The sequence below is a fragment of the Dromiciops gliroides genome, chromosome 3, assembly GCF_019393635.1.
Source record: "Dromiciops gliroides isolate mDroGli1 chromosome 3, mDroGli1.pri, whole genome shotgun sequence".
Taxonomy (NCBI): Eukaryota; Metazoa; Chordata; class Mammalia; order Microbiotheria; family Microbiotheriidae; genus Dromiciops; species Dromiciops gliroides.
This window is the reverse complement of record NC_057863.1, coordinates 335023987-335543334: the sequence shown is the minus strand read 5'-3', so window position 1 is coordinate 335543334 and position 519348 is coordinate 335023987. Positions and strand designations below refer to the sequence as shown.

At 41.4% G+C, this 519348-nt stretch overlaps 2 protein-coding genes and 1 pseudogene across 5 annotated transcripts; 1 reads left to right on the top strand and 2 right to left on the bottom strand.

The window, feature by feature from the left end:
* The first annotated feature begins 76839 nt into the window (after positions 1–76839).
* Positions 76840–358814, top strand: ADCY5 (adenylate cyclase 5). Its single transcript, XM_043992942.1, is given in 24 exon segments — positions 76840–78594; positions 271615–271764; positions 278445–278566; positions 291430–291541; positions 293134–293261; positions 295651–295809; positions 297870–298015; positions 304999–305048; positions 305050–305139; positions 311770–311792; positions 317036–317180; positions 319648–319745; positions 322115–322202; positions 332484–332600; positions 333986–334150; positions 336828–337003; positions 338717–338761; positions 339874–340006; positions 348173–348438; positions 350798–350856; positions 350859–350945; positions 350948–350998; positions 353879–354003; positions 356038–358814. Coding segments are annotated over 24 exon segments (3819 nt in total). The 5' UTR covers positions 76840–77439; the 3' UTR covers positions 356167–358814.
* Positions 262625–263251, bottom strand: LOC122746878 (annotated as a pseudogene).
* Positions 358815–373103: 14289 nt separating the features above from the next.
* On the bottom strand, positions 373104–445195 carry SEC22A (SEC22 homolog A, vesicle trafficking protein). Of its 4 annotated transcripts, none has more exons than XM_043992882.1 (9): positions 445000–445195; positions 437961–438026; positions 436938–437028; positions 435787–435987; positions 419863–420026; positions 418227–418421; positions 401651–401766; positions 394778–394843; positions 373104–380024 (listed from the first exon to the last, which is right to left on the bottom strand). In XM_043992882.1, the coding sequence occupies exons 4-9, from the start codon at positions 435966–435968 to the stop codon at positions 379824–379826; spliced, it is 924 nt and encodes a 307-aa protein (XP_043848817.1). In that variant the 5' UTR covers positions 435969–435987; positions 436938–437028; positions 437961–438026; positions 445000–445195; the 3' UTR covers positions 373104–379823. The 4 variants fall into 4 exon arrangements, with proteins under 4 accessions (XP_043848817.1, XP_043848818.1, XP_043848816.1 ...); XM_043992883.1 differs by having other exon boundaries at positions 435787–435943; XM_043992881.1 differs by lacking the exon at positions 437961–438026 and having other exon boundaries at positions 445000–445194.
* Positions 445196–519348: the final 74153 nt, after the last annotated feature.

The window sequence follows — 519348 nt, the reverse complement described above, 5'->3', positions numbered from 1 at the left end:
GAAAATAATAAAATACTTTTATTTTTTAAAAAAGAGAAATGAATGTTTAACCATCCATGTAAAATCAAGACCCTAATTATTCCAGAACAATGATGTCTCATCCAAGGCAGAACATTCCATCATTTGGTTTTACCCACTAGTGGAACTGGACTTCCTTTTTTTTTTTTAATTGGATTTCATCATTCTCATAATTTATTACTGTCAGTCAATATACTCTAATACCTCAATGAACATATTGGCTCTAAATGATGACATATTAGATACTATATTGAGCATATAAGGCACCCACTAATTAATGTGGCTATACCTTTGAATGATACAGATTACAGTCATTCTAGCCCATCTTGGGACAGTCAAAAATACAGTACTGCTTGCATACCATTGTTTAGGGTTGGTAAGTAGTGCTGGAGAAACATGGCTCAAGGAGTTGGTTCAGGTTTCAGTCATAATATAAAATTAGGCTCAACAGTTGGCAAGTCTCCCTGGGCCTCAGTTTCCTCAACTGTAAAATGAGGGAGTTGGGCTAGGCGGCTCCTCAGATCCCTTCCAGCTCTCGATTTGCAGCAACAAATCTTTGGAGAACTGTGGCTGTCGGTCTGTCTTGAGGCAAGACAGTTGTATTCCGGGGTAACTTGCTTCTCTTGGACAGACATTTCAGCCAATGTCCTGCTTAGCTCTCTCTAGCAATGAGCTCGGGAAGCCTTTGCTGCAAATCTTGATCCGACTGAATCTAGCAGGGGAGCTGACACCAGAAGTCAGTGGTGTTCATTTCATTTGGGCAGCTGGCGATTAAGGTCTAACCAGATGGTCATCTCATGGTCTGGGGGACAAGGGGGAGATACCAAGGAGTGAGAGCAGGTTAGTGCCAGAGGAAAACCTTTCCCTCGGGCTGGCTGTGTTTCTACTTCATCGCCACATTTAGATTTTCCTGTCACTTTGAAGACAGCAGCCATGTTTTTACTGTTTTTACCCTCCAAAAGGATATACTGACCTATTGATTTTTTTTTAACCTGCCAGATTTGTTGGAACAAATTTGTTGCCACAAAAGACATAGAGGTGAGAACAGGCAGGGCACATGTGGAGAACAGCAAGTTGCCTAGTTTTGCTGGGGTATGACCCCACATAATACCGGTTATTTAAGAGGATAATGGAAGATCTGATTGAATTAGGTAGATTGGGCCCATACTGTTGAGAGTCTTGAAAGCCAAAGTGAGAAATTTGGATTTAATTTGGCCATAGTGATAACACCTGGCATGGATGCACCTAGAATTCACCAAGTACTTCATGGGCATCATCTAATTTGATCTTCACAACGACCCTGCCAGGTAAGCACCATGGCTTTTATTATGTCTATTTTATAGAAAAGGATACTGAGGCGAGGGGTTGTTGTCGGTTTTAGTTGTGTCTAACTCTTCATGACCGCATTTGGGGTTTTCTTGGTAAAGATACTAGAGTGATTTTCCATTTCCTTCTCCAGCTCATTTGACAGACGAGGAAACTGAGGCAAACAGGGTTAAGTGACTTGCCCAGGGTCACTCAACTAGTAAATGTCTAAGGCCAGATTTGAAATCAGGTCTTCCTGACTCCAGGCACAGAGCTTGATACGCTGTGACACCTAGCTGCCCAAGGTATGATTATTCCCATTGTAGATAGAGATGATGCAACTGAGGAGGTAGAGGTCAGCTAGTGTCTGAGATCTTATTCACTCCAAGTCTAGCCCTCTATTATAGGGATGCTGCTTCTCAGTAACGCAGCATGTGATAGTCAAATGTGGCCATAATATAGATAGATGATGGGCATTCAGGGTCTGGACTAGGGGGGAAAGAGTAGAAGAAATAACAATAATAGCATTTACATAGCACTTTAAGGTTTTTAAAAAGCTTTACAAATATGATTTTATCCTCACTACAATGCTTGGAGGTAGGTGACATTATTGCCCCCACAATCCAGACATTATTATCCCCATTTTACAGACAAGGAAACTGAGATAAGCAGAGAGGGCAAGGGACTTGCCCAGGGTCAAACAGCTAGTAAGTGTCAGAGACTGGATTTTAACTCAGCTTTTTTGATTCTGGGTCCAGCATGCTACCTAGAGAATCACCTATAATACCCATATCACCAGGTGAATTGTGAAGTACAAAACCTTAAATCCTATATAAAAAAAATGTCTGTGGCTTTGTCCTTGTCACCATCTGTGATTTCATTGATGTAAGTTTCTTCTGGTAAGGAAACTCTACCAATGGTCTTAGAGAACTGCTTGAAAGAGTGAGAAGTGAAGTGACTTACCCAGGGTCATACATTTTAAGAGGTGGAACTAGAACTCTGGTTTGCCTGACTTCATGACCAGATGCCAGTCATTATTCTTATTATTAAAATTATTTTATTTTTTTCTCCCTTCTCATTCCCCTCATCCACTGGGAAGAAAAAGATAGAAATAAAGAAATATCAGATCCCTGAATCACATAAGCACAGTCAAGCAAAACCAGTTCCCTCATCGGTCATTGTCTAAAAATGTGTCTCTCATTCCACTTATTAGTTTCATTTTTCTGTCATGAGGTGGTCAGGGTTCTTCCCTCTCCACCCTCTGGAATCATGGTTAAAGGAAGAGGAAGGAGCCAAAGGCTTTCATTATGGCTGATTGGAGCAGAAGCATGGTGGTACCATTACAGACACAGAAAGATGTGGCATTCAGATGCCCTTCTCTGAGTCCTAACTAGCTCCATGTGCTGATGCACTGCTTGAGAGCAGGGATAGTTTTTGCCCTTCTTTATATGCCCACAGCTAAGCACAGTGCCTGGTCAAGAGCAGACAGCTAAGAAATTCTTGTTGCAAGGCTCTTACTATCTAGTTATAGTGGATTGCTTATTCTTGGTGTTCAAAATCATTTTCAGTCGTGTTCAACTCTCTGTGACCCCATTTGGGGTTTTCTTGGCAGAGATACTGGAGTGATTTGCCAGTTTTTTCTGCGGCTTATTTTACATATGTGGAAACTGAGGCAAATGGGGAAGTGACTTGCCCAGGGTCATACAGCTAGTGTCTGAGGCCAGATTTGAATTCAAGAAGATGGATCTTCCTGACTCCAGGCCTGGCACTCTATCTACTGCACCAACTAGATGCCCTGGATTATCAGAAGCTGTGCAGACTCCCGGTTGCCTCTCTCCACTTCCTGGTTCAGTTGGGTCACATGCCACCAACCCCAAGGCCACATCAGGCTGGGAGGGTTCTGGGCTGGGCCCGTAAGGGGCCGGCTGAGCTGAGCGTAAGGAAGGTTGGCTGTGTTTATGTCCCTAGTGTGTATCTCTGGCTGCATTCCAAAGCCAAGAATAAATTGCTTTGAATCATTATCGCCTCTTCTCTCCATCATTAGGAAGATAATCAGACTCAGGCTATCCTTGAAAGCCCATCTTTTGCCCCCTAGAAGGAGTAGATCATAGCAATTCAGCTCACTGACAGTCATCTTGTTCATTGGTGAACCAAATATTAGCAGGAGAGTGACAGCACCTGCTTGGTGGAAAACGATCCTATTTAGACACCTCCCAAGGTCACCAATTTATTTCAAGGCAAGGAATATCACAGCTCTCACATTCCCTGGTTCTAGGACTGTTTCAAGGGAAAAAACAGGCAAGATTGCTCGTGAGGTTAGAGAGAATGTTCATTCATTCAACTGTAGTCTCATTCTACCTTTTGTTGTTCAGTCGATCAGTTGTGTCCGACTCTTTGTGACCCCATTTGGGGTTTTCTTGGCAAAGACATTGGAGTGGTTTGCCATTTCCTTCTCCAGCTTATTTGACAGATGAGGAAACTGAGGCAAATAGGGTTAAGTGACTTGCCCTATGTCACACAGTAAGTGTTTGAACTCAGGAAGATGAGTCCTCCTGACTCCTGACTCAGTTGTGCCACCTAGCTGTCCTGGTTATAGTTTACACATGTAGCAGGCATTAAAAATTGGGGGAGGTGGGGTTTATACCTTACACATACACACACACAATTATTACATGCCTACTATGTGTCAGACACTAGCCACAAAGCTCAAAACAAACAGTCCCTCTCCACAAGGAGTTTACATTTTACTGGAGAGAGCAACATGTATATGGATAAGTCATCATAAAATATGCATAAAATAAATACACTTTTCCAGGGGGAAGAGGCAGCTAGGTGGAGCAGTGGATAGAGTATTGGGCCTGTAGTGAGAAAGACCTGATCTAGCCTCAGATACTAACTAGCTATGTGACACCAGGCAAGTCATTTCACTTCTCTCTGCCTTTGTTTTCTGATCTGTAAAATAGAAATGATAATAATACACTCAGGATTATTTTGAGGATCAAATGAGATTATATTTGTAAAGGGCTTAACACAATGCCTGGCATACTATAGGCACTTAATAAATGTTTTTTTCTTCCCTTTCTTCCCTCCCTCCTCCTTTCCTTCCCTCCTTCCTTCCTTCCTTTCTTCCTTTCTTCCTTTCTTCCTCCCTCTCTTCCTCTTTTCCTCCCTCCCTCCCTCCCTCCTTCCTTCCTTCCTTCCTTCCTTCCTTCCTTCCTTCCTTCCTTCCTTCCTTCCTTCCTTCCTTCCTTCCTTCCTTCCTTCCTTCCTTCCTTCCTTCCTTCCTTCCTTCCTTCCTTCCTTCCTTCCTAACTTTCTTCCTTCTTATTCCCCGACCTGAGAAACATTTCTCTGGACCCTGGCATAGGGACTAATGGACTCTCCAAGTCCCATTCCAGGAATCTCTGAAACTACAGCCAACCCTGCATTTGGTTCATCTGGTATATTTAGAAACTTCAGACTTTGGTCGCTCTCTGTTCTTACCAAGTGTGAACTGCACCCATCACACTTGAAAATGTGATTCATTTTTCAGCAATGAGGCTGAGCTGTTCCCTCCTCCTCCCTCCCTCCCCCAGTCACCTTGCCTTGGCCCCAGACAGCCCTCTCCCATCCGCATCTATACCATGTTCAGAAAGCTGCAGGGAAGGCTCTGGAAACACAATCTGAGTTAGCAGCTGTGATCAAAAGAAACCCAGTGGTCAAGAAACAAAATATTTCTTGCACAGTCTTCTGTTTGTATTAACCAGTCACCGTTGTTCCTTAACCATCCTGTCTTTTCTCGTTGCCTAGAACTCTCTCTCTCTCTCTCTCTCTCTCTCTCTCTCTCTCTCTCTCTCTCTCTCTCTCTCTCTCTCTCTCTCTCTCTCTTTCTCTCTCTCCCCTCTTCTCCCTCTCCCCATTTTCCCCCTTTCTGTTTCCCCCTCTCTCTTCCTCCCTCTTTTTTCTCTTTCTTTTTCTCTCTCCCTCTCTCCCCCTTCCCCCTCTTTTCTCTCTCTCCCTCTCTCCCCCTTTCGCTCTCTTTTCTCTCTCCTCCCTCTCTCCCCATCTTCTCTCTCCCTCTCCCCTTCTCCCTCTCCCCATTCTTTCCCCCTTTCTATCTCCCCCTCTCTCTTCCCCCTCTTTTCTCTTTCTCTCTCTCCCTCTTTCTCTCTCCCTCTCCCCCTTTCTCCCTCTTTTCTCTCTCTCCTTCTCTCTCTCACCCTCTTCTCTCTCTCCTCTCCCTCCCTCTAATCTCTCTCCCTTTCTTTCTCTCTGCCCCTTTTTTCCTTCCTCCTTCCCCCCTTTCTCTGTATCCTTTAAAAACCATCCCCTTGGCCTTTTTATTAGTCTCCTGATTTCCTAATGTCTCTCCATTCTTCCTCTCCTCCCTTTATCCCTTTGACCTTCGTCTATAGTCACCAATGCCCCACATTGGCCCATGTTGTTCTGTGTGTTCTTATTCCTCAGGGTGGTGGCAAGAGCAGAATACATCTGGTCTCCACACTCCTCCACAGGCTGGCAGAACAAACAGAGCAGTATTGTCCCCCTTCCATCATATCATAGGTACCAACTGCCAGTGGTCCCTCCCAAGAGACAGGTGATCTGCTTTGGGGGAAGTAGGGAAACCTCCCAGGTCCCACAGCTGCCAAGCCCTCCTACTAGCAAGAGAAGCTGTAGTGCTACAAACAGCTTGTCCCCCCGAGGTGAGACAGGCCATTGCTCGGCCTGCTTTACTTTCTGAGAACATAATACTCAAGTAAGTGTTGATGCTCTGCTCAGATTCTAAGTACTGAAAGAGGACTGGACCGCCCTAAAATGACAATCCATAAACTAGAACATCTAGGTGCTAGGTTCAAAGCACCTAGATGGCGCAGTGGATAGAGCACTGGGTCTGGAGTCAGTCAGACCTGAGTTCAAATCCAGTTTTAGACATTTTACCACTGTTTGCCTCAGTTTTTCAACTATAAAATGGGAATGTTAATAATAGCATCTACTTCACTGGGTTGTTATGAGAATCAAATAGCATATAAATAGATATTGTAAAATAGTGCCTGGCATGTAGTAGGTCTAATCCAATAAACATTGATTAAGCACTAACTGTGTGCCAGGCACTGTGCTAATTTCTAGGGATACAATTAATAAAAAGAAAGACAGTCCCTGCCGTCAAGGGGCTTACAGTTCCAAGGGGACGTTTAGAAGTGATGAGTTGATCTGGGGAGACTTGTTTCTTGGAGTAAAAACTCTGAAACCAGGCAGGGCAGCAGGTGCAAGGTAGGAGGTGCTTAATAAATGCGTCTTCCTCTTCCCATCCTTAGATGCTCAGATGTCTCACTACTTCCCTGTTATCCACTTCAGAAAAGTCCAGACTGTTGAGGTGCCTGCTTCCTGGCCATGCATCATCCAACTAGAGGGAACGAGGCCTGGATTGGACTGAGACATGCTCTGATGTTGTATTTTGAGATAAATCTAACTGTAGGGTACGCAAGAGAACAGAAGAAATGGAGCTGCTGACTGGAGGGGGTGAGGGAAGGAAGCATGGCAGAGGAGAACTGGTCAACCTTTCCATGTATATGTGTGTATGCGAGCGTGTGTGTATGTTCTGATATCATGGGGGGGGGGCAGCATGTTGTAATGGCAGCCTAAAGTCAGGGCCCCTGGGTTTGTCACTCAGCTCCGTGCTCCTAATCTGTGTCTGTGGACAAACCACCGACTCTCTCTGAACTTCATACCCTCATGAAAAAGGGGATAATAATGGTTGCACTACCTACTTTGTGAGGTTGTTACAAAAATGGCATTTTGAAAATCTTAAGAGGAATATATAAATATTTTGTTCAGTCGTTTCTCAATCACGTCCAACTCTTCATGACTTCATTTGGGGTTTTCTTGGCAAAAATACTGGAGTGGTTTGCCATTTTCTGTTCCAGCTCATTGTACAGATGAAGAAACTGAGGCAAACAGGATTAAGTGACTTGCCCAGGGTCTTCCTGACTCTAGGTCTGGCACTCTGTCCACTGTGCCATCTAGCTGCCCCTCTTTATCCCCTTCCCCTCCTATTTTCCTGCAGGGTTAGAGAGATTACTCCACCCAATTGAGTGTGTACATTATTTCCTCCTTGAGCCAATTCTAATGAGATTGAGGTCTTTGAGCCAATTCTGATGAGTGTTAGGCTCATTTACTACCCAGATTAAACAGATTACTACACCCAGTTGGGTGATAGCTGCCCCTCTATAAATGTAGATATTATTATACTATTTTCTCAGACACTAGCTGTGTGACCCTGGGAAAGTCACTTAACCCTATTTGATAGAGTTTCCTTATCTATAAAATGAGCTGGAAAAGGTAATGGCAAATCACTTCAGTATCTTTTCCAAGAAAACCCCAAAAGGAGTCACAAAGAGTTGAACATGACTGAAAAACAACTGAACAATAATTATTATATTCTACCGGTATGGCAGTTATTTCTGAATAAGTGGTCTATAGCCATAGACTTCTTAAAACATCAACACCAGCAAAGGTTAGAATAAGAAGGTACAACTTGCAATGACAACACCTCCAAATTGCACACCTCAAAATAGCTGTTAATGCCAAAATATGGGAAATGGATAAAGGAAAAGGCATCAACAATGACTACCGTCATTTCCTCCAGAGATGTGGCTGACATAAAGCAATTACAATGAGGCAGCCAAAAGATTACAAAATCAGTTTTATCAAGCAAACACAATCTCCTTGCCAAGCACAGAGACATGGCAGCCAAGGATAATGCCGGTTTATAATATAAACTAATTTGAAAAACCTTATGTGAAGAATGGCGGAAAATTGTGAGCCGTATTGCCTCATAAAACGGCAAAGAGCAATGGAAGTAAAAATAACTCCAGAGAAAGCTTAGCAGAAGGCCCAATAAAGCTGGATCACCCCAAAGAACATGAAACATTGAATTGGAAAGAAAAGGATAATATACAGATAAAAATGAACAGGTCTATCAGAAATTCTCTAACAAATCAGTCATGAGAATGGGAACACCACATTTTGAAATGGTGACATCTAATTTCCAAGTTGTTCTGAATAGAGAAATAGAAATGGCACTCAGGAAGATGACGGTGGCTGTAGGCTTGCTCAAGGTGAAGACAATTCTTATAGAGTATGTACAGCACAGATTACAAATAGAAGAAGGATTTCTTAAAGATAGTGAAGTATTCTAAATATTTTTGGATGTACAAATTCCATCAAGCCCCAGAATAATAGAGGACTCTTAAGGAGATCTATTGGGGCAGCTAGATAGTACAGTGAATAGAATGCCAACACTGGAGTCAGGAAGCCTCATCTTCATGAGCTCAAATCTGACCTCAGACACTTACTAGCTGGGTGACCCTGGGCAAGTCACTTAACCCTGTTTGCCTCTGTTTCCTAATCTGTAAAATGAGGTGGAGAAAGAAATGGCAAACCACTCTAGTATCTTTGCCAAGAAAACCCCAAATGGGGTCACAAAGAGTCGGACATAACTGAAAATAATTAAGTAACAACAACAACAATGATATCTACAACCATCCTAAATACTTTAGGACACAAGAAAAGTCAAGTTAGATGGAGAATGCCTCTTCTCCATGACAAGCAGTGGATGGATGGAGGATGGAATTATACCATCAGTACATTCTAACTTGGATGGACCCTATAGGGAGACAATGAGTTAGGCCTTGAATTGAACAGGAGGAAGAAAGCATCTTGGGAGGCCTTTGGGAAATGGCAGTGTTTTCAGTGACGCTGAAATGCTCCCTGAAACAAATGCCTCTCTTTTTAAGGCCAATCATTCTTCTAGTGATGGGATGTATCTGAAAACCATGGAATACCACAATCCCTGAAGAATAAACATGGAAAATGAGCCAAAGGGCAATAAAGAGGCATATGGCGGGTTCAAATGGGCTCTGGCATATTATTAACAATGGCTGATGTCACCCTCTGCTCAAAGTCTTTTTGTACAAAACTCTCCTCATTGGTGGAGATGGATTACTTAGTGAAGGGTAGAGTTGGTGACAGCCTGGGAGAGAAGAAGAGATCCTTGGTCCTCTGACTTCCAGCTTCACTTCCAGATTTTCTTCAGGGAGAGGTTCCAGAAGAGAGACCAAGGATTTCTCCTCTTCCCCTACTCTTGCAGCAGCAACAGTGGTCTGAGAATTGGATGATCAGTCTCCACTAATGAGGGTAGTCTCATGCCAATGGACTCTGACCATGTTCGCTTATGTTCAGGAAGTTCCATCCAGGAGGTATATGATTAGAGAGAAGGCAGGCCAGTCATTTGGCAAGCCTAAGGAATAACAGATAACACAGACTAAATGCTGAACGAATATCCATAGAAAGTTAAGAGACCTAGTTAGAGGAGACACTCCAGTATGTAGTACTGCTATGGAGGATTTGTGGGAGGACAGGGATAATGGCCAAACAAGATGTGAAAGCATGTATGGTTTGAGACTTGCACCACTGGAGGGACTACCCACATTGAGGAGATCATTGAATTATATAAATATCAAGATACTATCATACTCTTATCACTATAGATAAAGCAAGTTTACTACGCTTGGCACTGTGTTAAGTACTTTACAAATATTATATCACTTGATCTTTTCAGTAAAAGAAGATAGAAAATAGAGTAAATATCATGGGGAGTGAATAGGATGGAGGGAAACACAGCAATAGTCACTGGGAAAAAATTGAAGCAGAGGCAAGAGCAATGTAAGATGAAGATGAGGATGAGGATGATGGTACTTTGCTGGGCTATTGTGAAGAAAATTCTTTGTCAGGTATAAGGTACTAGATAAATGTTAGCTATTACTGTTGCAATAATCAACTTCATGGGTGTTTTGTAAGGAAATCTCCCTTTAAAATACTATGTAAATGTAGTTTACTATTAAAAAGAAAAACAAAACAAAAAAATGAGTAGGATGCTATCAGAAAAACCTGGAAAGACTTACATAAGCTGATGCAAAGTAAAATGTACTATATACAAAATCACAGAAATATTGTAAGATGATCTGCTGCGAATGACAGTTATTTTCAGCAATGCAATGATCCAAGACAACTCTGAAGGACTTATAAAAAATGCAATCCATCTACAGAGAAAGAACTGATGGTATCTGAATACAGATGGAAGTATATTTTGTTGTTGTTTTTAGTTCCTTTTTCTAAAGAATTTTTGTCTGCTATGTTTTGCATGACTGCACATGTGTAACTTATATTGAATTGCTTAAGTTCTTAAGGGGGTATAGGGAGGAAGGAAGAGAATTTGGAACACAAAGTTTTAAAAATTAATGTTACAATTTGTTTTTACATGTAAGGTGGGGGAAATCCTAACTAAAAAATTAATTAATTAATTAATTAATAGGTGAGTGAGTAAATAAATAACTAACTAAATAAATGAATGAACAAATAACTAAATAAATGTTTTGGATAAGCGAATAAATAAAAAGGATACACAATTAAATAAATAAATGAATGAATACATAGAGAGATAAATGAATTAATAAATAAATAAACAGATAAATAAGCAAATAAATAATTAAATGAATAAATAAATAGAAGGGACCTCACTTGATCCTTGCAACAATACTGTGAGATAGGTGCTATTAATGTCCTCATTTTGCAGTTGAGGAAACTAAGGAAGATAGAGGTTAAGTGACTTGCTTAGGGTCACACAGCTAGTAAATATCTCAGGTCAGATTTGAACTCATGTCCTACTGATTTTCTAACCTCCTGGTGCTCTAACTACTGTACTATCCAGCTGCCTCTAAGGAACTTGCTGATTTTTGAGCATGCTAATTTTGGAATGACCCAGAATTTGACTGACAAGAGACAGGACAGTGATGGGGGCAACATGGATTGGTAACAGAAAGTTTAAAGACATGGGAGATCTGAGGTAAAAGGTATTAGAACCATATAATATTTGAGCTGAAATGGACTCCTTTTCATTTGACAAATAAAGGAACTGAGGCTAAAAGAGCTTTGGTGACTTGTCCAGGTTCACAGTGCTATTTGGTAATAAAACTACTCCTAGAACCTAATATCCTAATTCCTAGTCCTATATCCTTTCTACTTGGCAGTATTCTTTTTCCATTTAATTGAACTAAGAACAGGATTGGAAAAGTTATAAGCTGTGATAGCAGACTTAAGTGAGAAGCCAAACAAGAGATTAGTTAAAAAGACTTGGGGCATGGGAACCTGGGAAGAGGTTGTTGAGGATCTCAGGGTGTCTGTCTATTTCTTCCTGTAACTCACTTAACTTCTCTAAGAATTTGGATGCTATACCACTTGGTGCATATATGTCTAGTATTGATGTTACTTCGTTGTCTATGGTACCTTTTAGCAAGATGTATTTTCCTTCTCTATCTCTTTTTTAAAATTTTTTAAATTTTTTTTGTGGGGCAATGAGGGCCAAGTGACTTGCCCAGGGTCACACAGCTAGTGTCAAGTGTCTGAGTCCAGATTTGAACTCAGGTCCTTCTGAATCCAGGGCCAGTGCTTTATCCACTGCGCCACCTAGCTGCCCCTCTACCTCTTTTTTTTTTTTTCAGGGCAATGAGGGTTAAGTGACTTGCCCAAGGTCACACAGCTAGTAAGTGTCTAGTGTCTGAGGCTGGATTTGAACTCAGGTACTCCTGAATCCAGGGCCAGTGCTCTATCCACTGCGCCACCTAGCTGCCCCCCCTATCTCTTTTAATTAAATTTTTGTTTTTGCTTTGTCTGAAATGAGAATTGCTACCCCTGCCTTTTTTTGTTAACTTCAGCTGAAATATAATATATTCTGCTCCAGCCTTTTACCTTTACTCTGTGTGTATCTCTCTGCTTCAAATGTGTTTCTTGTAAACAACATATTTTAAGATTATGGGTTTTAATCCACTCTGTTATCTGTTTCCATTTTATGGGAGAGTTCATTCCATTCACATTCATAGTTACAATTACTGAGTATTTCCTTCCATCCTATTTTTCCCCTTATTTATACTTTTCTCTCTCCTTTCACCCTGTCCTTTCTCACCACTGTTTTGCTTCTGGCTGCCACCTCCCTCAATCTGTCCTCCCTTCTGTCAGCTCCCCACCCTTTTCTTTCCCCTTTCCCCTTCTACTTCTGGCCTCTCTTCTGTCAGCACCCCACCCTTTTCTTTCCCCTTTTCCCTTTTACTTCCCTAAGAGTAAGATACATTTCTATACCCAACTGAGTGTGTATGTTATTCCCTTTTTGAGCCAAACCTGTTGAGAATAAGGTTGAAGCAATCCTCACCCCCCTCCCCGCTTCTCTCCCTCTATTGTAATAGGTCTTTTGTTCTTCTTCATGTGATATGATTGACCCCATTCTGCTTCCCCTTTCCTCTTTTCCAAGTATAATTCTTTTTGTTACCCCTTAAGGTTTTTTATATCATCACATCAAAATCAATTTATACCCAAACCCTCTGTCAGATGCCAGGGCCAGATGGGATTTGAACCCAGGTCTTCCCAACTCCAAGTCCAATGTTCTTTCCACTACAGCTCTCATGACCTAACCTAGAGGAGGGGTACTGGAGAGGACAAATGAGGTAGACTGTAGAGCCAAGGTTATAATCTAAAGAGGAGAATCCGTGATAAGTTCTTGGGTGGGTGATGGCAATGGCCAAGAACATTAATGAAGTTGGACAAGAGCCCTCTGCTTAATGGTGCCCCTAACATTTCTGAACTATCCACTCAACTCTAGAGCCTTAAGAACACTGGTCTCAACCCAGCCCAGAAGCTGTACTCTGGTCCTCCCTAGAGGTGGATTCAGTATGGAGGGCTTCACAGGCTAGGCACTGGCCAGAGAAAGTGATATAGACATGAGCCCTGCCTGTCTAATCTTCACAGACACAGTCATAGGGTGCTGTCACAGAAGCCAACAAGGTAAAAAAGTTCAAGAAGAATGAGATGTTGAAGAGGATTATGAATGAGGAAAAGTCATGGGATTTAACCATTAGGAAGCCATCCCAGCACAATATGGCAGAAAGAGTAGAAGACTTGGAGGCAGTAAGGCCACTTACAAGCTGTGTAGCATTGAGTAAATTACTTAACTTCTCTAAACTCCAGTTTCCTCATCTGTAAAATGTTATGTATACTACCTGCCTCCTAGGGCTGCTGTGAGGAAAACACCTTGTAGACAGGAAAGGACCTTATCAATGTGAATGTGAATTATTCAATGCTGGGCTCAGGGGAGCCAGGATTCCTTCTGTCCCAGGAAATGCCTTGGTGAACCCAGATTTCCTAGCAAGCCTCCTGTTTCTACATACTCTGCCTTCTTCCTTGCTCAAGCACTGCTCAGGTCTTTTGCCTCCTCCCCAAACCTTGTCTCTTTCCAAACATCACTCTGCCCCAGAGTTCTCAGGTCACATCCTCGATGGGCCCAGTACTTGATGATGTGTTAAGAAGGTGTCTACCTGACACTCAACTCTCACCTATGGCTCTAAGAAGCTGGAACATGCAAAGTGACCACACCTCAATAAGCCATGTCAGCAGACAGGCTAACCTAGGCTGAAGGAAACCAACAAGCCTCAAACCCGTTGGCGAGTTAGGGGGGGTCTACCCCAAACATGTGAAGACTTTTCCGGGTGGAATGGGTGGACGAAAGAAATTTGTTCCAACGGCCATGAAGGTGGCTGAAGCAGGCGCTGTGGAACTTGGTCAGACATCAAAGGTGCCAAGGTCATTGACTGCATCCTGGGCCATCGCCATCATCCTGACTTTTGTCTTGCTACTGGACTTTGATGACTAGAAGAGATAGTGAAGCTGATGACTTTGTGCATGCAGCTCTGCCTCCCTTAAACCCAGTTCACACACAAGTCAAGATATCACCCATGATGTCACTGGTTCTCTTCAAAAACAAGACAAACAACAATAACCTGTGTCCTCTCTTCACCATTGAATTGTGATAATGCTATTCCCCACCTCCTCACATATAGGAAGCCCCCTTCCCAGAGTAAACCAAAGGGTAGTGTTTGTTCAGCCAGGACTCAGTTCTCTCAAGACTTCAGGTATCTAGGACAGGCAAGACCAGGGCAGGAAAATACTGTACAATGATTCCTCATTTCCTGGGAATATGGAGGGGTGGGGCAGGGTTGTGGAAGAAGTAGAACTCCTAGGGAACCTCAGCCATGGCTACAAGACCAGGTGAGGCATAAAGAATCCCAGGCATTAGAATATAAGGTTTAGATCCTTTGGTTTTGGGGTGTGTGTGTGTGTGTGTGTGTGTGTGTGTAAAACTGTAATCAGGGGGGCAGCTAGGTGGCTCAGTGGATAAAGCACCAGCCCTGGATTCAGGAGGACCTGAGTTCAAATCTGGCCTCAGACACTTGACACTAGCTGTGTGACCCTGGGCAAGTCACTTAACCCCCCTTGCCCGGCAAAAAAAGATAAAAGGAAAAAAAAAACTGTAATCAGGAGTGACCATCAACAATAACAGTGCTGAAGAATTGACAAAATGAGAAGAGAAAAACAGTAAAAACATGGAAAAGTAATACTAATTGGAGTCATTTGTAGGATTTCCTTTCTATTTATGTCTAATTTTCACGCATAATAATGAATATGTGTATCAGTTTAGTATCTGAAGCTAACCACAGCACTAAATGCTGCTATGTTTTGCACATAGTAGGTGATTTCTAAATGTTTGTCAAATTGGATTTAATAACTGTTTGTTGAATTGATTCCAGATGCTCTCAGTCGCCATAGTTTGCTGCTTATGCAGTAGTCATCTGCTCATTGCTTTAAAAAAATGAGAGGGAAAATTTATTACCACCACAGTTGGAAGAGGCTTCTGGGAAGAATCCACACTTTGGCATAAAACAGAGGGGGGAGCTTAATCAGTCACAAATATTAAGCAACTGAAATTTCTTTCCATGTACCAGAAAAACTGCTTCTGATGTCTTCATCCTGAGGAGGAAAGTGGGATGCCTGTTTCTTTCTGTTGTGTGTGCTCGAGCCAAGGGAAAAATCATCCTTCCTAGAAGCTGGGTGATGGATGAGCTAACCTCAGCTTGGCCTTGCCAGCTTGTCTGAATTTTATTCCCATGGAATCAGACCAGTTCCCTCCACCTGCCTTGCCACAGATCAGGGCATTAGCCTACTCCTGCTTCACCCCCCCACACACACACACTTTTCTCTAGGTTCTTCTCTCTTCCTTTCCCTCCTCTCTCCTGTTTCTGGTTACTACAGTGACAGGTACCATGGAAATGCCTAGATAGCGGCCTCCTCATATTCCAATCAGAGAAGGAGAGGTGTGTAGGGAGAAAGAAAGGCAGGGGAGGGAGGGAAAGAGAGAAAAGTCAGAACATCTGTTTGGCAGGGACAAATGGTGCTGCTGGAGGGGGGAGGGGGCTCTCATGGTGAACCTGAAATTTCTGCCGAATAGGGCTTACCTTTCCACCCAGGCTTACTGCCGTCACCTGTGGATCTTCCCCCGCTCTTCTTGGCCCCTGTTGCCAATGAGCTCTTTCTTCTGTTTAACCTCGATCTGTCTGACTGTTGCTTTCTTACACTCGCTCTGTGGCCACCCTCTTCTGTATAAGTCATTTTCCCTGCCCCTCAGGGAAATGTGGGGGGTCACTAGATGGCCTCTGAGATCTTTCCAGATCTAAATCTCTGATCCTCTATAGCGACAGAGTCCTCACTACCTGCACTAAAGCTGTCCACTCCACAACTCTGATTTGTGAGCAAGTCCCTTCTCAGAGGGTGGTAGGATTGGAAGGGATCTCAAGAGCATTGGATTCAAGGTCAGAAGATCTGAGTTCGAATCTCAACTCTGCTATTTAACATCTGTGTGGAACCATGGGCAAATCTCTTCTTTTAGAGCATTGGTTCTTTTTTTATTATTATTATTTTGTTATTTTCGTGGGGCATTGTGGGTTAAGTCACTTGCCCAGGGTCACACAGCTAGTAAGTGTCCAGTGTCTGGGGTCAGATTTGAACTTAAGTCCTCCTGAATCTAGGGCCAGTGTTTTATCCACTGTGCCACCTAGCTGCCCCCAGAACATTGGTTCTTTTTTGTTTTGTTTTGTTTTGTTTTGTTTTGGTGAGGCAATTGGGGTTAAGTGACTTGCCCAGGGTCACACAGCTAGTAAGTGTTAAGTGTCTGAGGCCTGATTTGAACTCAGGTACTCCTGACTCCAGGGCTGGTGCTCTATCCACTGTGCCACCTCGCTGCCCCCAGAGCATTGATTCTTGTTTGTTTGTTTGTTTGTTTTTTGTCAGGGCTATGGGGCTTAAGTGACTTGCCCAGGGTCACACAGCTAGTAAGTATCAAGTGTCTGAGTCCAGATTTGAACTCAGGTCCTCCTGAATCCAGGGCCGGTGTTTTCTCCACTATGCCAACTAGCTGCCCCCAAGAGCATTGGTTCTTTTTTTTTTTTTTTTTTTTAGTGAGGCAATTGGGGTTAAGTGACTTGCCCAGGGTCACACAGCTAGTAAGTGTTAAGTGTCTGAGGCCAGATTTGAACTCAGGTACTCCTGACTCCAGGGCTGGTGCTCTATCCACTGCGCCACCTAGCCACCCCAAGAGCATTGGTTCTTAATGGGGTCTTTGAACTTGTTAAAAAAAATTTTTTTGATAACCTATTTCAATAAAATTAGCTTTTTTGGTAATCTTATGCATTTTATTTTGTGCTTTTAAAAACATTATTCTGAAAATAAAGGGGGTGCAGCTAGGTGGTGCAGTGGATAAAGCACTGGTCCCAGATTCAGGAGGACTTAAGTTCAAATCTGACCTCAGATGCTTGACACTTACTAGCTGTGTGACCCTGGGCAAGTCACTTAACCCTCATTGCCCTGCCAAATATATATATATTAAAAATTCTGAGAAAGAGTTCATATGTGTCACCAAATTGCCAAAGGGATCTGTGACACAAAGGAAATTAAGAACCCTTCGCTTTAGAGGTTCAGATCCTTAATCATTTCCCTCCTGACTCACTCAGTCGTTTTTTTTTTTTCAGGGCAATGAGGGTTAAGTGACTTGCCCAGGGTCACACAGCTAGTAAGTGGCAAGTACCTGAGGCTGGATTTGGACTTGGGTCCTCCTGAATCCAGGGCCAGTGCTTTATCTACTGCTTCATCTAGCTGCCCCCTCACTCAGCCTTTAAGAGCTTTCCAAGTACCAGACTTTGTGCCATGCCTGGAGACACAGGAAAAAAACAACATACCCAGCCAGAAACAAGGAAATCAGGCCCTGCTCTCAAGGAGCTTATGTTCTAATGGGGGAGATAACTTATTTAAGTTAGTACACACAAGATGAATATAAAGCAGGTGGAAGATAGCCCCTTCTCTAGCCTGGATATCCCCTCCCCCAGTTCCTTCAGTCTCTCCACATCAGTATCCCTAAGGCCTGACATTCAGCTTTTGTAAGAACACCCATTCTTTGTGGGGGATTGGAAGGGATAATGCAAGAACTTTTCCATGTTCTCCTCTTCCCCTCCATCCCTCCTTCATCTATAAAATGGGCCTCCATATGCTGGCCGACAGCACCCCTCCCCCGATCCAGCGTGGCACCTCGACGTCGTGAAACATGATTGCATCTGGGTGAGTGTGAAAGTGAGACAGGAATATGGAATGTCAAAAAATAACTATGGCAACTTGGTCTCCCCTGCCTGAAGCTCTTGCAGAGCAGCCTGGAGTCAGCTCTGTCCATGTTGGCACAGGAATAAGGAAGGCTGCACCCTTCCCCCAATAAGGAATTTACAGCCCAGGTGCATCCTAGAGAACCCCCTTTGCTGGATGAGTCATTCACTTAGTGGAGCCTTCTTCTCGGGACATAGCCAAGCCTGAGCATGGGAGAGAAGAGAGAAAAGGGAAGAGGATCCATGATACATATTGTCATGTAGTTGTGCCAGGTTGAAGCGCTCTCCAGAGAAGGCCAAATACAGACCCAGAATGCTGGGATGACAGGCATAGGACCCAGGAAGTGTAAACCACCCCTTTTATTTTTTCTCCACAAATATTCAGGTGTTCTGGGTCTCCTCTGCCTTCCCATAAGCCTCTTGGGATATATCCTAGTTGGCCTCTGAGGAATTTGACTCTAATTGAGCAACACCTTTCCTGGATTCAAGTGAGTAACTTAATCTTTCTGGGCCTCAGTTTCTTCATCTGTTTGTTTGTTTTCATTTTGTGTGTGTGTGTGTGTGTTTGTGTGTGTGATATGGACACATTCCTTTATTCTCCCATGAAAAGTCCAGCTCTTTGAATATAGGAATGATGTATTCTATGGCTTTATACCTCCTTACAGAGACTTGCAGATAACCTGGAACATAAGAAATACTTAAATATTTTTTAATGAATTTTCGTCTGTTAAATGAAAGATTTGGACAATATCTTGATCCTGAAGCAGCTGGTAGTCTAGTGGATAGAATACTAGACCTGGAGTCAGGAAGATCTGAGTTCAGATACTAATTAGCTGTGTGACCCTGGGGAAGTCACTTAATTTCTATCTGCCTCAGTTCCCTCAACTATAAAATGGAGATAATATTATAATAATACCTCCCAGGATCCAATGAGATAATATTTGTAGGGGCAGCTAGGTGGCCCAGTGGATAAAGCACTAGCCCTGGATTCAGGAGGACCTGAGTTCAAATCTGACCTCAGATACTTGACACTTACTAGCTGTGTAACCCTGGGAAAGTCACTTAACCCCCATTGCCCAGCAAAAAAAAAAAGAGAGATAATATTTGTAAATAACACTTAGCACAATGCTTGGCACATAGTAGATACTATATAAAATTTTTCTCCTTTCCTCCCTGCCCCAGTCCTCCCAGACCCTCTCGATCTCACAAGTAAAGAAGAAGAAATTGGAAAACTTGCTCCAAGTCATAGAACTATTGAATGGTAGTGTAATGATCACAATCCAGACATCCTGACTCCTCTGGCATTTCTTCTGATATACCACACTGAATTCCTTATGGTGAGCTCTAGCCTGTTTCCCTGATGCTTCTCCTTATTACTATTCAATTCAATTCATTAAACATTTATTAGCTGCCTACTATGTGCTAGGCACTCTACTAAACACTACGGTAAAATGACTAGTTTTGTTCTCTTTAGCAATAAAGGACAAGTTCAATCATTCTTACATAGTATAAGCCTTCATATATTTATTTGTTGTTTTGTTTTTTGTGTTTTTTTTTAGTGAGGCAATTGGGGTTAAGTGACTTGCCCAGGGTCACACAGCTAGTAAGTGTGTGTTAAGTGTCTGAGGCCAGATTTGAACTCAGGTACTCTTGACTCCAGGGCCGGTGCTCTATCCACTGAGCCACCTAGCTGCCCCGAGCCTTCATATATTTAAACCCAGGAGTCAAGTCCCTTCTCAAAGCCATCTCTCCTCCAAATTAAAGATTTCCAGGTCCTTTGACCATCTCTCATCTAGCTTTGAGACTCCCTAACCATGGGCATACTGGAGCCTGCTCAACCCATCTGGGAAGAGCCTATATTATGTTTTCACTGTGAGCATTTATACCTCAGAAGTCAGCAAATGCTACAATTCAGGACTTGATTTATTGTTTTGTTGACTGGATAGGCTTCAGAAAGTGATGGGGAAAATATCAATAATGCAGATTAAACTTAAACACATATTCTAAATATATGTATTTTTCTGTACACAGTAGATGTGTGTATGCATATATAGAATGTGTAACAACCAGCTCTCCAAATGCGCATGTGCACACACACACACACACACACACACACACAGATACTGGAGTGATTTGCTATTTCCTTCTCCAGCTCATTTTGCACATAAGGAAACTGAGAAAAACAGGGTTAAATGACTTGCAAAGAGTCACACAGCAAGTGTCTTGAGACCCAATTTGAACTTGTCTTCCTGACTCTAGGCCCAGTGCTCTATCCATTGTGCCACCTAGCTCATATGTATATACACACATATATTATATATAAATTTTCTCTTTTAACATTCCAATACCCCTATGTTAAAGTATGGAATCTTAGAGCGAGAAGGGATTTTAGAGGTTAATTAGTCCCATCTCCCTCCAAATTCAGGAGTCCCCTCTGAAATATCTTTTATAGATAGGTGGTCTTAAAGTCCCTTCTAGTTAATTATAAAACTCTCTAAGAATAAAGGTTTGATCACAATTAAAATTGTCTAACAACAGAATGGGCAGCCTTGTTGTAGGAAGTGATTTATCAGTCACTACAGATTCATAAGATCAGAGATTTATAGATAGATAGATAGATGATAGACATAGATTAGGTAGATGATAGAAGATAGATAGATAGATAGATAGATAGATAGATAGATAGATAGATAGATAGATAGATAGATAGATAGATAGATAGATAGATAGATAGATATGGGGGAGACAGCTAGGTGGAACAATGGATTGAGTGCCAGGCCTGGAGTCAGGAAGACCTGAGTTCAAATCTGGCCTCAGACACTTACTAGCTCTCTGACCCAGGGCAAGTCCCTTCACCCCATTTGCCTCAGTTTCCTCATTTGTAAAATGAGCTGGAGAACAAAATGGCCAACCATTCCAGTATCTCTGCCAAGAAAACTCCAAGTACGGTCATGAAGAACTGGACATGACTGAAATGACTAAAGAATAAAGAATGTGTGTATGTATGTAGGAGACCTAGTTATTACACATTTACCAGCCCCTGTCCCTAACTCTGCCTCTGTGAGCTCCTTGAGAACAGAGACTTTCTTTGGCATTTCTTTCTATCCCTAGGGTTTAGCATAGGCTCTGGCACGTGGCTGCCACTAAATCAATGTTTGGCTCCTAATCAGCCTCCATGACTTCACCCTAGTTTGTCAATGTCTCTTTTCATGTGTGACTTCTCGTCCAGACGCCATCTGACTAGGGCAGAAGAAAATGGAACTTGTTATCTGGACTCCACATCCCTATATTCCTTTAGATTGTTAATTTCTTTGTTTGGCAGCCACATCGCATTATTATTTCATACTGTGCTCAACTAAACCTCCAGATCTTGTCACATGAAGGGAAAAGAACGACCCTTCCATTACAAGGATCCCAATTAGAAGGTGGGCATTATTATGATCCCCATTTTACATTTGAGGAATTGGAAGCAGATTGAGATTAAGTGACTTGCCCAGGATCATACAACTAGTGGGTGTATGAGGCCAGATCTGAACTCAAATTTTCTTAACTCCAGACCCAGTGTTCTTTCTACTGGCCCTAATCACTGCCAAACTATATACCCTCTACCCTCTATTTGGCAATCAAGTTGTTGGATTTTTTTTAACCTGAATGAATTACTTTTCTTGTATCTTTATAAAACTCTGAAGTTTCTTCCTAACCCAAAGATCCTGAGAAAATTTGGGGGACCTCTCATTGCTCTGATCCAAATGGAAAGTAGAAACTGAAATAGATGGCATTTCTCTGATGTCATTCACCAACTCCTCTTACAAGCACAGACCATCACAAAGCCTCAACAGAAAATAGTTTTATTTGCTATCACTCTTTTGGTTTTTTGCTCAAGGCAATGGGGGTTAAGTGACTTGCCCAGGGTCACACAGCTAGTAAGTGTCAAGTGTCTGAGGCCGGATTTGAACTCAGGTCCTCCTGAATCCAGGGCCAGTGCTTTATCCACTGCGCCACGTAGCCGCCCAAATTATTTATTGTTAGCACTCTTTTTTTTTTGAAAATAGTTTTATTTGCAATGAAAAATTCTCTTTAAACTAAAGTTGAAATACTTTCCACCACCCCCCACCTCTGTGCCTACTAGTAACTTTATAATACCCACGCAAAAGGGAAAACTGGAGTTCACATTTTTCCTCCATCCACATTGGTTCTCTAAATCTCATTGATTTTTCACTGACAAACTCTTCTCCTGTCAGTGCTTTCCTGCTTTGATCCTGCTATCCCTCTGTTCTTAGCAGGCATTTGGGGGTCCTTCTTATAACTGTCATTATACTTAACTCTACTTAGCTGCTCCCCTGTGTTCATCTCTCCTATGACATTTGGAGCTCTCTCTCAAGCAACTGGCCATGTAGGGTTTACCCAAACACCTCTGGCATGATAATATACCTCAGATAAGATAGCTATGTCCTTTCTTTGGAGTATTATTCTGCTATTTTATATCTGGGTCTCCTCTGCAATGAAAGGTCGCTTCAGGAGCCTGTAGAAATACATCTTCCTTGGACCTTTTCTTTCTTTTTTCCTTTCTTTTTTTTTTGTGAGGCAATTGGGGTTAAGTGACTTGCCCAGGGTCACATAGCTAGTAAGTGTCAAGTGTCTGAGGCTGGATTTGATCTCAGGTCCTCCTGAATCCAGGGCTGGTGCTCTATCCACTGTGTCACCTAGCTGCCCCCCCCCAAACCGGGCCTTTTCAAATTAGTCTTCCACATAGGGTCTACTCATGACAAATTCATAGCTATTTTTTTCCTTCCTTCTTCAATGTCTGGACTGTGTGCCTCCCATTTATCTCAATTCCTTCTACTAAGCTTTTTTTTGGGGGGGGGGGGAAGGGGCGGCAAGGTCAGATGGTTCATATAGGAAATCTCACTGTTGTTTAATTTTTCTTTCTGTCTCCTGTCTCTTAGGACAGTTGAGATGGGTTATGAAAATTAATCCAGGTTTTTTCTTTGAAAATCATCAAAAGGATGAAGGAAGAAGTGAAGCCAGAGATTTCCAAAAAGACTAAAAGAGGAGAGGGGGATAACCCACTGCTACCTTTTGACTCTGTCCTGGTTAGTTTGGCCCAGTGTTCTAGTTCATTTAAAAATGTAATACTACTATTACCGCATTGGTTAATTCTCCCAGCTTTGCGTCATTTGTGAATTCGATAAACACCTTCTCAATATATTAGTGAAAGTCATTCATAAGTGTTGAATGATGTGGAACCAAGGAAAGAGCCCTTCCCACAGGAGTCCTTCTCCAGGATGACACTGAGCCATCAGTCAATATGATGAAATATAATCAGTCAACCGGCCTCAATTCCACTTAGAAGTAGCATCCTTCTTCCCCTCCTGCATGTCAACATCTCATTCAAAAGAGCATCAGGAAACTTTGTCAAATGCTTTGCTGAAATCAAGATATATGGGGTGTCCCCAAATTCTTAGGGCAGTTCTACTGTTAATAACTTAGAATTGCTCTAAGACTTTGGGATGCCCTGTACCAGAATTCCAACACTCCCTAATCTGCCAACTCTAGTACCCTATCCAAAAAAAAATGAGGCTACTTTGGTACAACTTATTTTTAGGAAGGGAGCTTGTGTTGTCTCCTAGTGGTAACCACCACATTCTTTTTCCAGAAGCATATGAATCTATTTACAAATCCAATCTAAAGGTCTTCCCAGAGATCAGCACCAAACTGACTAGCCTATGGATTCTGTAATTCCTCCCCTGTTTCCCTTTTTGAAGATCAGGGTAACATTCATCCATCTCAAGGTACCTCCCCCTTCCTCCTTCCTCCATTATTTCTCAAAGATTATTGACATCATCTCTGACCCTGACTGACACGAATCACTCTGGCTCATGCCCATTGCTTTTTCCCAGCCCATGGGGTGTTGTAGATGCCTCCTGTCATCCTTTTTCATTGGAATTTGACTTTCTAGCATCTCCTAACCCCACACAGTGAAAATTTCTACACTGGAATCCAAATTCCTAACTCCCTCTGACTCAGCCTGCTAATAATCCACTATCCTTAAAAAATAATAATAAAACAAAAAAAACCCTACCAAATATGATGGGACAAAATTAGGCTGGACCTCCAAGGAACAGGACTGTGAGCAAGTAGGAATTGCCTGAAAACAAAAATCTGACTCACTCTCTCCCCTACTGCCAGCAGCAGCTTGGCTGTTTAGATCCTGGCTGTAGACAGCTGTCAAGGGGGCATCCCTGCTAAGGAACTGAGAGGGCTGCAAGTATTGGAGGAGTAATTCTGTCTGGTTAATGGATTACCTCCATTGGTCTGAACAATCCTCTTGCTCAGGGAATTGACAGAGGTACCTTGATGTGATGGTAAGAGCACTGGATTTTCAATCATGAGTTATGGATTCAGGGATATGCTGGTAAGTGTTTAACAACTGGCTTTCTGAGAAAAAAAAAAGTACAAATGACACACTTCAAATTCCATCTGCATTATTCACATTTTCTCTATCACTTTCTTAATTCTAGATAATCAACAAAACAACTCAAACCCTTATTTATAGCATTTGCTTATTTTCAAGGTAGAAATGTTTTCACTGAAAATTTAACAATCAGCTCTCTTGAGCATATAGAAGTCAACTCTAGGACATCAGTTTGTGTGTTCGATTATCAGTTTTTTTACTAACTAAATATGACCTTGAACAAATCTGTTGACCTTTCTCTACTTTAAAATGAGGGGGTTCAGGGCGTTTAGGTGGCTCAGTGGATAGAACACTGGCCTTGGAGTCGGGAGGCCCTGAATTCAAATTCGACCTCAGACACTTACTATCCATGTGGCCCTGGGCAAGTCACTTAACCCCAATTGCCTCCAATAAAATAAAATGAGGGCGTTCACTTGGATATCCTCTAAGGTCCCCTCTGGCTCAGACATTCTATGAACTTTGAAATGATCATCACTCGTGGACATGGAACAAACACATGTTATTTTTATTATTTTGCTGAAGTTACATTTTTCCTAATCTTTCCAGTTGTTAATGTCTTTCTCTGGCATGGAGTAGGCATTTAATAAATGCTCTTTGACAGCTCCTGAAATGAGCTTGTATTTACATATCTTTGTCCATGTTGTATTCTCTCCCTACTGCCCACCCCTACGAGAAGGTATGTTCCTTGAACAAAGGGACTATATCACTTCGGTCCTTGTTTCCCAGGGCTTAGCACAGTGCCTAGCACCTAGTAGGCACTTAAATATTTATTGAACTCAATAAATATCCTAAAACTTCTTTCCTCTCTGTGCCTTTTTTTTTGGGGGGGTGAGGCAATTGGGGTTAAGTGATTTACCCAGGGTCACACAACTAGTAAATGTCAAGTGTCTAAGGCTATATTTGAACTCAGGTCCTTCTGACTCCAGGGCTGGTGCTCTATCCACTGCACCATCTAGCTGCCCCTCGCTCTCTGCCTTTTTAATCAGAATGTAAACAGCTCAAATTTTGTGGCCTTATTTTAGAGTTTATGCCACATTCTGTTTCTATTTATTCAATTAATCAACTATTTATTAAGTACCCACTATGTGCAAAGCTACTGTGCTAGTTTCTGAGCAAACAGAGATAGATAAGGCAAAGGCAGCTTTTATGGAGCTTACAAACTATTTGGGGGAGAAAGGAAGAAGTATGAAGGAAAGGTCTATTCATCTTCACAAAACTTATTCAGGCTTTTCCTCTGTTGATTATTTCCTGTCTATCCTGTATATAGCTTGCTTTGTATGTATTTTTATGTTGTCTCCATCATTAGACTGTAAACTCCTTGAGGACAGGGATGTCTTTTACCTCTTTTTTTTTGTATTCCTAACACTTAGCCCAGTGCCTGGCACATAGTAAGCATTTAGTAAATGTTTATTGAATTGAATTGAATTCATAGTGTAATACTATGAGAAATTCAAGGAGGGAGAAATCCTTTTCCTATGGGGAGGTCAGAAAGGGTTTCATGAAGAAGAAGCATTTGAAGGTAAGACCACCATTTAGGAGACTATGGTAGTATCTCTACTTTAGGTGGATAGGATATAGGTGGGAAGAGATGAAGCTTGAACAAGAGAGGTTGTAGTGGACTCTAGAGACCCTCAAAGGATCCCTGGATATATCTCAAGGGGTTCATGGATTTGGAAAGAGGAAGAAAAATACAATTTCACTAACCTCTAACTGAAAGTCAGCATTTCCTTCAATTATTAATTAAAAATCCAAACCATCAGTCTGAGGAGGGGTCCATAGGCTTCATCAGACTGCTGAAGTGAGTCATGACACAAAGGTTAAGAGCTCCTAAAAAAAAAAAAAGTGATCCTGGATTAGCAAAAGAGAAATGAGAGAGCTGTTGTGAAGTTTCAATGGACAAGACTTGGCAAATGATTTTTTGCTGAGTGAGGGAATTCAAGAAATTCCAGTGGCTTCCTATCACCTACAGTATCAAATAAAAAATCTACTGTTTGGTGTTCAAAACCTTTCATCTGAGTGAGATGAGCAGAACCAGAAGAACATTGTACACAGTATCATCAACATTGAGTGTTGACCTACTGTGATGGACTATATTCTTCTCACCAATGCAATGGTACAGAAGAGTTCCAGGGAACTCATGATAGAAGAGGATCTCCAAATCCAAGAAAAAAAAAGAAAGAAAGAACTGTGGAGTATAGATGCTGATTGAACCATATTATTTCTTTTGTTTTGGGTGCTGTTGTTTTTTTTTTCTATTTTGAGGTTTTGCATCACTGCTCTGATTCTTTCTCTTGTAACAGGATTAATGCAGAAATAGGATTAATGTTATTATGTGTATATATATGTGTGTGTATATATATATCTATATGTATATGTATAGATATATATAGATATAACCTATATCAGATTACCTGCTGTCTAGGGGAGGGGGGAGGGAGGGGAGGGAGGGAGGGAGAAAAATCTGAAATTGTAAAGCATGTATAAACAAAAGTTGAGAACTATCTTTACATGTAACGGAAAAAATAAAATATCTCAAAAAAAAAAAAAAACAAAAAAAAAACCTTTCATCACCTAGCCTCTTCCCTACCTTTCCATTCTTCTTATTCCTTATACCCTCTCCTCTCTTCCCCAAATACTCTTTGATCTAGGGCAGTTAGGTAGCACAGTGATAGAGCACTTGCCCTGGAGTCAGGCAGACCTGAGTTCAAATCCCACCCTCAGACACATGTGACCCTGGGCAAGTCACTTAACCCCAATTACCTCAAAACATCTGGAGTCATTTCCAGTCACCTTGATGTATATCTTGCCACTGGACTCAGATGGCTCTGGAGGAGAGAGTGAGGCTGGTGACTTTGCACAGCAGCCTCGCTTAAATCTAATTCCCTGGGAAGTCATGACATCACCTCCTGGTGTCATTGTCCTTTTCAAAAATGAAGGACTTACAGGGGGCAGCTAGGTGGCGCAGTGGATAAAGCACCAGCCCTGGACTCAGGAGGACCTGAGTTCAAATCTGGCCTCAGACACTTGACACTTACTAGCTGTGTGACCTTGGGCAAGTCACTTAACCCTCACTGTCCCACCCCAGTGCCTGGTATAGGTGGGTACTTCATAAATGCTTAATTACTGACTGACTGACTGACTGACTGACTGACTGACTGACTGACTGACTGAGAGGGAAGAATCAAAGATTACTTTGAAGTTATAAGCCTGGGTAACGGATCATATGTAGAAACCATCAGCTGGAACAGAGAAGTTCGAGGAATGGGCAGATTTAGAGAGCTGTTAAGTTTATAACAACCTTTATAACCCTTGTGTAAGGAATCTGAGTTGTTGATGTGAGGAGGGCTCCCAGCCAGCCTGCTGAAAAGTGAAGTAACCAGCTGCCTCTTTCAGTTACACTGCCCATCATTCCACCATCACGGCTTCCTTTCTCTGGATCTTGAAGGCATTCATAACTTCAGGTGTCTCCTGCTAAATGCCCAAGTGGGGATTTAGTTGACAGCTAACTGGGAAAAATGGTCCTTATTAGGAATCCATGTATTAAGTTCTTTATTAGGGATGTATGTAGGAAATAATCATAAAACCTAGCATTTATATAGTGGTATAAGGTTTGCTGAGTTCTTTATAAATATTATCTTATTTGATCCTCACAACAACTGTGGGAGATAGGTGCTATTAGGATCCCCATTTGCCAGATGGGGAAACTGAGCCACACAGAGGTGAAGTGATTTGCCTGGTCATTTCAGGCATGCGATTTCATTTGGGCTTTCCTTGGTAAGAGTGGTTTGACATTTCCTTCTCCAGCTCATTTTACAGGTGAGGAAACTGAGGTAAACAGGGTTAAGTAATTTGCCTAGGGACACATGGCTAGTATGTATCAGAGGCTAGATTTGAATTCATGTCTTGCTGCCTCCAGATCCCTTGCTCTCTCCACTTAATTACCTAGCTGCCTTTAACCAGGAGCAATCAGGAAGAGGATACTGATTGGGAAATACAGTCAGTCAATAAGCATTTATTAAATATTTTAGGCAGGCACTGTGCTGAGGTACATGACAAAAATTATCTTTAATTATTGCACAGTTTGGGGAGCTAGCCCAAGTTTGAGAAGTGGGGGAGGTGGAGGTGGGAAGTAATAATTTAAGAGTAGATAAAATGAATTAGCTGATAACACATAAGACAAATCATTTGGAAAATACAGGGAGATCATTACTCACCCCCACCTTTATGAATTTCCTGGCTCTTTCCTTTTCCGGGTGACCCTCAGAAAATTCTGTGTGACTAAGTCTATATCCAAAAATTAAAAAAAAATTAGAAAAAGGAAAAGGACCTATTTGTACAAAAATATTCATAGCAGTTCTTTTTGTGGTGGCCAAGAATTGGAAATTGAAGGGATATCCTTCAACTGGGAAAGGCTAAACAAGTTGTGGTATATGATTATAATGGAATATTATTGTGCTCTAAGAAATGATGAGCAGGATGATTTCAGAAAAACCTGGAAAGATTTACATGAACTGATGCAGAGTAGAGTGAGCAGAACCAGAAAAACATTGTAAACAGTTATAGCAACATTGTATAATGATCAATAACTATGAGTGACTTAGCTATTCTCATCAATACAAGACAATCTAAGATAATTCCAAAGAACTCAAAATGAAAAATGCTATACACATCTAGAGAAAGAACTGATGGCATCTGAATACAGACTGAAGCATACTATTTTTCTCTTCCTTTCCATCTTTCTTTCTTTTGGGGAGGGGAGTTCAAGTTTTCTTTCATGAAATGACTAATAGTAAAATATTTTTACATGATTGCACATATCATATCAGATTGCTTACCACATCAGGAAGGGGGGGAGAGGAGGGAATGAAGGTCAGAATTTATTTATTTATTTATTTATTTTTTTTGCGGGGCAATGGGGGTTAAGTGACTTGCCCAGGATTACATAGCTGGTAAGTGTCAAGTGTCTGAGGCTGGATTTGAACTCGGGTACTCCCGAATCCAGGGCCCGTGCTTTATCTACTGCGCCACCTAGCTGCCCCCTAAAGGTCAGAATTTAGAACTCAAAACTTTAATAAAAATTGAATGTTAAAAATTGTTTTTACATGTAATTGGGGGAAAATATTTTAAAAAGAGAAAATTCTGAGTGTGGCTAGAATTCTTTGACAGATCATCATCTATGTTCTAACTGTGGGTGTCCCCAAAGGCTCTGTCCTGGGCTTTCTTCCCTTTTTCCTCTACACTCTCTCTCTTAATGATTCATCAGTTCCAATGGATTTAATAATCTCTCTGCAGATGCCTCCAAGTCTATATATCCAGCTCTGGCTCCCTTCTTGGACTCCAGTCCCACAATCACCAACTGCCTTTTGGACCTTTCAATCTGGATATCCTGATGTATCTCAAAGCCAACATTCCCCAAACAGAACTCATTATCTACACCCCTCTCCCAAATGCCTCCCTCTTCCAAGATTCCTTGGTTCTTTTTTAAAAAATTTTTTTTAAATTTAAAAAAAAATTTTTTTAGTAAGGCAATTGGGGTTAAGTGACTTGCCCAGGGTCACACAGCTAGTAAGTGTTAAGTGTCTGAGGCCAGATTTGAACTCAGGTACTCCTGACTCCAGGGCCAGTGCTCTATCCACTGCACCACCTAGCTGCCCCTGCTTCCTTGGTTCTTTTGAGGGTATCACCATCTTTCCAGTACTCCAGGTTTGCAACCTTAGATTCACATTCCCAATTCTCATTCTCCTTCACTCCATACACTCAATTTCCAAGTTTTGAAGGATCTACATCTATAACACTTCTCAAAACCATCCCCTTCTCTCTACTCACACAGCCACAAAATTAGTCTTAACCCAAACTGTTCTAATTGCCCCTTAATTGTTCTCCCTACCTCAAGCCTCTCCTCTTTCCAATCTATCCTTCGCCCGGCCACCCAAATAATTTCCCTAATGCACAGGTCTCCTCAGGTCATTTCCCCATTCAATAACTCTGGTGGTTCCCTCTCTCCTCTAGAATCAAGTACAAGCTCCTTTCTTTGCCATTTAAAGCCCTTTACAAGCTGGCTCCAATGTGCTGTTCTAACCTTGTTATACATTACTCCCCTTCACATGCTTTTTGGTCCAATAGAGAATGCACTTTCTTTTTACCTCTACCCCCCACCCCAGTTGCTAGTACTTTTACCCCTCCCTCCAAAATTGCCTTTTGTTTATTTTGAATGTACTTATATATACACATGTCTCACCCGCAATAGAATGTAAGCACAATGAGGGCAGGTCCTATTTCGTTTTATCTTTGCATCCTCAGCATCTGCCTCAGTGCCTGGAATACAGTAGTGGCTTAAAAATGATTGGTGATGGGGAGGCTAGGTGGTGTAGTGGATAAAGCACCGACCCTGGATTCAGGAGTACCTGGGTTCAAATCTGGCCTCAGACACTTGACATTTACTAGCTGTGTGACCCTGGGCAAGTCACTTAACCCCCATTGCCCCACAAAAAAATTTTTTTAAATGATTGGTGATTGATTGAAAGAGCACTGGCCTTCTGATCATGAGCACCCACGTCTGAATTCTCGCTCTGCCACTAATGGATTGCATGATATTGGGGAAATAAGTTCAACCTCTATCTATAAAATGGGTTTAATAATCCCTGCCCTCTCTACCTCATAGGGGATATTATGAGGATCCAATGAGATGAAGAAAATAAAGCTTGCTGTCTCCATAAAGTCCTACAGAAATGTAAAGCATTTTGTTGTTGAGCTGAGGAACCTCCTTAGAAGCAGGATAAACTATGAGAAATCAAAGGGAGAGAACAGAGCTAGTCTCTTAATTTGCATTATCTTTTTAGACCTTGGATCGCTCAGCCCTGCTTGGAATTTCCCAGGATTTTTTTTGGGGGGGGGGCAGGGCAATTGGGGTTAAGCAACTTGCCAAGGTCACACAGCTAGTAAGTGTCAAGTGTCTGAGGTCGGATTTGAACTCATGTCCTCCTGAATCCAGGGCCAGTGCTCTATCCACTGCACCACCTAGCTGCCCCCAGGATTATCTTAATAACAATAATATGCTTATGGAAATGGTTGGATTTAGGAGGGCAATGCAGGATGATGTGGCCATTAGAAATTCTAGAATGATTCCCCTTAAGGAGTCCCAGGCCTATTGATTAATGCAAAATATGCAAAGAAATGGTAAGGGGTATGCACCCCAACAGGCACACCCCACCCCAGGCTGCAGACTACAAAGTTTTAGTGCCAATAGAATACCTAGCAAGACATAGCTTGGTAGCTAGAATTATGTATCAGGAGTCAACTGTCTTTCATGGACTGAAAGATGACAGATCCCCACACTACAAATGCAGACCTCAAGATATCCTGGAGAACTCAATCAAACTGGAACTGAACCATTAATGACAGATCACACTGTTGCCCATAATCATTCAGACATAACATCGGTCCACAAAAAAACTTAAGAACAGTCTTTCTAATAGATCTCCATGCCAAATATTGATAATCTCTAAACTGTGGGGTGGAAAGCTTTCAAAATACAGAGACATTGCTGAAGAAATCAAAATCATGTGGGACCAGGATAAGGTATTTATCATTCCTATGATCCTGTCTGTCACTGGACTTGTTCTGAGGATGCTTATAGTGAGTCTACAGAAGATGAATTTATATCCCAGAGCTTTTATTCAACTACAAAAGGCAGTTGTTTTATCATTCTGTGAAAAATTCTGCAGAACATAAAATGTAAAAGTATAAAAGTGAGATAGCACTTTTCCCCAGAACTATTTCTACCTGAACCCACAGAACAAGATAAGATTATTTTTTTCTAAAGTAATAGTAATTATTATTTTAATATAGCACCCTCTCTAGGTTCCAAGGGTCTCCCTTTTGTGGGATTCCCTTTCTAAAAAGTATAGTTTATGAGCCCCCATTAGTGGGTTTCCCTGAGAAAATCAGCTAATAGAAACAATTAGTTCAAAGCAAAGGCATTTACTGGGCAGCTACATAGCACAATGGATAGAATGCCAGGCCTGGAGAAGAAAAACTCATCTCTCTGAGTTCAAATCTGGCCTCAGACACTTACTAGCTACATGACCTTGGGCATATCACCTAACCCTTTTTGCCCCAGTTTTCTCATCTGTAAAATGAGCTGGAGAAGGAAATGGCAAACCATTTTAGTATCTTTGCCAAGAAAACACCAAATGGAGCCATGAAGAGGCAGACATGACTGAAATGACTCAACAACAACAACAACAACAACAAGCATTTACCAAAATGCCATAGTTAGAGGAGTAGTTACTGCCCTCTCTCTGTAACATGACTGGTACAGAGTACAATGGTGGTAGGGCTCACGTATTGGGAATGTATATTTCCAAGGAAACTAAGGTTTCAGTGCTACAGGGTCTCAAAGTGCCTTATTCTCATAAAGTCCTCATACATTGTCCTCTTGACTACAGTGTCTCTGCTGGGGTGAGTTACCTTGCTGGACTCCCAGAATCTGCTCCTCTCACATTTCAACTATTGATGGCTAAGGCTAGTTCTCACTCTTCCCTGCCTCCAGGGATAATGCTCCTTGAAATCACTTTCTCCCTCAGGTGACTGCCTGAGACTGGTGTCCCAGTCTGATTAGAGTTTGTGTCTCTGCTCCCTGTTGCATATGTTTCTTTCTTTCTTTCTTTTTTTTTTTTTGGTGAGGCATTTGGGGTTAAGTGACTTGCCCAAGGTCACACAGCTAGTAAGTGTTAAGTGTCTGAGGCCAGATTTGAACTCAAGTACTCCTGACTCCAGGATTGGTGCTCTATCCACTTCACTATCTAGCTGCCTCTGTTGCATATGTTTCAACTGTGCCTCAAGGCTCTCTTGAACTGACTTACTTCTGAACAGCTGGATGGGGTGTCTTCTACTTAGACAGTTTACTTAGTACTACTTAGTACTTAGTTTTACTTAGTAGCTCTACTACTAGATGCCATTGCCAATGGTGGGGATAAAAGAGACAAATCCCACCCTCCTTCCCTTTCTGCCCTCTGGTAGGAGTGCAAAGCTATTGACCAACTCCTGAACTGTCATTTAAGGGCCACCTAGGGTATAGTCAAGCATCTAGTCAACAAGCATTTATTAAGCATCCGGTAAGAGCTAAGAGCTGGGAATTAAATACAAGCAGAAATTCCTGCCCTTAAGGAAATTATATTCTAATTGGGGAAGACAACACATAAAAAGGAATTGAAAGCCAGGGGTAAGGTGAAAGCCAGAGGCATAGCAGAGAAAGTCCTGTGAGTCAGGATTGCAGTATGGAGAGGAAGAAAGACTTGGATGGCCTGTGCCTCGTTAAGATGGAGGTTCTAGAAGGAGCCAACCAATCAGATGGAGAAACCTCCAGGGAAGCAGGTACTTCCAGTGTGAAAAGTAGCGCAAAGGTAGAGTGAACTTCCAGGGGGAATAGGTTTCTGCACCATTGTAGAGAAGGGCCAGATAGTCAGGAGCAGCTTGGAGATCAATCAAGGAGAAACTTGTTGACATTTTGCATAGGGATTGTGGGCTGACACAGATAGTGCCTCATTATCTGCTTGTGTGTGTGTGTGTGTGTGTGTGTGTGATTCATGAGGCCTTTTCACTCAAAGACCAATTCCTCAATTAAAAAAAAACCTATAATAACAACAATGATAACAACTGACATTTCTAAAGCACATTAAAGCTTTCAAAACAATTTAGACCGTCTCATTTGATTCTCAGAACAACCCTGAGACATTAAAGTGCTAAGGTATCATTATCTCCATTTTGCAGATTATAACAACATAAAATCATAGATTTAGGACTGGAAGGGAACTCAGAGGTCCTACAGTCCAACTCTCTCATTTTACAGATGAGGAAACTGAGGCTCAGAGAGGTTAAAGAACATGTTCGTAATCACACAGCCAGCAAGTGTCAGGCAAGATCAAATCCTTCCAGAAATCATCTCATCTGTCTCCATGCCTCAAGGACACACATCCATTCTCTCTATCACCTTCTACACTCCTTACCAGTATGGCATATTGAATTGCTTGATCTCATAGGGAGAGTTGAGGAGGGAGGGAGGAAGGAAAATTTAGAACACAGAATTAGCTCAGGGACCCTGATCTCATTGGAGTGGGCTCATGGAAGGGATAGCTTTCATACCCAATTGGGAGGAGCAATCTATTTAACCCTGCAGGAAAGTAGGAGGGGAAGAGGATAAGGAAGGAAGGGTGAAAAAAGGGAGTGCAAAGCAAGGGAGAGGATAGTCAGAAGTAAGGCACCTCTGAGGAGGAATAGGTAAAAAGAAGATAGAGTAAATGTCATGGGAAGGAAGTGAGACGGAAGGAAATAGTTATGATGATTGATTATAATGGCAAAACGTATGGTACCTACTTTGCTGGGCTTTTATGAAGAAAATTCTCTGTCAAGCTTAAGGTACTACATAAAGGTTATGATGAACAGGATACTACCAGAAAAACCTGGAAAGACCTACATGAACTGAAGCAGAGTGAAATGTGCTGTATACAAAATAACAGCAATAGTGGGGGATGATCTGCTGGGAAGCATGTGGTTATTTTCAGCAAGGCAATGATTGCAGCCCATCTGCAGAGAAAGAACTGATAGTATCTGAAAACAGATGGAAACACGTTTAAATTTTTTTTTTCATTTCCTCTTTGACAATTCCTTAATCTGAAGTTTTGGGCTTTTTGACTGTTTTCTCTCACAATTAGCTAATATGGGAATTTTTCCATGACTACTCATGTATAACTTATTTTGAATTGCTTGAGTTCTTGTGGGTAGGGGGTGGGAATGGAGGGGGGAAGAGAAGTTGGAACACAAAGTTTTTTTAAAAATTGATGTTAAAATTTTGTTTTTACATATATTTTGGAAAATAAAATTCTTTTCAAATATATATATATATATATATATACCTGGAGGGAAAATCAGTTACCTTAATCTTTCTTGAACACAAATTCTAGGATCTCATACTCCTAGATTCTTTTTGTTCTTCCTTATTTCTAACCTGAATCTTTCCCGTTGTAGTTTAAACCCTTTCTTTGTTTTTTCTGATTTCAGGGCAAGTATAGTTAGGCAAATCTGTTCAATTCAGTCAGTCAACAACCATTTATTTAAAAACTTATTTGGTTTTACATATGTCTATGTTTAGATATCTATATCTACATCGCTGTGTCAAATGGTGCCCTTCTCTAATGCAGGGTAGAAAGGGAAGGAGGGAGGCAGTTTGGAACTTGAGATGTAACCCCCCAAAAAAGAAATTTAAAAATTACTATGTGCTAGATGCTGTGCTAAGCCCTGGAGATATGAAGAAAGACAAAATCACTGTCCCTGCCCCTAAAGAACTCACCTTCTGATAGGGGAGATAACATGTAAACAACTAGTTAGATGGATGAAAATAATCTTAGCAGGGAAGACACTATTAGCATGAAAGGAGACCAGGTGAGTTTTGAAGGAAGCCAGAGAATCTAAGAGGCAGAGGTGAGGGGATAGAGCAGTCCAGGTATGGAAAATAGCCAGTCTAAGGCACTAAGTTGGGAAAGGGAGGGTCCTGTTTGAGGAACAACCAGTAAACCAATAAAGTTGAATCAGAGTCCATGGAGGGAATGAAAGGTGGGTCAGGTTGTCAAGATCTTTAAATGCCAAACAAAGGACTTTAATATTTGATCCTAGAGGCAACAGGGAGACACTGGAGTTTAATAACTAGTAGGGGGTGACATGGTCAGGTCTGCAATTTCTTTCAATGCCACGTGGAGATCTTCATCTTTGGTAAGATTCTCTAATTTGACGTACTGAGCAAAGCTAAAAAAACAAAAAGCAAAAACCAGTTGGGCCAAGGATATTGTATACTCCACAAATTCCCAGACCCTCCGTGCAGCCAACATATTTCACATGTTGCCAGACAGTAGGGGTTTGGGTGGGGTTGGGTCAAGAACAATCTTTAAAAATAATAATAATTTTTGGGGAGAGTGTTTTGAGTTCTTGATTGTCTGGGCATAAGAAGAGGCCTAGAGTAATGAATGGGCAGTCCCCATTACTGTGGAAAGAATTAAGCTTCTTGGCCCCAGGGGTCCTGTAATTTCCATGGAACTAATTTCCTCACTGGGATTGTTCACATAATCTCTTAATTGGAGTGTTGAGTATTCCATTAATCCCCAGTCTAGTGGGGCCTGGTTTGGCCCTTCCTGTGAAAAAATTCCCTTAGACTCTGGGAGACTGTTCTCTTCTCTAATTGGCCACAATCCTTGTCCTCGACCCTCCAAATACACACCTCTGATTTCAGTTCACCAATGCTGCTGGCAAAGGAATAGAGAGGAAACAAATGTAGACAGGCATTGAAGCAAAAATACCCCGTAATGAAGGACATAAGGTAACCTAGACATGGAATCTTAGAGTTGCAAAGAACATTAAAGATCCAACTACCTCCTTTGACAGATGAGGAAACTGAGTCTCAGAGATGTTGGGTGATTTGCCCACCGTCCCTTATACTTTCTAGGATCAGAGACTCATTGATCTAGACTTAGGAAGAGACCTCAGGGGGGCAGCTAGGTGGCGCAGTGGATAGAGCACCAGCCCTGGAGTCAGGAGTACCTGAGTTCAAATCCAGCCTCAGACACTTAACACTTACTAGCTGTGTGACCCTGGGCAAGTCATTTAACCCCAATTGCCTCACTAAAAAAAAAAAAAGTCATTGGAAGAGACCTCAGAAGCCCAGTCCAACCTCCTCATTTTACAGATGAAGAAACTGAGGCCCAGAAAACCAAAGTGACTTGCCTAAAGTCTTGTGGGTACTGAGTAAGCATCAGGGGTGGTCTTGGATCTAGGTCCCTCTCTTCCCTGTTAAGTGGTGGAGACAGAATAACAACCAGGTCTTCTAATTCTGAAGTGGGTGTTCTATTCACCCACTACATGCTTGACTTTGGCTCAGGAATCCTGAATTTAAAAATCCCAGCTCCTACAAATACTGTGCAGCCTTTGAACCTCAACTTCTCACCTGTAAAGTGGGGATGGTAATACATGTATTTCCTATATCATAAGATTGTTATGAGAAAAGTGCTTTGTAAACCTTAAAGCTCTAGGTAACTAGAGTTATAGGGCATCTGGGTGGCACAGTGGATAGAGTGCTGGGCCTGGAGTCAGGAAGACTCATTTCCCTGAGTTCAAATCTGGCTTCAGACACTTTCTAGCTATGTGACCCTGGGCAAGTCACTTAACCCTGTTTGCCTCAGTTTCCTCATCTGTCAAATGAGCTGGAGAAGGAAATGGCAAACCACTCCAGTATCTTTGCCTAGAAAACCCCAAATGGGGTCACAAAGAGTTGGACACGACTGAAATGACTCAATAACATAGAGTTACTCCTCTGTATCCATTCACTATTCATTCCTTCATGGCCTTCAGAGGAACATAGATTTAGAACTAGAAGAAAACAAGAGGCCAGCACCCTCATTTTACAGATGAGGCAACTGAGGCTTTGAAATGTCAAGTGACATTATCAGAAAGCTGGCATCAGAAACAGGATTTGAACCTGGGTTTTTCTAATCCCAAGAACAGCATTCTGTCCACTACACTAGGCTGCCCTGCTAGGCTGATTCCCTCATTTTATAAATAAGAACACTGAGGCCCACAGGAGTTAAGTGACCTGCCTAAGGTCATACAGGCAGTAAATGTCTGAGCTGGGAACACAAACCCAGGTCTCCTGACTCAGGGCCATTACTCTTTCGACCCCACCCTGTTATCTAACCTTCTCTTCGTACAGAAGAGGAAACTGAGGGTCATGACTGGCTATGGTCACAGAGGTGATAAATAGCAGATGTGACATTTGGACTGGGCTTCTCTGATCCCAAACCCTGTGTTCTTTCCAATGGACCACACTGCTTTATGTAATCAAATGAGACATTTTTTTCTTTTTTTTGACATTCATTTTTTAATCTTGAGTTCCAAATTCTACCCCTCCCCCATGTATTGAGAAGGCAAGCAATATGATACCCATTATGCATGTGAAGTCATGCAAAACACATTTCCATTTTAGTTATGTTACCAAAAAGAAAGCAAAAAGCAAAAAAAAAAAAAAGTGAAAAAATGCTTCAAAATGCATTCAGAGTTCATCAGTTCTTTTTCTAGAGGTGGAGAGAATTTTTCATCATGAATCTTTTGGAATTGTCATGGACCATTATATTTTTATTTTCTCTTTTTCTAGTTTTGTTTTTTAGTTACATTCCCACTCTCCTTTTGATTTTCAGGATTTTGTTTTGGCATTTATTTGGGGATTCTTAATTGGATTATTATATTGACTAGAGTAGCTAGTAAAGTTCCCAGTTGATAATTATACTATAGTTGGTATTATATATATATTGTTCTCCTAGTTTTGCTCATTTTACTTTGCATCAGTTCATATAGGTCTTTCCAGGTTTTTCTAAATCCACCCTCTTAATTGTGTCTCTTTTTTTTTGGTGGGGCAATGGGCGTTAAGTGACTTGCCCAGGGTCACACAGCTAGTAAGTTTCAAGTGTCTGAGCTAGATTTGAACTCAGGTCCTCCTGAATCCAGGGCCGGTTCTTTTATCCACTGCACCACTTAGCTGTTCCCCCTTCATCATTTCTTATAGCACAATAGTATTATATCACAATCATATACCACAACTTGTTCAGTCAGTCCCCAATGGGTAGGCATCCCCTCAATTTCCAATTCTTTGCCACCACAAAAAGAGCTGCTATAAATATTTTTGTACATATGGATCCTTTTTCTTTCTCTTTGATTTCTTCAGGATACAGACCTGATAGGGTAATGTTGGGTCAAAATATATGCACTGTTTTATAGCCCTTTGGACATAGTTCCAAATTATTCTCTAGAATGGTTGGACCAGTTCACAATTCTACTAACAATGCATTAGTGTACCTATTTTTCCACATCCCCTCTAGCATTAATCGAATAAGAATATTTATAAAAACTCTTAGCACAGTACCTGCTTATGCCCTTCCCCTTTCCTCCCTCTTCCTCCTAATCAACTGATATTATTACCACCAGCATTTCAAAGCACAATGAACCTCAAGGTGAGATGTTTTCCCCAGATCAAACTGGAGATACACACACACACACACACACACATATATTGGCTCTGCAAATCAGTATGGCTACAGAAACATATTACTTAGGTTCAGACTCCTCTAGAGGGGTTATAGTTAGAGGGTAGAGACCTGGGAGTTGTACTGATCTATTTGCCCTTAGCAAATAGGTAGGGGAAACAAAGACAGAGACAAAGACAGAGACAGACAGACAGGGAAAGAGAGAGAGGGAGAGAGAAAGAGAGAGAAGGAGAGGGAGGGAGAGAGAAAGAGGGAGGGTGCTATATTGGCCCTGGAGTCAGGGGATCTGGGTTTATATCGAAGCTATTTGTCAAGGGCCAGTAGAATAGGCTACCTGCCAGGTCCCCACTCCCCAGATACATGCGCTCTGGAGGAGTCTGAACCTAAATAAGATGTTCTGTAGCCATACTGATTTGCAGAGCTCAGGCATCAGCTGGTGCTCTGCATGGGGGGAAGGTAGGGACTAGAGTGGGGAGGAGACACACAGCATGTTGAAGGTTGCAACAGAGATTCCCTATTGCTTGTCATCAAGGAACGACATGGCATCTCTTTGGGATGCCATCTCATCACTGCTTTCCTCTCCACATCTCAGTTCTGGTGGCTGCTGCTCTTCATTAAGGGATATGAACCCACAGACATCCCAAGGAAGGGAGGCTGACTTGTTGGAAAAAGAAGACAGACCCACAGAGGGAGGTGCCAGGCATGTCTACCTAGGGAGAGCAAGGCATTCAAAAAGACTAGGGCTTTGAGTTTCCATCATGGGCTGTCCCCTTTGTAGTTTCTGCCCTCAGAGTATCATGACTGGCCACTCTTAGGAGATTTACAGGAATAGATTATTTAAACAAGAACATTAGAAAGAACCCTAACCCAACATCCTCAGGACAGTCAATCACTGAACACACATTTATTAATCACCCTTATGTGTCAGGTGCTATGCTAGGTGCTGGCAATACAAATACAAGGAATTAATTAATACCAGGGAGTATTCTAGTAGGGGAAACAATAGGTATGTATTAGAGATATTTTGTATATATACATATACCATAAATATAAAATTAATTGACATATTTATGTAAATATATAAGTATAATATTTATACAAATATATATCTATACAAAGTAGTTGAATACATGGTTCTTTGCCAATTGGACACTATCAATCAAATAAACATGTATTAAGCATCTGGTATATGCCAGGCACTGCGCTAAATTCTGGGAATACAAAAAGTCCCTGCCTTCAAGGAGCTTATAATCTAATGGAGGAGACAACATGCAAACAAACAAATATAAAGCAAGTTATATACAGAATAAATAAGAAATAATTAAAAGAGGTAAAGCACTGGAATTGAGGGGTTAAGGAAGGTTTTGTTTTGTTTTGTTTTTTTAGAAAGGGAGATTTTAATTGGGAAGTAAAGGAAGTCAAGGTGGTCAGTAATCAGAATAGAGGAGAGAAAGTGTTGTAGGCATGGAAGACAGCCAGAGAAAATGCCCAGAGCCAAGGGATAGAGTGTCTTGTTTGTGGAACCATCAAGAGACCAGTGTCTCTGGATCAAAGAATGTATGTTAGGGAGTAATGCATGTTGGGGAGTAAGGTGTAATAAGCCTGGAAAAGTAAGAGAGAGCTAGATTGTGAAGGTCATTGATACAAAGATAATTCCCATATACCAGTTGGAGAATGTCAGAAAATGCTTCTTACAGAAGATGGCATCTAAACTGCATCTTTTTTGTTTGTTTGTTTTTCCAAGGAGCAATGGGGGATAAGTGACTTGCCCAGGGTCACACAGCTAGGAAGTGTCAAGTGTCTGAGGATGGATTTGAACTCAGGTACTCCTGAATCCAGGGCTCATGCTTTATCCACTGCACCATCTAGCTGCCCCTTGAACTGCATCTTAAAGTAAGAAAGGAATCCTATGAGCCAGAGAGATAAGGAGGAAGGACACCCCAGGAATGGGGAAAGGTCAGGACAAAAGGCACAGAGATGGGAGTATTATTAGTAAGGAACAGAAAGAAGGCCAGTTTGGGTGGATCACAGATTTCAGGAGGGGAAGTAATATTTAATGAGGCTAGAATGGTAAGTTGGGGCTAGGTTGTTTAGAACTTTAAAAGCCAAACATGAGGCAGCTAGGCAGCGCAGTGGATAAAGCACCAGCCCTGGATTCAGGAGGACCTGAGTTCAAATCTGACCTCAGACACTTGACACTAGCTGTGTGACCCTGGGCAAGTCACTTAATCCTCATTGCCCTCCAAAAAAAAAAAAAAAAAGAAAGAAAGAAAAAAGCCAAACACGAGCCCATATTTTTATTCTTTAAGGTAAGAGGAGACCACTGGAACTAGTTAAGGAGGGGACTCACATGATCAAATCTGCACTTAAGGAATCTTGCTTTGGTTGGACTTCAGTGGGGAAGAACCTTGAATTTCGGACCCAAATCAAGGTGGTAGCTATGTGAATGGAGAGAAGAGGTTGGATTTGAAAGATGTTATGGAGAGATAAATGGTAATAGATTAGATATGTGGTGGGGATGGAGGAGTGGGAATGGTGTGTGGAAGAGAAGAATGAGGTTATGAACCTGAGGCACTGGAAAAATAATGATGTAACTTTAGAAATAAGGAAGTTTGGAAGAGGGGAGTCAGGTAATTCTAGAGGTGAAAGTGATAAGTGAAGAGATAATCTTAATCACCACCCCCACTCTCCCACTGAAGCCCAGAGTTGAAACATCCCTTGAAGGTAAAATGATTTACCCAGAAGTAGGATTAGAACCCAAGTCTCCTGACACCCAAGCTCTTCTCACTATAAAATGTGGCCTAGCCATGGTGTTATATTTGATGCCCCAAGAGCTTCAGAGATGGAAAGGACCAAAGAGGTCATAGAGAGTGAACCCTGCCTGGGCAAGGATACTCTTTACAGCAATCCCAGCAAAGAAAACTATCACAGACAAGGAACTGCTCCCAAGGATTTCCAAGTATGAGACAGATACCATGACAAAAACATACAGGGAGAGTTAATGTAAAAAATACGTAGAGAGATGTATAAACATGAAATATTGAATTAACATATAAATAACAAATTTGCATTTGTTCTATGTCCCAAAAGTTCCTCTCAAAGTCAGCTGTTTGGAATTTGCAATTTGGAAATAATGTAAATGGAGGCTCCCAGGCTAGCCCACAAAGCCTATGATGTCATTAAACTCTAATGCTAAGACTACATAGAGTCTAACCACTATTATAAATATTATTTCTATGGAAAAACAAATTCTAAGAGCTTGAGATGTCAAGAGCACATCCTCATCAGTCCTGATGACAGGATCTAGGAATCCATCTCTCCTAGGGCTGCCCCTGGCCCACAGGGGAGACAGGGTCCTGACAGGGGTGTAGAATCAGCAGAAGCCAGTATGCTGCATTGGTAGGCTTGGATGTAGGAGGGAGCAGTTTTCCTTTTCCATCAGTGGAAGTTCTTAATACTGTATGTTTAAGGTAATTGGGGGATTGTAAAACTATAATGACAGGACTCCAGAAGACCACTCCCCTTGAAAGGTGGAGGTACACCTCAACAACCAGTCACCAGTAAAACTAAATTGAGATGATAGGAGCATAGATGTAAGGGTGACAAGGCTTTCTTAAAGTCCAACCCCCTCGTTTTTCAGATAACAAAACTGAGGCAAAGTAACTAGATCAAGGTCATTTAAGCAGCAAGTGACAGAACCAGGATTTGGACCCCTTTCCTCTAACTTCCACAAAAGAACTATATAAGAAAGATCTTAACAATCTGGATGACCATGATGGTGTGGTGACTGATCTAGTCATATGTCCTGGAGAATGAAATCAAGTGGGCCTCAGGAAGCATTGCTAACAATAAGGCTAGTGGAGATGATGGAAATCCAGATAAGCTATTTAAAATCCTAAGAGATGATGCTTTTAAAGTGCTGCACTCAATATGCCAGCAAATTTGGAAAACACAACAGTGTTCATTGTACTGGAAAAGATCAGTTTATGTCCCAATGCTGAAGAAGGGCAATGCCAAGGAATGTTCTAATTACCAAACAATTATGCTCATTTCAAATGGCAGCAAGGTTATGCTTAAGATTCTGCAAGCTAGGCTTCAGCAATGTGAATGGAGAATTACCAGAAGAACAGGCTAGTTTTTGAAGAGGCAGAGGAACTAGAGACCAAATTGCCAACATTCCTTGGATTATGGAGAAAGCAAAGGAATTACAGAAAAAACATCATTTCTGCTTCACCCACCACACTAAAGCCTTTGACTATGTGGATAACAATAAAATGTGGCAAGACCTCAAAGAGATGGGAAGACCATATATTCCTACCTGTCTCCTAAGGAACCTTCTGAGGAACCTGAGGGCCAAGAAGCAACAGTTAGAAATAAATATGCAACAACCGATTGGCTTAAGATTGGAAAACAAGTATAACAAGGCTGTACGCTGTCACTTTATTTAACTTATAGGCATCATTTGAAATGCCAGGCTGAATGAATTAAGAGCCGGGAGAAATACCAGGAATCCCAGATATGCAGACAATACCACTCTGGTAGCAAAAAGTGAAGAGGACTTAAGAAACCTCTTGATGAGGATAAAAAGGGAGAGTTTAAAAGCCAGCTTGAAGCTTAACATAAAAAACCCTAAAATCCTGGCAATTGGTCCCATCACTTCCTGGCAAATAGAAGAAGAAGAAATGGAAGCAGAGTCAGATTTCATATTCTTGGGCTCAAAGATCACTGCAGATGGTGACTGCAGCCATGAAATTAAAGGACACTTACTCCTTGGAAGGAAAGCTATGGCAAATCTGGACAACATACTAAAAAAACCAGCCATATTACCTAGCCAACAAAGACCTATATAGTCAAGGCTATGGCTTTTCCAGTAGCAATGTATGGCTATTAGAGTTGGACTATGAGGAAAGCTGAAAACCACAGAATTGATGCTTTCAAATTGTGGTGCTAGAGAAGACATTTGACAGTGGTGAGGTCAAATCATTCAAAACTTAAAGAAATCAATACTGAAGCTGAAACTTAAATACTGTGGCCACATAATGAGAAGATAGGACTCACTGGAAAAGACCCGATGTTGGGAAAGAAAATGTGTTCATATTTGACATATTGAGTTTAAGATGTCTATGGGACATCTAGTTAGAGATGTCCAGTAGGCAGTTAGATACTGGAGGTCTGCAGAGATATTAGGACTGGATAAGTAGATTTGGGAATCATTAGCATAGAGATAGTAATTAGATCCATGGTAGCTGATGAGATCATAGATGATAGAGATGATAGAGAAAGAAAAGGGTCCAGAACAGGACCCTGTGGTATACCCACAATTAGTAGGCCTGAGCTAGATGAAGATCCAGCAAAGGAGGCTGAGAAGAAGCAATTAGATAAGTAGGAGGAGAATCAGGAGAGAGCGGTACCACAGAAACTTAGATATAAGAAAGTATCAAAGAAGGTAACTGACAGTGCCAAAGGCTGCAGAAAAGTCAAGAGGGATGAGTACTGAGAAAAGGCCATTAGGTCTGGCAACTGAGAGATCACTGGTAACTTTGGAGAGAACAGTTTCAGCTGAATAATGAAATCAGAAGTCAGACGACACAGACTTAAGAGTATGAGAAGAAAGGAAGTAGAAGCTTCAACTTCAAGCAGCATTTTCAATGATTTTAGTCACAAGAGGCAGGGCAAAATAGGGGGTAATAGCTGTTAGGGGGTGGACTGATCAAGTGAGGGTTTCTTAACTACAGGGGAGAAATAGGCATGGCTGTAGGCAGTTGGAAAGTAGCCAGTAGGCAGAGAGAGACTGATGATATGTAAGAGGGTGGGCAATCTACTGGAGAGAACAGGATGGAATGTGATCCCTTGTGCATGTAAAGGTGTTTGCCTTGACAAAGAGAAGGCTACCTCTTCACGTGAGACAAGAATCAAAGAGGAGATAGTAGCAGGAGGCATCTCCCTGTGCAATGAGGAGGAGGGGCAAAGAGGGTTCTTTTTTCAGTGAAATACAAGGCAAGGTTCTCATCTGAAGGGGTAGGGGGAGAGTGGACCATAGGAGACTTGAGGAGAAAAGCCACTGTGGTGAGTGGGCTAGAGGCTTAATTAGGAGGATATAATAGCACTGCTTTGTGGAAGTGAGGGACCACTACGATCAGGTCACATAAATTGGTTGTGGACCCAGTTGGCATGGTTTCATGATTTCTCTATCTGCTTTTTTTAATGCTTCTCTTTTAAAAATACATTTATTTTTATCATAAAAGTATTTTATTATTTTCCAGTTAATGTAAAGATAGTCTTCAACATTTGTTTTTATAAGATTTTTAATTCCAAATTTTTCTCCCTCCCTTCTCCTCTCCCCGCTCCCCAAGAAAGAAAGCAATCCGATATAGGTTATACATGTACAATCACATTAAACACATTTCTGCATTAGTCATGTGGTGGATTTCTCCATCTTCATTCGGCAATAAGCAGTAGACTGTGGAAGAAATCCAAGGCAGGGCAAGATCAAGATTTGCTATCCAGGGGCAGCTAGGTGGCTCAGTGGATAAAGCACTGGCCCTGGATTCAGGAGGATCTGAGTTCAAATCCAGCCCCAGACACTTGACACTAGCTGTGTGACCCTGGGCAAGTCACTTAACCCTCATTGCCTTGCAAAAAAAAAAAAAGTAAGATTTGCTATCCACAGAAAAGAGCCCATGGAGGAAGTTACCATCCACGGGGAATCCCTCTTCAACCCAAACTCGGCTTAAGTGGGAGAATCAGAATATATTGGTAGTTACTGATGTTCTCTTGATAGTCTTTTTTTGGGTATTAATAAAACCTGAGATTTCTTTTCCATGCCTTTTGTATATTTCCTTCCTTCAGATACCTTATATATAATTTCCTCAATATCTTCACAATTATATCTCCCTTAGCATGATTCTCCTCCACATCTACTGGAACAAATATGGCCACTGCTTTCCCCATCCTTGGTCTCTTTAGGCCCATTTCTCTCTTTCCTATAGACACATTCCCGACTGATGTTACTGTCTAAGTATGGTGGTTCTACTGTCCTTAGTGGAGAAAACATTTTTTTTTTTAAAGTGAGGCAATTGGGGTTAAGTGACTTGCCCAAGGTCACACAGCTAGTAAGTGTTAAGTGTCTGAGGCCGGATTTGAACTCAGGTACTCCTGACTCCAGGGCCGGTGCTCTATCCACTGCGCCACCTAGCTGCCCCAAAAACATTTTTTAAAAGTGATTTTTGAAAACTTTTCCATTTTTCCTTCTGTTTGTTATACTCCTTCCATTTTCATCTTGGAATAACCTTGAGATAACTTGCTTAGTTGTCTATGTTGCCAAGTTTCTTTAAACTGATTTTGTCCTCAACTGCTTTTCTCTGCCTTAGGAAATGATCCTGCTCAGACCCATACATAATCCTTCATAAGATTTTACAAATGAGTTCATATTCTAATCTGATGTTGCCTTTTGCAGCTGTCTCTCTCCTTGTGGCAAGTAAGTCAGCTGTTTGCTGACTAAGGTGCTTTGGGGGCTCTTTTGCTATCCTCATGGTGACAATTCATTTGCTTTGGTTAATATTCTGGATAAAATTATTATAGTCCATGGAAATGTCATTTCTATTATATATTTTTAATTTTTTGTGTCAAATACTTCAATTACTTGTTCAAATAGGGTTGTTATACATAATCCATAGTTATTTATCTAATATATGTAAGTTATGTCATATATCTAACATAAGTTATATATATAATTTTATATAAATATGAGATATATCTAACAAGTTATATATCATTTAATATAATATATAACAATTGTATATAATATAATATATAACATATGTAAGTTACACATATATACATACACACACACACACACACACATATATACTTGTGATATAGGAGTACAAAGCCTTCTGTGTAATGTGGAAGTCTTTGACCTACCTCATTCCTTCTTCTCATATATTTTCCTCCATTTTGACCTTTTTTAGAGTACATATTGATAATGATTTGGGGGGGGGAGGGGCATCAGTTCTTCATACAATTTAGCTACCACTTCATACTCACCAATTGATGTCGGTACATAAGGTATAATTATTTTCATACTGGTACTTTTGCAAAATATTTATCCCTATTACTACATAATGACCAAATATTCCATGAAAAAATATTTGTTGTTGCCTCTGGGAGTACAATAAATTCCACTCCACCAATTCCTTTCTTTGCCTTTCCAAGGAGGACCCCTGAGCCATGTTTCCATCTGGCTTCAATTACCTCCTTTCTTCTCATTTAATTTATAGCAAGAATATGATTCAACTACTCCAGCAACAGATTCATCCAGTGGCCATTGGGAAAGGATCTGGCATTTAGAACACCAACAATCATCTTAAAGTTTGTTGACTGTCTGAAAACTGTGATATTAGGACCCTCTGCTCTGTTTGCTACTTCTTTGAGACTATCACCCTGCCACTGTCATTGCTGAAGCAGAAAGAGGCTACACAGAACCCTTTTTTATTTTCCTTTGTTTCCTTTTGTTACCAAGTGGTCAGATTCTCTAATGGTAGCTAGGTTAGTCCTGGAAAAACCGATTCAGTCTGTTACCAAGTCATACTTGAAGGCTTTTCATTATGATACAACCTTCATTGTTCAGAATTCAAAGTCTCTTCCACACCAAAAGGAGGCCTCAGAATAGGACTTTGTGGAAATTACCCCCTATAAAGTTGCCAAATTGATATTCCTAAAGCATAGGTCTGACCATGTCACTCCTCTGCTCAAGAAGTTTCGTTGGCTCCCAATTGCCTCTTTGTTAAATAAAAACTCTTTCTTTTATCATCTGAAGCCCTTCACAGCTTGGCTTCAGATGAACCATCCAGGCCAATTACAAATTACTCTTTCTTATAAGCTCCTCGGTCCAGCCAAACTGACCTAGTTTCTATTCTCATATAGGACATTCTGTGCTTTTGTACAGAAAGCCCTCCAAGCCTATAATGATCTCCTTCACCTCTACCTTTCAAAACCTTAGCGCTTTTTAATACTTGGCTCAAGAGCTGTAAGACCTTTCAGTGCATGCCTTCTCCCTACCCAAACCACTTTATTTTATTTTTAAAAATTTTTATTTATTTTTTGTTACATTTTAAGCTCCAAACTATCTCCCTCCCTCCCCTGCACTAGAGAAAGCCATCATTTGACAGAAATACATAGATACATATATACACATATAAATCTATGTAAAACCATACTATGCATATTGTTTCAGTTCTTTCTCTGAAGGTGGATAGCATCTTTCTCCATAGGTCCTTTGTAGTTGATTTGAGTATGTATAACATTAAGAATAACTTGGGGGGCAGCTAGGTGGCGCAGTGGATAGAGCACCGGCCCTGGAGTCAGGAGTACCTGGGTTCAAATCCGACCTCAGACACTTAACAATTACTAGCTGTGTGACCCTGGGCAAGTCACTTAACCCCAATTGCCTCACTAAAAAAACAAAAAAGAATAACTTAGGGGGGCATCTAGGTGGTGCAGTGGATAAAGCACTGGCCCTGGATTCAGGAGGACCTGAGTTCAAATCTGGCCTCAGACACTTGATACTTACTAGCTGTGTGACCCTGGGCAAGTCACTTAATGCTCATTGCCCTGCAAAAGAAGAAGAAGAAGAAGAAGAAGAAGAAGAAGAAGAAGAAGAAGAAGAAGAAGAAGAAGAAGAAGAAGAAGAAGAACTTAGTCATATACAGTTATTCTTCAAACAATATTGTTGTTACTTTATACAACGTTCTCTTGGTTTTGCTCATTTCACTCTTCATTATTTCATGCAAGTTTTTTCATGTTTTTCTCAAATCAATCAGCTCATCATTTCATTTAAAATTTTTTTACATTTAATATTTTATTTTCCCCAGTTACATGTAAAAACAATTTAACATTATTTTTTCCCGAAAATTTTGAATTCCAGGGGGGCAACTAGGTGGCACAGTGGATAAAGCACTGGCCTTGGATTCAGAAGGACCTGAGTTCAAATCCAGCCCCAGACACTTGACACTTACTAGTTGTGTAACCCTGGGCAAGTCACTTAACCCTCATTACCCCGCAAAAAAAAAAAAATTGAATTCTAAATTCTCTCCCTCCCTTTCTTCCTTCCCCCCTCATTAAGAAGGCAAACAATTTGACATAGGTTATACATGTGCAATCATGCAAAACATATTTCCATGTAAGTCATGCTGTGAAAAAAAAACAGACCAAAAAATCCAAGAAAAATAAAGAAAAAGTATACTTCAATCTGCATTCAGACTCCATCAGTTCTTTCTCTGGAGGTGGATAACATTTTTCATTTTAAGTCCTTCAGAAATGTCTTGGATCATTGTATTGCTTAGAATAGCTAAGTTATTCATAGCTGATCATCATATAACATTGCTGTTACTGTGTACAATGTTCTCAGTTCATGTAAGTCTAGATTTTAGAAATACCAATTGCTAGAAAGGAATACCATCTTGTCTAACCCCTTTATTTTACACATGGAGTAACTGAGGCCCACAGAGGGAAAGTGACTTGCCCAAAGATGTATGGGAATTCATGGCAGAGCTAAGACTGGAAACTGGCTCTCTTAATCCCTCCCCAACCCCAATTCAATATCTTTCCCGCTATAACTACAACTGAATTCATCTATATTTGAGTCAGTCCAGAACTACATCTTCCAAACACATATTGCTCACACTTGGGGGCAGATAGATCATTGAAATACAAGCTATCAATAATCATTGGGCTGGGGGGGGGGAGCTATAAATCACTAATAATTAGAGAAATGCATATTAAAGTGACTTTGAGGTCCCACTTTACATCTCTCAGACTAGTAATGATGACAAAAAAGGAAAATGACAAATGTTGGAGGGGCTGTGAGAAAACAGTGCACTGTTTGTGGAGCTGTGAATTGGTTTATCCATTCTGGAACTATGCCCAGAAAGCTACCAAACTGTGCATGCCATTTGACCGAGCTATACCACTAGTAGGCCTTGAAAAGAAACCTTAGAAAATGGGAAAGGATCTATATGTACAAAAATATTTTTAGCAGCTCTTTCCATGGTAGCCCCAAATTGTTAAGTAAGGATGTGGCCTTCTTTTGGGGAATGGCTAAACAAATTGTGGTATATGAAGATAATGGAATATTAATGAAATTATGAAATGGATAATTTCAGGGGAAACTGAGAAAACTGAACTGAACTGAATGAACTGAAGAAGACTGAAGGGAGCAGAACTAGAACAGCAGTTTATCCACTGATAACAATATTATAGAGAAAAACAACTTAAAAAGACTAGAATTTTAATCAAGGCAACGAGAAACTATTGGTCCAAAAGGATGGTGATAATGCTTGTCACTTACTTCCTGCCTCAGAAATAAATAACTTAAAATATAGAAAAAGATATGCATTTTTGGACATGGCTAATGTGGGAATTATTTTCTCCAGACTAGGTAGATATGGGCTGAGGGATTTGTTTTTCAGTTTAAAAACAAAACAAAAACAAAAATTGCTCAGTGATGGAGAGGGGCAATAGGCAGGCAGATTCATTTTTTTAAAATACTTTTTAAAAAACCAGTTTGCGGGGCAGCTAGGTGGCGCAGTGGAGAAAGCATCGGCCTTGGATTCAGGAGTACCTGAGTTCAAATCCAGCCTCAGACACTTGACACTTACTAGCTGTGTGACCCTGGGCAAGTCACTTAACCCCCATTGCCCCGCAAAAAGAAAAAAAAAAAACAAAACCAGTTTGCCTTGGATTAATCTAGCCAAACTGCTGAAGTAAAAAGAAAGTCTGTTTCAATCCTTTCTCTGTGTTTTTATTAGACTCACTGAGGCCAAGCCCTGTCAAGGACATAGTAGATGTAACAGAAACGTGGACTCCGTGGAGAGTTAAAAGCAAATCTCATTGCAAGGTGCTTTACATATCTTATCTCATTTGATCCTCACAATAACCCAGTAAAGTAGGTGGTGTTATTGTGCCCCTCCCCCCCCCTACTTTTATTGGTAGGGAAACTGATGGTCAGCGGGGTTAAATGATTCACACAGCAAGTATATGAAGGTAGATTTGAAATGTTCATCCTGACTTCAAATTTACCACTCTACCACTCTCAAATGCTACAGGGCAGGTCATGCTCCTAAGTAAGTACATAATAAAAGCTCCATGGGGGATGCTAATAAAAAACTAAGAAAAAAGTTTGATTGTATAATAAAAAAGCAACGAATTTTACTTAAAAACCATTTTATTCAGTTTGTATCCACAAAGCTGAGCCCAAGCGTCTTAACTATAGTAGGTAATTAATAAATGCTTATTGATTGACATTGTGTTAAAGATAATTCACTGAGTTTTTTAAAAACACTATCATATGTATTGTTTTAACTCAGTCTTTCAGCTCAATAAAAAGTGTTTTTAAAAGTAGCTTTATATTTTATAATTATATTGATATTTTAGTGTTTTAAACTTCTATTTTTTTTTCTGTACTTAGGCAGATCCTGTCTTTCAATGTGCAAATGGAATGGCTCCAAACAACTGATCTTGGTCCTGATCTGTAAAATGGGAGCACAGATTATTATTATTGTTGTTGTTGTTGTTGTTGTTATTGTTATTTGCAGGGCAATGGGGGTTAAGTGACTTACCCAAGGTCAAGTGTCTGAGTCTGGATTTGAACTCAGGTCCTCCTGAATCCAGGGCCAGTGTTTTAGCTACTGCACCACCTAGGTGGCCCCCATAAATTATTTTTTAAAAATCTCTTCTGATGCTAAAGTTCTTTTCCATTCCATTCTATTCTGCCCTAAATAACGTTAACTTGATCTATATCACTTAATAATCACATCTTTAATGCAGTATATCTTTGTTGTTGTTCAGTTGTGTCTGACTCTTTGTGACTCCATTTGGGTTTTTGTTGTTGTTTTAGTAAAGATACTGGAATGGTTTGCCATTTCCTTCTCCAGATCATTTTACAGATGAGGAAACTGAAGCAAAAAAGGTTAAGTGACTTGCCCAGGGTCAGAAAGCTAGTAAGTAAGTGTCTGAGGCCAGATTTAGAGTCAGGAAGATGAGTCTTCCTGACTTTAAGCCCAGAGCTCTATCCACTGCACTCACTACCTGGCTGCCCTAGTATAACCTAGCCCTCCTGTGAAAACTCAAATCCCTCCTAGTCCTCCAACTCCCTTTACTGATTACTGATTTATGTTATTGTTCCATTGGGACTAACTCGTCCTATAATGTTTTAGTTGATTCTAAAGTATGGGCACCTGAGTATGAGTCCCACCTCAGGCATTTGTTGCCTGTGTGATGTTGGGCAGGTCATTTGATCTCTCTGGGACTCAGTTTCCTTAGCTGTAAAACAAAGGGGTTGTAGTACATGGACTCTGAGGTCCCTTCCAGTTCTGGATCTATGATCCTATGATCTAATGTTTTACTTCTACAAAAGCAGTGAACAACAGAGGATGAGTCAATGTACCTAATATCTATGATTCCTTAGATTGGAAATTTCTCTTTACCTCTCTATAATAAGTTTTGTTTTTGTTTTTGTTTTTTTTTTACAGGGCAATGGGGTTAAGTGACTTGCCCAAGGTCACACAGCTAGTAAGTGTTAAGTATCTGAGGCTGGATTTGAATTCAGGTCCTCCTGAATCCAGGGCCAGTGCTTTATCCACTGTGCCACCTAGCTGCCCCCATTGAACTTTTAATCCACTAAAACCTTGAGATCTTTTTTAGATGAATTGCTTTCTATCCATACTTCCTCTATCTTGTACTTGTGAAGTTGATTTTTTAAGTGCAAGATTTTATTTTTATCTCTATTAAAGTTCACTTTAATAGATTTAGCCCAATGGTCTATCCCAGAGGTGTCAAACACACTACTGGCCTGCAACATTCTCAAGTACAGACCAAGCCAACATAAAATGTAATTGGGAAATATTGAACAAATTTTTTTTAAAAATACAATAAAACATAATGTTATATTTTAAAGTTAAATCAATATGTGGCCCACAGGGATCCTTATGTATGGTTTCATGGCCCTGTTTCTATTCAAGTTTGATACCATGCATCTAGCCTGTTTTTAATTTTTTGGATCCTGACTTCCCCCATCCATTGGGTTAGCTGTCCTTCCCATGTTTGTATCATTTTAAAAATTGATAAGTGGGGCAGCTAGGTGGCACAGTGGATAGAGCACTGAACCTGGATTCAGGAGGACCTGAGTTCAAATCCAGCCTCAGACACTTGACACTTACTAGCTGTGTGACCCTGGGCAGTTCACTTAACCCTCAATGCCCTGCAAAAATAAATAAACAAACAAACAAACAAATAAATGAATGAATGAATAAATAAATAAATAAATTTGATGAGCATATCATCTATGTCTAACTTAAATTATTGATAAAAAATCTCAAAACATTTTAGAATATCTTAGCACCTACCTGATCTTATCCTTACTTTTTTTAGGTAAAGAAGATTCCATGACCTTCCTTGTAGCTCAGTTCTTGTATGGTATATTTATTCACTATGTCACAATACAATACTACCATCATGTATTAAGTGCCTTCTAAATAGAGAATACTCTGCTTAGACAGGGGAGGGGGAAAAAAGCATAGATAAGACACAGCCCTTGCACTCAGGAAGCTTACAGTCTAGTAAATTGTTAGGAAGTTTTTTCATGTATCTGTGTTCCATTGCTCCCACTATAGCTCAATCCCTTTTTCTTCCCTCCCCCACAGAGATGACACTGAGGACTACTCATATTAAGCAGCCCCAGGAAGAAATCAGCAGCTAGGAGGCACAGGACATAGCATGCTGGACCTGAGTTCAAATATGGTTTCAGACACTAGCTCTGTGACCTTGGGCAAGTCACTTAACCTTTGTCTGCCTCAGTTGCTCTGTGAAATGGGCATTGTAAAGAAAATGATGATGTCGATGATGATAAACACCTACCTCCTAAAGTTATTTGCATGGGGGGGGTAGTGGGGAAGGGGACAGGAAATGAAAAAAAAATTGTAAAACGCTTTGCAGATCTTAAATGGTAGCTATTATTATTAAGGCAGGAGTACTGTTCAGGGTCAGCCAGAGAAAAGGAAGCTGCCCTAAGTGAAATATTCTAGCTCTGGACAAATTTAATTCCCACCCACCCTCCCCCAACACTAGCCCCTTAAGTCTGCTGGAAAGAAAACCTGCCTTAGGAGACAAGAGAATGAAATCTAGTTTTGATGCTGCGTGATCTTGGATAAATAACCCCTCCTCCCTGTGCTTGTTTCCCCAAACCATGAAGTAACTTTCCTCGATTCCCTTCCAGAGTTAAGAGGATAAAATGAGATAATAGATTCCAAGGCACCTACTTTAGTTCTCTGTAAGAGACAATTGAATGACTGCCTTGCTTTCTGAGTATTTGATTATTTTAAAGCATTTTGTAACTGCTAAGCAATATTATTGTTAGTTCCTCTTTTTAAATGATTCTAGAAAGCAGCACTCTGATTTCGCAAGCTACCATTGTCCCTCCATGCCCCAGCCTGTTGTCAGGGAGAAGGAAGATTTCCTAGGCTCTCCCGAGGTCAGGCAGCCCCAGTAAAGTCTCTAACAAAGCCTGGTCAGCCCCACATCACAGAGACAGCAATAGAGAAGGAGAATTTGACTGCTCCAAGGTCGCATCAGGTAGCAACCAAGCATGGGGACGGGGTGGAAGCCAAAAATAATTACATTTCCCAAACTCCTTGTGGGCTGCTCTAGCCACTGAACCACCTGCCCTCTCAGCCCATTGGGAAATTTAGATCTAACTTGAAAGGTAAGATAAGCTGCTTTTCTCATGGAAAGCTTGCATTTTCCCCCCTTGAAGTCCATAAGATCCTTAGGAAATAAAACATCCAGTCTTGAGAGCCTTGCTTTTGAATTGTGTGTGTGTGTGTGTGTGCAAGTGTGAGGAGTAAGGGAGGGGTGGAGAGGGATATGCATGTGTGTGTGTGAAAATAATAATAATAATAATAATGCTAATATGTATATGGTACTTACAATGTGCCAGAAACTGTACTAAGTGCCTTACAATGATTATCTCATTTGATCCTTATAATGACTCTAGGAGCTAAGTGCTACTATTATTATCCTCATTTTTTTAGGTAAGGAAATTAAGGCAAATAGAGGTTAAGTGACTTACCCAGGGTCACACAGCTAGTAAAAGTCTGAGACTGAATTTGAATTGAGGTCCTCCTGATTCCAGGCCCAGTGCTTTATCCACTGTACCAGCTTTTTGTCATTTACATGTGTGTTTGTATGTTAACACACATGTGCATGCATGTTTATATGTACACATGTATTTGCATGTTGAACCTATCTACAGGTGTGCCTCACTTTTATTACCTCTCCTACATGAAAATATAGATATAAAGAGTAGGTAACTTGGGGCTGATTATTTTCTATACAGAAAGATTCGCCACAGAATTCTTTTAAATAGTGAGTTCCCATATTGTGTTTAGAATGTGTTGTATTCAGCTTCTCAGGAACATGTTTATTGTGCCAGATGAGATACACATGGATAAACCAACACAGCAGGAGACCAGTGTTAGGGGATCTGAAGCAGGGAATTCAACAAAATGACCTTGGAAGAGCCTTGCTAAACTAAGAGGGTCCTAGATTCCTTTGGAGTTCTACTCATCAAGGCCACAAAGGGCTAGGGTTTTGTTGTGGGGGTTGATCCTCCACAGACTCTGCCTCTTACTGGCTGTGTGGCCTTTGTCAGATTACTTTTTGTCTTTAGGACTGATTTTTCTCCTCTAGAGAATGAGGAGGTTTCATTAAATGACTTGTAATCTCTAAGACTACATGCCACTTTTATGTCAAGGAGCCAAACTCTTTATTCAAAACTGAGTCTAGCTGCCTCTGCCTCCCATGAAGTCTGCCTTTAAGTTTCCCAATGAAAAATTAATAGGCACTTATTTGTTGCTGCCTTTAATAACATTTGCTTTTAACAAGTGTCTGCCGACCAGTGCAACTCTGGCTGGCTCCTGGGCTGTCTGCTCTTGGCAAAGCTCATTTGCTTCCAAACCATTATGTTGTCTGGGAAGAGGAAAGACACCACTTTTTACAATGCATTTCCATTGGTCAAAGCATTTGGGGGTGTATGTATGAGGGTGGTATTAGGTTCACTTATAATGGGGTTTAAACCATTCCTGGTAGGACGAGAAATTCTACATTGTTGTAAGACAGAGCCAAGTTTTCCCCAGATAGAAGAGCAAAGAGATTGTCAGAGAGGTCCAGGGGAGTCCTTCTCCACAGGCAATGGGTTTTCCAGAGAACAGGGAGGAAGAAATAGCAGTAGCTGAAGGCAACTAGCACAGATCAATGGATCACTGACTCAATCAAAGATCTAGAAGGAAACTTAGTGATTGTTAAATCCAGCCCCATCATTTTACAATGAGGGAACTGAGTCCTCAAACATCCCTACCCATGTCTAACATCTGCTTAGCCCTCAAAGCTCAAGTCAAATCTCACCTCCTACATGAAGCTGTTCCTAAGGAAGTCAATTCATAATGAGTTTTCCCCTCCCATGAATGTATAGTCATTCAATCAATTAATAAACATTTATTAAGTGCTTACTATGTGAAAATTTGGGGGGACACAAAGAGGCAAAAATGGTCCCTGACCTCAAGGATCTTACATTTTGATGGGAATAGATGGCATACAGCTAGGTGGTGTAATGGATAGAACACCAGGCCCAGAGTCAGGAAGACTCATCTTCCTGAGTTCAAATGCAGCCTCAGACATTTATTAGCTGTATGACCCTGGGCAAGTCACTTAACCCTATCTGCTTCAGTTTCCTTATCTGTAAAATAAACTGGAGAAGGAAATAGCAAACCACTTCAGTATCTTTGCCAAGAAAACCCCAAATGGGGGGGTCACAAAGAGACTGACACAACTGAAAAACAACTAAGCAATAACAACAGATAACTAGGTACATCCAAGTTATTTATAGAATAATTCAGAGGGGAAGGCACTAGAAGCTGGCAGGAGGCCGTGGGAGGAGAGGAAAGGTCTTCTGCAGAAGCTGGGATTTGAGTTGAGTCTTGATGGAAGTCAGGGAAGCTAAGAGACAGGTGAGGAGAGAGAGCAGTGGCCTTGGAGGCAGGAGAGCCCTAGGTTGGAAATTTCCCTTCTATACTTACTGCTGTGTGCCCAAGGAAAAGTTCCTTAACCTCTCTGAGGTCATCTTCCTCAGCTCTCTCATCTCGAAGATGGTTACAGTTTCTGTAGTACCTTCCCTTTAGGACTTTTATGAGGATCAAATAATATGAGCTACATATAGTACTTGGAAAACCTTAGAAGTGTTCAATGAATTCCAGTCATTTTCATTTTCTGCATTATAATATAATAATATAATAGTATTTTTTTTTTGTGAGGCAACTGGGGTTAAGTGACTTGTCCAGGGTCACACAGCTAGTAAATGTCAAGTGTCTGAGGCCAGATTTGAACTCAGGTACTCCTGAATCCAGGGCTGATGCTCTATCCACTATGCCACCTAGCTGCCCCAATATAATAGAATTTTATCACATTTATATGCCATTACTTGGGGTGGGGCCAAGATTGTAGAGGAAAGTCAAGGATTCTGAGCTCTCCCCCAAACCCCTCCAAATACCTTCAAATAATGGCTTAAAACAAATTCTAGAGCAGCAGACAACACAAAAGGATGGAGTGAAACAATTTTGCAGCCCAAGACAACTTGGAAACATCTGTTGCACCAAGCTGAGAGTGGAGCACAGTCCAGCACAGGCCACAGAAGTGCAGAACAGGCCCCAGCGAACCAGGAAGAGGCTTTGGAGGGCAACTGAATTAGTGGCAGCCGGGGAGGTTTCTGTGCCTCTCAGCTCACAGTTGGTAAGGGGGTTAGACAACTGGTTGGAAGGAATCCCTTTGCTGACAACAGGGTCAGGATTCTGTTGCATTGCCCATACTTGGATCTGGATCACAGGTTTGGGTCCCAGGTGAGGAGCACTAGCATACCAGAGCTCATAGCAGCAAGAGAGCAAGGACCCTGCTCACAGTTCCAGGGTGGAAAAGAGTGCTTATGGTTGCTCACAGACCAGTAAGCATACCTCTCCCTAGATCATACCATCTTGGAAGAACCAAAAAATTACAGGTATCAGAATTACCTTTGAAAACAGCCACATCAAAAATCTGAAGTGTGGGATGGTGCCCCCTCCACTCCAAAAGCCCCACTTTGGCATAGAGTTAAAAGTCAAGAAATAGGTAGGAAAATGAGCAAACAACAGAAAACGATCCTGAATATAGAAAGTTACTATGGTGGCATGGAAGATCAAAACACACATTCAGAAGATGACAACAAAGTCAAAACTCCTATATTTGAAGTCTCAAAGAAAAATCTGAATTGTTCCCAGGCCATTGAAGAGCTCAAAAAGGATTTTAAAAATCAAGTAAGAGAGTTAGAGGAAAAATGTGAAGAGAAATGGGAGTGATACAAGAAAATCATGAAAAAAGTCAACAACTTGGTAAAAGAGACACAAAAATATTGAAGAAAACAATACCTTAAAAAAAACACAGCATAGACCAAATGGTAAAAGATGCACAAAAATTCAGTGAGCAGGGGAATGCCTTGAAAAGCAAACTTGGTCAAATAGAAAAAGATATACAAAAATTCACTGAAAAGAAGAACTCTTTAAAAAGAATTGGCCAAATAGAAAAGGAAGTACAAAAGATCACTGAAGAAAATAATTCCTTAAAAATTAGAATTGAGCAAATGGAAACTAATGATCTTATGAGACATCAAGAAATAATAAGACAAAATCAAAAGAATGAAAAAATAGCAGAAAATGTAAAATATCTTATTGGAAAAACAGCTGACCTGGAAAATAGATCCAGGACAGCTAATTTAAGAATGATTGGACTACTTGAAAATCCTGATTTAAAAAAAAAAGAGGCTAGATGTCATCTTTCAATACATTATTAAGGAAAACTCCCCTGATATTCTAGAACCAGAGGGTAAAATAGGAATTGAAGGAATCCACCAAATGAAAAATTCCAGAGCATCCAGGTCAAGGAAAAAATATTATAAACAGCCAGAAAGAAACAATTCAAATATTGTAGAGCCACAGTCAAGATAAGTTTTAGCAGCCTTTACATGAAAGGATCTGAGGTCCTAGAATATGATTCCAGAGGGCAAAAGAGCTAGGATTACAACCAAGAATCACCTACCCAGAACAACTGAGCATAATTCTTCAGGGGGGAAAATGGACATTTAGTGAAACAGAGGACTTTCAAGTATTCCTGATGAAAAGATCACAGCTGAATAGAAAATTTGACTTTTATTTGTTTGTTTTGTTTTTTTGTTTGTGGGGCAATGAGGGTTAAGTGACTTGCCCAAGGTCACACAGCTAGTGTCAAGTGTCTGAGGTCGGATTTGAACTCAGGTCCTCCTGAATTCAGGGCCAGTGCTTTATCCACTGAGCCACCTAGCTGCCCCCAAAAATTTGACTTTTAAATACAAGACCCAAGAGAGGCATAAAATGATAAACAGGAAGGAGAAATCATAAGGAATTCAATAAGGTTAAACTATTTACATTCCTACATAGGAAAATTATATTTGTAACTCCTAAGAACTTTCTCATTATTAGGACAGTTAGAAGGAGTATATATAGACAGAGGGAATGGGTGAGTTCAATATAATGGGATGATTATCTAAAAAAATAAAATTAAGGGGTGAGAAAGAAAAATGCACTGGGAGAAAGGGACAGGAAGAGATAGAATGGGGTAAATTATCTGACAAAAGAGGCACGAAAGAAATTTTACAGTAGGGGGAAAATGGGGGAACAATTGAACCTTACTCTCATTGGAATTGGCTCAATGAGAGAATAACATACACACTCAGTTGAATGTAGATATCTATCTTAGGGGCAGCTAGGTGGCACAGTGGTTAAAGCACCAGCCCTGGATTCAGGAGCACCTGAGTTCAAATCTGGCCTCAGACACTTGACACTTACTAGCTGTGTGACCCTGGGAAAGTCACTTAACCCTCATTGCCTTGCCCTGCCCCCTCCCAAAAAAAAAAGAAAAAAGAAAGATATCTATCTTACTATACAGGAAAGTAGGAGGGGAAGGAGAGGAGAGAAGTGGGCAGGGTTCTGATAGAAGGGAGGGAAGATTGAGGAAGGTAAAAGTCAGAAGCAAAACACTTTTTGTTTGTTTGTTTTTATTTTTGTTTTGTTTTTTGTCGGGGCAATGAGGGCTAAGTGACTTGCCTGGGTTCACACAGCCAGTAAGTGTCAAGTGTCTGAGGCTGGATTTGAACTCAGGTCCTCCTGACTCCAGGGTGGGTGCTCCATCCACTGCACCACCTAGCTGCCCCAGCAAAACACTTTTGAGAACAAACAAGGTGAAAATAGAGAGAAGGTAGGATAAATGGGGAAAATAGGATGAAGGAAAATGTATAGTTATTAATCATTACTGTGGGAAAAACTTTACAGCAAGTTTCTCTGATAAAGGCCTCATTTTTCACATATATAGAAAACTGAGTCAAATTTGTAGAATTAAGAGTCATTCCTCAATTGATAAATGGTCAAATTTGAACAGGCAGTTTTCAGATGAAGAAATGAAAGCTACCTATAGTCATCTAAAAAACTTCTATAAATCATTATTGATTAGAAAATTGCAAATTAAAGCAACTCTGAGCTACCACCCCATACCTATCAGATTGGCCAATATGACAGAAAAGGGAAATAACAAATGTTGGAAGGGATGTGAGAAAATTAAAACACTAATATACTTTTGGTGAAGTATACTGAATAAACCATTCTGGAACTCAATTTGGAACTATGCCCATAGGACCATAAAACTATGGTTTGTATACCAAAGAAATCATCATCGTCATCATAGGACCTATATGTTTAAACATATTTATAGCTGCTCTTTCAGTGATGGCAAAGAATTGGAAATTGAGAAGATGCCCATCAATTGAGGAATGGCTGAACAAGTTGTTGTATATGATTGTGATGGAATGACAAGCAGGATACTCTCAGAAAAGCCTGGAGAGACTTACATGAACTGATGCAAAGTGAAATGAACAGAACCAGGAGAACGTTGTACACAGTAACAGCATTATTGGATGATGATCTAATGTGAATAACGTAGCTATTTTCAGCAATACAATGATCCGAGACAATTCTGAAGGGCTTAGGATGAAAGGTACTGTCCATCTCCAGAGAAAGAACTGGTAGAGCCTGAATGCAGATCAAAGATGCATTTTCTTTACTTTTAAATTTTTTTTTGTTTTTTTTTTTGTCTGCATTTTCTTTCATGACTTTCATGAAAATGTGTTTTGTATGACTACAAATGTATAATCTATGTCAAATTGCTTTCATTCTAAACAAGGAGGAAAAGGAGGAGGTAATTTAAAACTCAAAATTTGGGGTAAAAAAGAATGTTAAAATTGTTCTCACATGTAATTGGGAAAAATATTAAATTATATATCGTTACTTGTTCAGCCATTCTCCAGTTGATGGGCACTCATTAGTTTCCAGTTTTTTGCCACCTTGAAAAGAGCTATAAATGTTTTTGTACATCCTTAGAGTTTGTTTTGCCTAGGACAATTTCATCCCTTAATCTATCCCACTCCAATTCCCCCTTCTCCCTTTCTCTTTCCTATTTCTCTGTTGAAGGAAATATACTTCTCTACCCAACTTTGTGTGTGTGTATGTGTATCCTTCTTTTCTTTGATCAGTTCAAATGAAAGAGAGGTCTAAGTGATGCCTTCTTCCCCAACCCCTTCTTCCTTATTTGTATAGGAATCTATTTGAGCCTCGCGATTATATGAGATACTTTTCCCTAATCTTCTTCTCCCTTTCCTCCAACCTGAGTCTATTAGTCTTCCCCTCCCTCTCCATTATTCTTTTAAGATCATTAATATATAATTGACATATTCCCAGACCTGTATAATTAGACTTCCTCCATGACCACTAATAATATTAGGGTTCAGAGGGGACCGCATGTATCATCTCCCCATATTAGAATATAAGCAGCTTGTCCTTGTTTAATCCCTTATGATTGTTTGTTCACATTTACTTCATTATGTTTCTCTTGACTTCTCTGTTTTCACTTCAAAATTTCTATGTAGCTCTGCTCTTTTTATCAGTAATACTTAGAAATACTTTACTTCATTAAATAGTTATTTTTCCTCCTTTAGAATTATACTCATTTTTTTCTGAATAGGTTATTCTTGCTTGTAGACCTATATCCTTTGCCTTCCAGAATATTATATTCCAGGTTCTCTATTCCTTTATAGTGGTGGCTGCTAAATCACTTCTTATCCTGACCATGATTCTTCTGTACTTGAATTGTCTTTCTGGTTCTTGTAGTAATAGCCATGTTATATGATGGTAGTGGTACCACAGGGAGGCAAGTAATTAGAGGACAGGGGACAAGTTATTAGGGACTAAATGCAGCAGTTTGTTAAGGCAGGCTCAGGTACCCAAGATCCAGACAACTCAGTGCCTTAACTTGCGGTTGAGGGGTGGTTGAGAAAGAAGTGAGAGGGGCAGCTAAGTGGCCCAGTGGATAACGCGCCGGCCCTGGATTCAGGAGTACCTGAGTTCAAATCCGGCCTCAGACACTTACTAGCTGTGTGACCCTGGGCAAGTCACTTAACCCCCATTGCCCTGCTAAAATTTAAAAAAAAAAAATTTAAAAAAAAAAAGAGAAAGAAGTGAGAGAAGAAAGCCCTGAGGCCCACTTGCATAAGATTTCTGAAACTTCTGACCCATTGACCTTAGAGACTAGAGACAGACTGAGGAAGGTGTTGTCAAGCAGATGGCTGTTATAGAATTTGTGACATCCTCATCGAAGATATTTAGGCTCTTTTTTATATAAGCTATCTTGGCTGATTTCCACAATAATCCTGTTTGGTAGGGACCACAAGTTACTATCATTTCATTTTACAGATGGAGAAATTAAGGTAAGAGAGGGCAATTCACTCATGGCTATATGACTAATGGTGGGAATCAGACCTATGTTTCTCTTAATGCTAAATGAAGCACTTTCTCCATTATGCCAGTTTTGTTTTCTCACTGCCAATGAATGCTATTGGCATGAGGTTGAGCAAGTCATTTAATCTCTATGGGCCTTAGTTTCCTCATCTATAAAATGAGAGAACTGGGTGGTTTGTCAAGTCCCTTCCAGGCTAAGATTTATGGTCCTCTAATCCTATAATTCTTTATATCTTACTTCATTTGATACTCACAACTCTTATTTTTTTAAATTTTTTTTTTTTAGTCAGGCAATTGGGGTTAAGTGACTTGCCCAGGGTCACACAGCTAGTAAGTGTTAAGTGTCTGAGGCCGGATTTGAACTCAGGTACTCCTTACTCCAGGGCCAGTGCTCTATCCACTGCGCCATCTAGCTGCCCCACAACAACTCTTTAGAGTAACTATCATTATTCTCATTTTACACATGAGGAAACTGAGACTAAAATTAAGTGACTTGACAAAGGTCAACCAGGTAGTAATCTCTGAAGCAGAATTTTCAGTTTTCTATCTATTGAGCCAATGAACTGCCTATAAATAGTGGTAATAATAGCACTCATAGGATTGTTGTGAGGATCAAATGAGATTTATATCTATCTATACACACAAATACATACATAGAGACCTACACATATATACACACAAACCCATATATATAGCTTTGTTGAAGCTGATTAAACATCATATATTTTTTCATTTACATACACATATGTATATATGTATCTGTCAAAGATGATAAATGACATATGTAAAGCTTCATATATAGACACACATATGTATATATAGAAAGAGCTTTGTCAAGGATGATTAAATAACATATATATGTATATATGTGTGTGAAAATTGGAGTGACGCCCCCTGCTGAAGAGATACTGTAGGAAAGCTCTGCCATGAGGAGAAGGTGTCTGAGGGCAAGCCATGTGGCTTGGAAGGTCAGGAAGTGACATTTGCTCTTGGGTGCTGTCGATTAAAGCTACCAGCCAATTAGCTTGGAGCTGTGTGTGTGTGGATGGGATGTTTCCGGTTTTCACAGAAGGCTTGTGGGACGAAGAAGGGGTGATGCTCTCTCTCTCTTTTGCTACAACCTCATGAGGAGTGGAGCAGAAATGCTGGCTCCCTGAGATAGAGAGATGTAGGCACCTTGGCCTCTTTCTCTCTCCTCCCCAAATTCTTATGCTCCTTAAAAGTCTAAACTCTTGCTAAAGCTTCTAATTTATTGACAACCACTCATTAGATTTTTAGACAGCCTAGCTAGAATCTTAGCCACCTTATAGACAGCAACTATTCATATGCCTATATACATATAATATACAAACACATAGTTGACTGAGACCTTAGGAACAGGAAACACCAAAGGGCTAGGTGATAAAGAATTGGGGGATTATAGGACAATAAATCTATACATATGAATAGTTTTACCAAACTTACTACCACCACCACCACCACCACCACCACTACTATCTACCAATACCACCCCTGATGCATAAGACTTTCCCAGGGACACATATAACAAAGCAAATGAAAACACAGACACAAGGAAGGCCATGCAAATAACCAGACTCCCTGTGTGAATTACACTGGGCAGCTAGGTGGTGCCATAGTGCACAGAGCACAGGGCCTGGAGTCAGGAAGACCTGAGTTCAAATCTGGCCTCAGACACTTACTAGCTGTGTGACCCTGGGTAAGTCACTTTACCTTGCTTGCCTCAGTTTCCTCATCTGTCAAATGAACTGGAGAAGGAAATGGCAAACCCCTCAGTATCTTTGTCAAGAAAACCCCAAATGGGGTCACAAAGAATCTACACGATTGAACAACAAAGCAATGAGGATGCCTCACTTGGCTTTCTTGCTTTCCTTCCTACCCAGGCAATTAGCTTTGCAGTCACAGCAGAAAGACCATTTTAAAAAGTTTTATTAATGCCTTTTGTTTTTTACTTTACAGTCATTTCCGGAAATACTCTTTCCTCCAGATGGAAGTCTGATGGGGCGCTTTTAGGAAGGTGCAGTAGATAGAGCCCAGGAGTTGTTAGTGTCCCTGCTTTTATCTATATTGTCTGAAGGCAGCCTTGGAGTTGAGAGAGGGTGATAGCCTTCTTAGAGATATAGGCAAAATTTCTGCCTTTTGGCTCCCTTAGCTAAACAGCCCAGCTTCCCTGATTGTGGTAACACTCTGGACCAGTTCTAAGATGGAGCTAGGATTCCAAGGAAGTTAGCAGAGTTTAACAAGGCCTAAGATCCAAGGTCTAGATGTTCCCCAAACCCACCATGGCCCCTCCCTACAGTTAGCAAAGCATCCTAATAGAAAGGAATGCATGACCCACCCTTCCCTTCACAGATGTGTTGTTCAGTCATTTTTCAGTCATGTCTGACTCTGTGACCCCATTTAGGATTTTCTTGCCAAAGATACTAGAGTTTTTGCTATTTCCTTCTCCAGTTCATTTACAGATGAGGAAACTGAGGCAAACAGGATTAAGTGATGTGCCCAGGGTCACACAACTAGTAAATGTCTGAGGCTAGATTTGAACTCATGATGAGTTTTATTGACTTTAGGCCCAGCACTCTATCTACTGCACCATAGCTGCCCCCCTCCACACATGGAGAGTGAGTCTGAATCCTACCATATTTCAGGGACTTGCATTCTTGGCTCTTATCATCCATCACAGAACTAGATTGAAATCAGTAGTCCTCCATTAGGACAAGGTTGGGAAATCCTGGTTTGATGAATATGAAAACTCTTGGAGAAGGTAGGAGCAGGTGGAACAGGATGGGGGTGGGTCTAGCCTAAGAGACAGTCAAAAGGGGAGGGTGTGGGGTGGGGAATGAGCTCAGAAGACTTCACCATTTGGCCTCTGAAAGGCCCAAGGGAAGAATTCCACCAGATTTACAACAGATAAACATGTGTAAATGATTCCCTGGTGTGCAGGAGATCAAAGGATCACAGATTTAGAGCTGAAAGGGACATTAGAGATCATCTGATTCAACACTTCAATTTATAGTTAAGGAAATTGAAGTCTAGAGAGACTGACTTGTCCAAGGTCACACAGGATGCTGAGCTTGTCAACCTGAAAATTAATAAATCAATCAATAAAACAAAATTAAGGTCTTTCATCAGGGCAGAGGAGTTAGAACTTAGAGGATCGCGTGGCAGATACTAAGAATATACCCAAAGATGGGAACTGGGGATGGGTTTTATATGGGGTACCAGAATAGAGAGACCAACAGATTGCCTTTGGTAAGAATAAGTTTCTCACAGTTCTAGACAGGTTCATTTGCACAAGGAGCTGATTATCAGGAAGAAACTTTGGGAATCTCAGGAAGAGAAGAATTTTGAGGGAGATTTACAAAATAAACCAAAGCTAGAATTGACAAAATCTGGTCAGCCCCAGGCAATTCATTGGCCTGGGATAAATACTAGTCAGTCAGGTCTCAGCTGATTGTGTTTGTCAAGCTCTAGGCCTTGATTTCAAATCCAACACTCTCTTTACTAGCCTGCCTGAACAGTGTGAGATTTAAAATTGGATATTAGATCATAAATCTCCCCTACTTAACCTTTCCCTTAATTTATCTCCCAGACTAGTAAATGGAAGAAGCTTTTGGTTTTCTAGATAGACCTTTTATTGTTATGGTAGTCACAAGGTGATGTTGATTAGAAGGATAGGAAAGTAGAAACACAATACAAATCGTCCTAAGTCTAAGCTTAGTCTATATTCCTTATAAAAACTCACCAAAACCGAAGGCCACCTTTGGAGAGAGAGAGAGACCGTCTGTGCCGCACAGTCAGGAGACCAGCAGAGCAGGAAAAAGCCCCACTTCCATTCTCTCCTAGTCTTTTTAGCTCGCACCCCGGAAGTCGAGTGCGTAGCAGGCAGTCTGACGTGCGCAGCAGGCAGACTGGCGTGCGTAGCTCATGCCGTTGGTCTCCTCCCCAAAAGGGTGGTCCTTAAAAAAAAACTGGCGTCTTTCAGTTATCCTAACCGACTGTTAAAAAACTTTCATATTTTTTTACCACAACAGGGCTGGTTTTACCCCATAGCCTTGATAAGGCAATCTAGGTGGTGTGATTTTTAGGGGCCCAGAAAGTCAGTCTACCTCCAAACACTAAAATACTTCTCCAAATTTACCTTTTTGAGGTTCTATCATTCCTTTGGGTTAGCCAGCAACCTCTTTCAAAATGCAACTACTAGGACAGAGTTAATCTATTAACCTAAGTGGTTATCAATCATATGAACCTAATCACAAATTTGCTTGGCTAAGATTCTTGATTTGACTGTAAATTACAAAGGAGTTGCTGATCTGAGTTTGTGAAAGAAGTTTCTATATCAAAAATTCACAACCATGGATATAAATCTTAGGTCTGGACCCTCCCTTCTTTTTCCAGCAAAAGAAAACAAAAATATCTCAGGTGGGAAAGAACTACCCTAGGCAAGATTTTGAAGCAGGAAAAATTTGTTTTTGGTGCCCTCCTCCCTCCTTCTCTCTGTCTTTCCTAAGCTTACTTACCCATCAAGCATTTTGTGCCCTCTCGGTGCCTTGATTCTTGTGTTTCAGTGCCAAATGCAAGTTTGCTCTTTCTGGAATTGTCTCATGCTCCAAAATTTCCGGTCCCTAACTCCACCTTCTTACTCCCCAAACAAAATTTAAAATTTTGAAGTATTCAATCAAGCTAATTGTTAGGAAGAAAGCAGTCTAATTAAACTAATTGGCATTAAAGTGTGAATGACTAATGACCAAATTCAATGTGCTTACCCTCCCAAAAGTATTTGCACTTTCAAAGAAGATAAATTTCCAATGGTGGGATTTCAGGGAGTAAGACAAAGAGACAAAGTGGGGGAAGAGATTTGTGGGCTGGGGAGACTTCCCAGCAGCATTTAAATCCGACTTTGGAGATTACAGTCAGTTTGACCGATGAATAAGACTAGTCATGATTCAAGGAATGAGAATTCTGGAGAAGATGGGACTTTGGAGGAAATGGAGGTGGGTTATTTTTTGAGTACTGGTCATTGGCAGGGTAGACTGTGGACAGAGCATAGATTGGGGGGTATCTGGTGTGATAAAATAATGGGATTTAGCAGATACTCAAAGACCCACCTGGAGATTAATCTAAATCGATTGAATCAAGTGAGAGTGATTGACTGCTGATTAGCCTACTGCAAAGTTAACTAGATTGTAATCACACCTGGCTAGCCCTTAATGGATTTGGAGGATGCCAACCAATCAGCTTGAAGCAGTGTGTAAGGACCGCCTCTATTCCAGACCTATAAAAAGCTTCCACATACAGCTTACTGGGGAGTTCCTGATTAAAGCAGGCTCGTGGAGGAGGACTTGAGGAAGAACCCAACCAGGCTGGAACTCTAGGCTAGGTGGGACTTCTTTTTCTTAACTTTCTGAACTCCTTGTAAATATCTGTATGCTTTAATAAATGTTTAATGCCCAAAGACTGGTACTGAAGCTTTTTAATTTAAGTCGACCACAATTTAGATTTTAAACATCACACTGGGCTGGAAGTAGCAAGGAAGTCTTAGGAGATGGAGAAAGGGGAGGTATAGGCCATTCCTTCAAAGGAACAACTATTCTCAGGGATAGAGTCTAGGCTGAGAAAACAGGGGACACAAGGAAAAATGCTTTGGCTGAGGAATACTTTGGCTGCTATATCCAACCAGAGAGAGGCTGAGAGGAAAATGTTGGCAAGGAGCACATAGTGTATTCAATTAATCAACTCACATTTATTAAGCACTTACTATGTTCCAGGTACCGTTAGGTGCTGGGTTACAGAGACAAAAGTTAAGATGCCTACCCTTTATGGGCTTACATTCTTTTGGAAGAGCTTTTGCCAATAGTTCTATATATAATTTATATGCATGTGGTTGCAGGAGATGAGGGGCCCTTCTTTGGTATACATGCAGACCAGGAGAGCAGTGACCATACCTTTTCCAGGATCATACCACCTAGGAAGCACCAAAAACTTGCACATCTCCAGAACTACCTCTGAAAACAGCAGCATGAAGCAGCCTGATACTTGGAACATTGCTTCCCCATTCTCAGGTGAGTAAGCTTTAGCATAAAATTTAAAGTCAAGAAATAGGCTAGAAAATGATCAAACAACAACAACAACAAAAGAATTTTACTATAAAAAACTACTATGGTGGTAGAGAAGACTAAGAGATAAGCTCAGAAGACAACAAAGTGCAAACAGTTACCCCAAAAAGGCCTCAAAAATGCTAATTGGACCCAAGACCATCAAGAATTCCTGGAAAAGTTAAAGAGAGGAAAAATTGTTAAAAAGAAGTGTGACTGATGCAAGAAAATTATGAATGAGAATTAACAACCTGGTTAAAGAGACACAAAAAATACTGAAGAAAATAACACCTTAAAAAAACAGAATTAAAAGAGGCACAAAAATTCACTGATGAAAAAAAAATCCTTAAAAATCAAAATTAGTCAAATGGAAAAAGAGGTACAAAAATCTCACTGAATAAAAAAATATATTTCTTAAAAATTAGAATTGGGCAAGTGGAAGCTAATGACTCCAAGAGACATCAAGAAATGACTAAAAAAAGTCAAAGGAATTTTTAAAAATAGGAAAAAAACATGAAATATCTCATCAGAAAAAACAACTGACTTAGAAAATAGATCGAGGAGAGATAAAAAGAATTATTAGACTACCTGAAAGCCATAATCAAAGAAAGAACTTTGATTTCATATTTCAACAAATTATCAAGGAAAACTGCATGGATATCTTAGATCCAGAGGGTAAAACAGACATTAAAAGAATCCACTTGTATGGGATAATTACCTCAGTTTACCCAAATAATCTGAGAAGACTACCAGGTGAAGCAGAGACAGATTTATTTCATTCTCATGAGAATGGGTGACCTCATGAAAGGAATAAGGAGCTGATGAGCTCATGAGTTGGGTTTTTATGGAAGTTTGACGGGGCAGTTCCCTTGTGCATAGGGTGGGTTCACAATCTAACATCCTATCCTGTCCTATCCTGTGCTCGAGTTGGTGATCAGGGTATGGATGCATGTCCTGCTAAGTCTGAGAGCTGGGGGAAGGGGAGGGGGAAAGGGTAAAACCACTCCACCTGTGTAAGGAGGGGGCAGGTGGTTATGAAACTACCTCACCCATGTGAGGGGAGGGGTGGTACCAGGAGCTAGGGGGCTTTGGTATGCAAGCAGGGAGGGGTGGTACCAGTATACACCATGCTCAGAAGGCATGATACCTGCCTCTTAGGGAGATTGCTACCACACCCTGCTTGGCCAAAGAACAGTAAGGGGTGGGGCATGTTTTAGCAATGGGACAGAATATGGACAGTAGCAATAACAGGGACTGGGAGCTGGATACTTTTCAGACCCCAGCCTCAGAGTCTGAACTGACTCAAGTCCACTATATCCATCCCACTCACACTGATTACCTCAGGAAAGAGATCCCCAAGTGAAAACTCCTAGGAATATTATGATCAAATTCCAGAGCTCCTAAGTCTAGGAGGAAATACTTAAAGCATGCAGAAAGAAACAATTCAAATATCATGGAGTCACAGTCAAAATCACATAAGATTTAACAGCTTCCATGTTAAAGGAAAAGATGGCTTGGAATATGATATTGCAGGAGGCAAAGGAGCTAAGATTACAACCAAGAATAACCAACTTAGAAAAACTGCATGTTTCTTTCAGGGTAAAAAAAGGATATTTAATGAAATAGAGGACTTTCAAGCATTCTTGATGAAAAGATACAGAACTGAATAGAAAATTCAACATTCAAACAGAAGACTCAAGAGAAGCATAAAAAGGTAAACATGAAAGAGTAATCATAAGGGACTCAATGAAGTTAAATTTACATTCCTATGTGGGAAGATGATACATGTAACTCCTAAGAACCTTATCAATATCAGGGCAGTTAAAAGGAGTTTGCATAGACAGAAGGCATGGATGTAATTCAATTATGTTGGAATGATTTAAAAAATGAAGAAGCTGGGGGCAGCTAGGTGGTACAGTGGATAAAGCACTGGTCTTGGATTCACAAGTACCTGAGTTCAAATCCGGACTCAGACACTTGACACTTACTAGCTGTGTGACCCTGGGCAAGTCACCGCATTTCCCTATTAAAAAAATGAAGGAGTTAAAGGAATGAACTGGGAGAAGGGAGAAGGGAGAGGTAGAATAGGGAAAATTTTCTCATATAAAAGAAGCATGCAAGGAAGACAATTTACAACTGAGGGGGAAATGGGGTAGTTGCAGGCAATGCTTGAACCTCACTCTCATGGGAATTGGTTCAAAGGAAGAATATATATATATATATATATATATATATATATATATATAGTTGTGTATAGAAATGTAACTAACCTTAATTGGGAAATAGGAGGGGAAGTAGATAAAAGAAAGGAGGGGAGGAGGATAAAGGAAAGAGTGGATTAAGGGAGGCTGTGGTTAGAAGCAAAATAGACTTTTGAGGGGGTATAGGAGAAAATAAGAGAGAGGAAGAAATAGAAGATAAGGGGTTGGAGAGAAATTCACAGTTAGTAGTCATAACTGTGAATGTAAATGGGATGAACTCACCCACAAAACAGAAGTAGACAGCAGAATGGAATAGAAATTAGAATCCAACAATATGTTGTTTACAAGATAGACATTTGAAATAGAAAGATACACACAGAGTTAAAATAAAGAGCTGGAACAGAATCTAATATGTTTTAGCTGAAGTAAAAAAGGCAGGGGCAGCAATCATCTGAGACAAAGCAAAAGAAAAAATAGAACTAATTAAGAGATTATCAGAGAAATTACATTTTGCTAAAAAAGTACCATAGACAATGAATATCAAAAAAATTTACAGCAAGTTTCTCTGATATAGAGACCTCAAATATATGCTAAGTATAGAACTGTGTCAAACTTATAAAAATAAGAGTCATTCCCCAAAAGATAAATGGTTAAAGGACATGAAAAGGCAGTTTTCAGAAGAAGATATCAAAGCTATCTATAGTTACATGAAAATATGAAAAATGTTCCAATTCACTATTGATTAGAAAAATGCACATTTAAACAATTCTGAGGTACCACCTTACACCTATCTGATATGACACATGCTGGAGGGAATGAGGAACAAATAGATATACTAATGAATTGTTGGTGGAATTGTGAACTGATCCAACCATTCTGGAAAACAAGTTAGAATTAGGCTCAAAGGGCTATAAAACTGTACATATCCTTTGACCCAACAATACCATTACTAGGTCTGTAGTCTAAAGAAATCAAAGGGAAAAGGAAAGGACTTACATGTACAAAAATATTTAGAGTAGCTCTTTTTGTGATGACAAAGAATTGGAAATCAAGGGGAAATCACTGATTGGGGAATGGTTGAACAAGTTGTGGCATATTATTATGATGGTACTATTGTTCTATAAGAAATAACAAGTCGGGGACAGCTAGGTGGTGCAGTGGATAGAGCACTGGCCTCGAGTCAGGAGGACCTGAATTCGAATCTGGCCTCAGGCACTTGACACTTACTAGCTGTGTGACCCTGGGAAAGTCACTTAACCCCAGTTGCCTCACAAAAAAGAAGAAAAAAATAACAAGGGGAGTTTTTTCAGAAAAACATGGGAAGACCTATGTAAATTATTGCAAAGTGAGGTGAGAACTGGGAGATCATTGTGCCCAATAATGGCAATGTTGTAATGATAATTAACTGAAAGACTGCTACCCTGATCAATACAATGATCCAAAATAATTCCAAAGGACTCACGATGAAAAATTGCTATCCACCTCCTGGGAGAGAACTGATAAACTTTGAGTGCATATTGAATGAAGTATAATTTTCTTATTTTCTTTATTTTTCTTACTTTTTTGGAAATAGGACTAATATGGATGTATGTTTTACATGATTTCACATGTATGACTGATATATTGCTTGTCTTCTCAGTGGGTGAGAGAGGGATGGAAAGGAGGGAGAGTATTTGGAACTCAAAATTTAAAAAAAAGAATGTTAAAATAAGTAAATAATAAATTAAGGGAAAATAGTTTCTGGAGACTTAGGTCAGATCTTTAAACATTTTTTTTATTTGTTTGTTTTGCCTTGGATGAATAGCTGACCAAGACCTATGGAGAAATAGGAAGATAAGCATTTTTCAATATATGTATTGCATGGTTAAAACAGAACAGAGCAATGTTTCAGGTGGGGTTCACCTCAACCAGCACTTTCCCCTATTCTCAAGCCTCAGTTTCAGCTATTATTTCAACTTTTCAACAAATACATGAATATCTACTACTTGCAAGGCACTGGTTACAAAGGCAAAAATGAGACAGCCCTTGCCTTCAAAAAGCTGACATTCTCCTGGGAGAATACAATATGTACACAGATAAGTAAATATAAGGTAATTTGAGAAGGGAGAGGGCACTAGCTACTGGCGGGACAGGGAAGGCTTCACCTCAGGTGAGCATATTAGGAAGATAAGGTCCCTCGAGATTTGAAGATGGGGAAGAAAAGCATTCCAGGAATAGAGTAGCATATGCAAATGGATGGATGCAGGGGATGGAATGTTGACTTTGGGGAACAACTACAGTAGTTTGTTCTATTTGTCTGGAATGTAGACTAGATTAGGAGTAGTGATATGAAGCAAGGCTAAAGTGTTCTCCATCCCTAGAAGCTAATAGTGCCTTTTCTCCCCCACCCCTTATCAAATAGCTGCAAGAAATGATATTTTTAAGACTTTGTTTAGGGCGTTGTGAAGTTAAACTCCATGATCTGTATGTTGGTTTTTTTTTTCTTCTGCCCTAGATGAATGGCTGACCAGGAGCTTTGGAGAAGTACAAAGGTCAAAACATACCAATATATTATGTGGTTAAAAAGGGGAAAGGCAGTTGAAGAGAGGAATTACCGGTCGGGGGTGGGGGTGGGGGGAAGGGATGTATCTTGGGACTTAGCTTTAGAAAAGGAGGGGAAAAGTGAAGCCACATTGTTATGGGAGAAATATCTCCTCTTTGAATTAATGTGGTGGGTAACTACTGCCCATGACAACATGAAATAGAAATTGTAGGGTCCTCTTGTAATTACTAATGTATGCCAACCATATGCCTAAATTTCAACCATCTTTTTGTTGGATTTTTAAAAATCTCTTTTGTTTCCTGTTTTGTGTGTGCCTGGCTTAGAGTACTAATAAAAACAAAAAATGCGGAAACCTGATTTTCAGTCCCAATCATTTCTTCAGTAAGGTGTTTCTTCCGTACTAGAGAAGGGTCAGGAAGAAACTGGCAGCAGCCTTTGGCTTAAGGAATTCGAGTCCAGGAGAGGACGGTCTGAGTAATTTCAGATTGCATCCAATCAGTGGATAGATCTAGGAACTTAAATTCTAGCTTCCATCTGTAGTGTAGGGTACCCTCTTTTACAACAGACAGTGACTATCAGTTGATTCAGGTTGCAGATTAGTCTTTCAGATTTCTTCCTGCTCCCCATTTTGTGACCATTTGTTAACCACTGCCCTAGGGGAGGTTTGGGATGAGGGGTGAAGAGGAAACACATTAGGAACTCAGAGCAGCTCTGGGGAACAGGAAAAGGGAAGTGTTGGTGGGCAGTGCTTCTCACCTGCTTGAGCAGACCCTCTGCCTCCCGTAGATATGCACGAAGACTGGAGAGGGCAGAAATCCCCCAATGTCTAGATGTCCAGAGGGGCCGTGGTATGATGTATGCATGTGAATCACTTATTTACCCAAAGACCAACAGGGCAGGACACTTTCTGGCCTTAGGGCCTGACACCTCTCCTCGCCAGGATCTCTTTTGTCCCAGGATACAGCTGTTATTTCTGCTCCCTACCCTCTTGTCTCTACAGTTGCTCTCCTTGTCTAGTATTCCATGCCTTCAGTTAGCTCTGGTCCCAGCTGCCCTGAGTGCGAGCTGCGTTGGGGTTGGGGTTGTCTGCTCTTTGCCTACGTTCTCCGGTCCTCCCCCTTGCAGGATGCAACCAGTCAGCGGCAAAAGTGTTTCTCTGTCTTCCTGTGTCTCCATCCCTCTTCATCTCTCTTTCCTCTTTTCGCGTCCATCTCTCGCAGCGTTTAGCCTCTCCCGCTCCTTTGGCCCCTTCCAAAACGAAAAGACTCTCCCCTCCCAGATCCTTCCCGCTGTCGCAACCCGGGCTCCCCGCCTCCTTGAGCCCCTCCATTGGCACAGACGCCCGGCCTGAGAATCGCCCAATAAGAGCACCGGACTTTAGTGTGACAGCTCAGAAAATGGCCAATCACGCCGAGCCAGGGGGCGGGGGCAGCTTGCTGGGGTTGAAGTTGGGTTGAATGCGAGGAGGGGGTGATGGGGGGGATACAAAAGAGAGAGGGGGAGGGAATAGGCGGGTGGGGGCGCAGGGATCAGTAAAGGGGACACGCAGCACCGAGTTCCGGGCAGAGGTGGGGGCGAGTGGCCACTGCACAGGGTGGTCTGGGGTAGGAGTGGGAGCGGCCACAATTTTAGGTGAGGAAGGGGACCGAAAGCTCCCCTTGGCCGCCAGTCCGCCCCCTCCAAGAACAGCGACTGCGCCTCTGCCCGGCTCTTTCCTCTGCGCCCCCGGCAGAGGATGCCGGCGGCGAGCCGAGCGGAACGGGGCGCCAAGCCTGGTGGCCCGGGGCGCAGTGGGCCGGGGGTGTGCTATGCGCTGCTGTAACCTGCGGCTGGAGCAGCGCGGGGGGAGGCAGCGGTAGGAGGGGATGCAGAGGAAGCTCCGGCGGCGGCGAGCCGGGGAGAGAGGAGGAGGAGAAACAGCGGCGGCGGCGTTGGCTGGAAGGGTCGGAGTAGCAGGGCCGGAGGCGTGAATGGCGCTCTCCAAACATCCCCTAGCCCACAGACCCCTTTCCCCTCGGAAATCGACCAGGGGCGCAGCGTCTCTGCAGCGGCCGGCCCTTCTCCTGGCGGGATGCTTTTGAATTTAGATCTTCTATTTCTTCATTCTGTGCTCCCCAAGAAGCCCGCTCTGTGCCGGGGATAACGTTGCTGGTGGTGAGCCGGATACCCTCCTTCCTGTTAGTCCTTCTCCGCCTCTCACCCAGGCCGGCGGCTATGGACGAGAAGCAGGCAGATTGAAGGATACGGATCCCGGAGCTAACCCTCCCTTCTGCTCCCCAGCCAGATTTGAAGGAGCCTTATTATTATTATTGTTATTGGAAGGAGGGGGGGCGGCTTGGGAGAAGAGTGGGGAAGGGGCATCCAGCAGGGGCCGGGGCTTCTCCCTTGCCCACTCTATGGAGTCTGGGGCCGCTGTCTGAAGCTGGAGCCACGCTCTCGCACTTGACGCGTGAGGTAGGGGATGCGGTGGCGGGGCCCCCTGCTATCCAGGACCCTCCCCCCAAGTCCCCGGAACCGTTGCTCCGCCCGCCGCCCCCTCCCCCGTCCTCTCCACCCCCCATCCCACCTCCCCACCCCTCTTAAGAAAATAATGCTGGCTGCCTCCCGTACCTCCCAGTCGTTCCCTGTTCGCTTTGAGAGAAGGGCTCCCGCTCCTTATCCCTACCCAGACTCCTAACGAGCCGCGTCGGCTGCTTAGTCTTGCGCCAAGCTCGGTTGAGCTGGGGCTCAGTGTGGGATCTTGGAGCTTTCTGCCTAGGCACCGCTGGCACAGGAGAGGCGTCGCCTACTGAGGACGCTTCTCCATTCCTCCTAACTCTAATTCCAGTCCCTGCTGAATACAGCCAAGCTGTCCCGAGGTCCCGCGACAGCCCGAGCAGCCCTCGGAGAACTGGTGTGACTTCGATTTCGGACATAGGACAGTCTTCACCCCCAACGAAAGCGGGTTTCCCTCTACTTCTTGCCTCCCCGGCTTCTCTAGCCTTCCCCGGAGACCCTGATCGCTCTCCCTCCAGGCGCCACCCCACAGCGCTCAGGACGGGGGTGCCACGATGTCCCGCGGCTCAGGGACCTGGGCCGCCCCCGACGTGTGACCCAACCTTGGTCCCCTTGCTTGGCCCCCCACCCTCCCCTTGGCGCCCCCCAGCCTGCCCCCCGGGGGAGGAGGAAGAAGCGGAGGGCGAGGGGGGCATGTCCCGTCCCAAAAGCATAAGCCCCCCGGGCTACGCGGCCCAGACGGCGGCTGCTCCCAGGGGAGGCGGGGAGCACCGCTCGGCTTGGGGAGAAGCGGAGTCTCGGGCCAATGGGTACCCCTGCCCTCCCGGGGGGCTGACCCGCGGCTCTACTAAGAAGACTGGGGTGGCCGTGACCCCACAGCAGCACCGCCTGGTGAGCCGCTGGCGCAATGAAGAGGACTACGAACCCCCGCTGGGCAGCCAGGACCCCCTCGGGGGCGGTTTCGGCTTCAGCTTTCGCTCCAAGTCAGCCTGGCAGGAGCAAGGAGAAGACTGCTGTCGAGGCAGCCGTCGCCACCGCCGTGGAGCGGCTGGAGGGGGCAGCACCCGGGCCCCCCCAGCGGGCGGAGGAGGCGGCGGTGGCAGCGGCGGCGGGTCAGCCCCGTCCAGGCCAGGAGAACGGAGCACCGCGACCGTGCAGGGGGGCGGGGCGGAGGTACGCCCTCGTTCCGTGGAGCTGGGTCTGGATGAGCGGAGAAGCAAGGGCAAAACGGTGGAGGAGCTGGAGCCCGGAGCCAGAGCGGGCGGAGAGGAGGAGGCTGAGGACGCGGGCAGTTCGACGGGCTCGGGGGCCGGAGCCGCGCTCTCGCTGGGCGCCTGCTGCCTGGCGCTCCTGCAGATCTTTCGCTCCAAGAAGTTCCCGTCGGACAAACTCGAGAGGCTTTACCAGCGCTACTTCTTCCGCTTGAACCAGAGCAGCCTCACCATGCTGATGGCAGTGCTGGTGCTCGTGTGCCTCGTCATGCTGGCCTTCCACGCCGCCCGCGGCCACTACCAGACCCCTTACCTGGCCGTGCTCTCCGCCGCCGTGGCCGTGGTGCTTCTCCTGGCCGTTTTCTGCAACAGGGCCAGCTTCCACCAGGACCACATGGGACTGGCCTGTTACGCCCTCATTGCTGTGGTGCTGGCCGTCGAGGTGGTGGCCCTGCTGCTGCCCCAGCCCCGCAGTGCCTCGGAGGGCATTTGGTGGACTGTCTTCTTCATTTACACCATTTACACGTTGCTGCCGGTCCGCATGAGGGCCGCCGTGCTTAGCGGGGTACTGCTCTCTGCCATACACCTTGCCATCTCCCTGCAGGCCAACTCTGAGGACCAGTTCTTGCTGAAGCAGGTAAGGGGAGCCGGATGACACGATCGGTGGGAAATTGTGCCTCAGTGGGTTGCGAAAAAATCCTCACTTCCCTCTCCCCAACCCATAACTTACTTTTTTTCAAAGGAGTGGGGGGGGAGGGGGAGTAGAAAATTCTATAGAAAAGTCCTCTTATCTTCCCTCCTCCCAATGCTATAAATGTCCCTCTTATGAATGGGGTTGCTGGACTCCATAGCAACTGCACTTCAAAGACAGCCTTTCCATTAATTCCCCCAAAGTTGCAGATACTCCACTCTTCTCACAAGGACTCCCTCCCCGCCCCCCGAAAAATGGGGGGAAGGATGGCTTTGAATTATTCAGGGAGCAGAGTTCCGAGTGGGGAGGGTTGATGGCTGGTATCTTGGAGAGAATTCCCAGAGTTGGAAGTGTGGAGAGTTGAGCCTTCACTTAGGCTCTGTGGTGTGGTGAAGCTTTTGTAGCTAGCTATATGTGATTTACAGATATCACTTAAAACAAACAAAAAAACGTTGCATTTTAGAGAGTTGGATAGTTACTGAGCTAGAATAGGCCCATGGAGATGGGCTGATAGCCCTCTTGGCTTTCTGTCCCTTCTGTTCATAACTTCCTGCTTCTGAGCTATTTCAGAAGTACTTCACCTGTATCCTGTTTCTCCTCAGGGTTAGGGCAAGGGGAAGATGTTTATCTTCTTCAGGACTTGGACCTGTATTTTGAAATGGTAACAGGGAGGGACAGAAGAATTGTAGTGTTGATTGAGATAGGTCCAGCGTCCTCTCTTTCAAACAGACACCAAAGGATGTCTAGATTGCCTTTGTGATCTCAGCCTCAAAGGATTAGACCTGTCAGAGGTTTACTGGATATTGGTCTCTTCCCTTGATAATCCCGTTGTAAGTCAGTCATCCTTGAATTTACGGAAACCTGTATAACCTCTTGGCCAAAATGTGGGGCCACTCCCCAGAAAGTGGAAAGCCAAACTAACCTAGAGACTGTGTAGCCCATTCCATAGCTTCCTGTCCTGTGCCCCCCTGCTGTCTCACTTCAACAACTATTACCTCCCTTTCCAGCAGCTTCAGTCACTCTTTGGGTTCCTTGCCGTCTACCTTCAAACAAAACATGGTCTTCATCTTAAAACATCCTTTTCATCTGCTTCTTTTAGTTCTATCCAGCTTCTCTCCTTCCTTTTTTCTAAGTTATAGTTTTCATCTGCTGCTTCTGTGTTCTCCTGGCTCATTCCCTTATGTAAAATTCAACTCACTATTTATTAAACACCTACTTACCTGTTGGGCACAGGGCTAAATGCTGGAGAAACAAATGCAAAAAAGTTTCTGCCCTCAGGGAGTGTGTATCTTTTTTTTTTTTTGAGGGGGAAATGCACAGAGGAGTAAATTCGAATTATGTTACAAAATAAATTCACAGAGAAGTAAATACAAAGGGTTACAAAATAAATGCAAAATGTTTTGTGCCCCACCTTCTTTTGAAACTCCTTTGTCCAAGGTAACCAGTAATCTGCCTCTTGTGTATGTCAGTGGCTTTTCCTTAATATTTATCTTCCTAGATCTCTTTGTAGCATTTGACAATGTTGCTCTCCTACTCCAAGAGACTTTTCTTGGCTTCAGTGACACTCTGATCCCTTGGTTTTTCTCTCCAGTGGAAAGATCTCTGATCCAAGTCAGGAGACTTGAGTTTTAAGCCCAGTTCTGACACCACCTAGCTGTGTGACCTTTGGCAAGTCACTTAACTGATCTTAGGACTCAGGGGACTGAGAATTTTGATAAAGGTCCTTTTTAGCTCCAAAATTCTGTCATCTAAGTCTTACCTTAAGAACTCTATTAGTCCACACTGATCTCTCTCTTCTCTGAACTCTTCTTGTACTTATAATCAGTGCCACAGAATTGAAGCACTTAATTTTTCTCCAATATTTTCTTCCAGACTCAATTGTAAACTCCTTGGGGGGCAGGTACCTTGTCTTGTACATCTTTTATGTACCAGGCCAGTACAAGGCCTGGTACACAGCAGGTGCTTAAAATGCATGTTGAATTGTTTGATTTTTGGTTTTGGAATCAATAAGTGGAGTAGGATGAACTTTGATAAGACCCCTCCCCCAATAATTACTGTCATCTTTAATGACCAGCTCTTGTCACCTCAGGGCTCTACTTTGTTAAAATGTAGTGGGCGTTGATGCCACTTGTAGGATCATTTGAGTCCTTTTGGTGGGCATGATCCTTCAGAGAAGAGGAATGGTGTTAGGAAGTCTGGGTGGGCACAACTCAAATAGGAGTTTAGCTGGGATTTTCCAGTGACATTCAGCTGGATATGGGTCTCTGATCCTAGCAATGAAATGCATGCCTCAGGGGAAGGACCAGGAAGCCATCTGTCAGGGCTCAAAGTGCTGCAACCTCATCTTACCTCTCCAATACCAGGATGGCAGCTGAGAGGTTTCTGTGCCCTCCTCTGTATCCCCTTCCCTACTTCTCCCTCCTTCCTCCCTTTCCCTCTGCTATCTCCATCTCCCCCTGCCCCCACCAGAAGCATCCCTTTTGGCCTGCTATGTTCTACAGGCCTTTAGAGCTTTCAGGTTTCCTTGGATTTACATTCCATTTTTGATAATCCACTCAGTTGGAGGGGAACTATGCTGTGGGTAGTCTAGAACAGCAAGTAATCCAAAAATCCTTCCCGTTTTGCTTCTGAAAGAACTGCACAGTTTTAAAATTAGCATCAGATTTATCTTCCTGATTACATCAGGGTCAGTGTGATCTAGAAATTATCTTGCGTTTCTTGAACATGCACTGACTGATAGTAGTGGCAGAGGCTGACAGTTTTGTATTTTATGTTTGCTACAGGTTGTGGCTGGCTGTGGGTGAGTGAGTGCTGGCTTCTATTAGAAGCTAGGCTGGCCATCTTATTGAATAACTTAGTCACAAGGGAAATAGAGTGGGTGGTGGGTGATTCCTAACATCTTTTCTCTTGGGTAGTACACTGTACATAGTAGGCTCTTCATAAAAATTGGCTGGTTGAATGGATGGATGAATGAATTGAGAATGGAGTTGGGATTTTTCTATACTGTATACTTACCTCTTCTCACCTGCTATCCCATGTAAGTGGAGTCCTCTGCCTCCTATGGCCCATTTCTTACAGTGATAATCTCTCTGCCTGCCTGTTTAATCTCTGTTCCCCGATGCCGGCCTCTTTTGAAAACATTTGAAGCCACTATCCTTTGCTCTACTAGGAAGGAGAGATTTGATTTCTTAATCAACATCTTATGATGGTGTTTATTCCAGGGAAGGACTTCCTAAGTGGTGGGAGGGGGAGGATTCAGAGCTGGTCAATCCCACTTTCCATATGGGGGGGGGGGTGTTGAGGCATGCATTTATTGTTCCCTGCCCTCTCTTAATTTCCCTCTTCTTCCTTTGGTATCTTTCACTCTCCCCCTCACTCCCCCCCCCCCTTTGTGGATTCTCTCTCTTACTTTGTCTTTAATTCTTGTTCACTTCTCTCTTTCCCTCCACACACCCTTTTTTGTCTTTGCTTTCTGTTCTCCTGTTGCCCACCTGCTACTTTGTCTCTCTCTTTTTCACTTTATGCTTTTCTCTTATTCCCCCATCTCTGCCTTTTAGCCTCTCCTTCTGCATGTGAGTATTTTTCTCTGCTACTGTCTCCTTTCTGGGTACAGTAGGATCATCGTAAGGTTTTTTTTTCTTCTTTGCCTGTCAGAAGTCCCTTTGCTACACCCATACCATAAATAACACTCAAGCATCTGCCAAACACATTCCTCACTTGTGTTAATAGGCAGCAGTGATGCTGGAGCCTGTTGCCATGGTAACCTCATTTTTGTTTGACTGTATCCCACTCTGCTGCATAAAGCCTTTGCACGCACACAAACAAACACACAGGTCTAGTATACATGTTTGTCTGTTAAAGATCATTGGGGAGGGATCTCTTGGCCAGTGTGGGGGTGGTGATAGAGATTAGAATCTTTGAATGATATTCCTCTATGGCTCTGGGTCCTGTTGTCCAGGGACAGAGTTGCCAAGTATCCATCCCTTCCTCAACGGACATGAAAGCTCTTTAGAAATGTAAAGTATATTTTAAGTACTTGACATAATGCCATTCTTTTGGACATCATTCCTGAAAAAGAGGTAGGGACCCCAACTGGGCCCTGGGAGCTCCTCCTCCCATTTCTTCATTCTCCTTTCCCAGAGGAGAGGGATTGGAGGAATGTTAAAAGTCTACATTTAGCATTTGCTCTGGTCTAACCCACTACCTCCCCTCTACCCTTCCCCTTACCTTATATTCCTTCCAAAGCCTCCTAATGAACTATGTGCTTTTCAGAGTGGTTTCTTCCTTTCTGTTGATTTGAACTCCTATCTGCCAACAATTATTTCTCAGACCAGAGAAGGGCATAGGGCCTGTGTGAGTGACTTTTCTGTGTTCTTTGGGCCTGTGATTCTGTCTGTAGAGGAGAATATGGGGAAGGATGCATGAGAATGGCAGACCAGGAATTTGCTGTGATGGGGGCCTACAAGTCTGGGAACTGGGGAGAGGTGAAGATCTACAAGGCTTTGTGTTGACTTTGAAATGGGTTCAGTGTGGCTGTCCCCTTTATTCTTTGCTGGGGACCAATGACTGAGGCTTCTTTCCCTTGCTGGTTCTGACACTTTGATCTCAGTATTGACCTTTGGCTATCACCAGGGAGGGTAGGAGGAAAGAGACAAGGAGAGGGTACTTTCCAGTAGCCTCTCTTTGTAGACCTTGTTGGGGGTGGAACTACCTCTGGGACTGAAGGACCCTGGCATCTTGCTCCCCTCAAGGTGTTCCTTCCTTTAGAAAGGCTGCCTACCTCCTCCCTGGTATTAACTAAAGAGAGAAAATGGTAGATCATGACTGCAGCTACATTGCTTCTCTGCTCCCACATTTTCATTGCTTTTGACTGCTTCTTGTCTAAATGCTGACAGTTTCAATGAGAAGGATGCAGGGTCTCCTGGACCTTCCCTTGCAGAAAAGGAAATAAAGAAATAGGGCCTGGCCTCTAATTACAGGGCTCATCACATACCATGAATTATCCTTGGTGTAGCTATCTTCTTTCATGACTGGCTAAAAAGAGGCAGGTAGAATGTATGGAATAGAAGGCATTGGGAGATTAGGGTTGGCGTAGGCATAGAAATGGTGAGGGGGCTGCCTGTTTGCTGATTGGCATAGGCTCCTTTTTGTTCAGTTCCGATGATTAGGGGGTAAGCCTTTGGAAGAATTTGGTGAAAATTTCCATCTGCTTGACCCTATGAATGGTTTCCAGTCTAGAGTTTAATCTGTGAACAAAGTTTCATAACTGGCTTAACTGAAGAGCACTGGTAACGAATCAGCAAGTATTTTTAAATGCCTACTATGTACCAGTTACTGGGTATGCAAAACCAAAAGTGAGATAGCCCCTGACCTCAAAGATCTTTCATTCTACTTGGTGGGGGTGGGGGTGGGGGTGGCCAGGGATACAACATATAAGTACTGAGTGATTTCATCAAGAGGTGGGAAATATTAATAATTAGGGCAATAAGGTAGGGGTTCTTGAAGGAGAAGGCATTTAATCAGAGCTAGGAAGGGAGCTAGGGGCTCTTCAAAAGTGAAGGTCAAAGGACAGAACATTCTAGGTATGGTTTGGATAGATATAGATATACACACATATGTTTATGTTTGTATGTATGTATCATCTATCTATCTATCTATCTATCTATCTATCTATCTATCTATCTATCTATCTATCTATCTATCTATCTATCTATCTATCTATCTATCTATCTATCTATCTATCAATCATGATGTTTAAGAGAACAATACCTTCTTAAGAGCTAGCCAGGTGTGATTACAATCCAATTAACTTGAAGTAGGCTAATCAGCAGTCAATCACTCTCACTTGATTCGATCAGTCTAGATTAATCTCCAGGTGGGTCTTTGAGTATCTGCAAAATCCCATGATTTCATCACACTATCATCTATTTATCTTCCTTCACCCAAAGCATAAACCACAGATAGAATAGCAGGTATATATGTTTTTGAATCTTATAACCAGAACTCAAAGCTACAAATTTGACAGTAAGGATTTTTAAAATTAGAGATAGGGACTGGACATATAATTTCCTTGATGTAGGGAATTCTGAGGTGAGAAAGCTCATTCAATAGTGGAGGTCGGCACCATCTCTGAAATTTATAGTCTTAGAGAGCCCCTTGGAGCACTGAGGGGTTCAGTGATTTGCCCAGGGTCACAGAGCTAGTATGTGTAAAAAGTAGCATTCAAACCCAGACCTTCCTGGTTTCAGGTCTGGCTTTCTGCCCACTTACCATGCTAACTCTCATTTTAATTTTTTAAAAATTAATCACTTTAAACATTTCAAATCAAACTTTCTTCTGTAAATGAGCCATAACACATTCACTCAATGAGAAAGGTAAATTTCTTGCCAAAAAGAGAGGGGAAATGGCGTATAATTTTGGTGATATTGCCAAGGAGAAAGGCTTATGCTATATTTTCCGGAAAGGTATACATGTATATATGTGTGTATATGACACTTGTATGTATGCACATATATGTGTGCATACGCACATATATGTACATACACACATATATTTGTATTTTGTGTATTTATTTGTATTTTATTTATAAATAGGAATGGTTCTGCCACTTGGTTCTACCAACCTCCTTGTGTGATTTTGGCCTCCTTGACTGATTGCAGGGTCTCTTTCTCTTTTTAAATAAAAGTATTTTCCAGTTACATGTAAGGATAGTTTCAACATTTGTTTTCATAGGATTTTTAGTTCCGAATTTTTCTCCCACCTTCCCTTTCCTCCCTCCTCCCCAAGACAGAAAGCAATCTGATATAGGTTATATATGTACAATCACATTAAACATATTTTGATTGCAGGGTCTCTTGATCACTTCATTATATAGGTAGTCTACTATAGTGGGAATAAACACTATTCATTCCCTAAACTAAATGCCCTCCCCAGGAAAATTCTTTGAGTAGAGTTGCATTAAGTTATTCATTGGCACGAACTCTTCTTCCACTTACCAATTTGAAGAGGCACAAAGCTGATAAGGAGAGCCAATAGTTCCAGAATTAAAATCCCAAATGATCTTGGGCAGGTGAACCCTTGACCAAGGCCAACAAGTGGAAATATTGTAGGGACAAGGGCTAAACCCTGTGTCTGGGTTTTAAAAAATTAAACAACTAAATATAGGAGACTAAGACATGACTTTTCTTATGAAAAAACAAACAAACAAACAAACCCCAAACTTGAAAATGATGGCTAAGCCACAAGTTTGATATGAGTCAATAGTATGTTGTGGCACCTATAAAGCTCACACATCAATAATAGACTCTGGAGCATAGGTGGTACAGTGGATAGAGTGCTGGATTCAAGTCCCACATCTGGGTTTATTAATTGATTAATTAATTTATTAATTGAAGGACCATGGGCAGGTCATCTAGATTCTCTGAACCTCATTTCCTCATCTGTAAAATAGAGATGATAATGTAGTTCCCATGAGTTTAATTGTTATTTCTATGTAGATGACTACCAGATCTATACATCTATGTATTTTGATATATCTAAATATTTCCCTTCCTGGCTCTGTTTCTGACTTTCTCTGGACTTCAAAACCATGCCCTCATATTGAATACCTTCATCCCTTTTCAACTTTTTCCTCTATTCCTTCTTTTCCTTTCTTCTCTTCTCCCCTCCTATTATTCCTTCCTTCCCTCCTTCCTTCCTTCCTCCCTCCCTTCCTTCCTTCCTTCCTTCCTCCCTCCCTCCCTTCCTCTCAATGGCGGGGGGGGGGGGGGGGGGGTGGTTGGTTGGTTTATACCCTGTTAGCACATTAACACTTCTTCATCTGTGCTTACTACTGTCAGAAGGAAGTACTTGGTTAGGCACCAACTCTTCATCTTATATAACTAACCCTAGACTCTCTCCTTATTTCCAGTCCTGTATCACCAACTGTCTTTTGAACACTTTGAACTGGAGTTCTGTAGACACCTCAAACTAAACATGTCCAAAGCAGAACTCATTGAGTTCTTCCCCCAAAACTTACCCTATTTCTGATCTTTCCTTCTTCTGTTAAACCTATCACTTCCCTTCCAGTTACCCAGACTGATAACCCACAAGTCTTCCTTAACTACTCACTCTCACTCACTCCACAATTTCAATCACTTGGCAAATCTTGTCATTCCTAGCTCCACATCTCTCATATCAGTTACTGTTGTTCTATGTACCCAGCCACAATTTTGGTTTAGACCCTGGACTGTCGTAATTACTTCCTTCTCTAGTCTATCCTCTACCTAGCTATGAGAGTAATATTTCTGAAGCATAGGTTTGACCATAGCACTCCCTTCTGTTTAGTAAATTTCAATGGCTCCCTTTTACTTGTAGGATAAAAGTCTTTTGTCTTTTAAAGTCCTTTCCCACCTTGTTAGAACCTCACTTTCTGGGCTTCTGTAGTTCAGCCAAACTAGCCTCCCTGCCATTGCTCACACAAAACGTTCCTTATATTGTCTCTTTGTCTCTGCACCAGATGATCCTTCCTGTGCCTGGAATCTTCTTTCTCCTCACCTTTGCCTTTTTTAAAAATTTAATTAAATTTAATTTTTTTAATGTATAAGGTATTTTATTTTTTCCGTTACATGTAAAGATAGTTCTCAACTTTTGTTTATACAAGCTTTACAATTTCAGATTTTTCTCCCTCCCTCCCCTCCCTCCCCCCCCCCCTAGACAGCAGGTAATCTGATATAGGTTATATCTATATATCTCTATACATATACATATACATATAGATATATACACACACATATATATACACATAATAACATTAACCCTATTTCTGCATTAATCCTGTTACAAGAGAAAAAATCAGAGCAGTGATGCAAAACCTCAAAATAGAAAAAAATAACAACAGCACCCAAAACAAAAGAAATAATATGGTTCAATCAGCATCTATACTCCACAGTTCTTTCTTTCTTTTTTTTTCTTGGATTTGGAGATCCTCGTCTATCATGAGTTCCCTGGAACTCTTCTGTACCATTGCATTGGTGAGAAGAATATAGTCCATCACAGTAGGTCAACACTCAATGTTGATGATACTGTGTACAATGTTCTTCTGGTTCTGCTCATCTCACTCATCATCAGCTCATGTAAGACCCTCCAGGTTTCTCTGAACTCTTCCTGCTCATCATTTCTTACAGCACAATAGTATTCCATTGTATTCATATACCACAACTTGTCCAGCCATTCCCCAATTGATGGGCACCCCCTCAACTTCCAATTCCTTGCTACCACGTAAAGAGCAGCTATAAATATTTTTGTACATGTCTCACCTTTGCCTTTTAGAGTCTCTAGTTTCATCCAGATGCCCCATCCTCCATGAAGCCTTGCCTAGGGTCACACAGCAAGTAAGTGTTGGAGGGCAGATTGCTCCACGCCCAGTGCTCTATTCACTGTGCCACCTGACTGCCTTGATGCTTGATTGGCACCACTTTTCAGTACTCCTATAAGGCTCCACTGAGGGGTCATAACTAAAGTTTTTTTGCAATCTCGAAGGCACTATATAAAGGTCAGCTATTATTATTAAGATAAGCAGAGTGGTAGTGTAGATAAAGCTAGCCTCAGAGCTGAGAAGACTTCTCGGAAAATCATTTAACTTCTTAGTACCCTAAGGACATCTCTTAAGATCCTAAGTTGCCAATGTGCATTAGAAGATGGAGTTTCCTCTATCAATGAAATCATTTTTATTGTTGTTCAGGCTGGATTTGAACTCGGGTCTTCCTGACTCAAGGCCTGGCACTCTATCCACTGTGCCACCTTGTTGCCTTTCAACAAAATCATACTAATAGTTTTATTGTATTCATACTGGTCATAACATATCTAGAACATTGTGTTCAGTTCTCTGTTCTTCATTTTTAAGATGGGCACTGATAAAATGGGGATCAGAATGAAGAAGGGTCTGAAATTATATGAGGCTGGGTTGAACCACCTGAAGATGTTTTTCCCTTGGAAAAGAAGATGGGGAGGTATGAGGATCCATTGAGTTTTGAAAGCTTTTAAAAGCTATAAAGTGCTATGCAAAGTAAGGTTTGATATTGATGATTGAGTATATTAAAATGTTTGCAACCTTTTCAAGTAGAAGAGGAACAAAAATCAATAAATGCATTTGTTAAATACCTATTGTAAACAAAATATTGTGCTAGCCCCTGGTGGAGGGTGGCCCACAGGTGAAATAAAGACAATACTTACAGAGCCTCCCCCCCCCCCAGCTATTGAAGCTTACAGTTTAGTAAAGGATAAGACACTAAGATAGGGTAGCTAGGTGGCACAGTGGATAGAGTGGCAAGCCTGGAGTCAGGAAGACTCTTCTTCCTGAGTTCAAATCTGGCCTCAGACACTTATAAGCCGTGTGACCCTGGACAAGTCACTTAATCCTGTTTGCCTCAGTTTCCTCATCTGTCAAATAAGATGGAGAAGCAAATAGCAAATGACTCTAGCATCTTTGCCAAGAATACCCTCAGTGGGGTCGCAAAGAGTTGGACATGACTGAAAATGACACTAAGATAGAGAGGTGTAATATGTAATCACAGTAAGTTCACTAAGGGGAATTTTGATTTCATTGGTGTTGGGATTTCTCCATGAGAAAATTCCCTCTACCAATGTGTTTTTGTAACTGTTCAGCAGCTCATAGTCTTAGTTGTCTGAATCATGAAAGGTTATGTATCTTGCCTTGCCTCACATGGCCAGTCTCTGTCAGAAGCAGGGTTTGAACTCACACTTGGAAACTAGCTTTCTATGAATTCACTGGTCCTTACTTCCTTTTGATAAGTGCTTTGGAATTACAAAACAGAGCAGCAAGGAAGAGAATATCTAAGGTGATACTTCAATGAGGTACCCCTCTTGTTTGGAGCGGATTTTCCCACTGACAGAAATCCACAATACTTATGTCTAGTGACCTTGTCAATTATCCATCTGCTGTTAATCCTTTGGAGCTGCCCCTCTCATCCCTACCCCCTTGCCTTGCCTCCACCCAGGAGAGATTTTGCTCCTAAAATGACTGTGGTTAAAAACAAACAAACAAAAATTAAATTAAATTTAAAAATCTTTTAAAACATGACTGTGATGCCAAGAGGTGGATTCAGTCCTCTTTAGTTTCTAGATAGTTTTGGATGGGTGGAAGGGATGGGGGCTTCTACCTCTTATAGTCGAGATAAGAGTCCTAACTGTCCTTCAGAGAGCAGGTATGTAATGAATGAGAGTAATAAAAGGTAAGATAGATCACCATAGTGAGGTTGGAGAAGAGGCTAAGTGTGCCAGCATTTAAGTGATGCTCCCTGGGACTGGACATGTACAGAGAATGTATGCTAGCCAATACCCAGAGGCACTTTTGGGCTACTGTGCGAGGACCCAGGCCTGGAGTTTGGAGATCCTGCCTCCATTCCTGGCTCTGCTGATAACCACCTGTGACCGATCTTGGCCAGACACTTCACCTTATTATACCTCTAGACCCATTGTCCTCATCTGCCAAGTGAGAAAGTTAGAGTCCCTGGTCTCTTAAGGTCCTAAAGGGCTTTTGATGCTTGGATGGCCCTAGCTAGCATTTTTATGACATTGACACATCAGGGTAGGCAAGTGGGGAGAAAGTAATTCTTGCTTTCCACTTTCAGCAGCTACTTACTGACTGTGCCCTGCTGCTGCTCTTTCTCCCACTTTCTCTTCCATCCTGGCAACATTTTTCCCCCAGGGGATGGTGAAGATTGGGAGTGAGGTAAAAGCAGGGCTCCCAAAGTACTGAAGATCAGGGAGGTATCTTTGGTGGCAGAGTTGGTTCAGGGAGCAGGGGACACAAAGCAAACTGGAGGGTGAAACCAGGACTGGGAAAATGAGGTCGGAGGGAAGGAAAGGAGAGGAACTGGGAGCAGGGCATCCTTTGGAGAGTGGGGCAGGGATGTTGTCCCAGAACAATGGGATATAGTCAGAAGAAAAAAGAGGAAGGAAAAAAGAAAAACAAACAAATGGAGACAGTGGCGGCTTTATTCTTTAAGGCCCATCTCATGTGTCAAAGGGTGAAATGATAATGATCCCATTCCCTCTCTCCCAGTCCCTGGGATTTAGCAAGCCTCAGCTAGAGGGGAGGGGCTGTTACTGCTCCTGATCTTGAGACTCCCCCTTCTCACTTTAATAGATTCCTTTTCCCCTAATCCTTGCTAATTCTTCCTGAAACCTAATTTTAAAAATATGTTTTATTTTTCAATTCATCGGTATTGATTTTCCCTCTCTCTCTCACCCCCTCCTCCCAGAACTGGGAGAATGCATTATCTCACACTCTAACAATGTGGAACTCAAGTTCTGTTTCCCCCATGAAGCATTCTCATATCCCTCTTCCAGCCTCTCCAAACTCATAGACGCTTTGTTTTACCTCTTACTCCTGGGTGATCATGCCCATTTCTGTGGTCACCTTTCACTAGACCATAAGCTGCCTGAGGGCAAGATCTTGCCTAAACTTTCAGTTTTCCTCAGCACCTGTTCTTTAACAGTTTTGCTTATTAAATGCTTGTTGAATTGAATTGAATCCTAAACATATCTCTCTCTCTCTCTCTCTCTCTCTCTCTCTCTCTCTCTCTCTCTCTCTCTCTCTGCGGGGGCAGTGAGGGTTGAGCTCAGGGTCACACAGCTAGTAAGTGTCAAGTGTCTGAGGCTGGATTTGAACTCAGGTCCTCCTGAATCCAGGGCTGGTAGTTTATCCACTGGGCCACTTAGCTGCCCCCATCCTTTGAAATTCTTAATCCCAATTCCCTTAGCCCATTTCATTGGACAGTGTCTCAGGGATATTTCCCCCTGCCTCCAGCCCCCATTCTGACTCTTATCCCTAGGGAATAGAATTGCAATGGGTGTCTCTAGTGGCATTCTCTATATCTCCTTATCCCTTCTTGCACTGGGCCTTAGCCCATTGATTCTCAGGAGCATTCATTTTTCCCTTCTGCATGTGTCAGTCTCATTCCATATTTATCTTCCTATCTCCAAATCCCTCTCCCCACCTCCCCGAGTGCCAGCTCATACCATTCATGTTGCTAACAGTTGCCTTCTACAAACATCAATAACTTGTTTGGAGTTCTGCAGCTCTGTTGTCTGAGAATCCTTTGGGGGTCCCAGCCATGGCAAGTGTATGAGAATTCTTGGTTGGTTTATATTGTTATTGAGGAGAGTTGACTTAAGCTCATAGAATCATAGATTTAGAACTAGAAGGGACATGAGGCCAACTAGTCCAGCTTCTCCATTTTACAGATAAAGAACCAGAGAGGTTAAATAGCTTTCCCATAATCACACAGGGAGAAAAGGGCATAGCTGGGATTTGAACCTATGTCCTTTGACTCCAAACATGCTGCCCTTAATACACTGTGCCAAAGGATCAAGTCATAGAATAAGAGGGATTTGAGCTAGAAAGGTCCTTTAGAGAGACTTTAGACCAACACCCCTTTATTTTATAAATGAAGACATTAAGGATCAGGTGAAGTCTTGCCCATGGTCACACAGGTAGTGAACAGGTAGTGGGATTAAAATCCAGGATTTTCCTGTAGAGGTTAGAATTTGAAACCAAGACTGGGAATTTCAAGAGAAGACTGGGCAAGTACCACCAGGCCATGGGAAATTGGCAAGGACCAGCCTTTGTAGAGAGGGTCCAAGCCTGTGTGGAGTAAGAGATCGGGAACTTTTCTCCTTTCTTCATGGCTTGGCATTGAATTGGTGCAGAAACCTGGGTGTACTTTATTTCTGTTGTTTGGCAATTGTTAACAGGTGTCAAGAAATAAACTGAGAGTTTAGTTCTGGCTGGCTGCCTCCAGCTTGGGCCTACCTTAATCTATTCCAGGCAGATGGTGTTATTAAACACCTCTAGGGAAGGCACCCAGTAGGTGCTAAATGCCTGTTGAGTTGAATTTATTTGATACCCCACAGGTTCCAGCGGTCACCTATTCCCATATTTCAGACCCTGTATTATTTGAAAGTTCTGCATAAATAGATTGTTGTTGTTCAGTCATGTCCAACTCTTCATAACCCCATTTGGGGTTTTCTTAGCAGAAATACTGGAGTGACTAGCCATTTCCTTCTCCAGCTCATTTTACAGATGAGGAAACTAAGGCAGACAAGGTTAAGTGACTTGCCTAAGATCACACAGCTAATAAGTGTCAGATTTGAGCTTGGGAAGTAGAGTCTTCTTGACTCCAGAGCCAGCACTCTATCCACCATGGCACCTAACTCCCATGCATAAATAATTCCCATAGCCTGAAGAATGTTTGAATGCCATCTAATCCAGCCTTCTTACTTGTCTAACCTCCACTTCTAAATTTCTTCAGTTGAAGGGCAGCCCTTCTTGTTTAGACGTTGGAAATGGGAAACAGATTGGCCTACTTGATTACTACTATCTCTTTTCTCTTTGGTCTTTGAAAATTTAGCTATCTTTCAGCATATGAAAAATGGGCAGGGTATTTTTTTTTGCTATTATTCATCTCAAAAGATGATTTCTCCTTTCCATTCCCAGTCTTTAAAAAATGTGAGCCCATAAAATAAAGAGATTTCTTTTTAGGGAGGATTTCTTTGTGTGTGGTTGTTCTGTCTTTTTTTTTTTTTTTCAGTCATGTATGACTCTTTGTGATTCAGGGTTTTCATGGCAAAGATATTGGAGTGGTTTGCTATTTCCTTCTCCAGCTCATTTTACAGATGAAGAAACTGAGGCAAACAAGGTTAAGTGACTTGTCCAGAGTCAGACAGCTAGTAAGTGTCTGAGGCCACATTTGCACTGGGGAAGATGAGTCTTCCTGACTCCAAACCTGGTGCTCCATCCGCTGCCTTGGGAGAGAAAATATAAAGGATTAAAACAATTTTTGTAGACCAAAAACTTTAGAAGCCAAGTCTCTTCTTTTGGTTTCTTCAGTCCTTTTAATATTTAATGTCAATGATGTACTTACTATGAGGAGAGAATTGGCTGAATTGTAGTGACAGGTACACTAGATATGTAGTTAGGAGACCTCAGTTGGAATTTTCTCTCTTTGGACTTCAGTTTCCTCATTTCCAAAATGAAGGACTTAAACTAAGACCCTTCCCAGCTTTGAATTCTAATGATTCTATAAGAGTCTTCTTTTATCTATCATAGCTATATACTGGGAAAGAGCACTGTGTTTAGAGTCAGTGAAGCTTATATTCAAATGTGAAGACAGGCAGCCAGAAATAAATGAACTTTCAGCTCTGAATGTTCATGAGCTCTTGACACTTGCTAACAATAGACAATCAATAACAAAGTTTCTGCATATTGGAACACATGAAGAAAAGGGAAAATTTGTCAGGCTTTTATACTCTATGGACAAATCATTTTTTGTCTTTTGGTCTCAGTTTCCTCATATATAAAATGAGAGAGTTGGATTAGACCAGTGGTGTTAAACACAAGTAGAATGGGGGCTTACTAAACCATATAGATGTGACTTAGAAAATCACATGTTAACATTATCTATTTCCTGTTGTATTTTTGTTTATTTTGTTAAACATTTCCCAATTTCATTTTAATCTAGTTTGACACCTCTGGATTAGATAGTTTCTAAGGTACCTTCTAATTCTAAATCTGTAATGTTATGTTTATTATCTTATTGGGTACAAACTCTCATTTTATTGAAGAGGAAACTAATTTCATAGAGTTCAAGTGACTTGTCTAAGGTCACACATTCACTAAGTAGTACTTCCAGAATTAGACATAAGTCTTCTGATTCCAAGTCCTTTATCCTGACTGATGAACTGGCCGCCTTGTCTCCCATCTCTTGACATAAATTGTATCTCCCTCCTCCCTCCCCACCCAAATTGTTAAAAAAAACTTGAGATAGTTATATAAGGACCGCAGTAGTGTAATGCAGTCCTTGTGAGATCAACTGTGGGGCTCTCTCTCTTTTTAAAAAAAATGAGCATGATAGTGTGATAATGGAAGGGAGTTTAGGATTCCTTTAGAATCTTGTGCTACCTTTCAGATAGTTCATGTACCATTTACCCTACTTGGAGCCCTTTCCTGACCCCTCCTTCAGCTGCTTCTTGCCTTCCCTACCAAAATCACCCTGCATTTATTTTTTCAGTGCTTATATATGATGTGTACCTGTTGTCTCCCGCAATAGAATGGAAGCTTCTTGGGGGAGGAGCTATCTCCTTTTTGTCTTTGGCTCCCTGGCATCCAGCACAGTGCTTGGCACCTGGAGAGAGGGGTAGGGACTAAATGTGGGATTTTCCTGGCACAGGACTCTCACACCTCATAAAACTCTCCCAGTGCAGGTTCAGCATCTTCTCTGCATCTTAGAGCTTTAAGAGAGTTGCCTAGAGCACTGAGAGGTGAAATGATTTATCCAAGACTACACAGCTGGTGGGTGGCCCATAGTAGGTGCTTAAATGAATGTTTGTTGATGGGTTGACTGACTGACTGTTTTCGGTACAGTGAGGATTAAGTGACTTGCCCAGGGTCACAGAGCTAGTAAATGTCAAGTGTCTGAGGCTGGATTTGAACTCAGGTTCTCCTGAATCCAGGGACGGTGCTTCATCCACTGCAACACCTAGCTGCCCCGACTAATTGATTTTAAAGAGATAATGTGGGGGCAGCTAGATGGCGAAGTGGATAAAGAACTGGCCCCGGATTCAGGAGTACCTGAGTTCAAATCCGGCCTCAGACACTTGACACTTGCTAGCTGTGTGACCCTGGGCAAGTCACTTAACCCCCATTGCCCCGCAAAAAAAAAACAAAAACAAAAAAACCCAAAAAGAGATAATGTACCACCTTCAGGTACCTGGCTGTCCCTCTGGGAGAGACAGCAGCAGTGTAGTATTATCTGCTTCTGCTGTTGTTTTGTGGGTCCTTGGGCCTTTTAGCTTTTAACAAACATAGGTACACATAAGGAACTTTCCCTTTGAAGGTTTAGAATAGAATATCCTAAGACTGTCTCAATGTCCTGGTTTTCTTGTTTCCGTCCCCTCTGCCTCAGTCCCCCTTTTATGTTCCAGAGGTTAAATGTCACATCCATAGGTGCCTTGTGTGGTTGCCTCTGTCGGCATTAAAAGGCAGTCTTTTCCATATGGTGGGGACACAGCCACTGAGAAGGGGGTGAAGGGGTGGGGATAAGAGAAAGGAGGAAGTGGATGATAAAGTAGGACAGACAGTAGCAAGAAAATAACCATCTCAGGGCATAACCAAGGCATAGATGTGTTAGAGTTGGGAAAGACCTTAGAGGTCATCCGGGGAAAGCCCATCATTTTTTATAGATGAGAAAGCTGAGGACCAGAGAGGTCTGAAGCGGGAGAAAATTGACCATCAACCCTAGAGTCAGGAAAATCTGGGTTCAAATTCTGCCTTAGATACTTAGTAGCTGTGTGGCCCTAGGCAAGCCTCTTACACTCTCTCCACCTTATTTTTCTCATCGTTGTAGCAGGAGTGGACTACTTTCCACGAACTAGGCATGCCATTTGGCCCCTTTCTGTGGAATGTGTGTTTAATAGCCACCATTGCCACTCACTTGCCAGGAGTCCAAGGGAGAGCTAGTCAAGTTACTAAAGGTATGGCACTCAAAACAGAGGGGGCAGAGCTGTTTCTTCCCAGCCCACCTTTTAGCCTGCTGAGCTAGACACCATCTAGGCCAACACTTTCATTTTACAGATGAAGAAACTGAGGCCCAGAGGGGTTATTAAGTGACTTGCCCAAGATTACTAGGTAAAACAGTTTTAATTTGAACCTGGGTCCTTTGACTCCAAATTCAGAGTTCTTTCCTCTGTACCATACCCATCTCACCAGGGGTATTGTGAGGATCAAATGCCGGTTTTAAAAAGTGTTACCTCTTCTATTATTTTTCAAAGGAGCGACTCATTAGTGGAAGGCTCTAAATTAGAACTCTGGCCTCTTGACTTTTAGTCCAGTGCTCTCTCCCTGGTTTCACACACAGTGGGAAAAGCATTTCCTCCTCAGCCATTGGCACTTTGACTTCCTTTGGAAGGTCTCACAGCCCACTATTAGGCTTTGCTTTTGTTTTTAAGTATAATTTTTTTTTATTGTGAACTAGCAACTTGCAAAAAGAAAATTCAAAGAAACACTAAATTCTCAAGATTTTGCTCCCTTTAACTTTATATTTTTTTTAAACGTCTGGATGTTTCCCATGCCTAGAATGCTCTTCCTGCCAAATGCTGACTCTTAGAATCTCTGGCTTCCTTTAAGACTTGGCTCAAGTGCCATCTCCTTCATGAGGCCTTTCTCAGTTTCCTCCAAGCCCCATTTGTGAGTACCCACCCTTGGAAGGCTACTTTCTATCTAATCCGTATTTATTTTGTATGAACTGCTTTCTATATAATTTCTCCCCAGCAGTGTACAAGTAAGTGTTAAACAATAGGCTCTCTGAAAAGCAAAACACATCGTTAAGTTTAATTTGCATTATTGACATTCTATCTATAGCTTTCAACAAAACAATAAACTGAGCCCTGATTTGTAACATTTTCCAACTTCCAAGGTATAAATGCTCACACTGAAAATGTAACAACCAGCACTGCTGGGTGTGAGCTGCCTCCAGCATCCCCGATAGAATGTGAGCTTCTTGAGGGTGAGTGCTCTTTCTGCTTTTTCTTTCTATCCTTAGCACTTATCACAGTGCCTGCCACATGGCAAATATTTAGTAGGTGTTTGTTGATTTATTGATCAATTGATAGAAGAGAATGATGTACTGTCTGGGACTGACCAACCAGTCTTCTAGGTTCAGAATTTAGTCTTTTGTATCAGGGAAAATTTCAAAACTGATTTTCACACTACCTTCCATCATGTCCTGTTCCACAGCCCTATCCCCACCATTTGGAGTCCTTCTTCCCATGGAGAGGGTGTCTTTTAACACAATTACATGCAGATTTGTGAATAAGTACATAGACACATACTTAGAAAAACACCAATATACTGAGGATCAACCTTGTATAGGAGAGGGAGGAATAGGAGTCAGAAAAGCTGGATGCTGCTATTCTAGCATCTATTCCCAGCTCTGCCACATGTTTATTTATCTGTATGTCCGTGGGCAAGTCCCTTCTCAGAGTTTCATCTATGAAATGGAAAAATAATAAATGTACTACTTAGCTCAAGGGGTTGCTGTGAGGATCAAATGAGATAATGTAGGTAAGTGTTTTATAATTGTAAAATGCTTTCTAAAAGCATTATGATTATATATCCACATAAGTTGTACTCGAGATCATAGATTTGGAGCTGAGAGGGACTGTAGGGATCTCCCGGCCTAGTCTGATTTTATGGATGAGGAAACTGAGGCCCATAGAGATGAATTGACTTATCTGGATGGTGAGAGTTCTAGAGGATCTGGGTCCTTTGATTTCAAACCAAGAATCCTTTGTACTCTGCTATAGCCGTCTCCCTTCTTTTGATCTGTTGTTGTTAATTTTTCAGTCATGTCTGATTCTTTGTTAACCCCATTTGGGGTTTTCTTGGCAAAGATACTGGAGTGGTTTGCCATTTTCTTCTCCAGCTCATTTGAGAGATGAGGAAACTGAGGCAAACAGGATGAAGTGACTTGCCCAGAGTCACACAGCTAGTCTCTGAAGCCAAATTTGAACTCAGTCCTCCTGATGCCAGGCCTAGCATTCCCTATCCACTGCACCACCTAACTGCTTGCCCCTATCCTACTAGCTCTAAGAACTCTGTAGAGGGTAGTAGATCAACAGGTTAGAGCCTAATTAGACCCAGAGCAGGTATTTAAGGCAGAGGAAATGAGAGGGGGCAAGGGGAGGTTTTTAGCTAAAGACCTAGAACCACTTCCTCCTTTTGTGGCCAGCAGACCCATAGCATTGGTTACAGGAAGAAGGAACCTAAGCCCCAGAAATGGAGACTTCTTCCATTCAAGTCCAGATGCGGGACTGGGGAAACTCCCTGGACAACTGAAATATATCAAGGAGGGAAGTGACCAGGAGAACAGCTGAGGAGCCGAGTTCCCTTCCACGTTCTCATGCCTGAGTTTCCTATTGTATTGACATGACAAGACTAAGAGATCCCTGGGGAAGAGCTGCTGGCTCAAACAACTTCTTCCCAGACAACTGCCTGACCACAGCTACTCAGCTTCCTAGAGATGAATTGATCTGGGCAGAGGCTATACCAAAGATAGACCATTTGGATCCAAATTCTGATTTACTCATAGCCTGCTTTCTTTTCATTTCCTCTGACCCAGAGTCTTGGGTCTACGCCAATCTCTTTTAGAATCCACATTTTGAGGAAAGATAGAGGCAACATGCTGTACTGGCAAGAGAATTGAATTTAGGGTCATTGAATATGGATTCAAATTTTGTCTGGCCTACTTACTAACTTTCTGACCATGGGAAGTTTACTTAATTTCTTTGAGCTCAGTTCTCTTATTTGCAAAATGAATGAGTTGAACTAGATAATAATGTCCAAGTCTCTTTTAACTCTAGATACTCTGATTCCCGTGGAGCCCATGGAGAGGTACATTTTGCTTTCTGTAATGCTTGCTAATTGGGTGCCTTGAGCAAATCAATCAATCTCCATAAGCCTGTTTCCTCAGCTGTAAAGTGGGGACTAACAAAAATTGTGACACTCCTCAGTTGTTAGAAGGTCAAATGAGATAAAGTTTGTAATATAGATTTTTTTTTGTTTTCAACATTTTTGGGGGGTGGGGGTGGGGCAGTGAGGGTTAAGTGACTTGCCCCAGGGTCACACAGCTAGTGTGTGTCAAGTGTCTGAGGCTAGATTTGAACTCAGGTCCTCTTGAATCCAGGGACAGTGCTTTATCCATTGTGCCACCTAGCTACCCTCAGCATTTGTTGTTGTTTTTCCCCCATAAAAGTATTTTATTGGGGGTGGCTAGGTGGCGCAGTGGATAAAGCACCGGCCCTGGATTCAGGAGTTCCTGAGTTCAAATCCGCCCTCAGACACTTGACACTTACTGGCTGTGTGACCTTGGGCAAGTCACTTAACCCCCATTGCCCCGCAAAAAAACAAAAAACAAAAAATATTTTATTATTTTCCAGTTATATGTAGAAAGTTTTCAACATTTGTTTTTATAAGATTTCAAGTTTTAAAATTTTCTCCCTCCCACCCCTCCCTCCCCCCTCCCCAAGACAGCAAGCAATCTGATATAGGTTATATATGTACAATCATATTAAACATATTTCTGCATGTAATATAGACTTAATAGAACTAGAGATATAACTGTAGACATTCTGCTCATGTTCCAATAAGCCCTCTAGGGCTTTCTTTTTTTTTCAGATGAACAGATATCTGGCCACATTTCCTCCTCTCTCCACTGATGAGTGGGACAGCTAGTGATGCAGTGGATAGAGTGCCAGGCCTGGAGTCAGGAAGGCTCATTTTCCTGAGTTCAAATCCAACCTCAGACACTTCCTAGCTGTGTGAATCTGGGCAAGTCACTTCATCATGTTTGCTTCAGTTTCCTCATCTGTCAAATGAGCTGGAGAAGGGAATGGCAAACCACTCCAGTATCTTTGCCAAGAAAGCCCCAAAGTAAAATCACAAAATGACTGAAAATGGCTGAATATCAACAAAAGTGCTGATGAGCACAAACAAAAAGATGACCATGAAGAGCGGGTAGGATGACATAGAGCACTGGGCTTGTGGTTGAGAAGACTTGGGTTCAGATTCCTCTTCAGGGTAACTCCCTTAATTTCTCAGAACCTCAGTTTCCTCATCTGTAAATCAGAGGCTGGACTTAATTTCCTGTAAAGTCTTTTCCAGCTTTAATATCTATGATCCTTTGAAGATGCTTGTTTTCCCACATCTGTTGCAGATGAAGTAGATATATGCCGCTGACATGGCAAGCATCAAATGTCACAAATGTAATGAACTACATCTTAAGAGACAGGAAATGACCATTAAAAACTAAAGTGGGAGTCATTTCCAATTAGCTATTTCTTTGGAGTCAGACCATCAGCTGGCTCAAGTAAAGGTCAGTATCAATACTGAATTAGGGAAAAGGAACAAGAAGAGAAGAAGGGACTGTGTATAATTAGAATAGCTCCAAACTGACCTATTCAAAGAAGCTATTGACATGGAAAAAGTGGGAAATGGAAAAAGGAAAACACTGTTAAGCACATCACTATTTCCTATAGAAATTTATGTCATGTAAGGCAAAAGCCACAACAAGGAGGCCGAGAAAGCCCAGAAACCACATTGGCAAGCGAACACTTTTCTTTATTACAAGAAGAAAGACATGGCAGGCCGAAGTAAAACTGGTTTTGAATATAAACTTACAGAGGAGGATAGTGGAATATTCTGAACAGTATTATATCATAGAGCACCTGAAAAGTGTTTTAACAGTGGGAAATCAAGTCTGCAGAAAGTTTGACAGGAGACCCGATTAAGCCAAAGACCCAATAAATCCCAAGAATATTTATAGATAGAACATCTCTGTCAGCATTTCTCTAACTATTTTCATCATCAGTGACTGAAGAACCGTATTTGAATTCACCACCTTAGTGTGCTAATGAGTACATTGTACCTTTAGCCCCTTTCTAATACTCCCTGGTAATTGTCCTTGGGAAGATTCCCTCATTTCAGTCATGTCCAACACTTTGTGACCCCATTTGGGATTTTCTTGGTGGAGATACTGGAGTGGTTTGCCATTTCCTCCTCCAGCTCATTTGACAGATGAGGAAACTGAGGTAAACAGAGTTAAGTGATTTGTCCAGGGTCAAGTCCAGCTAGTAAGTATCTGAGGTCAGATTGGAACTCAGGAACATCAGGCCTGATGCTTTATCCATTGCACCACCTAACTGCCCCCAGACCAATTATACAAAGAAGAAATCTGTGTTGGAGATAATGCAATTTTGAAAGTGTCGAGAGATTAATTTACAAGATATCTGAAAGATGGATAGATAACAAATGGGCAAAAAAAATCACAGGGGGTGTTATAAGAAAAAAGGCATTTCAGAGCATATCAATAACTGCTGACCATATCTCTGTCCATTTCAAAGGTTATCCTTAATGGATGTGTAAGAAGGAAATGACCAGAGTTACAAATCAATTTCTACAGTAGACCACATCTCCAGAATTTCACCATTTACTTAAAAGTATAGAGAGTACAGGGCCCCACTGCCTTGATTGCTTGTTTATTATTATTTTTTTAAAGTATTTGACTGGGTCAAGCAAAACACAGGCTTAAAGTTTTTCCTCCAACAAGGTGTCTCCCGGCACGAATTCATTAGCTGCACCTGTGGACACTGATATGTTCAATGATCCCCTGATGAGAAGTATCAAGTGTGAGTCAAAGAACAGAAAGATATGTGTTCCCCAAAAGTACATGCAACCTTCATGGAGGAAGTGCTCAAATGGAAGAGGGTTCCCCATAAATAGTAAGTTTCTTTTGACTGATATTTCTTATTGTTGTTGTTCAGTTATGTATGATTCTTCATGAACCCGTGGACCATAGTATCCATGAAGTTTTCTTGGCAAGATAGTTGAGTGACTTGCCATTTCCTTCTCCTTTTTTACTGATGACATAGGACTAATTCCATTCTATCAATCAGTAAACATTTATGAAGGGCCTAATATTTGTGAGGTACTGTGCTTGGAGTTGCGTATACAAAGAGAAAAGAGGAACAGTACCTGCCTTCAAGGAATTTCCATTTTAATGAGCTCCACAATTTTAGAAATCTTCCTCATTGAGATACATGGTGACTTAAGAGATTGAATGAACAATCACTGTAAGAGAAACCAAATGGATAAAGAATGCCTGTTGTCTAGACCCTAGATTTTTTTTAAATCATAAAAGCATTTTATTATTTTCCAGTTACATGTAAAAATAGTTTTCAACATTTTTTTCATAAGATTTTTAGTTCCAAATTTTTTCTCCCTCCCTCCCTCCCCTCCCCCCTCCCCAAGACAGGAAGCAATCTGATATAGGCTATATATGTACAATCACATTAAATACATTTCTGTATTAGACATATTGTGAAAGAAGAATCAGAACACAAGGGAAAAATCTTGAAAAAGATAAAAAAAGACAACAAAAAAGTGGAAACAGTATGGAGACCCTAGCTTCTTAAACTGTGGGTTGCAACCCCCTTATAGGGTCATATAACTAAATGTGGGGGTTGCAAAAAATCTGGCAAAATAAAAGGCTTTGTATACCTATTTTATATACCCATATACTCAGAGTCATGTAAAAATTTCTCAGGCGAATAGGGGTTGTGAGTTGGAAAAAGTTTAAGAAGCCCCAGTCTAGACTATAATATGCATTTGGATTTGATTTAGTCCATCAGAACATCAGTATCTGGGACAGACACTTCAGATGGATGACCTGGGCCCAGAATTCAATAGGAGGAGGAAGAGTGAGGTGAACCTTATTTGGGAAGTTACACAACACTTTCAGGGGTCCCAAGCTCTTCTTTGGCACAGTGACCATCTTCTCTCTCTCTCTCTCTCTCTTTTTTTTTGAGGGGCAATGAGGGTTAAGTGACTTGTGCAGGGTCACACAACTAGTAAGTGTCAATTGCCTGAGATCAGATTTGAACTCAGGTCCTCCTGAATCCAGGGCCAGTGCTTTATCCACTGCGTCACCTAACTGCCCCTCTTCCTTTCTTTTTTTAAACACCAATAACCAGTGTTCTTCTATTCATGCTATATGCTGTTTGAGTTGTGGAATTTTAGAATCTCTGAAGAATCAAAATTGTGGGTGACCCAAAGGATAATAGAGAGATATGTGGTAGAAATAAGTAACTTTGTGTATGTTACCAGTGCTAACAGCCAGAAGGAAGTGGTTAATAAAGAGAGAGCCTCTAGCCCATGTATGTTCAGGAAAAGAGATAGACTGGTCCTGTAGGGAGAGTGAAGGACAAGTTATATGGATGGAGTGCTGCAGAGGTACCCACAGAATGTTTTAATAAGACCCAAAGAGAAGCCTCTAGCATGCATGGCTGATGTACCGTTTTGCATTGATGAGAAGACATGTATAAGAATCACCTAAACTGAGAAGGTAGCGATACAGTGAAAAGAACTTTGAATTTAGTGCCCAAAGAGCTACATTTCAGTTTCTGCCCTTTTCCTTGTTATCTTTGTGACCCCAAGAGAGTTCACTTAAATCTCTCAGGCTCTCATAAGTAAAATGAAGACCTTGACGGTCCCTTACAGCTCTAAATTTTTGTGTGTAAGGCATGATCTGCATTGATGGAATTATGGGTCCAATTGCGGTATTATTAAAGAAGTGTTTCTGAAAAATTGGGGGTAAATTTAATTTTTATAAATTTAATTTTAATTTAATGAACTACAGAAGCTTATTATTCAAAGGAATTGTATAATGATACATTTGTACAGTGAAAAATAACCCTCTGATTTATCTTTTGTATAAACTAATTTTTTTATGTGATGGATTTGCTTAAATTGAAATGTAACTGTCATGTCTTCCCTTAACCCCCGGGGAATACAACCTACTTGCATCCACCCAAATTAAAAAAAAATAATTAAGGATCATTTCAAAATGCTTGAAATGCAAATGAAATTTGCAAAAGGCTTTTTTCCCCTTAAAAACAGATTTTTATGACAAATATGGTAATGTTTTACATATTCATACATGTATAACCCATATCTGATTGTTTGCCATCTCAGGGAGGGGAAAGGGGAGGGAGAAAAAGAGGGATAAAAATTGGAACCCCAAAATATAAATAAAAATGTTTATTACCCCCCAAAATAAAATAAAATGAACCAGATTTTATGTATATCTTTTGTTTTTTGTCAATCTAGACTTCCCTCTATGTTCCTCCCCTGCTCCCTGAGATCCATCCCTTATAACAAAGAAATTGAACAACAAAAAAGGGAAAATTTAGAGGAATAATAGAAAAAATATTATAAAATGGATCAACACATAGAAAAAAAATCTGACCTTATAGTCAATGTCCCAGATTTGAGAAAGGTGAGCCTGACCTTTGCAAAGGATATAGGGGAAGATGTCTTCTCTGATATCTTCTTGGGGCCAAGTTTATTCCGTATAATTTGGCAATATTTGGTGTCAGTGGTTTTGTTATTGTTATTCTTTCTATTGATATTGTTGAAGTTATAATGTTATAATGTTATAATGTTTCCTTGACTTGGCTTACTTTATCAATTCGTGTGTTACCTTGGGCAAGTCACTTAACCTCAGTTTTCTCATCTGTAAAATGGGGATAATAGTAGTACCTACCTTCCTTGATTGTTGTTTGGATAAAAGAAGATCATGTTTGTAAGGTACTTTGTAAAGCTTACAGCACTAAAAAAAAAAAAATGCTTACAACACTACATAAGTGGTAGCCATCAGCTATCAACCTCAAATATTTAATTCTGTTTGATTTCAGAATTTGTTATTTTCAAGACGTGTATCTTCCTACTTATATTGAGTTCAGCCTGGTATTAAAATAATTTCACTCTCACAGAGCTGTTGGACAAGGAACGTTGGCTCAGGAGGGTTCTGAGAGTAGAGAAGGAAGCCTTCCCAGGACAAAAATATACATGAGAGTTGACTGTAGGAAAAATACACTCTAGAGATCATCAGATCATAGATCAAGAGCTGTAGTCCAAACTCATTTTACAGATGAAGAAACTGAGGCCCAGCAGGGTTAAAATGACTTGGCCAATAGGATTTTAGTTGAGGTCTTCCAGATCCCAAGTCCAGTGCTCAATTTACTACCTCTAATAAAAATGCTAAGACCAAAGGTGGTAAATGCTCTATAAAATCTTCAGGGGGCAGCTAGGTAGTACAGTGGATAAAGCACCGGCCCTGGATTTAGGAGGACCTGAGTTCAAACCCGGCCTCAGACACTTTACACTTACTAGCTGTGTGACCCTGGGCAAGTCACTTAACCCTCATTGTCTGGCCCAAAAACAAAAAAACAACAAAAAACTTCACATGTGGGCAGCTAGGTGGCTCAGTGGATAAAGTACCGGCCCTGGATTCAGGAGGACCTGAGTTCAAATCTAGATCAGGCTTTTTTTTTTTTTTTTAGCTCAGACATTTGACACTAGCTGTGTAACCCTGGGCAAGTCACTTAACCCTCATTGCCCTGCCAAAAAAAAAAAAAAAAAAAAAAAGAAAACCTTCACAAAAGGTGGCACAGCAGATAGAACCCTGGGCCTGGTATCAGGAAGACCTGATTTCAAATCTAACCTCAGACACTTACTAGCTGTTTGACCTTGGGTGAGTCATTTAACCTCTATCTGCCTTAGTTTCCTCATCTGTCAAATTGAGATAATGTAACCCCCCCCAAGGGGCACAGATCTGGGGTTCTTTCAGCATATCATCCATATTGGCATGAGGTTCCTTTCACCCTAAAATTCCATGTTCCAGTGACTAATTTCAAGATCATGGAGGGATGCTGGCATGAGAGGAAATATGAATCAGTGTAAAGATCACTGGCTTTGGAATTCGAATTTTGGTTCAAATCCTACCTTTGGTGTTTACCGACTGTATGACCTCGGGTAAGGTGTGACTAGATGGCCCCCAAGGTACTTTGTGACTCTAAATCTGTGAGCCTGTGACATGGGTCAGGGTATCTATTGATGGCTCTGTAATGGAAAGGTCAGTAATGAAGCCTGTCAACACGGATGCCCATGGTGACTGAAGCTTGGGGGCAAAGAGTGAGGGAGCTGGTGGGGAAGGGGAGCGGTGGAGACTTCAGGGACTTTCCCAGGCTGACCCTTGACTGTGGATACACACCTCAGCTATGACCATATTAGCTTTCTTAAGGTCTGGAAACAATTAGCCAACAAAAACCTCATGACAGAATGCAGAGTCTTAAAAATCCCAAGATGAATAATTAGCAGAGAATCATGACAGACGCAGCTGGCTTGGGTTTAGGATCTTCCCATGGATTATAGGCAAGAAAAGGAATACTGCACAGAGAACACTGTGATATGGTGGGGAGAACTCTAGAATGAGAATCGGAGAACCCAGGATCAAATCCAGTCTCTTCTGTCATTTGTACGACCCTTAAGCAAGTTAATTTAGATTTCATTTTAATAGATTTTTCTGTTTAGAATTTGATTTTTCCCAAGTACATGTGAAAAAAATTAACATCCATTTCTAAAACTTTGTGTTCTAAATTCTCTTCCTTCCTCCCTCTTCACCCCACCCCCTTTAAGAAGGCAAGCAATTCAAGGTAAGTTATACTTGTGTAGTCATGTAAAACTTAATAGATTTTTCTAATTCTATTCTCTTTCTAGATTCTGCCTACTATACTTGTCCCTCCTCCTTTCCAAAGAACCAACCCTTACAAAAATAAATGTTTTGGGGGGCAGCTAGGTGGCACAGTGGATAAATCACAGTCCTTGGATTCAGGAGGACCTGAGTTCAAATTTGGCCTCAGACACTTGGCACTTGCTAGCTGTGTGACCCTGGGCAAGTCATTTAACCCTCATTACCCCACCAAAAAAAAAAAAAAGGTTTTTTTTTTTAATAGAAAAAAGTGAGCAAACCCAATCAATATGTTAGAAAGAAAAAAAAATCAGATGTTATAGGCAGTGTTTCATACCTGTAGGCCCTGACTTCTGCAAGGGTTGGGGGGGAGGAGATGATGTCATCTTATGTTTTTTCTTTGGGACAAAACTTATTCTTTATCATTTTGTAACATTCATCTTTGATGGTTTTACAGTGACTGTTCTTCCCATTTAAATTGTTGTAGTTATTGGTATCCTTGTCTTCCTGACTCTGCTTACTTCATTTTGCATTCGTCCATGTTTAAGTGAATAATTGAACTTGTGTGGACCTCAGTTTTTTTATTTGTAAAATTAAAGGAGTTGGAGCATACAATCCCCAAGTTTCCTTTAGGCTCAAAATCCTCTGGGCCTGTGAAATGAGGTACTTCATAGTAACTTTCCAAGATAACCACAAAACACAATCTGGGATGATACCAGGAAAGGTATCTCAAATACCCTTCTTCCCCACTTCAGTACCACAGTCTCCCCTTACTAAAACATATAAGCACCGCCCCCTCACACACACACACCTATATCAGTGTTCTATTCTTTTGCTAAGTAAATTTTTTAATCAACATTTTTATTACAAATTTTATCCCTCCCTCCCCGCCAACAGTAAACAGATATAGGCTATAAATGTGCAATTATGTAAAACGTTTCCACATTAGTCATTTTGTATAAGACGACTTGAACAAAAACAGAAAGAAAGAAAGTGAAGACTAGCATGTTTCAGTTTGTGTTCAATCAATATCAGTTCTTTCTCTGGAGGTGGATAATATGCTCTATCACTAGCCCTTTGGAATTGTCTTGGATCATTGTATTGCTGAGAATAGTTAAGTTATTCACAGTTCTTTATCGAATAATATTGCAGTCTCTGTGCACAATATTCTCCTGGTTCTGCTCACTTCACTATACATCAGTTCATACAAGTCTTTCAAGGCATTTCTGAAATCTTCCTGCTTATCATTTCTTATAGCACAATACTATTCCATCACTATCACATAGCACAGTTTGTTTGGCCATTCCCCAATTGATGGGCATTCCTTTGATTTCCAATTCTTAGCCACCACAAAAAGAACTGCTAGAAATATTTTTGTAGGGGGCAGCTAGGTTGCGCAGTACATAAAGTGCCAGCCTTGGATTCAGGAGGACCTGAGTTCAAATCCAGCCTTAGACACTTGACACTTACTAGCTGTGTGACCCTGGGCAAGTCACTTAACCCTCACTGCCCCGCAAAAAACAAAACAAAAACAGAAATATTTTTGTACAAATAGGTCCTTTTCTCTTTTTTGGGATGTCTTTGGGATAGCAGTGGTATTGCTGGATCAAAAGGGTATTGCTGGATCAAAGGGTATGCACAGCTCTATAGCCCTTTGGGCATGGTTACAAATTGCTCGCCAGAATGGTTGGATCAGTTCACAACTCCACCAATAGTGCATTAGTCTCCCAGTTTTCCCACAACCCCTCCAATATCCAACATTTTCCTTTTTTGTCACATTAGCCACGGTGATAGGTATGGTGGTACCTCAGAGTTGTACTAAGTGAATTTTTAAGGTAGCATTTTCACATTTTCTGTGCAAGATTACAAACATTATTTTAAAACTTCTCTGGTCCTTTACTGGTTGAATTTCCAGTGACTGAAAGTCTTTCACTATCCCAGGTGCAAAGAGACAGACTGTCTAGTCATCTCAAACCTGACTCACAGACAGGCAATAGTTGAAGCCAAATTTGGCCCTAGTAAAGCTGAGGAATAAACAGAGGGCAGGACAGAGCACTGTTGCCTGGTGCGGATGTGTTTTTGTGAAGGAGGGAGGGAATGCGGTTCAGAGGGCAAAAGTGTAGAGATGATTTAGATTACCATTCTCTCAAGGACAGTAACTGTCTTTGTATCATCAGTGCTTAGTACACTGCCTGACACATAGTAGGCATTTAATAAAAGCTTATCGATAGACTGAATAATTTAGGGTTGAAGGTTCTCCCAGACTCTAACCTTTGTTCCACAGTGCGGGCATCCCCCAAAGCTGGTAGGTGAGGAGCAAGTGTCTTGAAATGCTATATTACCTAGAGTGGAGAGGCAAAAAAGGGAATACCTCTAACTTCCATTTTGGGACTGATATCATAATCTTATGGGATTGAAACTCAGGTTCAGTATTGTGTTCTTTTCCATCTGAGATATATTCTTTAATGGAGAAGAGAGAGCTCTTTTGAGCTTGGATAGTAAGAGCATTATGTCTGCAGTAGGAGAGATGGGAATTTGAATCCCAGTTCTACTATTTACTTATCGATGCAAACTTAGGGAAATTTAAATTTCTCTGGGCCTCAGTTTCTTCATTGGTAAAATAAGGGTGAATAAGTGAGTTCAAAGGTCCCATCCAGCTCTGAATTTTATGATTCATTTTCCTTCCTGCCAAGTCCTGAAGCTGGCTGCCAGTCCTTTGTTGTGGGCAAGCTAGGGGAATTTGAGCTCCAGGCTCTGTTTTTATGAAGTTAGCCCCTGTGAAAGCCATAGCTTTTTTGTTGGATTTTTGGGGGGGCCTTCTTTCTCTCCTGTTTCCTGTACCTGATGATGTAGGGAAAGGGCCAGATAGCTGCTTTTTTTTTCTTCCCTAAAGTCCTCTTCCCTTAGTCTACCCTCAGCTAAGGAATCTTACCCTTCTACTCTGAAAAGCCTCCTACTAAGTCTCACTTTGTTCCTTAGTTGAGAAGAACAGAAAGCTTCATTATATCATTAGTAGTAATATTGTTAATACTTAACATTGTTATTATATAATATAGTATGGTTTTATAATATACATTTTTAATCTTAAAAGCATTTTATTATTTTCCAGTTACATGTAAATATAGTTTTGTTTTGTTTTGGTTTGGTTTTTTTGGTGAGGCAGTTGGGGTTAAGTGACTTGCCCAGGGTCACACAGCTAGTAAGTGTCAAGTGTCTGAGGATGGATTTGAATCCAGGGCCAGTGCTCTATCCACTGCGCCACCTAGATGCCCTGTAAATATAGTTTTAAAAAAATATAACCATTTTTATTTATAGTTTAGGTTCCAATTTTTATCCCTCCTTCCCTCCTTCCCCTTCCCCCTTCTTGAGGTGGCAAACAATCAAATATGGATTATACATATATGGTTATATAAAACATTACCATATTTGTCAATTTGTACAAGAAAACTTGAATAAAAGAAAAAATGAAAGAAAGTGAAAAATAGCATGCTTCAGTCTGTGTTCCATCAATATCAGTTCTTTCTTTGGAGGTGGATAGTATGTTTCATCACTAGTCCTTTGGGATTGTCTTGGATCATTGTATTGTTGAGAATAGTCAAGTCATTCACAGTTCTTCATCAAACAATATTGCTGTCTCTGAGCATGACGTCTTCCTGGTTCTGCTCACTTCACTATACATCCTTTCATACATGTCTTTCCAGGTCTTTCTGAAGTCATCCTGCTTGTCATTTCATACAGCACAATGATATTCCACCTCCATCATATACCAGTTTGTTTAGCCATTCCCCAATATCAATATCAATGCCCATCAGGGCATTCCTTTGATTTCCACTTTAAAGATAGTTTTCAACATTTGTTTTTATAAGATTTTGAGTTCCAAATTTTTCTCCCTCCCTCCCTTCCCTCCCCAAGACAGAAAACAATCTGATACATAGGTTGTAAATGTACAATCACATATAATATACAATTAATAAATATTATTAATAATACTGTTACTACTACTACTACTACTACTACTACTACTACTACTACTACTACTACTACTACTACCACCACCACTACTAAGTTGTATGGGATAATGGTTAGAGAGCTGGATTTAAGGCAGGTCTCTGACACCCTGGCTGTGTAACTTTAGGCAAAATCATTTAACCTCTTGTTGCCCTAGACCAGGCGTGTCAAGCTCAAGTAGAAACAGGGCTTCTAAATTGTCCATAATGACCCCTATAGACCACATATTGAATTAGAAAACCACATATTGATATTTTCTATGTATTATTATATTTTTATTCATTTTGTTAAATATTCCCAAATTATATTTTTAATCTGATTCAAGCTGAGTGTTGTGGGCTATAGGAGGCTGGGTTGTATATTTGACATGTCTGCAAGCCAAGTTTCAGAGAAAGTGCCAGCATTCTACATTCATAGGGCTTTTCCCTACTTTGGAGTAACTTCTGCAAATGAAAACACAAATCCAGCCATTTTTATATTTATATCACTGAGATAGAAATTCTGGGACTTGTCCTGCAAACAGGTTGTTCTTTTAGGTTAGTGCTCTGTGAACTATCGTACAGGTAACTAAATCGTGTGTCTGTCTCTCTATACATCAATATCGATCATCTATATCTATCTCTATTATCTATATATTCATCTATCATCCATATCATCTGTCATCTCTATCATCTATCAATCTTTATCCATTTCAATCCATCTATATCTGTGAGAAATAATAATCAATATCTTAGGGGATTGAGTGCTCTCCCCTTCTTTTACCTCCCTCCCTCTCTTTCTTTCTAAGTCCTTCAGGTTCTTTCTGAAGGACTTTGCTGATAAGATTTAGCCTGCACCAAACCATACCTAGGTGGAAACGATTGTGCTCCATTCAGCTTGGATGGGGTCTACATTCTTTCTCTGATGTCTTTTTGACCAAGATTTGAGTGACCTAAGTTGCATATCCCAAGACTTCATAACCTACCTCCAATCATGTCAGCCTATTGGATTTGATTGCTGTTGACCAATTAGACTTGATTGTTATATGATGGACCTCCTACAGTAGAAGGGCATATAAGCTATGACCTACCGCCATGGTCAGAAAAACTGCTATTGACCATCCTTTTATTAATAACCTGTGAGCCTATTAATAAAAATATTAAATTACCCAGAAACTATGTCTCTCATATTTTTAATGTTCACATATCCATCAATATTTATCATCTGTATCTATCTTTCTATCTCTATGATCTCTATCTCTATCCATCTATCATTTGTCTAATTTTCATCTGTCTATATCTACTTCTGTCTTCTATCTATCATCTATATCTATTTATTATCTCTATTCATTTTGATCCATCTATCAATCTATACCTATCTCATCTATCTGTCTCTCTATATTTTGGAATTCTAATGAAAGCATTGCACTGCTGGCTCATTTTTTGGTTTACTCACTGACATCACCTTCAGAACACCTCCAGCAGTAGAGAAGATAATGGGAATGACATGTAATTTTTCCTATTCCCACATGGTTTTAATTTTTTCCTTTAGGTCTCTATATTTTGAGAACTTTTTATTCCACATGTTTTGGAGACTATGAACGTTTGGTGCGGCAACATCTAGTAAAAACATACTTAAATTTTGTGAGTCAGTGTTATGTCTGCATACATATATGTCACTGTGTGTATATACACACACACATACATACATATATACACACACGATAGTTTTACTTGTGATAATGCTCCAGTTCTAGTACAACGTCTTTGTTAAATTCTCAAGGATATTTTGAGATTTCCATCCCTAGTGGGGGGATTATACCCCATCCTAGTCTATGAAGTGAGTCTCTCATGTCTATTTCTGGTTGCTTTATTGTATTAAAGTAGGAGCTAGATTTTTATAACCTGTAATGATGAATTGAAATGCTTTTTGGGGGGTGGGAGCAGGCAGTGTCTTCATTGATTACTATGGTCTGGTCTTCTTAGGAATGAGGTTTTTTTATCTGGTAGCCACGAACTATTTCTATATTACTATTGTGACCCTTTTCATTTCTGTAAACAAATCTACTTGATTTAGCCCATGGAGGGCATTTTGGATTTTTAGCCATTTCATTGGCTCCTTCTGTTGGCAAACCAATTCAGCAATCATTTGTTGTTGTTGTTATTGTTATTTGATGGAGTTCCAGTACAAGCAGTCCAGAAACAAGTCACTAATATGTTAGTAACTAGGTTGGGGTTCAGGGAGGATGTTTGTGGCAGTTGCAGCTGGAGTTACATATTTATTATCATTATTACTGTTATTATTATCTTTTTTCATCTTTTTTTGATGGGGCTCAAATAGAAACAGTGCAAGGACAAACTATCCTGCTAGTATTCTGAGGTTCTGTGGACTATTACAAAGGTGGATAAAGGGGCTGCTTTTGGTAATTGAATAATAGCATTGAGATGTAAGCTCATCTTCTGTGACTCATTGAAAACATCTTTGGGACAAATCTGGTAGCAGATAGGGTGGCAGGTGTGATGTGAACTTCCTCTTGTTCCCACGCAGTTTTAATTTCTTCTGCTAAATCCCTATGCAAGGTACCATAAGTGCCAATTGCTTAAAAAGTTTCAGCTCTGATCGCTTAAAACTTCACTAAGGGTTTTGGGATGTTCTATATTTTGAACATTTTCATTCTATGTCATTTGGAGATCATTTGGAGTATTCAGTGAGAACATTGTCTTCATCATCTGGTAGACTAAGCTCTGGGGATACAAATACAAATAAAAACTAAGACAGGCCCTGCCTTCAAGGCACTTGCATACTTATGGGAGAAGATAACATAAAAAGGGGCTATAAAACAGGTGTGGGGGAAGAGAAGGTACCTGGGATGGGGCAGAGTGGCAAAGTCTGAAAGAGTCAGAAACACAACCTAGAGAGGAATGAAACGTGACCAATCTATGCCCATACCCCAAATGGAGACCTTAGAACTCTGCTTTGGGAGAAGGGGACTGGCATGGTGGGAAGGTGTTCCAGGGTGAGAAGCAATTGAGGCATGGTGTCAGTCAGGAGAGTCAGAGGTACAGTCAGGAGAGGAATGTATTCTCTGATTTTTCTTGGTTGCTTAGGTTTAGCCTCTTACTTGTACCTTATTTCCATGCATCACTGTTTACTAATTGACCACAATATTTTTTAAAAGTTTTATCGATGTCTTTTGTTTTTGTTTCCTAAACTACAATCATTTCCAGATATATGGCCCCCATTCCACACCCTACGCTCCCCCTTCTTGGAAAAACTGGCCAAAGAAAAATGTCAGTATACGACAGGGTATCTAGTGTTCTACTCCTCAGGGAAATGTTTCATAATCTGTTTTCCGGTACCTAGATTGTTGACGGGCAATTTGTTCATCTCAGAAATCTAGGTTTAAATTGAATTACTCTGTTTAAGTCTACCCCAAATGACCCAATGGCAACTTCAGACATGGAAGCTGAAATAATTTGGCCAAAATTATGTAGATTAAGCTGTACCTAATTTGTGACAAAATTGCAAGATGAATTGTTTAGAATTGGATTGTCTTCCTGTGAGTGACTCAGAATCTGATGTTGGCCATGAAAATTATTGCAAGTGATTCATTAGCCAAATATGTAGAGCCTTTAGCACCTACTATGTGTAGTGGCTGTTATATGAGAAAGGAAAATTTGGGATAATCAGTGGAGAAAATCTGAAGATAATAGAACACAGACCTAGTACAGGATAATTATCTAATCTACCTCTCCTTTTATAGATAAGAAAACCAAGGCCTAGAGAGGTTAAGTGACTTATCCTAGGTCTATGGGTAGTAAGTGACAGATTCATAATTCAATCTTAAGTCCTACAGTTCCAAATTCAGAATTTGTATGACTTGGCATACTCATGTGGCTTATTGTATACCTAGTTTCCTCTATATATTGATTAAAGTATGACACAGTCACATAGGTATCTTCCCTAATGGAAAGGGGGAGCAGTTAAGAACTTGAACTTAAGATATCATTGATATAAGGAACTGCCAGATGTGTAAACTTTCTCTGTTGATGTTTAACAAAATGAATAGATAATGTTGATTTGTAGTTTTCTAAGTTAAGGGCTCCCTTTCTACTTGAGTTTGAGACCATTGGTCTAGAGGGTGGAGAAGAGCTGACCAGACAGTGTGCCCTATGCAGATCCAGTTCAGAAAGACCTAGGTCTGGTCAGCTCTTCTCCACCCTCCCCTTTGGGTCATTCTGTTTCTTAAGAATGTTCTAGAAAATGACCCCAAGTTGTTGTTGTTGTTGTTTTTAAAATAACTGCCCCAGGATGTATTGAGACAGACCCATAATAAATCCTGCCCAACAAACTGGACATTGTGCTATTGTCTGAGCCCAGAGTCTCACTGGCCCAGCTGGATCAGGAAGAGCCACAGTGGGCCCAGTTCAAACTCATGCCAAGTTGGAGTAGGGAAGAGAGAAAGAGAGTTGGAGTTGAGGAGATCTGTCTATGAGTGTTGCTGTCAAAAGTATCAGTGAAATGATTGTTTTAATGCAATCTCCTTCCCCAAATCTTGAGCTTAAGATGGTTGTGTTTTGTTGTTCAGTCATTTCAGTCATGTCCAATTCTTTGTGATCTCATTTGGGTTTTGGGGGGCAAAGATACTTGAGTGGTTTGCCATTTCTATCTCCAGATTATTTGACAGATGAGGAAACCGAGACAAACAGGGTGAAGAAACTAGTAAGTGTCAAAAATGGATTTGAACTTAGGAAGATGAGTCTTTCTTACACCAGGCGCAGCACTCTATCCACTGTGCCACCTAGGTGCCCCTAAGATGGTTGTGACATAAGTGCTAATGTCTGTCCCTCACTGGGGCTCCCCAAATCATAGCTGGGCATTGGTACCCCACTGTGGGGCACTGGACTGTATTGTCCCAAACTTGGCTGTGATCAGAGGCCATGATATTGAGGTTGTGAGCCCAGGTGGCATTCAGATAAAATAAATGACACTTACTGGCATCATAATCTCCTCTCATTTTATGTGAAATTTTCCTTGAAAATGGGGAAATCATGCGAGCACTCATGGACTAGCTGCCCTTGGCAGTCTTTGTTAATCTTTGGTATTCTCCTCCCAATTTACTAAAAAATAGTAATTCACCCAAAGGTACATTGCAATCAGCAAAGTTAATTAGAGTCTAGCTCTAACACTTTTCTTGTCCTTTGGCCTAGCAGCTCTCTAAATGTGCTACTTAGAAGGAATAAGCTTTAAGTAAGCAATTAGAAATAGAGACTTTAAGTGTATTTAGATGACCACATATATGGAATGGAGAAAGAGGCAACCTAAAAAAGAGAAGAGATGATTGCCTTTGTCCCCCAAAATTGCAATCTGCTGTGCATGGCATGGTGGAAAGAATATTGAATTGGGATGACACTGTTACTTAGCTGTGTGCCCCTGGGTAAATAATTTCCTCTCGTAGAACCTCAGTTTGCTCATCCATAAATGGAAGACATGGGATTAGATGATCTCTTACTCCCATACTAGCTATAAAATGCTACAATAGGCTTGCTAAATTTTTTGGTAAAGAGTTTGAAAGATGGGATTTAGGTATTTAAAAGTATTTCCATTCCTTTCAAATTTCAGACTTTGGGTTTAAAGCATTTTGGATAAGGAAGCTGCTGTAGCTCCAGTTCATTGACTGTCTTTTTACACACATATACATACATACATACACACATACATATATGTGTATATATCCGTACAAACACCTAGTCAATGAACAATGTATGTGTATATAGATAGATATACACACAAACATACATACATTGTTCATTGACTGTCTTTTTACATATATATATATACACAATATACATATGTATGTATGTGTGTCTATATATCTATATCATCTATCTATCTATCTATCTAATTTGGAGGATCACTTGTTCATAAACACTTTTGTTCTCTGGCAGATTCAGCTAAGTGGAAGTAGTTACTAAAGTTCACCATTTGCCAGGCTTGTCTCTGACACTTGGTATCTGCAGCTTAGAGCAAGTGGGAAGGGAGACAGATAAAGAATAACAATGGGGGGAGACTAGCAGCTTGGCAGTTAATTCTAGTCCGTTCTCTCTTTTATCTCATGCTAGGCAGTGGTAGACACATAGCTGGTAAGGGTGGTCATTGATCAAGATTTTTTAAAAAAAGGACAACAAAGTTTTCTGTGCAAAGTATGTGTTAGATACTAGTTACAGTGGAGGAGAATGCAGAGAAAGATAAGGCATAACTGCCATTCTCAAGGAGGCCCCAGTGTGGTTGGGGAAGTAAGAAGTAAACATGTGAAAAGTGAAATAAGAATAAAAAAATTTTAATTTAGGCAAGAGTTCAAGTCAGCCACAGGGGAGATGTATGTAGTCCATGATTGATCATCAAATGAGTTGAATAGACAATAATTGCTCTAGGGGTCCTGTAGAGGGAGAGATCGCTCCAAGACAGGATAGAGAAGTTCTTATAGCAGAGGTGGAAAAGATGGTACGCAATTCTCTGGGGGCTCCTGCTGATATCTGCAGTTGCTGTATCCAAGCAGACAAAAGTCAGATAAGGACAGAAATGAAGGAGGTGACACGGTAAGAACGCTCTGCTGGATGTCAGGAGGCCTGGGCTCTCTTGGTACCTCTGCTACTAGCTAGGCTCTGTGCCTTCAAGCAAGTCACTTATACTCTCTGTGCCTCCATTTCTTCATTTATAAAAAAGAGGGCTTTAAATTAGAGAATTTCTTTGGCACTAGAATTCTATGAAACTATGGAGAAGAAATTTTAAAAGTTTCTTTTCAAAATTCAGGAAGTTTGGCATGTGCAAAGTGAGTGGTATTTGATATAAGTTTGATTTTTCTCTGGAACATATTGATGGAGCTGTCTGTTCTATTGGGCTTGGTATTTACCAGCTGTGTGGCCATGGACAAATTACTTGACATCTTTGAGTCTCAGTTCTTTCATCTGCAAAATGGGAATAATCATCATTACACTATCTCCCTTCCAGGGTTGTTGGGAACATTTTGTAAACTCTAAAACATAAGACATTCAATTCTGATTGCAAAATAATATAACAACAACAACAACAACAACAACAATAATAATATATGGCCTCTTCCCTACCCACCCAACCTTCTCTTCAGTGTATCCACTGATCATCTTCTGTTCCAGTCATTTGGGAGTTCTGCTGACTATCTCTAAAAAATGCCAGACTTATCCCCACCCTTATTGCTTATAATAGTCTTTCCCTTCTTTCTCCACCTCCTGTCTGCCCTCTCTTCTAGATCTATCCAACCCCATGGGGAAATTCTCTCTGCCAAAGCAGAATAATTTAGTACATAAGTCTTAGGGGGTTGCCTGAAATTCAGAGAAATGCCTTGGCTGAAGTCATCCAGCTAGTAAGTGTCAGAGAAAGGGTGGGAACTTGGACTTCCCTGACCCCAAGCCCATCACTGTATCCAGTGAACCAGGCTGTTTTTTCCTCCCAATCTAATAAATAATGTAATACCTCAAATGTATGTACTGCTTTAAGATTTACAAAACACTCTCTTCAAAACAACCCTCGAACTTAGGTATTATAAATATTATTGTAACAACAGGTCCTGCTAGGCCCTAGGGAGCTTAAGGTGGGGCTCACCCTCTTTTCATGAAGGGGCCAGTAACTCTAGGCTCACGAAGGCATTGGCTTCAGCTCTGGAGAAGCCTAATCTCTAGAGAGGGGTTAGGATCTTTCTTATCATTTCCCAGAACCGCTGGGAAAATCATCTAATGAAAGCTTAGTTTTGGCTCCTGTAGGATCTTCCCGGGGCAGCTAGGTGATTGAGTGGATAGTGTGCTCAGCCTGGAGTGAGGAAGACCTGAGTTCAGATGTGGTCTCAGATACTTACTAGCAGTGTGACCCTGGGCAAGTCAAACAAACCTTGTTTGTCTCGGTTTCCTCATCTGTACAATGAGTTAGAGAAGGAAATGGCAAACCACTCTAGTATCTTTGCCAAGAGAGCCCCAAATGGGGTCACAAAGTGTTGGACATGACTGAAATGAAGGATCTTCCCAAAGATAGTTATTAGGGAGTATTAGAAAAGGGCTCAAGTTATAATATGCATCACATATAGGGTGTCCATTTATTATTATTATTAGTTATTATTTTGGTGGGGCAGTGAGGGTTAAGTGACTTGCCCAGGGTCACACAGCTAGTAAGTGTCAAGTGTCTGAGGCTGGATTTGAACTCAGGTCCTCCTGAATCCAGGGCTGGAGCTTTATCCACTGTGCCACGTAGCTGCCCCTGCATTGATTATTTCTATATAAAAGAAATGCTTAAGAGGAACCTGCTCCAGACTCACTCTTCCAACCCCAACTTGCACCGGCAGCCTGGCTCCATGGACCAGCCCATTCTCCCTTTAAGAGGATTCTGTGGGAGTGGGGGATGATTTTTTCCTCATGCTCTAGCTCAGGAGTCCCCACTGGTGTACCTCCCTCAGTGGATATTAAGTAATCAGCCAGAGCTCATTAGTTTTTAGAAACAGGAATTTACTATAGTGGTATAGTTGTTATAAAACCTGTGCACGGGGGCAGCTAGGTAGTGCAGTGGATAGAGCACTGGCCCTGGATTCAGGAGGATCTGAGTTCAAATCCAGCCTCAGACACTTAACACTTACTAGCTGTGTGACCCTGGGCAAGTCACTTAACCCCAATTGCCTCACTAAAATAAAAACAAAAACAAAAAATAAAACCTGTGCACGGCTCTCCCTCCACCTTGCCAAATCAGTGACAGAAACTGGGGAAAAGTATATTTGAGCTTAGAGCATATGTGGGAGTCCTCAAGACGTTCCTTTTAGAAATAGGGTGGCTTTTCTACTTTGGTCCTTGTAGAGCACTGCTGTCTTCTTTCTTTATTGTATCCAGTGGATCCTCAGAGCCTCCTGATGTAGACTTGCCATAGGTTGTTCTGGGGAAGCTGCTAGGATGCCCACAGGAAGTCCAGAATCCTCTGGTCCCTCAATTTCACAGAGCCCTTCTATTGTTAAAGAGGAAGGAGAATGAGATCAAAGCTGGGGGCTCTTCTTACTCTTCCCCCCAAAGCAATCCTTCTCAGGAGCTTAGCTGGGATAGTTTTCCTCTCCACTGCCAGACACTTGAACCCCATTCAGATTTGCTTGATGCTTTTAAACAAGCCCCTCAACCCAATCTGAATGGACTTTCTGTGACACCTAATTGAAATACATTTAATTCAGTGGAGGGTGTCTAGGCCTTGTTCATCCCCTACTTCACACTTCTGGTTAATTGATTAAATGGGGATCTGGTCGCACCTGATAAAACCACTACTGTGTTGTTGTTGTTTTTAATTGATTTAAACTTAATTTTAAAAATTGACTTAAAATCAATACCCCAAGTCCTTCAGTGCTGAGCCACTGCCACTGTAAGTGGTCCAAAGCAGTTTCCTTTAGCTCCATGGGATCAATGTCTGCTACATGAATCACATTTTATAAATGAAGAAACTTGACTCAGAATAAGTGAGTTGCCCAAGGTCACAAAGCTAGTAAATATTTGAGGTTGGATTTGAACTAGGGAACATGAGTTTTCCTGATTCCAGGCCTGGCGCTCTGTGCACTATGGCGCCACCTAGCTGTCACATTCTCCCATAGCTCCATACAATTTAGTGCGCTTTTTGAGGGCAGGCATTTGTTAATTATGGGTGTGTGTGTGATGTGTGTAATCTACCACAAATCTCCCACAATGCTGAGGATATAAGTGCTTAATAATTGTTAGCTAAATGACTAGCACTTTCCATATTACCAGGAAACTTTTACTCTAACCTAGGGGTTCTTTACCTTTCTTGTGCCACAGACCCCTTTGGAAGTCTGATAAAGCCTGTAGACCCTTCCTCAGAATCATGTTTTTAAATGCATAAAAGAAAATGCATAGTATTACAATGGAAACCAATTATATTGAAACAGTTATCAAAAAAAATTTTTTTAAACTGACAAGTTACTGCACTCTGGGTTAAGAAACCCTGTACTAGATCATTCTTCATTTAAATGAATTCACCAAACATTTCTTAAGCCCTGCCACATGCAAGAGACTGTGCTATGTACTGAAGATGCAAAGACAGACATAAAGCCATTCTTGTTCTCAGGGGGTTCACTTTCTCCTGTAGGGATGCAACCAGTACACGGCGAAGGGAATGCAAAATATGTACAAAATGATGCTCAGTGATCTCCAGCGGGAGACAGTGCTAATGATGAGGGAAATAAGAAAGGTTCCACGTGGGAGGCACCTCAGCTGTGTTTTAAAGAAAGATAGGGGTTCTGTGTGGTTGGGGTGAAGATAGTGACATGGGGGAGCATTGTGAAAAGGCACAATAGTGGTAGGTAGGGTGTTATGCATGGGAAACAGCTATTCATCTAATAGTGCTCTGTCGCCGGGAATTTAATTAATTAATTAATTTATTTTTTAGTGAGGCAATTGGGGTCAGGTGACTTGCCCAGGGTCACACAGCTAGTAAGTGTTAAGTGTCTGAGGCCGAATTTGAACTCAGGTACTCCTGACTCCAGGGCTGGTGCCCTATCCACTGCGCCACCTAGCTGCCCCTGTCACCAGGAATTTTGATCCATGACGTAGGAACACCTTGGGAAACTGAGGCATAAATTGCCTACTTTTAAAAATAGACATCTATATCATTACATATCTAGGAGAGTAGGAGAATAGAGATTAGGAATTTTTAAAAATTCTGTCCAACTGGGAATAAAGCGGGGCTCCACGTTCCAAGGACTAAGTAGCAAAAAAGGGGAAGCACCCCCATTTTGGGTGGGGAGAGGAACACTCAGTTGAGACACTTTCTCATGCCCAACATCAGAATAATAGCTCTGTGATCTCGGGGAGGAGGAGAGGGTCATGTGGGGCAGGGAGTGGGGGTGTTAATTTTGGATTTTGCTTCAAATTTATTTTTAAAGTGGAATACTTCCCCAGCACTAGTGATGATGGCCTAGAAAAGCCAGTTAGTCATCATCTCTGACATCCTTCCCATGTGAGAGCTTGTCTCCTCCTCTTCTTTCCCACCTGATGTCTGCCTCTAATGCTTATTTAAATCTTTGCCTCCCCCTGTGGCTGAGGGGGAAGGTGGGGGGTGGGGGGGTCATCTGAGGCGCATTTTCTTGGTTAGCAGACCTACAGGAAGCTCATCTCTTTCCTGAAATAGCACTGCCTGCTTCAGTCCTTTGAGGAGGAAGAGGAGGAAGAGAAGGAGGAGGAGGAGGAGGAGGAAATGAAAGCCTGAAGGAAGGATGAAGTAGTGGGTAGCCTCCTGGGGTCTCAGCATCCCATTGGAGGCTACAAATAGTTTACATTGACCTAGGCTAGGATAAGGATCAGACTTACGATTTCATTGGTATAGGGAATTCCTGGGTAAAATGATTCCCTCTTCCAGTGCAGGTCAGCATCACTTCTGCAACTCCTAGCCAGAGAGTTGCTTGGAATACTAAGGGATTAAGTGACTTGCCCAGGATCATACAATCAGTGGATTGCAGAGATGGGACTTGAACCCTCTTCTCCCTGTCTTAGAGGCCATTCCTTTATCAGCCTTTCATGACATCCACCTAGACAATGCACTTTTCTCACAGCAACCCAGTGAGGAAGGAGACCGAACCAGTCACTTACAGGTCACACAGCTAATTCTTGATTTCCACCCTAGTCCTTCCTCTCTCTGTGCTTCTGGTTTGGTGTCTTCTCTGGAAGCAATGCCTGAAACATGGCCACGAAAATCAGTCTGAGGCCCAGGACCCAAAAGAAACCAGGGAGTGGACCTGGGGAAAATCAGGATGCTATACCCTGTTCTTGGATGGAGTATTTTTGTTATGAGCATATATCAGTCAATACATAGGTGGCACAATGGATAGAGAAATGGGTCTGGAGTCAGAAAGACCAGAGTTCAAATGTGACCCTTAGACACTTACTAGCTGTGTGACCTCGGGCAAGTCCCTTAACTTCTGCCTGCATAAAAACTATACAAGGAAATGGCAAACCATTCCAGTATCTTTGCCAAGGAAACCCCACGGACCTGACATCAGAAGATGAGCCCCTCAGATCTGTAGGGCCTGGTGTGCTATGATCTGCAAGGTCACAAAGAGTCAGAAACTACCAGACACTGCTGGGGATACAAAGAAAGGTAAAAGACAGTCCCTACTCTTGAGGGGCTTACAATCTAATGAAAGAGACAACATTGAAATAATTTTGCACAAACTAGCTGTATAAAGGATAAATTAGAAATAATCAACAAAGGTGCTGCAAATTAAGAGTGGGTAGCAAAGGCCTCAAGGGGAATCTCTGAGCCTTTAGGGCCGGGAGCAAGATGGTTCTGCATAGCAGACAGGTGGAGCAGTGGGTCAATGCTCGATTTGGATTCAGGAAGACCTGAGTTCAAATTCAGCCGCAGACACTTATGATCTGTGTGACTCTGGACAAATCACGTTATACTCTCTCAGCCTTGGTTTCCTTGTCTACAAAATGAGAGGGTCGACTTAAGGGCATCTAAGGACCTTTTCATCTCTAAATCTGTGATTCTATGAAATGAAGCCCTGGTGTGTCAGTGTAGTCAATTGCTCATTTTATTACTTGGATTAAATGTGGATGAGGGTGGGGGGGTTACTGTATGCTTTGAAAAAACTCACCCCATCAGCTGTGGAACCAAGATATCCAAATTAAGATCCCTATTGGATCTCTTCATATATCAGGGGAAATGCACCCCAGAGTTGTAATTAGTCTAATAAAGTCATCCCAGTTAAATAGAGAGAGCCAAGAGACTAATCCGGAAGGTGAATTGGAAAAAGAAGAGTTTTTGGTTTCTGGGAAGGGAAGGTTGTGGAGGAGATTCAGAAATGTGACTGTAGCTTTCTTCTTTGAGAAGCACCTGGGCCTGATAGTGGATTTCATTTTTGCCCCCCCCCCAACCCCTAGGTGTGCTTGCTCTGGTGTTTCATCTAGAAAATGACACCAGCAAAACACAGTTTCTAACAATCAGACGACCCGGGTTCAAATCCCCTGTTTGACATGACCCTACCCTGTTTGCCTCGGTTCTTCATCTATAAAATGAGCTCGAGAAGGCAACAGCAAACCACTCCAGTATCTTTGCTAAGAAAAAGCCAAGTGGGGTCATGTAGAGTCAAACACGACTAAAAGAACTCAATAATGCTAACATAGGCAAGTCTTGTAATCTTTTCTCCTGTTGCATATGTAAAATGAGAGAATTAGACTAGCTGGTCTCTAAGGTCCATTCTCAGCTCTAGAGCTGAGATTCCATAATTCTTGGACTGTCTGCTTCTCTTCAGAGAGCCAGCTTCAGGTTGAGAGATACTGAAACCTGAGAAGATTAATCTACAGGTGCTGAATTTTTTTTTGGGGGGGGGATGGGGTGGTGGGGTAGGTAAGGGGGTGAGGGGATGAATGTAGCAACTCATAAAGACTTTCCACTTAGGTGTGGAGACAGGAGTGTGCTGGTAAATGTCTAACTGGGAAGAATGTAAATATAACATGATTATGGTCAATTTGCATTATTAACATTTTTACTATCACTTTCTTAAATCTAAACAATCAACCAAACAATAAGTCAAACCCTGATTTGTAGAGTTTGCTGCTTTTTTGGGGAATAAACTCTCACATTGGAAATTGAACAGTAGGTTCCAGTTCAAGTTGGCCCCCGTGCAGGCCTGTATGGAGAGATTGGTGGAGGGAATGCCTATATAGTGATGAAATTGCAGATCTTTGGAAATAGTTGGGAGCAAGTGTTTTATCAGAAATTACAGGTGAAATCTAGCTCTTTAATTTGATGGGCTCCCCTCTGCCTATCTATTCTTATTTGGCTGTGAATGAGTAATCGGTCTCAAGAGGATGGAACCTTTTTATGTCCTTAATTAGTTTGGTTGCCTCTTTGGATTAATATGAACCTCAGTGTCTCTTCCCTTCCCCTAAGGAGCTCAGCAGCTACTGCTCTGGGAGAAGGGGCAGGTATCTCAGCCTGTGTGAGCAAAGCAAAGTTCTGCATTGAGGGGTGGGGGTGGGGAGCGGGGCTCAAGCATAGTCTCTCAAGGCCACCTTTGGGAGTGAGTGGAGTGAATAAGGAATTCCCCCCATACATTCTCACTAAATGCATGTTGAATTGAATTGAGCCCTGATTGAACTCCTTCCTCATTAGAAGTGTTCTCTGGGGAACATGTCTGGAGTTAGGGAATTGGGGGGCATGCAATCTCTGCAATGCTGGTGATATTTCATATGGGAATATTGTGTTCTCGTCCTTAACCAGACCTTTCTACTTCTCCAAGATTTCTACTGGTTTCATTGATCATCGGTTTCATTTTAGCAACCACAGAGAGCCAGCCAGATTTCTTCAAGAGAGGTGGTGTTAGACTCATCACTTTTGATAAAGTTACTAAACTAGGAGCTCAGGGGAATGCTGAAGATACAGGTTAGCCAGAATTTAACAAAGCTTTTGATAAAGTATCTCATACTAGTAGAAAAGATGGTGGGAAGTGGGCTAGAAAGCTGGACAGTTAGATAGGCCCATTCTGGGCTTGAGTAGGAGTCATTTATGGTTCTATATCATCTTGACAATAGGTCTTTAGTCAAGTGCCCCAGAGTTCAGTGCTTGTCCTCATGTTATTTAATATTTTATCAGAGCTTTAGATGAAAGCTCATCATATTTACTTATGACACAAGGTCTGAGGGACTGCTAACACACTGCTTGACACAGGCAGGACCTAAAAAGATCTTAACAGGCTTAGAACCTTGAGCTGAATCTAAAGATGAAAATGCATAGGGATATGTGTGTATGTACATTATATATGTATACATGTGTATACGGTTATACCTTCTACATCATGACTTTTCCCATCACGATTTTGATATATCATGGGTCAGCATAACAAATTAAATGGGAATTTGGGGGGAGTTTTGCAGAAGTTGCAGATGACACACGAAAGTCAGTAGATGACCCAGAAGAAGTTTAAAAACTCAGAAATGCATAAAATATATGTATAGTAGTGTATAATATCAACATATTTTATCTTTTAATATCATAATAATCCAGGCATCTTCTCTGGTACAAAGGGAGGGTCAAAAATTTTATGTGGATTTTCCAGATTGCGGGGGTATAATCCCTAACCCCCATAATGTGGAAGGATACAGTTATATGAGTGTGTATGTGTGTGTGTACATGCACACACAGACATATACACACACACACACACACACACACACACACACACACTTTTGTCTTTCTCTCCCCCCAAAACACATCATATATCTATATCTGTATCTGTTGGTATCAGTGTCGGTTTCAATATCTATATCTATATCTTTACCTATGTATGATATGTATGTGGAGAGAGAGAGAAAGAGAAAGACAAAAGGATAGAGGGGCACTAAAATGTTTAGTGACCTGCCAACAGTCACGCGGTTAGAATGTATCCATCAGAACTTGTCTGAAAAAGATCTGAAGATTTTACTGGACAGCAAGCTCAATCAATACAAGATGACACTGATGTACAACCAGTAAAGGTTATGTGACCTGGGTATGCATGCCAAGAGGCAGAGCCTTCAAGAATAAGGAAGTGGCAGCCCTACATTCCACCCAGGTCAGACCACATTTAGAGTATTAGCAAATAGACTGAATAGTCAGTAATTGTTATCTATATCCAGCTCTGTACTAATTGTTCAATTTTCAGGGTGAGCATTTACAATTTTGAAATCAGCAAATGTACAAATCGGGGCTGTATTTATTGTTTTGTTGACTGCCTCAATTGAAGAAAGTAATAGAGAAAATGTGAACCTTTAAAGTGTGTCCTGCAGATATTTTTTCTTCTGCAGGGCTCGTTGTTAAATATTCACCAGCACACTTTGTCTATCTAAAGCATTGTATTCAGTTCTAAGTGCCACTGTGTAGGAAGGACATTGATAAAGCAGAGTTCATTCAGAGGAGGATAACCAGGAGGCTGCAGGCCCTTGATTTCATGCCATATGAGTATCAGTTCAAGGAAATGAGAGCTTTTAACCCCTAGAAGAGAAGTCTCAGTGGGGGACGTGATAACTGTGTTCAAGTGTCTGAGGCCGGATTTGAACTCAGGTCCTCCTGACTCCAGGGCTGTTGCTCTATCCACTGGGCCACCTAGCTGCCCCTCATGACCATTTCATACATAGGGTGGAGTGAAAATTCTTTTTTAGTGTTTATGAACAGGCCTAGGTGACTATTGGGTTCCTGGTGGCTCTAAAATTCTGATTTCTTTTCTTTTTTTTATGTCTTTAATATCACCTTTGTATAGAGCTTGTTGAGATGTGGGCAGGGTATACCCCTGGGGTGTGAGAAGGAAAGGAAAAAAAGATAGTCCCTGCCCTTCAGATGTGCCCTGTCTCATGGGGAAAACCTCATGTCTCTCTTTTGGGGAACTCCTAGTCTGATAGATTCAAGAGGACATACATGAAAGATTTATTATGTACAAAATAGTATATATATATATATATATGGAAATAATAATAATAAATATTTTAATTTAAAGTTTTGAGCCTAGGAAATAGGCTACAAGCAGGGCCAATGGGAAGGGATGAGCTAGAAAGCAAATGGAATTCTTAGGAGGAATGCCAGGAAAATGTCACCTTGGTGAGTAGGTGTCTACTGGGACAGCAATTTGAACCAAAGGAATTGATCTGAATCTCATGTTCCTTCATATGTAAGACAAATGGGTGGTTTTAGATAATCACTAAGGTCTCTTCTAGCTCTAACATTTTGTGAGGTATTCTGAGGCAAAGGGGAAGGAAAACCACTCCTCTACTAACTAGAAATGACAACTGACTCCTCAGAGAAGTGCTGGACTGAGTCAAAGAGTGAGAGTATGGTGGGCTAGCCAGATTGACCCTAATTCCTAAGTCTGTTGAACATCTCTGTTTGGAAGTCTCACTGTCACCTCAAATTTTTTTATTTTGTTCAGTCATATCTAACTCTTTGTGACTCTATTTGGGATTTTCTTGGCAAAGATAATGGAGTAGTTTTGCCATTTCCTTCTCCAGCTCATTTTACAGATGAGGAGACTGAGACAAACAGAGTTAAGTGACTTGCCCAGGGTCACACAGCTGGTAAGTGTCTGAGGCCAGATTTGAATTTACAAAGATGAGTCTTCCTGACTCTAGGCCTGGTACTCTGTCCACAGTGTCACCTAGCTATACCTCAAACTTACCATGTCTAAAATTAAATGAACCATTCCCACCCTCCACACACCACTGGCTTCCCTATTTCAGTGGTACAATGTACTCAGTGTTACGATGTCATTCTCCCTTTCATTCAGAGCCTAGAACCTCTGAGTAACCCTTGACTTCTCCTGTGGATCTTCCTCTTTTATCCCTGCTTCCCCTCCCCTAGCCTATCAGTCACAAAGTCCTGTTGATTGTTCCTTCTCCATGTCTCTAGTAAACATTCCTTCCTTTCCATTCCTCCCACCTCCATGGTAATTCAGGCTCTTATCTCACAAATGGACTACTATAATCCTGAAATGGTTTCCCTGGCCTTTACTCTCTTCCTGTTCCAGCCCATCCACTATGCCATGACCAGATTAATTTTCCTAAAATACCACTCAGTGGCTCTGCATCATAGATAGGATAAGATCGAAGATGTTTAGTGTGTGACATCCGAGGCCCTGAACAGTTGCCTGCAACTTAACCTTTCCCTCTGCTGGTTCTCTTGTATTGTTAGTTTATCTTTTTTATCTGTGTAAGTATTGTTTCCCCAACTAGATTATGAATTGGTTGAGGGCAGGGACTCACATCTTGGTGTATCCCCTTTAAAATAGATAGGATTACAACAGAAACCAATTATATTAGAAAACAGTTATTGGAATTTTTTTTTATTCCATAAATTAACCCATTTACTGTGGGACTATGGGCTACAGATATTTGATGAGGAGAAGATTTTACTGGTTATTCAACTCCTTCAGTCTTCTGATGGCAGACTTGACTGTGACTGCACTACCAGCTACTGTTTTCATACAGGATCCACAATGCCAGATACCCACAGCCCCTCTCATCACTTTGGTCTTGCCGAGGAAGGAGCAAGTATACTTGGCATATGGGCTAATTTCAATTTTCTTCACCATTTTTTTCTGAGGGATGCACCATAACATGTTCCATATTTACCAATAATTCTGACCTTCTTGGTATTTTTAGCCATGTTGCCAATTGAAGACCTGGAGCTTAGAGTAGCATCAGAATTTTTTTTAAAAAAAGTTTATGGTTAAGAACCCCTGGACTCCAGGAAAAGCCTGAACCTAAAAAAGGGGAATTAATGGCCGGTAGTGCTTCAAAGCCACCACCAAATCCTTCAAAGCTGTACAGAGGAAACATTTTTCAAGGTCCTGGTATGTGCCAGGCACTGTACTGGGGAAAGAAGGAGAAGAGGAGGAGGAGAAGAAGGAGAAGAAGGAGAAGGAGAAGAAGAAGAAGAAGGAGAAGGAGAAGGAGAAGGAGAAGGAGAAGGAGAAGGAGAAGGAGAAGGAGGAGGAGGAGGAGGAAGAGGAGGAAGAGGGAGGAGGAGGAGGAAGAGGGAGGAGGAGGAGGAAGAAGAGGGAGAAGGAAAAGGAGGAGGAGGAGGAAGAGGGAGAAGTTAGAGGAGGAAGAGGGAGAAGGAAAAGAAGGAGGAAGAGGAAGAAGAGGAGGAAGAGGGAGAAGGAGGAGGAGGAAGAAGAGGGAGAAGGAAGAGGAGAAGAAGAAGAAAAGAAGAAGAAATAATGAACTATCTGCCCTCATGGAGCTTACATTCTTTCAGGAGGAAGCATATATGCATGTAGAGTCACATGAAGATTAAATACAAGATAATATTTTGTGGGGAGGTACAGAAAGGGGGAGGAGGGTGAATCACTAAAGACCTCTGCTGCGAAGTGATTCTTGAGCCAACCTTTTGAAGGAAACTAGGAATTCTAAAAGTTTCAAGTGAGGAAGAGAGGCCATTGAGTCAAGCATTGGGGGACAGCCTCTGCCAAGGTGCAGAAATGGGAAATGGAGTGAAGAACTCATCCAGCCAAGCAGTGGTCAGGCCACATCAGCTCAGAAACTGGTGCCAGACACTAATGGACATGTTACCTTAAGATAAGTTTCCCCTACTCAACAGTTTTGCGTTCTTCTAATTTGTTATACTTTAGTTTCTTTAAAAAATTTTTTTATCATAAAAGTATTTTATTATTTTATAGTTATATGTAGAGATAGTTTTCAACATTTGTTTTCATCAGATTTCTAGTTCCAAATTTTCCTCCCACCCTCCCTTCCTCCTCCCCAAGATGGAAAGCAGTCTGATATAGGTTATATATGTACAATCACATTAAACATATTTCTGCATTAGTCATGCTGTGAAAGAAGAATCAGAACAAAAGAGAAAAACCTCAAAAAAGAAAAAAAACAAAAATAGTAGAAACAATATGGTTCAATCTGCATCCAGATTCCACAATTCTTTTTTTCTGGATGTGGAGAGCATTTTCCATCAAGAGTCCTTTGGAATGATCTTGGATCATTGTATTGCTGAGAAGAGCTATATACTTTACTTTCTTGCCATAAATGTAAATACTGTAAAGTTCACTTTGGAAAATGTCTATCTATGCTAAGGGCCAAAAAGTGTAGTCCTGGGCCCGGTGCGTGGTAGAAGCTTTAATAAATGGTAGTGGACCAACTGAGCCGAGTTTGGCAAGGGTAGAAAGGGAGATGCCCCTACAGCTTTGAAGTATTAGAAAATAAAGGTCAAATGAAGCAGAGAGTACAGAATAAAAGAGGACCAAACTTAGGCTGGAATCTGGCCAGGCCAGTCTCCTGCCTGGGGTCCTGTTTCCTCACAGGGATGGCACAGACAGGGTTAACCCAGGATCATCCAGGAATCATCTGGAACCTGCTCTGTCACAGCCCACAAACAAGGGCCAGTGAATACTATTTATTGTTTGGTGAGTGTGGGCAGCACCCTTTGAATTGGGGAGTGGGCCAATCAGGCAATCTCTGAATCTGGGCTGGTGGGGGAGGGGATGACTTCGGCCAAGGCGGGCTGCTGTGAGGTCAGGCAGACGACCAGCATCTCCTTTGTGGCGGGAGGAAGTGATCCCTGTGGTAGCCACAGGCAGAGCCATGATTGTTCCAACGAGCTTGGTAAACAAGCAAAATAAAGGCATTTTTTGGGGGAACCAACTGAGGTGGGGAAAGGGGGAGGGGATTGGTGGTAGTAGAGAGTATTTATGGTGGGGGGTACTCACATCTGTTTCTTCTGGACATGCTGGATTCTGTAACTGCAGAAAAGAACTATTACCACCACCTCCACCGAAGACGACAACAGAAATCATAACATAACCCAAGTTCTCAGTGCAAAAATAATTCTTTTGTTTGCTGGACTTGAGAGGCCTCACACATGAACCCCGACCCAAGGAAAGTTAGACTGGGAGTCAGAAAAACTGTATTTCAACTGAGCAAATGGGAGTGAATACTGACTTCCAAAGGTTCTATCTTCCTTTCTCCAACTCCCATGTTTGGGGGAGGGGACCACAGTTAGGGCCAGGGAGGTGGGAGGGCTCCCTCATGATCCTTGGGCATGTTGCTGTCATATGCTGGTTAGAACTGGGGAACATTCCCCTGGCTAGTTAAATCTGTCCTGCCCTTTAGAGGACTGGCCAACTGGATGGATGGTCAAGAGCCGCCACTCAGGGAGGAGACGCCTGGGAGCTTGCAGCCCTTTCGTAACCTCGTAGTTACGGACCATGCTCCTTTGCCTTCTGTCCCCCAGTTTCCCCAAATCAGAGCATGAAGCCTTGTGTCCAAGGCCTAAGGGGAGACGGGCCTGAGGAAATGCCAAAACCCACAGCAAACCCCAACCCTCGTTGGCAGAGAAGGTTTCAAAATGACTTTTTTTTCCTTTTTGGCTAAAGTCACTTTTGGCATTTCAGGGTGCTGGCCTACTGCCCAGCCTCCCTGGCCCCCTGCCTGCCAGCTCCTTGGAGGCTATTTTTGTCCTTTACTTATTTATTAACTATTATTACTCCTTGGGCCAGATGGGGCAAACATACACACATACACACAATTTCACTTCAAAGCCACTCAGAAAATCAAGTTAGATTATTTGGAAGATCATTTTTAACATGGGGTGGGAAACGGGGTGAAGGTGATAGAGTCCCCAGCATGACAGAAACTGCAGATGCAGGTTCTGTGCACAGAGATCCCCCGGTCATAGGAGATGATAAGGTTTTAAGCTGGGAGGGACCTTTAGAGTTCTATTTATTTCTTCCTACTTTCTCATTGTACAGATGAGGAAATTGAAGTGAGGGGGTATCACTTGCCTATGGTTACACAGGTAGTAAACGACAGGGTCAGGATTTGAATCCAGCTCCTTTGATTTTAGATACAAGATTCTTTCTTCTACTGGTACAGACAGGGTGGGATCTCAGTGCTCCCACCCTCCCGAAAGGCAGAATTTCCTATTCTTAGGATGCTGAATCACTGGATAAAATGTTATCTGAGGCTCAGATCCCTGGCGCTCCTTCCCTCACCTCTAGAAAAGCAGAGAACCCTTAGTCATGTACCATTGACATCAAAGAGGGGCTAGCTTTAGGAAAAGGTTCAGATTCATGACTCAGGACCACTTCAGAGAGCCTCAAATTAGACAGTCTTTTCAGATCTAAGAACCCAAAGGGGATTCTGGGAATGTAAAAGTAACTGGCATTGATTTCTCTCCTCCCCCCCCCCCACCCTCATCAAGTGCATGGACCCTAGGAAATCAGGCAATAATACCTTAGAGAAACCAGGCCTCTTCGTGTCTTCATCTTTACTTTCTCCCCCTCTTCTACTCCCACCTAGAACCTTTGTTCAGTCTCACAGAAGCCTACTTATTAGGCAGATAACACCAAAACACCTTTTCTCTTCTTGATGAAATCCATTTCAACTTGATCAGGGGGCGCATTTGGTGGTGGGTGAAGTAGTGACCACCAGCTACTGTAGTAGACATTTTAGCCCCCTTGATTTAGATTATGAGCACCCACGTTACCAGACATCAAGCAACCGATGAATATTTATTTGTTATAAATTTTTTCTCACTGTTTCTTTTTTCTCCTTTCTCATCTCCCACCCTCCCCCCAAAAGAAAAGAAGAAACCAAGCCCTTGTAACAAATACACGGCCAAGCAAAACAAATTCCCACACTGGCCATGTCCCCAAATACATGCCTCATTCTGCATCGTGAGTCCATCACCTCTCTGTCAGGAGGTAGATGGCATTTCATCATCTGTCTTCTGCAATCATGGTTGGTCACTTGTGTTGACCAGAGGTCTTAAAGTCTTTCAAAATTGTTCATTTTTACAATGTCGTTGTTATGGTATAAATGGGTTTCCTGTCAACCAGTATTTGTTGAGTGCTTACTATATATAGGCAGGGGGCTGGGCTGGCTTTTATGGGGGAATACAAAAAAAAAAAAAGTAGACCTGGTTCCTTGCTCTTCAGTGGAGCAACTGATGGATGTTAATCAATACATAAGATCCTAGAAAGGACCTGAGGCTGTCTATCCAGCTACTTCATTTTGTACAGAGAAGGAAGCCAAGACCCACCAAATCAATGGACTTTGCTAGCAGTCACGCAGGTCATAAGAATCTGAAGTGGGATGGGAAGTCAAGTTCTCTGAAGCTCGTGCGCTTTCCAAGGTACTGTACTGCTTCCTCAACTTGATTTAAAAACCAGTAATAGGGGCAGCTAGGTGGCGCAGTGGATAGAGCACTGGCCCTGGAGTCAGGAGTACCTGAGTTCAAATCCGGTCTCAGACACTTGACACTTAGTAGCTGTGTGACCCTGGGCAAGTCACTTAACCCCAATTGCCTCACTAAAAAAAAAACAAAACAAAAAAACAGTAATAGCCTCCTTTTGTTCGACCCATAGGGAGAGCAGGTACTTCATAAATGCTCATTGATAGATTGCCTTGTGGCCTGGCCCCACCCTGGCCACAGCAAAATTCTCTCTCCCCAAAAGAAAACGGGTCTTAGGATTGTTAGAGCTGGTAAAATATTTAGAGATCATCTAATCCAATTCTCATTTTTCCCAGGTGAGGAAACTAAAGAAATCAAGGCATTGCCCAAGATCGCACAACTAATTAGGAGCAGAGTAAGGTCATTGGATTAAAGATCTGGAGCCAGAGAGCACCTCAGAGGTCTAACTCCTCATTTTACAGAAGAGGAAACTGAGGCTATGGGAGACTAACTGATTTGGCCAAGGCTAGACAAGATAGAAGTGGGATTTGAACTCAGGTCCTCTGACTCCAGAGCCAGTACTCTTTCTCTTGTACCACTGATGACTCTCAGAGTCCTGGGTTCTACTTCCTTATATGAGGAGAGCAGGGAATGATGATGTAATGATGTTTTCCTCTTTGGACCTCACATAGCAATTTGTATGCAGCTCTCTTGTACACTTTAATATTTTGTATATTTATTTTGTGGGGCAGTTAGGTGGCACAGTGGATAGAGTACCCCAATTGGCGTGGAACTCAGGAAGGCTTGAGTTCAAATCTGGTCTCAGACATTTCCTAGCTGTGTGACCCTGGGCAAGTCACTTAACCCTTTATAAAATGGTGATACACTGAGGAAGGAAATGGCAAACCACCCGGGTCTCTTTGCCAAGAAAACCCCAGTAGAGTTGAACACAACTAAACAACAACACTATTTACTTTATAGTAGGCTGTCCCTCTAAAACACCAAGCCCTGGGAACCTGAGGCAGAAGGAAGTGTTTGACTTTGGGGATGTGTGTGGAAGTTGTTGGGGTTTTTTTTTGTTTGTTTGTTTTTTGTTTTTTAATGGACTTCAGAGGAAGGAGCTATGAAATTTGGGAGGCCCCAGTTTATAGCAGAGGGTGGGCCTTCTTTCCAGCTTCCCACCTCCCTGCTTTTGAGATAAGGCAAGAGAATTACATCCTTTCACCCAGCTTGCTTTCTGCTTCCCCTTGTCCCCAGGGTGGGGTTGGGTGGGGATAGGTTTTTATAACTGCTGTGTCAGAATTTCACAAGCCGATAGCCAGTTGAGCACACATAAGTTTGTGCCAAGCTGGAAGGGGAGAGTGAGAGGTTAGTTTTCTGGCTCTAAAGGTGGGTAGGAAGGGAATTGAGGAGTCCTCTCTGTCTGGGAGACAACAAAACTAGAATTGCTGTGATTCTGTGTCTCAGGCGACACCCTTTCCTTTGTACCCTTTAGAATTTGGCCAAACCCCACAGACCGAGGGCCTGGACATGTGTCTCTGCCACATGGCTCTGTCAGATCGACTTTCCCATGAGGGTAGAGGGATATGCTGAATTATCAGATATTTTGGATTGTTTCCCTCTTTTAGTTAGCTGATTGATGTTTTGGGGGCTGTCATGAGAAACAAGGAGGTATACTGGCTAATAGCAGACCTGGACCAGAAAGAGTTGAATTCAAGTCTTCCCTTAGTTGTGTCAGAGATGGTGTGGTAGATAGAGAACTGGTCTCAGATCCAGGAATACCCATATTCAAGTGCCACCTCTCACATGTCCTGGCCTCAGTTTCCTCATCTGTCAAATGAGCTGGAGAAGGAAATGGCAAACCACTTCAGTATGTTTGCTAAGAAAACCCCAAATAGGGTCATGAAGAGTTGGATAGAGTGCTGGGCCTGGAGTCAGGAAGACCTGAGTTCAAATCTGGCCTCAGATACTTACCATCCGAGATACTTACAGGGCAAGTCACTTCACCCTGTTGGCCTCAGTTTCCTCCTCTGTAAAATGAGCTGGAGAAGGAAATGACCAAGAAAACCCCAAATGGGGTAACAAAGAGTCAGGCATGACTGCAATGACTCAACAACAACAAAACTATATATAAGGCACCAAGGATACAAAGTATGAAAAATACTTTATGAGCTCAAGGAGCTTATGCCCTACTGCGGAGATTGGAGTATAACATTTATTTTTTTGGTTGGGGCAATGAGAGTTAAGTGACTTGCCCAGGGTCACACAGCTAGTAAGTGTCAAGTGTCTGAGGCCAGATTTGAACTCAGGTCCTCCTGAATCCAGGGCCAGTGCTTTATCTACTACACCACCTAGCTGCCCCCGGAGTATAACATTTAAATGGATAAATATCCACCATATAATTCGAAGAGAGGCAGAACAATTAGAGGGATCAGGAAAGACTTCCTGTGAGAACTGGCATCTGAGTTAAGCCTCAAAGGAAGTTAAAAATTCTAAGAGGTGAATTTGAGGAGGAAATTATTACGGGCATTGGGGAACAGATAGCTTTTCAAAGACATGGAGGGAGGAGATTAAAGGATGAGTGTGGCCCATAACTAGCTATTACACTGGTACTTGGGGAGAATCTTGGATTTTATTTTTGTGGATGTTTTTCACCAATGTAAAGCGGAACCCAGGAGCCAACCTTCTTCTTCTCCAACCCTCTCCTCTCCTAATCAGGATGGTCTTTTAATAGTAGATGCAGTTTGTTTTTTGTTTTTTGTTTTTTGCGGGGCAATAAAGGTTAAGTGACTTGCCTAGGGTCACTCACCTAGTAAGTATCAAGTGTCTGAGGCTGGATTTGAACTCAGTTCCTCCTGAATCCAGGGCCAGTGCTTTATCCACTGTGCCACCTAGCTGCCCCATTAGATGCAGTTTTGATTTATATGTGGAAATTCTCTATGGTTTTTAAATGCAGCATTAAATTAAAAAACCCAAACAAGTTATGATTTAGCTTTTGGGGAAGACCTTTAGTGATTGATAAGCTACTGCCTTCCAAAGCATCCCATTTTGTCATGTTACTATGTTATTTTCTTGACAACAACTGATTTGCTCTCCAAAATTTGGACCCATTGTTTCTAGTTCTTTGCTACTTCTTCCCACCTAATTTTTTTTACTTTAAATAAAAATGTTTATTAAAAAAATGAATAGTAGATGCACAGCCTGTAGTTGCTGGGCCTGGACACGAAGCCTTTTCAGCTCCGTAAGACTCACTAAGGCTTGTGTACCATTTCACTAGAATCCAGGACCACCTTCACACCATGATGGAGCCTGTCTGGGAGCAGGCCTCTGCTGTAGGGGTCGTCTCTCTTAGCATCAATGATGTGAGTGAGTGGACTTTACGGGCAGCTCCCTTTATAAGAGCAGTTTGCGTTCCAGAAGTTCATTTGCAAGTGGGTTGTTAGTAACTCAGAACACATTTTTCCCACAGAAACAATGTCATAAATGGTAGTTAGGTTCCCAGCCCACAGAGACCTATTTAAGCCATAATGTAGCTAAGCTAGTCTTATGTAACCTACTCCCCACTAGTACAATGGCTTCTATGGGAAAGAACCCACCCTGACTATACCCACTAGTTCATGTCTGGACTTAAAGGAATTCCTCAGTTAGCAAAGTAGCAGATTGTTGTTGTTTAGTTCTTTTTCAGTCATGTCCGACTCTTCATGGCCCCATTTGGGTTCCTCTTGGCAGAGATACTGGGGTGGTTTGCCATTTTCTCCTCCAGCTCATTTTACAGATGAGGAAACTGAGGCACACAGGGTTAAGTGACTTGCTCAGAGTCACCCAGGTAGTAAGTGTCTAGGCCAAATTGGAACTCAGAGATTTAAACAAATACCAGACTTCTGATTCCTGTCCTATCTCTGCCCCTAATGGTATGGGATCCTGGGCAATGGATCTACCTCAGTCTCTCTGAGGATCAGTTCCCTCATTGGTATGATGAAGGATTTGGACCAAATGAACTCCAGAATTCTGGGAGCCTTTGCTGTGTTGGTGATAGCGATGGCATGGAAGGAAGTTGCCCATCAACTCAGGGACTTGCCAGGATCGCTAAAAGCTCAGATTGGCTTCATATAAAAAATTCTGAGCTAGCTCACAACTGCCATGTATTGGAGCAGGTATGATCATGGAGACCACCTGCCTGAAGTTGCAAAGGGAAGCAAGGATCACAGGATGATCGATTTTGAGTTGGAGGAGATCCCTGAGGCCATATAGTCCAACAGCTTCATTTTACAGATGAAGAAACTGATGCCCAGAGAAGTCAAATGGTTTTCCAAAAGTCACACAGGTATTAGGTGATAGAGCTAGAATTGATTCTAGGTCTCCTGGCTTTTTTAAAATTTCTTTTTCTTTTTTTTTTTTTTTAAGTGAGACAATTGGGGTTAAGTGACTTGCCCAGGGTCACACAGCTAGTAAGTGTTAAGTGTCTAAGGCCGGATTTGAACTCAGGTACTCCTGACTCCAGGGCCAGTGCTCTATCCACTGTGCCACCTAGCTGCCGCTCTCCTGGCTTTTAAATCCCACTATACCTCAAAAGGATTAGAGAAAACAGCCTTACCATCTCTATGGTAGATTTTCTTCATTGCATATGGGAGCCATGTAATGCCTGGGAAGATCCCAAATTAGTGCCAGGGTATAAGGAGGGTTAGGGTAGGGAGAGAAGAACCTTTAGAGGAGCCCCAAAGGGAATGAGCTGCCTGGCAGAGGGAGAGAAGTTTTAAGCCGGTGGTATGAATCATTTTAGAAAATAACTCCTCGGGGGCGGCTAGGTGGCACAGTGGATAAAGCACTGGTCCTGGATTCAGAAGTACCTGAGTTCAAATCCGGCCTCAGACACTTGACACTTACTAGCTGTGTGACCCTGGGCAAGTCACTTAACCCCCATTGCCCAGTCAAAAAAAATAAAAGAAAATAACTCCTCCACAGAGGGTCTAACCACTAGGCTTACATTAGCCATACTCCCCAAAGGGCCACCTCTCCCTGGCTTCTCCTCTCCTTTGCTCAAAGTGTCATCTTCCATAGTAAGCATGCTGAATGCCTCTGTTCCCCTGTCCGTCCCTCCTGCCCCCTCCACCCAGAGAGGGAATAATGAGTGAAATGGAAAGTATGTTAATAGTCATGGGTCCCCAATCTGCTTTCTGTTGTGTCTACCTGAATTGCCTTAATCCTAGACCAAGGCCCTGAACTCATGTCTTTGCCTCTGTCCAGCTTTATGGCTCGGCCAACTTCAATATCCCTTGCTCAAGCCTACTGTTTCATGGCTGGGGAGGGGAGAATCAGTCCCTTCTGGAAGGGCATGGGAGCCAGGCAGATCCTCTTGGGGACCCTTCTCTCTCGGGAAGGAGCTGGGCCCTCAGTCTCCAGGGTAGCTGTGGTAAAAGGCAGAGTCCTGAAAGCTCGAACAGTTTTACTGTTTCCCGTTTTATAGTAAAGACTTCATCATAATGAGATAATGTCTGTGCTCCACCCAGAGCGACTGGGACAGAGACATCAAGTAATGTGATTTTCACAAAAACAACAACAACAATAATAATAATGACCCTCACAATGACAAAGAGTGCCAGGAAATCTGCAGGCGGGCTCTGATCCAGATGTGTAGCTGCTATACCAGCGCTGGGTGTGGTGGAGCTCTTGGTTGAAGTCAGTGGGTTCTCAGATGTTTTCGTGACTTGACCCTTTCCACACCACATAACTCCTCCACCAAATTAAAAGCCTGGAGTTTGCCTTCTTTTAAAAATAACTCTTGCCACCCAAGTGTTAATGGGAATTCTGTGGCTCTTACTTTGCCATTTATCTCACAGCCTGGGAGAGAAAGAAGTTTTTTTTGAAAAGGCAGAGAGAGAGAGAGAATGAGAGAGAGAGAGAGAGAGAGAGAGAGAGAGAGAGAGAGAGAGAGAGAGAGAGGGAGAGGTGGAGACTAGCTTAATCGGTGTTACAGCCACATTCACCACAGCCCATAGCCCCCCGTGCCTAATGAATATGTTATTTTTTAATGTTGTATCTTGGTCCCTCCCAGGCACAAGCTTCATGTGGGCAGATACCTGTGACAGAGCCATATACCATGTTTATAGAGACAACACAGTAGAATGGATAGTGTGTAAGATCTGGGTTCAAATCCCATCTCCGACACTTAATTGTGTGACCCTGGACAACTTATTTAACTTTGGTTCAGCCTCAGTTACTGTTACCTGTAAAATGGAACTAATAATAGTACTTACCTCAGGGTGGTTGTGAGATAATATACAGCTATCCCTCCTAGATCGAGACTTTCCCTGTCGTGGTTTCAATGTATCAGTATAAGAAGTTAAATGGGAATTTTTGAGAGTTTAGTGAAAGCCACAGATGACATACAAAGGCCAGCAGATAACACAGAAAAAGTTTAGAAACTCAGAAATGCATAAAATATATGTATACTGTTGTATAATATCAGCATATATTATCTTTTTTTTTTTTGGTGAGGCTGGGGTTAAGTGATTGCCTAGGGTCACACAGCTAGTAAGTGTTAAGTGTCTGAGGTTGGATTTGAACTCAGGTCCTCCTGAATCCAGGGCCAGTGCTCTCTATCCACTGCACCACCTAGCTGCCCCCATATATTATCTTTTAATACCATAATGATTCAGCATCCTTCTCTGGTATGAACAGAAGGTCAAAAATTTTTATATGGATTTTTCCAGATTGTGGGGTAGGGGCACTGCACCCCTAATCCTTTGATGTGGAAGGGATAACTGTACATAGATTTGCAAAACACATAGATGTGGCTTATTAGCAGCTTTGTTTCTTCCTAGGCACTTCACAAATGCTTGTTTGTTGAATGAATGATTGTATGAATTATGTTGGAAACTCATTCTTCCATATACCCTTCAGAATTTCATGGTTCTTTTCAGTTATAGAAATCATCTCCTCCTCCTTCTCCTCTTCCTCCCCCCCCCCACTCCTCCTCCATCTCCTCCTCCATTTGTTTTTGGACCTCTCTCTTGGGTCCTTCCCCATCTCTGACAGTAGGGCAGATGTCACAGCTACCTCTTTCTTAGTACCCTTCCTGCGCTTAAACCCCCAGAATCTTGATAGACGAGAACAGGCTCCAAAATTTGGGGCTCACTTGTGTCTTCTCTGCTTTCTGTCTCAGCGGTTATTTTCTAGTAGAGAAGCCAGAACTCTGAGGAGCTGGTTTGTAAATTCCTGAGAAGACAATTAAGCTGAAAGTGGAGGTAGTATGATGAGAGAACTGAGCAGCCCAGTAGTTCGGAGTTTGGGATCTGGTATCAGGACTGGGCCAATCTGATTCTTCTGACACCTGTAGAGATGGGTGAGGCTCTTGGGCAGTACAAGTTCATGGGCAGGGAGGCCTGTAAGTACCAAAGCAGGTGATTGAGCCAAAAGAGGAGTGCTATGGGATGTGATGTTGAAATCATTTGACATGCTGTATGATAGCAGATACCTCATTTCTGCTTCCACATCTTCCCTCTCCTCTCCTTTGCTTCCCTCCTTTCTGGTGCTTGCAGTCATATCTCACAAGTCAAATGGAAGCAGAGACTGGAAATAAATTGCCAAGTAATTTGAGCCAGAGTGGGATTTTGGCCTGGATTTCTCTGTTTCTCCTCTCCTTTTTCTCAGAGCTATATAACCAAGGTCCCTGAGGTCCTAAAGTGAGCGCTGTGTCTCTGTCTCCTTATTAAATCTCCCAGTTAAGGGAGGCTGCATACTATAGTAGAAAGAGCCTGGATTTGAAGTCAGGTAATAACAGTTCAAGTCCCACCACTGCTACTTTGGAGCTGTGTGACCTTCAGTTCTCTAGGCTTCCTTTTCTTTACTTGTAAAATGAGGGGATTGGACCAAATAGTCTCTTAAGGTCATTTCTGGCCATTTATAATCACTTTCAGTTGTTGTTTTAATTGTTTTCAGTTATGTCTGACTCTTTGTGACCCCCATTTGGGCTTTTCTTGGCAAAGTTATTGGAGTGGTTTGCCATTTCCTTCTCCATCTCATTTTACAGATGAGGAAACTGAGGTAAATAGGGTTAAGTGACTTGCCCAGGGTCACCCAGCTAGTAAGTTTCTGAAGCTGAATTTGAACTTAGGTCTTCCTGACTCCAGGCCCAGTGCTTTATCTACTGTGCCATCTAGCTGTCCTATAATCACTTTAGCAGCTGTGTGGAAGGTGATGGGTTGGAGTGGAGAGAGATTGCAATAATATAGGCAAGAGGTAACAAGGGCCTGAATGAATGTACTGGCTAGCTATGTGAGTAGAGAGAAGGGGATAGATGTGAGAATTGTGGTGGCAGGAATGGCAAGGTTTAGTAACTTATTGTATATATGGGGTGAGGGAAGGATGGCACCAAGATTGTGAACCCGGGTGACTGGATAGAGGGTAGTACCCTTGACAGAGATAGGGAAGTTCGGAAGAGGAGTAGATTTTTGGGGAAAGATAACAAGTTCTGTTTTAGACATGTTGACTTTGAGATGTCTATGGGACATCCATTTTGAAATGTCCAAAGGGAAATTGATGGAGCTTAAGAGATATGAAAGCTACATATATAGATAACAATGATGATGGTGGTGGTGGTGGTGGTGGTGATAGCTAGCAGTGACCCAGATCCTTGGATTAGTTTATGTCTGAGGCTCCTTACAACTGAGTTGCCGTGAGTTGTTCTCCTGGTTTTATGGGGTTTCCAAATTGCTGGAGATGTGTGGAGTAAAGAAAAGTGAGGATGAGATGGCATTTTCAACCTTCTCTGTTGAAGTTGGTAGGATGTGGGCAGAGAAGAAGAAAGTGATGAAGCTGCTCATGGAATTGGGTCACTTAAGGACCAGTAGCAGACAAGCAGGGTGCTGTTGAGGGGAGGGAGAGGTTTGTGACTGATTTCCTGTTCCCTGTCCCTGGGTCCTTCTATGCATTTGGCTTGGAGGTAGGAGGAGGGGAAGGACCCTCTTGCTAAGACTGAATCCATCATTTTCACCCAAGAAGGACAGAAGCCAGTCATGTTGTCTCTAGTTAGTTTCAAGGAGTCAGGAAATTATAGTGGAAATAACACCAGTTCTGGAGTGAGGGGGACTAAATCTTGACTGATGATCATTCCTTGTGTGACTTGGGACAAGTCACTTAGCTCCCTGGGGCCTTGGTTTCCTCTTCTATAAAATGAGAGGGTTCGGTGGAAAGGCCCTTCTAACTCTAGTTCCACAGTCTCATGAGTTATGACTTTAGCAATTGAAAGAAGCTTATTAGGTCAGATGTGACTGTAATCCAGCCAAGTTTCAGTGTTATCGGAAGAGGGGAGTGTATGTGTTTAATAGCGTGTGTCTGTCTTTCTGCAGATTATTTATGTGTCATTGAGCATATATGGTAATGTCATAAATCTCTCTGAGAATTATCCCATTTGTTTCTTTTTTAATCCCCCACATGAAGGACAAGGTTTTTCTTCCCTCTTAATCTCATTAGAATATTACCTTCTCACCTCAACATAGCCTAGTCCTAGAGGGGTCATCTAGTAGCTTTATCTCCTCTAACTTGGAAGGGCCTAGGGGTGTGGAGGCAAGGTATCCTATGGAAGGAATCTTGGATTGGAGTCAGAGGTCCCAACTTCTGTTATTTGCTGCCCGTGTGACCTTAGGCAGATCACTTCTTAGTCACTGCATCTGTGTGTGGGTTGGATTAGATGGTCTTTGAGTCCATTCCAGTTATAAATTTATGAAAATGTCCCAAATCCTGGCTCTGCCACTTCCTACCCATGTGACCTTGGGCAAGTCATTTAAACTGTTTGGCCTTTGTTATCTACTACCTGTGTGACCTTCAACAAATCTCGTAATCTTTCTGGGCTTAAGTTACCTTCTCTGTTAAATGAGGGGGTTGAACTTAATGGTCTCTGGCTTCACTTACTTTTCTCCTGCACCCTAAAGACAACAGAATATTCCCACATGACACAGCCAAACCCTTCCATATGTGTTGTCTCTCCATGAGAATCTGAACGTTGTCTTCCTTTTCTATTTGTGGCCCCAGCACGTAGCAAACACTTAATAAACACTTTATTCATTTATTCCTTGTGGTCCCTTCCAGCTTAAATAAATCTCTGAGATATGATCTTAAAACTCCCAAGTCTAAGATTTAGGAATCAGAAGTTGCCATTAAGGACATGACCTTTTCTGGGGCACTTGGGAGAAGAATGTGGTCATAAAAAAGGTGCCCCTAACATTTTTCCCTTGGTGACAGGTTTTGGGGATTGTTTTGACCTTGGTCCCCTAGCAGTTTCATGGTGATCGTGTCAGCTTTCCTTTTCACATACTTCTTTCCCCTCCTCCCTATCTTCTTTACCAATAATTTGTACTTGGCACAAGAGTGTACATGACCCTTATAAATTTTTGAAGCAGTTTGACCTTGTTGTTCAAATAGGACCAATGATATCATGGGTGATGTCTTGACCTGTGCACAAATTGGATTTCAGTGAGGCGGAATTGCACAAAGTCATCAGCCTCACTCTCTCCCCCAGGATCACCAGAGTCCAGTGGCAGGACAAAAATCAGGATGACTGGTGATGGCCAGGATGCAGCAGATGACCTTGGTGTCTTTGATGTCTGACCAAGCTCTAAGCACTTCACGGTGCCTGCCTAGTGTGTAGGGAGATGGATATTTGAATCTTGACTCTTATCCTTACCTTGCTATGGGATTATCAGCAAGTCACCATTTCTGCTCAGCCTCAGCCACCATTTTGTGCAGTAGTTTGTTGTGTATTTGTACTCTCTGAATATTTTGTTGTAGCTTGTTGATGTGTAACAGTATAGTATTTGTTGACTGAGTTAGTGAATAAATGAATGAGTAGGTCATGGCCCTGCCTCCCAGGGAACTAGTATTTGGATAAAATAAAAGAATAAAGCTTGTATTTTTTTTTCTTTTAAGTCTACAAGATGAAAGTTCTCTGATTGAAACCCAAAGTGTCTGGGTTCTGTGTCCATCTCGATTCTCCAGAAGAAAGAGAAGCCAGGGGGGCAGCTAGGTGGCACAGTGGATAGAGCACCGGCCCTGGATTCAGGAGTACCTGAGTTCAAGTCAGGCCTCAGACACTTGACACTTACTAGCTGTGTGACCTTGGGCAAGTCACTTAACCCCAATCGCCTCACCAAAATAAATAAATAAATAAATAAAATATTAAAAAAAAAAAAGAAAGAAAGAAAGAGAAGCCACATGGGAAACAACATCCCCTCTTTTTGGTCCAAGTGAAATGAAAGTAGTTACTTTCTAAAGGCATCAGGCTCACCACTTCCAGTGACCTCAGTTACCCAATATCAGATGAAGAGTAGTTTAGCCTCAGGGAGAATGGCACATGGCATTCACCATGAAAGTTCCCAACATCTTCTAGGCACTGATATTGTGAAGTTGCTCTTAATTTCCTTAAAGTCCTGACAAGTGACCCTACCAAAGACTACCCTAGAGTGAGTTTTTGATTGACTTGTGATTCCTCTGTCTTTTTCTTCTTGGGCTAGGCCATGCATAACATGAAGGTAGCAATGGGTGGTAGACAGGGAAGGAGTTGTCTGAGTGGCTTGGGAGGTGGAAGGGGAAATCATGGGTGCCTTGTGCTACTTGCTGGTTAAACCCACTGTGGCATTATTGTTGGGCTGGTCCCTGTGCTTCAACCCCTCCCCCTGATCTCAGATCTCTGACAGGGCAACAGGTAGAAATTTTATGGTCTAGTCTTATTTCTCTCTAACAAATGGGAGGTTCTCTCTCCCCTAGCAACCTGAATCCATGTTTACAGAAAATATCAAAGTCTAGAATAAACATCCCGTGTCAGACAATAAGGGCCCGCATGGACTGTGTGAGAACATCTATAGGCTCCCTCCCTGGGTGAGTCAGTGGCATCTTGCCAGTTGTCCTTACCTCTCTTCTCTCTGAGGATTCACAGGAGGCCTGAATGTGGGCCATGAGTTTTAATGGGATAAAAGCATGGGTGAAAAGGTTCACTAAGGGGCTGGGGAGCTGTTGTCACTTCCGTTATCCCAATAAAAGTTCCACATTCCTCAGACTCCTAGGATCAATCCTGAGGGGCAGAATAGAATTGTGGGCTAGGAAGAAGAATAAGATAAGGCCTAGAGGTATGGAGAGGGCCAGAGGTTAAAGGAGATGGGGGGAGGGGGTCATCCTGGAGAAGAAAAAGCTGATAGAGGATTGAGAGATAGTCATCAGAAATCCTCCTTGATTTAACCTTTTTCCTCCTGCTGCCCACTTTTTAGTTCTTTCTACAACCATAAAATCTCAGAGTTTACAACTGGAAAGGAACCTCAGAAGTCAAATCCAGTACAATAATTTTGCCAGAGATTCCCTTAGCACTGTTAAAAATTTTGACCACTTTGTCCTATACTACTTATTTATTCTTTTTGTTCTCTATTTATTTGTTATTGTTGTTCAGTTGTTTCAGTTGTGTCTGACTCTTCCAGACCCCATTTGAGGTTTTCTTGGCAAAGGTCCAGGAGTAGTTTGCCATTTCCTTCTCCAGCTCATTTGACAGATGAGGAAACTGAGGCAAACAGGGTGAAGTGACTTGCCCAGGGTCACATGACTAGTAAGTGTCTGAGGCTGAATTTGAACTCAGGAAGATGGAGTCTTCTTGACTCCAGGCCTGGAACTCTATCCACTGCATCACCTGGCTGCCACTTCTCTAAGCATAGGCTCGTAGATTCTGAGGCAGGAGGGACCTTAGTCTACCCCCTTGTTTTACAAGTGAAGAGAGACTCAGAGAGGGTACGATTTGTCCAAATCACCATAGATGTTTTTGGTGTTTTTGTTTTTGTTTTTTTTTGTGGGGCAATGGGGGTTAAGTGACTTGCCCAGGGTCACACAGCTAGTAAGTGTCAAGGGTCTGAGGTCGGATTTGAACTCAGGTCCTCCTGAATCCAGGGCCAGTGCTTTATCCACTGTGCCACCTAGCTGCCCCCCATAGATGTTAATTAGTAGACCTGGAACTTAACCCTAGGTCCCTATACCAAATTTGATATTCTTTTCCCTATATCCCACCAACTCAATTCAGGTGTTTACTTTGTTCTATTCCAGTGCCTCCCTGAGGTGTGGAATTTACCTTAAAAGTTGACCAGGTTAAGAAGTCTTTAAATGGGGGTGTAGACTATGTTTCTAATTGCCCAAAGATCAGCCAATCACTCAATCCTAGGCTCAGATCTAGAGCTGGAAGGAACCTTGGGAAACTATCTAGTCCAACCTTCTCCTTGTTCAGAGGAAGAAACTGATGATGCTCAGAGAGGTTAATTGACTTGCAAAAAATTACACAGGTAGTAAACATAAGAGGCAAGATTTGAACCCAGGCCTGACTCTGGATCCAGTGCTCTTTTCACGGTACCATGTTGTTTCCATCAGCAAGCACTTCTTCAACATCACCTAATTACCTTCTAAATGAGGGAAGAGTCATGTGCCGTGGCTGGGCTATAGGCTGTATTGTCTTCTCTGGAGGCGTCCATCAGTTTGGGATGGGTTTGGTCAGGGCTTGTCCAAAGTTAGGGGCATGGATACAGTGACACTCTGAAGGAGACCTTAAGTCTTAGGAACCTATGGGTAGTCTTTGCAGATATTCTCTCTTCTGTTTTAATGCTTACTTTCTAAATTTCTGGGGTCATGGTGGTTCAGATGATCATAGGAGGGTAATGTTTCTCCCCAACCTCGAATTTAACTCCCAAATATAGGGAGGCAAAAACCTATTTGGGAGGTTCCTTTTCCTACTGTTGGCTAAACTTTGAAGCTATCCAGAAATCCTTCATCCTCTTGCCCTCACCCACCCCATAGACCCTGACCCTCACCTCCTGATGCTCTGGAGCCAGCCTGACTGGAATCTATTTTAAGGGGGACTTGGGGAGGGCTAGTTCTGCTGCTGACATATTGTGATTAAGGTTCGGGGAAATGTTGCATGTTTCAAGTAGACTCAGTGCCTGTCTTTGAGAAAGGTCGCCAGTTAAAAACAACAATGGGTTGAATACTTCAGTGGGCCCTGAGGCTTGGCTTGTGGATCTGGTCGTGGGGGGAGGTGGGGACAATACAGACCTCTAGTTTCATTGGCATGCCGAATTTCATGTTTTGAAAATGTTAAAAATAGCTTTACTTTACCGAAAAAAAAAATAAATCTGGACTTTAATGAGGAAATAAAGTCTTTCTTGTCCTCACTTAGACTCCATAGCATCACCTCTTGGGATCGAGCTTTTTGAGGGAGTCTGTACCTGGCCCAGTTGGACACAGACAAACTGATGCAGGACAGGCATTTGGCAAATACAGAACTGTAACTTTTTGCATGTGGAAGGATCCAGATGTTTCCATTTCTCCAGATGTTTCTGTGATGGAGATAAAGACTGAAGGTTGAGAATGAAGAGTGTGTGGGATGGGGATCTTGAACCTCCCTTTCCGGATAGCAACAGGGCTGATAATTTTCATCAGGCAGTGACTCAAACTTTTTCAGCCTGTGACCTCTCCATACTGAAAATTAACCCCTACCCATTCTCAGCCCACCCCTAGCAAAAAAAAAAAAATTAAATAAAAAAAAATCTTGGATCTCATTTCATAGTCTTGCCACTATCAAATAGCTATTGGGAACTCTATGACTCTGGTCCTGCAAAGTCCCTCTGGAATTCCCCCACACCCTGCCTTGGGGATCCTGACCTCCATTTTGAGAAATATCGGCCTATTATGAATTGGTCTCTTGTGGGTCATTTAGATTGAATACCATTAATTTTCTGCCTTCAAAGAGTCAGGGGCTGGCAGGGTGGGGGAGGGAAGGGGTGGTAAGAGACAGAACCAGATGGGGCCAAAGTCCTAAGTCTCTCTATTTCTCTGTTCTAATTCCTCTCCCTCCCTGTGCACCCTTGTCTTGGTGAGGAAATCAGGGTTGAGAAGAATGCTTTCACTAGGTGCGAATGTGTGAGCAGAAGTGTGGTATTGTGGAAAGAGGGTTAGCTCTGACTTCACTGGACCTGGTTTTAAATCCTGGTCCTGCTACTTATTACCTGTATGACCCTGGACAAGTGATTTAACCTCTCTGGGCCTCAGTCTCCATAACTGTAAAAATGAGAGGTTTGGACTAGATGACCTTTAATTGCCCTTTCCCATTTAAATCTAGGATGCTATGGTGAAAATGGACTTGTGAGAATGTTGGGTAGGATGGCCCCTAGGGAAGGTGGCTCACCTTGGCTCATGAATGGAATGGGGCCTGGGATGGAATTTCTTTGGACACAACACTTTTGTGAGTGAGTGAAAAGGTTCTGTTTGGGTTTGGGTTTTGGTAACATTGTAGCTAAATAGCCACTGATGACAGGAACCCCATGAATTCCGGGAAGGGACCCTTGGAGCTGGTGACTCCCTCCACCTGGGACCTTCTCCATGCCCAGCCACTTGTTATGTAGTCAACAATAATGAAAAGCCCTACGGTGGCCTGGTCTCACCTGTATTGATATGTCAGCCCAGCTGCCTCCCCTTACAAGAATCCCAAGGCAAGAGCACAGCTGGGCTGCCCTGTCACTGGGATGTGAGTTCATACGGCAGATTTCATTTTTCTGAGCCTTGGTTTTGCCTTCAAGGCCTACTGACTGACTGTACAATCCCCTTCTAGAAACTTGGAGTAAGAGGACCTGGGTTTGAATCCTTGGGGAACATCTATAAAATGAAGAGTTTGCAATAGCATGGTACAGTGGACAGGGTGCGAGATTGGGAGTCAGGGGACCTGGGTTAAAATCCCAGCTCTGCCGGGGCAGCTAGGTGGCACAGTGGATAGAGCACCAGCCCTGGATTCAGGAGTACCTGAGTTCAAATCCGGCCTCAGACATTTGACACTTACTAGCTGAGTGACCCTGGGCAAGTCACTTAACCCTCATTGCCCCACCCAAAAAAAGAAAAGAAAAAGAAATTTTTGGGGGCAGCTAGGTGGCACAGTGGATAAAGCACCGGCCCTGGATTCAGGAGTACCTGAGTTCAAATCCAGCCTCAGACACTTGACACGTACTAGCTGTGTGACCCTGGGCAAGTCACTTAACCCCCCTTGCCCTGTAAAAAAAAAAAATTAAAAAAAAAAATCCCAGCTCTGCCGCTTACTACTGGTGTGATATTAGGCAAGTCACTTCCCCTCTGTGGGCCTCAGTTTCCTCATTTGTAAAATGAAGGGATTGGACTAGATTATTTTTAAGGTCCTTTTCAGCTCAAAGGCCCATCTTGCCTCTAAATTAGGGCTTCTTATTCTGGGACCCACAGAGCCCCAAAGGTTCCTTTAATAGATTTCAGGGGGTGCTTGAACTTAGACAGCAAAAAAAAATCACATCTTTATTTTTCAATAACCCCTAACTGAAATTTACCATTTCCTGTCATTATGAAGGAATGTTTTGTGGGTTGTTTTTTTTAACCTTAGTCTGAGAAGGGGTCTGTCTGCCTCACCAGACTGCCAAAGGGCATCCATGACACACAAAAAGGGAAGAACTTCTGGACTAAATCATCAATCCTGGGATGGACATCTCTTTATACTAACAACAGCAGTTAAGAGAAGCTGAGGGAGAAGACACATTTACAACGACAGCAACAAAACTGCATGAAATGTTTGAACTTTTACATATGATGGTCTGAGCCTGCATAAAGGAAGCTGGGTTGAGAGCTCAAAGAAATGGGACAGACCTGTATTGTGAGGGAGGGGGGAGGGAACACTGAGCATGTTTGCTAGGCTCTGGGAAGGATAACTAAAAAGGAGAGAGTGGAAGATAATATCGAATAAGAAAATGGAATAAACTAGATGTCAGGAGGTCTGGGTTACTGAGTCCTTTCTCTGCCTTTGTCTCAAGGCACCTCTCTCTCTCTCTTTTTTTTTTTTTGTGGGGCAATGGGGGTTAAGTGACTTGCCCAGGGTCACACAGCTAGTAAGTGTCAAGTGTCTGAGGCCGTATTTGAACTCAGGTACTCCTGAATCCAAGGCCAGTGCTCTATCCACTTCGACATCTAGCTGCCCCTCAAGGTACCTCTCTGAATCTTAGTTTCCTTATCTAGAAAATGAGGGGGTTCCTAGTATCATAGGAACTACAGAGACTATCTAGGCCAGAGGTGTCAAACTCAGATAGAAACTGGGTTGTTAATGTATGTGTACACGTAAGCACATATTTTTACACACATGTACATGCACAGCACACATATAAGCATAGGAACACGCACACAAATACATGTATGCATGCACATGTGTATGTGTATGTGCGTACATACACACATACATATCCCTGCAGGTCAGATATTGATTTAGTTTTTAAATGTAATGTTATCTATGTTTTATTGTTATTGTTATTTGTTTTGTTAAATACTTCCCAATTACATTTTTTTTTTTGGTTGGGCAATGAGGGTTAAGTGACTTGCCCAAGGTCACACAGCTAGTAAGTGTCAAGTGTCTGAAGCTGGATTTGAACTCAGGTCCTCCTGAATCCAGGGCCAGTGCTCTATCCACTGCGCCACCTAGCTGCCCCCTCCCAATTACATTTTAATCTGGTTCCCAGAAGAGTGTTGTTGGCTTCACGAGTCCTGTGTGTTCGATACTATGGATCTAGTCCAACTCCATTATTTTACAGATGAAGAAACTGAGGCCACAAAGGTTAAGTCACTTGCCCAAGGTCATGCAGGTAGAAGCAGTAAGTAGCTTTGTAACTTTTGCAAAGCACTTACCCTCCCATTTGAGCCTCTCTGTATAACTCTGTGAGGTCAAAAGTCTGTTGCAGGTATTATGACATCCATTTTACAAATGAGGAAACTGAGGGGTGTTTGTTTTGTTTTTGGTGAGGCAATTGGGGTAGAGTGACTTGCCCAGGGTCACACAGCCAGTAAGTGTCAAGTGTTGGAGGCCGGATTTGAACTTAGATCCTCCTGACTCCAGGGCCAGTGCATTATCCACTGTGCCATCTAGCTGCCCTCGAAACTGAGGTTTTAAGAGCTTATATGACTAGCTCGTGTTTATACTGCTGGCCAGCAAGGTGTCAGAAATAGGACTCTAATCTAGGACTCCATCTGACTCTCAGATAATCTCAAAGGTCTTTCTAGCTCTGATATTCCATGATCCTGTGAGACTGTGAGCATTGGGTATATCCTCTTAATACTGGGAGGGACTGGGTCTCCTTAGTGTCATAATGCTGGCAAAACTTTGTACATCATCTTGTCCATCTCAATTCCTCTGTGCAATAGAATATGTTGGTCTCAAAATGTGAACCCTTCCATTGCATTGCTTGTCACCCTCTAGGTAGGGACTCACCTGATAAAGATCATTTATTTAGGTTATTGATGACACTGCAGTTCCAATCTCCCCTTTGAAATTAGAAAGATACTGGCTAAAAGCCTTCCTTGGATGAAGGGAGAGATAGAGTCCTTCTTTAAAATAAGTTGTACATATCCCAGGAATGCCAGGACACATCGCAAAGTACATAGTATCTGTGTCAATTCAGCTCAACAATTTATTGGTCAATTCCACTGTACTACATGGGGCCAGCTAGGTGGCACAGCGGATAGAATGCCAGGCCAAGAGTCAGGAAGACTTGTCTTTGGGAGTTCAAATCCACCCTCAAATAAAAGCTTTGTGACCCTGGGCAAGTCACTTCACCTTGTTTGCCTCACTTTCTTCATCGGTAAAATGAGCTGGAGAAGGAAGTGGTAAACACTCCAGTATCTTTGCCAAGAAAACCCCAAATGGGGTCACAAAGAGTCAGACACGACTGAAAACAACAACACTGTACTCCATGGCAGGCACTTTGCTAGATGCTGAGGATGCAAAGACGAAATTAAATCAGTCCTTTCCCCCAAAGAACTTACATTTTACTAAGAGGGGAGGCATGGCACAGTGTATAAGTAGAAAATTAAATACAAAATAGATACAGTATAATTTCTAGGTGGTGGGTGCTAGCAAATAAGAGAGAGAAGTATAGACTTCCTGTAAGAAGAGGCGCTTCAGGAGGTAGCTAGGTGGCACAATGGATAAAGCACCGGCTCTGGATACAGGAGGACCTGAGTTCAAATCCGACTTCAGACATTTGGCATTTATCAGCTGTGTGACCCTGGGCAAGTCACTTGACCCTCATTGCCCCTCAAAAAAGAAGAAGAAGAAGAAGAAGAAGAAGAAGAGGTGCTTCAGCAGAGCCTTGCAGGAAGCAGGGAATTCTCTGAGATGGAGATAAAGAGGGAATGCATTATAGGCATGGGGAACAGCCTGTGCAATATAGCACAGAGATGGTTGTTACTTCTATAGGAAGCCCAGTGAAACCATGTAGCATAACCTCGATATGCCGAGTTGGGGGTAGGGTGAGTACCAGGGGAAGGGTGTGGAATTAAGAGACTCATTGAGAAGCTTGATTTCTAAGGGGTCAAAAAAGCAAATTCTTCAGGACATTGCAGTCATTCCTCTTTGCCCTACCCTTGGGGAGGTGATCAAAGGCTGCGAGGCCCCACGACTTTTGTCTGGGAGCTGAAGCTGAGCTGGCATCAGACTCTCTTTCTGCCACGTCAGGTGATGCTTGACTACTGCCCTTTCTCTTCCTCCTTTGAGTCCCTAGTCCACGTCAGGGTTTCTGGACACAACTGACAGCTTTCGGTTCAGGCCAGGTGAGATCTAGGGGTGTGGGAGAGGGGTGTGCAGAAAAAGAGAGGGGTAGGATTTATTACCTCCTTTCTTCCCTCTTCAGGTGTTTGCCTTTCCCAGGCTTGGTAGTCCGATGAAAAAAGGATAGTTAATCTGTATCAAAGTGATGGATTAGCCTAACCCTGCTGATTTTTGTTTCTCAGCTCATCTGACCCAGAGAAGAGAGAATGAGAGAGCAAAAGCCCATCAGGCTAGACCAGGTCTGTATTTGTATTAGAAGGTGGATTTAGTTGGTCTTGATATAGGATCCTTTAGGGGAGGCAGATTAAAGCTGAGGGAGGAGTCCTGGGTGGTCAGGTCAGCATTAGTCAGGGTGAGAATTTAGAATCCTAGAATGTTCTAGTTCAGGGAGCCAGCAAACTACAGTTTGAATGAAGGCCATAAATGTACAAATCACATAGTATATGTAAAATCATCTTAGCTGTCTGGTCCTACAAAAACAAGTGGCAGCTGAATTTGGCATCATGGGCCATAGTTTGGGACCCCTACTAGTTGAAGGGAGTCTTACAATTAATCTCTCCCCATCTTTACACTTAGAGCAGGGATCCCTTGTACAAAATTTCTGGCAAGCTGTCATCCAGACTCTATTTGAACATCTTGAGAACCAGTTGAACACAGTGAGATGTAGGTGGGATTCAGAGTCAGAGGGCCTGGATTCAAATTTAAGCCTCGCCACTTACTATCTGTGATACCTTGGACAAATCACTTCAGGTATCTGTATTTGTTTCCTTCTCTGTGAAATGAGGGGCTTTGACAAGAGCAGAGTTTTAAATTTTTATATTTAATTTTTTCCAATTACATGTAAAAACAAATTTTAGGGAGAGGGGACAGGTCAGTGAGGGTTAAGTGATTGGCCCAGGGTCACACAGCTAGTAAGTGTCAAGTGTCTGAGGCTGGATTTGAACTCAGGTCCTCCTGAATCCAGGGCCTGCGTTTTATCCACTGCACCACCTAGCTGCCCCCCAAAACAATTTTTAACATTTGTTTTTTAAATTTTTGAGTTCTAATTTTTCTCCCTCCCATCCCCCTTCCTTGGGAAGGCATACAGTTTGGTACAGATGATACATGTGCAGTCATGCAAACACCTTCCATATTAGCCATTTTGTGAAAGAAAACAGACCAAAAAAAAAAAACAAACCTAACCAAGAAAAATAAAGTTTAAAAAGTATGCTCCAATCTGCAGTTCTTTCTCTGGGTGTAGATAACATTTTTCATCATAAGTCCATTGGACTTTTCTTGGATTCTTGTATTGCTGAGAATAGCTAAGTTATTCAAAGTTGATCATTATACAGTATTGTTGTTACTGTACAATGGTCTGGTTCTGCTCAATTTCTTTTGTATCAGTTCATATAAGTCTTCCTGGATTTTTTTTTTTTTAAAACCATCCTGCTTGTCATTTACAGCACAATAGTACTCCATCACAGTCATATGCTACAACTTCTTCAGCCAGTCCCCAAATGATGGACATCCCTTCAATTTCCAATTCTTTGCCAAAGAGAACACAAAAAGAACTGCTAAAATGTTTTTTGTACATAAAAGTCATTTACCTTTTCCTTTGATCACTTTGGGGTAAAGACCTAGCAATGGTATTGCTGGGTCAAAGGGTATGCACAGTTTTATAGTCCTTTGAGCATACTTCCAAATTGCTCTCCAGAATGGTTAGATCGGTTCACAAATCCCCCAGCAGTGCATTAGTGTTCCAATTTTTCCTATCCCCTCCAACATTTGTCATTTTCCTTTTCTGTCATGTTAGGTTAGTTTAGGTAGTACATTAGACTTGGTTTAATTTGCATTTCTCTAATCAATAGCAATTTAGGCATTTTTTTTCACATGACTCTAGATAGCTTTGATTCCTTCCTCAGAAAACTGCCTGTTCATATCCTTTGACCAATTGGGGAATGACTTGTATTCTTTTAAATTTGACTCAGTTCTCTATATATTTGAGAAATGAGGTCTTTATCAGAGAAATTTGTTATAGAACTTTGCCTAGTTTCCTGCTTTCCTTTTAATCTTGGTTGCATTGGTTTTGTTGGTGCAAAATCTTTAAAATTTTAATGTAATCAAAATTATTCATTTTACAATCTTGTAATGCCATCTTTTCTATGATCATAAATTCTTCCCATATCCATAGATCTGACAAGTAAAATATTCCATGAGAGCAGAGTTTCCTAACCTTTTTTTTTTTTTTTTGTGCTACAGATTCCTTTGGCAGTCTGGTAAAACCTAGGGACCCCTTGTCAGCATAAAGTTGTTAAATGCATAAAATAAAATACATAGGATTATGAAGAAAACCAATTCTATTGAAAACCAATTTTTGAAATATAAAAAAATTCAAGGATCCCAGTTTAAGAATACCAACTCTAAATTTATGGTTCTCTACTTAGGTCTTGAAGGGTGGTGTTGAATCATAGTCTTAGAGCTGGAAGGAACTTTCAAGGCCATTTGGCCTTTTTAATAATAATTTTTAAAAAGGGTTCCCCTTTATTACAGATGGGGAAACTGAGGACCTAAAAGATTAAGTGATTAATTCAAAGCCACATCATTGGTGATGGTGAAGCTGGACTTGGGGGTTGGGGGGCAGTCCTTCCTTTCTTTCTCTCTTTTTTTTGTTTTGCTGGGCAATGAGGGTTAAGTGACTTGCTCAGGGTCACACAGCTATTAAGTATCAAGTGTCTGAGGTCTGATTTGAACTCAGGTTCTCCTGAATCCAGGGCCGGTGCTTTATCCACTGGAGGTGGGGAGGCAGTCCTGATTCCCAAGCTTATGTTCTTTTCCCTACCCTGCCCTCTTAGTTTATTTCATACCCTCCTTACTTTGTCCTTTACTGAACCTCCCAGGAAGGAAAACTCTGGCTGTTGAGGCTCTGTACTTTATTTACATGTCTGTAGGAGGAAAGAGAAGACCAGGAAAGAGATTTGGAATTCTGGCACATTGGGCTAGGGGAGGGAGAAGGAGATGGTGGGGACAGCTGGTACTGATCAAACAAATCAACAGGTTAGAATGAGTAAAGGTTAGTTGTGTGACCCTGGGCAAGTCACTTAACCCCAATTGCCCCCCCCACACACACACACACAGAGAAAAGAATGAGTAAAGGTGTGCTTTGTTGTGATGTAATAATTGGATGTTTATATAGAAAGCTTTTACATCCATTCTCCCAACTACCTTGGGACAGGTATCATACCCATTTTGTCAATGAGAAAACTCAAGCTCAGGGACATAGAATCACTTGCTCAGAGTCACATAGCTGCTATGTCAAATCTCTGGGATCCCACAGGAGGGTTTCTGATGTTATTTCCACTATTCCTATGAATTCTCCTTTATTCCCCAAGGCTTCTCTTAATTGTTTTAACTAGATTTCACCTGGACAGGAATATTTTTAAAGGGGGAAGTGAGCAGTATCACGTGTGATTCAGCCCAGGCATTCTCTTTTTAGACTCCCTTCTGGGAAGGGTCTTGAACACAGCCATCACTATCCAGTCCCCCTAAATAAGGTAGGTGGGCACATTTTTGTGAAGCAAGGCCAATTTTGTAAGTTAAAGTATTCTGGTGACAGAAAATATAATTCAACCACTTGTCCCCCACATTCTGTGGTCACACTTTCTTCTTGGCTTCACTGACCAAATTCTGTAACCAGTACTTTATATTTTATGCTTGCATTCTCCATGGGGGTTGGGGGGGGATGACACACACCCATGTGTATGGTCCTTTCCCCTCCCTTTCTTCCTCCCCTCCCCCCTCCCTCTCCTTTATTTCTTCCTCCTCCCTTCCTATTCCCCTCTTCCTCCTCCTGTTTCTCCCTTCACCCTCCCTCCCCCTTTCTCCCTCTCCCTCTCTTTTTCATTCCTAAACCCCCTTTGTGATCCTTGCCTTGTGTCTCCCTCACTATTAAAACAACACTATTTAATGACTTCTTTTTACATCTTTTATTTTTTCATTATGAACTTAATCATAAGCAAATAAAGAAGAACATAAAAGAGGACTGTATATGAAACAGAACTACTAGGTACAGTTTGTTTTTAAGGAGTGTTTATTAAATTTATGAGGGTAGTAACAAAATTGCTCTTTGTTCCTCCTGAACTTTTTTTTTGTTTTCTGTGTTTTAATGTTTTATTAATGATCTTTTCTTTCTCCCCCCCCCCTCACCTCCATCCCTTCTTACTAGCTCATTCTGCCCTTTCCCCCAAATAGAAGTCCTCCCTTGTAAGAAGTACAGTCAAACAAACGCATCCAATGCTGGCTGGCTAAAAAAAGCATACCTCATTCTGCACTTGTAGCCCATCACTTCTCTGCCAGGAGGCAGGAGGCCTCTTCATCATCAGACTCCTGCACGTTAATGACATCTTAATTATTAACTCCAGTGGCCTTTTTTTTTTCAGCCCCAGCCCTTATTTTCCTTTGTATTTCTGAAGTATTTGGCTCTGATGACCCCTTTTTTCTTGAGACCTTTCCACTGTTTCCAGGCTTCTTGCACCTAAGTCCCCTCCACAGACTCTTTTCTGGTGATACTGGCCTTTTTGATGTCCCTCAATCACCACACTCCCTTTCCCAACTTGTAGTGGTTTTTTTTTTTGTTTTTTGTTTTTTTTTGGCGGGGCAATGGGGGTTAAGTGACTTGCCCAGGGTCACACAGCTAGTAAGTGTCAAGTGTCTGAGGCCAGATTTGAACTCAGGTACTCCTGAATTGAGGGCCGGTGCTTTATCCACTGTACCACCTAGCTGCCCCCGAACTTGTAGTGTTTTTAATGGCTGTCTCCCAAGCCTGGGATGCTCTCCCACTCATCCCAGCCTTCTGGTTTCCTTTAGATCTCGGCTAGAGTCCTACCTTTTGCAAGAAGCCATTCCCACTCCTTAATCTTGGTGCCTTTCCCCTGAGTCTATCTCCTGTCTATATCATGTTGGTACATAATTATTTGTAGGTTGTCTCCCCCATTTGACTGTGAGCTCCTTGAGAACAGGTGTTAAGGGCTAAAATTCTAGCTAGTCTGTCTAAAATATCTAATGAGTGGTCGCCAATAAATTATAAGCTTTAGCAAGTGTTAGACTTTTAAGCATTTATTAAGGAGAATAAGAATTTGGTAAAGAGAGAAAGGCCTAGATTCCTATCTATTAAAGGGAGAGCACATTTCTAGCTCCCTTCTCCGCCAGAGTCCAGAGGAAAGAAGAGCCCGAGACTGAGCGCCAGTCTCTTCCTTCCTCCTCCCACTAGTCCGCGTCACTTCCTGACTCCTGGTCTTGCCCTCAAAGACCTTCCCTTCATGGGCAGAACTCTTCTACAGTAAGTATCCAGCAGGTGGCGTTATTCCAATCGTTACAGTCCCCCCTGTTGTTCCTCAAGAAACAAAATGTTTCCTTGACGGAACAGTAAAAAGAATATAATAACTATTGCTAACTAATAATATGTGAACGACAATATAGAAAAGGAAGAGAGGAAAGTTTTGTCCAGAGGGGCGATTTTTTTTTTTGTCCTCATAAACCGACGCTTTGACATTAGTCTTGCAAAGGGAGGGCCTCTGCAGAGAATACATGTTACAGATGGTGTATATTATAACAGAAAGAGAAAAAAACAACAAAAACAACAAATCAAAACTGTTCATTTAAAGTCTCTGAAAGTCTTTTCTCAGATGTCCTCTAGGTGTAGTCGTAGAATGGAAGTCTTTTCAGGGGTTGATGTGTGGATGCTGGTAATCAGCCAGGAAAATTTCCTACAAAATTGAGCTTAACACAACTTTAAAATAGCTTTGTCAATAATCAAATCAAACAATGAAAGTTCTCAAAAACATGTCTAAGGGAATTCAGAATCTTAGTTGTTACACATGAAACATATAATAAAACAAAAATTCTAACATTCTTTAAAATTATAATATTACTATAGTCCCCCCTTATGGAGGGTAATTGAGAAGACAATTGCTGCAATATTAATTAATAAAAATAATTTTTATCTTTGTTTTATCACTTTTTGCATCATCTGCCTAATTATCCTCATGCCATTATGAGAAATTTAAAATCTAATATAATTAGTAACAGATGTCAAGGCCAAATTCAACACTGTTATTTATCATGACACCTGAGATAATTATGGGGGTTACCATAAAAGAACAGAGAAATGATGGGATATGAGCATTCCCACACTTGAGCAATATATACTGCCCATACAGTATGCCAGGCTTAAAATAGGTGGATGGAATATATGTCCATGCCACCGAACATATTGGAAGAAACTGAGTCAGACTTAATCAGATGCATGGGATTGAGATGTCCATGGCATCAGGCATATAGGAGGGAGCATAGAAGCCAGGTGTAGAAGTGAGATGGGTGGGATGAATACTTCCAGCCATCTGTACAATATTGTGGGGAAAAGAGAATAAAATATTAAACCAAGAGAATCCAACCTCAACATTTGTCAAAAGCCGTTCCCTCGGCCATACCTTGACTTCATGCATGTCTCCCCTCATGTGACAGTTCAGTGTCTGCTTTTGCATGTATTCCTCTTGTGATTGGATGGCATCTTGGCCAACTGGCATCTGATAACTCAGAATAAAGGCAATTAATGTCTTAAATGATAAGTTCCCATAATCCAAGTCTCATATGGATTTAAAAATTGAGGATAATAAATGATTGCAAAAAATGTGAATACATCTTGACTCAGAACACAATATATAGTTATGCAACAATTTCAAATAATACCCCTTTTTTGCACTTAGTATACAATTACTTTTGTGAAAAATCAGAACATATTTAAATACAAGTTAAAGCACAACAGAATATCAAAGACAACTTTTACAAATGTTCCTCTCTTTTTTTTTTTTGGAATATGCTTATCAAAAATAATACTTCTAGAATCAATTTACACTTGCCATGGCAAACAATTTGCCAGGGAAATGCTTTAAAGAGTTTGATCAAATAATCAGTTGAGAAAAAATAACAAAAACAAACAACTCAGAATATGGGAGCACAATACTCCTAGAATTAACACTGTATTATGAAATCAAAACCATCTTGCAATTTTTTCAAAATTAGATAAATGAATAGAAGAAAATACACATGGAACAATAAAAGACAGTGAAATTCAAACTAAGGAAATCTAAATGAACATGAACTTAAAGAGTATTATAAAATATAAACTTGATCACATGACTAAAAAGCTTTTACAAATATTCTCCTTGTTTTAAAAACTAAGTATAAGACACAATCTCAAAAGCATGAAAATCTCTATGAAAATAAACCCATACCATTAATTTCAAAATGTATATATAATAGCATAGAAATCCTATGTAACCTCTGAACTGACATTATTACTCTGAGTGAATTCAGAACACTTTTGATTCCGATATCTAAAATCCCCAATACTCATATCAATACCTTGCTGCTTACTTCTACATTTCTGTAAAATATATACCCTTCCATGGCAAAAGAAGCAGAGTCTTGAACTATGTTGATTGTCATTCTTATTCAGCTTAAGTTTTTCTTCTTTAACCCCTCTATATTGTCTGTCGGGCTTTTCACCATACAAATGCTTTATAAGATTACTAATTAAAGACAAAAGCAGGTTAGCAAAATTATGAACAAAACGAGCATATCTGGAATTTAAAGGGTTTTCTAAGGTTGTTTCAGAAGCACAGCCAGCCTGGGGAAGGGCTGAGCCTGAAGCTGCAAATGTAGTTAGAGAAAGTTGAGCATGCGCATTAGATCTTTGGGCTTCCCGGCGGGGAAGCAATGGGCTTGGCCATGGGAGGAGTAGAGGGTGGGGTCTGGGGAGGAGGGGAGGGACCAGCGCAATTTGAATCAGACTTGATTTTGAACTCAGGCCTGGATTCCTCTTCCCCCACTTTGCCTCCAGGTGCTAGGGGATTAAAAGCTTCTAGAGGGTGGGTCATTGCCTCCAGGCATGCAAAATTAGAGCAACAATTAGTGTTAGAACTGGGAAAAACTGTAGGAATCTCTTCAGGTTTCTCTGAAAAAGCATGGTTGGGAGAGGGAGAGATATTTCCTTGTGTGAGTAAGTTGCTGGTTCTTTTAACAAAAAGAAAAAGAAAAATAGAAAATCCACAAAAACAAAGCATTAACATGATCTTATCCCCCATTTGTCTGGTTAAACAGACTAAAATCAAAAATAGGGTAATTAGGGAGTTTAAAAGGTCCATTCGAAAAAATTTAAAGGGAAAACACAGCCAGTGCGCCAGTACTTAGCAGTTAAAGGGAGAGGGAGGGGAAATTTCTTACCCAACCAGAAGATCAGAAGAAGACTGAGGTTTAGCTTTCCTCTTCATGGTCAGCCATCTGTTAAGGGCTAAAATTCTAGCTAGTCTGTCTAAAATATCTAATGAGTGGTCGCCAATAAATTATAAGCTTTAGCAAGAGTTAGACTTTTAAGCATTTATTAAGGAGAATAAGAATTTGGTAAAGAGAGAGAGAAAGGCCTAGATTCCTATCTATTAAAGGGAGAGCACATTTCTAGCTCCGCTCTCCGCCAGAGTCCAGAGGAAAGAAGAGCCCGAGACTGAGCGCCAGTCTCTTCCTTCCTCCTCCCACTAGCCCGCGTCACTTCCTGACTCCTGGTCTTGCCCTCAAAGACCTTCCCTTCATGGGCAGAACTCTTCTACAGTAAGTATCCAGCAGGTGGCGTTATTCCAATCGTTACACAGGGATGACTTTTTTGCCTTTCTTTGTACCCCCAGTGCTTAGCACCGTGCCTGACACATCCTGCCCATAAATGTTTCACTTTCCCAAAGCTCTGTCCTTAGCCTTCTGTCTTTCTGTCGCTGCAACCTCCACCAAAGATCTCACTGTAAGCTTCTACCTCTGTGAACATGATAAAAGGGTCCTTGTCCCAGAAGGTTCCTCCTCCTTGATCTTTCACCCCAAGAAGGAATTCTGCCCCTTTATTTACCTAGCTTAGGGCGTGGGGAAAGATCCATTTGTGATGAGGTCTAGAGAATTATAGGCAGCTAGTTGGAGCAGTGGATAGAACACTAGGCTTGGAATAAGGAAGACTCATTTCCTTGAGTTCAAATCTGGCCTCAGGCTCTTACTTTACTAGCTGTGGGACCCTGGGCCAAGTCACTGAACCCTGTTTGCCTCAGGTTCTTCATCTGTCAAATGATCTGGAGAAGGAAATGGGAAAACCACTCCAGTATCTTGGCCAAGAGAACCCCAAATGGGATCATGAAGAGTTGGATAGGACTGAAACAATGATCAGAGAATTAAGGTATGTTGCTGAAATCCAGTGCAATTCAGTTCAGCATTTCAGAGGCAGTGGCATGTGAATCTAGTGAATTCAGCACCAAGGAGACCTCTGTTCATGACCCTTTCTGTTGCTTGCTTGGGCAAGTCGGTGCTTCACACGCTAAAACCCTTTAATGTCTCAGTGCTCTAGGCCTCTCTCTATGGCAAAAGTTCTCTGAGTCGTAGAGAAACTGTTGAGATTTCTCATCGGGGAGATGCCTATATCAATGAAATCACAGGTCCAGGCTCTATATCTATCTGGCAGGCACTGTGCTAGGTGGTAGGGATACAGAGACAGAAATTAACTTGTCCCTGCCCTCAAGGAGTTTATACTACTACTGGTTGAGTGGGGTGGGCAAGAGAAGAAAAAAAAGTGAAATCATTTAGAGATACTTTTTGGTTTAGTCCTGAGCAGTCACTCTTGAGGGCCTTGATCTTGTCTCTCTTCTTTGGTTTCTGAAGAGGCAGTGATGTCTGAGGAGAAAAATGGTGGTCTGGGAGTCAGAAAGGATTAGATTCAAATCTTGTTTCTGATGTTTAGTAGCTGTGAGCTCGCTAGTCATTTAACCTTTCTGTGTCAGTCTCCTTATCTGTAAAATGGGAACAAGAGTAGGATCCTAGAATCAGATCCCAGATTTAGCTCAGGAAGGGGACTTAGAGGTCATCTTGTCTGGAGGTGTGAAATATGCTGCAGAGGGGCAGCTAGGTGGCGCAGTGGATAGAGCACCGGCCCTGGAGTCAGGAGTACCTGAGTTCAAATCTGGCCTCAGACACTTGACACTTACTAGCTGTGTGACCCTGGGCAAGTCACTTAACCCCAATTGCCTCACTAAAAAAAAAAAAAAAAAAGAAATATGCTGCAGAGCCCTCCTCGGTGTGGCCTGAACCAGATTAAAATATGATTGGGGAATATTGAACAAAATAAATAAAAATACAATAAAACAGCGAACATACTTAAACACTAACTCAAAACGTCACCCATGGAGATCCTCATGTTGGGATTAGTGGCACCTGTTGTTATTAGAGGTTGATGCCACAGGTTTAGCCCAACCTCCTCATTTGACAGATGAGGAAACTGAGGCAAATAGTGTGAAGTGACTTGTCCAGGGTCACCGAGCTGGAAAGTGTCTGAGACCAGATTTGAACTCAGGAAGAGGAGTCTTCCTGACTCCAGGCCCAGGACTCTATCCACTGTACCACCTAGCTGTCTCTCTCTCCATTCCCCTCCCTGGTTTTAGTGAAGCTTAAATGAGCTGATATTTGTAAAGCACTTTGCAAATGATGTGTTATATGAATGTCAGTTATTCTTTTTTAGTATAATTTAAAAAATTTTTAATTTATAGAATAAAACAAGCATTTCCCTACCATAGTGTAATAAAAAGATGATTGCACATGAAACTGAAAATCTCTGGAGTACAACTTCCTATTCCCTTTAAATATATAATAAAGTTATTTGTTCCTTCCCTATACACCCCTTTTCAGTCTGGTCTGTAAACCCAAGCAAATCAGCTCTGCCTCATTGTGGAAACAACCAGTAATTGAGGGAAGTTTCCATTGTGGGGGGGATAGATGTAGAGCCCTTCTCCTGAGATCAGTGTCATATTGAAAGACAAAAACCATCAATAAATCTTATTTTTTAAAAAATGGAAGTAATATTGAGTTCATAGATTTCGAGCTGAGAAGTCTCAGAGGTGCTTGTTGATTAATTGATCTAATTCAACCTGTCATTTTCCAGAGGAGGAAACTAAGTCCCAGAAAGAAGTGACAAGGGATTTGAGCAACCAAGTTCTTGAAATCCATGTTCCACTGTCCTTTTATACTAAGCTCCAATTGGAACAGGTCCCTGCTGGCCACACATCGAGTTGGAAACCACAAATTAACATTATCTGTGTTTTATTGTATTTTTATTTATCTTGTCAAACATTTCCTAATGACATTTTAATCTGGTCTCAGTTCTACTTGGTAGTTTTCTTGGCCTCTGGGCTTTCTTTCCAGCCTGGAGTTTGATACCTCTACGATTACATGACTCTGATGGTACCTTGCACATTGTGAAATCCTAGCAGGCAGGGACTGTTAATTTTTTTATATCCTTAGGCTTGCATAGGGCCTTGGACTTCATAAACATTAAAATAAATTTTTTTGTTGACTTGAATTTTTCCAGTGCAAAACAGTTAACACCTGGGAAAAGGGAGGTCATTTAGATATTGAATTTGCCCACAGATATCTTGTCTTCCTGTTTCCCTTTGGAGATGCTACACTAGAGAAGAACAGTGCCAGAGAAAAGTCACTTTCTCCCAGGGCATATAAATCCCCAGCCCATTTTCTTCCCCTACAAGCTCTGCATCTTCAACTGCCCTGTAGTCACATCCACTGGGAATGTCCCTCATGTCCAAAAATAAACTCATTATCTTCCTTCCCAACCAGCTTCTTTCCCAGACTTCCTTCTTTATCTCAGTGTTAGATACTTGCAGTCACAGTGACTTGAATCCTGGGAGCCATAACACCATAGATAGATTTAAAGCCAGAATGGACCTAGGAGGTCGTAGAAATCCAACCTCCTCATTTTACAGATGAGGAAAGCTCCTCAAGAATTAGTTAAGTGAGCAGTAGATAAAACACCAGCCCTGGATTCAGGAGGACCTGAGTTCAAATCCAGCCTCAGACACTTGACACTTACTAGCTGTGTGACCCTGGGCAAGTCACTTAATCCTCATTGCCTTGCGCCCCCTCCCCCCCCCCAAAAAAGTTAAGTGACTTGCCCAAGGTCACAAGATAGCAAGTGTCAGAGATGGGATTTGAACCCAGGTTCACTGACTCCAAATCCAGCACATTTCCCACTGTTAAGTGCTGACTTTCTCAATTTCAACTTCCTTTTACCTTTTTCTTCAGTCAGTCCACAAGTTGTTAAATACTGTTAGTTCTTCCTTCATAATGTTTATTCCATTGAAGTTTGTCTCATTGGTCCTTTGCTGTCTTTTCCCACCTCATACTGGATTACTGCATTAACTTCTGTCCTAACTGGTTCTCCTGCCTTGAGTTTCTTCTTTCACCAATTCCTGAAAATTCCTAAGGTGACATCCAAGGCCCTCCACAATCTGCCCCCAAACTCCGTTTTGGATCTTTTCTTCTCACTTTCTTACCCTGGATTACAGAGCCCCATGTGCACGCACTCTCTCTGTGGTCCGATCTTATGTTTAGTTCTGGGGATCACATTTTAGGAAAGACATTGATAAACCAGAAGGGAATAAGTGGGATTTGTGAGACTGCTTGTGTTTGTGCCATATTTAGATGGAAGAAAGTGGAAATGTTTACTCTGGAGAAGAGATTTGAGTATGCGTGTGGGGGGGAGGGTTTTACAGCTATCTTTAAGTGTCTGGGGATGGATTGCTTCTTTGCCCTGAGGGCAGAGTCAAAATTGAGTGGAATTTCAGAAGGCTTGAGAAAAACTTAACGATTAGAGTTGTCCAAAAGTGAATTGGGGCCCCGTTGGGATGTCTTGGGTTCCCTCTCACTGGAGGTCTTTAAACAAAAATTAGATAATCTTTGCTGGTTAAGGATGAAATGAGAATCTAGTTACATGGGTAGAACAAGATGACTCTATGGTCCCTTCCAACTTTGGAATTCTGTATCTCACACTCTGTATCCCTCACTCTCCTTTCCTCTTTTGCTAACGTCTCTGCCTAGAATGCTCTTTCCACCAATTTGAAGACTACTTATTGTTCAAGGCCCAAATCTTCTGTGAAGCCTCTCCTGGCTATCCAAGCCCCACCCTAATCTTCCCCTCCTCTGAGTTCTTATATAAATGCTCTGAGCTTTTAAGACAGTCCATTCCTAGAGATTCCCATGTTTTAAATCTGAATGGTAGCAGAAAGGCCAATGTCTTGCCTGACTGTACATGCCTACCTCTAAATATAGGCAAAAATCGTCCAAGGAGAGGTGGTAGAGGCAGGGAAGGATAAAATTAGGTCTTTATTAGACAGTACTGACCATATCATTCATTGAGCAAGACTGTGTGCTGTTATCATTTAGTGTGCCCCTGTCTCATCTCCCCAGTTAGATTACAAGCTCTTTGAGAGTAGAGACTCCATCCTAGAATCATAAAATATTAGAGCTGCAAATGGATCATGGACTCATAGATTTGGAGCCAGGAGGAACTTTCGAGGTCCTCTAATCCAAATCCTTCATTTTACAGATGAAGAAACTGAGGCCCAGAGCAGATTAGAGAATTGCTCAAGGTCATGAAGATAATAAATGGCAGAGCCAGGGTCCTCTGTCCTTTGACCCAAATCCTGATCATTTTATCTAGCTCCTTCACTTTATAATAATCGCATTTATGCAGCTTCATTGTAAACCTTAAGATGCATTAAGGTAGGTAATGCAAGTATTATCTATTATGAATTCTCTATTATGTTTCTTCATTGGTCTCCAAGGGCTTAATTATTAGTTCTATGCTAATGAACTTTAGGTCTACATATTTAGTCCCCGTCTCTTATGTCTAAAACAGAACTCATGCTCTTTTTAAAAATCTTATTTTTAATTTATGGAGCAAAAAAGCATTTCTATAACATAGTAAAATTAAAAAGAGGATTGCATGTGAAACTGTAAATCTATGTACAACTTCCTATGCCTTTAACATACACAAGAAAATTATCATGTACATTTCTTTTTTTTCTTTCCTCCCTCCCTCTACCCTAGAGATAGACACTATTAGACATAAATAGGTGTGTATATGTATATGTATATGTATGTATATAATTATTCTACACATTTCTCATTTCTTTCTCTGGATGCAGATAACATCTTTCTTCATATGTCTTTTATAGTTAATTTGGGTATTTATAATAGTCAAAATGACTTATTTGCTCAGTCATTCTTAAGGGGCAGCTAAGTGGTACAGTGGATAGAGCACCGGACCTGGAGTCAGGAGGACCTGAGTTCAAATTTAGCCTCAGACACTTGACACTTACTAGCTGAGTGACCCTGGGCAAGTCACTTAACCCCAATTGCCTCAACCCCCCCCCCCAAAAAAAAGAATTTCCCAAAGTCATTCTTAAAACCATATTACTGTTGCTGTATGCAATGTTCTCTTGGTTTTGCTCATGTTCTTTCCTCTGAAACCCACACCTCTTCTACACTTCCCTTTGTCTTTCAAAAGCACCATCATTCTTCTAGTCTCCCAAGTGTATATCCTTGGCATTATCTTCAACCCCTCATCCCTCTTCTCTCTACATATCCAATAACTTGCCAAATCTTACTGTTTCTACCTTCACAATATCTCTGGCACCTACCCCTACCCCCTTCTCTTCACTGACACATCATGGTTCAAATGCTCATCACCTTTCACCTAGATTATTGCAGTGGTCTCCTAATTGGTCTCCCTGCCTCAAGTCTGTCCTCATTTCCATCTGTTGTCCACACTGCTGCCAAAAATATTTTCCTTAAAAGCATAGATCTGACCATATTACTCTCCTAGTCAGTAAACTCCACTGGCTTCCTATTACCTCTAGAATAAAATGTAGACTATAATTTTTAAATAGAATCTTATTTTTTCTAATTACATGTAAAGACAATTTTTTAACATTCACTTTTTATAAAATTTTGACTTCCAAATTTTCTTCTTCCTTCCCTTTCCTCTCCCCTCCCTAATATGCTAAACAATTTGATATAAGTTATATATGTGCAATCATGTAAAATCTATTTCCATATTAGTCATGTTGTGAAAGAAGAAACAGTTTGCAAAAAACTGCGGTTTGCAAAAGCAAAAAAAAAAACATGAAAAAAAATAAAGTGGAAATAGTATGCTTTGATTTTCATTCAGACTCCTCTATCACTTCTTTCTCTGGATGTGGATGGCATTTTCTGTCATGAGTCTTTTGGAATTGTCTTGGATCGTTGTATGACTGTAAAGAGCTAAATCTATCATAGCTGATCATCATACAGTGTTGCTGTTACTCTGTGCAATGTTCTCCTTCCTGGTTCTGCTCACTTCACTCAGCATCAGTTCATGTATGTCTTTCCAGGTTTTTCTGAATTCTGCCTGCTCATCATTTATATTCTATTACATTCATATACCACAGCTTTTTCTGTCATTCCCCCATTGATGGGAATCCCCCTTAATTTCCAATTCTTTGCCACCACAAAGAGAGCTGCTATAAATGTTTTTATACATGTGCGTCCTTCCCCCGTTTTTAAGATCTCTTTGGGATACAGACCTACTAGTGATATTGCTGGATCAAAGGGCATGAACAGTTTTATAGCCCTTAGACTCTAATTTCTAAAGCTTTCCATAACCCAACCCTTAACCCGCCTCATTGGAATGACTTCCCTTCTTGTATTATGTGATTCACTCAGATTGGCCTTTCTGTTCCTCACATACAATACTCCATTGCCCATCTTCATGCCTCTCCATGGGTGTCTCTTATCCCTGGAGTGCACTCCTTCCTTACCTCTGCCTCATAGAATTCCTCTCTTCCTTCTAGACATAACTGAAGTACCACCTTCTAAAGGAGACCTTCCTCATCCTCTACAACTTCCAGTGCCCTGCTTCTCAAACTACCTTGTATCTAGCTACTTCGTTTTAAAAAAATATTTATGTCATTCTGTGTGTCATCGTTGGGTCCCCCTTTAGAATGTTAGACCCTTTCCAGTAGGGAGCGTATCATTCATTGTACTTCTATCTCCAGCATCTAGCACACGATCTGGCATATAGTAGATGCAATTAGTGAATAAAGTACCATAGACTTGGAACTGAGAAGGCCTGAGTTCAAATCTTGCCTCAGAAAATTACTAGCTGTGTAATCCTGGGCAAGTAACAGCCTCTCTCAGCTTTAGTCCCCTCATCTGTGAAATGGGGATAAGAATTGCACTTACTTCAGAGGTTTAGTGGGGATCGAATGGGATAACACATATGGCAAGTGTTTTGCAAACCTTAAAGTGCTATATAAATGTTAGCTATCAACAACACCAATAAGTACTTGTTTATTGTTATTATCTCCATATTTCAAATAAGGAAACATGACTATTATTAACCACACAGCTATAATCAAAGCCAGGATTTATGTCCTGGTTGCCTGATTCTGCCAGTGTTTTTCCCTCTACGGTAGGCTGCCTTTAAGATGAGGAAGCAGGTACAGAGAAAGGAAATGACTTCTCTAGGGTCACATAGCTGAGGACTAGAACAGAGGTTTCCTGATTCCTACTCTAGTGCCTTTGCATTCTAGTTTATCCTTCCCTTTATACTTCCTCCTGTGTTCATGGGCTCTTGAACATAATTAGGCCCTCAATAAATATTTGTTGATTGATGGATTTGGATACTCTGAGTCTGATTGGGGCCAGCATAAATGAATAAACGTCATGGGCGTTGACTCTGCTACTGGTTTAGCTCTGTGCTGTTGTTAGTCTGAGAAGAGATCATAGCCAATAGATGAGGACCCGAGGGAACCTGAAATGGGGAATATGGATCCAGAATCACAAGTTTGGAAACCTTCACTTGGTCATGCTCCTGTTCTGAGTCATAAGAGCTGAATACTTTGAGAAAATCTGTGGAAGCCAAAAAAAAAAAAAGGGAGGGGGAGAAACAGCATAATTTAATTCATCCTATTGACCATCTCTGAAAATGTGCCTTCTGCATCTCAATAAGACTCCTAACTGTGGGAGAATCAAAAGTTAAAAATGAAGACTCAGGTCTCGCCCTTATGGTACGGACTGGTCTTTTGGGGTCAGCAAGACATGCACTGCCCAAATTGGGTGGGCTAGACCCAGGGATGGCTACCAACTAGGATTTGGATGGCTTAAAGGGGAATAGTTGAAATCGTCAGCTGGGGTAGGAGTATTGGAAATGATACTTGGTGCTCAGGCAGAAAGCACCTAGCTTTCAGGGGGATCAAGGCAAAGGACCAAAGGGAGCAGCTTTCTTGGTAGACCTGGAGATAAAAGTCAAAGCGAAAAAAAGAGAGTGACCAGAGATAGACAGCTTGACAGGATGGTAGGCCTGAGAGTGAAACAAGAAGGAACTGCAGGGTTCTGAGCCATGCTTTTGAAACCAAGTTGGATAAGCTGAATTGGATAATCTAAGATGATGTAGCTGTCACTTCCTGAATCAGTGCACGCTTGGTGCCCCCAGATTCCCTTGCAGCTGGAGTAACAGAATTTATGCACTTGAGACCGCTGGCTGGCTGGCTGTGTGTTCTTTGAGCTGCAGTGGGGGGGGGTGCCTGTGGGAGAAGGGAAAAGGGGGAAGGAAAGCAGGGAGTTCCCGGTTGGGGTGTGGGGGTGGAACAGTCTTTGGAGAGAGAAGTCCTCTTCCCACCCTCAATCACCTAAGAGTGACAGCGGAAAGTTACCTCGAATTAGACATAAACATAGAACTGAAAGGGACCTTTGGCGTTTTCTGGTAGAATATTCTAATTTTAGACATGAGGAAACAGAAGCTCAAAGATGTGATTTTTGTGACTTTGGGTTGTTATTTTTTTTAATTAACTAAAATGAATTTTAAAAAATAAAGTTAACAAAAATGAATTTCTCTCCCTCCTGTCCCCCCGTTGGAAAAAAGAAAACCCTTGTAACAAATACATGTAGTCAAGCAAAATAAATTCCTACTTTGGCCATGTATGCATGTCTCATTCTATACTCCTAGTCCACCACCTCTGTGTCAGGAGATGGGAGCTTGCTTTATTGTTTTGTGCTCTGGAATCATGATTGACCATTGCATTGATGAAAGTTATTATTATTTTTTTTAATATTTGTTTTTGGTGAGGCAATTGGGGTTAAGTGACTTGCCCAGGGTCACACAGCTAGTAAGTGTTGTGTCTGAGGCCGAATTTGAACTCAGGTTCTCCTAAATCCAGGGCCAGTGCTCTATCTACTACACCACCTAGCCTGATGAAAGTTTTTAAAGAAAAATATGACTTGTTTTATTTTTGTTTTTTGTGAGGCAATGAGGATTAAGTGACTTGCCCAGAGCCACACAGCTGGTAAGTGTCAAGTATCTGAGGCTAGATTTGAATTCAGGTCTTCCTGAATCCAGGACTGGTGCTCTATCCACTGTGCCACCTAGCTGCCCCCAGAAACACATGACTTTTAATCATAGGCTAGAGATCAAAAGGGACCTTAGAGACCATCTCATCCAAACCCCTCATTTTATAGATGAAAAAACTAAGACTGGAGAGGTTGGACGACTTGTCTAAGGTCAGACAGCTAGAGAGAGAGAGTAGATAGGTGGTACAAGCTAGAGACTAGCCCCCTCACCCAATGTTAAACCATGAAACACACCCTAAATGAGCAAGTTAGGAATTTTCTTTTGTTTGCTAGGAAATGGAAAGAGACCCTCCAAGAAGAGACACTACAGTTTACAGAAAGGCATGCCTTTGATCTCCTCCCTGGCTCTGATCAGCTCCAGATCAGTGGAAACTCTTGGTACAGAAGTGAGTGAGGTATTCAGCAATGAGGCAGCTGACACTTACTTGTCTAAGGGACTGAAATCCCTTGGTCTTGAAATCAAAGTAACAGCAGAGGACAGGGAACCTCCTAGGAGGAGGCATCTGCCCTCCAGGCCCAGCAGGAATTCTCAGAACAGCACCAGAGCCCATGCATGCTGCTGCTAACAATATAATCAAAGCAATTATAGAAAATCCCTGACATCACTAATCATTCCTTGCTTAAGATCATAGAATGTTTGAGCTGGAAAGGACTTGAGAGACTGGTTCATCTGGCAAGCATTTATTATACCCCTACTATATACTAGGTGTGTTTTTAGAAGATAGATATGCTCTCAACCATCACTTAAAATGAGCTGAGATCTAGTCCAACTGCTTTGTTTTTGTTTTGTTTTTGCAGGGCAATGAGGGTTAAGTGACTTGCCCAGGGTCACACAGCTAGTAAGTGTCAAGTGTCTGAGGCTGGATTTGAACTCAGGTCCTCCTGAATCCAGGGCCGGTGCTTTATTCACTGTGCCACCTAGCTGCCCCCTGCTTTGTTTTACAGAAAAGAAAACTGGGGCCTCCAAAAGTTAAATGACTTGTCCATCATCACATACTAAGTAGCAAAGGTGGGATTTGAACCCAGGCCCTTGTCTATCAAGTCCAGTATTTTGAAATCGGTAATCTCACTGAATACTCATACCACCCATGAGAGACAGGACAAGGCATTATTCTTTTTGTTATAATAACAATATCTCACATTTATACGGCATTTCAAGCCTTATGCGGTATTTACTTTATAGCTCCTCTTGGAAGGACAAATGAAAAGGTGAGTGGCTTGTCTAGAGCCACATAGCTAGTTAAGAATAGAACTGGGATTTGAGTCCCAAGACTTTTAACTCCAAATCCGGTGCTTTTCCTACCAAATTATTCTGTGTACAGATAGAGAAACAGAGGACAAGAGGAATAATGGGGGATATACTAGGTAATACAGCTAGCTGGGGGTAGAATCTACAAACCTGACCTAAAACCTGCTTTCCTGCTTTATTTTGTTTTATTTATCGCTGCCTGTTTTGACATTACAGTCATTTCCTACCCCTACCCCTCCCCTCCCCACCAAACCCTTCTTTATAAATAAAAAGAAAAAAGAAAAACATTTATGCAAATTCGACTGACAGCTGCCTTTTGATGATGTATACCACATTCCATATCCATAGTCCTTTTCCATTTAGAGGGGACTTCATTTCTTCATGTTTTCCAGGATGCCAAAAAGGAAGTAGTGGTAAAAGGGCAAAATGATGTTGGTAGATGGAGTGCTGGACTTGAGTTGGGGAGATCTGGGTTCAGATCCTGCCTCTGACACTTGTTAGCTTTGTGACCTTGGACAAGTCACTAAAATTCCCAGAGGCTCAGTTTCTTCATCTGTAAAATGGAGATAGTGATAACCCCGAGTGCCTGCTTCACGAGGTTGTGGTATTGCCCTCCCAATTTAGCAGATCACAAAGAAGAATTTCCCCGTTCAGAATAGGACTAGGGAGAGGAGGCTAGAAAACACAGCCAGCTGCCTCCACCCCATTGCTGTTGAGAAATCCTTTCTTGACACCCCTTACCCCATGCACACAGGGTCCCTTCCAACAACAGATTCAGCCTCAGACTCTATCTATCCCTGACCCTGCGCCACCTCAACTCTTACTTCCCCCCTCAAAAAAAAAACCAACCCAAACATAGACTTCTAAGATAGAACAATCCTGCTTATGAGCTAGAACCGACATTCTCTTGTTACTTTTAATTTGAATGAAATTTTGACTTTTCAGTTGATTTCCCATCACCCCTACAAAGCATTTCTCTGCATCTGGCATTGTGCAGAGCAGCTGGCTTAAGCCCTGGCTTCTCTGCCTCTGGGTAGCTCCTGGGGCCTTTCTGCTCCCCTACATGCTTATTCACTTGTGGCGTCTCACTGATCCCTGAGGGGCCTTCCTGTTCTAAATGTCTCTGATTCTAGGAACTGCGTGTATGTTGTTCCAGGCATAGTATGCATTCTTCTCTCAGGAGCAGGGGCTCAGAAATACTGAAAAACAAGTCATTGAGCCCAAAGCAACAGGCAGGGGATGTGGGCTGAGTGCCAAGCCTCTCTCCCGGTTATGCTTATTCTAATAAGTCCTGAATGCCACCGGAGGGAGAGGATAGTAATGGATAAAAATAATAATAATAAAAACTAATATTTATAAAGCACTTACTATGTGCCAGGCACTGTGCAAAGCACTTAAAAATATTATTTCAATTTAAGCCTCTCAAGAATCCTGGGAGGAAGGTGCTATTATTATCCCCATTTTACAGGTGAGGAAACTGAGGCAAACAGAGGTTAAAGCCCAGGGCCATATAGCTAGTAAGTATCTGAGGTCAGACTTGAACTCGGGTCTTCTGACTCCACGCCTGGCACTCTATCCACTGTGTCATCCGGCTGCCAGAAGACAGAAGTGCCTACACTTTGTGCCTCCTGACTGGCTTGTATCTCCCCAGGTCATTTTATCCATTCCTGTGCCTATAGACTAGAGTATATTTATCCTAGCCTAGACAGGTGGGAGGAGAGAAGACAGCTTTTCCCTTCTGTTTATCCTACAGGGCCTCATAAGAGTTCTCAGCACGGAGAAATATTATAATAGAAAGAATGCTGGCTTTCAGGTCAGAAGACCCAATTTCAAATTCTAGCTCTCTTATGAAGTAGTTGTGATCTTGGGCTGGTCAATTCCCTTCCATGGGCCGGTTTTCTTATCTATTTCCTGTCCCATCTCTATGTCTTTATACCTGCTGTCCCCCAGGCAGTCCCTCCTCACCTTCATCTCTTAGAAGAATCCCTCCTTTAGGTTCAGAGAGAACCTCCGGCTCCATTTCCTAGATGGGGCTGACCCTTCCCTTCAACCAAAACAAAAACTATCTTGCTTCATTTTGTGGGTATTCATTTGTATGTGTGCGAGTCTTTTCATGAATATAACATAAGCTTCCTGAAGGCAGAGATTGCTTCTGCTGGGGTGGGGGAGGGGGATGCTGTTTCTCATGTACAGTGCTTGGTCCATAACAGTTGCTTAATAAGTCTTTGTGGAATGAATTAATCTGTTAAAAAGAAACAAGAAAGGGAGCCTTGAACTAAGTTATTTCTAATCAAGCAAATAAGCAAGCATTTGCTGTAAGCCTCATAGCAGTAGAAGGAAAAAAAACCAAAAACAAATTTTAAGACACAGGTCCTCCTGTTGGCTCCTGACAAACACTGCCTGGGTTAAGTGGTAGGGACCAGGGTCAGCTGTGGACACTGGGATAAGTATTTAGGCTAAATGGGCTGGCTGAGGTCAGTCCTCTTTCCCTTCTACATTAATTGGTAGCCAGGGCAGCTAGGTGGCACAGTGGATAAAGCACTGGCCCTGGAGTCAAGAGGACCCGAGTTCAAATCTCACCTCAGACACTAGTCCTAGCTATGTGACGCTGGGCAAGTCACTTGACCCCAATTGCCTCAAACATCTGGGGCTATCTCCAGTCATCCTGTTATATATCTTGCCATTGGACCCAGATGGCTCTGGAGGAGAGAGTGAGGTTGGTGACCTTGCACGGCTCTCCCTCACTTAAATCCAGTTTGGTGCAAGCCATGACCTCACCTCTATATGTCATGGTCTCCTTAAAGAATGAAGGACTAACCGGGCAGCTAGGTGGCACAATGGATAGAACACTGGCCCTGGAGTCAGGAGGACCTGAGTTCAAATCCTGCCACAGACACTTGACACTTACTAGCTGCGTGACCCTTGGCAAGTCACTTAACCTCAATTGCCTCACCAAAAAAAAAAGAATGAAGGACTAACAACAAAAATTGGTAGGCACCTGTAGGCAGATATAGACTGGTAAAGGGGATGGGAAGATGAGTTCTAGAGGGCTTAGTCTGTGGTAACAATGTGAAATCTCTGTTAATGAATACATACTGAGTTGAAGTGGACTTGAATTGGAACTGGGCAGAGGCTAGAACATGGGCAAACTAATACATCAATTCAATTAAGTACACATTTATTAAGCACCTACTATGTGCCAGGCACTGTGTTACATGCTGGAGATAGAAAAAAGAGGCAAAAGGCAGTCCCTGCCCTCGAGGAGCTTTCAATCTAACGGGGGAGACAACGCGCAAACAGATATAGACAAAGCAAGCTATACACAGGATAAATAGGAAATAATTAACAGGAGAAAGGCACTGGAATATAGAGGGTCTGAGGAAGGCTTCCTGTAGAAGATGGGAGCCGGGGATGTGAGTGGTCAGTGAGGGAGGGAGAGCATTTCAGGCATGGGCAACAGTCAATGATGCCCAGAATGGGTGGAGCAGCCAGGAGGCCAATGTCACTGGACTGAAGGTATGCTCTGGGGAGTAAAGTATGAGAAGATGGGAAAGGTAGCAGGGGGCGAGGTTACATAGAGCTCTAAAGGCCAAGAGCCAGGCCAGGAGTTCCAGGCAAGGTTCAATAAAACACAAGAGACAAAGGAAGACCCAGGAGAATGAGCAGCTGAAGTCAGTGTAAGGATTCCAAGACTTGGGTGGTGAGACAGGAGCAGAGCTGGACTGGGCTCAGAAACCCCATGGGTCAGTCTAGTAGTAGACATCAGTAGGATTTAGATAGGTATAGAAAGGCATCCTGGGCAACTGGACAAACAAATATAAATGATGATGGCTAGCATTTACATAAGAATTTTAAGTTTGCCAGGTGCTTTTTTCTTACGTTATCTTATATAATCCTCACAGTGATCCTTTGAGGTAGGTGCAATTATTATCCCCACTTTACAGAGGAGGAAACTGGAAGATGAGAAGGGTCAAATGTTTTAAAATATGCTGTTATCTGAAGCAGAATTTGAACTCGAGTCTTTCTGATTCCTGAGTCCAATGTTCTGTCCGCTTATCTACTGGGACACCCAGATTGTCTAAAAATAAAGTCATGAGCATTATTGTGTTGTGGAGGCAGGGCAGTGAGGAAACCAGCTTACCAGGAATGCTTGTTAATTGAAAAAAAAAACAGATTTAATTTTGGGGGGAGGGCAGGGCAATGAGGGTTAAGTGACTTGCCCAGGGTCACACAACTGGTAAGTGTCTGAGGCCGAATTTGGACTCAGGTCCTCCTGAATCCAGAGCCAGGGCTTTATCCAGTGTGCCACCTAGCTGCCCCCAAGGCTTGGAATCCTTATACTGACCTCAGCTGCTCATTCTCCTGGGTTTTCCTTTGTCTCTTTTGCCCCTAAAATGATTTAATTTTTAAAAATAAAAGTATTTTATTATTTTCCAGTTACATGTAGAGATAGCTTTCAGCATTTGTTTACATAAAATTTCCAATTTCAGATTTTTCTCCCTCCCTCCCCAACTCCCTCAGACAGCAGGCAATCTGATATAGGTTTTTAATATATATATATATATATATATATATATATATATATATATATATATATATACACACACACACATATATGTATACATACACATATACATATACACATACATAACAACATTAAACATATTTCTGCATCAGTCATACTGTAAGAGAAGAATCAGAGCAATAAGGAAAAACCTCAAAATAGAAAAACAACAGCACCAAAACCAAAAGAAATAGTATGGTTCAATCAGCATCCATATTCCATAGTTCTTTTCTTTTTCTTTTGGATTTGGAGAGCCTTTTCCATCATGAGTCCCCTGGAACTCTCTTGTACCATTGCATTGGTGAGAAGAATCCAGTCCATCACGGTTGATCAACACACAATGTTGATGATACTGTGTATAATGTTCTTCTGATTCTGCTCATCTCACTCATCATCAGTTCATGCAAGTCATTCCAGGTTTCTCTGAACTTCTGCTCATCGTTTCTCGAAGCACAATAGAATTCCATTACATTGATATAACACAACTTGTTCAGCCTTTCCCCAACTAATGGGCAACCCCTTAATTTCCAATTCCTTGCCACCACAAAAAGAGCAGTGATAAATATTTTTGAACATGTAAATGATTTAATTTTTTTAAAAATAGAAAAAAAAAAAAAAGAAAAGTTGTTTAACATCTTTCCCCTTCTGAGCCTACTTTGAGTGTCTCCATTTCTTTGTGACCCTGGGCAACCCACTTAACCTCTCTCAGCTTCAATTTCCTCATCTGCAAAATGGGAATAACAATAGGACCTACTTTCCAGAGTTGTTGTGAGGATTATATGAGATCATATTTGTAAAATATTTTGCAAACCTTAAAGTGCTACATAAGGCTAATTATTACCTACTCTTATTGATAATGAATTTATTATCATCAACTTATTATTTGTGTAATCTGCCTTACATTTTTTCCTTCCAAGATTTAAGATGTGCTTTCTGGTGTTTATTGTTGTTAGGCCATTTCAGTGGTGACTTTCCCAGGGTCACACGGCTTAGGAAGTGTCTGTCTGAGGCTGGATTTGAACTCAGGAAGATGAGTCCTGACTCCAGGCCCGGCGCTCTGTGCACTATGGTGCCACCTAGCTGCCCTGCTTGTGTTGGTATTCCAATATTTGGTGAAGAAGTCCACATTCAGTTTGTCCTCCTTTGTGCTTTCACGGACTAAAGCCCATCTCTTACCAGCTTTCTCCTTTTAGATCAAGGATTCCTAACTTTTTTTTTTTAAGTCCGTTTCCTTGATCATTTTGGCTTGTTCCCTCGACTTTCTTCAACTCCATTATGTCTTTCTTGAAATTCAGTCACAAGAACTGAATGTGATATTCTAGGTGCAGCCCTGTGGTATCTTGCAAAGGGAGGGCAACATTTTCCCTTCAGTCTCCAGCACTCTTCTAGATGATGCCAAAGATGTTGCTGTCCGCACAGGCTGCAGTCCCTCTTCGGGCCAATATCTTTGGGGACATTTGCCATGCCGAGGTCAAAAAGTTCACTGCTGTCTATGTAGTGTGCTGACCAAGCTATCTGAGGTAGGGAGAAGGGTCAGGCAGACTGGATTGTCCTGATTTCCTTTTCCTCTATTGGGGGAAGTTTCTTTCTATGGGGCCTAGAGATCTTCTAACACATTACACAGTTGTTTTTGTTCTCTCCATGTTCAAGTACGCACAGAATTGCTTTATTTATTATCAACATCTAGGCTTATAGGCTTGTAGATCCAAGACTGGAAGGAATGTCTGGGGCCATCTAGTTTGACTCATTCTTTTTACAGATGAGAGATCTGAAGCCAGGAGAGGTTCATTGACTTTCACTCAAGGGCATACAGGTACTGAGCATCCAAAGGCAGGATTTGAACCCAAGTCCTCTCTCTACTTTACCATGCAGCATCTCTAGAAGGCATGAACACCTTGCTCTGCCATGGGCAACCTGTTCCTGAGGCATTGCTTTCTACCTCAGTATATCCAGGGGACAGAGCCCTGAGCTTACAGCTCACCTGTTGCCCATCTTTACCAACTTCCCTATTTCATTGTCTACCCTCTTGCCATCCTGCTGCCTCTGGCATCAGCTTCCTCTTCTCTAGGAGCAAGGAAGAGTGACAGAACTTCAGAATTAAGGTTTGCCACTCCTGAGTGTGTGGGGCAGCTAGGTGGCTCAGTAGATAGAGTGCCAGGCCTGGGTCAGGAAGACTCATCTTCCTGAGTTCAAATCCAGCCTAAGACTTACTAGCTGTGTGACCCTGGGCAAATCACTTAACCCTGTTTGCCTCAGTTTTCCTCATCTGTAAAATAAGCTGGAAAGGAATTGGAGAACCACTGCAGTATCTTTGCCAAGAAAACCCCAAACAGGGACACAAAGAGTTGGACATGACTAAAAACAACCGAACAAACAACAAACTCCTGAGTATAGGGAAGACCACTGGCTCATTGTGAGCCTGTCACTTCTGAGTTAGCCTCTGGCTGAGGGATTTAATTTGCTGATCCAGACTAAGTGAATGAGAAACAATAGAGAGAAGAATCAAGAAATTACAACCTTTAAATGAATTCCCAGACTAATAGGATAGAAAGTGCCTATTATGCACAAATCAAGAGCTAGCATGACAGTGGATAGAGAACCAACCTGGTAAGGAAGGTTCAGGTTCAAATCCTGCCTCTGCCACATACCTGTGTTGTTTAACTTCTCGGTGCTCTAGGGAAATTCTCTAAGATTATAAGGTACTGAGCAGATGTCTTATTTGCATTAGTAGAAAGGATTTCTTATGTAGGGAGTTCTCTATACCAGTGAATGAATTAAGCAAGCAATCAGCATTTATCGAGCACCTACTATATACCAGGCACTGGACTAGGAGCTGAGGATACCAAAAAAAAAAAGTCAAAAGACAGTCCAGGCCTTCAAGGAGCTCACAATCTAATGGGGGGAAACAAACATACAAACAAGCGATATTCAGGAAATATAGGAAATAACCAACAGAGAGAAGGCACTGGAATGAAGAGTTATTGGGAAAGACTTCCTGTCAAAGATGGGAAGTTAAATTATAGGTTCAATCCAGGAGAAAAAACAATCATACAAAGCACTGTGCTAGGTACTGGAGATGCAAAGATTTTTAAAAATTACACGTTTCTTGTCTTTGAGTAGCTTATATTCTTGTGGGAGAAGAGAGAAATATGATACATACACAGAAAAATTTATTATAAGAAGGTTGTGATGACAACAAGGTTAAGAGTCAACAGAAACGTGTTAGGAAAGTTTTAGCAGGCGTGGAAAACCTTCAATAGACAAGGGGTGAAGAGAGGGAAGTAGGGACCAATTCTCAAACCCCAAATGATTGAACCATTTACAAAGCAAACTATTAATAATAAATAAAAATAATCACGGTACAAGGCTAAAATCAAAAGTATAACGGAGGACTAATTGGAACAGGGAGAGGTCAGCTAAGGAAGAATTCTTAGAAAGGATGATTTTGTTTTGTTTTGGTGAGGCAATTGGGGTTAAGTGACTTGCCCAGGGTCACACAGCTAGTAAGTGTCAAGCATCTGAGGCTGGATTTGAACTCAGGCACTCCTTTTTTTTTTTTTTTAATTTTTTTTTAATTTTGTGGGGCAATGGGGGTTAAGTGACTTGCCCAAGGTCACACAGCTAGTAAGTGTCAAGTGTCTGAGGCCGGATTTGAACTCAGGTACTCCTGAATCCAGGGCCGGTGCTTTATCCACTGCGCCATCTAGCTGCCCCCGAACTCAGGCACTCCTGATAGATGGGTTTTAAACTGTGTTTTGAAGAAGGGGGTGGGGGAAGAAGGAGAGAAGAAAAGAGAGAAGAGAGTAAAGGCAAGAGCAAACAGAAGGAGGAAGAAGAAAATTACAGCTGGAAAGAGACTACCTCAGAATATGGATAGTTAAGTTGGGAAAAGTGGGTGGGGAAGGCCTTGACAGCCTTGCTCAAATCCTGACAGATTTACTCTGATATGCCCTGGGAGCTAACAAGTTATTGAACAGTGGTATTATTATGGAAATGGAATTTTAAAAGGATTCGATTCAAGAGGCAGCAGGGCATAGTGGGTAGAGAGCTGTCCTAAGGCCAGGATGACCAGAGTTTTACCTCTGACTCATAATGGCTGTGTGACCCTGGGCAAGTCACTCTGCCAGCTCTGTGTCTCAGTTTTCTCATCTGTATGATGGGGGTTGAACTCAGTGGCCTCTGATGTCCCTTTTATCTCTAAATTGAAGGTGATAGGGAGACCCGCTGGATACTGGCAGGAATCCAGGCATGGGATGGGGAGAACTCTGGGCTAGGTCGAGGGCAACAGGAATGGATAGGAAGGGGATATCCAAGAGACATTAATCAAACTTGATTCTTGTGAAATTTCTGAGAACAGTGTGTTTGATAAATAGCTGTCCTGAATCTCACGGCCCACATCAGCTTGTCTCTTTTAGACTGAGAATCACCAAGGGCAGAGCCTGTGTCTGTCACTTGCTGTATACTGAGACATGCATGGGAGAGGCTTCTTCTGAAGTGAAGTCTTGCTTGAGACAAGGAATGAGCTGAATGGTCTCTCCTTTTTTCTGCTCTCCTAAGGAGCCTAGGCCCCCAGGAGCAGGGCTGGGGTAGGCAGAGTCCTTGCTTCTGGAGGTGGGGGAGGGGGGGAAGGGAAGTGATGGTGTTGTTAGGAAAAAAAAAAAATCCAGGCCTTTGGAGCTGGTGCAGCACTGTCTCCAGGTGCTTAGAGCTTGTTGCCATGGGGATGGGCACACGCTGCTGATGCCCTGAAGAGGAGGGGAGCAGATGGCAGTTTTAGTGTAGCAGGGTTGAGGCTGCGGCATCCCCAGGAGGTGGGGCAGAGGGGGAGCTGCATTTCTCTGGGGTATGGGAAAGTGCCACAGCCAAATGGATGCTTGCCAGGAGCTCAGGGGTCACCACCAATGTCCCTGATTTTTCTGGAATTCTGCTATGGAAGAATTACGCCTTCTCTACCACCAACCCACATCCCCCCTCACTTCCTTCCCCCCTATGGTAGGTTTCTGGGTCCCCTCTACTCTACCTTGCCCTATGACCCCAGCATCATCTTTCTCAGCAATCCTTCCTTTCAGAGTCCAGGTCGGGGGCATTTAGGAGGTTCAGAGCAGGGCAAAGTGCAGAAAGGAGAAGGGAGTTAGCGGGACTTTCGCAGGACTAAAAGAAGGCTGAAGGGGGGCATGAAATAGCTTGTTAGCAGAAAAAAAAAAAAACCCTCCCTAGGGGACAGAAAAGTAAAGAGTTTCAACCATAGAAAGTGTCTGAGCCAGCCCTTAGGAGAAGAGCTTCCTGAAGGAAGCTTAGGAGGATTAGACACTGGGAGGAATCATTTCTTAAGAGGGTTTTTGAGACGATGGGGAATTCCAGAGAGCCACTGATGAAGCTCGTCTGTCACCCACCTCCTGACGGGGAGGTGTCGAGATGCACAATGAAATAGAGGATTTTTGGACATGGCCAACATGGGGATTTGTTTTATTTGATTATTTGTTCTAAGGGTTTAATTTTCTTTTTTCTTGTCCCAAAGGGCATATAGTAAATTGTAGAAGGGCAAGGAAATATATTTTTGTTCATCAAAAAAGAGAGAGAGAGAGAACAGAGGGGAATACCTTGGCCAGGGTAGAAGGAAGAGGGGGTGCTGTTTCTAGGTTCTTTGTGCTCTGTGCCTTCATCAGATTGCAGTGGGCAGTAAGGAAGAAGGCAATTAGGCAAAGAGGCAGGCGGAGGAGAGTATTGGCAGGGGCCCCTTCCCTTCCACCTAGTTCCAGCCATTCTCAAGATTGTCAGGTCAGAGATAAATTTAGCCAATCTATTTACTGTGGGCTTGCCAAGAAGAAAAAAAATCATGTAAACGTTTGGAAAGTATTGGAAAAAGGGGAATTCCTTCCTAGCTGGAATTCTTTTCTCCCCTTTTCAGCTGTAAGGCAATTACCAGGTACAGTATGCAAGGCCCCCTAACCCTAACAGGACTAATTGTGAGTGTGGGTGCAAGTGTACTAATGTTGGGGGTAAAAGGCTTTTTGTCTCGGTCTCTCTGCATATATGTGTTTGCTTGCTCTCTCGTGCTCTCTCTCTCTCTCTCTCTCTCTCTCTCTCTCTCTCTCTCTCTCGCTCTCGCTCTCGCTCTCGCTCTCGCTCTCGCTCTCGCTCTCGCTCTCGCTCGCTCTCTCTCGTTCAAATCTGGCCTCAGACACTTACTAGCTGTGTGACTCTGGCCAAGTCACTTAACCCTGTTGGCCTTAGTTCCTCATCTGTAAAATGAGCTACAGAAGGAAATGGCAAACCACTCCAGTTTCTTTGCCAAGAGAACCCCAAATGGGGTCATGAAGAGTTGGATATGACTGAACAACAACAGTAACAAAATCTCTTAACTCTCTCTTTCTCCCATATATATGTGTGTGTATATATATATACATATACACACATACACACACACACACATATACACACACACACATAATTTTGTTTCTTGAACTTTCCCAGAGAAGGAGTCTTCATCCTCTTCCTGTCGCCCCCTCCCTGCCCCCACCATCTTTGTCCCAGGCCATTTCCAGTTGGGAAGTAATAATAGCAATTTTATAGCATCTTTCCCAAGAGGTTTATTTTTCACTTTTCCCTGCGCTGCATTGGCTGTCACCAACATTGGTCCTCCTGCACATCTGGAGGACATCTGGAGAAGCTTAGGCAGTTCATTGTCACCCGTGTTTGTTGAATTGAATTGAATTGGATCCAATAGCTGTGAAGTCGTGGCCTCATACTCCTAGCTGGAGGAGCTTGTTGTAGCTTAATGAAGCATAATTAGTTTGTTAAAAATAATCCATTGTTAAACCCCCTTGAAATTGATGTCACTCATCACCCCCTACCTCCCAGACACCTGTGCTTCTTTTCTTATCCCTTTCTCTGTGTCCTATGCACACAACAGGGGTGATTGTGATAACAGCTGATACTTCTATAATGCCCGAAAGTTTGCAAAACACTTTATATACATTATGTGGTCTGAGTTTCATAACAACCCTATGTGGGAAATATTATAGGCATGGCTATCCCCATTTTGTAGATGAGGACACTATGATTCAGGGAAGACAAGGGCTTGTTTAGGGTCTTAGAGCTGGAAGAAGAGGATGTGAGCCCTGGTCTTCCAGCCCTGAGCCCCAATTTCTACTGTGCTACGATGCCTTTCTTGTTTAAGACCAGGTTCACCCCTCCCAAGAGAGACACACAATCTGTAGACCTTGACATTTTGTGCTCTGTGTGAATACTCGGGAGATTCTGAGAGCTCCCCAGTCAGACTGGACAGCCAGGACTCATTGGATAGGTACGGTGGAAGGAGGAGATGCCCTCATTATAACTCCTATTGGCAGACTGGGAAGATAGGTAGGTGTTGGTGGCATGGCTTCCTTTGTACTTGGTGGAGGGCTGAATTTGCTGATAGTTTTCCTAAGTCATAGGGACCTTGGAAATGTTTAAGGGATCTTGGAGGTTACATAAGTCAGCCATTTTACAGATGAGAAAACTGAGAGAAAAATGCAGCCAAAATAGTCGAGACAGAATTTAAATACAGATCTCCTTCCCTGGCTCCTTCCCTCAGTTACCCTCCATGGCACAAAATGAGAATTATTATTTATCACTATTACTATATTTGTATGGTTGCTTTTGGTGCCACTGCAGCAGGGACCCATGAAGAGAGAAAATTGGAAAGTCATGACCTAAAATAGCAGCCTTACTTATGACCACTTCTCCATAGTAGGGTAGGGAATGGACTGGGATTTGATTGGTAGAGGGAATTCTCAGGTGAGGAAACTCCCTTTCCCAATTCAAGGCCCTTCTCTCTAATTTATAGTCTTAGAAACTTGTGTAGAATACCGAAAGGTTAAGTGACTTGCCCAGGGTCCCACATCCTGTAGGCGTGAGAGGTATTACTTGGCCCCAGTTCTTCCTGCCTCCCGGGCTGACTCTATCTGTTGCCTCTCCTCTCCACATTGGAAAAATGTCAGTTTGTTTTTAATGTCTGGAATGCAAGAAGGAGGGAAGGGAGAAAGAAGGAGGGGAGAAGAAAGGCAAAGAGAAGAAAGGAAAAGAAAAAAGAAAGGAAAAGAAAGGTATCGCAGCCATTGATTGCAAAGACACCCAGTCTTTTCCTAATTAATTAATCCCTGGTCAACACTCTTCTTCTCACCCCCCACCCCCACCCCCAAGTCCTTAGGAATTAATCCTTCCTTCATCCTTGCCTGATTTTGGCTGTTCAAAGCCCCAAGCATGGGAAACATTTAATTCTGGAAGAGGTGGGTTGATTGAATTTGTGGTCGATGACGAGAAACTCTGTTGGCTTTTCTAACCTTAAGGTCAGTGCCCAGCTCATCTTTGGCTCATGCTTCAATCTGTATGTGCTTGGTGCTTTAGCCCCCTCCATGTGGGGGTAGGCTTCTAGCTCTCTCAGACTAACTCCTCTGCAGGTGTTTATGGAACCTAGTCCCTATGCAAATTTAAAAACCATTAAGGACTGTGGGCTCCAACTCAGATAAGCAGGTTGAACAAATCCCTTTCCTAAGTGGGTGCTCCTGCCGTCCTTCCTCTGCCTTTCTAATTCCTCAAAGCCAAGTCCTCAAAGCCTGGCTATCTCCTGGTTAGCTTTTAATGAGTTTCTTTGTTTTGTTTATGGTGCTTATCTTCAAGCATTGGTAACATCTCATTTGCATCTGCTAATAGACCTCTTTCAGAATGTGTTATCTTTCCTGTGGCTCCCTTTTTTTTTCTTCTTTTTTCTGCTTTTAGACTGGGCAGAGGTATAAGTGCCCTTATCTGAAATCAGACTGATTGCTCCAGTTGGCTGGAAAATATATTTATACAGTACGAATATACTCAGTTCTAGAAGTAGTTGGTGGCAAAGTGGAAAGAGTGCTGGACCTGGAATCAAGAAGACTCTTCATCTTTCTGGGTTCAAATCCTGTCTCAGACATTTACTAGCTGTGTGACCCTGGGCAAGTCACTTCATGTCTGTTTGACTTGGTTTCCTCAGTTGCAAAATGAGTATAATAATAGCACCTACTTCAAGAGGTGTTATGAAGAGTAAATAAGATAATAGTTGTAAAAAGAGATTAGCACAGTGTCTGGCACAGTTTCGTTGTGTCGGACTCTTCATGACTCCATTTGGGGTTTTCTTGGCAAAGATACTAGAGTGGTTTGTCATTTCCTTCTCCAACTCATTTTACAAATGAGGAAATTGAGGCCAACAGGATTGAGTGACTTGCTCAGGGTCAGCTAATGTCTGAGGCCAGATTTGAACTCAGGGAACATGAATCTTCTTGACTGTAGGCCCAGCACTCTATCCATTGCACCACCTGGCTGCCCATGGCACATAGTAGGCATTATACAAATGCTTATTTCCTTTTCCTTCTTGATTATTCCTATATAGATTGTCCATTCTGAGGTTGATCCCTAGCACAGTACTGGTCACATGGTAAGCAATCAGTCAAATGAATGCTGGTTGGTCAGTTGATTGATTGAAGTGTTTAATTCTTGGCCAGCTAACCCCTGACTCCCAGGAGACTCATGAGAGAACCCTCTTGTCTAATCATTGCATAATTACAGAACATAGCCATCACCTTGTTCAGGCTTCCATTACCTCCCTCCTGCACTATCGTAATAACCTGCTAATTGGTCTCCTAATGCAAGTTTTTGCCCAGACAGTCTTCTTAAAGCACAGGTCTGAGTATGCCATTCCTGTACTCATTATACTCCCATGGCTTCCTATTGGTGTCTCCCCCTCCCCAATTAGATATAAACTCTTCTGTTGAGCATTTACAGCTTGTCACCACTTTGTCCTTTCCTTCCTTTCCTGTCTTCTTATACTTTACCATACTTCTCCAATGGCCAGCTTGGTGTTATCCACCATGCCATGCTCCTCCCAACTCAGTCCTTTGGCACTGGTTGTCTCCCATGCTGCTGATGTCCTCCCTTCTCATCTTTGGCTCTTGATTCTGTATATGCTAGGTGCTGTCGTGAAGGAAGGACACATGCATAGACAGAAGCCCCCTTTAGGGGGAGGCTTTTGGTGCTCTCAGACTGATAACCTCTGCTGCTATTAATTCTCCCAACTTCCTTCAAGACTCAAACCCTACCTTCTGTAGGAAGCCTTTCCCTGTATCCCCTACCAGCTACCAGAGCTTTCTTCTCTGATATTGCTTTCATCTACTCTTTATGTTTCTTTCTTTCTTTTTTTTTTTTTGGCGAGGCAATTGGGGTTAAGTGACTTGCCCAGGGTCACACAGCTAGTAAGTGTTAAGTGTCTGAGGTTGGATTTGAACTCAGCTCCTCCTGAATTCAGGGCCAGTGCTCTATCCACTGCACCACCTAGCTGCCCCTTATGTTTCCTTTCTTTACAGGTTGTCTCCCCCATTCAAATGGGACCTCTGTGAGGGTAGGAATTATTCTTATTATTTGCTTTTCTTTGTGTCTTTGGTGTTTAGCACAGTGCTTGGCACATAGTCACTGTTTGATAAATGGTTGTTGGCTGGCTGATTTTATACCAACCCGAGTCAGGACATCACCAAGAAAGTACTACAAGAATACTTGTCTATGTTCATACACTCAACTCTAAGAGGTATCCCTACTACTCATGAAGACTAATTAATCCCACTACTTATGTCTTTGATTCCATCCAGCCACTGCCGCCTACTTTACTGAGGAAACCAGGACCATCTGCCATGGGCTCCCTCATCCCCCTCTGCATCCTCACCCACTCTTTCCTCCAGTCTAAGAGCACATGGTAGCCCAGTTTCTTGCCAAGACTAACCCCTTTACTAGAGCCGTTCAGCTACTTTTCCTGACTCCTTAGAAAGATTGCCCCATTGATTATTTTGTCTTTCTCACCTTTAAACTTCTCCCTGTCTACAAACACACTCTATGAGTCAGTCAATAAACAATCTTTAAGGGCTTACTATATGCCAGACACTTTGCCCAGCTCTGGGGATGCAAAGAAAGGCAAAAAACACTATGTCTGCCCTCAAGGAGCTCACAGTCTAATGTGAGAGGCAAACATAAGAGTAATTGGGTACATGCACAATCAAAAAAGTAAAGTTTTTTTCAGTTGTTTCTGACTCTTTGTGACCCTATTTGGGGTTTTCTTGGCAGAGATACTAGAGAGATTTGTCATTTTCTTCTTCAGATCATATTACGGATGAGGAAACTGAGGCAAACAGGGTGAAGTGACTTGCCCAAGATCACACAGCTAGTTAGTGCCCCAGGTCATGTTTGAACTCAGGAAGATGAGTCTTTCTGATTGCAGATCCAGTGCTCGGTGCAGTATGGAGCCACCTAGCTGCCCTACATGCAAGACAAAGAGTAAATGCAAGGTAATCTATTCTAAACAAAACCCTTCCATTTCACATGGCCACGCCTTCCTTTAAGCTATCATGTCTTATCTCTGCTCCTTTATACCAGTTACAGTTGTACTAGCCATCTAGACTAACTCTCTCTACTTCTTTCTGGTTTTTTTGGTGGGGCAATGAGGGTTAAGTGACTTGCCCAGGGTCACACAGCTATTAAGTGTCAAGTGTCTGAGGCCAGATTTGAACTCAGGTCCTCCTGAATCTAGGGCTGGTGCTTTATCCACTGTGCCACCTAGCTGCCCCCTCTCTACTTCTTAATATCCACTCACTCCTCAAGCCTCTGATCTGGCTTCCAAACCCACGACTACCAAAATTACTATCTCAGTGGTTACCAGTGGTGTCTTAATGGCCTCTTCTCAGACCTCATCCTTCCTGACCTTTCTGTACCATTTCACACTATTGGCCTCTCCTCCCTCCTGGATCTTTTCTTCCCCCTTGGTTTCTTCCCTTGGGTGCCTCCCAAGGCCCTGTTCCTGGATCCTGGATCCAGGATCCTGGAGGAGCTTTTGGGACATATCAAAGAGAGAGCGAGAGCGAGGGAGAGGTAGAGAACTCATCACCTCCCTCCCTAAACTTCTCTAAACCTCCCTTTGTCTGTGGAAGGCTACATCATCTAGTCATCTTGGTTTGTTTTCTTAGAGTTGGCATCTCACAAAGGTAGTTTTTATAATAATCTGGGTGATGACAATTTTAGGGTAAAAAATAGGATGGTGGCATTGTGGGGAGAGGAAAGGGGAGAGACATGAGGTGTTATAGAATTGATAGGACTTTGGCTATTCGGTGAATTTGGGAGGTGAGGGAGAGGAAAATTTTGTCTCAATTCCTCATTTCTTATGGCATAACAATAGTTGATTATGTTAACAAACCACCCAGTAGTTCCCCAATCATTGGGTATCTACAGCCTTTCCCCTGCTTACATCTTCATAGAATCACTGTCATAGAACAGAGGAAGGCAGGCAGGAAAGGAGACATTAAGAAGTTCAAAGCCGGCCTCATATATGAGCTGTGTGACCCTAGGCAAGTCACTCAACCCTCTTTGCCTCAGCTTCCTAATCTGTAGAATGAGCTGGAGAAGAAAATGGCAAACCACTCCAGTATCTGCCAAGAAAACATGACCTCGGAGGAAGGGGCAGCTAGGTGGCGCAGTGGATAGAGCACCGGCCCTGGAGTCAGGAGTACCTGAGTTCAAATCCGGCCTTGGACACTTAACACTTACTAGCTGTGTGGCCCTGGGCAAGTCACTTAACCCCAATTGCCTATCTAAAAAAAAATTAAAAAAAAAGAAAACATGATCTTGGGCACTAACTAGCTGTGTGATCTTGGGCAAGTCACTTCACCCTGTTTGCCTCAGTTTCCTCATCCATAATATAATCTGAAGAAGAAAATGACAAGTATCTCTGGGGTCATGAAGAATTGGACGTGACTGCCATGAGTGTACAACTGTCCTAAACACTGGGGACAGAAATCAAAACAGAATCCTTGCCTTTAAAGAGCTTATATTATTTTTTTTTTGTAGGCAGTGAGGGTTAAGTGACTTGCCCAGGGTCACACAGCTAGTAAGTGTCAAGTGTCTGAGGCCAGATTTGAACTTAGCTCCACCTGAATCCAGGGCCGGTGTTCTATCCACCGTGCCACCTAGCTGCCCCACCCCACCTCCCCCCATATTTTATGCACACACAAAATTAAGAAAGTGATTTCTCCAGGTTACAAAGATAATAAATGGTAGGGCCAAGACTTGATCTCTTGATACTTCTAACATCATGGTCTTCTTTATATGTCTTTTAAAAATCTAATAAATGAGTTCCCTGAACAGTCATACTTGTATCCCTAGACAAGTTCTCCCCATTTCTTCTTCATCAGAATCATTTGTGGTGTTCAAATTGCCTTTTTTGGGATATCCAATGGTCTCGAGACAACTTGCCCTAAAGAACGTCTGGGGTCAGGGACAGCTAGCTGGCACAGTGGATAGAGCACCGGCCCTGGAGTTAGGAAGACCTGCTTTCAAATCTGGCCTCAGATACTTACTATCCATGTGACCTGGGCAAGTCACTTAACCTCATTGCTCTGGGGGAAAAAAAAAGAAAGATAAAATCATCATTTTGTTAAACTGTGAGCTCCTCAAAGGCAGAGTCTGTATTTTGTCTAAACTTTGTATGTTCTCCAGCATCCTAACAGTGGGGTCTTTACACTGTAGGGGTTTAATAAGTGTTTATTGAGTAGAATCAAATTTAATTAAATAAAGACTTATTATTAAAGTTATTAAAGATGAACTTTTCCCTCTGTCCTATAAGGAGTTAGTATTCCCACAGGGACATGTAATGGAAATGAATGAGAAACCACAGCTGAGATATGGTGGGAAAACACTCCCTGCTACTAACTAGCTGTATGACCTTAAGCAAGTCACTTATGGTGTCTAGGCTTCTGGTTCCTCTTCCTCAGAGTCGGCTTAGTGCAACATGGTAGAAAGAGTACTGGAATTGGAAACAGAAGATGTACATTCTAACCCTGGCTCCCCTACTCGCTATTTATGTAGCCTTTGTGGTCTTTGGGCAAATGACTGAACCTTCTTCGGACCTCAATTTTCTCATCTGCAAAATGAAAGAGTTGGGTTCCCCTTTCAGTTCAAAACTGGTCCCAGCATAGTACAGTCTCCTAGGGTCCCCCCCCCCCAACAACTCTGACATTCTTCCATTCTCCATTGAGATGATAAAGGCTCGTTTACACTCTTTGATAAAGAGAATAAAGCCTATAGGAATGAGATCAACTTTAGAGAATGAGGCATTTGGGCTTTCTGCCAAGGTCCCCTGGAGGCAGAGGAAGGGGAGGGTGTTAGGGTGCTAACTCTGAGTCACCCTTTCTGGCATTCATTCCAAACTCCCGCTCCCCCTCCCCCCACTTCTACTCCACAGTTGAACCAGTCTGGGCTCATTCATTCACACCTTCCCTCCCCTTGCATTTGGGGGCGAGGGCGGGGGAGTTCCACTGGGGAGTAATGAAAGCCTTTCTGTTCCCTTCTTTGGCTGGTTGGTCATTCTTATCATGCTGTTCTCTGCCAGCTGTGGTAGAGCAGACAGTCCACTGTTGTTCTGTCAGACCACATTACCCAGAGGAAGTCATTTTGAAGACTCTAGGGAGGGAAGAATCTCTCTGGGCAGGTAAGGAAGGGGGAGGACTTAGGAGACCGCACTTCAGCACCTCTAGGTAACATGTAATCAGAGAAGTTGGTGGGGATGAGGTTGAAATAATAGTAATAATAACAATATTAATAATTAATAACTAGCATTTTAAGGTTCTCAAGGCACTTGAGATATGTCATCTCACTTGAAACTCACAACAGCCTTGTGAGATGTAGGTGCTATTATTAACCTCATTTTTACAGATGATGAGACAGGCACACATAAGAACACATCTACTGCCGCCTTGTATCCATCCCACTGGGCTTGGTCTCCCCCATCCAGCTGGATCTCTAGGGGCCAAAGGAGTTGAAAGTTATGGCCTAATAAGCTGCCTCTCTGGCAGAGGCCAAGTGTTTTAAAAGACCAGAGGTATTTTTTATAAGACACTTTAATAAAACAAGCAGTTCGACTCTATTGACATCCCCTTTCCCCCTTCTCCTCCCCGACAGGACGGGATTGGTTATGGGATTGTGTGTGTTTCTGCTGTGGACATTTTTTGCCCCTAGAAGGATGTGTGGTGTCTCTCGGGCCGAGTGTTTAATTTTGGTTCCTTGGTGACCTCTGGAGGCAGGGCAGCGTGCTCTGATTCGTGGTGCCATCCAAGAATCTAGCTCACCAATTATTGATGTGTTTATTTATTGAAGGGGAGGGAGATAAAGACGGGAACCTTCTTGTGTTCAGAGTTATCTGGTTTGGGGGATAACTCACCATAGAGTTAAGGCTGCTGAATGGGTTTGACTTGGGGTTTTGACATAAATATGATGTCCAGGAACCAAACTTCAGTTCAGTTGTCTTCAATCGTGTCCAACTCTTTGTTACCCCCATTTGGGGTTTTCATGGCAGTGATACTGGAGTGGTTGCCATTTCCTTCTCATTTTACAGATGAGGAAACTGAGGACAAGAGGGTTAAGTGACTTGCCCAAGGTCATAAAGCTAGTAAGTGTCTGAGACCAGATTTGAACTCAGGAAGATGAGTCTTCCTGACTCCAGGCCTGACACTTTATTCACGTCACCACTTAGCTGCCTAGGGACTGAACTTAGAAGGTCCAATAGGAACTATAGAAGGGTCCCAGGAATTTAAGTGGATTGGATTGGGAGGATCAAGGTCCAGAATCTTTGTGGGAACCAGGATAGGTTGAATGTCCTGTCCTCCATTGTACTTACTGGGCTGAAATCTGTGCCAATCCAATACTACCAACCCCCCTCATTCCATTCTTTGCCCTTTCTCCTTCTCTCCCTTTGAAAGTTGCCTTAAATGTAATTCTGTTTTATTTAGGATCTCAGAAATGTTGGAGTGCAAAGGAACCTTATAGTTTTGCCCTCTCATTTGACCAATCACTAAACTGAAGCTTGGAGAAGGGAAAGCATGTATTAAGCACCTGCTGTATACTAAGCACTTTGCTAAGTACTTTACAAATATTTTCTCATTTGATCCTCTTCCCCAAAGCCCTAGGAAGCAGATGTGATGATCCTCATTTTGTGGTTGAGGAAACTGAGACACACAGAGAAGTTAAGTGATTTTTTCATGTCCCAAAGCTCAGTGTATCTGAGGCTGGATTTGAATTTAGGTATTTGTGACTCTAGGCCCAGATTTCTGTCTACTGTGTCATCTAGGTGCCAAGGTCACGAAGCTAGTTAGTCTAAAAGCCTGGACTTGAATGAGACCCTACTGATTCTATGCCATTCCCTATAGCAGGCTGCCTCTGCACACCAATTGAAATTGGGACTAAGTGGGGCAGCTAGGTGACAACGTGGATAAAGCACTGGCCCTGGATTCAGGAGGACCTGAGTTCAAATCTGGCCTTAGACACTTGATACTTACTAGCTGCATGACCCTGGGCAAGTCACTTAACCCTCATTGCCCCGCAAAAAAAAAAAAAAAAAAAGAAATTGGGACTAAGTTTTCTTGGCATTTAAGGTCATAGAACAATAACTCTGGAAGGGTGCTCTCAAGGTCAGTTTGTCTCTTGCCTGGTAGGGCCCTACCTAAGCCTTCCTAGAAGGGTGAGAAGCTCTTACCTAGGAGACTATTAGGAACTGAAATTCCAACAGGTCATCTGTAGGGTAATGTGACTTGGAGTCAGGAAAAACCTGGGTTTGAATCCTACTCATCCACTTACTTGTGTGACTCTGTAAAACATGTAACCTTTCATCTCTGGCCTCAGTTTCCTCCACTGTAAAATAGGAGGATTCAAAGTGGAAGGTCCCTTCCAGTTGTTCTAAATTTGTGATCTGATGCCATGGTTAATTCTTTTGTTTCACAGGGTCTAAGACTCCTGTTTTATGTCTAAGCTCATACTGAAGAGTGGGCCCCTTTGCTAGATTCTCTATAGAGACAGCTAGTTCCCATCCTCTGTGTGAGTGCCCTCCAGAGACCTAAAGACTGTTATCATTAAATCCACCCTCAGACTTCTATTCTCTCAGCTGAATAACCTCAGTCCCTTTGACTCCAGCATTTCAAGAATAGAGTTTGTTTATAGCCTTTTGCTGAGTGCTTCTTGTATAGAAAGCAGTATATCAGAGGGGCTTAAAGCCACAGGTCTCAAGAAATGCTAAAAATGGACCCCCACCCTCTTCCCTCCAGAAAGACAATACTCGGATTAGTGTGTGCTGGTTGTGATTCTACCCCCCCCCCCCCCTTTTCTTCTTGGTCTCCCTGTAGTATAAACAACTGACGCTGTGATTTCTATGTGAGAAGACTGCACGGGAGGCCTTTGCACCAGGAGATGGCTGCTTATGGGTCCTAAAATTAGCAATGTGGGCGCATTTTTCCATCTGGTATTTCTCTCCTTAGAGAGCTTGTCCATCTCCGAAGAGGTGGGAGACGTCCCCCAGAATAGCAAAGCTCAGCCAAAGACCCTCCTCCTACCCAAAGAGAAAAGCAGCCTCCACTGAAACTAGAGGAAGTAAACCCACCCACTCAGGCCAGACCAGGAAAACGGCCTCGAAAACTTGCAAAGAGATCGGCCATCAGAGGAGGTAGAAATCTGGGGGTGGTAGACCCAGATCCCACTTTATCCAGGTTTACAACAACAATAACAACATTGCCCCTCATTTCCTGTTCCCAGTAACTGAGAAATACTCAAGTAGGCACACAGGGTTTAGGGGCCCAAGGTAATCTTATCCCCATTGTACCAACCCAGGGGGGTGGAATATCTTCAGGGCTAACATTTCAGAGGTTATCGACAACCTTTGTGAAGCAGACACAGAGATACTCTATTAATAAGGGAGCTGGGCCAGATTGTTTCTGCGTTCCCTTCTGGCTCTGACATTTTTTTGGTTTATGGTATTTCCTTCTCAAAAAAATACAGGCCCCTTTAAAAGGGGTGAGTGTTCAGAATATGTAGTATCCTTAGGAGTTTTGGAAGCAACAGACCCCTAAGAGCAGATGGCAGATCCCTAATTCCTGGTATTTTTGGTGTTTTTCTTACTACTGAGAGACATGCCTCCCCCAAGTTAAAGCAAGGAGTACAGCAGATGTAGACAGTCAAACAAGCAACCTTCACAAGAGGAGGGAGAAGCAAAAAGCGGGCTTCCTTTCATAGGATCTGATAGCCAGATAAACATAGTACACTCATCTGCTCTATTCTCTTCCACTCTCTTGGTGGATAGTGGAACTTGCAGGGGGGGAAGGGGGAGAGGAGGACAGAATTTAGAATGTCCCAACTGGAGGAGGAAATGGTGTTCTTAAGATATTCCCATGGTTTTGATTCTACAAGACAGGGCAAAATTGTTGTGAAGTAGGAAACACCAATTATCACTGGTCACCCACTTCTTTCTCCGCATAGGGGCATAGGGTGTCCCTCAGAAGGGGTCTGTGGCCTAGGACCTCCCTTGGCTGACCCCTTCTGAAGCCTGCCCTTGACACCATTCTCTTGACTCCTTTTCTGGTTATTTCTCTACTATCAGAACTTGTCTTGTATTCCATTCCCTCCTGGTCCTACTATCGCTAATTTGATAAACACATACGTATTAAGGCATTAGTGGCTGATAATACCTTCTCATGTTACCCTTTAGGAGGTAACATGACTTTTAACCAGTGACCTACTGGAATATACTGGCTCCACCCAAAACCTTAGCTCTAATCGTAGGCTAGTAAGGTATAAATTTGGGAGTAAGAAGGCTACACAGGTGACTAGATACTACCCACTTAATCTTTATTTGCCTCAGTTTCCTCAACTATAAAAATGAGGATAATAATACCACCACCTTCCAGGACTGTTGTAAGAATCATTGAGATATTTATAAAATGCTTAGCACATTGACCGACACATAGAGGTGCTTAATAAATGCTTGTTTCCTTCGTCCCTAATTTACTTTTTTTGGGGGGGGGTAGGGCAATGGGGATTAAGTGACTTGCCCAGGGTAACACAGCTTTTGTCAAGTGTCTGAGGTAGAATTTGAACTCAGGTCCACCTGAATCCAGGGCTGGTGCTCTATCCACTGCACCAGCTAGCTGCCCCTTCATTTACTTTTTATTTCTTTTTTATCTTTTTGGGTGGGGCAATGAGGGTTAAGTGACTTGCCCAGGATCACACAGCTAGTAAGTGTCAAGTGTCTGAGGCCAGATTTGAACTCTGTTACTCCTGACTCCAGGGCCAGTGCTTTATCCACTGCGCAACCTAGCTGTCCCTTTGATTTACTTTTCAGCACAGGTTCTTTTTTTTTCCCTTTTTTTGTGGGGCACTGAGGGTTAAGTGACTTGCCCAGGGCCACAGAGCTAGTGTCAAGTGTCTGAGGCCAGATTTGAACTCAGGTCCTCCTGAATCCAGGGCCAGTGCTTTATCCACTTCGCTAACTAGCTGCCCCTTCATTTACTTTTAAAGGATGAGAAAGACAACTGTATTTTAATATTTGCAGTGTTTGCTTATGGACACTAGGACTTCTTTAACACTTATCATTTACCTACTTTTTATTGACCCTGTGATGTTAGAGTTGAAAGGGATTTTAAAGGCCATTCCATGTTCTCATTTTACATATAAGGAAACTGAGGCCCAGAGAAGTTCAGTGACTTAACGTAGGTCACACAGCTGGTTTAGTGTTGGATCCAGAACTTCAATCTAGCTCTTTTGAGTTCCAGTGTCATGGCCTTCCGTAGCACCAAGATCCTTTTCATGTGTGTCCACTATTTCTCCCAGCTTCCTGCATTCATTCAACAAACATTAATTTAGAGTTTGTTAGTCAATGAGACATGGTGCTAGATACTGGGGATACAAAAACAAAAAATGAAGGCAGAACCTGCCTTTAAGGAGTTTATGTTTCAATAAGGCAGGCAACATATAGACATTTAAGAACATGAAAAAATACACATATAGACCTGCATTTTAATATTATGTGCATGTATATACAAGCTAGGTGGTACAGTGCATAAGAGCACTGGTCCCGGAGTCAGGAGGACTTGAGTTTGAATCTGGTTTCAGATACTAATTATGTGACCCTGAGTAAGTCACTTAACCTCTATTTGCCTCAGTTTCCTCATCTGTAAAATGGGGAGTTTGATAATAATAGCATCTATCCCTCAGGGTTGTGAGAATTAAATGAGATAATACTGTAAAGTGCACAGTACCTGGAACATAGTAGATGCTATATAAATGTTAACTATTATATATAGTTAAAATATTATATCTTATAATATATTTATAATAATATGATAACATGTATATATATGCACACATATATATAGTTGTTTTGTCAGTTATTAACTCTTTGTGACCCCATTTGGGGTTTTCTTGGAAAAGATACTTGGGTGGTTTGCCATTTCCATCTCCAGCTCATTTTACAGATGAGGAAACTGAGGCAAACAGGGTTAAGGGAGTTGCCCAGGGTCCCACTGCTAGTAAATGTCTGAAGCCGGATTAAAGCCCAGGTCTTCCTGATTCCAGACCCAGCCCTTTATCCACTGTGCCACCTAGCTGTTAGCTAGCTAGCTAGATACACATACATACATACATACATACATACATACATACATACATACAAACATACATACTCACACACATATATACACACATGCATACATATCCACAACAACAATAGTTCCTAATTGATACCAATCTTTCAGAGGCCTAGTTATCTGTATATCTATATCCATGTCTATGCACACATATACATAATGTACACACACATATATTATGTATGTATAATATATGATTAGAGAGTTGTTGGTATAGGATATAAATTAGGAACTTTCTCTATTAGTTCAAGTCTCAGAGTTTCTTGAGAGAACTGAGAAGTTGACTTGCCCAGGGTCACATAGCTAGCACATATCAGAGGTGGGATCTGAACCCAGGTTACGTTTAAACACTGCCACATCACCTCTGTTATGCAAAATATATGTAGAATATATTCAAATGGATCTGTGCTCATCAGTTTTGGGAGTTTACTCCATGCAATGCATCCATGCTGGACAATACTGTGCATCCCTTGTCCATAGGGTCCCATCCTGCCACAGAAGGTCCACCCAAAATGCTGGAGGTCTTTCTTTCTCCTGACATTTTTATATATCTTTTTTTTTTTTGTGAGGCAATTGGGGTTAAGTGACTTGCCCAGAGTCACACAGCTAGTAAGTGTCAAGGATCTGAGGTCGGATTTGAACTCAGGTCCTCCTGAATCCAGGGCCGGTGCTCTATCCACTGCACCACCTAGCTGCCCCTTTCTCCTGACATTTTGAGGGTGCAAATAGTGCACTCTAGCCGTCTGGCTGTCGTTTCTCATCTTCGCCGTGTGAGCACCTATCTTTTTTTTTTTAATCATACCTTTCTTGGATGACTTTAAAAAAAATTTCTTCTTGAAATTCCTCATTGCTTATATGTTACAGTCTACTCATACCCATTATACACTTTTCCATTGTCCTTTGTGTGATATTCATTTTTAATTCTTAGACTTTTGCGGTCCATGTCCATATATTAACCCAAAAGAATGTTGCTATTAAAAGGTTGGGTCTGAGGCAGCCAGGTGGCATCGGCCCTGGATTCAGGAGGACCTGAGTTCAAATCTGGCCTCAGACACTTAACATTTAGTAGCTGTGTGACCCTGGGCAAGTCACTTAACCCCTATTGCCCTGGGAGGAAAAAAAAAGGTTGTGTCTTCATTTCCATGGGAAATTTAGGGTCATTCAAGAAAATTTGAAGGAATTCCAGCCTTCTCCCCTATTCACTCTGGGCCCAACTCATTGCTCATCTGTACAGTCTATCCTAGATATACTGATGGACAAGTTTTCTAAATTTTCCATCTAACTGCATGTCATAATCTGAACATTAGATATTCTTTATCCATTTGGACTTTTTATGTCAATAGTCAGATCCAACCTTTTGAGTGGTTACAGATCTCTTCCAAGGGGTTCTACAATATTCCTGGGTTTGATTCAACTCACTACCTGTAGAGAATTTCTCTTTAATTTGGACTCAACTCCCAGTCTTCTCCATCATGGTAGTAAATGTCATCGGCAAGCATTGATCTTCCTGTTTTATCCCTCACCTGATATTTATAGTTGGACAATTGTTGAACTGGGTTATTTCTGTTATGTCTTTGAAGGAATATTGAATGATTTTGCTGTATGGATAGGGGACACCAAGGAGCTATTAAGGTGACAGTTCTGTTCTTCCAAATCAAACGTTCTTTCATAATGAACAACAGCAATCCCAATGTGCTCTTGTCTTTCTGTCTGTTGCGAAATGGTAAAGATGTGGCCCATTCTGAATATCACGTGGAAAATCTTGTCCCCCCACTAATGCCCCTAATAAGGATGTCCTCTATTCATGTACATTTCATTCACATAAAGATTTTGTATAGATGAAAGAGCAGGCCTGTCAGTTAGTAGTGACTGATGTTTTCTTAGTCACTTTTTTTTTTTGGTCTTACCCAGGCCTGAGATTTTTTTTTTCTGTGATTTTGGTAACTTTACCTTCAGATGTCTTGAATCTTGATCCATCACCACTTAAATAACCCTAACGGATCTTTTTTTATATACAGTAGGTCCAATCAGGCTGTTTTTCCCATCTTGTGTTCTCCCTTAGTTCTATTTATACCTCTAAAAATGTGACAATAGGGTAGAAATGTGATGGTTCCGCTGTCCTTGATGGTTAAAATAATTTGTCACAATAGTCTTTGTAGATCTTTTCCATTTTTCTTTTATTTATTGTCCTTTCATTTAAAAAAAATCAATGTTCTTAAAGAACTAATTAGAAGACTATTGAAAATAGTATGGCTATACTTAGCTAGATCTCTTGGCAAGCTATCTCTAAACTATTTTAACTCTTTACTTCTTTCTGCTTATTGAAATAATGCTGCTCATAATTTTTCATCATCCTTCTAAGGTTTTTATAAATGAAACTAAATTCTAAACTAGTTCTCTGCTGGGTTGCCATTTCTTCTCTGCTTGTTGATTAAGTCAACTGTGAGCTGATCAGGGTGTTTTCTGGGCACGTTTGGCCTTCTTGGGGCAATACATTTGTATAGCATTTTTGTAATCAGTGTTACTTCCGATGTCCATTTCCTCTTTTTGATTTGTTTAAGTAGTTTGGAATTAGGTATATGTGTAATGATTGAAATAACTTATTCCTGAATACAAAATACATGCAAAGTAAATACAAGGTAATTTGGTAGGGAGAAGGCACTCACAGCTAGTATCAGAAAAGACCTTATATAGAAGGTGGGCTTGAGCTGAACTTTAAAAGAAGCTAGAGATTTGAAGCAGCTGAGGTCACGGGATCGTAGAGAGAGTACATTCTGTGCATGGAGGACAGACAGCCTGTCCAAAGACATGGAGACAGAAGATGAAATGTTGAGTGTGAGGAACAGGAAGAAGGCCAGTTTGGCTGAACCATATTGTGTGTGAAGAAGGGGAATAATGTGTAATAAGCTTAGAAAGGCAGGCTGGAGCCAAGTTGTAAAAGGCTTTAAATGCCAAATAGAAGAGTTTGTATTTGATTCTAGAGGATATAAAAAGCCTCTGGAGCATTTTGAGCAAGGGAATGATAAGGTCATAGTCAGGTGTATCTCTTTTTGTTTCCAGGTACACTTTTCCCCTTTTTGGGTCACTTAGTTTGGCCTCAGTATGTCTCTCTTGCTCTCTGTTGGATGCTCTGCCACTACCTAGTCTCCTCTCTGGAGACACAGCCAATGGGGCAGGGGTGGGGAGGTGGAAGGTGGGATGTGGGAGGGGGCAGTTAGGATAACATTCCCTCTCCCTCCATCTCTATCATTCTCTGGTGTAGGTCTACCTCCTCAAAGTACTCTAGAGATTGGAGTTCTTCACTACTTGATTGGACTGCCCTGGCCTGGGAGAACTGCTGAAATTCCTGTGCTATTTAAAGCTCCCAGAGGCTGGTCAGACTGTTTGGTTAGCCCATCACACTTTTGTCTCTCTTTGTGTCAGACCAAAAGGTTTATGATGCATAAGAGATCATAGGGTTTAAGCCATCTTGTTTGATTGATTGATAGAATTAATCAGTTGGTGGAAAAGAGTCTTTGAGTAGAATCTTCCTCAATCAAAAAGCATTTTTTCTTTTACATCTTCCTATGAGCCAGATACTTTGCTGGGACAGAAAAAGTGAAACTGTTTTTGTCCATAAGGAGTTTACATTCTAAGAAGGGAGAGTGCATAAACATACACTGTGAGTATATGCAGCTAGGTGGTACAATGGGATAGAGCCCTGAGCCTAGAGTCAGGAAGACTTATTTTCCCAACTTCAGATCTGGCCTCAGACACTAATTAGCTATGTGACCCATGTCAAGCCACTTAACCTTGTTTGCCTCAGTTTCCTCATCTGTAAAAGGAGCTGGAGAAGGAAATAGCAAAACACTCCAGTATCTCTGCCAAGAAAACCCCAAAATAGGGTCACAAAGGGTTGGACACAACTGAAACTACTTAGCAGCAACAACAGAAGCACAAGATTTGGCAAATGATTTGATAAGTTTGGAGTGTGACAGTAAACTGTTGAGGAGGACATTGAAGTAATTTAGAGATCATTGCTAACTGGAGAGAACCAATTCTACTGAGTGATAAGGTCAGAAGCCAGATTGCGGAGGTTTGGAAGAAAAAAAGGAGATAATGAGTGTAGGCAGCTTTCTCAAGGAGTTTGGCTGAGAATGGGGAGAGAGTTATAAGATGATAGCTTGCAGAGATGGTGGAGTCTCATGAGAGGTTTTCAGGATTGAGGAGCGTGTTGAGCCAGTAGTTTAGAAGAGGAATATATAACTCAGGCTCAAGGCCAGTTATCTGACATTGATGATTGTACTCTAATGGGAGAGACTTTTTGGCTTCCTATGAGAAATACGACCACGCACACACAGAATAGTGGGAATCTTTTCCCTCCTATCCATTCGTATGAGTCAGTTTTGTTCTCAAAGAACCAGCCTATTCTGGTTTGGTTCCTGGGAATAGTAGCCCATCTCTGTGTTAATACTCTTTGCATTTGTAACTCTGAGGTAGTGTGCCATGGTGGATAGGCCAGTCTTGAATCCAGGAAGTCCCATCTCTGACACATACTGGCTGTGTGACCCTGGACAAGTCATATTGACCACTCTGTTCTAGGCAATTCTTGAAGAGTATAAATTGTAGAGAGGGCGGCTCTCTGGATTGGGAGAAAGTGTTAATCAACAGGGAGTAGCAGGGATATCAGAAGTCTGGGTCCTATCCCTACCTCTGAAAGCAGATGGAAAGAAACAGGAAATTTCCTTAATTTGGTCAGATTAGGAGAAGCGAAATGAGAATTGGTGGGTGAGAATTCACCCTAGAGTAGCAATAGCGGCAATATGGCATCAAGTCCACAAGCATTTATTAAGTGGCCACTATGTGTCAGGCACTGTGCTAAGTGTTAGGGACACTGAGAGGTTAAAAAAAAAACAAAAACAAGACCCTGCCCGGAGACAACGTGCAAACAAACACCCATGTGCAAACAAGGTATGTAAAAGATAAATTGGAGCTAATTTCAAGTGGGAAGGCAATAGGATTAAGAGGGATCAGGAAATGCTTTTTGCAAAAGGTAGGATTTTAGGTGAAAATTGAAGGAAGCCAGGGAATCTAGGAGGTGAAGATGAAGAGGAAGAGAATTCCAGGCATAGGGAGCAGCCAGTGAAGGCATCCTGAGTAAGAAGATGTAGTGTCGTGTTTGAACAACAAGGAGGGTTATGTCAGTGGATCATAGAGTACATAGAGGGGAGCAAGGGATAAGACTGACAATGTAGGGAAAGATTGGTTATGAAGGGCATTAAAAGCTAAACAAGATTTTACATTTGAACCCTGAGGTAAGAGTCCTTGGTTTACTGTAGTGGATTTGAAATAAAAAGAATTGAATTTGAGTTCTAGTACTGCTATTTCCCCCCCACCCCCTACTCTGTGATCTTGGACAAGTGACTGCCACTTCTTTGAGCCTCAGTTTCTTTATTTGTAAAATGAAGATGGGACTTGGGATCCCCTCCAACTCTCAGTCTTATGATTCTGGGTTGATTCCTCTCTTGTCCGTTAGCACAGCTCTTGGGTCATCTCTTGTCTCTATGGCATTGACAGAAAAATTAAGTTGCCTCACACACTCCCTAGCTACCTCCTGTTTCCTCTACCTAGGTAAGGTTAAATTTGAGCCCCTATATTTAAACTTTAATACAGGATCCTTCAGACCAGATATCTTTTTAAATTTTTTTATATTTTTTTATTTAAAATTTTTTTATTTAAAATTTTTTTATTCATTTTGAACTTAAATACAAAAAGACCAAAAAAAATCCATTTCCATGTATACACAATAAGAGGATTCAACATAAAACCAAAACTTTTAATTTCCATTTCACAGTTTACTTTAAAAATATGTGATTACACATCATTTTTCAAAGCTACCTTGCTTTTCTGTGGTTCATTCTAATTTTTCTTTTGTTCTCTGCTGTGCACTTTCAATTATTTATTTTTTTTCCTCCCTCCCTCCTCTGGATGCGGATAGCATCTTACTTCATAGGTCCTTTATAGTTGATTTGAAATGAGTTGATCTCAGACCAGATAGCTTTAATCATGCACCTTCCTTGAGGGAAGGATGGGCATTTGTTTACAACTTCTCAGGGTCCTTTGTAGTTTAAAGAATCTTACAGAGATCAGAGAGTTGCAAGGTCTGTTACGTGTGTTTTTTCCCTCTTGGCTCAGGTTGGCTTATTGCCATCATGCCATCCTCATTGAATTTCCCAGGTACCACCTTCCTTCCTGAATCTCCCGTTTAATCGAGTAAAAGCTGAGATAGTGACATTCAGGGCAGGGCTAGTGGAATCTCTGCCATTTATTTTCTGGGTGGGCAGGGTTCTTCCCCTCTCTGGCCTCTGCCGCTCATCTGTAATATGAGAAGCTTGAACTAGATAAGCTCTGAGGTCTCTTCCAGTTCTAACATTCTATGAGCCAGGGAGCTATGAGGAGGGATGGACTGCAGTTTGCCCAGCAGCCTATGGGGAGGCTGTCATTGCTAATGCCTAGAAAATACAAGTATGGTAAGAATGAGGGAAGCACTTTGCAGCTGTCCAGGTAGCACTTAATGCTTGTACTGTCCATGTGGCACTTACTGTGCACTGGCCCATTTTTTCATTTATCTTTTTATTATTATTATTTTTTTGGTGAGGCAATTGGGGTTAAGTGACTTGCCCAGGGTCACGCAGCTAATAAGTGTCAAATGTCTGAGGCTGAATTTGAACTCGGGTCCTCCTGACTCCAGGGCTGGTGCTCTATCCACTGCACCACCTAGCTGCCCTTCATTTATCTTTTTTATGTATATGTCTTGACATATGAACAGAGATCTAGAACTGGAAGGCACCTCAGGAACTATCTAGCCCTTCCTCATTTAACAGATGAGGAAACTGAGGCTCAGGGTGGTTAAAGTGACTTACTTAGGGCTCTCATTAGCTCCAGCCTTGAGCACAGTGACTTGCACATAGGAGGCTTTCTGAATAATAGGGACTCAATCAGCAAATATTTAGTAAGCACCTACTATGTGCCAGGGACTAGGGGTACAAAGACAAAAAAGGAACTAGTACCTGCCCTCAAGAAGCTTATGCTCTATTAGGGGAGAGAGAAATGTTTGTCAGCTCCTGTGTGACCTTCTCCAGGGGGACTTTTCCTATTACTTTCAGCTGTTAGTCATTTTTCTATAATGTTACTTTATTTAAAAGAATAATGTTACTTTTTGTTAACTTTATATGTATCTTTTTTGGGGGGTGGGGCAATGAGGGTTAAGTGACTTGCCCAAGGTCACACAGCTAGTAAGTGTCAAGTGTCTGAGGCTAGATTTGAACTCAGGTCCTCCTGAATCCAGGGCTGGTGCTTTATCCACTGCACCACCTAGCTGACCTATATGTATGTCCTGTCATGGCATCATAAATAGAATGGGAAGGGATCAATTCAATTCAAGAAACATTTATTAAGCACCTACTATGTGTCGGGCACCATGCTAAGCGCTAGACTAGAGATGCCATCTAATCCAGTACTCTCATTTTGCAGATGTACCTATGTATTTATAGATTGTCTCCCCCGCCCCAATAAAATGTAAGATCCTTGAGAGCAGAGGCTGTTTTAACTTTTCTTTCTATCCCTAGTCATTAGCAGAGTACATGGCACATAGTTAATTTTTAATAAATGCTTGCTGATTGACTTATTGTTGATACTTCTGAGGTTAACATTAATTGGACCTTCTGTGATGCCTCCCCACCCCCCCTCCTTAAAAGATCAAAATGCGTTCACATCTAATGTCTCAACCCTTTAGAAGCCAGCAGGTATTCCACTTCCTACTCCCACTCCCATGACTCCCACCCTACATTGTATAGAGGTGAAAATCAAACCTAGAAGGTGGCATTGACATGTCTGAAGTCATCCAATGGGTCAGGGAGGCTGGTACTAAAAAACCAAGTTTCCAGACTCCTGACTCTCTAGTCCCATGGGTGGCACCTAAAGAAAAGAAAAAAAAATCCAATCCCAGAAACTATCTTAGGTATTTTAGGCAGGCAGTTTGTGCCGTGATATGTCTGACAGGGAAGTTGGATCAGGTGGTTCAAAGTTTGGGAAGTGACTGGAAACTGAAGAGTTAGTTAGTTCTTGGGTTGGGTTGCCCAACTCTACTGTTGTCTTACCTTCCCCTCTGAAAGTTCCTGTCCCTCCTACTCTTTTTCCCTTATCTTAGAGCCCCCTAGGAGGCAGCCCCCACCTTCACCCACACCCCCCCTCCCACTCTTCCTGCTCTTCAGAAGATCTGCCTTTGACAGCTCTCTTTGTCTCTCTCTCCCACTCTCTTCCTTGCACCTTCTCTCACCCACCCCCACCCCGTGCTCATCAGCAGCAATTACTGTTTGCCAACTTTGCTTGCTGCCTTCTTTGGAGCAAAGTTCTCCCTAGCCCACCTGTTCTTGTGGACCCTGCATGTGAAAAGATGACATTCATTGCCCCCTCCTCCCCTGATGAAACAGCAGGAGTCTTTCTTCTCCCCACATGTTCAGATACTCGCCCCCTCTTCTTTTTAGCCAGGGCAAGAGTTTGGCCGGATCTCCTGCTCTGGAAACTTGGACCTCCTTGGCTATTAAGCTGTCTCAGGCTCAGAACTATAGGCTAAAGACTTCTTGGACAGTAGATAGTTTGCATTTATTAAGCGCATACTATGTGTCAGTACTAAAATTAGATTTTATTTTTTTTGGTGTGGGGCAATGAGGGTTAAGTGACTTGCCCAGGGTCACACAACTAATAAGTGTCAAGTGTCTGAGGCTAGATTTGAACTCAGGTCCTCCTGAATCCAGGGCTGGTGCTTTATCCACTGAGCCACCTAGCTGCCCCAGCACTAGAATTAGGATAGGAAGTGGACCTGTGATTTCACTGGCCTAGAGAAAGCCTTAATAAGGAGACTTTTTTTTTTTTTTGGTGGGGCAATGAGGGTTAAGTGACTTGCCCAGGGTCACACAGCTAGTAAGTGTCAAAAGCTGCATTTGAACTCAGGTCCTCCTGAATACAGGGCCAGTGCTTTATCCACTGCGCCACCTAGCTGTCCCAAGAGACTCTTTCTTACTAATTCAGGTTAGGACCCTCTCTTCAATTTATAGTATAAAGAGTTACCTATTGGACACCTAGATGGTGCAGTGGATAGAGCACCGGCCCTGTAGTCAGGAAGACCTTAATTCAAATCTGGCCTCAGACATTTACTAGCCGTGTGACCCTGGTTGCTTAATCTTGATTGCCTCCACACACATACAAAGTTACCTAGAGCACTGAACACAACCAGTATATGTTGGAGGCAGAGCTTGAGCTCATGTCTTCCTCTATCCGAGGCTGATGTCTCTCTGAATGAGAGTTGCCCTGATTGAGAGTCAATGGGGTATAGTGGAAAGAGTATTGAATTGGTGCAAGTTCCAAGGATCTAATCCCAGTTCTATCATTTACTAGCTGTGTGATTTAGGGTAAGTTAATTGACTTCTCTTGGGCCTTAATTTCCCCATCTGTAAAAGGGAGCGGGGTGCAGATCTGAAAAGGTCTTTCTAGGCCTACAACTCCAGGATTCTGTGACAAGGAGAGAGAATTTAGCACTAGCAAAAAAAAAAAAAAAGTATAGCAATTGGTGTTTGGGAGGCATCTGTGACTAGGATATAGTCCATGGTGTTTTCTTGTCCAAGACACTGAAGTGGTTTGCCATTTCTTTCTCCAGTAGATTGAGGTAACAGAGGTTAAGTGACTTGCCTAGGGTCACAAACCTAATAAGTGTCTGAGTCCAGATTTGAACTTAGGTTTTCCTGATTCCAGGCCCACCATTCTATTGACTATACCATCTAACTGCCTTCTAATATTATCTTTTTTTAAATTTAAATTTAATTTAATTTAATTTTTGGTGAGGCAATTGGGGTTAAGTGACTAGCCCAGGGTCACACAGCTAATAAGTGTTAAGTGTCTGAGGCCAGATTTGAACTCAGGTCCTCCTGACTCTGGGTCCAGTGCTCTATCTACTGAACCACCTAGCTGCTCCTGCCTTCTAATACTATCAAGACATTATTTGTCTATTAAAATACTCTTCCCTTTTCCAACCACATATCTCTGTGGGGCCAGATTTTCTTCATATACTTCAACCAAATTAGCCTATAACAACAGACTAGATGCTGAAGCAGATATGAGAATCCAGCTGTCTTCTATTAAGCCAGACTTTAGAGAGATTTGTGAAAATATGTAAAATAAGACCACTCCTTTTTTTTTTTGCTTCGGAAAATATTTTTTCATAAATTTTCATAAAATATTGGTGTCCATTTTAATAGATTTATTGTTATTTTTAATCAGTTCAATAAATTTTAAAAAAATCATCAGTTTTAATTTCAAATCTAGTAACTATCTATAGCTATAACTAATGCACATAAATAAAGGTTCTCTGGGAAAGCCCTCCATTATTTTTAAGGGCATAAATAGGTCCTGAGACCAAAAAGTTTGAGAATTGCTATCATAGACCTTTATTTCTTTCATTCTGATAGTGAGAGATGAGTCATTTAATAGAGACTTGGCTTTGGAGAATATGCAGGAGTAAGATTTCTAAAGAGGCTTTGATCTCAGGAGCTAATTAGATTTTCTTAGCTGGAGAAACGTGTGTTTTGATGTCTATGCAAAGGTGTATATGGATATGTACACATTTGCATTATATCTCTACATATGTATATGTATGTATACAGGTTCTTCTTACATGGGGTTTGTGTGAAAGCATTTTTCTCCTCCTCACTCAAACTCCATAAACACCTGAGGTCAAGAACATTGCATATGTTGTCTCCCCCAATAGAATGTGAGGTCCTTGTCAGCAGAGACTGTCTTACTTTTCTATTTGTGTCATCAACAGTGAATTACACATACTATGTACTTAAACACTTTATTTGTTCATTCATTCATTCATTCACTGATATGAGACTTACCTCTAGGAAATGAAGGAAATTTCTAGCTATGAATTTTAGGTGGAGGCTCAGGGCTCCTGGGAAAAGGGTCAATGGTCTCAAATTGCTTTGAGGGATTATTTAAATGATTTCTCTCATCTCTTTTTTTATTATGGAGTCTTGGAATTCCTTTTCTCTATTTTACTTATATGTATATATCTCTATATATCTAAGGAACTAAGATATACACATACATATACATATATATAGAATTAAGAGATAAATGGGTGTATATATATGGAATGAATATATATTATATGATTATATATGGGGAATGTGTAGAATATATATTCCCCATATATAATGATATATTAATATCTTACTAATATTTTTACCATGTATTTAATATATTACCCATATATTCATATACTATATTATATACATATATGTATATATGTATACATAAAATTAAGATTTCTTACTTTCTTGCTCTTTCTGCCTCCAGTCAAGGGCTTCTTTTTTTTTTTTTTTGGCGGGGCAATGGGGGTTAAGTGACTTGCCCAGGGTCACATAGCTAGTATGTGTCAAGTGTCTGAGGCCAGATTTGAATTCAGGTACTCCTAAATCCAGGGCTGGTGCTTTATCCACTGCGCCACCTAGCTGCCCCCCAGTCAAGGGCTTCTTAACATGGGATCTGAGAACTTAAAACAATTTTGGGGATAACTGTATTTCAATATAACTGTTTTCTTATGTCGTAATCCTATGCATTTTATTTTACACACTGAAAAACATTCTGTAAAGGGGTCCATCGGTTTCAATAGCCTGCCAAAGGGGGTGATAATATAAAAAGAACCCATATTTTATATCAGTTTTATCCACCTCTATCTCCTATTTTGCCAAAGGTCTCCAGGGCCCTCCACAGGCTGGTTCTCGTTTTAGTATAGGTTGGGGTTCAGGGCATGTGTGTGTGTGTGTGTGTGTGTGTGTGTGTGTGTGTGTGTGTGTGTGTGAGTGAGACTGGCCCATTTCAGCCCCACGCTAGTGTAGAGCTTCCTCCTGCTTCTGCTCAGAGCAGACTCAGGAAGCCAGTGTTTGGCCTCCCTTTTTATTTTTGTGATTATCTATTTTAGGGCTGCGTTTCCAGGAGGTTGAAGACTGGTCATTGGCTCACTTGGGATCTCCACTTACACTTATATGGCCTAAAGCCTTTGAGCAGAGGAAAGGGAGAACATGTCTGGGAACAGGTGTCGTGGCTCTTTCTGCTGATGAGGTTTTTCCCAAGAGGTAGTAAAAAAGAGAGGCAGCTAGCTAGAGGAGGGAGGCGACAGCAGGTTGAAAATCCCTTGGAGGGAGGTAGACACACACACACACACACACACACACACACACACACATATATATGCAGAGGGAGACAGAGAGTAGAAACAAAAAGAAAAGGAGAGAGAAAAAAAACAAAAGAGAAGGAGAGAGAGAGGGGGAGAAAAGGGGAAAGAGGGAGAAGAGAAGAGGGAAGAAGAGGAGAGAAGGGAGGAAAGGGAAATAGAGATAGATATGTCATGGGGCGCAGAGCACCCCAGAATTTCTCTGGGGCACACCGAGGAATCTTCTCCTTGAGAAACTAAACCAGAGGACAGATAACGCCTAGAGGAACCAAATCGGACTGAGATAGATAGATAGATAGATAGATAGATAGATAGATAGATAGATAGATAGATAGATAGATAGATAGATAGGTTAAAGCTGCTGTGAGCTGTGCACTTGTGTTCTCTCCAAGCAGATATTGGGAGATCCTTTTCCTGAAACAGGAAGGCATTTTGGAGTTCTCATTCCTGCCTAACTCTTCTCCTCTGCGCTTACCAGTACTTACCAGTACTTGCCTGCTGGCATATCACAATATGAGAGTTGAAAGGAACCTTGACAGCCATCTACTCCAACCCGTACACCAAAGGAATCCTCACTGTGACAAACCCAGCAAGTGGTCATCCAGCTGCTTGAAGAACTCTAAGGAGGTGGGAGCTGGCACCTCCAGAGGCAGCTGTTTCAATTTTGGACAGCTCTTGTCGTTAGGAAATATTTCCTGCCATCAAGTCTAAATTTACCACTTTGCAACATCCACCCATTACTCCTAGTTTGACCCTGTGGGGCCAAAGAGAACAAATCTAATCCTTCCCACTTATGCTAGCCATTCAGTGCTCTGTCTCACTGACAAATCAAAGCATTCCCAGTCCTTTTAACTGATCCTTATACATATGCTGTAATCTCAAGGCCTGTCTTTTGAGCATTTCCAGATTTCTTCTGCTGATAAGGGTTGTTTTAAAAAGTAACAACAACAATTTATGTTTATTTAGCACTTGATACACATTATCTCATTTGACTCTCATGACCACCCTGTGAAGGTGCTGGGTGTTTTTTTGGGGGGGGGCAATGGGGGTTAAGTGACTTGCCCAGGGTCACACAGCTAGTACATGTCAAGTGTCTGAGGCCGGATTTGAACTCGGGTACTCCTGAATCCAGGGCCAGTGCTTTATCCACTGAGCCACCTAGCTGCCCTAGAAGGTGCTGTTTGCACCCCAATTTTACGGATTTGGAAACTAAGGCTCAGAAGCGAAGTGACTTTCCCAGGGTCATACAACTAGTGTTTGAGGCATATCAAATCCAGCTCTTACTGACTCTTGGACCATTGCTCCCTCTGCCAGGCTGTGGGCACTATCATAAAGCAAAGTAAATTCTCTTGCTGCTCTACACTAGTGTTTGAGGCATATCAAATCCAGCTCTTACTGACTCTTGGACCATTGCTCTCTCTGCCAGGCTGTGGGCACTATCATAAAGCAAAGTAAATTCTCTTGCTGCTCTACACTTGCTGCTCTGTGTAAACCAAAAATGGTGTCTGCCATTGAGGGTGTCCCAATCCCCTCCCAAGGGCAGACAAAGCTGCACCATGATTGGCTAGAAGAATCAGAATGTTAGATGCTGACATCACATATTTATGAGAAGCCCCTGGGTAGTTTGGAGGTGTTTGCTTTGGAAATTAGAAGCTTAGGGAACCCAGATCACCTCTTCTCAGACCCTTAAGACTTCCTGAAGTAGGTGGGATTTCCGGAGTTATCAGGCAACATTCTATCTTGGGGGTGGGATTGATCTCTGGGAAATTCAGTTAGAAGGTTTGGTTGGTGAGAGAGCTTTTACACAGCCTTGATACATATCACAAGCAACTGGCATAAAACCCACTGGGTGTGGCCTGCTTGGGTTCTCCAGAGATCTTCCCATCCATTTGCCTCTCCACCCAGACAAGCTACATTTCATTTCCTGGTGTCCTGGATTCATAGATTTAGGGCTGGAAGGGACCTTTCAAGGCCATCTATTCTTTTTTGTGTGTGTGGGGGGGGGTAATGGGGGTTAAGTGACTTGCCCAGGGTCACACAGCTAGTGTCGAGTGTCTGAGGCCGGATTTGAACTCAGGTACTCCTGAATCCAGGGCCGGTGCTTTATCCACAAGGCCATCTATTCTAACTCTCTCAGTTGACAACTGAAGAAACTGAGGCCCAGAGAGAAGAAGTGACTTGTCCAAGGACACATAGCTAAGAAGTGGTAGAGCTAGGATTTGAGCCTAGGTCCTTTGTCTCTGGTCTTCTTCATGGTTTCCTTCATCTTTTGCTAAATTTTCTCACTGGATGGGTTTGGTGTTAACTTCTTCCCCATGCCTTCCTCTTCTCATTCAACCCAAAACCTATGGCAATTAAAAAAATAATTATAGTTCTAGAGCAAAGTCTCTGAAGCTGAGATTCTTCCTAAAGCTTTCATGCCATAGCAGCCCAAGAGGAAAGATGTATAGTGAAACAGTGGCCTAGAAGTACAATAAGCAAGATGACATTTGGCCCTTGGACTTTGGTTGTCAATGCCCCTCTTATTCTTTAGGCCTTGACTAGGCATCAGGGTCCTGAGTCTCAAAAGGTGGAAGAGTACAGAAGCCTAGGCATATGAGAGTCCAGTGCATGCTCCCATAGACTTTTTGGCAGAGATTACTGGCAACAGATCTTGGGAAAACTAAGCTACTGTCTGGTTTATCTCCGATTGTCATCCGTAGAAAAAATGAAAGTGTCTTTCCTTTTTTTTTTTTTTTATTACTGGAGATTATCACAGGCAGAGCTGTTTATAGCTGGAAAGTCTTGACACATGTATGCATGGGCTCGCGAGTGCGTGAGCACACACACACACACAAATATGAAGGGTAAATACAATCTTAGGGTAGCCGATGAGGAGCAAACATTAACCAGAACACTGTCGTTTCCACTTGGAACAAAGAATGTTCTTGAAAAGAACTAGGATGGGGAAGGGGGTGAAGAGGAGAAAAAAGTCCTTGGGGCAACCTGGCTGAGCTGCGATTGATGTAGCCTGTGGAAGAGGAAGATGAATAGGAAGATGAGATGTTGAGTAAACAGCCTATTTCTCTGAAGTGTCAGATAAAGGATGTGGAACTAGTTGTACATGTAAACTGTGTGGCAGGTGATTTTTAGGTTAGACACAGGAAAGAACTTCCTGATGAGAATCTATTGGTTTGGATTACCTAGAACTCAGCTGTCTTTTAACAAAAAATGAGCTCTCTTTCTCAACTTCTCCATCGAGACCACCATTTTCCTCCCTCTTAAGTCAACAAGTATTTACTAAATACCTATTATGTGCTAGACACTGTACCAAGTTCTGGGGATTTAAAAAAGGCAAAAGGGAGCAGCTAGTGGCACAGTGGATAAAACACCAACCCTGGAGTCAGGAGGACCTGAGTTTAAATCTGGCTTCAGACACTTGACTCTTACTAGCTGTGTGACCCTGGGCAAGTCAGTTAACCCCCATTGCCCTGCAAAAAACAAAAACAAACAAAAAAGGCAAAAACAGTCCCTGCCTTCAAAGAACTTATAGTCTAATGGAGAAGAAAACATGTGAACAGCTATGTGCAAACAATGTCTACTAATGAGAAATTGGAGATAATCTCAGGGGGAAAGCACTACAATTTAAGCAAGACTTTGAAAGGCTTCTTGCAGAAGGTGGGGTTTTAGCTGACTTTGAAAGAAGCCAGAAGGTCCTTCTCACCTTCCCCTTACATTCAAAAGCTTGAGATCATCCTGACTCCTCCTTCTCTGTTGTTTTTCCTAAATAAGGCATTTATTACTCTGAAATGACTGAACAGCAGAAAAATCCAGACAGCTAGGTGGTGCAGTAGGCAGAGCACTGGACCTGGAGTCAGGAAGTTTTGTTGAGTCGTTTTTTATTTTTCAGTCAAGTCTGACTCTTCATGACCTCATGTGGGGTTTTCTTGGCAAAGGAACTACTGGAGTGGTTTACCACGTCCTTCTCCATCTACAGACAATTGATGTTTAATAAATGTTTGTTGAATTGGATTGAGTGGGTCGACTTTATCCAACCTTATTTATTTATTTATTTATTTATTGGGGGGGGGGGCAGGGCAGTGAGGGTTAAGTGACTTGCCCAGGGTCACACAGCTAGTAAGTGTCAAGTGTCTGAGGCCAGATTTGAACTCAGGTCCTCCTGAATCCAGGGCCAGTGTTTTATCTACTGCACCACCTAGCTGCCCCCGTGTGCATAAATCTTTGAAAACTTTATATAAACTTTTTATATAAACTTTTATTTATTTGTTGTTCAGTTATTCAGTCATATCCAACTCTTCATGACCCTGAGGACCATAGTATGCCAGTATTGTCCATATGGTTTTCTTTTTCTTTTTTCTTTTTTTATGGGGTTTTCTTGGCAAAGATATTGGAGTGGTTTGCCATTTCCTTCTCCAGCTCATTTTACAGATGAGGAAACTGAGGCCAACAGGGTTAAGTGACTTACACAGGGTCACACAGCTAATAAGTATCTGAGGCTAGATTTGAACTCAGGTCTTCCTGACTCCAGGCCCATCTTTCTATATACACTGAGCCATCTAGTTATCTCTGTTATCAATAATAGATTATTGTTAACTTGACTAGACTCCTTTAAGGTCATTTTAACCACTTGGTGGTTCCTTTGACCAATTAAAGTCTTTTAACCAGTTAATGGTTGATTTGGCATTATATATAACAACTTCCTAATAAAAAATTGGGATAGTCACATCTTGATTTTTAACAAAAAAGAGAGGGCAGTTGACTTGTTTTCTGTATTTGAGGCAAATGTCACCCTTCTCCCCCCATTCCAACCCCAGGACATACAGAGTAGAGTCCCAGAAGAACATAGAATGACCAGTCCCCCAGGGAGTCCCACAGGCAAAGTTATAGCCCAGGAAGTAAAAGGTGCCCCCTGCTATGTTAGTTCTTAGCTTCGTGGAGCCTGCGCCCTTCTCCCACCTGGGCCTCCTGCTGCTCATGATTTCTTCCTGGTTCCCTGCTGGGGTAGGACAGCTGAATTCCTCCCCAGGTCCCCCTGATACCCCTGCACTTTCCCCCCATCCAACCATTCAGCCCTCTCACCTGACCACAAGCTCAGTTCTAGAAAACACTGGTGCTGCAACTGATTCAGAGGCTGGGGGTTAAGTTCCTCTGCTACAGTGTGCCTGAGGTCTCCGTTGGGATCTCGGGGTTGGACTTTACTCGCAGCCCAGCATGGCCCCCTTTAATCTATCTATGGCTGGAAAATAATCTCAGCCCATATTTTTGTGGGTTTTTCTGCTCCAGGGGTTCTTTTATTGCTGTTTTGGGGGGTAATTATATCAGGAACTCTGTGTGTTTAATGTCTTTATTCTGCCATCTTGGCTCTGTCCCCCCCAGTTGGCCCCCTGATATGTTAGTGTAAACCCCCCCCCCCCAGCCCAGTGTAGGCTCTGCTTACTCTAAGACATATGGAGGCAGCTAGGTGGTTCAATGGATAGAGCTCTGGACCTGGAGTCAGGAAGATCTAAGTTCAAATCTAGCCTCAGATCCTTACTAGCTGAGTGACTCTGGGCAAGTCATTTAACCCTGTTGGCCTCAGTTTCCTCATCTGTAAAATGGGAATAATAATAGGACTTACCTCCACAGGGTTGTTGTAAGGATAAAATAAGATAATATATGTAAAGTACTTTGTAAACCTTAAAGTATTATAGAAATCCTAGCTTTCGTTCCATTATACATTGAAACTGTGAGAGAACTTGGAGGGGAATACCTCGGTGGGTTGGGGTGGGGGCGGTGGGGGGGGGGATTCTCAGCCTAAAGTTTAAGAATGAAATGTCTCCCCTGCTCTGGCTTGGTCCTCGTGTGCTAGGCCTGGGGCTCTGTGGAAGCTCCTCGCTCTTACCTTTGTCCTTCCCTATGGAAAGGGACTCTATGTCTCCTGGGAAGGAGGCAGCCTCCAATGACAGATTTTGCAAATTAGTAAGTACTTGAGATAAAAACCAGTGAAGCCCCAAAGGATAGTTAGTTTGTTTTGACAAAGGCAATTTAGAATAAGTGACTTATGTTGATAATCCAAGCTGCTTAGAGCTAGGGGCCAAGCTCATTCCCTTTTGAGAAACAACGCGTTTTGGACAGTGGGATCACTTCTGAGAAATGGAGTTAGGCCCTTTTACTTGGGGGTGATGAGAATTTATGGACAGGGATTCAGTGGGATGAGATCCCACATTTTCTGTACCCCCAATCTCCCCAACATTGTCCACATTAATGAATATTTAGTCATCTCTCTGGGGCAGCTAAGAGGTAGAGTGCTGAGGCCTGAAGCCAGGAAGAAACCAAATCTAACCTCAGACACTTATTAGCTGTGTGGCTTTGGGCAAGTCACTTAACCCCGTTTGCCTCAGTTTCCTTATCTGTAAAATGAGCTGGAGAAGGAAATGACAAACCATTCCAGTATCTCTGACAAGAAAACCCCAGATGGAATCATGAAGAATTGCACACGACTGAAACAACTGAACAACAAAAAAGTCAAAACACTGAGGAAGCCAAGCAGTGACATGGATGATTCAAAACAGCAGTTAATTTCCACCCCCCCCAAAAAAAAATCATTGGGAAGTCAGGATTCAAGACTTATTTTGCAGCAGATTTCTCCCTCTAAAATCACAAACTTTAGAACTCACAGATTCATTGCATATCTTCCAGTCCAGCTCCCTTGTTTGATAGAGGAATGGAGACCCAGAAAAGCTAAGTGGCTTACCTGATGTTATACAACTAGTGACTAGCAGAGTCAGGACTTGAACCCAGGACTTTTGACACTAAATTGAGTGCTTCAGGCTAGACCAAACTAATAACATGTTGAGATGAAGCTGATGTTAAAATTAGATTGTATTCTTTGAGCTTGCACTTACTAGCTAGAGGTAGTAATCTGGGTGGTGAGGACACACCAACAAGAGATGAGCATTCGCTGTGGATAATTCTTGAAACGAACATCTTCCTCTGCTATGCCATTATAGATAGAAGCTGACTTTATAGTAGCCAGTGAGAGACAGTATATTGAAGTTGAAAGAGGATTGATTTTGGAGTGTAAAGGAACTGAGTTTGGATCCTGGCTCTGTGCCTTGCAAACTTGGGTGACCTTCAGAAAGTTTTTTTCACATCTCTCTCTAGTCCTCCATTTCCCGATCTATAAAATGAAGAAACTGCACTAGAATCTAGTGTGAGCTCCATGAGCACGAACAGGCTTGTTTTTTATAGTTGTAGACCCAACACTTTGTCTAGTACTTGGAATGTAAGAAGTATTTTAATAAATCCTTTCTTCCTTTGTTCATTCATTCATTCATTCAATAGTCCCTCCTCTAGTGCATTTGAAATAAGATTTGATTTACTTCAAAATCTTGGGGAATAGTTCTATTGCCAGATAGTTCCCAATAACAAGCTGAGGTGTTCCTTGTATTTCCTTTCCTCAGTCCTTTGCATGGTGGAAGTTTGTTTCTTTGTTTTTTCTGTTCTTAATGAATGAATTAGTGATGATGGTGGTGGTGATAGTACTGTTTTGTACTGCTGGGTAAGTGAGAAGATAGGAACAAGGTAAATGCTGGGCTTCCATCCTGGATTTCAATCTCTGCCCAGTTCAGGGCCCTTTCCCAATCTCTTGTGGATAGTAGAAGTGTAAATGAGGGGACAGAGTAAAAGAATCATCAGAATATCTCAGGGTCTATCAGGGAAGTCATTTCTGAGGGGCTGAGTGTTGGAGTAGGAGTAGGAGTTGTAGGAGTGCTGTAATGGTGGTGGTAGTGAAAGTAGTAGTGGGAGTAGTAGCAGCAGCAGCAATAGTAGCAGTAGTAGTAGTAAATGTGTGTGTTTTAATTTATGATTTATTTTTAACATTAATTTAAACAACTTTTTTGAGTTCCTTATTTTCCCCCCTTCTCACTCCTCTATCCACTGGGAAGGTAAGAAATGTGATAAAAATTATACATGTGAAATCACGCAAAATATTTCCATATTAGCCGTGTTACAAAAAAAAGCAAGAAAAATAAAGTAAAAAGTTATGCTTCCATTTTTATTCAGACTCCATCAGTTCTTTTTCTGGAGCTAGATAGCACTTTTCATCATAAGTTCTTTGATCATTTGTATTGCTGAGAATAGTCGAGTCATTTACAGTGGATCATTGCACAGTATTGTTGTTACTGTGTACAATGTTCTCCTGGTTCTACTCACTTTGCTTTGAATCAGTTCATGTAAGTCTTCTCCAGTTTTTCTGAAACCATCCTGCTTGTCATTTCTTATAGCACAATTCGATTACAATCATATGCCACAACTTGTTTAGCCATTTCCAAATTAATGAACATCTCAATTTCTAATTCTTTGCCACCTCAAAAAGAGCTGTTAAAATATTTTTGTACATATAGGTCCTTTTCCTTTGATCTCTTTGGGATATAAACCTAGTAGTGTTCTTGCTGGGTCAAAGTGTATACGCAATTTTGTTTTGCTTTTTTTTGTTTTGTTTTTGTTTTAGCAGGGCAATGGGGGTTAAGTGACTTGCCCAGGGTCACACAGCTAGTAAGTGTCAAGTGTCTGAGGCCGGATTTGAACTCAGGTCCTCCTGAATCCAGGGCCAGTGCTTTATCCACTTCACCACCTAGCTGTCCCATATACACAGTTTTATAGCCTTTTGGGCTTAGTTCCACATTTTTCTCTGGAATGGTTGGATCAGTTCCAATTTTCCCACATCCTCTCCACCATTTTTCATTTTCCTTTTCTGTCATATCAACTAATCTGATAGGTATGAGGTGGTACAGTACACAGTAGTAAATGACAGTAGTAATCTAGTGTTTGATAAACCCAAAGATGAAAGCTTTTGAGACATGCTCACTATTTGACTAGAAAGAAATTTAGCAGAAACTAGGTATAGACCAACATCTCACACCATATACCAAGATAAGGTCAAAATGGGTATATAATTTAGACCTAAAGGGTGATATTTGACCTGTCAAATTTATGGATTAGGGAAGGATATATGACCAAATAAGAGAGAGGATCGTGGGATGTAAAATGGGAAATTTTGATTACATTAAATTTAAAAATTTTTGCACAAACAAAACCAATTCAGCCAACATTAGAAGGCAAGCAGGAACATGGGAAAATATTTTTACAGTAAATTTCTCTGATAATGACCTCATTTCTCAAATATATAAAGAACTGAGTCAAATATATAAGAATACAAGTCATTCCCCAACTGACAAATGGTCAAAGGATATGAACAATTTCCAGATGAAGAAATCAAAGCTATGGTCATATGAGAAAATGCTCTAAATCACTATTGATTAGAGTATTGTGTGTTGTTTGTTTTCAAGGCAATGAGGGTTAAGTGACTTGCCCAGGGTCACATAGCTAGTATCAAGTGTCTGAGGCTGGATTTGAATTCTGGGACTCCTGAATCCAGGGCCAGTGCTTTATCTACTGTACCACCTAGCTGCCCCTAAGTATTGTATTTTAAAGGGAGAAAGGAACACAGATTGATAAAGGGGCAAGGAGAAAGGAGGGCAGTCTCTAGCATCAGGATTTGAAGAATTAAGAAAAGATGATGATTTATGGGAACCCAGGGATGAAGTTGAGGCTTGGCTTCATAGAGGGATAGAATGTGACAATCCAAAGGAACCTCAGAGATCATCTACAGCAGAGCTTCTTAAACTTTTTCCACGTGCGACCCCTTTTTGCCTGAGAAATTTTTGTGCAACTCTAGGTATATAGGTATATAAAATAGATATACGTAATCTTTTATTATTGCCAAATTTTTCATGACCCCTTCATTCATTCATTCATGACCCCCTCATATGGGGTCACAACCCACAGTTTAAGAAGCTAGGGTCTAGGGCAGAGGTATCAGACACTTGGCTGGGCCACTCCAGAATGTACCCTGAACTCATTATACATTAAATTACATTAAAAATCAATTAAAATTAAAATACATTAAAACATAATATAAAAACCAAAAATATAATTGAGGACTATTTAACAAAATAAAAATACAATAGAATGTAGATAATGTTAATATGTGGTTTTCTAATTTAATATATGTGGTCCCCAGGGATCCTTATATATAGGTTAGTTACATACACACACTCTTTCTATTTGAGTTTGACTCCAGTGATCTAGGCTTGCCCCCCCTCCTTGTAGAGGTGGAGAAAGTGAAGATCAGAGAGGTCAGGCCTTACAGTCAACTTATCTCAGAGCTTTGATCTCATGTCTCTTCATGGTCTCTAGTGCTTTATCCTATGGAGTTTGAGGAGAACTGCAACAAAGAGGGTTGAAATGCAACCAGTGAAATATTTGAGGCTGTTCCCTAGTCAGTCTGGTGGGTTTGGGAGGACCCAGGCACCTATGCTTTTCTTAAGCAGGGCTCAGGGTTCTTGTGTCTCCAAGCCTGCCCACCTCTGCTGATGTTATGAGCCTTGCTCCTTCTCTGCATCTCAGTTCCCCACGTGGGAAATGGGAATGGTCTTCTCAGTCTTCTCCCACCCCAGAGGATGTGCATAAAGGAAAAACCTCCAAACAAGAATGTCCCACAGGAGAAGAGGTACAGCCAATACTTTCTCAAGCCCAATCTTCCAAGCTGGATGGGTGGGAAAACTAAGGTCAGCACATGCCTGGTTTCCCCTCCCGGTCTGCAGCTGCTTTATCTCCTGGTCTCTGTTAGTCACCATCGCTGAAGGGAGACTGTGCATGTGTTTTTAAATACTTTAAAATGGTTTTCCTTCAAAGTGTCACTTTGGGCAGAAGTAGCCTGTGAGGCTCCTGAGGCTGGGTTTGGGTATTTTTCTTTCCCTTGAGTCAGGTTCCCAGACAGGTCATTGGCTCTCCATCTGGGAGATGAAACAGAAGAGGCTCCAGCTCTCCTCGGCATCTGCTTCATCTCCACTCCCGGGCATGCATCCATTCATCTTGCTGGCTCTCTGCAACATTTCAGATCTGGTCAGAACTGCTTAGTCCCTAGGCACCTTTGGCTCTTTTTAGATGTGTATGGGTTGGTTTGTTTGGGTTTTGTTTTTTTTTTCATTTTCAATCCATCCTCATTTCCCTCACCTGCTCTGCCCCTTTCTCCCTCTCCTATGCTGGAAGTGGTGGGGAGAGAAGAAGAGGAAATCCAGGACCTAGGGAGGGGCTTTAAAAGGAGGCAGTATGGTGGGCACAGGGAAGGGACTCTCAGCTCTGGAGGCAGAATGCCTGGTTTGAATTCTACGTCTGGGCTACTTCAACTCCTTGGTCCTCGGTTTCTCATTTGTTGAATGAGAATTTAGACTTAGATGATTTCTGAGGTTTCTTCCAGCTCTAGAGTATGATCCTCTGATTTATTTGTTTCTAAAATGGCAAATATACTCCCGGTTATTTGTATTAATGGAAGAGACTAGATGATTCATCGCATCAGTCAATTTGAATCTCAGTGATAAGTATGGGGACCAGTGGAGGTCAGCTTGAAGCTAAACGGTTACGAAAGCTAAGTCACAAAGAGGCAGCAGCATGGTGGAGCCCAGACAGCCTGGGTTCAAGACCTCCCTCTAATGAATGACTCTGGGCTAGTCACTTAGACTCTTACTACCCCAGCTGATTTGCTAGTACTCTAAGTTACAGAATAGTTGCTGATCTGCATTCGTGGAGGGGGTATTTTGTGGAGCTCCCTGCATCAATGAGAATATAGGTTCAGACCAAAAAAGAAAAAACAGTCATAAAGTGAATAATTCAAGCTTGGGTCGGGGATTTGTGGATAATTGAATAATAACTAGATAGCCTCTCTCCCCCCAAAAACCTCAGTGATAAACCATGAAAGAAGAATCCTAAGGCCACACACCTGTTCCCTTCTTTCCATGGGGATTAAGGAAGATGGACAGTTTTGATTTTAACCTTTGAAGTTAGCAGGCCTGGGGTTTTAGAACTAACTCTCTCTCTCTCTCTCTCTCTCTCTCTCTCTCTCTCTCTCTCTCTCTCTCTCTCTCTCTCCTCTATTTCCCCCATCTTTCCCTCTCTCTCCCTCCCTCTCTCCCTCCCTCCTTCTCCCTCTCTCTCCATTTCCCCTCTCTTCTCCCTTTATCCCTTCTCCCCTCCTTCCTTCCCACCTCTTCTTCTGCCCTCTCCCTCTTTTCCTCTCCTTCTCTCTGCCCCCTCTTCCTCCTCCCTCTCCTTCCCTGTCTCCTGCCCCCTCTCCCTTCTCCCTTTCCTTCACTCTCTCTCCCCCTCTCTCTCTATACCCCTCTCCCTTCTCTCTTCATCTCTTCCTTTCTTTCCTTCTCTCCCTCTTCCCACTTCCTTTGGTCATCCTTCCTTCCTGTGATTGCTTGTCAGTAGTACACATAGAGGCAGAGAGAGATGTGGAGACATTCTTTAGGGATGTCTGTTCTAGTCTTTTCTTTCTAGGAAGGCAAAATTCCTATACCACAACTAAGAATCACAAAAATGATAGGGCTGGAAGGTATCTTATAGATCATCATCTATTACAACTCTGCTATTTGACAAATGGGGAAACTGAGATTTGGAAAGGTGAAGAGCTTTGACCAGAGTTGTGTAAGTAGTTTCATAGTCACAGAGTTGAGACTTAAGCCAAGTTTCCTGATTCCCAACCTAGTGATCTTTCCACTATGTTGGGTTGATACATATACACAGATCCATAGGCTGCATAGATATTTTTTCTTTTTCCCCCAATTAAAAAAAACATTTTTATTTAAATTTTTGAGTTCCAAATTCTATATCCCCCTCCATGAGACAGTAAGCAATTAGATGTAGGTTATACATGTGCAATTATGTAAAATATTTCCAAATTAGTCGTTTTGCACAAGAAGGCTTGAATAAAAGAAAAGAAAGAAAGTGAAAAATAGCATGCTCCAGTCTGTGTTCAATATTAGTTCTTTCTTTGGAGATGGATAGCATGCTTCATCATTAGTCCTTTGGAATTGTCTCTTTTTTGGGGGGTGAGGCAATTGGGGTTATGTGACTTGCTCAGGTTCACACAGCTAGTAAGTGCCAAGTGTCTGAAGCTGGATTTGAACTCAGGTCCTCCTGAATTCAGGGCTGGTGCTCTATCCACTTTGCCACCTAGCTGCCCCTTCTTTGGAATTATCTTGAATAGCCAAGTCATTCCCAGTTCATCATCAAACAATATTGCTGTTGCTGTGTACAATGTTTTCCTGGTTCTGTTCACTTCACTATGCATCAGTTTTTGTAAATCTTTCCAGGTTTTTCTGAATCATTCTGCTTGTCATTTCTTATAGCACAATAATATTCCATTACAATCATATACCGCAGCTTGTTTAGCTATTCCCCAATTGACGGGCATCCCTTTGATTTCCAGTATAGTTTTTTTTTTAAAGTCTGATTGCTGGTTGTGGTGCTGCATGCTGAGGCTGGTGGATCTCTTGAGCTCAGGAATTAAAAACTCCAGTGGGCTGAGCTGATTAGGTGTCTGAACTAAGTTTGGCACCAATCTGGTGAGCCTCTGGGAGCAGGGAGCTACTAGCTTGCTTAAGGAGGGGGTGAACTGACTCATATTTGAAATGGAGAAGACCAAAACTTCTATGCCAATCAGTGGGATCAGGTCTGTGAGTAGCCCTTGCACTTTCAGCTTGAGTGATGGAGGAAACCTAATCTTTTTTAATTTAATTTTATTTTTTTGGTTATTTTTTTGGTTATTCATATAATTATTTTCTGATTTGCAAAAACTTTAATATCATGACATAAAAAAAACCATTTAAGCAAAACCAATGCCTCAGTAGTCCTCCACCTCTTTAGTGAGAAGAGTTTATCATTTGTTCCCAATAGCCAAGATTGGTCACTATAATTCATCAGAATTTGGTTGCCTTTCAGTATTGTTGTCTATTGTACCTTAGCACCAACATTGTATATACTGTTCTGGTTCTGCTTCCTTCACTCTAATTCCCCTAAGTCTTCTCCAGCTTCTCTGAATTTCTCATATTCAATATTTGGGGACAACTAGGTGGTACAAGCGGATAGAGCACTGGGCTTGGAATCAGGAAGATTCATCTTCCTGGATTCAAATCCAGCTTTAGACTCTTACTAGCTGTGTGACCCTGGGCAAGTCTCTTAACCCTGTTTGCTTCAGTTTCCTCATCTATAAAATGAGCTGGAGAAGGAAATGGCAAACTATTCCAGTATCTTTGCCTAGGAAACACCAAATGGGGCCCCAAAGAGTTCAACACGACTGAAACAACTCAAAGATTACAACAGTGTAGTGATCAGTATGGTGCATTTTGTTCAGCCATTCCCTATTTGATGGGTGCTTTTTGTTTTAAGATTTTGCTGCAAAGCCTTTTTACCAGCAATCTACCTTCTTGACAAAACTCACTACCTTCTTTGTAGTTATGTTAACTATTTCTTTGTAGGCTTTCTCTTTTTTTCTGTGTTTTGTTTTTTTTAATGGTGAGGCAATTGGGATTAAGTGACTTGTCCAGGGTCATGCAGCTAGTACATGTCAAGTGTATGAGGCTGGGTTTGAACTATTTCTACTGGATTCAGTTATCCTTCTTAGTCTTGACTCCTGTGACTTCTTTTTATTTCCTGTGTGTATGTCCTTTCTCTCTCTCCCCCCACCCTCCATTTAGACTGAGAATTTCCTGGGTGGGGAGACAGTGCCCTGCTTCTCTTTTCCCTTTTGGTGCTGATATTTACCTGGGCATATGGTCTCTTGTCACTCAGTTGGAATTTTGAAGACTACACAGGTACCCAGAAACCTTGACTTTTTTCTCCCAGACATTTCCTTTTGTATTTCCCATGAGTATTTCCACTTCATCAGGATCAAAATAGAACTGATCAGGGGCAGATAGGTGGCGCAGTGGATAAAGCACTGGCCTTGGATTCAGGAGGACCTGAGTTCAAATCCAGCCTCAGACACTTGACACTTAACTAGCTGTGTGACCCTGGGCAAGTCACTTAACCCTCATTACCCTGCAAAAAAAAAAAAAAGAACTGATCTTCCCCACCTGCAGCCAATTTACCTATCTTCCAAACTTCTCCATTGGTGTTGAAAGTCATCATCCTTCCAATGGCCCAGATGTTTAACTTTGTGGTAATTTTTGACTTTTCTTTTTCCACTCTCCACTCATATAGGCCTTCACTTCCAGTAACTCCAATTATTATAAGGGCCTCCTAGTGTTCCAGCTTGTATTCTCTTCCTATATCCAAACCATCCACACAGCTCCCCAAATCTTCCTAAAACATAGTTTTGATCATGTCACTCTTCTCCTCAAGCAGCTTTATGGCTTCCTAATGCCTCTGGGAGAAAATACAAATTTCCCAGCCTGGCACTTAGAGCCATTCACAATCTGGCTTCACATACATGACTCAAGTTTTCCAAGTTTTATGAATGCTTTTTGTTTTTATAGACAGCCATTTCCAGATGCAACCCCCCCCCCCCCAGTCTTTTGCAATGAAGAAAGGGGAAAAGAAAAAGTCAGGGAATACTAGCTAGCATATTGACCTTGTTTGACAATGTATGGAACACTCTGCACCCATGGTCCCCCACTTCTCCATTTCAGATTTATTTCATATTACTGCCCATAATATATTCTACTTTCTAGCTAGACTGGTTGTTCTCCTGACCTCAGCATTCTATCTCTGTAGCTGTGTATAAGCAGCCACACATACCTGAAACGTCCTCCTCCTTCCTCGGTCTTAAAATCCCTGCTTTCTTTTAAGGTGTAGCAAAGGTGCTTCTTCTATGTGGGGTCTTACTAAAACATCCCAGCTGTCAGTGCTCAATCCTTCCTAAAACTTCATTGTATTTATATTTATATATTCTATTTCTCCTCCCCCCACATAAACACCATAAAAGGTGAGCTCTTCTGAGGGCAGAGGGAAGTAGTGTGGTACAGTGTGAACCTGGGGTCACAAGACCTGGGTTTGAATCCTGTCTCTTACTGCCCAAGTGACTTAAAACAAGTTACTTAACATTTCTTGTTCTGTTTCCTCCTTCTGAAATAAGGGGGTTAGATTAGATCAGGGTTCTTCACCTTAGTCCACAGACCCTGAGGGGGTCTATTGGATAGATTTTGGTGGGTCTATGAACTTGGGGGGAAATTACTTCTTTATTTTCATCAACCTTTTGTTGAAATTGGACATTTTCTTCAAATGTGGCAACAAATATTATTCTGAGAAGAGATCCACAGACTTTACCAGATATCCAGAAGGATCCACAACACAAAAAAGGGCAGAGAACACCCATAAGAAATGATATGTAAAGTCTCTTCTAGCTCTAAATTGATGATTTTGTACTTTTTTTTTTTGTCTTTGTATGCTCTGACCCAGCACAGTTCCTTGCATATCTTAGGCATAAATATTTGCTGGCTCAAGTCCTTGGGCATCTTTAAACTTTCATAGGGGCTTCATTTCAATTAAACAAATACTGTTAAATACCGCCCATGTTCTGAGGCTACTAAGGCTGCAAAGATGAAGCAAGACTCCATTCCTGCTTTGAAAGAACTAATAAGTCAGTGGGGAGAGGGACAAGATAAATACAAGAATAAATGTAATATAAGTCATAATGCAATCAGTGAAGAGAGGAGCAGTATGAGAACCTTGAAAAGTGGGAGCTCACAACATCAGGCAGAGGATCATGGGAAAACTAGCACCTTGGCTCATAGGAAGGGAAGGATTTTTCAAAACAGAGATGTGCAGGGAAAGCATTCATGCCTTGGGGGACAGCATACACAAAGGCATGGAGGTGGCAAAGGGAGAGACAAAAGAAGGATGAATAATCTGATTTACCTAGAGCTGTGCACATGAAGGGCGAGTAGTTATCGTGACTCTTGATTTACAAAGCATTTTCTTTACAATTAGCCTGTGAGCTGTGTCATAAGGGAACCAATTTAGGGAGATTAAGAAACTTGCCCAAGGTTACACATTTAGTGAGTATCGGAAGTAGAACTTAAGCCCAGGTCTCCAATTCTGATGGTATTTCTTCTATACCAGGACAAATGATAGAAGGTCTTAATCACAGACTCAGGCACTTATATCTTGTTTAATAATCACTAGAGAGCAGCTGAAAGCTTTTGAGCAGCAGGGTAGTAGAATCAAAACTGTGCATCAAGGTGATGACTCTGGCAATGGTATAAAAATAATAATCAGCATTTACATATCTTGTTGGGCAACTAGGTGGTGCAGAGGATAGAATTCTGGGCCTGGAGTCAGGAAGACTCATCTTCCTCAGTTCAAATCTGGTCTCAGACACATTTGTGTGACCCTGGGCAAGTCATTTCACTCTGTTTAACTCAGTTTCTTTATCTGTAAAATGAGCTGGAGAAGGAAATGACAAACCACTCTAGTATCTTTGCCAAGAAAACCCCAAATGGAGTCATATAACTACAACAATAGCTTATTTTAATGCTTGCAAAGTACCATGCAAATATCTTATTTGATCCTCACAACAACCATGGGAAGTAGGTGCTTTTATCATCCCCAAAACGAGGCAGACAGAGGTGAAATGACTTGCCCAGGATCACACAGCTAGTAAGTGTTGGAGGCCATATTTGAACCTATATTTTCCTGATTCCCAGAACAGTGCTCTATCCATTTTACCACCTAGCTGCCTCATCCTGATATGAAGTATGGATTGGAGAAAAGAAACTCTAGAAGGCTATATATAATAAGCCCAAGCAGGCAGGGATGAGCATCTGCACTAGTGTGGTAGCAGTGTAAATAGAAAGGAAGAAATGGATGAGAGAGACTGTGGAAATAAAATTGACAGAACTTGTTTGGAGGTGGAGGGAGAGGATTAAGAAAGCAGCAAGGAGGGGCAGCTAGATGGCGCAGTGGTAAAGCACCGGCCCTGGATTCAGGAGTACCTGAGTTCAAATCCGGCCTCAAGACACTTGACACTTAATAGCTGTGTGACCCTGGGCAAGTCACTTAACCCTCATTGCCCTGCAAAAAAACAAACAAACAAAAAAAGAAAGCAGCAAGGATGATTCAAAGGTTTCAAGACTGGACTACTGGGGAACCAGTTGGCGTCACATGTGAAAATAGGGACATTTGGAGAAAGGATATAGCTTTTGGGAGGAAGATGATGAGTTCCATTTTGGATGTGTTGACTTTTGGGGGGGGGCAGTGAGGGTTAAGTGACTTGCCCAGGGTCACACAGCTAATAAGTGTCAAGTTTCTGAGGCTGGGTTTGAACTGAGGTCCTCCTGAATCCAGGGCTGGTGCTTTATCGACTGTGCCACCTAGCTGCCCCAGACGTGTTGATTTTTGAAGATATGCCTGGATAGCAAGACACTCCTGTAATTGGAAATTTGTGACTGGAGGTAATAATTCGGGACTTCTCTTCAGACTCGGTTGAATCCAATAAGCATTTATCGTGCACCTGCTGTTATGCACCTGCACAGGTAAAGCAATCTGCCTTCCAGGACCCAGCATGCTAAGGCAGTCAGGCCCTGTCCCAGGTGCTGGACATAGGAAAACAAAGTAGTCTCTGTGTTCAAGGAGCATATATTCTCCAGAGAGAAAACAACACACCCACAAAGTAAGTCAATCCAAAGTGTATATGAAAGACATCCAAAGAGATTGGGAGGAGTGGAGAAGAGCACTGACAACTGGGGGAATCAATAAATATCTACTGTAGGGAAGTGGTACTCATGCTGAGCCTTGAAGGGATAATTGAAATGTGGGAATTAAGGTCACCAAGGGAGAGTATAAGGGGCGCACATTTAGGAGATGGTGAGAGGGACCAGAAAAAGGGACATAGAAAGAAGCCAATGGCTGGGAGAACCCGAATAAAGTCTAGGCTGGAATCCAAAAGAAGCGAGTGCATCAAGAAGAGGGTGATGACAGTGTCAGATGTTGAAGAGAGCAAGGAGAAGGGAGAGAAAGGTCATTTGGGTTGGGCTACAAGGAGGTCATTTGGGTTTTTGAAAAGAGCAGTTAGTTTCCTTAGAATAAGGACCAGCTCTGAAGGTGAAGTAGGAGGCGAGATCACTTGTTGAGAGCCAAGGATATGGTGGGGGGATAGAGTTTAGAGTTTGAGAAGAGAGCTGTGGTTTGTGGCTGAGGACCAGGGTTGCTTCAGCTGCCCCAGGCAAGCCCTCCCTCTCCTCTACACCGCCTCTCCCCCCAAACCCAGCCAGATTCAGTGAGATGCCTCTTGTTTCATATTTACTCAAAGTCAGCACTATTGGGTGCTTCCCAGAGCACACAGGTAAAGCAATCTCTGCTAAGGCAGAAGGGCAGACACATGCAGTGGGGCAACCGACCGTGCAGCTGTTCACATGAGCCTCTCCAGGCCTTTCAGCTTCATCAGGTGTATTGTTAACAATAAGTTTCCTGGGGCAGCTAGGTGGCGCAGTGGATAAAGCACAGGCCTTGGATTCAGGAGGACCTGAGTTCAAATCTGTTCTCAGACACTTGATACTTACTAGCTGTGTGACCCTGGGCAAGTCACTTAACCCTCATTGTCCTGCCCCCCCCCCAAAAAAACAAAAAAAAGTTTCCTGTCTGCCTTCTGTTTTTCCATCGAGATCACTTCAGCTTAGGCTGCTACCATTGCCCCCCTCCTTGCAATGAAGAAAACCAGTTGAACAAAACCAACTGATAGAATGCCTGTGGCTGACAGTGACCTTGTAGTCCCCCCACCAATCTGCCAAGAGTGAGGGGAGATATGTTTCATTATGTGTTCTCTGGGCTGACTTTTTTTCAATCACTCAAGGTTTTGCTTCATCGGGTGTACTGTTGGCTCTTTCCTTTTCTTTCTAGTGCCTTGTGGTAGACTTAAAATGGTGACCCTCAGGCTGGCATTGGGTTGAGGAGGTAGATGGGGAGGGCTTCTGGTTAGGAACACACATACCAACTCTTGCTCACCTGCCTGCCTTTATGTAGGAGAGAACTCAAAAGTTTAAGTGGTGGGCTTCCCCCCTCCCCTTCTCTGAGTTTGATTCGAGCATTTTGTCAGCCCGTTCCATCCACCTACACACCCCAGCATCATCCTCAGCTGTCACTGCTGCTCACACCGAACAATGGGAGCTTGTCTAGCTTTTCTGCACTGGGGAGGAGGAAGCTGGGGGGTGGGGTGGGGTGGGGGAGAGTGGGGGATATTGTTCTCTGGGAGGAGAGTTTGGAGGGGGAACAGTTTAAGACAGATTATTAATAATCTCTCAGCCCATAAAAGTGGTTTTTTTTTAATAGACCACAGAAAAAGCCCTCCCCTGTTCCTTCCATCCTTCCACCACAGTTAAGGCATTGCACTAAGAAGAGATTGGTGGTTGCTATCACCCAGTGTCCCTAGAGGATTTCCTGACTTATTTCAAAACTCAAGTTTGCTAGTAACTCAGTTTGCTATAATATTTGCTGGTTCACAAAGCTCCTTCCTTGTGGCAACCCTGTGTGGTTAAGCAGTATATTTTTTATTTTTAAAAAAATTATTTTATTTTTAATTTATGGAATAAAATGAGCATTTCTATAACATTTATAATAAAAAATTAGTTTCATGTCCATTTTAGAGATAAGAAAAATTGAGTTTTAGAAAGGTTGAGTAACTTGCATACAACTTGTTGTGTAAGATCTGAGACTCGAACCCAGGTCTTCTGACTTCAAGCCTCTAAGATGAACAATGATATTATGAGGGTGATGTCTTGATTTTCAAATGAATTGGATTTAAGTGAGACAGGGCTGAGCAAAATCATCAGCCTTACTCTCTCTTCCAGAGTCATCTAGTTCCATTGGCAAGACAAAAGCCAAAATGGCTGGCGATGACTGGTCCCTCTCTCACATATATGTGACCCAGAAGCCGAAGGGACTTCAGAATGTTAAGGGCTAAAATTCTAGCTAGTCTGTCTAAAATATTTAATGAGTGGTCGCCAATAAATTATAAGCTTTAGCAAGAGTTAGACTTTTAAGCATTTATTAAGGAGAATAAGAATTTGGTAAAGAGAGAGAGAAAGGTCTAGATTCCTATCTATTAAAGGGAGAGTGCATTTCTAGCTCCCTTCTCCACCAGAGTCCAGAGGAAAGAGAGCGCGAGACTGAGCACCAGTCTCTTCCTTCCTCCTCCCACTAGTCCGCGTCACTTCCTGACTCCTGAAGAAAAGACTCCTGGTCTTGCCCTCAAAGACCTTCGCTTCATGGGCAGAACTCTTCTACAGTTAGTATCCAGCAGGTGGCGTTATTCCAATCGTTACAGTCCCCCCTGTTGTTCCTCAAGAAACAAAATGTTTCCTTGACGGAACAGTAAAAAGAATATAATAACTATTGCTAGCTAATAATATGTGAACAACAATATAGAAAAGGAAGAGAGGAAAGTTTTGTCCAGAGGGGCGATTTTTTTTTTTGTCCTCATGAACCGACGCTTTGACATTAGTCTTGCAAAGGGAGGGCCTCTGCAGAGAGTACATGTTACAGATGGTGTATATTATAACAGAAAGAGAAAAAAAAACAACAAAAACAACAAATCAAAACTGTTCATTTAAAGTCTCTGAAAGTCTTTTCTTAGATGTCCTCTAGGTGTAGTCGTGGAATGGAAGTCTTTTCAGGGGTTGATGTGTGGATGCTGGTAATCAGCCAGGAAAATTTCCTACAAAATTGAGCTTAACACAACTTTAAAATAGCTTTGTCAATAATCAAATCCAACAATGAAAGTTCTCAAAAACATGTCTAAGGGAATTCAGAATCTTAGTTGTTACACATGAAACATATAATAAAACAAAAATTGAACCATTCTTTAAAATTATAATATTACTATAGTCCCCCCTTATGGAGGGTAATTGAGAAGACAATTGCTGCAATATTAATTAATAAAAATAATTTTTATCTTTGTTTTATCACTTTTTGCATCATCTGCCTAATTATCCTCATGCCATTATGAGAAATTAAAAAATCTAATATAATTGGTAACAGGTGTCAAGGCCAAATTCAACACTGTATTTATCATGACACCTGAGATAATTATGGGGGTTACCATAAAAGAACAGAGAAATGATGGGATATGAGCATTCCCACACTTGAGCAATATGTACTGCCCATACAGTATGCCAGGCTTAAAATAGGTGGATGGAATATATGTCCATGCCACCGAACATATTGGAAGAAACTGAGTCAGACTTAATCAGATGCATGGGACTGAGATGTCCATGGCATCAGGCATATAGGAGGGAGCATGGAAGCCAGGTGTAGAAGTGAGATGGGTGGGATGAATACTTCCAGCCATCTGTACAATATTGTGGGGAAAAATAAAATAAAATATTAAACCAAGAGAATCCAACCTCAACATTAGTCAAAAGCCGTTCCCTCGGCCATACCTTGACTTCATGCATGTCTCCCCTCATGTGACAATTCAGTGTCTGCTCTTGCATGTATTCCTCTTGTGATTGGATGGCATCTTGGCCAACTGGCATCTGATAACTCAGAATAAAGGCAATTAATGTCTTAAATGATAAGTTCCCATAATCCAAGTCTCATATGGATTTAAAAATTGAGGATAATAAATGATTGCAAAAAATGTGAATACATCTTGACTCAGAACACAATATATAATTATGCAACAATTTCAAATAATACCCCTTTTTTTTTTTTTTTTTGGAATATGCTTATCAAAAATAATACTTCTAGAATCAATTTACACTTGCCATGGCAAACAATTTGCCAGGGAAATGCTTTAAAGAGTTTGATCAAATAATCAGTTGAGAAAAAATAACAAAAACAAACAACTCAGAATATGGGAGCACAATACTCCTAGAATTAACATTGTATAATAAAATCAAAACCATCTTGCAATGTTTCAAAATTAGAGATGAATAAATAGAAAAAAAATACACATGGAACAATAAAAGACAATGAAATTCAAACTAGGGAAATCTAAATGAATATGAACTTAATATTAATAAGAGTATTATAAAATATAAACTTGATCACATGACTATAAAAAGCTTTTACAAATATTCTCCTTGTTTTAAAAACTAAATATAAAACACAATCTCAAAAGCATGAAAATCTCTATGAAAATAAACCCATACCATTAATTTCAAAATGTATATGTAATAGCATAGAAATCCTATGTAACCTCTGAACTGATATTAATACTCTGAGTGAATTCAGAACACCTTTGATTCCGATATCTAAAATCCCCAATACTCATATCAATACCTTGCTGCTTACTTCTACATTTCTGTAAAATATATACCCTTCCATGGCAAAAGAGGCAGAGTCTTGAACTATGTTGATTGTCATTCTTATTCAGCTTAAGTTTTTCTTCTTTAACCCCTCTATATTGTCTGTCAGTCTTTTCACCATACAAATGCTTTATAAGATTACTAATTAAAGACAAAAGCAGGTTAGCAAAATTATGAACAAAACGAGCATATCTGGAATTTAAAGAGTTTTCTAAGATTGTCTCAAAAGCACAGCCAGGCCGGGGAAGGGCTGAGCCTGAAGCTGCAAATGCAGGTAGAAAAAGTTGAGCATGCGCATCAGATCTCTGGACTTCCCAGGCAGGGGAAGCAATGGGCTTGGCCATAGGAGGAGTAGAGGGTGGGGTCTGGAGAGGAGGGGAGGGACCAGAGCAATTTGAATCAGACTTGATTTTGAACTCAGGCCTGGATTCCTCTTCCCCCACTTTGCCTCCAGGTGCTAGGGGATTAAAAGCTTCTAGAGGGTGGGTCATTGCTTCCAGGCATGCAAAATTAGAGCAACAATTAGTGTTAGAACTGGGAAAAGCTGCGGGAATCTCTTCAGGTTTCTCTGAAAAAGCATGGTTGGGAGAGGGAGAGATATTTCCTTGTGTGAGTAAGTTGCTGGCTCTTTTAACAAAAATAAAAAGAAAAATAGAAAATCCACAAAAACAAAGCATTAACATGATCTTATCTCCCATTTGTCTGGTTAAACAGACCAAAATCAAAAATAGGATAATTAGGGAGTTTAAAAGGTCCATTCGAAAAAATTCAAAGGAAAAACACAGCCAGTACACCAGTACTTAGCAGTTAAAGGGAGAGGGAGGGGAAATTTCTTACCCAACCAGCAGATCAGAAGAAGACTGAGGGTTAGCTTTCCTCTTCGTGGTCAGCCATCTGTTAAGGGCTAAAATTCTAGCTAGTCTGTCTAAAATATTTAATGAGTGGTCGCCAATAAATTATAAGCTTTAGCAAGAGTTAGACTTTTAAGCATTTATTAAGGAGAATAAGAATTTGGTAAAGAGAGAGAGAAAGGTCTAGATTCCTATCTATTAAAGGGAGAGTGCATTTCTAGCTCCCTTCTCCACCAGAGTCCAGAGGAAAGAGAGCGCGAGACTGAGCACCAGTCTCTTCCTTCCTCCTCCCACTAGTCCGCGTCACTTCCTGACTCCTGAAGAAAAGACTCCTGGTCTTGCCCTCAAAGACCTTCGCTTCATGGGCAGAACTCTTCTACAGTTAGTATCCAGCAGGTGGCGTTATTCCAATCGTTACAAGAATAATCAAGTCATCGTGAAGAATACAGTCCTAGACCTTCATTTTAGAGAAGAAGAAACTTTTGTCCACAGGGACAAAGTGATTTAACTGAGGTTCTATGCCTGGGCATTGGCAAAGTGAGACCAGAATACAGGTCTCTCCATCCAGTGCCTTTTCTATTCTGCTGTGACTTATTTCCACCTAAAATCAGTCTCTTCCTTACATCCTACCCAGTCAGTGCCAAAGCAGTCCCACCTTGAATAATGTCGCCTTAGCCAGTGTTACTCACCACTGTAACCAAATACCCATTTCAAAGTCACATTGTTATATCGTTTGGGTGATTGCCCAAGATGAAAATTATATGGAAATAACTTTTCCCTATACCACTGTTTCATGTAACAGTGTTTTTCAGAAGGTAGGTGTAGTGTATTCTAATAGTTTGAACTTGACTATTAATTTTCTTTTATTATATATTTATATACATATATACATATAGGCTTATCAATGATGTGGAGTGTCTTACATGTGGGTTTCTCTGCCCTATCCATGCAGCCTCTTTCTTTCTTTAGACTAGGAACTTCCTGAGGAAGTCCCCTGGATTTCCAGATAGGCCTCTGTACTGAGCTTCTATACCAGAGCTGCTTAGGAAAAAAAAAACAGCTATTTATCACAAGTGTATATAGAACATAGGATGAGTATACATTCCTATTGGTTCTTCATTTGATGAGAAGGTAAAGGGGAAGAGCTGATGGGAATGCTTCCTTAATATGTGCACACAGGTGCTGTCTACAGAGTCCTAAGTCAATCAATAATAGATGGAAATGCACAAAGGGATAAGCTTCTCATCTTCATTAAAAAGCCCTGTGGTATCATGGACAGACATACTGGATTTGGGGTGAGGAAAACTTGAATTCAAATTCTGCCTCACTGGCTTACTATGTGCCCCTGGGGGGGGAGTTATATAACTTCTCTCAGCCTCAGTTTCCTCATCTGTAAAATGGGTGTACTAACAGTCCCTCCTTCACAGAGTTGTCATGAGACTCAAATAACATGTGAAGAACTTTTTAAAACTTAAAGCATAAATGTATAAATGTTAGCTCCTATTTTGTTATCATCACCATTCACCAACAGCCTAATTTCTTTTTGTTTTTTTTTGTTGTTGTTGTTTTGGGGTGTATGTGTTTTCTTCCCCAGGGCAATGAGGGTTAAGTGATTTGCCCAGGGTCACACAGCTAGTATCAAGTGTCTGGGGCCAGATTTGAATTCAAGTCGTCCTGAATCCAGGGCCGATGCTTTATCCACTGCACCACCTAGCTGCCCCCAGTCTAATTTCTTTAATGGCTAATCCAGGCTTCCCAGTATTTAGTCCAATACCCTAAATGATTGTTAAGGGAAGTTGCACCCCTACATAGATACCCTCTCCCATCTCTGCTCAGTGTCCCCTCAGAGATGCCTCCCTCTCATTAATTCATTTGGCTTTGGGATGAAATGATGAAGTGACCAACAGGAAGAGGGAGAGCAAGAGAGAGCAGTCATTACCTGCCAAGTTGTTAAATTAGGATGGTCTATCAATAGGCTGATCCAGCCAGCTCAGAGTCAAGAGGTTATGGTCCCTGGATAGTAGGGCACTCTTTTTGGGGATTCATGTCATTGCCCTCAGGGTAAAACCCCATTGCCATCCATTTACAGTCTTTAATCCCTGTATTCCCAGAAGCTATTGCATTTCCTGGAATTCTTATTAAGAATCTCAGAGACCCTAGGAGATATGTCCAGACACCATCAGCTCTTCCAGTCCCTGCAAGGACACAAAGCCTTCTCTTCTCACTGAGGGAGATCAGTCTATCTGAGCATGTCCTCTGGTTCTTTGCTGAGTCCCCTCCTCCACTCTAACTTGGCATCTTCCATCCCTACAGCCACACCCCCATATTAAGGGGGAGGGAACAGCTGGAATAGACTTTGTGATCTGAAGTTTGCCTCTTTTGGAAATGTTGGATGGATGTCTTCCTTTGGAGAAAAGGTTATCTTCAGAGAGAATGCTGGGATTTTCTTATTTTGGATTTTTCCTGACAACTGGCAGTGTGGGAAGTTGTAGTCATTCTTACGAGAGGCAAAGTTTATGCTCATTTCATGTAGAGGGGATTGCAAGGTCTTCAGAGGCCAGGTAGTTCTCCTTGGGCACAAAGTCAGCATTTTGGTACCTGCTGCCAGGTAAAGGTGATGTGTTGAACTATGTTTGAATAAGACAATAGGCTAAGCTTTCCCTGGATATAGATAACTGAGAGGGAACAGAAATATAGTACATTTAATCAGTCAGCTGTTCTTTTTCCATAAAGATATATCTTTGTTAACATGATAGCATCAATTATTAATCTGTAATAAGCACATGCTTAGGAGATAAAGTATATATCACAATTTAAGGAAGTACAGCTATCAAGGGAAAAGTTAAATACTCTGCTCACCCTAAATTTCAGTTCTATTCATCTTGCTGCTTAATTCAATTTGGGGTTTCTGTTTTGCTTTGATGAGGAACCTTCAGCTTTTTGCTCTTGGGATATTGACAGCCTTAGGCCTCATCCACAGATCCTGGCCCACAGAGTACCAGTTCTCGTTTTGATGCTCTGCTGCTGCCAGAATGATTTGAGAATCCTTTGCTGGTTCAGGTTTCTTCACATACATCTTGGATGTGACTTTCACTAAGCAGTCTCTCTGTGTCTCGAGCAGCTGCTAAATTTCCAGGAGAGTTCTGCTTACAGTAACAGTCTTCTGCTTCTATTTCCTTTCATGGTCAAAGCTGAAAAGTCAAGAAAGATCACAAGGGCATGGGCAGATCTCCACCAAGACTGTCTTTTTTTCTAGTCCAAAAAAAAAGCTTATAGCTCTCTCTTCTTTCTTTTGAAGCTCATCTTTTTGTATTGAAGTTATTTTGCATAAAACACTTAAGACTTTTAACTAGGATAGCAAGTTTCAATACTTTTAGGATCTGGTGTCAGGTTCCCCTGACCTCTAACATGGGCATTCAGTTGTAGTTATTCTTTTTTTTTTTGCGGGGCAATGAGGGTTAAGTGACTTGCCCAGGGTCACACAGCTAGTAAGTGTTAAGTGTCTGAGGCTGGATTTGAACTCAGGTCCTTCTGAATCCAGGGCTGGTGCTTTATCCACTGTTCCACCTAGCTGCCCCTGTAGTTATTCTTATGAGAGGCGGAGTTCACGCTTGTTTCATGTATAGATTACAGGCTCCATAGAGGATATTAGTGTTGTTGAGTTGTTTCAGTGGTGCCTGACTCTTCCTGACCCAATTTTGGGTTTTCTAGGCAGAGATACTAGACTGGTTCTCTGTTTCCTTCTCCAATTCATCTTACAGATGAGGAAACTGAGACAAACAGGGTGAAGTGACTTACCTAGGGTTATACAAATAGTAAGTGTTTGAGGCTGGATTTGAACTCAGGTCTTCCTGACTCCAGGCCCAGCACTCTAACCACTGTGCCTCCTAGCTGCCCCCATCGGTGATTCATTCAGGAGTTATTGTGTATTTTTGTTTGTTTTGTGTTGTGTTTTTTTTTTGGGGGGGGGGACAATGAGGGTTAAGTGACTTGCCCAAGGTCACACAGCTAGTATGTATCAAGTATCTGAGGCCACATTTGAACTCAGAGCCTTCTGAATTCCAGGGCCAGTGCTTTATCCACTGCACCACCTAGCTGCCCCTCAGTAGTTACTGTTAAGATGATGCAATGTGGTTTAGGGGAAAGTAGGTAGAATTTGAAGTCAGGGGACAAGGTTCAGGTTCTAATTCTGTCACTTACTTACTCTGTGACCTTGAGGAAGTCACCTTTTTTCCTGATCCTCCATTTCTTCACATGAAGGGTTTGAACTCAATTATCTTTAAAGTCCTTTCTGGCTCTAATTCCTATGGTCCCCTGGCACAACTATTAGTGAACCTGGGACACAGACATGCCACCAAAACCTTCTGTTCTTTGTGTGCAAGGCCTAAGGCGGCTGACAGCACTGCCTAGCCCATGTGACTTGTGCAGTGATGCACAGGAAACAGAGAAATACAGACTTAGTAGGAAAAGGTCCCTAGGAGGGCCAGTCTCTCTAACCACAGCAAATCTATCTTGAAGAAGTCTTGTCTGGCTCCCTAACTTCCTTCCAACCGGGGAGCAATTTAAAAGGGCTAGCCTGCAATACTAGAGGGATAACTAGGTGGTGCAGTGGATAGGGCACTGGGCCTGGAGTCAGGAAGACCTGAGTTCAAATCAGGAAGACTCATCTTCCTGAGTTCAAATCCAGCCTCAGATACTAGCTACGTGACCCTGGGCAAGTCACTTCACCCTGTTTGCCTCAGTTTCCTCATCTGTCTAATGAGCTGGAGAAGAAAATGGCAAACCACTCCGGTATCTTTGCCAAGAAAACCCCAAATGGGGTCATGAAGAGTTGGACACAACTGAAAGAAATGAACAGCAACAAAGAGTACAAGTCAGGAAATCCTGCTTTTTCTTGTTTTCATGTGCTAATTGTAGGTAATTCCAACACAGACAGTAACTGCTTTGCCATATCTCGCCCTCCTAGCTTCCTTATAATGAGAACACTTGGCTTCTGCTGGATACTTTCTTCTTAAAGGGGTCAAATCCTTTTTTTCTTGAACTATTTTAAAACACATTTCAGCGACCAATGTAGTCTCGTGTTTTTAAAAAGTGGCTCACATGTGGTGTTGATTTTAGTGCAGCAAGCACTTGATTGCATACACAAAAAAGCTAGGAACTATGACACCATCAATCAAAAAAAAAAAAAGGCAGACAATTAAACACATTTTTGTATGTCCTTGTAACACTGTGATTTTTTTTCCCCCAGCAGCTGATTACTAGTGTTGTTTGGCTCAGACCACCATTGAAATGAGTATAAATTCTCTCAGTGCACATCAATTTTCTTTGCTGAACACTCTTGAAGAAAGTCACTCATCTGTGTCAGCAGTGTCTGATAGAAACCATATGTCATTTAATCTCACCTGGACACTCACTGCTGCCCAGCAACCCTGTTTCTTCTTCCCTAATGGATATTTCTCACCACATTCCAGACTTTCTTTTCCCTCCTTAGGCCCTCAATACCACCCCTTTCTCTTCTTCTCACAACAGGACCTGATTGCCTATTTTGCTGAGAAAATAGAGGCTCTCATGTTCTCCCTTAATTCATACCCCCCAAAGCCCTCTAAACTAGTGGTGTCAAACTCAAATAGAAATGGGGCCACTAATCCATACACAGGGCACTTAGTTGACTCAGTGGATAGAGCTGTGGGCCTGGAATTAGGAAGACTCAATTTTCTGAGTTAAAATCCAGCCTCAGATACTTACTAGCTGTGTGACCCTGGGCAAGTCACTTACCCCTGTTTGCCTCAGTTTCCTCATCTGTAAAATGAGCTGGAGAACGAAATGGAGAACTAGTCCAGTATCTCTACCAAGAAAACCCCAAATGGGGTCACGAAGAGTCAGACATGATTGAAAAACAACTGAGTCCCTATATGAGGATGCCTTGTGGGCTGAGTATTGAATTAGTTTTAAGCTGTGTTATTTATTATCTGTGTTTTATTATGTCTCTATTTTGTTAAATATTTCTCTATTACATTTTAATTTGATTCAAGCTACATGGGAGTACTGTGGGTCACATGTGGCTTCTCTGCCCTGTACCATCTCCCATGCTCTCCTTTGCTTCAGTCTCTGAAGACTGTCATATCTGTCTCTACTTGTTCTCTTGGTCCCCTCTCCTCACTCCTCTGGGAGCTTTCTCTTTCTCATTCCCTCTCTTTCCTCCTCAATCCCTATTTTATCTTATAGCTTCTTCTCTGTCACCTTCAAATATGCCCTGGTCTCTCCTATCCTTAAAAAACAAACCCTCACTTGACCCTACTATCCCTTTAATACATCATCCTGGGAGGAATAGTGGGAAGAATACTGAACTTAGCATTGGAGGACCTGGATTTGAATCCTACCTCTGCCAATTAATACCTGTGTGACCTTGGGCAAATTACTTGCCCTCTCTGGGCCCTAGTTTTGTTTTAAATTTCATTTTTAGTTTCTGATTAAAAACCTTTCCTTTCCACATCCCACCCCCATCACAATCGAGAAAGCAAAATAGTCCCTGTTACAAGCATGTATAATCAAGCAAAACTAGGCCTGTTTCTTTGGCAGGAAAATAAAGTGGCTAAACTAGGTTCCCTCTGAGGTCTCTCCCAGCTCTAAAACTATGATCCTGTGATTCTTCCTTTCACAACCAGATTCCCAGAAAGGATTGATCATGTTCTTTTCCTCCATTTCCTCACACCCCTTCCCCCCCTCACTTTTTGACCTCTTGCTGTCTGGTTTCTACCACCATCACTCTGTTCTCTCTAAGATAACTAACACTTTCTTAACTGCTAAATTCAATGGTTTCCCCCCTACCCCCCACTCAGTCTTCATTCTACTGGACCTCACTGCAGCTTTTGACACCGTTTTCCACCCTCTGCTAAGCTGCAGAATTAATTTTTCTAAGACACAGGACTGGCCACATCACTCTCTTGACCCAGAAATTTTCAAATAGTGGGTCTCTAATGCCTCTAGGAGACCAACTCTCCTTAGCTGAGTGCTTAGGGCACTCCATAGTAGGCTGTAAGGGAAGCCAGGTGGAGCAGTGGTTTTAGTGCCAGGCCTGGAGTCAGGAAGACCTGACTTCTAATGTGGCCTTAGACACACACTAGCTGTTTGACCCTGGGCAAATCACTCCAGTGTCTTTGCCAAGAAAACCCCAAATGGAGTTATGAAGAGTCAGACACAACTGAAACGACTGAACGACAACATAATGCAGATAGCACCTACCTTTCCATGCATTTTAAACTGCTCGCTTTACTAAATTCTACATTCCAGTCAAACTGGCTGTTCCCAGAACTTGATATTCTAAAACCCCCTTCATGCCTTTACATAAAAAGGGTCTCCTTGAACATTGTACACAGTAAGAGCAATATTGTTTGATGAAGAACTGTGAATGACTTAACTATTCTCAGCAATACAAGGATCCAAGACAATCCAAACGACTAATGATGAAACACACTATCCACCTCCATAGAAAGAACTGATATAGATTGAACAGACTGAAGCATGCTGTTTTTCACTTTCTTTCTTCCATTTTCTTTATTTTATTTGAGTCTTACACAAAATGAATAATATGGAAATGGTTTACATAATTGCACATGTATAGCCTCTATCTGCTTATACCATCTCAGCAGGGAGGGAGGGAGGGATAGAATTTGGAACTGAAAACTTTAAATAAAAAATGTTCATTTAAAAAGCCCATGCTAAGGAGAAAGGGGAGTTGTTGGTGCTGTCACAGGCTGTACTAACCAAGGATGAGACTTTAGTGTGTTAATAAGGTGTTATCCCTTTATAAAGAATGAGCATTCTCTGAGTCTGCAGGGTGTAGGGGAAGAATGGGCCACACCCTTGTACAACTCTAAATAGGGAAGTCCAGAGATCTCCATAGTTCTGATCAGTCAGTGTGGGGCAGCTTGAGCTGCTTGTGGAGGGGACCTCTGCCGACAGTGGAAGAAGGGCCCATGGAGAAGGAGATGCCCCCATCCAGCTTTCTTTTTTTTTTTTCAGGGCAATTGGGTTTAAGTGACTTGCCTAGGGTCATACAGCTAGTAAGTGTTAAGTGTCTGAGGCCAGATTTGAACTCAGGTCCTCCTGAATCCAGGGCCAGTGCTTTTATCCACTGGGCCACCTAGCTGCCCCTCCCATTGAGCTTTCTGAGAGCTTGTCACTTAGGCCCAAGGCAGCAGACCAGCAGAAACACTGTCCACATAGGCCTGGATACAGAGAGGGATGCAAATTCATGGCATGGGACCTCTGGCAACAGAAAAGATAGTTACGGACACAGAAAGAGTCTCTCTCCAGAGAAGGGTAAAACTTGTGGGTCTGGCCGAGAGACTTGCCCTGCAGACACATTTGTGCCTTGGGGGTAGTGGGAACTTTTGTGAGGACTGTGCTGAGAGAGACAGGACACTGAGGCTTTTTAGTGCCTGAGTTATCTATCAGTTGTCCTGGTGCTTTCTGAGAAGACTCAGAGGTCTGGTTGTATCAGAGGAATGAGTAGCTGTGCCAATGTGTTTCCTATAAGTGTGCTTTGCTACTGTTGTACTCTGATCTTATGCCCATTCTCTTTTTTTTTTTTTTTTTGAGAGGCAGTGGGGGTTAAGTGTGATTTGCCCAGGGTCACACAGCTAGTAAGTGTTAAGTGTCTGAGGCTGGCTTTGAACTCAGGTCCTCCTGAATCCAGGGCCAGTGCTCTATCCACTGAGCCACCTAGCTGCCCCCTTATGTTGATTCTTCCAAAGATGTTGTATGTAGCTGAGGAAGAATGTGCCCCAGCTTACTTAATTGGGGTGAATGTTTCATAGTTACTATTTTTACTTAGAAAATGTCTTTGTTGTTCAGTTATTTCAGTCGTGTCCGACTTGTGACATATTTGGAGTTTTCTTGGCAGAGATACTGGAGTGGTTTGCCATTTCTTTCATTATACAGATGAGGAAACTGAGGCAAACAGGGTTAAGTGACTTGCCCTGGTTCACACAGCCAGTAAGTGTCTAAGGCTGGATTTGAACTCAGGAAGGAGTCTTCCTGACTTCAGACCCTAATGCTGTGTCCACTGCACCATCTAGCTACCACAAATATCTTTGCTAAGAATCATTTGTGTCTGCTAGTTGACTATTAATGGGAAGCACATCTCTAGGGGGCTTATGAACTATTCTTTAAGACTGGGTACTCACAAGATCCCCTTTGAACCCAAGATAGCAGCCACCTTTTGGGGACCCACCCCACTGGTCCTAGTGAGGGGTAGAGGATATACCCCAGAGGAGTTGCTATACCTGATATGTCCTAGTTCCCTTTAAGAATTCCTAGCTTCCTTCATGGGCCAGTGCAGAAGCCATGGTATATCCTGTGAGAAGCTTTTCCTCCTTTCTTTAATGAGTTTTCCCTCTTCTCTCCCTCTTTTCTCTCTTCTCTCCTTTCTACTTTCTCTTCTCTCTCTTTCCTCTTTCTCTGTTCTTTATTTTCTTTTCTTCTCCTTCCCCTCCTCTTCTTCCTAATTCCTCCTCTCTCCTTTCTTTTCTCCCTCTTTTCTCTCCTCTCTCCTTTTTCACTTCTCTCTTTCCTCTCTGTCTTTTCTTCTCCTTCTTCCCCTTCCTCTCCTCCTCTTCCTTCTTCCTCCCCCCAAGCCTCCCTTTCTCCCCCCCCCCCCCAGTAAGAAGAAGCAAATCTGAGATAAAACATTTATTCCAGGTACTACTCCCTGTGTGGATAATTGAGACCAGGCCATATTGACTTCACTGTTTCTTTGTCATTATGGTTCTGATTCATGGAGGACAAAAAAGAGGAAAAGGTTGAAGCAAACTCTCCCTTTTCTTTCAAAAGAGTATCTGTTTGAGTGTAAATGGCAAAGTTTCAAGTGAGTTTCTTCTCATTTCCCAAGGCCTAAGCCACTATAAACTCTTAGCATGGTCAACGTGAACTTTGCTAGAAGTACAAATCCAGTTAAACCACCTGACAGGAGGGCTTGATTTCATCAATATTTTCTTTAATTCAATTTTTATTAGCAACTTCCTTTTAGGGTGTGAGTATACAAATATGAGAATCAACATATTCTTTGCCCTAAAGAATTTTATAGTCAACCAGAAGAGATGGAGCTTGTACACAGCTCCCTCTACCAATGCAGGCTGACATTTCTGTAACTTATAGTCTTAGTGTCCCGGAGCGGTGAGAGGTGAAGAGACTTGACCAGGGTCATATACCCACGTGTGTTTGAGACAGGATTTGAACCCAAGTTTTCCTGGCTCTGAGGCCGGCCACCAGTTCTACCCTTCTCCATATCCACTCTGAAATGTTGTCTCTTGTACATAATGAGATATAATTAGAAAAAGATAGAGTGTGATAGAGGCAAGGAAGAAGGCCAGATGAAGTGCTATTGGAAAATTGCAATTAGGAGAGAACAGAATGTGTGGTACTGTGCTAGATTTGGGGGATGTGATGAGTAGGATATTTATTCCCTGTCCTCAGGGAGCCTACAATTAAATTCCAGAAAGAAAACATACGTGTAAAACACTAAACAATAATGTGATGTAAATAACAATGTCCTCCCCAAGGAAATGTGTCATTAAGTGCCTAATGAAGGGCATGGACACTAGCTGCTATGGATTCAGAGGAGGGAGACATCATTGTGCATTAGAAGCCTTATTAGAAGCAGTAACTAGGTTAAGCCTTGACAGATGGATAACACTTGGATTTATGGTATATAAGGAAAGAGAGAACTTTCCAGGAGGATTTGGAAAGTGAGGAAATTGGTTATGAGATGAGCAAAGATTCAGAGGTAAGAATGCGTATCATGTTTCTCCCTGCTAGACCCATCCACTGTTGGACCGTAGACTAACAATAACTACAATAATAATGATTAACACTTATATAGTGCTTTAAGGTTGTAAAACACCTTACAGGAGGCAGCTAGGTGGCACAGTGGATAAAGCACCAGGAGGACCTGAGTTCAAATCCGGCTTCAGACACTTTACACTTACTAGCTGGGTGACCCTGGGCAAGTCACTTAACCCTCATTGCCCCGCAAAACCAAAACCAAAAACAAATAAAACCCCTTACAAAAATTTAATCCTCAACAACCTTGGGATGTAGGTGCTATTATTATCCCCATTTAACAGATGAGGAAACTGAGGCTGTTAAGTGACTTGCCCAGGATCTGAAGCAGTATTTCAACTCAAGTTTTCCTGACTTTGAGTCCTGTACTCTATCACCTGGCTTCCCCTTTGAGTAATATCACCATTTGGGTGATAAGTTCAAATTGCAGAGCTTGCAATAAAATTTTGGAAGGCTAAGTTGGGGCCACATGATAGATGGCCTTCACTGTTGAGCTGAAGAGTTTAGAGTTTATTCTGTAGGTAAATAGAAGGCAGTTAGGTTGCTCAGTGAATAGAGTGCTGAACTTGGAGTCAGGAAGACCTGAGTTAAAATTCAACCTCAGTCATTTACTAGCTCTGTGACCCTGGGCAAGTCACTTAACCTCTGTTTGCCTTAATCCACCAGAGAAGGAAATGGCAAACTATTTCAGTATCTTTGCCAAAAAAACCTCATGGACAGTATGGTCCACAGAATCACAAACAGTTGGAGACGACTGAACAACAGGAGTTATTGAAGACTTTAAATTGTTCTCCTTCTACTTCTTTTGCTCTGTATCAGTGAATTAAGTCTTCCCAGGTTTCTCTGAATTATTAATAATCGTCATGGTAAATAGATCTATTTCATCACATTCCCATTTCACAATGGGTTTGGCCATTTCCTAATTGATGGACATCTATTTTACTTCCTGTTCTTTGGTACCACATTGTACTGATTCTTCATTCCTGGAAGGGAGGCCTGAAAGAGGCAAGAACATAGTTAAGGAAAGGAGGGAGAGAAATAACAGGGACAGCTAGAAGAGGCAGCAAGCTAAGAATAGATCTGAATATGGCTATAGGAAGAAGGCAATGAGCTGGTAAAAGAAGATAGTACCATGGAGTTCTGGTTAAAATACCGGACTTGGAATCAGGAAGACCTGAGTTCAAATCTTCCCCCAACACTATTTGTATAATTCCAAGCAAGTCACTTAATTTCTAAAAGTCTCTGTCTCCTCATCTGTAAAATAAAGAGGTTGAACTAGATGGCCTCCGAAATGCCTTCAATTCTAAATCTGTGATCTTTCATGAACATAAAAGAGAGTTGTGGAGTCGTTTCAGTCATGTCCAACTCTTCATGACCCATATTGGGGTTTTGTTGGCAGAGATACTAGAGTGGTTTGCCATCTCCTACTCCAGCCCATTTTGCAGACGAGGAAACTGAGGCGAACAGGGTGAAGTGACTTGCCTAGGTTCACACAGATAGTAAGTATCTGAGGCCAGATTTGAACTCGGGAAGATGAGTTTTCTTGATTCCTGGTCCAGTGCTCTAACCACTATACAACCTAGCTGCATCACATAGAGAAACACTAATTGAAGGGTATCTGGAGAAAATGGGAGGGGATGAGAACTAGAGTACCATTTGTGAGGTAAAGAAAGAGATACTGCTGAAAGAGATGCCCCACAGGATTACATTGATTTTTTTCAGTATGGGAAGTAAGGTCAGCTGACGTGTGTGTGTGTGTGTGTGTGTGTGTGTGTGCGCGTGTGTTGGTGTGCTGAGTAGATGGACCAGTTTATGGATGTGGTAGTTGCTGTAGGGATTCCTCTGGGGAATCAACAAGATGTGAATAAAGTGACTACCCAGTAGCCTCCAGGTCCCAGTTTCAGTGATGTGGCATGAATTTGTAGTAGACTAGTTTGGCAGTTATTATTTTTTGTAAGACTTTGCCACATATTTTTCACAACTCGGGGATCAGAGAGCTTCCATTTTTAGAAAGTACACACTACTCATGTTAAAGTGGTGATGCATTCTGATATTTTTAAGATTAATTTTACAGCTTAATCAGGAAACTAATTGATGATTTATCAAAGCTAATTGAAGCAGGTACTTTTGAAATCACTGGAACAAATCCTCTCCATCGTTAATCAGGATATTTTGTTTTCTTTTAGATTAAGGATAGGGAACCTTTTTTTCTCTCAAGGGACACTGAACTAGGATGGAATTGGGAGATGGATCAAGGGCCACATACAAGTGAAAATTTAAAAAAACACTTAATTTCTCTCTTTAAAAAAATCTTATTTGCCTTTTCAAATCAGAAGTGAGCATAAAACTTTATACATTTATATATTTTTTAGATAAATAAGCATTTATTGAATCCTTTCTGTGTACCAAGAACTGTGCCAAACATTGGGAATACAAATACAAAAATAAAGCAGCCCCTGCCCTCAAGGAGCTTATGTTCTAGTAGAAAGATGACAAATATAAGAGAGCAGTACCAGGGAATGGATTTTTTGGGGGGGGGGGCAGGGCAATGAGGGTTAAGTGACTTGCCCAGGGTCACACAGCTAGTGTCAAATGTCTGAGGCAGAATTTGAACTCAGGTCCTCCTGAATCCAGGGTCAGTGCTTTATCCACTGTACCACCTAGCTTGCCTCCAGGGAATGGATTTTGACTTAAGGATTCTCGGGGATAATGATCTGATGCATAGTGCAGTCAATTGGCATACCCTTTCTGGAAGTAAGGCAGTATTTTTGCCTTTAATTACATTTTATTTTTTTCTATGAAGAAAAATCAATCATTGCTCCCTTCTAACTCAGCCCCATTGGGGGAAAATTCCACTGTAACAAGTATGCATAGTCAAACAAAACTAATTTCTGTATTAGCCTTATCCAAAACATATAGCTTTATTAAATAAATAATAAAATATACTTTAGTTCTATATTGTGTTTGGGATGGAGGAAAGAGAAAGAGGTGATAAGTGAAGAATAATAGGAGAATGCAGTGAAAAAGAGAGAAAGGGAAAGATATTATGACAAATTATGGTATATGAACATAATGGAAATTTGCTCAGAATTTGGAACTCAAAATTTTAAATAAAAATGCTTCTCAAAAAAAAAGAAAGAAATAGACATTCTCACATAAAATGACAGAGGAAGAGACATGCAACCCAGAAGGACATATACACATGCATAAACAGTGGTGGAAAGAGGACCAGTAATAGCAGAAAGGCTGAGAGATAGGGATGGAAGATGCTGTACTGGGAATAAGGCAATCGTGGGGGGGGGGGGCGCGGGTCAGGCTGAGAATTCAGCTAGGTAGGGGTGTGGTTAGTAAGTACTTTAAGTCATAGAACCATGTAACAAGAGCTAGAAGAAATCTCAGATTATCTAGTTCAATTTTTCTCATTTTATAGATGAGGAATCTGAGGGCCAGAGAGATTAGACACCCATGGTCACAAACATAGTATGAATTCAAGGCAGAATTTGAATCCAGGTCATCTGACTACAGAGCCAGTGTTCTTTCCACTATACCATTCAGCCTTTCATAGATATAGCATTTGAGTCCAGAAAAGACAGCCAAGGCAGGGAAGAGCAAGCAGATCTCATGTTAGGTACTGCCCACGTAAACAATGTCCACAGGAGGCCACAGGGTGCTTTCATATCAAAGCCAACTTATCTTCTTTTTTCATTCGGGTTTTTTGGATAACATCCTTTTCTGTTGTTGTTCATAATTGTCTGTTGATTATGTGTTACAGCCTACTTCCACCTGTGATGCCATTTTTCATTATGCTCTGGGTGATCCTCATTTTCATATCTTTGGATAAAATCATGGTCCATGTTTAACAGCCATATAACACTGGAAGGATCTTGATGTTATGACAAATTATATGTGCATGTATACATATGCACATGTGATGGTATTTTACTGCACTGTTAGAAATGACAAAAGGCATGGGTTCAAAGAAACCTGGGAGATTTGTATGAACTGATGCAGAGTGACGTGAACAGAACCAAGAGAATGATTATACATTAACAATAGTGTAAAGAAAAGCAGCTCTGGGGGCAGCTAGATGGCTCAGTGGATAAAGCACCGGCCCTGGATTCAGGAGTACCTGAGTTCAAATCTGGCCTCAGACACTTAATACTTACTAGCTGTGTGACCCTGGGCAAGTCACTTAACCCCAATTGCCTCACCAAAAAAAAAAAAAAAAAAAAGCAGCTCTGAAGGACTTAAGTACTGTGATCAATGCAATAACAAACCATGATTCCAGAACATTTATGATGAAGCATGTGAACCTAGTGAAAGGGGTGATAGAGAGAGAATGAGATGCAGCCAATGTGAGATTTTAGTTTTGTTGATTATGCATATTTGTTACAAAGGTGTTTTATTTCTATGCCTGTGTGTATATCTCCCCCCCACAATGAGGTCCAAGGGAGGGAAATACAGAGTAAGAGGAGAGCTACAGATAGGGTTGTAGGAAGAAAGGAAGATAGAGTAGCATGTTTATGAAATGCTCATAAGTGAACAGACAGGAGACCAGGAGGAATAACGGATAAGCAGAACAACTTTGAGGGTTATATGTTGATTTATTATATACTTGAAAAGCAAGTTGTACATATCAAGTGTTTCAGTTTCATGCAAAAACAAATCAATGAATGAGTGAACAAATAAATAAGATGGGACTTTATTTGGTGCCATTAAGAGAAATTTACACTTTTCCAATGGCAGTCCAGTCTTTGTCCTCATAATCAATTCTGGACCACTTATTTGCAGCATCTGTCCAAGCTATGTCTACTGAATGACAAGCACTATAGGTTTCCATCCAACTGTTTTTCACAGTCTGAATGACAAACATTCTTCATCCCCTGGGTTTTTCCAGGGTGTTGAGCATCTTTAGCTCAAACTCTTTTGAATGGTTAAGATTTCATCCTGGAGGCTTTGCCATGGTTTTTAAAAATCATCAAATGTCAAAGGTGGGGAGGAGCTGAAAGACTGTGCCTTTTATAGGGCACAGTATCCATTAAGCTATCCCTTTGAAATCTGAATCGCCTAATTAATAATGATTTTTCCTTTAGGGGCTCACTTTCAATGGCATAGCCGTAAGTGTTCACTATGGGAGATTATACTTCAGGCTGTACCTCAGTTCCATCTACCATCTTTGCCTCATACTTTACTTGCTTCTAGGTGAAGAGATGGTTTTTCAGGAGGTTCTCTACTCTTATTCTAGATTGAATTCATACTAAACAAATCCTATTTCATGGACTGAGTTTTCTCATTCCTAATTCTGTAGAGAAGCCCCATAAATTCAGATTCAATTAACAACCAACCCTGTGTGTGTGTGTGTGTGTGTGTGTGTGTGTGTGTGTGAGAGAGAGAGAGAGAGAGAGAGACAGAGACAGAGACAGAGACAGAGACAGAGACACAGATATGGGGGGAAGGGTAAATGTAATGGGATAATAATGGGATGATGGATCAATCAGCTGTACTTGTATGTTTATAGTCGGCCAAACTTTTTTTTTAAAGAAATCTTTAAATTGGAGCACATGTTCCGTTACTTTAAAATGTACTGAATGTGCTGAAAATATCTTCACTATTTCAAGGTTAATATGAAAATTAATGGGTTTATCTTGGCATGTGAGATTATTTGTCCCCACCCTACTCCCCCACAAACAGACACACATATACACATGCAGTAGCCTCAGGCTGCTGTGATTTTGAGTTCTTTTGTCTGCTTGTTATAGTTTTTCTACTTATCTTCACTGTCAGCTATCAGTGTACCTGACTGGGGAAGTGACCCCACTTTAGATTTACTGCTTCTAATCTGAAATCAGATGGGAAACTAGGTCACTGAGCTCATTAGAATTGTGCCTAAAATAACTGTAAATTTAAAAAGGCTCTGAGTGAGGACCTGAGGGTCTCTGCTATGATCATAGCTTCATAGATTTAAAGCTGGAAGGGACCTTATAATCCAAGTTCCTCATTTTACAGATAAGGAAACTGAGGCAGAGAGAGATTAAGTGGTCACAGCTAGTAAGTGTCAGAGGGAGGAGTTTCCCAACTCCAAGTCTAACAATCTGCTTGTTCTGGTTTGATTAGAATGGAACAAATATATTAGAGGGTACTGGTGATAAGAATAATAACTAGCATTTATGCTTTAAAGTTTGCAAAAATGCTTTACAAACATCTCACTTTATCTTTACAACAACCCTTGGGAATAGGGGCTATTTTTATTATCTCCATTTGGCAGATGAGGAAATTGAGGCAGATAGAAGTTAACTTGCCCAAGGTCACTAGTGTCTAAGCCCTAATTTGAACTCATCTTCCAGAACCACTGTGATATATCCAGTGTGCCACTTAGCTGCATTATGTCAATTAGATTATGAATATCTTAAATTAGATTATTTTATTTTGGGCTGGGGGGGGCTTCAGTGACTAGCAGAGGAGTTTATATTTGATGCTTAAGAAATAAAGTCTTGGAATCAGACTGAGAGTAGGAACAGATGTTGGAGATTATCTAGTTCAATTTATACCTTACCACGAATTATCTTCTACAACATTTTTCTTGTTCAGTCGTGTCCAACTCTTTATGACCCCGTTTGGAGTTTTTTGTCAGATATACTAAAGGGACTTACCATTTTCTTCTCCAGCTCATTTTACAGATGAGGACATTGAGGCAACCAGGTTCAGTGACTTGCCCAGAGTCACACAACTGGTAAGTGTCTGAGGCTGGCTTTGAGCTCATGAAGATGAGACTTCCTGATTTCAAGTCCAGTGCTCTATCTACAGCCCCTACAACATTAGAGAATTAGCCTGTTCTTGAAGACCCCCAGCAGTGGGGAATTGATCACCTCCCAAGATAGCCCACTCTACTTTTGGACACCTTTTTACATCACACTTCTCGGTAACATCCACCTGCCTTACCAATATCTGCCCTCAGTGAGCTTTTAGTTTAGTTGGGTGAGCTAGATGAGGATTAGAGTTGCCCATAATTCTCCCCGTTTGTCTCTTCCACTCTTGAATGGAACTTCCATTCCTTTCTGGCAAAGGGGAGGGTGGGTAATCTGAGTTGATTGGACAGGAAGGAAGTATTGGTCTCATGAAAGGAGTTCAGCAGCAAGGGCCTGTGTACTTCAGTACAAACTTGCCTTGTCATTCTTCCCTGCTCATTTCCCATCGTCCCTGTCATTCCACACGTGGCCTGAAACAATACGTGTGGGACAGTACAAAAGCCAGGCTCCTCTCTCATCAGTTCTACCTTATCAACCCAGGGACACTTTTAAAAGGAAGAAGTATCAGAGGTGGGAGCAGGTGAGAGCTAATAATGCTGACAGCCTTGGCAAATCCTTAAGTAGGTTTATCTACTTCAGCCTCTGCCTTTGAGCAGGATATATCATCATCCTCTAGAGAATCCATCAAGCACCTAATTGAATGTGGTGCTGTACCAAAAAAAAAATCCACACGGATCAGCTTTGTTGGTCTTTGCAGTACAAAATTCTTCTCTGTTAATAACTTCACATCTTCATAGAGTTCTTGGGCAGGTTAGGCTCTGACAGAGGCATCTGGTCCATCACCCTGCATCCACCACAAGGAAGCCAAACCAGAAGGAAGAGGCAGTGTGAGTCTCTAGCAGGGGGTGGAAGTGAGATGGCTTGGACTGTGAAGTGGAAGATAGATACTTCTTTTAAAATGTGTGAGTGGCAACTAGGTGGTGCAGTGGATAGAGCACTAACCCTGTGGTCAGGAGGGCCAGAGTTCAAATCCGGCCTTAGACACATAGCTGTGTGACCCTGAGCAGGTCACTTAACCATGATTTCTGCCTCCCCCCTAAAAAACCAAGTGTATGCAGCGCTAAAAGTATTGGGCTTGGAGTCAAAGGACTTGAGTTGTAATCTCACCTCTGCTACATATTGCTACTGTAACTTTGGGCAGGCTGCTTAAACTCAGTGAGCTTTGATTTCCCTCATACATAAAATAAATGAGGGGCAGCTATGTGACGCAGTGGATAAAGCACCAGCCTTGGATTCAGGAGGAACTGAGTTCAAATCTGGCCTCAGACACTTGACATTTACTAGCTGTGTGACCCTGGGCAAGTCACTTAACCTTCATTGCCCCACAAAAAAACCCAAAAAACCCCCCTAAAACACCAAAACCAATAACAATAAAATAAATAAGATATCTCTAAGGTCTCTTCCAGCTTTAAATGCTATGAAACTATAAGTGAATTCATCAGGTTCCATGGGTTAGTGTCTCTTGTCCGCTCTAGAGTTGTAGGGAGGAGATATCCTACCTCCCACAGTCACTGAGGCCCCTTCTAGTGAGCTCAGCTGAGAATAGGAGTGATTCATGCCTCATCAGAACTAATTAGTGGCTTTGAATCAGGTAATTAACTTCCTTCTAGCCTAGGAAGAATGACTAGGCTCTTGGGTCTGCCTCTGTCACCTTTGTACTTAAAAGAGCCACCTAACTGAGCTCGTTTCTAATCCAAACAGCAGATCACCCTTAGCCCATCCGTTATTTATTTTAGCTGGGACCATTAGTGGGAAAGGATAGAAACCGAAAGGAAGACTTGGGTTAAGGAGAGATGAGGCAAGTTGGCCACCACCCTCAGAAGATAAATGACTAAGGATAGAGAATAGGCAGGTAACCCGACCTGCTTCCATTTTTTTTAGGGAGGGATGGGAAAGACAGTGGTGACCTACTTTGCTGTGGATGAGAGAGGGGGTTCTTTCTACCTTGCCTGGTCAGCTTCATTTCCCAGCTATAAATCCCCGCTCATAGGGCATTATATTATCTTCATAGTATGGCACTGTTGACTTGCTTTGAGCTGCTAGTCATTAAAACCCCATATTTTTTCACTAAACCATTGTCTACTCATTCATCTGTCATCTTGTATTTGACTTCGTTCCACTTTATGAGGATGATAATAACAATATAATTTTTATATTTAAGATTTACAAAGTACTTTGAAAATATCAACTTATTTATCCTCATAACAACAACCCTGGGAGGTAGATGCTATTATCAACCTCCCTTGAAAGATGTGGCAAGCAGAGGTTGTGATTTACCCAAGATCATCCAGCTAGTAAGTGTCTGAGGTTAGATTTGAACTTAGGTCATGCAACCTATTCACTATGTCTCTTAGCTGCTGCTAGCTTAATCTCTCTGGGCCTTAGTTTCCTTATCTGTAAAATGAGAGGGTCTGACTAAGACTCTAAGCTGCCTTTCCAGCTCTAAATCAATGATTCTATAAACCTATTTCGCCATGCTCACTCTCTCTTAAGGTTTAATGTGAGTTTCCATTCCTTTCTGTGTTGTTGGTCTGGGGTTAGGTCTGATAAAGAGATAAATGTCCATGAAGTTGAAAGGAAAAAGGAAAGGGACTGAGGAGAGATACAACTAATCTACACCCTGCTGTGGTTCTACTTAACAGTTAGATATTGGAGAATGAAGTATTGTTGAGGATTATAATGAGAAGGGAAGGCGAATTTGAAACGTTTTATATGCCTTCTTCTAAATCATAATTAGTTCCCATTGAATAAGTTGTCGTTCCTCCCACCCACTCTTCATTCCCTCCATATTGGTTGCTAGTCTTTGATGCAGGAAAAGGAAACTTCATCCCTCTTCTCTTTCCGCTATATAGCCTCAGCCAAGTTTTACTACAAAATATCCCTCTATATACTCACTGTCATCATTAATCTAATACCATGCCTGGATCAAGAAGACAATTATTAGCTTTAGTCCCTCACATCAGAATTATCTCTCTCCAAAGTACCATATACCATGCTGTCAGACCAGTTTTCCTAAAATACTGCTGTCACTTTCTTGCTAAGAAACAGTCTGTGGCTCTTGATTTTGTATCAAGAATAAACTTCTTTGCCTACCTGGCTTTGTTTTTTTTAAGTAATAAACATTTTTATTTCTAGTTTTGAGTTCCAATTTTTATTCCTCTTTCCCTCCCTCCCCTCCCCACTCCCTGAGGTGGTAAACAATCAGATATGGGTTATACATGTATGATTATGTAAAACATTACCATATTAGTCATTTTGTACAAGAAAACTTTACTAAAAGAAAAAAAATGAAAGTGAAAAATAGTATGCTTCAGTCTGTGTTCATCAATATCAGTTCTTTCTTTGGAGATGGCTAGTAAGTATGTTTCATCAATAGTCCTTTGGGATTGGCTTGGATCATTGTATTGTTGAGAATAGTTAAGTCATCCACAGTTCTTCATTAAACAATATTGCTGTCTCTGTGCACAACGTTCTTTTGCTTCTGCTCACTTCACTGTACGTCAGTTCATACAAGTCTTTCCAGGCCTTTCTGAAATCATCTTGCTTGTCATTTCTTATAGCACAATAATATTCCATCACCATCATATACCACAGCTTGTTTAGCTATTCCCCAGTTGAAGGGCATGCCTTTGGTTTCTGATTATTACTGGCTTTCTTTTAAAAAATGATTTTATTTGTTTCAATTCTCACTCACCCTCCCAACCTGACCCCTCACTCCCAAAATTTAGAACACAAGAAAAACAAAACCCATCACACACATATGTAATCAATCAAAACAAATTTCCACATTGGATATGTCAAAAAAAATCATCTTATTCTGCATTCTGAGACTTTCACCTCTCCGTCAAGAAGTGGGCAGCATGTTTCATCTTTAGTCCCCTGGAGTCTTGGTTCATCATTAAGCTGATGAGAGTTCAGCATAATAGTACTGCATCACATTTTTATACCATAACTTATTCATCCATTCTCCAATTTATGGACACCCCCATAGATTGCCATCCTTTGTCACCTCAAAAAGCTATAAATATTTTTGCACATCCTTGGAATTTGTTTTGTTTATGACTAATTCCTCCCTTAATCTTCCCTCCTCCTAATTTCCTCTTTCTTCTTCTCACCTTTCCCTCCTTTTTCTCTATTGAACAAAGTATATTTCTGTGCTCATTTCTCTCGGTGTGTGTATTTTTCATTCTTTTAACCAGTTCAGATAAGTGAGGTGCAAGTGTCAGCCACTCCCCTCCACTCATTCCTCATTGTTTTTAAGTGAGGCAATTTGGGTTAAGTGACTTGCCCAGGGTCACACAGCTAGTAAGTGTTAAATGTCTGAGGCCGGATTTGAACTGAGGTACTCCTGACTCCAGGGCTGGTGCTCTATCCACTGTACCACCTAGCTGCCCCTTAGAAGTCTATTTTCACACCCTGATTATGTAAGATAATTTCTCCTAACATTTCATTCTCTTTCACTTCTCTTTTACACCACATCCCAGTGTATTCCTCTTCCCTTCTCTTTCCCTTTGTTTTTTAAAAGAATTCATCAAGATTTAACAAAACCACTCCTGGCCCTTGTCTAATTGGACTCCTTCTACAAGCCCTGATGATAATGGGGTTCAGAGGGGATCCGTGTATTATATCCCCATATTAGAATATAAGCATTTATCCTTGTTTAGTCCTTTATCATTCTTCATTAACATTTACTTTTTTATGTTTCTCTTCACTTGCTTGTTTAAATTTCAAAGTTTCTCTGTAGCTCTGGTCTTTTCATCAGGAATGCGAGGAAGCCCTCTATTTCATTATAAATCCATTTCCCTCCCCTTGTAGATCTACCAGTTTTGCTAGGCGTTATTCTTGTCTATAATCCCATATCCTTTGCCTTCTCAAATATATTCCAAGCTCTCCACTCCTTCATATTGGTGGCTGCTAAATCATGTGTGATCCTGATTGTGACTTCTCAATATATGAATTCTTAATAACTGCTTGAGGTATTTTTTTCTTTGACCTGAAAGCTCCAAATTTTGACTATGATGTTCCCAGGAATTCTCATTTTGGGGTGTCTTTCAAGGGATGATTAGTGGGTTCTTCTATTTCCATTTTGCTCTATGGTTCTAAGAGATCTAGATCATTTTCTTTTAAGATTGTTTTTGGATATAATGTCTAGGCTTTTTTTTTTTGTTTTTTGTTTTGGTGATGGCATTCAGATAACCCAATGAGTCTGTAATTTTTTTTCTTCTTGATCTGTTTTCCAGGTCAGTTGTTTTTGCTCTAACATGCTTTACATTTTCTTCTATTTTTCAACCTTTTTACTTTTATTTAATATTTCTTATTACCTCATAAAGTCATTAGCTTCTCTTTGGTCCATTCTAATTTTCAGGGAGTTTGTTGCTTGGGCAAGGTTTCGTACCTCTTGTGTCAAGCTGTTAATACATTTCCAATTCTTTCTTCCATGGCTTTTGTGTATTTTCTCCTTTTTTCCTCAAATGTTCTCATTCCATTTATAAAAACATTTTGAATGGTTTTTTTTAGAACTTGTTTCATCTCTTCCAGGAATTCTGAGTTTGTGCCCCAGCAGTACTTTTTAATGAGGTTTTCCTTGTAAATGTTTTGGAGTCCTTCTCTTATGCATTTGTATTGTGATGTTTAAAATCGAAATTGTGTGGTCGCCTTAAATTAGAAGCTTTAGCACCAGTCTTTGGGCATTAAGCATTTATTAAAGCATACTAGGTATTCATGTGGAATTCAGAAAATTAAGAAAAGGCCTATCTAGTCTAGAGTTCCAGCCTGCTTCAATCATGAACTCCCCAGCAAACTGAGTGTGGAAGCTTTTTATAGGTCCAGAGCAGAGGCGGTCCTTACACAGTGCTTCAAGCTGATTGGTAGGCATCATCCAAATCCATTGGTTCACTGGACTTGAAGGTGGTCTCATGTTGAGTTCAAAGTCCTCAACTTCTGAGAACAGTACCTTCTCAAGGGCCAGTCAGGTATGCTTACAATCTAGTTAACTTGATGTAGGCTAGTCAGCAGTCAATCACTCACTTAATTCAATCAGTTTAGATTAATCCCCAGGTGAGCCTTTGAGTATCTGCTAAATCCCATTATTTTGTCAGTGTCTTGAGTGTTTCTGCCACCATAATAGCTCACTAAGGTGGGGTTCTTTTTTCATTTCCTCATTCTTTCAGGCTCCTTCTTGTCTTCAGACTTGTTGTTAGGGCTGAGGTCTGCCACATTTCTGGAGGGAAGGTCTGGACTAGTCCTGTTGCTGCTTTTTGGGGGGCATTGACTATTGTGTTGGTCTAGGATCTCAAGATCATGCTGGGAACCTGAAGGCTTTCAACATTCCCAAAGTGATCTTATCCAAGACAAAGTCTGATTGTTTCCCTCCTGGTCTGAGCTCTGCAAGTTCCTGACCCGGGTTTGGGTTTGTGTAAGAACAGACTGTGGCTTGGCTCTGCCCCATCATCCAGATGGAAAGTTCTGTTGGTTCAGAGTAGCAGGATTATAGGCTCCCCTTTGACCTGAGATTCTCGCCTTGGTTATACCTCTGCAGACTGTGCTAGATGCTTGAAGTAAGACCTTGAAGAGAGTCTGGAGTCTGAGCTAAATCTCTGCTGCTGCTAGCTTCTGAACTTCCTTTTTGCTCAGTATACCACCCAGGACATCCCTATCAGGGGAATACCACTCGCCTGTTCAGGTCCCCTTTTCAGTCTAACCTGGATCTGTGAATGGTACTGGGTAATGTGTGACAAAGTGTTAGTTCTCACCTGTTCCTATTGTGGTGCCCCAGTCAGAGTCTGGGAATGTCCTGTTGTGGGTCCAGGGTCTCCTCTTGCTCTGATGCACAGCCTCTTCCTGGGCACTGGAGTGCTTCTGGCCTAATTCTGTCTTCTGCACAACTCCCCACCTGTTTCTTTATGCTAGCCTGTGCTGAACAAATGTGACTTTCTCTGGATATCCCCATGAGTATCATCTGGTGCATTTTCTAGATCTGTTTGGAGGTATTTGTGGAGAGGAGCTCATTATTTTGCTTCCTATCACTCCTTTATCTTGGCTCCACCTCTCCCCTCTCCGCCTGGCTTTCAAAGATGGCTTTCCACTATCTAGACCCATCTTCCTTACCCTCATCTACTCCCCAACACACTGCCTACATTCTGTTCAGGTTATTTTCTGTCTCTTGACTCAGTCAATTAATCAGTCAACAAGCTCTTAAATGCCAACTATATACCAAGCATTTCACTGGGTCCTAGGAATACAAAGACAGGGATCAAAAAAACACTGCTTCCAAGGAGTTGACATGCTAATACAGAGAACAAGAAGTACATCTGTAAATATATGCTGAATAAATATGAAGAGAATAAATAAAAGTACATTTAAGCAGTTGAATGCAAGCTGGTTTGGGAGGGAAGAGCTAGCATTGAGGTAAAAGGCTTCCTATAGAAGGTATACTTGGGCTGTGTCTTGAAGAAAGGGTGATTCTGTGGGACAGAAGTGAAGAGAGAGTGCATTCCAAGCATGGGGCAAGTCCAGTGCACAGGTAAAGACATAAGAGGAGTTTTTCATGAAGAGTAGAGAGAAGGCCAATTTGGCTGGATCCCAGAATGCAGAAAGTGATGTATGAAGTGCCAGATATGGTAATATACACAATTATACGTGTATAACCCATATCTGATTGTTTGCCACCTCAGGGACGGAGGAGTGGAGGGAAGGAAAGAAGGATAAAAATTGGAACCTAAAACTATAAATAAAAATATTTATTAGTTTGTTTTTTTTAAGTGGTGTATGGGGGTATTCCGGGAGGACTAGCACTTGTGGTGTGAGGGCTTGCTGAGCCCTTTTCAGGGATGCTCAGCTACCTTTGGTGTCCACCTAACACCCAACTCCTACCTGTGGCTCCAAGAAGCTGTGGCATGCCCAGAGGCCACCTTCCCAGAACTCTTCCTTAGTCCTCCCATCTTGAATAACCTCGCCAAACCTGATGGCGTCCTCAAAAAGCATCTCCCCAAATCACATGGATTCTTTTGGGGGCGGCAGCAGCAGCAGCCGCAACTACTGTTTAAACATCAGTAGCTTGAGAAGTCAACATGAACGAATTGGATTGGAGATGGGTGAGAGTGGTTATGAAGGGTCAGGGCGTATGTTTGTGGTCAGACTTCTGCATTGGTCTGGAAGTCTCCCTAGTGGCAGTGATCATGACTTCCCATAACACTTTAAATACCCCATGGACAGAGACTGAGCATCCCTCATTGGAGTGGGTGCTGTCTGAGTATGAACACTACAAGTACCTAGCCCAGGGATCCTATAGATAGCATCACGGTCTTTGGAGCTAGAGAAAACTGGAGACCATCCAGTCTACCCTCTATATTTTATAGCTAAGAAAAATAAGGCTGAGAGATTAAGTCCTTTGCCCAAAGACACTTAGGTAATAAAACAATAGAACTAGGATTTGAACCTGGACCTTCTAACTCAAAAGCTGTTTCTTGTTCCACTATGCCACCCTTCCCTTTTTCTCCTCTGTTCTTTGAGAGTTCAGTCATTCTCTTTGACAGGAAACCTTGACGGTCTGTCAACTGGAGGTGAAAGAGAGAATGGCTGGATGCCAATGGATCTGGAATATTGATTTAGGGGAACCATCCTGTCTTCTGGGCTAGGCTGAGGCTAGAGAGAGTAACAGGCCAGAGCCAGCTTTGCAACTGGGAGTTTGGGAGGTAGGAATCATAGGCTCTATGTGTACACTTAAATCCCTGGAGAGAGGGAAGAAGGTGTGCCCATAGTAAATCTTACTGGAAAATAGGAGGTTGAGAGGAGTAATTGCCACGGTATATGAGATGACCTTTTACCTCTTCTCTGCCTCTTGGGTTTGGCAGGAAGGTGCTTGGTGTTGGTGGAGGGAATAGGGTAGGTATGATGGGGAAGGGGATTTTCTTACCCAAAAAGGGACCATATAACATGGAAATCTTTAGGCAGCTAGGTGGTGTAGTGCATAGAGCGCCAGGCCTGATGTCAGGAAGACTCAGATACCTATTAGCCATGTGACCCTGGGCAAGTCACTTAATCCTGTCTGCCTCAGTTTCCTCAGCTGTCAAGTGAGCTGGAGAAGGAAAAACCAAACCACTCCAGTCAAGAAAACCCCAAATATGGGGGCAGCTAGGTGGCGCAGTGGATAGAGCACCGGCCCTGGAGTCAGGAGGACCTGAGTTCAAATCCAGCCTCAGACACTTAACACTTACTAGCTGTGTGACCCTGGGTAAGTCACTTAACCCCAATTGCCTCACCAAAAAAAAAAAAAAAGAAAACCCCAAATGGGGGCAGCCAGGTGGCACAGTGGATAGAGCACCAGCCCTGGATTCAGGAGGACTTGAATTCAAATCCGGCCTCAGACACTTATCACTTACTAGCTCTGTGACCCTAGGCAAGTCACTTAACCCCAATTGTCTCACCAAAAAAAAAGTTAGTAAAAAAAAAAAGAAAACCCCAAATGGCTTCCCAAAGTGGAAGAAGGGTAAGAAAAAACTCCCGACAGCATGGAAATCGTTATAAAGATTAAACTCTGTAGTGTCTCTTGGGATCTCTAACTGGGTCTCTTGACCACATTTCTTCCTCTCAGAACAGTTTGTTTCCCGTTGATTTTCAACACCACCCTGAGAGTCTCTATGCTACCTTCTACCCCACCCTTCAACTTGCAATAAACAGACAGCATTTCCCCCTGGGAGTTCCATGGAAACCCTGGATATAGGAAACAGGCAAGGCAGAAATAATTCTGTTTCTCTCAGACCTGCTGCTAGATTTCCTTTCACCTCCTTGCTGTAGGAGACATGCAGTACAAACACAGGAGTGTAGCTTCATGCCAACAGCCCAGATAAACACAGCCTGAGGGGACCTAACAGATTGAGTTTCAGAAATGTTGAGTTTCTGTGATCTGGAGGCAGGGGGGATCAAACCTGGGTGAGTAACCCTTTGTAAATATTCAACCCCTCTCTCTTCTTCCCTTCTACCTCCTGCCAAGAATCACAAAATCACAAATATTGCTCATCCTTGCCCCTTCCTCCATTGCTGGTGTATAAATACTGATTAATTTGAAAAGGCAGCTGATGAGTACACAGGCCTGAAGTCAGGAGACTTGGGTGCTAGCCTGGGTTCTGTCACTGACCAGCTATATGACCTCCGGCAAGTCACTTAGCTTTTCTGGGCCTCATTGTCCTCATCTGTGAAATGAGAGGTTGGACTCAATGATCTCTGCAATCCTTTTTACTCTGACATTCCATAGCTATAATTTAGATTCTGAAGCCTAATTAAGACTACTGAGATCTTTTGTCTGCTTCTCTCCCTTAATTCTAAAGGAGTTTTTGCTTGCAATTATCAATTTTATCCATATGTAGATAATCCATTCTATGCTAGTCAGTCAGTAGCATTTACTATGTTCTTTGTGATGTGTAATCAATCTATGTGCAAAATATGCAAATCTATGTCTGTATTCAAATAAGGGAGAGTAGGGTATGTTTGAGGATTACCAATAGGAGCTAGATTTGAGCAGTGTGCCATCTCTTCTAGGCTACTGAGATGATAACTAGTGTTCATTGTAGAAGTCACCCTCCCCCCCTCCTCAATCCCAGCATGCTAGGTGGTATATATTGACACAAAACAGAGAGATTTGCCTCTCTCCTTCATTCTGCACATTTATCTCTTGGTGTATGCAAGTGGATATACATACACTTCAGAACTTCACCAGATCTCATTATTTCCTTGGGTATGGATGTTTCTTCTGCTGTTGTAGACTTTACTTAGCAAATGAGTTCAAGAATTGTTTTGACCCAAACCACTGATCACCTGGTGGCCAACATTCTGGTAATGAGTCTTCTTGCATTTATCTGGGCTGGTCCTTAGATGAAAGGACATTTACTACTCGAAATCATTTCATCTTTTTTTTTTTTTTGGACAATCTAGGGGGTTTATTCCATAAGCCAGTGTCCGACTTAGGGCTATGTCCAGGTCAGGGTTTATTTGCCCTTTGGGGTCTTGATCTTTCTCAGGTAGAACTCCAGCTCTTTGCCCTCCAGCATGTAGCCATCTGCTCGGCCACACTGGCCCGGCCTCGAGGTGATACAGGCAAGGAGCTTGCCCTGCTGAAACTGCTCCTCCAGAAGAGAGTTGATCTTGGCATTCTTCTTCCGCTCCTCATATTTCTTCTGGATCTTTTTCGACCGCTTCTTATTTAAAATTTCTTCCTCCTCAGGAGTCAGCTTTGCTCCCTTCGTCCGTCCCAGGGGCAGGGCATAGTGGGACTCATACCACTGGCGGTATGGGGTGCTGTCGATGAGTACAATGCAGTTCTTCACCAGCGTCTTGGTCCGGACCAGCTCGTTGTTGGATGCATTGTAGACCACATCAGTAATCCTTGTTTTGTGGGTGCAGCACTCAGAGCCCCAGGAGAAGTTGCCCATGTCCAGCCTCAGCGCCCGGTGCTTTTTGTTGCCTTCTCGGACGCGCCCGGTGTGGATGTGGCGGAGGCCGATCTTGGTGTTGGCGGGCAGGTGGCCCAGCTCATACTTGCGCTTCTTGTGGTAGGGCTTGCGCTTGCCCCCAGTCTTGTGGCGCTTGTGCTAGTTGTCCCCGGAGATTCCCATGGTCGGCAAAGAGCGAAATCGTTATATCTTGATATAAGACCTTCTAATGTTTACAATCCCATGGTATAACCTAAGAGAATGGAAACACCTTCCCATCACAGTAAGACTTTAGTGTGGTAGGTATTTGGTATATGTGTTATACACACTGGCAGCTAGATAGGGCAGTACATTCGGCCTGGTGTCAGGAAGACTTGAGTTCAAATTGGACCTCAGACACTTCCTAGCCATGCGACCTGGGCAAGTCACTTAACCCTATTGGCCTCAGTTTCCTCATCTGTCAAATGAGCTGGAGAAGCAAATGGCAAACCACTCTTCGCCAAGAAACGGGGTCATGAAGAGTCAGACACTCTGAAGTGACTGAACAACTAGAACAAAAAATGTTTTTAGCCACACAGCTTTACAAACTTGGTATCCTCAATTGTAGTTGCTACAGTTTATCATTTCTGTCACCTCAGTATCTTTTCTCTGTGTGCTCTCTACTTACCCAAACACCACCCTATTTCATGCTCTTATCACTTACCTGGATCACTGCAGTAGTCTATTTGCTTCTTAAGTCTGTCTCCACTCTAATTCATTTGGCTGGATAAATTGGTTGAAAACAAATTTCTGGCAAGATACTTTCCAGTTTTCTCAGCAATTTTTGTCAAATAGGAACTTATTGAAATAATTGGAATCTTTGTGTTTATTAGATACTATGTAGCTATGTTCAATTGTTTGCCTACTGTGAAACTTGTGTACCTACTGTGCTCCACCGGTCAACTTTTCTGTTTGTTTTGTTTTGTTTTTTTTAATCAGGACCAAATCACTTTGATGATTACTGCTTTGTTGTATTGTTCCCCTTTCTTCAGAATCTTTTTAATTTTTTTCCCCTTGTGAACTTTTGTTCCTCTAGGTGAATTCTGTTATCATTTTTCTAGTTGTATTATGTAACTCTTTGGTAGTCTGATTGGCCTAGGGTTACTTCTCTCCTGACATCTGTGATCCTTATGCCTTTCCAGGATTTACTATTTCACTCACACTCTCTCACCCTCATCTCCTGGATTTCACTCCTTCACTCACCATCATTCACTCCAACACATGTGATCTTTCCCTTTCCCCTGGCTCCTTAGCTTCTGTCTACCAGAATTCTCAGGTCTTTCTTTTAAAAGCCCTACCTGATGTCACTGCTTCACCTACTGTTTGTAAGTACTATTTCTGTTCTTCCTTTCACAGTGCCTTGCCCATACCAACCACTTCAAATGCTTAATTGAATTGAATTTCACTGCCCTGGCTCCTTAGATAAGCATGTTACACTCACTGTTTTCATTTCTTCCCTTTTTTCTCTTTTTCTCCTTCCCTATTTTCTCCTTAAATTGTTACAATAAAATTTCCATCTCCAACCACTCTAGCTCTTTTGAAATCAAACTCTTGTAGGGCACTAGTAATTTATTAATTGTCAAATCCCATTGTCTTTTTTTCAGTCCTCATGCCCCTTTGACTTCAATTCAGTTCAACAAACATTTATTAAGTACTTACTGTGTGCAAGGCATCGAGATAACAAAAACAAAATAATTACAATAGCAAAACAATTCCTGTCCTCAAAGACATTCTATTACATTCCACATACATACTACAAACACACATACCTATATATATGCATATATGGTGACATATACATATAGTGATATGTAGATTTATATATACATACACATGCATATACATATGCAGCTGTGTATGTTTGTAATATGGATATAGTGCCAGGTCAGGATTCAAGAAGACCTGAGTTCAACTCTAGCCTCAGACGTGGGCAAGTGATTTCATTCTGTTTTCCTCAGTTTCCTCATCTGCAAAATGAGCTGGAGAAGGAAATGGCAAACCACTCCAGTATCTCTGCTAAGAAAACCCCAAATGGGGTCATAGTCAGACACAACTGAAACAACTGAATGGCAACAACATATTACATTCTGTGGGGAGAATGCTGCTTGTACACTTAAGTAAATACAAAGTATATACAAAGTAGCTTTTTGCAACCATTTATTTATTTATCTATCTTCTTATTTATCTTTATTTATATATTTATTTTGCAGCAATTGTTCTCCTTCAATGGGGTTGAACCACTAGGAAAATATATATACATATACATACACATACACATACACATACATACACACACACGCACGCATATATATATATGATTCACATAGTCCAACATAGCAACATCTCACATTGACCATGTCCAAAAAATGTATGTCTCATCCTGCATCTTGAATCTATCACCTCTCTGGCAGGAGGTAGGTAGTATGAGTCAGCTTTAGTCCTTTGGACTCATGTTTCATAATTGCATTAATCAGAGTTCTAAAGTATTTCCAAATTGTTTGTCTCTATAATGTCCTTGTTGTGGAAATTGTTCTAGTTCTCACTTCACTCTGTATCAGTTCATAAAGGTTTCCTAGTTTCTTCTAAAACTGTCCATTTGTCATTTTTTATGACACAATAATATTCTATTGCATATATATACCGCAATTTGTTTAACCACTGGCTGATAATTGGGCACCCTCTTTGTTTCCCTTTTTTGGTTGTTATAAGAAGAGCTACTATAAATATTTTTGTGTCCATAAATCCTTTTCCACTTCTTTGCTCTCTTTGGGTATAGGCTTAGTAATCATATAATTGGGTCAAAGAGTATATACAATTTAGTAACTTTGGGGACATAGTTACAAATTGTTTTACAAAATGACTAGATAAATTCACAATTAGAACAGCAGTGCATCAGTGTGCTTCTTTTCGAATAGCCCCTTACATTTGTCATTTTCCTTGTAAATCTTTGCCAATCTTATGGATGTGAAGTGGAACCTCAGAGTTGCTTTTATTTGTATTTCTCTAATTATTTGTGGTTTGGAACATTCTTATGATTATTGATAGCTTAGATTTCTTCCTTTGAAAACTACCTGCTTACATTCTTTTAATATAGATTTGTTGGAGGAAAGACCAAGTCTTATTAATTTGAATCAATTATTTACATATCTTGGATGAGAACTTTTTCAGAGAAATTTAATGGAAAGAATTTTTTTTCTGTTGCCTATTACCCTCCTAATTTAAGAAATTGTATTAGACTGATTTTTACAAGAACTTACTTTTCAATTTTATATAATCAAAATTGGCCGCTTTATTTTCTTTGATTCTTTACTGTTGCGTTTTTAATCATGAACTCTTTTCCAATTCATATAACAAAAAGGTAATTTATTCTTTGTTCCTTTAATTTGCTTTTGATATCACCTTTTGTGTCTAACTCATGTGTCCATTTGCAGTTTATTTTGGTATATGTTGTGAGATGTTAGTCTGTTCCCAATTTCTACCAAATTGCTTTCATGTTTTCCCAGCAGTTTTTGCCAATAATTTAAGTTTTGAGTGTTTATCAAACTATGTTACTATGTTCACTTGCTTTTGTACATTATATACTTATTCACTGATTGACCACTTTATTTTGTAACCAGTACAAAATCATTTTGCTCTGTAGTAAATTTAAGATCTGGTACAGATTGACCTTTCCCTTCCCACTTTTCCCCCCCATTTATTAACCTTGAGATTTCTTGATCTTTTGTTCCTCCAAGTGAATTTTATAATTTTTTAGCTCTATAGCATAATTTCTTGGTAATTTGGTATGGTTAAGTCAATTAATTTAGATAGTATTGTCATTTTTATTATTTCAGCTTAACCTATCCATGAACAATGAATTTTTCCAATTATTCATGTCTCTATTTTTGCAAAGAGTGTTTTATGGTTGAATTCATATAGTTCTTTTTTTTTTTTTTAGTGAGGCAACTGGGGTTAAGTGACTTGACCAGGGTCACACAGCTACTAAGTATTAAGTGTCTGAGGCCAGATTTGAACTCAGGTACTCCTGACTCCAGGGCCGGTGCTCTATCCACTGTGCCATCTAGCTGCCCCGAATTCATATAGTTCTTAGCTGTATCTTGGGAGATATACTCCCAAATAGTTTATACCTACACTAAGTCATTTCAAAGGGGAGAGTGGTAACAACTGGGTACTTAGGATGAGGAAAATCTTCCTGGAGGAGATGGTGCCTGAGCTGTGCTTCAAAGGAATTCAGTGAAGCAAAGGTGAAAAGAAAGTTCATTCCAGACAGGGGGCACTCACCAGTACAAAACTATGGAGATAGGAGATGGCATGGAATATGTTTAGACTATTCAGCAGGCCAATTTGCCTATAAGAGATTTTGTATGAAGGTGAGTAATATGAAATAATACTGGAAAGATGTGAGAGACTTGTCAGGATAAAGATGTTTGAATAGGAGAATAATGTGGTCAGATCTGGTTTAGGGCAGTTGTATGGAAGATGGATCATCTGATCATCTGATTATATATCTAGAACTAGAAGGAACCTTAGAAGCCATCAAATTCACCACCTCTCTCATTTTACAGATGAACATCCACTTGGAGGTTAAGTGATGGCTAGTAAGTGTCTGAGGTGGGATTTGCAAGGGTAAACTCTAGGCTGTGTGAGACCAATTAATCCACAGTAGCCAATTGCATTAGTCCAATTCAGAAGTGATAAAGGGCTGACCACAGGCTGAGACTGTGAGCAGAGAAAAGATGGCAGATGTTGCAGAGGTGGGACCAATAAGTCTTGGTAATCAATAGGCCATGAGGAGAGGGCAGAATCAAGGATAACTCCAAGTCTTTGAATCCATGAATCAACTTGACCAGGCTACTGAATATGAGAATGTTGCTACACTCCCCTTTCTTGAAACTCTTTCATTTCTTGGTTTGGGTCACCAATTCTTATTGAATCTCTTTCCTTTTCCTCTCCCTCCCTGACCCCCTTAGTGTCTCTTGCATCTGTCCTTTTCCAATTCCACTGTAACCACCTCTTGCCTGAACTATCTCAGTAACTTCCTGACTGGTCTTCCAGCCTTCAGTCTCTGCTGCTGTAATCTAGTCTTCAAAGTTTTGACAAATCCATCTCCCTAAGATACCGCATTCACTGACCTGCTCAGAAATCTTAAGCTGCTCACTATTGCCTCTCAGATGAAGTCCACAGTTCTTAGCTTATGTTTGAAGACTTGCTACAATCTGTCTCCAATCTGTTTTTCCAAATGTGTATTTCAACAGTCCTCACTTAAGCCCTTCACTTCAAATCATACTTTTCTATACAATGATTCATGTCCATATTTTTCCTTGGAATTCAGTACCCTCCTTGTCTCTCCCTGCCTGTCCAAAGTCTGCCCCCCCCCCCAGATTATCTTGTGCCTTTCTTGTGAAGCTTGGAAGTTATCAATTAGGCTGATAACCTGAACTTGATCATTCACTGCGGTTGGAACCCATCATTCATCAAAGATGCAGGCATCCCTTAGACAGGAAACTGAAACTCAATGGGTGGTCCAAAAAGGAAGATGAACCTTGAAATAGGCAAACTCAAGAATTGGAATAAGTTGAAATACTGTCTTAGAGCCATAAGTTTAAAAAAAAGCTTATCTTAACAATGTGGTGGTTATGGTTTGAGCAAATCAAAAGAGCCAGAAGTCTAAGTAGGATGTGGGGGTTGCAAAAAAAAAAATTGGCAATAATAAAAGGTTATGTATACCTATTTTATATAACTATATATCTGGGGTTGCATAAAAATTTCTTGGGTGAAAAGGGATTTCAAATAGAAAAAAATTTAAGAAGCTCTTCTCTAGGAGAGGGATGAAGGAGACATACACAAAGACAGTGTGGGATGGCCTAAAAACTCAAGAGAAAAATGTGAAGGAGCAGATAGAGAAGTATCTTCCTCATTGAGATGGACTAGAGATCACAGATTTTCAGTTTTTGAGAGTTGGGAGAGATCTTCATAACCATACAGTCGAACACATACATAAGGGGAATCTCCTGTGTCACCTACCTGGCAAGTGGTAACCTAGCCTCTATTTGAAGACCTCAGGGATGAAGAAGCCTCCATCCCTCAAGACAGCCCATTCCCCTTCTGGGCAACTCTCATTGTTAGGGCTCAGAAAAGGACCAGAAGGGACCAGCAAGAATGGAGAACAGAAGACTGACACAGCTCAGTTTCAGTGAGATGACCTTGGTGGCCAATAATACCTAGAGAGAAAATGGAACAAGATTCTGGGTGGAAATTGAGGATTGCATTAGACTGGGAGAAGGTTGTTTGAGGGATTGAGGATTCCATCACACCTTGAAGTGGCAACTCCTAGCTAGAAGTGTGGGTATCTTTGCTTAGCATCCAACCCAGACAGGGTTCAGGTGAGAGAAGTATTCCTGAGATTAGGGTTCCTCAAAACCCCCACCGGTCTAGCAGGGCTTGTGCCATTAGATGTTCAAGACTGAATCAGGGGGTAGCTAGGTGGTGCAGTGGATGAAGCACCAGCCCTGGATTCAGGAGGGCCTGAGTTCAAATCCAGCCTCAGACACTTGACACTTACTAGCTGTGTGACCCTGGGCAAGTCACTTAACCCTCATTGCCATGCTTTTTTTTTTTTTTTTAAGATGGAATCAGAAATCTGCTTCTTTCTATTCCTTTGTCTTGGTGTGTCTTTTTCTCCACTTAGTTTCCTACTAACTTTTTATTTTTTTGAGAAAGCACAAATATAACCTTGTCTGAACCTGGTGGGGAGGGGAAGAATTTTCCCCCATCTTGGTCAGGATTGAATGGGGATACCTATACTTACTACAGCAAGAATTCTTATCTTTTTTATGTCACGGACCTCTTGGGCAAACTGATGAAGTCTATTGACCCCTTCTCAGAATAAGGTTTTTTAAAGGCATAACATAAAATACAAAGGAAACCAAAGATTAGGGAAAATAAAGTCCTTCCCCAGAGCCCTGAAATCTGTCATTTTAAGAACCCCTACTCTAGAGACAACTTATGGTGGTAGCAAGAGAGTACGTTTGCTGTTATTGTTGAGTCATTTTTCAATCATGTCTGACCCTTTGTGACCTCATTTGGGGTTTTCTTGGTAAAAATACTAGAATGATTATCCATTTCCTTCTCCAGCCCAGTTTACAGATAAGAAAACTGAGGCAGAGTGAAGTGACTTGCCCAGGGCCACACAGCTACTGTCGGAGGCTGGATATGAACTCAAGAAGATGAGTCTTTCTGACTCCACACCCCATGCTCTATCAATTGCACCACCTAGCTGCTCCCACATAGCAGCAACTTAAGAAATATCTGGGGGGCAGCTAGATGGCGCACTGGATAAAGCACCGGCCCTGGATTCAGGAGGACTTGAGTTCAAATCTAGCCTCAGACCCTTGACACTTACTAGCTGTGTGACCCTGGGCAAATCACTTAACCCTCATTGCCCTGCAAAAAGAAAAAAGAAATATCTGTTAACTAATGCAGAAATATGTTTAATGTGATTGTACATATATATCAGATTGTTTTTTGTCTTGGAGAGGGAGAAAAATTTGGAACTCAAAATCTTATAATAACAAATGTTGAAAACTATCTTTACATGTAACTGGAAAATAATAAAATAATTTTGAGATTAAAAAAAAAAGAAATATCTGTTGAGTAAAGGATCTATAGAGAGAGACAACTGAAAGGGACCATGGAGCAATTTACTCCAAGTCGCTCATTTGACAGGTGAGGAAGCCAGGATCAAGTGACTTATTTAAGGTCACACAAATAGTTTAGTGTCAGAAGCCAACTTTGAGCCCAAGTCTCCTGACTCGGGAGTCACACTGCTTTCCTAACAACAGGAACCTGATGACTGTCTATTGAGAGAACAACCAACACCAGTGTCCAGTTGAATTCACTAAGTGTACACCTGGTACGGTTACACATTCAAAATCCTTCCTCTTCCATGAAGCTTTCCTGGAAGTGACACTTTTTTTGACTGCCTTTAATTGTGTAATACCTCCTTCCTTCTCTACTCCACCCCCACCCCCACCCCCATGTGTCCTTTCTGCTGCTCCACTAATGAACACAACCTTTGATTTGTAGCCAAGGTAAATATTTAATCTGTTTTATGTATGTGTTTGGTAGTTATTATTTAATTATCCCTATGTCTTTATGGACTGTTAACATTAGGCCAACCCCAGAACTTAGGAAAGACAAAGCAAGACCTGGACCCAGATGAAATCAGGGAACAAGATTAAGAAGAAACAGACTATGCTTGGCATCTCTGATCCCTGACTGGGGATCCCACAGGAGTCTTACTTGGGGGCCCCTGTGAGTCCTGGGGGAGTAGGATTTTGAACATGGGAGTAGGAAATGGCTATAGAGTGTTATAGGTAAAAACTAGGGGGCCAGGGCAGTCTGGATCTGAGGTTATGTTAACCCTTATTTTTTTTTCAGGCTGCATGGACCAAATGCAGTCCCTGATCTGCATTAACCTGCATTCATTTCCATTTCCTGTGTTGCAGCTTGTCTCCAATGTCCTCATCTTCTCCTGTACCAACATCGTGGGGGTATGTACCCATTACCCAGCGGAGGTCTCCCAGAGACAGGCCTTCCAGGAGACGAGGGAATGTATCCAGGCTCGGCTACACTCGCAGAGGGAAAACCAGCAGCAGGTGAGGTGCCCTGAAGACGAATTTCCCTCCCCTGCTCCTTTCTTTTTGTTTTTTGGTTGGGCAATGAGGTTTAAGTGACTTGCCCAAGGTCACACAGCTAGTAATTGTTAAGTGTCTGAGGCTGGATTTGAACTCAGGTCCTCCTGACTCCAGGGCTGGTGCTCTATCCACTGCGCCTTTCTTTTTACGAAAAAAAGATCTATTTTATTTTTTTCAAAGAACAAGCATATGTGTTCTCTTCCTCCCAATTTACCTTCCCTCCTTACTGGAAAGAGAAAAAGAAAACTCTTGGAACAAATATGCATAGCCAACAAAAGAGATTCCTACATTATCTGTGTCTAAACCTGGATACGTCATTCTTCCCATGGGGTCCATCACCTTCTCTGTCAGGAAATGGGTAGCGTTCTTCATCTTCAGATCTTTGGAATCGTGTGAACTGATGGAGACCTAAGTGAGCCAGAACTAGAAGAATGTATGTAGTAATGACAATATTGTAAAAACAACAACTTTGAAAGACTCTAAGCAGTGCAATGACCAACCACCATTCCAGGGAGCTGATGATCATTCAGGTTAGCCCTGCCTGGTTCCCTATTCTGGCCTCCCTCCTGCTCAGGTGGGATGGGTAAGTGGGTTATTCTAGGCCTTTGTTGGCCAAGTGGGGATGAGAAGCCTTGCGATGGGGAGCCTCCCTGGCCACCCCTTCTGGGTTTTTGTTTTTTTTTTTACCTAGAACACAAAGCCTTTTGCTTCACTTTCCCTAGTCATGAGTTTGGGGCCCAGCTGACAAGAGAATGTTTTCCATGGAAAGGGCCTGGCATTCCTGACTCTGTGGGAATCTTCTTCTTTGAGTACCCTGGAGAGAGAACTCAGCTCACTGACCTTCCTTCCCTGACCCCCTACCCCAGCCTGACTTCTCCCCTCCCTTTAGTAAATAGATCAGATAGGCCCTTGGATGCAGAAATGCGAAGACCCAAAATACCTCTGCTCCTTATCTCAAGGTCCATCCCTTCCCTGGGTGGCAGGATATACAATTGGAGGTGTATGTGTGTGTGTGGGGGGCTTAGTCTTAGATTCCTGTGGTCTCCATTATCAGGAATTGGTGAGCTATAGGAAGGGATGGGGTTGGGGTGAGGGGCAAGGACAGTCAGTCCTTCCCTGTGATTCATCTTGTATATAAAACCTTGAACAAAATGCTGGGAGATTTGGAGCAAAGAGGGAGGGCTATCAGAGAAAGAACAGTCTTTACCTTCAGGGCCATCTTAGTTTAGTGGGAGAGCTAGGGAAGACATGCAGGATGCCACACAGAATGTGGGTGCAACCTGGAGCTCCCCCTCTATTCTTGGTATTCTGTACCAGAGCCTTACTAAGATCTCATGAGCTGGGTGAGAGACTCTTCCTCCTTCTCTTACTCTTGTTGGGAATTATGCATTTGTATTTTAATAGAAAGGGTAGGGGGCAGCTAGGTGGCAAAGTGGGCAAAGCACAGGCCCGGGATTCAGGAGGACCTGAGTTCAAATCCAGCCTCAGACACTTGACACTTATTAGCTGTGTGACCCTGGGCAAGTCACTTAACCCTCATTGCCCCATCACTCACCATCCTCAAAGCAAGTGAGCACCTTCTCTGCAACTGATAATCTTAGAGTTTCTTAGAGCATTGAAGGGCCCAGGGCCACACAGCCAGTATGTGTCAGAGATAGAATTTGAACCCGGGTCTTCTTGGATCTGAGGCCCAGCTCTCTATCTATTGTGCATTTAGCCACAAACTGAACATCCGTCAGGATCGGCCCATTTTGGTCTCTCCTCTTTCTCAATTTAAAGCAACAAACTTCAGTTAAGCATCTGCTATGCATATGATGCTGTGCTGGATCAGAGAATATAAGTGGAAAAACAATATTGTCCCCTTCACTTCGAGAGCTTTTGGGTGCATGGAAGTGATACCCTTTTAAGTACACAAGGAAGCAGGATACGAAATAGAATGGAGAAAAAAAAAAAGAAAAAAAGACAGAGGAGAGAGTCAGACTAAGTGCTGTAAAAAAAATTGAGATCCCTTCCCCAGCCTCTAAAAGCTAGTTCATCCTTGACTCTACCAGGACAGATCAGCCTTTCAGGGTATTAGATCTTTCAGTCCATTGTTTGACTCTGAGCAGACATTAGCCTCTATTAGAATTTCCTTAATTCCATTACAGGTTCATTCCTCTGGCCAGTGGCTATGAGGACAGAGCTCTTCCTCCCATCCACAGTGGTTTCTTGGGTAGGGCCACTATGCCACACGCTGCCTAAGGGAGAGATAGAGGTGAAGAGATTCTGCTTTTTGGATAAAGACATTTATTTCCCTCTGCTTTTGCTAGGGATGCTTAGGCCCTCTTTGGTTGTATGTTCAGTGTCCATTTGGGGACTACAGTAAATGCAAGGATACTTACTTGGAGCTTTTCTCTTTGCTTAGGCGAGGGAAAACAACTGACAGTAGAGGAGGGGGTCCTTTGGTTGCACTGGTGAGGTAAGGGATTGAGAACTGCTTTGGCACTCAGCCCCAGAAGCAGGACTGGGCCTATGCAGGTCCCATACTAATTTCTGCAATACTCTCTCACTTCCTTCAAATACTAGTGCTCTCCTTTCCTACTGTACCTTGTGTACATTTTATATGTGTGTATACATTCATGTTCTCTGCCTGGATAGAAAGCAAAGGTCTTGAGGGCTGGGATTATGTCATTGTTGTCTTTGTCATGTTTAGCATAGGGGCAGTTTGGTGGTGCAGTGGGTAGAGCACAGGCCTAAAATCAGGAAGATTCATCTTGGTGAGTTCCATCTGGCTTTAGACTCTTATTAGCTGTGTGACCCTGGGCAAGTCACTTAACCCTGTTTACCTCAGTTTCCTCATCAGTCAAATGAACTGGAGAAGGAAATGGCAAAATCACTTCAGTATCTTTGCTAAGAAAACTCCACATAGGGTCACAAAGAGATGCCCATGACTGAAATAACCCAACAACAACAACAACAACAACAACAACAACAAGTATTTATTATAATGTATGGCATACCATAAATGCTTAATATATATTTGTTTGTTGGTCGATTGTACTTATATGATCTTAGTCATATAGTATTAGAGTGGAAAGGGCCTTAGAGGTTATCCAGTTCAGACTTCTCATTTGCAGATAAGGAAACTGTGTTTGATGTGATTGTACATATATCACCTATATCAGATTGCTTTGTGTCTGGGGAAGGGAAGGGAGGGAGGGAGAAAAAAAATTGGAACTAAAAATCTTATGAAAACAAATGTTGAAAACTATCTTTACATGTAACTGGAAAATAATAAAATACTTTTATGGCAGATAAGGAAACTGAGTCCAGGATTGGGGACATGGTTTATCTTTGCTCATACAAGCTAGTTAGTACTAGACTAGATGCCCACCTGATTCCCAATTCCAGTCCTCTTATTGCTTTAAAATTATTGCCTAGCTGTTTCATAGATCAACCAAGTATTTAAAGTATGGTTACTGTGTGCTTAGAATGTCATTAGGCCCCAGTGGGTGACAGGGCCCCATCACTCACCATCACTCAAGGAGCTTAGAAACTAGTTGATTGGTAGGCAAACAGGGAACATTTACCAAGCAAAATAATTACCTTAGCTCAGAAGAGGCAGGTCATGCAGTGAAAAGAGCATTGAATTTGGCATGTGAATGCATGGATTCAAGCTCTAGCATTGCTGCTTATTTAGCTATGTGAGCTTGGGTGAATAATTTATCTCATCTGTAAAATGGAAAGAATAGTTGTACTGCTTTTCTCTTTTTTTCTTTCTTTTCGTGGGGTAATGAGGGTTAAGTGACTTCTTTAGGGCCACATAGCTAGTAAGTGTTAAGTGTCTGAGGCCAGATTTGAACTCAGGTCCCTCCTGAATCCAGGGCCGGTGCTTCATCCACTTCGCCACCTAGCTGCCCCTGTCCTGCTTATCTCACGGAGTTGTTGTGAGGATCCCACTCCCTATCTTCCTACTCCTTACCCCATTCACCTCCTGAATTCAGGCTGCTTGGAAAGCCCCCTCCCCAAACCTTAGGGTCACACTGACACTGTAACCAAGTGGGCGTTGTGGAAAGGACTGGGCAGAAAGGAAAGCGACAAGGCCACGTGAAGGAGTTTGCTAATAACAAAATGAGAATGAGGAATACAGCTTTGACATCTCATCACACATAAAACTTTCCATTTGTTACAATTCTGAATGCTTTGTTGTTATCAGTGAAGACTGGAGCAGACAGGGTAGACTTCATGCAAGAGGATGGAGAAGTTTGGAATGGGTGGTGAGGAGCAATGGGCATAAACCAGGGCACAGGCACAGGAAGGAGTGGGGCATAGTCCTAGGGCAGGAGTTTCCATTTGATAGGGAAGGTAAGAGGGAGTCATTCAGGATTTTTGAGCTGAGGAGTAGCATGAATAAAAAGACCCACGAGAAAGATTAGCTCAGCAGTGATGTTCAGGGTACGTGAGAGAGGGCCTTGTGTGTAAGGTGATGGGCAGGTGACAGAAGCACTGATTTATAGAGGATAGTATAGAGAGGTGGCATGTCCTTCAAATGATGAGAAGCAGAAAGAGGTGGCAGGTGGCATGAGACACTACTTGAATTTGAGAAGAAGACTGACCCTTCCCTTATCTCCCATTCAGTGAGTAGAGTGGGAAAAGGTATGCTTCCCATAGGCCAGGGCAGTGATGGGTATGACAACTTGGAGAGATCAGGGCTTTTTTTGGGAGGGGTGGCTAAGAGAAAAAGTGAGACTTCAATAGGAGCAGGGTGGCCCAATGGGAAAGCACACTGAATCTGGAGTCAGAGGTTCTGCCTTCAAATCACACCCTATTATTACCCGTGTGATCTTGGGCAATTCAAGTCTTTGGGCTCAGTTTCCTCAGTCATAAAATAGAGGGGATTGGACTGAGATAGCTTCTTAGGTCTCTTTTAGCTTTGCGACATATAAGAAGTTCAAGAGACATAGTTTCATAGTTCATTTTATTAATCATGCTAGCAGATAATTACTTAAAGGGATCAGTGGCACTCTTGAATGCCAAAGACTCCTCATAGAACCTACCCAATGCTTATATGCCCTTGGAAGAGTGGGTGTTCCTGAGAATGGCAATCAACTCTGGTTAACAACTAATGAGAAGAATGAATATTGTAATGAGAAGACCTATTCTAATGAGGGGTTGGGGGGAATGTGACTTTGATTATGTTTACTTTCAGACCACCCCCAGCCTTGGGCACTCTAGACAAAGGATCTACCCCCACCAAGCCTGAGCAGAACACCATAGGCCGAATTTACCTTAGATTACAATCTTCATAAGGTTCTCTAGTTGGGTAGGGCAGCAACTCCAAGATTTCATCTCATCATCCTGTCTTGCCCTGCCCTTCAGAGAACTAAGCTTTGACCTAATCTCCAAATGAGGAAGGGAAAAAATCCTGGATCTCCCCAATATTAACAATTGGTTATTTAATAATTATTCCCCACCCCCACCCCTCTCCAATGAGGGTTAAGTGACTTGCCCAGGGTCACACAGCTACTAAGTGCCAAGTGTCTGAAGCTGAATTTGAACTCAGGTCCTCCTGAATCCAGGGCTGGTGCTTTATTCACTACACCACCTAGCCTCCCCCAATAATTATTTCTCTTAGCTTTATAGCTATAATCCTAAGATAAAAAGAGAAGGTGCCTTCATTGAACTAGGAAACAAGGAAAGGAGTTTGGAAGAGGCAGACCTGAAGGGTTTGGGAAAGGGGATGTTGGATGGGTGTGAGAATTGCTTGGAGACAGCAGGACTGATAAGTTTGTGTTGGTTTGATGGATCTGGAGAATAGGAATCAGCGGGTTTTGTAGTCAGTCCCAATGGAGACAAAGTTAGAGGCAGAGAAAAAGGGAAACCAAGGTAACCAGATACCATGCTTCATGGAATAGGAATAATTAACCAGGGGTAAAAACACACACACATGGAGAAACATTGATGGGGGGGGGGGAGAAGGAACTTGGTACGCATACAAACACAGACATAGAACCTTAGTAGGGTAGTGCCTGACTGACAGCCCTCCCCCCTTCCAATCTGTTGGCAATGTTGATTGGATTCTGTGATGGAATGATTTAGAGAATTAGCAGAACAGGATGATGATAGAAGTAAGTCTTGCTTCTCCTTCAGAATTGTGCTCCTGAGAGTCAGCGTGGTGTAGAGTGGATAATAGAGAGCCAGCTTCTGAGTCAGGAAGACTTAAGTTCAAATCCTAAACGTATTGTTTGTGTGATCTTGCTGAGTCATCTCTGGACCCCAGGACTCGGGGCTCTCTCAAGTCAACAAACATTTATTAAACACTTACTAAATTGAGAAGCAGGTGCTAATCCTCATTGGTGGAAAAAGTCTCCTAGCTACGTGTTTCCCATATCTGTGAAATTCCAGGTCTTTTTTTTTTTTTTTTAATGCTCTCCCCAATAGTTCTCAGGGATGCTCTCTGGCTCCCATGCTCCCCCTGGTGGGAACTACATGCAGTGTAGCACTAAAGAGCCTGTCCTGTTTTCAGGGTTACTATGAGATTTTTGATGGGGACAGGTTAGGGAAGGCCTAGCTTGTGCCCAAGAGGAAAAGTCTCAGGGAAGAAATCAGGCCTTGAGGCAGGTGGTAGGAGCAATGATGGCTCTGTCTGCTTCTCTCCCCAGGAGCGTCTCCTGCTGTCTGTCCTTCCCCGACACGTTGCCATGGAGATGAAAGCGGACATCAATGCCAAGCAGGAAGATATGATGTTCCACAAGATTTACATCCAGAAACATGACAATGTGAGGTAGGGGAAAGACTGGGGGAGGGGAATAAGGAAGGATGGGGGAATTGAGGGCAGCAGGGAGACGGTGCTCCTCAGAGGCAGGCTGGTGAAGAAATCTCCAGAACTGACTGATAGCCAACATTTCTATAGGGCTTTAAGGTTTGCAAAACACTTTACACTGGTTATCTCATTTGAGACTCATAACAGCCTGGTAAAAGTAGTGCTATTATTATCATCTTTGGTTCACAGATGAGGAAACTGAGGCTTTAAAAAGAATTTAAGTGACTTGCCCAGGGTCATACAGCTAATACCTATCTGAGGTGAGATTTGAACTCAGGACTTCCAGACTTCAAATCCAGCATTCTATCCTCCAGGTCACCCAGCTGACCAATAGAGATCAATGGAGCAATAACTCCCAAATCCAACCACTCCATAGAAGCAACAAGTTCAGACATTTTGATTTAAAAAAAACAAAACCCTTCACAACTTTTAGATTCATTCATTGCCTTAGCTCCTCCCACTCCTTTTTGTTTGATGACCAAGAGAGCTGTTGGCATCTAGTTACTTTTGTGTCTTGTTAGTTTTGTGTTCTTGGTGGATGGGGAGATACAGAGGAAAAGGGGTGAGACCCCGCCTGATTCTTGGGGCACATTCAGCATCATGAGAGAGACTGGAGACTTATATAACGCATCCGCCAGTCTAAAAGGGATGAGAGCATACACAGACCCAGAGTCCAGACCATGGTGACAGAAAGCAGCAGAGAAGATGCAAACTGATGCAAATTCATAGAGCTCACAAGCATACACATGAGTTCCGTGGTTATGTGCTAGGTGGGAGGCTGGGACTGGCAGGGCCCATCAGGGAGTGTTCCTTGATGAGGCTAAGGATCTTTCAGAGAACAGGGCAAAAACACAAATTGGCTCAATCAAAAGAGTTGTTTTCTCCATGGGCAAGGAAGTAAGGGTGTGGGTTCAGATTAAAGTCGAGGGGGTAGAAGAGCACTTTGAAGAAAGGAAAGAAGAGCTACACATTCATTTATTCACGTGGTTGACATTTATTAGGCCATTTGGGATTATACTTGATCACAGACTAATTAGTTATTTCTGCTGAGAGAGGGGACCGTCCCCTCCCACCCAATTTCTAAGTGATTTTAGGCCTGAGAGTTGCCAAATCGTGCTGATATAAAGTCAGGAGGATCAAGGTTCAAATCTTGTTGAGGATCTATGACAGCTGTTTGATCCAGGACAAATCTGCTGAACCATATAGTGCCCCCAACAGCCCTCTAAAGCCAGAGCAGGCAGGATAGTTGTCCCTTTGCATGTGTACATTTACTCCAAGGTAGTTCATGAAATCAAAGTTCTGGTCCATAAATAAAAAGTCTGATTAGACCTGAGTGGCCTTAACTAGTCATTTCCCAAAGGGAGTCTAGGTGACTGGAGGAGTGTGGGCATGGGATAGAGGCTGAGCCCCGTAGGGATGAGACTAGAAGCATCCTCAGTCTAATAGCACTCTTACTGATTTTCAGTGTAGGGGATCCCTGGGACCCCTGTTCACAGCTTCAGCTCATAAAAACTTAGTTTCTCTGTTGGACTCGAACCTTTTATTAATACAGATGGAGTATCAATTTCCCTCTTCTCTTACTCTCACATGGCTAAAGAATTGTTCCAAAAAGCTCCTGGTCATTAGATGAGTGCTAAAATAGCTTACCTCCTAGACAGATATTATTCACCTAGAAGAATAAAAGGATCCTGTCATGGATGAGGTCTATGAGGACCTGGAGAGCCACCAGGACAGCCCCCAGCTTCCCCCAAAGAGGGGCTTGGAAGGGGAAAAGGAGTTTGTCTCCAAGCCCCTATGTGTGTGGGTGGGTTCCTGTGTGTACTGCGCATGCGTGCAGGCATCAAAGGAACCTGGATTCTTCAACCTGAAGAAAAGGAGGCTGGGGAGTGACCATAATAACATCCATCAAAGCTCTGCAGGGCTGTTATATGGAGGATGGAGACCTGCTGTTCGCTCTCCCCCACTAAAGATGAGACCAGAGGAAAAAGGAGTTGATGATGATAAGTATGAGAGAGACAGATCAAAGGAAGGGGGAAGCAGGCCCTGGGGAGAGGTGGTGTTTGGATTGGTTCAGGGGTGAAAAAAGACAGAAATAGGAGAGGAAGAACCAGTTGGCCTAGTGCTACCAAGATGTCTAATACTCTGCAATTAAAACTAATGTATAATGGGTAATTCCCCGGGAAGGGTCCAGCGATGCTTGGAAGAAACATGGTGGATATTTCAATGCCATGTAATCAATAAAGGTCTACCATAGGCTGGACAATTGAATGCAGGCAGGGATACTTCTCCCTGGATGTGGAGGAGAGCCTGTCACAAGAAGAACTGATAAGCTTCGGACGCTGGCTGGGTTTGTCTGGGGGGGGGGGGGTCCTTCCCAGAAGATCCCAAGTGAGGAGACACTCAAAACTCTTACAGTTTCCTATTGAATGTTAATTCCTTAATGGCAGACACTGTTTGATCTTTGTCCTTGAATCAGCACCTGCTACGGGTGCCTGATGAATGTTTGTTGAGTTGCCAAGTTCCTTCTTTCTCCCATGTCTACGTGTCTTGTGCTTCCCTCCCTTACTCCTTGCCCTCCCCTGTGCAAACGACATTGGCTCTCCCTGAGATAGTGTCCCATTGTCCCCTGCCTTCAGGGTCAGGTGAGAGGCAGACCCTATCCTGTGCACTCAGGTTTTGAGATAGGACACTTCTCATCGAGTCAGAAGTGCCCTTGGCTGGAAGCTCCCAGTGTACTGTCTTGGATGGACACCAAGCCCTAGAGTGAACAGGGTATATTTATAGGATACTTTAGAGACACAGATAAGATAAAGACCTTGACCTGGGTTGTGGGAGTCCTGCCAGGTTCATGGTTTTTGAAACACAGGTTAGCTTGGGTCTCTGTAATGAGACAGGGCTGTGTAAGACTGTGTCTGGAAGGCAAGGGTCATCTGTAGTTATGGACAGTAAGTCCAGTGTGGCTTAAGGTATCACAAGGGTAGGACTAGGGAAGGCATGAGGTTAGGTAACCCAGTGTCAGCAAGATGCTGGGAAGCCTGCAACACCACCCAGGAGGACTCTTATTGGAGCTGATGCATTGACAAGTGTATTGAGCCTTTTATCCTTGGCAGCTCCAGGCCACCTCATCAAGTGCCCCTCTCAGGTAAGAACTGTTTAGGTCTTCCTTTTTTTTTTAATTTTTAATTTTTGTGGGGCAATGAGGGTTAAGTGACTCACCCAAGGTCACACAGCTAGTGTCAAGTGTCTGAGGCTGGATTTGAACTCAGGTCCTCTTGAATCCAAGGCCAGTACTTTATCCACTGAGCCACCTAGCTGCCCCGTACTGTTTAGGTCTTAAGGGACACTGATCAGACAGGGCATGTACAGCATTCCTGGTGACATAGGATGGTCTTTGGCTACCTAGGAGGCTTCAATGTCTGTGACTAGAGAAAGGGTCGTGACTTCCTGAGCAGGCTTGGTGGCCTGCCAGGAAATCCCAGGAGTCCTAATGAGTAGGATGCCCAAACCCAGCTCCCCAGAGTGGGGGCCTTCATCCATCTGTATCAGAGATCCAGTCATCCACTAGGGATGAAGCAGGAGTCTTGGCAGCAGCCATGATCCCTGGGATATAAATGAAGGGAAATGTCTTCTTTCTTTTCAGTGTGTGTATACGTGTGTGTGTGTGTGTGTCTGTAGGTAGAGGGAGAACTGGTGGTAGAAGGAGAGAGGTCTTAGCCTCCCCCATTCTCTGCCAATCCCTTCTCTAGATCTTCTTTTGCCCTATACCTTACCCAGTGTTCTTTTTTTTTTTTTTTTAGTGAGGCAATTGTGGTTAAGTGACTTGCCCAAGGTCACACAGCTAGTAAGTGTTAAGTGTCTGATTCCAGGGCCAGTGCTCTATCCACAGCGCCACTTAGCTGCCCCCTTACCCAGTGTTCTTAACCCCAGGATCTGTGAACTTTAAAATAATAATAATAACAATAATGGTATTTCAATATAATTGGTTTCCTTTGTAATTCTCTGGATTTTATCCTGTGCATTTACAAGAATTATTCTGAAAAGGGGTCCATAGGGTTCATAAAACTTCCAAGATGAGACATAACAAAAAAAGTTAAGAACTTCCTGTTTACCCTATTATTTTCTCACCTCCCTTCCCAACTTTCACCTTCTTCAGGGAAGTGGGGGTGGGGAGAGGGAGAAAACATTGAAACAAAAGTTCTGAAAACAGAGTTCTAGTCTTAGCTCTACTAAGTTGCTGTGTGACCTCAAATAATTCACCCCATCTCTCTGGCCTCCATTTCCCTCATCTGTAAACTGGCTGGTTGATTGTAATCACCTCTCAAGTGCTGATTCCCTATGATTCTAATACTTGGCAAAGCTCCCTGGTTCTCTTTCTTGGTTTGCCTCAGTTATCCTGTGGATGGATGACAACAGTAGTTCAAGCTCAGTTATCTGCACATAACTTATGCACTTTGGGGGCCGTGTGTGGTGATTGCTTTGATTCTAGGCAGCTCCCCTGATCATCAGTCAATGAGAACCAAGGAGTTACAAACCTAATGCCAAAAATTGGGAATTGACTGCAATGGTCAACAAAGATTTACTTAGCAGCTATTTTGGACCCAGAACTGTGCTAAGCACTATGGGAGATGGAAAGCTGTAGGTGACTAAATGAGAAACTCTTTGGATGCAGGAACAGCCTGGATTTTGATCTCTCTTCCTATCTCCCTGCAGTAAATGAAAGGTCCTTAAGGGGAAGGACTGATTGGCTTTTTGTCTTTGTATTTCTAGCAGTGCATGGTACATACTCGGTACTTTATAAATGTGTGTTGAGGGGCAGCTAGGTGGCGCAGTGGATAGAGCACCGGCCCTGAATTCAGGAAGATCTGAGTTCAAATCCAGCCTCAGACACTTAACACTTACTAGCTGTGTGACCCTGGGCAAGTCAAAACCCCAATTGCCTCACCAAAAAACAAGCAAACAAAAACAAATAAATGTGTGTTGAATTGACCTGAATTGCCTTACATCTAGTAGTTGCTATAATAGATATTGAATGAATGAGAGAGACAAGGTTACTGTCTAAAGGGAATTGCAGTCTAGGTGAGGCTACAAGATTGTCTGTCTCAGGTGACTAGAGTTAATATAAGGCTATATAGAATCAAGTGCTGAGATAGATGGTCCAGACTATAGAAATGCTATAGGAATTCAGAGAAGGGAACAAATATTGTCCCATCCTTTTGTTGTTGTTGTTGTTTTTGCTGGGCAATGAGGGTTAAGTGACTTGCCCAGGGTCACACAGCTAGTAAGTGTCAAGTGTCTGAGGTCGGATTTGAACTCAGGTCCTCCTGAATCCAGGGCTGGTGCTTTATTCACTGTGGCACCTAGCTGCCCCCTGGGGAATGAATATTGTCAAGTGTCCCTGGAGTAAATGGGAACTCTCTAGGAAAGGATTTGTGAGGGAGGTGGGACCCTAGAGGATGGGTAAGATTTGGATGGCCAAAGGGAAGAAGAAGGGTATTCTGGTGGCATGCACCAAAGGATAAAGAGCATGGCTCCATGAGCTGGGCCTGCCCTTGGCCAAACCCAAACAAAAATACAGGGCAGTTCATGCCCTGGCACCTTCCTAATCCACAAGGCTGATAAAACATAAATAAAGAAAACGCCCTATGTTGACTAATAGGAATTGTCATCAGGAAAGATAATGCTTTCTCCCCCAGTTTCTAGTTTAGCTCCTAAAAAAAGAGGGAGAGGGGAAGGCAATCATTTATTTACATAGTGCCTGCTGTGTGCCTGGCACGGTGTTAAGCACTTTACAAATATTGTATCATTTGATCCTCATGACTGTGGCATTTAAAATGATATGGGGTTGCCCTGTTTCTGTCCCAAGTTTTAGGAGAAATGAGCCAAGGTTCTAATATGTAGCTACTTAGAAATTAGAGGCTACTGTACCAGTTTGGGGCAGTAAGCATTTATTAAAGTATATTAAATATTAGTAAAGAGAGAGAGAGAGAGAGAGCACATGGATCAGAAAGATCAGAAGGCCTACATAGGATAGAGGGGAGAGAGAATAATCTGCGTCCTCCCTCCTTGAGCGTTAAAAGCCAAGAGAGCGTGTCAAAGTGGAAGCCTCCTGAGGTCTGGAGGAGAGGCGGCCCTTCCACACTGCTCAAAACTAATTGGCTAGCATCATTCAAATCTATTGGTTTACTGGACTTGAGGAGGGTGGTCCATGAGCTAACTTCCTTTAGGGAGTCAGGAAGTTCAATCTACATTTCCTTTGAAATTCTCCTGACTCTGGGCTGGCCTTAAGAAAGGTCAGCCAGGCTCTCTAGGTCTCATAGAACTCCATTATTTTCACACAAAACAACCCTGTAAGGTAGATTCTGTCATTATCCACATTTTACAGTTGAGGAAACTGATGTAAACAAAGGTTGAGAGACATGTTCTGGGTTATTGTGCTAGTAATGTCTGAGAGCAAAGACGAATTCAAGTCTTCCTGACTCGAAGCCCAGTAGTCTATGCATTGCACCACTTAGTTGCCCTATTATAATTATATAAAATCCACCATTATATTTTGGTATGTTTTATCATCCTTTGACCTCCTTGGGGAATATGCTTATTATTTGTATCACACACACATATAAATACATACACCAAAATATTTACAACAGTGATTTTTCACATGCAAATATGTTTGTGCATAATTATTTTTCTAGTATAATTTCAAATCCTTTTCTAGACTGTTAGACTAATCCACAGGATCCTAGATTTGTACCTGAAAGGGACTTTAGAAGCCCTCTACCCAATCCCTTCTTTTTACATTTGAGGAAATTCAGGCCTACAGAGACTAAATGAGTGACCCAGAGTCACACATAAAGTAAGTGATAAAAGCAAGATTCAAACCCAGGTTCTGAGCCTAGAGCCACTATACTACTCTGCCATAGCTCTGCCAACAGTGTATTCGTGTAACCATATTCCTCCAGCCCCTCCAACGTGTACCATTTTTTGTCTTTTGTAATTTTTCAGGCATGATAAGGTTGCTAAGATTATCCATGAATAATTAAACCTTAAGTGTGAGCTAACCAATTAATTTATACATTGTTGAAAGTCTGAACCCAACCTCTAAAACTTACCGGGTAAAAGGATGAGCAATTCTGGCCAACAAATCAAATATTTGCTGTTTGCTTTTACCTATTCAGATAGCGGAGCTTACCGAACACCCCTTATGACTAATTAGAAACCTCTCTATGCTAGAAGAAAAATGTGTCTTTGATTCTGGCAGAGGAGTAGGGGTAAAACATGGAGGAGATAGACTATCATAGAGTCAGAAATGTTTAAACCTTGCAAAAGTATTTCAACAATCTTTCAGACCAACCCCATCAGTTCCACAGATGAGGAGACAAGTCCAGAAAGGCCCTGACTTACCCTAGGTCACATACCTAGTTAGAAATCACACTATAAATAATCATATCTCTCATGGTACAGTGGAAAGAGTACTGGCTCTACTGGCTCTGGGCTCCAATCCTATCTCAGATATTTATTCCCTTGCTGACTTGGACAAGTTAATTAATCTTCTTTTGCATCAGTTTCCTTAGCTGTAAAATGAAGAGGTTAGACTAGAGGTCCCCTCTAGATCTATGATTTTGCTTGGTGTCCATATCAAACTAATCAAGGGCATTGGAGAAAGAACGAAGGAATGAATCTCTACCACACCTTATTCAATTCAAGTACAAATCCTCTGCCTTTTATACCCAGCTAGTTCTACACACCTCAGATCTGAGCTATAGTGTAGCCAGTTAGTCCTCAAGTAGTATCGGTGGCGGGGCAGCTAGATGGCGCAGTGGATAAAGCACCAGCCCTGGATTCAGGAGGACCTGAGTTCAAATGCGGCCTCAGACACTTGACACTTACTAGCTGTGTGACCCTGGGCAAGTCACTTAACCCCCATTGCCCCGCAAAAACAAAAACAAAACAAACAAAAAAAAAGCAGTATCGGTGGCCAGGGGAGGATGAGTGGGTGAGTGAGTAAGTGGGAAAGGGTGAGTGACCATTCCTCCAATGGTCCTGCCTATAAGTCAGACATGATAAGAAAATTACCTGACCAAGTTTCATCATTCCACTCTGGTGTCTTTTCCAAAGTTATTGCAGGCCCTTCTGGGTGTCTGTTACTGAAGCAGAGATTATAAAGGTCTCCAGTGAGGGACAACCTACTACCATCCAGTCATTGCACCCCCCTTTGGGATAGATGTAAGTGTTAGGAAATATCTTTGTCTCTTTGGTTGCTTGATAGATGATGGTAATCTGCTTGGCAGGGCCTGAGATGGTATCCTCTGGATATATTTGGACACAGAGAATTCTGGATGTACACGCCTAACTGCCAAAACATCATAGGGACAAGAAGCCAGATTCAGTTCAATTCAATTTAACAAACATAGCCAGATGCTTCAAGATGCTACTCGGCTTTGTTTTCCACTTCTCTGAGAAAATACTCTCGACATATTACAAATGTGTAGTGTTTTAAGGTTTGTGGATTACCTTCCTTCTGCTAATCTTGAAAGTTAGAGAGTACACATAATATTGCCCCCATTTTGCAGATGAGGAAATGGAGGTTCTGAGAAGGTAAGTGACTTGCCTATGGTCACACAGCTTGAAAGTAGCTGAGGCAGGATTTGAACTGAGATCTCCCAACTCCAAATCCGGCACTCAACCTACTAAACCATGTTGTTTTTACTGTTCCCTATTTTTCTTTATGCTTTCTGGCTGTGTGTCCCTGTCTCTGGGACAGGGTCTCTGGCTTTTCCAGTCCGGGAGGCTTTTTCCACTCTTTTCCTGGAATAAAGTGATCATCCTTTGTGACCCCTTCAGTCCAGTGCAAGACTTTGCTCTGTCTTCTAAGGCAAGGCAAGGCAGCAGCTGGGAGCTTTGCTCTCTGACCATGTGTTTGAAATGAAAACTGTTACAATTCTGGTCCCTCTTGTTCCAACTATTGGATGGGGTTTCAGCTGGCCCTGACCTCAACTTACTTTGGGTTTTATGTCCTGGGGGTTGAAGGAGAACTTTCTGTGATTTCATACACAGCTGATGCTTTCATGGAGACATGAAAGAAAAAGAAGAAATGAAGAAAAGGAGAGAATTCCTCTCTCATCCTACCAAGATTAGAACCTTGGGAAGAGGGAAGGGACTGCCAAACTGAAAGGCAGGGGGATGGATAGAATGACCTTTGGAAAGCCCTGCTATCTAGGAATCCTATAGATTGGAGGCAGGGAGAAAGAACCACCTCTCTTTAAGTGGATTCTCAGGAGGGCCTATGATTTCCTTAGCCAATTTCTCTTATATCCCAGCACCCCCCCCCCCCATTGTCTATGTGTGAGAGGCAAGACTGTGTGCCATGTCAAACAGCAAGCATCAAAGCTCTTTGGAAAATACCATTCTTTGGGGGTTTTTTCCCTGAATTCCCACATAGATGAGTTTCATTTACTACTGAATCCTATAGTGGAGGTGGGATAGATAATCACTATTATTGTTGTTATTAATAATTATTATAGCACCTTAAGGTTTGCAAAATGCTTTTTTTGGGGGGGGCAGGGCAATGAGGGTTAAGTGACTTGCCCAGGGTTACACAGCTAGTAAGTGTCAAGTGTCTGAGGCTGGATTTGAACTCAGGTCCTCCTGAATCCAGGGCTGGTGCTTTATCCACTGTGCCACCTAGCTGCCCCCTGCAAAATGCTTTTACAGTTTTTTCATTTGATCCTCTCATCAACCCTGGGCAGTTAGTGCTATTATTATCCCCATTTTATTGATTATGAAACAGACTGACAAAGGTTTAAGTGACTTGCCCAGGATCACATAACTAGTAAGTGTCCGAGGTCTTCCTCACTTAAGATCTCATCTATGGGGCTACCCACCTGACTGCTTGTCCATGTGTCTTTTTCCTCCTGCTTCTCTTTCACTTTATTTCTCATTGTCCTTTCTTCTCCCATTCTTCCTCCCAGCTTCCCTTGATGCATGTGTATGTGTGTGCATTCATGCGTGTGTGTGTGTGTGTGTGCGCGCATGTCTTGAGACTCTAAGGCATTTATATAGCATTCTCTCCCTTAATCTAAGAGTATCTAAAAAAGGAACTTCCTTAAGTTTCTAGAGGGAAATAAAATGGCTACGGTGAACAGGAGTCTGGGAAATAGGATAGAGCACCCCCTTCCCTCACCCAGAGACCATCTATATTTGGTGAACCTGGAGGAGAGCCTACATTATATTTGTACTTTTCTAGCCGTGACCTGAGCTTTTAGGTACTCTGCTCTGTGTCTGGGCATCATATGTCAGGTTTGCTTTGAAATTCTGGACTCTTTGTTCCTACAAATGAATTTCCTTATTAGTTCTATAAACACCTGACCCCCCTTGGTTGTTTAATTGGTATACCATTAAATCTGTAAATTAATGTAAGTTGTTGCTGTTGGTGTTGTTGTTGAGACAGCTAGATGGCACAGTGAATACAATGCCAGCCCTGGAGTCAGGAGGAATTGAGTTCAAATCTGGCCTCAGACACTTAGTAGCTGTGTGACCCTGGGAGAGTCACTTAACCTTTTTTGCTTTGGTTTCCTCATGTGTAACATGAGTTGGTGAAGGAAATGGCAAACCACTCCAGTAACTTTGCCAAAAGTCCCTAGTACAAATCCCACCTCTGAAATTATATATGTATGTATGTATGTATGTATGTATGTGTGTGTGTGTGTGTATGTGTGTGTGTGTATATAATTTGACCCTCTCAACAAATCTGTGAGTTAAAGACTTTTAAGAGTAAGGAAATTGGGGCAACTAGGTGGCGCAGTGGATAGAGCACCGGCCCAGGATTCAGGAGGACCTGAATTCAAATCCAGCCTCAGACCCTTGACACTTACTAGCTGTGTGACCCTGGGCAAGTCACTTAACCCCAACTGCCTCAAAAAAAAAAAGGAAATTGAGGATTGAGGTGAGGTTTGGGCCGGCTTAGTGTCTTGCCCATAGTTACACAATTAATTAAATTTCAGAGGTGGGATTTGTACTAGGGACTTAAAAAAAAAGGCAAAACAAATAGGAGCCAGACCCCCAGGTCTGGTTAGCTTACTTAGCATTTTTCTGAGAAACTCAGCCATATGCAGAATTGAATGAAGTCTGCTTACAGAAGGACATATCCATTAGCACAGTGTACATACAGTACAGTCTGAGCCAGAGAATACTAAAAGGACACCAGTGAGCAGATTCCAGGGGCAAATAGGACGGGCTTTCTGGAGAATATTAATTGGTTCGGGTTTTCACCCCTGTTCCCTAGTAGACATTCATCTCCTCTTGTGGCCTTCCTTTCCTAGAAACCTCCCTAAAGGTAGGTAGACACCTGGGCCCTGGTCTGGAGGCCACTATCAGGCTGTAGCTATTGGGGGAGGGTATGGATGGGGTTGAGCAGAGAGCTGCATCTGAGGAATGGCCTGATGCTCACAAATGCCAGGCCTGCACTGCCACTCTTGACAAGGAAAATGAGAACCCAACTTGGCCGGTTTAGGAATCCCGGCCCTGCTGCAGAATTGCTCAGGGTCGTTAGGAAGTCAGGTCCAGGAGGGGCTACAGGGGTTTTTTGGGCAGGGCAGTATTATGTCTTGGGAAGCCCAAGTCTGTGAGCGAGAAGGCCTGGGTACTACTAGTTCAAGCTTTCTATTCCCTCTGTTGTTCCCTTGGCCAAGATCCCACCTCTCCCTATCCCTAGACTTGAGTTACCCTATTTGAACAGTGTTAAAACTAAGTGGTGCACAGGACCTGGAATCTGGAAGACCTGAGTTCACACCTGGCCTGAGACACTTTACTATCTGAGTGACCCTGGGCAAGTCACTTAACCTCTTTCTGCCTCAGTTTCCTCCTCTGTCAAAATGGCATAATAATAGCACTCACCTCCCAGGGTTCTTATGAGTCAAATGAAATATTTCTCAAATATTTTTACAAAATTTAAAAGCAGTATAGAAATTCTAGCTATCACCAGAATCATCATCATTATTGCTTAGCATTTGTATAGAGGATATGTTATCTCATTTGATCCTCACAACAATCTCATGAGTTAGGCATTAGTATTGTCCTCATTTTATAGATGAGGAAAGTGAGTCTGGGGTAAATTAAGTGACTTCTCCATCATCAAACAGCTAGTAAATGTTTGAGGTAGGAATCAGACTCTTCTTCCCAACTCCAAGCCCAGCACGCTAACCACTGCACCATCCAGCTGCCTTGTGTAGTAGAGAATTGGCCCTCCCTCATCTTACCTCCCAGTTCGGGATGGGAAATGGAGGTGAACTTCGGGGAAAGGGTAAGAGTGGTCAAAAATGCAAGTATTATTCCCAGACTATTTACCCTAGAAATAAGGGGATAGAAGAAAAGGGTAGGTAACACTCTTTAGACAATTGAAGGAAGCCAGTTCAACCAGTCTGTAGCCTGCAGTTCCCTTTTGCAGCCTCCAAAGAGGTATTAATTCATATGGACATTTATTAAACTCCTGCTGTTTTCTGGTTATTGGGCAAGGCAGTCATGAAAATGTAACGATAAGAAGGAAAAATCCTTGGCCTCGGAAAACTTACATTCAACTTGGAAGAAGGGATGTATAGGGGAGGAACATGTATAGAGCTGTCTGGTTTAGTCTTATTTCTCCTCCCTCCTCCTGCCACCATCACCTTAGCATTTTCCTGTATGTCCCCAGCCCCAACAGCCTAAACCCCCTCTTCCCCTCAATCCCACCCAGTCTGAGAAGCCCTAAGGACAGCAGAGTCGCTGTCCCCTTTTCTGGTGTCTCTTCTCCCTTCACCTCTGTCTTCTTCCCTTTCCTTGTGTCTTCCCAGCATCCTGTTTGCAGACATTGAGGGCTTCACCAGCTTGGCTTCCCAGTGCACAGCACAGGAGCTAGTCATGACTCTCAATGAGCTGTTTGCCCGTTTCGACAAGCTGGCCGCAGTAAGTCACCCCTCAGATCTTCTGCTACTCGGAGGGCTTTGTGGAGAGTGTGACCAGTGTGGTCTTCCCCGAAGTCTAAAGCCTTCTGGGAAACTTATCAGAGTCCCTGTCACTCAGGACTCCCTGAAGTTGTGTCCAAAATGTGGCTGGAGATTCCAGCCACAGAAAAGCTGGGTTGGGGGTTGGGGTAGGGAGAATAAGGATGGGAGGTGGGGAGAAGTGACATGTGGGCTAAAGCCTCAGGGCTGTTGAAAGGGGAGGGGAGATGAAGATGCAGGCAGATGCAGACAGATGCTGCGGTCACAGACCAGGACAAATTGTTCAAATGCACAGACAGGGGGAGGTGGGGGGCTGGAGGAGCTGCGGATCATAGCAGACTTTCAGCTGCCACAGCGCACACATAGAGAGTGACAGTATCACAAGATCACAGAACCAGAAAATTGAAGAGCTGGAAGGGTTTTTAGATCTCATTTGGGCTCATTTTACAGATGGGGGAAATGTCTGGGCATCACTCCGTCAGTCAGTCAACTCTTGATCATCTATACTAAGGGAGGAGGGTGGTGCTGTGGGTAACCCCAGTCACAAACCCCAAAGTCACTTCTGTTTATTTGGCTCTGAGTTGCCTGATTGATTGATTTAGCAGCAGATTGGCCCTCCCTGGTGGGGTTTGGCTCAAGATGATTAAAACGAGTCTGCATTTTCAGAATTCCTACTATGGATAGAAGTGTGTGTGTGTGGTGGTGGTGGTGGTTGTGTGGGGAGTGTGTGTGTGTGTGTGTGTGTGTGTGTGTGTGGAGGGGGGGGGTGTGGGGTGGCCTGAGGGGAGGAGGCAGGGTTGATTGCTTAGATAATCCTCAAAAGTAAGAAGAATTGAGTTTTAGCCCTAAGGGTGAATCTGGAACCTGTGGGGTTAAGAGCACACTCATTAATTTGGCTTCTGTTACATAAGCTCCCACTAACTTTATTTCACAAATATGTTTAAATTATGGTACCCACCTTCTTTCAAGTACTGGGGGATTTGGAGTTGCATTTATAACTACTCACAGGATTTGATTGTAAATAATTACCCTTTACAAAAGAGCTACAAACTGTACCCTAGTGAATGAATGTGTTAATTGTTCTTCCCTAATGCCCTTTAGATGAATGTGTACTAGGTGGTGGGAATGTACTTGGCCAGAATTTCAGGCCCGTAGCTCTGCTCCAGGTTCATCTGGGACCCCCTTCCCCTGCCCGTCACCTGATAAACCAGCTATGCTGGCTGTGTGGCTAGGGCCAGATCCAGACTTACTGCCCCATAAACGCAAGTTATTCTGGGAATTACATGAATCCATTTGTTTCCTGCTCTTTTCCCTTCTTCATTTCACTACTGGATGGATGGATGGATGGATGGATGGATGGATGGGTGGATGGATGGATGGATGGATGGTTGCACAAGGTATTATAAACGTGTGCATGTGTGCCCGCACATATACATATATGTTATATATGTGGTTTGTATGTGATATACCTGTGGGGTTTTACCTATATAACCACACATGTGTGTGCATATATGTGTATGTATTTATTTTTATGGTTTTTCCCCCCTCCTGTAGGAGAATCACTGCTTACGCATTAAAATCTTGGGAGATTGTTATTATTGTGTCTCTGGGCTTCCTGAGGCCCGGGCTGACCACGCTCACTGCTGTGTGGAGATGGGCATGGACATGATTGAAGCCATCTCGTAAGTATAGTGTTCCCAGGGGTATGGGGTGTGGCAAGGAGGTGTGGTATAGTTAATAGGGGGAACCAGAAACAAGCAAATTTTCAGGAGTCTAATAGGCAATCTCTCAGGTTTCTCCTCTTCTTGGAATGCTCTTTTTCTAAGGTCTGGCCCCAATCTCCCTCAGTGTGTCTTTTAGATCAAGAATGTCAGAGAAATGAAGGATTGCTTTTTCAATGAAATCTTTGGGGGAGCAGTGAGATGAGACCCCACTTAATAGGCAGGCCTAACTAATGGTGAGAAGGATAAGGACCATCTGAAATCTGGGATTAATCCATACCTTCATCTGAATCTGTGGATAGGCAGAAGGACAGACATGATACACTCTGGGATTGCTATCCCCAGAGGGTCTTGTGACACAGATCTCACTGGCAGTCTTGTGAAGCCTGCAGACCCTTCTTTGAGTTATGGTTTTAAATGTATAAAACAAAATACATAAGATTATAAAGGAAACCAATTACATTGAACTATAGTTATCAAAACGTATATTTTAGAGTTCAAGGACCCCATGTTGAGAACCCCCAATTTAACCTGAGGAATCTTTGAATTCATGGGGTCACAGATTAAGAGCATTCATTTAGTCCAGGCCCTTCATCTCACACATGAAGAAACTGAGGGCCAGAGAGGCTTTGGCCACACGGTCATACAGGCAGTGATTGGCAAAGCTAGACTTTGGACCTGAGTCTTTTGATCCCCGATCTAAAGCCCATTCCATTGTACCCCAGTGGTATGTAACCCACCCTGATTATTATCGAACCAACCTAACAAAGATAAAAACCTAAGGAGTAAATGTTGGGAATGTAGTCCATTACAGGGGCAAAGGAAGGTGACTAGGATCTGCCTTTGCTTGATTTGCAGAGTACTATTCTCCATGACAAGAAAATTGATTGATAATGAGTCTTCCCTGCTGTGTCAGCCTCTCACTGTTGTCCTAGGAGTTACTAATTTCAATAGCTGTATTGTCCAAGTCAGGTCCAAGTCAGTGTAGGGTGCTACCCAGAATGCCCTTTCCAGAGCCGACTGGACAGGTACTTGTCCCCTTATGCTGGGAGCAGGTCCCACTCTGCTCAGGAAGGGATATTCCATCCTCTTTCCCTGGTGGGTCTACTCCTATTCTCCCAGACTGGGATAATAGATCATAGTCTTAGAGCTAGAAGGGACCTAGAGATGATCTCATCTGTCTCACCCCTATCTTGCAAAAGAGGAAACTGAGGCCTTACAGAGTTTAAGTGATAAAGTCATAACTAAAGTGACAGAGCCAAGTTTTGACTCCAAATCCAGTGGCATTAAGTTGACCTTAGTTCCCTTCCACACCCTCCAATTACCACGCTTTGCCGAGGAGTACTTAGAGTATTCCTCCGTTATCCAGTTTATTGGGAAGAAGTAGAGTGGTTTGGCTAGACCCAAACAGATAATGTAGAAGCAATTTTTTAGTTTTTTTAGTTTTTTAGTTTCCTCCAACTACATTGTTGGAATATTTTTTTGGCAGCAACAAAATTCCCCTCCAAATGATGCTTGGCTCCAGGATTATATTAAAATGAGTTTGCATTTCCCAAGTGCTCCCTAATTGACCAGTAAAAGACACAAGCGAGAAGTATTTGGATTAGAAGAAACGATGGGGCTCTGAATTAAAATACTGCTGGGCACATGGGTAGCTGTAGTTGATGCACTGCACCACCTTGTGGTCATGGATAGAGACTGCAGCTTCTGCCATCTGATGGAGAAGAGAGCTCTTTCCAAATAAAATAGCAGCCCTGTTTCCAGGTTGAATAGTCTCACTATCTTTATCTGAATTAAACAGGGGGAGTGGCTCTTTGATTTTTTTTTTCTTGACCGTCTTCCATCATTACATCTGTTTTTCCTTTTCGACTTCAGTTCTCATCCCCCTGCCTTCCTCTCTCCTCCAAAGACTTGACCCTCCTGAAGGCTTAGAATGTTAGAGCTTGCCTTAAAAATCACCCGGTCCATGGGGGCAGCTAGGTGGCACTGGATTCAGGAGGACCTACCTGAGTTCGATTTCGGCTTCAGACACTTGACTCTTAGTAGCTGTGTGACCCTGGGCAAGTCACTTAACCCCCATTGCCCTAAAAAGAAAAAAGAAAAAGAAAAAAAAGAAAAAAAAATCACCCGGTCCAAACAAACAAAATGAAACAAAACAAAACAAAAATCACCCAGTCCAGCCCTCCCAGTTTTTATAGATAAGGAAACTGAGCTTCACAGGAGTGAAAAGTGACTCAGCTAAGGACATAGCTAGTAGTAAGCCGAGAGCTGGGTCCTGAACTCAGATCTCCTCCCATCTGCTGTTCTTTCTGTGATACCACTTTCTTCCTCACCCATGTTCCATCTCCAGGTTGGTCCGAGAGGTGACTGGGGTGAACGTGAACATGCGTGTGGGGATTCACAGCGGCCGAGTGCACTGCGGTGTGCTTGGACTGAGGAAGTGGCAATTTGACGTCTGGTCCAATGATGTGACGTTAGCCAACCACATGGAAGCAGGAGGCAAAGCCGGGTGAGTGACCCAACCTAGGCCATTGGTGTGTTTGAGTTCACCAGCCAGCACCAAAGCCAGGCCTCACAGTGTCTTAAGCCTGGCCCTGCCAGTCACTGTCCCCTGGAATCAGAGATAGATGAGAGGAGGGATGTAAGAATGAATATTCAGGAGAGTGGTTCATTCATTCATTCATTCATTCATTCAATTAGAAAGGTTTGGGTTTTTTTTTGTTTGGTTGGTTTTTTTACTAGCTACACCATGCACCTTCCACAATACCCAGCACTCATTGAGTACTAAATTGTATAGCATCCAGTCCCAGCTCTCAACTAGCATGGAATCTAGTGGGATAGGAGTTGGGGCAGTGTTGTGCTGGTAAACAACTAGCAATTCTTTTTTTTATGATTTAGCGATATTTTATGATGAATCTGCCTTCATAATACTTTCTCCATAATGTTCTTAAGTGTAGACAACCAACAAAATGGCAAATCAAACCCTGATTTGTAGCATTTGATGATTTCTGAGCTTTTATACCAAGTCACCATAGTACAAGGCAGAATGAGATATGTGTATAAGCTAAAGGAACACAGAGGAGCAAATCATTCCCAACTGGCACCTTGGAGGAAGTGGCATTTGAACTGGACATTGAAGAATAGGTAGGGTTTTGACAGGCACATTTACTTCTTAAGGCAGGGACCATTTCAATAGTCAATAGTCAATAAATTGTTAAGCACCTACCCACTATGTGTCTGGAGATACAAAGAAGAAAAAGAAAGGAATTCCCTGCCCTCAAGGAGCTTATAATCTAATGGGAAAAGACCACACAGAAAAAAAAGCTGGGAAGGAGGTGAGGAGAGGGCTTTGTCTTTCCTCTCTTTTTTTCATGTTTTGCAGGGCAATGAGGGTTAAGTGACTTGCCCATGGTCACATAGCTAGTAAATTTTGAACTCGGGTCCTCCTGAATCCAGGGCCAGTGCTTTATTCACTGAGCCACCTAGCTGCCCCGTCTTTCCTCTCTTAAATGTCTATCTAGCACAGCTCACCCAAGAGCAAGCACTAGATTTCTATAGAGTGGAACTGAATTGACTTCCTGGTAGAGAGAATGACCTGAGCAAAGACTGATATTCAGGAAATAGTCAGTGGGGACTGGCTGTTGCAGAAGGTTCCTGTGGAGGGATAGGGGGAAATAAGGCTAGAAAGGTCAGCTAGGTGGTGCAGTGAATACAGCACTGGCCCTGGATTCAGGAAGACCTGAGTTCAAATCTGACCTCAGACACTTGACACTTGTGTGACCTTGGGCAAGTCACTTAGCCTTCATTGCCCTGCAAAGAGAGAGAGAGAGAGAGAGAGAGAGAGAGAGAGAGAGAGATCAGCTGGGGCCACATTGTAGAAAGTATAAGTGCCAGGTTAGAGTCTAGGCTTAGCCCCTCAACCAGAGCTTCCCAAGCTTTTCACACTGTATAATGTCAACATTTATCAGATCCCCATGACAGTTGTTACTGTTCATATCTGTTGATTGAGAAAACTATGCAGTGCAGAAATGACTGCGAATTCAGCAGAGTTTTTGTAGTTTGATTTTAAGTAGGAATATGTATAGATGCAATATTGATGATTTATTCAGTCTACAGAAGGCACGTTTGCTTGTTTATAGATTCGTGGACCACTTGCCATCACTCTGTGGTCCCAGGAGGTTCATAACTCACGGGTTTGGAACCACTGCTCTGAGCCACAGGGTTTTAGAGAAGGGGAGTGACCTGCTCAGAGTCGTGCTTGGCAAAGATGAATCTGGGAGGAATTCACAGGACTGGGTGAATCTGGAAGCAGAGTCAGGAGGCTGTTACAGTCATCTAGTTGTGGGGAGGAATGAACCATAGTGAGCTGGCAGGGAATAGAAAAGACGAACACTTGGGTTGATGGGTTGAGATTAGGATTGGGGTTGAAGTTAGAATTTCACTTAAAGTTTGGGGGGGGCGTAGATCAAGTTTAAGGTTGGGGAGGGGGGAAACTGGTGTCAGTTACACATCAGACTCTGTCTTGCTGTGACCTCACTCTCTTCCCCACTTATGTCTTTTGAACTACAGGCGCATCCATATCACCAAGGCCACGCTGAACTATCTCAATGGCGATTACGAGGTAGAGCCTGGCTGCGGGGGTGAACGCAATGCCTACCTCAAGGAGCACAGTATAGAGACTTTTCTTATCCTGCGCTGCAGCCAGAAGAGGGTGAGTCAGGGAAAAGGAAGTGAGAGGAACATTGAGGGAGTCCACTCCTTGAGAGTGGAGGGGACAGCCTGATACCCCAGACCAGAGTTGAAACTTATATTGCTATCCAGAGTTGAAACTTATATTGCTTCACAAACCCATCTGGGGCAAGAAATTTGCCTTCTAATTAACCTCTTTAAGGTAAATTTAGTCAAGAGTGCCCAAAAAAGAGATTTCAGAACAATACCCTGTGGTGGGTAGAAGCAGACCCCAGAATACTTCTAGATTTCTGCTGGGGAGACCACTGTAAAGTAGAAAGAAGAGGAGGACTGAAGTGGGACATGGAGTAGCTCTGCAGGGTGTGAATATAGGGTGAAGTCTGGTAGCTTCCTATTTTAACTATTCTTGGTGACTAGGTGTTAAGATAAGTCTTCTGTGCTGCTGAAGGATAGCTAAGTGTTGTAAGCACTCTCCAAATTGCAGCGCCCTGGGGAAAAGCTCCAGTCATTCCCCCCCCCAATTCCAGTTCTGCAGCATTCTCTTCATGGATACTCTTCCTCCTGTTTCCTCTGAAAAAGGACATGGTTCCTTGGGGACCAGAATGTTCTGTGTAGTTCTCTTTAACTCAGGAAAACACACACACACACACACACACACGCGCACACACGCACACGCACACACGCACACACACACGCACACGCACACACGCACACGCACATCTCTTGGAGCTGAAGATGATTCAATGAAAAACAATTTAAATGGTCATAGGATGGAGGAAAAGTCTAATGTGATGATTACCCAAAACAATCAGAAGTCCCCAGTTTGGAAAGAACAGACCTAAAGTTTTTGGAATTGGGGAACACAAACTTGTTCACTAGATCCCAGTATGTTAGAACACGAGCGCAACACCTTGAAGCATCTAGGATAGAGAGCTAGACTGAGAGTCAAAAAGACATGAATGTGAATTCTGCTTCATACATTTACAAGCTGTATGACCCGGGGCAAGTCACTTAACCCCTCTCAGCCTCAGTTTCCTCATCTATAAAATACTACTAATAATAGCACCCACCTCACTGGATTGTGAGAGCAGATGAATGAATGAATGAATGAATGATGAAGCATTTATTAAGCACTAGCTTTGCTCCAAACGCCGTAGAAAGTACTGGGGACACAAATACAAGTAAGAAAGGAAAGATGGATTTATTAAGTACCTGCTATGTGCCAAGACACCGTACCAAGTGCTTTATAAATATTAACTCATTTCCTCACAACAACCCTAGGGGCTAAGTGCTATTATTATCACTATTTAACAGTTGAGGAAACTGAGGCAGACGGATGTTAAGTGACTTGTCCAGGGTCACACAGTTAATGTACATTTGAGATGGATTTGAACTCAGGTCTTCTATACACATATATACACATGTGTGTTTATGTATATATGCGTGTGTTTATACATATACACACATATGTGAGTGGGGCAGCTAGGTGTCTCAGTGGATAGAATACTGGACCTGGAGTCAAGAGGAGCTGAGTTCAAATTTAGCCTCTAGCTGTGTGACCCTGGGCAAGTCACTTCACCCTGTTTGTCTCAGTTTCCTCATCTGTAAAATGAACTGGAGAAGGAAATGACAAACCATTCCAGTATCTTTGCCAAGAAAACCCCAAATAGGATCAAGAAGAGTCGGATATGGGGGGCGGCTAGGTGGCGCAGTGGATAAAGCACCGGCCCTGGATTCAGGAGGACCTGAGTTCAAATGCGGCCTCAGACACTTGACATTTACTAGCTGTGTGACCCTGGGCAAGTCACTTAACCCCCATTGCCCTGCAAAAAACCCCCCAAAAACAAACAAACAAACAAACAAAAAAGAAGAGTCGGATATAACTGAAACATAGCTGAACAATAAATAAATATATGTATATATGTATACATTGTATATGTATAGTATGTGTGTATGTACAGTATACATGTAGTATGCAAGAATGGAGTGTTTTGCAAAGTTTAACCAATATATAGATATTAGTGGTAATCATTATTGTTATCAGTGTTGTTGTTGGAGCTTAAAATAGGTAAACTGAGAACAAATAAAAGGAAGTATTATTTTTATATAATAGGTAAAAACTGTAGAGAAATTATTACCCTGATATGGTTCTGGGATATGTCCAGGCCTAGGTTGAATCAGATCTTCTGTTTAATTTCTTTTGTTTTTCTTTCTTTCTTCCTTCCTTCTTTCCTTCCTTCCTTCCTTCCTTCCTTCCTTCCTTCCTTCCTTCCTTTCTTTCTTTCTTTCTTTCTTTCTTTCTTTCTTTCTTTCTTTCTTTCTTTCTTTCTTTCTTTCTTTCTTCTTTCTTTCTTCTCTTTCTTTCTGAGGGCAGTGAGGCTTAATTAAGTGACTTGCCCAAGGTCAAACAGCTAGTAAGAGTAAAGTGTTTTAAGGCCAGATATGAACTCAGGTCCTCCTGAATCCAAGGGCCAGTGCTTGATTCACTGTGCCACCTAACTGCCCCCTTTTTCTGTTTAATTTCTTTAGGTTCATGAAGTAGCAGAAAGTAGGATTCCCATTTGGGCCAATGGTTGGGAAAAATACAATGAGGATATTTAAAAGTCTTTAGTGGTAGGGGCAGCTAGGTGGCGCAGTGGATAAAGCACTGGCCCTGGATCAGGAGACCTGAATTTCAAATCCAGCCTCAGACATTTGACACTTATTAGCTGTGTGAACCTGGGCAAGTCACTAACCCCCTCATTGCCCCCCCCAAAGTCTTTAGTGGTATACCCTAATAGTTAGAAGTGGGGGGGGGGCAGGGACAGCCCACATACATATATCTGCTGTAACCCTCTTTCTCAGAAGCCACACTCAGGGGAAGAGGTGGATTCAGAGTCCACCCTGAGTGTGGGCCTCTGACTTTGGCTCTCTATGTCTGTGTCTAAGAGCTTTTCTTTGAGTGGTTCTTGGTCTTCTACCTCCCCTCTTCATTTCCTCTCCTCTCCTTATGTCTCTTTGCCTTAACTTAAGGCCCTGACAAGTAATAGTATTTTTATCTACATGTATTTAATAGCTTTCTGTATCCTGTTCTTGATCTGAAAATCAATGAACAGTCTCTCCATCTCCCCCTCTCTTCCTCTCTGTCTCTCTCCCATCTTTCCTTCCTTTCCCCCTTCTGCTTCTCTTCCCATATCTTTTTTTTCTCCTCTCCTCTTTACTTCCCCTCTAGTCCCCTCTGGAAACTTTCTGGATAGAAAAGCTGAGAAGCTGCTTAAGCAGCAATCACATTGGGATGCTTGAGCTGTGAAAGGGATTAGAGAACTTGTATGTCCTTTTAGCATTTGTAACTTTTCACATATTTGTCACTGGAAATTTCTCTTAGTTTCCCACAAAGTTCTGAAGAGCTTTCCATTCTCACAAGTGCTTTTGTCTATGTTTCCTTATCTCTCATATCTTCATTATCAAATCATCTTTGGCTTTAAATTCTAAACCATAATGCCCCATAAAAATCATTAAAATGTGTGTATATATGTATATTTACATACACACATAAAATATATATGTGTATACAACACAAACACATAAGACACATAGAATACAAAAAATTAGAACAGAAAAAAGAAGATTCTCTATAGGAACAGGAAGTCTCCATTTTATGCCCCCTTTTTTTTAAATCATAAAAGTATTTTATATTTTCCAGTTACATATAGAGTTTTCAACATTGTTTTTATAAGATTTCAGTGTTCCAAATTTTCCTCCCTCCCTTCCCTCTCCCCTCCCCAAGACAACAAGCAATCTGACATAGATCATACATGTACAACCACCTTAAGCATATTTTTGCATTAGTCATGTTGTGTTGCCACACTAAAGTCTATGTGCTACTTTCAGAATCTGTCTTCCTTTTCTGTGTTTCCTTCTGGACTTCTTTCTTTTTTCCCTATACTTAAAAGAAAGTTACATGAACCTTCTTTTAGGGGGCATCATTATTGCTCATCTCCCCCCTCCTCCATCTCTTCCCTTTTTAAAAAAGAGAGAAAGCCAAAACAAAAGCCTTGTAATGATGTAGACAAGCGTAATGGATCTATCCAATAGCCATGCCCCCAGATCTATGTCCCCTGCCCTTTACGTCAACCACCTCTCCACCAGGAGTGGACTCTAACATGCTTTCCTCCTGGGTCCTCTAGAGTCGTGGTTGGTCACTGATTTGATCAGAGTTCTTAAGTTCCCCCTCCCCTCCCTCTCCACTCCATCAGAGCTGTCTATATAAGAAAATCCCTCCCGTCCTTGGCTCAAAAAAATTCAAGTTGGGACTTCACATGCCATTTTTGTTCACTCTTCCTCCACTTGTCCTTCCCTGGGGGAGTTAGTTTCAGACCTAGGCCTGGACTCATTCTAGAAGTAGTGGGTAAATATGTGTCTCTAGCCCATGAGATTGCAATAAATGGCCTCAGAGGTGAAACCCAGATCTCCAAGCATCCAGTCTCTTCTGTGGCCCTCTTTGGGGGTAAGATACATTTTGCAGAGCAGACAGAGCATGTCTTCTAGAGACCAGGATATGGATTGGACAGTTATTCATGGGCTCAGGCCCCCTTCTGTTTCTTTTCCCTTGGTTAAATGACTTGCCTAGGATCATATAGCTAGGAAGTGTCCAAATCTGGATTTGAACTCAGGTTATCCCTAACTTCAGGCCCAGTGCTCTAACCATGGATCTACTTAAGTTGCCTTGTATATGCTGGGAGTGGGTGGGGGATTATTGGGACAGGAGTATAGGGACAGAACTACCAAGGAAGCATCAGGGACTACAAGAAAGAGGCCTGGGGCAGCTAGGTGGCACAGTGGATAAAGCATTGGCTCTGGATTTAGGAGGGCCTGAGTTCAAATCTAGCCTAAGACACTTGGCTGTGTGGCCTTGGGCAAGTCACTTGAGCCCTCATTGCCCCCACCCCAAAAAAAAAGAGGCCTATCAGTAGAGTCACAGGATTGGGTTCAAATTCATGTCTGTATGACCTTAGGGATTGTTTCCTCATACGGAACAAGAGTGGATTGGATTCGATAGCTCAGATATCCCTTCCAACTTTACTTAAGACACGCAGACCTGGGGTGGGGGGAGTTCTTTTGGAAAAAATGACCCCTAGAGGTGTTTCAAGGGCAACGTGGGGGAAGGAGAAATCCCAGTCATCTTACCCCTTCTCTTGCTTAACAAGCAAACAGCTCTTAAAGCCACCTCTCACTGTGACCCCATCACAAGCCAGGATGGAATGTGTCATTTGAAATGTCTGCTTTAAAAAAAAAAGTCTGCTGATCACGGGCTACTGGACTGGGGAGGTAGGAAGGGGGAGAAGGTTCCCAGAAGGCCAAGAAGTATTTAGAATGCCACTGGACCCTTGGGACCTTTGGGTGGGGAGGGGAAGAAAGAGAGCAATCGCATTACTCATTCCTTCCATCCCTGAGCCACAAAACTTAGACCTTTGGCACCCTCTAATCCAGACATTCTGAAGCTTTCAGGGGTGCAGGACCCTTTTGTCTGACTGGTGGAGCCTGTGGTCCCCTTCTCAGAAAACTTTTTAAAAGCATAAAATAAACACATAGGATTACAAAGAAAGCCAATTATAGCCAATTGTAGTATTTTTAAATAGAAGTTCACAGACCCCAGATCCAACCCTTTTGTCACCCAGAGGAGGAGGAGACTTGCCCGGGGTCACGCATGTAATGTAGTAAGTGGGAGGGTGGGGCTTGGCATCCAGGGGCTCTGACTCCAAATCCCGAGGGGCTCCTTCCATTTCTTCTCTGTTCCTCTCTTTTGTGCCCCCTTGGAGTTGGGGATAGGGAGTCTGGAGAAAGAGAGAAAGGGCAGAGGAGCCGTGAGAGGAAGAGATAAAGCAGAAACAAGGGAATGAATCCCCCAACATGTGCACATTTGGAAAAGCTCTCTCACTCTGTTGAGGAAGGCTCTAACTCCAGTCCTCAGATATATCATTTAGAACTAGGCAGGACCTGAGAGGTCATTGACTCCCAATGAGAAAACTGATGCCCAGAGTTGGTTAAGAGAGTTGCCTAAGGTCACACAGATAGCCTGAGGCAAAGCTAGAATTTGAACCCCGGGTCCCCCAACTCCAAACTCAGTGTTGTTGTTTTGTTCTTAGGTCATGTCCTGCACTCTTTTTTTATCTCATTTGGGGTTGTTTTCTTGGCAGAGATACTGGAGTGGTTTTGCCATTTCCTTCTCTAGCTCATTTTACAGATGAGGAAACTAGGGGAAAATTACAAGGTTAAGTGACTTGCCCAGGGTCACACAGCCAGGAAGTGTCTGAGGCCAGATTTGAACTAGGTCTCCTCTTTACTCACCCCTCAGTCCCCTCTGGAAACTTTCTGGCTGGAAGACTAAGAAGCTGATTAAGCAGCAAACACACTGGGATGCTCTAGCTGTGAAAGGGAATGATAAAACCCATGCATTCTTTTATGCATTTGTAGAGGCTATCACTTTTCTTTTTCTTTTTTTTGTGGAGCAATGAGGGGTAAGTGACTTGCCCAGGGTCACACAGCTAGTAAGTATCAAGTGTGTATGGTCAGATTTGAACTCAGATCCTTCTGAATCCAGGGCTGGGCTTTATCTACTGGGCCACCTAGCTGCTCCAGGGCTATCACTTTTCCACAAAGGAAGATATTCATTTCCCACCTGCCCTTTCTGATTCTACTCATTGCAATGTGGGTTTACAGTGAGGAATGCGCAGATGCATTCCCTGCCCTTTAGGCTGTTGACAATTCTAATGCACTCCTAGCCACAAATGTACAGGAAAGATGAGTATGCGACCACCATGTAACAGACAAGTTTAATGTCCTAAAATGAGCCGAGGGATCGGGGGGTGGGGGGTGGGGAGGGCATGGACTACCTGATATAGGCAGGAGGAATCAGGCTTTGGAGAAGGGGGTCTCTCCTCTTATCTAGTACCATGAGCTGAGAAGGGGGGGGTCACCCTGCCTAAGCCAGGTACCTTCCCATTCCACACTGATTCTGTTTCTTCTCCAGAAAGAAGAGAAGGCATGATTGCCAAAATGAATCGCCAGCGAACCAATTCCCATTGGGCACAACCCCCCACCCTGGGGCGCCGAGCGGCCCCTTCTACAACCACCTGGGCTCCCACAGGTCTCCAAGGAGATGAAGAGGATGGTTTTAGTTACCAAGGACATGGCCGTGGAAATTGGGGGGGGTCAGGGGGAGAAGGGAGGGACATCGTTCATCAGAGACAGAATAACAACAGCATCCATTGTGCCTATATGCTTTCACCCTTTTCAAAGTGTTTTTCTTGTGTTACCTTTATTTGATCCCAGATCCAACCCTATAAATTGAGAGCTAGGATTTATTCTTCTGATTTTATAAGCCAAGGTGGGAAGAAGGAAGGGGGGTAAACATTCATTGAGCACCCTACTGTATTCCAGGAACTGCACTGAATGCTTTACAGATATTAACTCAATTGATGCTTACAACAAACCTGGGAGGTCGGCACTATTCGGTTCCCCATTTTACAGTTAAGGAAGCACGGGGCTCTGCACAGAAGAGGTATGGCCTCGTTCAGCTGGTTTTGAGTCCTGTTGGATTCTTCATAACCCCATTTGGGGTTTTCTGGGCAAAAGATTTGGAGTGCTTTGCCATTTTCCTTCTGCAGCTCACTGGACAAATGAGGAAACTGAGGCAAACAGGTGTTTAATGATTTGCTCAGTAGTAAGTGTCTGAGACAGATTTGAGCTCAGGTCTTCCTGATTTCCAGGCTCAATGCTCTATCCATTGTGCCACCAAGCCGCAGGAAGAGAAACAGGCCTGGAGAGAGACATCTACTTGCCTTAGGTCACATAGCCTGGGGTTGGAGCCGAGCCCAGAACCAACTTCTGATCCAAACTGAGAGTTTTTGCACATCAAGTCACATGGCTTCATCCCTACTCCCCATCATCCCCTCTCCCCAGGCAGAGGTCACTGGGATCTGGGACCTGCCAAAGCCTCCAGCTGTTTTGTGGCAGCATTTGTGAGGCCTTTCTCCTCCAGTCTGGTGGGGGAGAAACATGCCAGGTGTTGCCTGTGTCTGCCTGCATTTCCCCGGCAAACTGGCATTTCTCCTGAGCACCACTGCTGCCTGAGCCCTGTCATCCTGATAATCCGAGACGCTTCCCCCTGCTTTGGAAAAGTCCATGATCAGCCGGAGTGCTTCACTCACTGGGGGAGGGGAGGGAAAGCCTGAAAAAGGTGGAAGCCAAATGGGGCTTATTCACTAGATTCTGAAGCCTGCTTCCAGAACACCCCGAACCAGCCCACATCACACACCAGGGCCTTGTCCATTCAGAGGGGCAGGATTCAATAGGGCTTCGTGTGGTGAAGCCTAGAAGAAATAGAGAAGAAAAGAAGGGGTTAGAAGTAGAAAAGATGAGGGGGGGTATGCAGGAAGGTGAATTCTAATGAGGTACTTGTTTTCCTTGAAAGAAAGCCTAGTTTCTCAGACTCGTTTCCCCTCTTCAGGGGGACTAACAGGGTTTCTTTGGGTGAAGGCCACGCTCACCCTAAGAACAAGTGAGCAAGGAAGGTATGAGAGTGAAGGGTTTGTGCTACCTTGGTTTCTGCAGGCCCGGCAGTGGGGATTAGCTGGGGAGGGGCAGGGGTCTGCAGGAGGAGCTCATTGAGAGTGGGATGATGCTGAGTTCATTTAAACTGCAGCAGGAGAACTCAGTACCTGAGATTGTTATTATTTGTCCTTCATTCTGGAAGAGGACCATGACATCAAGGAGGTGATGTCATGACTTGCAGTGAATTGGATTTTAAGGGAGGCAGGGCTGTGCAAGGTCAGCAGCCTCACTCTCTCCTCCAGAGCCATCTCTGTCCAGTGGTGAGATATACCTCAGGACAACTGGAGATGGCTCCAGATGCAAGTGGGAGACCTTGGCCCTTTTAAGATAAGGCCTTTCACAGGTCTCAGTTTGCCTGAGGCAACACCCCATTCAGTGATTTAAAATGGGTAAGAAATGAGGTAAAGAAAGGCCTCTTTTACCTAGTCAAAAAAAAAAAAAGATAGGCCAAATGCGAGCCAAATATTTATACCTTAGAGAGTCTGTTTGAACCTAAAATCCTTAACAATTTGCTGATGGGGACAGTGGAGACCGGGATCTAAAGAGATGATCCAGGGACTCTCTGATGGACACATTGATTATAATACCTAAAGTCCACTGACTCCAGTTACCTGCCAGACCTAGTCCTAAATGTCACATCTTCCCCCCTCTGTCCCCTCATCTTCTCCTTTTTGAGGGACCTAACTTCTTTAATAGTTTAGAATAACAAAAATCTTAATTTGTATCAACATGTAACTTTTAAAAAAACACAGTAGGGGGCAGCTAGGTGGTACAATGGATAGAGCAGTGGCCCCTGGATTCAGGAAGAACCTGAGTTCAAATGCGACCTCAGACGCTTGACATTTACTAGCTGTGTGACCTGGGCAAGTCACTTAACCCCAATTGCCTCACCAAAAAAACAAAAAATCCCCAAAACCCACAATAATAATTTCCTGATATGCTTACCCCCCCAAACCCTCAACTCATAGGTGTGCTTACATGAGCATGTGTACACGACACACAAATATACACATACACATAGACATACACACACGCAGCACATGTATACAGATATACACAAGCACACATATCCAAGATACAATGTACACACTCACATGTGTAATGTATACACGTGTGCAATATGTACATGTGTGCATGTGCAACACATGTGTACAAACACATACATACAACTCTGAAACCTCCCTTTGAAACCAAAGAAAGCATCAAGAGAAAACCTTTGCTCCATGGTGTCATCTCCCACCTCTGACAGAGGGGAGACATGCAAAACTACTTTCAAAAATGGAGAATTTCTTCCTCTTTGCTTGCTTCTATACTCTTTTCCTTCAGTTTTCTTCCCTTTGCCTTGATTTTTCTCTTTCTTTTTACTCCCTCTTTGAAGAGGGGGTAAATTCTCTTTTCATTCCTTTTCTTCCCTTCTTTCATCTCTATCCCTGTTCTCTCCTCTCTCCCCTCCCCATCTTCTCTCTCCGATTTACCTCTGCCCTTCCCTGGTTTTTTTCTGTTATGTTCCTTCCCATCATCCCTCCTCTGCTACATCTCTCCCCATCTTCTGCCAACCTTGTCCTTCCCTGAGCACTCACTCTCGCTCGCGCTCTCTCTCTCGCTCTCTCTCTCTCTCTCTCCCCCTCTCCCCCTCTCCCTCCCTCCCTTATTCCCTCCCTCCCCTCTCCCCTCTCCACCCCACCCCACTCTTGCTGTGGGTTCCCCCTAGCACCTCCACTGTCCCCATCCTTTCCTAACACGTTTCTAGGCAGCAGATGTGACAATTCTCTGATGGTGCCATTCTGTGGGCATGAGACTGGGCTTAAATCATACTCCTCTTGGTATTGGCTCTCTGGAGAGCCTACCACTGTGTAATTAGAATGAAGATTTCCCATAAACCGCTTTTGGCTCTGGTGAGAGGCCTTTGGTGAAGTGGGGCCTAAGGCTGTTGCCTTCTGGGTTGACCTGCTGAGTGTGACTGATGAGGGTTTGTTGTGTTCTCTTTGGGAGTGTGATATATAGAAAAATTAAGCTAAAATAGAAGCCCTAAAATTACCCAGAATCTGGGGGTCTCTATGTGGTGAAGTAGACAGAGCACTGACCCTAAAGTCAGCAGAACCTGAGTTCTAATCTGCCTCAGACACTTCACTAGCTGTGTGACCCTGGGCAAGTCACTTAACCCTGATTAGCTCAAAAAATATTCAGAATGTGATGTTCTTGGTCTGTAAAGGGTAAGAGGACTGCTGATCAGTTCAAGGGACATGAGAACCCTTGCCCTTTCTCTATCCAAAAGCGCAGCTATTGAGAGCTTCTATCACCAAGGTTCCCATGAGTGCTTGAAAAGGGCCAACAACGGGAGGGAAGGTGATGCTCATTTTTGCTCTTTAATGAGGATGTCCTTATTGCAGGACTCCTAACTGAGTCCAGTGGGAGAAAACAGGAGCTCTGGCCTCTAACCTCAGGGATCTCCCCATCTGATAGGAGAGAAGGAGGAGGTTATTGCAAGCTAAAGGAATGTCCTGAACCAAGCTTTTGAGGTGAAGGCAGATAAAGACTTTATAGGCTGGAGTGTGGAGTGGTTAGGGAATTTTGTGGAGATGAGGCAAGGCACGTATTTATGAGTCAGGTGAAGGTAAAAGGTGGTCAAGGGGAAAGGGGAAAGGATTGTTAGAGAGGGCTCTTGAAGCCCATGACTGGGAGTTTGGGTTTGAAATGAGATTCTGTAGTTTGCCTATCTCTCTCTATGCACGACTAAGTGTGCCTAAATAGTCTAGTCTAGGAAAAACCTACCTTCTTTAAAAACATTTCCAGGGGCAGCTAGGTGATACAGTGGATAGAGTATGGGCCCTGGAGTCAGGAGGACCTGGGTTCAAATCTGGCCTCAGACACTTAACATTTACTAGCTGTGTGACCCTGGGCAAGTCACTTAACCCCAGTTGCCTCACAAAACAAAACAAAACAAAACAAAACAAAACATTTCCAGAATGTTCACTACCTTTCATAGTCAGCACCTAACACTTCTGTGATGTGCATAACTATAGGCCCAAAGTCTGCAGAATTGGGTCCTAGGCCAACCTCTGTCACCAAAAAGTAGGGAAGCAAGTTCAGTGGAGTAGGAAGGGTGTGGGAGTAGAATTCAAAAGATTGTAGTTTGAATCTTGGCTCTTCCGACTTAGGCAAGTCACTTAAATGGTCTGTGCCTCAGTTTCTTCATCTGTAAAATGGGAGAGGGGCAAAATAGAGGACCTCTAAAGCCCTTTCTGGGCAGCTAGATGGCACAGTGGATAGAGCACTGGGCCTGGAGTCAGGAAGATTTGAGTTCAAATTTGGCCTCAGACCTTTACTAGCTGTGTGAGTCAGTCACTTAACCCTGTTGGCCTCCATTTCCTTATCTGTCAAATGAACTGCAGAAAGAAATGGCAAACTACTCCAGTATCTTTGCTAAGCAAAGCCCAAAAGGGGTCACAGAGAGTTGGACACAACTGAAAAAACCACTTAACAATAACCAAGCCCTTTCCAGCTGTATAGGCAACCTATGACCACTGCCCTGGTCCTCAGTTTACCCCATTTGCAGAATGAAGGGGCTGGACCATATGATCACGCTATGACAGATATGCAGAGAAACAAACTTAAATCCTTCTGGTTGTGACTGTAGACACCATCTTCCGTGGAGATGATGGTGTATGGCCTGGTCTTCAACTGCTATACTTAAAAAAAAGTAATAATATTTTGTGTGTCCCCCCCCCCATGTGGAATGTACTTAACTTTTCCAAGCAGCCTGAGTCTTCTAATCCTTATTCAGATTTGAAGTTCATATCAAGCAAGCCTCCATTTCCTCAGGCTTCTCTCTTGCTTTCCTGGATCATTTTCCCTCTTCTCTGATGCCTCCAGAACAGAGCTATCATATCTTGGCCCAGCCTCTTTTCCTATCATCCAAGTGATTTGATCCAGATCTTATGAACTGAGGACAAATATAGTTCCCAAGTTTGGAAATCAGTGAGGACAAGTCAGAAGGGGAGGGAAGGAGAAGGAGAAGGGGAAAAGAGGGGGGGAGAGAGAGAGAGAGAGAGGGAGAGAGGGAGGGAGAGGGACAGGGAGAGGGGTAGAGGTAGTTAGTTAGATGTTCTGGCCATTTGACAAATCTTTGACAGTATGTTCATCATAAGATCATAGAGATTTGAGCTGGAAAGGACCCTAGAAATCATTTAGTCCAATCCTTTCTGGAACTGAAAAGTGCAGAAAAGTTTAAGGATTTGTTCAAAGTCATCAAGGTAATAAGAAGCAGAGCCAGGATTTGAACCCAGGTCCTCCTAACTCCAGATTTAACAATTTTTCCAATGCATCATTCCATTCTTTCTCATGGTTTCATAAGCACTTACCCCTGACTCTCTGGGAGAGCAACTCCTCATTGACAATTCCAAAAAGTTACTGCAAGTAGCTAGGGTTACACTAAAAAGTCATAAGTCCCCAAAGGGTCTCAAGAAAGTTTTCCCTTCACATGTCTTCACCAGTAAAAGAAAGTGGAGACTCACTGAGCACCAATCTAAGTAAACAGGAGGTGACCTTCTGAACAGCAGGAGCCAGGAACTGAAGTGGCTAGGAATTCACTTCTGTTCAATAAGAGGATAGTGGTATTGGGGAATGTGGGTAGACCCAGGGCAGCTCTTCTTGCCAAAGGCAGTTATATACCCATATCCCAGAGACATGGAATTTAATAAAAAGTGTCAACAGGAAAAATTAGCCTGATTCTCCTATTCCCCATCCCCCCACAGCAGCCACAATCTCCTCCTTTCCCTATTACTTCTCATTCTCCTTTTTCTTCTTTCTCTTTCTCCTCCCTTCCTTTTCTTTTCTTCTCATTTTCCTCTTTCTTCTTCAAAATTTACCATCATTTTTTGGGAGGCAATTGGGGTTAAGTGACTTGCCCAGCATCACACACCTAGTAAGTGTCTGAGGACAGATTTGAACTCAGGTCCTCCTGATGCCAGGGCTGGTGCTCTATCCCCTACGCCACCAAGTTCTCCCCACCCCTGCCCCCTGTACCATCAATGAAAAAATAAATAATGGTTTTTATTTCAAAATTATAGTCAACTCCTCTCTACATCTTTTCCATGCCCCCTTACCAGTTGTTAATGAAGCTTCCAGAAAGCCCACTCCCATCATGGTACCTTTGTTGTTCTTAAACTTCTGTCTTTCTCTTTTTTAGGGTTTTGAAGACCCCAAGGACAAGTGAGTAATGTGACTTTCTTTGCTTCTCTTCTCCTAACCTCAGGAGCGCTTCTAAGCTGTCCCCATACTGGTCCCCCACTGCCAGAATTCCATCACGAAAGACTCTTCACACCTACACCCTCTCCCTGTCCTCTCTTATCCCAGATGAACCTTAGGGAGCCTACATACAATGCCAGGGAAAAGACAGATCTTAGTCCACTGGGGCATAGCCCTTAGAACTGGCCAGAGAGATCTCTTACTTAGCATACAGGGTGCTAAGTCACTCAGAGGGAGATCTGAGGGCCCAGGCAACTGCTGTGCTCCTATTCCTCTCCCTTCCCCCACGAAACATTTGGCCTCAAGACTGCTTGTCCCTTAAGGGAGGTTCGAGTTCCTCCCTCCTCAGACCCAAGTGACTATTTGAAATTCTGTTCAAGGGCAGGGGGAGGAATGGGCCCTTCTAGAGAGGTCAGTGTTTTGAATGTGTAGAAGACCAGCAACACTGGAGCCTGTTTCAAATTTAAGTCCTGACTCATGTCCTTGCTTACATGTGGTCTTCTGGGTGACTGGGAAGTAACAAGTATGAAAGCAAGAAGAAAGGGGCAAACAGATGGGAGAAAGAGGAAGTAGCCTAGGCTATATCCCCAAGAGAGAGAAAGACATTTCTTGTAGTCCAGTATCCACTCAGCTCCTGAGAAGAGATAAGTACAATTCACTAAGAGTAATTCTAGTTCATTTGGGTAATGGACTCCTTCTCTGAATAGTGTTTTTAAATGCATAGAATAAAATACACAGGAGTGTGAAAGAAATCAATTATTGAAATACCATTATTAAAACAGATTCATGGACCCCAAGTTAAGAACCCATGTTAATTTCTGGTCTTTAATATGTTTAGCCAATTCCTGGCTCCCTGGTTTTAGTTAAGAATTCACAAAGAGGTGAGTTTTCTTTCTTAATGGATGATCACTAAGACCTTTCCAGCTCAAATTCTGTGCCTTATGACCCGAATATCCCCCAGAAATTAGTGCATGTCCTAGAATTACTACCACTGATTTTAGATATGCTAGCAATTCCATCAAATACCCTGACTTTGGAGAATTGCCTACAGGGTCGATGCTATCAACTTTTATTTTGGGTTGAGGTCTCCATCTCTTTTGCAGTGCTGTTAGAACCTTGGGACTTCATTCAACCTAAAAGACATTTATTTAGCATCTACAGTCCCGATCTGGGGCTTTATCGAGGCATAAAAGGGGCCGAGTTCAGTCAACAGAGCACAAGCCCTGACTGGCTTTACCAACCTCGAAAGCCTTTAGTGTAGGCCCAGTGATGGACTGCAGGTCTTTTTTCAAGGGCAAGCTGAATCTCAAAGACTCTCATTCTCACCTTAGCTGCAGGGCGATGACTATTTCAGCAAGAGTGGAAATAGTTCATAGGGGTGTAGATTCAGACTTGGGAGGGGCATTAGAGGTTATCCTATCTAACTCTCTCATTTTACAGATGAGTAAATAGAAGCACGGAGAGAGGCTGAGTGGCTTTCCCAGAGCCACGCAGCTAGTAAGGTATCTAAGCAGGGTCTGAGTCCAAGTACAATGTTGTGTGCATGATACCAGTCTGGAATATTGATAGAGAGCAGTTGTGATCTGGGTCAATAGAGGGAGTACATTTACACCAGTGCCTGGTGAAATATTAAAGTGTTCAGAAACTACTTTGTGCAGGGCATTGTGCTGATACCGAGACTGCAAAGATGAAAAATGGCAGTTCCAATGCAAAAAGAGAAAAGAAAGAAGGTTTTAGAAATCAATAAAATATTCTTAAATACACAAAAGAAAATAAAACCAAGTTCATAAGGGGACACAAATGAATAGGCCAATTGTTTTAAATTTAACATACACTTTAAGAATTTTTTAAAAACATTTTTATTTAAAGTTTTGAGTGCCAAATTCTATCCCTCCTTCTCTCCCTCCCCTCCCCCTCCCTGGGTCGATAAGCAATCAGATATAGGTTATCCATATACCATTACGTAAAACATTACCATATTAGTCATTTTTAATATGAAGACTCGAAAAAAAGAAAAAAGAATGAGAGACAAAAAGTGAAAAACAGCCTGCTTCAGCCTGTTCAATCAATATCAGTTCTTCCTCTGGAGGTGGATAGTATGCTTCATTGGATCATTGTGTTGCTGGGCATAGTTAAGTCATTCACAGTTCCTCAAACAATATTGATGTCACTGTGCACAGTGTTCTCCTGGTTCTGCCCACTTCACTATACATGAGTTGATACAAGTCTTTTGAGGTTTTTCTAAAATCATCCTGCTTGTCATTTCTTATAGCACAATAATATTCCGACATTCCCCAATAGATGGGCATTCCTTTGATTTCCAATTCTTAGCCACTACAAAAAGAGCTACTAGAAATATTTTTGTACAAATAGGGTTTTTTTCTCTTTTTGGGGATGTCTTTGGGATATAAACCTAGCAGTGGTATTGCTGGATCGAAGTGTATGCACTGTTCTATAGCCCTTTGGACATAGCTCCCAATTGCTCTCCAGAATGGTTGGGTCAGTTCACAACTCCACCAACAATGGATTAGCATCCCATTAACATGCCTTTTGTTTTTGTGGGGCAATGAGGGTTAAGTGACTTGCCCAGGGTCACATAGCTAATAAGTGTCAAGTGTCTGAGGTCAGATTTGAACTCAGGTCCTCCTGAATCTAGGGCCAGTACTTTATCCACTGTGCCACCTAGCTGCCTTTTTGGGGGGGGCAGGGCAATGAGGGTTAAGTGACTTGCCCAGAGTCACACAGCTAATGAGTGTCAAGTGTCTGAGTCTGGATTTGAACTCAGGTCCTCCTCAATCCAGGGCCAGTACTTTATCTACCCCAACATACACTCTTATTTTTATTTATTTTTATTTATTTATTTTTGCGACAGGGCGGCTAGAAGGGTTCTGAAGGAATGGAGAGGCTGGTCTTGAACCCAGGACCTCCACACCCTCACACACATTCAGAATCCTTCTACCCACCCTGCCCAACATACACTCTTAAAGAACAAATTGCACATAACACAAGTTCATAATTGCATATCCAATCCTACTTTTCTCTTTGTATATCAAAAAGTTTATATTTGTTCATGATTTTAAAATTCACAACAAAAATAAAAATTTTTTTAAAAATGATAATCCCTGCCTTTACAATCTATTAGAATCATGTACACAAATTACTGGGATACAAGTTTAAATAGGAGTAAGAGCAGCAGGGAGGTCAGACTGACCCAAGAGTTTTGAGGCAGAAGACCACTGCTAGTCAGGGTTAGTGTGGAGAATCGGAGGAAGTTTTATGGAGAAGATGGAATAAGAGCTGACCCGTGAAGGGGAAAGGCAACCAGACAGTGCAGTGGATAGAGCATTAGACTTGGAGTCAGAAAATTCTGAGTTCAGATCCAGCCTCAGATACTTACTGGCTGTGTGACCCTGGACAGGTAACTTAATTCTTTCAGCCTCAGTTTCCTCATCTGTAAAATGGGGATAATGATAGCACCTACTTCCCAAGATTATTGTGATAAAATAAGGTAGTATTTATAAAGCACTTTGCAAACCCTAAGCACTATGCATATGCTGCTACTTCCTCTCCTCCTCCTCCCCTTCCCCCTCCCCATCCCCTGTGAGAGCTGGCTAGTCTCCTTCCCCTTGGCAACAAGGGAGGCAGAAAGAAATGATATAAAAGGAGGGGCCTGAGTCTCCCCTTTCAAGGGAAACCACCAGACATGCCAAGCATCCCTATTTGGGTGGAACAGGACTTATTTGATTGGGCATTGAGGCCTCAAGTCTGTCACTGCTGGGGAATACACACTATGTGACACTCTAGGGAGGAGAAAATGAGGAATAAGAAGCTGCAGGTGGGGGAAAGAAGGCCTTCTGATCCTGGCCGAGGTTTGGATAATTTGGCTCTGGAGAGGCGAGGCCTTGGGCTGCCAAGAGTTGTCAGCCTGCAGCTGGGAGCTCATGTTTGAGAAATGAGAAACTGGTCATGTCTTGCTCCGTTTTTCTAGTCCCTGCCTTCCCAGGCCCCCTCTTCCCTCCAGTTCCTCTGAATAATCCCATCCCTCCTTCTCTGGCTTCTCCCCCTAAATGGGCTGAAGGGTTGGCTGGAAGCTGAGGGCTATAAGTTATAGGTATGCCTTTACTTTAGGAATATGGACTTGTTCATTGAAAAGTTGTGAGTGGGGCAGTTAGGTGGCACAGTGGATAGAGCACCAGCCCTGGATTCAGGAGAACCTGAGTTCAAATCCGGCCTCAGACACTTAACATTTACTAGCTGTGTGACCCTGGGCAAGTCACTTAACCCCAACTGCCTCACTAAAAAAAAAAAAAAAAAGAAAGAAAAGTTGTGAGTAAATGGGGTTATCAGAGAAGCCCAGGAAGCTGTCTTGTCAAAGGAATCCTACAGTGAGACCTTTATGTAAAGTGACTAAACCTTTTGTGATGGGAATGATCATCCTCAAAGTTATTTGCTCTGCAAGGTTCTGATTAATGCCTGTCAGATTTCCTTTATGTGACCCAACCTGTGTTAGTGGAAAAAAAAAAACCCGACATGTTTGGATTTTCTAAGGATTTCAGTGTCCTTTGCTCCTCCCCCTCCACCTTCCCCTAGGGTATGAGACAGGAGTGGGTGGTGTTTTTTGTATTACAGACCCTTCAAGTTTCTATTGTCTTCATAAAAGCATAGTTCATGTCAGGGGTGTAAAACACTCAGTCTTTACTGCGGCTGAATCAGATTAAAATGTAACTGGGGGCAGCTAGGTGTCACAGTGGATAAAGCACTGGCCCTGGATTCAGGAGGACCTGAGTTCAAATCCAGCCTCAGACACTTGACACTAGCTGTGTAACCTTGGGCAAGTCACTTAACCCTCATTGCCCTGCAAAAAAAAAAATGTAACTGGGAAGTATTTAACAAATAAAATAATTCTTTAAAAAGTTAAATTTCTTTAAAAAAATGAAAAATCATTAAAATGAAAATACAATAAAACATAGATGATATTAATGTGTGGTTTTCTAAGTCAGCATGCATCCTTCAGGGACCCTTACGTACGACTTAGTGGTCCCTATTTCTATTTGAGTTTGACCTCACTGCTCTGCTTTACTCCCCACCTTCCCTCCCTCATGCCTCACCTCCAGGGCTTGGTCCGGAAACAAGAACACATGTTCCCACTAATGTAACTTCTCCCTGGGTGGTGTATCTGTCTTGGGTCTGTGCCCCTTCCCCCCCAGGAACACCCAAGAAAACATGAACCCCGAGGATGAGGTGGACGAGTTCCTGGGCCGGGCTATTGATGCAAGGAGCATTGACCGGCTGAGGTCAGAACATGTTCGGAAGTTCCTCTTAACTTTCAGAGAACCTGACTTAGAGAAAAAGGTAACCCAATCCTGGGCAAACAGTGGGATTTGGGGTGGGGGAACCAGCTCCAAAGGGGTAGAACTCAAAACCCAAGCATGCATTCATCTCCCAGACTGACCAGTCTAACTAGGTGACTAGTAACTGACTTAAAATGGTACATCTCAGGAGAAAAAACTCCTTAGGTCAAGTAGGTGAGCTCCCTTTTCTTGGCCTCTGTTTTTCCACCTTTGAAATGGGAGCAACCAAACACTGGAGAGAAGTGGGGTTTTTTAGCCCTTAATTTGTTAGATATTTTGTTATTAAGGAACTGTGCCATCCAGCATTCTTCTAACTAGAGTAAGAGTATGAAAGATACAAGAGACCTCTAGTCTATGCCTTTCATTTATGTAACTGAAGAAACTGAGGCCCCAGAAAAGTAGAGTTCAGAGATACCGAGATACCAAGATACTTAGTGGTGGAGTCAGGCCCAGAGCCCAGTTTTCCTGATTCCTATTCCAGTGTTCTCTCTGCAACACCAAATGACCTCCCCTTGTGAACTGGTGTCGACCCAGGGAATGTCAACTCACTTCAGTGTTAAACTGAGGAGTGCTTAATTAGGAAGATGGATCTACTATGGAAAAACCTTTATGCTTTCCAGAGCCAAAACAAATGACTTCTGGATTAGCCATTGTTTGGGATGATATGTGCCAGAGTTCTGCACCATTAGTTTAGCATGAAGCAGCAGCCAGCTGATAAAAATGGAAAGAGCCTGGTGTCGGAGATAGAGGTCTGGATTCTATTTCTGACCAGGCTAGCCCATTAACTATATTTGGGTGTAAGACACTTAACCTCTTCTGACCTCACTTGTTTCATCTGTAAATTGGGCAAAATACCTACTCTACCTACATCACAGGGTTGTGGTAAGGATCTAATTAAATGACAGCTTTTGAAAGTGCTTTGAAAAGGTCAAGTGCCATGTAAATGTCAATTATAGTTTTATAATTAATCATAGAATCCCAGAGTACTAGAGCTAGAAGGGACCTTGGGAATCATCTAATTCAATTCCTGTATATTACAGATGAGACTTAGGCCAGGGAGGGGCAGTGACTAAAAATAGGAATTAGCCTTATTCGTGCAGATCACTAACAGTTGGCAGAGGAGAATGGGCAAGAGCAATAAGTTCTGGGGGAACAGGCTTTTGGGGCCCTGTGGATCATCACTGCTTTTTAAGTCACGCCCTTGAATGGCTCCTGGTGCTTCCTGCCCAGGAATTTGTTTTGTTTTGCTCTTGTGTGACTGTTAGAGAACAAGTACTGTCTGAGGGAGAAGTCAGAAATCCCCTGGTTACTTTTCCCTAAATACTTGAGTTTGGGGACTACCTTTCTCTTCCTGGTACATGCATATGTCCCTAGGTCCCCAGTGAGTCCTATGTGGGGCCTAGGGGTCATTGTTGTTGTCCTTCCTACTTAAAGGAGACCACAGAGACATCACGACATTGGGGTCGATGTAGTGTGTCCAACTGTGGCCAATCAGACCAAGATGAGCTTGGAAGGCTCTACACAGGTTGGGCACAAATAGTCCTTGCGCACATTTGGGATGGAGATGTCTCTAAATCTGCACATCTTTTGAGCTACTGCAGGGCCCAGGTGTAGGTCAATGGTGAGAGAGGAGAGGAGAACTGACTAGTGTGGTCTAGAGCTATGCGAAGGGCAAGAGGCTCCAAGCTAAACCAACACAAAACCCACCACCAACAACAACTTCTGTTTATGTTGGTGGATCAGTCACAAATTATTATTTTGGCCCCAAACTATGATTTCATTGGTATATGAAAATTCCAGTGAGAAAACCTTCTACCAATGTACCTCTACAATGCAGCTTATAGCCTGGGAGAGTTGCCTAGAGCACTGAGAAGTTAAGTGATTTGTCCAGGGTCACACAGCCATTACTGTCAGAGAAAGGCCTTGAACTTGGGTCCTCCTGAATCAGAGGCAAGCTCTCTACCAACTGTGCCACATTGCTTCTCTCTGAGAGGGTAGTATGACTGTTAGAAGAATGTTAGAACTGAAAGAGACTTTACCTTAGAAATCATCTAATTCAACAGGCTCATTTTATAGATGGGTAAACTAAGGCTCAGAAATGACATATCTTGTCAAAGATCATATACAATTTTATTGCTTTGACTCAATGACTTTCTACTTGTGGGCAGAGAGAGTTATAGAATAAGTTAGACAGACTGCCTTCAGGGCATACCAAAGTAATAAGAATTATAAAGTCTAAGACATTTGGGAAGAACTCCACACCTTTCCTGTCCCCCAACACATTACAACCAATCTGGGTTGGTTATCCCCATCTAGTGATGCTACTAGGACATTAACCCTGTCATGAAAGATTGGCTTTGTCAATTGATGTGGCCCAAGAGGGACTCATCAGAGTGAATTATGGAGTCAGTGTTGACTGATTCTACATTCCAGATGCCTTTCCAAACCTCTCCCTTTCCTCCTCTCAGTACTCCAAGCAGGTGGATGACCGCTTCGGTGCCTACGTGGCCTGTGCCTCCCTTGTCTTCCTCTTCATCTGCTTTGTCCAGATTACCATCATGCCACAGTGAGTACTTCCTCTGCCCCACTCTTGATTGTAAGCATCCTAGGTCTCAGAAGGGTAGGGACACTTGTTTCTCTAGCCACCAAAGCAAATTTTAGATCCAGAAGCAAGATTTACTTTATGATGTCGTCACATGACAGGTAGGAGCTAAAGGGGCTAGTGTTGGACTTTGGAGAACAAAGTCTGAATCCTGCCTCAGACATTTACTAGCTGTGTGACCCAGGACAAGTGGCAAAAGGGGAAAACACTGACTGATGTCTTAGTTGTGATATGTTAGTTAAAATGCCAGGCACTATATGTGCATTTAGTCACACTAACATTCATCCAGTTCATTCACGGGCCCTATGCTATGTGGTGGTTCATTGTTTCCATATTTGTCTATACTGAAATGAAGTCACTAGTGCTATCAAAAACCTTAGAAGAAAAGAAGTAATTGTAATATAAGTAGACCTATCACATTCCATATGCATATTAAGCTCCCCCTCTGTGCATAATTGCATATAATTCATTACTCCAACAACCCTTATCTGCTTCTGCAGTAACTTAGATCGATAGATTGGGTTGCCTCGGTTTCCAAATTGTGCTGATGTCATTTTATCCTCCCTCAGAATTGACTGAAGTTAGTCTCTCACAACTCCCCCCTCTAGGGAAACTTAAAAATCCACTTTAAAAAGTATTTCTTTCCCTATTAGAAAAAATGTCTTTTTCCCCTTCACATGTTGGTTTAAGACAGTTAAGTGCTGGCACTTGGGGGAGTCTGGAACAAATACCAGGCTTAAATGGCTGCTGAGTGTTCACTTTCATGAGGCTTTCATTCTCCTTTAATCCAGCAAACACTACTTAACATCTCTGGGCCCAATCTTCTCTTCCTGAAAGAGAAGGAATTTCAGAAGACTTTAAAGGTGTGGTTTTTTTGTTTGTTTTTGAACACCTAGGTGTGGAGAGACTGACAATTCAAAAATGAAATGCACTTGCTGCCATTATTTTCCCTCCCTGGGGATTCCCCCAGGCACAGGCAGGCTGGTATCTATCATCTATAATTGTGATGTCCCTTTGAAAGGGAGGAGGGAGGCTTTGAGAGCTCAAACCCATAGGCTATTTCCTGTTGAAAAGGCTGTGATTGAAGTGGAAAAAAATGGAAATAGGATTTCTTAGAAATTGGACATGGAACAGGGAAGATGAAATATTATTTTCACCTGTTATAGGAATTAGGAGACAATGGAAGGGAATAGGTTTTGCAGATCCTCACTCTTCCCAGGGATATATGGGTCTAGTCTATCCCCTAGCACCACGGACAGATGCCAGTAGAGTTCACCCAAAGACTCTCAGTGTGAGATGGTGCAGCACATTTCCAAAAACGGCTGACATTTTTTTAATCTAACTTTAATTTTTTAAATTTCTTATTAAGTAAAAATATACTTCTGCATATTTTAAGGGAAGAATAAATAAAACAACCATATTTCAGACAAACCCCACATACAACAATCCATTTTTCATAGATTTTGCATTGACTGTGTCCAGTATGCAAACTCTGCTCACCTCTGTCTCTAGATCTGATCCCTAGATCTCTTCAAGACTTAGCTCAGAGGCTACCTTCTCTGGGAGGCTTCTCCTGATTCCCCAGTTATTGGGTCCCTTCTTCCCCTCCCCCTACTGTTACTTTTTAATTTACTTTGTGTACATGTTGTGTGTCTCCCTATCTCTCCCCTAGAATGTAAGCTTCTTGAGGCCAAGAAGTATTTTGTTTTTGTCTCTCTATCCCCAGTGCATAAGAGTGCATGGTATATAATAAATATTTAACAAATGCTTTCATGAATGAAGAAATGAATGTATGAATAAAAATTAACCAAGTGATGGAAGAATGGTTAAAATACTGAAAATCTATTACTCAGCCCTAGGTCCTAGGCTTTACAAAGACACCAGATACATTTTGAGAGAAAAACAAAACATTTTTTATGGAAGGAGAGATTTTCTGAATCTCTTTGCAAGTTTGAGTTCAAGTGATCATCACAAAGTTCACTCAGGGGAAATGGATATCTGTCAGAATTCTCTTACAAATCATCCCAAATATTTACTTAGAAGGGTGTTTTTAATTCAGAACCCTGGATCCAGAAGAAAAGGCTCGGGTTAGTTGTCCTTTTAAATTTTATAATGTGTGGTGCGTTCTTCCCCTTGCCCTAGACTTCCCCTTGAATAGCCTAATGCCACATGGCTGCAGAGGGGCTTCCCTTTAGAAGTCTGCTGTCTGATGTCCCAGGGTGTGGAAGTTGCCTATTCCCTGGAAGCCAGTGTAACTTCCCTTTATTGAAGGAAACCTTAGTTTTCCCCCCTAGACTATCCAGGAATCCTTCCAACTTTCTCTTTGCTTCCAGTTCCATGTTTATGCTGGGTTTCTACTTGACGTGTTTCCTGCTGTTGACCATAGTGGTGTTTGTCTCCGTGATCTACTCCTGTGTGAAGGTGAGTGAGCAAACAAGCTTCCTTGATCGCCTCTTTTCTACTCAAGAATATATAATGCCTTTGAAGTAAATAAAGGGAAGACAGAGGAAACCCTGGTTCTGGTCTGCTGGGCACAGGGCTTTTCCCTGTATCTATCCCAACCTCCTGGAGCTGGTGCTTTTTGAGAGTCAATATTATTCTTAGAAGAGAGCACAGGAAGTAGAGAACGGCATTGTGGTCACACATCTGTGGTTGTCAATGTTTAAGGAGCCAGATCAGAGGGTTGATTGGTGGCAGGGAAAGCTGTGATCTTTTAGCATAGAGCTCTTTGTAAAGAAAGCAGATGTGGGCTTTGAGAAGAAGATACCACTTTTGCCTCTCCTTTCGGACTCATCTGTACCAGGTTTTCATGTGTTGGGGATGATGAAGTGATATTCTGAAAGCATTTGCCATAGGCACAGTCCGGTGAGCTCTGACCCTTCAATCTTAGTGGGAAATAGAAAAGGTCCCAAAAGTACATATAGAAAGCTATATGTCCAAAATTCCAGCAACATCCCAAACATAGTCCCAATGTCACACAGACTCAAAGAATATAAAGCTGGAAGGGTCCTTAGTCACTATCTAGTTTAAGCCTCTGATTTTACAGAAGAGAAATGAGTTCCAGGGAGGGGGAAATGACTTCCCAGCTCACCCACTTGGTCAGTGGTGTCGCCATTAGAAGAACCCAGAGTTCTTTTAAATACATCTTGTTGCCACAATAGATTTTGCCCTCTGACCAATTTGGGGTTTCTTCCTAGGACAACTGCCTAGCACAAAAGCCTTCTGATCATTTTTGAGAATCACTTTCTTTTGTTCTGCTTTCACTGCTTTCTTATTCTTTGGCTTTACCCCAAGCTTCATTTCCTTATGCCCAAGATTTCCATCCTAGGCAATGGGAAAGGGCAAGACTAGTAAAAGGAAAACATATAGATTCCTTCTATAGCATCTAGTCCCCTCCAGTTTCCTTCATTTTCTTTTTTCTACTACAATTTCATACCCTTTCTAGGTCAGAACTTGTAAGCCCCCCCGCCCCCCCTTAAAGTGCTGTGTGAATGTTGTTGTTGCTGTCGTCATCATCTTAACCTACAATCGTGGAGTGGCCACTCCAAGGTGACAAAATCTCAAGTCCATTCATTTTTCCTATCCCTTCTGAGTTGTAAAACTTTTTTTCTTTTTGCTTCTGAGGAAAGGGAGAAGCTTACCCTCTGGAAAACATCCTTTTCCATTATAGTCTTAGAGTTAAATCTCTCAGCATCCTAAGGCCAGCCACAGAGAGCTCCAACCCAAGGAAAAACCATGGTACCATCCAATGAGAGGATTAGGCATACCTCATCCTCCTACTTTTCCTGGTCTTGGGCATTTCTCTATCCATTTCTCTAGTTGCACAGAAATTCTGGTAAGGGACACTATGACATTATCATTGCAATAATTCTCCCCTCTTGCCTTTGGCCACTTAGGAATTATATCTTAACATAATACTTTCTATAAAAACAGCAACAACAAACCAATAGGGAAGGGGCTTCCATCATTTCCTCTAGTGAATCATTCCAGAGTTTCACTTCCTGTACTGTTAGGAAGTTCTTTTGAAGGTTCAACAGCTAGTTGATCACAGTTCTAGGAGTAGAAGCCCGTTCTCCTGATGTGTAGTGCTCTTCCCACTACACACTATATACCTCTCATGTGCTTAGTTTTGCTCCTTCTGGGTCCATGAAGAACACCCCTCATTAAAACCTTTTGCATTTGACATTTGACTGAAAGGTATAAATATAAATACATACATATATATGTATGTGTATATATATATATATATATAAAATGTACATACATACTGAGGTGTAGAGTATATGATTCAATTGTGTCCATTGTTTCTTGATTCCTCTTCTCCCTAAAATAAAATGAAATTAAAATAGTTGACTTAGATCAGAATGCAGCTTTGAAGGTTCTCCTCAAAAAAGCATCTCCTATAATTGTAGAGATGATTTTGTTCAATGATATGCTGAGAAATACTATCAAGCAAGGTTTCAAACAGGGAGATAAACATATGTTCACCTAAGGTGTTCACCAGTGTGATGGAGAAAGTTCGGTGCATAATCCAAGCAAAAGGAAGAATTCCTAATCAGTGGAAAAGGTCTCCAGATGTTCCTGTTTGCAGATGGTATTGTGCTGATTGCATGGATCCTGGAGGGAGGGAGCAGGGACTTGGTGGGGAAAGGAGTTCTCCTCATTGAGATCCATAGCCACTTAAAAGAGATTGGCTTAGCCCTTCTTTCCAGAACCATGGAATTAGTCCACCAGGATGTGGGCAGCTAGGTGGCACAGAAGCTAGATTGTCAGACCTGGAAGCAGGAATACTCCCCTTCCTGAGTTCAAATCCAGTTGTGTGATCTTGGGCAAGTCACTTAACCCTGTTTGCGTCAGGTTCCTCATCTGTAAAATGAGCTGGAGAAGGAAATGGCAAACCCTTCCAGTCTTTTTGCCAAGAAAACCTCCAAAAAGGGGTCACAGAGAGTTGGACACAACTGAAAAATGACTAAATCATGACAAATCTGTATCTTGGACAAGTGTTCTAGGTGGACAGGAAGATCAAATTTGGTAAACTGTACAATGCTCTCCATAGGCTCAAGCTGCTTACAGCTACAAAATACCATGCATCTACTCACCATCCCTCTTTTCCTGGTGATGCTATATGGTTGTGACTCATAAGACACCAGGATCTCAGAAGAATCTGAATCACAGATGACTCAAAAGGACAATGGAACGATATATGGGAGATGTGACCAGGCTGAAGCATATTTCCATTGAGAACGTGTATGAAAAGTGATGGAAGAGTGGTCATCAGAGACATAGAAGATCAGAAAAGGAGGTGACTCTGTTATTTGTCAAGAACAAGAGATAACAAGCTTACAGTCCTGGAGCACCACCCTGCCCCCCACCCCACCCCCAGCCCCTGACCTTGGGAATGTGTAGGTACTCAGCCAAGAAGTACAACCAAAATTAAGTAGTTTCAGTGTTTATGTTATTTAATTTTTCAGCTTTTCAATGGCTACATTTAAAAAACTTATTCTAATAATTTTTCTGATTTACAACAATCATTATGGCTTCAGAGGCTGTATGCCTGTGGTGTGCCAAAAAGATAATTATTCATATTGGAGGGAAGGTTTCAGAATGCTTCAGCCTGATAATCCTGGTACCAAAAAAAAAAAGGTTGGAATGGGTTGAAATCTGACACTGTTAGAGTGAATACCCATGCCACTGGGAACATGTATCCACTGAAAGACTGAAATATACCTAGTACCTAGCACACCAGATGCACTTAGTAAATACCTGTTGAGTTAAATTGCATTCCTCCTGGTGGAGTTCTAGAAAGACATAGATGATGATTGCACAGGATGAGGAGGCATGGATGGGTTTGTGGTCTACACTGATACTAGTAGGACCACGTGGTAGAATTCTGTTCACGTGAATCACAAATCCATGAACATATATTTGAAGAAAGGAATCAAGTCACCATGAAGCCTTCTTTCCTGTTGTAAGAGCACATGATGAAAAAGGCCTTTAAAGATATTCTTTGGCTGAACTGTAAATCTTCTTTTTTAAAAATGAAATTGTTCATTGAAACTCAAAAAAAAACCCAAACAACCAACCTACCTACCGAAATTCTAAGTTCAAACTTGAACATAACCCATATATTTTTAAATATTCTTTGATAAGAGGATCACAGGATCATAGATTTAGAGATGGAAGAGATCTTAGAGGATGCAGAGCCCATTTTACAGATGAGGAACATCTGTCCCAGAATGCTTAGGTGACTTGCCCAGGGTCACATAGCAATTGAATGTCTGAGAAAGGATTTGAACCCAGGTCTTTCTGGCTTGGAGTCCAGACTTCTATTCACTATATTTTTCTGTTTCAAAATAAAGCCCTTAGGGAGCAGCTAGATGGCGCAGTGGTAAAGCACCGGCCCTGGATTCAGGAGTACCTGAGTTCAAATCCGGCCTCAGACACTTGACACTTACTAGCTGTGTGACCATGGGCAAGTCGCTTAACCCTCATTGCCCTGCAAAAAACAAAAAACAAAACAAAACAAAATAAAGCCCTTAGTCATGGAGGCATTTTTAAATAAATGGATAGAATGACAGTCCATAGGAAACACAGAGAAGGAGGTCAGGTTTGAAAACAGCATGTTCAATTTATTGTATTCTGCAAAAGAAAAGTGCTGTATGTAATAGAAATGCACAGCTTCATGTGTGATCCTCTTTTCCTATTCTACTTTTTAAATGGAAATATTAACTTATTGGTTGTTGGTTAAGTTGATGATCAAATGAAATCATATTTATAAAGTGCTGAGCACAGTGCCAAGCACCTAGTGATTAAAAAAAACCCCAACACTCTCTTAAGTTACGAATTTATAAAAAAGGAAAAGAAATAAGTCCCTAATCAAATTGATTTCATTTGCCTCTGGCTGTTACTCCCCATGCCACCGTACTCTTGTACTTGTCACAGCCAGAGGCTGTGAGAGTCTGCAGGATGGGACGGCGGCCCAATGACTGCAGGGCTGGGCAGAGGAAATCCAGGCTGAGATGTGTATGGGGAATAGCAGAGAGCATAGTGATAATGATGGACTCCACTCTCTAGGAGGCTTAGGAAAAAGGGGTATCAGAAGAACAGTTAGAATTGGGGGTGGGAAGTTACATGTTACAGAGGGCAGTTGGATAAAGAAGGTAAGAAACAAGCCACTGTTAGCATTGTGCTAATACCTCACTTGATCCACATAACAACCTTGGAAGGTAGGTGCTATCATAATCCCCATTTGACAAATGAGGAAACTAAGGCAAAGTCTTAAATGAGTTGCCCATAGCCACAAGGCTAGTAAGTGTCTGAAGCTGAATTTGAATTCAGGCCCAGTGCACTATCCACTGGACCACCAGATGCCTGATTAGCTGCGCTTGTAGCCAGGCACAGACTTGGTCATCTTTGGTTCCTCCTCTTCACAGGAGCAGAGGGAATGGCTCAAGGAAGACTTAAACACTATCCCTCCCACTTTAAGCAGCCTGAACATTCCTAAGCATGCTGACCTTCAGGACATGCAGGCAACCCTCTCCTTTTTCTATAAAACATTTCTGGAAAGTCCATCTTTAAGCAGATCCTAGTCTTAAAGCAGATTGAATTTTCTCATCAGAAGAATGTTCTAATTGGGGGTTTCTAACAGCTCTCATTGTCAAATAAATCGCAGCAATCACCAATCATTTGCTAGAGAAACAAAGGTACAACAGCTATAAACCTCTACTATTTAAGATTTTTAAAATACTGTCAGCCATATAAAATAGGCATAAACTTCATACAGATGGAATATATAAGGGGCCCTCAGTGGGCTACTAAATGTACATACACACAGCACAAATACAGTTGATAAATCTGACATAAATTTAATATGGTAGTTATGATAAACATTAAGTAAGCAGATAGTAACTTCGCCTTCAAACAGATTTTTTTTTTGGTGGGGCAGTGAAGGTTAAGTGACTTGTCCAGAGCCACACACCTAGTAAGTGTCAAGTGTCTGAGGTCAGATTTGAACTCAGGTCGTCCTAAATCCAGGACTGGTGCTCTATCCACTGTACCACCTAGCTGCCCCCCAAACAGATGTTCTTAATAAAAATTCCATGACCCTGTTTTATGTTGATAAATTTATTTCAATATAGTTGGTTTCCTTTGCAATCTTATGTCTTTTACTTTACGCATTTAAAAGCATTATTCTGTGAAGGAAGTCCATGTGGTGCACCAGATCATCATGGGTGACTATGGCACAGAAAAGGTTAAGAATCTTTCTAGCTTTTTGTTCTGAAAGCACCCCACTCCTCATTTCTTATAGCACAATAGTATTCCATTACAATCAGATTACCACAATTTGGTCAGCCATTCCCCATTTGATGGGCATCCCTTCAATTTCCAATTCTTTGCTACCACTAAAAGAGCTGCTATAAATATTTTTGTACATATAGGTCCTTCTCCTTTTTTGCTAATTATTTCTTTGGGATACAGACCTAGTACAATGGTATTGTTGAGTAAAAGGACACGCATGGTTTTATAGCTCTTTGGGTATAGTTCCAAATTGCTCTCCAGAATAGTTGGATGAGTTCACAATTCCACCAACAATGCATTAGTGTCTCAATTTTTCCACTTCCCCTCCAACATTTGTCATTTTCCTTTTCTGTCATATTAGCCAATCTAATGGGTTGGGAGTAGTACCTCAGAGTTGTTTGATTACTTTATCTGAAAACAGCATGTTCATATCTTTTGACCATTTCTCAGGTGGGGAGTCATCTTATTTTTATAAATTTGATTCAGTTTTCTCTATATTTAAGAAATGAGGCCATTAGAGATCCTTGCTATAAAATTTTTTCACCATTATGATTACTAAAACTATATTTCCTTCCTTCTTGTTTTCTCCATTTACCCTACTCTCTTTCTCCTTTCATCCTGTTCATCCACAAAAGTGTTTTGCTTCTGACTACTGCCTCCTTCAATCTGTCCTTCTTTCCATCAGTCACCTCCAACACCTTCTTTTATCCCTTTCCTCTTCTACTTTCTGGTAGGATAAGACAAATTTCTATATCCAACTATTCCCTCTTTGAGCAAATTTTGATGAGATTAAGGTTCAAGTGTTTCTGCCTACCTCCCCCATCTTCTCCTCCATGGTAAAAAACTTTTTTATGCCTCTTTTATATGAGATACTTTATCCCATTCTATCTTTCCCTTCTCCCAACCCTTAATTTAATATTTTTTAGATATCCTATAATATTCAACTTACATTCATGCCCTCTGTCTACGTATACTCCTAACTTCTCTTATTATTATAAGAAAGGTCTTAGAAGTTGCAAGTATCATTTTCCCATGTAGGAATGTAAACAGTTTAACCTTATTTAATTCCCTATGAGTTCTCTTTCCTGTTTATCTCTTTATGCTTCTCTTGAGTCTTATATTTGAGTCAAATTTTCTATTCAGTCCTGGTCTTTTCATCAGGAATGCTTGACAGTTCTCTGTTTCATTGAATGTCCATTTTCCCCCCTGATAGATTATGATTAGTTTTGCTGGGAAGATGATTCTTGGTTGTAAACCTAGCTCCCTTGCCCTCTGGAATATCATATTCCATGCCCTCTAAATTGTTGATGTAGAAGCTGCTAAATCTTGTGTTATCCTGACTGGCTCTATGATATTTGAATTGTTTCTTTGTTTTCTCCTTGACTTGGGAGCTCTGGAATTTTGCTGCATTATTCCTGGGAGTTTTCATTTTGGGATCTTTTTCAAGAGGTGATCAGTGAATTCTTTCAATTTCTATTTTACTCTCTGCTTCTAGAATATCAGGGCAATTTTCCTTGATAGTGGCTTTCAGTTAGTATAATAATTCTTAAATTAACTTCTCAATCTGTTTCCTTTTAAGGAGTGCTTTTTTGTCAGTGGATTTTTGTATATCATTTTCCATTTGGTTGATTCTGTTTTTAAGGACTTCTCTTCAGTGAATTTTTGTGCCTTATTTACCAAGCTATTGACTTTTTTTTCATGATTGTTTTACACCATTATCATTTCTTTTTCCAATTTTTCCTCTATCTCTCTTATTTGATTTTTTTTTTAGTGAGGCAATTGGGGTTAAGTGACTTGCCCAGGGTCACACAGCTAGTAAGTGTTAAGTGTCTGAGGCCGGATCTGAACCCAGGCACTCCTGACTCCAGGGCCGGGGCTCTATCTACTGCACCACCTAGCTGCCCCTCTTATTTGATTTTTAAAATCCTTTTTTATTTCTTTCAGAAATTCTTTTTTTTTTTTTGCCCAAGACCAATTCACATTATTCTTTGAGGTAGCAATTTTGACTTTGTTGTCTTCTTGAGTTAGGTTTTGATATTCTCTGTCTCCATACTAATTTTCTATGGTCAGAATTTTGTTGTTGTTGTTTGCCCATTTTCCCAACCTATTTCTTAACTTTTAGCTTCATATTAAAGTTGGGCTCTGCTCCTGGGGTGAAGGGAGCACTGTCCCAAGCTTCTGTTTTTTTATGTAGCTGTTTTCAGGGCTAATTCGGGGGAGGGGGGGGGTCTGTAAGTTTTCAGTTCTTCTAAGGTGGTATGATCTAAGGAAAAGTGTGTTTACTACTCTTCTGGCCTATGCTCTGGTCAGTGAGCAACTACAAGCCATTTTTTTCTTCCCTGGAATTGTGAAGAGGGTCCCTGCTCCCCTGTGGTCACAAGGTCTGGTGTGCTAGGGTTCCTCTTCCCCCTGAGACTACAACCCAGGATTGTGACCCAGATCTGACTGTGAACAATGCAACAAAATTGTGGCCCCAGTGCCAATGAAAGGACCCCTGTAATTTCCTTCTGACCGGATTTCTGATACCCTTCCTATGAGTGGGCTGAGAGCTCCAGAAGCAGTCACTGCCAACACTAATTCAGACCCCCTAGGTCTGCTCCTGGTTTCCTTTGATACGGCTGTGGCTGCTGCCTGTGCTGGGCTATACTCCACTCCCACTCCAGTGTGACAGACCTTTCTTGCCAAACTTTTCAATTGTCTCTGTCTTTCTGATGCTCCAGAATTTGTTTTGAGGCATTATTAAAGTTGTTTGGTGGGGAATTTGGGAGAACTCAGGCCGATCCCTGCCTTTTCTCCATCACCTTTGCTCCCTTGACCAACCCAGTTTTTGAATCCCCACTCTGCTACTTACTATCTATATGATCCTGACAAAGGCTTACCACCTGTTTGGGCCTTAGTTTCCTCATCCAGCTAACTATATATTAAGAACTTACTCCTGGGGGCAGCTAGGTGGCGCAGTAGATGGAGCACTGGCCCTGGATTCAGGAGGACCTGAGTTCAAATCCAGCCTCAGACACTTGACACTTATTAGCTGTGTGACCCTAGGCAAGTCACTTAACCCCAATTGCCTCACCAAAAAACAAAACAAAACAAAAAACCTCATTCCATGAAGCTATGTAGCTTAGTAGTAAAAGATTTGACCTCAAGAAAATGAGTATATTTATTATTCAGTTGTTTCAGTCATATCTTATTCTTTGCAACCCCATTTGGGGTTTTCTTGACAGAGATACTGGAGGGGTTTGCCATTTCCTTCTCTAGTTAATTTGACAGATCAGGAAACTGAGGCAAACAGGATTAAGTGACTTGTCCAGGATCACACAGCTAGTAAGTGTCTGAGGCCGGATTTGAACTTGTGTCTTCTTGATTCCAGGTCTAGCTGCCTGGTGTAAATGTATTATACATTATATGAAGGGCCCCAAAAGGGCTGCCATGTATATATACAAATGGCACAAATACAAATTTGACCTAAAATTAATTTATAGTAATGAAACATTATTAAATTAGACCTTGGTTCAAGTTCCTACACATGCTGACTGTGTGACCCTGGGCTCTTGGTAACTCCAAGATTGTAAATTGCAGAGAGGGTGCTGGCCTGAATCATTGGAGGGAGTTTCCTCACGTGGAGTTCCCTCTACCAATGAAGTCCTGTCTCTATCCTTATCTGTGCAAATTCCCGTAAAATGACCAACTTGGTCTAGCTGATATCTGAGGCTCCTTTCAGCTCTAAATCCTGTGCTCTTCTGTGACCTTCAAGCAAGGGTTCCCAATTGGAATCAGCTTTTACAAAAATAATCATCTTTTGCCGTTAGGTGGCAGGCCTCAGTAAACCTCCAACCGAGTATGCAAAAGCATCTGGAAGGGCTATATTTATTAAGCTGAGTAAGCAGCATCAAATTGGTGGAGCTATGGACTATAAAGGAATAAAAGGCGAGGACTTCAGGGACAGTAAGAAGCTACTACAGGCTCATTCCAAATCATCACTCCACCTGGGAATAAAGGCCTTCTGGCTAGAAGCCACTCAGCTAGTTAGTGGCAGAGGTGGTGGGAAGCAACAGCAGCAGCAGCAGAGATAACTAGAGATTAGGTACAAAGATCTCCCAACCCAGAGAGTCAAGCAGGTTCAGGACCCAAGGGAAGTCAGGACATATGGAGACTCCATAGGACTGAGTGGTCAGAGGCATTTAGACATCGATGGAAGTTGTAACCCCTGCTGTCAGAGGCCATGGTACTTTAGGTTGGTTCTGAAGAGGAAGGACCCGGAATTCGTGGAAGATGACCGAGCTCAGCAAGACCCAAAGCCCAAGGCAAGGTCTTTGCTGTGGTTGCAGCAATCTGAGTCTTATTGTTTCTCTCCTATTTCCTTCTCTCCTTCCCTACCTCTTCACCCCCTCCCACCCCTGGCAGATTTTCCCAGCACCCCTGCAGACTCTCTCCAGGAAGATTGTCCAGTCCAGGACCAACAGCACTGTGGTTGGGGTCTTCACTATCACCCTGGTTTTTCTGTCTGCATTTGTCAACATGGTATGTGGTCCCAACATCCACCCCATAATACCCATGGCCTAGTTCTGACAGAGCTCTGCAAGTACAGGGAATGGAAGGTTTCGTCCCTAGCCCATAAGGTCGTCTTCCTCCATCGGAAGGTCCTGCTTATGTTTAACCACAGGGACTTGACATATGTATCTCTGAGACTGGGGTAGAAATGAATTCTTAAGGTAATCCTGCATTGAATCTTCTATTTCTAGCCTCTTAGTGCCCTACTCCCAGAACTGGAAGCTAATTTTTAAAAATTTAAATCACTATTTTATCAATCTGAATATAAGCCCATTGTTTTATCTCACATCTAGCTTCTCCAAAACCTGAGTTCATATTAGGACAATTAAAAGGACCAAAATAAAGAAATCACCCATGATAAAAGTTAATAAGGGGCAGCTAGGTGGCGCAGTGGATAGAGCACCGGCCCTGGAGTCAGGAGTACCTGAGTTCAAATCTGGCCTCAGACACTTAACACTCACTAGCTGTGTGGCCCTGGGCAAGTCACTTAACCCCAATTGCCTCACTAAAAAAAAAAAAAAAGGTAATAAGACATTTATTTCAGAAATAGAAAAAAATGTCTTTTACAATAACATTTTTAAAAAATATAGCAAGTTGTGCAATTATCTTTCAGCACATACTTACATTTTTCCCTTGAAAGAGGTCTTCTTTAAAGGATCTGTCCTATATTTGTGAGTGGCACATATTCATCTCAATGGGGTATTTTCAGTTGAGCTATGGAGGATTTAGGAGACATCATTTCACATATCTTAAATGGCCCAGTGGGGCAGCTAGGTGGCACAGTGGATAAAGCACTGGCCCTGGATTCAGGAGGACCTGAGTTCAAACCCAGCCTTAGACACTTGACACTTACTAGCTGTGTGACCCTGGGCAAGTCACTTAACCCTCATTGCCCTGCAAAAACAAAACAAACAAACAAACAAAAATGGCCCAGCACCAGTTTCATTCTCTCATACCCACATTTCTCCCCTACTCCAATAGGTTGTATGCTCCTTCAGGGTAGGGTTTCATTCTTTGCATCCCCCGCATCTAGCACAGCGCCTGGTACACAGTAGGACTTATTAGATGCCTGTTAGGTTGACTTTACACATGCTTGTGGCCACCTGCTCAGGACAACTCTTATAATCTCATCCCTTCCTGCTACAATTTGATGCATGCATTCAGGTGAATTGTTCCTTTCTCCCAACCACCACCCATAGGGAACCCAGAGAGTAGAAGTCGGCAAAACTCAGAGATGGCAGATAGAGTCCAGCAGGGAGTTGTCTTCCCATGGCAGCCTGTGAGATAAGACTGCTCACCTGTAGAACCCCAGCCTTAGAGACCTCTTTCATCTCTGTTCCCTTCTCTCTGTCCAGTTCATGTGCAACCCTGTGGATTTGTTCACTTGCCTGGCGGAAGAGCACAACATCACCGTGAACCAAGTCAATGCCTGCCATGTGGGTGAATCAGCTTTCAACTACAGCCTGGGCATTGAGCAGGGCTTCTGTGGCAACCCCCGGCCCAACTGCAACTTTCCAGAGGTACTGTGGGGAATTTGGTGTGGGGGGAGAGGTAGGGGAGAGAAGTCAGGGGAGAGCTGGGGGTAGAAATAGAGAGTCAGGGCTAAGAGGGGAGGATCCAGCGGGCTAAGGGTTTCCTGAAAAGAGACACAGAGAGATGATTCCCAAATTTCCCTGTTCCATCCTCACCCTCTACTCTCTGGAAAATATAAATAGTAAAAAGAGAAGAAGAAAAAATATCAGGTTTCATACTAATTGATGTTGTTCATTGAAAAAAAGAAGAGCCTGTGATTACTGTGTAGAAAAAAGCACCGTGACATTAGTGGCAAGAGAGCCTGCCAGGGAGTCAGAAAGACCTGAATTCAAATCTTGTCTCTGACACATGTTGACTGTGTGACTCTGGGAGTCATTTAACCTCTCAGTAGCCAAGGCAAGTAAAGTTTCAGAGCAGGTGCCCATCTACACTAGTAGAGGTGGTATCCTCACTGGGAGTTCCTTTTCCAAAGCCACAGGGCCGAGAAAGGGAAACCATGAGAAAAATCCTTGGACTTCTCATGGGGAGAAAGGCATGGCACAGAGGTGGCTCTGAGACACCAATCTCTGATAAAAAAAATTTTTTTAAATCTTTTTTTTCAGAAGACTTTCCTCCAAACATGCCTGTGAAGAAGGGGTCCAAATATTATTATCTTACTACGGATGAGAAAAATGAGTCTCAGAGAGCTAAATGCCCTTGTTCAAGGTCACGTAGTTGATATGTAGATTTGCATTTGGCTCTGGAAGGAAGGAAGGAAGGGGTCAGAGTAACCCAAGGTATTTGGGTGTGATGGAGAAAACACAGTAGTCATTCATTTTAGAATGATAGATAACATAGGAGCCTCTGGCTAAAGCCCTCACAAGGACTGAATGGCCACTGTCTCCTTCATTCAGATACTGCCTTAGGGGACAAATGGTAAGTCTTCCTATGCCCCAGGCAGCTCTCTAAAATTATATATTGCAGAGAAGTTGTCTGGATTCAATGGTAGAGTGAGTTTCCTCACCAGGATTCCCAGGCTTTTGTTTGTTTGGTTGGTTTTTGGTAAGGCTTACAAAGAAGCTGGATGTATCACAAAGCATCTGAGTGTCAAAGTGGAGACTAGGACCCAGGTCTCCTGGTGCCCAAACTGTATTCTATTCTTTGAGATGCCTTTTGTTCCTGGACTTTTGGGACCAAGTTTCTCTCTTTTTTCCCCACTTCTCCCTCTCCTTCAGGCTCACTTACCCTTAAAGGCAAGAGTGGGAAAGTAGGCTTTCTGACTGATTCTTCCCCATTCGAATCCCACCCCACCCCCATCCCCACTATTTCTGAACTTCCTCCCCCTCCTTCCCCCAGCTGTTCTCCGGGCTGATGTTTATCTGTTTCTTTTCACATCTGGACTGAGAACTCTGGAAAGAGCCGGCTGGTTTCCACTTCCTGACAGGTGTTTGCTGATGACTAGAGATTATTTTTAATTTCTCCTCCCTTTCACCTCTCCTGGCCCCCCACCTCCTGCAGCCCCCTCGCCCAGAGAAGCTGTAAGCCTGATGATTGTAGCAACTTTCAGGAAACCTGGGATCTGTCAGGACCTGCCTCACTGGCTCCTCATAAATGGGAGATGGATGGGCCCAAGAGCCTGTGTTCCCTTACCTCCGACAGGCATGGGTTGTCTCTCCACACAGCAGGCTGAGACCCAGGGCCTCATCCGCTGACATAGTCGAGGGTCCTGGAGAACTGTTCTCTTTACTTCCAGCCAAAGTAAAACAAGTCAAAAACAAGTTTGGCTCTGCTGGCAAGCCTCAGCTGTGGAGAGTCTGCTTGGTCAACTCATCACTCGAGAAACACTTTAAGACCCCACAGTAAACCCAAAGATCTCCTCCCCACCCAGGTTGGAAACTGAATAGCTGGCACTATAACCACTAAAGTTTGCAAAGTACTTTCTACATGTAGAATCTTATTTGGTCCTCAAAACGACCTTGTGAGGTAGGTGCCAATATTCTGCCTATTTTTTGGATGAGGAAACTGGGGCTGGCAAAGTCCTCTGAGCCAAATTGGGAATAGTAGGTCCAGGACCCCAGTAATTCAGACCTTACCCCCATGTGCCTCAAGTGGATAAAGTAGACATGAACTGGTGGGCTGCACCCTTTTCTCTCCCCTTTCTGTCCTACCCTTTTGCTCTAGTCCTTTGTGGGCAGTTAAAATGGCCTGGTCCCAGATCCTCTTCCTATCACTCCCTAGGGTCTTTGTTGAGGGGAGGCAGGGGAGGAGACACCCTGAAATTTGATGTTTCCAGACAAAAAAAAGAGGAAAAGAGCAAGAGTTCCCCCCTCCTCACCCTGTAGCCCTCTACCACCATCCTCTCCCTCTACCCTGAGTCTTTCTCTCGGTCTGAGTTTGGTGCAGGAATCTGGTAGCCAGCCAAGAAGGTCCTAGCATTGACTGAAATAACAACAGATTTGCATGTTTATTTCCACAGAAGTGGCCCCAGCCCACCCCTTTCTTTCTCTTGTTGCTCTGATCCCCTGCTGTACCATGTTTTGGAGTGACCCAGTTTAGAAAGACAGAGCACACCTGAGCCGCAGTTCTAGCAGGGGTCAGGGGAGAAGTCTGGGCTTTCCCGGGCCTCTGGAGCCATGACTGACACTCCCCTCTTCTCTCCTCCCACTCCCACCCTTCTCTCCCCAGTACTTCACGTACAGTGTCCTGCTTAGCCTGCTTGCCTGCTCCGTGTTCCTGCAGATCAGCTGCATCGGGAAGCTGGCGTTGATGCTGATCATTGAGGTCATCTACGTGCTGATGGTGGAGGTGCCAGGGGTCACACTCTTTGACAATGCTGACTTGCTGGTCACAGCCAATGTCATGTAAGTGCTGGGTTGTCAGTGGTCTCTGCACTTACATGCTCTCTGGATTTGTCCCCTCCCTCCCTTGGAAGGGCTTGAAAGCTATTTGGTAGAGAAGATAGAAAAGAATATATGGGGGAAATCATCCAACCCATCTCACTGGCCCTTACCCACTGACCCTGCCTAAACTAGACCAGGCACATGAAATTTTATTCTAGTTTTCACCTCTACCTTCCCACCCCTGATGAAATAAATGACTATTGGCTGTGTGATAACTGTTTAGACATAAATCATCTCTTTCCTCCTACCTGATCCCCTACTTTTACAGCTTTCCAGACAGATGCTCAGTTCTGCCCATGCCTTCCCAGACCCGGTGTGGGACAAAAACAGACCTCCAGATCCCTAAGGAAGTCCCTAATGGATGTGAATGCCTGTGGGTTCTTAAGGCAGAGAATTAGGAAAAGCTAAGCAAAGAAAAGAGCTACAAATGAAAATCTTGGATACAAATGCTGAAGTACAAAAGGTCATGGGACAGTTTTAATCTGTCTTCAGGCCTTAAAGGATAGAAAACGCAAGTCACTGTTCCCCATCTTTCTTGAGGATAGAAAAGGAAGGAATGGGTGTAAGCCATGGTGTGAAGGATTTAAGACAGATATAAAGGAAGGTTTCCTAGATAGCATGAAATGGTGGAACAGAAGACTAGAGAAGGTACTGGGATCTCAGAGTACCACAGAAGAGAAAATAGAGCAGGTGATCCTTGAAGATCATACCAAGTCCCTGGGACACTCTTTCCTGAAGTCATCAAGCAGAACTAGGACCAGCAAGGCCCCAGGCCTCCCAAGGTCACTAGAGTAACTTTAGAATGAGAATAATGAGTTTTTATAATTAGAATACTAGTATTCTAATGAATAGGGTACGGGCAGGAGAGTGTGGCATTTGGAAGCACAGAACCCAGGTTGGAATCCCTGCTGCTTACATTGGGACTCAGAGGAAACTGGGCCTCAGTTTCCTCAGCTGTAAAATGAAGAGGATAACCTCTAAGGTCCCTGAGCCAATAATTATGATGAGTTACGCACAGCGTTTGCACAGAATAGCTTCAGAGAACATCCATGATATCATGGTGCTGAGGTTACAGCCATTGGTCAAGTATTGGGTAGAATTTGCTTCCATTTGCCTCTAGCGTGGCTTTGAAAATGTGGGTGGGAGGAGCAGCTAGGTGTCGCAGTGGATAGAGCACCGGCCCTGGATTCAGGAGGACCTGAGTTCAAATCCGGCCTCAGACACTTAACACCTACTAGCTGTGTGACCCTGGGCAAGTCACTTAACCCCAATTGCCTCACCTAAAAACAAACAAACAAAAAGAAAATGTGGGTGGGACACACAGCAGAAGAGGATGTTTTCTGAGCTCTCCCGTGTTTCACTAAAAGCAGTTAAAATGGCCCTGGGGTGAGGGGGACTAACTACGGGGGATCCATTGTGTGGAAGGACATGCTGGAAGAAATAGGGTCCAGGGGGCAGCTAGGTGGCGCAGTGGATAAAGCATCAGCCCTGGATTCAGGAGTACCTGAGTTCAAATCTGGCCTCAGACACTTGACACTTACTAGCTGTGTGACCCTGGGCAAGTCACTTAACCCCAATTGCCTCACTAAAAAAAAAAAAGAAAGAAAGAAATAGGGTCCAGCCCTAAGAAATGCTGCAGTGCTGACTCAGGCTTTCTCTGGCTTCTGATTCCAGTGATTTCTCCAACAACGACAACAACAACGGAACGACAGCGGGGTGGTGAGTTAATGTTTATTATCCATTTACAAGGAGAGCGCATCCAGAGTAAGTAGGAGGCTACACAACCAGACAGGCGATATCATAGAGAATCCCTAGAGGGGACCTTGGAGATTGCATGGAGCAATGGAAGGACCACTGGCTCTAGAGTCAGAAGAACTGGGTTCAAATTCCTCTTCCTCTGATGACTGCTTGTGTGACCTTTGATAAGTCACTTAACTAACGTGGACCTGTTCTCATCTGTAAAATGAAGGAGCAGACTCGGTTCCCTCTAGGGCCCCCTTCCAGCTCTCAATTTAAGACCTTTTTCCCAAAGTCAGATAGCAGGTAGCGCTCTTTCTACTAGGCTGTAGTGCTTCATTTCAGATGCCAGGAAACTCAGAGAATTAACCATGGACAAGATACATGTAGAGTGTTCTGAGGAGAAAAGGGTAAGCTTGGAAGAATGAGGCTGGGATTGGTTAGAAACCAATTTACCTAACTATTAGGATGTTCTGAAACCCAATCTTATATGTATCCACCAGGAAATCCTGTGTAAGGACTAAAATAATTTTTTTTCAATTTTAACTACCATTATCTCTACATTATCTATGGCCACAAAGAGTAATGAAATCCTGGATAATTAAAATCCACAGATGAGCCAGAAACCTCATTTTATTTAGTATAAGATCCTAGCTTCCCTCCCAACCCTCAGCCAACCTTTATCCAAAACTGCTGATAGCCTTGGGGAGCTAGGTGGCAAAGTGCATAGGGTGTTGGACCTGGAGTCAGGAAAACTCATCTTCCTAAGTTCAAATCTAGCCTCAAACACTACTAGCTAGGTGACCCTGGGCAAGTCCCTTAACCCTGTTTGCATAAAAAGAAACTAAAATAAAAGATGTTGTCTTTGCCTTCAGGAAGCTTCTAATGTAACAAGAGAAAACACAGAAAGAAGAGGGCAGAAAGAGATGGAGAGAGAGAAGGAGGGAGGGGGAGAAAGAGAGAGAGATTTATGAAGTTATGTGAAAGCTCTCTTATTCAGAGTACATTGGCAGAGGGTATGGGATGGAGGGAGCCAAGATCCACTGTGCACTGTACAGGGCAGTTACAAGCTCGTGTTCTCTTTCTGCCTCCAGTCCTGAGCATGTGACGAAGGTAGCCCTAAAGATCATGACGCCCATCATTATCTCGGTCTTTGTGCTGGCTTTGTACCTTCATGCCCAGCAGGTGGAGTCCACAGCACGGCTAGACTTCCTCTGGAAATTGCAGGTAGGTGGGGCTCATGCTCAATTCTGGGGCATTAGGGAAATAGGAAGATACTGTGTGCAGACAAGGCACGATGTGGATGTGGAAGGCCTCAGTGAAGAGCCTAAGTCCTTTGCTCCCAAGAGAATTATGTTAGCTGTGGTATAGACTGATGCTTGGCGAGCCACTCCCTACCCTAATTATCCTGGCTATCAGATGGGTAACAACAAGCCTTCTCCCTGTTTTTCAAGGGAATGAAGGGGATTAAGGGAAGATTACTTATTGGACTCCCAGAATTTGATTCAGCCTGACCTGTCATCATCACATGACAAACATTTACCTGCATCTCCTGAGAAAGGCAGAAGGGGGTGAGGAATACAGAAAAGTGTGAGACACAGTCTCTACCCTTATGGCACACACAGTCTAAGTCTACACGTAACCATACTATTAGCATTTTAAGTTATGATATGAAAATGTGAAGGGAGATCAAAGGAAGAAGAGATTAGGGAGGGCTCTGTGGAAGAGGAAGAATTTGAGCTGAAACTAAAAGGATGGGTAGCATTTAGATAAGCAAGAAAAGGTGGAGAGAGAGGCGTGAGCAAGAGTATGCAGGTATGAAAGTCCAAGAATGTAGTTGAGTCAGACTGGAGTGATGTTCTTATGTAGCAGGAGATAATACTAGACTTTGGAAGGCCTTGAATGCCAGGCTGAGATGTGTTATTCTACAGGCAGTGGAGAGTCACAGGAAGTTTCTAAGCAATGAAATGACATGTTCAGTACTGTGCATAAGGAGTATGTAAGAGGGACAGAAGAGGAAAAAGCCTAGAAGCAGGGACACCAATTGGGAGACTGCAGTATAGAATTCTGGACTTAGAGGAAGACCTGGGGTCAAATCCTGCTTCTGACACTATGTGACCTTGGGCAAGTCACTTAACTTTCAGTTTTCTCATATGTAAAATGAGGGGTTTGGTCCTAATGAACTCTAAGGTCCCTTCTAGCTCTGAATCTCTGATGCTATAATAATAACCTGGATTTAATTTTTAGTTAAGAATTACAGATACCCTGACAATAACTACAGAGGCCAGAACCACATCAGACAATTTCCTATGAAGCATTCCTTCAATCACTTAAAAAGGATTGCTCAGGCTCCTTCTTTTCTGGGATGAATGCTCAGGAGTCCTTTACCTTCTCCTGTCCAGTATTATCCTTTGCCCCATCTCTGAGTCTCCTGTGGGCCATCCCCATCTGTCTTCTTGTGTGAAGCCAAGAAGAGGATCCAGGCTTGTAATCAGTGCCTGAGCAGCCAGCGTGTGTAGCTGGGGCTAGGGGAGGCCCACACCCCCTTCCCCTTCTCCCCAGCACACGGGAGGGATGCTCTCACTGGAGGCAGCCCATGTTGGCTTGCCTCTGTACTAAATGCTTCTGCAGACGGAGGAAGAAGCAGGAAGGAGGAGAGCTCCTAAGTAGACCTTGCTAGTTACCACCCCACTCTTGAAGCATATTTATTTCACCTCTTCACAGGCGAGTAAGCAAATAGAGGAACTGTCTGTCAGGACTGAGCATGACCAGCCCTGCAGGCTCTCCCAAATGCAGTCTTTGACCCCTGTTCCCTTCTACCCACCCACCCTGCCCCCTTCCTCGCCCTGGCGGCTAGCCATCACCATCTACCTGGGCCCGGCATGGGCACAGACCCGAGGCTTACTCTTCCCCAGATATAAAGCAAGTCTCCAGCCAGAGAACCTCTACCTCCTGTGAAAGGTTGTTAGCAGCCGCGAGTCAGTTTCTGTCCATTGGAAAGTTGGATGTTGGCCGACCCTTAGTTTGTGGCTAGTCTGCTCCTGTCAGAGCTACAGGGGAGCCTTTGTGGTGCTTCTCTCCTGACCCAAGCACCGTGTGTGTCAGTGGCGCAGGAGTGGGCGGCCACCAACCCAATGCGGCCCTCTCCTTAGCTCTGGTCAGAGCCGTGCCCAGCTACTTGCCCCGAGGGTCAGAGGATGCACCTCTTTACTCTCCCAGCTGACAGCTGACAATTCATTAGAATTTGTGGTTATTCAGCCACATTCTCTCCATTCCTTCCCCTTCTACACACCAGGAGGCAAAGGTTCACAGGATTCACAGACAGAACCATAGCTCTGGAGAAGGAAAGGACCCTGGGGACCCTCAAGTCCATACCCCTTATTTTATAAGTGGGGAAACTGAGGTGCCCAGGAAGCTTCAAGTGATTCATCCAAGGTCACAAATGGAGTCAAGCATCAGAGGCAGGACTTGAACCCAGGTGTCCTCTGACACCTTTGCTCTTTAAAGGCTGTTAGCCCATCCCTTGCTCATTTCCACTCCCTTCTATAACCTATCCCATCCCAATCACTTTGAAGAACATGGGAACAGCCTTGGGTGATGCATGCAGGCGCTTAGCACAGTCTTGAGGGGAAGCAGAGGGTGGGGAAGAGGCGATCCCCTTGTGGAGAAAAGGAGAAGGTGTAAATTTTGGCAATATCAGGATTTCTTCGGTATTCTGAAATCCAAGGGGTTGAGACAGAAACACAGAAGTGGCTATAGGAGCTCTTTCCCCAAAGTTTCTGTCTTTTGTGGAGGTCACTTTCATCCTGTGTCCCATTTTGATTTATTGGCACAGTCAATAGGCTGGAGTCCACTGTGTTCCCCTTCTGACTCAGCCACACCTGTTAGGCTAATGGACTCAGTCACCACTACTTAACAGATGCATGACCTTGGCTAAGCTAATTAACCTCTCTGGATCTGTACATTGTACCACTAATGATATTTTCTCCTACACTAATGATATTTTGTATCAACCAAGCCAAAACAGGACACTCAGAATCATACACCTTTACAAGTCAATGAGGAACTTTGAATCTGATACCCTGTAATTTCATCAAGTGGGATGGGGGGCAAATTGCTCTAACCAATAAGACCCCACTATACTAGGATGTTGGGTTTTTTTAAAAAACCACTCTAGGGGCAGCTAGGTGGTGCAGTGGATAAAGCACCGGCCCTGGATTCAGGAGTACCTGAGTTCAAATCCGGCCTCAGACACTTGACACTTACTAGCTGTGTGACCCTGGGCAAGTCACTTAACCCCCATTGCCTGCAAAAAAAACAAAAAAAAAACCACTCTATTGGGGGCAGCTATGTGGCGCGGTGGATAAAGCACCAGCCCTGGCTTCAGAAGGACCTGAGTTCAAATCAAGCCTCAGACACTTGACACATACTAGCTATGTGACCCTGGGCAAGTCACTTAACCCTCATTGCCCTGCAAAAAGAAAAAAAAAGAAAGAAAAACCCCACTCTATTAATTATTGTTTGGGAAATTGAAGATATTTTTGTGAGATTTGTTCTTGGCCCTATATGGCATAACTAAGAGTTCTGGGTGGATACATTTTAGGCCTTCCTGACCATTAGGACTGTCTGAAAGTGGTATTGGCTGCCTTGGGAGAGAGTAAGCTTCTTAAGCAGAGGCTAGATAACCATTTGTCAGGACGTTGTAAAGGCAGTTGGAGTGGTTGACATTTGAGGTCCCTTCCAACTCTGTGAGTCTGTGCTTCTGTGACTGTCATTTGAGCCGCCACGTGTAGCCTTCTAGGAGAGTTTCAGTTGTCTGATGTCCCTGCTCTCAGGGAACTCACAGTCAAATGGGAGAGACAACCTGAAAACAGCTGTGTACAAACAAGATTGTTACAGGGTAGATAGTAGGCGATTTCAGAGGGGAGGTACTAAGATTAAGGAGGACTAAGAAAGGCTTCTTGCACAAAATGGAGACTTGAAGGAAGCCGGGGAAACCCAGAGGCAGAGATGAGGAGGGAGACTATGCATGGGAGATGGCCAGTGAAAAATGCCCAGGGGCCGGAGCCTTAGCGCAAGGAAGAACAAGGAGATCTGTGTCCCTGATTACAGAGGACATGGAGAAGATTAAGGTGTAATAAGACTTGAAGGATAGGACAGGGCCAGGTTATAAAGGGATTTACAAGCCAAATGTGATTTCACATTCGATCCTGACGATGGTAGAGGGCCACTGGAGGTTATTCAATAGAGAGGGTCATGGGGTCAAACCTGCCCTTTAAGGAAGATCCATTTGACGGCTCAGTGGAGGATAGAATAGAGTGGGAAGATACTTGAGGCAGGAAGACCAGTGAGCAGGCTGTTGCAGTAAACCAGGCATAAGGTGATGAGGGCCTGTGCCGAGGTGGTGGGAGGAGTGAAGAGGGCCTTTACAGAAGATGCAATGAAGGTTGAAACAGTAGTGAGAGAGGGAGTGAGGAGTTGAGGATGACCCCTAGGTTGTGAGCCTAGGTGACTTGGGAGGATGGTATGACCTTCAGCAGTAATAAGAAAGTTACAAAGAAGAGAGGGCAGGAGCGGGGGGGGGGGGGGGGGGGGGGGGGGGGGGGGGGGGCGGGGGAAGATAATGAGTTCCATTTTGGATACGTTGCGTTTAAGATGTCTGTGGAATACCCCGATGGAAATGTCCAACAGACAGATGGAAATGTGAGACTGAAAGTCAGGAGAGAAATTAGGGCTGAGAATCATGAGAATATGAGAATCATCAGCACACACACATATGGGAGGATGGGGGTGGTGGTGTATATGATAACTGGATCAATGGGAGCTAATGAGAACACCAAGTGAAATAGTATAGACAGAAAAAGGCAGGGCTCAGGGCAGAATCTTTTGGGATAGCCCTGGTTAAAAGATTTGGCATGTATGAAGATCCAGAAAGAGACTGATAAGGAATGGTCATACACATATAAGAACCAAGAGAGACAAGTGTTGAAACCCTGGAGAGAAGATGACATCAAGGAGAAAAAAGGGATTGATAGTGGCAAAGGATGCAGAGAGGTCAAGAAGGGTGAGGATTGAGAAGATGCCAGTAGGTCTGGCTGTTGTTGCTGTTTGTCCTTTGTTCTTGTAGAGGACCGTGACATCGAGATGATGTCATGACTTGTAGTGAATTAAATGGGGGAGAGCTGTGCAAAGTCACCAACCTCACTCTCCTCCAGAGCTATCTGGGTCCAGTGGCAAGATATACGTCAGGATGTTTAAGGCAATTGGGGTTAAGTGACTTACCCAGGGTCACACAGCTAGTAAGTCTGAGGTCAAATTTCAACTTGGCTCCTCCCAACTTCAGGGCCAGCTGCCCCCATTAGGTTTGGCAATTTAAAAAATCACTGCATCGGTAACTTTGGAGTGATAAATTTCCAACTGAATGATGTGGTCAGAAGTCAGACTGCAGAGTTGAGAAGAAAGTGAGAGGAAAGGAAGCGGAGGCATCAATTGTAAACAGCCTTCTCAAGGAGGTCAGTCAAAAAAGGAGATGGACTTCAGAATACTAGCTGGGAGGCATGGATGGATGAAGCGAGAGGTTTGGGGGTTTGTTTGAGGATGGAAGAGATATGAGTGTGTTTGTAGCTTGTAGCCAACTAGCCAGTAGACAGGGAGACAATGAAGGTAAGTGAGAGAGCAGGGATGATGGAGGAGAAAGTGCAGTGGCAAAGACAGGATGGAATGAGATCACTTGTGCATGTACAGGGGTTTGTCTTGGCCAGGAACAAGTTCTTTGTGTTCTTCATGTAAGAACAGGGGTGAAGGAGGAAATGATGGTGGAAGACATCTGAGTGATGTGAGATGAGGAAGAGAGAAGAGGGCTCAGGGGATGGAATCAGTTTTTTTTCAGTGAAATACGAGGCAAAGTTCTCAGGTGAGGGGGAAAGGCAAAGGGCAATTTCTGGAAGGATGAAAAGGTTTGGAAATGCCATTGTGCTGAGTGGCTAGTGGATCAATTAGGGTAGTGTAAAAGGGTCTCCTTGCCCCTGCATGTCCCTGATTGAGATTATGTAACAGATTTGTAGTGGATGCAGTCACTGTTCAAAGAATTGGATTACAGGCAGATAACTCTCCTTGCAAACACATGGATTCAGGGCTGTGGTACTGAGTCACAGACTGGCCAAAGGATTCGGCCTATCTCCCTTCCCTGTCCATGGATACCTTCCCATGCACAGAACTCTGTCCTGGCACTGAAAAGATGTAGGGGAAGACAGGACACATGGCCCTTTCTCTTGGTAGATCCCCATTTTATTTGAGGGAATCAGATAAACTCTTTTCCCCACAGCTGCTATTCAGTTCAATTTAACAAGTATTTGTTGAACACCTGCCGTGTGCCTAGCACTACACCAGGCACTGGGCAGGATGCACATGGATACAGCTTCTGTCCTTGTGTAGTTTATGGGACCTCAGGCAAGTCACTTAACATGGCTGTGCCTCAGTTTCCACCTCTGTAAAATGGAGTTAGGCTAGATGGACTCTGAGGTTCCTTCTAGCTCAAGATCCATGATCTAGCAATTAGAAAGTCTTGTGCAGCTAGATATTGTCAAATTCAAGAATATATATGAAAGACATTGAATGCTATTGAAAGATCAAAAGAGAAAATGGAGGGGGGCTTGGAGAACTTTGGGAAGATTCAATTAGAGGAAGTGAGACTTAAGGTAACTAATGAAGGACAGGTGCTGTTGTTTGTCCTTCATTCTTGAAGAGGACCATGAGATGTCATGACTTGCAGTGAATTGGATTTAAGTGAGGGAGGGAAGGCTGTGCAAGGTCACCAACCTCACTCTCTCCTCCTCCCCAGATGTTAGGTGGTGCAGTGGATAGAGCACCGGCCCTGGAGTCAGGAGTACCTGAGTTCAAATCCGACCCCAGACACCTGGGCAAGTCACTTAACCCCAGTTGCCTCACTAAAAAAAAAAAAAAAAAGGCAGTTGAGGTTAACTGACTTGCCCAGGGTCACACAGGTAGTATCTGAAGTGAGATTTGAACTCAGGTCCTCCCAACTTCAGGGCCAGTATTCTATACACTGTACCACCCAGCCACCCCAATGAAGAACAGGTAGAAAAGGAGAGATGTGTATGTTTGACAGGAAGGAGGGGGTTATTCCCAGGTTCTGGGAATAGCATAAAGAAACATAAGTGTAGGAATGAGTATGACATTGGAGCTAGAAGAATATTGAGGAGGCCAACTCAGCTGGGATCTAGGGTGGCAGGAGCTAAGATTTATTATATATGGTAGAGCTAGATTATGACAAGTCCAGAATGGCAAGCAGAGAAATTTTGACTCGGTTCTCCAGGAAATTTAGGTTTAGAGAAAAAAAGTAATATAATAAAGAAGTCCTTTAGAAAGATTGATCTTGGGGCGGCTAGGTGGCACAGTGGATAAAGCACCGGCACTGGAGTCAGGAGTACCTGAGTTCAAATCCGGCCTCAGACACTTAACACTTACTAGCTGTGTGACCCTAGGCAAGTCACTTAACTCCAATTGCCTCACCAAAAAAAAATTTAAAAAGAACTAAGTCATCTCTAAAGTCTCTTCCAACTCTAACATTCTGGGACTTTATGACTTTAAGAATGTTGTTCAGGGGCAGCTAGGTGGTGCAGTAGATAGAGCACTGGCCCTGGAGTCAGGAGTACCTGAATTCAAATCCGGCCTCAGACACTTAACACTTGCTAGCTGTGTGACCCTGGGCAAGTCACTTAACCCCAATTGCCTCACTAAAAAAAAAAATGTTGTTCAGTCATGTATAACCTTTTATGATCCTATTTGGGGTTTTCATGGCAGAGACACTGAAGTGATTTGCCATTTCCTTCTCCAGCTCATTTGACAGATGAAGAAACTGAGGCAAACAGGGTGAAGTGAGAAATTTTCCCAGGATCACATAGCTGCTAGGAAGTGACAGAGGCCAGATTTGAATTCAGGAAGATGAGTCTTCCTGACTCCAGGCCCAGGGTTCTATCCCTTAGCTAGCTGCTAAGTTTCTGTTTATTGAATGAATGAAGAAAATAGGGCCATTTGACCAACTTCATGATTTTAGCTACGAACCTTTAATTCTTATATTTCTCTTTACCTTTCCCCATTGTAATTGGAAGGCTGGGTCCATCTCTTCTCCCACCTCTCCTTTCTGCTTTTTTCCTCCTTCTTCCTTCCCTCCTTCTCCTCCACCTTCCTTCTCCTCACTAGCTCTGTCCCTCTTCCCTCTCCTACATGCCAACCTTTTCCTCTGCCCCTCCGTGACTTTCTCTACTTGCTCTTCCCTTTCCTCTATTTCCCTTTCTTATTCTCATCTTCCTTTCCCCTTCCCTCACTCCCCCTCTCCGCAGTCCCTCTCTTACCTGCTCCCTCTCCCTCCAGGCCACAGAAGAGAAGGAAGAGATGGAGGAGCTCCAGGCCTACAACAGGAGGCTGCTACACAACATCTTGCCCAAGGATGTGGCCGCACACTTCCTGGCTCGGGAGCGGCGCAATGATGAGCTGTATTACCAGTCCTGCGAATGTGTGGCCGTCATGTTTGCCTCCATTTCCAACTTCTCCGAGTTCTACGTGGAGCTAGAGGCCAACAATGAAGGGGTGGAGTGTCTCCGACTGCTCAATGAGATCATCGCTGACTTTGATGAGGTGCTGGGGCTGGAAGGAACATGGCGGCATGGGGCCCCTTGGGCTGGCAAGGACCTCCAGGGATCTTCTGTTCCAGATCCTGCCACTGGACAGGACTGATTGATCCTAAACCCTCCATCCATCAGATGAGCATGTTTTAGATTTAGACAGACAGGCCTCCTCTCCGTGACCTTTCCAAGCCATTCTTGCAGAATGGCAAGTATGACTTCTTCACTTTCAGGTCTTGGAGGAGCAAGTTATAACTGGAGTTAACAGGACGAGGAGATAATGTGGGGTGGACCCTTTGAGGGATGTGAAAGAGAGAAAGCTTTCTTCATTCCCCTCCCCCAAAACACATACAGATGCACCCAATAGAAACCTAGCCGATCCAAGAGCTACAGCAGGTGTGAACATTTTCACTCCTGAATCTTGTTTTATTTTTTTTTTTTATGGGGCAATGAAGGTTGAGTGAATTCGCCAGGGGTCCACACAGCTAGTAAGTGTCAAGTGTTTGAGGCCAGATTTGAACCCAGTTCCTCCTGAATCCAGGGCTGGTGCTTTATCCACTTTGCCACCTAGCGGGGCCCCCCCCCCAATCTTTATCGTGAGGAATGTTATCAGGTTAGCTAATGTTCAATCACCAGGTAACTTCGGAGATAGGATTTGTATGTTATGGGGGGGGGCAAACTTTGAATATCTGAGCTGAGTTACCCAGGTGTGTTCTAGCTCTGTTCCCCCCCACACCCCTCCCCTTCAAGGAATCTCCAGTCTAACAGGGGAGCAGTGCAGAGATATCCAATTAAGAACAATAGGTTTAAAAGCCAAAACACAAGGAATTACAGCTGGCTAAAATGTGTAGCACACACAAATAGGGTTGGAGAGACGAGGAGCAAACAGAACCCGGAATAATGAATGGGGGGGGGGGGAGGGAACCTCCCTGAAAGCAGTAAGCATCGAGGAGGAAGATCTGGAAGGAAGTTAGGGACAGGGTTTAATTGTGTGGAGCCAGGAGCAGTGGCGTGTGGGAAGCCTGGGAGATGATGATAGTAAAAGCCTAGAGAAGAGGAAGTCTTAAGGGTCATATTAACTGTGTTCAAGGACTTAAAAGGCTGTCACATGGAAGAATTACATTTGTTCTGCTTGGTCCCAGAGGGTAGAACTAGGAATGCAGTGTAGGAGACTTGCAGAGGCAGCTCTCAGCTCGATTTAGTGGAAAAACCTATCCTCACAATTAGAACTGTCCAAATTGGAATGGATTGCTGCAGGAAGGGGGTGGTCTCTCTCACTAGAGGTTGGATGAAGCACTTTGTTGGAGATGTCATGGAGGGGATTCGAGTTTAGCTATGGGTTTGGGGCTACCAGTTCACATTTTAATTAACAATAAAAAATTTTATCATGAGCCCCCAGGAGGGGTTTGTACACATACAAAATACATTTGTAATTTAAATGGGCAAGAATTTACTTCTTAAGACACCATTGGGGCAGCTAGGTGGCGCAGTGGATAGAGCACCGGCCCTGAAGACAGGAGGACCCTGAGTTCAAATCTGGCCTCAGACACTTAACACTTACCTAGCTGTGTATGACCCTGGGCAAGTCACTTAACCCCAAATGCCTTCCACTTAAAAAAAAAAAAAAAGACACCATTAAAGCATTTCTTAGCACAAACCCTCTGGCCCATGATTGAGAGCACCCAAATGGGAACTGCTGTGGCTGGAAGACCTCTGAGATTTCTCAACATTTATACAATGCTTTATGTGCTGTACAAGGTGCCTTCTTCCACCCCCAACCCCACAAGTGTTATTTACCTCCACTGTAATAGAGGGGAAAAGGAAGCCCAGGGCGGTAACATGATTTATTTCAGTCAGGTCATACGGCAGCAGGTGGTGATGGATGGCCCTGAGCCCAGGTATTTCCACTCTGACATCCATCGATTAACTAGGAGTGGGTGAGTTATGGGGGGGGGGGCAGTAAGCTGTTCCTTTGGATAGAATGGAGCTCCTGAGCCTCCGAATAAGGGGACAGTTTAGTGTGGGTAGACAGGGAAAGGGACCCTAAGTTGTGATTAAATTTAAATTGGATCCACTTGTGGCTTTGGGGCAGAGAAGAGCTATGGACAACTTGAGCAGATGTTTCTGACTAATGTACACAGGAGAGGTAGGCATTCTTAGTGTGTGCCCTAGCACTATGTTAGGCACCATGAGATGAAAAACAGATACGTGTAAGAAGATATGGGTCCTTGGTTCTTACTAGGGAGAGAAGACATAGGAGAGAGTCAAAAGACCTTGCCCTTCCCCCTTCAGTTTCTGCTTCTCTGTCTTGTCATCTGTGTGGTCTCTGGGTTCCGGGCTCTCAAGCTCTACTCTCTCACACCCCTATAGCTAGATCATCGCGAGACCAGTTACGGCAGCTGGAGAAGATCAAAACCATCGGCAGTACTTACATGCAGCCTCTGGCCTCAATGATTCCACCTATGACAAAGCAGGGAAGACGCATATCAAGGCCCTGGCGGACTTTGCTATGAAGCTAATGGACCAATGAAGTACATCAATGAGCACTCCTTCAACAACTACCAGATGAAGATAGGTGAGTGGGGGGAAAACGATGTGCCTGAGGAAAGAGCTGTGGCACTGTCTGTCACCCTCTGGGCTCCCAATTCCCTTTCTGCCCAACTTTAGGTCCATTTGGATTCCCTCTCCATCATCTTGGGGCCTCTGAATCTGTTCAGTGTTTATCTAGTCAGCCAAGGCAGTAAGTCTATAGTGAGCTCCCAAGGTGCTTTGGCACTGTAACGATGGAATGAACGCCACCTGCTGGAGACTTACTGTAGGAAAGCTCTGCCATGAGGAGAAGGTGTCTGAGGGCAGGGCCATGAGGCTTTTCTTCGGCATCATGAAGTGACGTTTGCTTGTGGGAGGAAGAAGGGGAGAGGCTGGCTCTCTTGCTCTTTCACCAGGACTCTCGTGAGGGCGGAGCAGGAGAAACTGTAGCTCCCTGAGATAGATAGCTGAATCTAGGTCTTTCTCTCTTCACCAAATTCTTATTCTCCTTAATAAATGCTTAAAAGTCTAAACTCTTGCTAAAAACTTATAATTTATTGGCAACCACTCATTAGATATTTTAGACAGACTAGGTGGAATTTTAGCCCCTTACAGCACTCTTGGGTGTAAGGACAAGACATGGCCTTTGCCCTTGGGGAGCCCTCTACGTGGCAGGGAGGGTAGAATAATTTACAAGCAGTCAACAGAGGACCTATTTAAAATGCTTCATTAAGGAGATGGGGACTGGAGCTAGATGCTAAAGGATGGTAAGAGGTATCAGGAGGAAGAGACAAGAGGAGGGGACACTCCTAGCTGAGTAGAGCAGAAGACTTGGGGTGGGCAGTAGTAGAAGATAAAGATGGAGGAGCCAGATGAGGAATATTATGGAGAGCTTCTCTCTTTTTTTTAAATTTTTAACGGAGAGCTTCTTGCTGTGAAGTTATCCAGAGAACACTTAGGCAAGGGTGAGTAGGGAGAAGAGCTAAACGTTTTTGAGTAGGTGAGTGATATGTTAAGAGCAGTTCTTAGGGTATGGCTGCAGCCTTGGATGGGGAGAGACTGAGGACAAGAAGGGGCAGTGAGGAGACTTCAGTAGTAATCCTGACTGGAGGTGACCAGGGCTTACAGGCAGTGTAGTAGAAAGAGCAAGGGGTTTGAAGTCAGAAGACCCGGGTTTGAATCCCAGCTCTGCTATTTGTCTGACTTTCGTCTCTTCATTTACAAATTGAGGCACCAAGACTCAATCAGTCAGCATGCAGTTATTCAGTGCTAAGTATGTGCTCGACATGTCAGTACGCCCTGGAGATAAAAAGACAAAAGTGAAACAGATTCCTTCTAGGCCTAAGTCCCATGATCCTGTGAACCAAGCAAGAGCAGAAGAGGAAAGGGCAGATGTGTCTTCCAAAAGAAGAAACAATTGTATTTGAGAACCAACCCATTGAATATGGAAGGAAAGGAAAGCATTATAAAATGGCAGCTAGAGTTCTAGATTGGATGGCCCCATTATCACTTACAGTTCGTCAGGTACAAGTGGAGATGTCCCAATGATAGTTGGAAGCATAAACCTATGATCTGGGTGAGGGGCAAAGGTGGGGGCAGCTAGATAGGTGCAGTGGATAGAGCACTGGGCCCTGGAGTCAGGAAGACCTGAATTAAAATCTGGCCTCAGACACTTGTTTGACCCTGGGCAAGTCACTTAACCCTGTTTGCCTCATTTTCTTTATCTGTCAAATGAGCTGGAGAAGAAAATGGCAAACCACTCTGGTATCTTTGCCAAGATGGGGTGGCCAAATGGGGTCACAAAGAGTCGGATGCAGCTGAAAAACAACTGGGACAACAACAACAAATTTAGAAGAGATATAAGGGTCTGCCTGTGAAATGCCTAGAGTTGGGAAAGAATACAGAAAGAAAAGAAGGCAGAGGACTAAACTTTGAGGATTCCCACAGGTAGAGCAAAGGACAAGGAGACTGGGAAAACAGTCCAAGAGGTAAAAGAGCTGAGGGTATAGTGGTGAAGAAACCCCGAGAGGGAAACAAGGGATTGATAAATAAAATCAGATGTTTTAAAGAAGTCAAGGAAGAGAGGTAAACCGAGAAGAGGCAGTTGGATTTGGCAAGGGAGACATTGATCATTGGTCATAGATTTAGGGCTGGAAGGAACCTTAGAGAATGACTAGTCTGGCATTCCCATTTTATTGGTGAGGAAACTGATGTCCTGAGAGATTCAGTGATTTATGCAAGGTCATACAGATAGTGAGGGCAGCAGGATGGAATGGTCAGAGATCTGGCTCTGGAGCCAGCGAGATCTGGATTAATGTCCTATTTTGGACACAAACTGCCTGCATGACCCTGGCCAAGCTCCTCTTAGTGTTCTGGGCAGCCCTGCAGGACTATAAATTGGAAAAGAAGGTATTAACCTACATTATACGGAATTCCTCACTCGGGATGAAATCACAGGTCCAGGCCTTGTCCCCACACAGATCTGGAATTACAAATCTGTTTTCCTGACTCCAAGTTCATTAATCAGCAATCTCAGAAGTGGTCTGAGGTGAGGGTAGAATTGTAAAAGGTTAAGAAGTGTGTTAAGTGTGTGGTGAGGAAATGGAAGCAGCAGTTTATAAAGCCCTTAATGGAGAAATTTGACAGTGAATAGAAGAAAAAAAGAGGGGAAAAAAATAGGGTGCAATAAACTTATTTTCCTTTTCTCTCCAAGATGGTAGAGACCTGAGTGTTTTTTTGACAGAGGGAAGGAGGCAGTGAAAGGGGAGAGACTTAAAGACATGAAGCTTGGGATGATTGAGAAAGATCCCGCAGGAGCTCCGAGATGGGATTTGGGACAGAAATAGAAAAGTTAGCCTTCTTACCCCTCTGCTCCCCCAAAAAGCAAGAGCTTGATACTTTTTTCTCCCCGTCTGCTCTACTGTAGGGCTCAACATTGGCCCTGTGGTGGCTGGGGTGATTGGCGCTCGCAAGCCTCAATATGATATTTGGGGTAACACAGTGAACGTGGCCAGCCGTATGGACAGCACCGGTGTGCCTGACCGCATCCAGGTAAGGAGTGGGGCATCTCAGTTATTTCCTTGCCTCTGGCCCACAAAGATGAAGCTCTCTTCTATGCCGAGAGATCTTCAAGGATGGGGATCCCAGAGCTTTCACTATGGGGTTAGATTTTGGGGGGGAGGCAGCTAGGTGGCTCAGTGGATAGAGCACTGGCTCTGAAGTCAAGATGATGTGAGTTCAAATCTGACCTTAGTAGCTGTGTGACCCTGGGCAAGTCACTTAACCCCAATTGCCTCAAACATCTGGGGCCATCTCCAATTATTCTAATGTATATCTTGCCGCTGGACCCAGATGGCTCTGGAGGAGGGAGTGAGGCTGGTGACTTTGCACAGCCTTCCCTCACTGAAATCCACTTCACTGCAAATCATGACATCAGCTCCCAATGTCATGGTCCTCTTCAAGAATAAAGGACAAACAATAAGAAGATTTGGGGATAAGGGATTGATTGGCCCTGACAACTTGATTTACATTTTAGGAAACGATTTTTTCAAAAACTTACCAGTCTCACAGTAGGAGATGGTAAGAGAGCACTGATATTAACCAACAGACTGATTATTCATGGTTCCAAATTGATAAAACATTCCCTGGATGCAGAGCTATCCACATGGCACTGTGAGAAACAGAGGAGGATAAAAATATGTTTTACATGACTTCACATGTATAACTGATGTTACTTGCCTTCTCAATGGGAGGGGGAAGAGCAGGAGGGAAGGAGAGAATGTGGAACTCAAAATTAAAAAAAAAAGAAAGAAAAATGTTTAAAATGAATAAAAAGAGAGTTAGAGGAGGCAGAGGCATTCCCATTGAGTTGAGGGTGGGAATGGGGAGGGAGATTCCAGATTAATGGAGGAAACCAGTCAGTGACTTCAGGGACATATAGAGAAGAAATAGATATGTGAAGGAGAAATAGGGTTTAACTGACTACAGCCATCCAAGACTCACATGACAATGCCTAGTTAAAAACAAGCTTTGATTCTACCAGATTACTCTAGAGGAAACAATCTAGCTAATTAAAAATTACTTTCCTGCTGGGGACACAAACACACATGCCTGGAGAGATGGAAGGAAACATTTTCCATTGATCAGGGTGAAGACCCTGTGAGCCCTCCCTTCTTGCCACCTGGCTCATACCTTCAATAATAGTGGCCCCGAGCTTTTCAAATTCTGATGCTCTCTCAGAGGCAGTTTAGTAGAATAGCAAGAATATTGTCCACTGTTCTGGGTGTCAGAAGATCCCCCCAGATCTGTCACTAGCTGGCTGTGAGATCCCAGGCAAGTCACTTAACCTCTGTAAAATTCAGGGGAAGGACTAGATCCCTGGTGGTCCTTATAGCTCCAAGATTGAAGAAGTGATGGTGACTTCATTCCAGGGACTATGGACAGAGACATATAGAAAACCATGATGTGGCCACCCAAGCCCTTTAGGCATAGGCTAGCCTCCTGTGGCCACAGACCTAGTTTTGCTAAGGGTCATTCAGTCCTCTCCTTCCTGCTTCCCAGGAGGGAAACAACACTAGAAATTTGGAGTCCCAGGTAGGGATGACAGAAGAAGAATGACATACAACTTCTCACCAAATCCCCAAAGAAGGCAGCCCTAACAGAATTGAGTAATTACAGCAAAATACTGTCAGCACACAGAATTATCCTCCAAATAATGAATTAACTGTGACAACTCTGAATCCCCTTCTCAACGCCACTCAAACAAGTTCTACGTGTTGACCTAGGCAGGGGTCCCATGTATGGTTTTTTGAGCTGCTTTGTTTGGGATAGTTTGCATCCCTCCAACCTCTGTTAGCATAGATGAATACCTTGGGTTCCGCTCCCTATTTCAAAGAGATATAGGCTCTTTAATGGATACATCACCTTCTTGTCCTTCTTGGGACGTAAACCAAGCTCCTGGGTTGACACAGTGTGAAGAAGAGGCAAGGCTTGCTGGGTCCATGGCACTGGGGTGGCCTCTCTGGGTACACGTCCTCCAGACTTCTTCACTCCCATTCCACTTTTCCTTTCTCTCTCTTTCCCCAGGTGACCACAGACATGTACCAGGTGCTGGCCGCCAACACGTACCAGCTGGAATGCCGGGGTGTCGTCAAGGTGAAAGGCAAAGGGGAGATGATGACCTACTTCCTCAATGGGGGCCCTCCACCCAGTTAGCAGCAGGCAGGGTGGGCAAAGCTGTACCAGGCAGACCGGCTTTTGGAGAATTGGAAAATGACTTCTTTTGTGCCAGGCAAGGTGGGCAGGCCTAGCTCTAGTGCCCACGGGGTGTCCTGGTGTATTTTTCCACAGTGACTCCAAAACCAGCTTTCTCCTCTCCTTGGGGGCAGGAGCCCCGGAAGGACCCTGGGGGAGCCAACTTCCCTGAGAGCACTAAGTTGACCAAAGATGTATCTGGCTCTGTATGTCGGCTAGGATAAGACCTGAATCATCTGAGTTTTCTAACTGACGGAAGCGTCAGTTCCACAGGGTGGAAAAGAGCTTAGTATTTATTGGTGTAGTGCAACGCGACACACAACACACTGGTGAAAGGGGCAGGTGCTGCCTGGGGAAGACTTCATGCCTCCAGGGGTAAGGACCTGGGGCATCAGCCAGGGAAAGCTCGGGGATCCCCACAGATGCTGCTTTTCTGTGCAAGCTTTTCAAAACCCAGATGGTGGCCTGGCCTTTGTTCCACGGAGGCCTTCTGGCATTGCTGGCTGGGCACTGTCACAGGAAGGACTTCTAGCCATATTACCTGTGCCCTCCTCCATCCTCCCCATCCCCCTCTATGAGCAGGCAGTACACCTAGGCTAAACAAGACTCTTTCCAAGGCAGGGAGGGGAAGGGAAGGGGGTAGCAGGAGGCTCCGATGGCTCTGGGAAAAGCAAATATTTATTAAACAAAACAAAAACAGTTCTCCGTGCCCTTCTTTAGCACGTGCTAGTTTGCTGCGTTCGAGAGACACAAGTAAACCAACACTTCAGGCCAGGGTGCTGGGGTTTGGGGAAGGGAGGGGATCCCAGCCCTGCGATTTGTCATTTTTGTATCTTTTATTTTGTAATATTGAAAACTTGGAGATCTAACAGAGATACCAAATTCTATATTTTGTAAATTCTCTATATCAGAAAGTGGCTGTGTGCAGCGGGTTGTCATTGCTGGCGTGTCCGGCTTGTCTGTTTGTACGTATGTATATACGCTCTGGAGCCAGGCCCTGCCCTGTGCTATAGTCTCATTTCCCATTTGGCAGTTTTCAGTTTGACAGGGTACAATCAGCAGTGGGTTTATCTGCTTCTGGGACCTCAGGGTAAATCAGGTACTGTACTTTCACAGTGGGAGTACAAACACACACACACACACACACACACACACACACACACACACACATATATTCTCGTGCACACACACCTGCCTCACTTCCCACTACAGAAGAATATAAAGAGGGAGGGAGGGAGTGCCAAAACTACCAGAAGGTTTCCTTCCAGAGCTGAGGTGGGTTTGTGGAGAATTCTCACCCTCTCCATAAACAGCATTGCTGTCCCAATGGCTTCCCCATCCTACCATGTCAACATATTTTCATCTGAGGTTTTCTTTTGCTGTACTAGAACCATCTTTGAGTCTGACTGAGACTATCCTTACCATAAGAGGGCTTGAAAATTGCACTAAGTACCATTTGCTAGGTTCAGTTTTATTTCTGTGAAGAGCCTTGGACCAGCTCACCCCTCCCCTTTTCTTGCTTTTTTTCTCAAACACACACACACACACACACACACACACACACACACACACACACAACACACACACACAACACACACACACACAACACACACTTGACAATTCCTCTGCCTGTCCAAGTTGGTCCAGGAGCAGGTGGACTTCCAGAGAGGACCCCTACTCCACGCCTGGAACAGTGCACCTCAGAGTGGTTGTCAGGTCCTTAGCTCTGGGCTCCAGATCGATGCCTGGGTGGCACCGGTTCCCCCTTGCCCCTAGTGCTCTGAATCATGACAGTAGAACATGAGAAGTCTTTGAAGGAAACAGCCATTTGTTTTGTATTGGGGTGGGGGGTTGTTTGCTTGTTCTTGGTTTGGGTTTTTTTTTGGTCTTTGTATTCCCAGCTTCTAGATATAATAAGCTGCTTAATACATGTTGGTGGAATTGAATTGAAAATAAACCCTTGAGGTTTTCTTTTAAAGACAACATAAAGAGCTCTTGTTTTTTTGTAATCTGTGGGGTGAAGGGAGACTTTTGATAACTAGTTAGGTCTGTGCAGTGAAGAGATACTTAAACCAAATCCAGTGTCTGGGGGCGGATTCATATCTTTTCAACTCTTCACTCTTCTCAGGGCAGAATCACTTTCTGGGTCTCTCATGGAGAACCAAAATCGGGACCTGTTTACTGTGCTCAACAACAAACATTATATGAGCACAGAAACATGTTTTCCTCTCCCTGAGATTATCCTAGGTTGTGCACAAGTATGTGTGAATGCACGTACACACACAAGCACACAGTACATAGTGCCACTTAATCTCAGCCTTTTATTTCTGCCTCCCCTGCCCACTGCTCCCCACCATCACCACCTGACTGTGATATGCTGTTTTCCTCACCCGAGGTTAGGACACATCTCCAAGGAGCAAAGTGTGCAAACTGTAAAACTGCCAAGTCTGCCTCTGTATTCTATTTCTGCTGTGACATCCTTTAAGTTTTACGAAGCCCCTTGTGTCTCCCACTGTATTCTGTTGGCTTTCTTTCATACCCACAGCTGTTTTGGTTTCTGTTTAAGGTTTGCTTCCAACTTGAGTAAAGTATGTGCTCAATCTGCCTGTGTCACCATGCTCCCTCTTTACTGCTGGTCTCTGTTAGAAACATCTCCAGCCTTCTTGAGAAGTCCTCTCCCACTTCCCTGAGTCACTTTTCTCAGTCTCTTCCCTTTTCCCCTAAATTTATCTCCCTTTTTTCCCTCTCTCTTTCCAGTTATTGTCCCTATGCCTCAGTATTGCCACTTGTAAAATGAGGGGGGTAGGATAAGTTGATCCACAATTATGGTCCCTTAGAGGCCTAGAACCTATGAAACTTCTCTCTCTGCCTGTCTGTCCATCCCTTTTTACCCCCCTCTCACCCCAAGCTGTGACTGTTGATGACATGTAGAGTTTAGGCATCGTTTTCTCTAAGGGGTGTGCACTCTGTTTATTCCTGATCTTGCAAAAACCCAAACAAACAAACAACAACAAAAAACCAACCAGATACAATTATGATTTCCCATGGAAATTGAAAAAGTCTATTTAAATAATGTACCTATTAAACACTTTCACTGGTAATGTGTCCTGGTTTGATTTGTAGCAAGAGCTAGGGAGGCCTGGTTCTGAAGTGTCTATTGACTCCCAAGAAGCCCAACCAGGGCAGGTTAGATGGAGGGGAAACCACTGGAGCCTAGACTGCTAGGGCAGACCTTTTTGCCCAGCAGCCACATTCACAGGCTCATCTGTACTCAACAAGGCAGTTGTCTTTTCTGTGCTTGAGGTGGTGTGAGGATTTTATGGTGATGATGTTTGGGTTCATTTTATCAATAGGTAGGAATCTCTAAGGTTCGGAATACCCAGTTTCTTTAACCCTGCCTGTTGTCTTTGTAGATGTCATCAGTATTATTAATTGAATGGAGTTTTCCTAGTGTTCTTCTGTTTATACTAGAAGTGCATTAACCTGCCTTTCCTCTACCCCTCAACTATGGCAAAGAGAGACCATCTTGCCAATCTAGGTCCTTAGAGTATAATAGTGATCATGGGTATACTCACAAAGAAGAAGAGGCATTGACTCACTGGCATCCCCCAAGACCAGTTGAAGAAAGTTAAGCCATTTGTAAGTGCTCAGTTAAAGGAACTGAGGATGATTCACCTGGTGAAGAGAAGATCAAGATAAGAATTCTATCATCTTACGATAATGATGTATACCTCTTTCCTTTGCCCCTCCCCCAACACCATGAATTTCAGAGCAGGAAGGAACCTCAGAGGTCATTGAACTAGCCCAACAACAGCCTCAACAAATGGACACCCAACCTTTTCTTAAGAATTGTAGTAAGGAGGAGTTCATTACCTCCCGAGGACGCCCATTCTACTTTTGGACTTTTATGAGGCAGTTTTCCCTTCTTGTGAACCAGTCTGCCTCTGTAAACATCTACCTATTGCTTTTAATTCTGTCCTCTGGTGCCCAATAAAACAAGTTTGATCCCTCAACCACGTGGCAACCCTTCTAATACTCAAAGAAACCTGTTAAGGGCAGGTAGGTGATGCAATGGATAGAGTGCCAGGCTTTGAGTCAGGAAGACCTGAGGTCAAATCCAGCCTCAGACACTTACTAGCTGTGTGACTCTGGGCAAGTCACTTAACCCTGTTTGCCTCAGTTTCCTCATCTGTAAAATGAGAAGGAAATGGCAGGCAAACTACTCCAGTGTCTCTGCCAAGAAAACCTCAAATGAGGTCACAAAGATTTTGACACAATTGAAAAATGACTGAACAAAAAGTGTTTTAAAGGATGCTTATGTAAATGTCATTAGACAATGTGATTATCCCTCAAGTTTCAGTGACTTTCCCTAGGTCAAAAGTAGGTGGCACAGCAGAGTTCTGAACTAAGCACACCTAGATCCAAACTTCCCACTAGATCAGATTGCTATGAAGGTAGCAAACACGAAGCTCTCCAGGAACCTAGTAGGTAGTGAAGACTATATTTCAGCATGGTTCTGGGAAAGGAGATTGTTGGGCAAAGGTGATAATAATAATAATGATAGTAATAATAGCTATTATTTACATAATGTCTACTTTGTTCCAGTACTGTCCTAAGCATTTTACATAATTGTCTCATTTGATAGTCAAACAACCCTGGGTAGATGCTATTATTATCACCATTTTCTAGTTGAGGAAACAAGCAGTTAAGTGACTAGCCCAGGGTCACAGGGCTAATAAGTGTTTGAGACCACTTTTGAATTCAGGTCTTCCTGGCTCCAGGCCTGGCACCTGCAAAGATAATAGACTCCTTCTCAGAATATGTTTCTTGCATTCATAATTTAAATAAATGCTAAATTTCAGTTAGATGTTAGTGAAAATAATTTTTTTTCTCTTCAAGTTCATGAACTCTGAAATCTATCCATAAACTCCTTGGGGGAGTCAGGAATTTAAGTTAACAACCATGAAACTCAAGAACTCTAAACCATCCTCTGTAGCTCCAGCACATTCTTGGGAGACATAGCTGTCAAGGGCACATCTGCAGACTCATCATTCAGCTTCTGCCCTTAATCCTCGCAGGGTCTCTGTTCACCAAAATGGCTTTTGCTTAGGTTGGACAGCTCCTAGAATCAGTAGGGAGTATCAAAACAGGGCCTTTGCTCTTACAAATGGATCATCCCACTGCTAATTTAAACATTTTTACTACTGTTGCAAATAGAGGGGTGACAAGTATCCAATGTCTTATGTCTCTCTTAGTCGAGGCTCCAGAGATTAGATCTGATAGAGGACAGAGATAGAATGTCATGGGCTTTACTGGACACAAAAAAATTAATTACCATTAAGCAGAAGCACCTCTGTTGTTAGTCTTATGTGGATGAGCTGAGATCTGACCCATGATAGCAGTGTATCTAGTAGAAAGAGCACTGGCAGGGAACCTAAGTCTGAAACCTGGTTCTGCAATTTTGTGCCTGAGTAACCTTGGGCATGTCACTTTGTCCTTCTTTAAGTCTCACTTTCTTTATTTGTAAAATGAGGGATTTGGAAGAGATGATCTCTAAGGTCATCCCTGGAACATGGATTCAGAGCTAGAAGGAACCTTGGAAGCTAATCAATCTAACCTGCTCATTTTACAGAAGGGGAAACCACACTCTAGAAAGCTAAAGAGACTTTTTCCAAGGTAATAGAGGCAGTAATAGCTAAAATTTATATAGTGCTCCAAGGATTTGCAAAACACTCTGTGTATTCTCTCGATTGATGCTCACAACAACCCTGGGAGGTGGGTGCTATTGTTATCCCAATTTTATAGATGAGGAAACTGAGGCAGACAGAGGTTAAGTGACTTGTCCAGGGACACACAGCTCAGAAGTATCCGAGACAGGATTTGAATTCAGGTCTATTGACTCCAAACCCAAAATCTATTCCAGTTACCTGAGTCATGGCAGAGTAGAGATTCAAATATGGGAATCTCTTTCTTCAAAGCTAGCACTCTTTGCACACTGCAGTTCAGTTGTAGAATGCCATCCTAACCAATGCCCACATTTCTTCTTTATGATTAAGTAACATAGGGGGCAGCTAGGTGGCGAAGTGGATAGAGCACCAGCCCTGGCAGCAGGTGGACCTGAGTTCAAACCCAGTGTCAGACACTTACTAGCTGTGTGACCCTGGGGAAGTCACTTAACTTTCATTGCCCCGAAAAAACAAACGATTAAGTAACATAAAACTTCTTATTAACATTATTATTGAATATCTGGTCCAAGTTTTCTAGGAAAAACATCCAAGTACTTTCATAAGCACAAAACAGAGGAAATAGGAAATTTCTTGGTGTTTGCTTGAAACATGATGGACTAATTTGCTGGGTCCAAGAGATACAGATGGGTAGCTAAATGTCTCAGTTCATAGAGCACTGGGTCCGGAGTCAGAAAAACCTGAGTTTGAATCTGACCTCAGACACTTACTAGCTATGTGTCTCTGGGCAAGTCACTTCACCCTATTTGCCTCCGTTTCCTCATCTGTAAAATGAGCTGGAGAAGGAAATGGCAAGCCACTCCAGCAACTTTGCCAAGAAACCCCCAAATGGGATTCTGGAAAGTCAGACAGGACTAAACAACCAAACAACAACAACAACAACAACGAGATATAGTTGTTGCCTCCAGGATTATTTTTCCTTTTGGCATCAAAAGAGAAAAAAAAATGGACCACAGTGCTAACTTATTTTGTCTAAGTGGCCTTTGGGGTTAAATCTGTGTTGTCCTTTTGGCTTAGCTTAGTCATGGTTATTGGTGGCTAAATGCTAAAATAGTGCCTTCTTAGAGTGAGCAGGAAGGTCAGGGTTAACCAGCTTCAAACCCTGTACAGATATACTTTTAAACCTCCCTTGGGCTTGTAAGGGCTAAAATTCTAGCTATACTGTCTAAGATATCTAATGAGTGGTCACCAATAAATTATAAGCTTTAGCAAGAGTTAGACTTTTAAGCATTTATTAAGAAGAATAAGAATTTGGTAAAGAGAGAGAAAGGTCTAGATTCCTCTATTAAAGAGAGAGCGCATTTCTAGCTGCCTTTGCCACCAGGGTCCTCAGGAAAGAGAGTGAGAGAGCCAGCCTCGCCCCCTCTTCCTCCCACAAGCCAATGTCACTTCCTAACACCAAAGAAAGCCACATGGTCCTGCCCTCAGAGGCCCTCTCCTCATGTTGGAGCTTTCCTACAGTAAGTCTCCAGCAGGTGGCGTCATTCCAATCGTTACAGACTTACATTGAACGTATAGTAAAGCTCACTTAGACTCTCCATTTGTGTCTTCCATCAGATCCCTTTCCATCTCTGGAAGAAGCTGGTTGTTAATTATCCCATATCTCCATCATCTGGAGGCTCTCCTTTTCCATTTCTTCCTTCCCTCTGCCTCCATACATAAAGGATCCTTCCCTCATAATCTCTAAAAGAACCATAGCCTATTACTGCAGATTTTCTATAACAAGTTTAAGCAAGACCGGCTCTCCCTGCTACTTGGCATGCATCTTTATTGCCTCTCAACATCTCCTGCTCCCATGAGCCCAATCCCACCACATTCTTGTTTAGGAACAGGTTGGGTTAGATGACCTCTGAGGTCCCTTCTCACTCCTAGATTCTGTGCTCATAAAATACCAGCTTTTTTCTGCCCCCAAGATCCTTCTTCCAGGACCAGGATCTGAGCAGCCCAGCTGCCTCCCTTGGCATCTGAAGTCAGCAGCTTTGGGTCAATGCAGGTGAACAGTATTGCCTCCTCATGGCCCCCCATATCCCTGCTGGAGGTGGGGTGGGTTTGTTGGAAGGCCGTGAGCCCGTGCTGATGCCCTCCTATAGTTTGCCCTGAAAAGATTGGCACAATCTTAAAACATATAGCCAGCTCTGTGACTGGGCAAGTCATATGGCTTTTCTAAACCTGCAAAACAGGAACAAAACAGTTTTCTTACACTACCCCCACAGGGCTGTTGTCATGAAGAAAGTGCTTTGTGAATCCCAGATAAGTAGAAATGATTATTATTTTTGTAGATGTTCAATAAAGCCTTGTGAAGGGATGTGAATTGAATATAGAACTATCTAGGATGGGAGAGGGCTGAACTAAAAATGTCCAGTGATGAAATTCTCTAGCCACTCACTAGCTCTGCCCTCGCCCTCCCCACCACGCCCCGGGGCAATGGCAACCATAAAGAGTTTCTTCATCGTTCACTGGCCCTCTGACATCCTCACCCCCACCCCCATCTCCTTAGTACGGAGAATCTACTTTTCAGGAAATGCAGCACGGCATACGCATCATGCCGGCAGGGAAAGAGGGTGGAGAGTCTCTGCCTGCTCTGCTCCATTACTCGTGGAGGGATAGCAACCCTTGCTCACTCTTTTCTTTGCCTATTTGTAAAAACAGTGACAAAGAACCTTCCTCACAAAAGTTCCCTGAGGTTTGTCTGTGTGAGTAGCCTTGTTCCCATTTTACAGATGAGGGTCAGAAAGGATGTGACTTGGCGGAGGTCTTCTAAGTCCAAGTCCAATACTCTTTCCACTACATCATTCTGCTTCGAGGAAACTGATAAGATTGTCAAAGAGCAAAATGCTGGATTTCTTTGGGAAAGGCTTCCGATCTGCCTTCGCCTCTTTGCTCTCCTCCCTCACGCCATGATAGCTTAATCAGTCTGCAGATCCTCGGAAGTCTACTACCTACAGGATATCTTTTGTATCCTTCCTCCCACCCCCTCCACTCGGACCACCACATTTTTGTTCAGGTACTCATTACCTCTCACCGGAACGATTAGGTCGGTTACTTAATCTCCCTACTTCCAATCCCTTTACTCTCCAGTTCATCCTTCTCTCACACACAGAGCAGCCAGAAAAATATAATCGTGTCATCTAATGGTTAGACTTCAGCACTCCCCTTCTCAAAAACCATCACTGGCTCTCCGGTGCTTAAGGATCAATTATGAACCCCTTACTCTGGCATTTAAAGCCGTCTATAATCATAGTTCTCTCCTTTATGAATGCTATGTTCCAGCCAAAAAGAACTATTTGTTGTTTCTCAATCTCAACCTATCTATCTTCTACTTCATTCGTGCAGACCTTCCCCCATGCCTGGAATGTACTTTATTAACACTTGGACCCTCATCTTTTTTCAACCATATCCTGTTAAAGATTAGAGTCTCAGGGTAAGAGAGAGCTAAAGACTTTCAAAAGCGCATCCGAGGAGCTTTATTGTCCCCCAGACCTTGGCTTTGTTAGAAGAGCAGGAACTACTGTAAACTCACAATTTCTCAGGAGCCTCAGAGGACCTCCTATCCACATATTCCCTGTAATGTGCACAGGTACCACCCCCTCCTAACTCCCAAAGCCCTCTGCCCACAGACTGCTACTGCAATTAAGCCCCTTTCCTTTAATACATTTTGAAGTCAGCCTTCTCTCTCCACCTGGATTCTAATATGCCCTTAACTCTTAGCTGAAGCCATAATGCTTCTTCATAACTTTTCTTCTCTTCTCTTTACTAGTTTTCACCCCAATTTCTAAATAACTAGTCAGTGAAAGAGTGGAAAGGGCACCAGATTTTAAGTCCCAACTCTGATACTCACCCAAATGTGATGGTAGGGTAAGATCCAAATTTTATGAACCTATTTACTCTCCTGTAAGAAGAGAGGAAAATCTGGTGAGTGATCAGAGAGAGGAAACGAAAGGGCATTGCAGATTCAGATGATTTAGAAGCAGCCAAGGAGAGAGTTGGGGCAAGACTTTTTTTTTTTTTTTGAGGCAATCAGGGTTAAGTGACTTGCCCAACTAGTAAGTGTCTGACGGCAGATTTGAACTCAGGTGCTCCTGACTCCAGGGCTGGTGCTCTATCCACTGCACTACCTCAAGACTAATAATCTTAGCTAGAAAATAGCCCAGTCAGCATTTTCTTTGGATGGAGCCGGCCCATTCAATGGATTCACAAAACTATCTTCAAGATGTGTGCCTGCTAAGCAGCTAAAGGAGCTGCAATAAATGCAGAAGACCTTGACTTCTTTTTGGCCCATTTCAATCCCATTTCACAGGATCATAGAACCTTAAAGTTAGAAGGGACCTCAGGAACCATCTGGCTTTCTTAAGATGATGATTGGTCCCATAACAATCAAGCAAAGAGGATCATGGCTTTTTTCCTTTCCTTTTGTTTTCTTTCTTTCTTTTTAAGAACTAGTGCCAATGAAAAACCAGGAGAGCCTGGAGAACATTTCTTGGGAATTTTTAGGGACCCTGTAGTGTGGCCCTCCTATCTGGACTCAGAGACATGGAATGTCTCCTATCCTGTTCTCATGATCTCCAGGGAACAAGACCTAGAGCTTTCTCCGGAAAACATGGGGCAGCTTTTCCCTCCAACATGGCAGACAAGAAATGATGTATAATAGGAATAAACCAAGGGTATTTCCACATCAAATTAAAATAGCTACTATCTATTGGTACCCAGCACCAAATACAGAGTCTTGCATGCAAGTAAGTATTCAACAAATATTGATTTGGCACCCAAATTTCAGCCATAGCAATGGGTCAACACTTTGGCTATACTTGATTTGAGAGAGAACTATGCTAAGCCACAGGACAGGTGAAAATTCCATTAGAGTAAACTCCATTGTATATCTATAGTTTTGTTAGAGTGAAAATCTGTTCCCCCTCTTAGAAAGCCTCTCTGGCCTGCTGTCCACCCTGCCCAGTCCGTTCCCCCCCCCCCCACAGAACTTCAGTAACAGCTGGGCTGTTTCCCAGCACCCAAAGTGTACTCACAATCTCCTCTTGCACATGGGCCTGCAGGAGTTATTATAGCTATTGTTATTATTTCTAACATCCAAATACCACTTTTAGATTTGCAAAGCACTTTAAAAATATGATCTCGTTTGGTCCTCACAACAAAACTGGGAGGTGCCTTTATTATCTCCATTTTAGAGATGAGGAAGCTGAGGCAAGCAGAATTTGGGACTTGCCCAGGGTCACGCAGCCAGCTTTGAACTCAGGTCTCCCTGACTCCAGGTCTCCTAGGGCCAGAGAAAATAGCAATGCCCACTTGGGGAAACGGTACCAGCAGAAACCTGTATAGTATCAATCCCTGGGTAGGTCTTCAGCAGTCAGTCAACAAGCAGGCATTAAACACTTACTATGTGTAAAACAGGAGTTGCAGCATTTTTGTGCCCTCTGTTACTCTGTTTCTCAAAGCTCTCCTTAAACACCCGGCAGATGATGGCCCCTCATTTACTGTCTTCCCCTGTGCTGCAGTTCTCTGCCTCCAGAAGGTGGCGCTCCTTCTCTTTTAACAGAGAGAGCCATAGGGAAAGAATGCTCCCAAGTCTCTGATTCTACTGGGTGTATTAACGACTAGGAATGCACCCTAGGCCAAAGCTTCTTAAACTGTGGGTTGGCATAACTGAATGTAGGGGGTCATGAAAAATTTGGCAACAGTAAAAGGTTATGTACGCCTATGTACCCGGGGTCACATAAAAATTTCTTGGGGGGGGGGGTGGAGAAGGAGTCATGAGTGGGAAAGCCCTGCTCTAGGCCAAAGCACATCTGATGCTTGTAGTTCTCAGGCTTCATCCAAAAGAAGTCTTGAGAGGGCCAATTAGTGGACCCAATTCTGTGTTGACTTATTGGTGACTCATTACATTTTGTCTCTCTCCCCTTAGCACTGGGGGAGAGAATGTAAATAACCCTTCATCCACATGGCAGACCCCAGGAGATGGGATACCTGTAGCTGCTACCTGTAATCCATAGGAGAGGAAGTGGGCCAACACCCATTCTTCCTGGCACCACCAGAATACAGTGTATAGAAAGATTTGTCATTGTCACTATATAACCTAAAGCATCCCTAGGAATCCTATTCCCAGGTGTAGAATTTGGGGATGAAATGGAACTTTTTTTTTTTTTAGTGACGCAATTGGGGTTAAGTGACTTGCCCAGGGTCACACAGCTAGTAAGTGTTAAGTGTCTGAGGCTGGATTTGAACTCAGATACTTCTGACTCCAGGGCCAGTGCTTTATCCACTGCGCCACCTAGATGTCCCTAAATGGAACTCTTTCTAATGAATTAGCAAAACTGCAATGCAGTGCCCTGAAATGAGAAAGGAAAAGAAAGGTAGATTACGTATGCATATACACATACCCAGGACAGCTAGGTGGTGCAGAAGATGGAGTACCAGACCTAGAGTCAGGAAGACTCATCTTCCTGAGTTCAAATCTGGCCTTAGACACTTACTAGCTGTGTGACCCTGGACGTCACTGAACCCTGTTTACCTCAGTTTCTTCATCTGTAAAATGAGCTGGAGATGGAAATGGCAAACCACTCTATTATCTTTGCCAAGGAAACCCCAGATGGGGTCACAAAGAGTCAGACATGACTGAAACAATGAACTAAAATAATACACATACCCATACATCCCTTTTTAGTCCGTGTTCACCAATCTCATTTTGCTCCTTGTTCCATTTAGGTGGCTAGTTTGAGCATGAAGATGGAATTTTTTTTTGGGGGGGGGGGGATTAAAAGAAACCAGAGGAAAAGGAGGAATGAATGGAACAGGCTGACATAGGATGTTTGAGGTAAGAGCAGAGCAAAGGCAATCCCTAGGGTAAACTGTATGGTAAAGAAACAAGGAGAAGAAGTGATGTTAATGATCACTTTATAGATTTAGGTTTAAAAAGGCTAGTCTTTCAGAGGCTTCCTTCCAGGCAGTATATCTAAACTGGAGAATTGTATGTATAATGGTACCTGTATTATGGCATCTTGGTCCAAAGATCTAGGCTTCCCTGTGGGTCATAAGATGGTTGATTTGGAGCTTAAAGGGGCCTCAGAGGCCACCTGGTCCAGTCCCTTAATTTTATAAATATGGAAACTGACCTACTAGCTAAAGGACAGACACACCTTGAGAAGGGAGATAAGCCCATTAGGCCCTGCTGCTGCCTGATCAGCACCAAGGGACAGAGATGACTCCAAAAGTTAGGACCACCATCCCATTCAAGCTTTCCCCACCTCCAAAGGGAACTTTCCATAGACAGGCGGTCACCTCATCCATCCCCACACCATCTGTCCTCTACATGTCTCAGAGAATCGTGTCTCTGAGCCATTTTTTTCCTCTCAGGCAAGTTTTTGACTTCCCTCTTGATCGCTTTCTCTAGCGCTAAAATAAAAGACTTTTATTCTAATTGGATTTGTGTTGAGTGTAATTCTTTAAAGAGGAATACCTAAGGACCCCCACCACCCATTTGCCCAGTGACAGAAACGGAAGCACAAATATGTTAAGTGACTTCCCCAGGTTGAAACAGGTAAGAAGTATTGGAGTCCCAAGTCACACCCAGGTGCCCTGACTTCAAAATTGAGAAGGTTTCCCCCCATTATTCCATCATTGCTTGGTAAATCTGGTCACAAAATAAACGTAATCATACTTTTTAAAAAATCATGCCTTTTCTATTAAAAAACAATGAAATATAAATAATTATTTGTCACATATTTAAAAGAAATAACATTACAGTGTGATCTAATTAAACACAAAGCAAGTAAAATCAGGGCTTCCTATTCCACACGAATCTTAAACTATTATGAATATTATGAATGGTTTCTCCCCCAAGCTAGTATTAATTCATTGAATCTTTCATTATTTGCCCAGGGCCCATCTGTCCAAAGACAACTAGTAGCCAGGTTTGTCTAAAAAATCCTTGCAAAGTGGCTTCTCTACTAACCATGCCCTACGACTATCCCAAGATACAAGGGGCCAGTGCACCCAGCAGAGACATCACACCTAGCAGGGAGCAGGCTCAGTGAGAGCAGCAAGACATCAGCAGAAAACATCAGTGGTCCTGTAGTATTGAAGGCACGAGCTTCCTCTCCATGCATGCTCCCTGGCCACGTGTGTTTCCTAGGCATGTATTCCTCTCGTGTGATCCTGATGCATGCCCACTCTCTCCATTGTGTTTATGTATTTGTGGCAGAGTGTGCTAAGGTTTGTTTGTGGTTTTTGGGCAGGGGTAGCAAAGAGGGGTAGGGAAGTTCTATTACAACTTTTCTATTTCATTAAATAACTGCTTCAAACTAATTCTATTCTCTGGCTGGATGGAAGAAAAAGCCACATTGTCAGGGGCTCGTGAGCTATGGTTCTGAATGGATGTAAACCTACAGAGTACCTTAAACCTGGGGTAGCTATTCTAGGGATCCTACATGGGAGAGAGTAACCCAGATGCTATATGGAGAATAGACTTTTAGAATAAACATGAGTTATCATCTAAGTCTAGCCCCCTCTTTTTACAGATAAGGAGAAATCACAGAGATGAAGTGAGTTGTTCAAGGCCAGAAAGTAGCAACGTAAATCTCCTGACTCCTGGTCCTGTGCTCTAATAAATAAGGTTATTTCCTTTCTTACTTCTCAGGAGAGCTGAATTTCACATGTCCAGCTCCATAGGTGGCATTTCCAGCTTTTTTCCCTCTTATTCCCTACTTATATATCACACACACACACACACACACACACACACACACACACACACACACACAGTGGAAAGAACACAGTCCTGTGTTTCTCTTCCCCACACTTCCATCAACCTCTCTGCCCTTAACATAAGCAAGATCTTTCCATCCTTCTCCTTAACCTCCATATCTGTAGCTGCAGATGCCCAGGGAGTAGTGGTTTAGGGGAAAGTCTTAGGACTCAGTTACAATAAATGTAACTGTCAAGGTGAGAAGGAGGAAATGGCTCCCAAACACGCCCAACTATCTATCCCACAGTGCAAATAACCTGGGCATAGATAACAAGTTGTCTGCACATGAAGCAAGCCTAACAGGAAAGACGTTCCTTCCCAGCCTCATGACTGCTGTTAAAGATCGTCTCTACCCAGAATTTACACAATCAAAACTTTTATTTAAAAAAAATGACAGAGTTCTGTAGGGTGATTCAAAGTACAGCTTTCTTTCTTTCTGAAAAGCCCAGGCCCTTTCAGATGCATAGCTATAGTGAATTACGTGAGACTACTCGAAGGGTGACACGTTGATTGGGGGACATCGGAGAAGCTAAAAATATACAATGTGCCCAAACAGCCTTAACATTTTCAAAGTTATAAATATATTTTACCCAAAAAAACTTCTTTAAAAACTCAGTTCATTATGTATTAGAATTATATATTATTTATAATATATAATCATACAATCCTAAAAGCTGTAGATATTTATACAATTTCAAGTTTTACATTTCTTGGGGGGAAAAAAAAAAACAAAGTACATATCTTGAATGATGCAATTTCACTTTAAGAAGCTGACTCCCTTTGGTACTCATGAAGTACTGAACTTCATGCCTGTGCCTAAGACAGGTATCATCATTCACAGTACAGAGAGTATTACCAGCTACTAGCCTAAAGGAAAAGGTGAGACTGAGCAAGTGTCTTCAGTGAGAAAACTGCTAATATTATGGGAAGAAGAATCAATGAGATATAAAAAATCATGTTACTTTAAAAAACAAAAACACTATATGCTGAGAAAACCGCTATAGTTGTCAGTGACCTGAAGGAACAGAATTAGATACAACAGACCCATGGTTTCCAGGAGACCTGTGTGGCACCACCTGCACAGAGGAATGATGAGCATTCTGCATTCTCCATTATTAAGCAGGAGAAGAGGCAAGGAGTGATAGGAATGGATTTCAGACCTGGAAGGTGTGAGCAAAGCCTACAGGGAAGAATAGCCCAATTAGCTGATGTAGCTTTGGCAGTGGGAACCTCAAAGTGCCAACTTCATGAGGTGAGGTGATAACAGCACTTTCTCATTCTTTCAGAGCCAACTGGCTTCTAAGGCTGGGAAAAAGAGATCCATGCTAAAAGAGGTGAGAGCTTGATGACAAAAGGCTGATTAGAGATGAAACAAGGTCAAAGAACTATATAGCAAATTTACTTCTTAGTCATCTAAATGTAAACATTTTTCTCTCTCTGTGGGGAAAAAAAGTGTTCCTAATTATATAATTCCTTTCCTTTTGGCAGTCTTCCTCCTGTTCTATAGAACAGGTTTTTAAAAATGAATTTTTGGGGAAACATTCAAATAGGAAAGTGGGTAACTGGGTTTAGGGTGTGAGAATAAAGCTTTTTGTCCAGGGGATTGTGCTGGAAGATTTTTGTTAGTGATCGGCAGTGTCTGATGTTCTGTCGCTTTTTCACCCTCAGAACACCAAACCATAACAGAGATTTAGTCTGGGCATGAAAGAAGTTGCTTTTTAAACTACTCTTTGATACTCATAAATTGCCAATCTAAAAGTTTTTACATAAAATAGGCAATTTACCTTTAAAAAGAATATTACACATAAAATTTTATTCAATGACTAATCAAATTATTCTTGTTATACTATTGTAGCATTTTTAGGGAGAAGGAAACATTCAGCATGAAAGAAGTTTTGGCCCTGAGAAGACTAAAGAGATACTGAGGCAAAGGCAGGCAGGAAGGATATGCAAGGGAAAAGGGGGAGAGTGCAGGGAGAAATGCTTAAGGGGACAAGCCAGAGAGAGGGAAAAGGACTAAGGGGAAAGGCCAAGTCATCATCTGTAGTCCCACAGGTCACATCCCATTCCAGTAGAGCTGTCCTTCACAGCATCAGCTTTCCTTTTCTATCCCTTAGACCATGCCTTAACTCACACTCACAGGTGGCCTCATCGAGTCTTTAGGTAGATAAAGAACCCTTGACTGGAGAGTTCCTTGCAAATGATTCTTGACCTATTCCAACTACACTGAATCTGACCAGCCCTGGTCTTTGTATTTATTGATTCACACTGGGCAGTGAGGTGGTGCAGGGGATAGAGCACTGGGCTTGGAATACGGATGGAGTTAGAAAGACCTACGTTCCTGAATTCAAATCTGGCCTCAGACATTTACTAGCTGTGTGACCATGGGCAAGTCACTCACCCCTGTTTGCCTCAGTTCTTCATCTGAAAAATAAACTGGAGAAGAAAATGGCAAACCACTCCTGTGGTCTTTGCCAAGAAAACCCCCACGGGGTCACAAAGAAATGGACACGACTGAAAAATGACACAACTGATTCAGACTATCCAGCAAGTGTTTTTGTTTTAACCTTAGTAAGCAGTGATGGCTTCCCCTTTACCCATCCTGCATCCAAGATTTTTGCTCCTAAGCACACATTTAAAGATTTTTGAAGTCAACTCTGCAACTATATGAATAGGTGGGTTTTGATGGGAAGATTGGGGATATGTGTGACAGACTTAAGTTAGGGATACCTGAATGACATTGCCCTGAAGGCAAGCCCTTTCCCTCCTCAGGGCCTGTTTCCTTATATGAAAATCAGGGAGTTGGGCTGGATGATCTCCAAAATTCCTTCTAACTCTACTTTTCCACTTCTATCTTCACACACCCAGCCAGAGGCAACCCACTCCTGCCCTAGAAAACCACAGCATTTTCACTTCTAAGTGCCAGTGCTATAGGAAGTACCAATTCTTTTCAAAGTAAGTTGTAAATAGAATACAGGGCTCATCTTCCTGACCACTGGAACCTGGACTCTTGTGCAATAGAGCACAGTCACTGCAGAATGGTTTAGGGTGCCAAATGTGAAAAATACTTTATGATAGGAGAGGCACTGTAGTTCAAACACTAAACCAGTTATCAGAAAGCGGTAATAATAACCACCACCAAAACCAGCTTTCTTAGAGCGCTTTCTATATTACAAAGCACTTAGCAAGTATTTGGTCCTCACAGTAACCTGGGAAGGTAGCTGCTAGTTTAATCCCCATTTTACAGATGAGGAAACTGATGCTGAGAGGTTGACTGGCTCAGGGACACACAAGCAGTAAGTTTCCAACGTGGGATTTGAACTCAAATCCTCCTAATTCCAGGGCTAAAGCTCTGTCCGTTGTAACACTTAGCTACCACTAGGTGTCCCTGGGCAAATCATCTGACCTTTCTGGGCCTCAGTTTCCTCATCTGCAAAATGAAGGGTTTGGATTTCGTTATCTCTAAGGATCTTTAACGCTCTGATGATCTACGAATCTATTCTGCATACAGGCTCTCACAAAAGCTGCATAGTGACCTACATAATCAGTATTGGTTTTTAGTTCATTATTTCAACAAACACTTTCTAAACTCTTGCCATGTGTGGCACACTGTGCTAAGCTCTGATACAAAGATACAAAGTTTAGTTACTCTAGTGTAGTAACAACAGTGTAACTGCCTTGTTGCACGATAAGCTCCCACATCTTTTTAAAATGGCCTTTTCACAGGCACAGGGACAGCATCGATTACAGTAAAGACTGGGAGATACAAATGACAAAATTTCAAAAAACTGATTCCTATGTTGAATGCTAGGAGCCCTAATAAATCTCATAAATCCAACTTCTTAATTGATCATTTGTATAAATTTGAATTTCCATTCATCGGCTCTGCTTAAAGCAAATTACCCCCACTAATAACTATTGTCATAGCTATTATTTTATTAAAGTTCAATTTATCCTACAAAGCTAAAACTAGAAAAAATAATAATTAGAAATTTTGACATACTACTCATCTGAAAGACCCATTTGAAGTTTAATTTCATATCCTGGATTACTAAATGATTAATTATATGGTTACATATATATGGATATAGACACATATGTATATACATACATACACACATATATATGTATATTATTTATATAACTAAATAATTTCAAAGTTAGATTACGAGCTATCCCAGATTACCATCTGTCCTAAATTATGATACTGCTTTAGGTTAAACCATTAACACTTTATATCATGCTTACTCATACATACCTCAGGAGATTGTTTGTTGGTTCCACATACATTTGTTCCCATTTCTATATCCTGAAAAGTTTTTTGAGGGGAAGGGTAAGGAGGCATCTAAATTTACGATTTCAACACTGGGGAACTTGCAGTGTCAAAAACCCCTCCAACATCTGAAACTAATGTATAACTTAAAATGACTTGCCTGGGCCACTGCTCATTTTTATAGACTGAATGTTTATCAGAGGCAAGATTTAAAGTTGGGCCTGACTCCAAAGCCTGCCAGAGACCACCATGCCTCACTGCGGCTCATGGATTAAAAGTGAGTTACATAAAAATTGCCACTTGCTTGTCCATGTCTGCTGCATTTGCTCTTTACCTGGTTATTGGGCCCAGCCTCTCTTTCTATAATGCTACTAGAATAACAGAATCTCAGGACTGGGACCTCAGATGTCATCTAGGTCACCCCTACCTGAAGCATGACTCCCCATACAATATTCCTAATAGGTGGCCGTTCCATCTCTGTAAAATGGACATTAACTTGTATAATATCCACTGAAACATAATAATGCTTGTATTTCTTCTACATTCTTAATCAGTAAGAAGTTTTCTTTTGGGAAGGTAGGGAGGTTCAAAGTATGGGGTACAATGCCTCGATTCATCTTTTGAGTGATTTTTTTGTGTGTGTATGGTGAGGACATGAAGAAGTAGGTGGGGCAAAGGGAAAATGGTTGAAATGTAGGTAAAATGAATGACAATGATGGAAGGGAATGCCTTATTAGATAGTGACATTCCCCAAACATTTTTGCTACCAAACTCTAAAAACCACTGACAATGCTAGATTGTTGGACTAGATGAGCTTCTTAACAGCTAACTAACCCTGCTCTTTCTTACACCTAATACAATAACATACCAGTACTGTCAACTGAGAGAAGTGTGACTATATACTGTATACCAGTTTCCAATTCTATTTAGTTAACAAGAAAAACAAAACAACAAAGCAACCAACCATTTTACTTTTAACCAAATTGTATCACAGGACTACTCATGTTTTCACCTGCTAAAAATAGCACCTGGAAAAAGAACAAAAAGTAATCAATCTTGAAGTAGCAAACTGAAACCTTAAGATCGTTGGAAGAGGCCTCGGTGGTCATCTGGTCAAATCCCCTCCACAATAGCCTTGACATGTGATCATTCAGTTTCTGCTTTCATAAATTGAGGGGTAGGGGATTCCTTACCTAGTTAAGACTTCCCATGATATGTTATTGCGCAGCTCTAACTGTTGGAAAATTCTTCCTTATATCAAGGTGAAATCGACCTTCCTGTCAAATCTATCCTAGGTTGTTGGCCCTAGGTTCTCCCTTCTGGAGCAACACAAAAGTTTAACCCATTTCATATGGCAACCCTTTAAATACCTGAAAGACAGTTATCTTTTTCTCTTAAACTCCAGATTAAACATGTCCAATCCTCACAGGATATGAATTCTCTTTAGAAGCTCAATAGTCTACAATAGCTACAATCTCCCATCTAATTCACCACCTCAGAAAATTAATAGAGCTAAAAACCATCTTCAACTTGGTAAAATTATGAGAGCTACATTCTCGACTGATACTCATTCACAAGACTTTTATGATCAGGAGATTTATTTCAACTTTTAGGCCAGCATGCTAAAATAAATTTAAACTCCATCTTTGATGGAGTGGTGACGTGCTTACTGTACTTGGAAAGAGAAATTTACATTTTCTTAAAGACTATGAAAAAAAGGAAAGCATCGGCATAATCATAAATAACAAAGTTCTTTAAAAGGCTTGTCTCTAGAGTGAGGATTTGGTTTGGTTTGTGTGGAGCGGAGGAGACGGTTTCTACAATAATTTCTTTCCTCTTTCACAGACACAAAACTTTCCTTACTTCTAGGTCAACAGAAACAGGTTCTAAATAGCCAAAAAGAACAAGTAAAAGACAGTTTGGTTGTATACTCATTAATTCCTACAGCCCAGGACAGGTCATCAGAGATGCTACCAATGCATATGGAACACAAGATAGATAAAAACTGTTTCCCTTGACCATTTCTGGCATGGGGTACCTAATGCCAAGGGGTGCCTAGTGGCCTGCAAGAAAAGAGTAAAATGAAAAGTATTCTGGCTTCTGCACAGCCTTGACAAGTTAGAGGCTTAATGGTGTTTCAGAGGCAGCATAAAAGAAATGGGGCTCTGAATCTCATGAATTCTTCTAGAGGAGTTAATTTAACTGAGCGAAGGCCTTCAATTCTAGAGTTAATTGAAGATAACATTTCACATACTCAAAAACTGTGATAAACACTCCTATTTTGCATAAACCCAGAGATGGTACATTCATTTTATACCATACTAAAAATCCAAAAGTGAAGAAAAATGTTCTGGGTCTCAAGGCAACAGTATTTATAGGAAGTGGATCTTCAAGTTCTAGGAGCCTTAGTCAAGGATGCCCAGAAATGAACATTCCTGAGTGCTGACATAACAGAGCAAACGAGGAGCAGCTCCGTCGAGCAAATCAGTTATAGTATTGTCAGGCTTATGGAAAATAAGATTATTATTTGTGCCATGACAGCAAAAATTATCTTGGACAATAAAAGACCCTTAAGACACCCTAAATTAAGGGAAAACACACCAATACTTGGTGGAAAGAAGTGTGGATTGATTCCTATCAAACGGTCTAAGCTCTCTAGTTCTTACCAAGAAAAGATGAATTCTGTGAATACATTTATGATTCCCTCCCTGGTGGAAAAAGTCCTGAACCTGGACCCATCAGACATGAACGCTAATACTGGCTTAGTTATGAGGATCTTCAGTGAGTCACACAATTTATTTGTACCTCAGTTTTCTCCTCTATACAACCTGGACAAACAATAGCTATCTTCCATAGCATACCTGGTAGTGTGAAGATGATGTAATAAAAACTGTTCTTAAAAGCAAATAGTGGCATAAAAAAACTATAGGATAATTATTACAAATATTCAAGATATATTCTCAAGAGTCCAGGATTTCTCTGTATCCTTGGCAAAAATCTATTTTTCCCCAAAGAGTCATGCAATCCTTGACAACAACCATCCTCAATTTGGCAGAAGCAAGAAGGTTGGATGTCTACAGAGTGATGTGGATACTGATGGATGAAAAAGGGAATAAAAATCTTTCTGATATAAATAAAATTTTAAAAATCTGTTTGAATTCTTGTTGAAGATCTTTACAAAACCTTATTAGTCCAAACATTCCTTTCCAAGTAAGTACAGCACAGTGAATATTATCTCCTGTTTCTTTGATGATTTATGATCTTGTAAGTGCCTCGAGGTCATGATTCTGAATGTCAATTCTTCCACATTCTTGTAGTTATTAAAGAAGGGGTTGAATATGTACTGACCCTATCAAATACCCTAGACTGGTTTTTTTTTTCAAATAAATCCCTAATAACGGCTTTTCTTGTAATTTGCTTCTTTCATGTACAAGTTGACTGCAGCAAAAAAAAGTTCTGGTTAATTAAGGTTTATACTGTAAAATATATTATACGCATATAATAAAATTCTTGGATGGGTACCTATAAAAGTACACCAACATATACAGAAGGACATGGTAATTAAAACCACACAATGATGAATTTCTCTGTGTCCTGGTCTTTCCTCAGCCTCTTTCTGACATCTCATTTTACTTGTAAATGTACCTTTTAACTGGCATAAAGTCCATGATTTTTCCAACATACCCAATTCCATAAAATTATAGGATGTTAGAAATGAAGGAAACTTTGGAAATTCTCTCACCCAACCTCCCTGTGATTTTACAAAAGAGTAAATACACCAGCAGTGACTTTTGCCAAAGGTCAATGAATGGCAGAGTCACAATTTGAGCACAAGCCTGTTGAATTCCCACAACAGTAACCTCCTGCTATCTCTGCTACCTTCACATTTTCTGCTTGAAAACATTAGTTTCGTTTTTTAAAAGTAAGACATTCATGATTATGGCTGCCAAAAGTAGGACTGATATCTCACGGATTTTACAGCTGTAGGCAGCTGTTGTTTCTGCCTAGATGAACAACTCAGAATTTCAAAGCATTTGGAAATCTTTTACAATTTGATCAGGAGGACTACTGAGCACTTAGTACACTGAAAGGCAATTACAGTTCTAGAGAAATAGGTGAACTTTCTGTCTTATAGTAAACTCTAATAAAACTTGGTAATAACGGTCACTTCCAGAATTACATGCAAGCAGCTTATAAACGTCACTGTCTCCTCAAATATTTCTAAAGCTCTTGCCTAGGTGAGACTGGCAGGATCGTCTTCAGAACTGGGTGGTTCCTAGGATTAATGATTCAAGTGAGAACTTTAAAAGAACCAATTTAAAAAATCACTTTTAGACACACAAATGCATGTTCCCATTAGTGTATAATCTACCATTCTGACACTTAGTAGCTACTTTTTCATTTCAAACATAAGTTTGCCAGTGTGCCATAGTATCTTTTTATTTAATCTGCACTACTGCCTCACAAAGGCAAAGACCAACGTTGGTACTGGTTCGTACTTGGTTTGGAGAACTAGTACTATGTTCATGTTGTCACTGAAGTTTTCAGAAAGGCTTAGGTGCTGCTTGCTACTAGTTATCTTCCACATTTACTTTGTCCATCCACAAGCTCAGCAGAGCAAAGAGAGGGCCTGACTATCTTCTTCGTGACGATGCTCCCTTAGCCGGTAATGTTTGCAAAGACTTCTGGAAGACTTCGATGGCAGGTGTACTCAGAGGCAGATGATGTTGTTTCAAACAACAAAAAGGAAGGTGGAGAAAGAAGGGAAAATGACGCTCCTCTTGTCTGGGGCAGGAAGTTCTCTTGACCCTCCAGGCAGCTATTTTAGGCAAATGTAGACAGGCTGATTTTAGACGTTATAATCCGGAGACTTGCCCTGGGGCTGCCTCAGCCAGATCTGTAGTGTCACAAACACTCCCACCGTCACATGAAAGAAAAGCTGCCAGAGGTTGCGGAGTTCATATAGATACATGTTGCATAGACAAATTAAGCCAAAAGTCAAGAAAGATTTTACATTCCTCCAGCCAGTGCAGTAGATGAGCAAATAACACTGTCCAAAAACAAAAAATCAAAACCAGTTATTATTGGTCAGGAAGAGATCTTTCAGAAACCAACATGCGATAACAGGCCAGCATACGATAATAGTCATGAAAATAACCAACACTTATATAATGCTTTATGCTTTAAAAAAGTACTTTACAAATATTACTTCATTTTATCCTCACAATAACCTTGTGAGATAGGAGCTATTACTATCTCCATTTCACAGATGAAGAAACTGAGGCTGAAATTAAGTGATCTGTCCACAGAGTCACAGAGCTAGTAAGTTTTGAGGTAGGATTTGAACTCGTCTTTCTCAAGTCCAACATTCTACCTCCTATGCCATCTAGCTGCCTTGGGGATAAGATATATTATTCAGTGGTGAATCGGTTTAAGAGCTCCAAATCACTGTTTTAAAAACCCCAGAGCTAAAAGATATTTTCCTCTGCTCTTCACTTTTCTAAAAGGAAAAAATGCTAAATACAATATTTAAGATAGAAACAGTCAGAAAATCTCTACAAAGCAGGCTGAGCAAATTTTCCAGGATGATAAGCTACCAGGCCTGTATATCCAAGGAAGCTGTGGCTTCCTCCTCTCTACCCTCAAAGGTATAAAAACTGCATAAAAAAATATATATGTATACATATATAAAGTTTTTGATACATTGTTAGTAGGAATAAACATGAACCAAAAGGACTGCCATCCTAAAACTCAATTTCAAATATGTTCTGACTACTCTCAAAGTTAACATGGCACAATAAAACCCACAGCCACTGAAAGTAAATGCATTGCCAAGACCGCTCTGTACATGTTGGTGTACATATTTACAATCATGTAACAAATGACAACAGAGAGAATCTTAAGCAAGTCAACCAACTTCTAGAAGAGATCTAAAATTTACCAGAAGACATAAAATGTCACCATGTGATATTACAAAGCATTACAAGAAAGAAGGCGATGTGGGGCAGCTAGGTGGCACAGTGGATAAAGCACCGGCCCTGGATTCAGGAGGACCTGAGTTCACATTCAGCTTCAGACACTTGACACTTACTAGCTGTGTGACCCTGGGCAAGTCACTTAACCCTCACTGCCCCGCCAAAAAAAAGAAAAAGAAAAAGAAAGAAAAGAAAAGAAGGCAATGGCCTGTGCTAAATTGAAGGCTGGCTTCAGAAAAAACTAAGTAGAGGTGAGTATCCTAAAGTTGACATAAAAGACTAAAAGGTCTTGTAAGAAAATAAGAATGAAATACTGATAATTTAGAAACACAGCATGTTAAACTGGCTTATTGGTTGTTGTGCTCAAAAGTAAGAAATTGTGGGGGCAGCTAGGTGACGCAGTGGATAGAGCACCGGCCCTGGAGTCAGGAGTACCTGAGTTCAAATCCGGCCTCAGACACTTAACACACACTTACTAGCTGTGTGACCCTGGGCAAGTCGTTTAACCCCAATTGCCTCACTAAAAAAAAATTTAAAAAAAAAAGTAAGAAATTGTGGAGGAACCATAATCTCCAATGGTGAAGGTGCAGCCATACTGATAAAATCACTTATACACCAAAATACCAAAGTAAAAGTTTGAAAAAAATTAGAACTGATTAAGAAGCATGTTACCATTCAGATAAACTGGGTTGTGCACAATTAATTTTGTCTATGAGAACACAATGATTAACCTATTTAATCCAATAGCCTTTTCTCATTGTTACAGGCACGCACACAAATTCTCATATATACGATGTACACATATGTGGGCAGCTTGGTGGAACAGTGCATAGAGTTCTGGGCCTGGAATCAGGAAGTCTCGTTTTTCTGATTTGGAATCTGGCCTCAGACACTTACTAGCTCTGTGTGTGTGTGTGTGTGTGTGTGTGTGTGTGTGTGTGTGTGTGTGTGTGAACCCGGGCAAGTCATTTCACCCTGTTTGCCTCAGTTTCCTCATCTGTAGAATGAGCTAAAGAAGAAAATGGCAAATCACTCTAGTATCTTTGCCAAGAAAACCCCCAATGGGGTTATAAACAGGCACAACTGAAACAACTGAACAATGTTTATGTAACATACCCACATATACTTCATATACATACATTCACATATGTACACATATCTATATACACACAGACACACGGTATCTATAGACATGTGTTGTATATATAATTTACATGCATATATATACACACACACACACACACACACACACACACACACACGTATTGGTATTAAATTTTATAGAGGTCTTTTACTTTTATATCATAGCCATTTTCCCCATCCTAAAACCTACCTGAACTCTTTTTAAAATTTTTTATTCACTTTGAACTTAAATACAAAAAGAAAAAAAGAACATTTCCATGTACATAGCACAACACAAAAAGAGTATTCATACAAGACCATGAATTTCCATATCATACTGTTTGCTTTTTTTTTTGAATAATTGTAATAAATACTACACATTGTTTGCCTTGCTTTTCTGTGCTTCCTTCTAAATTTTCTTTTCTCTTTTGTTCACTTATAATTTTTTTTCTTCCTCCCTCCCCACCCTGACCTAGAGAAGGCTACCATTAGATGTGTGCGTGTGTGTGTGTGTGTGTGTGTGTGTGTGTGTGTATGTATGTATGTGTAAACCATCCTATACATACAGTTCTTTCTCTGGATGTGGATAGCATCTTCCTTCATAAGTCCTTTGTAACTGATTTGAGTAATACTCGAAATGACTTAGTCATTCAAAATTGTTCTTAGAACAATATTGCTGTTACTGTGTACAATGTTCTATTGGTTCTCATTTCACTCTTCATTATTTCATGTAATTCTTTCCATGTTTTTCTAAAATCAAAAAGTTCATCATTTCTTATAGCAGAGTAGTATTCCATCACAATCATATACCACAATTTGTTTATCCATTCCCCAGTTGATGGGCATCCCCTTAATTTCCAATTCTTTGCCACCACAAAAAGAGCTGCTATAAATATTTTAGAGAATCTAGTTTCTTTTTTCCTTGCTCACCTTGGGAAACAGACCTAATAGTGGTGTTGATGGGTCAAAGGGTACACACCATTTGTAACTCTCTGGGCATAATTCCAGATTACTTTCCAAAATGGTTGGATCAATTCACAGTTCCACCAACAGTGAATTAGCATCTCAATTTTTCCACATTCCCTCCAATATTTGTCACTTTCCCCTTCTATCATTTTAACCAGTCTGACTAAATCTCAAAGTATTTTAATTTTCATTTCTCTAATTAATAGTGATTTAGAACATTTTTTCTTATGACTATATATTCTTTTGCTTTCTTCATTGAAAAACTGCCTGTTCGTATCATTTGACCATTTATCAATTTAGGAATGACTTGTATTCTTCTAAATCTGACAAAGTTCTTTACAGATCTGACACATGAGACTTTTATCAAAGAAACTGTCTAGAAAGATGTTCTCCCAATTTTCTGGTTTTCTTCAAATCTTGGCTACATGTAATCACAATTATCCATTTTACATATCACAATGCTCTTGTTTATTCATAACAGGTAACATGTTCCATGTTCCTTAAATCTCCCTTTATATCCAAGTCATATATGCATTTTGACTTTATCTTGGTCAATGGTGTAAGATATTGGTCTATGCCCAATTTCTGTCTGCTTTCTAGCTTTCCCAACTATTTTTACCAGATAATGAATTCTTATCCCCAAAGCTTAAATCTTTACATTTGTCAAATGTAGTTACTATAGTCTTTTCCTATTGTATACTGTATGTCTACTCTGTCCCACTCATGTATCTTTCTATTTCTTAGTCAATACCAGATAGTTTTGATAATTACTACCTTATGGTATAGTTTAAGATCTAGCCCTGCCAAACCTCCTTCGTTACATTGTTAATTAATTCCTTTGATTTTCTTGGCTTTTTGTTCTTCCAAATGAATTTTGTTACTATTTTTTCTAGCTCAGTAAAATAATTTTTTGGTAATTTAATTGGAATGGCACTGAATAAATAGATTAGGTAAAACTGTCATAATTTTTATTATATTGACTCTGGCCTAGCCATAAATAGTTAATATTTCTCCAATTATTTAAATCTGACTTTATTTGTATAAAAAGTGTTTTATAATTATGTTCATGTAGTTCTCGGGTTTGTTTTGGTAGATATACTCCCAGGTATTTTATACTAACTATACTTATTTTAAATGGGGTATCTCTTACTATCTCTTCTTGCAGAGTTTTGTTGGTAATATATGCTGATGATTTCTGAGGGTTTCTTTTATATCCTGATACTCTGCTAAAACTATTGTTTCCAGTAACTTTTTAGCTGAATCTTTTAAGATTTTCTAAGTATATTGTCATATTGTCTGCAAAAAGAGTTTTATTACCTCATTGCCCATTCTGATTCCTTCAATCTCTTTTTCTTCTCTTATTGCTACTTTTAGGATTTCCAATGCAATACTGAATAATATTGGTGAGAGTGGACACCCTTGTTTCACTCCTGATCTTACTGGAAAGGCTTGTAGCTTATCCCCATTACAAATAATACTTGCTGGGGCAGCTAGGTGGTACAGTGGTTAAAGCACCAGTCCTGGATTCAGGAAGACCCAAGTTCAAATTCCACCTCAGACACTTGACACTGACTAGCTGTGTGACCCTGGGCAAGTCACTTAACCCCAACTGCCTCACCAAAAAACAAAACAAAACAAAAAGAAATCATAAAATAAACAAACAATACTTTCTGGTGGTTTTAGGTAAATGCTTCTTATAATTTTGAGGAAAAATCCCTTATAAATATGCTTTCAAGTGTTTTTTACAGAAATGAGTGTTGGATTTTATCAAAAGCTTTTTCTGCATTTATTGATATAATCATGATTTTTGTTAGTGATATTATCAATTATGTTAATAGTTTTCCTTATATTAGACCATCCCTGCATTTCTAGTATAAAATCCACATGCTCATAATATATAATCTTTGTAATATATTGTTGTAGTCTCCTAGCTAGTATTTTATTTAGGACTTTTGCATCTTTATTCATTAATGAAATTGGCCTATAATTTTCTTTATCTGATTTTGCTCTTCCTGGCTTAGAGATCAGTATCATATTTATTTCAAAAATGGAGTTTGTTTGGACTCCATCTTTGCCTATTTTTCCAAATAATTTATTTAATATTGGAATTACATGATCTTTAAATGTTTGATAGAATTCACTTGTAAATCCACCTGGTCCTGATGCTTTTTTTCTTAGGAAGAACATTTATGGCCTGTTCAATTTCTTTTTCTAAATAAATTATTAAATTTATTGGTACACAGGCAAAATGACTCCTTATAACTTCTTTGATTTCATCTTGATTAGATATTCAACTCTTTTCATTTTTAATACTTGTGATTTGGTTTTCTTCTTTTAAAAAAAAATCATTTTTTGTTTGTTTTTTGTGTTTTTTTAGTGAGGCAATTGGGGTTAAGTGACTTGCCCAGGGTCACACAGCTAGTAAGTGTTAAGTGTCTGAGGCCAGCTGCCCCCTTGCCCCAAATCATATTAACCAAAGGTTTATTTTTTTTCTTATAAGACCAAGTCCTCATTTTATTTATTCAATGGTTTTCTTACACTCAATTTTATCAATATCACCTTTAATTTTAAAGATGCCAAATTTGGTGTTTAATTAGGGATTTTTTTTTGTTTTGTTTTTTAGTTTTTTTAATTGCATACCCAATTCATTGGTCTGTTATTTCTCTATTTTATTAATACTTTAAGCATTTAGAGATATACATTTTCTTCTGGTTACTGCTTTTGCTGCATTCCATAATTTCGAATATGTTGTCTCATTACTGTCATTCTCTGTAATGAAATTATTGTTTCTATTATTTTTTCTTTAACCCACTCATTCTTTAGATTAGGTTTAGTCCCCAATTAGTTTTTTGGTTTTGTGGGGCAATGAGGGTTAAGTGATCATGATTGCTATCCGTTTTTTTTTTTTTAATCTCAGGTGAAGCATAATAAATTGTACTTTATCTTAACTCTGTATCTCTCATTTTTATTTTTTTTTAATTTTTTTGCTTTCCTTTAAAAAAAATAAAATTATTTTATTATTTTCCAGTTACATGTAGAAATGATTTTCAACATTTGTTTATATAAGATTTCAAATTTCAAATTTTTCTCCCTCCCTACCCATATCTCTCTCATTTTTAGATCACAATGCAATAAAAATTATATTCAATGAGGGACCCAATTCTCTTCCCTCCTGTCTGATTATTCCTTTTGAATCTACTTTTCTAGATCATCATAGATGCATGTCCTGATGCCTTACCCTAGGTTTATGTCCAAAGCTGTTTGGATGCTCTTATTTCTCTGCATTTCCTTTTAAGTCTTATGACTTTCCATTGGTTCAGTAATTATATCTATGAAGATACTCTCTCTCTCTTTTTTTTTTTTGGTGAGGCCAGGGTCACACAGCTAGTAAGTATCAAGTGTCTGAGGCTGGATTTGAACTCAGGTCCTCCTGAATCCAAGGCCAGTGCTTTATCCATTGCGCCACCTAGCTGCCCTATGAACATATTCTCAAACCCAAGAATAGATTCCTAATATTTCTACTAAGCCATAGTCATTTTAAAAATGATTTAATATCTTATTTTCCCCCAATTACATGTAAAAACAATTTTTAATATTAGGTTTTTTAAATTGTGAGTTCCAAATTCTCTCCCTCTCTCACTTCTCCTCCTTATTGAAAAGGCAAGCAATTTGATATATGTTACACATGTGCAGGCATGTACAATATATGTTCTTGTTAGTTTCTTTCAGGATTATACTAAGCTTTTCTGGGTGAGTTATTCTTGGTTGCAACCCCAGATCCTTTGCTTTTCAAAATATAATGTTCCAAGCCCTTCAGTCTTTTAAGATAGAAGCTGCTAGATCTTGTGTTATCCTGACTGTAGCTACACAGCTTTTAAAATTTGGGGGGGTTTTTCCTTGTTGTTTATAATATTTCTCTTTAACCTGGGAGCTTTGAAACTTGACTATGATGTTCCTGTGAGTTCATCTTGAGATTTCTTTCAGGTGGTGATTGATGGATTTTCTCCCTCTTTTTCTATTTTACTCTCTTGTTCCAGAACTTCAGGGCAATTTTTCTTAATGATTTCTTATAATATCATATCTGGACTCTTTTTTATCATAACTTTCAGGTATTCTAACAATTCTTACATTGCCTCTCCTTGATCTGTTCTCTAGATCAGTTGTTTTTCTATTAAGATATTTCACATTTTCTTCATTTTTTTCAGTCTTTAGATTTTGTTTTATTATTTCTTGGTGTCTCATACTGTCATTAGCTTCCCTTTGCCCAATTCTAGTTTTTAAGGAGTTATTTTCTTCCTTAAGTTTTTGGTCTCTTTTTCTCAACTGGCTGACTTTCTTTTCTTGATTTTCTTGGATTGTTCTAATTTTTTCCTCAACCTCTCTTGTTTGATTTTTAAAGTGTTTTTAAAGCTCTTCTAAGAACTCTTTTTGAGCTTGTGGCCATCTGACATTTTTTTTAAAGTAGGAATGGCTTTTTAAACTTTACTATCTTCTTCTAAGTATGAACCCAGATCTTCTCTATACCCACAGTAGCTTTCTGTGGTTGGGTTCTTTCTCCTTTGCTTACCTCGGGCTTCCAGTTTTTCATACTGTTATTTTCTATCATCTGGGGGCCCAACCTCAGGCACTCCTCTCTGTCCCTGAGGTCCTTCCCACAGCTGCAAACTTCAGGTCTCCCGTACACCCTGGCTCAGAAACCAGGAACTCTGTTCTCCTGAAAGTGCCCATAGCCAGCACGGTCCCCTCACCCACCCTCCTCCTTTGCTACTGAGCTTACCAGATGTGTGCTCGTTCCTTCTCACCCACAGCCAGAGCCCGGCACTATGTCTGGTCAGCACAGCTGGCCTAGCATCCAGTGACAGTGGAGGTCCTTCAATCTTCCCCATCTCAGCTATCCAAACCCCTAAACTGTCCTGGAGATGAAAGCTCCAAAGCTGAGGCTGCTTCCAGATCCAGCTACCCCTAGGACTTGCTGTTTGTTAATTCAGCAGAGTCACAGGGAGCTGTTTGCGCTTCAAACTGGCCAAATACCTAGTTCTTTCCTAAGGTCCTCTCAACTTGTCTTAGGAGGATAAAAGCTTTATCTAGACTTTTAAATTCTGCCACTCAGAGTTCACTAAATTTTTTTGTGGTAGAAATTTGGAGAGTGTAACGATTGGAATGACGCCACCTGCTGGAGACTTACTGTAGAAGAGTTCTGCCCATGAAGAGAAGGTCTTTGAGGGCAAGACCAGGAGTCTTTTCTTTGGCATCAGGAAGTGACGCAGGGTAGTGAGAGGAAGAAGGAAGGGACTAGCGCTCTGTCTTGCTCTCTTTCCTTTAGACTCTGGTGGAGAGCGGAGCTAGAAATGTGCTCTCCCTTTAATAGATAGGAATCTAGGCCTTTCTCTCTCTCTTTACCAAATTCTTATTCTCCTTAATAAATGCTTAAAAACATAATTCTTGCTAAAGCTTATAATTTATTGGCGACCACTCATTAGATATTTTAGACAGACTAGCCCTTAACAAGAGCCTGGCATTTCCTGTCTTATTCTACCACCTTCCCAGAATCCTCTTTCTGAATTCTTGCTTGCAACAAAAATAATTTTTTAAAAAGTTAAAACCAACAATCTATTATCATAGCTTTAAATATAACCCAAGAACTTTTCTTGTATGATTGAAATCACGGGGCAGTGATCCCTCCTAGTCTCACTAATCTTTTGCACTTGACATCCTCCATCATTTCAAGATTTGGTCTTGAGTGCAGAATAGGGTCATGTTTCACCTTTGTATACCCACCCCCAGCACAATACCTCACACACAATAGGTGATTAATGTTTGTTGAATGAGTGGAGGATGAAGTGGCTGTGCCTTGCTAATCTCTGTTTCCAGTGATACCCACAGTCTGAGAAATGGCAAATTATGCATAATTTTTTTCAGATCTGCTCAAAAGGTACTTGCAAAGATTCTGATGGATAGAGAAAACGAGATCATATTAGCATTTAGTAAACTGTGGGCCCCTAATGACTGTTTATAATGAAAAAATGTTTCTTCCCAGCAAGATTTGTTGTAAGAAATGTCATCTGACAAAATGATTATCTATCTCCCTCTCAAAAAGAAAATACTTGGGAGACATTGTTTCATCATGATGCAACAATCTACCTGACATTACCCTGTAGAGAATTTTGATTTGCTCCTTTAAAAGCAAAGCATCCACAAATTATCTTAAGAAGCAATCAGGATTGCCAACTACAGAGATAAGATGTCATTCACAAAACTCTCATTTACTGCAATCAAACTTGATAAATTTGGCAGCTTGGCAACTTCTGAAGATAACAAAATAAACTGGGAAAACAAAGACTGTAAAAAAGGCAGAGAACACTGGAACTAAAGTTTCTATATAAGAATTGTGTACCTGCATTCTAATAATGGTCTTGAAAGTTTGCATTGAAAATTAGTTTGAGTTACTCTATTTGTACAACTAAAACTGTAACAATCTTGCTGTTTGCTATCAGGAATGTACCACTTACAAAAACACAGATCAAAAATTATCTTAGCCAGTTATTTCAATAATGAAATGCTTAAATTTGTGTTATCTTCCACCTGTACAAACCAGCTGCTTCTTCTCCGGCCTTTTCTAATCCTACAGATACCATCATCTTGGAGTCATCTTTAACTCCTTTTCTTTGAATTTCCAAAGCCAGTCACCAAATCATAGGGAATTCTTCCTTCACCACTTCTGCTCCTGTTCACTCTCCCTACTATCACCCTGGTTTGAGCCTTTAATCTCTCCTGTCTCTGTCACTATAAGAATCTACTAATGCATCTTCTGGACTCTCATTTCTCCTGGTTCAATATATCTTGCTTTCTATTGTTGGATGAAGCTTTCTAAAACACTTCTTGAATCAAAGAAACATTACATTATAGGGCCACAGAACATCAGTGCTGGGAGAACCCTTAATTTATTCCCCTCCAGACGCTCACCAATTGGGGAATGGCTGAACAAGTTGTGGTATATGATTGTAATGGAAAACTACTGTGCTAAAAAGAAATGACAAGCAGGCTGATTTCAGAAAAACCTGGAAAGACTTACATGAACTGATGCAAAGTAAAGTGAGCGGAACCAGAAGAACATTGCACATAGTAACAACAATATTGTGTAATGATCAATTATGAATGATTTAGCTCTTCTCAGCAATACAATGATCCAAAACAATTGCAAAGGACTCGTGATGAAAAATGCTACCTATCTCCAAAGAAAGAACTGATGGAATCTGAATATAGATCAAAGCATACTATTTTTCATTTTCTGTATTTCTTTCTACTTTAGATCTGTCTTCTTTCACAACATGACTAATATGGTAATATGTTTTGCATGATTGAACAGATAGACCCTATATCAAATTGCTTACTCTCTCAGGGAAGGAGGAGATGAAAGAGGAAGAAAGAAAATTTGCAACTCAAAATTTTTTTTAAATGAATGTTAAAATTTGTCCATACATGTAATTAAGGAAAAGATTTTATATATATTTTGCAGAGCAATGAGGGTTAAGTGACTTGCCCAGGGTCACAAAAATTGGATGTCCTCTTCCACAAAGGAGAAAACTATTATATTGTGAATACAGAGGTATCCAAACATATTGAAAATACAATTTCCTATTCCCTCCAGGAACAAATACAAAATTTTCTGCTTATTGTAAAAAGTCCTTTATAACCCAGTCCCCTCCTACGTTTTCAGTCTTCTTATACCTTACTCCCTAAGTGACACTGGCCTTTAGGCTGTTCCCCCAACAAGACACTCCATCTCTCCTCTCTGGGCATCTTCTCTGGCTATCCCCTATGCCTATCACATTCTCCCTCTTCAGCTCCAACTACTGACCTCCCTAGCTTCCTTTCAGTCCTAACTAAAATCCTACCTTCTACAAGAAGCCTTCCCCAAACCCTCTTAATTTCAGTGCTTTCCATCTTTTAACGATTTTCTATTTTTCCTGTATGTAGCTTGTTTGTACATATTTATTTGCATGTTGCCTCCCCCTATTCTGATACCCCCAGATGGTAAATCAGTAGAGGACAGGGACTGTCTTTTGCCTCTTTTTGTATCCCTAGCATAGTAGGCACTTAGTAAATGTTTATTAAATCGAATTGAATCACTAGCATAAATGTTTATTTATGGACGTCTATTAGGAGTAATGTGCCAGGAATACAGAAAAGCATTAAATACTATCCCTACTCTCCAGCAACTTAAATTAAAAGACATTTACTCAAAAAGAAGAATGGCCATAAAACCAGACTATTCTAAGTAACAAATGATTGGCCCAAGCAGTACTCATTTCAAGAGTTTAGAGGGGAATAATCACTAAACAGATTTTCCTGAGGGAGATAGGGATTAAGGAAGGCCTAGAGGGAAGGGTAGAATTTAGATAAGAGAAAAGGGATACCATTCCAGCTAAGGGAAATGGTGTGAGCAAAGTGATTAAGGTCTGTGTATGGCATACTTGATAAACTGTGAGTAGGCAAGTCTGGATGAATTGTGGAGTTTGTTTTTTTAATTAGTGAGGTAGGCAATTTGGTGATCCCTGATACTGGCTAATCGGGATTCTAAAAGAGTTTCTTATGTTGTAGAATTAATATACTGTCATAAGTAAATAAATCAATTAATATACTGTCATAAGTAAATATTTGCCAAGAAATAATATGTAAATAAAGGTATATAACATAAGCTATCATGAGGATAACAAGGAGACAAGATTCTACTAGACTTTAATCCCCTTGAGGACAAGGACTTCAGTCATTTATCTTTTGTATCCCTCTTATCAACCAGCACAGTACATAGAGTGGGTGCTTAATAAATGAATGTCTACTAAATGGATAAAGGCGATATGATACAGTGAAAACAATGCTGGATCTGGAGCCACAGTAAGTCAACAACGAGCATTTCTTAAGTGCTTACTATGTGATAAGGGCTGTGCTAAATACTGGGTATACAAAGAAAGGCAAAAAAAGCCATCCTGGCACTGAAGGAGCTGACATTCCAATTGGGGAAACAACATGCAAATAACTGCACATACAAAATATGTCTTTAGGTGTATGTGTGTGTGTGTATATAGATGTATATATAAATAAATAAATACATATAAACACATGTCCCTCTCTATGTTTATACACATATGTGTGTATAAACACATGTATTTTTATACTATATAAAACATATATACCTCTTGATATGTACATATACACACATGTATATATAATGTAAATGGAGAGCAATCTAAGAGGGAAGGCATAAGGGTGAGCGGAGGGAGGGGACTAGGAAAGGACCCGAGTTCAAATCCTGTTTCTGCCACCTACTACTTATGTGTCCTTGAACAAATCACCTAATCTCTCTTGGCTTCAGTTTCCTTCCCTATAAAAGAAAGGGGTTGGATTAGATAACCTCCAAGGTTCTTTCCAGTTCTAAGTCTGTGACACTGTGATCTGACACCATCACTGCAAACAGGCCTAGGACTGTTTGGTTGGATTTACTTACACATGGGTTTGTTGTGCTTTCAGAACTGACTTAAAAGAACCCATTTATCCCATTTATGTGCTAAGAATGACAATGACCTAAGAGGATGATTCCATTCCCAGCTCCAGTGCTAGCTTATTATCTGACAAATCCTCTCTGGACCTCAGTTTGCTCATATTTAAAATGAGGAATTTGTATTCATCATCTCTAAAGTGCTTATCCAGGTTAAATAATATGCAACTCAAAGTTTACTTTGCATTTAAAGATTTCCCATAGTGCAAATCACACCTGTATCAACAGGAGAATCTAATATGAAGGTTTGTCTAGAACCCTTTGCAGGAATTAGGTTCTAGCTAAATTTGTCTTATATGCACTTAGCTGATCCATTCCATTATAAAGCCAGAGAATTTTCTTGGTGATGTACAGCTTTAAACAGGCTCTATCTAGATTAGATGAACTGAGTAGTTTAAAACAGCAATTCCAGACTATGGAGGAGAGTGAGATTTCTGAAAGAGTAAGAGCATTCCTACTAACTATAAATGAAAGGCAGTGACCACTTATAAAAAACTGATTGATCCCTTATAATGAGCTGTCAGGGCAGCTAGGGGGCACAGTGGATACAGTATAAAGCCTGGAGTCAAGAAGACTCATCTTCCTGAGTTCAAATCCAGCCTCAAACACTTGCTCTGGCTGTGTGAACCCGGGCAAGTCACTTAATCCTCTTTGCCTCAGTTTCTTCATCTCTAAAATGAGCTGGAAAAGAAAATAGCAAAGTACTCTAGTATCTTTGCCAAGAAAACCTCAAATGGGGTCATGAAGAGTCAGACACTACTGAAATGATTCAACCAAAATCTCAACTATACAGCAAGCTTTTTCTCCTTTATCAAGTCTCTCTCTCTCTCTCTTTTTTTTTTTTTTGGCAGGGCAATGAGGGTTAAGTGACTTGCCCAAGGTCACACAACTAGTAAGTGTCAAGTGTTTGAGGCTGGATTTGAACTCAGGTCCTCCTGAATCCAGGGCCAGTGCTTTATCCACTGCACCACCTAGCTGCCCCACCACCGCCTTTTATCAAGTCTCCATCACACTCCCTAAAGCACCTATTCCAAATTTCTTCTCTCCTCAGGGCTCCCCAAACCCTCTTTCTTTTCCCTATACTGTCTTTCTTAGTGACTTCTTAGATGACTTCCAGATCTTTGTATTCAGTGCTAGCCTCTTTCCTGAGCCCCTGTATCAACAATTCCCTGTTGGAAATTTCAAAGTTGTTGTTACACAGGTATGTCAAACTCAATGTTTAAAACAGAACTTGTAATTTTTTCCCAAAATATAATTTCATTTCTAAACTTCCTTATCTGTTAAAAGTCTGACTATCCTTCTAGTCAACCAGGTTCACAACCATAGAGTAAGACTTGACTTCTCACTCTCCTTTATCCCAGAAGTGAATATGGTTTCAGACACAGCTTCATCAATTCTATCTCCATGATATCTCACATGTCCCCTTCTTTCCATCCATAATCACTAAACTAGTATAGGCCCTCATCACTTCTTCCCCAGACTAATGGATTAGCCCACTAATTGGTCTCGTTAACTTAAGTCATGTCCCCTATACAGCTATGATGATCTTTCCAAAGAACACATCTATACTACTTATATGCTAAATAAATTCTAATAGCTCCCTATTATCTCCAGGAAAAAATACAAACTTCTCTAATTGGGATTTAAGACCCTGTCCTATCTGGCTCCAAATAACCTTTCCAGACATATTATACATTATAACTCTTCATGCATTATACAGTGCAGACGAAGTGGCCTTCTTGCTGCTCCTCAAACATGACAATGCATCTTCAATCTCTGAACCTTTTTGTTCCTATCTCCATACCTCTGCACAGCCTGTTCCCCATGCCTGGAACACATGTTCTCAACTTTGTTTCTCAGAATCCCTAGTTTCCTTTAAAACTTAGCTCAAACACTGTCTTCTGCATGAGGTCTTTTCCTCTGATCTCCAGTTGCTGGTACCTTCAACAGAAAATTACCTTGTATTTATACTGCATATACTTATACTTATTCTGTGTGTACTTATAGGTGTACATCTTGTTTCCCTCCAACAGAATACGAGTCCTTGAGGGCAGGGATTTAATTTTTTTTTTATGTCCCTAGTGCATACTGCAGTGTTTGGCATATATCAGTCCTTTAACAAATGCTTACTGATTAATAACAGTAGGAGGGAGTTGCTCCTTAAAAAAATGAATTAGAACCTACCTGGTACAGACAAGCTGCTGTTCCAAGAAAAAATGCAATGACATAACTGAAATCCTCACCATCATTCTGTGAAAACAAAACAAAAAGTCATTTCTTTTTCAAATGGAGAAGAGAGGAAAGGAGAGGAAAAGTGGCTCAATCCAGTAAAACATTCTCAGGGGGACATAATGTTAAATAACAACAATATGCACACAGGATAAAGTCTCTATAAAATGAAACCTAGACATTATTAAAAGTAAAGTTGAAATAGGAAAAAGTATAGGGCCTGACCCTTCATCTCTGGAAGCATATAAGGTAGTTGGAGGAAGAGATACATACACAGATGACTATACTAGGTAATAGCTAAGTACTATGAGTAGTAGAGACAAAAAGGACCACAACAATGATTCCCTGAGGTTCACAGACTCTTACAGTTTTTGCAAGGGGTCTATACTTCATTAAGTGATTTAGTAAAATAAGAAATATGTATACACATTCACATATCTCCTCCAGATAGAACAAATAATATTTTACACATATGTGCTTTACTATGTTAAAGTTTTATAGATTTTGTTGTGATTAATAAAATATGAATTCATTTAAAAGCATTACCAAATTCATGGTGGTTTTCAGTTATGTATCTTCTCAGTCAGTGGATAATAATAGTACAAAAACTGAGAAATGATAAAATAATGTTGAATAAAAATGATAAAAGGTCAAAGGTTAGTACAATAAGTATAATAAGATTTTGAGAAGTTATAAAATTTCCTAACTTGTGAGGACTTCACACAATCCAGTTTCAAATGTTAAAATGCAAATTGACAAAGAAGCAACGTAGTACTATAAAATCAAAAGGGTAAAGCTAAATGGAGCCATTACTACACATCCATACCTCTGCCCCAAGATAGACCTGCATTAATTTTATCTTACCTAAGAAAAAAATTTCCAAAATATTTTGACCTCTATCTGGGCTAAAAAAAACAAACCAAAATTCACAACTTTGTCAGCCTATATACCATGTTTGTAGGGTCACTACTCATGGAAAATAAATATTGGCAAATTTTACTAGGTAGTGAACATTTCATCAATTTGCTCAATAAAGTAATTCAGCAAAAAAGAACTATTTAAAGAGATATTCAGTAACCACTAGGGTATGCTAAAAAACAAAAAACCCCCACCACGAGGATGGAGAAGGCATGGACATGTTTGTAGAAAGTAGGGAAGCAGTCAGTAGACAGGGAAAGACTAAAGATTAGTGAAAAAGTGGGGATGAAGAAGGAGCAACCTGTTGGTGAAGAAGGAAAGGAATGGGATCACTTGTGCATGTAGAGGTGTTTGCCTTGGCAAACAGAAGGGCTATCTCTTCATGTGAGAAAGGGGTGAAAGATATTACAGTGAAAGGAGGACAGGAGAAAAGGCAACTGTATAGACTGGAGAACAAAAAACTGGAGGCAGAAAGAATAAATAGGAGGCTATTGCAATTGTTTAGGAGAGAGGTAATGAGGGCCGGAACTAGTAAAGAAACTGTGTGAACAGAAAGGAGATAAATGAGAGATGTTATGAGGACAAGATCTATGAGATTTGGCAGTTGATTAGATATTGGAAGAGCAGGTGATGAGTTGTGGAGGAGAGAGAAAACTCAAGAATGATTTAAAGATTACAAGTTGAGTGACTAGGATAATGGTGATATCATCAGTGGAAATGGTGATATTTAATAAAAGGGCAGATTTGGGAGGAAATTAAGCTCATGTTTTGGACATGCTGAGTTTAAGACAACTGTAAGAGGATATCTGATTAAATAGCACGGAGAACATGTTTCACACTGGTGGGGGTCAAGAGGAGGCATCTTCATCTAGTAACAGCATTAAGGCGAATGTACCAGCCTCCATAAAGGACACTCAAGTCAATGGTCTGCCCTGAAACAAAAGAACTAACTGTAGAGGCTTTTCCTCCAAATAGCAGCATGGTAAAGCAGTCAGTGACAGCCACTGAAATATTTTGGGGATTAGTCTAGAACAAGCAGGTATTTAAAAGATAGAACAGATCAGGGAAAGCAGCCTATAAGAAAAGAGGGAACTGAAATTAGCCAGCAAGTGCTGAGAGAATGGACTTGGTTTTGTTTGTTGAGGGCCAGTGGGGAGAAGAGTGCTAGGGGTGGGCCAGCCAGCTAAATGACAGTGAGGCCTCCATCTCAAAAAGGAAAGTTGACATGAATATGGTTCCATGAAAACAGTGAGCACTCATGGGGTCCTACAATGGACTACCTTAGGTACATCCTTCCATTCATGACCTCCTCTCAGGCCAGGTGTTAGAAAACTTTCCTCAGGAAGTATTCCCACAGTCTATAGGTTATGGGAGGGGGGTCTGTAGATAGACTATAATTCTAGTAGCTCTGCATGGATTTCAAGGGCCACAGCATGATCTAAGGCCCCTGAAAGACAGGGGAAGGAGCTTGCAGCTCTGCTGTATCCTTTCTGGTGGTTTCTCTGCTCACAAGTTTCAAGTGCTTCATCTACAGCGGGACTTCAGATTCCACAAGTCCAGTACGGATTTCAGACTGGTACTGATAAAACCATGGATAGTTTATGGCTCTGAAATGGCCATCACAAACCATAGGGAGATAAGAGGGAAGACCTAGAAGCCCGTTCACTGTTATCAATGTGAAGCTTTCCCCGGGGTTGAGTACAAGGCAGGCCCTGTGGCTTTAGTAAATCACCTTGGACTTCAGACTGCTCTGAGTAAAAGGCATGAAAATTTTTCCATTGAGATTTGGTCACTGTAATCTCTGAGAGGACCAAGAAAGGAGTTGTACGGTATGCCGGATAAAAGTGGAATCTTTTCGCATAGCCCACAAGAAGTTAGTCCTGTCCCACTTCTATGCAGTGCTTCAGATGGACCTTCCCCAAAATGTCCTTGTTGAGGACAAGAAAAGACCAAGGATCATGATGGCCTAAGGATATATTCGGGGAACTTCCCCAGTCAGTAGACAGACTAAGTCTCCAGTCCCTATACAGTTCTCTAGAACACTGCTGATGATAAGAAATCCCTACATCTGAGCAATCTGCATTAGATTTGTCTCTTTCATTATTTTAAATGCAGTTCTACCTTTCTTCTCCCCTTAAACAGCTTGGTAAGGCTTAAAATCAAGATGGGGGTACTATTCTCCCTTCTCCATGAAACTTCCCCTGATCACTCTCAGGTCATATTCATCTCTCCTTCCTCTGAATTCCTGCAAATCCTTTATTTTTATTGTTTATGTCAGAGGTTCTTAACTTTTTTGTGTCATGGCTGTGGGGGTCAAATTTGATATACGGAGCGTTATATTGGGTGCCTTGCCTTAATATTGGGGTCCCAGAAATATGAGGGACCTTTAGGTTCTCCCTCTGCTCTGAACTGCCCTTTTAGGTATTTCTCCCAGGCCAATAAGAAAGGAGCCTCTAAGCTTTAGTTCACAAAGGATCAGATTTGATTACTTGGGAATTAATTAAACAACAAAGGTGAAACTAATAAAAAATCAAAGATAAGGAAATAGGAAAATAGAAATACAGATAAATACTCTTAACTCTGAACTTAACCTATTCAAAACCCAGACTGTTTCTAATTTAGCTAGTTCAAAGGAATTTAGGGTTTTCCGTAATTAAACTCACAAAACAGCAGCACCAGAGGGCAGAATGAACACGTGCCACTGCAAGGAGAGTCACCAACTGAGAGAGCAAGCTAGCATTCTGGAAGTGACTTGAGAGCCAGCACTCCGGAAGTGCCTCCAGAGCTAGCATTCTGGAAGTGCTCTCTAACCTCCCTTCAGGGAGCATTCAATCTTTTCTCCCCCAAAAGGGGAGGTCCTTCAAAAGCTGCCTATACCACACATAATTTTTACCACATGGCCCTTACGACAGTCTGGTGAAGCCTATGGATTCCTTCTCAGAATAATGGTTTTAAACGCATAAAATAAAACATAGGATTACAAAGGAAACCAATTACATAGAAATAGTTATCAAAATATTTTTTTAAAAAACAAGTTCCTGAACCCTAGATTAAGAACCCCTGGGGAAAAAAAAAAAAGAACCCCTGGGGCAGCTAGGTGGCACAGTGGATACAGCACCCGCCCTGGATTCAGAAGGACCTGAGTTCAAATCCGGCCTCAGACACTTAACAGTTACTAGTTGTGTGACCCTGGGTAAGTCACTTGACCCCAATTGCCTCACCACCACCCCCAAAAAAAGAACCCCTGATCTTTTTTATATTTTTTGGCATTAATCATACATATTGTCATAGTATTAATTAATTTTTTTTATCTTGTATGTCATTTCTCCCCCCATTAGATCATTTATTACCTAAGGACTTTGTCTTATACTTTCTTTGCGCTCTCGAAGATCCTAGCATGTCTGTGTTAAATAACTGAAAGAATAACAAATGTTGTACTGAATTATGCTATTAAAAATTCTGTATTTCTACTCACACATTTTAAAAGACCCACAAACAAATATAGATTTAGAGAACACAGAAAATGTTGGTACGGGCAGAGCAAACTGTGGAGATACATACAACTATACAAAACGGACTATCCAAAATGAAAAAAAGAAAGGCTATACAGATGCAAGAGAAAGTTCACTCTTGTAAGTCATCTGGGCTATGACCTTGACAGTCATCAGCCAAAATACATATCAAACAGAAGCTCTGCTAAACAAGACTTAGATACAAGACAAGGTCTCCTATACATCTAGAAGATAACACTATTCAGGGTTGATGTGTGGTGCTAAAGAAATCAAAGACCCCTTCCTGTTAAGCCTGTCCTTAAGGGTCTGAGGACCTTAAGGGTCCTTTGAAATGTTAAATTCAGTAATATTTCTCTGTTGGATAGTGAAACACTAAGAGTGATAGCAATATTAGATGCCCCTGGTTTCTGGGTGATATTTTTTGGTAATCATTGCAAATCACTTTCTTATAGTAGAAAATAAAACAAGCGGTTGGTTCATTTCTATCTTGGAAGCAAACTAATGTATTTTCTCAATAGTGTTTCTTGAAGAAAAAAGAGAACATTTATAAACTCAATCTGGAAAAATCACATTCATTTCTATAATTTGTCAGTTTATAATAAATTTATTCATATTTACAAATTCAGAGAAGTATTAAAAATGACTAGCTCATCTGACTAGGTAACACACATTGTATATATACCCTCTAGAAACAAACTATAAATTATGAACACAAACTGTTCCTAGCAACTGTAAAAAAATAAACCCAACCCTATCATGTTTGTCCTCTCTTCTTCCCTATTTTACCTCAGAAAACCAAAGACTACATCTTTCCCTCAAGCCTTGCCTCACAATTCTAAAAAAACCCATGCTGAATGCACAAAAAATACAAGTACATAAGTACAAATAAAAATTTTGTGAGATATACAGTATACTTTGCATCAAATATATCCCCAGCCAGTTAACAGCCTAAAAAATAAATGGGGCAATCATTTGTCCAAACAGAAATTTCAGACAGGCCATGACCTTAAAACAAATTGAACTTTGAAGTAATAGCTTACATATACCTTACATAATACCTTTCAAAAAACCCAAACTCCTAGGGGCAGTCAGGAAGTGCAGTAAATAAAGCACTGGCCCAAGATTAAGGAGAACCTGAGTTCAAATTCGGCCTCAGACCCTTGACACTTACTAGCTGTGTGACCCTGGGCAAGTCACTTAACCCTCATTGCTCCACAAAAACAAAGAACAGAAAACACAAAATTCCTTGAAAGCCCCTGACACTATGTCTCTGGCTTATCTTTCCGTCCTTATCTCCCACAACTCTCTGATGCATTCTTGACACAATCAGCTAAATGGGACTATTAATTGTTTCTGAAACATGTTCTAGTCCCTGTCACTTGCAAACCTTCTGCCCCTTACGCTTGAATGCCCTCTCCTAAGCTTTATCCTAGGTTACTGGAGCTAATTCCAAAGGTTAGGCAGATGATCAGGCTCGCTGGCACTTCGCACAGTGCCTGGCACTTAGCAGGCATTTAATAAATGCTTAAAGACTGACTGAAAATGTTTGTCTTGCCCATCCTCCAATATCTAGCAGCAAAGACCTTCTTAAATGAGAGGTTCTTAACCTAGCGGTCTGTGTGCTTGTCTGTAAATATTTTGATAACAGTATTTCAATATAACTGGTTTCCTTTACAATCCTTTTTTCTTTTATGCATTTAAAAACAATATTCTAAGAAAGAGTCTGAAGGTTTCACCAGATTGCCAAAGGGTACCATGACATAAAAAAGGTGAAGAATTTCTGCTCTAAATACTTATGTGATAAACATTACCTCCATAGCACTAAAAGATGAAAGCAAAACCACACACTGGATTTATATACATTCCAATGTGGTTTATGAAGGATTTGAATTATAGCTGCCCAGATCTTGTATAAAAAAATCAATACAAAAATGCAAATGGGGTCAAGACCCTCCCTGAAGTATTTCTAGATGATGATTTCTATGCTTCTCTGGGCTTCTGGAGTTTCTTTTCTTCTATCAGCCTTCTCCGTGTCAATCCAAGTACCAATAACTATGTGAGGATAGTAGGGCAAGTCTTGGGTAGCAATGCAATTTAATGCTAGTTGCTCTTGTTTATTAGAGAGAGCTGTTTCTGGCAGAGCTTATTGGTGAGTATCTCCCTTCTCTCTCCCCTTTTCAAGTTTCTTTCATCACATCCTACTTTTTATCACATCTATTTGTGTATGTGTAATACACATTCTATCTACTAGACAGTAAGCTCCTTGGGGTCACAAATTGTCTGTTTTAATCTAGAGTCTAGAATAATACATTCTCATGGTAAGTACTTAGAATTTGACTATACACTATAATTATAATTAGTAACTATTTTCCATAAAGTTATAAAAATGACACAGTACCTGTAGGAGACTTTCTATGGCATGAAAGCCTCGAATTAAATTCAGGGCCCCACATAAGAGACTGAGAATAAATGCCACAATCCCTGACAGAGTCACTGGCTCCAGTCGCTGATGAGCTGGGAAAAAAGGAAAAATGGTAAAAAAAACAAAAACAAAAACAAAAAACAAGCACTACTGTCTTACCTGTGGCTAAATGTGAGTAAGAAAATGCTATTTTTAAAAACTCAACTAGATTGATCAATAAATATGATAAATGAAAACAGCTACGTATGCTATAAAATCAAGAAAATGCATGATGATGTAAAAATGTACTTTTCTAAAACATCAAAATAAATGCCTCTCCCATACATTTTTAATAGATACTTAACCTGAAGGCATTTCATTTTGTCTGAGAACTACAAAAGATTCAAAACTGCTGAAAAATTGGTAAGACGGAAGCGCGTTTAAAAGGTTCACAGTTAATAACTTGATAAGTCACTTCAATTAAAAACTTGTTGTACAAGCTATTTTTCTGGAAAGGTTTAAATAAACTATTTTAAAATACACAAAGTTTGTTTTTGAACAAAACACCAAAGCCTTCTCCTATATTCAAGTTTTCAGGGTACAAATGCAACTTGATAAACTGGTGAAAAACAAAAAACAAGACAAAACAAAAACCCTCTCCTATAAATCCCAACTTTATTCTATAACAAGGTCTAATGGACATGGGTTGAGTGGTCATCTGAAAGTAAATTCAAGACAAAATTAAAGTGCCAGTCTGAAAAAGTCACTCTTTTATCAATACAAAAACATTCTCAACTGCTTAGCTATGCTCTTAGTCTTTTACACAAAACACTGTGCCTTCATAACTGTTGCCCCAGTCATTGTTTTGTTCTTATTGAATAAACAATAGAGACCAAATATAAAAAATAGACAACTATCTACATGAGAATTCAAGTCACAAAAAGGGGAAAGGATAAAAGGATAACTGAACCATATTAATATCATTTTATTTAGATCACTGAAGTGTGAAAGTATAAACAAAGAAGTTAATGAGCTGGATCATTAATCTACAAAGGATTTAAATCTTAGTGGCTTACCCATTAACCCATTCATCAGAAAAAAAAATTCTCCAAATAGTTCCTCAAGTTATGAAAGCCTGAGGGTCACAATACAAACAAAAAAATTTTATTTAGTTCAATAGAAAGTATTGAAAAGAGATCACTTTATTATGTTCGATTTTTTTGAGATTTTTAAGATAAAAAGGAAATCAAATGATTTTATGTGTTAACCCTGATTTTTCATAATTTTCTCAGTAGGGGAAAAATATACAATCTAGGAGTCTACCTGATCAGTCTCTCCCTTCCTACTAAGGAACTGGTCATATGTTGTTTATCCTCTTTTCTTCTGAGAATGAAATTTACTTTTGAATAAAAATACATACAAAAGAAATTCTTAATATAAGCCTCAAGCAGAAAAGTACTTATAAACTGAATGGATTATGTAAATAATATGCTTCTCAAGCAAATGAAACAAAGCTTATCTTGGTCTGGATAATACTAATGGCATTCTGTATGGTATCTCAAAAAGTTTAGCTCCTTGTTATCTGAAAGAAAAAGGATTACTATTTTAATGTTCTGATGTCTATTTAAGATATACACATTTAAGAATATGTATGTAAGCACATACATATTTAAGAAATGAATACTAATGCTACAAAAAGTACATATTTATTCTAAGGATGGAAAAAAATTTAAAAATTAAAAAATTTTTGTAAAAAAAGGATAGCATCCATTCCCATTTGGTCATTTGGTCTCAGAACACACTAGCACACATTTTAAATTTGCAAACTAGCATTTAAAAATTATTTAAAATCATCGAAAACATTAAAAATATCTTCAAAGTGACCAAGGCAGACCATATGCCTACTTTAAAAATTATGGGATTTGGGGCAGCAAGGTAACACAGTGGATAGAGCACTGGCCCTGGAGTCAGGAGGACCTGAGTTCAAATCTGGCCTCAGACACTTAATACTTACTAGCTGTGTGACCCTAGGCAAGTCACTTAACCCCAATTGCCTCACAAAAAAAAAAAGAAAGAAAAGAAAATTATGGGATTTTCACTTATCTTGAAGAACACAGTGCAACTATGCTAAAGTAATGAGGAAAGGGAATTTAAGAGTAAAGAGTTACTGATGATTTCTTAGATGCCAAACCCATGAGCTTTTCTAAGTCCTCATTCTCTTTAAGCTCTCTGAACAGCTGTTGACACTGTTGATCACTCTCTTCTCCTTAAGACTTTCTTCTCTCTAGGTTTTCAGGACACCATTCTTTCTCTTTCCTGTTCTCTTTCTACCTATCTGACTGCTCCTCTTCTGTCTTCTTTGCTGGATTCTCTTCCAGATTCCAGAAGGAATTAGAGATTTCCTCTAATACGTGTTCCTCAGTGTATGATATGATTATGGATTTGAGTCAGATTAAACTCTGAGGATGGGGTCTGGAAGGTACCCAGCCCTGCCCCAGTATAGTTTGTTTAGAAGTTTATTGCTTGTCAAATTCTCACTGTCTCCTTTAAGTTTTATTGCCAATTAACAGTATTTTTACTTCTGCTCAGTCTCCCCACTTGTCAGCTACATATTAGTTTTGTCTGCAATCCATCATGTGTCAGAACCCCAGTCAGTGGGTCAGGGAGTTAGCCCATCAATTCAATACTCGGGACTCAAGAAGAAAGAACAGGGCTCAGCACAGGATGCAGCAATTAAGTTGAGACCAGATGTTAAGTGACATGTCTCTTTTTCTCAGAGTGGAGTCCCCTTGGCCCTGGGGTCCCAACAATGGATTATTCTTTTCTTCCCAACATAGCTGAAGATAAATTTTGACCCTGTCATCCTTCTGGAATTAACAAGACTGCAGAACAATGCTGAAGCACCTGAGTGACTCTTCCTGTTATTCAGGTTGAATATCTTTGGGGGGGGGGGCCGCCGGGAGAGGGGAGTCAGTGGGAACTGTGAGATCTGAAACATCTGACTGTCACTCCCCTGTTTCCTCTTCCTTTGGTTTGACCTTGTTCCCCCTCCCCTTTTCCCCCTTGCTCCTGGAACACATATGCATGTCTCCATACATTGATCATGAACTGAACATGCACCCTGGGTGAGACAGGATTGGATGTTAGATTGTGAGCTCGACCTAGTGTGCATGGGGACTTCCCCTCTGACCAACATTCCTATATAAGGTAAAGGCATGTATTAGCTGGCACGGTTCAAGTATTGAGCTTGCCCATTCCTATGGGAATGTAATAAATCTGTCTCTGCTTGACTTGGTGGTCTCCTCGAGTTATTTGGGTAAACTGAGGCAGTTTGCTCCATACATCAGGATTCTGTTCTGGACCCTCTTCTCTCTCTCTACTTCACTTGGTGATATCATCATATCCCACGGATTTAATTATCATCTCTGAGTTGATGACTCTAAAATCTACTATCTTTCCCCAAACTCTCTGCTAACCTCTAATCTCCCATCTCCAACTGCCTTTCAGACATTTTAAACGGATGTTAAGTAGACATCTGAAACTCAGTAGGTCCAAAAACAAATTTATTATTTTTTGTCCTAAACCCTCCTCCCACCCCCAATCTGTGGCAGCTAGGTGGCACAGTGGATAGAGAACTGGGCTTGGAATAAGGAAGACTCATTTTCCTAAGTTCAAATCTAGCCTCAGACACTTACTAGCTGTGTGACCAGGGCAAGTCACTTAAACCTGTTTGCTTCAGTTTTCTCATCTGTAAAATGAGCTGGAAAAGGAAATGGCAAAACACTCCAGTATCTTTGCCAAAAAAACTCCAAATGGGATTACAAAGAATAGGACACAACTGAAAAATGACTGAACTACAACACCCCAACCTTCCCTATTACTGTAGAGGGCCATACCCATCCTCTCAATCCCTCAGGCTCATAACCTAGGCAACATTCTGCACCCCCCTACACCTCTTACTCCCATATCTGAGCTGACAAGGCTTGTCAATTTCACCTTTGCCAACATCTTTGCCACTAATCTGGTGCAGGCCCTCATTTCTTTATGCTTTGATTATTGCAACAACTTGCTGGGGGGTGGAGGTAGCGTCTGCCTGCTCAAGTCTTTCCCCACTCCGATCTATTCTTCATTTGGCCACTAAAGTGGCATAGGTCCAATCATGTCACACACCCTACTCAATAATCTCTGGTGGCTTCCTATTGCCTCCAGAAGCAAATACAAAATGTTGTTTGGCATTCAAAGCCCCACATAACCTAGTCCCCTCCTACCTTTCCAATCCTTACCATATACCTTACTCCCCATAACTTATCCTTCTGTCCACTGACACTGGCCTCCTGGTTGTCCCACAAACAAGACACTCCATTTCTCAGCTCTGGGCATCTTCTCTGGCCATCCCCCTTGCCTGGAATGCTCTCCCTCTTCCACTCTGGCTACTGACCTTCCCAGCTTCCTTTAAGTTCAACTAAAATCCCACCTTCTATAAGAAGTCTTCTCAAATGCCTCTTAATTCTAGTGTCTTCCTTCTGTTGATTATCCATTTATCTTGTATATAAGGCTTTCTCAGTATACATTTGTTGCATATCCTCTCTCCCATTAGACTGTAAACTCCCCAAGGACAGATTGTCATTTGCCTCTTTTCATATTCCTAGCACTTTACATAATACCCATAGTAGATGCTTAACAAATGTTTATAGATTGATTAAATAATTCTCCCCCAAACCCCATCCTGCACCTTCACCAAAAAAAAAAAAATGGATTCCAAGTCCTACATTTGGGAATTATTAGCTAGAGAACTCCATATAATCACAAGCCCTCAGCAGGCAAAAGGGAAGGAGAGGTAACTAGCTGAAAGCTAACCAAAACCCTCAGAAAAATGTCCAGTCAACAAGTGATGAAGATCCACTGTGGACCAGGCTACCTAAGAGCAAAAGCCAGGGTAACACTCCTTCTGTCAGTCATGCAGGTTTTCCACAAGATGTGAGAGCCAAAGCAAAATGGCAGTGCTTTGGCAGATGCCAAGGAAAAGAGCGCAATCACCAGAAGTAAGCTGTCCTGTTTCAATTCTGAATGGTAGGTAATGTGATATATTGGAAGGAAAGCTGCTCAGAAGTCAGAAGATCTGGGTTTAAGATCTGGATTGAAGTCTTAGTTCTGCCTCTACCTGTCTGTGGGGTCTTGGACATATCCGTGAGCCTGAGTTTCCTCATCTGATGAATGAGGGGTCTGGCCAAAAGCTATCCCCTAAAGATAAGTGGTCAAAAGATATAAACAAAGAGTTCACAAAAGAACTGAAAATTATTGAAAAAAACTATTATCAAACCATATGAAGGAACATTTGATAAAACTAAATAATAAATTCAAGACAATGCTAAGGTTTGACCTCATGTGCAACAAATTAGAAGAGATAAAAAAAGGATGGGAATAGTCAATGTTGGAAGCACTGTGGGAAGACAAGCACACTAGTGCATTGCTAGTGCAGATGTGAAATCAGTGTGATTGTTTTGGAAAACAAATTTGCAAATAAAGTGATTAAAATGTGTATACCCTCTGATCTAGAAATTTTACTACTAGACATGTTCCCCAAGGATGTAACTGATAAGAAAACCCCCATATGCACCAAAATACTTCTAGCAGCACTTTTTATAGAAGCAAAGACTAGAAACAATGCAGATGCCCTTTGAATGCCTAAGCAATTTTGTGATATTTGAATGCAATAGAATATTACTATACTATAAGAAATTATAAATATGATTAATATAGAGAAACAAAGACAAATAAATTTATGCAAACTGACATAAGCAGAGTCAAGAAAACAAAATGCACAATGTCCACAACAATGCAAAGGGAAAGAAACACCACAAAACAGTCAAAAGTGAATGCTATTACTAGCTGTGTGACCCTGGGCAAGTCACTTAACCCCAATTGCCTCACTAAAAAAAAAAAAAAAAAGTGAATGCTGCAAAATTAGAAAGAATAAGAAAGGCCACAAAGAAGAAACATGAAAAGACAGTCTCATTCTTTTGCAGAGGTCAAAGGTCCGGTGTATAACTTTTCTGACTTATGTGCTTATGGGCTTTGCTGATTTTTTCCTTTCTCCCCCCTTAAAAATTGATTTGTTATATGGTGTATAGAATTAATTGTTATTTGAGGTTTTATGACCCCATCTTTTGGCTAGAATTTTTAAAACCCTGGCATGCACTGGCCTGGGGCAGCACCTCGGCATGGTGCTACACCCACTGGTTGTAGCCGTTGCCATGGCGCTGGTACCTCACGTCATCACCACTTGCCAATGCCTACATGGGTCTGGCAAAATTATGACTGGAAGCCCAGTGAGGGCAGTCATGTGACTGTCAGAGCTGCCAGCCAATTGGCTCGGGGCTGTGTGTGGTTAGCCTGGGGTCTGCTGGGAAGAAGAGAGGGTTTTTACCATTCTAGTTTGAAGCTGGAAGGCGACAGGACACTGCTGTGTGTTCCCAGCTGATTCCTGGGTGGTGGTGTTATTCAGGTTGTATTACTTCCCTTTCCCCATTTTATTTCCTTTGCCTTAATCCTACTGATCCTGTTTGTGTTTTTTTAATTGGTCCCTACAATGGGATGTGTCTCTGGGAGAGGGAAGGAGGAGGAATACTGGAAGAAATTTTGGAGATTAATAATGATTAATAAAAATTATCAAAAAAGGGGTGATGGATCTAAATTAAATGATCTTTAGGTCAAATGATCTTCCAGCTCAAAGACTATGACTTCTAGGGTAACTTAACATGTTCTACTTATTGGGGTACATGGAGTGTTCAGGAGGACTAGCACCTCTAATACGAGGGCTTTGGGGCAGCTAGGTGGCGCAGTGGATAGAGCACCGTCCTGGAATTCAGGAGGACCTGAGTTCAAATCTGGCCTCAGACCCTTGACACTTACTAGCTGTGTGACCCTGGGCAAGTCACTTAACCCCAATTGCCTCACAAAAAAAAATAGGAAACTGGCATGACTGGCAAAGAGAAGACTTAAGGAGTAAAAAGGAAAGGGTTTCTAATACGAGGGCTTTCTTAGGGCTGCTCATCCACCTTCACCCAACTCCCACTTGTGGCTCCAAGAAGCTGTGACATGCACAGCAGCCACACTCCAGTAAAAACATCTTGACAGGCAGGCTAAACCAGGTTGAGGGTAACTGACAGGCCTTAAACCTGTCAGTGAGTTAGGGGATGTCTACCCCAAGCATGTGAAGACTTCCCCGGGGCAGAACAGGCAGATAAAAACAATTTGTTCCAATGTCCATAAAGGCATCGAGGACACTGAGGTCATCCACTGCAGCACCAGTCATCTTAACTCTTGTCCTACCACTGGAAGAGAGCGTGAGGCTAAGGACTTTGCGCAATTCTGCCTGACTTACATCCAACCCACATGCAAGATAAGACATCAGCCATTATGTCATGGGTCCTCTTCAAAAATGAAGGATGAACAACTTACTGGCAGTAACAGCCGGAACGCAATATTATTGTATTTTAATGCAGTAAATAACATATACTATATTTTCTATAACAGATTATAGCAAAACACTGCACAACAGGAACTTGTTATCCAGCAGAGTTCAGACCATTTAAAAAAATTATTTCTACAGTACAAATATTAGGCTGCCACTGTCAAACTCTGAGTCTCTATACTGTGTAAGACACTGGGCCAGAAATTAAGTATAGGCTATATATTTAACTATATTTGCAAATAACAATAAATTAAAGAATTGTATTTTGTACAAAAGGGAATATATTCCTGATTCCAAACCACTGGAAACTGAGGGAGAAAAACACTGCTATCCGATTCTTCTAAAATATATTGTGTACTTCATAAAATTCGATTTCTCAACATAATATGTTGGAGATTGAGTGGTGAGCGGGAGGCAAGGAAAAGAACATCATCAATGTTACAAAAGAACTCAGAATGCTTCCTTTGGCAGTAAAAGGATACTGAATACAAAGAATTTCCATCCTCAGCCTCCAACCCAGAGAAACTATCAGAAGCACAAACATGGAAGAAAGTATGTCCCAATAATCTCTAACATATGTGTGGTACCACACACTGAGCAATGGACTTGTAGTAAAGAAGACCTAAGTTCAAATCCTGCCTCAGACACCTACTATCTGTGATTCTGAATAAATCATTTAACCTCTTTATGTCTCAGTTTTCTCATCTATAAAATGAGGATAATAATAGCACCTACCCCCCAAGCCCACCCCAGGATTCTTAGGAGAATTAAATCAGATGATGTAGTATAAATGTTAGCTATTATTATTACTACCACTACACAAGAGTCAAATTGGACTGCTTACCATTGCCCAGATCCCATTAGTGTTGTCCTAAAGTATCTTTTTTAAAATCCTTTTTTTTTTTTCTTCCGGAAATTCCCCTTCATGGCCACCTGTTAAAACCTGACCACTGCTGGAGGCCTGGATGGAATGCTCTATTTTCCCTCATTACACCTTTCCCTTGTTTACTCTCTGAACTCTCCATGCACTTTATTCAAACTTCTATATGATTCTTTTATCGATTATCACATTTTGTCTTGGGTATTTTTAAAATATAATTTGCCACAAAAGTAGCAACTCCAAAATTACTAATTATCTCTTACGTGCCAAATCTAACAGCTATTTCTTAATCCTCATCTTGACTTTTCTGAAGCCTCTGACATTATCAATCATCCTCTTTTCCTTGATATTTTCTAGTTAGGTGGTACAGTGTATAGAGCACAGGGCTAAATCCTGTAAGACCCTGGGCAAGTCATTTAAGCTCTATCTGCCTCAGTTTCCTCATCTGTAGATAAGGATAGTAATAGCACTTATTTCCCAGGGTTGTTATGAGAATCAAATAAATTGTATGTATAAAACACCTTGGAAACCATAATGCTAGCTCTTATAATTAAGATATAGTTGTTGCCTCCAGTCTCTTCTCTTCAATCTGTTCTCCAGACAGTTGTCAAATCGACATTCTTTTTTTTTTTTTTTGCAGGCAATGGGGGTTAAGTGACTTGCCCAGGGTCACACAGCTAGTAAGTGTCAAGTGTCTGAGGCCGGATTTGAACTCAGGTACTCCTGAATTCAGGGCCGGTGCTTTAACCACTGCACCATCTAGCTGCCCCAAATCGACATTCTTAAAGTAGATCTGACCATGTCAGCCCTCCCACTCAAACATCTTCAATAACTCCCTATTTCCTTTAGGAAAAAGCAATTTTTTTTTTCTTAGCTTGGTACTTAAATCTCTTCTTAATCTCACTCTCTCCTATCTTTCTAGCCTTTTCATAGTATAAACTCAAGGGGTTGTGATAGGGATCAAATGAGTTAATATATGTAAAGCATTTTGAAAACCTTAAAATTATACATAAATGCTTTTATTTTAGGAGGTAGCTAGGTGGTATAGTGGAAAGATTGCTGTTCCTGGAGTCAGGAAGACCAGAGTTCAAGTCCTACCTCTGATCCTTACTAGCTGTGTGACCCTGGACAAGTCACTTAACTGCCAACTGCCTCAGTTTCCCCATCTGTAGAATGGGATAAGAATAGCACCTATCAGGGTTAAAAGAGAGTATTTATATAGTACTTTGCAAACCCTAAAGTGCTAAATAAATGCTAGCGATTATTATTATCATTATTTTATTATCATCATCCTCTATTGGGGGGGGTGTAATTTGTTTTTTAACATTAGTCACTCCTAATTCTCCTCCTAACTTTCTGAACAGTCCTTCTCTGTGTCCTTCACTGGATCTTCATCCAGGCCATACTCTAACATTAACTTGATCTTCTCTTCTCCTTCTATACCTCTTCACTTAGTGATCCCATCACTACCATGGTTTCAATTAACATCTCTATGCAGAGGACTCTCAGATCTACGAGTTTAATGCTAACCTCTCTTCAGACCCTTTGCCTATTGGACATCTCAAAGCGGATGTTATCACAGACATCTTAATGTCATGTGGGGACCAATTTTTAATTGGGGAGTGTTAGCTAAGCGGCTCACTGCAATATTGGGGCCAGGAAGGAGATCAGCAGCCTCCCTCAAAACAGAACAGGATTGATTGATTGATTGATTGATTGATTGATTTAATGTATAAGGTATTTTATTTTTTCCATTACATGTAAAGATAGTTCTCAACTTTTGTTTATACAAGCTCTACAATTTCAGATTTTTCTCCCTCCCTCCCCCCTCCCCTAGACAGCAGGCAATCTGATATAGGTTATGTCTATATATCTCTATACATATACATATAGATATAGATATATACACACACATATATATATACACACATAATAACATCAATCCTATTTCTGCATTAATCCTGTTACAAGAGAAAAAATCAGAGCAGTGATGCAAAACCTCAAAATAGAAAAAAAAAAAAAACAGCACCCAAAACAAAAGAAATAATATGGTTCAATCAGCATCTATACTCCACAGTTCTTTCTTTCTTTTTTTTCTTGGATTTGGAGATCCTCTTCTATCATGAGTTCCCTTTAACTCTTCTGTACCATTGCATTGGTGAGAAGAATATAGTCCATCACAGTAGATCAACACTCAATGTTGATGATACTGTGTACAATGTTCTTCTGGTTCTGCTCATCTCACTCATCATCAGCTCATGTAAGACCCTCCAGGTTTCTCTGAACTCTTCCTGCTCATCATTTCTTACAGCACAATAGTATTCCATTGTATTCATATACCACAACTTGTCCAGCCATTCCCCAATGGATGGGCACCCCCTCAACTTCCAATTCCTTGCTACCACGTAAAGAGCAGCTATAAATATTTTTGTACATGTGGGTCCCTTTCCCCCTTCCATGATTTCTTTGGGCAAAAGACCTAAAAGTGGAATTGCTGGGTCAAAGGGTATGCACAGCTTTATTGCCCTTTGGGCATAATTCCAAATTGCTCTCCAGAATGGTTGGATCAGCTCACAGCTCCACCAACAATGGATTAGTGTTCCAATTTTTCCACAGTCTCTCCAACATTTATTATCTTCCTTTTTTGTCATTTTAGCCAATCTGATAGGTGTCAGGTGGTACCTCAGAGTTGTTTTAATTTGCATCTCTCTAATCATTAGAGATTTAGAGCATTTTTTCATATGGGAATAGATAGCTTTGGTTTCTTCATCAGAAAACTGCCTGTTCATATCCTTTGACCATTTCTCAATTGGGGAATGACTTGGATTCTTATAAATTTGATTTAATTCCCTATATATTTTAGAGATGAGGCCTTTATCAGAAGCACTGGCCTCAAAAATTGTTTCCCAGTTTTCTGCCTCCCTTCCAATTTTGGATGCATTGCTTCTAGAACAGGATTTATTTTAACAAGAACGAACTTAAAAAACAACAACACACAAACAGGATCAGTAGGATCAAGGGAAAGGAAATAAAATGGGGAAAGGGAAATTATACAACCTGACAAATACCACTGCCCAGGAATCAGCTGAGAATACACAGCAGAGCTCCTGTCGCCTTCCAGCTTCCAGCCAGAATGCCCAAAAGAAAAAGAAAAAAACTTCCTTCCTCCCTGCACACTCCACACAGCCCCCAGCCAATTGGATGGCCACTCTGACAGTCACATGACTGCCCTCACTAGGCTTCGAATCATTATAATTTTGCCAGGCTCATGTAGGCATCAGCAAGTGGTGATGATGTGAGATGCCAGCACCATGGCAACGGCTACAACCAACAGGTAGAGCACTGTACGGTTTGTGGAGCTCCAGGCCAGGCATAAAAACCTCAAATAACAATTAATTCTTTACAGTTGACATATTCAAAAATGAACTCATTGCCTTTCTCCCCAAACCTTCCTTTCCTCTCTTCCTCACTTCCCTATTACCATTGAGGGTCCTTCCCTCTTCCTTTCCACTCACACACGCTTCATACCTACCTGTCGTATTTGACTCCTCATTCTCTCACTCCCTATAATTAATCAGTTGTCAAATCTTATAGATTCTACCTTTCTAACAATCTCTCCTCTCCTCTGTCACTGCTACCCCCTGGTCTTATGGCCTTATGCACGAACTACTGCAATAGTCTTCCTGCCTCAGGTTTTTTCCTACTCCAATTCATCTTCTACTCTAATTGATGTTCCTAAATGCAGGTCTGACCTATCATTCCCCTAGCTGATAAACTACAGAGGCTCTCTCTTACCCCCAGGATAAAATACAAAATTCTGTTTGGCATTCAAATCCCTTCAGAACCTGCTCCTCCACCTTTCCAGTTTTCTGGGCAGCTAGGTGGCATAGTGAATAGAGCATCAGGCCTGAACATCAGAAAGACCTGAGTTTAAAGCCAGCCTCGGACAGTAGTTGTGTAACCCTGGGGAAAGTACTTAACCACTGTTTGCCTCAGTGTTTTCAGCTATAAAATGGGGATAATAAATAGTACTTACCTCCCAGGGTTGTTGGGAGAATCAAATAAGACAAAAATAGTAAAGTGCTTTGCACAGTGCCTTGCAAACATATAAATATTAGCTATTATTATGAAAATACCATCATTATCATCATATTTTACTCTCCTCCATACACTCTTTTTTTTTCTGCTCTTTTGAGCATATCAATTTATTAAGCAATTCATGGCAACTACTGAATCGGAACCAGTTCCCTTCCTCAGCTTATGGCTGGTCTCTGAATACAGGGGGGAACAGGCTTTTATACATTAAAAATAATTAATCATATAAAGAAAATTAATTAAGAGGAAACAATACAACATTAGGTAATTTGATTTCTAATTGGATAAAACATTAGGGATTTTCTAAGCTAGAAGGATGGGGAGAGTGAACAGGTTCAATTCCCTGAACTAAAAAACAAACAAACAAGTATCCTCCTCCCCCCAAGTTTTTGTAAACAATCAAAAGACCATGTGAACAATGATCGATTAATCAGTATGGAGCCAGTTTTCAGATAAAACATATGGGTTGCTTGAGATCTTTTCCTCCGTGCACTCTTCAGTACAGGGATGCCACCTTTGATGCTGTGCCTCACACAGGAGACTCCATCCCTCTACTCTGAAAATTTTCACTAACTGACCCTTGTGTCCAGAAAACTCTTCCTCCTCCTAAAGCCTCCTAGCTTACTGGCTTCCTTCAGCTCTCAGCTCAAGTCCCACTTTCTTCAAGAAGCTTTTCCCAGTCTTCCTTAATCTTGGATTGTTTTTCCCTCTGATACTACACTCAATCTCTCCTCTATCTCTTTTGTCCCTTGTACATGGTTGTTTGCATGTTGTCTCCACATTAGATTGTGAGCTCCTTGAGATCAGGGGCTTTTTTTTTTTTTTTTTGCTTTGCTTTGTATATCCCGCACTCATTATCATGCCTGACCCATAGGAGGCACTTAATAAATGCTAGTTGACTGACTAAGCCAATGTTTCCCTACCTAGGCTGTAAAACCACCAAGGTCAAGCATGATATGCATCTAGTGCAATGTCTTCCTTATACAAAAGTGACATCCAATCAAAAGTTTTTGACTGTATTAGATAAAACCAGAAGAAATGTCTGCAAAACTGTGTGGAGACACCAGTCAGGGAGAGTAGCATCTTTAGACAATTGACACATACTCCAAGAAATGACCCCCTGGAAATAAAATATGGCAAAAAGGCTCATTGCTAACCAAACATCCATAAGGAAAATAAAAAGGGCTAAGAACCACTGACAAAATTCCACTGAGAAGTTCTTCACTTGTTATTTAAGGTATGAAACTTCATGGAAAGAACAGTTGTATAGTGAGAAAAGAAAGACAAAAGTCAGTTACAGGAGAAAAGTCAAGGTGTTAAAGAAAGGGGAAAATAAGCAAAAAGGAAGAAGCGGTACCGTAATGGGGAAACTAGAAAATAAGGTTTCTTGAAGACTCATCACAGCCAGAACTCCAAGGTAAAAGTAAATTATTTCCATTTATAAGTTTTTAAATGGGAAAATATTAAAACTCAGAGGACTACAAAGAAAAGATTATGCAGTGCTGAATTTGAATTAAAAGCTAATTTTAAATTAATATCAAAAGAAGTTGTTCTCATAGTGAATTAATAAGAAGCTCATGATTCATGAATTTCTTCTTAAGCTGCTCAATTTTTAAACAATTTTTCCAACACCAGTTTTCCAGCATACTGAAAAGCAGAGGTTCATTTGTTAAAAGAAATTTTCATTTGGGTATTTCTCTTTCTTTTTCCAACCTCTTGTCTACCTTAATAACAAGGATAACATGGGACCAAAATGAAAATTAGAAATACAAATATCTAAGTAACCAAAAAGGAAGCAATAAAATTATACCACCATTTTGAATTCTGACAACACCTAGTAAAATTACACAGTAGAGAAATCTGTATCTATAGTGCACTAAGTTTTTTTTCAATTTCCAAATAATTATAAATTTTATTTATAATTTCACTGAGAAGTCATTTAAAACAGAAATCATTTACTTAAGAATAATTCTATGTCCTCTAGAGCTAGCAACTGCTTGAAAACCAGTATAATCTAATTGAAAGAGCCTTGAAATTAGGAGATCTCATTTTGAGTTCTGCCTGTCATTTATTAGCTGTTATCTCCAATAAATCATTTAACATCTGTAACCTTTGATTTTCTCATATGCAAAATCAAGAAAATAGTTGAACACACACAGGGTTTGGTAACAGTGAATTGCCAGGAGGCAATATTCACTGACTGCATCATGTCAGGCTATACTTTTTGTTCTAAGAAGCCCAATGACCACCTTAACTGGGGCAGACCACCAACATGGAGAGGTAAGGTTTCCTACTAGCACACATCAAAACAACATTTCACTTACCATTTAAAACTGTGAAGTGAACTATCAAGTTCTTCTATTGTTTAAGCTTAGCCAACTGAACAATCCCCTTTCCACGCTGCCAACATGCCACTCCAATTTACCTCACACTGTACTGGTTGTGCAGTCCAGGTTTTCCTGTTTCACTACCTTAGATAACAAACTTCAAGTCTATCCCACCTCTTCCCACAACTTTTATCTTTATTATGATCTCATTCATTACAAATACATGGCACATAACTTTGAGTACTCAGCAATCCGATGCTAATGTTACAGATTCCCTCTTCCTATTTTCCACAAGAATTAAGCCAAAGCACATGTGTACTCCCTCAGGCTCCCGCTCGCTCATTCTCTCCCTCATTCTCTCCCTCTCTTGCTCTCACTCTCCCTCTCCTCCTCTCCCCTCCCTTTCATGTCAAATATGCTCTCATTCTCTAACCTTACAGAGGATTTATTAGTCTTCTACTTCATTAAAGAGATTGAGGTCATCTCTCCTCCCCTTCTCCATTCCTAAAATGAGCATCATTATATACTCTCTCATCCTTTCCCTCTGGTCACAGAGAAAAAGCTATGTGCAATCACCAAAAAAGCTAATAATCTATCCTTGCTATTGACTTCAACACTTTGGGCCTTCTGTAGGACCTTGCTGCAACAATCATTTCCCCTCATTCACAGATTTTTAATCTCTCCCTCTCAACTATCTCCTTCCTATCAGGCCTGAGAAAAAACGTTAAGATCTCCAATTTTTTAAATAACCTTCCTCCAACCATTCTATCCTATTTAAATTACTGTCCTATCCCTCTTTTCACTTCTAAACTCCTCTTAAAAGTTGTCTAAACCCACCTATAACACCTCATCTCTCCTTAATGCTTCAAAATCTAGTTTCCTATTGCCAATACTCTATTGAAACTGCTCTTTCATAAGTAGATCTTTCTAAAACGGTAAGCAAGCATTATTTGTAATGGGGATAAGCTAGAAGCGTTCCCAATAAGATCAGGGGTGAAACAACAATGCTCATTATCATCATCATTATTCAATATTGTCCTAGAAATACAAGCTATAGCACGCCGATTCCACAGTTCTTTTTTCTGGATATAGAGAGCATTTTCCATCATAAGTCCTTTGACACTGTCTTGGATCATTGAATTGTTGAGAAGAGTTAAGTTTATCACAGTTGATCATCACACAATTTTGCTGTTACTGTGTAAAACAGTCTCCTGGTTCCACTCATTTCACTCAGGATCAGTCCACTTAAGTCTTTCCAGGTTTTTCTGAAATCTTGCCTGCTCATCATTTCTTATAGCACAACAGTATTCTATTACAATCATATACCACAACTTGTTCAGCCATTCCCCAATTGATGGGCATTCCCTCAATTTCCAATTCTTTGCCACCATAAAAGAGAGCTGCTATAAATATTTTTGTACATGTGGGTCCTTTTTCCTTTTTTTTATGATCCCTTTGGGATACAAACCTAATAGTGGCATTATTGGGTCAAAGGATATACACAGCCTGGGGTACTTTAAAAAAAATCACTTAAGAATAACTTATTAGGAAATAGATTCCCTGAGAATTTTTTTCAAAGAGAAATCCCTTGTTTTAAAGCTTTATCTAAGTTGATACTCTCCAAACCACAGGAGAAAATATTGCCCTTTGTAATTTTGTAGTACGTTCACACACCTAGTTTAAGCATGAGAATAAAGCAATTCATTTTAAAAGGCACTTCAATTATCAAATACAACAGGAGTGTTATTCCACACCTAACATCTAAAAGGAATGAAAAAATTAAGATTCAAAACTCACCAGAAGAAATCTTACTAGCACTTTTACATTCCACAGAAAATGAAGATGTGAATCCATTGGCTGATCCCAGTTCACTCATGGAAACTTGATAAGGTGGTCTCAGCTTAATTTCAGTCTGCATGTCAGAAAGATTGATCTTTGTTGAAAGCGATCTGGGATTGTTATAGCGCTGCTTGGTCCTCTGAATGAAGTTATCTATACAAAAATGTTTTTTAAATTCCAAGACATACTAGGTAAGTAAATCATTTAAGATGATGCAGAAACAATTGTGACACTGCATAGGTATTAAATTTTTATCTATTTTAAGTAATTGTGATTATAAAGAATAATAGCTCTTTTCATTACTTTCTTTTAAAACTCTTCAAATTTTAAAAAAGTCCTTATCTCATGAAATGTTGAATTTGTAGTGTTTACCAACTATGATTACATAACCACTTCTACTACAAAATTCATTTAATGTTTAAAAACAGACATTTTACATATATCACGCTTTTTCAAATATGCTATTTAATACTAATCTACTGCCCACAGCATATAAGAATATAGATTCTAAATTCTTCCTTTATTACTGTCTCTAAAAAGCACATTTATAAAACTAGTACACATATTAATGAAATCAATAAAAGTCATTTCCTAAATGAATTCTATATGGGACTTATTTTTTACTATTTGGCACTTGGCTTTAAAATCTATGTTACTTAGCTGCAGGATTGTACAAGTAATTCTCCTTTTTCCTCTACATTCAGCAAATATGAATATTTAACAAACAGAAAATTGGACTCTTTTGGTTTGTGAATATCTCATTGTCTTAATAACTTCAGAGAATGATTCTCTGAACCAATTGGAGCATTCTATCCCCTTCACATTTCTTACAGACTTACCCCTAATGAATGTTTTAATTGGATATGACTATCATTTATTAATATGTTAACTAACAAATTATTGAATCATTTGCCAGGTCCTCTCCTGATAGCATCATGACCTGCAGGGTAACTTTGAGCTCCTGAAGGCCCTGACCACAGAGCATAAGTTACAACCAGTTCCACATCCTATTGATCTGGAAAGGCTTTGAGGGTAGGCCCAGTAACAGCTGACTGCTATTGCTCAAGAACCAAACTAAACTAATAATTAATTAATTTTTAAAAAAGGCTTATCACCAGAAAGCTGGATATCAGATAATGACATTTTTTAACCATAGCAATTCATGAAAGCTACACTTTGAAAGTGGGGGGGGGAACGGGGGGAGAAGCTAGGTGGCGCAGTGGATAAAGCACTGGCCCTGGATTCAGGAGTACTTGAGTTCAAATCCAGACTCAGACACTTGACACTTACTAGCTGTGTGACCCTGGGCAAGTCACTTAACCCTCACTGCCCCACAAAACAAACCATAAAAGAAAGTAGGGGGAATGATGATGAACTTTTTTGGTGATAGAAGCACTGTGACCAATGAAATCATGGCTCTTTTTGAGTATTTTATTTATGCCAAGTTATTATACTTTATATAAATGCAGCTGAACAGCCTATGGATTTGTTTGCCAGTTTTTAAGAACCAGATGAAACACTTTCTATGATCACCTAACAGCTTCTGGGAAAAAATAAGTTATAGTTAAAATAAACGACACTATCAGAAACTTACCAAATTCGATGAAACAGTACGGTCTGATGGCAGTATTCGTCTTCATCATGTTGTAAGTACTAATGAATTCCTTCTGAAGCTCATCCAGGAAAGAGAAAGCCAAGACATTTGGGTAATTCTCGGTACACAGCATCATGTAACTCACTCCCAGGGAGCTAATAAAACTATAGTTAAAAAATGGTTTTAAAATTTCAAATTAAATCCTGGTAATTTTCTGTCTCACAAAAATAGTTCCAGACAAACAAATGTCACAGTGGTCATGAAGACAGTAACATTTATTATACAATCTAGCAAAGATTTTCAAGAGACAAAAACATAATTCTGCTTTAAGCTACATCTTTAAACTAATGGAATACCAGTGGGGGGAAAAAAGACACACAAATCCATATCCCATAGTTATAATTATATATCTCAGTATGGCAAGAGATAAAGATGAACTCCAAACAATAAAATGTTTCACTTTTTAATTCTTTTATGGAAATCTTGATATGTTAACAACTTTCTCTGCCTTAGAAAACAATACATATTGAACATAATTTAATTTTTCTTGAGAGAGGGTCATTATTATCAACATAAGTTATACTACTGTAAATATATCTGTAATACATGTAATATGATATTGTGATAGTATAAGATATATGGTTAACTATACTTAGATTATCTTTTTAAAAAGAAAAAAATTTCTCTTGTGACTTCGCAATTTTGTCATTTTACTTTTGCATAAAATTGGAAAGAAATATGTGCAGCTACAGCATCTCTAGGGGAAATGTGATATGGCTGATTTTCTCCAAAATTTATTATACAATTAACAGCTGAAGTAACTTTTTCCCACGGAGTTTTCCCGCCCTCCGAAAAAGCTTCTTCAGTTTTATCATCAGCGTTTGACAAATCAGCAGAGTAGAAACATTTTCCATGATTTCTGTATCACCAACACAAAGGACAACATTATCTGCTTGGCAGTATATACCTTTCTATCTCAAATGGACTGTCTGTTGATGGGGTATAGAGAGGCAGCCCCTATCATAAGACACCTTGGCAAACATAATACAATTTTCTTCACATCCTCCTTAATGGTTGATTTTACAGGCACAAACACAAAAATTTAAGTGCATCTTAGGTTCATGGACGATAAGGCAAAGAAAGTCCTCTCTGCCTACATAATGTGTCATCTTTCTCATGAAATCTCTTTTTTTCTGATCAACACTTGGTTCCAGAGCTTAGATCAATAAATAACACTGGATGTGAGAGAGAGGGGAAGAGAATGATAGTAAAAATATAACCAGACACTAATCCTGCTTCTTCAGAGTAAGGTTGATAACTAACAACAGTACCATTCTGTTGCCCTATGGTAAGCTATGTTTTTGAAATGTTCTTTCACTGCTGGTACAAAAATATGACAGAACCAATCAGGGGGAAAAATTGTGCAGGTATTAGCTCTGTGAGCTACTGGTGAATAGGTGACACTTTTGAAAGCTCCAGGACAATTCAATTTCAAATCACTAAAGCCTTCATTTTATGGGCAGCTGTAGCATATGCACAATTGTTCTTACACTGCACTAAGGGGCATCACCCAAAGACATCAGTTTTATTACATTATAAAACCATTCTCTGGATAGACTGTGTTCAGAAATTAGTTCTCTGAAAATATCACAAAACTATTCTGCAGTTTCATGATTTACTGACTTTTTTATAACCAGATGCAGCAGTGTCTAATACCAAGTCAAAGCCGGATATGTCAAAATCACCATTCAAAAAATATAAATAGCTCAGGTAACTATTAAAACTCATTAAAAAAAAAAAAAACTTTTGGAGGGGGCAGCTAGGTGGTGCAGTGGATAGAGCACTGGCCCTGGATTCAGGAGGACCTGAGTTCAAATCTGGCCTCAGACACTTGACACTACTTACTAGCTGTGTGACCCTGGGCAAGTCACTTAACCCTTACTGCCCCACAAACAAACAAAATCTTTTGGATTAGAGATAAGGGTACATAGTTTTATGAAAAATACAGTCTTGTAATTTGGTAATAACAATTCCCACTTATATAATGCTTTAAAATTCACAAGGCAGTATTCTCACAACTCTGTGAGGTTAAGTGTGGTTCCCCCCCCCCCAAAAAAAAATCAGTTTAAATTACCTTTAATGGCAAAAACTTTAACCAGGTAATCTTTTTGAACCTCGATGTCATGAAGCATGGCTAAACCAATACTAAATAGATCCATCAAAATATTCCTACTTGCAACTTTTCATGTTATTTTTCAGACCTTTATTTTTTGTTTAGGTTAACATTAGTTACACTTTTATACTTTATCTTTCATTAGAGGAAGCTTGTAATCTCTACCACTGGATGTTTTTTTACAATACACATTTTGCTTGGTTCTTCTGCTACTAGTATGGCTTGCTTATACTAATTAACAATGTTGCTATATTGTACTAGATACCATGACTGGTGTTGTAGTATCTTAAAAGTACTCCCTTCAAGGGAATTAGATCTGATTTTTTTTTTTTTTGGTGAGGCAATTGGGGTTAAATGACTTGCCCAAAGTCACACAGCTAGTAGGTGTTAATTGTCCGAAGCTGGGATTTGAACTCAGGTCCTCCTGAATCCAGGGCCAGTGCTCTATCCACTACGCCACCTAGCTGCCCCTGATTTTTTTTTTTAAAACAGTAGAATGGGAAAGAGAGAGATTGATTGAGATTAAACATTCCTTGCTCTCAAGGAATGTTTAATCTCAATCTCTCTCTTTCCCTTTTCCCCCCATACATACATACATACATACATACACACACGTACATATAGACATTTCTGGGGGGAGGGGTATTGTAAAAGCAGAAGAGCAGAAACTTGAGTATAACTTACAATCTTAGCTATCTGGGGTACTAAGAAATTCAGTGACTTGCACAAGGTTAAGTCTTCCTAACTTCAAAGTTGACTCTGATTATAACAGTGTCTTCCTACCATGTATAATATAGCAGGTGCTTATTAAACTTTTGTTCAATTGGACATTGTAACCTGAGAGCCAAGCATAGTGTACATAGTAAACATTTGAAAAATACTCACTGAATGACTGAAATTAGTACAACTCAGTTTGCTCTACTACTAAACGTCTACCAAAATTGTTGTATTATTCTAGCTGATATCCTTTAACCAATGTGGGACTATTTTAAACAAGAGAAATATTCTCCAAGGTCACCACTGTTTGCAGGGTTTCTTATCCTTACAGTGAACATCCCAAAATGCTCTGCTCTCCTCTTTCTGCCTCCAGCTATTCCTATTCTCTATAATCAATAAGTTGTCTTCCCACCATCTCAACTCCTACTTCCTTTCCTTTCCTTTTCTTTTTTTTTCCTCCTGCATCTCCTGAGTTGCTTGACTTCAAGGCCTGACTTACAGCCACCTTCGCTCAAAGAAGAACCTTGCTTTTGAGCAATGAACAAATTTCTTTCTCATCATGTCTTCAATTCTCACCATATTCCAGGATGTGAAAACTTCTATACCACCTTTTAGTTCAAGACTATTGTAGGTGGATAACTGTGCTAGACATCTGAGTAACTGATAAGTGAGATATTACTAACCATTTGCTCTAGCTACTTCACAGGGTTTTACAAAAGACACGAAACTGCAAAGCAACTGGTTTGTACTTCAAATAAGTTACATTTTTGGACAAGCATGAAACACATACCTTTTATGTCTGTTCAAATTTTACATAAAGTGGCTCTAACTACCCAAATTTACAAATAAGCAGGATACTACATTTAATCCTCCCACTGATGTCATAATTTTGAAACATTCCCTGAGCACCTATTACATTGAAAACACTGTAACAGGTGCTGTGGGATACAAAAGTAGAATAAGCTAGATTTCCTACCCACGAGGAGCTTATACTCTAACTCAGGAGACAACACAAGCGCATGTGAAATTTATTAAGTGAATAAGAAAGCAATATGTAATATTATATAACATTGATAATGCAATATGGGAAGGTATAGCCAATCTCTAATAAGATGGCACACATATTTTGTCTTCTGCAATAATGCACACATTTGATGGAAATGCTTCTTTTTTGGGGCTGACAGGTTCAAGTATCGGTAGGAACACATGTCACCTTTGACACAAATGGTAAAGAAAACATATTAAAATCACTAAGGGCAAGAAGGAGCTGTGCTTTGTAAACCCCAAAGTACCATACAGCTATTATTGCAATGAATTTCCATGACCTCAAATTTAAATGTTCACATTTAATCAACATGATCAGATTTTATATTAAAACAGTGAGTATAAATCATGTGTTAGTATTATTAATAGTTGTTTAAAATCACAACTAATGTAAGCAAGGCAACACTGTATAATAAACAGGACAAAAATATAAAAAGAAGTCTTAAAAGGTAAATTCTTGATAGCTAAATGCTAAACAAAGGTGAAGAGCAAATTAACATGTCACAACGAATAATTCAGTCATCCCTGTTCAAACAAATATTATTAAGCATCTATTACATGTAAAGCACTGTTCTCCTTCTGACCTTTATAAAAGATACTGACAAGAAACAAAATGCACCCTTATCTTTTGTTGGAAATACCAAGTGAACAAATGACCAAAAGACAAGAAGTTGGGGAAAACATGAGACCTGGGTAACACTAAACTAGAAAATCAGTTATTGGATAATCTAGAGTTGATGACACCTGCCTAATTCTCTTTGGGTGACTATATTATGATATCAAGTAACAAGTGGTCATGCCAAAACTATGACTTAAAAACCACAAACCGCACAATAAAATATAATTAAAATGTTACCATACTGTGCCAGGAGTCAGGAGAACCTGAGTTCAAACCTGGCCTCAGACACTTAGTAGTTGTGTAAACCTGGACAAATCACTTAACTTCTGTTTATCTCAGTTTCCTCAACTGTAAAATGGGAATAATAACAGAACTGACCTTCCAGGGTTATTGGGAATATCAAACAAGAGATTCATAAAAGTGCTTAGCAAAAACCTGGTACATAGTTAAGTGCTATATAAATGCTTATTCCCTGCAACTTTCCTTCCCCCTGCCCTCTGCATATAATTTCCTCAATATTTTTTCTCTAAAACAATAAAATGAATTGAGATGATAAAATTATCTCAGTCCTATTCTGCCACCAAAATTCACAATCTTTATTACCTCCATTTTCTAAAATACGCAAATTTTTCAATACAACAGCAGCAGCAAAAACAAAAACACCTAACTTCCTAAAATTTCCCTAGAAATGTCACTTTTAAAAAGTTGATGTTTGAAAGATAAGGGGCAGCTAGATGGTACAGTGGATAAAGCACAGGCCCTGGATTCAGGAGGACCCGAGTTCAAATCTGGCCTCTGACACTTGACACTTACTAGCTATGTGACCCTGGACAAGTCACTGAACCCTCATTACCCTGCCAAAAATAAAAAAAATAAAATAAAAAGAAAGAGAAAGAGAAAGAGAAAGAGAAAGAGAAAGAGAAAGAGAAAGAGAAAGAGAAAGAGAAAGAGAAAGAGAAAGAGAAAGAGAAAGAGAAAGAGAAAGAGAAAGAGAAAGAGAAAGAGAAAGAGAAAGAGAAAGAGAAAGAGAAAGGGATGATTTGTAGCCAGGCACAGAGAATGAAGTGCTAGAGGCAAGAAGAGCTAGGTTTGAATATGCTTTCTGATGTTCATTATGTGACAATGGACAAGTCTTTTAACTTGGGTCTGTTTCCTCACCTCCAAAAACTGCTAACTTTACTTTCAGTACCAACCTCACCAGGCTGGTGTGAGGTTCAAATTAGCAATTTTGTATAAGCCATTTTGCAAACTTTAAAGTGTTACTATATATGCCTGTAATCATCATCATTATTATTATTTGTAAAGCAGAAAAATGATACTAATATTTAGGATGCTAGCAGTACAGTGTCTTGTTCAAAGTAGAGAAATATGTAGTGTAAGGGAAACATTTTTCTTAATTCGCTTCTCAAAATCTGGGAGGGATAAATGAATGGGAAAATACACAAGTAAAATAAAAATTCTCACAACCAACCAAACACAAAATAGCAATGTAAAAGTCCAAGGTATCTGTGCCAGCACAAATTGTCACTGGTTTTAAAAAAGGAAACATCTTAAAATTTTAGGATAAATCAAGAAAATATATGAAGCTGCCATCTACCATGTTCTACAGCAACACAGTAGAACTATACTTTTCCAGTTTAAAAAAATCAGGCAAATCCTCATTTCTCCCTATCAATTAGGTGGGTAGGGCATAATTAGAATGCTAGAGGAGACAAAAAAGGATTCCCCGGCATCTTTCTTTCATGTCTGCAGCCCACTTTCCATTCTGTTCTAAGTGCCTTCCCTTACTTTTTCCTTGTCCTGCTGAACTTTCCCAAAGCTATTCAGCTCACAGAAGAGGAAGAGGAACATTCATGAATTCCATAATAGGAAGGCAAAGAATGTGAGGCATTTTGTGAGTGTAATGATTTAGATGAGTGGGTCAACAACCAAATCACAAGAACAATTAAAATTTAAAATAATGATTCAACATCCCAAATACATGGGAAGCAACGTAAGCAATCACTGGAGGAATATTTCTATTCCTGGACATGCATTAGCAAAGAGAAAGAGGAGCCAATGAACTGAGCATGAAATTAAAAAATAAGAAAACAAATAAATCTTGAGATCGGAAGACTGATGATAAAGCATATCTCCCAACTTTTGGCAGAGAGAAAATGCACTAGACAGAATGAAGCATACATTTTCAAATATAGACAATAAGTTTATTTGAAAATTAGTCAAGATAAAACACAAGTGAAATGTTATATAATACAAAGGGCTGCTTTTCTTAAAATAACAAAAATGACCAAAAAAATAAATGATTTTTTTAAAAGCCAAGATTGTAACAAAACCTTGGTGACCCAGAATTATAGAACAAGTCTTTCTGGATATACACAATTTATAAGATAAATGAGATTTGATCCTTCTAATCACTGAACCTTCAAAGTCTATTGAAGGGTAGGTTGTCAGCACCTCTGAAGCTACTGTAATCACTGCCTCTCACTTCCTTCTCATTTCATTCTTTTCTTGTCTCTGGCTTCCATTCTTTGCCCCTACCTCTAACTTCTCCAGGTCCACCTTCCAAAGTGACCTGTGAGAGATATCACCAGCCAATGAAAGTTTTCTTTTCTTTCAGGTTGGTAAATGGACTAATCACACTGGAGCATAATGAACAGTTCTTGGGAGCTCACTTCCTTTCTACGCAAGGGTTCTTTTTCTGTCACCAAAGATAATTTTATCTTCTTACCTACATGTTTCAATGTATCAAGAACTAAGAATGTGAACCTAGATGAGAATATGTTAATAGGCTATCCAATTCGAGTGATACACAAAGTAAATGAAAGGGTTGAAAATTAGGTCTTTTTAAATACTTCTATTTGAAGAAGATATTTATCTCACTAGTATCTACTTTGCATATCAAACAACGAAATTAAAATCTGCAGAGTAATATAGTCTCAGCAATACTAAGAATTAAAAATAAATATCCCTTTTCGTAGAGGTGGCAGCAAAATTTAAAGTGGTACAACAGTTTTTCTTTGTCATGAGAGAAGGTTTGTTTTGGGGTGGAGAGTAATTGGGAAGTGACAGAAGTATAAAAAAATAAAGCATCAATAAAACATTCTAAAAGATCTAGAGCAGCAACTAGTAAATTTCATCAGACCAATGTGGGGTAGGCACCATTTGGTTAATAAACAATAGGAGGAACAAGAGACTTGAGAAAAAATGCCTCCTTTGTGTGCTTCCTATCGGCACCCACCATATTGAGGTAAAGCTATAGGGTTGCCACTGAATAAACAGCTTGGTTTTGAGAATACAGGTATTTACTAACCAATAGAACTGGACAAAACACCCTACCACCTACATCTCCTACTTCCTCTACACTCTACCCCTGCCGTCATGCCTGGGAACTTTTAATACATATGTTTATGTATTCTCAAACACCAAAGCCTCTGAATTCTATTTACCTCAACCCCCAGGACCTACATCTTTCATTCTACCTCTTTCTTAGGTCTCACCATCACACAACTGTGCTACCTCCTTTATCTCAAATTCAAATTCAGATGTCTGTCTGAGCTCCTATCCTTCATTCTCTTCTTCACTTATGACCCATTTTCATTGGGACTTCTAGTCCTCTTGTCCTCTCTGTCCTTCCAATCTATGGTTTCATATTTCTCTCTCCGCATTCAACTCTGCAGTTCATCGGTTCAAAAATATAATATTCTCCACCCTTGGAGTCATACACATTATTTTTTTTGGAGGGCGGGGAGGGAATGGGCGTTATGTGACTTGCCCAGGGTCACACAGCTAGTAAGTGTCAAGTGTCTGAGGTCGCATTTGAACTCAGGTCCTCCTGAATTCAGGGACTGTGCTTTATCCACTGCGCCACCTAGCTGCCCCAACACGCATGACTTTTTAATACTCAGCTCTAGAAAACAGTCTATTTAGGTAGCTTTCTCCATCTACCTTTTCTTCTCCACTGTTGAATGTCAGAATAAGTCACACAACCATGCTGCTTGGGTTAACTACAAATTCATGTTATCTAATCTCCTCTGGGCTCTCCCTGCTGTATTGCAATCCTTGTATTCTTCCAAAATTGACTGTTACGATAGCTGAAGTGACTATTTCAAACCTCTCAAACCACCTCTATATTCCCCAGACCAGTCAGCAGATAACCTTGAATCTTACTTTACTTAGAAAATAAAGGCTGCTTGTCCTGAGTTTTCACTCACCTTCCACTCCTCCTCCTTCTCCTCTTCACCTCAGACTCCTCTATATCTTTCCCTATGTCCTTCACCTCTGCACCAGTCTCTCTTCTTGCCGAGGTCAATACTCTAGTTGCACCCATACCATCTTAAAGAAAAACTTGGCCCAGTGATCATTATTTGCCTTTGCCCCAACTACTGGCTCCTTTTACTACCTACAAACTACAGGCAACCCTGCCCAACCCCTCAACCATCCTCCCCCCTTAACTAAGTTCATAGAATTATCTACTCTTGCTCTTACTTTTTAACCATCAACTCATTTCTCAATCTTTCACACAGGACTCTGACCCTCCCACAGCCCTTCATTGAAATCCTCTTCTGGAATGACTTCTTAACTGTTCAATCTAATGGCTTTTCTTGGGCTTCATCTTACTTATCTGTAGCTTTTTATGTTTGACTGTCTAATTTCCTTGACTTCCATGACACTATTCTATGCCATCTCCTATCTGACCAAAAAAAAGTACTGTACATGATGGAGGATGTAGGATTGAATCCTGATCCTATGTAAGGTCCTTTGTGAACTTAGACAAATCACTTAAATTTGAGGTCCTCAGTTTCTCAAATTTAAAATGAGGACTGAACTTAGGTCTCTTCCAACTCCCTTGTCCAATCAGTTCCCAATCTGTTGATTCTAATTCCACATCTCTAGAATTCACCTTTTCTGTCTGCTCACAACACTACCACCCTTCATTTGACCTACCACAATAGCCTCTTAATCAGTCTCTTTTTTAGGTCTCTCCTCTTCAATTCACCTTCCACATAACTGACAAAATAATATTTTTTAAGGTACAGGTCTAATAGTGTCACTCCTCCATTCAAAAAGCTTTCTGAGGCTCACTAATGCCTTTAAGAAAAACTACAAACTCATTAGCCAACATTTAAGGCCCTCCACCATCTAACTCTAACCTACTTTTCTAGGTTTATTTCCCACAACTCTACTTCTTGTTCTCAATGGTCCAGTCAAATTCTCCTTGTTCTAAGCCATCAAGAAAATTTAAGTTCTTTGAAGGCAGGGACATTTGTACCTAAGACTTAATAGACTATTTTTCATATAAGAGCCACTTAATAAATGTTTATTAAATTGCTCCATGCTACAGAATTCTCTCCCACTTTCCCAAACAGTAAAACTTCTATTCTCCAATAATCTGAAAGTTTAGGTAATCTGATCGCAGATTATTCCCAATTTACAAACAAACTATATTTCAAGTATCTGTTTAACAAATTAGTTGTCTGGAACATAAAGCTTATTTTTCCACAGAAATAATGTTACAAATGGTTATATTCCTAGGTTAGCTCATAAAGCCTATTTAACTCAAAATTCAATAGCATCATGAGCTCATTAATGTAATAACTACCTATATCAGTACTACTAGTATCTACCAATGCTGCTGGTAGTTAGCAATTTATATGGACTTCCCATTCTGAGTAGTTCTGGTGTATGCTCTCCCTTAAATCTTTGACCTATTATTGTCTACCTTTTTGTTCTTTGCTCTTTAGAGACTGTTGTGTTATGGGATTCACAACCATACAATGACATGGGATTTAAAAAAAAAATTAGTTGTGTGAAGGGGCATTTTAAAATCATAATAAACATTGTTGTTTCTGAACAATGATCAAGATCTCTTTCTCCTAGTCAATTCCAGGTCCAGACCATTGTCCAACTACAGTGTACTAAACATATACTGATTAACTGCCCAACTAACTGCTTGGTATTGTCTGCATAATTGGCAATGCATGCTCCAAGTGGTTTACTACCTTTGGTAGACCACACAACCAGGGCACAACATCATGAACATAGCCCAGATGAAAGAATTCCTTATAGAGGGTGAGATTCCTCCAGATGGTCCTCTTTGCTGATCACAGTGTGATGACTACAGAATATTATACTACCTCCTTAGTGGGATTCAGGGACACACTAAAAATCTATTCAGAGAAAAAACAAATGTATTAAAGTTTAGCCCATAATATGATTTTAGCACATAATTGAAATGAAAAAATGAAATCAAAGAATTTTTAGGGCTAAAAGGTAGCTTAATGGTCATGTAATCCAATACCCTCATTTTACCAATGTCCCAGAGAAGAACTAGTCAGACTTAAGGTGAGGACTAGAATAAGATAGTGCTTCCACTACACCAAATAGTATAAAACAATACCTTTGAAATAGCAGCAATTAAGCAATACAGAAAAACAATGAAATGTAAAGAGTTAATTTTTTATGTAGAATGATGGTGCTTGAGGATATGTAGATATTCTCCTTCCTCAGGCAGGTTAGCTCATCCTTTGCCCAAGTACCTCTGCTTCCTCCCTCTTTGGAAATTCAACTTCAGATCATTATCTTCCACCTTCCCCCAATATAAGGTCTCAACTGTGCTCCAATCTAAATTGCAGGGGGGGCGTATCTTTCTTAATTCTTTCCCCTATCATCCTCTCTCCCAGAGTGTAAGCTCCCTGAGAGCAGAGACTGTTTTTTCATTTTATCTTTATCCTTAGAACAGTGTCTTCTTTCAACAGTAGGTACCTAATAAATGTTTGCTGAATTGAACTTAAAAATGGAGCAAAAACAGGTCAAGAGAGTTGGCTCAGATCATTTTCCAAACATCCCAGTGATTTACCACTTCTCTTACCCAGAAGATGAAGGGTAGGGGGATCAGGTGGAAAAGTTCCCCTGTCCACAAAATAAATTCAATAAATTTTCTCCTGTAGTCAGAAATGGGGGTAGCACAGAGAAGACAGCACAAATGAAATTTAAAAATCCACAAGCAGTATGGTCGAAAGACAAGGTGGGCAGAAGTGGGTATAAACAGTGCTGCTGCAGAAAAGTGACGTTAAAGAAGAAGCTCACTGCCATTAGAGGCTTTTCTTTTTTTTCTTAAATAATAAGCCTTTTAAATTAATTGGCATCTAAGGAGATAAGTTTGTCAGAAAGAACTTTCATATTTTATCTAGGGGACAGTCTAGTCTTGATTGTATAATCAAGCTCCAGTATGAAACAACCAAACAGCTTAATGAGGGTTGGGGGTGGTACTATACTTTAAAAGAGAACTTATTAATTTAGATGTACTGGCAGTGTCCAGGAAATATATATTTATATTTTAAAAGGAGTACTCACCAGTGCTTTTGCCCAAGGACCCCAAGGCAAGAAAAAGTGAGGAGCAATTTTTCATCTGATCTCTTAACAGGATGAAGGGCAAAGCCACATTTGGACCCTTCTTTCACAATGCCCCTAAAATTCAGCAGTGTTCTTTAAAAGAATGTAGCTGCCCCAACAAAGTTAATAGGCTTTATGCCTTTAGTTACAACATTTCAAGTTCTATCTTGTTTTAGCAACTCTGTTTTAAAGTTTTAAAACTCTGGGTTCAACTATACATTTATGGCTTCACAAATCATAATAAACAATAAGTTGTAAATAATAATTACTCAAGTATACTGCTACTGAATCATAATAATCCAAACAAAAAGTACTTGCTGCTACTAACTGGGACAAAAAGAGGCAAAGACTAATCACAGTTTTCTTAATTCTCATACATTTTAGTGATTAATTTTTATATGGTACATGTTGCTGCATTAATCATTTGTCATTTATAAATTTCATCATAAACTAAGAAGTGCAAGTTCAAAGAAGCTTCCATAGATATTTCAAGTTCTATAGGAAATGTTACAGAGATATCAACTATATCATTTTATGAGCAGTATCACCATTTAAAAAATTAACAAATTGAAGAAAGAACAAAATAGCTTATTTGCTGAAAATCTTACAGCAAGTAATTGACAGTTATATTGTTGTACAGTGGAAATGTTAAGTTAAACAGTCACACTTCTACATTATAAGCATCCTTGAATTTAAGTTGAAACAAGTATATTACAAAAAAAATTGTAGAATAGGAAGAATATACAACAAGAAAACAATACAAAGTGAAACAGGGTAAATCCCAAATGAATGGCACACAATTACTTCTATAGGAATTCTGAGGAAGGAGAGCTGGTTAGAAGTGTCATAGTGCAGTTAAGACTAAGCTCACCTTTCAGATAAAGATAAAAATCTCCTAAGTGAAGAGTTAGTGAGATGGCAACTGAGCTTCTAAAGGTAGTTCATTATTAAGGAAATCAATAAATTATAAACTCTTGTTTATTTCAGGGGAAAGATCAGCATGGTCAGAATTTTCAAGGCTTTGCTAAAAGCTTCACTGACTCTACCCACTGCACCAGCAGAAGACTTTAAAATTTTATAACTAATAGTTCAAATGGCATAAATCAAGTATCTATATATATGGGGGATTGATTTGTTAAGAGCAAATTTTTCATATGCAGAAAATCCCAATTAACCCAACTAATTAGAACTCTCAATTAGCTACATTTTTGTATTTTACTTTTTTTAAGGATTCGTTCCTTTTTTAACAGAAAGAAGCAAATAGCACACAAACACAATCCTTTATCAGGGATTTATTTTAAAACATACCAACAAACAAAAATTCAAAACAACTTACAAAATAAGTCCTGGGAAAGCTGGAACTATGTGCAAGCAAAGTAGGCAGCTGCCTAGGATCCAACACACAGGACACAACGGAGACACTTTTTTATATTACTTTTTCATTAAAAGCATACATTTTTAATGCCAGAAAATTTCATTCTAGCATACAGGTTTTTATTTTTTGGTTACGTCAAGTTCCACCTAGCATCTTGATGAGCAATAGAAATATATAAGGGAGAGGAGGGTATAACTTTCAAACTTTGCTTAGGGTAAAGAAATATTTTGTCCCAAGTTTTGGCCCTGAAGTCAATACTCATTCATTCCAGTTCTCTATCTATATTTGGCAATAGCTTTACAAAATAATAATTGATAACAATGCTATAACTCAAGAAACTTCAAGACTTGAACTTTAAAAAAAAAACCAGAATAATGTACTTTCTAGAAAAGTAGATAAATCTATTATTTTAGAAAATTTGTCAACTACATGGGTTGAAATAATTTTTTCTACCCTTTGAAAACTTAATCATAGTATCCCATCACTAAGCATTCCAGTTGATCTCAGTATCTTGAAGCTACAGGTGTCACCAAAGGCTGTTTCCTTGGCCTTATGCTTTCTTTTCTACACTTAACTCAGCACTCTTGTGAGGGCAATCACAACTTAATTCCAGGAATGATTAATTCCTAAATCTGCTATTTCTAGCCTTGAACAATGCACTTCAGTTCCATTATTTCCAGCTATCTACAGAGTATCTCCACTTGAATGTTTTGCACCACTTAAAGAGAATCACAGAAATCACACTTATTTTAGCCAGAAAAGATATTAGGGCTCACCTAGGTCCACTTTTTTTTTTTTTGTTTCTGATAAATTAAGTCCCAAAGAAGCCTTTTTTAATTGCCATAAATTACACTGCTAATGGTAGCAGAACTGGAACTAGAGACCAGGTATTGACACAGTGACAGTACTCTTTCCACTACCTCATAATACCATTCAACTCATGTTCAAAAATGAATTTACCTTTCCAAATAGATCCCCCTTCTCAACTACTCCATTTCTGCCAATAATATCACTTTTCTTCTAGTCTCCCAGGCCAGAACCTTTATTTCATTCCTCTTTTTCATCCCCTATTGCAACAATTTTTCAAACCAAAAATGGAAAAACACAGTCATCAACAAGGTCTTAGTATTACAACTGTGTGGATTATGTATTAAGGCATATTAACAACCTCCAAGTTGACTCCTCCCTTCTATTTTCTTTTCTCCACCTTCAATCTATCCTAGATACTGCTGCTAGATTAATTTTCCTAATACATCGTGTTCACTGTTATTCCTGGCTTAAGAAACTATAATAGCCTACTGTATCAAGTACAAATTCCTCAGTCTAGCTTTCAAAGTTCTCCAATAATTTGGCACCATCCTACTCAACTTTACTTTTCATTCTCTCCACTTCAATTGGAACAACTTCCTCATAAACTCAAGAATAGCACTCTAGGGGCAGCTAGGTGGCACAGTTTGATAGAGCACCAGCCCTGGATTCAGGAGGACCTGAGTTCAAATTCGACCTCAGACACTTGATACTTGCTAGCTGTGTGACCCTGGACAAGTCACTTAACCCCAACTGCCTCACCAAAAAAAGAAAAGAAAAGAATAGCACTCTAACCTGCTACCTTGGTGGTCACCTTTCCTTTATCTATTTAGATCCAGACCTGTACCTATTCATCAAGATACAAATCACTTCCATCTCCTTAATGAAGCCTTTCCTTGATTTTTCTGTCCATCAATAATCTCATTATACTGATATGATATACTCAATCAAATGCAGTATATATTTCCCCACTTTATTTACACTGTTTTTCCCTAAAAAAACCCTAAGTATCACATATGACAAGTCAAACTTTAGCAAACAAATCAGCGATCTAATTTTGGCTACCTTCTAAATCTTTCCCTGAGCTTCTATTATAGTAGTAGTCACCTTCTAACATAGTGCTCTGTACATGAGAGGTATTTAATATAAACTTGTTGTACTGAATTGTATAGTCTGTATCATCAGAGTTTATGACATAATTTTATTCACTTTAATTTTGTCTCATTTACTCTTACCATTATAAGCTCCTTGGCAGCAAACACAAGACTTCTCTGGACCACCCACCTCCCCCAAGCACTGAGCACAATGCTGGACACAGAGTGAATGCTCAATAAATACTTGATTTATTCACTTATAGCAAGGAAAATGTGTGATGCACTAAAATTAAATCTCTTAAAAAGCCAAATGTAAATTAGGAACAGTAAGAGAGATTCCAAAAAAGAATGATTTCTAAATTTACTGTAGTAGGCTTAGGATCAGATGGTTGTTGATGTGAATGATCCTGAACTTTCTTAATATAATCAGATATTCAAAATGCCAGGAGAAACTGAGGAAGCCTTCCAATACTTTGTGTGGACCTCTCCTGCTGTGAATTTATTGTAGGACATGGAAAGGAGCAGTACAGTATGGGCAAGCACAGATGGGTTGCGATCTACATCGTTGGAGCAAACATCCAAATTGATGAGATCATGGATCCATTTGAGAATTTATTAAGACACTAATTTGTATCAGAACTACTTAAGCTTCATTAAAATGACAATCAGGTAAATACTTTAATGCACAAAGCAGAAGTCTTACTTAATATTATATTGTCCAGTTTTCAGTGTACATCTATCAGGAAGCTGACCAAGTCTCTTCGAGAGTGATTTGAAATACTTTCTGCATTCCTGCACTCCCGTGCTTTGTTCATAATCAGTAGAAGCAGAAAGTGGCAATCCATCTCGTACACGAACCACTGAAGCAGATAAAACCATAGACATTTCAACAAACAGAAAAGACCTAAAAAAAAAGATCAGACAGTTCAAAAGTCAAAGAAGCATCTGTTTTAATGACTTTGAATTTTTCCCAGCAAATAAATCATAATCATTTTTATAATATTTATCATTTTGCACACATTTTACAAAGATTGCATGTTCAAACTAGGTAAATTTCACAAAGCTGTAAGAAATAATGGAGTGAAAAATGTTAAAATAAAAAACATGACCCGTAGTCTAAAATTAAGCATTCATTCAGCAAGCACTTATTAAAAGGCTCCTAATGTGCCAGACATGGCTAGGAGTACTAAAGACAAAAATGAAACAGTTCCTGAAGGGGGGGATGTTATGAATGGATACACACTATGACAACAAGAATACAGACAAGTAAAACAAAATATATACAATAATTTCCAGGGGAAGAATGTTAGAACCTGAAGAATTCAGGATATGCTTCCTGTAAGAGGGACATGCTGAGCTTTAATGCAAGCTAGGAATTCTATGAGGCAGAGATAAGAAGGAAGTACATTTCTGGAATGAGGGAAAATCTGTGCCAAGGAAGAGAGAGAAGATGGAATGTTGAATATGAAAGAGCAACAAGCAAGATCTGCTGACTGAAATGCAGAGAACATAAAAAGTACCTTGCAATAAACCCAGAAAGGTAAACTGGGTCAGACTCTAAATGGCTTTAAAATCTAAACAGAGAAATTTGTATTTTACTCAGAAAGAAGTCACTGGAGTGTCTTGATGAGGGAAATGACATGTTCAGACTAGAGTTTTAGGATTATCAGTTTAACAGCTTTATAGAAGACAATGAAAGGGAAAAGACCAGAGGTTTGGGAAATCATTAAGATCTATTGCAATATTCCAAGTGACAGGTAACAAGGACACGAAACATAACAATGACCGTGAGTGAAAATGAGGAAACAAATGGGAGAAACGTAGAGCTAAAATTGATAAGATTTGGCAACTGACCGGACATGAGGGGTGAGAAAGAACGAGAGCTTCAGGATGAGCTTGTTAACCTCAATGGCTGGAAGGATAGCGGTGCCCTAAGAGGTAAGGGCTTTGGAAGAAAGATAATGTTCTATTTTAGATATTTTCCTTTTTAGGCTATCAAAAATAATAATAACGTGAATCAATTTTTATACAAATAACAATGGATGGTTTTACCCATGTAATATAACAATTTGGGGGAACTTTTGGCAGGCTGGTAGATTTTTTTTCCCCTCAAAGTATTTAAAAAGTTGAATTAATCTTCAAGTACCTTGAAAGGTCAGGTCAATAAAAGTGATGGTTTGAATCCTGGTTAAATAACATTGATTAGCTGTGTAATTATTTCACCCCTCTGAGCTTTGGTTACCTCTCTCTAAACCCACCTCACAAGGCTATTGGGGCAAAGCACTCTAAGCCCTAAAATACTTCAAAATATCAGGGTCATAACTAAGGTTAGGACTCTCCCACAGAGGTCTGGAGACCAAACCTCATGAGGGACACTTATCCGAAAATAATATAATTAATCTGTTATGTATGACTGAATTACCTGAGGTTCAAGAACACATTGAATTCACCTGCAGTTTCCCTCTTTATATATTTTTACTCTAAAATAAAATATTAGAGTCCTAGTCTGCCACCACCTTCATTATCTTTTCTATTCATTTGTGATTTTCATCTTTTTTTTTTTTTTGCTAAAATGACTGTTTATAAAGAAGTCAGTAGCAAAATTAGACTTTAGATAGCCTTTAAAAAAAAATAACAACAGGGGGCAGCTAGGTGGCGCAGTGGATAAAGCACGGGCCCTGGATTCAGGAGTTCCTGAGTTCAAATCCGGCCCCAGACACTTGACACTTACTAGCTGTGTGACCCTGGGCAAGTCACTCAACCCCCATTGACCCGGAAAAAAAAAAATAAATAACAACAATGTGACATAAAAGAAATTAGAGCAAAATGGGGGCAGTGCTTTACAAAGCATGAAAAGATTTTTTAAAAACTACTTACTGATTTTCTTCTCAAAACATCTGGGGGCCAGAGTTATTTTTTCACTTTACTCTTGCTGCTATGCTTCTAGAATTAAATGTGACGATTAAAAGTTCTATTGTAGCAGCCAATTCAATGGACATAATTATTAGTAATAATACTTATATGATGCTTGAAGATTTTAGAAAGTGCTTTGCATCTGTTATCTTATTTTATTATCACAACAACCCTCTGAGGCAGAGGCTATTATCCTAATTTTACAAATACAAAAACTGAGACAATGGTTAAGTGACTTGCCAAAGGCACCCAGCTAACAAGTATCTAAGGCAGAATTTGTACCTCATATCTTTCTGACTATATATTCTGCACTCTATCCCCTACAACACCTAGTTTAAGTACCTACTTAGAAGTATGGTGCTAAGTACTGGCAATATTTTTTTTTTAATAGTTCCTGCATTCAAGGAGCTAACATTTGGCTAGGGGATAATAAGGAAATACAAGATCATCCAGAATGAGAGTAATCACTGAGAAACAGGGGAAAAAGGAAAATCTTCAGTGAATAGTTGAGAAGTCAACTTAAGGTTTGAAGAAACTTAGGGATTCGAAGAGGTAGAGTTAAGAAAGGAGTACACTCCAAACATGGAGGACATCTGGGAAAGGGTACAGACATAGGAGATGACTGTGAAATATGGTGAACAATTAGGCTAGTTTGGCTGGAATGGGAGGCTGAGGGGTGCATACAGATGTAATAAATACAAAATTGGAAAGGGGGCAGCTAGGTGGCACAGTGGTTAAAGCACCGGCCCTGGATTCAGGAGTACCTGAGTTCAAATCCGACCTCAGACACTTGACACTTATTAGCTGTGTGACCCTGGGCAAGTCACTTAACCCGAATTATCCCACTTAAAAAATGTCTGGAAAGACCAAGAGGAGCCAGATGTGGACTATGGCCACACTGCAGATTTTTGAGCAGTAGAATGAAAAGGTCAGACCCATGTTTTGGTAATATTAATTTGGTTACTGTGTGGAGGATGGTTTGAGGAAGGAAAGGAAAAGAATGGAATCAGGGAGAACAACTGGAAAGTTATCATAATAGTCTGGGTAAGAAGTGATAAGGGACTGAACTAGAGTGGTGGCAGTGTTAATAGAGAGGAGACAGATACCAGGGATGCTGACAAGTTAAGATGAACAAGATCAGTAGGGAATTGAGAATGAAGAGTCAAGGATGACTCCCAAGCTGCAAGGCTAGGTGACCATAAGGATGGCAGTAACCCTCAAGAGAAGTTTTGAAGAGCATATTTGGGGGAATGATGGGTCTAATTATGAATATGTTTGTTGACTTTTAGATGCTAATGTAGGGGTTCTTAATCTTTTATGTGCTCTTTGGCAGTCTGGTGAAACCAGATTTCTCAGAATAATGTTTTGAAATGCATAAAATAATAGCATTAAAAGAAAAAAAAGTTAATCAACCCCAAGTTAAGAACCCTTGTGCTAATGGGACTTGGAAATGTCTAGCAGGCAATGGGAGACTAGAGTTCAGGAGAAATTAGGGCAGGGTATGTAGACCAGGGAACCATATGTACAGGTAAATGAATCCATGGAGCTGAAGAGATAAATGAGAGTGAAGAGAGAGAAGCCTCAAGTCCACAGCATCAACTGAATGAGATGACAATGTTTAACCTAGACAAGAGATAGGATGGAGAAGGAAGTGATGTGACAGCAAATCATGTGGAAGAAATGAGATTAGTTAAATTTAGCCCCAGAGGGCAGAAACAGGAAAAATGGATAGAAATTGCAAAAGAGGCAAATGCAGGCTTTGTGTAAAGAAAATTTCTTAACAGCTGGAGCTATCCAAAAGTTAATAAACAGGCTGCCTTTGTAAATTGTAGGTTCCCTCTTATTTTAAGTCTTCAAGTAAAGCCTAGATTGGCCAAGTGTATGGGTTGGACTAGATGATTTTTTAGGTCCCTTCTAATTTTGAGATGTCACGCACTACCCTGGTGTTCCTTCCCCTAGCAATAACTACCAGGTGTTACTTTTCTGTAATGAAGACAAGCAATTTCCATAATGTAAAGCTAATAGACCAAAGACTGGTAACCTCTCAAAATTTCAGTGACAAATCAAAGACAATCATTTCCCCAAAAAGGTACTATTTTCTCCTACCTCAAATTATCTTGTATATATACCATGCACTCACTTTGTCCCTCCCAGTAAGACATGACCCTATTCTTCCTACATAACTAGTCAGTGATTATGACCAACCAGTCAACCAAAATATCTTCCCTAAAAGTTCTAAAGATAAGCTTTATCTACCTTGTGATTTTTGTCTAGGGCTCCAGAAGCTCACAATTTCTGGTAAAAAGTCTTGATTATACTACATCACCCTAGTTTTTGACTCCACTCCAAAAACCAAACAAAGGAAGCTACTCACTCACACCAGTGGCACATAGCTCTAGTGCTCACTAAAGGAGAATCATCTAGTACCTAATCCATGGCACACCTCCCACCAGTAACAGTTTGAAGAGGGAAGGTGAAGGAAATAAGAATATAGTTGGCTGGTGCAGTGGTGTCAGGAAGGCCTGGTGTCAGGAAGACTCATCTTCACTAATTCAAATCCATCCTCAGATACTTATCAGTGGTGTGACCCTGAGCAAGTCACTTAATCCAGTTTGTCTCAGTTTCCTCAGTTGTAAAATGAGTTGGAGAAGGAAATAGCAAACCACTCTAGTATCTCTGCCACAAAATCCCAAATGGGGTTACAAAGAGTCAAACACAACTGAACAACAAGCATCTACTATGTTCTAGGCACTATGCTAAGCACAAGTATCTCATTTGATCATCTCAACAACCCTGGCAGGTTAATAATAACTAATATTTACACAGCACCTACTAAGTGTTGTACAATTATCATCTCATTTGATCCTCACAACAATCGTGTAAGGTAGGGACTATTATTATCTTCATTCTACAGATGAAGAAACTGAGGCAAACAGAAAGTGACTTGCCCAGGGTTACACAGCCATTAAGTATCTAAGGCCAAATCTGAACTCAGGTCTTCCTGACTCTAGGCCCAGACACTGGCTTTTCTATGACTACATGGAAGCAGCCAGTATAGAGGAAAGAAAACAAATCCCACCTCAAGCATCAGCTATGTGAGTACTGTCAAATCTCTTAACTTTTTAGCCCCACCTTTCTTCTTTGTAAAATGTCAATGCCTGCAATACCTAACTCACAGGGTTGTTGGGGTTTTGGGGGGGTTTTTTTGGGGGGGAGGTGTCAAATTAGATAGCTGATGTAAACTATTTTTGTAAACTCCAAAGTACTATGTCAACTATTATTATTATTATGTAAGCAACAGTGGGGAGCTAACTCCCCATTCCCTCAATACTGAATCCCTAAAAAAAATCTATAACATAATCTATAATATAAAAGGTTTTTGCCCTGGTCCATCAGCAGGTTCATTCAGCCACTTCAGGGTCCTCCTATTACAGCAAAGTTAATTTTTTTATGTCTCCCCTGTGCCACATCTAAAAATCCCATAACTGGTACTTAAAGCTGAGTGAGAGTCTCCAGAGGTTTCACAGAATCAGAGTGGAAATCACCAAAATTAGACCAGGCAGAATCTACATCTTAATAAAAGACTACACTCTAAAAATATACCAAAGGACAAGGTGAAATCAACAATGCATCATCATCCTGCTCTCACTGTCTTATATGATACATAAAGCATTTCTCCCAGAACAAAACTGAGTTTCTTTAACTTGAAATTCAGGAACATGATATCTCTCACTGTCCCTCTTATGCCCACATCTTCACTCACATATACTTTGTAATTCAGGGTATAGTTATCAATCACAGAACCCATATTACATGATGTCACTCAATGTATGTCTATAAATGCCTCCCACTCTGGTGCTGTTCCTTTCTTTCAGGAAGATAGAAGATGGAGGAGGAGGGAGGTAAGATGCTGTAATAAGGTTCGTATTGTGAAAAGAACAGTAGCAGAACATCTGAGTTTAAGTCTTGGGTTTGAGACCTGGCTTTCACATCTTCTAGACTCTATGGCACTGATCAAATAATTTAATCTCTCTGAGACTCAATTTTATTTGCAAATGCTTGTATCTCCCTCAAAGTGCTCTGCCAATTAGGATTAGCATTTATTAAATGCCTAATATGTGCCAGACAAGCAGTGGGGCTATAAGGGCAAAAAGATAGTCCCTATTCTCAAGGAGCTAATAGTCTAAGAAAACTCCATACAAACAAGACAGAGGAAAAATTGGAGACAGTCAACAGAGAAATGCTAACATTAAGGGAGATTGGGAAAGGCTTCTTAGGGCAGCTAGGTGGTGCAGTGGATAAAGCACCGGCCCTGGATTCAGGAGGACCTGAGTTCAAATCCGGCCTCAAACACTTGACACTTCCTACCTGTGTGACCCTGGGCAAGTCACTTAACCCTCACTGCCCTGAAAAACAAACAAACAAGCAAGCAAAAACCCAAAAAACAACCACACACAAACAAAGGGAAAGGCTTCTTTCAGAAGGTGGGATTTTAGATAAACCTTGAAGTAAGCCAGGGAAACTAGGAGGTACAAATGAGAAGGGAAAGAGTTACAAACATGGGGGGCAGCTAGTAAAAATGTTCAGAGCAGGGAAATGGGAATATCATATGCAAGAAAGAGCAAGGAAGCCAATGTCCCTGGATCATAGAGTATATAGAGGGTTGTAAGGTGTAAGAATACTGGAAAGGTAAGAAGAGGTCAGGTCATGGAGGGCTTTATAAGCCAAACTGAGGATTATACATTTGATCCTGGAGGCAATACAGAGCCCCTGGAGTTGACTGAATGGAGGGGGAGTAGGAGGTAGAATGATACAGTCAGACTTAATAATTTGGGAAGATCACTATGACAGCTGAGTGGATGTGGAGATCGAAGTGGGGAAAGGACTGAGGACGGCAGACCAACCAACAAGCTAGCGAAAGTCTAGGCATGAGGCAATAAGTGCCTCATGGTGATGCATCATGGTGATGGCAGTAAGGGGACAGAATGCGACACATAAGAGAGAGAGATTACGAAGGCAGAAATAAAAGGACTTGACTGGATATGGGGTGTGGAGAGGGAGTGAAAGAGAGGAATCAAGGATGACACCTAAATTGTGAACCAAGGTGACTAGGAAAATGGTGTTACCCTCAAACAGAAATAGAGATGTTAGGAAGAGGAAAGGGTTTGGGGAGAAACATGGACATAAGGAGCTTAAGATGTGTACATAATATTCAGTTTGAGATGCCCAATAGGCAAATGGAGATGAGAGACTAAAGGTCAGAAGAGATTAGGACTGGACCAATAAATCTGAAAATCATTTACAGAGAGATGATAATTGACTCCAGGGGAGCAGATGAGATCACCAAGCAAAACAGTAAAGAGGGAGAAGAGAAGAGGCCCTAGGACCAAGCCTTGGCATCCATGGTTAGTAGGCATGACTTGGATAAAGAACTAAAAAGACTGAGAAGGGGCAGTCAGAGAGGAGAACCAGGAGAGAACAGTGTCATGAAAGGCCAGAGTGCAGAAAGTACCAAGAAGATGATCAATAGCACCAAAGGCTGCAGAGAGGTGAAGACAGATAAAGATTAAGAAAAGGCCCTCAGATTTGACAATTAAAAGACCATTGGAAAAAAAAAGTTTCCCTTGAATGATGAGGAATTAAGAATAAAGTGAGAGAAAAAGAAGCAGAGGCATCAGTTGTAGATAGCCTTCTCAATGCATTTAGCCAGAAAAGGAAAATGATATAAATACCTAGCAGGGATGTTTGGATTAAATGAGTTGTTTGAGGGAAAGACATGAGTGTGTTTTGTAGGTAGTAGGGAAGCAACTAGTATTCAGGGAGAGATGGAAAATAAGTTAGAGAATGGGGATGAAGAGAAGGCAATCTACTGAAGAAGCTGGCATGGGATGGAATGGGATCTTTTGTGCTTGAAGAGGTATTTGCCTTGACAAGAGCCTCTTCGATGGAGACAAGGGTGAAGGAGGAAAAAAATGCCAGAAGGCATTTCAGTGATGAGAGAAGAGGAGGGAAGTAGAGAAAGCTCTAGGCTTGACCAGAATTTTTTCAGTAAAATATAAAGCATTTATCAACTGAAAGGGAGGAGGTGTGTCTTCGTCCAGTCTTTCAACACCCACAAACCAACCCACCCAGTACAAAGTCTGACTCCTACAAGACTCCTAAAAGCATCATAGAGCTTCATGTCACTCCTCCTCTTACTCCCTATTATTACCTGCAGGAGCAAATACAAAATGTTCCGTCCAGAATTCAAAGCCCTTCATTTATCTATCCCCCTCCCACCTTTCCAGTCTTTACTCCCCAACTGACACTGGCCGACAAGACACTCCATCTGTTGGCATCTTCTGCTCTAAGTGCTGATCTTCCTGGCTTCCTAGAAGTCCTAACTAAAACCTCACCTTCTACAGGAGGCTTTTAATGATCCCTCGTAATTCTAGCGCTTTCTCTCATAATTATTCCCTATCAATCCTGTATGTAGCTCGCTCTGTGGATATTTGTCTACATGTTGTCTCCCGCATTAGACTGTAAGCACCTGGAGGGCGGGGACTGTCTTCCGGTTCTTTTTGCATACCCAGTGCTTAGCTCAGTGACTGGCACATAGTAGGCACTTAATAAATGTTTACTAGATTGAACTGAAGCTTTGACAAGCCGATCCCAGCTGCTCCCATCCGTGCAGGGCTTTACAATCTGCAGTCTAAGCTTCCATACTGCAAGCTGCGATTATGAATTACACACACACACACACACGTATTTCTTTCCCTTCTCCTTCCCCCTCCGCCCCCAGTTCACCACTCAGGTTCACTGACACGGGTGGGGCTGAACCCCGTCAGCTGGAGGGTCACTCGACATAGGGCGGAGAGGCCGGGAGGTTAGGAGAGGGGTGACCTGGTGGCACCAGGGCCTAGGACAGTGGGGCGAAGAGGGGAAGGGTGGGGCCAGGGCCCAGAGGCGGAGGTGAAGCGGGAGGCCCGCGGCGAAGGGGGAAGGGCCGAGGCCAGGGCCCTACCTGCTGAGCTGGAAGCCGCCGCTCCGAGAGACGCGGCACGCGATGCATCATGGGACCCGGGAGCGCTCTCGCCCCTGGGAAGGGTCGGGGGGTGCCTGAGCAAACGGTCACGTCGCACGCACGAAGGGGGGGCGTGGCAAGGGGGCGTGGTAAAAAAGTAACTCTCTTCCTCCTTCTCCTCCCCTTCCAACCCTTTTTCTGCCAACTCCAAGCCGCCGTCTCCGCCCTCGCCAACAGTAACGCGTGCGCGCGCTGCCACGCGTGCGCAATGACATCCTCGCTTCCAAACACACCTGAGAGGTGTAAATGTAACTATCTCCCTCCTCCTCCTCCCCCTCCTGGTCCTCCTCCTCTTCTCCCACCCCTTCCCTTCTTCCTCCATCTTTCTTCCCCTCCTCCCCCTTCTCCTTCCCCACCCTTGAGAAGGCCTGAAGTGGGAAAGCCACGAAAGGTCCTTTCCTGACCACTTTCCCCGTCTGTACTAGGATGATGGTTAGACAAAATGATGGCTAAGATCTCTTCCGGCTCTGGCATTGCCTGATTCTCCGGACTCTGATCCGGTCCTCACTCGACCACGTTACAGCGCACCCCTCTCACGGTCTCCTTCCTCTCCCCTTAAAACACTGGACACATAGACAATTTCTCAAATGCACCGGGCTTTAAACAAACTGTCCAGTCCCCGGCTATCGGTCATTTGTGAAGCACTTCCGTTGTGCTAAGTCAAATCAACAAGCATTTCGTAAGCACTTCCTGTCCGAGCTCCTTGAGGGCAGAGAGTGTCTTTTGACTTACTTTGTATACCCAAATTTTTGGACAGTGCTCCCCCCAAAAAAAAATAGGGGCTTAATAAATGCTTATTGATGGACTGCCAGGAACTGTGCTAAGCACTGGGAATAGGAAATACAAGCAGAAAGCTGGCCCCTGCCCTCAAGGTGCTTTCTTTCTAAAGGTGCCAGCCCTATGTGCTAGGTGCTATTAATCCAAATTACAAAACGGACACGTGGCCTTCTTTCAAATAGTTCTATTAGAATCGTAGAATCTAGGAATTGGAAGGAAACTTCAGGGTCCATCAGGTCCAACTCGGTACAATAAAGTCAGAAGACCTGGGTTCCAATCTAACTCTGACTATCGTGTAAGTGAACAAGGGAAGACAAAGAGAATAAGCATTGCAGAATAGAGAACAATGTAAATAAACACACTGAATACTATAAAGGCTGGTAAGGCAGAATGTAATCAGCTTGTAGACATTCTTAAATATCAAATGAAGGAAGTTGGGTTTGACTTAAGAGGCAATAGGAAAAGATCCAGGCCACAAAACCAGCAAGAGGTTGAACTAGACTTTTTTCCCCTCCAATCTTCAAAATTTTTCAAACTTCTCCAACACAGGAATTATGTGCAAGAGATAAAGCAATTTCAGCTCCCTTCCTGGGCTAGCCTTCTTTGCGATTTGTTCATTGGGTTTTTATCTCCTTAGGATCTTTCAAGGTTCCAAACGAGATAAAAACCCAATGAACAAATCGCAAAGAAGGCTAGTCCTTCAATTCTAACGTGCCTATCCCATTTGTGGGGCCACACAAATCCTGATACACAGGCATACAAGAGAACACTATCCCCACACCTCATCTCCCAGTGCATGAGAAAACCAAAAGGCAGAAGCTTCCTCTGTCTAGCACAGGAGTTTGGGAATGTTCTGTGCCACAATAAGGCTTAGCCAAAGAAGTCAAGGAAAAAGGGAATTAAGGTAGAAAACATGTATGTCTGTGTGGCATTCCTGAGGGAGAGAGGCCAAAATCCATCTGGACTCATTTCTGTGCAACCAAAAGTCACCTGGGATAGAGTTTGTGGCTGCTTTAACTTGAATTGCTTTGAGATCCAGCTCTCTGAGAAACTGCCATCAAAAGGGAGTCAGAAAATGATCAACAGGGAAAGGTAAAGGGGAAGGGGGAGGAGATTGAAATTAGGAAAGATTTCAGGAGGAAAAAAGTTGGGACTACTTATGGGAGTAGACCCCCCACTCCCCAGGGTTCTCTGGTACTCTTAAAGAGGACTGGCAGTGTCTAGCCTCTCTGCCATTGTCTCAAAGCCCCACCAATGGTATTGCCCCAATTTTAGAGGCCCTCAGCTCCCCAGTTCTGTTTCACCACAGTTGCATTAACTTTTATAAAGAAATTGTTACTTCAAAGCTATAGTAAGAACAAACTTACAAACATTTCTTCCCCAAACCTGAGGGATTTAATCCTCCCCTACACCACTTCTGCCTCTGGAGAAGGGAAAGGTAATCAGGTTCACAGCTTAGTTCAGTTCCTCTATAGCACAGTCCCACCAAGTTCCAAATCCAAAGCCCTCCTTGGGCTGAAGTCCCCGACATCCTGGCTTCTCAGGTCTCCAGTGCTAGGTTGGCACCAACATCTATTCTGGAACTGTGCCTTCAAAATTGCCATGACTCATGTTCAGGTCCAGTGACTCCATTTCCGCAGCCTAGAACTGGCAAGGAAAAATGAAGCAGAACAAAACCACAAGTTTATTGGGGGGGGGGGGCAAAGAGACTTAAGATATGGATGGATGGATATCCTTCCTTTCACCCACATTACTTCATGGTGCCTGTGCTGTGAGTGAACAGGACATTCACCCCATGGATGCTTCTGGAAAGAGAGCAAGATAGTCCCAATCAGATGGTTTTAAATATGTGGATTGTACCATTGAGTGTATAACTAAAATAGTCCACATTTGGTGTTTGCTAGTTTCTCCCAAGTCAGGGGTCTCCTTATTAGGTGATCTGGACATGCATCAAAGCCAATATTGAACACATTGAGAATAAGCAAATATACTAACAGGGACAATATAAATAACAGAAGGGAAGGGAATAAACATCTACATAGAGCCTACTATGATCCAGGTCCTGTGCTAAGCACTTTTTGCAAATATCTCATTTGATCCTCACAACAATCATGTAATGTAGATGCTATTATTATCCACATTTTATAGTTGAGAAAACTGAAACAAGTAGAGATTGACTTGCCCAAGGTCACACAACTAGTAAGTATCTAGGCCTAGAGTTCTATCCATTGCACTGTCAGTTCCCTCTAAAAGAATGTGGCCTCCAGATCATCTAAGTAAGTCCAGATACCCATGAAGAAATATTGTGACACAAAGAAAAATTAATCAGTATCTGATGAGGGAGAGTATATGTGAATCCTAAGAGCAGGATGTTCCTGAATGGTTTAAAAGAGAAGTAAGAGTTCTGAAAGTGGAATTTATGGTCTGCACTGCAGAAATAATTGACATAATAGAAAAAACTTTAATCCACTGTGGCAAGTCTCAACAAAGAAACAAAAGAGAGAATAAATTATTGGGAAGGAAAATACACAGAAATGAAGAACAATTTGGAATAAAAACAAAAAGCAATAACATTAAAAGAAAACATGATCTCCATATAACAGAACATTGATTTCAAAGATAGAATGCGTGGAGAAAATTTAAGGATTATAGGTCTCTCGGAATAACATGACAAGACAAAAATCCTGAACACCATAAGGCAAGAAACAATACAAAACCCATACTTAACTTTGGAACCCAGAAAACAAAGTGCCATTTGAAACAATCCACGGATTCTTCCAGGGGCAAAAAACAACCCTCCCCCCCCCAAAAAAACCCTCTCTATGTGGCAAAGCTCCAATACATATAGTAGTTAAGTTGAATCATTCCAAAGACAAGAAATAAATTCTGCAAGGAAATAATAGAAAGGTCTTCAAATATAAAGGAAAGGAAATTCAAATGACAGGAGACTATTATACAGCTACCAAAAACCATAGGAGGGAATGGAATAATGTGTTCTGAGCATCAAAACAGCTCAAGATGCAACCTAAGGTTTCACACCCTGCAAACTTGAATGTAACCATTAGTGAAAAAGATGATCATTTAATTTTAAAAATTCAAAGCATTCCTAGGAAGAAAATCCAGATCCAAATAAATCATTTATTTTGCAAATATCCCAGACAACAGAGATGGTAAAAAGTAAACAAATATAACAGCCAAGACCAACAACAACAAAATAACAACAGAAAGATCATATCTTCCAAAAAATACATAAGGAGACAAAGCTGAAAGCAGAAGTGAAGAAGCAGGACTAAAATACAATGTACCAAGCCTCACAAAATTCCAGCTACAGGTGAATCGATATTTTTGTGGGACTAAATTACAGAATGGGAATATGCATAAAAGGTAAGAGGAGAAGAAAAAAATAAAGAGGAATCTGTTGTGTATCCTAATCAAGCTAAAGGTTAACAATGAAGGGAAAATAACTTCTGTAGTCTCTCAGGAAGAAAAGAGCCTTTCGGAGAATTAGAGAGGAAGGAAAGGAGAGAATTGAAATGGGGAAATAAAAGAAAAATCTTATGTTTCTGTAGTGGGAGGGGGTACAACTGATGAATACTTCCACTGGGGAAGTCCAAGAAAACATAGAAATATTCAAATTAAAAGCTGGTTCTTTGAAAAGAGTAATAAAATTGATTTTTAAACTAATTTAACTAAAAAGAAACCAAACTTTAACCAATCTGACTAAAAAGAGGGAAGAAAAACATCAACAAAGTAACACATGAACAAAGTGAAATCACAACAAACAATAAGAAATAAAAAGAATTATCAGAACCTACTATATACAATGATATGGTTATAAAACTAAGAATACAAAAGAAAATATAAGAGTTTCTTAAAAATATAATATATCCATGGGCAGCTAGGTGGCACAGTGGATAGACCATCGGCCCTGGATTCAGGAGGATCTGAGTTCAAATCCGACCTCAGACCCTTGACACTTACTAGCTGTGTGACCCTGGGCAAGTCACTTAACCCCAATTGCCTCACCAAAATATAATAAAATAAAATAAAATACCCAAACTAAAATATGACCAAATAGGGGTCATAAATAATCTAATCTCAGAAAAAGAAACAAAATCATCTATTAAGGAACAACCAAATAAAAAATTCCTGGTCCTGATAGAGAATTCTATCAAATTGTATAGAAAAAATTAGTATAATATTACCCAAATTATTCTCAAATTTGAGAAAGTACCCTACAAAATTTCTTTTTTTAGGACAATTATAGTCCTAATACCTACATCAGAGGAAGATAAAACAGAGAAAGAAGTGTTTAAAACAATAACATGGTTATTGAATATAGATTTTTTTTTATTTAATAAAATCTCTTTTGGTGTTTGGCAGTCTTTTCAAGCACTTCTTGCTTGTAGCTTTAAGAGAGAACATGGAAGATACCAACCCCACTTCAGGCTGCTGAAGGGAAAATAAGACCCTGGGAAGAAGCTGACATGAGAGGAGCCAGTAGTCTCCATTATGTCCCTATCCCCAGCTTGCCACAGGAAAGTTCCCTTTGAGGAAACAATCCCATACTAATGAGCTGTGGGACTTTGGTTATATATACTTAACAGAAGTTCACAGTTTCATATACAGTCCTCTATATGTTGAAATGTTTGTGTTGATGATTACTAAATTCACAATAAAGAAGAAAAAATTCCCCTACTAAACTTCCCTATTACCATGAAAGGTACCACATTCACAACTTTGGTGACATTCCATCTTCAATTCCTCTCTTGTAATTAATTCTCTCACATAAGTCTCCTGTCCACTCTCACAGCCACCAACCTAATTTAGACCCTTATCACCTCTCCCCAGGACTGTCACAACAGCTTTTTAATTGGACTCACTACTTCAAGTCTTTCCACACTCTAATCCATCTTCCACTCTGGGGTTTTCATTTTCAAAAACCTCCTGAAAGGCTGGTGTCCATGCAGTGGCGATGATTCTCAAATTTAGGGATCTTTTGCAGATCTCTATCTCTTTTGAGGTTGCTTAGGTTCAGCTTTGCAGGCAATCTGAATCAGGCATGATCTACTCATCCACAACACCTGTTTCTATTCTCATTCAGTTCTTCATTCATTCGTTTCTCGCCTCTGTGTCTGGTTTGTGCTCAAAGAATACCTCATGTTAAAGTTTTGTCACATGGCCTCATTGTTAAAGTGTCTCAAGAAAAAGACTAGAGGTCAATAGGCAAATTGGTTCTTTGCTTATTGTTATTTTTGTCTCTGTCCCTATTTTCCTTTGACAGACTTCGTGCTGGATTTCCACTCAGATGACAAACACCCCACATTAGGCACTCTCCTACTTTGGACCTCAAATCCATCCATGAGTTAGGAAGTCTACCCCAAGTGCGTGAAGACTTACCGTGGCAGAATGGGGGGACAAGAATAATTTGTTTCAACAGCCATGAAGGCACTGTGAAACACCTAGAACTTGGTCAGGCATCAAAGATGCCAAGGTCATCTACTGCATCCCAAGGCCATCCCAGTCATCTTGACTGTTGTCGTGCCACTGGACTTTAATCCAGTGGCAGAGAGAGTGGGACCGATGATTTTGTGCAACTCTGCCTCACTTAAATCCAATTCACTCACAGCTCAAGACTTTATTGACTGATGGTGCCATTGGTCCTCTTCAAGAACACACAACAACTTTGTCCACTGCCATAGCTTCTTCCTCCTAACTGTATAGCCAAAGGCCCATGCAGAACTATACCTACCCTACACAGGCAGGACAGAGAGGGGGGGAAGCAGCAGCACCAAGATGAGTATTACATTTGTATAAGGGTGGGTTTTCTACCCCTACCCCCATTCATTTCATTACAGAAGGTTCAGACACTCCAACTGAATCAGTCAATAAAGTGATGAAATTTAAACGTGTAAACAAGATGTTTTATGGCTTGGGATCTCCCCTAAAAGATGTAAACCTCTGTAACTGGGTTAAGGGGGGAAAAAAGCAGTGTTATTGGTTGAGAGGATCAGTCAGTCATGCCCAATGGGCCATTGTTTAAAGGCAGCTTGTCAAGCAAGCAGTGAGCTAGTCTAATGGGAAAAGAGCTCTGGTTCAGGATATTCTCCATTTGTTGAGTTGTCGAGTATAGAGCCTGGAACAGAGCAAGTGCTTAATACTTATGGACTGATTGACTGGTCATTTTTAAACAGTGAAATAATATCCCATTACATCGATATAGCACAATTTATTTAGCCTTTCTCCAGTTAAGAACATACATTCTTAGCAGCTTTTGACTATAGGGTTGGGTTTTTTTTAGTAACATGAATATTTTTATACAAATAGGTCTTTTCCCCCTCTTTGTAAAGTCCTTCCACCTAGGTGTGGAGATGGGATCCTATAACATCAAGGGGCCCAAGTTCACATGGACCAGGTTTAGTTTTTAGGGAGCCTGGCTCTAAGAAGGGGAGCCAATATTTTCTTATATTCTCTGGCTTGTTACATCCCCATGCCAGAGCTATGTGGCAAAATTCTTAAAAATAAGGTCTCAGGTCAAGGGTGTCCCTGGAAAGATTAAAAGGCTCATTTCTAGGGAGCAGGTAGGTGGCTCAGTGGATAAAGCACTGGCCCTGGATTCAGGAGGACCTGAGTTCAAATCCGGCCTCAGATACTTTATACTTACTAGCTGTATGGCCTTGGGCAAGTCACTTACCCCTCAAAAAAAAAAAAAGGCCCATTTCTAGGCAGCTAGGTGGCAAAGTAAATAGAGTGCTGGGTCTGGAATCAGGTCCATCTTCCTGATTTCAAATCTGACTTCAGACACTTACTAGTTGTGTGACCTTGAGCAAGTTATTTAACTCAGTTTACCTAAGTTTCCTCATCTATAAAATGATCTGGGAAAGGAAATGGATAACTCCTCCAGTATCTTTGTCAAGAAAACCCCAAATGGGGACATAAGGAGTTGGACACAGCTGAAACAACTGACCAACAAACAACAAAATTCAAGAAAGATAGTGTACAAAGTAGATCAAACACAGGGCAGCTACACACATACACATACCCGCACACTTAAACGCAAATGACTAATAATCGTATGTTGACATTATTTAAAATCTGAAACAGTAACTGTAAGAGTAATCACACATTATACTGTCCCAGGCAGGTTCCTAACTTAGAACATGAAAACACAAAACACTTTTTCAGACTGCTAAATGGGTATTTCAACTCCACTCAAGCCTTGCCCTCTCAACTACTCATTCAAAGAACCAGTCTCCTCACCAAGATTGAATTTTAGCAAGGGGACAGAACTCATAATCATCCCCCATATTACAGTTTTAAATAACATTTTAGACTTAATCTTATAGAGAGGACACTGAGTCAAAGAATATATTCAGTTTTGTAACTTGTTTATTTCCAGATTTCCTTACGAAAATAATTCTCCAGGTTTCAGCCATGCTAGCAATATAATAGAATGCTTATTTTCCTACAGCCATGCCAACACATTAGATTTTATTGTTTTTTAACCATTTTGACAATTTGACAAGGATAAAGGGGACACGTGTTCAGGTCTCTGTTGGTAGAATCACAGCTAATTAACCAAAGAGCATGGTTAGCGTACTCCACCATAACAAAATGCTATTTTCTGCAAAGGACTAACCACCTTTACATTAAGCAAATTTTCAATAGCCCCGTGTCTCCTGCTTTCCCATCTCTGTGATATTTTCTTGATTTTTCTACATATGGTTCTCCCTTCAGGAATGAAAATGCTTCTTTACAACTTCCTATTCAGGCCTTTGAACCAGTTAACTTCCAGTCAGAACTCCTGCCCTTAAACTCAGCCTTGTTTTTGTTTACTCATTTGGATATGAGTTTAGACCTCCTCCTTTCACCCCCAAAGCAGGGCTGCTCTTTCAGCTAGTCTGTTAATTGCCATTAATCTTTGGAATGCATTAGCCTCTAGTTTTTCATTACCCTAAAAGAAGTAGGGAGCCAGCAGAATCTCAAAGTTGTTTTCATTTACATTTCTCTGATTATTAGAGTGTTTGAATGACTTTTCAAGTTGTTGATTATAATTTATGTTTTTCTTTATAATACTGTCTAAATCCTTCAACCATTTATCCACAGGCAAATGGCTATTACTTTTGCCAATTTGTAATATTTCCTTATAGGTTCTAGGTGTCAGATTTTTATCAGATTTATTCATCTTGATTATGTTTCTCAACTCCTTATTTTGGTTATATTGATTTTTATTGCACAAATTATTTTTATTTCAACATCGTCAAATCCATCTATTTTGACTCCAATATTTTTCCATTTATTTGAAAAATAAATTGTTTCCTTTCTACAATTGAGATAAATATGTTTTCCTTTTTCTTTCAATTTAAAAGCAATTTTTAAAATGTTTAAATCATTGATCTGAAAAAGTCTTACCCTTATGTCTCATTATGACATGGGGAGGTCCTGAGTTTTCAAAGGATAGGTATGTCAGTAGGATATCAACTCTTGTAACTTCTAACAGTCTAAAAAGACTTAATATAAGCCCAGAAAAAGACTATGTTTTCTGTTGGAGAATCAATCTAACTAAGAACAGAGGATTATCATAAGAATATGGTCATCAGATTGTAGTAGTAGTAGCCTGAGAGGCCTGGGTCCAGTTAGGGATGCTCTGGCCCTGAGGGGGACACTATGATCATGGAGAAATATGGTTGGGGCGGCTAGGTGGCACAGTGGATAGAGCACCAGCCCTGGATTCAGGAGTACCTGAGTTCAAATCCGGCCTCAGACACTTAAGACTTACTAGCTGTGTGACCCTGGGCAAGTCACTTAACCCCAATTGCCTCACTTAAAAAAAAAAAAAGAGTAGAGAAATATGGTTGATCAGCTTGTTGGGGTTGGTTAGAGACGACTCTTTCCTTGGAGAAGCAAAGTAGTTGATTAGCCAGGTAGTGGTTGGTCAAACAGATAAAAAAGTAGCCACTCAGAAAGCCGGGCTCCTTGAATTTACAACATCAGCTTAGTTGGGAGCCATTTGTGTTTGCTGTGTGATTAGGACCAGGTAGTGACAACAATCTCAAGTTAGAAGTGTGGACTTTTTATTATTCATATATCCAAATAGCTAAGATCATCATTTTCAAACTGCTGTCACTTTTCAGTCTTAGGTCTCTACCCCCCCTTTATAAAATTGTCATCTTCTCCTTTGTTCAGGGAGCTGAAGTTAGGTTTCTTCTCCCAGCCATATCTCTATGGCTGTCTTGATTAAGGAACATGCCATAAACCTGTACCTTCCTGGGAATCGAAGTCTAGGCTTCTTCTCCCTGCCATGCCTCTGTGTGCCAAATAATAAAACCTTTTACTTACATTTTGATTGGATTGTATGGGCGAGTAATTCTTTGAAAGAGGAATGTTTTCAAGAACCCATTTAGTGGTAACAAGATAATATATTTTTGGTAACCTAAAGACAAACAATACCCAGTTTTATGTGGTCCTTTAGTCCTGAGTGATCTCTTTCTGCTTCTTTAATAGCAAAGACAGAAAGGGTTTCTCTTTTCAGAAAAGGTGATAAAAATCATTCAGTTCTGAGACCTTTACATTTTTTTTTAATTTGTGATTTCATTGGGTACATAGGAAGATAGTGAAAAACATTTTTAATTTTTTGACTGGCTTGACAAATAGGAGCTGCTTACTTCTGTCTCTATGATTCAGGATACTTTGGATTGCTTTCCCCAAAGGGCATTCATATACACTAGAAAATATGAGATATACAAGACTGGGTAGGGGATATTGAAATTTCAGACTGTCCTGAGACTCAACCTTGCTTTTGCTCCCCACTGCTCTCTTTTCATTGGGATAGTCTCACTCTTTTAACCTACTGGACCTCAGCTCCAGCTTTCATCTGAGGTTCTACCTCTTCCCCATTAAGAAGAGGAATTGGCTCTCTCATCTCTATTTTTTTTTAAATTAATAAAGTATTTTATTTTTTTCCATTACATGTAAAGATAGTTCTCAACCTTTGTTTATACAAGCTTTACAATTTCAGAATTTTCTCCCTCCCTCCCCTCCCTCCCCCCTCCCCTAGATAGCAGGTAATCTGATATAGGTTTTATATATATATATATACATACACACACATAATAACATTAATCCTATTTCTGCATTAGTCATGTTATAAGAGAAAAAAATCAGAGCAATGATGGAAAACCTCAAAATAGAAAAAAAAACCAACAGCATAAAAAACAAAAGAAATAGTATGGTTCATTTAGCATCTATACTCCGCAGTTCTTTTTTTTTTTTTCCTGGATTTGGAGATCCTCTTCCATCACGAGTTCCCTGGAACTCTTCTGTGCCATTGCATTGGTGAGAAGAAAATAGTCCATCACAGTAGATCAACACTCAATGTTGATGTTACTGTGTACAATTTTCTTCTAGTTTTGCTCATCTCACTCATCATCAGCCCACGCAAGACCCTCCAGGTTTCTCTGAACTCCTCCTGCTCATCGTTTCTTATAGCACAATAGTATTCCATTGTATTCATATACCACAACTTGTCCAGTCATTCCCCAATTGATGGGCATCCCCATAACTTCCAATTCCTTGCCACCACAAGAAGAGCAGCTATAAATATTTTTGTACATGTGGGTCCCGTTCCCCCTTCCATGATCTCTTTGGGAAAAAGACCCAAAAGTGGTATTGCTGGGTCAAAGGGTATGCACAGCTTTATTGCCCTTTGGGCATAATTCCAAATTGCTCTCCAGAATGGTTGGATCGGTTCACAGCTCCACCAACAATGGATTAGTGTTCCAATTTTCCCACAGCTTCTCCAACATTTATTATTTTCCTTTTTTGTCATTTTAGCCAATCTGATAGGTGTCAGGTGGTACCTCAGAGTTGTTTTTATTTGCATCTCTCTAATCATTAGAGATTTAGAGCATTTTTTCATATGGGAATAGATAGCTTTGGTTTCTTCATCAGAAAACTGCCTGTTCATATCCTTTGACCATTTCTCAATTGGGGAATGACTTGGATTCTTATAAATTTGATTTAGTTCCCTATATATTTTAGAGATGAAGCCTTTATCAGAAGTACTGGCCACAAAAATTGTTTCCCAGCTTTCTGCCTCCCTTCTAATTTTGGATGCATTGCTTCTGTTTGTACAAAAAAATTTTAATTTAATGTAATCAAAATCATCCACTTTGCATTTTATAATATACTCTATCTCTTGTTTGGTCAAAAACTGTTTTCCTTTCCAAAGATCTGATAGGTAGACTATTCCTTTCTCTCCTAATTTACCTATGGTATCACCTCTTATGTCTAAATTGTGTATCCATTTTGACCTTATTTTAGTATAAGGTGTAAGATGTTGGTCTATGCCTAATTTCTGCCATACTATCTTCCAGTTTTCCCAGCAGTTTTTGTCAAATACTGAGTTCCTATCCCAGAAGCTGGAGTCTTTGGGTTTATCAAACACTACATTACAGTGTCATTTACTACTGCATTTCCTGAGCCTAGCCTATTCCATTGATCTACCACTCTATTTTTTAGCCAGTACCAGATAGTTTTGATGACTGCCGCTTTATAGTAGAGCTCCAGGTTTGGTACTGCTAACCCACCTTCCTGTGAATTTTTTTTTCATTATTTCCCTGGATATTCTTGATTTTTTGTTTTTCCAGATGAATTTTTTTATTATTCTTTCTAGCTCTATAAAATAAATTTTAGGTAGTCTGATTGGTATTGCACTGAATAAGTAAATTAATTTAGGCAGTATTGTCATTTTTACTATATTAGCTCTGCCTATCCATGAGCAATTGATATCTTTCCAATTATTTAGATCTGATTTGATTTGTGTGAAGAGTGTTTGGTAGTTGTGTTCATAGAGTTCCTGGGTTTGTCTTGGCAAGTAGACTCCCAAGTATTTTATATTATCTACTGTTACTTTAAATGGAATTTCTCTTTCTATCTCTTGCTGCTGGACTTTGTTGGTCATGTATAGAAATGCTGATGATTTATGTGGATTTATTTTATATCCTGATACTTTGCTAAAGTTGTTAATTGTTTCAAGTAATTTTTGAGTTGATTCTCTAGGATTCCTTAAGTATACCATCATATCATCTGCAAAGAGTGATAGTTTTGTTTCCTCCTTGCCTATTCTAATTCCTTTAATTTCTTTCTCTTCTCTGATTGCTAAAGCTAACATTTCTAGTACAATATTAAATAATAGGGGTGATAATGGACATCCCTGTTTCACCCCTGATCTTATTGGGAAAGCCTCTAATTTATCTCCATTGCATATAATACTTGCTGTCTCATCTCTGTTTTTAAGCATAGAGGTCAGAGGCTAAGCTTCAGCTCTGTTTCTAAGAAAGGCAGATACACACATGTCCAGTTACTGGAGTAAAAAAAAAAGTCTTTCTTTTCATCATTGGGTAGGTCTGTCAGTTTCCAGATTCTTAGCTCCAGGACCTAAGTTCCTTTGGAACACAAACCAGCCAGGAGCTGATTAGAGCCCATAGACATTAAGTCAATATTACAAACTGACTTGGTCCTGCTAACAGTAATTAATTCCTTGTCCGGAGACTATGTTTGACCTAGGATAGAGAGTATTCTTTAACTTCCTATTTGATAATAACAGATGGGAGAAATGAAATATAGCTTAGAAGAAATTAAGCTTAGACCAACATCTTACTCTATATTCTACAATAAATTCAAAATTGATATGTGACCTGAATATTAAAGATCATAATATAAAACAATTAAAAGAAAAGCAGAAGATAGATCTTTCATAATTATAGAGAACAGATATATTCTTAGCCAAATAAATGATTGAGGGAATTACAAAAGATAAAACAGGCCATTTTGTTTACATGGAATTGAAAAACTTTTGCAGAAGCAAAATTTATACATCTAGAATAAGAAGGAAAGCTGTCAAATGGGAAAAAAATCATTGTATCAAATTTCTCTGATAAGGGTATAGTATCCAATCCATATAGACAACTAACAAATAATATACAAAAATATACAAGACCAAAAGCCATTCCCCAGAAGACAAGTGTTCAAAGGAAATGAATATGTTTCTCAAAGAACCGCAATCTATTAACAACTATATGAAAGAATACTCCAAATCAATAGTAATAAGAGAAATGCACATCTGAACAACTATAAGGTTTAACTTTATACCCAGAAAATTCACAAAGATGATAAAAGATGAGACTAATCAATGTTGGAGAAGTTGTGGAAAGATAGGCTCACTAATGCAATGTTGGTAAAATTATAAGTTAATGTAACCATTTTGGAAAGCAATTTGGAATTATGCAAATAAAGTGACTAAAATATCCATAACCTTTGACCCAGAAATTCCAAGAAGGTCATTGATAAAAGAAAGTCCCCATATACAATAAAATATTAGTAATAGTACTTTTTGTGATATCAAGGAACTAGAAACAAAATAGATACCCATTGACTAGGGAATGGCTAAATAATTTGTGATATATGAATGTAATGGGAGAGGAATAATGTGTTCTCCTCAGTAGGCAGGATACATTATTCAAGTCTAGGGGACTCTTTCCCCATCTCCACCATTCCTTCTTTTTCCTGATGAGTTAATAGTTAACCAGTAGAGGATGCTCCTCTCAGATAAGAACAGACTATATTATTCAAGCCCTGGGGACTTATCTCCCCCTCCCCAAAATTTTCCTTTCTTTCCCTGCTGAGTTAGCAGAGGCTTTCTGAAGTTAGATAACAAAGAATCAGAAAATCTCAGGGTCTGGTTGTCCCATGGGGTGGGGGCAGTAGTGGCACTACATCTGGGGAGGTGGTTTACATGTTAGAAGTGTCCCAGGCGGCAGCTAGGTAGCTCAGTGGATAGAGCACTGGCCCAGGAGTCAGGAGGACCTGAGTTCAAATCCAAACTCAGACACTTAACACTTACTAGCTGTGTGACCCTGGGCAAGTCACTTTACCCCAATTGCCTGAAGAAGAAGAAGAAGAAGAAGAAGAAGAAGAAGAAGAAGAAGAAGAAGAAGAAGAAGAAGAAGAAGAAGAAGAAGAAGAATCCCAAAGAATGTGAACCTGGATGGGGGATGTGTGGGACAATTATGAATTTGAGTCAGATTAAACTCTGAGGATGGAGTATGAAAGATACCTAGCCCCCCCCCCCAGAATAGCTAGACTCTCGCTTTGCCTAAAAGTTAATTGCTAGTCAAATTCTCATTGTCTCCTTTAAGTTTTATTGTTGAGAAAATGGACTTGGGACAGTTCTGTAAACTTTGGGGATGGGGTCTGGGAGATATCCAGTCCCCCAGTAAGTTTTATTACTTGTCACAGTTCTACCAATTAGCACTATTTACTTTACTTCTGCTTAGTTCCCACATGCCAGCTACACCTTAGTTTATGGCCTGTAATAAAAAAAAAACTCCCCTCTCACATGTCAGAATCCCAGTCCCTGTCATGGCAGATAAGGGAGCAATTTCTGCATTCCTCTTTCTTTGACATTCCTCAGACTTGTACCCCTTCCCCTTCTCCCCTTTGTTCTTGGACATGTCTCCAAACACGGATCATGAGCTGGTTACGCATCTTGGGTGAGACAGGATTGGATGTTAGATTGTGAGCTCATCCACCCTAGGTGTATGTGGGGACAGTCCTTTTCAAGATTACTATAAAAACCTAGAGGATTGGGCATATCTTTGCAAGACTTCAATGTGTAATTGGGTTTTGCCCATCCTCGTGAGGATGTAATAAATCTGTCTCTGCTTGACTTGGTGGTCTCCTCGAGTTATTTGGATAAACTGAGGCAGTTTGTCCCAAACAGGGGAGGAACTTTGCATTAAATCTAGGATAAAAAGGGAAGTTTGCTGTGGCAAAGCGCACCACTCTCCTAGAGTGTGTGCCCTTTCTTGCAAGATCGTAATAAAAATGGCATTCCTTCTTTGCATCAGACCAGGAGTTGTGCCTCAGTTTATCTGTTTCTAACAAAATGGAATATTACTGTACCATAAAAGATTATGAATGTGATGAATACAGAGAAGCATGGAATTATTTATATAAACTGATACAAAATGAAATAGAGCCAAAAAAATAATATATACAATCAATTAATAAACATTTATTAAGTGCCTACTTTGTAACAAGCACTGTGCTAAGTGTTGGAGTTACAAAAAGAGGCAAAAAAAGTCTCTGCCCTCAAGGAGCTTAGAGTCCAATGGGGAAGACAACATGCAAATAAAAATATACAAAGCAAGATATATACAGGATAAATTGTTGTTGTTTGTCCTTCATTTTTAAAAAAATAAAAGTATTTTATTATTTTCCAGTTACATGTAAAGATAGCTTTCAGCATTTGTTTGCATAAGATATCCAATTTCAAATTTTTCTCCTTCTCTCCCCTCCCTTCCTGCCTCCCCCAGACAGGTAATCTCATATAGGTTGTATATATATAAACACATACACACACATATATGTATATATATATATATATATACACACACACATACATATGTATACACATATACATATACATAACAACAATTAAACATATTTCTTCATCAGTCATGCTATAAGAGAAGAATCAGAGCAATAAGGAAAAACCTCAAAATAGAAAAACAACAGCACCAAAAACAAAAGAAATAGTATGGTTCAATCAGCATCCATAATCCACAGTGTTGTGTTTTTTTTTCTGGGTTTGGAGAGCCTTTTCCATCATGAGTCCCCTGGAACTTTCTTGTACCATTGTATTGGTGAGAAGAATCCAGTCTATCACAGTTGATCAACACATAATGTTGATGATACTGTGTATAATGTTCTTCTGGTTCTGCTCATCTCACTCATCAGTTCATGCAAGTCCTTCCAGGTTTCTTTGAACTTCTCCTGCTCATCGTTTCTTGCAGCACAATAGAATACCATTACATTCATATACCACAACTTGTTCAGTCATTCCCCAACCGATGGGCAACCCCTCAATTTCCAATTCTTTGCCACCACAAAAAGAGTAGCTATAAATATTTTTGAACATGTGGGTCCTTTTCCCTTTTCTATGATCTCCTTGGGAAAAAGGCCCAAAAGTGGTATTGCTGGGTCAAAGGGTATGCACAGCTTTATACCCTTTGGGCATAACTCCAAATTGCTCTCCAGAATGGTTGGATCAGTTCACAGCTCCACCAACAATGCATTCATGTTCCAATTTTTCCACAGCTTCTTCAACATTTATTATTTTCCTTTTTTTTCATATTAGCCAATCAGGTGGTACTATCCTTCATTCTTAAAGAGGATCATGACATTGGGATGGTGATGTCATGACTTGGATAAATAGGAAATAATTAAAAGAGGGAAGGCACTGGAATATAGAGGAGTTACAGAAGACTTCCTGTAGAAGGTGGGATTTTAGTTGGGTCTTAAAGGAAGCCAAGGAGGTCAGTAAGCATAGTGGAGGAGAGAGAACATTCCAGGCATGAGAGACAGTCAGAGAAAATGCCCAGAGCTGGGGCAGCTAGGTGGTACAGTGGATAAAGCACCAGCCCCGGATTCAGGAGAACCTGAGTTTAAATCCAGCCTCAGATACTTGACACTTACTAGCTCTGTGACCCTGGGCAAGTCACTTAACCCTCATTGCCCCACAAAAAAAAAGAAAGAAAGAAAAAAGAAAAGAAAAAAGAAAAGAAAAAAGAAAATGCCCTGAGCCCAGAGATTGAGTGTTTTGGTTGTGAAACAGCTAGAAGACCAGTGTCACTGGATCAAAGGGTACACATGGTAGGGAATAAGGTATAAGGACACTGGAAAGGTAAGAAGGGGCTTGGTTATAAAGGGCTTTGAATAACAAATGGCATTTTGTATTTGCTCCTAGAGTCAGTAGGTACCTACTAGAGTTTATTGAGTAGGGGTGGAAGCAACACAGTTGGACATGTGTTTTATGAAAATTACTTTAGTAACTGAATGGAGAATAGTCTGCAGTGGGGAGAGACTTGAGGTAGGCAGACCCACCAGCAGGCTATTGTGATAGTCCAGGTGTGTGGTGACAAGGGCCTGAACTAGAGTGGTGACAGTGTCAGAGGGGAGAAGGTGGCATATTGGAGAGATGTTGCAAAGGTGAAATTGAGTGGTCTTGGCAACAGATTGGATATGGGGGATGAGAGAGTGAGGAATCCAGTCTGAGGGAATGGGAGGGTGGTGTTGACCTCTATGGTAATAGGGAAGGGGGTGGGAGGAAAATTTGGTGGGAAAGACAATGAGTTCAGTTTTAGATATGTTGAGTTTAAGGTGTCTACTGAACATTCAGTTTGAAATGCCTGAAAGGCAGTTGGAGATACAAGACTGGAAGTCAGCAGAGAGTTTGGGACAGGATAGATAAGATTTCTGTCATCAGCATAGAGATGGTAATTAAATCTATGAGAGCTGAAGAGTTCACCAAGTGACATAGTATAGACGGAGAAGAGGACCCACGATGGAACCCTAGGGGACACCTATGGTTAGGGAGCATGATCTGGAAGAGGATCCAACAAAAGCTACAACAATGTAAATAGAACAACAATCAGAAAACAATTGAAATTGATTGTTGCAAAATCAAAGAACAAGCATGGCCACAAAAAAGAGATATAAGAAGACATATAGAACATATATATATATGCATAATGGATGGGTTTTAGTGATTGTTGTTTCTCTTCTTTTCTTTAAAAATGTCTTTATTTGGGGCAGCTAGGTGACACAGTGAATAGAGCACTGGCCCTGGAGTCAGGAGGACCTGAGTTCAAATCCAACCTCAGACACTTGACACTTACTAACTTGTGTCCTTGGGCAAATCACTTAACCCCAATTGCCTTACCTCCGCCTCCCAAAATTCTTTATTATATTGGAGGGATATAGGGGAATTTTAGACAAGGTAAAAACAGAAGCTATCAATAAAAATTAATTTTTTTGCTCTTCACATCCGGAAAAAAGAACTGTGGAATCTGGATGCAGATTGAACCATACTGTTTCTACATTTTTTTTTGGTTTTTGGAGGTTTCCCCCTTTTGCTTTGATTCTTTTTTTCACAGTATGACTAATGCAGAAATATGTTTAATGTGATTGTACATATATAACCTATATCAGATTGTTTGCTGTCTTGGGGAGGGGAGAGGGAAGGGAGGGAGGGAAAAATTTTTGGAACTAGAAGTCTTATAAAAACAAATGTTGAAAACTATCTCTACATGTAACTGAATAATAATAAAATACTTTTATGATTTAAAATTATTTTTAAGAAGCCTCCTTTATCTCTGGTTGTAAATCTGCATTCTTCCTCAAACCATTTTTTCTTTTTCTTTGGAGGAATGTCTTCCAACAAAACCATAAAAGACCTATGTGGGCCTGTGGTATCACAGCCTCTTTCAATTCTCCAAATCTTTTGGGTTTTCCTATGCATATATATGAGTAGGGGGAAGGCAAGAACAAAAGGGTAGGTAGAGCCTCTTGGAGGGTACAACCCACAGATCCTATGACATTAAATCTTTTATTCTCAACTCTTGCCTTTCACATGCCTCTGTGATGCCTTCAGACTAGATCTATGTTATATGTGCTAGGCAAATGTAGCCATCACCAAACCTTTCAGCCTTTGAGCCTCCCTTCAGGTAAGTATAGTAGGCTTCTGCCAGTCGTGGTGACCATGGATCAGTGCCTTGAAAAGCCACAGGCCACAGTGTGGCTGTGCAGTCTGATACAGGAGCTGCAGCTTCTGCCACAATGAGGACATTGGAAAACTGTGCTCTCTATTGCCCATCGGTTCCTGCGTCTCATTCGTTTTTCTTCCTCCAGAGCTTGGAGGCCCATCTCAGCTGTGCGCAAACTGCTCCTGAGTACTGAACTCCATCGGGCGTGGTCCTTGGCCATCTCCTCCCAGCTGCTGGTGTCTATTCCCCGAGCCCTCAAGTCTCACTTGCATACATCTCTGTAGTGAAGCTGGGGGCGTCCAGCAGGTCTTTGGCCTGAGGCTAACTTGCCATAGAGTAGGTCTTTAGGAACGTGCCCATCTTGCATGCGGTGCACATGACTGAGCCAGCGCAGCTGTCTTTGTTTCAGTATTGTGTAGATGTTTGGAAGTTGCGCACGTTGGAGCTCTTCTGTGTTGGTAATACTATTTGACCAAGATATGCCAAGGATGTGCCGAAAGCAGTGCATGTGGAAGCTGTTAAGCTTCTTCTCTTGTCTAGTGTATGTAGTCCATGTTTCACTGCCATACAGTAAGGTACTCAGGATGCATGCTCTATAGACGGCAAATTTGGTTCATCTTGTCAGGTAAGTATACTAGAAACATAACAGATGCCAGGCTTGCTTGGTCTGGCAATAACACATACAGACAAGGCTTCATGCCGCTTGGAAAGAATGAATTTGGACTCAGAAGTGGGAGAACTGGCAAAGATATTAACAAAATCAAAAACCCTGCTGTAGGAACCTATAAGAATCAGTGGCATCAAGTTGGTTATAGGGCCTCCAGGACATTGGATGACAGACATTGAAGACCAGTTACCATCACCTGATGATTTAGCACCATGACATATGAAGTGGGATTACTTTGAATCTGAATCAATCAGGGTTTCATGAGTCTTGCCCCAATCTAGTGTGTCTTCCTGACTTCTCTCAAAAGTAGCAAGAGGGCCCTACTCAATGCAGGTAGAATCAATGAGACTCCAAATTACCAGAAGACATGGAAACGACAAATAATCCACCAAGCCCAGCATGGTGAAGATGACCTAATGTTATTGAATGTCCCCCAGCTATATTTTGATTGTCTCTTCACCCTTATTGTCTCTTTGTTGTTGTTGTTGTTTTGCTGGGCAATGAGAGTTAAGTGACTTGCCCAGGGTCACATGGCTAGTAAGTGTTAAGTGTCTGAGGTCAGATTTGAACTCAGGTTCTCCTAAATCCAGGGCCTGTGCTTTATCCACTTCACCACCTAGGTGTCCCCCTGATTATCTCTTTCTTAGGGAAACAGGCCTATGGGCACTTGATCAATAAATGACCCTGTCTACTGGAGCTGCCTACTAACTCTATTGCCTCACCCAGGGACAGCAGATGACCATCAGTTCTGCCCATTTCTGGACATCGTCTGCTAGCTGCCTGACCTTAGGAATGAACTGAAGTTTCTCTTGGAGGATCAAGGTCAAGGGCTATCAACAATGAGATTCTATATTGTACTTTGCCTCACCTGACCATCTTGGTATCAAGCAGCAAAAAACTAAGTACGAGGGCATCTCAGATTGTGAGGAAGAGCTGAGGTCCTATTCATTAAAGGTGGGGGCAGGTCCTGTTAATAAATGGTTATAGGCTTAGAGCTCTACCTCAGTTTCTTTTGTTGTAGATTGAGTTTTTTGGACCCCACAATAAGAGTCCCTTCTATGATATACCTAGCAAGTGGCCATGTAACTTGTGCTTGAGTGCCTTCAATGAGGGGGAAGTCACTACCTCCTGAAGGATCCCATTCCACTTTTTGATAACTCTAATGGTTAGGGATTTTTCCTGTCATCAAATTTAAATTTGCCTCTTTGCAACTTTTACCTGTTACTCCTAGTTTAAGCTGAAGCAACCAGCTAGCAATGTGGATACAGCCTTGGAATCATGAAGACCTGAGCTTGGCTACTGCTTCAGACACTTAAGTGGTAGCTAGCATTTCTACAATGCTTTAAAATTTTCAAGATACTTTACAAATATTATCTTATTTTATATTTACCACAACCATAGGATGTAGACACTGTTATTATCTCATTTTACAAATGAGGAAACTGAAGCAGACAGAGGTTATATAACTTACCTAGGATTGTACAGTTAGTAAGTATCTGAATCTGGATATAAATTCAGGTCTTCTTGACTCCAGGTTTAGTGCCCTATCCATTGTACCATCTGTCTATACTTTATACATATATATACACATGTATATATATATATATATGTATATACATATATATGTATGTATATTTGTGTATGTGTGTATATATATATATTTGTATGTATGTACATACATATTTCTAAGGGAATATATTAGTCATTGCTATAACACTTTTATGTAGTAACTCTTCAAATATTTGAGGACAGTTATCATGTATCCCCTAAGTCTTCTCTCCTCCAGGCTAAACATTGCTATTCCCTTTAACTAGGACTCATACATCATGAAGTTAAGACCTGCCACCATTTTGGTTTGCCTCCTCTGAGTGCTTTTGAGTTTGTCCATTTTTTTTCTAAAATTGGGTAGCCAGAACCAAACACAGTCCTCCAGGTGTGAAGAGTGCCTGTGCTGCACAGATTCCTGGAAGTACTGACCACAGTATTTACTGACCACTAAGAACAGGGTGGTCAGCCTTCTGGGAATAGAGATCTCTCAACTGAGCATAGAGATCCATATAACATTAAGGTCCTTCTTCCATCATTCAAGAATATGCAATTTCATTAGTGTGGGCATCACCTCCTCTGATATAGATTGTCACTCCCCCATGCCTTAGTAAATAGAAGAGTTGTAACTAGCATGGGAAAAACAAGGCTTTGCCCTAGGGTACTGATATCCTGGAAAAGGAAAGTATTTTCTTCAATAGTAGATCACTTCCTTCCTATGGTATCTGCCCCTCCCATATATTGACTCCTGGTGGTTTTGTTTGTTCTGCAGTATGGGACTACAACCCTCCATTGCTTGAGTCATCATGCAAAATAGGAGCAGTAGCCACTTATAGGTCTGCCTTCTTCCTTCCCCCTTAAAATTCTTCAGGCCCTTTCTTTTTTTTTTCTTTTTTCAAAAAGTTAGAAAAAATATTGTGAATTTTTAAAGAATAATGAATAAAATGGTTAAGATAAAACTATCACATATACATACACAACCTCTATTCCCTCCATGCAATAGGAAGCTAATTATGGTAAATTAATTTTAATACCATTTTCCTGAGGAATCCATGACACAAAAGATCTTTCTATCTACAATTTAAAGTTATAACATCAAAAGGACTATCTGTGGGGGAAGCTAGGTGGCGCAGTGGATAAAGCACTGGCCCTGGATTCAGGAGGAGCTGAGTTCAAATCCATCCTCAGGCACTTGACACTTACTAGCTGTGTGACCCTGGACAAGTCACTTAACCCCCCCATAGCCCCACAAAAAAAAAGGACTATCTGAAATTGAGTCTGGGTCCTATTCAGTAGTGTGGGGGAGGGACATGGCAGTCTATAGGAGGGGGACTGCAGTCAAAGAAGACAGTTTCATTATATCAGAAGGAGATGACTCATTTGCAAAATCACTTACACATCCCCCTGGAGGGCCAGCCACAAAGGCAAAGTGTGGAGAGAGCTGTTACCATGTGAAGGAGACAAGAACATATGGTTAATACTAAGGAGGAAAGGAACATGTCACACCCTGGGAGAGATTCCCTACTCAACCTATGCTATAAGGTGCATCCTTGACTCTATAGAAATGTTCCTAATGATACCTCTGCTAATTCCTACATTTGAATGGATTACTGAATGAATGAATGAATGAATGGCATTTAATATATGCCAAGTACCATGCTAAGCACTGGGGGTACAAATACAAAAGCCAGACAGTCTTCAAGTAGCTTACATTTTAGTAGAGGAGACAACACATACCGGGGGAGGGATGGCCAGGGAATGGAATTTTGGCCTGGGAAGTCACAAATGGTGAATGGAACAATAGGGCAACCCACTGATGTGCCCTTTCCAGAGGCAATAGTAGTGTTGATTTGAGTAAAACTGGAAGAACAAGAGATGAAAATCAGGGAGGGGGAGAGAGCAGTAGGTGGACATGGCTGGATGTTTGGGTGACAATAACACAAGGTCACTGGGAGGCATTAGCACACCCACTGCATGATGGAAGAAATTACTTTTCAGCACTGTAGAATATAGGGCACTTTCATAAGTCTATTGTCCCAAGCCAAATCATAGACTAGAGTCTCCATCTTCTTGTCCTCCTTAATCGTAGAAGTGGTTCTGTCTACTTCCTGATCACTATCAAAAATATATCTCCTTTCCCTCTTTATTATTAACATTCATATGTATAAACTGTCACATTGGTACTCACATACCTGATATTATCATACCCAAAAGATTCTCTTTCCATAGTTTGGATATTTAAGATTCCTATAAATAAATCAGTCAACAAACATCAAGTATTTGTTAAGTGTCTACTGTGTGCCAATTACTTTTTTATGTATCTGGAATACAAAGACAAAAAATGGGGCAGCTAGATGGTACAGCGCATAGTGTTGGGCCCAGAGTCAGGAAGACCCAAGTTCAAATCTGATCTCAGATGCTTACTAGCTGTGTGACCCTGGAAAGGTCACTTAACTCTTGTTTGCCTCAGTTTCCTTCTCTGTAAAATAGGGAAAATAATAGTGCCTGCCTCCCAGGGTTGCTGTGAGGCTCAAATGAGATAATTGTGAAGCATTTAGTACAGTGCCTGGCACAAAGTAAGCACTATATAAATATTAGCTGTTATTATTTTGAGGTACTTATTATACTCTATCTGGGGAGCCAACATGTACATATATAAGTATATGTGGAAAAAAGTATAAAAGAATTAAAAGGTAATTAAATATAAGGTAGTGAGAGAGGGAGAACACAAGTAGTTGGTGGCATTAGGAAAGGAGACACATATAGAAAGTTTGCCTGACCTGTGTCTTATAGGCAGAGGTAAATAAGGAGTGTATTCTAGCATAGGGATGGGCTGTGCAAAGTTTCAGAGATGGGAGTACAGTGTGTGAAGAACAGAGAAAACACCAATTTGGCTTGATTTTAGAGTGCTGGAAGGAAAATAATGTATAATGAGGCTGAAAAGACAGATTGGGGCCAGGTTATAAAGGGTTTTAAAACCCCAAAAAAGGAGTTTATTTTTTTCCTCTACAGTTAATAAGGAGTTTTCTAAGAGCCATTAGAGTTTATCGAGTAGAGGAGTGATATGGTACACTTAGGGAAAATCATTTTTGCAGCTTTGTGGAGGGTGGATGGACCAGGATGGGGTAGGGTGGGGAAGTAGGGAATGGAGAAGGGTAGGAAACTTGAAGCAGGGAAACTGATTAGAAAACTATTTCTATAGTCTACACAAAAAGGGATGAAGGGAGGGGTGTGGTGGTAAATGGTTAACAACCTTCTCTCTAGAAAAAAAAAGAACATAATTTTAAGTTTAATCTACATTATTTGTCTCAGTTTCCTAAACTATAAATTGAAGATAATAATAGTACCTACTCCCAGAGTTGTTGTGAGGATCAAATGAAATATTTGTAAAGTGATTAGCACTGTGCTTGACACATAGTAGGTGTTATATAAATGTTAGCTATCATTATTATCACTTTCTACATCTTTTTTTTTCTAGCCAATTCACAAAACCATAAATCAAGCCCTGATTTGTAATGTCTGCTGATTTCCAAGATGTAAGTACTTACACTGAAAATTTAACTAAGAGCTCACATGAGCCATCTTGAACTGGATCTAGCATATCACTGGTGTTTTTTGAGTATTGATGGGACAGATGTGAAAAGTGTTATACAGGTTTGTTGTTCAGTCATTTTCAGTTGAGTCCAACTCTTCATGACTCCATTTGGGGTTTTCTTGGCAAATCTACTGGTTTGCTACTTACTTTTCCAACTCATTTTACAGATGAGTAAACTGAGGCAAACAGGGCTAAGTGATTTGTCCAGGGTCAGATTTGAACTCAAGATGAGTCTTCCTAAGTTCAGGCCCAGCACTTTATTTACTGTGCCATATAGTTGCCCTGGTATAGGGGTAGAAAAAGGCAAAATTTGATAACTAATTAGATTTATGGGGTAAGGGAGAATGAGGCACTAAGAACGATGCCAAGACTACAAGCCTGGGAAAATGAATGAGTCAGTGGTTTCCTCAAAACCACTGCCTTGCAAGATATACAATTAACCCTTCTACATCATAGGAGGCTCCCTACAATTTGGAAAATCCACGTAGAATTTTTCAGCCCTCCCTTTATACCAGAGAATTCTGATTTTGTTTTCTTCTTCTTGTATGGGGTGTTTATAGTACCTTATTGTAAAATTTGGGTTAAGTATTTGGTCGTAGGCTCTGTATCATCTGTTGGCCTTTGCATGTCATCTGCAGCTTCCATAAAACTCCCCCCAAATTCCCATTTAATTTCTTATGCCGACCCACAATATATCGAAACCACAATGGGGAAAGTTGCAATATGCAAGGGATAACTGTACTTCCAACTCCTCCATATGTTAAACAGCTCAGTGTGGTACTGGATTTGAAATCAGAAAAACAGGGGTCCAAGTCTTAGTTCTGGTTTTTGCCATTTTTGCGACCTTGGACAAGTTGGTTCATCTCTCTGGGCCTCAGTATCTTGAATGAAGTTGGACTCTGTTAACTCTAATGTCTCTTTAAAGCCCACAGTTCTGTACATGTTTTGGGATTGTTGGGAACTGGGTTAAATGGAACTTGACATTTCCTTTTAAAGCCATAGCTAGGAATTCTGACACTCAAGACCCTGGGAAAACCACATGAAACCAACATTTTTTCTTCTTAATTTAGTATTTTATTTTCCCTCAATTGCATGTAAAAACAATTTTCAATATTTGTTTTTAAGAAACCAACTTTTTGGGGCAGCTAGGTGGTGCAGTGGATAGAGCACCGGCCCTGGAGTCAGGAGTACCTGAGTTCAAATCCAGCCTCAGACACTTAACACACACTTACTAGCTGTGTGACCCTGGGCAAGTCACTTAACCCCAATTGCCTCACTAAAAAAAAAAAAAAAGAAACCAACTTTTTAAGACAAGCTGAATGTAGCGGGAGGCTGTTGGATACCTTAAGGAGAAACTTGAGACCTCAAGAAACAAGACCTTAGTAGGGGAGAGACCACAGGACATTGCCTTGGTAGGGAGAGGCAAAGACCTGGGACAATAAAACCATTACTGGGAGGTGGCTTGTAGGGAGAGGGAACTTCTAATAGTCTCTTTTCTTTTTCCAATTCAATTAAGGAAATATTGATTGGTTATTGATATTGGTGGTGAAAATGTGTTTGATTTATTTTTTAAATGTTTATGTCTTCTGTTTTGGGCAGCTAGGTGGCACAGTGGATAGATTTTCAGGCCTGGAGCCAGGAAGATTAATTTTTATTGAGTTCAAATCTGGCCCCAGACACTAGCTGTGTGATCTTGCGCAAGTCACTTAACCTTGTTTGCCTCAGTTTCCCCATTTATAAAATGAGCTGAAGAAGGAAATGGCCACTCCAGTATCTCTGCCAAGAAAACCCCAAATGTGGCCACAAAGAGTTGGACAGAACTGAAAACAATTGAACAATAAAATTTTCTGATTTTGTATCATTTTCACTTCTAAATATATACACACACATATACATCACCTCTCCCTTACCCAGCAAACCACATTTTGTAACAAAGCATTTAAAAAGGAAGGAAGTACTTCAATAAATCTTATTATATTAACTGAATCTGATAGTATAGGTCCACATTTATATTTCCCCACCTCTTCAAAGAAAGGGAGGAAGGTATATTTTCTTTTATCTTCTTCAAGGTCAAACTTGGTCACTACAATTACACAGCATTGTTCCATTTTTTTCTTTCCATTTACATTGTTATCATCATTGTGCATGTTGCTTTCCTGGTTTAAATTTCTTTTCCATCAGTTCATGTAAGTCTTTCTATGCTTCTCTGAATTCTTTATGTGCATCATTTCTTATGGCACAGTAACATTCCATAATACTCATGTACTATAATTTGTTTTTTTTGGTGAGGCAATTGGGGTTAAGTGACTTGCCCAGAGTCACACAGCTAGCAAGCATTAAGTGTCTGAGGTTGGATTTAAACTCAGGTCCTCCTGAATCCAGGACCAGTGCTCTATCCACTGCACCATCTAGCTTCCCCAACCCAATTGTTTCTATCTGCATAAGGACTGTGAGTACTATCAGCACATTCTAAATTTCATCACCATATTTATTACCAAAATTCCTGTCACTCTACCCTACTTAATAGTTCTGTTCCCCTAAAATTTGGTGGTAGATATTTCCAGGAAGGCCCTATATGAATACATGGCTTCTTCGTTTAGTAGTCACATCAGCAATTATGTTTTCCTCACCAAACCAACCCCTTAAGTCAAATTGTTTAAATTATTCTTTTTAAAATGACATAATTTCGGGGCAGCTAGATGGTGCAGTGGTTAAAGTGCTGGCCCTGGATTCTGGAGTACCTGAGTTCAAATCTGGCCTCAGACACTTAACACTTACTAGCTGTGTGACCCTGACCAAGTCACTTAACCCCCATTGCCACACAAAAAACCCCAAAACAAAACAAAACAAAATTTAAAAAATTAAAATGACATAGTTTCAAAATGTCTGGCTTTACCTAGCAAGAGACCTTGGTTACTGATTTTCTTAAAGTTAATAATAGTTTATGTTTACATAGAGCTTTACAGTTTACAGAAATATTTCTGTACTAACAGTCCTCTAAGTAGAGTAATTATTATTTCTAATTTGTGTTTCTTTTTCATGTGTGTATGTGTATGTATTTATAGGTGACAAATTGATTGAGATAATTGTGTTAAACAAATTACATTAGTGTAATAGGATATTACTGTGCCATAAGGAACAACGATTACAAAGAATAGCAAGATGTATGAGCTAATGCAGAATGAAGTAAACAGAAGCAGGAAAATAATACAATGATGACAAAAATGCAAATGAAGATTTAAAAAAAATGAATGCTTTATAATTATGATGACTAAGAAACTTGGCCCTGGAGAAGAGTTGGAAAAAATCCACCTTTCTTTGCAAACACTATGGGTTTGGAATATGTCATATATTATCAGACTCAGTTGGTACCTTAGTTGGTTTTGCTGCACTGATGACTTTTTTTCTTTCCCTTTAAACTTTTTTGTTATGTGTAAAACCCATCTTTGGGGCTGAGAGAATTGGGAAAGGAGCTTGACTGTTGGAAAGACAGTGATATTGACTCTCAAGCTTACTTCTTGTGGTAGGAGTAATATCCTAACCTCCCCCCTTATGAAAGTTAGGTTAGTTTTTCCTTAAAAAGTATTGAGACATAGGGGGCAGCTAGGTGGTGCAGTGGATAAAGAACCAGCCCTGGATTCAGGAGGACCTGAATTAAAATCTAGCCTCAGACACTTGACATTAGCTGTATGACCCTGGGCAAGTCACTTAACCCTCATTGCCCCACAAAAGAAAAGAAAAGAAAAGAAAAGAAAAAATATTAAGACATTCCAGAGGAGGGCAGAACCAAGTTGGTGGAGAGAAACCAGGAAGTTGCCTGAACTCTCCTGAGTTTCCTTCAAAAATATTAAATCAAGTCTCTAAACAGATTCTGGGACTGCAGAACCTACAAAAGACAGAGAGAAACAATCGTCCAACTTGAGATAATTTAGAAGACTTCAGGAAAGGTCTGTCTCACTTGGGCAAAAGGGGAGGGCAGAGGGGCAGCTAGGTGGTGCAGTGGATAAAGCACCAGCCCTGGATTCAGGAGGACCTGAGTTCAAATCCGACCTTAGACACTTGACATTTACTAGCTGTGTGACCCTGGGCAAGTCACTTAACCCCAATTATCCTGAAAAAAAAAAAGGGGGGGGGGAGGGCAGCGCAGCTCAGTGCAGCATGGAGGGGTCTGGGAAAGTCAGCAGGAGGCTCCTACCTACAGTACAAACCAGTAGCTGAGAGCCCTTTGGTTCTGGCTCAGCAGGCTGGTGTCACAGCAGGCCATTTGTGAGACCTGCCAGCCCTGGCTGAGAGGGCAAACTGATTGCTAGAGAACCACTCACAGGACAGGCAAGATTTGGCCAAGCCATTCCAGCGCAGAGAGCAAGCCTGGGGTAGTGAGGAACCGAGAGTCACAAAGTTCCTCAGAGCAGAAAGCCAGTGACCAGGCCCCTATCCCCCAGTGCAAGAAGCTTGCAACAGTGGCCCCTGTGCCCTAGGGGCAGACCTCAACTTTATAAATTAAAAAATAGGCTACAATATGAGTAAGAAACAGAAAAGGACCCTTACCATTGACAGCTCCTATGGCAACAGGAAAGACCAAAACACAAACTCAGATGAGGACAATACTGTCAAAATGCCTACATGTGAAGCCTTAAGGGAGAATATGAATTGGTCTCAAGAACAAAAAGCCTTGGAAGTTCTTGGAAGAACTCAAAAAGGCTTTTAAAAATCAAATGAAGGGGCAGCTAGATGGCGCAGTAGATAAAGTACCAGCCCTGGATTCAGGAGGACCTGAGTTCAAATGTGGCCTCAGACACTTGACACTTACTAGCTGTGTGACCCTGGGCAAGTCACGTAACCCCCATTGCCCCACCAAAAAAAAAATCAAATGAGAGAGGTAGAAGAAAAAAATGGGAAAAGAAATGAGAGAAATGATAGTTACAAAGAAAATTATGAAAAAAAGAGTCAACAGCTTGGAAAAGGAAGCACAAAAATTGACTAAAGAAAATAATTCCTTAAAAAATACAATTGGCCAAATGGGGGGAAAATGGCCAAATGAAAAAGATGGTGCAAAAACTTACTGAGGAAAATAATGCCTTAAAAATTAGAATTGGGCAGATGGAAGCTAATGACTCCATGAGACACCAAGAATCCATCAAGCAGAATCAAAAGACTGAAAAAATAGAACAAAATGTGAAATACCTCATTGGAAAGACAACTGATCTGGAAAATAGATCCAGGAGAGATAATCTAAGAATTATTGGGCTACCTGAGACATTCCTCAAGCCTTGGTTGGCTCATGGGACTATGGATTCAGACTATTGACATCACTTCCTTAATCACCTGAGTACAAAGCAGCCATAAAGAGATGGAGGGCCCCGAAAGCTTTTCACTGCTGGATGGTGATGGGGATTTCACTCAATTCAAGTGATTCTCAATGCCCATAGTGGTTGAATATCTTTCTCCTGCTATGACTAAGTAAATCTCCTTTTGTCAACTGTTGAATGGCCTACTCATGTCTCATTTTATTCTAGTATTGAACATAAACTACAAGAGAACTGGCCTAGAAGATGGAAAGGACCAGAGTCACAAGAGCTTAGCAAATAAGAAGGGCCAGAAAGGCTGAGGCATGGAAGCTGACAGTTGTTGAAAGCTATTTCATGGGAGCCTGTCATGGGGTTTAGTCTGAGCTAATTCTGTGATGACAGCACAATAAGGGTAACAACCCCAGGCATCTGTGGCTTTAGAGTGGTGAGAGTCACACAAGGGACAGAATTGATCTGGTAACCTTTTCTATTTTTAGCAAAACTGCTCAACCTTCTTCCAGTTAGCCAGGAGTAAAAATTTGCTTGTTCTTTATCAATTACTTTCACCTGAGATTTCATTTAGCTACTATAAAACTTTATTGGCTAGCAGAAATTCTAAGCTGTGGGCATATGTGTGTTTTAATCAAAATTTACACATAGAAACAGAATAAGATTGAGAGAATGTGTTCTTTTTTTCTTTTTGGGGGAACAAAAACTTATCTGGGGGCTTAGAGCTAATACATACTAATTGGACAAAATGGGAAAATGGTATTGACCTGTTATAAGGCTAACATATGAATTTAGGATTTATACACCTCTATATTATGACCTGCTACAAGCACAGGAGGTATCTAGGGTCACAAACCACAGGCATATTTATTTTTATTTCTTGATTCAGGCATTTCCTGTACCAGGCTTTAAAAAGGGAAAACTACACCTCTCGAGGGGAGTCCATCATTAGGGAAGCTTTGGCTACAAGAAGGGTTGGGGAAGTAAGTTGTATAAGAATGTTCAATATGTCATTTGGCTCAGTAGATGCCTGATAACTCAGCCTACCTAGCTCCTCAATACCACTTGATGCCTACAGTTACAAAGAATGTCTTTCTCTGGGCAAGGGTGAAAAAAATTGTATAGTTAGTCATGAAGGCAATATGAAAACAAAAGATAGCACTGAATTTTTAAAAGAAAGTAAAGCAGAGAAGAGGTGAGATGATTTGCTTAAGGTAACATAGTTAAACTAGTAAGTGTTTTGACAGGCATAGAAGACCAAGTCTTACTGCCTTCTCTTTCCATTATATAACACTCAAGTGACTATATCCTTTACAATAGCTCTAAACATTTCTGAACAGCAAAATACATAGAAAATAAACTGGTTTCATTATACACCAATTGTACTTTATGAAATTAAAAGGTTATTTCTCTCTAGAGAGAATTTTTTTCCTAATAGCATATATGGTGTTATTCAGCAAGGTCAAGAAAGGAATAAAGGGAGAAAGAGAATCAGTGCGATAGACTTAGAAATAGGGAGTGTGTGAGAAACAAAGAAAAATTTGTTGGAGAGATGAAATGAAGAAAAAGAGAAGCTAGAATAAGAGAAGGAAATTGATGCAGAAGGGAATGGAGGGAGACAAGCAGGGAGGGAGGAAAAGAGGGAGAGCAATGACACAGAACTCTCAGAACTGGATGAGTTTGGGGTATTACTCAAATAAATGCCTTCCTTAAGGCTTTCTAGTTAATCTTAGAATAACAAATCAGTGAGTGGAAAATACAATCCAGAGCAGGATCATAAGAAAGTGCATTTCGTTTTCAGACTCCTGGGCGTTATCATTAACATCAGAAAAGAAAAAGGTTATTTTAAAACTGCACCAAATGTACTTTTAACTCAGGTTACGCAGGAGAGTAGCTTCAGATAAAGTACCTGTGTAATGTTTCTGACTGTGGCTGTTCATAGTCTCAATTGAAGAAGGCATTAGTTCTAGATTGTGATGACTGACTATAACTACAAATTATGGAATCCATGACTTTGGACTCTGAAGACTACCCAGTGTAATGGGATAATAATAATAATTAAGAATATGATAAATTCACCTTCTCACTACTGACTAGAATGCCAGATAGATGTAGTTAATATTCATCGAAAGTTGAGTATGAATAATCAGGTGAGAGAAAAGTATTTAGAAGGAAAAAGGAGGTCTCAGAGAAGTGTCTTTTAACATTCATTCCCATAGCATAATAAAAGAGAAATTGGGATTTCTTTAAAAATTCATTGCTAAGCAATGTCTGCTTAAAGTGGCAGAAAGTGAGAGCTACTAGAAGCAACTAGCACTGTGTAGATAGTAAATGGGGCCTTGGAGAGGGGCACCAATGCAAGGGAGCAAACCCTAATGGCCCAGGCTCAGAACCTCACTCAGGGCAATTTTGTAAATCTCTCAGGGGAAAGTTGCTCACTGGACAGTATGGGTTCAGATACAAGTTGCCCCGTTTCCATTAACTTGCAAATAAAAGTGTTCATTTTCTTTAAAAAATCATGGACTCTAGCACTCATTGTCTATATGGAAAACTATTTTAGGAAGGGAAGCAGAAAATGCATTGTTAAATGGTAAGAATTCCAAGTGACTTATGCGATTAAAATACACATTCATATGTGCAAGTGCATTTAATTAGAGCTAATTAAAATAATAGACTATATTTTACATAATTACATTTGAAAATTCAAGGAGTAAGTAGAGAGAGGTGTCTGCAAAGTGATGGGAGCTTGGATATAACGTTATAATTGGTATAATAATACTTTTCAAAAAAAATGCCTTTTAAAAAATCCAACTTCATCCCTACTCTTCAGAAAACCCTATTAATTTACAGGCTCTGGTAGAGACACAATTTATCAGAGTTTGTGCCCTGACAACAATGTTATGAACATACATTGCTCATGAAGAGACTGGAACAAAGTGTAGGCAATGAATAGTAGATTGTCCTAAATCTGCACAGATATGTGAAGGATCTGTGATTTCATCACAAGTATATCCAGAGATATACTTAGGGTAGGGCAGTCATAGGTTTTATCCATTTTGCAGGGGCGGGAGTGGGGCAGCGCAGAAGAGGGAGGGAAAGAATAGGGTACCTGGCAGCAGAAATTGAGGGATGAGGAGGAAGGATGGCTAACTCATTTCTTCCCAGTACTAGACCTACAGTCTCAGGGCACGTGTTCCTTATCTTCAGTTGCCACAGGGGATGAATTTTCTCCTGGCACCATGATTTCTAATTCTGTTGTTAGGGAGGTCCCTCTACCCAGGTAGATTAGAATTCTGCATGTCTCAGTGGTCTTAGAGAATTGTCTGAGGTACATAGAGGTTTAGGTGACTTTCTTTGGGTCATATGTGTCAGAGGCAGGATTTGAACGCATCTTCTTGATTCCAAGTCTAGTGTTCTCTCAGCTATAGAATGCTACCTCTCCTGATTCTCCATAATTCTCCTGAATATTGTTATACAATTGTGTTTTCATGTTATATACAAAGAAGAAAGATGGCATACCATAGTCAATGGAATATTGGATTTGGAGTCAGGAAGACCTGAGTTCAAATCCTACCTCAGCTATGTGATCTTGAGTAAAGGCACTTTGTCTGTCTCAATCTGTTTTTTTGTCTGTAAAACAGAATTAATAATATCTGTAGCATTTACCCCATAGCATTGTTTTGAGGTCCAAATGAGATAATATATGCAAAATTCTTCAAAAACCTTAAAGGGTCATATAAATGTCAGTTATTTATTATTACTTTTTTCAATAATAAACATTTTTATTTATAGTTTTGGGTTCCAATTTTTATCCCTCTTTTATTATTACTTTTGATATTATATATTAATAATAATAATAATATAATACTATTATTACCATAGATTAGACTATACTGGAGGTCAAATGTACCCTTCATATACATAGAGATACATGATACTTCTCCATTTTCCTTCCTTGTAAAGTCCCCTTCTATCTTTCCATACTTCCAATTTTGAGAAAAAAATAGAATTTATTTTCTCCCTAATTTCCTAATTTCTATTGTTTATTTGTGTGTGTGTGAGGCAATTGGGGTTAAATGACTTGCACAGGGTCACACAGCTAGTAAGTGTCAAGTGTCTGAGGCCGCATTTGAACTCGGGTCCTCCTGAATCCAGGGCTGGTGTTTTATCCACTGCACCACCTAGCTGTCCCAATTTCTATCATTTATAATAGCAGCTACCCTGAAGCTTTTGGTAAAATGAGATATTGCAATGCCATAAGATGTTTAAAAACTTAATATATGAAATTCTGGTAATATTTACTGAGTATTATCTAGAGGGTTGCTATTTATTGTCGCTGGTGGTTATTTATTTATTTTTTTTGGCTAGTAATAGTTGGGGAAGTCAGGGGTTATCAGAGTCAGTGCTCTCAAACTTGCTCGCTTGCTCTCTCTCAGTCTTAAAGAAATACTGATGTATTTGTACTGTAGCCAGCATGAAGGGCACAATTCTGCTGGCTTTCCTGACTGTTTTAATGTATGACAAGGGTGTACTTGAAGTATTTTTCCTCTTGGTATTTTTTGAGATGTGACTCAGGCAAGTCAATGGGTATAGTGTTCATCTGTACTTTTGCTCCTCTAACTCATGAAAACTAAAATAAAATGACTGTGTAGGAATTTTTAAAAATCACCCTAAAGTCTCTCCCTGTCTCTTACATCAGTCCTCTTTTTCTCTACTCACATGACTTATTGCTTGGATTATTACAAGAGCCTCCTAACTGGTCTGCCTATTTCCAGTCACTACTCTCTGTAATCCATTTTCTCCATAGCCAAATGATTTCCTAAAGCACAGGTCTGACTGTGTTACCCCCCTGCTCCACAAGCCGTACTAGCATCCTATTTATTACCTCTAAGAAAAAAAGTAAAAGCTCTTCTGCTTGGCATTTCAAACTCTTCAAGATCCAAACTCAACCTCCCTTTCCAAGGTTATTACACATTACTCCCCTTCCCTCACTCCACATTGCAGTAAAATTGGCCATCTTGCTGTTCTTCACATACAGTAGTCTATCTCTCACCTCCACGTTTTTGCACAGGCTTCCCATTTGCCACCTTGTCCTGTTACTGATAGTGTCTTGCCAAACCCCAATCTTGCATTATTCCCCTGAATTGTAGCCTTCACTTTTACCCACATACTGATGAAGGAAACTAGGGAAAATCACAAAACCATGCAGACTGGGCCCACTACAAATTTGTGTCACATAATCTCAACTGGGCTATCACTGCCACAAGGCAATCCTTTTAAATATCCCTAATTGATTTTCTTTTTCACTTACCACAGTGGCTATTCCAAACCTTTTCTTTCCTTCTCAAATTTCCCATGAAATGCTCTCCCAACAGTCTCATCTGGAGACCTCTTAAAAATGGGGCCGTCTGGGGCAGCTAGATGGTGGAGTGGGTAAAGTACCGGCCCTGGATTCAGGAGTACCTGGGTTCAAATGCGGCCTCAGACACTTGACACTTACTAGCTGTGTGACCCTGGGCAAGTCACTTAACCCCAACTGCCTCACCAAAAAAAAAAATCATGAAAAAAAATGGGGCCATCTGAGAAAAGTTCCTCATGATCTCACTTTATATAGATGTCTTTCTGTAGTAGGAGGCCTGGGCCCAGTTGGAGGCTCAACTTGCTGGGGTCAGTTAGAGGGTACTCCTGCTTTGGGAAAGCCAAGTGGTTAATCAACCAGATAACAAAAGAGCCGTGTCAAGAGTACCCAGACAATTAGGTGTCTTGAAATTTATAGCAGGAGCCTAATTGGAAGCCTTACTTACTTATTTATTTGTTTACCCTGACTAGGACCGGGTGGTGACAAAAATCCCTAGTTAGGCAAGCATATTCACTCTCCAACATCTGTAACTTTCCCACCATCTATCCTCCTATAAAAGCTTCATCTTCCTTTTGGCTCAGGGAGGAAGATGTCATAAATCTACTCCTCCCTGGGGGCTGAAGCCTTAGACTTCTCCTCCTGGACACATTCTCTTGTGCTAAATAAAAATTTTACTATCTCTGATCAGAATGTGTTCAAGAGTTAATTCTTTAACAGAAGGATATGGAGAACCAGAGTTTCTCCTGTGATATTTCTCTACCATCTCCTCCTTCAATCATGTCTCGAATGAAGAGATGACTCTTCTCTTTGCCAAGACAAACCCCTCTACCTGCACAAATGATTCTTTCTCTTCCCATCTTCTCTGGTAGATTGTTCCCACCATCATTCCCCACTCATTATCTTCAATCTATCCATATTTACTGGCTCCTTCCCTGATGCCTACAAACATATCCATGCCTCCACCATCCTTAAAAAAATCCTCATTTAATCTGACCACCCCCACCAGCTATTACACTATTACTCCTTCCCTTCATGGCTAAATTCCTTGAAAAAACTCCCTACACTAGGTACTCTCACTTTGCTCTTTTCCTTCATTTCTAAACCCTCTGCAGTCTTGCTTCTGGCTTCATCATTCAACTGACACTGCTCTCTCTAAAGTCGCCAGTGATTTCTCGATTGCTGCATCAAATGACCTCTTCTAAATCCTCATCCTCCTTGACCTCACTACAGCTTTTGTCACTGTTGTCCACCATCTGCTCCTGGATACTCTGGGTTTTTGTGTTCTGCACTCTCCTGGTTTTCCTCCCGCCTGTCTGATCCCTTGGTCTATTTTTGCCAGCTCTTCATTCAAGTCACGCCATCTAACTGTGGGTTATTGCAATAGCCTCCTAATTGGTCTCTCTCTCTGCAGTCACGACTCTGTCTAACCATTCTCTATGTAACTAAATGATTTCCTAATTTCTGACCATGTTACTTCCCTGCTCAAAAAGCAGGGAACTGACTGATTAGAATGTATTCCCTTATCACCCCATCTCTTAGAATCCCTTTCAAAAGAAATGTAACCCAAGCGTCACTTCCTCTGTAAAGTTATTCCTGATTCCCTTAGCTGCTCCTCCCCCAGTCTTGCATCTCCAACTGCCTTTCTTTCAGACACCTCAAATTGGATGTCTAGTCAACACCTTAAACTTAACATGTCCAAAACCAAATTCATTTCTTTGCCCCCTAAACTTTTCCTACCTCCTACCTTCCCTCCTATTACCACAGAGGGCAACACCTCAGGCTCTCAGGCTCACGACCTAGGAGTCATCCTGAACACCTCACTCTCTCTCATCCCCCACATGCAATCTGTTGTTAGGGCCTGTTGATAATACCTTTACAATATCTCACAAATATGCTCACTTCTCTCATTTGACACTGCTACCATTCAGATGCAGGCCCTCATCACCTCACTCCTAAACCATTTTTAAAAAATTAATATTTTATTTTTTCCCAATTACATGTAAAAACAATTTTTAACATTTGTTTTTGAAACTTTTGAGTTCCAAATTCTCATTCTCTCTCCCACCCAGCCCCCCATCATTGCGAAGGCAAGTAATTTGATATGTTATACATGTGTAATCATGCAAAACACATTTAAATGTTAATCATGTTGTGAAAGAAAATACAAACAAAAAACCGAGAAAAATAAAGTTTAAAAAGTATGCTTTAAAAAAATAAATAAATAAAAATTTAAATTAAAAAAAAAGTATGCTTTGATCTGCATTCGGACTCCATCCATTCTTTCTCTGGAGATAGATAGCATTTTTCATCGTAAATTCTTCAGAATTGTCTTGGATCATTGCATTTCTGAGAATAGCTCAATCATTCATAATTGATTATCATAAGATATTGCTGTTACTGTATACAATGTCCTCCCGGGTTCTGCTCATTTCCTTTTGTATCAGTTCATGTAAGTCTTTCTAGGTTTTTCTGAGATCATAAAAGTATTCTATCACAATCATATACCACAACTTGTTCAGTCAACCCCCAATTGATGGGTATCCCCTTCATTTCCAATTTTTGCCATCACAAAAAGAGCTGCTGTTAAAATTTTTACATATAAGTACTTTTCATTTTTGTTTTTCATCTCTTTCAGATACAGACCTACTAGTGATATTGCTGGGTCAAAGGGTATGCATGGTTTTATAGCTCTTTGGGTATAGCTCCAAATTGTTCTCTAGAATTGTTGGATCAGTTCACAATTCTACCAACAGTGCATTGATATCTCAATTGTCCCACAACCCTCCCATCATTTGTCATTTACCTTTTTTTGTCATATTAGTTAATCTGATAGGTGTGTAGTGTGCATTTCCCAAGTTAATAGTGATTTAGGGGGCAGCAAGGTGGAGCAGTGGATAAAGCACCGGCCCTGGGTTCAGAAGGACCTGAGTTCAAATCCAGCCTCAGACACTTGACACTTACTAGTTGTATGACCCTGGGCAAGTCACTTAACCCTCATTGCCCAGCAAAACAACGACAATAGTGATTTAGAGCATTTTTTCTTATGACTATAGATAGCTTTGATTTCTTCATCTGAAAGCTAGCTGTTCATATCCTTTGACTATTTATCAATTGGGGAATGACTTGTATTCAAATAAATTCAACTCAGTTCTTTATAAATTTGAGCAATAAGGCTTTTTTCAGAGAAAATTGCTCCAAAATATTTTTCACAGTTATGATTATTGTGTACTTCCCTCCATCATAATTTTCTTCCTGTTTATCTTTCTCTCTGTCTCCTTTCACCCTGTCCATGCACAAGTGTTTTTCTTCTTACTACCACCATCCCCAACCCAGTCTCCTTTCCATCAGTCCCCTATCACTTTCTCTTATCCCATTTCCATTCTACTTTCCTGTAAGGTAAGATAGATTTCTATACCCGACTGAGTATGTATGTTATTCCCTCTTTCAGCCAATTCTGATGAGAATGAGGTTCAAGTGCTTCCTCCCCTCTATCTCCCCTATCTTCTCCATCCCTAGCACCTAGGATAAAACAGAATATCCTGTTTATCATTCAAAGCCCTCCATAACCTAGCCCCTTCCTACCTTTCTAGTCTTTTATACCTTTCTCCCTGATGTGAACTCTTTGATCCAGTGACACTGGCTTCGTGGCTGTTCCTTGAACAAGACACTGCACTCTCTGTTCCAGACATTTTCTCTAGATGTCCCCCATACCTGAAATACTCTCCTTCCCCATCTCTGCCTCCTGTCCTCCTTGGAGTCCCAACTAAAATCCCATCTACAGGAAGCCTTCTCAACTCTTCTGTTTCCCATTTATCCACTACATAACTTGTTTATACATATATGTTTGCTTGTTATCTTTCATTAAAGTGTGAGCTCCTTAACAGCAGGGACTATCTTTTACTTCTTTTTGTATTCCCCACTTAACACGGTGCCTGGCAAATAGTAGGCACTTAATAAATGTTTATTGACTGACTGACTAGTTCTACCCCCTGCCCGGAAATAGTTAGTATATTTGTGGCATTGATTATTTCTCCCCACAGAATGTCAGTCCCTTGAGGGCAGGAACTGTTTGATTTCTGTCTTTGTGTCTCTCACACCTAGGATAGAATCAAGAACTTAGAATGCGCTTAATAAATCTTTGTTGATTGATTGATTGATTGCTTCCAGATGCCAATTTAGTAGTTAAACAGCTGGGACACCTAACCTATAGAAGTTTAAGGTGATATTCTGGAGAACAGACAATGCAGTCCTATTACTTTTCATGTGGTTACCAGCGCCCTTTAAAATTTGATTAGCTCCATTAAGGACCCTAGACCTTTTTAGCACTTAGCTCATAAATAACTAAGCTTAATTAATACTCCAGAGTGCTGCACAACTAAATTGTTTCTCTCTCTTGCTCTCCCCTGAAGTGGCAGACTTAGTTCACTGCCTTTGAAACAATATCACCACATAATTCCACCTTCATTTCCATTCCTGTTTTAGTAGTAAAATATCTGTGGAAAAAAAGGTAGGAAAATTATGTAAGTAATAAGTACAATGCAACTGTTTCATTGTACAGTAGAAATTCTCTAATTCAAATCTTACCCTTAAGTCCTGACACAAGGGTCATAACTGAGATTTACTATATGTCTTTTCTACTTTTTTTTCAGTTCTGACTAATTTCCTATGCTATTAAGATAATTAAGAATTCCTGCTCTTTTCTCAGAATTTACCTCAAATAATGCCAGTGTTTTCTATGAAACTAGTCCCAAAGAGAATGGGTGCTTTACACCTTATTCAAGGCAAAGACCTGTTCCCCAGTAATTCTACAAGCAAATAATTGTGATACGTGTTTAATGTTAAAGATGCCTCCTTGACACATGTGCAGATTAGCAATTAGGAAAGATATATTTAATCATCTACCCCTGAAAAGGTTGCCAAAGACAAGGAAAATCTTAAAAACCAGTTCTTGATTTGACTTTAAAGAAAAAATGTTTTTGCAAAGACTGGGGACTATTGGTATTGTTCAGTCATATCTGACTTTGTGACCCCGTTTGGAGTTTTCTTGGCAGAGCTACTGGAATGGTTTATCATTTCCTTCTTCAGCTCATTTTCCCAGATGAGAAAACTGAGACAAACAGGGTTAAGTGAGTTGCCCAGGGCCACATAGCTAGCTGGTCTCTGAGGCCAGATTTGGACTCAGGAAGATGTCTTTTTGACTCCAGGCCCAGCACTTGATCCACTGCACCGCATAGTTGCTTTGACTACTGGTGTACAATATCACATATAATGTCAGACTTCTGGATATATTATTTAGTTTTGCTGGTGGTTTTTTTTTCTTTTTCTTCTTTATTTCTTTGGGAAGAAGTAGGGAAAAGATATATTGGGAAATACAGGTGATATAAAAAGAATCAGTGCTTGCAATATGGTAAATTGAGTGAATGAAATGATATCTTTTATTTCAACTCAATCTCTCAACATTTTGTGTTTATCTGTCCAGCTATTCATTCTTAGTACTTTTCCAAAGATTTTTGAAATTTGATGACTTTTGGCTATAAAATTAAGGTTTATTAGTATGTAAAAGAATTCAACTGGTACACTGAATTCAACAATGTACACTTTCAACAGTACTAGATCCTTTGATCATTGGGTAGATTCCCAATGGATGATTTATAGGAGAATATGGAGTGGAGTTGCAGAGGACAAGAGGGCATGGATAGGCAAGACAACAAGCATTTACTGAGTGCTTAGTATGTGACAGGCACTACTGCTAAGTGTTGGGGATACAAATATAAACAAAAAAAATCTGCCCTCAAGAAGCTTATATTCTAATGAGGGAAGATAAAATAAAAGACAGATGGAAAGGGAGGTGGGAAGACAAAGGATACCCATGAAACATCATGGCAGCTAAATCTAAGAGACAAAGAATAGCCAAGAAGAGAATGAAGCATGACCAGCCAGAGCCCATCCCCAAAATGGAGGCCCCAAAAGGAACTCACCAAGGAGAGAAAAGGTCAACATGGTGGAGGATATTAAAGGGTGAGAGAAGACCTCATACACTGAGGCATAGGTTGTGTTATACATGGTACAGATCCAAAACTGATCTATCATTATGTGTGCTAACTAATATGATAGAAATATTCATAAGGTTTATACTTCTTAATTCTAGCAGCCAATGTTTATTTTAAATAAAATATATTTAAACAATAGTTTATAGTATCTATTAGACAATAGAGACCAATAGAGACATTAATTCCATAAGGAACAAACCACTAACCTGATTTCCTAGGCCTTCCCAGTAAGTATGGCTCATGATGGTACCTAACAAGAAGTTTCTTTCTCTGTCCATTGAGAGGTCAGTGTGTTTTCCTACAAGGCAGTTGTCCAGAAAGTTTGCAAAGCTCTATCAGTTAATCAATTTTGCCCTAAAGTTAAAAAAGGGGATACCTCAGGTTTGAAGAACACAGTAGCCAATTTTGGTTGTGACCCAACAGCAGAAGACTGGGGGTCTTTGGTGAGTGTCTCATGGTTCATGCTATGAGTGTTAGCTGGTTACACTGAGGTTCTGATTGGTGGCCAGTAACCTATTTTGTTTACCAACTAATTTGATTGTTCCTGATGACGAGGTTGTTTATCAAATTTCCCATCAGTGGTGTGTTCTAGATCTGTCAGCTATTTATGAACACATACTTGTTATTTTCCAACCTAGACCACATTTATGCTTATCTTAATATCAGAAAAACAAGTTATGAACAACAAACATCAAAATACTTAATCACAAAATGGTGACCTACTAAAAAATAGGACAAACTTATTCTCACTATAGTTTTCAATTTTTTTTTTTAGTGAGGCAATTGGGGTTAAGTGACTTGCCCAGGGTCACACAGCTGGTAAGTATCAAGTGTCTGAGGCCGGATTTGAACTCAGGTACTCCTGACTCCAGGGCCGGTGCTTTATCCACTGCGCCACTTAGCAGCCCCTAGTTTTCAATTTTTATCATTGAAGGGGATATCCACATTAATGAGATCATAGATTTGTCAAACTTTCAAAGTTCAGCCTTCCATCTTAAACCAAAATTATAGCCAATATATGTTTTAAATAGTTATTGTCTCTGTATCAATGAAATTTTATTTTGTGGGTATATGTTACAAAGATTGTATTTAATGAAATCTAAGGATATACAACCACTAATTATTATTATATATGTCAAAAAGTAGCTCACAGATATAGACATCTAAGATTTGCAAAGCACTTTAAATATACTATCTCATTTGATCCTAACAATAGCCCTGTGAGGTAGGTGCTAGTATTATACCAACTTTCCAGATGAAGAAACTGAGGCAAAGAAAAGTTAATTGACTCAACTAGGGTCACACAGCTAGTAATGGGGTTTGAACCCAGGTCTTCCTGACTCCAAATTCAGCTTGCTTTCCACTATCCTAGCAAATTAGATGACTATAGTTCCCTGAAGTAGAGTATGGAAAGATGTGGGAACAAGATCAGAAAATGTCACCCTCTACACTGTCCTCCCTATTGCTTTCAAGATCAAATACAAAGTGCTCTATTGGGCAAAGTGCTTCCTACCCCAGCCCTTTTCTACCTTTCCAGCCTTCCTATACCTTACTCCCCACCACATTTTATTCAGTGACACCGACCTCCTGGCTGTTGCATGAACAAGATTCTCACAGTAACATACAAACAAGTATATACAAAGAAAAATCTATACAGAATAATTGGAGATAACTTTAGGGGGAAGACTTTAGTCTTAAAGAAGATCATAAAAGGCCTCATGTAGAAGGTGCGATTTTAGCTGAGACTTGAAGGAAGCCAGAGATATCCTGAAGCAGAGATGAGGGAGGAAAGCATTGCAGGTATGGAGGAGAGCCAGTGAAAATGCATGGAGTTGGGGCAGCTAGGTGGCGCAGTGGATAGAGCGCCAGTCCTGGAGTCAGGAGAATCTGAGTTCAAATTCGGCCTCAGACACTTAATACTTACTAGCTGTGTGACCTTGGGAAAGTCACTTAACCCCAATTGCCTCACCAAAAAAAAAAAAAGAAAAGAAAAAAGAAAAGAAAATGCATGGAGTTGGGATTGATAGTTATCCCTTCTGCATTGGATGCTCCCTCTGATCTAGAAAATCTGCATAGAATGTTTTGGTCCTCCCTTCATACCAGAGAAGAAGTCTGAATTCTTTCTTTTTCTTTTATGGAGTGTTTACAGTGCATTACTGTAAAACTTGGACTGATATTCTCCAACACTATACATATGTTTTATGCATTTCTGAGTTTCTAAAAATTTTTTTTGTTTTTCTATGTTGTCTGCTGGACTTTATGTGTTTCTGCTTCTGCAACATTCCCCCCCCCCCTCCAAATTCCTATTTAATTTTTTTGTGTTGACCCGTGATATAGAGAAACCAGGATGGGGAAGGGATAACTGTAATGTGTTTTGTGGGCCGAATATCAAGAAGCCAGTGTCATTGGATTATAAAGTACAGAGAAGGGAGCAATGTGTGAGAAAACTGGAAAGGAAGGAAGGTAGCAGATTGTGGGGGGCTTTAAAAGCCAAGCAGTGGATTTTATATTTGATCCTGGAGGTAATAGAGAGCTACTGGAGTTAATTGAATGGGGGGGGGCAACATGATCAGACCTGTACTTTAGGAAGATCAATTTGACAGCAGAGTCAAGCTGAGACAGCGGAATCAATTTGACAGTTGAGCAAGGATGGACTGAAGCGGAGAGACTTAAGGCAGAGAGACCAACCAGAAGACTATTTGCAGTAATTCAGGTATGAGGTGATAAGCGCCTGTACCAGGGTTGTAGCAATGTCAGCAGAGTTTTTAGGGTTGTGCTTTATAACAGCTTTTTCTATTTGCTATGGTCATTTGGTTTGGGATATTTTTATTTTTGATATCAATTTTATTTTCATTTTATTTCAACATCATTTTCCTAATGCTAAATCATCCTTGTATACCTGGTATAAATCTAACTCAGTCATAGGGAATTCATTTGGACATGTTGCTGTAGTCTTTTTGCTAGGATTTACTTTTTTTTTGTGGGGCAACGGGGGTTAAGTGACTTGCCCAGGGTCACACAGCTAGTGTCAAATGTCTGAGGTCGGATTTGAACTCAGGTCTTCCTGAATCTAGGGCTGGTGTTTTATCCACTGGGCCACCTAGCTGCCCCCTAGGATTTAAATTTTTTAAAAATATGTATCAATATTTGTTAAGCTTGTTGGTTTACAATTCATAGGGTCATAGATTTGGAAGGGTAAAAGGGAGACATGAGAGACCATCTAACCAAACCTTCTTGTGTTGTAGATGAGGACACTGAAGGCCAGGGTGGGCAAGTGATTTGATCCAAGGTCACACAGATAATACAGAAAAGGTAGGATTTGAATCTAGGACATTAAACTTTAAATCTGAGGTTCTTGCTGCTCCTCCCTACTTTGACTTAAGTTAGAAATGTCTTCTTTCCCAAGTTACGAGAAAATGAATCATGTAGCTTAGGCATTAATCACTTTTTAAACATTTCGTAAAATATACTTCCATGTGGGGTAAACAATGGAGATGACTTTTTTTTTAAAGCGTTTAGCTGTGAAAGGGAAAGGCAGGGTCAACTCAATGTTTTTTGTTTGTTTGTTTGTTTGTTTTGTTTTCTTTTGTTTTTAGAGGCAATCCAGGTTAAGTGACTTGCCCAGGATCCCACCAAGTGTCTGAGGCTGGAGTTGAACTCAGGAAGATGAATCTTTGACTCCAGGCCTCACCTTCTATCTACTGCGCCACCTATTGCTATATTCTCCCATAGATCCACACAGTTTAGTACTTAATGAGCTCCTTGAGGGCAGGCAGTTATTAATTATTAATTATGGTGTGTGTGTAATCTCCATCTCAAGCTCATTTTACAAATGAGGAAACTGAGGCAAACAGGTTTAAGTGACTTCCTCAGGGTCACTCAGCTAGTAGGTGTCTGAGGCTGGATTTGAACTTGGGTCTTCCTGACTCCAGGGCTAGTGTTCTATTCACTGTGCCACCTGGCTGTCCCAACTCATTTTTTTTTTTTTGGAGAATAATAATAATAACAGATAGGACTTATGTAGCACTTTAGGGTTTGCAAAACATTAGCTTATTATCCTTACAACAACTCTGGGAGGGAGGTACTATTATTATCCCATTTTGTAGATAAGGAAACTGAAGCAAACAGAGGTGAACTGGCTTGCCCACAGAGCTAGTGAATATCTGAGGATGAATTTTAGCTCAAGTCTTCATGACTCTAGGACAGCCAGGTGGCATAGTGGATAGAACCCCAGACCTGGAATTAGGAGGACCTGAGTTCAAATCCAACCTCAGACATGTACTAGCTATGTGACCTTGGGCAAGTCACTTAATCTTGTTTACCTCAGTTTCCTCAATTGTAAAATGAACTATAGAAGACAATGGCAAACCACTCTCTCTGCCAAAAAATCCCCCAAAACCCCACCCCAAATGGGGTCATGAAGAGTCAGACATGACTGAACAACAAAGGAATCTTTGTCTCATGCAGAGAGAATGTTTTGGAGTGGTATCAGAAGCTTGAGGAGAGAAGAGAAAATTTGGAAAGGCTTCTGTGGGAGGAGTATGATAGCAGCCCAAAGCAAAATAAAAGGGTATTATCCATGCATCAGTGATGGTCCAAATCAGCTCAGATAACAGAAATCTGCAGATGTAGTCAGCACCATTGTCTGGTTTTCCTTTTGGTTTTTAGCACCATGGGGAGACAATGAACAGTAGTTATAACTAATATTGGAGTTTAGCAGGAAGAGACAATAGGACAAAGGGCAAAGGACTCAGAGCTGTGCAGCTGAAGTGGCCAAATATAGGCCAAAACTTTGAAAGGAAGTCAGGGAAGGCGAAGAAAGAGAGAAAAAGTCCGTCGGAGCTAGTGGGAGAGATGGAAGGAGACGGTTATCCTAGCAAAGAGGGGAATTCTCCTATTATTAGTATAATGGTCCTTCTGGCCAGGCTTGGACTGGCTGCCTTGTAAGGGGACCTGAGTCACCGAAGATCTTGGGGGTTATGTGTCTTCCTGGCTCAGCAAGAGGGGAAGCTAATATGAAAGCAAAATGTAAAGGCAGAGAGTTTTTTTTCCCACTATAGCAGGGCTTTTGTGGGTTTTAAAAAAAATTTCTCTCTGAAGAGGAAGGAGAAAAGCTGAAAGGAAGGGGCAGCAACAGCAGCAGCAGGGCTAACATTGGCATTTCTTCTCCTCATACCCATGCTTCTAAGGAGACTGGAAAGTGGAAAGATAAAAGACTATATTTTATAATCAAAGGCACTTGCTTATGTGATCAGAGAGCAACAAAGAAACACATGGAATCAGAACAGAGTGGACAGAAAGCTCCTTACCCCATTTCCCCTACCTTACCTACCTTTAGGTGGGTATAATTGGCATCTGGCTCTAAGCATGCTCTTTTATGGTTAAACCCGCATCTTCTGCAAACCTGAATCTAATCTTCCTTCTCAGAAGTGCCTGGTTGAGTCTGTCTTTTGTATTTCCTTGTGTCTTTTTGTTCATGGAACAAGGGCATAGGATGGCTTTGGGGGGTCACATGGGACAGTGACCTTTCCTTGTGCAGGTTGGGGATCCCAATCTTCCCAGTCCATGGTTAGAGAGTTCTTCTTTTTCTAACTGGGGGGTATAGTCACAAGGTGGTTTTTTTTTTTATATGTTTCATAACTATTTTTCTAAGGGAGAATGACTATAAACTTGGGCCTTCAAATCCCTTTTAGAACATAGGATGTCCACAAGATCCGACTGCATCTTAAATAAATTGCTTAAAGATGAGCTAAGACTTTAAAGATATGCATTATAAACACAACCTGGTGACTCTTAGTGTTACATTTAGTGGTGTGGTCATAAATGTTTAACAACTGGCTCTCTGGGAAAAAATATCTGTGACATACTTTTAGGTTTAATATGCATCATTACCATCTCCATCATTTTCTGAAGTCTAGAAATCAAAAACAATAAATCAAGCCCTGATCTGTAGCATTTTGCCAAGTTCCAAAGTGTAAATGCTTACGCTCAAAATTTAACAATTGGCTCTAGCATACCCTTTGACTCATATTAGGGTCCAACCTGAACAGAAATCTTTCACAGAACAAAACTTCTTAAACTGTGGGTTGAGGCTCCACATGGGGTCATGTAATTGAATGTGGGGGGTCATGAAAAATTTGGCAGTAAATGTTTGCTTTGTATACCTATTTTATATACCTCAATACCCGGGGTCATGTAAAAATTTCTCAGGCAAAAAGGGGTTGCGAGTGGAAAAAGTTTAAGAAGCCTTGGTCTAGAACACCCTGAAAAGGTGATCATTCATCATCTACTTGAAGATTTCCAAACAAGGAAAAATCCACTATTGGACCAGCCCATTTCATTTTTGGATAACTATAAGTATTCATTGATTCTCTTATGTTGACCCCAAATCAGAAAGAAGGAACAGTTGCCAAATGGAGATATTAACTGGCATAGAAAGAGAGGGGCCATCAGCAGCAGGAAGAAGAATGAGCAAAGTAGGGAAACGTGATGAGGATGAGCAATCTGTACCTCTCTTTTTACCCAGACTGGCTCAGCTTCTTCATACCCCTGGCAACCAGAACTGGGGCTATGAAAAGGACCCTAGAGCTTCAACAAACCCCCCAAAGTTATTTAGCAACATTGGCATGGGGTGGGGATTGGGGGTGGGGGAGGAGAGCAGGGCAGAGTTCCTGCCTTTGCCCTGTGGTCCTGGTTGGTTTGGGCTCAGGCATTGTCTCCTTGACAAGAAGTTATTGGGTGCAGAGCACTGTGTTAGGTGCTGATAAGACACTGTTCCTTCCCTCTAAACATCCTCTGACTTGTTAACTTGAAAGTCAATTAGGTCATGTCACAACTTCTGAAACCTCACATTTATCTTGTTGTCTTGGGCTTATTTTAAAATCAAAATGACCAAGAGATAAGATTAGAATACTTAACTATGTGCTTAACAACTGTGTGGTAGAAAGTTGGGCCTGGAGTCAGGAAGACCTGAGTTCAAATTCGGCCTCAGATGCTTATTGGCTTTGTGACCCTGGGCAAGTCACTTAATCCTGTTTCCCTCAGTTCCCTCATCTATCAAATGCGCTTCAGAAAGAAATGGCAAGCCGATATCTTTGCCAAGAAATGCCCAAATGGGATCATGAAGATTTGGACACGACTGAAACAACTGAACAACAAGTGGTAAGTTGGAGTAGATAGACCTGGGTTGAAATCCTAGCTCTGACTCTTATTAACTGTATAGCCAAGGGCAAGTAAGTTCATCACTCTGGACCTCAGTTTCCTCATTTGTAAAACAGTGGAAAATATTTGTAGTACCTATTACTACCTGTGGTTATGGTAATTTTTTTTCAGGGCAATGAGGGTTCAGTGACTTGCCCAGGGGCACACAGCTAGTAAATGTCAAGTGTGTGAGGCTGGATTTAAACTCAGGTCCTCCTGAATCCAGGGCCAGTGCTTTATCCACTGTGCCACCCAGCTACCTCAATTATGGTAAATCTTACAGGTGCTATAGGAATGTGAGCTGTGATCAGTACCTAGAATCAGCCTGACTCTGAAAGTTTATATCCCACAATGAGGGACCAGATAAAGAAGAGGGAGGCGCATTTCCCCACAGTTTCTACTGTTCTGCTTTGGGCTAAGCCAGCTCCCATTATGTCTGAGAAAGACTCCTCTTCAGACTGCATTTCAATCATGCCATAAAGCAACTGTCCTCTGTGGCTGTGAAAAAATAAGGAATGTATTTATTTTTCAGGACGAATCCACGCATTGGATGGAGGGAATGTCCCCCTCCTCAGAACCACTCTGTTCAGTAAGAAAGATTTATGGCCTTTCCTTTCAACTTATCTTATTATTCCTTCTCTCCTAGAGAAACTCCAGCAGCAAAACCACATTAATGTTCCTCTCTGTCATGCCATCCCTTCTCAGGAACATGTAATGCTCTATTGAAACAGATTTCTCATAGTATTTTCTTTGGGGGTAAAGGGTGGGAGAGCAAGGTGATGAAAGGAGGGTTATTTCTATGTTTTTTCTTACTTTGGTCAAGAATCTTACATTCACTAAAGTATTATTTGCCAATAGGAACAGGAAATAATATGAAGCTTATGAGCAGTGACCTCACTCTTTCATGAACTCACATATTTATATACTTTGAATAAAGCCATGAATACTAATGGGCTTCTTAATTCCGGCAAATGTGACTGCACCATGGAGCAAATCAAAGGGAGATTGTGCGGGCTTCATAATTGAAAAATAAGATGGAGAGATGGTTTTTTATTCCCATGTCTACAACAGACTCATTTTGTGACTCTGGTTAAGTCACATCTTTTGTGCCCTGATTCTTTCTTTAGGAGATGCTGTTGATACGGCCACTGTAAGGGCTTGGCATGAGATGCTTCAGATGCCCCCCAGGGACATCTAAATATCATGTTTAGTGCTCAGGCTGCAAACTGGTGAATGCTAGCTTTAAAAAAAAATGTCCATGAAGTCAGAACTCTTGTTATGTCTACAATTTCATTTATCCTTAGTTAAGAAAAATGACAAATAGTCTTATGGGAGGCAATGTGTGGTAATTGGGAAAAGACACTGGACTTGATGTCAGGGGCCTGGGTTCTAGTTCTTATTCTGACACTTGTTAACCGGGAAGTCTGGCTGACATACCGTGACTGTGGATAAATCATTTCACCCAATCTGAGTCTCCCTTTCCTTATCTTTAAGAGGAGGGGGTGGGCTTGAAGCCTATTCATCACAACGTTCTGCCTGTCTTCTTACTTTACAAGTTTCCCTAGGTGGTGCAAAAAATAGCTTGTCAGGAACGTCCTTCCCTCTTCCCCACAGAAAGTCTCAGCCCTTCCTCTTATCCAGGTCAGGGCTAGTGACTTTGTCTTTTCTGTGCCTTGGGTCAGAGATGGGGGCAGACAGCAAGCCACCCCACATTGTATCTGCCCCGCATTCACCATCTTTCTGAAGAAATGGATAAACACACACTTCCCTCTTTCTTGGTCTTTTCAACTTGAGTCCAGCTCTTCTGATAACCCCAGTGCCCTGTGATAAATATTGTCTTGAAGCACAGTTAAGTCATAAGATGGTGCCAAAGGATTGGTTGGGGTTGGCTGGGCACAAGTTTCTGGTCTCTGCTGGCATTATCATAGTAGAGTTCATGTTCTTCTGTCTCTACCCTCCAACCAGCCCCCTCTCCCCTGTTAAGGGCTAAAATTCTAGCTAGTCTGTCTAAAATATCTAATGAGTGGTCACCAATAAATTATAAGCTTTAGCAAGAGTTAGACTTTTAAGCATTTATTAAGGAGAATAAGAATTTGGTAAAGAGAGAGAGAAAGACCTAGATTCCTATCTATTAAAGGGAGAGCACATTTCTAGCTCCCTTCTCCACCAGAGTCCAGAGGAAAGAGACTGAGCCCAAGCGCCAGTCTCTTCCTTCCTCCTCCCACTCGCCCGCGTCACTTCCTGACGCCAAAGAAGAGACTCCTGGTCTTGCCCTCAAAGACCTTCACTTCATAGGTGGAACTCTTCTACAGTAAGTCTCCAGCAGGTGGCCTCATTCCAATCGTTACACCCCCAAGTTAAAATTTGAAGTCTCTGCAAATCAGTCAGATGCATAGGTGCAGCTTATCAACACATTCATGAACTTGGACATAGTAGGGAAAAAGGTATAGTGGATAGAGAGTTGGCCTAGCTCAAGTCTGGCCCAATACCCCTCTTGGAGACAGGTGAGGGAAGTAGCAAACACCAAGCTTTTGGTACTTCTCTTTCTCCCCTCAAGGTAGAAATAGCAGTTTCCCTTGGAGAAGAGTTGGCCATATTCCAGATTCATTTATCTATTCAATTGTCAAGTGGCATCTATAAATTTAGATGCTACCTATCTTAACTGTGGACATGCATATCTCAGGTTCTTGGGCTCATACTTCTCATATCTTTATATCCCTAGAGCTTAGTTCAATGCCTGACTCATAGTATACACTAAATAAATGCTTGTTGAGTTGAATTAAATTCACATAAAAGAATGCTGCAGTTTTCAGTGAAAGGAACTCTGGGAAGTTAGGACACTTGAGCCAAGATACCTTTCCCAAGATACCATTAGACTGGATTTTCCTGGAGTAAGTTAGTACTTCTTGTTAGGTAACAGAAGTGAGAGAGTTTTGACACTTACTAGTTGTGTGACTCTGGATGGAGGACAAGTCACTTAACCCTGATTGCCCAGCAAAAAATAAAAAAATAAAGACTGTTATTTTAAGGGGACAGCTAGGTGGCGCAGTGGATAAAGCACTGACCTTGGATTCAGGAGTACCTGAGTTCAAATGTGGCCTCAGACACTTGCTTGACATTTACTTGCCGTGTAGCCCTGGGTAAGTCACTTAACTCTCATTGCCCCCTCCCCCCAAAAGAAGTGAGAGTCTCTGAGATTCAGAGACAGAGATGGGGTTTATTGTTGTTCAGTCATTTCATTCATGTCTGACCCCCTTTAGAGTTTTCTTGGCAAGGATACTGGAGTGGTTTGCTATTTCTTTCTCTAGATCATTTTACAAATAAGGAAACTGAGGCAAACAGGGGAAAGTGACTTGTCCAAGGTCATACAGCTAGTAAGTGTCTGAGGCCACATTTGAACTCAGGAAGATGAATCTTCCTGACTTTAGGCCAGAGGCTCTATCCATTATACCACCTAGCTGCCCCAGAGATGAGGTTAGAGGTGGCAAATGCTCTCTGAAATCTGTCAAGCCAGAGAAAGAAAGAGAAACCATAACAAACACCACCCTTACCAAAACCAGTAAGAGAAAAGAAAGAAAAAAAATTCCTTTATTCTTTGGCATATATTTGTTTTTCAAACTAAAATACATTAATATCATTGGCACTCCCTGCTTTGCCATGGTAAGGACATGTAGAAATGAGCGTTCGTCTCTCTAATATTTATTTCTTCTCTAAATACACAAGTAAGCTGCACAGGAGATCATTATAGAATAACTTAGCTAACTTCTTCCAAGACCAGCCTGATTTATTATGAAAGTTGGGATGGGAAGGAAAACACCTGTGGAAAATGACTCTGTTCTGCCAAGTTCTGGTCCAATAAGTACAATTTGATATTACATAGTTTTCCTTGTCTTTGTTTCTTTTAATGCTGTTTTAATTCTGGGTAAGGTCTGGTTCCAGAATTATCAATTGGTGCTGAGGCAGATAATTTATTGTGATTCTCTTTGACTGTCCAGCACATCTCCCTGCATTCCTTATTAGCTTTTAATTGAGCTTCAAGTCTAGACAGCGCTGATTCAAAATCACATTTAACCTTGTCTAATTCCATTTTTTACTTCCTGCTTTTGATTCTTTCTCAGTTTCTAATTGTTTGAATATCTCTTGTAAGTCAGATTGCTTCTGTCGCAAGTTGGTCTGTTTCATTGTACTGATTTAATAAATTATTTGGGGAGGAATCTCATTCTAATGATTTCTTCACTTTGTATTTCTCTGCCTTCAAATCATATTTCATAATTTCTAATTGTGTTACTAATTCTTCCCTCTCTATCTCCACTTGAATAACTCTATTACCCGAGGCAGGCAAGTGGTATAGTGGCTAAAGTGCTGGACTTGGGATCAAGAAGACCTGAGTTCAAATTCTGCTTTTAGCCACTTAATAGTTGTGTGACTCTCCCAGCCTCAGTTTCCTTATCTGAAAAATAGGGATAACTTATAGCATTATTGTGAAGATCAAATGAGATGTATACAGTACCTTTTAAACCTTAAAGTACTATAAAAACACCAGTATTAGAAGGAGTTTCTATTTTGCAGTTTACTAGTATTTTCTTTTCATTTTCTCCCTGTTTGTTCTTTTTTGCAAGATAGGGCATTCCTGCTTGCGTTGGGTTGTTATGCTTTTATATTAAGATAAGCTATCCATAATGGCAACCTGCATAGAATTCCCTTTGAGCACTGCGAGGCTTATATTCCTTGCAAGATTTCTTCAATGCCTTCCATAATTTAGTTCCTGGGCCACTGGATGCAAAATCCTCAGATGGCCAGGTTCAGGTTCTTCTTTTGCTCAGTCCTTTTTTCAAATTTGGTCTCTTGCTTAAGCAAGCTGCTAATCTTTTCTGCCTGTGGTATAGTCGTGGCTATCTAATTTATCCTCTCTTTCAAGTCCTGTTCTGCTTTACCTGGCCAAATCTGTATTTTAAAACTAGACCTGCATATGCTGAATTTCACACAGTCTAACTTCCTTAGCTTTCCTCCATCAGGCATCAAAACGAATGCAGCAAGATTTCATGCTTAGCACTGGTACAGGGGCAAGCTAGAAGATTTTTTTTCATCCTTCCCTGCTCTTCCCTCTCCCTGTTCCCCCCATTGCTCAAGGCTGAAATGAATTTTTTAAAGACCAGAATTATTGAAATTTACACCTTCTGGGTATTGTCGCTGTTATTTAGAATTTCTTCCCTTACCACAAATCACAGCACTGCTTATTTTCTAGTTTCAAGACTATAACTTCATAGCAGTTTTAGGCAAGTTCATAATTTTAGTAGTACATTTCCAGAAACATTTTAAATCCAGCAGTCTTAGGTTTTCTCCTCTCCCTGCTCCCAGCTTACACACACACACACACACACACACACACACACTATCCAATGCATGAGCAAAAATAGAAAGCTGGGTCAGATCTGGCCAAGACTACAACTCTGCTACCATGGTGGGGAGTTTGAAAACACTTTTCTCTTTTATTATCTCCCACACTGCTAATAGAAATGCAAGGATGCGTGCCTGTCAGCAATCAACATCAGAACTATTGATGAAATTCTTCTCATAAACATATGCTTCTTTTACCCATAATCCACAAGTCTTGTGAACTTGGGATCTTGTACCTTTGGCAATAGTCTTGAGGAGATTGTACCAAAAAAAAAAATCAAACTCACCTCTCTCTGTGAAAACTGGAGTGAAAATTTATTAAGTATACTAAATTCAAGTACACAGTGATCTCATTGGGGAAATGTTAGTTCAAAGACAAACATCATTCATTAAAATGAACAAGTGAATGAATAAATGAAAAATGTCTTTATTAAATTCTTATTTAATAAATAAATGTTAGGGCAGCTAGGTGGTGTGGTGGATAGAGTACCAGCCCTGGAGTCATGAAGACCTAGTGCAAATCTAAATTCAGGTACTTACTAACTGTGTGACCTGGGTAAGTCACTTACCCCAGATTGCTTCCATAAATGAATAAATAAATAAGTGGAAATCTAAGTTCTGGTGAGAAGCATTTGCTTAATTAGATAACTATTTTGCATGAGGAATTTCATTTTCAAAAACAACCTCTAGGGGGCAGCTAGGTGGTATAGCTGGCCTGGGATTCAGGAGGACCTGAGTTCAGTTTGACCTCAGACACTTGACACTAGCTGTGTGACCCTGGCCAAGTCGCTTAACCCTCATTGTCCTGCAACCCCCCTCCCAAAACAAAAACAAAAACAAAAAACAACCTCTAGTATTAATTCACCATGGTGGCATGTTATATGGAGAGTTGACATTGAGGTCAAAATGACCTTGGTTCAGGGGCAGCTAGGTGGTACAGTGGATAAAGCACAGGCCCCGAATTCAGGAGGACCTGAGTTCAAATTTGGCCTCAGACACTTGATACTTACTAGCTGTGTGACCCTGGGCAAGTCACTTAACCCCTATTGCCCTGCCCCCCCCCAAAAAAAAGAAAAGAAAAGAAAAGAAAAGGGGGCAGCTAGGTGGCGCAATGAATAGAGCACCGGCCCTGGATTCAGGAGGACCTGAGTTCACATCTGGCCTCAGACACTTAATAATTACTAGCTGTGTGACCCTAGGCAAGTCACTTAACCCCAATTGCCTCACAAAAAAAAAAAATGACCTGAGTTCAAGTCCCCCCACTGACTTGGTGGCGTGGCATTGGGCAAGTTATTTAGCCTTTCCATCTCCCAGGAAACTCTCTAAAATAAGACTTGCAGAGCTGTTTCAGCTCTATATTGGTAGAGGGAGATTCCTACACCAAAGAAATCAAAAGTTCAGACTGAAAAAAAGAAAGAAAAAAGAGTAAATCTCATACTCCCCTGGAAGCCACAAAAGGCATACACAGAAGGAAGAGGAACTAGACTAAGTAAGGCAAGTGAAAGGGAGAATACACATATGGAGCAAAGGCTGGGGGTGCCTGCAGAGGCTGCCACTTGCAGCAAATGCCCCTGGGAGAGCTGACAAGGAAACAATGGTCCCTTTCTCAGGTACCATTCCTGTGGGGGTGCATCTGGTTAGGCAAAAGAAGAAGAGAGTCTCTGAGCCTCTCAGCTCTCAGAAAAATAGGGGAGCAGGTGTCCCTTGAATTCCTTTCCAAGCCAGAGAAAAAAAGAAAACACACACACATCTATATCATACACATATAAATACATACACATACATATATACATACATATGATATGTGTCATCTTCCTTTCTTAAACAAGAAACATAAGGAAGCAAGAGGAGAAAACGCCACCTTTACTGTTGAGTTTATGTGTATTTTTCAAAGTGCAAAACACATTGCTCCGACCAGCACTCCCCAATTCCCCACGGTAGGATTACATGGAAATGCTTTTTTTCCAACACATCTCTATCTGTTTCAGTCTGGCTTTTCAGACACTCATTTCCTCTCTGCATACATAAGTTATATACCTCTATGAGAAAAAATTATTGAGACCTTATGTATCTTTTTCAAGATGAGGAACATCTGTAGGGACCTGCTGTAGATTGTGTTCTGTCAAGAGGGAATTACAGACTGACCTTGCATAGTGTTTCTGGACTTATTTAGGAGATAGATTGTTTTGGTCTTAGAAAACTTTCTTCTGGACTTGTCAGTTCATACCAGAAGTCTTCATGCTATGTCTAGGGGAGCAGTGTCAGGCCCGTGGTCAACTCGGTGGGAACTGCTCCTTTCAAGAGAAACAATGGAGGCTTCTGAAAAGTCCTGACTTTTTATGAGGCCATTTCTCTGATGCTTTTGTCTACTCTATATGTCTACTTGGAACCAGTAGGCACAGAGGACCATTATTATGGTTTCCAGTAGATCTTTCATGAGAATTCTAGTGTGTGTCCTGCTAACAAAGCATAAGTTGGAATCAGATTGTGGAGGCCTTTGAATGCCAGGCTAAAAAGTCTGAATTATTATTTGGTATGGAATTTGGAACCCGTGTAGGTTTTTGAGCAGTGGGTTGATGATAATGATGGAAAGTAGGAAGGAAATAAGTGTTTTTATAGCATCTAGTATTGCTGTAGGGATGGATTTAATGGATCAAATTGATTGTGAGGCATCCCAAAGAATTATAAGACTCAGTGACTCAGTTTCCCAACTTTTATTAGAAGACTGGTGGCCACAAGGAGAAGCACCCAAAGGAGATATGTGTCTCCAATACGGAGAGGAAAGATGGTTATATTCATAGTGAGAAAAGTAGGTTATTTCCTCATTATCTTAATCTCCTCCTTGTGGGAGGTTCATATCCTATTTTGGACTTCCTGGGGTCCTAAGACATCCTCCAAGGTGGGTACCTTTTCCCCTAGGGGTATATTTTTGGGGTTTAAATGTCATAAGGTAAACCTAGGGACATATTTGGTCCTTCTGTGCATGTTCCTAAAGACATGTTTAAACTTGTCAGACCCCAAGGGTCTCTCTGTTTAGGATATCTCTTTACTTTAAGATCTGGTTTCTAGGTGCAGTTTCTGTTTCCTGTCATCCAGGAATATTAATGACTATTAATGGTTTACGGTCCCTGCTTACTGTCTCCTTAGGCTTCTGTTGATAGTGTTGGTTGATATGGACTGGAACCCACGGGATTACTGTACTGTTGATAAGATCTCAAACTTGAGTTTCTGTGTTAACCCTTTTTGCTACTATTGATCAAGTCTTAGGTTATCTGTTAACCTCTTTTAGCTATAGTTGATAAGAACTCAGGTTTTAGGTTATCCATTAGCCCTTTTTAGTCTCCTCCATCAGTATGTGCCAAGCACTATGCTAAGAGCTTTATAAATATTTCATTTAATCCTCAAAATAACCTTGTGAGATAAGCGCTATAATCATTACCCTGATTTTACAATTGAGGAAACTGAGGCAAACAGAGGTTAAGTGACTTCCTCAGGGTCAGTCACACAGCTGATAAGTATGCTAGCCCAGATATGAGCTCAGGTAATCCTGATTCAAAGCCCAGTGCTATATCCACTGAATTAGTTAGCTACCTCATTATTATTTTTAGCAATTACATAGTGCTTTTAAGTTTGCAAAGCACTTTACAAATAGTATGTCTTTTTATCCTCACAACAACCCTGGGAGGTAGGTGCAATTATTATCCTCATTTTACAGTTGAGGAAACTGAGGCAGAAAGAAGTTAAATGACTTATCCAGGGTCACACAGCTAGTAAATATCTGAGTAGGTATTTGACCTTGGAACTTGCAAATTCCAAATCCTGCCCTCAAGCTACTTCACCACCTAATTGATTAACTCTATAAACTGGGGAACTCAATCTATTGAAGAGATATGGGAGAGCAGACAAGGCCAAAGCTATTGGACTAGATGACCATTAAGTTTCCATTCAGCTCTACCTCCTCTGATCCAATATATGGCTAGAAAAGGAGGTGACCCAAACATGTAGTGAGAGCATGAGAGACAACAGATATATACTTGATAGATTCTGGAATCCCTGAGAAGAACGGAAGGTGGCTTCAAAGACACTCAGTGAGTGGCTCCTCTGTGGAGGGTTTATGGATGAGAATTACCATGGGATGAGACAAGGGCTGCAATATACATTAATGGAGGGAGTGTCCACACTGATGAGATCATAGACCCATATAAGTATCTGAGTAATCTGGCCTCAGTGCTGGGATGTTGGTTCAACTGGCTAATTCTTATTTAGGCTTCTGATTATTTAAAGAAAGAAAAAAAGAGCAGACTTACCTTCAAATAGAAGGGTGTGCTCATGTGGGTGCACACATGTCCTTTGTGAAGGTATCATCAATGCAACAAAGATTAACTTACCTTAAAGTAAAACAAGAAAAAGAATGGCCCTCAATGGACTTGGAAGGATTCTGCTCATGTGGTGTTGTAGAGTTAGGGGCTCTCTTGTCTTAGTCAGTGGTCTGTCAGAGGACCCTCAACTAGGATTCCTTCACAGCCCTCCTGGTCTCCACTTTGCCAGTAAGCAGGAGGTGCTGTAAGTTTTGGATGAGTTGGGTTGGAAGGCCAGATACTATGTGTGCTGGGTGGGTCAAATTGAAATGCTTAGATCACATGTGGCCTTTGAGAGAGCAGGTTAATCAGAGTGATGGGGACAGGATGGGCACTGCAAAGGGTTTTGGGGTAAGGTAAATGTGGTAAGGAATATAAAGCTGGAAGGGACCTTAAAGATATATCATTTAGTCCAACTCTTTCATTTAATAGATGAGGAAATAGAGGCCCATGAAAGTTAAATGACTAGTCCAAGAACACAGAGCTGAGATTTAAATTCAGGTCCTCTCTACTCTAGTGCTCTTAATTCCTATACAACTAATAATAAGCAATCCCAGAAGGCTACTAGCCTGGCCACAGAGTTCTCCCAAGGACCTTGAGGTTGTGTGGGGCAGTGGACAGGGCAGTGAATGGGAGCTACGGCGTCCACATTCAGTCAGCGGCTTCACCATTTTCTACCTCTGTAACCTTCAGCAAGCCATTTAACTCCTTTGGGCTTTATTTCTCCATTAACAAGAGGACTAGGCTAACTTACTCCTGAGATTTCTTCCAGATTTAGGGCTACAATTCAGTGATTGTCTTCACCTTCTCATCTGAGGACATGGCACTCAGTAGTAGTCTTGCCTAATTGGGTGAGTCTGGTTGAATTACTCTCCATGGGGCACAGATATGGAAACTTTAGAGAGCTTAGCTAACATCCAGGGCAATCCCTCTTGTTTTGCACATGAGGAGACTGAGGAACGGGCAGGGGAAATTAACTTGCTAATACTGTAAATGGCAGCATAAATGTTTCAGTGTGAGAGTGTTCAGGGAGGACTAGCATCTCTTCTGTGAGGGCTTTCTGAGCCCTTTTCAGGGCTGCTCACACATCTTTGGTGTATACCTATCACCCAACTCTCACCTGAGGCTCCAAGAAGCTGTAGCATGGTGAGTGGCCACATGCCAGGGGGAAAAAACCATCTTGGCAAAGGGGCTAACCCAGGTTGAGGGTAACTAATGGACCTCAAATCCATTGGTGACTTAGGGGGAGATCTACCTCAAGCATGTGAAGACTTCCCCTGGTGGAATGAGTGGATGAGAACAATTTGTTCCAGCAGCCATGAAGGTGGCTGAAGCAGACAATGTGGAGCACTTAGAGCTTGGTCGGACATCAAAGATGTCAAGGTCACCCAGTGCATCCTGGACCATCACCAGTCATTTTGACCTTTTGTCCTACCACTGGTCTTTGATGACTCTGGAAGAGAGACTGAGGCTGATGATGTTGTGCCACTCTGCCTCACGAAAGTCCAATTCACAAGCAAGTCAAGACACCAACCACCCTGTGATGTCATCGGTCCTCTTCAAAACCAAAGGAAGAACAACAATGTTCTAGTGCATGTTGTTATGCTTAAGAAGTTATAGATCTAAGTCAATAGTTTTTTGTTTTTTGTTTTTGTGGGGCAATGAGGGTTAAGTGACTTGTCCAGGGTCACATAGCTAGTAAGTGTCAAATGTCTGAGGCCAGATTTGAACTCAGGTCCTCCTGAATCCAGGGCCAGTGCTTTATCCACTGTGTCACCTAGCTGCCCCTAAATCAATAGTTTTTAAAAGAACCTATATTTTATCATTCTTTTATTTAGAATGTTTACTGATGTTTTGAATGATAGGTGCAGCTGAAGGGCTAATGATGGATAGGCCCAGGGATTTTTAGGGTGCATAGGGAGGTAAGATGGTAATGCCAGGAAGGCAGAGTGGCATCTCAAATCATAAAATTCTTTTCACCCACTCATATGGCTTGAGACACCATGAGGTTTTTATAACTTTGAAGGTTTTTATAACATCTGGGGAGATGGGGGGATGAGGAATCTGGGGTTACAGCTACCCCCAAGTCTAAATCCTAGATTATTGTACATTTACATAGTATCTCCAAAGAGAATGCACAATATGAATAAGGGATTGGTATTTATTTGCTCCACACAAGAGTAATGCAAAAATACAAAAGATTAAGGACCTTTGCATCAACAAGACAAACAATCTAAATGAGTGGCAGTACTAGCTATTCCTGTATTCTGCAGAGAGGTTGATAATTAAAAGCATCTAAACCTGAGATAGTTTGTAGGACTGTTGACTTGTTTTTCAGTTGTTTTCAGAAATGTCCAACTCTTCATGACCCCATTTGAAGTTTTCTTGGCAGAGATCCTGGAGCGGTTTATTTCCTTCTCCAGCTCATTTTATAGATGAGGAAATTGAGGCAAACAAGGGTAAGTTACTTGCCCAGTATCACACAGCAGGTAAGTGTCTGAGGCTGGAACTGAACTCAGGAAGATGAATCTTCCTGACTTTAGGCCTTGCACTCGATCCTCTGCACCACCCAGCTATTGATTAGGCATTTTTATGTAGTTATCTCCCTTAGAATCCAAGTCTTTTGTCAAGCAGGGCAAGAATTTGGATTCATCCTCCTAATGATGGTTGGTTTCTCCAAGCAGCACTAGAATATTGTTGACGATTCCTCCCTGGGCTATTAGTTAGTTCTGAGCAAAGAATCTGAGCCTTTCAAACCTCCTGAATTCACAAGGTGGCCGCCAGACCTACCTAGACAGCTCCATCTTGGGGTCCCTGCTTATTCACCCAAAACTATGGAGAATAAACACAAAAGAATCAGCCCCAAACTGAATCTTGGGATTACCTAGGCAGGATATGTTAATTAACTATTATGTGCTTGTGGCCAAATGTTAACACAAGTAGGGAAAAGAACAAGCTATCTTTCCTCTATCTACCTCAGAGTTACATGTTACTCAATAGAAAGTTAAAGGAAGATGGAGAAATAAAGGCAGAGCCACTCCATGTCCCAAAGTCCACTGAGTCATTGGCTCTTTCTATTCAATGACTAATGAAGGGAACTGCCTTATCATCTCACAATGACAAGTGCTTCAATGTTGAGTCACATATGACTAGAAGCAGCCAGGAAGGTAAACATTAAACATGCACTGAGATAGCCCTGGGTATACTTGTATATGCCAAGAACCCCTGTTAATTGCTAGGCTGGGTTCTGCTCTCCAGTAAGTCAGAATCAAAGAGGGAACAAGAGGTGCTCCTCCAAATTCCTTTCCATAAGATGGGCAGCTGTTGGTCTAATGGGTATACAATTAATTGAACTCTCAATTGTGACTGTCGCATACTTTTAAAAACTATTCAATGAGAACCGGTATTATCTGAATACAGACTGAAGCATGCTGTTTTCCTTTTTCTTTCTTTCTTTCCTTGTGTCTTTCCTTTCTTTCTCTTTCTTTCTTTCCTTCCTTCCTCCCTCCTTTCTTTCTTTTTTTTCCTTCCTTCCTTCTTTCTTTCTTTCAGGTCTTTTCATCGTAAATATCTGAAAGTCTTCTTTTTCATTAAAGTCCCATTTTTTCCGCTGAAAGATTATGCAGAGTTTTGCTGGGTAGGTGATTCTTGGTTGTAATCCCATTTCCTTTGCCCTTTGGAATATCATATTCCATGCCCTCCGGTCCTTTAATATAGAAGCTGCTAGATCTTGTGTTATCCTGACTGGGGCTCCACAGTACTTGAATTCTTTCTTCTTGGCAGCTTGCAATATTTTCTCCTTGACCTGAGAGCTCTGGAATTTGGCTATAATATTCCTAGGAGTTTTCTTTTTGGGAAAAGGAAGTCATATCTGAGAAGTGAACATCTGGTTAATAAAATAGTTTCTGAGAATGGAATTTGGATATCTGGACTATACTTTAAAATATAGGAATGATGGGCTCTTGGCCAGAGATGGGGTATATTTAATAAATGCTGGCAAAAATGTAGCTACCTGGAGTCTTGCAAATCTTTAAACTAAAAAGGAAGGGGGACAGGGGGCGGCTAGGTGGCGCAGTGGATTAAGCACCGGCCCTGGATTCAGGAGTACCTGAGTTCAAATCCAGCCTCAAACACTTGACACTTACTAGCTGTGTGACCCTGGGCAAGTCACTTAACCCCCATTGCCTAAATAAATAAATAAATAAACAAATAAAAAAAATAAATGTTTGCTGAACTCATGTTTTTAAAAATGAATAACAGGAACACCTGGATATTGGATTAATCAAAGGCAGAGGTAGACAGGTTATCCTTAGCAAAGAAGACCATCTTCTGAAATCATTGCCTCAATTTACCCTCTTTAAATTCTATTGAGGGGGCAGCTAGGTGGCAAAGTTGATAAAGCACCGACTCTGGATTCAGGAGGACCTGAATTCAAATCCGGCCTCAGACATTTGAAACTTACTAGCTGTGTGGCCCTGGGCAAGTGACTTGACTCTCATTGCCCTTCAAAAAAAATGTATTGAGAGAGTCAGAAGGAAGATGCAGAAGACAGGTGAAAACAGAGATGATTTGAAGTTCAGTGCAGGGGAGTTGATGTTACTCAAGTAACTGCTAGTAAGCTTCTGAGTCTGGATTTGAACTCAGGTTGTCCTGATTCTGAGCCCAGGGCTCTATCCACTCTACCACCATTTGCCTTGAGAACAGTCTTCTGATTTTTTGAAAGTGTTTCAGTGGGGCAGAAGAGAAATGATAGAGTTATAAAAAGGACAAAATCAATTTCCACATGTAATTTGATGACTTTAGTTGCATTACTTTGTAGTCACAGCTTTTATAAGATGTGATAGGCAAACAGTAATTAGTAAAAACACACAGTTGTAATCTTTATGAGTGACATTGTAATGTCTCGTATTAAACAGCTCTCTTTATCTATGTCACTTAGCCTTTATGTTGCCTATTTGAGTGCCACATGCAAAGGCATAATCCATTGAAGCTGTGGTGATGATTCTGGGAGCTCAAAGGAGTGCCCTTTTCCCTTGTACATGGGAAAAATACCTGAAGAAATGTGCCCATGTTTCTCCTAGTTGTCTTTTTTTTTTTTTTTTGCCCACTGGAAAACGCCATTATTAGGGCAGGGAATCATATGCAATTCAATTCAGTAGGTATTTATCAAGCTCCTACAAGCTGAAGAAGGAAATGGTAAACTACCCTAGTATCTTTGCCAAGAAAACCCCAAATGGGTTCACAAAGAGATGGACATGACTAAAAATGACTGGACAACAACAAAACTATACATAAGACACTATGCTAGCAATGAAGATGCAAAGACAAAAATGAAACAGATCTGCCCTAAAGGAGCTTACAATCTATTGAAAGGGAATCTCTCTCTCTCTCTCTCTCTCTCTCTCTCTCTCTCTCTCTCTCAGGCACACACACACACACACACACACACACGTAAGTAAATTCAATGTGTATTTGAAACAAAGAAGAAAGTATTTCAGAAGGTGAAGGAACAATGGAAGAAATGAGAGAAGACGACACTTAAGAGGTGGCACCTGTGTTGAGTCCTGAAGGAAGTTAAAGATTCTAAAAGAGATGAGGAGGACAAGGAGGCTGAGGTGATGTTGTGTGTGGGGAGTATGAGTGGGTCAGTTTCACTAGGATGAAGGGTGTGTGAAGCCAAATGGTGTGGTTTTATACACATGTGCTGATTCTACATAGGAACATGTTCAGTGACATATCTTCCCTTTTGGGAGATTTTTTTCACTCCAGCAAGAGACCTTATGGCTACTATTTGATTGGGAACTCCCTGAAGGTGGGTACTACATCTTGCTTTTCCATTAATCTTTTTTTTTTTTTTTTTTTTGGTGAGGCAATGAAGGTTAAGTGACTTGCCCAGGGTAACACAGCTGGTAAGTTTCAAGTGTCTGAGGCCAGATTTGAATTCAGGTCCTCCTGAATCCAAGGTTGGTACTTTATCCACTGTGCCACCTAGCCATCCCCATTAATCTTTCCAAAGAACCAAATTCAGGGCTCTTTTATGCCAATGGGGACATGGAACAAGGCCTCACTGACCACTGTGCAATGATGAATTTAGGTAGAGCAGTATACACAAATCTGTGATTATCCTAACATAATCATTGAACCTGAAGTTCAAAGTCCATGGAAGAGGTCAGTAAATTATTTAAGAGGGGGAAGCAAACGGAATCACCCTACAACACAACTAACGAATAGATAAGTTTTGTTTTTACTCTGGTCAATTTTTGTGGGCCACCAACTTGATTATAACTTCATTTCTATCAATAGAATCTTCAAATCTTAATATTGGAGGCCATCTAAGAGGTCAACTAGTCCAATCCTTCTTTTTTTTTTTTTTTTTTGAGGGGCAATTGGGGTTAAGTGGCTTGCCCAGGGTCACACAGCTAGTAAGTGTTGAGTGTCTGAGGCCGGATTTGAACTCAGGTACTTCTGAATCCAGGGCCGGTGCTCTATCCACTGCGCCATCTAGCTGCCCCCCAATCCTTCTTGAACATTCCTTCTTTAAAATCTCTAACCATATGGTAGCCAATCCTTTCCTTGGGAAACCATCAAATAGACAAAAAAAAAAGTCCAAAATGTTCAATGTTAATGGGGCTATGGAAGAAATAAACATGCTATTGCATTGTTGGTGAGACTATAAATTGATTTAAATTTTTGGTGAATCACCTTGGAATATATAATAACATTTAAAAAATGATTATACCTTTTCCCCCACTACTAAGACTTTCCTAAGAATGTCATTAAAAGGGAAGGAAGGGGGCAGCTAGGTGGCGCAGTGGATAAAGCAGTAGTAGTAGTAGGCTTCCACCAGTCTCAGACGACCATGGATCAGCGCCTTGAAGAGCCACAGGTCACAGTGTGGCTGTGCAGTCTGATACGGGAGCCGCAGCTCCTGGCCGCAACGAGGACATTGGAAAACTGCGCTCTCTGTTTCCCGTAGGTTCCTGTGTCTCATTCGTTTTTCTTCCTCCTGAGCTTGAAGGCCTGTCTCAGCTGAGCGCAAGCTGCTCCTGAGTACTGAACTCCATTGGGCAATGGTCCTTGGCCATCTCCTCCCAGCTGCCGATAAAGCACTGGCTCTGGATTCAGAAGGACCTGAGTTCAAATCCGGCCTCAGACACTTGACACATTAGCTGTGTGACCCTGGGCAAGTCACTTAACCCCCATAGCCCCACCAAAAAAAAAAGGGAGGGAAAAGATTTATTTGAATGAAAATATACATAGTTTCTGTATTTGTAGTAGAGAAAAATCTGGAAAGACTTTTTAAGTACAGTGAATGGAAAATAGAACAAATTGTGGTATATACATTTGAATGGAATATTATTGCCCCACAAATTATTATAATATGGATCACATATAGCACTTTGTATCTTTTACACACATAATTTGTTCGGTAGTATAGTGACTTGTGCATCTGTGTTCCCATACTGGATTGTAAGGTCCATGAGGCCAAGAATCAGATTTTATTTATTTTCACAGCTCTCCAAAGCCTGCTATTTTCAAATAAGCAATTTTCTTTCTTTTTCTTTCTTTCTTTCTTTCTTTCTTTCTTTCTTTCTTTCTTTCTTTCTTTCTTTCTTTCTTTCTTTCTTTCTTTCTTTCTTTCTTTCTTTCTTTCTTCCTTCCTTCCTTCCTTCCTTCCTTCCTTCCTTCCTTCCTTCCTTCCTTCCTTCCTTCCTTCCTTCCTTCCTTCCTTTCTTTCTTTCTTTCTTTCTTTCTTTCTTTCTTTCTTTCTTTCTTTCTTTCTTTCTTTCTTTCTTTCTTTCTAGGCAATTGGGGTTAAGTGACTTGCCCAGGGTCACACAGCTAGTAAGTGTTAAGTGTCTGAGGTCGGATTTGAACTCAGGTCCTCCTGACTCCAGGGCCGGTGCTCTATCCACTGCGCCACCTAGCTGCCCCCCAAATAAGCAATTTAAAAAAATGTAATAATAGTGGAAAGAACATTGAATTGGGAGTTAGGGGACCTGGGTTCAAGTCCAGTTTGACTATTTATGGGTTGTGTGACGTTGGCAAGTCACTTTACCCTTCTGAGCCTCCTATCTAGCTCCAACCATCTATCATCCTACAAAGGCTTATGATGGAATGGTTGTGATCTTCTTAGCATCTTGGTTGTCTTCCTCTGAAATGAAGCCCTGAGGACCGAGCACAGTCACAGAATCAGTTTCTCAGGAATGGAAGATATTCGATGTGGTTTCCTCAGAAGAGTCTTTGTTCTTCGTGTTCCCGTGGAGTGGGCCTTGAGTGAACACTTCTCTGAATGCTAACATTCAGAGCTGGGATGGAGGGACAAGGTGGGTAGTTCCTTGGGGTGCAAGTGCTTAGGGAGCAACTCATGCATTTTGTTATTGGCTGCGTGTCTTATAGTAAAGGTTCAAATGGTTCAGAGAACACACAAAGGCACAATTTTCAAAACTTGCCTAAAGTACAATAACATGTTGTCCTAGATTAGTTCACAAACTATCCATTTAACATTAGAAGGATTGGAATTGGAGAATACCTTGAAGGACCAAGCTGTGTAGGTTAGCAGTATGATGAAAAGTTTTATTTCCAAGTAAAATTATAATATCTACTTATAATTATTTGTATTTAAAGTGCATTTTCACAGATAGTTGAAAGAAACTATTTTTAATAAAATATATTTCTTTGTCAGGGGCAGCTAGGTGGTGCAGGGGATAAAGCACTGGCCCTGGATTCAGAAGGACCTGAGTTCAAATCCAGCCTCAGACACTCGACTCTTACTAGCTGTGTGGCCCTGGGCAAGTCACTTAACCCTCGTTGCCCCTCCTCCCCAAATCTAATCTGTCTGTCTGTCTGTCTGTCTGTCTGCCTGCCTGCCTGCCTGCCTGCCTGCCTGCCTGCCTGCCTATCTATCTATCTATCTATCTATCTATCTATCTATCTATCTATCTATCTATCTATCTATCTATCTATCTATCTATCTATCTATCTATCTATTTATCTATCTATCCATCTATCCATCCATCCATCCATCCATCCATCCATCCATCCATCCATCCATCCATCCATCCATCCATCCATCCATCCATCCATCCATCCATCCATCCATCCATCCATCCATCCATCCATCCATCCATCCATCTATCTATCTATCTATCTATCTATCTATCTATCTAATCTATCTAATCTATCTATCTATACCTTTGTCAATTGATGCATTTGGTCCTCCTAGTAGTTAGTTCATTCTGGAAAATTTCCAGGAATGGATGTCAAGCTCAACAGATTATACCTTGTAGAATCCACCTTCTTTACCTTTGTGAAAGTATGACAATGTCTTCAGTCTAGTAGCACCCCATTCTGTCCTCTGGGGCTCCTCAAAGATAAGGAACAGCAGTTATACATCTGGAATTCTTTTTGTCCCCTGGGATATCCTGTATTTGAGCTTGGTTACTTGAACTCATTGAAGGATTTAGGTGTTCTTTGGCCTTCTCCTCACTTATTGTGAGTCCCAATTTTCCTTCTTTTCTAATCTGAAGTCCATACTTTTTGAGATATGTGTGGGTATATGTACATATGTGTGTATATCTTTCTTATACAAGCTCAGCTTTCAATATTTCCATCATGGTCCCTATGCCCTGTGTCTATAGATAGATACATATATCTATCTATAGATATAGATATATAGATACACATATATCTTCATATCTATCTATAGATATAGATATATAGATACACATATATCTTCATATCTATCATCCATCCATCCATCCATCCTTCCATCCATCCACCTACCCACCCATTCATCTATCTAGACATAGGGTATAGTGGCCAAGGCAGGATTTATTGAAACTATGTATGCATGCATTGTATTGAAAGTATGCATGTGTACATGTACACACATGCACATGTATGTATGTGTGTTCGTATGTTATACACACACATATATAAAACGTATAAAGTTGGGCAGTTCCATCTTGATATTAGACATTATTCATCATCTCACCCAACCGAAGCTTTTGAGCTTATTTCTTCTTTCTTGTCCTCACTACCCCTTCTTATGTACTTAACTTTCATGATAAGAAATTCATTCTTGGGGGGCAGCTAGGTGGCACAGTGGATAAAGCACCGGCCCTGGATTCAGGAAGACCTGAGTTCAAATCCAGCCTCAGACACTTGACTCTTACTAGCTATGTGACCCTGGGCAAGTCATTTAACCCCAATTGCCTCACCAAAAAAAAAAAAAAGAAAGAAAGAAAGAAAGAAAGAAAGGAAGAAAGAAAGGAAGAAAGAAAAGAAAAAAAAAGAAATTCATTCTTGGCTTTCACATTTCTGACATTATCCCTACAGGACCAGGCCATTTTTGTATTCATCAGTTTTGTGCCCTGGATTCTACCTCTTGTCCTTTTAAGATCTGAGCTAATCCATTAAATCTTTGTGTAGCCAGATCTGGTGATGAGACAACTTGGAATTAGGTATCCTGGGTTCAAATTCCAGCTCTCACATGACTAGCTGTGTGATTTTAGGTAACTTAATCTCTCTGAGCCTATTTCCTTATCTGTAAAATGGGGATTATAATAACACACTAACTTCACAAAGTTGTTGTGAGGATGACATGAGATAATGTTCATTATCTGCTTTATAAACCTGAAAGTAAATTTCAGTCATTATGCATTCTTGTATTTGTCTTTTCTTTTTTTGTGTGTGGGGCAATGAGGGTTAAGTGACTTGCCCAGGGTTACACAGCCAGCAAGTGTCAAGTGTCTGAGGCTGGATTTGAACTCGGGTCCTCCTGAATCCAGGGCTGGTGATTTATCCACTGCGCCACCTAGCTGCCCATATTTGTCTTTTTTTTTTTTTAAATGTATGTCCTTTGAATCTTAACCCATTTATAGGTCCCTTGAACAGTCACACAGATCCCTCTTTCCTTTCTTCCTCTTTCTTTTCTCAATTGAATCATTCCGGATTGTGTCATAAAAATTTCCTTATTCCATTCATTTTGAAACAATTTCCTTCTTAAAGACTTATGCTGGGGCAGCTAGGTGGCACAGTGGATAGAGCACAGGCCCTGGAGTCAGGAGTACCTGAGTTCAAATCCGGCTTCAGACACTTACTAGCTGTGTGACTCTGGGCAAGTCACTTAACCCCAATTGCCTCACTAAAAAAAAAAAAGAAAAGAAAAAAAAAAGAAGACTTATGCTATGGGATCCTGTCTTTTTACCAAAATTATTCTCCTGAAGTCTAAGATCAATTTCATATTATGCCTAGTATTTCCTTCCTTATCTATCCTGAATCCAGGGCAGTAGAAAGCAATTGTGTCAGGAGTCAGGAGTCCTTCTCTGAACCTTCGTTTCATATCTGTAAGATTAAGATGTTAGACTAGATTACTTTCAAGAACCCTTCTGACCCCAATAAATCTATCATTCTGTGAACTCTAAGATGACATGATCACTTTCTTGAAGTGTCTGAGTGTTTTCAGTCATTAAGGAGGAATTTCCCAGTGCATGGGTTATCATGGTCCAGTCATTATCTCTTCTGCCATCTTGAAGATGCTGCCTTGTCCCTTATTCAGTGTTGCAGCATGGACTCCTGGCCTCTATCAAGAGATCTCAATTCTATCCTTGGTTTTCCACAATCACTGTGGGACTTCAGTCTCCTCATCTATATGATAGTATGCCTCACAGGGCTGTTGTAAGGAGAAAATTAAATTGTACGTGGGGAGCTTTGTAAGGTTCTATAAGAATGTAAGGGATTTTTAGGATCTCCTATGGGTGAGGGGTAAGTTAAGGAAAAGAAAGATGACTCATTCCATCCAAACATTCTCAAGCATTAGCTACTCTGCTGTGTGGAAGGGGAAATGACATAAAGGTAAATATACATATTGGTTTAAATGAAACGTGTAAATTGTCTACAGATTTCTTTATCTTCACTTTCTCTGTCCTCCATGGAAAGAACTAGAGCTGTCTCCAGAGGCATAACTAGTTATAGGGTTTGCGGGTGGGGTGGGGGATAAAGAATATTGGAATTGGGAGTCAAGAAACTCATGTTTCAGCCCCAGGTCTCCAAGAACTCACTGTGATGTCGCACAAATCATTTACCTTCTCCAGACCCACTTCAGTCAAGTAAAGGAATCGGCTTGGATAATCTCAAACTTTTAGCTCTAAAGTTTTATGAATCTAGGTGTGCAGCATGGGAGCAAGCATTACATTAGTTCTCACTCAACCTATTATTGCCAGAAGCTCTCCCTGGAGCTTTTCAGTCTAAATCTCAAGCTAAATAATAGTCAGTTACACTCAAGATCACCAGTCCACTTTGCTGTAGGGTGGGGGAAGTTGAGATTCATGTAATGGAAAGAGCACTAGATGGACTTCGATGAGAGCAAGGACTATTTTTTGCCTTTCTTTGTACCTTTGTCTCTTAGCCCATGGCCTAGCACCGAGGAGGCATTTAGTAATGCTTGTTGATGGGCTCGTCCAAATCCTGGCTGTACTACTTATCACCAGTGTGACCTTGGGCAAGTTGTTTACACTCTGTGCCCCAGTTTACTCACCTGTAAACTGTGTTGGACTTAATGAGTTCTAAGACCCCTTCTAGCTTTTAATCTTCTGGTGTCTGGGTGTGTTTGTAATGTCTACAGGTCATAAACGCTTAAGCAGGGAGGAGGGAAGGGGACAAGGCACCGCTCAAAGGATTTCTAGGAAATCCTAGCTACAGAATTCTTAGTTGGAGGTACCAACTGAAGTGCACTTGGGTGGCATCCTTCCAGCTGCCGGTGAACATTGTGTGACCTTGGGCCAATCTATAAATTTGAGCTGTCAAACATATCACAAAGGCAATACTCCAGAGTGCTCTTCAAACAAGATTAAAATGTATTTGGGGAATATTTGATAAAATAGTGTTAAACATGGTTTTCTAAGTTAATGTGTGACCTGCAGGGATCTTTAAAGTACAATGTGGTGGCCCCATTTCTATTTGAGTTTGACACCACTCGTCTAGATCAAAGCTTCTTAAACTGTGGGTTGTGACTCTATCTGGGCTTGCAAAAAATTTGGCAGTAAATGTTTGATTTGTATACTGATTTTATATATCTATATACCCCAGGTTGAGTAAAAATTTCTCAGGCGAAGAGGTCATGTATGGAATAAGTTTAAGAAGCCCTGCTCTGGATCATTAGACTTCTAATTTCATCTCCTCATTGGGAAGGATGAACTGGGGCCTACAGAGGTAAAAATGACTTGCACAGGGTCTTATGGCTCCTGATTACAAAATCTTTCCACTATAACATGTTGCCTCCCTTGAGAATCCTTTGAGTTCTAACATTGTCTTATGACAATGACTGAAGGAACCATTTCCTCCAACTCAACATGGGACTAAGAAGTCCCTCTTCCTCCCCACGTTAGGTATAGAGCAAGGCATAAGCCCTCACAAGATAAATTATTGTGCTCACCTTCACATACGGAGGTGGCAGGCTAGGTGGAATGGTCTGGTGCCAAGACAGATGGGAGAGATGGTGCGGGCTCTGAAGGTTTTTAGGTTAGGAGTGTTTGATTTAGCAGCTAATTGGCAGTCACTGAAGCTAGGAGGGGAATAGAAACTGGAAAATGATTTGAGTTTTGGAAAGGAGGATGGTTTAGCATCCAGGAACCAGAAGCTGCTTGGTGTACAGCTGTAGAATGAGGTTCTAAACAAGGTCATAGCTCAAGGGAGAAAGAATGGGTTAAAGCCAATTGAACAGAATAGAAAACTGGCTTTGGGAATTGACAATGTGAAGGTTAACCTCGCAAATCATCACAGGACTGGAGAGTGGAAAACTTAGCTGATTCCAAACGTCTGTCCTTAGCTTCTGCAGAATCCCCCTCTTTAGACAGACCAGCTGCCAGATGAAGGGTCCTGGGGAAAGGCTTGCAGTAGATGACCTGCAAAGTACCTTATAGCTTTAACCTTGTAATCTGATTAACAAATGAATTGAAGATGGAGGGGATATGGGAGAAACCGAGCCCATTTCTACATCCTAAGAGAAAGCCACATAACTACTTGTCATTCTAGGCTTAATACTTTGTCTCTTGTGGCTGGACAAGCACACGACAAGGTTGAAGGAAGGCCTTGGAAGAAGGGGAGCAAAGAGGCAGTGTTGTTGTCTCAAGTTTAGAATTATTTCCAAGTTTGAGTTTCAAAAAGGCACAGCATCATAGAATGTTTGTGTTGAAAGGGACCTTGGAGGTCATCGAGTCTAACCTACCTATAGTTAAAGAAATTGTGTGAAAGAGCAAAATGACTTGCCTAAGGTCACCTAGTGACAATCAAGTCACCCTGAGCCAGACTCCTCAGAGCACCACATATAAAAGAGGGATGGATATGCTTTCTTCTGTTTTGGGCCTGCAGCTACTTCTTAAAAGCCTTGGACATAGGGACCAGGTCAGGAGGTACTGAAAGTTGAGCCTGTATGAGAAGAGAAAACCCAAATAACCAGGATGTGAAGAACATCTTCATCACGTTTTATTTTTGAGGTGAAAAGGATTCACAAAAAGATTCACTAAGACTTAAGGAAAACTTCCTCCTCACAGATCCTCAAAGTAACAAGTGAGAATTTGAGCGCACACACACACACACACACACACACACACACACACACACACACACACACACTCACACTCTCTCTCTCTCCAGTGCAACCTGCAGGGATGAAAACACCAATTTGTTCTTTGTGTGAGAGTGGTGATGGATTCCCCCAGTGCCAGTTTATGCCCAAGACTGGGTTGGGAGGAGGCAGGGAAGAAAAAAGAGAAGCCACTATGGGATGTGTGTCCAAAAGGGCAGAGTTACTGCGGGTGCGGAAAGAGGAAAGCTGATTAGCTTATCACTTGGAGGGAGAGAGGATCTAAGGAACTGGGTAAGGATTGTTTGAACAGCCTGGCTCTTGGAGAGGGGCTCTGAGTCCAGGGTATCTGGGTTCTAGTTCCTGCTGTCACTAACTTGCCATGTGACCTAGGACATGCCACTTCACCTCATCAGGTGACTTCCTCTCTTCTGAAATGAGGGGGTCCAGCTAGATGATCCCTAAGTCCAAAAACTTTTTGACTCTTGGCAGACCCCATAGCAAGAGTTTTCAAACATTCTTATCTCATGATCCTTCCTTCTACCTCCTCCAGAAAATCCAAAGGATTAGATTCTCAGATTCCTTTCAACTCTAACAGGCTATGAATTTACTTTGCAGATACCATTTTCAAACAATTATTAGAAAATCCTTTAGCTCAGGTCTTCTCGGTAATGTCAACAATTTTATGGGAAAGGAGGGAAGGAAGCAGGGGCAAGGAAGCCTGGTTCATCTCATGCCTATAGCTGTTTCCCACCGACAACCCCAAACAGGATCATAAAACCCTATAATTGAAGGGACCTCAGAGGTCATCCATCAACACCTCCAGCTCACTCCCTCACTACTTCACAA

Excerpts from the sequence above, each read along its gene's own strand:
- SEC22A (XM_043992882.1), bottom strand. The coding sequence starts at position 435,968 with ATGTCTATGGTTTTATCTGCTTCAGTGGTTCGTGTACGAGATGGATTG. Across the intron at positions 420,027-435,786 it reads ACTGGACAATATAATATTAA|TTTTATTAGCTCCCTGGGAG; the intron begins GTAAGACTTCTG and ends TTTTAACTATAG. Across the intron at positions 380,025-394,777 it reads CAGCAGCTTGTCTGTACCAG|TGTTATTTGCTCATCTACTG; the intron begins GTAGGTTCTAAT and ends GTTTTTGGACAG.